The 477,712-nt window shown below is 39.1% G+C and overlaps 6 protein-coding genes, 1 non-coding gene and 2 pseudogenes across 20 annotated transcripts; 5 read left to right on the forward strand and 4 right to left on the reverse strand.

Moving 5' to 3' along the window:
* The first annotated feature begins 4,382 nt into the window (after positions 1 to 4,382).
* Positions 4,383 to 36,866, forward strand: EFCAB10 (EF-hand calcium binding domain 10). Of its 2 annotated transcripts, none has more exons than XM_045564965.1 (4): positions 4,383 to 4,541; positions 9,141 to 9,305; positions 9,412 to 9,499; positions 36,019 to 36,866. In XM_045564965.1, the coding sequence occupies exons 1-4, from the start codon at positions 4,433 to 4,435 to the stop codon at positions 36,272 to 36,274; spliced, it is 618 nt and encodes a 205-aa protein (XP_045420921.1). In that variant the 5' UTR covers positions 4,383 to 4,432; the 3' UTR covers positions 36,275 to 36,866. The 2 variants fall into 2 exon arrangements, with proteins under 2 accessions (XP_045420921.1, XP_045420922.1); XM_045564966.1 differs by lacking the exon at positions 36,019 to 36,866 and adding an exon at positions 10,879 to 10,961 and having other exon boundaries at positions 4,390 to 4,541.
* On the reverse strand, positions 10,683 to 36,853 carry RINT1 (RAD50 interactor 1). Its single transcript, XM_045564964.1, has 15 exons — positions 36,584 to 36,853; positions 36,087 to 36,132; positions 31,832 to 32,016; positions 28,672 to 28,913; positions 25,406 to 25,579; positions 25,153 to 25,302; positions 24,410 to 24,566; positions 21,924 to 22,034; positions 21,602 to 21,827; positions 20,628 to 20,765; positions 19,555 to 19,754; positions 14,496 to 14,710; positions 12,430 to 12,610; positions 12,237 to 12,355; positions 10,683 to 11,256 (listed from the first exon to the last, which is right to left on the reverse strand). Exons 1-15 carry the CDS (start codon positions 36,623 to 36,625, stop codon positions 11,064 to 11,066), a joined length of 2,379 nt encoding a protein of 792 aa, XP_045420920.1. The 5' UTR covers positions 36,626 to 36,853; the 3' UTR covers positions 10,683 to 11,063.
* Positions 36,867 to 38,531: 1,665 nt separating the features above from the next.
* On the forward strand, positions 38,532 to 84,385 carry PUS7 (pseudouridine synthase 7). Of its 3 annotated transcripts, none has more exons than XM_045564969.1 (16): positions 38,532 to 38,597; positions 49,719 to 50,148; positions 51,101 to 51,185; positions 51,313 to 51,414; positions 54,363 to 54,507; positions 60,702 to 60,813; positions 62,648 to 62,725; positions 69,444 to 69,572; positions 70,404 to 70,529; positions 73,012 to 73,073; positions 73,801 to 73,961; positions 75,384 to 75,510; positions 77,276 to 77,377; positions 80,004 to 80,133; positions 82,529 to 82,620; positions 83,270 to 84,385. In XM_045564969.1, exons 2-16 carry the CDS (start codon positions 49,751 to 49,753, stop codon positions 83,404 to 83,406), a joined length of 1,986 nt encoding a protein of 661 aa, XP_045420925.1. In that variant the 5' UTR covers positions 38,532 to 38,597; positions 49,719 to 49,750; the 3' UTR covers positions 83,407 to 84,385. The 3 variants fall into 3 exon arrangements, with proteins under 3 accessions (XP_045420925.1, XP_045420926.1, XP_045420923.1); XM_045564967.1 differs by lacking the exon at positions 38,532 to 38,597 and adding an exon at positions 41,989 to 42,156; XM_045564970.1 differs by lacking the exons at positions 38,532 to 38,597; positions 80,004 to 80,133; positions 83,270 to 84,385 and adding an exon at positions 41,984 to 42,156 and having other exon boundaries at positions 82,529 to 82,616.
* On the forward strand, positions 77,547 to 77,681 carry LOC123647870. The gene has a single exon (XR_006738400.1). It is a non-coding gene; the product is annotated as a small nucleolar RNA SNORA70 (small nucleolar RNA).
* A 13,636-nt stretch (positions 84,386 to 98,021) lies between the features above and the next one.
* LOC123646971 lies at positions 98,022 to 98,634 on the reverse strand (annotated as a pseudogene).
* A 26,876-nt stretch (positions 98,635 to 125,510) lies between these two features.
* Positions 125,511 to 336,208, forward strand: SRPK2 (SRSF protein kinase 2). Of its 8 annotated transcripts, XM_045564630.1 has the most exons (17): positions 125,965 to 126,110; positions 126,201 to 126,255; positions 261,092 to 261,246; positions 290,585 to 290,693; positions 292,097 to 292,184; positions 292,415 to 292,502; positions 294,922 to 295,028; positions 306,276 to 306,441; positions 307,560 to 307,585; positions 308,740 to 308,986; positions 309,568 to 310,050; positions 318,010 to 318,110; positions 318,213 to 318,320; positions 323,229 to 323,298; positions 323,958 to 324,050; positions 324,382 to 324,474; positions 334,560 to 336,208. In XM_045564630.1, the coding sequence occupies exons 1-17, from the start codon at positions 126,095 to 126,097 to the stop codon at positions 334,742 to 334,744; spliced, it is 2,190 nt and encodes a 729-aa protein (XP_045420586.1). In that variant the 5' UTR covers positions 125,965 to 126,094; the 3' UTR covers positions 334,745 to 336,208. The 8 variants fall into 8 exon arrangements, with proteins under 8 accessions (XP_045420594.1, XP_045420586.1, XP_045420588.1 ...); XM_045564638.1 differs by lacking the exons at positions 125,965 to 126,110; positions 324,382 to 324,474 and adding an exon at positions 125,511 to 125,647; XM_045564632.1 differs by lacking the exon at positions 324,382 to 324,474.
* LOC123647489 lies at positions 286,269 to 286,975 on the reverse strand (annotated as a pseudogene).
* A 2,169-nt stretch (positions 336,209 to 338,377) lies between the features above and the next one.
* On the reverse strand, positions 338,378 to 436,903 carry KMT2E (lysine methyltransferase 2E (inactive)). 4 transcript variants are annotated; one of them, XM_045564625.1, is made up of 27 exons: positions 436,574 to 436,850; positions 414,395 to 414,466; positions 411,963 to 412,147; positions 391,338 to 391,452; positions 389,696 to 389,925; positions 385,662 to 385,742; positions 380,420 to 380,478; positions 379,297 to 379,469; positions 375,219 to 375,257; positions 371,477 to 371,707; positions 371,231 to 371,361; positions 369,346 to 369,463; positions 367,946 to 368,055; positions 360,953 to 361,217; positions 359,760 to 359,858; positions 350,663 to 350,827; positions 350,021 to 350,329; positions 346,598 to 346,852; positions 346,288 to 346,432; positions 345,152 to 345,402; positions 344,705 to 344,761; positions 343,999 to 344,562; positions 342,670 to 342,956; positions 341,829 to 341,917; positions 341,594 to 341,719; positions 341,323 to 341,420; positions 338,378 to 340,639 (listed from the first exon to the last, which is right to left on the reverse strand). In XM_045564625.1, the coding sequence occupies exons 3-27, from the start codon at positions 412,031 to 412,033 to the stop codon at positions 339,131 to 339,133; spliced, it is 5,577 nt and encodes a 1,858-aa protein (XP_045420581.1). In that variant the 5' UTR covers positions 412,034 to 412,147; positions 414,395 to 414,466; positions 436,574 to 436,850; the 3' UTR covers positions 338,378 to 339,130. The 4 variants fall into 4 exon arrangements, with proteins under 4 accessions (XP_045420581.1, XP_045420585.1, XP_045420583.1 ...); XM_045564629.1 differs by having other exon boundaries at positions 345,152 to 345,342; positions 436,574 to 436,846; XM_045564627.1 differs by lacking the exon at positions 414,395 to 414,466 and having other exon boundaries at positions 436,574 to 436,903.
* Positions 435,878 to 439,192, forward strand: LOC123647296 (motor neuron and pancreas homeobox protein 1-like). Its single transcript, XM_045564640.1, has one exon. It carries the CDS (start codon positions 436,579 to 436,581, stop codon positions 437,017 to 437,019), a length of 441 nt encoding a protein of 146 aa, XP_045420596.1. The 5' UTR covers positions 435,878 to 436,578; the 3' UTR covers positions 437,020 to 439,192.
* The last annotated feature ends 38,520 nt before the right edge of the window (positions 439,193 to 477,712 follow it).

Raw genomic sequence — 477,712 nt, forward strand, 5'->3', positions numbered from 1 at the left:
GTGTCCAGGCCCCATCCCAAGAGATTCCATTTCATGGCCTGACATGGGCACAGGCACTAGTACTTTTCAAAGGCCCCAGGTGGTTCTCATGTGTGGCCCTGACGGAACCACGGCATGGGTGCCTTCCACCTGGGAGTCACACCCACAAACCACTGAAAGGGTTAGTCACCATGTTAAGAGTGATGAGGGGGTAAAGGACCAGGGCTCAAAGAAGGAGAAGTGTGATGAGGAGGTTGAAGACGATGATTAATTAAGTCCAGTTTGGCTCATTAAGAGATGGCACTGACAGAGAACAGCTAACTCCACTAGGTGGCATCTGGACACTTGTCTTTCGCGTGATTTCCAGGGGAGTGGGAGATTCAGCGCTGTCTGGGCAATGTCGGGAGAGAGGGAGCAGGCGACGGTGTTGCTTCAGTGGAGAAAGGGCCCCCGGACTCACTGGAACGGAGAACAACCAGCAACCTGGGAAATGTCAGCAGGGCCCAGTGTGCTCTCCTCAGCCTGATGACACAGGGGAAATGAGATTATTGCAATTTCAGTGTCATTTGAGGTTCTAGAGTACAAAGAGAAGAGCTATTTATCCAAGACCTAAGTGATACCAGAAGAGCAAATAAATGACGCTCTCAAGGAGAAGACCAAATGCCTTGTGCTTTCAGCACACAGCAGAAACCTGTGTCCACAGGACCAGCGCTCAGTCTTCTCCCCCTCATTAAGGGATGTTCCTTACATTTTCTACTGTGCTTTCCCCAGGGCACACTGGCCTTGGCCAGTGAGTTAGAGGACACCATGACAACAGACTGCAAAGCAACCCCCACCCCCACCTGTGGTCCTCTCCTTTTCACAACCATTGTCCTCTCTGCAGTCTCCCTCTCCCGTCTCAGCCCTGTTGCCATTGCCTGGCCTTTGCTGTGCTGACCCTTAAGGAGAGCCAGAAGCACTTTCCCAAGTGCTCTGAAGGGTCCACGACTTGGAGGAAGGCCACATAATTTAGACCTTCCTGTCTGTGCATCACTGTCCCTTCTACCAAGGAACTAAAGCAAGTCCCCAAAGGAGTGGCTCAGAAAACACTCAAGAGTAACACCCACATCAGTTTTTAAACTCTCCCCAGAACCCATCAGGAACCAGGAGTCAGAGTGATCCACAGGCATCAGTTTTGTCAGCTTAATTATGTCCCTGGGTCGGGGCTCCCCAGTCTCCAGTTAACTCTGTCACCAGGATCACACAGATGGCCCGCCATGCCTCTGTGAGAAAAGAACAAATAAAGAAGCTTAGATAATGCAATCTTGTCATTCTGTGTGAATCCCATACAGTCCTCTCTTTCATCTGTTCTATACGTGCTTGAGGGGAGGGGAAGCCCACATGTGATTTCTTTAAAGGATTCTGCTGCTAAAATGTTTGCAGAGCACTCTCCAACATCCTCCTGAAAGACCCTCCTTGTAAACTGAAGCCAGTGTTGCAGATTTGGGCACATATTCTTCAAGTCTTTTCAGAGAGAGTTCTTTCCCTCCTCGGAATGCCTCCTCCAGACTTTGGGACAAGTGTTATCCTTCATCTTTGCTCAAGGCTGTGCCAAGGACCCAATCATTAGCTATCAAGTCTCCTCTAGTTCTCCCAGCTGCTGCGGGCACTCATACAAATAGGGCTTTTCTGGCCTCCCAGAGATCTCAGAATTCTCAAGGTAGGTCTGAGAGATATGGTCCCCACATGTCCCCTGCACACTGGCTACTTTCTGTTTCAGACTTTGTTCACTCTCCTAGCATTGAGGTTTTTGTCTTCTCTTTCCACATTCTATTTTTCAATTGCTGAAAAATTATTTTTTTAAATGCTGCTCAGATCAATTTTGGGGGGGGGGTTGTTTGTTTGTTTGTTTTGGAGACAGAGTCTCACTTTGTCGCCCAGGCTAGATGTGTGGCGTTAGCCTAGCTCACAGCAACCTCAAACTCCTGGGCTTCAGCAATCCTCCTGCCTCAGCCTCCCCAGTAACTGGGACTACAGGTGCGCGCCACGAACCCCGGCTAATTTTTTGTTTCTATTTTTAGTTGCTCGGCTAATTTTTTTCCTACTTTTAGTAGCAACGGGGAGAGGGTCTTCCTCTTGCTCAGGCTGGTCTCGAACTCCCGACCTCGAGTGATCCACCCGCCTCGGCCTCCCAGAGTGCTGGGATTACAGGCGTGAGCCACAGCGCCAGACCCCAGATCAAATTATTTTATAAAAAATATACAAGTTATAAAGAATCACAACCAGATTAGCACCTGTGTGCCCACCATTCAGGTAAAAAAAAAAAAAATCACAGTGCTATGACCCCTGCAACTCCCACGGCATTCCTCCCTAAACCCCTGCCCTTTCTCCCCACCTCCAAGGCAAAAGCTATGCTGAATTTTGTGTTTATCCTTCCCTTGTGTTTCTTCAGAAATATCTCCATATGTTTGAATGTGTAAACAATATATTGTTTAGTTTGTTTTTAAACTTTATATCAATTGATTCATACAGTATATATTGCCTTTAGACAATATTGTTTTTGAGATTCACCTATATTCGCTCCCCCCAGAACCCCCTCCTCCACTCTCACACGTGACCGCCCCGCATGGAAGGGGCGGAGCTGAACCACCGCCAGGCAGCCTGGTCGCCTAGCAACAGTCCGAAGCCCAGCCCTGGAGGCCTCGGGCAGCAGGGAAAGCCAAGTCAGGATTATTTGGAAAAACATGGGTTGCGAAGCTGCTGAGCTATCTCACCAGCGCCCTTCTCTTTTTCTGGCTGAGGAAGGGTCTTGCCTCCCACTTAGCAAGTAGCTACACTTCATTGTTGCAATGCTTTATAGTATTCATGTGTAATATACCACAGTAGTCGAAGCCTGAAAGTCTCCTTATGTTGTCCAGGCTGATCTTGAACCCCTGGCCTCAAGTGATTCTCCTTTCTCAGGCTGCACAAAGTGCTGGGATTACAGGTGTGAGCCATAGCACCTGGTCACTACAGTTTCATTTAATCCATTCTATTCTTTTTTTTTTTTTGAGACAGAGTCTTGCTTTGTTGCCCAGGCTAGAGTGAGTGCCGTGGCGTCAGCCTAGCTCACAGCAACCTCAGACTCCTCAGCTTAAGCGATCCTACTGCCTCAGCCTCCCGAGTAGCTGGGACTACAGGCATGCACCACCATGCCCGGCTAATTTTTTCTATATAGATTTTTAGTTGGCCAGATAATTTCTTTCCATTTTTAGTAGAGACAGGGTCTCGCTCTTGCTCAGGCTGGTTTCGAACTCCTGACCTCGAGCAATCCACCCGCCTCGGCCTCCCAGAGTGCTAGGATTACAGGTGTGAGCCACCGCGCCCGGCCCATTCTATTCTTGATGACATTTGGGCTGTTAATGATTTCTATTATGAATGGTGCTGCTGTGAATATTCCTGTACATGTCTTCTGGTGTACATTTACAAGAGTTGCTCTAGGAGTGGAATTTCTGGGTCAGAGTATAGAAAGGTGTTTACCAAGATAATCCCAAACCATTTTCCAAAGTGTGGGGTCCAATTTACACTCTCCTGATCACTGACTGTCTCACTGTAGTACATCTTTGCCAACACTTGATATTGTCCAACTTCCTAATTTTTATCAGTCTGGTAGATGTAAAATGGTTATTTTCTGGTAGTTTTAATTTGTTTACAAGATTGCCAAAGAGGTTAATATCTTAATATATTTATTGGTCATTTGTCTTTCATCTTCTTGAAGTGCCTGTTCTGGGCTAACTCTTTGGTGAAGAATAAGGGCACAGGCTTCAGAGCCTGGCCCTCGAGGACAGAAGTCCCAGCCTAGAGTTAGATTCTCAGTGCTCCCATGATTGAGGAGAGGCCCTTCTAGCCACCTGCATCCCACCTTAGTGACCCTCCATCAAAACTACTGTGGGATGGTCTCGAGACCAGCTCCAGGCATCCAGTTAGGCAGCAAGCAGAGATGTGGAAGCTCGGGATGCAGGCCGGCTTTGTGACTCACAACCCAGTCGAGCCAACAGGCTGAGACCTTCCTGCCCCGCTGCCAGCGCCATGCCTGCAGGCTGCTCACACCAAGATGCTCCTTAGGATTCTCCGCTGGACACTCTCAGAATTGCAGAAGTTCCTTCTGTTATTAGTTCATCCTGTGTTACTAGTACTTCAAGCCTTATCATTGGATCAACAAGTACTGAGCGAGGTGCTAGAGACGGAAATGGGAAAAGGCATTTAGACCCAGCCCTCAGCGCGGATGGGGTCCGGTGGCATCAGCCCTCAAGGGGTTCTGCGGCCGCTTCGCCTGCCCGGCTTTGCCCGGCCACACACACCCCAGGCTTCCCCTCCGCGCCCAGGTCGCAGCCGCAGAGAGGCAGGCACGTCACGTGACCGCGCCACGCGGACGGGACCTGGCCAAACCGGCGTGCCGCCGCCTGGTCGCCTAGCAACGGCTAGGCGCGGAGCTATGGAGGCAGCCGAAAGCCGGGAGAGCCAAGCCAGGGAGTATTTGGAAAAACACCGGATCCTGGAGCTGCTGAACTACCTCACCAGCTCCCTTCTCTTTTTCCGGCCCGGTAAGGGTGTTCCCTCCCACTTGGCTGGCTGTTCATCCCGCTTCCCCATGAGGGTCCCCCCGCCAGGCCCGCGCCCCTTCCGCAGGACACCCTCCTCCACGCTCACACGCTCTCCCCCGCCTCCCGGCTGCTTGAACCCTTCCGCCGCTAATTAACCCTGTGGCCTTCATTTACACCGGACTTAGGCAGGGGAAAGGCTGGTCAAAGTGGGAGGCTCCGGGCCGGCAGCCTGGCTCCTGGCTCCACCCCATAGTACTAGTGACTTAGGGCAAGACCCTGAACTTTGGTCTCCCCCTGTGGAAAAATGGACACAATATCAGTGCCGATCTCATGGGAACGTAGGGAAGATTAAATAAATAACATATAAGTCAGCCTTCTGCCTGGCAAGCAATAGATGTTTCCAGTGTTACCCCTGGTCTCATAGAGTTTTTAGTCTTGCAAGGGAACTAAACAATTGACAGGGTAAGAGAAAAGGATATGCCTGAGGAGACTGCTTTTCCTGACTTTTTTACACATCTGAATCTCTTGCTGCGGTCCCCAACCCCCGGTGCCGGTGCCGGTCTGAGGCCTGTTAGGGACTGGGCTGCAGAACTCCGCAGCCGCCCCACCCCGCCCCCACTCCCCACCAGTGGAAAAATTGTCTTCCATGAAACCGGCCCCTGGTGCCAAAAGGGTTGGGGACCGCTGCTTTGAATTATTTCATAATTTTGTGTGGTGAATGGTTTAAAAAGTCACGTCAGGTGAAAATGGTTTTATGTCCTTCTCCCCAGGGTGCAGAATTGTAACTTGCTGGCCTCCATATGGAGTATCCAAAATGCTAAAATTGTCCATTTGTTTCAGTGTAAGGAAATGGAAATACCAAACATTCCAACTTTGCCAAAAACTACCCAGCCAGTAGGATCATGTATAGGCTGTTTTAAAGTGGTAAAGCAATTAAAAAATCTTTTAAAACCTCTGCAACAAATAGAAAGTTAAAAGAAATAAAGATAACGGAATGCCCTTTATTTAATGCACTAGGGAAATGTTGCTATCAAACTTTTTGAAACCTATTTTTTGAAAAAGTGACTACTGTTTCTTGCTGGTAGTTGGTACTATAATGTTGAAAATAGTCTTCTGACTTGTACGCCATGAATATATACAAATAAAAAATAAATTATAAAGAAAGAAAAAGAAAATAGTCTTCTGCTGTTCCATGCAGCAATTTCTGTGTTTATGTGAGAACTGAACTGTTATTCTTTTTTTTTTTTGAGACAGAGTCTCACTCTGTTGCCTGGGCTAGAGTGAGTGCTGTGGCGTCAGCCTAGCTCACAACAACCTCAAACTCCTGGGCTCAAGCGATCCTCCTGCCTCAGCCTCCCGAGTAGCTGGGAGTACAGGCATGTGCCACTATGCCCGGCTAATTTTTTTTTTTCTATATATATTTTTTAGTTGGCCAGATAATTTCTTTCTATTTTTAGTAGAGACGGGGTCTCGCTCTTGCTCAGGCTGGTCTCGAACTCCTGACCTCGAGCGATCCGCCCGCCTTAGCCTCCCAGAGTGCTAGGATTACAGGCGTGAGCCACTGTGCCCGGCCTGAACTGTTATTCTTGATAACCTGATTTGAAGGCATTTGGTTTTTCAGAATAAATGTGTGATGACATTCATGTTAGCAATTTCTAATAATATTCACTATATATTAAGACAAATTTTAGAAAGTGATATATTTATTATGTGTTATATTCATTATATAAGAATAATGTTTGTCAACATATATTTTCAAATTTTGTTTTTATTTTTACCAAAGTATATGTATGGGATTTAAAAATCAAAAAGGACTCTAATGTTTATAATGAATAACAATAGCATTCCCCTCTCCTTCCCCAGTTCCTACTCCAGAGAATAAATGATTTCAACTTGTTTTGCTATGTTCTTTACTATTTATCTTGAGATTTCTAAATAACATACCTATACTGCTGCTTCTTAATGTTTTTACCTCTAGGTTTAGACGTTAGCTTTATATGGTGGAAGATGAAAATCTAAATTTGCTACATAGTTCAGGAAGAATCAACAGAAGACTTCATACCTGATATGATTGCCCTTAGTAGCCTATATGTTGCTATAGTCAATTAAAATTTGTATAAATAAGGCCCTATGTTATATTTAAAAGTCTGTCTACTTCTGGTTTGAACACATAAAGGGGTGAAAAAGATGGAGAGGAAACCTATAGATTAAAAGATTTAAAAACATAATCTGAGGCCAGGCACAGTGGCTCACACCTGTAATTCCAGCACTTTGGGAGGCTGAGGTGGGAGGACTGCTGGAGTCCAGGAGTTCAAGGCTGCAGTTAGCTATGATTGCACCACTGCACTCCAGCCGGAGTGACAAAGCAAGACCCTGTCTCTAAAACAAAATAAAACAAACATAATCTGAGTGAAGAGACAACCTGTGTATGGAATGGGAGAATATATTTATAAACTATACATCTGATAAGAAGTTAAGATCCAAAATATATAAGGAACTCAATACTAAGAAAATAACTGATTTTAAAAATGGGCAAAGGATCTGAATAGACATTTCACAAAAAAAGACATACAAATGGCCAATAGTTATATTAAAAAATGTTCAACATCAGTAATCATCAGGGAAATGCAGATTAAAATCACAATGAGGTATAATCTCACAGCTGTTAGAATGGTTATTATACAAAGGGTGAAAGACAGCCAAGCATGGGGGCATGTGCCTATAGTCCCAGCAACTCAGGAAGCTGAGGCAGGAGGATCACTTGAGCCCAGGAGTTCAAGACTAGCCCGGGGAACATAGCAAGACCCTGTCTCAAAAAGACCAGTTCAAGAGATCCATTGTATATCATAGTGACTACAGTTAAATTGCTAAGAGAGTAGATTTTAACAGTCAGGCGTGGCCGGGCATGGTAGCTCACACCTGTAATCCTAGCACTCTGGGAGGCCGAGGTGGGTGGATTGCTCGAGGTCAGGAGTTTGAGACCAGCCTGAGCAAGAGCGACACCCTGTCTCAACTAAAAACAGAAAGAAATTATATGGACAACTAAAAATATATAGAGAAAAAATTAGCAGGGCATGGTGGCACATGCCTGTAGTCCCAGCTGCTTGGGAAGCTGAGCCAGAAGGATCGCTTAAGCCCAGGAGTTTGAGGTTGCTGTGAGCTAGGCTGACGCCACGGCACTCTAGCCTGGGCAACAAAACAAGACTCTGTCTCAATTTAAAAAAAAAAAAAAAGAGAGATTTTAAGTGTTCTCACCGCAAAAAAAAAGTACACGTATGTGAGGTAATGCATATGTTAAACAGCTTGATTTAGCCATTCCACAATGTATACATATATCAAAACATCTTGTATGTGATATATACAATTTTTAATTGTCAATTAAAAATATTTTTAATAATATATCACAATATATGGACCCTATTTGAATACTGATTTTTTTTTTTTAAGACTGGGAGTCTCACTATGTTGCCCAGGCTGGTCTCGAACTCCTGGGCTCAAGTGATCCTCCAACCTCAGCCTCCTGAGTAGGCACCACCATACCTGGCTTGAATACCGATTTTTAAAAAGTGTTTATAATATGTGACATTTGTGAGACAATTGGAAATTTAAATACTGCCTGGCTATTTTTATTTATACTAGAAAAATGTTTTAGGTGTGTGAATGGTCTATTGTGGTAATGTGAAAAAGCAAAAGGAATCCTTATCTTCTAGAGATACATATTCTACTTATTGATGAAATATGACCATTGTGATTATCTTTGAAATAATACAGGAAGAGGGGGAAGTGGATGGGGTTACAGTGAAATTAGATTGGCCACAAATTTTAACAGGTGAAGTGGTGATGTTGGTAATGGGTTCATTATACTTTTCTACTTTTATAAACATATGAAATTCTCAATAATGACATAACTTTTTAGAAAAAGAATTTAAAAATGAAAAGAGTAAAGCTTAGGATTAAAATAATAAAATGATGGAGCAGTAGGAGTAGCATTTACCATCTAAGCTGCTCCATCTTTTCTTCTGGCTTCTTTTCATCATGTCTGTCCTGCATTATTTCTAGAAAGTATTTAATAGGTTGATCTTGATTTTTCATTTTTAAAATTGCTTAAATGAAAGTCTGTTTATCTTTTATATGTCAACTTTTATATTTTAATGTTTCTATGTTAGAAATGAATACATATACTTCCTAATTAGAGGATTTCTCTATTTATCTAAAAGTCTGTTTTTATTATTTATATTTTATCCCTTCTTTTAGCTGGCTAACTTCTTTCCAGCACCATGCTGTTACTTCTGTTGTCTTTTTGGTTTTCAGCTCTGTCTGCAAATTAGAATCACCTGGGGAGCTTTTTTAAAAAAAATGCCTAGGTTCAGTCTCTGGACTTTTTTATTCATCATCTGAGATCAGGCACTTTTATATATAATTATTTAATTGTTCAACATCTCCCTGCTGGACTGTGAGTTTCATGGAAGCAAGGCCTGTATCCCCAGTGCCTAGTATAGTACTTGAACATTAGTGTTTAATAATTGTTATTCATGACTACTTCTATTTGTGACATATTTTAATTTCATATTAGAAAGAGTTGGAACTATTGTTTTGCAGAACAACCAAGAGAATATTTAATAACTCTATTGGAACGTCTGAGAACTGCCAAACTAACAGGTGTGGCCTTTCCTTTCTTTATGGATCATTCTAACATCGTGGCTATGTTTGAGATGATGGACCCCTCCAAGAGAGGCACCATATCATTTGTGCAATATAAAGAAGGTCAGTATCTTCTACAAATTGAGGTAATAGTTTGTGGTCATTCCCTAACTTTCTCTAGCTGAAAATCTCACTTTGTAAATTTTCATTTCTTCTCACTCTTTCACAGCCCTACAAACGCTGGGTCTGTGTCCTGCAGGTGAAGTTTTAAAAGATGTTGGACGTACAGTATCTTTGGATGATTTCAGGGATGAAGTGTAAGTTTATTTTTAAATGATGAATATTTTAATAACAAGTGATTTTGAAGTACAATTAATACCTTTTGAAGGAAACATTTTGTTCCCTTGAAATTTTCGGCTGACTAGAAAGTGAGGACAGGGAGGGCTAACAGTCAAGTCCCTAAGCCTGGGGTGGAGTGTGGGTGTGGTAGGGGAGTAATATTGGGGTCAAAGAGAAAGTTCCAGAAGCAGCTCCATTCTTTTCTCAATGGAGAACCCCAGCAATTCTCAAAGAATGAGGTGAAGAAGGACCAGTCTTCTAGAACTAACAGAAAAGCTTTGCCCTTAACACACTAGTTAGAAAATCTCTGTAAAATGGCGGGTCCATGGTGTAAATGGTTAGCACTCTGGACTCTGAACCCAGAAAAATCTCTGTATAAAATACAGAGTAATAGAATTTATCTCAAACAATTTCCTCAAAATTATGTATTGCAAAGTAGATCCTTATCAATAGTATAGGTTACATACCAGCCTGACAATAATAGATTTGAAATCTTACATGATTAAAGTACTAACTAAATGCTAAATCAAGGGGGGTGGGCAGAGGGGAGGGACAAAAACCTACCTAATAGGTACAGTGAACACTATTTGGGTGATGAGCACACTTATAGGCCTGACTTAAGCATTACAAAAGCTATCCATGTAACAAAAACATTTGCACTCCCTTAATATTTTCAAATAAAATTAAAAAAAAATAAAAATAAATGCTAAGTCAGAGAAAAACCATCAGAATAAAGTTTAATGGTTGTAGAAAGCCCCCGGAGAATCTAGCTCAATTTGTTTAAAAGTTTTACTCTCTGAGAATTTATTAATCAAGAAACCAGTATTTAATACAGCCCAAGGCCAAGGAAAAGTTAGAATAACAAAGAAACTTTCAGATTTTCATCTTATTTTCAGCTATATAAAAGTTAAACAAACATGTTTAATTACACTCCCTACCACATGGGAAAAATTGAGGCAGAGTGCTCTGGCCTGAAATGTTTCATCCAGAAAGAAAATGTTGCCCATTGCCACATCGGAAATATTTTAAATGGAAAAACATTTATGAAAAATGAAGAACTATCTTATCTTATTCACTATCTCATAATGTGTTTTGTTACTGAAATACAGTGAATTCTCAAACTAGATATAGGAGCCTCAATTATAAACACGCATTCTAAAGTGATTTTTAAAAAATTTATTGGCTGTGTTTGATTATCCACAATAGATTTTCCCTTAGCACAGAAAATTGAAAGACGGTTATAATTTATTATCTCTGCTCTTGTATTTTTTTCAACAGATACATTCAGCATTTATATTTGTAAATGGAATTACTCTGAGTTTTCATGGTTTCTGAATTTTCTGTTTTGTTTTCTTAGGAATAAGAGGACTCAGGAAATATTCTCCTCATTTTAATAACACTATAAATTGAAGATAATAAATGATTCCAAAAAGTTTTCAACTTTCCAGTTTGATTAATTCAGAACTTCATCATATAGCTTGAAATCCAATTAGCTCCCTCAGTCTTAAAAACAGAAACAAAATCCTTTTTCTGAAAGACACACTATTTCCCAGTGTTAGGCCAGTTTGTCCTCAAATTAAGTAGAATCTCAACATCTTGTTGAGCCAGTTTGTAAATTCCAACTTCATTTAATGCTGCTGTGGTAGGAATTTGTCCTGAAGCTGACTGCAATACATCTTTCAGGAGTAGTGCAGAACCAATATTCAAATTCAAAACAATACAGGCTTCTTTTACACTGTTTAGGAAAAAAATGGAGGGAAATGAGATCTCCATTATCAATATCATCCATATTATCTTAAAACAATTTCATTTTTGGAAACTAAACAGCTTCCTAGCACTCCTGGTTCACATGTTCTCCATATAAACTATGGATTTATTATTTGGTTCTTTCAACATGTTACGACTACATATATGCACAGAGTTTATATTTTGTTAGATTATTATAAGGTAATAGGATCATTGTTTTCAATATAGAGCCATTATTTCCCTAAATACAATACTTGATATTAACACTCTGTTAAAGGCAGCTATGACTTTAGGTGGATTAGAATATGAGAAAAGAAAAAATTAAGGGATAAAACAAAAGAAGCAAAATGTAGAATACTAGCAAATTTAAAAAACAGAAATAGTCATCTGAAATAAGCAAACACAAGCTTTCATTTTATAAGTTTAAAAGGAATGCTATATAACCTCACAAACCTCATGCTTAATTTAAATTTTAAATCAACAAATTCTGAAAATATTACTAAGAATTATTCTTATGTATATTTATAATTATACTTAGAGTCAAAACTACTATCAAATGTATAACAAAACAAATTTTTTTCAGGCCTGGTCTATTATTAGGTACTAACCATATTTGTAATTTCTTACATTTACTGAGTATACCACAAGTACACTTGCTTTCATTTTCTATTTATTCCCCCTGTAATAAGCAAATAAGCATTAAACCAAATGCCATTAATAGAAAATAAAGCCTAACATATAATTAATATCCAGTTCTGGTAAACTTTTTCAGGTCATGGGTTGCATCTTATATATTATTTTGGTTTCTCCATTGCACTCTGAACATACAATAGATGCACAATGAATGTTATAAAATTTCAATTGATCTTATTCCACCAAACACTACTGTAACCCTAAAGTTGTTAAAAAGGAGTCAACCTACTCTAACAATTTGATACATCAAGATTAATTGTTAAATATTGAGCTTACTGTTTGAAATAATTTTCTGGTCTCTTGCAATAGTGAGAAAACAAAGGGAAAAGATTGCGGGTCATATCAAACTGCAGCTGGGCTGCTCCTCCTTCATTGAAGTGATTAGCAAGAATTATCTGAAACAAAGAACAATTCATTTAACAGCTGCCTTTATTATCACAGCCCAGAAACATAGTCTATTCTTACTTACTTCTTGGTAGATGTATATATCCAGCTTCTCTACAAGCATTTGCCAGAAAATTTTAAATAAGGAGAAACAAAGCTGCTGCTCCAGCTCAAGTAAACGGTCTCGTAACGTAAGCAGTAACGGGCAAGCCGAAGTGGACAGGGACATTACCGCCTGCTCTGACTGAGATGGCAGGGACAACCATCTGGAAAAACACATTAATTTTTACCATAAAATTTTTCATCACATTTCTTTTGGTTTTTAAGCATGAAACAAAGTTTATTGAGGAAGGACAAGACAGGTTTACAGACCAAGAGCAAAATACATTTGCCACAGAATGGCGAATGGGGCCTCTTGTCATAACAAAAAACATCACTTTTTATTTCTAAAGCTTTAACAAATCATTTTATTTATTTATTTATTTATTTATTTTTGAGACAGAGTCTCAAAACTCTTGCCTGGGCTAGAATGCCTTAGCATCAGCCTAGCTCACAGCAACCTCAAACTCCTGGGCTCAAGCGATCCTCCTGCCTCAAGCCTCCCGGGTAGCTGGGACTACAGGCATGCGCCACCATGCCCGGCTAATTTTTTCTCCTTTTTAGTTGTTTGACTAATTTCTTTCCTTTTTAGTAGAGACGGGGTCTCACTCTTGCTCAGGCTGGTCTCGAACTCCTGAGCTCAAGCAATCCTCCCGTCTCGGCCTCCCAGAGTGCTAGGATTACAGGCATGAGCCACTGTGCCTGGCCAACAAATCATTTTAAATTTGGGAAAGTATAGTGTTCTGGGGCATTTTGGATAAGAAAAAATGTACAGCCCAACATTAAAAGCTCTGTCAGAAAATATACGTGTATGTATGTGTGTTTATGTATGTGTGTGTGTGTATATACACATACACTCTCTTTAATAAGGATGATAGGCCAAGCACAGTGGCTTACGCCTGCAATCTCAGTGCTTTGGGAGGCTGAGGAGGGAAGATTGCTTGAGGCCAGGAGTTCAAAATCAGCCAGGGCAACAGGCTCTACAAAAAATTTTAATAATTAGCTGGGCATGGTGGTATATGCCTGTAGTCCTAGCTACTTAGAAGCTGAGGCAGGAGGATTGCTTGAGCCAGGAGTTAAAGGCTGCAGTGAGCTATGATCATGCCACTGCACCCCAGCCCAGCCAACAGAGCAAGACTCTATCTCTTAAAAAATAAATAAATAAATAAATAAGTAAATAAATATTTCCCCCATCCCAAAATTTTGATATATGAATTACTGATATAAAACAGTAAAAATTTAAAATGTACCAGCATTTAAGGCATCAGTTAATTTTATGGTCTAATTTTCAATAAAAACAATGGGGACTAATAACACTTCCAAAACTGATCTCTTTGTGGCAGGGACTATGCTAGGACAAATAGACATTGCCTGCTCTCAAGAAGCTCACCTTCTGGTAGAGATACACGGTGTCCACAGGGAATTGTGGTAGTGAAATAAATTGTGCAACGTAAGCCCAGGGTACTATAGGAGCACCGTACTTTGTAAAATGGGTGACAGACTGGGCTATTCAACCCCAGATCATATATAGCTTTCTATATTTACAAACAGCTGACTGCTAAATTATCATCATTTTATTCTGATTAAGAATATCCAAAAGGGCCAGCGCAGTGGCTCATGTCTGTAATCCTAGCACTCTGGGAGGCCAAGGCCAGAAGATCACTTGAGTTCAGGAGTTTGAGACCAGCTTGAGCAACAGCAAGACACCATCTCTCCTAAAAACAGAAAAATTAGCTGGGCATCACAGGGTGCACCTGTAGTCGCAGCTACTTGGGAGGCTGAGGCGGGAGGATCACTTGAGCCCAAGAGTTTGAGGTTGCAGCGAGCTACAATGATGCCACTGTACTCTACCCAAGATGACAGAGCGAGACTGTCTCAAAAAAAAAAAGTCCAAAAGAACATATTTTAGAAATATTTCCATCAAAAACAGAGTTAATGGAGTATAAAAGGCCAAACTCTGTTCTCTTTAGACGACTTGGAAATCTGACCACTTGTACCATCTTTAATTTTTGCCAAACTGGTGTTAAGAGTTGACTTATTCAGAGGATATACCTTTCTTTTTTATACAATTTTGCAGCATCTTTAACTTCTCTAAAGACGTGGTCTACTTGACGGGTCAACATATCATGCTTTAAACGCTCTAAGAGGTTAATCATGTCATCAAAGACAGAGCTCTCCATGGAGGCTAGTTGTCCCAGCTGCAATTTACTTAGAGTATTATTCTCTGCGAAGACCTCCAACGCTGCCTGTTGAAGTTGTAAAAAGAACTGAAAGCAAAAACATGTTAACACATTTATTAACATACTTCCTTTTTTAACAGTTTGAAATAGAATTCATATACCATACAATTCACCCATTTAAAGTGTACAATTCAGGCCGGGCGCAGTGGCTCACGCCTGTAATCCTAGCACTCTGGGAGGCCAAGGCGGGTGGATCGCTCGAGGTCAGGAGTTCGAGACCAGCAAGAGCAAGAGCGAGACCCCGTCTCTACTAAAAATAGAAAGAAATTATCTGGCCAACTAAAATATATATATAAAAAAAAAAAATTAGTCGGGCATGGTGGCACATGCCTGTAGTCCCAGCTACTCGGGAGGCTGAGGCAGTAGGATCGCTTAAGCCCAGGAGTTTGAGGTTGCTGTGAGCAAGGCTAACGCCATGGCACTCACTCTAGCCCGGGCAACAAAGCGAGACTCTGTCTCAAAAAAAATAAAAATAAAAATAAAATAAAGTGTACAATTCAATGTCTTTAGTACAGAGTTGTGCATCTACCACAATTTTAGAACATTTTCATAACTGCCCTAAAAAATCCTCACTCTTAGCCCTCATCCTCGATACCTTTCCCACTCCCCCCAGCCCTAGCCAACATGAACCTAGACCATGATTCATTCCCTTTCTTTCTCCATATCTTTTTGCATAGCAGTGGTACCATGGGCATCAACTGCTTTTACCAACATCTTTTCCCCTTCCTTGGATAATAGCATCCCAATTTTCCTTTGGGGAACTCCTCTTCCCCACTCTGAGACAACTTGACTCAGGTGGTTTTAGCCCTATCCTTTGGTGCCAGAGATGAACATATAACTTCGTAATAGCATGCCTTGGCCACACTCATGATTATTCAGGGATAGACATGTGAGAGGCCACCTTGGTATTTCTGTCGAAACTATCAGGGAAGAAGCACTGTCCTTTCAAGATCACAGAAGGACCATGTGAGCCTGGAGCCACCAGTGGCCACATGTCCAGAGCCTGCCTGAGAACGAAACCAGAAATGAACAACTTTAGACCAGCCATGCCTCATCCTTTCAGATTAGGAGCCCAACTCCCCAGGTTAGACCAGTTTCAGTCAGGTTTTTGTCACCTGCAACTGAAAAATTTTCAATTCTGAATGGTTGCATGTTTCAGGCTTGGCACAATCTGCCAATAGACAAACAATTAAGTTGAGACTCTGAAACTAATGGAAAGTGAACTCTGTCCATTATTTTTTTTTCTAATTATGTAATACAAGAGCTTTAATGACTTTTATGTAAACCATTCATTGGCTGAAGAACTATGAAGATGATTAAAGGGCTTTTGATATTAAGACAGAATTTGCAGAATAACCATGCTAGGAAAAAGAACTCATTCACAATTTGAAGAGTCAATTCTGAAATCTGGATATTTCTCTGTTGACAGAAGGACCCAGATAATTCAGCATCAGATTATAAATTTTCTAAGAGTAGGAATGATGGCTAATTCATCTTTGTTAACAGACTATAGCATCAAGTAAAGTAGTTAACAATGTTCCATAAATAATTTCACTGAAGCTAAAAATCTGGCCCTGAATGAGTCTCTTATTAATCATCTGGCACAACCATCAAGAATAACAATTTATTTCATACTATTGAAAAAGCTTAACAGAAAATGGAGCCTTGTGGGGGCTGAGAGGATAAAGTACCTACTAAAATTAGAAACAAGACACATAAAAGTACAAAATGAATGAATATATACTGATTAGATGACTTTATAAACACATTCATCATTACCCTCTATGTTATATTCATTTTATGAAATACTTTATTTCCCTTGCTCAGCAGAATGACATTATGCACATGGATTTCAGTTAACATTTTTATAGAAAAAGCCTTAAATAATTACTAAGTCCTGGCCAGAGAGTACACAAGAATAAGAATAACATAAGAATAAACTATGATTGTGTTAATAAGGTTTTATCTTATTTATATCTGTTATTAGTATATTTTGGTGTTCTATTTATTATTTGGCTTATTAGCCTGGATTTAAGATAAAGGCTTTTTTTGTTTTGCTTTTCTTTCACAGTAATATAAGTATTATGAGGAATACATTTTCTTTTATATAATGCTTTAGTGGCATACCATGAATTTTTGTTCTATATAGATCAAAATACACTATATAATGCATTTGCAGTATCCTACAATCTTTTGTCTTAAATTCATAATTTAAAATGTCATGTTTTCTAAACTTCTTTCCTAATCCAGGCATTGAATATTTCAAATATGAAATATTTGAATGTATTTCATTGCTGTTTTTATTTTATTGCATTAACATTTGATGATGTACAGAAATTTTAACGTACGTTATGTATATATGTGACTCATAATGATACACATGAAAATTATGTTTTTCCTTAGTATACTATAGAATTTATCACCAGCCCTCAGCTGATCAATTGAGTTATTTAACTCTGTAATTTATTAATTCTCATTTTAAAAGTGGTATTTTTAAGGCCTTAGTTAAAATTGTAGTTTTATTGTTTTACTTTCCTTTCTATTTTCATGACACAATTATATAATATTTTACATTTATAATGTAACTTCATAGTCATTATCCCATTTATTCAGCATAGTTAGTTTTTTCACAGTTTAATGTATATTTTACCATTTTATGGTGATCCTAGTTTTCTGTCATGAAATCTACTTTATGGGACACATTAGTGTAAATCTAAGCTGCTTTCTGTATCTTTGCAGATGATCTTGGAACAGTGATTCCTAACCTAATGGCACCCTTTCCAAGGGGGTCCTAGAGGCTGAGATCATTTTAATATCTAAAACATCTAATGGAATTAATATATGTCAAGGATACAAGGATAATGAGGTTATTTCTTTTGGGTTGGAAGTACATATTGGAAAATCTGGTTACCAAAAGCCTCAATTGCCAAGATATTCCTTGGATTAATAAAAAGAGTAAAACTAAATTACTACTTAATAATTACAGTTAGGCAGATCAAATTTGTCAACAGAATCTGCATGAGGCCAGGCATGGCACTCATGCTTGTAATACTAAAACTCTGGGAGGCTGACGAAGGAGGATCACTTGTGGTCAGGAGTTCAAGACCAGCCTGAGCAAGAGCAAGACCCTGTCTCTAATAAAAATACAAAAATTAACTGGGCACACTGTCAAGTGCCTGTAGTCCCAGCTACTTGGGAGGCCGAAGCAGGAGGATTGCTTGAGTCCAAGAATTTGAGGTTACAGTGAGCTATGATGATGCCATGGCACTCTACCCAGGGCAACAAAGTGAGACTCTGTCTAAAAAAAAAAAAAAAAAGAATCTGCACAGATAGAAGGAAAGGATGTAGAATCCTTGGAGGGAAAAGTCCTTATAGTACTTGTTAACTGAACCCAAGGGTTTTTTTTTTTTTGAGACCGAGTCTCACTCTGTCCCCCAGGCTAGAGTGCAGTGGCATCATCATAGCTCACTGCAACCTCCAATTTCTGGGCTCAAGTGATCCTCCTGCCTCAGCCTCCTGAGTAGCTAGGACTACAGGCACACACCACCACACCTGGCTAATTATTTTGACATTTAGTAGAGATGGGGTCTCACTCACTCCGCTCAGACTGGTCTCAATCTCCTGACCCCAAGAGATCCTCCCACCTCGGCCTCCCAGAGTGCTAGGATTATAGGGTAAGCCACTGTACCCAGCCAGAACCCAAGAATTTGATTTTGTAGATTTATTTAAATTATATGTCCAATATAAGAAATTAATTAGTTTTTGGATGTAATCATGGGATTGTGATTATGTTTTTTTTTTAAAAAGAATTCTTAACTTTTAGAGATACATACTAAGATATTTACCATGAAATACTATACCTGAGACCTGCTTCAAAATAATCAAGTATGAGTGGTGGAAGAGAGGCTTAAATGAAACAAAATTGGTATAATAAGCTGGGTGTGGGCCAGGTGTGGTGGCTCACGCCTGTAATCCTAGCACTCTGGGAGGCCGAGGCAGGAGGATCACTCGAGGTCAGGAGTTCGAGACCAGCCTGAGCAAGAACAAGACCCCATCTCTACTAAAAATAGGAAGAAATGATCTGTACAGATAAAAATATATATAGAAAAAAATTAGCCGGGCATGGTGGCACATGCCTGTAGTCCCAGATACTCGGGAGGCTGAGGCAGGAGGATTGCTTGAACCCAGGAGTTTGAGGTTGTTGTGAGCGAGGCTGACGCCATAGCACTCTAGCCTGGGCAACAGAGTGAGACTGTCTCCAAAAAAAGAAAAAAAAAAAAAAAGCTGGGTGATAGGCACACAGGGCTTCATTTTCCTCTTCTATTTTACTCATGTATACATTTGAAAATAAACTACATAAAATGTTATGTTAAATAATTTTTTAATGTGTGAAATAATTAAAACTTTAAAATAAATGTTTCAAATTATTTTTATGATTCTTCATAATTTGTCATATTTTGAAGACATTCAAGAGATATCAAAAATGTTATTCTTTTATTTTGCTTAAAGTTCTAGATTTTATTAATTTTGACATCCATCATTATTTAGTCTAAGCTTTTTCTGTCATGGCAATTACCATACATCAGTGTTTCCGGAGTACGAAGTCAAAAGAGGTAAAAGGTCTAAACTATTTCATTTTCATGAAATAGCTTTCATGAATAGCTTTCTTTTTCAATGATTAAATACAGTAAAATATCAGGATTATTTAACTACGAGATTTGATTGAGAAAAATGTGTACTTTAATCACACTCCTAAGTTTGGCATCATTGTGATTCTAACATGTTTTGGCTTGCAGCAAATTCAACATTTTGAAAGGTAAAATAGTTCAAACTACTAACATAATAGTTAATATAAAAGCACATTAACTCACAACATTGTCAGCCCAATCTGCTAGTACTGTTGAGATGTAGTTCACAGCATTAAGAATTGCACAGTATCGAAAGCCCAAGGAAGCTCTAGTCTCTTCTTTCATCACCTGCGTTAATCGTATCCTAAAATCATCTACTAGGTCCTTCTGTAATTCCAGGAACTGCAACTTTCGTGAAGCTGTGGGAAGATTTTTGTACCTGTCTGTGGAGAAAGTTAATAAAACATATGAAGGTTTTTGGTACCTTTCATGATATAGTTTTAAGTTTTCCCTAATAACTTCCTTTGGGGCTTTTATCAAAATCAATTGACCATTCAAGTATGGGTCTGTTTCTAAACTCTCCAAGAATATGGGTTTCACAAGTATATATGTTTGTTAAAAATTCATTGACCAGGCAGGCATAATGGTTCACGCCTGTAATCCTAGTGCTTTAGGAGGCCAAGGCAGGATTGCTTGAGGCCAGGAGTTTGAGAACAGCCTGAGTAACAAAGGGAGACCCCATCTCTATAAAAAACAGAAAAATTAGGCCTAGCGCAGTGGCTCACGCCTGTAATCCTAGCACTCTGGGAGGCCGAGGTGGGTGGATCGCTCGAGGTCAGGAGTTCGAGACCAGCCTGAGCAAGAGTGAGACCCCCATCTCTACTAAAAATAGAAAGAAATTATCTGGCCAACTAAAATATATATAGAAAAAAAAAAATTAATCGGGCATGGTGGCACATGCCTGTAGTCCCAGCTACTCGGGAGGCTGAGGCAGTAGGATCACTTAAGCCCAGGAGTTTGAGGTTGCTGTGAGCTAGGCTGACGCCACGGCACTCACTCTAGCCCAGGCAACAAAGTGAGACTCTGTCTCAAAAAAAAAAAAAAAATCCAAAAGTTAGAATATTGTGCTAGATTTCTGCCAAAATATAAACTGAATTTAAAGATATTATAATAACTACTATATAATATTAACTGTTGAGCTACCTAAAAAAAGTGCCATGTGAAAAGTTGGTATTTTTAAAACAAATTCATATATATATTTTTGTATTCTCTAACCTGCTTCAGACCAAATTCATATGTTAAAGACTTATACTTACCAGTTATAACCAAGAGTAGAGTCATAAAAGTTTCTGCGCAGTCTGGAACTTTCATTTCATCCACATCAGTGATATCCTTATATTGGGATATCCAGGCAGCTTCTGATGAAAGCATTGAGTCCATTTTTTGAAGAGCAACTGATATGCAGAAAAAGGATTATGTTAATTAAATAGTTGCAATCATTCCTAATTTTTCATCTTGTAGTTTTTTAGAAATGATGACTTTTCTATAAAAAATAAACCCACAGGCTGGGCGCGGTGGCTCACACCTGTAATCCTATCACTATGGGAGGCCAAGGCAGAAGGACTGCTTGAGCTCAGGAGTTCGAGACCAGCCTAAGCAAAAGCTAGACCCCAATTCTACTAAAAATAGAAAAACTTAGCCAGGCGTTGTGGTGTGCACCTGTATTCCCAGCTACTTGGGAGGCTGAGGCAGGGGGATCACTTGAGCCTGGGAGTTTTAGGTTGCTGTGAGTTAGGCCGATGTCACGGCACTCTACTCAGGGCAACAGAGTGAGACTCTGTCTCGGGGAATGAATGAATGAACCAATGAATAAATAAATAAATAAATAAATGCACAATCCCCCCCTACTTGCACTATATTTAATATGGTTTATTTTAGGGTTAAATAAGATACTTCCTCTTTCCCCTCCACCCAAATCTTCAAAATAGTTATGCTGACTAGACAAGCTACATCGAAAAAGATTCTACCAAGAACAGAAATGCTATATAGTAAAATCCATAAAACAATTTTATACACCCAACGGGCTTGAATATTCTACTCTAAAAACATGTAGAGTATAATTCCAGGAAAACTGAAGTTTCATGTGAAGAAAGGAAAATAAGTAAACTCTAAACAAGAAAAAATTTAGATGGCTCTAGTTCCTACCCAGAATCAGAGGAGAAAAACACCAAAAATTCATACACACAAAAACAGACATTTTTCCCTACCCTCTGGCCACATTAGCACTTACATTTTCTCTCCACAGTCAACCATCTCTGAAAACAGGTTTCCTCTGACAGAATATGCATACAACTAGCAAAAGTGCCAGGATAGCCGTGAACAGTATGTAGCTCCCTTTCAAATAAGAGCACTTCATCCACCAAATGACAGAAGAGACTGTCATCATACAGCAGACAAGGAATATCCGTAGCTAATTTCTCAAGAACCAGCATCATAAGGCCTCGAGAAAATTCAAGCTAAAAGAAATACATAAAGGTGAGGTAAATAAATAACAAGTTAATCAAGTACACATACAACTCTAAAACTGAAACACTTAGGACTGAGTCTCTTACCCTTGCATTTACTGAAGAGCCTACTTTGTCTAATATTGGCTGAATCTTCTCATCCAGAAATTGTGTATGGTTTCCAATCCACATAAGTACTTGAGCCAAGTACCATTCAGGCTAAAGAAAGAGGTAAAATAGTTTCAATTCTTAACTCATTCTAAGTAGAAAGTTACAATTAAATAGCTCTACTTAATTATACACATACAACACATACAAAAATTAGTTGAAAGTTCCTGTATGTAAGAGCACAATTTCTACTCTAAATTTTAAACTCCTGCAAGGTTTAAAAAAAAAATAAAAAATAAAAACTTCTGCAAGGCTTAATAATCAAATGTTTCCCAATGTACTCCCAACGAATTCCAATAATGTGGTGTAAGTCAATAAGCTCATAAGTTTACAATGCCATACATATTCAAAACCTAGCAGTTTTGTAATATGTAAAATTATGAATATTACAAAGAATTGATGGCCTTTAAATTGTATCTGTGAAATAGCATTCCAAAATAACATTTAAACATTATTTTTTTCTGCTTTTTCTTATCAAAAGGTAAAGAAAAAAACTGACTAGTCTACATTACAGAAAATGCACATACCTTAAAACACGTGTAATTATAAAAAAGGAAACATAAGTATGTAGCATTTTAAATTGTCCTGAGATATGATTCTGTAAGCATTCCAAGTTTTGTGGGACAGGATTCAAAAACATTTACTGAATGGTAAATCTCTGTTGTGTGCTAGATACTGGGAATACAAAAATGTGTAAGGACAGCCTCTAATTTCAAGAGCTGCACTGTTTAGGCTTAACGACAGAGTGCTAGGTCCATTGGGACCACACTTTAAAAAGCAGTCAACATAACTAACAATTTTCTTATCTCAAATTATTACTGCCTCTCTACAACTTTAGGTTTATTGCTTATTCTCATTTACTACTTACTAAGTGGTTCTACTGTTCTTTCTGCCAACATTCCATCGAAAAAAAGGAGGAGATCCTTAATGTACAAAAGAACCAGAAATCCAATGCCACTGTGCTCCTTCTTGTGCAAATATGTAATAACTATCCCTCAATTCCTTTAAAGTTCTATGAAGCCTATAAATTCACTTATATATGATACATACAATAGCTGGTGTAATCTGGCACTTAGTAACATTTAATTTAAAATACTTAGTGAACCCCTGCTATGTGTAGTGCATTAGATATAGCAAAACTCAAGGACAAACAAGGTGGTACCTACCCTCTAGCAATTTCCAAGATTATAATTCTCAAAAAATTCTATCAAATTTCACTTAAAACAAATGCCTATGAGTGTTTTTCAGGTCAAATTAAAGAAAAATCTCAACAATATGCCCAATATACATTATCCCTCAATTGGTGATAATTTCCTCAAAGCCATTCTCATCATTGATTCCCATAATCTTATTTTATTGTTATTATTTTTAGAGACAGAGTCTTGCTCTGTTGCCCAGGCTAGAGTGCAATGGTATGATCATAGCTCACAACAGCCTCCAGCTCAAGCCATCCTCCTGCCTCAGTTTCCCAAATAGCTAGGACTACAGATGCACACCACCACATCCAGCTAATTCTTTATTTTTTGTAGAGACAGGTCTCACTATGTTGCCCAGGCTGGTCTTGAACTCCTGGCCTCAAGTGATCCTCCCACCTCAGGTTCCCAAAGTGCTGGGATTATAGACCTGAGCCACCGAGTCTGGCCCCATAATCTCTCTTGCACAGCAATAAATCATTTTACCATCAGCATGTCTATTCAAAAGTTCATGCTCTACTATCTTTTGACTTTTATTTCTCTTCCTGATATTTTTTTTTTTTTTTTTTGAGACAGAGTCTCACTTTGTTGCCCGGGCTAGAGTGAGTGCTGTGGCGTCAGCCTAGCTCACAGCAACCTCAAACTCCTGGGCTTAAACGATCCTACTGCCTCAGCCTCCCCAATAGCTGGGACTACAGGCATGCACCACCATGCCCAGCTAATTTTTTTTCTATATATATATTTTTAGTTGGCCAGATAATTTCTTTCTATTTTTAGTAGAGACGGGGTTTTGCTCTTGCTCAGGCTGGTCTTGAACTCCTGACCTCGAGCGATCCACCCACCTCGGCCTCCCAGAGTGCTAGGATTACAGGTGTAAGCCACCGTGCCCGGCCTTCTTCCTGATATATTTATAAATCTCAAGGAGCAATTTGTACAGTGAAACACATGTGGATCCCCTTGTAAAAACTGCCACAGCAAATGCTACAGCACAATTAAGGGCAAACTTGGAAAAACTGGTCAGGTGATGTACTAATGAGTAAACCAATTCCTACAACATATCAAGATAAGTCCCCAGTTATATCTATAAAGGCCAGTGACAAAGCAGGAATTTAGCTCTTCAGAGAAAAAAACAGAAATGTGAATAAAGTCAGATTTTGACTTAAAACAGAAAAATATAGAAATTTAAAATTTGCTATTAATAAAAACCAAGAACGAAGAGTTGGCAAAGCACACCTTGCTTATAACATTAGTCTGCCGGTTCCCTCTGAAATGGTATCTGAACCTCTTCTGAAGGGGAGTCAGCATAATCTGGATGGGCAGGATGACAGAAGGGGATGCAGGAAGAGAGTATTTTTCTGGGAGTTGTTTTGGCTCAGTAAGTAATTCATCTCTGACATAGTCGAGTCAAGGAAAGAGTCAAAAGCACACGTGTGGGTGTACATACCCACAAACACACTACACACACAAATATATGTATATATACATACATTTTTCCAACAAATGTATCAGATACTAAGTTAATTATAATACAAATATTAATAATATGTAATCTAACTTTGTATTAAATATGAATTCAGTAAAAAGAAAACACAAAAAATGTTGTTAGAATTAATTCATTTTTCCTAAAATAAAGAATAGTAATAAGGAAATCAATTCAAGTAACACTTGATTAAATTAACATTACATTACTAACGGTTCCTCCCAACTGCCTATTTGTGCTATTGTCCCAAGAGACTTACATGTGATATGAAGTTGGGTCAGTCGTACATCTCAAAACTCTTCCTCACAGCCTTCCCACCCACACGCAATTCACTCTGCAAAAGAACAATCCACCACTTAAGGGCATTTACAGATCAAGTCCAAACCCAGGACTCCTGTTTGTCTTCTTGGCCACTTTCAAAAAGTTTTACTCTTTTGCCACACATCTACTCTAGAAAGAAGGAATTTTGGTAAGTTTTCATCTCCAAAAAAGATACGAGGTTTGTAGTTTCAGAAGCTGACAAAATAGTGTTTCCAGGTTACTGTACATCTCAGGGGCACTGGTGGGTCGACTTAAGCCAACAGTTTGAGAGTGAGGGGGTGCAATGAATGGCCAATGAAGCTGTGCTAAAATTTCTTCAAAATCACTGTAACAGAAAAGCAACATACACACTTCAGTATGATATCACCAAATAGTCACCAAATATCCACCTGAAAGCAATTACCATAAAATATGGGTAAATTCCCTACCTTGTAAGCTTGTCCTTGAGAATTTTATGCCAGAATTTAACCGTGGCTCTCATGAAACCAAGAAGATGAGTACAGGATGATTCTTGAAGCTTGATGTCAAGTTCTGCCATAGACACTAGAGTAGAGGCTGCCTCTGGTACATTGTTGGTCATCAGATATTGCTGAATGTTATCACTGCAAAACAAAGCAAAGCAAATTTTAAGGACACTTTGTTCAGAATAACTTCAAATTCAGAAAATTCCTTCTTCATGTTAAAAGTTACATCCAAGGAAGAATAAAGCACCAGCCTGAGATGGCTTTTTTACTTGATACCCAGAGTTCTCTGGAAGCCTGGAGTCCTCAAATTCAACAGCCTTCTGAGAGGAGCAGCCCATGTTCAGGACGCCTTCCTCCACCTTTCCTTTCCCTCTCCTCCCATCAGAACAGACTTGTCCTATGTCACATTCCCTCGGGCAACACTCATTTCTGATAAATCTGCCATTCACAGAAGTCTTCAGTATCTTAATCCAAGGAGATAACGTAGGTAGCATCTGGTAAGGTCAAGAATGATAATCTTCAATTTCTATCTACTTTGCCCAGAAGAATTTGATTTCCTACTTGAAAGAAATATAATTCCAAAATAAGTGTTGCATTATGTTAAAATAAAGACTACCATGTTTAAGAAAAGTAAAAACATTACAAAAGAATTTAAAATGTACGAGTAACCACAGAATCTAAGAGTGTGGCTTTCCAGGGTGGAATGAAATAGATCTCCACGTTTAACACTAAAGCATGAATGACATTTAGACCATAGGCAAAGCCATTCAGAGTGATACTGCTGCACTGTAGTATTCAAGAAACAGAGCTAACATAAAGATGCTAATTCTAGCAAGAAGAAACTACTTTTTAAAACGAGAGAAAGTATTACAGGATAATAAACAGGCCATTAGAGGGAAATTTGGAAATGAGGAAAATCCCACAAGCTCAAAAGAAAGCTAGAAATGGAGATGTTATCACAAAAGACCTAAGAGAAAGAACACCTTATTAAAGACAGAGAAATAACTGTGTTCTACTTGATTATGAATTTGATTCCTATTTCTAATATGATTTCCTAGGCATATTTCTCTTTTAAACAATTGATATCAGAAAAGGTTATCAATAACCATAGCCCTATTTTAGTTAATCTATTACTTTGACTACTATAAGAGTGAAGCTTATAAACAACTTATTTTACTCAATAAGGCTATTAATATTGCCCTTTATTGGTATTTTCTTTCAGAGAGACAAGGAGAAATGAAATAAAGTAAAGCAAGGTTTAAAATTCCTTCATTGTACATAATTTACCTAAATAAAAATTAGATGCTCTAAAAAGCATAAGTCAGTTTCTGGAATCAGCTGAGCACAGTGGCTCACACCTATAATCCCAGCATTTGAGAGGCTGCGGCAAAAGGACTGCTTGAGGCCAGGAGTTTTTTTTTTGTTTTTTGTTTTTTTTTTTTTGAGACAGAGTCTCACTCTGTTGCCCAGGCTAGAGTGCCATGGCATCAGCCTGGCTCACAGCAACCTCAAACTCCTGGGTTCAAGCGATCCTCCTGCCTCAGTCTCCCGAGTAGCTGGGACTACAGGCATGCGTCACCATGCCTGGCTAATTTTTCTATATATATTTTTAGCTGTCCATATAATTTCTTTCTATTTTTAGTAGAGACGGGGTCTTACTCTTGCTCAGGCTGGTCTCAAACTCCTGAGCTCAAACAATCCACCTGCCTCGGCTTCCCAGAGTACTAGGATTACAGGCGTGAGCCACCGCCGAGGCCAGGAGTTGTTTTTTTTTTGTTTGTTTTGTTTTTTTTGAGACAGAGTCTCACTCTATTGCCCAGGCTAGAATGAGCGCCGTGGCATCAGCCTAGCTCACAGCAACCTCAAACTCCTGGGCTTAAGCGATCCTACTGCCTCAGCCTCCTGAGTAGCTGGGACTACAGGCATGCGCCACCATGCCTGGCTAATATGTATTTTTAGCTGTCCATATAATTTCTTTCTATTTTTAGTAGAGACATGGTCTCGCTCTTGCTCAGGCTGGTCTCGAACTCTTGAGCTCCAACGATCCGCCCACCTCGGCCTCCCAGAGTGCTAGGATTATAGGCGTGAGCCACCACGCCCGGCCTGGCCAGGAGTTTTTGAGACCAGCCTGGGAAATGTATTGAGACCCTGTCATTACAAAAAACAAAAATTTAAATTAAAAATTAGCTGGGCATGGTGGCACCTGGTTGTAGTCCCAGCTACTTGGGAGGCTTAGGCGGGAAGATTGCTTAAGCCCAGAAGTTTGAAATTGTAGTGAGCTATGATAGCACCACTGCACTCCAGCTTGGGTGACATAGTGAGAGCTTGTCAATCAATCAATGGATAACTCCTCATATGTAAAACAAAGATTTCCATACTATACTTATACGTAAAAATTCTTTAAAAATTTGAGAAATACATGCAGGACAAAGGGATACATAACATATCTAAAACATGCATAATATAAATATATTAACTGTAATACACTTGAAACAGGATACTAGGATGCTTGGATGATTTTGCTCCCTCAGGTTTTCCAGACAATATTAATGGTTGCTGACAGCTTTGCAGCAACAGTAGTTAAAACAATATAAGGATGCGACAGTACAATTTCAAGGGGCTGAGGACCATATCATAAAACCAAATAATCTGCCAGTCTAAGCGGAAAGGTTACTTTAGCTTGTTTGAAAGGCAGTACCAGAAACTCATGATCAACCACCACTGATATTTATTCAATTCAAAAAGACCCAGGGTAAAGTCCTACTGTTTTTTTTCCTACCCACAGGTAGCAGAATTCTGTTACTCACCTAAGAATACATACCGGGTAGCTCTTACTAGATGACTCCCACTGAAAAAAATTCAAATTATAAAGAAAGCAATCCACTTCATTAAGTGACCATCTCTAAAAATTAAAATAAATAGGAATACCACATGGAGGGTTTGTTTTATTAACTTGGCATTATAAATAATAGTTTTTATCTTGTGTTCAGAATATAAGACTTAAGTTACTTAGATTGCTTTCTTTCAAATGCAAATTAAGCTCCCTGAAAAAAGTTTACATTCATTCACAAGAAAGGAAAAGAATCATTATCATAATGTTATTTTCTTAACAACTGCTAAAATTACATTATTATAATCTTTAATTAACTCACTATTTAATGGCACACATGCACTAAGACAGAAGCCTCAAAGGAAAATAATAATTATGAGAACAAAGAAGCCCATTTTACCTTAGTTCTTCAATCTGTGAAATCCACTTAAGGTAAGCGAGATGCCGTTCAATCTCTTCAATTTGGTCAATCTTGGCCCCAAGCTCATCCATCCAGGGCTGTGCAGTTAGCAAGTGGCTGTTAATGGAGCTGAAGAGATGAGTTTCTTGCTCTAGAAACTGATTAAGGAATTGCTTTGATTCTTCTGCATTTTTTAAGGCACTCTGAATTCTTTTAGGGATTTCTGATGAAATTGTAAGTACCTGATCATACCAAAAAGAAAGAACAGCAGCAATCAGATAAAATTTTCATAACCTTTTTTATTAGCTTTCTTTCTCTCTCTGTCCTTCTGAGACAGTCTCGTTCTATTGCCCCAGGTTGAGTACAGTGGCATCATTATAGCTCACTGCAACCTCAAACTCCTGGTTTTAGGTGATCCTCCTGCCTCAGCCTCCTGAGTAATTGGGACTATAAGCCTGTGCCTCCAAGCCAGGCTAACTTTTTCTATTTTTGGTAGAGGGGGGCTCTTGTTCTTGCTCAGACTGGTCTTGAACTCCTGGCCTTAAGCAATCCTCCCACCTCGGCATCCCCAAGTGCTAGGATTACAGGCATGAGCCACCATACCCAGCCCACAAATGTGTGTTTTAAAGGAATGAACTAGGTTGGGCACAGTGGCTCACACTAGTAATCCTAGCACTCTGGGATGCCAAGGCAGGAAGATCACTTGAGACCAGGAATTTGAGACTAGCCTGAGCAAGAGCGAGATTCCATCTCTACAAAAAATAGAAAAATTAGCCAGATGTGGTAGGTGGCACATGCCTGTAGTCCGAGCTACTCGAGAGGCTGAGGCAGGAGAATCGCTTGAGCCCAGGAATTTGAGGTTGCAGTGAGCTATGATGATGCCACTGCACTCTACCTGGGGTGACAGAGTGAGACTCTGTCTCAAAAAAAAAAAAGAGAGAGAGAAAGATCTGTATCTATAGGTACATATAGGTAGGGAAACAAGTACTATTTAATATATTATATATTTAAATTGCAAAAAATTAAACTATGCATATTTTAGGCATATGTGTTCATATATGCATAGAAAAAATTTTAACAATTTTAACTATATATCTATATTTATATATATTTTCCTATTTACATATAATAAAATTTCTGTAAGGAATAAAAAAGAAAGATATTCACTGTAGCAGTATGAAGAAAATGGAAGATTGGCAAACTTCCATCAAATGCAAGAGAGAACGAGGGTCTAAACTAAGGGGGAGGTGGCAAGGGTGGGAAAGAGGGGATGGCCACCAGGGATACTGAGGAGGCAGAACTCAGATGACTTGGTGACAGGGTAGATGATGAGGAGGAGAAACCTAGGACTCCTGGGTTTCAGGCCTGAGTGAGAGGAAGATGGTGGTGACAATATTCAAGAAAGGGAATCCTTTTAAGAAAAGGACATGTACAGCACAGTTTTGGACATGCTGAATCTAAGGTTCAATAAGGAATTTCAACAAAATTTTCTGAGATCATTAGGGAAAGAAGCCTGATTACAGTGGGTCAAAGAGTGAATGGCTAATTAGAAAGTGGAGACAGAAAATAAAGATGACTTTTTGAAGAAGCCTAACAGTCAAAGGAAAGAACACCTACTAAAAGATGAGGGGAAGAATTTCTTGTTTGTCTAGAGGTTTTATAGAAAAAACCTGTGTATGTCTACATGCTGAGGGGACAGGACTGTTTGAGGGGCACAGGGTAAAAGTCTAAGAGTAAAGCAGGTTCACTGAGGAGGCAGGTAAAGTGTCCTTAGCTTGATCCTCTGCTGAATGAAGAGGTAAGAATGACTACAAATATGTTCAAGGAATGTGAGGCAGACTATTCAATAGATTCATGCTATTGAATTCATGCTAGGCCTCAATTTTTTTCTGTTTGGGAAAAAGAAAGGACAGAATGGCCAGGTCAGGGAGGTGTCCTGGGGAGAACATGGAAGAACAGCTGAGGGGAGCAGTAGAGGAACTGACATTCCCATGCAAGGATTGCCAGTGGGGCTGAAGACAGCCATGGTGGCAGACCACGTGCCTGGGTCCGCACCAATCTACCCAGCTGTGTAATTTCCTCTAACTGGGCCCACAACCACCTCCTTGTAGGAGTGGAAAAGACAGACAGACCCAGGCTAAACTTGGAGACTAGTAGTAGGTATAGTGGAAAGACAAGAAGATGTGAAGGACTAAGGTGAGGGGGATGAGAGAACATAAGACGACTGACAACCTGGGGATAACACACCCACATACCCACACAGTGTACTTAACCTAATTCCATAGCTATATATTTTTTTGAGACAGTGTCTCACTCTGTTGCCCAGGCTAGAGTGCCGTGGCATCAGCCTAGCTCACAGCAACCTCAAACTCCTGGGCTCAAGCGATCCTCCTGCCTCAGCCTCCTGAGTAGCTGGGACTACAGGCATGCGCCACCATGCCCGGCTAATTTTTGTATATATTTTAGTTGTCCAGCTAATTTCTTTCTATTTTTTCAGTAGAGACGGGGTCTCACTCTTGCTCAGGCTGGTCTCGAACTCCAGAGCTCAAACGATCCACCCCCCCTCGGCCTCCCAGAGTGCTAGGATTACAGGCATGAGCCACTGCGCCTGGCCAATAAAAATCTTTGACAAACACACTATTGCAAGTAAAGGGGGCCACTTATTTTTTTTGTTTAAGATTATATTCATTGGTTTTTTTTAAAGAATTAAGTAAAATGTTCACTGTAAAAAGAAAACCTGAAAATACATGAAATATTTAGAAAATAAATCACCTGTTGAACAACCATCCAGAAATAACCATTATGTCGTATTTTTTCATGTTTCTTCCCTATATGTGCATTTATAACAATTTGAAATGATGTTAAAACATTTTTGTATGCCATGAAATTATTTACCTGTAAAAGCACTTTAAAAGTCACTGCATGAGAAGCTACATAAAAAGTTAGCTCTTATGTTTTCAAGACATCAAGCCTATCAGTAGGAACTCTTTCACATAATTTGTAAAACAAGTCCTTAAAACCCATAAACAGTTTTAAATGATTAGACTATGTGTTACAATCTATACCTTTAAAATTCCATATACAGTAGTGACTATGTTCACATTATATTAATTATAATGAGTATAGTATTGATACTATTTCAATGAATTTCAATACTTGCCTGTTCTTCTAATTGCATTTTACTTTCTGTCATCTGTTCTATGAGTTTATCAAGTTTCTTTAAAGATTTAAGGTCATTTCCAACTTCCTTTTCTATGAATGCAGACACATAAGAAGGGAGATCACCATTATCTGTACCTTCGCTGACTTGTTCACTTCCAACAAGAACTGCAATACTTATGTCACCTAAAACAAAAGAATAACAATTACTCCACACCACTAAGTACTATGGAGTTAAATGAAATATAAAAGATATACAAGGCAGTATATCTACCTTCAAAAGTTAACAAACAACATACCATATACACACACACATAAAATATTCAAATGAATAACTATAAAGCAATCCAACAACGAAGTACTACAAAATGCTTAAGAGCTGAGGAAATTCAGCGTGAAGTAAAAACTCCTGACGTCTGACCTAGTAACCTCAGGTTTCAACAGGTATTGGCATGACAACACATAATATCAATATCATTGCAAAATTTGTAAGGAACCAGTTGGTATGGTCTAGAATAACACCAAAGGAAGATTCTTATTTTAAAATGTTAAAAAAAAAAGTAGTATTGAAATATATGAAAAAAATCTGACCAATGAGTAAAATCTACTTCTTAAAGAGTAAAAAAGTGCCTGTACTCCCAGCTACTCAGGAGGCTGAGGCAAGAAGATGGCTTGAATCCAAGTGAGGATATAGTGTGCTAGGACCATGGCTGTGATTAGCCAGTGCACTCCAACCTGGGCAATATAGTGAGACCCTGACTCAAAAAAAATAAAGAGTAAAAACGTTTTAAAAGTTTCAAATGGTATTGTACAAAGATGTCTACGTCAAAAACAGAAAAAAAAAAGAGAGAGAAAACATAAATTACTAGGGAAAAAACCAAAATGACCAATGCAACCACTAAACTGTATAGCGTAAAGTGAGATTCTTTCCATGGCAAATAAACCAGACTTGGTCCAATTCACACTGTACTTATTCAATGGGACAAAATCAGGAGATTTGGAACACTGAAGCCATTTCTTGAGAAGAGTGGTAACAGAGACAACATTTATTAAGGATTTACTAAAACAAAGCAAACAATGCCCAGTGAAAGCAGGAATACTGTGTAGCTTTGCTTTCATTCCATTTAGTATGTGAAATTTCCCAGAGTCCACTTTTAATTGTATGATTGAAAATTCATCATTTCACAAATCAATTTTTCACTCTGCAAGAGTCTATGCCTTCTTCTATTATCCAGGATGCTTATTAAGACATAAGTAATTTAACTTACCTCTAATTCCTTGGGGAGTGAAGCAAGATTCAAATATATACAAAAAAATTTTTCAACTTTTGTTTAAACAAAATATTTGAGCAAACAAATTTCTAGTAAACACAATCCATTTCAAAGGCAATTAAATTATTTTTTACTTTCCTAAATTTGTGGACCAACAGCATGCTCGTCTTTTCCAAGTGTCTCTAGTCACACTTTGCTGATCATCTGTGCCAGGGTGGCTTTCTGTACTGTATCCTGCACCCCAGAGAAACCCAGAGGTTCACCACACCTTCTTGGCAAAGAGGGGAGGGGTGACATGATCCACAGCTGGCTGCCATATCTTTCTCCTCCCATGCCACCCCCGCATACTGAGATAAAACGCTTCCCTTCCAAGTATCTGTTTCCATGCATAAGCTAGCCTCTTTTGATTATTCATGGTTTCCTTCTTCCTGGGCAAGTTTAGAAAACCTGAAGCTTGGTTCAAACTTAGTATAATAGTAGTTTCATTTCACTGTGCAGCCATTAAACATGCTCAAGTCTACTCAGTCCACACCTCCAATTATTCCACATATAGAGACACACCTCCCTAGATTTGAGTATTTCCTAGAGATTAAAAAAATAAAAGTGTGTGCACGAGGGATAAAGCTGGGGAAAAACTGGAGAGCTTCCTGGGGAGCAACACTGAGTGGAATTCACCTCTGCTCTTCCTCAGAGCTGTCCCTTATAGAACATGGCTCTTTACCAAAAAGGCAGTTTTAAGAAAACAGCAATGAGAGAAAGGCAAGAGGGTATAATCAGCCTCATTACAAAACAACTGTCACTTTGGATAAAATGAAAATATTAATATATAAATAAAGATATGCCTAGACATAAATGCCAGATATTATTAAATTATTTATGTAAAGATTAACAAAATATATACCAGTATGTTTGGTACTAGGTTTGTTTCTCCCTCCAACTCCAAAAATCAAATTTTCCTTTGTTCTATTTCACTTATATGAATTAAAAGATTGTTCACATGCTATGAGAACCAGAAGCCCACTAATGAGTAGGAGAAGCAAAACTAACTTAAGACTGTGCCTCAATTTCCCAACTAGAAAATAAATTATAACATTTGCCCCAGTCTATGCTTAAAGGTTGTAAATGAGACTAAAAGGTTTACTGACTCTTAATCCAAGACTCTTATTTTCTTGTCCTTGAAATATAAACAGGATTGGCTGGTCTGCATCTAAATTTTATCAATATATTAATTATTTTATTTAATGATAATTATTAATTATATTATATAATACTCATATTAATATATAATAATGTTCTATGTACAGAACTCACAATGTCTTCTTTTTAAATTTAGCTTAAATAAATAAAACAAGTGAGTTGTGTGGTATTATCTGCAAACAAAGGTAGGAAATGTCTTGTGAATGTCATTGCACCTTACGAAGTAAGTCTACCTTCACTTTTTGAAAAAAATTACACTCTTTACATGTAACCATTTAAATGCAGCAAAGTACTTTATTAGTCAATGATATTCTTCAAAATGACAATGGTGACTAGGGAAGTTTTCATGTCTTTCCTTTTCTGTTTTTTGGAAAGAGCACTCCTAATTACAAACCAGTTGACTGAGCCACAGAAGGAAGGACAAGGACAAAGTCTTTGATATGACCATCTGCATCTATTATTTTACTAAAATGACAGCTCAGTAGGCATCAGACTTCCCAGGCATCTGAATGGAGCAAACGTGGAAAGATACAGGGCACTCTCAGATCCTTCAAGGAAAAGGAGCTCAGTTGTGGCAGCTATGAATGGCAAGTACTACAGATGGCTTAGAGCTTTCTTTTGAGGTAGATTGTCAGTAGCCAACATTAAGGTGAAGCCTTGTTCCTGAGGGCCACATGGTAATGTGAGCACCCCTTCTCCTACCACCACTCATTCCTGTTTGCTATAGTCAAAAGAACCAAAAATCCCCCAATAGAAGAGGTATTGCATACTTTTCCCTTTGCTCTCTCAAAAAGTTTCACTTCAAAAGCCCCCAAACGGCCGGGCGCGGTGGCTCACGCCTGTAATCCTAGCCCTCTAGGAGGACAAGGCGGGTGGATCGCTCGAGGTCAGGAGTTCGAGACCAGCCTGAGCGAGACCCCATCTCTACTAAAGATAGAAATAAATTATCTGGACAACTAAAAATATATATAGAAAAAAGTAGCCGGGCATGGTGGCGCATGCCTGTAGTCCCAGCTACTAGGGAGGCTGAGGCAGTAGGATCGCTTAAGCCCAGGAGCTGTGAGCTGGGCTGACGCCACGGCACTCACTCTAGCCCAGGCAACAAAGTGAGACTCTGTCTCAAAAAAAAAAAAAAAAAAAGCCACCAAAGAATCCCTGATTTCCAATAACCTGCCATTTTTAGCTCACTAAAGTTAAATGACAAATGTCCACATCCCTGACATATATTCCTGTCCTAGGTAGAAAATGGAGGTACTGACCTTTCACCCTTCCCTGTCCAGTACAAAAGATCCAGAACCCAAGGTATCCTTTTAGCTCTTCCCACAGCAACTTTTAATTCACTGAAGTTAAAAGCACAACTAAACAATTATCATTTGCCTCCTTTGAACTCACTTAAGGTGGTGAGTTCAAAGGTAATGATCTGTCCTAGATCATTAGCCCCTCCAAATTTTTGATGTTTAGTAAGTTGGTGATTCATTAAAATGACAGGGGGGCCCAAGTATTGTATGTCTTGTAAGATGGGCAGAGCCCCAGTGAAAACAATCCAGTCCCTGCTCTAGGTAGGGGTCAGAAAGTGCTCTTCTCCAAAGTATCCCGTATTTTACAATTTTAGAAAGACAAAAATATGTGTATAATGATAATTGGTACTACGAGATAAACACATTGTATAGAAAAAGATAATTCATCTAAAAGATAAGCTAAAAACCCTTCTCTGTTGCAGATCTTGGAAGGTTGAGTTTGGGAAGGATGGCTGGGAAGAAAGAGGTAAGGTGTTTGGAGCCTACTTACTTTTCTCCTCGATGTTCTTCCTTTCATTACCACTTTCCGAGCAGCACTACAAGGAGAACAGGTGTGACAATCACATTAAGTTTGAAGTAGTATATGGAACTCACACGAGCCTCCCAAAGGGAGGACGAGACAGGTCCCAGACACCCTCCCCTGGGGACTTCCTGAGTGGCCAGAGCCGTTTGAATTAGGGCCACCTCCCTGGAGACATCACTGCCACCTTCCCAGGAGGTCTGCGTCGCCTCCCAAGGACCTGGTGCTGCCTTGCTAGGCCACCAGGGCCACCTTTCCAGAGAGATGTCATCTCGCCGGGGCTGCCAGGGCCGCCTCACTGGGACTACCTCCTCTAGGAGGTACTGCAAGGGACTCTACCCCGGGCCGCGGGGTCCGGGAACCACCTTCACAAGCTTCCAAGGCCACGTCGGCAGGGCAATCTCCCCTGGGAGGTCTGTGCCACCTCACCGGGCCACCACTGTCCCATCCTGCCAGGGCCGCCTCACCGGAGCTGCCGGCGCGTCGCCGATCTCCCCGGCTGGTAGCATCCCGCCTCCGCGCGAGTCCTCGGCTCCATGCGCAGCCAGCGCGGCCCGCGGAGTCCGGCTCAGGCCAGCAACAGACGGTGGATCGGCCTTGGCGGCCGGAGGGCTGAGCGCCACCGCCACTTCCTCTCGCTGTCTCTCTAGGTTCTTCCTCTCGGGCCAGAGAGGCCCCGTCTGCGCAGCCGCCGGCCGTGCTCTGTCGCTCTCCCTGCCGGCCGGGGGTCGGGACGGCAGCTCAGGAAGCGCTCGGGAGACGACGGGAGGGACGCGGGCGGGGGAGGGGGGAGGCCGTCCCTCTCAACCAAGGTCAAGTCCCCTCCGCTTTATTGGCGCTCTTGATGGAGTTTTAAGATATCCCTCCCTGCACGCCATAAATTCAATATCAATTAAATTTATATGTTAGATGATATCCTGATGTTCTGAGAGTGTGAGTGGCCTTGTTAACTAGGAACTTCAGTGTAGGGTTATTTGGTTCAGCTATTTAGCTGGGGATTTCCAACGAATGTCAGTATGTTTAGAGCTTTCTTTTAAGGCTGGTCAGATTCCCTAGAGATGACCCTCCAATTTCCTGCTTGGAGGGTGCAGATGCGGTTGTGAGCCTTCTGGGAGCTGACTGGAGGAAGAGAACTGAGCATCTAATACGCATTTTCCCAGTGCAGACACCCCAAAACTCTTTTACCAAGGAGGAGGAATGGGAGTTACCTAGCAGCAAGGGGTAGGTGGGCGACCCGGGATTTGACAACCTTATAAACAAGCTAACATGGAAGGCCATACCATAGAGACCAAAACAGGGGGGGGAAAGCAACCCTTAGAAGAAACAGAAACCATTCACTGAAAATAAAACTCAAATATATATGCACATATATGTGTATATATATAAAGAAAACTCAAATATATAAAGAAAATTCAAATATATATTTATATGTAGATATATACATAAATATATAATTGACGTCCTAAGATATGAGTTACCATTACAAGCATAAAACAAGAAAAGGATACTATTTAAAAAGGAGCATTCAGAGACAAAAAATATGATAGCAGAAACGGAAAGCTCAAGGGTTGAAAGATAAATGTTGGGAAATACCCTAGGGGAAAAATAAGCTAGGAGACAAAGAAATGAAAAATAGGAAAGAAAAGATAATAAATTAGAGGATCACTCCAGGGGAGTCCAAAATATGAAAAACAAGAATTCCATTAGCCAGGCATGCTGCTGGGTGCCTGTAGTCCCAGCTACAGGGACTGAGGCTACAGGAGGCTGAGGCGGGAGAATCTCTTGAGCCCAGGAGTTCAAGGTCACAGTGAGGTATGTCATGCCACTGCACGCCAATGAGTGATGGCCCGTCTTAGAAAAAATGTTAAAATTAAGTAAATAAAAAGAAAAGTAAGCATCTCAAAATCAAATACGAGCAGGGGTTGGGGAGGGAGGGATCATCAAGAAAATAATTCATGAAGATTTCCCCAAACCCGAACATGAGTTACCAATTGAAATGGCCCACTGATTGTCCAGCACAATTCACAAAAATTGACCCACTCCAAAGCTTATCACTTTGAAACTGCAGGATACTGAGGGTAAAAACAAAATGAAGAAAAACTGGCTGTTCTTTATAAGCCACCTGGTCTATGATATTTTGTCATAGCAGCTCAAAAGCACTAAGGCACTGGGTTTCATTTTTTTGGCTTTGTTCCTGATTTTTTTATGTGACCACACCATATTTATCCTTTTTCCTTGTTTTTCCCTGTACCCCTCAGTTCCCAGTGTGAGGTCTTATCTTTTCCCTCCTATTTCTGTGTGCTCTTTCTCCCAGGGGTTCACTCTCTTCTCCCAACTTCCAATTATAACTTTACAGGGCTAAATTATAAACTATGACCGTGTACCCTTTGTTATTTCTTCCAAAGAGAGAAACTGATCAAAGGATCAAGAATCAGAATACCTTTGGATTTCTCAACAGCAATGAAGAAAGCCAGAAGACAGGTGAGCAATTTGATCAAATTTCACAAGGAATTTTATTTATCTATTTATTCATTTATTTTTTACTGGCAAGTATGTACAGAAAAGGAAATTTACTTAAAGCTAGAATTCTATCTTGATTAATAAACAATCAATCAAATGTAAGATTAAATATGTCTTTTAGACATTCAATATCTCAAAATATTTAGCTTTCATTTACTCCTTTCTCAGGAGACTACTGAAGGTTGTGCTCTCCCAAAATCAGACAGTAAACCAAGAAAAAAAGAAGACTTAGGATATAGGACACAAAAGGTACAACACAAGAGAAAAGTAAACAGAGATGCCCTGTCAACTGTGCACTAGGTATAGATTGGTGAAGGTCAGAAAGCTCCAGAAGAGACTCCTTTAGAAAGATGAAACTGATAGAAAACCTCATCTATCTAAACCTCTGGAGGGGGAAGATTCAAACAATCATTAAGGAGTTTGGGTTTGATGTAGTGATGAATAGTAAACCAAAATAAGATCATTATGAACTAGAGGAAAAACAAAAAGCTGGGTAGGAGAAGAGAAGTAATCATAGTTTCCTACTTTCCTAAGATGTGAATAACATTTACCTAAGATGTGAATAATCAAGTAAACACAAATCAGAAAAAAAAGTACAATATAACTATATCAGGCATGTGGAAGGATAGGAAGTATGGTGGAGAAGGAGGAAGGAAGGAGAGCTAAACCTTCATTTTACATTAAGTGAAGTCAATACGTAATATCTAAAAGTGAAAAATCAAGAAATAGCAATACAAGCACATTTATATAGAGAGATGAAAGTAAATACCAAAATAATCAGTTAAAAGAAGTGAAATGACTGCCTTTGAGAAGGTAAAAACAGGTAAGGGAAGAGGTCCCTTACTGTCCCTGCTGTTTCCTTGCAAACCTTACAAAGTTTCTATAGAATTATTTGACTCTAAATCACAGACATGTATAACTCTGAAAAACAATTAAAAATAAAATTAAAGAAGAAAAAAGATTGTCCTAAACCCAATTTTTGCTTCTGAAAAATTCACTTTCTGGTAAAGGAAACAGACATTGAAATAAATAATTTAAGATTAAGTGTATCAGTTCAACACCAGAAATGTTTGCAATGACTGAGGGAACATAGAGAACAATGAACTGGAGCGTGAAGAAAAGCATCAAAGTTGGACAGAATACAAGGCAATAATAGGGGATGAAAGAAGAGATAAATAGTGTGTGCTAGGCACTTAGCAATCCATGGTGCTGGTGCAGAGTTGAAAGCAGGATACTGTGGATTATACACAATATACATGTTAGGATGGAATTTTAAAGTTGATGAGAACATTCAACTGTTAAATCTTTATTAGAGCAAGTTGGAAGAGGGGAGAGGCTTTGAACTTCTGTGTTAATTTAAGCATAAAAGCCAAGAGTTGCCCATTTTAGAAAACAGAAAACTAAAAATATGTGTTTCACTTGGACCTTGTCTAAGGCAGTTTAGGCTGAAATGTAAAAAAGGTAAGTTTTGACCATAGACTCAGCTAATGGCCAAAGAAATATGAAAAGTCTCCTCTGAATGTGTTTGTGAGGAGTTGGGCCACAATCTCAGAGAAGATTTTTTTTAAGAGCAGTTTTAGGTTACAGAAAAATTGAGAAGAAGGTACAGAGCTTTCCCCCTACCTCCACACATGTATAACCTTCCCTATTATCAACATCCCCCATCAGAGTGGGGCATTTGTTACAATTGATGAACCTGTATTGACACATAATTATCAGAGACCATAGTTTACATTAGGGTTCACTGTCGATATTGTATATTCTATGCATTTGGACAAATGTAGAATGATGTATCTGCCATTTGGGGATCATACAGAGTAGTTTTACTGCTCTGAAATTCCTCTGTGCTCCACTCATTCATCCCTCCCTCCTTCCTAATGCCTGGAAACCAATTTTATCACTGTCTCTATAGTTTTGCCTCTTTCACAATGTCATATAGTTGGAACCATGCAGTACATGACCTTTTCAGATTGGTTTCTTTCACTTAGTAATATGCATTTAAGTGTCCTCCATGTCTTGTCATGGACTGCTAAGCTCATTTCTTTTTAGTGCTGAATAATATTCCATTGTCTGGCTATACCATAGTTTATCCATCCACCTACCGAAGGACATCTTCTAAGTTTTGGGAGTTATGAATAATGCTGCTGTAAACATCTGTGTGCAGGTTTATATGTGGACATGTTTTCAACCCTTTTGGGTAAATCAAGGGTGCGTGCTGAGTCACATGGTTTAAGAGTATGTTTAGCTTTGTAAAAAACCACTAAACTGTCTTCCAAAGTGGCTGTACCATTTTGCATTCTCACCAGCAATGAATGAGAGTTCCTGTTGCTCCACATCCTCACCAGCATTTGGTGTTTGCAAATCAAAACAGTGATGAGATACCACTACCTAGGCCTAGGACACTGAGAAGGTACTTTTTAAAGTATACAAAAAAATTAAGAGTTTAGGATTGAATTATTACTTTGTTGTGGTACAAATACTTGCATTTGCTATTACTGGGATATTAACCAATGACCTAACCATAGCCCAAGGACAAGTGATCTGAAAGAACTAAGGCCAGAAAAAAAATAGAGGTACTTAACTGAAGTAAATAATCTCAGAGGAAAGCAGCATAAAACCCCACCACTCTGACATAATTATCTATGACTCAGTTGACCAGATGCCCACACTAAATCCACGTTTTAAAAACCAGTCTAGCGGAAATATAAGGACTTGAAATAACATTGGTTTTTCACTCAGGGTTGACGTTTGGCAAAATATTAGATCTGAAAAACTATTAGGGGCTTGGATTTGGTCAGTAAACGTGTGCTACTTGGAGATGTGTGCTACTTGGAGAGCACGGGAAGAGGAACTAATTTTTTCTTTACACAGAAGCATAAACTAGGATGAGTTTTCTTGAAACAGATCCTATTGGGGAGCTGTCAAACAGGAAGGGTAAGAAGCCGAGAAATGGTGCTTCTGGATCCCCCACGTGGAAGGAATCCTACATAGACCAGTATGGTCCCTGAAGTGACTCCCTTTGCAGCATCACTAACTGTGGTGAAATAAGAGAGGGCCACAACTATGCGGAAGAAATCCTTACTGGGATACAACTACCAAATAATATGTCAATTCCGGCTTTGGACGTCCTAAACGTCTAAAAGAACTCTCACAGGCCTGACAAAACCACCTTTTGCCCCAGATTCTGGGACTAAGCAGCCACGGCCCGGTAGCCCGCGTGAGCGAACCCAGTGGGCGGGGCCTCTTCGTGGGCGGGGCCTCTTCGCGGCGGGGGGCGGGGCGGACGGCGAGGAGCGGGCTCCGCCCGGGGGAGGGGCTGCGGCCCCGGCGCGTTGCTGCGCCGCACGTGTGCGAGCCCGGTTGCCAGAGCGCCGCAGACCCCGCGCGGGCGCGCTCTCTATGCTTGGCCTCCCTCGCTGCAGGCTCCTCCGAGTGGCCCTCGCCGCCGCCGCCCTCCTGCGCCCCGAGCGCAGCGCCGGCCTCCTCGCCGCCCGGCCCGCGCCGCGCCCCCAGGCTCCGGGTAAGTGCGCGGCCTCCCCGCGGCCGCCAGGGCTCCGCGGCCAGCCCTCGGCCCGCCCCGGCCCCGGGGCCCCGCCCGGAGAGGCTGTGGGGGACCGGGAAGGCGGCCCGGCAGCGCTCTGAGCCCGCGGCGCCTCCTTTCCGGGGAGAGCCCGCGCCCCTCCGGCCGGTCGTCAGGGGGCCGCGCCCGCGCGCTCTCCCTCTCCCCGCGGCGCCGTCAGCCCCTAGGTCTCCTTCCCTCTCGCCCCGTTTCTTTGCCCCGGACCCTCCCTAAACTCTTCTCCCTCCCAGGCCGGCCTTTCCCCTGAGGCCCTTCACAGCTCCCCCACCGCTCGGCCAGTCCTGTGGGTCCAGCCCGCGTGCTTTCGTCCTTGCAGTCCTGCATCACCACTCATTGTGAGCCCACTGCGTGCCAGGCAGGCCCTCAGGGACTGCTCGTTCTGTGTGCTTGCCCGGAGTAGGAGCGAACAGGCTGGGCGCCCGGAGCCCCGTGCTCGGTGGTTGCTTGAGTGCCTGGACGTCTGGCTGTGCGGGCTGAGACTCATCCGCACCGAGCCCCGCCGTCAGCCCTGCACTGAGGGCTTTAAAAGTAGCATACATCTTCGTTGCTTGCCAAGAAGTGGGGCTGCCAGAGAGTTTAGTTTTTCAAATACTTGGTCCCGTTGTCAGACCACTTTTTTTCCGCTCCAAAAATATAAGATTGCTAAGTGCTTTTTTTTTTTTTCAAGCTTCTAATCTGTGAAATATTGATGTCCTAGTGGCCTGGTGATACTTGACTACTGAGGGATCTGTCGAAAATCAGACTGTATACCCTTTTTGAAGAGCGGATGGATATGCAATTACTATGTACAATCATTAGGAAAGTAGCCAACAGTCGTATTTATTAATTTAACAACCCCTTTGAACACGTCTTTTGATAGAGGCTGGGGCAGTGCAGGTGCTGTATTAATGAAACAGCTTTTGCACCCAAATAGGAGAGAGAAATAACAATTCAGCTGCTCTTACAGTGGACTAAGTTTGCTCCTGCCTGGGGTCCTTTACACGTGCTGTTGGGGGCTGCCTGGAATTTTCCCCACACACACCTTTTCTTGTCCACTTCTTCCTTCATCTTTGCTCAAAAGTTACCTCCTTAGACAGGTTTCACTAAAAAGCACCCTGCTTACTCTCAACCCCTTTGCTTTATTTCTTTGTAGCTTGCATGTTCTGAGGTTAATTTAATTTTATTCTCAGGTATATCCTCAAATAGAATGTAAGCTCCACGAGGGCAGGAAATATTCCCGTTTCCCCCAGTGTCTACAACAGTGCCAGACACACAGGGCTTGCTCAATAAATACTTGTGGAATGAACAACTTTGAGAGACATCGATTTCGCATATCAGAATGCAGTGTGTGCTCTGCCCCACAGAAAGTGCTCATTAATGTGAGAACTAGACAGATTATTGCCAATTTGCAGAGGTTGGAGGATAGATGTGTATAAAAAGACCAAGTCATGCAGAGTTTTGAGATACAGGATTAAGACTAATGTGGCTCTTTTCAGATGTTCATTTTGGAGGAAATAATGTTAATGGACTGTTGTGAGTGTTGTATTAAAATTTGGAAATGCTAAACTCTACTTTTGTAGGTATAGAGGATTTTAAAAACAGTTCATGAATCTAATATTTTAATGAAACGGGTTTAAAAATCTCATAAAAATTATAATATTTCTATTTTCATTTGGCTCATTTGGAGTGCAGAGGAAATAAAAACCATTATTTTAGTATTCCCTCCAAAGAAATGTGTAGGATTTTTACATTCATGGGAAACTTTCAGTGGAGTTTGTTCTCTTCTTGGTTGCAGAATCAGGCTCCTGGTCTATAGTGATTTTACTTGACAGTTAAGGCACCATCATTACTATATTAATGTCATGGATAGTGTATTTGTGCAGCATGTTTCTTTTTAAAAATGTTTTTTACTACAACAAAAAACTCATAAAGCTCCCCCTTCCCCTTTAAAGCCAGTCACTTTACATCTTCAAGATAGAATGCTTGGATGTGTATCTTTGGATTTTCCTGATTGCAAACCTGATTTCCCTAGGCCTCTCACCTTGGGCTGGTCAGGGTTCTTTTATCTTTCTGTTGAATTCTTTTGGGCCTCTTCCATGTTTACAAGATCACCTCTCTCTCCTCTTCTCTCTGCCCAATTTAAAAATTATATTCTATTTCAGTCTTCTCTTTCCTATAGTTCCTGCTTATGTAATTTGAGTTCTGCCTCTACTAGTCCAGAAATTTGAACAGCTGTTCTAATAAATATGCTCTCAGCTTCTGGGTCTATGGGATAGAACTTAGCAACATATATATAAAATGATTTAAAATCACTGATGCTATATATAAAGTTTAATAATTAATGTCTGTGTGATAGGCCATTGATTTAAATGAAAAATATAATTTTATCTGAAATACAAAAATGAATTTAGTTAATGAGCTTGTCTTTGCAATTAGATAGATCAAGAAAAGGAGATCAGGCTGGGTAGGGTGGCTCTCACCTATAATCCTAGTACTTTGGGAGGCCAAGGCAGGAAGATTGCTTGAGGCTGGCAGTTCACTTGCAGCCTGAGCAAGACTGTGCCTCTGCAAAAAAAAAAAAAAAAAAAAAAAAATTAGCTGGGCGTGGTGGCATGCACCTTTAGTCCCAGCTACTCAGAAGCTGATGCAGGAGGATCCCTTAAGTTCAGGAGTTTGAGATTACAGTGAGCTATGATGACTCCACTGCACTCTAGCCTGGGCAACAGAGCAAGACTCTGTCTCAAAACAAACAAACAAACAAGAATAGAAAAAGATCAGAGAAGTGTCCACAAATATCAGGAAAAAGACTGCCAACCTAAAGACCTGTTTATGTAGTGCTGTTGGCAGTGTTTGAGAGTCTCTTAAAATTAAATGGTGTTTGACGGAGAAAACCATGTCTAATCGTTAGCCCAGAAAACAAAAGAAGCTTAAGAAGCTTTTTTTTCCTTCCCCAGATTCAGCAATACAGCTCTGCTATGTAAATCATCCAGTAAATATTGTAAATATTAAGGACCAACAGTTGAATATGAGGAGCTATTATAAACTCTTGACCAAGTCATCATATTTCAGTTTTACAGAGAAAGAAACTGAGGCTTAGAGAGGCTAAGTGACTCACTTAGTAAATGGCAAAACTAAGATCTGTCTCTAAGGTTGTTGAGGAGGTGACTTGCATAAGGGAGGTGGACATTCTGCTGACCATAACGTCCCTGAGTCAAGCTTTATGCATGGCTATCATCAGCCACGCTTTCCTCCCTGCTGACCATTCTGGCCTCTGGAAGGATATCAGGATCTTCTGGTAGATCCTGTGATGCCAGCCAGGGACCTTATATGGTCATTGGGAGCCATTGCAGGTTTTTTGGTAAGGGTATGTGGTAACTATCTACAGGATATATCCACTTGGATGTTCCCCAGGTACCTGCAACACCACGGGACTGTTGGTGGGCTCATCTTCTCTCACCACGTGCTCCTCTTCCTGGGCCCTCCATATCAGGAAGTGCTGCACTGTCCTCTCAGTTCCCCAGGGCAGGAAACTCTAGCCATCCTTAGCCATCCGGCAGTATTTCCTCTTTCCTCCCACATTTGTCACCCAGTCCTGTCCCTACCACTTCCTAAATGTTCTCAAATGTTCCTTCCATTCTGTCTCCCTTGCTTAATCCTTAGATCAGGGTGCACTAATTTCTTGTGTAGATTACAGCTGTACCCTCTTACTGGTCTTCATCAAAGGGGTGCCACAAAATATTTCTAACTCACGAACCCAGGAGTGGTCTGGTGTTCAGGATGAAATTCCTTCTGTTTAGCCCGGTGTAGCTTCCGCCATCTCCCCACTCCAGACTCCATCCTCTCCTTGTGTGTCTCACCCTCCCCAGTGGGTGATGAGCTCCTGGGGTTCTTCCAGTGCTCCATGCTCTCCCAGGCCCCCAGGCCTTTGCACATGCTGCACCCTCAACCCCAAACACCCTTCTCTCCGCTTTCCTTGGTCCTCTTCCCTGGTCATCAAAACATGGCTTAGGTGTTTTAGTCTTCTGTTAGGTTTTCTCTAACACTGTCACCCCACCCCTCTGATGTCTTCTGTGTGTTCCCGTAGTTCCTGTGTAAGCCCTGGTCCCTTTTTATCTCCTTCACCTGTGCAAAAGCTCGAAGGGCAGCTTTGTTGCTACAAAGTGAGAAATTGCATCAGCATGTCATAAACCTGCTCAGGACAAAGAATAAATGCTTTCTTATTTGAATTAGAGATACTTTTCTGTAACTGTAGTAGTTGTAATCTACTTCTATTTCAGATTCTTTGTTTCTTCCATTTTCTGTATTTAAATTTTTGTCTTTTGAAGGAAATTGATTTTACTGACATTTTTCTTTTTTTTTTTTTTTTTTTTTTTTTTTGAGACAGAGTGTCACTTTGTTGCCCTGGCTAGAGTGAGTGCCGTGGTGTCAGCCTAGCTCACAGCAACCTCAAACTCCTGGGCTTAATTTAAGCAATCCTACTGCCTCAGCCTCTCGAGTAGCTGGGACTACAGGTATGCGCCACCATGCCCGGCTAGTTTTTTCTATAGATATTTTAGTTGGCCAGATAATTTATTTCTATTTTTTAGTAGAGACGGGGTCTCGCTCTTGCTCAGGCTGGTCTCGAACTCCTGACCTCAAGTGATCCACCTGCCTTGGCCTCCCAGAGTGCTAGGATTACAGGCGTGAGCCACCGTGCCCGCCTCTTTTCTTTTTCTTTTTCTTTTTTTTTTTTTAGCTATAGATGGCAAAAGATGGTATGGCAGGGAATACAGATGGTTAAATGAGGGTGGAATCAAGGGTCACCATTGCCTCAGACACAAGAAACAGCTTACTTTTTGCCAGATTACTTAACTCCACCTGTGGCTGGGGGCCCTTTACCATTGGCTTTTAGCTCCTGGAGTTTATTCTCCTCTTTGTGTTTCTGCTTGAAAGCCTCATCTTCCTAGCCCATCTCCTTGGCCTGCTGCTTGGGCTGTTTCGGGGCCTTCTTCTTGGCACCTATGGGCCACATGAGCATACTCTGCCTGGACCCAGCCCTGTCATCCAGCACACTTACCCTCCCATAATAAATCCATTTTTGCTTTTACTTTTTATATGCACTTCTCTTTTACTTTCCTTTTTGTTCTTGACTTTTGACAGTGAGGCAAGATCAAATGTGGATTCTTAAAATTTAGTTCGTCATTATTCTTATTTTGCTGTAGATGCATGTGTAGGTGGGTTTTTTGTTAACCAGGCCTTGGAGAACTAGAATATTCATTTTCTGCTCATTTACATTCTTTATAGATATGTCTACAAAGTTCCTTACTATGTTAACTTTAGCATCTCCTGTATAATATAGAAAAAGCTTTTATCCCTATTTCAGTAAGAGCATCAAAGAAGGTCAGTTAGATAGGCAGTTGAGGTCTGGGATACTGTTGTGTGTGGTTGGTTGGTTGGTTGTTTTTAAGATAGGGTCTTGCTCTGTCACCTGGGGGCTAGAGTTCAGTGGCATGATTATAGCTCACTACAACCTCAAACTCCCGGGCTCAAGTGATCGTCCTGCCTCAGCCTCCCCAGTAGCTGGGACTATAGCAGGTGCTACCATGCCTGGCTAATTTTTCTATTTTTTATAGAGACAGGGTCTCACTCTTACCCAAGCTGGTCTTGAACGCCTGGCCTCAGACAATCCTCCTGCCTCAGCCTCCCAAACTCCTGTATTTATTTTGATTATTTTGATTGCCATATGTTTATCCCCTCTCCAGCTGCTATGTGCTGAGAAAGTATGTGTGGCTTTTTAGGCTTTTGCTCAGTAAATTGTATATGAGCCATTTAAATGATAATCTAGTTTTTCTTGTTTATTTATTTATTTTCCATCACCACCCCCGCCCTTGTTTATTTTTTTATTGTGGTAAAATACATACAACAAAATGTACCATTTTTAATTAATTAATTTTTTAAGAGACAAGGTCTCACTATGTTGCCCAGCCTAGAGTGTGGTGGCTATTTACAGGTACAATCATAGCTCACTGCAGCCTCAAACTCCTGGGCTCAAGCAATCCTCCCACCTCAGCCTCCCGAGTAGCTGGGACCTAGAGGCACGTGCCACCATACCCAGCTAATTTTTAAATTTTTTGTAGAGTTAGAGTCTCACTTTTTTGCCCAGGCTGGTCTCCAGATCCTAGTCTCAAGCAATCTTCCCACCCAAGTCTCTGAAAGTGCTAGGGTTATAGATGTGAGGCACTGCACTTGGCCTCCCCACCCTTTTTTTTAATTTATTTTTTTTACTATGGTATGGGTAAATGTAGTTATATAATGTTTTATTTAATCAGTTTTTGGTTTTTGTGGTTTTTTTTTTTTTGAGACAGAGTCTCGCTCTGTTGCCCGGCTAGAGTGAGTGCTGTGGCATAATCCTAGCTCAGAGCAACCTCAAACTCCTGGGCTTAAGTGATCCTACTGCCTCAGCCTCCCAAGTAGCTGGGACTACAGGCATGCGCCACCATGCCCGGCTAATATGTTTCTATATATATTTTTAGTTGGCCAGATAATTTCTTTCTATTTTTAGTAGAGACTGGGGGTCTCGCTCTTGCTCAGGCTGGTCTCGAACTCCTGACCTCGAGCGATCCACCCGCCTCGGCCTCCCAGAAGTGCTAGGATTACAGGCGTGAGCCACCGCGCCCGGCTTTGTTTTTGCTTTTTGAGACAGAGTCTCGCCCTGTTGCCCGGGCTAGAGCGCCGTGATGTCAGCCTAGCTCACAGCAACCTCAAACTCTTGGACTCAAATGATCCTCCTGCCTCAGCCTCCCGAGTAGCTGGGACTACAGGCATGTGCCACCATGCCCAGCTAATTTTTTCTATATATTTTTAGTTGTCAAGCTAATTTCTTTCTATTTTTAGTAGAGACGGGGGTCTCGCTCTTGCTTAGGCTGGTCTCGAACTCCTGAGCTCAAACAATCCACCTGCCTTGGCCTCCCAGAGTGCTAGGATTGTAAGTATGAGCCATCGCACCTGGCCTAATCAGTTTTTCAAAAGGGGTGATACATATATATGAAACAAAAGTCAAATGATACAACTCTGGTATTGAGTGAGAATAGCAAGTCTTCCACTACTGTCCCCAGCCACCAAGACCCTCTCCTAGAAGAAACCGCCTTTCCCAGTCTAGTCAACTGTTCCTGCATATTATTCAGTTTGTGTACCCATAATTTTTTATGTACCCTTAATTGTCTTGCTAATATAAAAACACTGAGATGAGTGTCTTTAGAGCTAAAACTATAAGCACTTTCTTATTTTCTTAAGATAAGTTCCTAAAAGTGGTATTCTGGGTCAAAGAGCATATATATTTTTAAGGCTTTTGATGCACATTGTCAAGTTCCATGCAGAAGTGTTGTGCCAGCTTTCTATCCAACCAAAAGCATATGCCAACATTAGGAAGAATTATATAAGTGATGTTTAGGACCGTATAAACAAAGCTAACTGTCCTTCTGTTTGCTGAAACTGACTTCTTTATAGGTTATTGTTACTTCCTACTTTTTCCTCCTCCCTCAAAGGTTCTCTTAAATGTTTTCTTGGAGCCTTAAAGATGGAGATGACAGACATGACTGGCATGTCACTGAAACGTGGGTCCCTTGTTGTGGAAGATAATGACAGTGGGGCCCCAGCTGAGGAGACCAAAAAACAGAAGATGTCAGAATGCAGTCCGACCAGAGGTCTCGACAGGCTGGGGGACGACTCTCTACCCAACAGTCAAGATGGGCCTGGAGCTCCTGAAGCTGTAAGTGCTGGGAAAGATGAAAAGAATTCTGAGGCTCAGCTGGAAGAAGAGGAGGAGGAGGAGGAAGATGGCCTTTCAGAGGAGGAGGAGGAGGAGGAAGCAGAGAGCTTTGCAGACATGATGAAGCACGGACTCACTGAACTTGATGTGGGCATCACCAAGTTCGTAAGTCCTCATCAAGGGTTCTCCGGAATCTTAAAAGAAAGGTTTGTGTAGTTTATATATGAAGTTATTTTGATTGTATTAGGTTTTTTTTTTTCTTTACAGAGACATCAGCAGTATATTCTTCCACTTAGCTTTCTATCACCAAGGTTGTCCACACTGATGGTCAAAAAGAAATAGGATAAAGAAAAGCTGCCTGAATGATTAAATGGATGAGTCTTGTATTTTTTAATATTTTAAAATAAATAGAAGTCATGGTTAGTTCTTATCAAGGGAAGATCCTTTCTAGAATTGTTTAAGTAAAAATAATTTCTCAGTGGCATGCATTTGTTATTATGTAGATGGGTGCTGTTCATTTTGTTAAAATAAATTCGTTTACATGGCTTCAAGTTTTCTGTAGAATTTGTTGTATAATCTTAAACTCTTTCACCTTAAACTCTTGCATCTATGGTGGAAGGTGGTGTTTGGAGCCAGGTATGAATCCAGTTTAGCCACTTAAAATAATAGTTACTTAACTCCTCTGAAACTCAGTATCCTTATCCAAAAAATGGATTATAGTACCACATTGGGATTGTTGAGAGGATTTTTAAATAATACCTGTAAAGTATTTAACATAAAGAGAAGCTTCAGGGTAGTTCATGGCAGACTTACTGGGTTCTGATTTAATTAACTGTTTACTGTATTTTATGATTCAATTTAGTGTGGACTGTGTATGATCACAGAGTAATGTTAATAAGCTTTTGTTTATGCGTGTCTCTTGAATAATATTCTAGAAGCTCAGAGGGTCTTTCTTTTAGGTCTCATGTAAAACCTGAGACAAGGTGTGGCTCAACATTCATTAAGAAACCAGAAAAGATAACTCAGTGGTTTTTTATCGAAGATTTTTTTTTAATTCCTTGTTTTGCACAATAGTAAGGCTTAATGTTGATGAACTTTATCCAACTAATAGGAAACAATACGTTAATCCTCTGAAAGTTTGTGTTTTCTTTTCATCAGATACTCCGACTTCGTTGTTCACGAGATAGGAAAAGATGGACGGATCAGCCATTTGGATGACTTATCTGTTCCAATGGATGAGGAGGTAGCTCTCTAGCAAAAGTCACCTTCTGGATAAAAACAGCATTTCCTAGAGATCTTAGAAATATACAGCTATAATAGCCTTGAATTCTGTATATGATTCACTGTGAGTTCTCATGGTTATTTTAAAGGATCCTTCAGAAGATACATTTACAGTTTTGACAGCCGAAGAAAAGCAGCGACTGGAAGAGCTCCAGCTTTTTAAAAATAAGGAAACCAGTGTTGCCATCGAGGTAAATGGTCCAAAAATATATGAAAATATTTTTAGGGTTTTCATTGTTTCATTTTGGGTGTGTGTTAATAAGTGTCCGTTGAAAAAATTACAATGGTTATCAAAAGGGTGACCTTCTCCTCTTGAATCTAAAAGGGCATCACACTAAAAATGTTTTTATCACGGCAGGTAGCCAGTATCCCATATAAAACTATGGTCCAAGAAAAGTAACTTTTTTTTTTTTTGAGACAGAGTCTCACTCTGTTGCTCTGGCTAGAGTGCAGTGGCTTCTTTGTAGCTTACTGCAGCCTCAAACTCCTTGGCTCAAGCGATCCTCTTGCCTCAGCCTCCGAAGTAGCTGGGACTACAAGTGTGTGCCACAATGCCTGGCTAATTTTTCTATTTTTAGTGGAGATGGGGTCTCTCTCTTGCTCAGTCTCGTCTCAAACTCCTGAGCTCAAGTAATAGTCGAGCCTCGGCCTCCTAGAGTGCTAGGATTATAGGCCTGAGCCACCATGCCCAGCCAAAAAGTTACATTTTTGTTTAAAAATTTTTTGCAGTGACCAAAAATCAAAAACGAAATCTCTTGTTTAGAACCACAGAGTGACAGTATACAATGTCTACTGTAATAGGACCATTGCTGCTTGATGGTCAGGTGTGTGACCCTGTTCATACTCTGGCTTCAGCAGCTTCTTGGTCTCAGATGGGGCTCTGGGAAGGGGAAGAAGTGGAGGAAGGGAGGATTTCTTTGCTTATCCTGAGTCTACTCTGCTATTCCAGAAATGGAGAGCTCAGTTTCTAAATAGAATAGTAAATGCCTTTGTCAAAGCTTTTTGTTATGGAAATTTTATTCTTCTAGATTAGTGCTATCCAGTGGAATTATAAAGCAAGCCATATTTTAATTTTATATTTTCTAGTAGCCACATTTTAAAAAGTAAAAAGAAGGGGTAGAATTAATTATAGCAATATATTTTATTTGCCCTAGTACAAAATACTATCAATATTTTTAAAATTATTAATCAAATGTTTTACATTCTTTTTTTCCCTAAGTCTTTAAACTCCAGTGTTATTTTACACTGATAGCACATGTGAGTTCAAACTAGACACATTTCAAGTGCTCAGTTATCAAATGATGTTACTGGCTACCATAGTGGATAGAGCAGCTCTAGGTGGTGTCTATAGCATAAAGTAAATGTGTTACAAGACTTTAAGAATCTTGCAGCATGAGATATTTAAAATTTTAAGTTTATACTAAAATCATTGTGTACCAATTTACCCCACCCAGACTTCCCAAAAGTATGTGGTATTACAACTTTAGGGATCTTCAGTTACTGAATTTACCCATAAATAAAATCTTCAGCAATGTCAAGGAGAAAATTCCTAGGACTAGGTTTTGAGAGCAGTCCAGGGGGAATGGTTCTGATTTCCCTTGCTTGTACAATGCAGAGTTTTATCATAATATACATTTTCCTACACATGTGGCAAAATTAGCTATCATCTTAAAAACTGTGGTTGTGCCATCTACTGAAAGTTTTTACTTTTAAAAGGCATAAACTATGGGCAAGTTTCCTCATTTATAAAATGAGAAGAAAGGACTTTGTGAATTTTTGAGGTCTAAATATGTATTCATATACACCAACTATGATTCTAACTCACTGCTATCAGTAATTTCAGATCTAGACTCACTTTTTGATATGAAGAAGTCACTTACCCTTAATTGCAATGTAGGTTGTTTACTTTTACATTTTTTGTTTTGTTAAGATATTGTCAAGTTTAGGCCAGGTACGGTGGTGGCTCACACCTGTAATCATGGCACTGTGGGAGGCTGGGGTGGGAGGATTGTTTGAGGCCAGGAGTTGGAGACCAGCCTGAGCAAGAGTGAGACTCCGTCTCTACAAAAGAATAGAAAAATTAGCCGGATGTGGTGGCATGAGCCTGTAGTCCCAGCTACAAAAGAGCTGAGGCAGGAGGATCACTTGAGGCCAGGAGTTTGAGGTTACAGTGAGCTATAATCATACCACTACACTCTAGCCCACGAGTCTTGGGGAAAAAAAAAATATTGTCAAGTTTAGCCAGTAGCAGTTGTTGTATATCTTGATGTTTTCAGCTTGCAAGTTGCAACCTATGAGGTCAATTTAGTGGGTCTCAACCAGGATTTTTTAATGGAAAAAAAATAAAATAGAAAATATTTGTGGTTTGCACATAGCAAGCATATGTTTTTGTGAAATTTTTTTCAATTTTTTTAATCAACAGGCCATATACACACATATTTGTGGTTATTGAGTAAGGAAGTAAAATGTGTTTCCTAGTGTGAGACACACTTGAAAACTGACACAGTAATGTAACTAATAAGTCTGCATTTCTTTATGTTGATTTTTATTGTGAACCAACTGCTAGAACCTCACTATAAAAGAATTTGTATAGGATAGAACTCAGTAGGTGGCAGTTGTATTAATAGATTGGACTATTGGAAAAATTGAGTTTCTCACGTACCAAGGGCCCGGCTTGCCTACGTTTCCACCTGTGAGCTCTGAGGTGTCTGTGCAGCAGAGACCGTGGGGGAGCATCTGTGATAGTGGCTCCAGGGCCAGACAGTGTGGATCTCAGATCCAGCTCTCCCACCCTCCAGCTGTGCAACCTTAGGCACGTTCCTTAACGTCTCCCGGCCTCATTTTCCTCATCTCTAAAGGACTATAATGGTGGTATGACAGGGCAATGACAAGGATTAGATAAAAGTGATGGATGAACCGGCAGTGCTCGATGCAGTGCCTGGCTGATGGACGTTCTCCATCAGCAGGCTCCTAGGATTTGCAGTATTGTGAAGCTCTAAAATATTTCTGAGATCATACCCAGGTACTTTTGTTATTTCGCATCATTGCTAAGGTGAGCAGTGTTTTTACTAATTCACTATGTTACTTCCCTATTTAATGTTTGTTAAGTTAGTGGTGTCACTATCTGTTTTTTCAATAGGTTATTGAGGACACCAAAGAGAAAAGAACCGTCATCCATCAAGCTATCAAATCTCTGTTTCCAGGATTAGAGACAAAAACAGAGGATAGAGAGGGGAAGAAATACATTGTAGCCTACCACGCAGCTGGAAGGAAGGCTTTGGCAAGTAAGTGTGTGAGTGACTGGCTTCTCACTCAGACGGCCCAGAGAGGCAGACCCTGCTCCTCGGTCACCTGTTCATGCTCAAGGGCTACTTTGCTGTTCACAAAAGGATACTGATCATGTCACTCCTTCAGAGAAGGGTGAATATTATTGTTTCAGATGCCAACACAGTCCTGCAGCCTGCCTGTCTGGTAGGGGGCATTAAGTCTTATATGTGAGTAAAGATTTGCTGAAATTATGTGCTACCTAAGAGAGAGCGAGCCTTGGGAATTTGGTACGTTCCCTGAAGAGCAGAGTGGGCTGGGTGGCAAGTCAAGAAAATAGAAGGGTTATTGCTCACTCTGTGTTCTTAATGGAGGAAAGAAAGCTTTCAGATGAACAAAAAATGCTTGTCACCTATCCCAGTGGCATATTTCCTGCAAGATCCCTTTATTGAAAGAGTTACTGCTTTCCAACTGTGAGTACCTTCTTTAGTCGCACATAAAAGACGTGGGATCGATGGAAAGACTCCCCTTTGTCTTTGCCCATCTTCACTGTGTATCATTCATTTGAAATGGGTGTACAGTGAATCACTCTGATACTTACCTTCTAATGTTTTCTACAGCCGTGAAAATCTCTATTTGCATATAATGTTTAAGAATAATTAAGTGACTTTTTTCTTTTACCTATGAGATCAGCAGATAAAATCTTAATGAAAATTGCAACAGGAAAAAGTTATTTCCTTACCCTCCTCCCCTACCAGTGATGGACCGTATTAATGGAGTTATTTCTAGATACATTTATTAGAGCAGAACTTGCCAAGACTATGTAACAAAAGACTGTTAATTATTAGAGCTTTGTCAGTATTCTCTTAGGTTAATTTAAAAGATAATACTGTGAATGAAGCTTAATGGTTATAACCACATTTCTAGTGAAATAAGAGGGCATAAGAAAAAAGGGAACAGAAATAAAATTTAACTATGCCTGAGAAAACAATCTAGTCAAATTAACAAGTCTGGATATTGATAGAGAAATGAGAAATCTGAGTAGTTGGGGAGGAGGAGGAGATCTGAAGCCAGGTCTCAGTGGATACTAAAAGGAAAATCAAGATGGTATGTTCTGGAACTGCTTGGGGCACACGTTGTTAATCACTTTTCAATCTGCAAACTAATGTCATGGTTACGGTGTGTTTCTGTATTGTCTGGGTCACAGTATAAAATAGCACCATAGCAGCCTTTCTTCAGTCAAGATGGCTCAAGAGAGGTAAGCCCAGTGGAAAATGACTTGAGCAGCTGTTCCCAAGGATGGTAGGATAGCTAGGAATTATTCTGGATATAGAGGAGAGAAGGTGATTTCTACATACAGTGATGCCTCAGGGTATTTGGTCTTCATTCTCTCAAAGAACCCAGGTGGGAAGCCTGCCGGGGTCATGAGGAAGCAGATTGGAAAAGGCAAAAGCTATATTTTTTTGACTGGTTGCTTAGAAACGATCATCATTTCCTAGGAGATGCTAGGTTTTGTGAGGGGAGGGAGGGCATTTGCAGGCCATTATTGTTTTTTGGGGGGGGGGGGGGTTTTACCCTTTTCCTTCTTTAAGTGACTGGTGCCAAATTTCTCATATTCTGTTTTTATCCACACTTCTCTTCTTAGGCCACGCTTGCTTTTCATTTTTTTCAATACAAAATTTCCTTAAGATATTCCAAGTATTTCACTGAGCTGTGTGCTGTGAATTACTCTTCCCCATCTCCCTTTGGACATGTTCAGTAAAATGTTAATTTCTCACTTTAAAAAGCAGCATGAAGGCAGGTCAGGTTGGATCACCTCTTGCCTAGAGCTCCACACCTCTTGGGCTTGAGGTGTTGTGGCATTTATTCAAAGATGGACTGAATCTCTGCTGTCTGAGGTGATCCCTCCCAGCTCCTGGTGGAAGGTGGTTTCCCGGCCCAGACAGGCACTTGGGAGCTTGCATTCACCTTTTACAGACCCAGTTCCCCCACACAATGCAAGTGGCCTGAAGTAAACGCCCCTGGGAAAGGAAGGGGAGCTGGTATCTGGAGTTTGTCGTTCATGGCCCTGCAAATAGAGCACACTACCAGACAGCTTGTCCTCCTGGGCCACCTTGCATTGCAGTGAATTAGCTTTTAAAGCATCATTGCAAAGCTTTGCAATTTGTAATATTTTTAAGCTTTTTTTTTTTTTTTTACTACCAAACCCTGATATAAATTGTTATTGATGGTTTATGCATTATCTAGCAGATTTGCAATATTATTAGCCTAAACTTTCTCCAATAGAACTGTAGACCCTAAAATATAGATGTGGTGGATTCTAAATCATAGTGCCCAAACACCACAAATTACCAACTATTAAAACTCAGACATTATTTTGTATGTTTAGCCAGTCTGACAGGGCACGTTGCTGTACCCTACCAAAGCACACATATGGTATTTTTCTGAAAATACCATGTAACTATTACATAAGCAGGTAAATTAATTTATATTTTAAGGTAGATAGTATATATTCCAAATGCCTCTAAGAACTTGTTTTTAAAGACTTATGTAAAAAAAAAATTGGCCTTGTGATATGTACAGGTTCTCTATACTTCCTGAAAATGAATGGTTCCTCGGAGGGGTTCCTGGATCTAGGGATCCCCAGAGACTCAGGAGGGAGAGCCAGACAGTACAGAGAAGTTCTCTGGGAGAGACTCGTGTTAGGGAATCCACAGGAATAGGGAATCCCAATAATCGGAGTGCTCGGCAGTGGAAAATGCTACAGAGAGGTCCAGCAAGTTAAGAACTCTGAAATCTATCCTTCAGTTTAGCAACGTGGAAATCAATGTTGTCTTTTTGCCAGAGCAGTTTTAGTGGAATGATGAGGTTGGAAACCAGTTTACACAGCCAACTGAGATGGCAAAGACAAGGAGAAGGGAAGGGAACATGGTTAAGGAGAGGGGAACATAGGTTTGGCTTTTAAGATGAAAGTGTTGTGAGGTATTTGTATATTGAAGGGAGAGAGCCAGTGGAGAGGGAGGGTGAACATTTAAGGAGTAGAGTAATAAAATAAAGATAATGGAAGGAGCAGGATCTCTGAGGAAGCCGAAAGGTTGATGTGCTGGGGTGTGGCTGTGGGAATGACCTTGAATAAGAAGGAAAGAATGTTCCGCATGTTATCCCATCCTGTCATCTTTCTCAAGCTATAAACATTTTTCCTTCCTTATTCACGGGGATCTTTGTGCTCAATACATGGATCTTCTTGAGCTAGGTTTCCCTTTTATCTGCTTTCCGTTTCTACCAGACTAATATGTTAGACCTTCAGAAGGTGTAAGCAACCTTTTGCAAATAGGAACCATATTACCCAGCCTGAGAATTCTTTGCATTTGCATTATAAATCAGAATGTCTCAAAAATGTCTGCAAGTAATTTTAAATTCAGTTAATTGTTAAGCTAAATATATGCTGCTTAGGGATTGGAGTTTTATAAAGTCAAACAAATTGCCCAAAATAAGTTAAGACTCATTGATTTTTTTCTGTTATTCAGAATATTCCCAGTTAATGCATATGGTTACTATTTTGTATATTGAGTGCACCTAGAAAAAGAATCCATACTTGTATCTGTTATTTGCAGAAGAGATAATATATGCATGCTCAGTGCTTAGATTTGCTAATGGAAGATACATGCTTAGGAGCCAAAACTCATACTCGGTTGTCATGGTTTCTCTCAAGGTATAACAACATTTCATTTTCTTGTGGCTTCATTTATTTCTTCCCATTATACTTAATTGTGAAGGCACTGAAGGGGTCATTAAGAAAACATGTAGCTACACTTCATCAACTTTGATCACAAATGTTTTTAAAAACTTTATTTGGACATTTTCAAACATGCACACAAATAGAGGAAGTAGTATATGGACTCTTCATGTACCCATAAACCATCTTCGAGATTATCAACATTCTGTTGTTTCAGTTTGATCTCTCCTACTTTTATTTTTCTTGTTGGGGCATTTTTAAAGCAAATTCTGTGTAACACATTACTTCACTCATAAATACTTAAGTATGTATTTACCAGATAATGACTAAAACTCCAAACTATTATTATCACATCCAACAAAATCAATAATAATTTCTTAATATATAATACCCACTGCACATCCAGTTTTTTTCTATCTCAAAAATGTCTCTTACATACAGATAGCTTGTTAAAGTAAATGATAAAAAACAAGGTCACACCAGCAAATTGGTTTCCCTGCACATTTGGGAATAACACCAATTGGGTGTCGGGCAGATGTGGGGGGTGGGGAGGGGATGGGTGTATACATACATAATCAGTGCGATGTGCACTGTCTGGGGAATGGAACACGCTTGAAGCTCTGACTCGGGAAGGGGGGGCATGGACAATATACATAACCTTAAATTTTATACCCCCATAATAAGCTGAAACAAAAAAAAAAACAAGGTCAGAGCACTGCACTCATGGCAAAGTCTCTAAATCATCTCTTAAATCTCTTTTAATCTATAAAGAATTTAGATAACTGTTTTATATAATAATCATTCAACACTTTTCAAATAAAAAATCTTTATAATTCAATGCAGGAAGACTCATAAAACACAGAAAAGCCCAAAGCAAAGCAATAAATACTTGCAGTCTTGCTACCAAAACATAATCACAAATGGTATTTTGGTACGTGTCTTCCCATATTGAAGAAAACAAATCTCTGGATGGGGAAGCAATTGGTGTTTTAGCGTTAAACCTTTTGCTACATCCCATGGGTACAGACCATGCAGCTTTGAGCATGAACTGACATGCCCATTGTGAAGGGATTGAGGACAGGGAGGCTGTACGCGTAGGTGAGTTTTCTACTTGTTCACTGTTTGCCTCCACAACATTCCATTGTTCATGTCTAAGTGGCTGTTAACCCACCACATAACTACCAGGTGCTGTAGAAGTCCTCGATATAAACCTACCATTGCCATCATTTGCATGTTCACCTCTAAAACACTTTAATATTATAAATTAAACATTGCTCTCTTGTGCTCTTCATGCTGTACACTTGGACAGAGGTCAGAACTGCAGCAGGTAAGAGCGCTTGGCATTTCATGTAGAGAAAGTGAAATGCCAGTGATTTTGTCACGAGTGCTAAGCATAGACAACTTTGTTTAACTGACAGTGAGCTATTATTTCTACTCAACAATTTTCTAAAGAAATTGTGACGAATTCACACCAAGAGCTAAAAAAATACTTGTAATAGTTTTCTGTCCAAGACAGAAAAGACTCACGTATTAATCAGGAAGGAAAAGTGATTCACTAGGCATATATGCTATGGCAGTTTTCTAAGATGGTTTACTGATTCTTTGTTCTTTACATTGTAGCTTAAATCACTAACCTATCAAGCAGTGCTTTTGCCTTGATAAGTTTTTAGATTATAGCATAACTGAAATGTTCAATTGAAAGAACAGTTTTAAAAATTAGATTCTCCAAGGTCATGCAATGTTTGTCGGTTTCCAAAAGAGTTGAACAATTGAAGTAACACTAGCTCTGAAGTTAGCATTTAACCTGGCTTGATTTTTAGTTTCCTTTTCCCCAGGAGTGACAATCTAGTCTTGAATGCGAGCTACTCTCCCTCTGTCAGGTAGACATTAGCCAAACTTTTGTGATGGAAATAGCCTTTGGAAAAAAATCTAATCTTGTCACTGAGGCAACTCCTCACAAGCTTTGCTCAACACCCCCACTACCACCATAAGGCATCCAGCCTGCGTATGCGTGAACACCTGACTGTAGATATAAAGCAAGTCTTGTGGATTCTGAACTAATTGCTGTTTCCTTCTGGAATGCATGTGTTCCAGAGAGCTAGTCAGCCCACCTGTCGGACACATGCTGCTAAAGTAACATGGCCGGGGGCTGGGGGAAGGGGGAGCCCCCCAATGGGGCCTCTGCCACACCCCTCCTGTGTGAAGACTGCTGGTTAGTCTGAGTCACTTTCACACCACTTGCATTTTAGCTTTTGATTTTAAATACGGACAGAAAATGTTAAGCGTCCAGTCACAGAAGGTTTAATGCCTATAGTCCGCATAGATATAACCACTTAACCTATATTTCCTGTCAGTCTAGACCTGATTTCTCGCTGAAAGGTTCTACAGTGAAAAATAAATTCTGAAGGGTTTCGTAAGAAAAACCTCAAATAACTTTTATTGTGGTATGTATAATGTTTCCTTTTTTGTTTTTTTAAGATCCAAGAAAACATTCTTGGCCAAAATCTAGGGGAAGTTACTGCCACTTTGTACTATACAAGGAAAACAAAGACACCATGGATGCTATTAACGTACTCTCCAAATATTTAAGGTTAGTATCTTGTCCTTATGCTCATACAAAATCAAACACCAGGAATGTATTTTCCTCTTTCCACAATAATGGAAAAAGGAGCAGGGGCATAAATCATAGATAGCATATGTGCTTCCCAGTGATAGTTTTATTAGGCAATAGGTGAATTAATTTTCTTTGATCCCCATGCATATTGCCAATACTTCAGGGTGAAAATTCTGTTAGTAAATATTTCACAGTTGACAGTTACCAGTCCATCTGACTGAAAATAAAAATTAACTTTCTCCCCAGAAAGCCTGTACTTTGACGTGGTTGCAAAAGCTGGCTTTACCAAACTGGGAGCTCTCAATTGTTGGAGGCTGATGAAATGGAAAACCTGAGACCAGTTAGATTTTCTCATGCGAGTGCAAATACAGCAGAGATTGGATCTCTGAGGGTGGGCAAGGTGCCGAAGCTTTTTTAAAAAATAGAAATGGTTGCAGGCACCACAGCAAATCTGTATGCTGTGGAAATTTGCTTTCTAATATATATTTAACTCAGTTTAAATATGGTAACGCAGTGTATTAGTTTGCTAGGACTGTCGTAACACAATAAGCCACAGACTGAGTGGCTTAAACAACAGAAATTAATTTTCTTTCATTTCTAGAGGCTAGAAGTCCCAAGGTCAAGGTGTTGGCAGGTTTGGGTTTTTTTGGAGGCCTCTCTCCTTGGCTTGCAGGTGGCTGTCTTCTCACTGTGTCCTCACGTGGCTGTTCCTCTGTGCACACACACCCCTGGTGTCTGTGTGTATGTCCTAATCTCTTCTTACGAAGACAATGGTCAGATTGGATTAGGGCCCACCCTAAAAGGCCTCGTTTTCACTTAATCGCCCCTTTAAAGGCCCTGTCTCCAAATACAGTTACATCCTGAGGTACTGAGGGCCAGAACTTCAACGTACGAATTTTGGGGGATATAATTCAGCCAATAACACATGGAATCCAATTAAGTAACTTTTTTTTTTTTGCTCTATTTATTAGCTCCCTGGGAGAGAGTCTGTGGTACCATGTCTGTAAATTGAGCCAGGGAGAATAAGCTGTTCCTGATGGGAACAGACAGTAGGGGAAGAAGTTCCTCTGAGATCTGGAGTTGAGGATTGCTTGGGTTCAAGAGATCCTTTCTATTTTTTTCCTTTTCATATGGAGCAGTTAATAAAATATGTCTTAGTTAACTAGCTTCCTTGTATCTTTATATTAAAACTGTTCAGATTCCTGATTTAGCATTTGACTTTTTTTTACAAAGCCATAGCATACATTTAAGGAAAATTCATACACTATTACTTTTTAAAAATGAATATAAAAAATTTTCAAAGTGGTACATTATATCACTAGAATGCATTTTTCCTTACTTTCACAGTTTTATGTAATCTAATGAATTGGAGATGATCAATAGGAAGTGCATTATTTCCTTTTTTCTTACTGGCTAGCCAAGTCTTTGAACAACACCAGTTTTTTACTAGTAGCCACAGATATTCTGAGGTTCTGCTAAAAAGGGAATTGTTCGGGCATCATTCACTTTTTTTTTTTCGTGAGTTATGGTCTCACTGTGTTGTCCAGGTTGGCATTGAACTGAACTCCTGGGCTCCAGCAATCCTCCTTCAGTCTCCTGAGTAGCTGGGACTATGCCCAGCTATCACTTACTTTTCTAGCTTACATATTAGTTTATGTTTTCCTGGATTCATTTTTTTAAATAAAGTGTCTCCTCATTCTTCTCTTACTGTGTTATGTTTTTAAGTATATTTATTTCAAAATTTAAATTATAAGAAAGATGATTTTCTTACGGTATGTGTCTTCAGATGATTTTCTGTCTGTATTACCAGAGTCAAGCCAAATATATTCTCCTACATGGGAACCAAAGATAAAAGGGCTATAACAGTTCAAGAGATTGCTGTTCTCAAGTAAGTAGAAAGTCCATAACATGATTGGTACTATAAAAATACTAGCACTCCTTTTCAGAATTCTCAAATTTACTTTGTAGGTTTATCTTTTCCGTCTTTAGATGGTACCTCTGCCTATTTAAAAATTACTTTTCTGTTTGTTTTTTTCCTCTTGCTTGTATTTCCTAATGTTTTTACATGAAACATGTATTATTTATGTAATTTTTAAAGGATTTTTGTGATAGAGCCAAGAGTATAAGTGCTTCTTTCTCTATTTTGTTCATTTATTATTAAATGTAGATATGTTATTTAAATTTTAATTACAAAATAGTGAGTGAGCTCTTTTGTTACACACCAGAGAGCTACAGATTAAAAAAGATGGTCTCTGCTTTTGAAGCAATTATAATTTAATGGAGCAGACAAACAAGTAAATCAAACCTTATCCTGCAGCAAGATAAATGCTGAAATAGATGTATGCTCCGGGTATTAGGGTATGATTTTCAGCAATAAGGGACTTGACATGGAGGGCAGGCAGGGAAAGCTTTCACAGAAAATGGAATGCTTGAGTTTTAATTTAGATCAGGGCTTCTTAGCCTCTGCACTATTGACTTTTTGGGCTGGAAAATTTTTTGTTGTGGGGACTATCTTGTGCAATGTAGGATGTTTAGCAGCAGCCCTAGTCTGTACCAACTATAGAACAGTAGCAGCCTCCCTTCCCTGCTTAGTCATGATAACAGAAAATGTCTCTAGACATTGTCAAATATCCTCTGAGAGGCAAAATTGGCCCCTGGTTGGGAACCACCAGCCTAGATTCTGGAAGGATGAGTAGGGATTTCCTGGGGCTGGGGAGAGTCTAGGGCTGTTTGTTCCAAACCAAGAAAAGAGCTTATGAAAAGACATGGGAAAGTGCATTCGGTACCTGGCATGTACTTTAGTTTTTCGGAAGTATAGCAAGAAAAAAGGTTTGAGGGGTAGGCAGGATGCAGATCCTGAAGGGTCCTTTAGGTCATGTTGAGGACTTTTGACTTGACCTTAATCTAAACAGGGGCAGTTGTGTGTAGAGGCTGGATTAGAGGTCACAGGCAGAGCAAGATGCATGAAACTGGAGACCAGCACTATTGCCATGTTCTGGGGAGGAAGAACAGAGGTTTGAACCCGCTCGGTCACAGTGAAGGTAAAAGGGAAGGATGAATTTAATAGCTATGTGGCATCCGAAAAACTTAGGCTTTCATCTTACTGCACCTCCAGAGGTTAGGAGTGGTGGGAGGGAGAAATAATGTAGGGACAGGAGAAAATTTTAGGAGATGATGCATTCATTATCTTGCATGTCGTGATGGTTTCATGGGCTTATCCACATGTACATTTTGAACTTGTACATTTTAAATATGCGCAGTCTACTGAATGTCAGTTATACTAGAATTAAAAATAAAGTCTATGTTTGCTATCTCCACTTAAATATATATATTTATTTGTAATTCTCCCAACTTTTCATAAAGAATTTGAGGTGCTGTCTCCTCTTGCCCCCATAATCCAGTCAGACTTCTTTCCCACCACTTTTTTGATTCACTTGAAATGATGTAGTGATTGAGCTCTTGGTTGCATCCTAGTGGATTATTCCAGTCTTTTTCTTCCTTTACCATCGTGTAAAAGAAGAGTTCATCTTCTCTGCATCTCTTTTACTGGTGAGGTGTGCAAATGTTGATGTGTTTGAAAGAGAGCAGGAGGAGATGCATGAAGGTGAACAGTGTTCCTACCTGGTGGCCTGGTTTCCTTTCCTCCCTGTGACTGCTAGCATGTGGAGTCGTCTGCTGAGGGTGAGGGGCAGGCGGTGGGTAAGGGGACTTGAGAGGAGTGTGCAGGTTTGCAATAGCCTCTGTAGGTGACGGGCCAGTGGGCTCACCAGACACTCAGATGAATAAGAGTGGGAGGGACTGGCAGTTTGAGGGCTCAGGCTTTCCCATACTCTGTGCATATAGGACACAACAGAAGGTTTTTACCTTCACTTTGGTATCTCAAATATTGCGATCAATTCCTGTGATTTCTGTCTGGCTCTGTGAATTTTTGTTCTGATAGAAAAGATAAGTTGGTTTATTTTGTTTTCAACACAGAAAGAACTAGGTAGAAAATGAAAGTTCTGCCATAATTGTATTCCCTCAGAGATCACCTCGTTCATAACTTGATGTATGTTTTTTGAGGGACTTTTTTCTCTCTTATACCAAAATATTTATACAAAATGTTCTTTTCACAGGAATAATAAATGATGTACCTCATTCCCTGTTAATACATAGCAAAATATATTTAAATATATGAATATATCCTAATTTATTAACTCTTTATTTTTGAATGTTTACATTGTTTTCTGTTTCTTGCTGTTATAACCAAGTCTGTGACAGATGTATAGCTAAATCTTGGCACACATCTATAACAACTTCATTAAGATAAACTTAGCAGTGGGATTACTGATCTAAAGGGAATATGAAATTCTAATGGTTTTTGTCTTTTTTTTTCCATCTGCTGATCAGAACAAAGAGAAATTTAATGGTTTTTGATAGGAAAGCCTAATTGCCCTGCAGAAAGCTGATACCAGTTACCACCTTTATTCTAGTTCCTCAGAATCCACCCCAGCACACAGTTATGGTTGGGGGATGGGGGGAGTGGAAATCATTAGCTAATTTGAGGGTCAAAAATGGCGTCTCATTATTTTATTTTGCATTTTATGATGTGAAGTCTCTGAATATTTGAAGACTGAGGATTTTTCTTTCTTTTCTTGGTCAGCCAGCAGGTGTCATACTTGATCAGGACGCTGCTCTGTCCTTACAGACTTTTGCTGCCTTTATCATCTTCCTGTTGACTTAGTAAGAAACCATATTAGACACCTAAACGTTGGCCCTTTGAAAGGATGTAGCACTTATCTTGCGGATACAGGCTGCCACCCTTGGTCCGCTTAGTGGATACACGGGGCGGGGGAGAGTGGTTTTTCCCGTGAGAACTAGCGAGCAGGAGAAACACTCTGCCACGTAAGGACTTGAATGATTGCTGGATTGATTAATCCTGGGGATCAGTACTACTTCTTTTCAGCTTCATGTAACTCTAAAGCCACCTAGTGATTTTAACAGGATCTCAGACGGGAGCATTCTCATTCAGAGTGATTTGTTTCTTTTCCTGCCTGTTCCTGCCAATCTCCTTTCTGAGCTTGGGCCAGTATTTGCCTGGCTTTGTTAATAAAGGTTTTCTGTGCAACATGCTGCTTAGGTTGGCTCCTGATGTATAAAAAAAGCAAGATTTTCATGTTCCCTAGTTTCACTGAATTTTCTGTGAATTTATAAACAGCTTTTTATCTAGGATCATCACAGTAACAACTGTGAACAGTGTCACACAGACATTGTCAGCGTCCTTCCATCTTTTCTCAGGCAGCACCTGCACCAACAAGAACTGAGTATAGTTCTTTTTGCTGTGCCGGTGGAATTCAGAAGTAGATGTCTATTATATATTCAAGAGTAGATAATATTATTCAGCCATAAAAAGGAATGAAGTACTGACACATACTACAACATGGATGAACCTTAAAAACATGGCATCAAGAAGACAGGCACAAAAGGCCACATATTGTATGACTCCATCTATATGAAATGTCTAAAATTGGGAAATATATAGAGACAGAAAGAAAATTAATGGCGGCCAGGCCTGCAGGGAGACGGAATAGGAGTGATCGCTAAATAGCCGTGGGGTTTCTTTTTGGGATGAGGGAAATGTTCTGGAATTAGATAGTGGTGACAGTTTTACAACATTGTGACTATCACTGAAGTGAATACTTTATAACACTTAAAAAGGTGAATTTCGTGTTGTTAATTTTACCTCAAATTTAAAAAACAGAGTGGCGCTATCAGGTACGTCCACGGCGCTGTTAGGAAGCAGTCTCCAGAGAACTCTCTAGGACAGCCACGTTGCCTATTTGATTCCTTTTTGCTCCTGACTCTAAATTATTCTCTCAGTTTCTGCAGCAGTAGTCACTGACAAAAGAAGAGTTCCGTCCACCTATTTCTCACTCTGTTCATATTAATCCTCTGCTTTCTGAATTCCTTGGGGTACAATTGCTAGATTAATTCATGCCCTTGGGTTCTTCCATTGTCCCCATATATCTGAAGTCAAGGGCCTGGTGCCTCTTAGCCACACACTGCCTTAAGTCTGGACTATACCTGCTTCACAAACCCTGTGGGTTTTTTGTTTTTGTTTTTTTTAGACAGAGTCTTGCTCTGTCACCTGGGCTAGAGTGCAGTGGCATCATCATAGCTCACTGCAGCATCAAACTCCTATGCTCAAACAATCCTTGTACCTCAGCCTTACCAGTAGCTTGACTATGGGTGCTCACCGCTATACCTGGCTAATTTTTCTAATTTTTTGTAGAGACAGGGTCTCACTCTTGCTCAGGCTGGTCTCAAACTCCTGACCTCAAGTGATCCTCTTGCTTCGGCTTCCCAGAGTGCTAGGATTACAGGTGTGAGCTACTGAGCCTGGCCCATAAACCCTGTTTAGAGTTATCCTAGATTGTGTTTGGCCCTAGGGTTGAACAAGGATGGGGGAAATGGAGTACAAGATTTGCCCATTTCCTGACTTCTCTGGCTAGCTCCTATATTTTATATTAATTAATGGGGTGATGATAATTTTTTTCCTCAAGAAAATTGGTCAAGCTGTTTCTGCACATATTAACCAGGAAACAAATAGGCTGATTTGTAATGTATCAAGGAATTGATTGAGTGTCCAGGAAGTATGGGGAAGTTTTTATCAAAGAAAGAAGAATTCCATGGGATCAGATGGCAAGCTGGTATTATATAGGCAAATTTTAAACAGTTTATTTAACTCAGCAACAACATATTTGTAACTAGGAAGTAGGATAAAATTTCCCCATTTTCTAATGTAGTGTTGGGACTTTAGAGGCCTGTGGAGCAAAGACATCCCCGTCTGTGGGGCTGCTTCCATAATTAGCCATCTTGGGGCAGAACTCAGCCTTTTGTGCAGACCCAGTGCCCGAGATCCATATGTAGACCTAGTCCTGCACTCCCAGGCAAAGCTGAAACATGTCTCCTGGTAGCAGGAATGAGCGCAAAGTCCAACCCTGGAAGCCACAGACAGTCTAAAGGAGTAAAAAGTGAAGTATGTTCTTCAACAAAGTGAAACACATGGAAGGTAGCTCCTGTAGTCACCACTGCTCTCCAGCCCAGGTGACAGAGCAAGACCCTGTCTCAAAAAAAAAAACAAAAAAAAAACGGATAGCATATCCATGCAAGGCAGCTGCTATACTGTGCAGCTGTACAAAGAACAAGGCAGCTTCAGAAATACTACATGGAGAAGGCAAATCTCTAACTTGGCTTTTTAAGTGAAAAAAGCAAGATGTCAGAACAATTTATAATGTACCAAAATTTGTTTCTTAAAAGGGAGGACTTGGGTGATTGTTACAATGGTGTGTTCGCTTTGTGAAAATTCATCAAGCTGAACATTTATGATTTGTGTATTCTTCTCTGTGTGTGTGTGTGTATGTGCACGGGCGTGCAAAGGCTACCCCGCAAAAAAATTTTCTAAAAAAGCAAGGAGACAATAGATACACATGTTTTTATATACAGAAAGTATTTCTGGAAGGAAATACGAGAAACTTAACATTGTCTGCCAGTGAGGGGGGACCGTGGGGGATAGAGATAGGACAGAGGCTTTTCAGTACTCTGTTTTTCTACAAATATTACCTATTGAGGAAGGCAAGGAATTTTTGATGAAAATTTTGTAATAGCATAGGAAATATTTATATTAAATGATAACAGCAAGGTACAGATTTGTGGTAGGATTCCAGCCATATATATCTTTTCTTTTTTTTTGAGATGGAGTCTTACTTTGTTGCCTGGGCTAGAGTGCCGTGGCGTCAGCCTAGCTCACAGCAACCTCAAACCCCTGGGCTCAAGTGATCCTCCTGACTCAGCCTCCTGAGTAGCTGGGACTACAGACACATGCCACCATGCCTGGCTAATTTTTTTTGTTTTTAGTAGAGATGAGTCTCGCTCTTGCTTAGTCTGGTCTCAAACTCCTGACCTCAAGTGATCCTCCTGCCTCGGCCTCCCAGAGTGGTAGGATTACAGGCGTGAGCCACCACTCCTAGCCAGATTCCAGCTATATATATCTTTAACATGTGTTTAAAAAAGGAATGGGAGGAAATACAAAGTTAGATGTTAGCAAAAAAAAGTTAGATTTTTTTTTTCAGGGTATGAATCTGTGAATTTCCTTTTCTTTTCTCTTCAGTTTTCTCTATTTTCCAAATTTTCTGTAATGAGTTTACAGTATTTTTCTGATAGACAAAAATATGATTAACCCTTTTTTAAATATTTGATGCCATTCTTTATAATTATATGGGATTGTTCTGTGTCTCCATCCCTTTTCTCACCCATACCCCCAACAAAAAGTAGAAAATTCCACAGATATTATTATTTTGTTACTCATCAGTATATAAATAGAAGAGGTTTTATGTATATAATAAATGGCCAGGCTTATATCATTCCAACAGGAGCACATACTGTTATGCTGAAGGAAGGATCCAGAAAGAAGAGAAAGATGCCCGCCCCACCTGCTGCAGTAGCTTTTCTTTGCTGGTGGTCATAGCTGTGGTGTAGTCTTGTTTCTTGTAGTCAGGTGTCCTAGACTATTTCAGTCAGACAATAGCTTATGATTCTCTTTCTACTCTTTTTTTTTTTTTCCAAAGAATAACTGCACAAAGACTTGCCTACCTGAATAAGTGCTTGATGAACTTTAAGCTAGGGAATTTCAGCTATCAGAAAAACCCTCTGAAATTGGGAGAGCTTCAAGGAAATCACTTCACGGTTGTTCTCAGGTAAAGAGCTGCAGGTAGGAACACAGACCAGGGAGCGCCTGGCTGGGTCATCTTGAGTCTGTTTGTGACGGTTGGTAACAAGGTCCAGGTTAGCTGCTACTGACCCGAGTGGCAACAAGGGAAGGCAGAGCAAGGCCTGACTCTGGGGGAATTTGTACAGACACCCCACCCCTCTAAAAACGTAGGAGACTCTTGGGAAAGACGCTGTCCCCTTCAAATACTGTGTTAAAAGACAAAGAGCCTGTGATTCCCCTTATATGAGATACCTAGAATAGGAAAATTCATAGACACAGAGAGTAGAATAGGGGTTACTGGGGAAGTGGGTAGGGAGGGGAATGGACAGGTAATTGTTTAATGGGTTCGGAGTTTCAGTTTGTGAAGATGAAAAAGTTTAGAAAGCAGATAGTGGGAAGGTTGCACAACAGTGGGAATTAATTAATTGTTTGATTTATTGAGACGGGATCTGGTTCTGTTGCCCGGGCTAGAGTGCCATGGCATCATCATAGCTCACAGCAACCTCAAACTCCTGGACTCAAGCGATCCTCCTGCCTCAGCCTCCCAAGTAGCAGGGACTACAGGCGGGCATGACTGCGTTCAGCCTGTGAATGTATTTAATGCCACTGAATTGTACACTTAAAAATGGCTAAAATGGTAAATTTAATGTTATATATATTTTACCACAATTCTTTTCAGTAAAACAAAGAGCCCTCAAGAGGTAGAAGGAAAGCTACAAGGGGGAGACATGGAAGCCAAGCCATAGTTATTTATGATACGTGACCATGAATGTGTTTGACTGTAAATTTTTTTTCTGGATAATTTGGGGCCCTGCAGAAATATAACAGGAACGGATGACCAAGTACAACAAGCTATGAACTCTCTGAAAGAGATTGGATTTATTAATTACTATGGAATGCAAAGATTTGGAACTACAGCTGTCCCTACATATCAAGTTGGAAGGTTTGTATTTAATTTCTTAACTTTTATCTAAAAGAGCTCTCTCATAAAAAAGAAGCAGTTTTGTGTTTGGTAGTGTTTTTAATTATTTCTGGATTCCCTCATGTTTGGGGCAAATGAACCACTTTGTCTTACAGCTTTTGTTTTATTTTAAGATAATGTATGCACAAGGAAAAAAAGTCAGAGTTCAAAAGGATATGACCTGAAAAGTAAGTTTTTCTCTCACCCTTGGTAGCCCATCCACAGGTTCTATTTTAAAAAAAAAAAAAAACAAGCAAACATGTCGGTCTTGGCACAGTAAGTGACCCAACAGTAGTCAGTTCCGTAAGTGAGACTCAGAGTGGCCAAGGATGATACGTTTTATGATCTCTGTTACCAAGTTCATTAAACTTTGATCTGCCCTTCCATCACCCCTTAAAGAAAGTGGTAGACGTTATAATTAGCAAAGTGGAATTTATTTTAAGAATGCTGATTCACTTTTAGATAGTAAGAAACCCTTCTAGGGTAAGCTAGGGTAGGAATCTCATGGATAAATACTTGTTTAATGGGTACAGAGTTTCAGTTGGGGAAGATTAAAAAGGTCTGGAGATGGATAGTGGTGATGGTTGCACAATAGTATAAATGTACTTAATGCCACAGCATGTATACTTAAAAATGGCTAAATTTTATGTTTTGTGTATTTTACCACAACAAAAGGTGAAAGAAGGAAAAATAAAGTAAGAAAAGTATAAAACATCTTAATGTGCATTGTGCCAGATAGGATGACTATTGTAAACCAGTCTATACATGTAATAGTATGGCATTATATACTGAACCTTCACAGTATATATAGTAGCATCTTCAAGGTATTGAGAAGTCCTACAGTTACAAAACTGTTTAATATATTATACCCGGCGTTGGCAGAGTTTTTCTGTAAGTGGAGTTAGTAACTATTTTAGGCATTGTAGGCCATACAGTGTTTGTTGCAGCTACTCAGCCTTGGAGTTACAGTGCAAAAAGGAGCCATGGACAATGTGTAAATGAATTTAACAAAGGTTTTTGAGCCATAGAGGTCTATTTCCATTATATCTGGCAGACCAATACTTACTACTGTGTTAATATTACACTTTTTTTGCAAATGTTGCTAAAGGCTTATCCAGCTAAATAATGTATCATCCCAGGATGATTTAACATGGCTTGTTCTAGTGTAAGGATTGCTAGCAATACGAAATCAATTAATATAATACATTATTGGATTGAAAATCCATAGTCTTATCAGTAGATACCAAACAGCATTTTAGACAATTTAATATCCAGAAATATCCCATATGGATTAACTTAAAAGTGAAAATTAAAAACCATAGTTAACTGGATTAACAGAAAAATTAATAGAAGGGGATTTCTATATTCTTTTGTTAGGGAGGTCCTTTCTAAGCAGACTCCAAAAACAGACTCTTTTTTGAGACGGAGTCTCACTCTGTTGCCTGGGCTAGAGTGCCATGGCATCACCGTAGCTCACAGCAACCTCAAACTCCTGGGCTTAAGTGATCCTCCAGCCTCAGCCTCCCGAGTAGCTGGGACTACAGGCATGCGCCACCATGCCCGGCTAATTTTTTTCTATATATTTTTAGTTGTCCAAATCATTTCTTTCTATTTTTAGTGGAGATGGGGTCTTGCTCTTGCTCAGGCTGGTCTCGAACTCCTGAGCTCAAACAATCCGCTCGCCTCGGCCTCCCAGAGTGCTAGGATTACAGGCGTGAGCCATGGCGCCCGGCCCCAAGAACAGAATCTTAAAAGAAACTTTTCAGATATGATACACAAAATATAACTTCTATATGGTTATAGTGAAATAAATGTTAAAGGAAAAATTGCATATACTTAATAGAAGCACCAGTAGAGTCACAAATATACTCTAATGTGTTAGCAGTGTTTAATTTGTTAGAGATTGAAAAGCAGGTAACCTTTCTTTAGTACTGTTTAATTTTTAACAAGCATGTCTATATAACTTTTATGATCATCAAAAATAAAGATATTTCCATTTTGGCAAGAATAATAAAGAAGGATAAATTGTATTTATTCTATCTGCCTAAAGAAGAAGGTATTTAACATAGAGGGAGAAATTTTGGGGGAAGTTTTAAACAAGTTTTGGTACATAATGACTTAACTGTGATTTACGTAGATAATACTGTGTATAACAACTTAAAGCATGACTAAGTAGGTCTATCCTGTTAGAGCCTTTCATTTGTTTATTTATTTTTTTAACCCTCCCCCCAGAGCCTTTTAAAAGTGTGAAATGATACTAAATGTTATAAGTAAGCATTATGTTTTTAATTTTAAAGTTCTTTTTCATTTACATTTGAAATCCGTACCATATTAGTTTCTCTGGTTACTTTTAAGTTTAATAAAATAATATAGAGTTAATATGGTTTGTTGACTCTTCAAAGATTTGTGCATATAAAGTTATCTTAATGCAAAATTAAGCAAAATAAATACTGTTTAATTTTAGGGCTATACTACAAAATTCCTGGACAGAAGTCATGGATTTAATATTGAAACCCCGTTCTGGAGGTGAGAGTAAAATTCATGTTGAGAAAATAAATAGAATGTTTGGCTGGATATTTATGGCATTGCTTTAAATGAAGTATATTTGCAAATTGGGGTGGTTATTTCAGAATTTTCTTTGTTTTACAATAAAACTATGGCTATTTCTTTGTATTTTTCACAAGTTTTTTGTATACATTTAAGATTTAGTGTTTATATCCTATTTTTAGCTCTTTAGCTCATCTAATTTATTAATTCATAAATTCCACTTGGTGCACTGGCTCACCTGTAATCCTAGCTCTAAATCCATACTGTATGAAAAGGATTTAATTACTTTATAAATTGTCAAAATAATCGTGTACACTTGGGGTAATTATTCACTTGCAAACTAATAAAAGATAAAATTATCTAGTTTTAAGGAAAGTAACCCATTAAATTTGACAATACAATGGAAAAGGAGAAGGAAAGAAGGACTACCAAGTTTTTGTTAATCTACTAGGATAATGAATAGTAAATAGCTTTTATTGTTGGCCTGGGGGTGGTAGCATGTTGACAAAGCCATATAGTTCTGTAAACTTTCTACATTTCCCATCTTTTCGCTTTCTGATCGCTATTCTCAGGTGAGTGGAAGCTCTTCATAGCACCAGTGTTACAAATAGCATTCCTTAATTTTGTGTTCTCTATGAAGTGTACTTTCAAGTTATGGAAGTTTGTCTATTGGGTAAATCATTTAATCATAGTTTTTCCTCCCCAGCCGAAAAGGGGTACTTGGTTAAATGCAGAGAAGAATGGGCGAAGACCAAAGACCCAGCTGCTGCCCTCAGAAAACTACCTGTCAAAAGGTGTGTGGAAGGGCAGCTGCTTCGAGGACTTTCAAAATATGGAATGAAGAATATAGTCTCTGCATTTGGCATAGTGAGTGCGATTTGTGAAGTCAGGCAATGACTTGAGGCGTTTTAATACTTTCTAAATTTCATCTTGAAAGATTTTACTGAATTTTGAAAGACCAGAAGGTAAATAAGGATCCTGTGGTGATCTCTGAGAGGTGTTTTACCTGCGTGATCCTTGTTCACAAACTGAATGGTGATGAGCGGGTGGTTGGGGGTGTTATTTACATTGATGGCACAAGAAAAGCAGTAATGTGGAAAACATGATCTCCAGTGGAAATTTAATTTAAATTCAGTCTCTTTGTATTTGAGAAATTCAGAATCTACTGTACAGTTATTTCTTGATCATTCACCATCGTCACAACTGTAAACTGCTGTAGTATGAGGGCTAGACAGTAAGCAGTCTAAGCAGTTGCGTTTTAGTCTGGTTTCGTCAGGGTGGTTCAAGAGTAGGTGCCATGTTGGTAAGTGTAGCCTATGCCAGTATTTCAATATGTATGATCCAGGATACATTAAAAGTATCCTTAAACTGAAGTTTTAGTTTCCCCCAGAGGTACAAAGAAGCAGGATTCTTGCTGCATGAAATTAGTTGTCAGTTCAATCATTTAGGTTTTCTCCTTCCATAGAATTTTTGGGGAGAAAGCACTGTTAGCCCTATAATTGATATGTAAATTCCTTTGGTTTGAAGTCTGTGTTTGATTTAGGGTATAAAATCCACACCAATTGCTTTAGTGGCATGATTGTGCACAATGTGGATATAAAATGTGGACTGCTATAGCTGCTGCTGACTGATAACACCCCTTAGTTTCAGGAGTTCTATCTCTAATATTTAATGCTGTGTATCAGTCACTATTTTATTTATTTCAAAATATTAAGGGGGTGTAATTTTTTATATGGATAGCTTTTTTTTTTAATTTTTTTAAAAAATGGAGACAGGGCCTCTGTCTTGCTCAGGTGGTCTCGAACTCCTGGTCTCAAGCAATCCTCCCACCTCCGCCTCCCAGGATAGCTTTTATAATGCTTTAGTCAGGGCTATAAGTGTACCCATCTCCCAAATAGGGTTCATTGTACCTACTAGGTAGGTTCCTCCCTCTGCCCTTTTTGATTTCCAGTGATTTTTACTTCTTTCTGTGCCCGTGTGTGCCCATCAGTTAGTTCCAAATTATTAGGGAGTACATGTTTCCATTCTTGAGATACTTAGGCTGATGGTCTCCAGTTCCATCCAAATTGCTGCTAAAGACATTAATTCATTTCTTTTCATGGCTGAATAGTACACACATACCCCACGTTTTGTTATCAGTCACTATTTCTGTAGGTTATTAGTAAAACGATAGATTTAAGTATAAGTTTCTTATACTAGGATAACTACTAAACAAGCAAGATATCTTGGAAAGTACAGTACTTTTTATATTCAGAATATTTTTTTCTTGCCTGTTTTATTTCCCTTCAGATACCAAGAAATAATCGCTTAATGTATATTCATAGCTATCAAAGCTATGTGTGGAATAACATGGTGAGCAAGAGGATAGAAGACTACGGATTGAAACCTATTCCAGGGGACCTTGTTCTCAAAGGAGGTAAGAGGCAAATAGCATTGTTAGTCAACCAAAGTAGGATTCAGTTATTTGACCCTAGTGGCTTTACAATCTACTAGTTAAGAGAGACATTAAGTGAGACATTAAGCTCAGACTGGCTAGTTTGTATCTGTGTCTTTAATGAAAAAATATACATCTGGTTTGAGCAGTGCCTGACTCACTCACTCTGGGCCTCCCTTTTCTCAACTAGAATAGGATTTGGGCTAAATGATGGCTAAAATCCCCTTCCAAAGTTTAATCTGCGTCTAGCAAATATGTATACTTCTGGATGTGTTTCAGCCTTTCACCCTGTTGTCAGCCAGTATTGGAGTTTTTTCAAGTCAATACCAGACTGGAGGCTAACTTTACACATGGGCCGTGATAGAATGGGCATTTAGTGTGTACTGTGCCCAAAACATTCATAAGACAGTGCTAATAGCCCATCTGCCGTGCAACCCTCACTGTATGCCAGGCCTTGGCGCTAAGCCCTTTATCTGCATCTTCTAGTTTAAAGCTGACAGTATTACTGTGAAGCATTTTCTCTGTTTTTCAGATTATTTTTATTCACTTGCCCACAATTTCACCGCTGGTTAAAAAAAAGAAAAAAGAACTGGGATTTGGAGTCATGTTGCCTGATTCCAAACTCCTTGCTTCTCTGGCATACGTGGCTATTTGCTGAATACACAGCCTACTACTCATCTGTAGGCAGACCCCGTCCATTAAGGTTTTGAATTAGTACAGAAATTTTTAATTATTTTTTTCTGATTTAACGTTTTTCCTCATGTAATATTGATGACATCCAGTGTATTTTTAAGAATTTTTATATATATATATATATATATATATTTTTTTTTTTTAGAGACAGGGTCTCACTCTGTCATCCAAGCTGGAGTCCACTGGTATGATCTTAGCTCACTCCAGCCTCAAACCCCTGGGCTCAAGCTATCATTCTGCCTCAGCCTTCCCAGTAGCTGGGACTACAGGTGCACGCAACCACACCTGGCTAATTTTTCTATTTTTTTGTAGAGATGAGGTCTTGCTCTTGCTCAGGCTGGTCTTGAACTCCTGACCTCAAGTGATCCTCCTGCCTTGGCCTCCCAAAGTCCTGAGATGTAGGCATGAGCCACCGTGCTTGGCCTCCAGTGTATTTTAATGTCCCATGTGCCACCATCTTTTAACTTCACAATTCAGGCAGGTTTTTTTAAATTGTTTATTCTTTTAGCCAAATGCGCCCATGTATGATGGCTTTCCCAATAGTATTTTGTAGTATAATGGCTTTTCAAATAGTCTTTCATCATGTTGTTGAAGAAGGTTTAAAGGAGCTGATTTTAAAAATCAGGCATTCCTAAAATATGAGCATGCAGCTGAGAGGTAAATATTTTTAAGTTTTCATTAAAAATTCTACTTTTTAGGGAGGCTGAGGTGAGAGGATTGCTTGAGCCCAAGAGTTGGAGGTTACAGTGAGCTATGATCATGCCACTGTATTCCAACCTGGGCAACAGTGAGATCGTGTCTCTAAAAAAAAAAAAAAAAAAAAAATCTACGTTTTCTAAATTCTTGATTTTTCTTTCTTGGGTAGAGTAGAAAAGACAGAAGGGTATGTATCCCAACTTAATTTCTTTAAGCTACCAAGGCCACTGAACCTGTACCAACATAGAACTTGCTTCTGATTTGCTTAGGTGTGTATAATTTTAGAAGATTGAGCTCATGAATATATTGCCTATTTTCTTAATTTTTCTTCATTTATTGTTTACTTGTGAATTTGCAGCCACGGCCACCTATATTGAGGAAGAAGATATTAATAATTACTCCATCCATGATGTGGTTATGCCGTTGCCTGGTTTCGATGTTATCTACCCAAAGCATAAAAGTAAGTTCCTTATAGGGGAAAATAGTTAAAACAAGTTTAACATAATCAAGCCACTGGCAGCCAAGAGTGGAGAAAGGAAAAAAAAAATCAGTACTTTAAATATAATTTTAAAACTTTATTTTCATCAGACTTAAAAAGGTGTTTATATTTCAAACATACGTAAATCGTCCTGCAGCCAATTAAGCCGACCGCGCTCCTTTCCTCATGGGGGCCCGGTGTGCAATGGCTGCGAACAGCAGCCTCCTTGGTAGTGTATGCAGCCTGTTGCTTGTATGGGTTGCTCTAAGGGACCTTGGAGACAGTCCCTTCCGATATATGCTCATGTGTCAGACCTTGTGCTGAGAAAAGAAAGCACATCTATCCATAGGACCAATTTAATGGGACTGACTCTGGAAGTTTACTCCTAGCCAGGACTGGCCTATGTGTGTTATTTTCCTGTTAAAATATCTTTTTTCTCAAGAAGCCAGAATTATTTTACTTGTCAGTGTAATATTCCTTGAAATTTTATGAATTAGGGAATGATTAGGATTAATGCCCTTCTTGGAAATGCAAATATTTCTAGAAGGGTTCAATAGTAAATCTGCCATTTATACGTTTATCAATTGAACCAAATTACTACACTTACATGTGTTTGACTTCACTGAGGGGAAAGGAGTTGAGGGAAGGAGAGGAGAATGAATAAGGTAGATAAGGGAGGATTTGCCACCCTGGGGAGAAACCAAGGAGAGCAGTACTGGGAACAAGTGAGAAGGAAAGCCTCATGTCCTCTCTGTTTTAGTTGGGGTTCCCCAGACAGACAGAACCAATAATACATAGAGATGAAAAGGAATTTATTAGGGGAATTGGCTTACTTGATTGTGGGGGCTGAGAAGTCCCATGACAGCCTGTCTGCACACTGGGGAACCAGGAAAGGTAGCTCGGCTCGGTCCTCGTCCAAAGGCCTCAGAACCAGGAAGCCAGTGGTGTGACTCTCGGTCTGAGGCTGAGGCCTGAGAACCGGGAGGAAGGGGTGCCGCTGGCATAAGTCCTAGAGTCCGTAGGCCAGATAACCTGCAGTTCTGACGTCCAGGGGCAGGCGAAGGGCATCCCTGCAGTGGGAGAGAGGGAAAGAATTTGCCCTTCTCCTTTTGTTTCATCCAGGCCCCCAGCCTATTAGCTGGTGCCTGCCCACATCGAGGGTAGAGGTTCCCACTCAGTCCACCAATTCACATTCCAGTCTCCTGGGAAACGCCCTCACGACACACCTGATGCAGTGCCTCCAGTCTCATCTAAAGCCAGACCACCTGGGCTTTCCTTTAAGCAGAAGAAGGATGCTTGAGAATAAATAATGTTTTACCCGCTGAGTACTTAAGCCAGTTAAGTTGACACCCAAAATTAACCATCACAAGAAAGAAAAAATATTTTTTTCTTCTTCTTTCTTATACCTCTGAGGATTAAGAACTTGGCTAGTATCAATTAGAACCTAAATTAAGCAAAGCCTTTGACAAAGGTGTTAATGAAAACCTTGTAGTCAATTATAAGGACGCGTAAACTGAATGGGTGATATTTCAGGTTGGGTAGGTAACATGTGCACACTTAGTATCCAGTAAAGCTTGATTTAGGGATCCCTGTTGTCATTAGTGTGTAGGGAGGGAGTCTTTCTTTGAGCCTGTTCTCCCCCACATTTTTTATGAATAATTTGAATAAGGAAATCTGCTTATATTTGCAAATAGCGTAAAACAAAATAATTATATGAGGAAAGTATTTTTAAGAAAAACTGCAGAAGGCATTTAATAGAGTTAAACGCAGATTCTCACATTTATGCCCAGTGATCAAATGGACAGACAGAAGAGGGCCAGTTTGATAGTAGTTTATATAAAAAGTTAAAAAGTATCTGCAGTTATTATTGAACATAAACCTATTAGCCTCAGGCAGATAAAGAGTTTGATGGAGAATTCAGAAATGTCAAAGAGGGGCAATCAAAGAAACCATTTTTTGGTCTAGAGACTATATGGCTGAAAGATCTGATACTTAGGAATAAATGTAGAAGAGGACAGTTAACCTGCTGTGTTCCAAAGCAATCAACAAAAGTTACAAGAAAATGAATTTCAGCTTGGAATAGGAAGAATTTTCTAATAATTGCATACCTCACAAAGCAGTACTTCCTCCTTAATGACAACATGCAAGCAAAGGCTGGAAAAGTGTCTTTCTTGAGTATTATAAAAAAGATTCTACATCAGGTGCGAGGGTGAGCCAGATGGTTTTTCAAGGTCTCTTATTTTTATACATTTATATATAACTACCTCTTCCAGAGAGAGTTTGAAGCCTCTGTGTATGATGTCTTCCAACTCTGAGCACATATAAATTGTAGTTTAGCAACTTTGGATAAAATGTCCTTTTATAGCCTGAGAACCCTGCACCATAGGTACTGTGGCTGACTGCAAAGGTAATTTACAAATTGGCCAAACCAAAGCTGGAGGCACCCTCTAGACCTAGTTACTAAGTCACTCAGTTTTGATTCCAAAGAATGGACTTTGAATTATAAATTAGAGTGACCTAAACTGAATTTACATGTTACTCTGTGGTCTACTTTAGGGTAACTTGTTGATAGGCTGCAATCCAACTAACTTTTTGTATTTTATATTAGTTAGAGATGCCTACAGGGAAATGCTCATAGCAGACAATCTTGATATTGACAACATGAGACACAAAATTCGAGATTATTCCCTATCAGGGGCCTACCGAAAGATCATTATTCGTCCTCAGAATGTTAGCTGGTGAGTAATAGTCTGGAATGAAGTAGAACTGAATTACCATATAAGGTTTTTTTAAAAAAATTATCAAATATTTATTTTAAATAAAAATTAGTTTTATACCATACATATTTACAAAAATGGCTTGCTGTAGAAAAATAGAATCTAATCACTGAATTTGCACAGTGGGAACCTCCAGGGAATCTCCGTCCCTTTGCATGCTGGGAAGCATGAGGGTGGCTCTGTTCCCACACGGGTGTGTCTGTGCACAGCTCCTACGGGTGGCCATCTAGCTGTCTGGTGGCCTACCATATAAGGTTTTAAGCTTTTGCTTCACATAAATAGTCACGTACCATATAATGAAGTTTTGGTCAACAATGGACAATGTGTATGACAGTAGTCCCATAAGATTATACCATATTTTTGCTCTGCCTTTTCTATCTCTGTTTAGATACACAAATACTTACTTACCATTGTGTTACAGTTGCCTGCAGTATTCAGTATAGTAACATGCTGTACAGGTTTGTAGCTTAGGAGCACTAGGCTGTACTGTAGAGCCTAGCTGTTTGGTAAACTGCATCATCTAGTTTGTGTAAGCACACTGTGATGTTTGCACAATGACAAAATTGCCTAATGACACATTCCTCAGAACATATGCCCCATTGTTAAGGGATACATGACTGTATTTTTCAGTACTCAGAATCCAGCATATAAGTATTGTTACTATTACTATTATTATCACTGCAACTATTATTTGGTATTTTTCAAATCATCAAGAAATAAATGAAGGTGTTTTGAATGTAAACATATAGTGAAAGTGACTTCATTCACATTTTGTTAGCATCACTGAATTATTGAAGAAATATGTAGAGAATGAACTTTTCCCCTATTTCTAGAGACCTGAGATTTGCTTAGAGCGCTATCCTTGAGCAAGTTACCTTGCTCAGTATTAGCTGTGAGTTCCAAACACTAATCTGGTTGTTTTAATGTCATGTTTCTCTAGAAAAAAAGATATCTGTACTAATTCATTTAAAAATATTTTAATAGCCAGTATTATCTAAAGCTTTATTTGGTAATTTAAAAATGAAATCCTGAACTTGTTGCCCACTGGCAGGAAATTCTTTGCCTCTCTCCTTCTCTTCTTTTCCCTCTCTCTCTTTCCTCTTCTCTGGATTGTGGGCCGGAGGTCTGCATAGTTGGCTTTGTCTTTCCCACTCTGGAGAGCAGTTCCTCATTAGTAACAAGGTACTGTTGGCAGTAATAACCACTCTGGAGAAAATATAAATGCCGTGATTAACTTGTTTTTTTTTTTTTTTTTTTTTGAGACAGAGTCTCACTCTGTTGCCCTGGTTAGAGTGAGTGCCGTGGCATCAGCCTAGCTCACAGCAACCTCAAACTCCTGGGCTTAAGCGATCCTACTGCCTCAGCCACCCGAGTAGCTGGGACTACAGGCATGCGCCACCATGCCCGGCTCGTTTTTTCTATATATATTTTAGTTGTCCAATAATTTCTTTCTATTTTTAGTAGAGACGGGGTCTCACTCTTGCTCAGGCTGGTCTCGAACTCCTGAGCTCAAACGATCCGCCCGCCTCAGCCTCCCAGAGTGCTAGGATTACAGGCGTGAGCCACCGCGCCCGGCTGCCATGATTAATTTGATCGCAGCTGTGCAAAGTGAAGTTTACTGCATACCAATTTCATATGAAAACAATTGCTATCCTTGGGAAACATTTTATGTCTTTTACATAGGCTGACATCCCCTGTCATCTTGCTATATAATAATATAAAGGCAAAACTTATATATAAAATCTGGCCCTGTTCTGTTATTCAAGAGTCTTACCTATTATTATTTACAATAGACCTATTTGGGGTCTTTTTGGGAGGTGGGGGAGTGGGGTACAGCAGAGGTCCGCAACCTTTTTGGCACCAGGAATCAGTTTCACGGAATACAGTTTTTCAACGGATGGGGAGCTGGTGGTGTTGCCAGCAAAGGGGAGCGGCTTTAAATACAAATGAAGCTTTGTCAGCCACTCACCTCCTGCTGTGTAGCCTTGGTTCCTAACAGGCCTTGGACTGGTACCAGGCCCAGGCTAGAGTACAGCATCATAGCTCACTTCAACCCAAGCTCCTGGGCTCAAGCAGTCCTCTGGTCTCAGCCTCTCCAGTAGCTGGGACAAGTATGCACCAGCATGCCCAGCTAAGTTGTGTGTTTTTGGTAGAGATGGGTTCTTGCTGTGTTGCCCAGCCTGATCTCAAACTCCTGGCCTCAAGCGATCCTCCTGCCTTGGCCTCCCAAAGTGCTGGGGATTTCAGATGTGAGCCACCTGTACCCGGCCTATGTGTTTTTCTTACTAAACAAATGGTGATGAGTGACTTAGTACCTTTTATGAAAGCTCACATTCATACTTTATGTGTTTTGAAGGGAAGTTGTTGCATATGATGATCCCAAAATTCCACTTTTCAACACAGATGTGGACAACCTAGAAGGAAAACCACCACCAGTTTTTGCTTCTGGTAAGTTTACTCAGTCATCACCTCTGGGTCACCTTTGGAATGTTTTCTCATACAAAAATACAAATTTTTTAAAAAACTGCTCTGATAATCACCACCACCACCCACCCACTCTATGATTTCCGTTTTGTGTTTTGTCCCCGTACTTTCATGGTTATAGATGAAGGTCATAACTAAAATAGCAAATCTCCCTGAAAATGAATGAACGTTATAGATGTTTGTGATATTAGGTGACTGATTATTTCCTCCCCATTCCCCACAGGGTTAACAAACGTGAGTGAAAATTCAGGAAAAGAGTCTAAAAAATTAAATTTCCATTCTCATTGTCACATTCTTGTTATCATTCCTTTTTTTGTTTTCCCCTGTGCCCTAATTTATTTTTTTAAACTTCACATGCATTTCTCTCTTGTGCTCTTCTTGTCACCCGCCCTTTTATGAAGGTCCCAGGGTAGAATTACCATAACTGTTCAGTTGGTTCATACACTCACAGATCTCTTACTTCCACAGTCACATTCTCTGAGGCCCCTTGGGAAGTGGAGCCTAAAGAAAGAAGCACAGTTCTCTGTATTTGTATAGAGATTATATGACTCTTCTCCGGTCTGTCTACAGCTGCCTTCATTTTCTGACCATTCTCTTCTTTCTTGCCTGGCAGAAGGCAAATACAGGGCTCTGAAAATGGATTTTTCTCTTCCTCCTTCCACTTACGCTACCATGGCTATTCGAGAAGTGCTAAAAATGGATACCAGCATCAAGAACCAGACCCAGCTGAATACAACCTGGCTCCGTTGACTGATACCTTGTCCACAGATTAGAAAGTGCAGACAAGTGTTTGCTTACTGGCTTCCTGTTCATTTTTCTCTTAGTACAGACCCGTATGTGGATTTGAATCTTTGTAGTAAAAGATTATTTGTATTTTTTTAAGTTTTTTATTAGCTTAAAGAAATAATTTGCAATATTTGTACACCTACACAAATTTTGAAGATCCTAATTTTAGCTCACAAAATATAAATTGGTCAGAATATACTTCAGGTGCTTAAATCATGGTAAAATGTCAGCTTTACTGGCTTTGTAATGATAAAGAAGGACTTTGGTTTAAAGTAGCAGTTCTAGGGTTTTCTACATTCTTGAAAGACAGCAGGAATTTTTAACATATCCATTAATGGAATATACAACAATGCATTTTAAGAGCAAATGCAACAAAACAAATCTGGACTATGGGTAAATAATTTGAGAGCCCCCACCTATGAATATAAAGATAGCACTTGTGCTGATTTAAATTATAAAACATCTGCAGGTTTATAGACACAAAAGTAATTGTCATTATCAGTTCACATGCCAGATTCAGGTAAGCCTTTATAGACTTTTTAGTTGCAATGGCTTTTTCATCTATATTATCAATACCTTGCAGGGAAGTTGCTTTGATAGGGCTTTTTTTCCTTGGTGTAAACATGTGTAGCTGTTTGTATTAGTTAAGATCTGATTTTTACTATAGGTGCCTTTATGTTCAGAACTCTTTTCCCTGGACTAGGATTTGCTCAAAAATAAATAATGGCAGAGAAGAAAACTAAAAATTTACAAGGGCTCCTTCTATCCGCACCATTTACTCTTTGTCACTAACGGCTTAGGTATTTCCATTTCTGGCATTGCATAAAACCTTTCTCTGGGTGAAAGGATAAATATGCTTTTCCAAAGTTGTATAACATAATTGTACCAATTTTAATTTTCTATCATTTCTAGAACAGAATGTAATAAATATTTTTAAAATCGCCTTTCTACCAGTTATGTAAATAAATCAAATAAATATATAAAACTGAATGCAAATAAGAATCTTCGGCCTGACTAAAGGTAAGGAACTAAATGAATAAGGGATCCTCAGAAATGGTGTTGACACAGAGGTGTGTCGTGGTCATGTGTGAGGTATGAGAGTAGTATCCCATGGTGTTGACTAATTGACTGGTGGACTAGACTCAAAGTTAGCCTTACAGTGGCATCACTCAGTGGCCTTCCAGTGTGCTCTCTGGAGTGGAAAGGAAAGGAATGGCAAGAGCTAGCGTACTGGGAACCTCACACCATGAGAATGTGAATGACCTTTGTCCTGTATCTGGCAGTGGAAACAGAGAACTGTTTTTCAGCCCTTTTGTTTTAATGACATCCACCACAATGCTGAGGTTTAAAAAAGATCATGATAAATTACCCTTTTAGCTGGCTAGTTTCTAAGGAATCTTTTGTCGTACAAAAGCCAAATTTATTAAATGTATAGTAGTCCTGTCTGTACTTTTCAGTAATAGCAGTTCTTCTCCTACATCAGACTGATAAGTGACAATTATTTATGAAGGGACCTAAGTCGTCCTATTGTAATTGCATTCAGCAGTTCTGCATTTACAAGTTGAGTATCCAAAATGCTTGGGACCAGAAGTATTTCAGATTTTGGAATACGCACACCTATACTTAGCAGTTAGGCATCCCAAATTCAAAAATCCGAAATCTGAAATGCTCCAATGAGCACTTCCTTTGAGCATCTTTTTGGCACTCAGAAAGTTTTAGATTTGTGCCAGACAAGGTGGCACATACCTATAGTCCCAGCTACTGAGGAGGCTGAAGTGGGAATCACTTGAGCCCAGGAGTTCAAGGCCATGCCAGGCAACATAGCGAGACCCTATCTCTAAAAAAATAAAAATTTTAAAAAATTTTACAAGTTTTGGATTTTGGAGCATTTTGGATTTCAGACTTTTGGATTTGGGTTGCTCAAGCAGTATAAATTTGCATTCCAAAAAGGAAAAAGTGAGGCTAAACTAAGTTTTCTTTATCTAGGAAATACTTATGGCTCCATGTGATGAGTTGATTTTCCTGGCTGTGTTAGCACAAATGGTAGTTTGTGCGTGTCTCTTCTTAAAAACTAGTGGAAAAATAATGACCCAAGATGGATTCTTTAAGCCGTTTTGAGACTCGGGGACATACTGTCTAACTCTAGGGACTTAGTCAACCAGAATAAATCACTATCTTAGCATAGAAGTCAGAACAATTTTGTTGTTGTTAACAAAGGGAGGAAGTTTCTCTGAGGCAAATTTACAAAGCCTGAAAGCAACCTCATCCTTAACACAAAGTTATTATTGTTTTCTAATTTTTGCCTAAAGAAATAAAAGGAACATTATTTTTATTATAATATAAAACCAGTACTATTTCGTAAGGAAAAGGAAGCTAAATAATCAAAATCATACTTTCAAATATTTGTATTCATGGTTGCATGTTGTAGGTAGTAACTAGACTGCCATCGTACTAATAAAAAAAAAATCCTGGTTGATTCCTGAATATTCATAGTTTCATGTTGTAGGTAATAACTAGACAGCCACGATACTAATAAAAAAATTCCTGGTTGATTCCTAAATCAACCCCAAAATTGGTAGCAATTGCAATAGTACATCAGTACTTGAAACATCAACAGTTGTTCTGGGCAGTAGAAATTAGCACCAACTGGTATTTGCTCTGGAATACATTTTGTGGTCAATTTCCACTAGAAAAATAAGGATGTATGTGGATAATACAAAATAGAATATATATAGATAAATGCTTTATAGCTACAGTCCCCAGCCCCCTGGCTGCAGACTGGTACCTGTCCATCGCCCATTAGAAACCGGGTGGCACAGCAGGAGGTGAGCAGCAGGCGAAGCTTCATCTGTATCTACAGCTGCTCCCCATCACTCGCATCACTGCACAAGCTCCCCCTCCTGTCAGATCAGCAGCGGCATTAGATTCTCATAGTAGCACAAACCTGACTGTAAACTGCATGCAAGGGGTCTAGGTTGTGTGCTCCTTATTTCTAATGCCTGATGATCTGAGGTAGGGCTGAGGAGGTGGTGCTAATGCTGGGTAACAGCTGCAAATGCAGAGGTTTGGCTGCATAGTAAATGTAATGTGCTTGAATCATCCCCAAACGATTCCCCCCTCACCCATCCATGGAAAAAATTTTCTTCCATGAAACTGTTCCCTGGTGCCAAAAAGGTGGGGGACCATTGTTTTATAAGTCTGTGGTGACGTGTATGTGCTTTTTTGAAACATAAAAAGAGACTAGGAGAGTGTACCATGTAGTTTTTTGCTTCTGACATATTAAGAAGTAAAAGCACAATGGAAGAACTACAAAGCCCAGTATGCCCAGGTTCTGATTTTCATAAAAGCACAATGGAAGAACTACAAAGCCCAGAGGCTGAGGCAAGAGAATTGCTTGAGCCTGGGAGCTCAAGGCTAGCCTGGGCAACATAGCAAGACCTTATCTCTAAAATAGTAATAAGAACTTCTCAATTTTGGATTATGAACAACTTAAAAAATCTGGGGGAAAAGTATAGAGACACTGTCTCTAGGGGAAGGAAAATAGTAAAGTGTGCATATGCACACACACATGTATACGTACAAACTTTTTATACAATTTTAGGGGTTTCAGTGTATTCAGATAAGACCCTCTAGATAAGTGCTCTTCAAATATTAAGGTGCATGGAAATCACCTGGTGATCTTAAACTGCAAAATGTATCTCAGGAAGTCCAGGGTAGAGTCTAAAATACTGCGTTTCTAACCAAATCCCAGAGGCTGCATGTGCTGCTGATTTGCACACACTTGAAGTAGTAAAGCTCTAGACCTGTACTGGCCACTAACCACATGTGGCTACTTAAATAAAATTTGAAATTCAGCTCGGTCACAGCCACATTTCAGCTGCTCCCTAGCCATATGTGTGACTAGTGGCTCTGTATTAGCACTACCCTAGCTAACAAACCAGTCCTCAGGGACACACAGGAGAGTCTGCACTGATCAGGTATAATGTCCAAATGCTCAATGAATACATGTGCAATGTGTGCAAATAGGATTACATTGTAATTAGATCCAGGACTCACATTGATGCATTAAGATTTCACCCTTGAAATAGATCACTCTTGGAGTCTTCCTTAAACTCACCTCCATGCCTATTTTCTGGATTTCTCTGGGATCACGTCACCCTTTTTTTTCTTTTCCACCCTTGCCAAAGGTTTCCAACCTTTATCCAAAGATTTAGTCAGACCAATCTTAAGGTTCTGTGGCCTTGTTGTTCCATACAGAAAATTAACCCCCTAAAAAAACGCTGTAATGAAAAACTTTCCTTCTGGGCTATAGCTCCTTATGAAAGCAGCAGCTGCAAAAAGCAAGGATGATTAGAGAATCTGTATTATTTTGGTGCCCTATGGGAGTACTGTGTTGATTTTCTGTTATAGCTCTTCCACCTGTACTAAAGACTCCTAGAAAGTGAGTATGTAAAAGGAGATGGCAACAGCAAACTATAATGGGAGAAGTTATTCAAAGCCCTTGTCTCCTGATGCATATTTACTATCCACTCAAAGGTTCTACATGTTTCTCTAAAGCAGCTCTGTCCAATAGAAATATAATGTGAGCCACATAATATAATTGAAATTTTCTGTTAGCCATATAAAGAAAATAAAAAGAACAGGTGAGGCAGGGCGTGGTGGCTCATGCCTGTAATTGCCGCACTTGGGGAGGCTGAGGTCGGAGGATCACTTGAGGCCATGAGTTCGAAACCAGAAGGGTCAACAGAGCGAGACTATCTCTACAAAAATTCTTTTTAAAAATTAGCCAGGCATGGTGGCATGTGCCTGTAGTCCTAGCTGCTGAGGACGGAGGAGTGAGCTAAGATTGTACCACTGTACTCCAGCCTAGGTGACAGAGCAAGACCCTGTCTCTTAAAAAAAATAATAGGAACAGGCGCAATTAGTTTTAATGATATATTTAAACCAATGTAACCAAAATATTGTTTTAATATACAATTATAAAAACTAAATTTTTATATTCTCTTTTTTGTACTAAGTCCTCAAAATCCAGTGTGTTTTACACTTATATCTCAATTTAGACTAGACATCTTTCTAGTGCATGATGGCCACCTGTAGCCAATTGCTACCATATTGGACAGTGAGATTTTAGAAAGATCACTTGTTCTTTGTTGCATGTCACCACTGTAATAGAAAGTTTGTCTTTTTTTTTTTTTTTAGACAGAGTCTTGTTCTGTCGCCCTGCGTAGAGTACAGTGACAGACAGCATCGTAGCTCCCTGCAACTTCCAACTCCTGGGCTCAGGCGATATTCCTTCCTCATCCTCCCAAGTAGCTGGGACTACAGGCACACGCCACCATGCCTGGCTAATTTTTCTATTTTTTGTAGAGACGGGGTCTCGCTCTTGCTCAGACTGGTCTCAAACTCCTGAGCTCAAGCGATCCTCCCGCCTTGGTCTCCCAGAGTGCTAGGATTACAGGTGTGAGCCACTGTGCCTGGCCAAAAATTTGTCTTGAGTATTAAGATTTGATTTGTAAAATTGGGAATATGTAGGTTGGAAGTAAGGCTAGTTAAATGTGATTTTGAAATGCCTAATCTATTATTAAGTTTCATGCTGATTGATTGGGAGTAAATATTTTTGCTGTGGGAGCACATAACAAACATGATTGTTAATAGGTTCTGATATATTTCAAGATGCTTGAAATTTTCCTTAAGCAGTTCAGATTTTCTCTCTTCTATAAATAATGCAGAGCTAATCCTTAGAGCAGCCTCTACTTAGATTTTAAATTCCAAGTTCATGGAATATAAATTGAGGTTTAGGGGATGAGAATAAAGATAGAGTCAGAAGTAAAAGAAAGTTGTGCAATTAGTTAGCACATTAAGGCTGGGAACCCAAGTTATGCAGGATGGTGAGGTAATTGAAGCAGGGCTGAGGTTTGGGTTTTATTTGGTTTTGTTTTTATTAATAACAGCTTTATTGAGATATAATTCGCTCACTTAAATGTACAATGGAAAGGTTTTTAGTATATTCGGAGTTGTGCAACCATCATCACAATTTTACATTTTTGTCACCCCAAGAAGAAACCCCATACCCATCAGCAGTCACTTCACATCACCCCAGCCCCAGCCCCCGGCAACCACTACTGTCTTGGCAAGAACTACTTTCAATCTCTATAGATTGGTCTATTCCAGTCACTGGATATAGATGAAATTATACAATATATCGTCTTTTGTGATTGACTTTCACTTAGCATGATGTTTTCAAGTTTCATTCATGTTGTGAAATAAAAGTACATTACTCCTTTTTTAGGCACATAATATTCCTTGTATGAATATACCATAGTTTATTTATTCATCCATTGATGAATGGGTTGTTTCCACCTTTGGCTTTCATGAATAATGCTGCTATAAACATTTTTGTACAAGTTTTGTGTGGTCATGTGTCTTCATTTCTCTGAGTAGATAGCTAGGAGTGAAATTGCTGGGTCATATGATAACTCTGTGTTTAATCTTTAAGGAACCGCCAGACTGTTTTCCAAAGCAACTGCACCATTTTACATTCCCACCAGGAGTGTATCAGAGTTCCAATTTCTCCGCAACCTTACCATTACTTTTTATTATCTGTCTTTGTGATTATAGCTATCTTAGTGGGTATGAAAGTGTTTCTCATTGTGGTTTTGATTTTCATTTGCCTAATGAATAATTATGTTGAACATTTTTTATATACTTATTGGCCATTTGTGTTCTTTGGAGAAATGTGTATTGAGATCCTTTGCCCATTTTGGGAAGATTATTTGTCTTTATGTTGTTGAGTTCTTTTTTTTTTTTGAGACAGAATCTTGCTCTGTCACGCTGGCTAGAGTGCTGTGGCGTCAGCCTAGCTCACAACAACCTCAAACTCTTGGGCTCAAGCAATCCTCCTGCCTCAGCCTCCCAAGTAGCTGGGTCTACTGGCATGTGCCACCATGCCCAGCTAATTTTTTTTATATATTTTTAGTTGTCCAGTTAATTTCTTTCTATTTTTAGTAGAGACAGGGTCTTGCTCTTGCTCAGGCTGGTCTTGAACTCCTGCGCTCAAATGATCCACCCACCTCAGCCTCCCAGAATGCTATGTTGTTGAGTTCTGAGAGACCTTTATATATTCTAGATAAGAGTCCTTTGTCAGATACATAACTGTCAAATATTTTCTTCCATTCCATGTGTTGTCTTTACTTTGTTGAGGGTTGAGTTTTAAAGGTTGCAGGAGGAGGTAGTGGTTCCTATAGTGTCCACAGTAACAATCCCAAAATGGATTTTTATGACTGAGAGGGTTCAGGGTTGTTGTCAAGCCTAACTTTCCAGGATGAAAACACTTTAGGTGCACCTGGGAGCATGTTTGTTTCAACTCCTATCAACACCACCTGCAGCCTGTGAGCGCTGCATTCACACAGATGGGGAACAGGACTCTCCTGAGACAGGGCCCACATCTGCCGTTTACTAGCCCCATTCTTCTTATTTTCTACATTTCACTCTTCCCGTTTACAAAGTTAGTTTTCAACAGACAAGATCTCACTACCTGTTTTGACCTAGATAAAAATGCTTCACCACCAAAAACTTGCTTGTCAAGAGGACACAGTCACTCCCTTAGACAAGGAAGCCCCTTCCATTAATTTAACCCTTTGGGAAGATAACAGAGCCTTAATTGATCCTTTTTCTAATAATATTTGTCTAATAAAGTGGAGCTAAAGTCTGTTTCTTTCCTGTGCCATCCTGGCTTCTTAGAACCCATGTGCATTAATTAGGAGGAAGTCATGAGGTTCATAACTCCAAAAATCCAAACTTAGATACAGCTAATTTAAAGAAAGCACAGGATGAAGAGGCTGCTGTGGGAAAGAGGAAAGGACATTGAGTCGGGTCAAAACACACAGGCTGAAGTCCCAGCGCTGCCACTGAGTATTGCTCGAGAGGGAGATTCACATCCCTTCTCAAGGCCTCAGTTTCCTCAAGAGAATCCCTTGATGCTCAGTGCTGCAGAGCACCCCCTGGTGTGCGTGCATCACGTATGGACTACCTAGAGTTCCGCGGATGGAAGTCCAGATTGCTCTAACTCCTCATCACCCAAGCAGCGTGGTCATCAATTCCATTGCACATCTCTTGTGGACCCGTTGCAGCACCATCAGCCCCTACTGTTGCAGGCTAAGGAAGAAGCCTGTACGTGGGCCCATCCAGATGGGATTGGCTGTCCCCAGAGATGTGAAAACTAGGTGATGCCAACTAGGATCATCTTCACCCCACATCTTCACCCCAGCACTTGGGACCGGTCTCCCAGGAATTGTCATCTGTACTTGGAGCAATGACCCATTTTCTCTCCTGTCTTGGCACGTTGATTTTTTACTACTTTTTAAAATTGCAATATACGTGTATAACTAATCTAAGTCCATTTTCAAATACCACTATACTGCTTCATGAGTAATAGAGTGCTTCATGAATAATATAGGTACTTCATGGATAGTACAGGTCCTTATGATAGTATTTCAAATTCTTTTCTACCACTTTGTAAAACAATGAAACATGTCTTTCATTGATTTCATGTTTCTATATGCTATAATCACGTGATTCATAGTTTCTATTACTTTAAACAATTATCTATTAAATCAGTTAATGAGAAAAGTAAAAGGTTTATATATATATATATATTTTTTTTTTTTTTTGCTTTTGTTTTGTTTGAGACAGGGTCTTACTCTGTCACTCAGGCTAGAGTGCAGTGGTACAATCATAGCTCACTGTAACCTTGAAGTCCTGGGCTCAAGCAATTGATCCTCCTGCCTCAGCATCCCAAATAACTAGGGACATCCCACAATAGCCACGTGCCACAATACCCAGCTAATATTTAAATTTTTTATAGAGATGGGGTCTCACTGTCTTGCCTAGGCTGGTCTCAAACTCCTGGCCTCAAGCAATCCTCCCACCTTGGCCCCCCAAAGTGCTGAGATTACAGGCATGAGCCACTGTGCCCAGCCCAAAAGGTTTTATTTTACATCATTTATTCCTTCTCTAATTCTCTTCCTTTCTTGATGTGCATGTGAGTTTCTGACCAATACATCATTTTCCTTTTCCCTGAGAAACTTAACATTTCTTGCCAGGTCTGCTGGCAATGAATTTCCTCAGTTTTTGTTTTCTGAAAAAGTCTTTATTTCTACTTCACTTTTGTAGCATAATTTAACTAGATACGGAATTCTAAGTTGGTGGGTTTTTTCTTTTAGCACTTTAAATATTTCACTCTACTCTCTTCCTTTCATGGTTTCTGATGAAAAGGCCAGTGTAGTTCTTATGTTTGTTCCCCTATAGGTAAGATATTTTTCCCTACTGGTTTCCTTCAAGATTTTTCTCTGTCTTTGGTTTTCTGCAATTTGAATATTATATACTTATAGTTTTTATGGTATTTATCCTGTTTGTAATTCTCTGAGCTTCCTGGATGCAATGGTTTGGATATGTCCCCCCAAATTCATGTATTGGAAAGTTGGTTCCCCAATGCAGCAGTGTGGGAAGATGGAACCTTTAGGAGATGATTAGGCCGTGAGGGCTCCGCCCTCATAAATGGATTAATGGCATTACCTGGAGAGTGGATTCATTATTGCCCTTATATAAAGACAAGTTTGGCCCCTTCTTGCAAGTTCTCTCTCTCCTCTCTGTCTCTCTTTCATCCTCTCCTGCCCTTCCACCTTCTGCCATGGGGTGACGCAGCAGGAAGACCCTCGCCAGATGCTGGCTCCTTGATCTTGGACTTCACAGCCTCTAAAACTGTGAGAAATAAACATCTGTTCATTTTTAATTACACAGTCTCAGGTATTTTGTTATAGAAACACAAAACGGACTAAGACCCTGCATCTGGTTTGATATCTGTCATTAATTTTGGAATATATTTGGCCTTTATTCTTCAAATATTTCTTCTACTCTGTTCTCTATTTGTTTGGTATCCTAACAAATACATATAACACCTTTTGAAATGGTCCCCAGTTCTTCGATATTCTGTGTGGGTTTTTTGTTTAATTGTTCTGTTTTTTCATTGTTTCTCTGTATATTTTGGTTTGGGAGGTGTCTGTTAACATGCCTTCAGGCGCACTGATTCTTTCCTTGATTGTGTCCATTCTGCTGATGAGCCCATCAAAGGCTTTCTTCATTTCTGTTAGTGGGGGTTTTGGGTTTTCTTTCTTTCTTTTTTTTTTTTAGTTTCTAGCATTTCTTTTTTATTGTTTCTTAAAAGTTTCCATATCTCTGCTTATATTATGCATCAGTTCTTGCATGTTATCTGGTTTTTCCATTAAAGCCCTTAATGCATTAATCATAGTTATTTTTTTTGTAATTTCTTTTTGTCTTTACTGTTTTTTTTCTAGAGATGAGAGATGGAGTCTCACTGTGCTAAGGCTGGTGTCGAACCCCTGAGCTGCAGCTATCCTCCCGCCTCAGGCTCCCAGGAAGCTAGGACTATAGGCGTGAGCCACCGCGCCCAGCCTTTATCATAGTTATTTTAAATTCCAAAATCTGTGCCATAGCTGAGGCTGGTCTAATGCTTGCTTTGTTTCTTCAGACTCTTTTTTCTTGCCTTAACACTTAGTGTGCCGTGTAATTTTTTTACTGGAGGCCAGGCATTATCTATCAGGTAATAGGAATTCAGATAAGTAGGCATTTAGTGTGAGGTTTTGAGCTGATCTGCTACAGTTGGACTATGTTCAAATTTGCTGTTGCTATAGGTGTTGAAGGCTTTAATTTCCTCTGGTGTCCTAGTTTTTGTTTTCCCTATTGTCTGGGTTTCCCCCAAAACTCCTTAAGTAGAATCTTCACCTTGTGGCTCCTTCAGCTGTAATCCATTGTTATTATTTATTTGTTTATTTGAGAATTACCTTGTGCCAGGCCCATTCTTTATATTTGTCATTTTGTTTAATGTTCTTGACAATCTTGTAAGGCAAATACACTGTTGTCCTTATTTGTAAAATGTAAGTGATTTTGCTCAAGGTCATGTGTGTAGTAAGTGGCAGAACCAAATCTTTTTTTGTTTGTTTTTTTGAGACAAAGTCTTGCTCTGTTGCCCAGGCTAGAATGCAGTGGTGTCATCATAGCTCATTGCATCCTCCAACTCCCAGGCTCTAGTGGTTCTCCTGCCTCAGCCTCCCGAGTAGCTGGGACTACAGGCATGCACCCCCACACACAGCTAAGTTTTCTAGTTTTGTAGAGATGGGGTCTCACCGTGTTGCTCAGGCTGGTCTTAAACCCCTGGGCTCAAGTGATCCTCCCACCTTAGTCTCCCAAGTCCCTGGGATTATAGGCATGAGGCACCCCATCTGGCAGAATCAAAATCTTTCAGAGCTCAGAGCCTGTGTTCTTAACCACTAGGATGGTTCCACTGGTAGACAAGGCAGAGGAAAAGAAAGAGGAAGGAGCTTGTGAAGAGGCCACAGGAAGAACAGGAGTTGGTGGTATTATTATTAATTTTATAATTATTAACATATAATCTTGTTCTCTCCACCTGGAATACCTCATCCCTCGGACACCTTTTCCCCATGCCACTTCTCTGCCTAGGAACTTCGATTTGTTCTTTAAGAACTCGACTCAGATGTCACCTCCTCTGAAGAGCCTTCCCACATCCCATCTCCCCAAACCTCCAACCCTCTGGAATCCCACAAAAATTTGCTCCGATTTCTATTCTAGCCCAAGTTACATTATAAAGTGTTCATTTTCATACCTCCCCCTTGTACTAAATTCAGAACTCCTCAAGGGCAAGGACTATGTCTAATTATTCCTTGTGATTCCATTGCTTAGCTCAGCTCACTGTAGTTGCTCCGGGAAAGTGAGATTGAATGAATCAATCATCACACCTCGAGGACCGTCTGTCTTACCAGGTACCATGCTAAAAGATGTAAAGTTAGAAAGATCAGGCTTTTGGCCCCTTCAAGTTCATAAACAAATTGAGGATGTGTTCCTATCTTTCAGTTCTACAATTATAGAAACCCAACACCACTAGCTTAAAAGGAAAAAAAGAATGTGGGCAGGGGACAATTTATTTGTCCTAGGCAGGTTACTTGCATTAATAGTTTCACGAATAGCTAAATCTAAGATTCAAGGGTTTCTAACAATGTTATCCTCCAGATTAGGTCTCTTTCTATAACCTGCTCTTGGGTGGCTTCATCCTCAGGAATTTTTTTTTTCCATGTGAAAGCCCCTCATAGCTGCATGTTTACATCCAATTGTAGCAAAAATAGAGCTTTTTATGCCAATGGTCCTAGCAAAAGTCCTAGGAGTAATTCTCAATGCTTTTAATTGAGTAACTTGCCCTTCACCAAACCCATTATAGTAACTCTGAATAGGCCTACGTCACATGCCTACCTGTGCATTTGGAAGTGGGGTTGACCCCATCCAAATGATATGGATTAAAAGTGAGGGAAGGTTGTTCACCAGAGGAAAATCAAGTTGCTGTTACTGAAAGGGGGAGAAGATATGAGGCAAGCAAAACCCAACACATGTCCTCCATAGCGGAGATGTCCCATACATCAGTAATTATATGGTAAGGCCAGGAGTGATGCCTGTCTTAAGTGCTTACAGCCAAAGATTAGGTAGGAGAAATGGATCACTTCAAGGACAGCTGTCCACAGACACCTTCCAGGAGGAAGCCTGTAAACTAGGCCTTTTGGATAGGTAGATGGATATGGTAGATGGAGATGAGGAGGCCTTTCAGATACATGGAAAGGCATGAACAAAGGCAGGGAGGTGAGGATTCTTTGGAGGTTTTCCAAGTTTGCTGGGAACTTTTGGGAATTAAGTCTGGAACTTAAGTTGGGGGCTTGATCTATACATAGTCTAATAAGTGCTAATCCTTTATGCAAATTTCCTCCATATATGATCTCAAAAAAGAGTAATTTTGGCAGGCACCAGGAGTAGGATTATTCTTCCCATGTCACCAGTGGGCCAGTAAGGCCTGGTGCAAAAGATGCCTGCTGAGAGTTTACCCTCTTGTGTCCAGAGACAGAACAGCACAAGAAGCCTGATTTCTGCTCTCCAGCCCAGGACTGTTCCCCTCCCCCCATCGACAGTAAAAATAAAATCTGGGGTTGGAAATCACCAGGACAGCAGCTGTGGCTCAGCCCCAGGGCCAGCCTGAGGACAGCTTTGCAGGAAGGTGTGGGAACAACCATATAGGCAGAAAGAAAGTATCTGACTTGCATAATGGCTAAGAGCAGAGACTGTGGAGTCAGGCCTGGTTTTGATTCTCAGTTTCATTAGTTAAGGTGTTACCTTGGGCAGATTATATAACTTCTCTAAGCCTTAGTTTCCTCATCTGTAAACAAGGTAAAGAACCATACTTATCTTATAGGATGGTTCATGAGGTCTGAATGAGGTATTACATATTAGGAACTTAGCACTCTCTTCCTTGTCTGGTCTGGTCTCCTTTTCCTCGTCCAGTCTAGTCTCCTCTTCCTCGGCTGGTCTGGTCTCCTCTTCATCATCCAGTCTCCTCTCCTCTTCCTCATCCAGTCTGGTCTCTTCGTGTCCAGTCTGGTCTCCTCTTCCTCCAATCCATTGTTATTATATGGGAGCACTGTTGATGAGGTGGTAAAGTATTAGGGAAATAGTGATCATTCTATAGTTCTGTGATCAAATCTCACTCTTTGCCTGTGTCCCTGGGCTGTGACCCCTTCACAGTGTTTCTCAGCATTATTCCCCCTTAGGTGAGACAGAAAGACTAGAGGGGCTCTATTTGGGTAATTTTCCTTCCCCCAAGTCAGATAAGACTCTGGTAAAGTTTTCACCCTGCTAAGTAGGCCTTTGTTAGAGCACTCTGGGCATATTTCAGAATGGTTAGTTTTCCTCTTAACCTTGCCAGAAACACAAGTGTTTCTTCCTGGCTTTTCATGGTGAGAACCTGGTTTGGTTCCTAGAAGTAAAACCCACTAAGACACCAGCCACCCCCTCCCCCATCCCAGACTTTCTCACCCTCACACTGGTCCACACCCAGCCTTTAGCCTTCATCAGTTGCCATTCGAGTGTCCTGCCAGCGTGGGGCTCCAGCAGCTCTGTTGCAGGCCAACTGACCTCTGTGATTCTCTTTATTTTCTTGTCTCCAGATTTTGCCTTGTGACCTCAACTCTCTGATGAGTCTAAGAAAAATCATTAATGTCATTGATTTTTGGTTTGTTTAGCTTCTTCTTATTGCAAGGATATGAATGACAACTTCTAAGCTCTTGACATGTCAGAACTGAAACCGGAAATCCCCCACAATGTATGTTTTTCAAATTAAACATATGTAATTCTATATGATTAGTTACTTAGTTGGAATAAATTTAATGATGCTAATGCTTTTCAGTCACCATTGTAATAATCCTAAACCTCCTAAAAAAAAGTAAGAATTTGATGTGACTTCTAATTTTTCCTCTGTTTATGAGTCTATCTGTATATCTATATATACACATAGATATATATTGGGGGTATATATATCTATAGCTCTACATGTGTGCACATATATATACATATATGTATATACATACACACATACATATATATTTTTTTAGGTGGACAAGAAGTAGGATTTATTGGTGTGCCTGAGTAAGGGAGCAGCACAGTGAAAGCCCTCATGAGTGCAGGCCCTCCCCTTGTACAGGGGGCCATGACCGGGGATATAATTTGCCCCCACAGCCATCCAGGATGAGCCACTTCTCAGCCACCCTGTCTTCGCATTCATGTGAATTAAATTTGGTAAAGCCCCACTTCTTTGAGATGTGGGTGTTCTGATGGCCGGAAAACTTGCACTTGGCCTTGTTAGGGCTCCTTCTGCAGTTTGGTACAGAGTATGGAATCTGGCAACAGTGCCCTGGGGTTTTCCAAAGGCACCTCACATACCTGCCTGGAGCCCGTCAGTCCCAGCACAGGACAACAGCTTGTTGATAGGGACAACACAGAAGGGGTGGAGCCTCACTCAGGTATGAAAGCCGTCAAAGCCATCCTTGCCACAACTTTTTACCATATATTTGTTGGCACAAATACAGGCAGCCTCCGGGGCTTCTGAGGAGAGCTGCTCATATTCATCTGACTGTATGTGGCCACAGAGAGGGAACTCATCCACTTTCGCCACCTGCCCCAAGTCAAAGATGGGAATCTTGGCATCAGGGACACCTCGGCAGAAGTGAGATTCGGGTGGGGCTTGTTCTTACACTACCGGTAACACTGGGTGGGGCAGCGGCCCATGGAGACTCCCGCATCTTCCATAGTGCACCCAAGGGAAAGAGGCATGTACATTTTTAATGCGGGTGTAATGTGTATATAATACTATGCTGTAACTTCCTTTTTTTTCCCTAGACTCCTGGCAAGCTGTAATGTAACTTTGTTCATTAAATATTCTTGAAACTGCGTTTTTATTTAAGAGCTATGTTTATTTCAAATGAGGTTTCTATTCAAGTGACAAAATTATTTTTCCTCAGGAATCTTGAAATTTCATTTATTCATAATTATTAATTTTTTTCAATAAAGATTTATGAATCTTTGGATCTATGAATAAAATTTTATGTTCTATTAAAAACATAGGCCAAAAAAATCTTTATCTCATTTTCAACTAATTTTTGGAGCAAGTATTCAATTATATCATTATTTTCCTAATTTCCATATAACATCAACATGTAATAGAAAAAATCTATACTAATTTTTTCAGCTTGCCTTGTGAGGGTTCAGCAGATGTTTTCAGATACTTTTTTTGGTAGCTACACTTTGAGATGTATTTCTGGTTTAAGATGGCAGACTGTACACACACCTTTATCTTCTTTCCCCCCAAGGTCTCTTTGAATTATGGAATTTTAGGAAGAGCCAGCAGGTAGGATCATTGATGGGGAACGAGAAGAAGTTACCCTTAGCCCAACACACCACATGTAATGAAGGGAATCCTGGCAATTGGCAAGCTCAAGGTCAACAAAAAGAACACAGCCGAGCCAGGAAGCCACCTTGAGGATAATTAATCAGGGAAGCGTGCCTAGAATTACAGGACTGTTGGTTCCCACCCCTTCTCTTCTCTCATTATTTGTTCAAATATTTGTTGAGCACATTGCGAAGCACTAGACACTGTTAAAGTGCTCTTGCCCTTGGAATAAAGCCCATGAATATTCTCTAAGGAAGGCGGGCAGGCAGCCTAGGAAGGGCACCGGGCGAAGTGAAGGAGAGCAGAGCTGAGCAGACTTCGGAACTCCACAGCAGATGCGGGTGGGGAGCAGGGACAGGCGGCTCTGCCTAGGAAAGAAACACACCAAACCTGCTCCATCCCTAGCGCAGCCCTGCTTAACTGGGCAATTGTGGGGTTCCCCAGCCTGCCTGCCGGCTCCTCACCCACACATCTATTATTTAGCAAGGCATGCCCCGCCACTTGGCCGCTTACAGGGAAGCTGCCAGCTGGAGAGCAGGGAACATCACTGCCAAAGAAACACACACCCACTCAGCCCAGACCAGCCAGTGAGTTGTTGGCTGCTCCGTGTGAGTGAATGTCAAGGCTCACCAGACAGGAGGGAAGGCACCCCCAGCATGGAAGCGAAGGACCAAGATGAACCAACTGAATAATGGACCCTCATAGGAAATAACGATAACTCTAGACACGGAAGAATATTTCAAACTGTCCTAATTAGTATTCTCAGAAGACAGTGCATCTAGAAAGCAAAAAGTCTTCAGTGAAAGATGTTTAATCAGACAACCGGAAGAGTGATTGCCAGAATCATGTAAGGGATCGGGGGAAATGACGAAGGGCATCAGCTGAGTAATCTAGAGGACAAACCAGAGGATGCCTCTCGGAACATAAATTTGAAAGACATCAGACAGGATATTTCAATATAAAGGTGAACAAAGGCGAGAGTGCGGAAATAAATGAAATAAATAATAGAAGAAAGTTTCTTCTAACTGAAGAAAAATATAACTCCCCAAGTATCAAACAGGACTAATTAAAAAAATCCACACATTCTGATGAAATTTCAGAAATCCAAAAATGTTCAATAGAAAGAGTTGAAAAGCCATGACACTTGCAAAGTATCCAAAGTCAGACTGATTTCAGATTTCTCATCATCAAGTGCTAGAAGCCATTGGAGCAATGTCTTCAAAGATGGAAGAGAAAAATGTCAGAACCTAAAATTCTATACTTAACTAAGGCATCCATCAAATGTGAAGGCAAAATAAAGTTATTTTCAGGCCAGGCTCACACCCATAATCCTAGCACTTTGGGAGGCTGAGGCAGGAAAATCACTTGAGGCCAGGAGTTCGAGACCAGCCTGGGCAACATAGCAAGACTCTGTCTCTTAAAAGAAAAAAAAGATAGCAGGGTGTGGTGGTATGTGCCGGTATTCCCAGGTACTCATGAGGCTGAAGCAGAAGGATTGCTTGAGCCCAGGAGTTTGAAGTTGCAGTGAGCTATGATGACGCCACTGCACTCTAACCTGGGGAAGAGAGGGAGACCTTGTCTCAAAAACAATAAATAAAGATATTTTCAGACAGATATTCAAGAAGCTTATCCCCTTACATTGAGAAATTTCTTGGGATTCTTCAGTAAAATCAAAATAAATCCAAAAGAGGAAGATGACATAGGAGTAGCAACTACAAATTAAAGTACAATACAATATAATTAATGATAGAAATAAAAGAGGATATATTAGTCACGGGTATTGGGAAGATTCTCCTTTGATTGCCCAGCTATTGATGAACTACAGTTATATTGTCCTTTTTTTTTAGTTCCAGTGCACTATCTGGTTCTATAATACAACTTGCATATTCAGAGCTTTTGTGATACTACTACTTTGGTTTTCTACCTTTAGGATTTATTCATTCATGCATTCAACATATGTTTATTGAGCACCTACTACATGCTAGGAATTGTACTTGGTAATGGGAATACTCTGAACACAGCAAAGCTCCCCTCATGGACTTACTTTCTAGTGGGGAGAGAGGCAATAACACTTAAATGTTCTGGGAAAACACTTTCTCTAAATGTACACAACACTTTTGACATCATATGTTTGGGTTTTTTCCCATACTGACCAATGTCTGACACCAGCTGGGTGTGTTGCAATTTAATTCAATTCAGACACTATCCACCTGTAGTTAATGTGAGATCCCACAAATTAAAGAGCTCAGTCCCACTAGACTGCCTTGATTTCAGATGCTAATTGCAAGCCCAGGCCTCCCATAATTCTGACCAACTTGCTATAAATCATAGCCTCTTATGACCTCCGCCCTCAGATTAGACAATTCACTAGAATGGCTCACAGAACTCAGGGAAACACTTTACTTATACCAGGTTATTATATTAATAAAAGATACAACTCAGGAAGAGCAGATTGAAGAGACACATATGGCAACGTTGGGGTGGGAGAACTTTCGTACCTTTTCCAGGCAGACCACTTTCCCAACACCTTGATGTGTTCACCAACTCAGCTTTCTGAATCCCATTCTTACGGGTTTTTATGCAGGCTTCATTACATAGGCATGCTGATTAAATCATTGGCCATTGTTAATTAAGTCATTCTACAGCCCCCACCCTCCCCCAGGGGTGGGGCGGTGCAGAAACTTTCAGCCTCTATTCACACGGTTAGTTCTGGCAGCCACAAAAGACATTCTTTTTACCGCTTGTGACTTAGGAAATGTCAAAGGTTTTAGGAGCTCTGTGCCAGGAACTAGGAAGAACAAATGTACATTTTCTATTATGAATCATAGTATCACAAATATAGAATGTTAAATGATAACAAATGGGAAGAAAATTAAACAGTAAGGAAATAGAGAATGAATGGGGTGGAGGGGAAGGGTTGCTGTTTTAGATAAGTTGTTCAAGAACACCTCTCTAGGGAGGTGGCATCTGAGCTGAGACCTGAATCAAGTGCCACGAAGGGCAAATGCAAAGGCCGTGAGGCAGAAGCATGCACAGATTCTGTGGCAAAGAGAAAATTTAGATGTAAGTAGACAAATTATATATCAATATAAATATCTTGACAAAGTAAGATAATATAACTAGCCAAAATTTGGAGGAGGCAAAAAGAATAAATGCATTAATTTACTGATTTTCATAGAGGGAAATCAATAGATACAATCTGATACAATTTAGGAAATAGATGATGTCATATAATATTTAAAGGCAAAAAGGCAGCCATTAGGAGAAGGAAAAATAGGAGCCAACTAGAGCCATCGGGAGGTAATTAGGGAGAGTCAAGGGGTTGTATTACAAGTATAATAAATCATTTATATAGCAGGAAGTGAAAAATACAGTCCAAAGTTGATAAATTAACTGAGGGCTGCACAGGCCCCAACCTGTCCGTGGTCTGGACTTGCTATCTGCCTCATAAAGCAGAGTGGGGGGTTTTTGTCCGGAGATAAAGTGGTCTTCTCTGGAAAACCCTCCTACATAGTTGGCTTTGGCATTTACCAGTAATAGGAATGCAGGGATTGAGGCCTCATGAGTCTGGGTTTTCAGTTAAGGTCTAGAGAGAAGACAGTGATTATAACCAGAAAATCCTGAATGGGGTATAGTTACCTCCAGAACTCAGCCTGGGTTCATGACAGTCATAGAAGTGGATTCCTTAATAATAATTAAAATATAGTTTCAATTGTATTTAAAGATACAATTAAAATAATTTAAAAATATAGTTCTCAAAGTTGAAAAATATATAAAATGAAAGGATAATATTTACTGTTATGATGAAAATGAATTAAAACCAGAAACTCTGAACAGTGGTTGCCTCTGTATGTAGACGGGGAACATGTGGAGGGAGGAGAGACTTTCATTTTTCATTTCTGCCCTTCAGTGCTACTGGAGTTCTTTCTACCTTTTTACCTTGCATGCATAACTATAGCTTTAAACTATACATAAACTATGTATAAACTACATAACTTTATGTAAACTATATAATAACTAATTTTTAAATATCTTTATAATATAGAACCTATTTTATTCCCATAAACAAAGTAGCTTACAAAAATACAAGCAACTTACAAATTATACAAACAATAATAGTAATAATTATGTTAATTCAGGAAAGAGGGAAAATTATTTGTCTTAGCCAGTTTGGGCTGCTGTAACAGAATACCATAGACTGGGTGGCTTAAACAACTGAAACGCATTTCTCACAGTCTGGAGGCTGGAAGTTAGAGATCAGGGTGCTGGTGTGGTTGGGTCCTGGTGAGGGCTGTCTTCCGAGTTTGCAGATGGCCATTTTCTTGCTGTGTTCTCAGATTGTTACAGCCCAGCCAGGTTCATTGCCTGCTGCTCAAGGGGAAGCCCATACACTACGGCAGCAGGGGTTACCATGGAGAAAGAATTTAATATCACAGGCGCCACGTGAGGAGACAGGAGGAATTTCTCAAATCTGTCTCCCCGAGAATTTGGGAGAAAGGGTTTTTAAAGACAGTTTTATCAGACAAAGAGGTAGGCAGCTGAGTCTGCTGCTTGGCTGGGTTCTGGGTACAATCGTAGGGGTGTAAAAATTGTCTTCTTCTTCTGAGTCAGTTCCTGGGTGGGGGTCGCAAGACCAGCTGAGTCAGTTCTTGGTATGGGCCATTGGTCTGAGTGGGTCAGCCAGTCCACCAGAATACAAGGCCTGGAATGCATCTCAAAAACTAGCCTAAGGTTTCACAAGGGTGCTGTGATCTATGGGAGCAATGAAGACAGCTAAGAATCTTTATGACCATCAGCTATGTGACTCCTGAGTAGTAAGCAATTGTAGGAAAGCAAGCTAGGGAACAATGGCCACTTATACACATGTTTAACTATGCCTGTACCTTTGCAGAGTTCAAGCTCCGACCACAGTTCCCACCTTGTGGCCCTTCATTAATTTTATAAAGGGTGGTTCAAGATGGCAGAGAGGAAGCAAGCTCTCTTGTGTCTATTCTTAAAAGCGCACATAATGCCATCATGTGGGCTCCACCCCCATGACCTAATTACCCCCCAGAGGCCCCATCTCCAAATGCCATCACAATGTAGGAAGTCTAAAGCTAGGACATAACAACACTAGTATTTGAAAACTATTTACTACATAGCAGATTTTTCATGGTTTAGCCATTAGAAGATTAATGAACTGCTGAATATTTCTTGAAATTCTGTTAACTCTAACAGAAAATTCCCTGCCAGGCACGGTGGCTTATGGCTGTAATCCTAGCACTTTGAGAGGCCAAGGTGGGAGGATCACTTGAGGTCAGCAGCTCAAAGACCAGCCTGAGTGAGACCCCATCTCTACAAAAAATAGGAAAATTACCTGGGCGTGGTGGCACACATCTGTAGTCCCAGCTACTCAGGAGGCTGAGGCAGAAGGATCGCTTGAGCTCAGGAGTTTGAGGTTGCAGTGAGCTATGATGATGCCACAGCACTCTAGCCAGGGCAACAAAGTGAGACTGTCTCAAAAAAAAAAAAAAATTCCCTCTTTGGTAGAGACATCTGGGGAAATGAACTAGATAATTCCAGCCAGAAGCCCTTGATCAACACAATATGTCAGTTTCATCTGAAGTCTGGTCTGCTTTTCTAATTTTAATGTAGCTGATGAGTAACTGAAGAAAGCCTTTGTTGTAATAGATATATAGATCTATCTGGGAAAATGAAGATGGCAACCAGGATTTGAAACACAGGCTGTCTACATTTATCAATTGGTCAACATTTTGTGTGTGGTTAATAAACACTAAAAGATGACAACTTTGACACTGAAAAGATCAAAAATCTCCTGTTGACATTTATGACATGTTAATCAGCCAGCAGGGGGAGACATGGCTATACACCTTTTAGCAGTTATGGTTTCTTCAGCTAGCAAGAAGAAAGATGTTATCAATATACATGTAAGCATGTAACAGATCTTAGAGATTATGCAGAACAAGTTCTACATTTTTCAGATGAGGAAAATGCAACCCAGAGCAGTAAAGTGACTTGAGCCAGAGTAAGCACCTCTCCTCCCTGACTCCTAGTTTAGTGTTCTTTCCTTTCTGCTTGGGTTCTCACAGGGGGCAGTATTGCTCTCTCGGCCTTTTGAAAATGTAGGGAGGTATTATCAATTGTCACAACGATTGGGCAGCACTACTGACATTTTAATGTTTGGAAACCAAAGATATAAGACGTCTACAAGGCAAGGACATTCATGCCTAATGAAGCCTTATCCTTCACCCCAGGCAACTTTTTTTTTTTTTTTTTTTGAGGCAGCGTCTCACTCTGTTGCCCTGGCTAGAGTGCCGTGGCATCAGCCTAGCTCACAGCAACCTCAAACTTCTGGGCTCAAGGGATCCTCTTGCCTCAGCCTCCTGAGTAGCTGGGACTACAGACATGCACCACCATGCCCGGCTAATTTTTCTATGTATATTTTTAGCTGTCCATATAATTTCTTTCTATTTTTAGTAGAGACGGGGGTCTCACTCTTGCTCAGGCTGGTCTCGAACTCCTGAGCTCAAATGATCCGCCCGCCTTGGCCTCCCAGAGTGCTAGGATTACAGGCGTGAGCCACCGCGCCTGGCCCTATGTTTTTTTTTTAATCAGGAGGTATATTCTGGTCATGCTTAGAAATAGTGGACTGGACTATATGGCTCCTAATCTTTCCATCTGAGAAAACATACCTTTCCTAGTAAGTGATGATCTCTATTATTAACTACCTGCTTTTCACTAGAAGCAAAAAATCAAAGTTTAAAGGACACATTTTTTTTTTTTTTTACCAATTACTCGTAAATCTCTGTGCTGATCGAAAAGCTGGAAGCATTGCTTTAAAAATGAAAAAAGAGCCAATGGCATAAGCTATTTCAAATCTTCTTTCTTTGTAACTCACCCAAAAATCTCACAGGTTTAACCTGTCACTGGAAAGAGAGCATGTCTGTTATCATCACTGTGAAACTCAAGCAAAGTAAATTATGGGTTTTTAAAAATTTTTTATTTTTTATTTGAAACAGAGTCTCTCTCTGTTGCCCAGGCTAGAGTGCTGTGGTGTCAGCCTAGCTCACAGCAGCCTCAGATTCCAGGGCTCAAACGATGATCCTCCTGCCTCAGCCTCCCCAGTAGCTGGGACGACAGGTGTGTGCCACCACGCCCAGCTAATTTTTTGTCTTTTTAGTTGCCTGGCTAACTTTTTTTTTTAAAGTAGAGACAGGGTCTCACTCTTGCTCAGGCTGGTCTTAAACTCCTGACCTCAATCAATCCTCCCACCTCGGCCTCCCAGCGTGCTAAGATTACAGGCGGGAGCCACCATGCCCAGCCAGATAATTGTTTTTATTTTGACTGGCAAAGAAAAAAGGTAGTCTGATCTTTCCTGACCAGATACAAGTTTTCTAAATAAAAAACTGAGCCAAACTGGATAATACCTGTAGGAACAAATTATCTATGGGTTAAATAATTATGATTGTTTTCAAAATGTTAAAAATATGACTCACAGAAATGAGAATGAACACGTCAAAGATTTTTTTTTCAATGTATTAATGAGGGAGAATGGACTGAAAATGGGGTGGCAAAAAAGTGAGAGAAGAAACAAGATGGCAAAGCTGGTTCAAAGAGTATTTGAGGAGCTGGATGTTTCCCTGGAAAAGGAAATTTTAAGTGAGAGTGTTCATTTTTCACCTAGATAAATCTCCAGAGAAGTATGCTGTATGAAAAAAGCTGGTTCTAAAAAGGTTGCACACTGTATGATTCCATTTATATAATAGTCTTGAAATGACAAAAACAGACATAGAGGACAGATTTGTGCTTTCCAGGGGTTAAGAGAAGGTGGGGGCTTGAGGGACGTGGGTGTAGCTGTAAAAGGGCTGCATGAGGGATCCTTGTGTTGATGGAAATGTTCTGATCTTGGCACTGCCGATGTCAAGATTCTGGCTGTGATATTGTACTCTGCATAGTTCTGGAAGATGTTATCACTGAGGGAAACTGGGTAGAGGGTACACAGAGTCTCTCTATGATTTCTCACAACTGAATGTGATTCTATACTCATCACAAAATTGTTTAATTTTTTAAAAAAGTTTTTTTGGTTAGATACAAAACTGGTTAATATCTGACAATGAAACTATAACCTTTGGTGTTATATATTTCTACCAGGCAGAAATTATTTTTACCTCTACCTGACAAAAATCTACAAGTTTACATGTAATTTTATAAAATTTAGGTCTATAACAATAATGAATAGTGAGTCAAACAAAGGGACTGACTGCCTCTAGAATAAGATCAGCAAATGGTAGCCCAAAGGCCAAACTCAGCCACTGGCCTGTTTTGGTGTAGCCTGAATAGTTTTTTAAGAATAATTTTTACACTTTTGAGGGACTGAAAAAAAAAAAAAACCGGAAAGAAAAAAAAACTTGAATATTTACAATCTGGTTGTTCACAGGAAAAGTTTGCCAATCTTTAGATTTTAGATAATTAAATAATACCTTGGTAGACCTGTGAAACAATGCTTAATGTGACATTGAAAAGATATGCTGCCCTCTCTTTTCCTTATTTCTGCATTTTCGACAATATTTTTTAACACTTAGAAATAAAAATATAATGGACCAATTTACATTTCTTCCTTCCTAAACATCATATTTTCAAAACCCCATGACATGTTCTTTAAGTAATTCCTCATGTATTTCATCATCTGTGAAAATGTTGGTCTTCAGGCAGTTTCTCAATCCAGAACCCTATATATTATAGAATATGGTCCTTTGACCTCAGAGCTTGGCAGAAATCAAGGGGTAACCAACCTTTGATGATGTAATACTTTTGTAGCTATAGTTTATTCTAGTCATAATAATTTTAAAACTATCACAAGCTTTATCCTAAACTATCAGCTAATAATAAAGGTCTTCTAAACCCATTTTTCTTCTTTTATTCATGCTCAAGTATTACTAGGAAAATCAATTTCAGATATTAGGGGAAAATAATTTTTTGCCATCCACAATACTTCTTACATGTTTCTTTGGTTAAAGGAGAATTGATGCTTTTTAGATGTTTTAGATATTTTATGTAATATTACCATTTTTTTTTTATTTAAAAAAATTTTTTTAGGGCCGGGCGTGGTGGCTCACGCCTGTAATCCTAGCACTCTGGGAGGCCGAGGCAGGTGGATCGCTCGAGCTCAGGAGTTCGAGACCAGCCTCAGCAAGAGTGAGACCCCCGTCTCTACTAAAAATAGAAAGAAATTATCTGGCCAACTAAAATATATATATAGAAAAAAAATAATTAGCCGGGCATGGTGGCGCATGCCTGTAGTCCCAGCTACTGGGGAGGCTGAGGCAGTAGGATCGCTTAAGCCCAGGAGTTTGAGGTTGCTGTGAGCTAGGCTGACGCCACGGCACTCACTCTAGCCTGGGCCACACAGCGAGACTCTGTCTCAAAAAAAAAAAAAAAAAAAAAAAGTTTTTAGAGACTGGGTCTCACTCTGTTGCCAAGGCTGGAGTGAACTCCTGGGATCAACTGACCCTCCTGCCTCAACTTCCTGACTAGCTGGGACTACAGGCGTGTGACACTACGCCTGGATAATTTTTTTTTAATAGAGACAGGGTCTGGCTGTGTTGCCCAGGCTAATCTCAAACTCCTGGCCTCAAGTGATCCTCCCACTTTGGTCTCCCAAAGTGTTGGGATTACAGCCATGAGCTACCATATCCAGCTGTTTATTTTATTACTGGGTTTTGAGTATTCTTTATATATTCTAGATACAAGTCCTTTATCAGATCTGTGATTTGCAAATATTTTCTCACCGTCTGGGACTTGTCTTTTTACTCTCTGAACAGTGGATTCTGAAGAGCAGACAATCTATATTTGGTGATGTCCAATTTATTCTCTATTTTTCTTTTTTAGACTGTGTTTTTTGTGCTATATCTGTTATCCTTACATGTTTAATGTACATATCTAATTATAAATGTTTCTAACAAAGCCCAAATTATTCATTATTTTAATTCTTCTCCTTAAAATGGCAACACTTTACATCTGAAACATCTCTCCTTGCCCCAACTAGCTATTGTATTAAAACTCTCAAAATTTTAAAAAACATGGCCAGGCGAGGTGCCTCATGCCTGTAATCCTAACACTCTGGGAGGCCAGGTCTAGAGGATTGCTTCAGGCTAGGAGGTCGAAACCAGCCTGAGCAAGCGTGAGACCCCCATTTCTATTAAAAATAGAAAAAATTAGCCAGGCATAGTAGTACATGCCTGTAGTCACAGCTCCTCAGGAGGGTGAGGCAGGAGAATCACTTGAGCCCAGGAGTTTGAGGTTGCAGTGAGCTGTGATAACACCACTACACTCTAGCCAGGGCGACAGAGTGAGACTCTGTAAAATTTAGTGACATGTTTTATCAACTTCTGGGCTTGCTGTTAGTTTTTTCTTTGAGTTTGCTTTTCTTTTTGCTTTAATACATCATTTTATAATTATGTTGGTGATGATATTACAGCGAGAGAAAATTTTATAACTTGAAAGGGATCATTTAGGGATAAAAAGCAGAAGTGCTACTTTACAAAAAAGGCACATTTATGTGTGAGTATGGTATAATGATCCAAAGTTCATATAAGTTTATGAGGAACACAGGGACATTAACTAATAAGAGATCCCAAACTTAAAATCTGTAGATGTGCCTACCTTTTGAGGTAAAGTCATGGCAATTTTCTGTTTTTTGAAGCAGCTTTCAAAATGGCAAATGTTTTATGTAAAGTCCTTGATGCCACCATCAGGAAAAAAAAATCCTAGCTAGACAAATAAACCATTGTTCTCTACTTGTATGGCACTTTAAGAATTTTACATCTTTTCTTGTCTTTAAACTTTACTTCTTGTTGAATTTTTACAATTACTGCTATTGAGAACTTCCTATAATTGACACTATGTGTTAGGCACTGTGCTAGGTGCCTGACAAGTATCAGCTCTATTTTTACAAACTCACAAAAAGCCCAGGAGGCAAGTGTTGTCACTCTCATGGTGCAGAGGCGTAGGCTAAGTCCTAGAAAGATTAAAGTACTTGTTCACAGTCTCTGCTGGGGAATGACAGAGCCCCTCACACAGATCAGATTTCTGACAATTTGTTAAAGTCAACATGTCTGTTTAAATGACACTTTCCTCCTAATTTAATTTCTAGTATCATTTTATTGTAGGTATATATATGATGTAAAAGCTACAAACTTATTAAATGAATAATTGATGCAGTACTGACTTAAAAAGGAACACTTTTTTTTTCCTCAAAAAAAGTAATCAAAGATTTGGCAAGGTTTTTTGTTTTGTTTTGTTTTTTGTAAAAATCTCTTTTGATCAAATAATTTAACATCTTCAGATCTCATATGTAAAGGTAGGGGAAAGAACTAGTCTTTATGTCTTCTAATAATAATGAAATTTGCTTAAATGCTTTATTTCACTCAGAAAAAGATACTTAGTTATGATACATTCTAAAAAAATGAAGCCATTTAAGACATTTTGAAATATCCTCAGCCAAAAAAAAAAAAAGTAATAGGTAAAAATTCTTATGAGTTGCAAAGTGCTTCTGCTCAAATTTATTGATGAAAAGTATTAAACTATTGAAAACTTTCAAGTCAATATACATTCAGCATAAAGTAGAACTTCTTTTAAATGGAATTTCTCTAAGCTGTAGAATTTAAATGCTTTCTATGGTATGCATCCTTCAAAAGACCTTTCTCATCTCTTAAATTAGTCAGTTAGTAAATATTTACTGAGGTCTCACAGAGTCACTAAATTTTTAAAATACAGACTAAAGAGTAGTTTTTGCTTTGATTGTCAAAAAACTGACAGCAGAAGTAAGATAAAGAAAGCGAATAGGCCGGCTCAGTGGCTCACGCCTGTAATCCTAGCACTCTGGGAGGCCGAGGTGGGTGGATTGTTTGAGCTCAGGAGTTCAAGACCAGCCTGAGCAAGAGTGAGACCCTGCCTCTACTAAAAATAGAAAGAAATCATCTGGACAGCTAAAAATATATATATATAAAAATTAGCCGGGCATGGTGGCACATGCCTGTAGTCCCAGCTACTCGGGAGGCTGAGGCAGGAGGATCGCTTGAGCCCAGGAGTTTGAGGTTGCTGTGAGCTAGGCTGATGCCACGGCACTCACTCTAGCCCGGGCAACAGAGTGAGACTCTGTCTCAAAAAAAAAAAAAAGAAAGTGAATAAATAGATAATTAGCAGAAGTACATGATGTTATGGACTGTTTGTCTACTGCCTCCTCAAATTCATATGTAAAAATCCTAACTCCCAATAGGAGGTGGGGCCTTTGGGAATGAATTAAATCATGAGAGTGGACCCCTCAAGAATGGGATTAGTACCCTTATAATAAAAGAGATTTCAGGTCCAGCACAATGGCACATGCCTATAATCCTAGCACTCTGGGAGGCTGAGGTGGGAGGATTGCTCGAGGTCAGGAGTTTGAGGTTGCTGTGAGCTAGGCTGACACCACAGCACCCCCGCCCCTGGTGACAGAGCGAGACTTTTGTCTCAATAAATAAATAAATAAACAAAAATAAATAAAACATAATGGGTATATTATTTTAAAATAAATTAAATAAATATTTCCCAAGTTGTAACGTCTATTAAGTAGCAATATATAACACAAAAGTTCTTTAAGTTTCTCATCCATTTTTAAGAAGGTCAAGAGGTCCTCAGACCAAAAAGTTTGAGAACCACTAGCTTAGACCTGTCAAAATGTAACCAAATCATGGAAAGGGGAAAAGGGACACAGGAACAAAAACTGGAGTTCTGCTAGCATGCAGGAAGAGAAAACCAGTTTCTGGGTATCTGGGTAGCCATCCAACAATATCTGCTACTGGAGGGAGTTGGTTTGGAACTGGTACATGACAAAGGAGGAGAGGAAGCAGATGTAAGGCGGGCTCAAGACAAATGAGAGCAAATAAGCTTCCCCGCCTTGGGGCTATGGGAAGTCAGTTTCTAGCAGGCTGTGGTTAGCAGTGAGAAGTCTGAAGCAGGGGATGAGGAAAGTGTCTGGTATACTATTAGTAGCGTACAGTATGGACAGGCTGCATATTAGGATACCAGTTAACCAGTGAAACCAAGTATAGTAATCCTGTGTCGCAAATGTGAAAATATTTTTACCTTTCTTCCCCTGGATAATACATTTACATTTCAAAAAAACGCAACTTTACATAGTTGAACAAAAATAATCCAGGGGAAAAATTATTTAGAAGACATTTTCACTCCAAGATGAGGAAGTGGAGGAGCATGTTCACAGGTCATAAGGGTCTGAGACAGAATCTTAAACAAGAGCCCCTGTGAGCTGTTGAGGTGCAAGAAAAACCGTCACATCCTCTCTCCAACGTGCTGCAAGAGAGGGGCTCTGAGTACCACAGAAGTTAAAGTGCAGGCTGTTATTCTGTAACTGTCCCCAGTCATAACAAGGCTACCTATGTGTACTTATAGAAGACATCGGTCTATTTTGCAGACTCTGTCCCACTGAAAATGTGCGTGGTAAGCCTTTTTTGTTTGTTTCGTATTTCTCAGCATAACTCATTTTGTGGACACTTCCAACATCACCGTCTCCTCTAAATTGGTTTTAATGCTTGCTAGGAACTATTAGCAGGTAAGTTTGCTGTCATGGTGTTCGGTTTATTTGTTTTCAGATAGCTTAAACACCTCATTTCTAGTGCTGCTATATGTGTATGTATATAAAAATATGACTGAACTCAGTTTTCTCCTTGGAACTTTGGATTGGGTTACAACAGCTTTGATTCCATTCAGAAATTTCCGCTATAGCTGGAGAGTCTGCTGTTATCACAAGAACTCTCACTCTTCATTTTTTTTCCTTTTGGTCATAGGTTTCACAGTCTCTAGTTCTTTATATACATACAAATGGGGCAGGAATAATGTCTTATGATTCATGAAATAATTTTTCTCAGAGGAGGAACCAATGTGGAAAAGAAGTAAATGTTGAGTCAAAGGATTATGTGTGTCCTGGCTCTCTGCTCTCCTACCTACTGCCAATTGGGGACAGACACCCCACCTATTCCACAGGGTAGTTTAGAGACAGTACAAAACAAAAGGATTTGAAAACTCTTTTAAACCAGAAATTGCAAGATAAATGTAATGTATATTCCTATGATATTACTTTGCTCCTCATGATTGCTCAAAAAAAATCTGTTGACTGACCTTGCATAGGTGCATAGGTGCATTGGCGAGCATTCTCCCAACAGGAATATGTATATATGGATAGATAGATACACACACACACACACACACACACATATATACATACTTGTGGTAGATTGTTATAAAATGACCCCAATGAATCATGCCTTCCTGAATTCACACCTTTGTGTGGTTGCCTCTTGAAGGGAATGTGGCCTTACGGTTTTCTTAAAACTATAGCATATTGTGGAAGTAACGTCGTGTGAGTTCTGGAGCCTACGCAGCGTATGCCTCCACTCTCTTGGGACTTGCCATTTCAGAGCACTCAGATAGACCACTTCATGATGGAAGACTGCATGGAGAGAGGGCCAGCCTTCCCACCAGTCCCGCCACGGCCCCAGATGTGCAGACAAGGCTGGCTCTGACTCTCCAGCTCCAGCCGACCCACCAGATGGATACAGGGCCATGAGTGGGCCAGAAGAACTTCCCAGAGAACCCACAAAATTGTTAGAAATAACAAATCATTGTTGTCCTAAGCTACTAATTTTAGGTTGTTTTATTATACAACAAAAGACAGCTGAGGCAATATCCAACTTATGATGACCAGACTCTTTAGGTATTAGGGGACTATGAATTTAGCATTAGACAGGACGGGGGAAAGGAGAGGGCAAGAATGAGATCTGAAGAAATGTCTGAGAAGTCAGAAATAGAAAGTGCTTGTATCACCTTCAGTGATGCTATCAGTGCATGTTTGCTTCCTTGCTGGTGACAAATAGTGCATGAGAAGAGACATCCATTTGCTACAAGTCCATGACTGCTCACTGCCTGTGATGAGTCCCAAAATATGCCTTACACACCAGAGATTCAAAAATAAATTTATTTGTAATTCATAGCTAAGTATATCTGCTTCCTCACCATTTCCTCAATGAAAAAGTCCCCATTTTGTGGATTATTTTAACTACTCTGTTAATAGAAACTCAATAGGTTGCATTACTTGTAAAATCATCTAACAATACAGGTACTGTATTGTATAAGAAAGGCATATCTAACAATACAGGTACTGTAGTATAGCAAAATTAATTTATGCAATTGGTAACTGTGTGGTTTTAGAAAGCATAAAAATTATTTTATAAACAAATGTATCTGTTACCTTTAATCCCTCCTCCTCCCTGCCCCTTGCTCTAATTTTTTTTGAGGGGATTTAAGAGTTCTACATGATAGTTATCCTGTTATATTAATATCTTCTAGTAAGCTGCTCCTTTTTCTCCATGGTCAGCTCAGGTGGGGAACCCTGAGCTCCCAGCAGGTGCTAGAAACCCATTGGTACTTGGGAGTTTGGCTTGTGAAGGCTTCAGGCAGGGGCTGCAGATGTGGGTTGTTTGCCTTGGGGCTTGTAGAGGTGATTCTTAATGCCTCACAGAGGTTGGGGAGGCACCTTGAAGTCTGAAGCACTCTAAAATAAATCTCAAAGAGATGCAGTTCTGTTTGGGACCCCACCCTGAAAGATTCTTCAGGGAGAGTTTGAACTATGAGGTCATTGTGCCAGACGCAAGGCAGAGCCCTGCCACTGTGGTTCTGCTGTGTTGTGTGGGCTGTTGTATCAATTCATTTAAGCAGACTGTGAGGAGAGCAATTGGTCTTGCAGGACAATAGAAGCAACCTGTGGAAACCAAGGCCTGTCCCTCTACAGCTGCCCAGCAGTGTGTGTGCTGGGGTTACTGAGTATTCCCAAGGTAAGACTGACCTCAGTGTACATTACTGCTTCACATTAGTTCAACTGTACACAAGAACAGGTTTAAACTTCCTTTATTTCTTCTTATTTATTCAACAGCATCCACTATGTGCCAAGCACTGATAGAGGAATTAAGAATACAAAATCTGGCCGGGCGCGGTGGCTCACGCCTGTAATCCTAGCTCTGGGAGGCCGAGGCGGGTGGATCGCTCGAGGTCAGGAGTTCGAGACCAGCCTGAGCAAGAGTGAGACCCCCGTCTCTACTAAAAATAGAAAGAAATTATCTGGCCAACTAAAAATATATATACAAAAAAATTAGCCGGGCATGGTGGCTCATGCCTGTAGTCCCAGCTACTCGGGAGGCTGAGGCAGTAGGATCGCTTAAGCCCAGGAGTTTGAGGTTGCTGTGAGCTAGGCTGATGCCACGGCACTCACTCTAGCCCGGGTAACAAAGTGAGACTCTGTCTCAAAAAAAAAAAAAAAAAAAAAAGAATACAAAATCTGTCTTCAAGCAACAGAATTTAGTTTTCTTTAGCATTGTAATATAGAAATTTTGGATGGAAATTAAATTATCCTAGTGTGGAGTTTATTGACTTTTTTCCTAAGTTTAAAAAGTTCTGGCCGGTTCAGCTACCATGAATCCCAGGAGTAAAACAACAAAAACAACAAAAAAAAGTTCTGGCCAGGCGCGGTGGCTGAGGCCTGTAATCCTAGCACTCTAGGAGGCCAAGGCAGGAGGATCACTTGAAGTCAGGAGTTCGAGATCAGCCTGAGCAAGAGTGAGACCCCGTCTCTACTAAAAATAGAAAGAAATTATATGGACAACTAAAAATATATATAGAAAAAGTTAGCCGGGCATGGTGGCACATGCCTGTAGTCCCAGCTACTCTGGAGACCAAGAAGGGAGGATCACTTGGGGCCAGGAGTTTGAGGTTGCTGTGAGCTAGGCTTACGCCATGGCATTCTACTCAGGGCAATAGAGTGAGACTCTGTCTCAAAAAAAAAAAGTTCTTAGAATTAGATGTTAAATACTGGGAATGCCTTAAAATCCATGCAATTTATTGGTATAATCACTTTGGAAAATTTTTTGGCAGTAAATGCTAAAAATGAACATAGGCATAACTTATGACTCAGCAATTCCATTTCTAGATATATACACATATTCCCCAAAAGACACGTTGAAGGACGTTCACAGCAGCACTGTTATAGCCCAAGCTGGAGACAACCCAATCACCCACTACTGGTAGAATCACGTATCCACAAGAGTCTAGAGGGGACGTAGGAATTATTTAGTTTTTATTGAAGTTGGGCTAATTACGTCAACAAAAAGTAATATAAGGAATTGACCAAACAGGTATTGGAGAACTAAGTAACAGGGACACTGAGACAACAGTAATAATGCAATTATCAGCACCCACCTCTAGGGCTGGGAACAAAGTGAGGAGTTGGGGTTGTCAGCCCTCAGAAACTTAGAGGACAGAGCTGGGACCCAGATATCTAAGGAGGTGGCCCATGCTGAGATGATGGTGACAAGAATGGCAAGCAAACAGGAAGGAGGGTGTCCTTTCTTCTTTCTCCAAGCTTCCAGTCTTGCTCCGGTGCCTCCAACTGGCAGAACTAATAGGAAGCCCATTGGCAAAGGAGAAACGTGGTCACATTTCCCCCGTTACAAATGTGGTTGTAACTCCTCCATCACAAAGCTGAGAACAGAAGGGTGTTTTGAGGACTAAAAGACAGTTTAATAAACAACATCAATTGACTTTTTAAAAATGTGACACATTCATACAATGGGATGCTATTAAACAATGAAAATATTTGCTATATGCAACACATGGATGAGACTCACAAACACAATGTTGAGCAAAGGAAGCCAGATACAAAAGAGTAACTAGTGTATAATTCCATTTCCATAAAATTAAAGAGCAGGCAGCATGAATCTGTGGTGTCAGAAGTTAAAATACAGGTTATCTTGGTAGAGGTAGTGACCAAGAAGAAAGGAGGAGGACTTCTGGGGAATACTGGTAATATTCTATTTTCTTAAACACAGATATCTTCACTTCATTGTACACTTATGATTTATGTATGTTTCTGTGTATATTACGTAACAGTAAAAAAGTGGGCTGTGGCCAGGCGCGGTGGCTCATGCCTGTAATCCCAGCACTCTGGGAGGCCGAGGTGGGAGGATCACTTGAGATCAGGAGTTTGAGACCAGCCTGAACAAGAGGGAGACTGCTGTCTCTACTAAAAATAGCAAAAGTTAGCTGAGCAGCTAAAAATAGAAACAAAAAATTGGCCAGGCATGGTGGCAGTGCCTGTAGTCCCAACTACTCAGGAGGCTGAGGCAGGAGGCTCACTTGAGCCCAGGAGTTTGAGGTTGCTGTGAGCTAGGCTGGCTCCATGGTACTCTAGCCTGGGCAACAGAGGGAAACTCTATCTCAAAAAAAAAGAGTTTGGGCTGGACACTGTGGGTTATGCTGGTAATCCTAGCATATTGGGAGTCTGAGGTGGGGGAGGATTGCTTGAGGCCAGGAGTTTGAGACCAGCCTGGGCAACAAAGCAGCACCCCATCTCAACAAAAAATAAAAAACAAAAGTTTGAAAAATAAATAACAAGCACTATAATAATGAAGACTATAAAGCTGTTTTTTAATGCTAAAGTATATTTATCTCCACATACAATGCTTATACTTTCCTAAAAGTTATAATACACATTTTTGAAGAACTGATTATGACTTATAAAGAACTGATTGTGATTATGAATTATGAAGAACTGATAATGAAAAAAATTTTCATGAGATTATGAAGAATGCATGTTTGTGAATAAAATAATATTCAGTTTATTTTTATATTAGATTTTATGTTGATTTTTTTCATGAGTTACATTAGTTACAATAAAATGGAAAACCAAATTCTTATACTCATAGAGCTCAAGTATTTGGGAAATAAGTATTTTATCATGGCTATAACCATGTCCAGATGCCTGGGAGAAATGGATCCCGGGCCAGGAAAACAACATAGATTATGGCCAGACCATCTAATTTATTTAGCTATGTGCTAGCATATTAGTCAATAGTCTAAATCTATCCTAATACAGCCCTGGGAAAATCTTCAGGCATCACTTTTGAGCCGGCTTATGTAAGAGTCTTATACAGCATTTTATTTATAACACACTTGTTAACTATTGATGATTTTCTCTAGATAACATAGTTTACATTCCCTTTTCTCTCATCTGAACACTGAATTGAAAATTCCCTCCCATTTTCACTGTTTAAAGAAATAGCAGAATAAGAAGTCTCTAAGGATCCTCCCTTGAAATCATAAGCATTTGAAGGAAAGAAGGAATGACCCCTTGTGGTGATTTTAAAATATGGTCAACATTGTTTGATAATCCTCCCTTCAAGAAGTGGAGCTTAATTCTCTCCTCTGAGCATGTGCTGTTACTTGTTTCTGATGAATAGAATGTGGCAGAAATGATGGATTGTGACTTCTGAGGGTAGGTCATAAAAGGCATTGCAGTTTCTTCCTTGTTATCTCTTGGATCATTCACTCTGGGGGGAAGACAGACACTCAAGCAGCCCTATGAAGAGGTCCAGGCAGTGAGGAAGTAAGGCCTCTGTAACAGCCAACAAGGACCTGAGGCCTCTTGCTAACAGCCATGCAAGTGAACCATCTTGGTAACAGATATTCCAGTCTCAGTCAAGCCTGATGACTGCAGCCCCAAGTGACAGCTTGACTCTCCATCTGAGGAGCTCCCAGACTCCTGGACTACAGACACTGTGAGATAAATGTTTATTTTTTTAAGCTGCTAAATTTGGGAGAGCTTTGTTATGCAGAAATAGATAACTAATACATTCTTTAATATGCATGTATACAAGACTAGCTAATATTTATTGAATGCTTAGATTCTTAAGTGTTTTATGTAAACTAACTCATTAAATCTTCACATCACATCACCATCTGCATTTTGTACATCAGGCGACTGAGGCACAAAGCTTACCAGAACAGCTAATGGAAGGACTAGCATTTGAACTCTGGCTGTCTGGCTACTCTCTACACTAACTGTGTTAGGCTGCTGTTATGTCGGTGCTAGTGCCATTGAGAAATACACTGTAATGAAATAACAAAAAGATATGTTTAAACTTAATAATAGAAAGTGTAGATTACCTACAAAGAAACTTTCCTAAAAATTTAAAAGCCTTGAAGGGTCTTTAAAAGGAGTTTAGGTTGTTCTCATCCATTGAAGGCCCCAAGATGAATCAATTGGTTTTACGACATTCTTTTCATTGTCTTTTAAAAAACATTTTTTTAATATGAATGGGAGGGAGTGAAGTTAAATTTCCTTTCTATTTTCTTGGGTAGAATGCAGTGGCATCATCATAGCTCATTGCAACCTCAAACTCCTGGGCTCAAGGGATCCTCCTGCCTCAGCCTCTCGAGTAGCTGGGACTACTAATTTTTCTATTTTTAGTAAAGATGGGGTCTCACTCTTGCTCAGGCAGGTCTCAAACTCCTGAGCTCAAGTGATCCTCCTGCCTCAGCCTCCCAGAGTGCTGGGATTACAGGTGTGAGCCACTGCTCCTGGCCTTTTTTCATTTTCTATTACATTTGGTAAAAATTAATATTATGTGGATGTCTTGAGTTCCATTGTAACAGATTGGGGGAAAAATGTATGTGAACTGCCCTTTTCACTTCTTATGGACTGCTACAGAGACCAAAATATATTCAGTTCTGTAACTAATACTTTCCCTTCTTAATTATAATATTCACATAACTAATTTGATTTATGCAGTAATAAATGATGATAGAATAAAAAAGTTAAAGTCATACTTTATTACTTTGTTTCTTCTTTTTTTAATATTTTCTTTAAAATGTCATTGTAAATTGTGATGCATTTCCAAAGAAATGTTTAATTTCCAAATCAGCAAAGACTAGGTTTACAATTTATCATTAAAAAAAATTTTTTTTTTAAGAGATGAGTTCTCATTATGTTGCCCAGGCTGGACTTGAACTCCTTGGCTCAAGCCAGGACTGCTGGCAGGCATGTACTACCACACCTGACTTATTCTTTCTTAAAGCATCTAATATAGTACATGTAAAGTTGTTAATTGATAATTAATTTGGTATATTCTAATTCAATAAATTCAAAGCAATTCATAAATATTCTAGGTGGCAAATATAGTTTTCTCCTAATTTATAGAAGTCAAAAGACCTGGCAAGAGAACTCTAAGTTATTTGATTCGATGTTACCTTCTGTTACTTTCTCAGTGAGGCCTCTTAGACCACCTTCCTAACAGGTTGCTGATTTTTTTGCCTTTTTTTCATAAAGGTTATCACTATCTAGTAAACATAGTATATATTTCACATATTTATTTATTTTCTGTCTTCTAACAATAGAATGTAAGCTCCATGAGGGCAGGAAGAATTTTGTGTACTTTGTTCACTGCTACAGACTCAGTGCCTAGAATAATGCTGCTATATAATAGATGTTTGCTAAGCATTTGTTGAAAATTGAATGCAAAAGATCCAGCAAACAGATTGACTATGTATCTCCCACCTAATGTTAATAATTACTATTATTGAAGATTTACTTATTTGATTATCATACTGACCTATGATAGGGACTGGTTTTAATATATATTATTATTTTCCAGATATTGTAATTAAGTAACTTGCCCAGGATAATGCAGGAATTAAATAGCAGAAATGGGTTTCAACATTAGGCTTAATGAAAGAAGCCAGTCACAAAAGGCCACATATTGTATGACTCCATTTATATGAACTGTCCAGAACAGGAAAGTCTCTGTAGAGACAGGAAGTACATTCGTGGTTGCCTAGGCCTGGGGCAGGGGAAAGTTGGGGGAAATAGGGAATGACTGCTAATGCCTATGGAGCTCCTTTTAGTGGGGACAAAAAAATTTTTTTTTTTGACACAGGATCTCGCTCTGTTGCGTGGGCTAGACAGAGTGTAGAGTGCAGTGGCATCATCTTGGCTCACTGCAGCATGGAACTCCTGGGCTCAAGTGATCTTCCTTAGCCTTAGCCCCCCAAGTAGCTGGGACCATGCCCAGCTAATTTTTCTCTTTTTTGTAGAAACAGGATCTCACTATGTTGCCCAGACTGGTCTTGAACATCTGGCCTCAAGTGATCCTCCTGCCTCAGCCTCCCACAGTGCTAGGATTACAGGCATGAGCCACTGCACTCAGCCCCAAGAATGTTTTAAAATTAGATTGTGGTAGTGGTTGCACAATCCTGTGAACATACTAAAAACCATTGAATAGCATACTTTTTTAAATTTCTTTTTTGAGACAGAGTCTCACTCTGTTGCTCAGGTTAGAGTGCCGTGGCATCAGCCTAGCTCACAGCAACCTCAAACTCCTGGGCTCAAGCAATCCTCCTGCCTCAGCTTCCCAAGTAGCTGGGACTACAGGCATGCGCCACCATGCCTGGCTAATTTTTTCTATATATTTTTGTTGTCCAGCTAGTTTCTGTAAGGTTGGTGGCCCTCCCTAATGGAAAAAGAAGAAGCCCCTCCTATTTCTCAATACCCGCCCTAAAGCTGAAACAAAGACATTCTTCACTGTTCCCGCCGAAACCTTCCCTCCAGAGAAACTCCCATCCCCCAGCCCTAAAAATGTATATAAACCCACCCAGACTTCTGGGTGGGGCGGCTTCTCTGATTCCACTCGTGGGACCATGAGGCTCGCCTGGGCCCCTCTCTTGGGACCCGTTACCCCCACCTGGGAGCACCCCAATAAAGCCTCTTTACTTATCCCTTTCAACTCTGCTCCTCTCTCTTTCTCTGGCGCCAGCCACTCCAAAAAACCTTACAGTTTCTATTTTTAGTAGAAGCGGGGTCTTGCTCTTGCTCAGGCTGGTCTCGAACTCCTGAGCTCAAACCATCCACCCGCCTCAGCCTCCCAGAGTGCTAGGATTACAGGCGTGAGCCACTGCACCCGGCCTGAATAGTATACTTTAAATGGGTGAATTGTATGGTATATGAGTTATATCTCAATAAAGCTGTTGAAAAATAATAAGAGAAACTAGCTTTAAACTCAGATCTTTCTGGCTTCAAATCTTCTGATCACCTCCTAGAAGAAGCCAAGACTGGAGAAATGGCTGGTTCTAAGACTGGGTTAGGAAATGTACAAAGTTTCCTGGAACATCTTTTTGTGCAAGAAAGTAAAAAACTGATTGGGATATGTTCAAAAATGCTGCAAGGTGAAAGGGTCTCCTTGCCCAAATATAGGACAATTTAAGCATAAAAAATCGACTGTAATTATTGTCAATATTGATACTAAAAACAAAAAAGGAGCCAAAGCCAAAGCCAAACAAGTGAGTGGAGGGAGAAATGAAAGCTCTTCCCAGGATAGGCGAGGTAGCTCATGCCTATAATCCCAGCACCTTGGGAGGCTGAAGGGGGAGGAGTGCTTGAGGCCAGGAGTTTGAGACCAGCCTGGGCAATGTAGCAAGACTCTGTCTCTACACACACACACACACACACACAAATAAAAAATTAGCCAGATGTAGTGGCACATACCTGTAGTGCCAGCTACTCAGGAGGCTGAGATAAGAGGAGCATGTCTTAAAAAAAAAACCAAACTCTTCTTTGCATAAGAATGTCACTTAGCATAGATGGAATGATAGGTTTATAAGATCATTGTTCTACAACCACTGTAGTAATACTTGCTACGGGCAAGCATTATCAATGGATGGTAACCCACTGAAAGCTTGTTAGGGAAAAGATACACAGTTTCAAAGTATTACTGCCCAGATAAATTAAAAAAAATTTAGGTGAAATTCACATAAAATAAAATGAACCATTTTAAAGTAAACAATTCAGTGGCATTTAGTATGTTAGCAGTGTTGTGCCATTGCCACTTCTATCTAGCACCAAAAGTTTTATCACACCAAAATAAACCCCAGTATCCATTAAGCAGTTGCTCCCTCACTCCCCCTCCACGCAACCCCCGGCAATCACCTACCTTCTTTCTGTGGATTTGCCTATTCTGGATATTTCATATAAATGGAATCACATATTGGACTTTTTGTGTCTGGCTTTCATTTAGCCTGTTTTTGAGGTTCATCCATGTTGTAGTATATGTCAGTACTTCTTTCCTTTGTGAGGCTGAAATAAAAATTGTGGCATGTGTATCCATTCATCCATGGATTAACATTTAGGTTGTTTCGACCTTTTGGCTACTGTGATAGTGGTGGTGTGAACATTCATGTATGAAGATTTGTTCAAGTACTCGCTTTCAATTCTTATGGAGATATACTTAGGAGTGGAATTGCTGGTAATTCTATGATTAGCTTTCTGAGAAGCCAACAAACTGTTTTCCATAGTAACTATACCATTTTACGTTCTCACCAGCAATGTAGAAGTGTTACAGGGTTTCCAGTATAGCAGGGTTCCAAAATCCTCATCAACACTTTTATTTTCTATTTTTAGTAGAGACGGGGTCTCGCTCTTGCTCAGGCTGGTCTCAAACTCTTGACCTCAAGTGATCCTCCTACCTCAGCGGCCTCCCAGAGTGCTAGGATTACAGGCACGAGCCCCCGTGGCTGGTCCTAACACTTATTTATTTATTTATTTTTTGAGACAGAGTCTTACTCTGTCGCCCTGGCTAGAGTGCAGTGGTGTTGTCCTAGCTCACTGCAACTTCAAACTCCTGGGCTCAAGCAGTCCTCCTGCCTCAGCCTCCCAAGTAGCTGGGCCTACGGGCATGTGCCACCAGGCCCAGCTAATTTTTCTATTTGTAGTAGAGATGGTGGTCTCACTCTTGCTGAGGCTGGTCTGGATCTCCCGTGCTTAATCGATCCACCAGTTTCAGCTTCCCAGAGTCCTAGGATAACAGGTGTGAGCCACCGTGCCTGGGCCCTAACACTTATTTTCTATTAAAAATTATAGTCATCCTAGTAGGTGTGAAGTGGTATCTCATTGTGGTTTTGTTTTGTATTTCCCTAATGACGAATGATGTTGAGCATCTTGTCATGTGCTTGCTGGCCATTTGTGTCTTTGGAGACATGTCCATTCATTTCCATTGGCTGTTTTTTACGTGGACTTTTTAAATACAGAGGGGAAAAGGTACCTTTACTAGGGAGAGATAATTAAATGTAACATCACCAATAAACAAACTGACATCACATCTTGGTGCACTAAAAAGGACACGAATATCATCTATATAGTATACCGGACAAAATTATTTAACTTGAATTTAAGCATAGGGAAATAGACAAATCCAAACTGAGCAACATTCTGCAAAACAGAACTGGATTCTTAAAAAAAAAAAAAATCAGTATTATGAAAGAACAAAACCAAACCAAAGCAGGGATCATTCTAGACTAAAGGAGCTTAAAAAGACATGACAACTAAATGCAACGGATGATCCTTGATTGTACCCTCAAGTGGAAAAAAAGGATCTTCTAAAAGAGATATTACTAGGATATTTTGAAAATTGGAATATGGCCTATATGTTACAGACAATTGTATTAATATTAAATTTTCTTGGAGTGATAATGAAATTCTGATTATGTAGGAGAGTATCTTTGTTCTTAGTAGATACTCATTGAAATATTTAGGGGTAAAGATGAACGTTTTTGTAAAAAACTCAGATGATTCAGCAAAATAAACCATACACACAAAACATACGAGGCAAAATGTTACAAATTGGTGAATATGGGTTAATATAGCTGTTCCTTACATTTTTCTTGTAAATTTTCTGTAGGTTTGATATTTTTGAAAGTAAAAAGGTCTTCAAAATCCAAGCAGCATTTCCTGTTCTGTCAGGTTTTTTACATCTCCAGAGTAAAATTAGCCACTTCTGATACAGTTGAATAACCAAGCAGGGAATTAATGGTCAGACATATATCTTGCAAAGCTATTGTCATTAATTATTTAGATAAATAAGGGAACACGGCAGGTATCTTTTTTGTGCTACTATCAACTTGATTCACATCTTTCTTAGGCAAGATGGCAAGAGTTTGGAGCCAGCCAGGTCTGCATTTGGATCCTGGCCGGTTAAGCTGTTAAACCTCTTTGGATTTGGTTTCCTTATTGTAAGATGCAGAAAATAACTACTTGGTGTGATTGTTGTATTAAATTGTTACACAAATGTTATTTACTGAACTGGGCTTTAATTCATGTGCAAAAGCTTCATCCTACTTTCAATGCTATGTGCCTCTTTTCTTTCATTAAACTTATGCAGTGCTGTGGGGTAGGTGAAGGAGAGGAATAAAATGACTTCTCCAAGGTCACACATCTAATCAAGGACCCAGGTTTCCCTCCCAGCTTTTGGTCCTGTTCCCTTTCCACGCCCGCCGGAGAGGAGGAAGCGGCGCTCATGGGGATGCAAGGATGTAGAGGAGCAAAGGGAGAGAAGAGGCCGCGGGAAGAGAGGTGGTGTGAGACCCGCGGAGGCGGCGGCCAAGGAAGGGCACATGGCGAGGCGGGCGGCGCGACCGGCCGGGGTGCGGACGGGAGAGGCCGTGGCTGGCGAGGGAGGGTCCGGCGGGCCGGTGCCGGGAAAGGCGGGCGGCCTGGGCCAGCCGCAGGGGCGCCGGCGGTGGAGGGCCGGGCCGGCCGCGGGTTGGGGCGGGCGAGGCCGTGGGCCAGAGTGGCGGTGGGCGGCGGTCCCCTCTGCCCAGGTGGGTCGAGTGGGCGGGTGCGAGGCGCGCCGCACGGGCGCGTCACGGGGGTCCCGACCCTCGCGGGCCGGCGGGTGGGGGCGGGGCCGGCCGGGGGCTGGTCTCTCTGGGCCCCCGCGGAGCGGCGGCGGCGGCGGCGGCGCCTGCGCGGTTCCCGCCTCCTCCCGGCTGGCGGAGCGAGTGCAGGCTGCAGCCCGGCTCGGCTCGGCTCCCGCGTCGCCTCCGTCGCCGCCGTCGCGAAGCCCCCAGCCCCGCTTCCGCCGCGTCGGAATGAGCTCCCGGAAAGGTGAGTGGCCCGCGGCGTCCCCCTCTCTCCTCCACGCGGCCCCGCAGGCCGCCCGGCCCGACCGTTAATGTGTGTCTTGTCTTTCCCCAGTGCTGGCCATTCAGGCCCGAAAGCGGAGGCCGAAAAGAGAGAAACATCCGAAAAAGTGAGTCCACGCCGCGCTCGTCCCCGGGCCCCCGCCCCGTCCCGTCGGGGCCGGCCCGCGACCGCGCAGGGGAAAGTTGCCTGGAGCCCCGGGCCGGCGGGCGGGTTGGTCCCCCGGGACGCGGGCGCTCGGCTCCTGCGCGCCCCGCGGGTGGCCCGGGGGGAGGGGCGGCCGGGCGGGGGAGGGGCGCGCGGGCCCGCGCCTGGCCGGCTGAGCATCCCCGAGCCCCGACCCGGTGCCGCAGGGCCCCGGGCCGCCGTGGCCGTCGGGTGCGGGCGGGAGGCCAGCGAGGAGACGCCGGGCGTGCGCACCCCTCCCCTGAGCGCCGAGCTGGCCTGGGGGTCGCGGGCCCTTCCGGGAGGGGCCCAGGCTACCGTTGCCGGGCCCCGGCGCCCCCAGTGCGGGCGTGCGGCTGCCGCGCGGCTCCCACCTGGGCAGAGGACGAAAGAGGAAGAGGGGCAGAGCGTGTGCGAGAGAGTGTGATCGCCTCCTCTTCCTCCCCGGCCCCCGCCTCCTGTCCTTTCAGCTGAAAACCGGAGCTGGTTGTCAAGTGGTTGGCCTCGGGCGTGTTCCTGGCGCGAGTTCAGCTGTGCGTTTCGGCTCTTGGGGTTTTATTCGAAACTTTCTGCTCGGGTCGAGCCTGACTTCGGTGCGCGGCGGCTGCGCCCGGGTCGCCGGCTGCGCGGGGCGGGGGGCGTGTGCGCGGGCGGGCCTGCCCGCATCGTGCCGGGGGTGGATCGGAGACCGGGGGTGATTAAAACGTGCCAGCGCCGGCCACCTGCAGCCCGGCCGTTCCGCCGAGTTGGGGCGGCCGCTGCCCCAGAAGCCTTTCCTGGAGAGCCGCTCGGAGACCGCATAGCGCCGCCGTGTCGTCTTTTCCTCCTCTCTCCTAGTTTTTTTGACTTACCACTCTTCAGCGTCGTTACCTTTTTCTCTAGATTGGTTGCTTCGTTCTTCCTTTTGAGCAAGAATACTCTGCGTGGTATCTTTGGTACTATGGGGAGTGAGAGTCCAGGATCATTAATAAAGTCATGACGCGTTTCTGTTCGTTTCCTTTAGGGGGTACCCCGCAGCACGCCTAGACTGCTTCCCTTCCTTCCTACAGTCCTTGTCGCTGGCTAGAGAATTTCATATCCCTTGGTGGCATCTAGGAAAACTGACTAAGTCATTATTAATACGATGGTATATCATAACAGGATTTTGTTCATTTAAAATGGAAAATAACTCGAAAGTGTTTTTAGAGTTTCACAAAATGTGGGTGTTGACTTAAAAATACTCTAAAAAACCCATTAGAGTGAGGGAAAAGGACTTATTAAGGATTTGAACTGACTGGTGGGTAAAAATTGGATATTGGATTCTTAGGATACTGAAAAGGAATGGATTTTTTAGATGGTAGTTTTAGAATGGTATGGTAGTTTTAGATGCTTTTAAAAAAATTAGTGTTAGCTTTTAAGTCAATCAGAACCTTAAATTTGAGATTTCCTTCGGTGAACCATGGAAGTTTAGCCCATAAGTAAGGAGAACTGTAATGTTTATAATTCTGAGAGTACTGGATTTTCATCACAGCTTTCAATTCAAAGCTATTTCTACATAGACCATATGTTCAGAAACACAGAAAGAGTCGAAAAAGCATGACCCCAGTCTTGGGGATGGCTATGTGTGCGTATATATAAAAGTATGTATATGTGTGTGCCTATTATATATGCATACATGCAGAAAAACAGTTTTAAGTAAGTGTGTGTTTTGTATGTTTGTATTTCAGGGTATGACTTTCCTAATGGCCAAGAGCCTTTCTGGGTGTACTGCAGTTGGGATTTATGTGATATATTTATAAGGAATTAGTGAATAGCACAATATTCAATTTTTACTCTTTCGGATTAATCTGCCAGTTTCTTCCATTGTATATTGTGTATATTTGATACGATTTGAAGGAATAAAACACCAGCCAATGAGGAAATGAACAGGCTGGTCTGCAAGGTAATTAGCAAGAAAAGAGCAGCTCAGTTACCTGTTTGATTGAGGCAGTGCCGTTTTCCCCTTAATTCTTTGAATCAAGACATTATTATTTAAAAGAAATTCTTGATGTAATTTATTCATATATTCAACAAGTTTTTGCATGCCTTTCTTAGGAGGTGGTGGTAGAGCTTTGAACCAGACAAGCAAAGCTCCTTATGAAGCTTACATTCTGTGGAGGTTTCTGGAGAACCACAAAGAGGATGACAAAGAAGATAGTTTCAGATAGTGCTAAAAGATTGGAAGAAAATTAAGGTGGAGCATCTTAAGTGATAATAATGATAGATGGCATTTGAGTGCTGTGCCCTTCACTCTGCTGATTACTTTACGTGCATTTATACTTTGGAACAACACTGTGAGGTAGACACTGTTGTTATTCCTCATTTACTGATGAGGAAACAGACCAGATGTGAGTGAATAACATGCCCAGATATTCAGTGGAATCTAGGCAGCCTTCGACCAGAGTCCACACTCAGCTCTCTGAGGAGGTGACATTTGAGCAGGAGCTAGACTGAGTAGGAGGAGATGGGAGTGTGGCAGAGTCCCTGGGGAGGAATGGGCTGGGACTGTTTGAGGAGCCCAAATGTCAGGGTGATTGGAGTGGTACAGAGAGGTGAGTGAAGGCAGAAGTCTGAGTGTGTAGGTTCTTGTCGCCAGTGGAGACTTACGTGGGGGAGGATCTGATGATGTTTTGGAAAGAGCACTGGCTGATATGTGGAGAATAGATTCTGGGGAGGGGGCCTAGGAGTGGAAACGGGGTGCTGGCCTTTGGTAGCATGTAGGGAACAGTGTGCAAGAAGTAGCACTAGAGGGAAGTGGTGGAAAAGACTGCGGGGCACTGGCAGTCTCGAGGTATGGCTATGACAGAGGATAAGTCCATATAGCTTAGTTTGGGCCAGAATTCAGGACTTACGGTGCCCAGTGCTTTGCTTTTTGATTAATTTTTCAGAGGAGGAAAAGGAGTAATAGGTCTAATTTTAAACTATATTGATATGATCACTGGCAAACTTGAATTATGTGACTGGGCTTGGCTTGATGTAATATGATTTACTTTTGTCATTATCTACTTGTACATGCAAGCTGGTTCTTTATTAATTTTAGTTCAGTTCAATTCTATGAGCTTTTATGAATTGAGCCAGTTCTTGGAGACTACTTTTTTTAGTACGCCGGAATTTGTAGTTGTCAGGAATAAGGTTAGATTTCTCTACTTAGTTGGGTCAAAATTTTAATCTTGTTAGATTGTTCCAATGAGTTTAGTTTGCTAATTATTAACTGTGCTGATTTGCAAGTAACAAGGCAGCAGGGGAGGACTGTAGTGTCATTCAATCATGAATCTTATGAATTAGTTACATCACATAGATTTTTGCCTTAGGGACATGTTTATATGTGGGTAAAATTTTTTGAGGTTCTCTTTCATTTGTCGATTTTTTTTTAATAACTTTTGTGGACACATAATTCACATGCCATAAAATTTACCTTTTAAAGTATACAATCCATTGGTTTTTAGTCCATTCACAAATTTGGACAGCCATCATTATCTATTAATGATTCTATGACATTTTTACCTCAGCAGAAAGAAACTCCACATTTGTTTAGCAGTTACTCTCCATTCTCCTTCCCTTTTCTCTATGGACTTGTTTTTTCCAAACGTTTCATGTAAATAGATTCATGTAACATGTGGCCTTGTGTCTGGTTTCCTTCACTTAGGATAATGTTTTTAAGGTTCATCCATGTTGTGGCATGCATTGGTACTTCATTCCTTCATATTGCCAAATATTGTGTTGTGTTGATATGCCACATTTTATTATTTCATCCATTAACGTCTTTTTAAAAATTTTATTCAGACTTTTTATTTTGATATAATTTAAGATTCACAAGACCTTAAAAAAGTAGTAGAGTTCCTTGTATACCTTGTGTTCAGTTTCCTCCAAAGGTGATAGTTTACATAACCCTAGAACATTGTCAAAAACCAGGAAATTCGTGTCTCACGCCTGTAATCCTAGCACTTTGGGAAGCTCAGGCAAAAGGATCGCTTGAGGCCAGGAGTTGGACACCAGCCTAAGCAACATAGTCTCTACAAAAAAATAGAAAAATTAGCCCGGTGTGTTGGTGTGCGCTCTAGTCCCAGATGCTTGGGAGGCTGAGGCAGGAGGATCGCTTGAGGTTGCAGTGAGCTATGATGACGCCACTGCACTCTGAGACCCCAGATCTGACACCCTGTGTCCAAAAAAACAGAAAAACCCAGGAAATTGACATTGATACAATATTATTAACTCAAGAAAAATTTTATCCGTTTTTACTTGCACTCTATTCGTGTGTATAGTTCTGTCAGATGTTATCACTTGTGTGGATTACAGTAATCAACACCATAGTCAGCCTGTAGAACCATTTCATTACTGGGAAGAAACCCCTCTACCCTTCAGTAGTCGTAGTCTCCCCTCAACCCTAACGCCTGGCAAGCACTGATATGTTCTTCATCACTGTAATTTTGCTACTTTGAGAATGTCGTATAAATGGGCTCATGCCTGTAATCCCAGCACCCTGGGAGGCTGAGGTAGGAGAATCACTTGAGCTCAGGAGTTCGAGATCAGCCTGAGCAAGAGGGAGGAGACCCTGTCTCTACTAAAAATAGAAAAAATTAGCCGTACAACTAAAAATAGAAAAAAATAGCCCAGAAAAAATTAGCTGGGCATGATGGCATGTGCCTGTGGTACCAGCTACTCGGGAGGTTGAGGCAGGAAGATTGCTTGAGCCCAGGAGTTTGAGGTTGCTGTGAGCTAGGCTGACGCCACAGCACTCTAGGGCAACAGAGCGAGACTCTGTCTCCAAAAAAAAAGAAAATGTTGTATAAATGGATTTGTATAATATGTAACCTTTTGTGATTCACTTTTCCCACTGAGCATAATGCCCTTGAGGTTCATTCATGTTGTTAACCTGTATCAGTACCTCATTCCTTTTTATTGCTGACTAGTATTCCATTGTATGGGTAAGCAGTTTATTTATCTGTTAAAGGACATTTGGGTAGTTTCTAGTTTTTGACTCTTACAAAGAAAGCCGCTGATCCCTGGTGTACAGGGTTTTGTGTGAAGGTAAGTTTCTATTTCTGTAGGATAAATACCCAGGAGTATGATTCCTGCAAGACTTTTGTTTGTATTTTGAGTTTCTGCCGTGTTAGCAACTTGGTCTTTTGGTGTTTTATCTGTCTGTCCCTCTCTCTCTTTGTTCCTAGGGTGGTATGTGTAATCTGTGTGGTGATGGGACTCTTGCTGCATCCTTCGGCCTCTTGGCTTTTCTGTTGGTAGGTGCGTAGTGCAGGCTGTTGCTTATTCATTTTCTGTAGTTTGGGTTCTGCCAGCTGCAGAAAATGGTGAATATGGGGTTGATGGCACTAGGTCAGTAAATCACAGGTGAGACAATTTTGGAATGCAGTGGTCCAAGTTTATATCGTTATTAGGTAAGCCTCAACCCTTCCCTGTAGTATGTAATAAACTCAAGCTCACAAGCTCAGGACTTTGGAACACCTCTATGGATCACCTGTTTTTGATTTCTTATTTTGTTACACGTTTGTTTATTTAACAGACAATTTTGCTTACCAGCTATACAGTTTAATACAATAAACACATACAAAGCTGATACCTGGTGCTAGGTAGTGTGTTGGGTGCTAGAAGATTAAGGTATTAATAGTTAAAGCTCAGTACTAACAGGCAAGTAGGAGAGACTGCCTTGTAAATAGACCATTGCAGCACAGTGTGAAGAGATGAGAACCGTAAGATTTAGGCAAGGGAACACTTGAGGAAGAGACCTTTTTTGGTTTCCCTTTTTTTTTTTTTTAACTTTTTTTTTCTTTTATAAATTAATTAGTTGCCCAGCTAATTTTTTCTATTTTTAGTAGAGACAGGGTCTTGCTTTTGCTCAGGCTGGTCTTGAACTCCTGCCCTCAAGCGATCCTCCCAGCTCCGCCTCCCAGAGTGCTAGAATTACAGGCGGCTTGAGCCACTGCCCCTGGCCCACAAATTCTTATGTTAATTTAGTAACACCACTTTTCTCATTCTTCATGAAGCAGTTTTATTCAGACATTTCACATTTGTAACATCAATGACTATTTTTTGAATCAGTTAAATGGTTTTGCAGAGCATATATTTTAAAAGAATTTTATTTTTTAGAACAGTAAATTTATAGAAAAGCTATGGTGATAGTACAGAGAACATCATATTTACTGCAGTCTAGACTGTTAGAGATATAGCATTTCTTGAATCCATATGTGATACGGATACTATATATTAATATATATTTTCTATTTTTGCAAACTACCTGTTTGCTAAACAGCGGGACAGTTTTTTAAATTCATTCTATGGAATTACATTTGCTACTGTCACAACTTAATGACCTCGTTTTTTAAAGTGATTTTTACAAAAAGGCTTCTATACAGTTTTTTTTTAAAGATAGAGTCTCTCTCTGTTACTGGAGCTAAAGCGGCAGCGTAATAGTTCACAGGAACCTCAAATTCCTAGGCTCAAGTGATTCCCTTGCTTCAGTTTCCCAAATAGCTGGGACTACAGGCACGTGCCGGCTGATTTTTCTGTTTTTTGTAGAGATGGGGTCTCACTATGTTGCCTAGGCTGGTCTTGAACTCTTGACCTCGAGTGATCTTCCTACCTCAGCCTCCTGAGATGCTGGGATTATACTGTGTCTGGCTACTTGCACCTTTTAAATTGATTTTATTGGGTTGATGTATCTAAGTCTCCCAAAGTAGTATTGATTAAAGTGATTTCAGACTTTTTCAGTTCTTTTTAGTATTCAGTCAGGTGGTGAGGACTCCACTAAGCTGTGTTCTTTCTCTCTCACTTTACACAGGGTACAGTTTCTTACATCTGTCTGTCATCAAGCCCAGCATTACTGTAATCCTGATGGCTCATTTCCTCTTCTCCCCTTGCCTTTTTTGTCTTATTGTATTAAAAAAATAAGGTAATTGCAGGCCTGGCGGTGACTCACGCCTGTAATCCTAGCACTCTGGGAGGCCCAGGCGGACAGATTGTTTGAGCTCAGGAGTTCGAGACCAGCCTGAGCAAGAGCAAGACCCCCCGTCTCTACTAAAAATAGAAAGAAATTATATGGACAGCTAAAAATATATATATAGAAAAATTAGCCAGTCACGGTGGTGCATGCCTGTAGTCCCAGCTCCTCGGGAGGCTGAGGCAGAAGAATAGCTTGAGCCCAGGAGTTTGAGGTTGCTGTGAGCTAGGCTGACACCACGGCACTCTAGCCCGGACAACAGAGTGAGACTCTGTCTCAAAAAAAAAAAAAAAAAAAAAATAAGGTAATTGAGAGAACCGCTTATCACAAAGGCTTTGTAAGGACTGGACTTTCAGGTAAGGACCTCTTGTTTGAGGGTAATTTTTGGGAAAAGACCTTGACTTATATTTAGGCATATATAATACTTTATGCTGAGTTCTTAGCCTTACTGGATAAATCCTATAAGATGTGTATGTAGGCCAGGCGCTGTAGCTCATGCCTGTAATCCTAGCACTGTGGGAGGCTGAGGCGGGAGGATCGCTGGAGGTCAGGAGTTCGAGACCAGCCTGAGCAAGAGTGAGACTCCATCTCTACTAAAAAAAAGAAAAAAGAGAGAGAGAAAGAAATTAACTGGACAACTAAAAATATATAGAAAAAATTAGCTGGCCATAGTGGTGCATGCCTGTAGTCCCAGCTACTTGGGAGGCTGAGGCAGTAGGATCGCTTAAGCCCAGGAGTTTGAGATTGCTGTGAACTGGGCTGACGCCACAGCACTCTAGCCTGGGCAACAGAGTGAGACTTTGTCCCTTTTTTTTTTTCTTTAAAACTTTTCTTACTTGGAAGGTGACTTAGAAGAGACTCTGTCTCAAAAATATGTGTATGTAATGTAGACGTCTTGCCATCGATGTTTTAATTAAGTTCAATATCTTTATAGTCAAATAGCTTTTTGAGTGAAGTCTTTAAGATTAATAATTGGATTATCAACTCCAGAGTGCATTTGTTTCAAATATCTCTTCAAATTATTAATGTAAATATTTTTATGTGGGCCTAAAAGCATAGGAACAAGAGGAGACATCTGGATGATACTGTTGGATGCGGGCATGTTGTAACACATGACTGTCATTCACCTTAGCTGACATACAGTATGGGGCATGGCCCGCGTAGTACTGAAATTTAGTAGCTGTGTCCCGAGTGGAGTGTGTGTGCTGGGCAGGTTTAGTAGATAGGGTGGGAGAAAGGGTAAAGAAAGACTTTAAGCTGGGAGTCACACAGTGGGAAGCAGAAGTTTAATTGACATGTAGAGATAAGATGGACAATCCACTTAAAAGAGATTCCTGGCTCTTGGCAGTCCTTCCTTCTGTGCCTGGGGGCTTCATTTGGTCACAAATGCTGTTATTGCTTCTGGTATCAGGGTACAAAGGTTGTCACCACTGTTTTTGCTGCCGGCTAGCTCTTGCAGTCACTCACATAGGGAATCTTATCTTGTTGATTATTTCTATTTCTAGACTATCCCATTGATAGTTTTTTTGGAGGCAGGAGTGGGGTGGGGCTTGATGTGTTTTACCCTAAAATAATATATTGCTGAATGTTAATTGCAGAATTAATGTAAAATTGACTACGTTTCACAGACAAAATATACTGCATATGACTGTGGATCTGAGGATCTGTGGAGTGGTGACTTTAGAGAATACCCAGACCAGTGTTTTCCAGCCTTTGTAGCAGCAGAATGCTTTTTACATAAAATCTCCTATAGAACTCTGTTATATGCAAAGTGGAAAAAGTGGCTCCACTCTGGAAGAATTGTCAGGTGAGAGTTTGGTCCTTGTTGCGTGGCTTTTCCCATGTCCACCTCAGTCTCCCAGAGTGCTAGGATTATAGGCATGAGCCAACGTGCCTGACCTGGTTTATCTTTGAATATTCTTTGCTAAGTTGAATATTGCTGATAGAGGCTGCTAACCAGGGTCCAAGTTTTGATGGCATCCCTTTTCTCCTTGGTGTTAGGTAAGTTATTTGTTTGAAAGCCCAGTTTCTTCATGCTAACATAGAGGTAACAAAACCTACCTCTCAGAGAATAAAGGAGACTTGAGGTGTAAATAAGATAATACTTATCTCTTGTGTGGCACATCATAAATGCTTAGTAAGTGGCAGCTATTTTTATTTTTATGATGTTTCAATAGTATTTTAGAAATTTCTAGAATAGGAGAAAAGGAAAGCTATGGAATTATGATAAAATTTTACTAAGCATCTAAGCCTGCATATACCTTTATTTATTTGGCCAGCTTAAATCTTTATTTTTGTCAATAGTAACTCCTAAAAGTTATTTTTAGGAGATAGGTCATTTAAGCATAGGTCCTCAAAATGAATTAGAGTAACATAATTACCATCAGATCTGGAAATCTTGGAGAGATATTTGTTGTTCATAGCAGGTCATCTCTAGGTCTATAATTTCAACCTAGAATAGGGGGACGGGGAGGAGTCTCTGATGTGATAAAAGGAATGGATAATTCCAGCAGTAATTTAAAAAAAATTTTTTTGGCCGGGCGCGGTGGCTCACGCCTGTAATCCTAGCTCTGGGAGGCCGAGGCGGGTGGATCGCTCGAGGTCAGGAGTTCGAGACCAGCCTGAGCAAGAGTGAGACCCCGTCTCTACTAAAAATAGAAAGAAATTATCTGGCCAACTAAAAATATATATACAAAAAAAAAAAAAATTAGCCGGGCATGGTGGCTCATGCCTGTAGTCCCAGCTACTCGGGAGGCTGAGGCAGTAGGATCGCTTAAGCCCAGGAGTTTGAGGTTGCTGTGAGCTAGGCTGACGCCACGGCACTCACTCTAGCCCGGGCAACAAAGTGAGACTCTGTCTAAAAAAAAAAAAAAAAAAAAAATTTTTTTAGTTATGTTTAGGCAAAGGAAAATGTTTAGGCAAGGAGAAAAGAAATATTTTGGTTTCTAGTACATTGCTATCTCTTGTTTTATAAAATAAATGTATTTTGGGCAACAATGAAAAAATCACTTTTTGTAAAGGGAATTGTAGTTTTCTGTTACCTTACATTAAAAACATTAAAATAATATTTTCCCATGAGAAGATTTCTTTATAGACTGACTTGGGAGCTTTGTCTAGTAAAGGATTAAGGTGGATACACATGTGGCCTGTACCACAGGGGTGGTGTCAGGGTAGGAGATGCTTTTGCAGCACTTCTGGTCTCAGGGTCTTTCCTTTCCCATACTTTGCTTCTATAATATTTTCCATGAGACCAGAGAAATCTCTGTTAAAGTAGAGATCCTTGAGTTTTTAATCTAGATTTTTTAAAATTTTGAAAATAATTCTCATTCCTTCTTTTGGGTATTTAAAATATCTAATACAGATGGAGCCTTATATTTATTTCATCATGCAAAAGCAAATACAGGCCAGGAGCAGTGGCTCACACCTGTAATCCTAGCACTCTGGGAGGCCAAGGCGGGAAGATTGCTCAAGGTCAGGAGTTCGAGACCAGCCTGAGCAAGAACGAGACCCCGTCTCTACTAAAAATAGAAAGAAAATTATATGGACAGCTAAAAATATATATATATAGAAAAATTAGCCGGCATGGTGGTGCATGACTGTAATCCCAGCTACTTGGGAGGCTGAGGCAGGAGGATTGCTTGAGCCCAGGAGTTTGAGGTTGCTGTGAGCTAGGCCAACGCCACAGCACTCTAGCCCGGGCAACAGAGCGAGACTCTGTCTCAAAAAAAAAAAAAAAAAAAAAGCTAGTATAGTTGAACATGCCTTAATTTTCAGCTGAGTACATATGACAATTGAACTATATGAAATTGGCTTTCCCCCCCTGAAGTATCAAATATCAAATTTCATGTGGTTCATCCTAATACAAATAATAGCTAATATAGTAACTAACATTTATTAAGCATTTACTGTGTGCTGGGCATTCTAGTAAATATGTAATATGCATTTATCATGTTTAATTTTACAATTCCCTTATATTGGGCTTTAAAAAAATTTTTCAGTTGCCCAGAATCCATTTATCCTACTGGAAATGGTTCTCCATTTTTTTTTTTTTTTTTAAAGACATGGTCTTTCCTTGTTGCTGGGCTAGAGTGCAGTGGTGTGATTGTAGCTCACCACAACCTCAATCTCTTGGGCTCAAATGATCCTCCTGTCTCAGCCTCTTGAGTAGCTGGGACTACAGGCACACACCACCACACTCAGCTAATTTTTCTATTTTTTGTAAAGATGGGGTCTTGCTCCTGCTCAGGGTAGTCTTGAACTCCTGAGCTCAAGTGATCCTCCTGCCTCGGCCTCCCAGAGTGCTGGGATTACAGGTGTGAGCCACCGCACCTGGCTGGGCCTCAGTTTTTGTATGTGGATTATCTCTCATATCTATTTGGTTCACATTGTTTGGGTTTCTTCCTAGTTTCCCTGCACTCTGGGAAGGAGCATGGCCTATTTTAGTTAGTGTTTTCCACTTGCTGGCCAGTCAGAGAGCCCACCCGGAGCCCACCCAGGGCTTTTTTGTGAGATCTGGAAGAGACTTTTGCTTTCTCATATAGGCTTGAGTGGAGAGGGTATGAAATGGAATTGCTGAACCATTTTGTCACCAAGCATGTCCTGAAAATGGACAGACAATGGAGCCTTGCCAAGAGGTGTTGAGAAACTCAGTCCTGATCATGATGTTTAAACCCTGACTCTGGCTGTGTCTGAAGCAAGGGGTTACTCACTGAACTTTTAGTTATTTGCTTAAGCCAGGTTGAGTTGGATTTTCTGTTACTTAAAACTGAAAGAGCAGTATTGTTCATAATTGCCAGGTGGAAACAACCCAAATGTCCATCAGTTGATGGATACATAAAATGCAGTATGTCCTTACAATGGAATATTATGCATCAGTAAAAAGAATGAAGTACTGTTACATGCTACGACATGGTTGTACCTTGAAAACATTATGCTGAGTGAAAGAAGTCAGTCACAAGAGACCACATATTGTATCTTTCCACTTAGGTGGAATGTCTGGAATAGACAGATCCATAGAGACAGAAAGTAGACTCATGGTTGCCTAGGGCTGGGGGGTGAGGGGAAATGGGGAGTGCCGGAGTGCCTGTCAATGAGTATGTGTTTCTTTTGGGGTGATGAAAATATGCTCCCGTTGTTTGAGGTGGTGATTATGTAACTCTGCGAATATATTATAGTAAGTCATTAAGTTGTATACTTTACTTGGGTGAATTGTCTGATAATGTGAATTATAAATGATTAAGCTGTCTTAGAAAAATAACAGGAGGCCGGGCGTGGTGGCCCATGCTTATAATCCTAGCACTCTGAGAGGCTGAGGCCAGTGGATCGTTTGAGCTCAGGAGTTCGAGACCAGCCTGAGCAAGAGCGAGACCCCGTCTCTACTAAAAATAGAAAGAAATTATATAGACATCTAAAAGTATATATATTAAAAAAAAATGAGCTGGGCATGGTGGCTTATGCCTGTAGTCCCAGCTACTCGGGATGCTGAGGTAGGAGGATCGCTTGAGCCCAGGAGTTTGAGGTTGCTGTGAGCTAGGCTGACGCCATGGCACTCTAGCCCTGGTAACAAAGTGAGACTATGTCTCCAAAAAAAAAAAAAAAGTACCAGGAGCTGTCCTCTGGTAGCTATGAAGTCCACGCTCCCCGGGGAGCAGGCAGAGTGTGTGGGCTGGACCGTGGATTGTTTCAGGGACCCAGCTGTTGGGTAAAGTAAGGTACCCTCTTGCGTTGCTCTGCATGGGGTGGATGCTCAGCACATCTTGCCAGGCTGCCTGATGTCATGTGGCCTGTGCTTTCGACTGTGTGCCATATACCCGTACTCCCTAAGTGACAGTCCCTGTGGCCTTTGTGGTCAGGGCTGAAGGTTCACAACCTGGAGCGCCTCATCAGAGGAAAGGCTTGAGCCAGTGGGTAGGGAAAGAGCATCTCAGAGTGCCTCAGTGGATCACAAGCTGTATGAACTGCTAGACAGAGAACACACCCAGGGGCTGAGCCTTTAGGACAAGCTGGAATTTTCCCGTAAAGCTGTCCTGGACAGAAACCGTCCTGATAAGATTAATGGAGGACTTGTGGTCCTATGGTTCTGCTGTGGGCCAAGACTAGTCCTGCCATTATGTTGACTCAGCCACCCACCCACATCTGATTTGCTTTGTTGCTTATTCTGACCCGTCCCACACCTCACAGTCACACACATGCTGGCTAGTCCTTTATGGCCAGGCAGACACAGCAGCGGCTGGGAGGTGTGGGGGGCAGTGAAGAGGAAGGCCCTTGAGGGTCCTGGCCTTGAAGGTGGCATCCGCCATGCGGTGGCCACAAGTGATCAGGCTTCTGAGCCTGTGGGCGCACTGCTGGGAGGGAGGAGTGCTGTGAAATGAACACTGGCTGCTGGTCTTGGTGGGCAGGCAGTGTGGCCTCAAGTAGGTGTAGCTGGGATTTGGCTGTTGCCTTTAGGAGCGATGCCCCTCTGTCTAGTTCCAGTTGGCACTGGGAAGAATTAAAAAATCTACCCAGCTCCCTTCACTAGTTTGTCCTGTCCTTGTGATCATTATTCCTGAAATCCTGTCCTATCTGCTCAGGAGTAGGATTCCCCCAGGAAGGACAGCATTTTTCTGTTCTTGGAAGCCCAGGCTGTTCTGTTCACCTTCGGGCAGGGAGGAACATGTGCCTGGTGAATTTGCTTGAAAACAATCCCCATCTTCCACCCCCATCACTGTTTAGTGCAAAACTTGATTAAAGTGGCATCTGAGAACCATAAAAAAAGAGAAAAAGAATTTTAACAGGTAACACTGTTATTATCCTCATTTTACAGATGAGGAACTGAGGCACAGAAATATTAAATAGCAGACCCATTGTTGAGAGCTCGTAGGTTATAGAGCTGAGATTCAAAATACCAAGTCTAAGCTTACAACTGTGCTGTCCTGCCTTTTTCCAGAGATAAATGAGTCATCCTTATGGAACTTGGGGGTTGAGAGTTCCTTAGCAATTACTTAATCTAATCTTTTCATTTTACTGATGGGAAAACTGAACCTTGAATAATGCACTGACTTACGATTGCCCAGCTAATTAGTGGCAGTGAGAGATTTATGACCTACTCTCAAATATAGGTAGGTGAACAACTAACAGTGATATAAAGTGGAATGTTAACAAATAGAGGTGCACACATTGTGCTGTGTGAAATTAGAGGAAGGATCAGTTAATTCTGATGACTAACCTGGGGACTTTTTGTAGATGACATGACATTCTGAGGCAATAGCAGGTAAACAGAGGCACGAGTGTCAGGGAGAGAGGGAGGTGTCCTGAACGTCTCAATGTACACATGAAGTATACAGCAGGTTGCAGAAGGAGATTCCAGTAGAAAAATCAGGAAGCACCATCAAGGTCATGTTAGGGAATTCTGACTTTCTCTGCAAGCAGTGGGAACCATTGCCGAATTTTGAGGAGCATGATCACTTGCTTGAGAAGGATAACTGGTAACTGTGTGGAGGATGGATTGAGGTGGTGGCAGAGATTGAAGACCTGGAGAGAAATTTTCCCAGGTGAGAGGATGAGTGGTTGTGGTAGGATGAAAAGGTGGGGTTGGATGTGTGTGTGGAGGTAGAATCATCAGGACTTGGTGGTTGATTAGGAGCATGCAGGACGGGGGGTCCTGGGGGGCAATTATGTCCTGCTTCCTGTATCCCTGGCACCCCACACAGCGCCTAATATATTTGTTGACAGCAGAAGGAGGAGGGTTTTTTTTGTTTTTGTTTTTGTTTTTGTTTTTTGAGACAGAGTGTCACTTTGTTGCCCTGGCTAGAGTGAGTGCTGTGGCGTCAGCCTAGCTCACAGCAACCTCAAACTCATGGGCTTAAGTGATCCTACTGCCTCAGCCTCCCCAGTAGCTGGGACTACAGGCATGCGCCACCATGCTCGGCTAATTTTTTTTCTATATATGTTTTAGTTGGCCAGATAATTTCTTTCTATTTTTTTTTTTTTAGTAGAGACGGGGTCTCGCTCTTGCTCAGGCTGGTCTCGAACTCCTGAGCTCGAGCGATCCACCCGCCTCGGCCTCCCAGAGTGCTAGGATTACAGGTGTGAGCCACCACGCCCGGCCTAGGAGGAGGGTTTTAATATAACTTTAGACCTCTCATCCTCAATGACTTTGGAGATTGTGGCCTGTTAATAGACACAAGGAACATGGGGAAGAGAACCGGGAAAGGGTAAGGCGAGAGGCAGAGAATCCAGATTTGCTGAGTTGGGGGTACTCATGGGACATTCATATGGAGATACTGAGCTGGGGAGATTGGGATCTGTGACTCAGAGGAGAGGTAGCAGCTGTGAGATACATGTGGGAGCTAGGGAGTCATCCACAAATAGGCTGTCATTGAGGCTGAGAGAATTGAAAACAGAAGGGGACCAAGGAGGTAACTTTGAGGCTAACCCCAGTTTTGAAGGGGTGGGGGAGAAGGAGCAGCTGCAGCAGAGATCAGGAGGGAACCATGTTAGTTCATTCTCTGGGAGCCAAAGGAGGGACTGTGTTTTAGATGAGTGTCAGATTGCAGCAGCAGAGTAAATGAAGACCAGTAAGAAAAGGCTGTTGGGAAGCTTAGGGGAGTGATGGGGGTGCTCCTTGCTGGGAATTGGGAATTTTAAAGCGTGCTTATAAATCTGGGGAGGCTGCTAGTGGAGGGCAGATTAAAGAAATGAGATTAGTAACAGCGAACATTTACTGAACCTTTACGTGGGGCACCATGTCAGGTGCTGAACATACTGTTCCGTTTACTCCTCATGGCGATACTAAGAGGTATTGTCAATGGAGAGGTTATGGTCAAATGTGGAGGGTATTTAAAATGAAGAAGCTATTGTCTGTCATATTAGAGATGACAAAACTGAGTCTGAGAGAGTGCCCCTTGTTCCAGGTCACACAGTTTCTATTAAGAGATGACCTGCAGAGCCTTCGTTCTGCTTCACTGATAATTTACATGGCAAGGTGTTGGTCACATGCAGGGGAATGTGTGTGTGTGTGTGTGTATTTTCTTTCCTAGTTGGATTAGCTATTTATTACTGTGTAATGAATTGCTGTGAAACGTAGTGGTTTAATGCACAAACATTTATCATCCCATAGTTTCTGTGGGTTAGGAATTTGGAAGCAGCTAGCAGGGTGGTTCTGCTCAGGGTTGCAGTCATTTGGAAGGCTTGGCTGGGCCTGGAGGACCCCTTTCCCAGTTGTTGGCAGGAGGCCGTGCTTGCCGCCACGTGGACCCCTCCTTGAGTACCTTCACAGCACGTCAGCTGGCTGTGTCCAGAGGGAGCAGGCAGGAAGCACGACGCTTTCCATGGCCTACCCTCAGAGGTTTCACTTGGCCACAGTGATTTGTTATTAGGGAGTTAACTGAGCACAACCCACACTTCGGGAGAGTTTAGGTTCTGCCCTTTGAAGAGAAGCAAATTAAGTAATTTGTTCACATATTCTTTTTTTTTTTTTTTTTTTTTGAGACAGAGTCTCGCTGTGTTGCCCGGGCCAGGGTGAGTGCCGTGGCATCAGCGTAGCTCACAGCAACCTCAAACTCCTGGGCTCAAGCGATCCTCCTGCCTCAGCCTCCCGAGTAGCTGGGACTACAGGCATGCGCCACCATGCCCGGCTAATTTTTTCTATATATATATATTTTAGTTGGCCAGATAATTTCTTTCTATTTTTTTAGTAGAGACGGGGTCTCGCTCTTGCTCAGGTTGGTCTCGAACTCCTGAGCTCGAGCAATCCACCCGCCTCAGCCTCCCAGAGTGCTAGGATTACAGGCGTGAGCCACGGCGCCCGGCCTGTTCACATATTCTTGAAACCACCACGCTGGTCCAGGTATATTGAGGAGGAAAACCAGTGGGTTCCAAACCCAGCGCTGCTGCTTGCTCCCTAGGGAGGGTGTGATTTATCCTCCTTGAACCTCTGTTTTCTGTAGGAAAATAGGGTCATATAACTGCCCAGTCTACTTCACAGTGGATTATCAAGGGTGTCTTTGTCCATTTTCTGTTGCTATAACTGAATACCTGAGACTGGGTAATTTATGAAGGAAAGGAATTTATTTCTTACAGTTCTAGAGTCTGGGAAGTCCAAGGTCGGGGATAGGACCCCATCTGGTGAGGGCCTTCTTGCTGATGTGACTCTGCAGAGTCCGGAGGTGGCACCAGGGCATCACATGGCAAGGCGGCTGAGTGTGCACACTCAGGTCTCTCTTCTTATAAAGCTCCCAGTCCCACTCCCACAATAACCCATTAATCCATTAGTGGATTAATCCATTCATGAGGGCAGTGCCCTTATGACCCAATTACCTCTTAAAGGCCTCACCTCTCCATTCTGCCACATTGAGGATTAAGTTTCAGCATGAGTTTCAGAGAGACAAACATTCGAACCACAGCATGAGGTGACAGCAAATAGATAAAGCACATATTATAAAATCAGCTCTGTAAACTTTAGTGGTATAGGCTTTGCTGACAGATGTGGCTTCTTACCCCAATCCTGCTGTATAATAACTGTGTAACCTGAACATGTTGTTTATACCATCTGTGCCTCAGTTTCCTCATTTGTAAAATGAGATTGATTATAGTACCTACTCATGGGGTTATTGGGAGGATTAAATATGAATTCATGTGATATATTTAGCATAACACCTGCACATATTAGGACAGGCACTACTTAATAAACAGTAATTTTAAGACTCTTTTCTTCCTGTTAGTGTCCATCCTGTCTCTGTTTTTTGGGTTTTACCCAGAACTTGACCCTAGGACTTTTCACATGGATATTTATGAAGGATCTCTGATTTGAATACCTGTAGGGTGTTAAGGTATGGTTGTAGTTCAATGCTACTCTTATTACTCTCTTCCTCTGATTGTTTCATATGTTCTTGTCAGGCTCGGATATATTTCTGTAAATAAAACTTTTTTGTTTTTAAAGCATATCACCTGATTGTACAGAACTAGTCTAGTTAGAAAATATTTCAAAGGCATTCTGTACCACATAGTGGCTTATTAAGTTTGCCAAGCAGTTATACTCACATCAGTGTTAATGTTATATGTCATCTGTGTGGACTTATTTAAAAATGTTTTTTGGTTTCTCTTTTCAGGGAAAATTTCCGATTTTGCTATAACTTTATCTTTCGTGAGTAGTTGAGACCTTTGAGATGTCTTTGATAGTGGAAGCTTAGAATTAGTTGTGCAGGGTATCACACCTGGTCTTTCTTAATACTAGTAGTTTAAAACTATTGCAAATGACCTACATGAAACCTCCCTTTATAAAGCTATTTGAAACCATAATAGTTTTTTTTAAACCTTCTGAAAATTATGGTAAAGTATACATAACAAAATTCACCGTTTTAACCATATAGTTGAGTGGCATGAAGTTCATTCATATGTTGCAACCCATTACTGCTATCCATCTCTAGAACTTTTTCATCATCCCAAACTGAAAACTCTGTACCTTTAGGAACCAGACCTTTATTAAACATTTTTCACTAGGTACTATTGTGAAAAGTATTTAATTTCTAATTTTTTAAATGAGACAGGTTTATTGAACTGTTGTTTCCTATAGTAGAAAAATACAATGATATTAACATAAAAGTATTGTTAAAATATATTTGTAGTAAAATATCTTTGTGAAGATTTCCAGATAGCTTATTTCATACAGTATGTAAGAGAAAGCTTCAATAGCAGCAAAATATTATAGATACCTTTTTGAAGATAATTGTAAATAATTTAATACACTTCAGTTTTTTTTTTTTTTTTTTGAGACAGAGTCTCACTCTGTTGCCTGGGCTAGCGTGCCACGGTGTCAGCCTAGCTCACAGCAGCAACCTCAAAATCCTGGGCTCAAGCAATCTTACTGCCTCAGCCTCCCAAGTAGCTGGGACTACAGGCATGTGCCACCATGCCCGGCTAATTTTTTCTATATATTTTTTAGTTGTCCAGCTAATTTTCTTTCTATTTTTAGTAGAGACGGGGTCTTGCTCTTGCTCAGGCTGGTCTCGAACTCCTGAGCTCAAACAATCTGTCTGCCTGGGCCTCCCAGAGTGCTAGGATTACAGGCGTGAGCTACCTCGCCTGGCCAGTTTTAAGTTCTCTTTAGAAAAAAATTATACCAGGTTGGTTTCAGAGACAGTTTTCTGTCATCTATAAGAAATAATTTTATGTTTTTACCACAATAAAAACATAACAAAGTATACCATCTTAACAGTTTCTAAGTATATAGTACAAGTAGTGTTAACTGTATACATTTTTGTCATGCAACATCTGTAGAACTTTTTCAGCTTGCAAAACTGAAACTCTACTCATTATAACAGCTGCTCTTCTTTCCCCCTCCCCCAGCCTCTAGTAATTGTCATTCTGTTTTCTGTTTCTGAGTTTGACTACTTTAGATACTTTGTATAATTGGAATAACCATGCAGTATTTGTCTTGTCTGTTCATTTCTTTAAAATGTGAGAATGAATTTAGGATATCTCATTATCAAACTTGAAAGCTACAATTTAGTTTTTACTCCGTTTTTGAATCTGTGGGAGAGAACTTTGGGACTGAGAATTGAGATTTCTCATGATGGACTCTTTTGACATTTGACATCAGTATAACAGTGGTCATTCTTCTTTGTGCCATTTACACAACTGCTTAAATTCCTCCTCTCCTTACTGAAGTTTTTTAAATCAGAAACTAGATAATCAAGTTTTTTTAAAGTATGAATGTAGGTGAAACAATGGGCTTAAATTAAAAAATGCCTAATTGTTTATTTCCCAAAGGCCACATCACACAGTTGCTGCTTAGCAGAAAGACTTGCAAATAAAGTTAATGTTGGTGCTTTGGAAATATGGAATAATGGAAAGGTTGTATGGAAGGGTTGTACCGTTAAACTTCAGAGTTCCAGTGTAGAGCAAGGGTCTGCAGTCTGTGGCTTGCTGGCCAGATACAGCCTGCCACCTGTGTGTGTGGCCTGCAAGGTAAGATAGTTTTTACATTTTTAAATGATTGGAAAAATTCAAAAGAAGACTATTTTGTGACATGAAAACTATAGGAAATTCAAATTTCCCTGTGTATAAATAAAGTTTTTTTGAAACATGGTCACATTCATTTTGTTTGCATATTGTCTATGTGCTTTTGTGTTCCAGTGGCAAAATTCAGTATTTGACACAGAGACCATATTGCCTACAAAGCCTACGGTGTTTACTGTCTGGCTCTTGGCAGAAAATATTTGCTAACTTCTGGTGAGAATGCTCTTGAAAAATGGAATGATATGCCGTTGTTCTTTTTTCTTTATTTTCTTGTTTATTATTTTTTGAGGCAAGGTCTTGCTATGTTGCCAGGCTGGACTTGAACTCCTGGGTTCAGGTGGTCCTTCTGCCTCAGCCTCCTGAATAGCTGGGACTTCAGCCGTGCACCTGGTTGAATGATATGAGATTGTAAACTAACAGATACAGATTTATGAAAAATGGAGACTCATAATCAGCATTTGCTAATCTTGTTTAATTGAACAGGGTTTTTTATGTTTTTTTTTTTTTTTTTTGAGACAGAGTCTCACTGTGTTGCCCAGGCTAGAGTGAGTGCCATGGCATCTGCCTAGCTCACAGCAACCTCAAACTCCTGGGCTCAAGCGATCCTCCTGCCTCAGCCCCCTGAGTAGCTGGGACTACAGGCATGTGCCACCATGCCCGGCTAATTTTTTTTGTGTATATTTTTAGTTGTCCATATGATTTCTTTCTATTTTCAGTAGAGAGGAGGTCTCGTTCTTGCTCAGGCTGGTCTCGAACTCCTGAGCTCAAACGATCCCCCTGCCTTGGCCTCCCAGAGTGCTAGGATTACAGGCCTGAACAGGGCTTTGAAGCACAAAATGCTAAAATGGAAATGTACTCAGAGTGAGTCAGAAAATGTGTGTAGGAAATTAAAGGGTATATGAATAAGGGTTCCTTCTTCAAAGAGCCGATGTTCTGGTAGAGGATTCAACAATGGGATACACAAATTTCTACAGACTTTCTGGTCTTCACCCTATCCCATTTTTAATACTTTGTTACTGCTAAAATATTATGTTCATCTTTGTAATGACAAAATTGACACGTTTGCCATTCAAGCCAAGGCATTCAGTTCCTCCTCAAAGGCTTCTACCCACCTTCCTTAACCATCCCTCTTACCCTGTCCCTACAGACTGTTATTTATTAACTTGTGAACACATCCTACTCACAGGGCACCTTGAGAACAGGTTTGGGCTTAGAGAAAAATGTTTTCAGGCCCTTAGCACATTGGTATCTGGACCCCAGCCCAGGAGTTTATTCCCTTGCCTCTTTTTGGCTCTGTTTACCCTTTTCTCATTCTACATTTTTATGTATTCCATTTTATTATTCCTCCTTCCTCCTTGTTTATCTGAAGCTTATCTGCTTTTCCACATCCGGGTTAAATCCATAGTCAGGGTATGTTGGGCTGCATGGGAGGAGAATGACAGAATTAGGGAAAGCCTCCAGTGAAAGAAGAGCAGTGTGTGTAAGGAGGCATGGAGTTGAGTGAGAGCAAAGCGGATTCCGAAAGCCATTTGGTATGTCTCGAATTTAATGTCTTTGTGGAGTGTCAGGAGATGAGACCAAGGAGCCAGGCAAAGGGAATGTTATGAAAGGCCCTTTTATTGTACCAGTAGGTTTTCAGTCTCAGTGTGTGTAAGATTCATCTGGGCTACAAATTCTTTGGCCCCAACCCTAGAGATTCTGAGCCCAAATTGCAAGGAATCCAGAGTGTGTGATGCAGGAAGCTGGGATACAAGAAAGCCTGGGGAGAGCAGGGTATGGAAGGCCTTGATGTCTTGTTGGAGCTTCAACTTTTGTTAGTAATATAGCTGTTCTAAGATTCTTCATCAGGAGAGTGACACTGGGAAAGCTGCTTCAAAAAGAATTGTTCAGAATGCATTAGGATGAGGAAACATTGGAGGACGCAAGGTAAGCTAGGAGCAATTAATTTGCATTCAGCCTTATTCCAGAAATGATTTGAGTTGGTGAGATTTCATACATAGGGCAATAGTAATAGGAAAAGAAAGAATCTGAATGGGAATCTGAAAATGGAGCCAAACTCCTGACACGTGGGATGAAGATGAAAAGTGGGGGAACGTAAAGTAAATTGTGTTAAATTGTAGAAGATGCAAGTGATACTAGCTGTTATTTTGATAAACATTATTAAAATTAGTTTTACCTTTAGGAAAAGGGTAAATTTATAGATGACTTTCTTCTCCTTTTTGCAAGTATCCCTTGAAAATTATTATTCTCAGATTCTGATTGGCTGCAGTTTTACTGTCTTGTTTAATGGTTTTATTATTCTGCTTTTATGTTTATTTTTTTTTAAATTTATTTCTTTGAGACAGAATCTCACTCTTACCCAGGCTAGAGTGCCGTGGCGTCAGCCCAGCTCACAGCAACCTCAAACTCCTGGGCTTAAGCGATCCTACTGCCTCAGCCTCCCGAGTAGCTGGGACTACAGACATGCGCCACTATGCCCGGCTAATTTTTTCTATATATATTTTAGTTGGCCAGATTATTTCTTTTTTTTTTTTGAGACAGAGTGTCGCTTTGTTGCCCGGGCTAGAGTGAGTGCCGTGGCGTCAGCCTAGCTCACAGCAACCTCAAACTCCTCGGCTTAAGCGATCCTACTGCCTCAGCCTCCCCAGTAGCTGGGACTACAGGCATGCTGGCTAATTTTTTCTATATAAATTTTTTAGTTGGCCAGATAATTTCTTTCTATTTTTAGTAGAGTCGGGGTCTCGCTCTTGCTGAGGCTGGTCTGGAACTCCTGACCTCGAGCGATCCACCTGCCTCTGTCTCCCACAGTGCTAGGATTACAGGCGTGAGCCACCACGCCCGGCCCAGACAGTGAGATTTTTAAGAAACATCTTCCATGTCCACATCCTGTTGTCATTAGTGTACCATTTTCTCTTCCAGGTACTTTCCTTTACCTACAAGAGGAGCTGGGATAAGATGGATGTTTTGTTTGACTTCTTTGGTGTCCTGAACTTTCGTAGCTATTTTTCTGCAATCTGTTCATTATAAGTTTGGCTTCGCATTTCTGTTTGATCTCAACTCTCTTCATTGCATCAATGGTTTTCTTCCATAGCTCTCTCTGGTATTTGACAGGTTCATTTCTACGTTTTTCAAATTCAGTACCTTCTGTTCTTTTCATTCATTCAGAAAGTGCTGAGCACCTAGCATAAATGGGCATTACTAAAGTGTAATGCACCTAGCATAAATGGGCATTGCTAAACCCTGGGGGTACCATAATAAATACAGAGATTTGGGCCTCGCCCTGCAGCATCTTATAATCTGGAGAGTCCAATGTGTAGCAGACAATTAATTATACATTTCAAACTTGGGTGCAAAATGATGAGAGAAGTATGGAGTGCTAGGGGGAAATCTCACTTGAATTTGGCAGGGAAGAAGGAGGTCAGGGAACACTTCTTAGAGGTCAGGATGCTTCAGAGAGCTGCAAAACCAGGAGACTGGTGCAGAGGTTGGCAAATTTCTGTAAAGGAACAGATAGTAAATAATTTAGGCTTTTTAGGCCACATGACCGCTATTGTCACTGTTTAACTCTGCCATGTTAGTGTGAAAGCAGCTATGGATGATAAATAAACGAAGGAGCGTGAGTGACTATGTTCCAGTCAAACTTCATTTATCGACAGTGAACTTTGAATTAATTTTCAGGTGTCATGAAATATTCTATTTGAGTTTTTTCCCCCTAACTGTTTAAAAATGTAAGGATCATGGTGGGGTGTATCGGCTCACGCCTGTAATCCTAGCACTTTGGGAGGCCAAGGAGGGAGGATTGCTTGAGGCTAGGAGTTTGAGACCAGCCTGAGCAAGGAGACCAGCTTTAGCTCTGTAACAAGACTTGATCTCTACAAAAAATAAAATAAAATAAAAAATTATCTGAGTATGATGGTGTACATTGGTAGCCCCAGCTACTTGGGAGGCTGAGGCAGGAGGATTGCTTGAGCCCAGGAGTTTCAGGTTGCAGTGAGCTGTGATGACACCACTGCACTCTAGCCCTGGCAACGGAGTGAGACCTCATCTCCAAAACAAAAACAAAAACAAAAAACCCTACAATTTTTAGCTCACAGGTCATAACAAAAATAGGCATCATGCTGCCTCCTGGGATATGGTGCCAAAATGCCTATTATCAGGGGTCTTCTGTTTATACCTTGAACTTTTTACAAAAACAGTTGTCATGTGATAAACCTGTAGTCAGTGCATGCATTATGCTTTCAGTAGGACAGAAATTTATAGGTAGGGGTGAAAATTATAGTATTTCTGCACCTCTAGGTATTCTTTTGAAACATTCCATTTATGTCCCAGTAATTCTGGATGTTGAAAGGAAAGGATGTTAGGGCTTATGTGGGTGATTAATAAGTGGCATACATGCAGAGGGACCTGACTGACATAATTGATAGTGCTTAGAAGGCCCAAGTTCTAGTCATGATCTTGCCAGTTACTGGCTATGTAATGGGCACATCAGTGCACTTCTGAGCCTTGTGTATCTGTGAAAAAAGAAAAAGTAAACTTACAGCTACTGCTCAGGATTACTGCAAGTAATGGAGAAGATAATGTAATTTAAAGCAACATGAAAAGCTTCTTTGTACTATACTTTTCTGCAACTTTGATTGTTTGAAGTTTAAAAAAAAGTCACTCTGGCCACCACATGGGGCGTGGATTATGGAGTGGCAGAAGTGAAAGCTTGGAGGTGAGGGAGGGTGCTGTTGCAAGTCTGGGCAGTGGGTTATGATGGTAGCTTGGCCAGGTCCTCTTAGTGGAGGAGGTGAAATACCAGTAGATTGAGGACTGATTTTGAAGGGAGAGCTGACTGGATTTAATGATGGGGTATGAGGTAAGGAGAAAGTCAAGGATGACTTTTTTGGTTTTTTAAGGTTTGAGGAACTAGGGGAAAATGATGCCACTAAATAATGCCATGAATTCATTTTTTAAAAAATAAGCGTTTTCAAAAGACCAGGTGCCCATTGGGATGGCATGTGAAATTAACTTCTGCCTTGATATTTCTGTTTCTTGAGTGCTTCAGGTGTATGCACAGCGTGGCATTTATAGTGGGATCCGCACGCTACTTTGGGCATACATACTAGGTCTTGATTTCATCAAGGCATGTGACAATCTCTTGTGACACCTTGTTAAGGAGCTGGAGAAATGGGATGTTATTCAATGGTAACAGATACGAAAATGCCAGGCATAGTACTTGAGGGATGCAATAAATGTCAGTAGTATTTCTCACCAGTTGATGATTGTACCAACACTGCTTATTCATATTGCACATTCATTGCCTAGTTTTCCAGTTATGAATAGTCTGGTCAAGGTACTTTAAAGGAAAGATAGTTTGAATCATTCCAAAAATTTATTTCTATTGAGTTGGCATTTCCACAAGTTTTGGCATTTCATATCTTGAAAAAAACTTCCTTAGGTGAAGTTTTTCACCCAGTTAGCTTGGGTCTACTATAGGAAAGATGTGAGTGACATGTCCCCAAATCATCCATTCCTGTGTGTTGAAGATGTAGTGTCTTGTCTTGAAAATTATTGTTTACACTTTGTCCTTCTTAAAATATTTGCCCTAAGAGGCAAGAAACACTGTTCCCTTATGTTCTGTGTTGGTATTAGGTTATTGAGTATGGAACATTGAATTTCCTTAAGTACTGACTTTGACAGTTGATATCTCTGACATTTCACTTTGACACTTTTTTTTTTAATTGTGAAGGTACATCCTCATTTTTCAATTGCATGTTTTGGCTTGTGATTTTTCTTTCAAATTTTTTTTTTTTTTTAGAGAAATTTTTGTGAAACCATGGTTAAGTCAAAATTTGAGTTATTTCCAAATATGAGTTCCATCATAGAACCAATGCAGCACAGACAGCTCGAAATATCAACAAAGTGTTTGGGAAGAATGTGGCTAATGAATGCACAGTATACATTGATGGTTTGAGAAGTTCGTTCTGGTGATTTTAATCTTGAAAATGAGCCATGTGGGTGACCTGAGAAGAAGGTGGATGATGATGAGCTGAAAGCTGTAATGGAAGCAAATCCATCTCAACCTACGAGTGAATTACCAGCAAGGTTTGACATGACTATTCCAACAATAGTGGACCATTTGAAACAAATGGGCAAGGTAAAGAAGCTGGATAGATGGGTACCGTATGAATTAAATGAGCATAAAAAGAGAAATCATCTGGAAGCTTGTCTTTCTTTGCTGTCACAACATAAAATCGAACCATTTGTACATCGTATTGTTACTTGTGATGAAAAATGGATTCTTTTTGACAATCACGAGCGTTGAGCACAATGGTTGGATAAAGATGAAGTGCCAAAACACAGCCCAAAACCGAATATTCATCAAAAAAAGCTAATGATGTCTCTTTGGTGGTCCAGCGCTGCTGATATTACCCACTATAGCTTCATGAAACCTGGTCAATTGATTACAACAAATATCTACTGCAACCAATTGGACGAAATGAGGAGGATGCTTGTGATTAAGCAGCCGAGATTGATGCTGAGTAAAATACGTAGTAAGTTACTGAAAAGAAAAGACTTTATTGTTTTTTAACATTCTGAACAGTGCCAGTATTATAATTTTATTTGCATTAAGAGTCAGCCCTTGAAAAAGTAATAGACTTCCTACAATGTCTCAAATATGAAATATGGGTAGGTGTTTTAGAGAAATTTCTGTGTGGTTCTACTTTGTAATTTGATTGAAGTTTGAAATTTAGGAAGGAGGTCACTTGGCTGCTGCCTGATATTTTCTAACATTTGTGGTTTTAATGCAGACTTGAATATTTTCCGCTGCCTGGGTTCACAGAAGTCTTCACCTTCATTTGTTTTTCAATTTTGTTAAGGAATTTTAGTATGTACTTTTCTGTACAGTTTTTCCCCCAGCATAAAATTTCAGTCTTTATGTAAATATACATTCTTACTGTTTCTTTTTATAGGACATTTTTGACCCAGTGTTTTCTCTCTAGCTGCATCCAGGGTGTGAGCCAGAGAGTCTTTAGGTGTTGAGAGGGAGGGGACTGTTGAGCTGGGGACACCATTCCCTGGCTGAGGTGGAGATGTGTGGATTGGCAAAGGAAACATCAGTGTAAACCCTTTTTATTTTTTTTTAATTGAGGTTAAGGCCGGGTGTGGTGGCTCATGCCTGTAATCCTAGCACTCTGGAAGGTTGAGGTGGGAGGATCGCTTGAGCACAGAAGTTCAAGACCAGCCTGAGCAAAAGGGAGAGCCTGTCTCTACTAAAAATAGAAAAATTAGGTGGGCATGCCCGTTAGTCCCAGCTACTTCGGAGGCTGAGGCAGGATTGCTTGAGCCTAGGAGTTTGATGTTGCAGTTAGCTATGATGACCCACTGCACTCCAGCCTGGGTAACAGAGCGAGACTCTGTCTAAAAAAAAAAATAGAGGTTAAATTCACATAACATGAAATTAACCATTTTACAAGTGAACTGTACAGTGGCAATTAGTACATTTGCAGTGTTGTACAGCTGCCACTTCTGTCTAGCTCCTAAATGTTATATCACCCCCAAAGGAAACTCTGTACCCATTAAGCAGTTGCTCCCCATTTCTCCTTCCCCCAGCCCATTGGAACCATTCTGCATTTTGTCTCTATTCTGGATATTTCATGTAAATGCAGTCATACAATACATGACCTATTGTATCTGGCTTCTTTCACTTAGCATAATGTTTTCAGAGGTTCATTCATGTTGTAGCGTGTATCAGTATTTCATTTCATTACTTTTATGGCTGAATAAATATTCCATTGTGTGTTTATACCAAAATTTGTTTATCCATTCGTTTCTTGGTAGACATCTGGGTTGTTTCTACTTTTTGGCTATTGTGAATAGTGCTGCTGTGAACATGCATGCAGATATATTTGTACTGGTTTTTACTTTTTTTTTTTTTTTTTTTTTGAGACAATGTCTCTGTTGCTCAAGGTATAGTGGTGTCGTCATAGCTCACTGCAGCCTCAAATGCCTGGCCTCAGGAGGTCCTCCTGCCTCATGCTCCTGAGTAGTTAGGAATAAGGTGTGCACCACCGCACCTGGCTAATTTTTTTTTTTATTATTATTTTGTAGAGATGAGGTCTCACAACATTGCTCAAGCTGGTCTCAAACTCCTGGCCTCAGGTGATCCTCCCACCTCGGCCTTCCAAAGTGCTAGGACCACCCTGGCCTCAGTTTTCAGTTCTTTTGGGAATATACCTAGGAATGGTATTGCTGTGTGTGGGTTATATGGTAATTCTCTGTTTAACTTTTTGAGAAATCACCACTTGTTTTTTATTTTTTAAAGAGATAGGGTTTTGTTTTCTGTCACCTGAGGTGGGGTGGGGTGGAGCAACCATAGCTCAGTGTAACGTTAAACTCCTGGGCTCAAGTGATCCTCCTGGCTCAGCCTCCTGTGTAGCTAGCACTCCAGGCCCTCTACACCACGTGTAGCTAAGTTTTTTTTTTTTTTTTTTTGGTATAGAGCAGAGTCTTGCTACATTGCTGAGGCTGGTCTCAAACTCTCAGGCTCAAACCATCCTCCTGCCTCCCAAAGTGCTGGGATTTCAGATGTGAGTCATTGTGCCCAGCCACTAGATAGTTTTCTATGGAAGGTATACCATTTTGTATTCCCACTGGCAATGTACAAGCATTCCAATTTCTCTACATTTTTGCCTACACTTAAAAAAAATTTTTTTTTTATCATGGCCATCCTTGTGGGTGTGAAGTGATATCTCATTGTTTTTATTTGCATTTTCCTAATGATTAATGATGTTGAGCATCTTTTCATGTGCTTGTTGGCTTTTTATACATTTTATTTGGAGAGATTCTATGAAAGTCTTTGCCCATTTTTAAAGTAAGTGGTTTGTCTTTTTGTTGTTGAGTTATATTTGTTATATATTCTAGGTACTAGACCCTTATTAGATTTATGACTTGTTAGTATTTTCTCCCATTCTTTAGATTGCCTTTTCATTTTCTTGGTAATGTCCTTTAATGCAGAAAAGTTTTTAATTTTGATTAAGTCCAATTTATCATTTTTTTTCCTTGTAAGTGCTTTTTTGGTGTTATATTTTAAGTTCATTTTTGTATAGGTGTGAGGGAGGAATCCAACTTCGTGGCTTTGCATGTGGATATCCAGTTGCCCCAGCACCATTTGTTGAAGAAACTGTTCTTTCTCCATTGAATAGTCTTGGTATGCAAACTCTTATTGCTGTGTATATGTATATCTGTTTATCAGGAATTCACTTTTAAGAAAGATCTATATATGAAGGTATTTGGGGGCCACATTCTGGCTTTTGTTGGTAAATAGGGTTAAATGGTTAAATTATTACTGATTTTATTTTGGCTTTTGGATCCTTTTATAAGATGTGTATGCTGTGCTATTGATTGTCAGTGCTTGTGGAAGTGGGCTCCCTGGTTGCCGTTTCTGAAAACTTACAGTTTCATTTATTCTCAAGGTAATTATTAATGTGTTTTCAAAATGAGAAAAACTAAAGAAACTATATTGGTACATTTTCTTTATACTTTAATGTTAATGGATCCATTTTGCATATGCAGCTCCTTTTTTCTCTTCCAAATGATTAAGTTGGCAAAAATTTTGTGTTAGAGGAATGAAGATGAGAGGTCCCGAGCAAAATATGAATGTCAGTTTCCAGGGTTCATTGTTATACCTTGTTAGGGTATGTGTGTGTGTGAGAGAGAATGTGTGTGTATGTGTCTTTTTTAAAAAAACATATATTGTTTTATCTTTTGCCTTAAATATTTAACAAAACCAGCCTAGAGACAATGAAACTAAAGAGAAAATATAAGTATTTAAAGATTGGATGAACTGGATTACTGGAAAGACCACTTATTTGGCATAATAACTAGAAAAAAATTAAAAAGTGGCTTATTGTTTTTTCCCCCTTCATTAAATTTAAGAGTGGACACTGAAAATAAAAACTAAAGCTTGTTAATTACTAATATGTTTCTTAAATTTTCAAGAATGTAGAAGGGACAAAGAGGAAAGTAATTTTTAGCCTTGATAATATTGCTAATGAATGTTAAAAAAAGTCAGAAAACTCATAAACCATAAGTAAATGGAGAGCTATACACTTAAACCCTTGTAGTCTTAGTATCTAATATATAGTAGTAGATAATTCCATTTTGATTATAACTCTTTGGCTATATTGAAAAGGACATTGGCAATGATGAAAAATTGTGATTCCTTGATTAGCATGTGTAGAATTTTAAAATAGTATGTTACATTTTCACAAAAATTTGATATGTGCAGAAAGATACTGTGAACATATGTTTTCGTTAGCTGTGATTTCCAAACAAGTTTTGAAATATTGAGTAAATTAAGCAGTTTTAAAATGTGACAGATTTAATTTTCACCCTTTTGAATTTGTATTTATTTTAGTTGAGATGTGACTCCTTGGTTTACTAGAAAATGTTGCTTGGGTTTTGTTTTAAAACATGAATTTTACTCATTCATGTAAATTATATTTTATAGACTGGCTTGTAGTCTTTTGATTTGTCACTGACTCTGTATTGTTGGGAATATAGTTGTTAAAAACTGGTCAGGAGAAATACTGATAATCTCACTACTCTCTAGTACCAGGATTTTGTACCAGGATCTAGTGGTGTAAACTGAAGGATGAAGTCCTTGGACCCGGCAATTGCAGGCATTCTGTATATGAGTTCTGTTTTCTGGAGCATTAGAGCTTTATTCTCATTGCTGAAGTGGTGGTAGGAAGCATGTCTTAATAAAAAGTTTAATTAAGTAAAAGGTTTATTAAGGTAGTATATTGACAACTGAAGAGTAAGCAAAGGATAAGGTGGGTGAAGTTCTTTGCTCTTAAGAACGTGACAAACACTCATATATGGGACCTAAAAAAAATTGATCTCAAGGAGGTAGTGAATAGAATGGTGGCTATTAGAGATAGGTAAGGGTGGTGGGAAGGGATAATGAAGAGGTGTTAGTGAAGGGGTAATTCTATTAAATAGAAGGAAAAAGTTCTAGTGTTCAATAGTGCAATAGGGCAACTATAGTTAACAGTAATTTATTATATTTCAGAATAGCTAGAAGTTTTCAGACGTTCCCAACATAAAGCAATGATAAATGTTTCAGGTTGAATCATGTCCCGGTTACCCTGATTAGATCATTATGTGTTATATGCTTGTATCAAAATATAACATGTACTTCATGAATATGTGCAATTATTATATATCAATAAAAAATTAAAAACAAAACAAAAAGAATGTGACAGAAAGAACATAAAAGGCTCAGGTAGTGAGTGACATTTCTGTTTATCCAAATAGCCTGAATTAAGGAATTTGGTAATGCTGTACACGGTGACTCTTAAACATTTTGCTCTCAGAACTCTTAGACTCTTAAAAATTATTTAGGAGACTAAAGAGCTATTTCATGTGGTTTATATCAGTTGATGCTTTATTAGAAATTAAAATTGAGAAACTTCAAATATGTGTAATTATCAATTCATTTAATATAATGATAATAAATCCATTGCATGTTAATAAATAGTATATTTTTATTTTATGGATTTATTTATTTATTTTTGGGAATGGGTCTCACTCTGTCACCCAGGGTAATGCAGTGTCTTGATCACAGCTCACCTCAGCCTTAAACTTCTAGGCTCAAGCAGTCTTCCTGCCTCAGCTGCCCCAGTAGCTGCAATTACAGGTGTGTGCCACCACCCACCTGGCTAATGCTTAAAATTTTTTTTTGTGAAGAAGGAGTCTTGCTATATTGCCCAGGTTGGTCTGGAACTCCTGGCCTGAAGCAGTCCTCCTGCCTTGGCCTCCTAAAGTTCTGAGATTACAGGTGTGAGCCACCATTCCTAGCCAAATAGCATATTTTTAAATGAAAAAAAGGTATACTTTTCAAAACAAAAATTTTTAGTGAGAAAAGAATGGCAGTTTTACATTTTTGCAAAATCTGGCTTAATAGAAGCTAGATTCTCGTATATGCTTCTACTTTCAGTCTTTTGTGATATATTATTTTGGTTGACGTATATAAGGGAAATCTTCAAACCTATCCTGTGTTCTTGCATCAGCTGTTTTCCTTTAAGCTATAGCCTCATTTCATTCATGTTTGAGAAAATGTTAGGTACCCAAATTTGAATAACCAAGGCTTGTCTGTCAGTAAACTAAGAACTGTGTTCCCTGGAAAAAGCAAGTAAAACGTCTGCACGATTGGTTTTCCTTGAGACATGCATTGTTCTAGATGTGCAGCAGGAATGCTTCCCATTTTATCACATGGAATATGAAAACGACGTGTACTCAGGGTTGAGATTTAATAAAATTAACTTTTTTTTTTTTTTTTGGAGACAGAGTCTCGCTCTGTTGCCCGGGTTGGAGTGAGTGCCATAGCGTCAGCCTAGCTCACAGCAACCTCAAACTCCTGGGCTTCAGCAATCCTCCTGCCTCAGCCTCCCGAGTAGCTGGGACTACAGGCATGCGCCACCATGCCCGGCTAATTTTTTCTATATATGTTTTTAGTTGGCCAGATAATTTCTTTCTATTTTTAGTAGAAACGGGGTCTCACTCTTGATCAGGCTGATCTCGAACTCCTGAGCTCGAGTGATCCACCTGCCTCGGCCTCCCAGAGTGCTAGGATTACAGGCGTGAGCCACCGCGCCCGGCCAAAATTAACATTTTTTTATTGCTTCATCAAGAACAGTCTTAAGGGAAACTGGCAGTATTTTAACTGGAATTCCTTGTCAATGAATGCAGTGACTGCTAGTCCAGTTTGGGGCCACTGCCTTGATTTGTGCTTGAGTCCCAGCAGTTTTATCCACTGTTGTTTTTATATCATGAGTGCAGATGTCATCCTAGGAAAAGGCAAATAATGTCTTCAGTCATGAAGACAGTTTTGACCTGGATTTCTGGGGATTTGTGAACCCCACTTTGAGAACTTCTAGGAGGAATAAAAATTACCGCTGTTAAGTTGCTGTGGCAGCTCTTCATTCCATCAGGGGAAAAAAGAGAGATTCAGATGAAGAGCCTAATTTTCAGGTATACAGGAGAGGGAGAGGGAACAAATGTTTATGACATTCCTATCATTTATTCTCATTTAAGCCTCCTAACTGACCTGTAAACTTGTTGTCCCTTATTTGCAAATGAGGTGAACAGGTCCTGAGGGGTTGAACAGCTTGCCTAAGGTCATAGAACTAGTAAATACGGCTGGAAGTAGACTCTGGGTAAAATCAAAGTTCCCTTGCTTTTCCCTAAGCCACACTTGCCTCTAGGTGGATGTAGCTGATTCTGGAGTGAGAAGAGGCTCATCCAAAGGTTAGGGTAACTATCCTCCTATCTCATGTGCTTATATCAGTTTTTTCCTTATCTTGTCATTAACCTTTCGCTGTTAAGAACAGTGGGAAGTCTTGATTAGAAAGATGGTCATGAAAAGATCTGACATAGTATTTACTTTATCTTTGATTTCATTTGTAAAATTGAAATAAGGTCATGGAATAAAATATTGTCAAAGTTAAAAGTCAGAAACATAGTTTCTCGCTATCTGGTGGGCTTCCTGGTTTTTAGAATTATTTGTACTGGTTTGCTGTTGAGTGCGTACTTAGCATGGAGGGAAAGCAGTAAAAGTGAGTAGATGCTGTGCTTCACCAGGACCTTGAGAGGATCTTGACTATGTAGTGGATAGACTATTGAAGTTAATGCTGCTTCCTAGGCTAGGCCTTTCTGAACAGTAGTTTGAGAGGTAGTTTCCACTGCTTTTAAGAGCTCTTTTTCTTCAAGATAAAAGGCACACTTTTTTTTTTTTTGGAGACAGAGTTCTGATCTGTTGCCTCTGCTGGAGTGCAGTGGCATCATCACAGCTCAAGGCAACCTCAGACTCCTGGGCTCAAGTGATTCTCCTGCCTGAGCCTCCCGAGTAGCTGGGGCTACATGTGCGTGCCACCACACCTGGCTAATTTTTCTATTTTTTGTAGAGATGGGGTCTTGCTGTTACTCAGGTTGGTCTTGAACTCCTGGCTTCAAGCAGTCCTCCCACCTTGACCTCTCAGAGTTCTAGGAGGTGTGAGCCACCACTAGTGGCCGTAATTGTTTCTATTTTTAGTAGAGACGAGGTCTCTTGCTCAGGCTGATCTCTTGAACTCCTGAGCTCAAGCAGTCCTCCTGCCTCGGCCTCCCAGAGTGCTAGGATTACAGGCGTGAGCCACTGTGCCTGGCCAAGGAACACTTTTAAGATTGTCTAAAAGATGTCTTTTCATTTAGTACACCTTTTTGTTTTCTATAAAAGGGCTGGGAGTTTCATAACACCAAACAGGAAGTAATTACAGAAAAATTTTAGTGACCAGTACTTATGATTTGAAAGAGGGTTACGAGTAAAACAATCATAGAATCTCAGAATTAACAAAAATTAATTATGTGGTATATGGGAATCATGTAAAATAGAGTTTTCCCACATTTTTATCACTTGTTCATAATTTCTAGACTTGCCAAAAGGGTGAGACTACAGATGTGTAATATTTAGAATGACATTATTTATTGTATGAGACCTTAGAGATTATCTAGTCAAGTGGCTTATAAACAGTGGAACCTTTTCTTTAATTGAGATCATATCCAGGAGTCCAGTATTTGAAACATAAAAGCCAAATGGTTGAAATGAGAGTCACGGGCTGGGAATTCTCATGCTTGCTTGGCGGGTCTGCTTGCCACTGGAGTGTCTGAGATTAGCAGTAACACACAGAGTTGGCGTTTATTATAGAGTGTTCATTCTGTGCCGGGTCCTATACTCATGCACTTTACATATATGATTCCACAGCTTGAAAACTACTCATCTGGTTCAGCTGCTGAATTTGATCTATGAAGAAACAGGCCCTGGGAACTTAAATGAGTTGCCCAGGATCTAAAACTAGTTTTTAGTAGTTAATGTTATTAAAATTCTTTTAGTCAGTTTAGCAAGTGGTATGTGTGTGGTATGTTATTTTTCTAATTATAAAAGTAATATAAGTTAATTGCAAAAAAAATAGATAAAATAATTTATGTAAGACCACAAAAAGGGAAAAAATACTTTCACTAATTAGGGCTTGATAATATTTTGATGTGAATCCTTCTAGTCTCTTTTATAAATTGTTTCTTTACTCAAAAATCAGGATGCCCCCATTACCATTTTGTTATGAGTCTTTTTTAGGTTTAACAATATATTCTAAGCATATTCCCTTTTCCCTGAATATTCTTTGCAAGAATGATTATTTATTGAAATTTTACTAAATTTAAAAAATTTATCTTATCAGTTTCTCATTATTGGACATTTATGACATTTACAGGTTTTTCTTTTGTTATCATATGTAATGCTATAATGCATACCTATCAGCATACAATTTCTAGATTTCCAATTACTCAGTCAACAGGCATTTTGAAACGTATTGCCAAATTAATTGTTGGGGAGGTTTTGCCAGTTTATACTTCATTAAGACATGTTACTGAATCCTTGTGAGCTCTGGACAGTGCAGTTAAAATAAATATATATTGCCAGTTCCTTTACTTTACCTATTTTTCTTTTCCTTTTAAAAAAAATTTTAGAGACAGGGTCTCTCACTATGTTAGCCGGGCTGGAATGCAGTGGCATGATCATAGCTCACTGCAACCTCGAACTCCTGGGCTCATCTTCCCAAGTTGCTGAGACTATAGGTGTGCGCCACCATATCTGGCTAAACTTTTGAAAATTATTTTTTGTAATTGTGTTACAATTACAAAACTTACTGTGTTGCCCAGGCTGGCCATGAACTCCTGGGCTCAAGTGATCCTCCCCGCCTCCAAAAGCACTGGGATTACAGATGTGAGCTGCAAAGCCTGGCTGATAGTCACAATTTTGATAGCTGTAGCAAAGTTTTGTCTTGCCCATAGTGGTACTTTGAACATCAGAATGTTACATTTGCAGTATTTTGAAGCATTCTAAAGTACATTGTGTGCTTTTCTGCCGCTTCAGGTCTTTTCATGACTCCTGCTTGTCTCTGCTGTTCTGTCACTGAAACTAGATGCTTGGGTGTGGGCACAGAGAGGAATTTGTTCTGATTTCACGACAGCTTGGTTCCTTGGGATTTGCCTTCCCCTGGCCACCACCCCTGGACCTCCTTCTCCCGTTTTTTTTTGTTTGTTTGTTTGAGCTTCTTTACTCTCACATGCAGTAACTGGCCTTTTATATTCATCAGTAAATTAGAGTACTCTTCCTTCTGGTTTTGCTGGCTGAACAGTGTCCCTCTAATCTTTGGGCTTTTGATCCTTTTTTTTTTGGTAACTCGAAACAGTTTCTTCTTCATCCCTGTCCTCCCCCTGCTTTGTCTTCAGAGAGTTTTTTTGTTGTTGTTGTTGTTTTGGGTTTTTCTGGGGTCACCCGCACCTCTCCTCAGAATCAGAGCTCATAAAACTTGTCAGTAACCAGAGTGACTCCTGAGCGTAAGCAGTAGGAGAAGTTGTCAAAAAGGTAGATGTTATACCTGAGTTGTACTGTTGTTAGGGCACAAGTTTCACTGTACTTGTATCCTTGTTGGCAACATGAAAATAACAGGCTGGATATACAAGGAAAGTTGACAATAGAGTGTAAAGACAGAGTACAGACTGGAGTGGTAGTGAGGTTAGTTGATGGCAGTACGAGAGACAAAACAGCGGCTGTGCAGTCTGGAAGGGTAGGGTCCTAGGGCCCATGAAAGACAAGCACAAGTGTGTGTGGTGCTCAGTTCCAGGGGCAGCAGAGTTACTGGTACTCCAAATTGCCTATTGCTATTTCCTCTAGTAAAAGGAAAAGAGCAGAACAGTAGAAGTAAAGGAAATTGTGTTAAAAAAGAAAACTGGTATCAGCATGTGATCCCAAACAAAGATTGAGTTTGGGAAGATAATACTGGCCCAGTAGTTTAGGTTTAGTTTTACATGGTGCATCAGTCAGCTTGGGCTGCTATAACAAAATACCATAGGCTGGTGGCTTATACAACAGGACGTACTTTTCTCACAGTCTGGAGGCTGGAAGTCTGAGATCAGGGTGCCAGGATTGTGAGGTGAGGGCTCTCTTCCTGGTTTGCAGATGGCCACTTTCTGTGTCCTCACTTGGCAGGGGGATATTTCTCTTTTCCTCTTCTTATAAGACCGTCGTCCTGTCGGATTAGGGTCCCATACTTATGATCCCATTTAACTTTAATTACCTTCTAAAGATCCTGTCTCCAAATTCAGTCACATTGGGAATTAGGGCTTCAACATGTGAATTTTGGGAAGACACAATTCATTCCATAGTATGTGGCACTGCAGCTCCAAAAGAGCAGCTGCTCGCTTAAAAAAATTATCTTTATTGAAATGTAATTTGCATATCATAGAATTCACGCTTTTAAAGTCTATAAGTCAGTGGTTTTTATAATAGTGTACCACATAATATGCAACCATTACCATCGTCTAATTACAGAACATTTTTATTACCCTATGAAGAAATGCCATACCCATTCACAGTTGTTCCTCATTCTTTCCTGCCCCCCGCCCCCTGACCTGGGAAGTCACCAGTCTGCTTTCTGTCTATATGGATTTACCTATTCTGTAAATTTTGTATACTATATGACCTTTTGTGTTTGACTTCTTTTTACTTAGTATCATGTTTTCAAGATTCATCTACTTTGTAGCATGTGTGAATACTTCATCTTTTAAGTTTTTTTTAACCATCTCAATGTCTTGCATGGATTTTTAAATTCTTAAGTCATTTTTTAATTGTGTTTAAATACATATAACAGAAGATTTACCATCTTAACCATTTTCCAGTGTACAGTTCAGTAGTGTTAAGTACATTCACACTGTGTGCAGCCAATCTCCAGGGCTCTTTTTATCTTGAAAAACTGAAATCTGATACTCTTTAAATAGTAGTCCCCATTTCCCTCTACCCCCAGCCCATGGCAACCACTTTTCTACTTTCTGTCTCTATGAAATTGAGCTATGACTTAGTACCTCTTGTAAGTGAAATCATACAGTATTTGTTTTTTTGTAACTGGCTTATTGCACTTAGCATAATGTCCTCAAGGTTCATCCATGTTGTAGCATTTGTCAAACTTCATTCCTTTTTATGGCTGAATAATATTCCTTTGTATTTACAAACCACAATTTGTTTATGTGTTCATCCATTGATGGACATTTGGATTGTTTCTACCTTTTGGATTATTGTGAATAGCGCTGCTACAAACATTCCTGTACAAGGATTTGAGTTCTTGTTTTCATTTATTTTGGGTTACCTAGCAATGTAATTGCTGGGTCATAGGGTCCTTCTTTTTTTAAGTTTTTGAGGCACCACCAAACCTTTTCACAGTGTCTGAACTGTTTACATTCCCACCAGTAATGTATCAGGATTCCAGTTTCTCTACATCCTTGCCTAAATTTATTTTCCATATTTTTTTTTTTTTTTTGAGACAGAATCTCACTTTGTTGCCTGGGCTAGAGTGAGTGCCGTGGCATCAGCCTAGCTCACAGCAACCTCAAACTCCTGGGCTTAAGCGATCCTACTGCCTCAGCCTCCCCAGTAAGCTGGGACTACAGGCATGTGCCACCATGCCCGGCTAATTTTTTCTATATATAATATTTTTAGTTGTCCAGATAATTTTTTTATTTCTATTTTTAGTAGAGACGGGGTCTCGCTCAGGCTGGTCTTGAACCTCCTGACCTCGAGCGATCCAACCGCCTCGGCCTCCCAGAGTGCTAGGATTACAGGTGTGGGCCACCACGCCTGGCCTATTTTCCATATTTTTGATTATAGCTGTCCTAATGGATGTGAGTTCATATTTTGTAGTTTTTATTTGCATTCCCTTAATAACTAATGATGTTGAGCATCTTTTCATGTACTTGTTGGCCTTTTTTTTATCTTTAGAGAAATGACTTCATGTCCTTAGGTGGTTTTTGTTTTTTGTTTTTTTTTTTTGCTATAGTACAGCATGACATTCAATCCTTTGCTTGCAATTTAATCATGTTATTTATCTTTTTGCTGGTGAGTTGTAAGAGTTCTTTATATATTCTTGGTAGTAGACCTTTATCAGCTGTATGGTTTACTAATATTTTTTCCCGTTCTGTAGGTTGTCTTTATTTTCTTAGTAATGTCCTTGGATGCACAAAACAGCTCTCCACTTTTATTACACTTTTTAGTCGACTAAAGCAATTAAGGGGGAGCGGATCTTACGATGTGCTGAGCCAGATCCCTCCTAGGCAGTAGGTTCTCTGATGCAAAAGAACGGTTCTCTGAGGGTAGCTTTTTGGCCTGTGCTATGTAAAAAGGCTAAAGTAATTGACTTAAATTTTGTGTATTTGTGGAGAGGTGGGTTTATCTTTTTAAACTGAGACACAACTTGGTTTTTTATGCCCCATTTCATTCCACAAAGGGTTTTAGGAGGTTTATAGATGTACCAAGATGGAGAAGCCTAAAATCAAGGAAAAAATAAGTAGAATGGAGAATGGGGAAAAAGAACGTCACTGAATAGTTCTTGATGGAAAAGAAATACTTATCAGTAGTGTGGGATTATGGGTGATATAAAATTTCTTTGTGTGTGTCTATTTTTCTTTTTCATTTAACATGTTTCTTTAGTAAAGAGAAAATTTTGCTGAAATATTACAATTCTGAATGCATTTGTCAGACCTGCTACTTTTTCTGCATTGAATCTGTGATCCATTCTCAATGGTTTTCTCTGCTACCTGCATTTGTCTTTAGTTTCTCCCTCTTCCCTGAACTTCAGTTAGTTCGGCTGCTTCCCTCTCCGTTTCCTGTACCCAGTGGGTGCTTCCTGTACTCGCTGGCATCTCAGACTCAGTAGGACTTGTCTCCCTTGCCTTCCCTGTTCTCACTGCTGCAGCCTGGCCCCTCTGCCCTTTGTCTTTCTGTTTGGCTCAGTCTTGTTAGGACTTACCTCAGATCTCACCCCCAGAGAGACTTCCCTGACTCCTCACTCCCCGTTGCTAAGGTTTTCCGCTACCTTGTCTGTCACTGCTCTGACCACAATGCTTATGGCATTATGTCTATGTGTTTTTCTCTTCTACTGGCTTATGAGCCCCATAGGCTGAGACTTCTTCATTGTTTGTCCCCATGCCTAGCAGTGTGTGTGGTACAGGGTTGGCACTAATACAAGTCTATTAAACAAATAAGATTTGTCATAAAATGCAAACTGGTGGATGTGGGCTGGATCACTCCTATGGATGTGATCATGTGGTTAACAATGCTTTAAAATCGGGTCTGTTTCACGTAAAAGCCCCTATTTCCATAGTCCGAAAAATAGTCTGAGTCTATTTGGCCACTCCGGGTCAGCTTGCTTTCATAATAGCTGTTCACAGGCCTTTTGGATGGTTTGCCTGGCCCCACGCCTCTTACCTGGTGGGCTACTTTACTCCCGGGTCCCTTGGGACACTTGCAGTATGATTCCTATTCTCGAGGAGCCATGGCCTGCGTGCCCTCCAGCCGAATCTGCAAACCTGTGTTCAGTTGCTATTTGGTAGAAGGTAGAGTCTCTGGCATTTTTTCTGTAGTTCTGGCTTCTGAATGGCTGATTAAGGCTCTATCCTTAAACTTTTCGCACACATACATGTGTATGTGTATATACATATGTACACACTAAAATATTATACAAAATGCTGATGAATTGGATTTTCAAGAATTTCACCAGAATGACTGTTCCAGGATACTCTAACGATGAAGGCTTGCGTGAAATGAAATGTTTAGTTACTGAGAAAGTTTTATCATTCTGAAGTTCCTAGATTCCTTTAAAAAAATTTGACATATAGTCTGTATTTTAATTTTTTTTTGATTAAAATAAGCTTTTCTTACCTTCAGCAAATATATTTATGGACTTACCAGAAGAAATCTTTAATTCTTTTATGAAATTAAAGAGAGAGTTTTATTACGTAAGTTTGGAATTTTAAGAGCATTAAATAGTGTTCTTGTAACTGTATGCAAAATTTGTGTGCACTGTTTTGGAGGATGTGATCCATAATTCCCATCATATTTTCACAAGGGACTGATCGCAAGCCCACCACAGCAAAGAATGTGGTCATAGGAAATGGAGCAGCACTGAAGGGTTTTAAGCAGGGCAGTAATGGGCCAGTTTTCTGTCTTAGAAATCTTACTCTGCAGCAATGTGGGTTCAGGATTAGAAAAGTGTGAGACACCAGGGGCAGGAGTTTTAATGGGAGCCAGAAATGATGAGAGCTCCAAGTAGGATGAATGACTATGGAGAGAAAAAATTCAACCTGTTTGTTTTCCATGAAGTTTTAAGTCATCTAAGTACTTAATTGTGAAATTCCCTTTCTGATAAAAATGAGTGAATACCACAAAGATACTGGGAATACTTGTGGCTGACAGAATCCTCGTAATAAACTACTGTGTAGATTGAATAGGAGAAAGGATAAGATAGTCCCATGGCTCTCTACAGGAAAAGAATCTTTTAGTTGAATAAGCGGGAACTCATGTTACCTCTTTCTGCACTCTGATACATTAAAGCTATGGGTGTCAGGTGCTTTAGGAGCTGCAGAAGCGGTTCTGCCCACTGAAAATAGTACCACAGTAAGAATTTTGCATTATAGTTTTCTGGTCACCAGAATGAAGGTTATATAAAATCTGTATAATTAAATAGAAGTCAATACATGTCCACCATTCCTTAAGAACCCCCCCCCCCCCGTTGGTTACCCTAAATAGGAGTTCTGTTATACAGGGCTTTCTAATTTTTATAAATATCAACTGTATGAAAATTTTTATACATGGACATGTCCAGCGTGCATAAGAATGGGTGTTCTAGAGCGCTCAGAGTACATAATCCTATGAATGCTGGGAAGTCACATGGAAGAAGGGAGAGCAGAAGAAATGTTCAGGTGCCCTCTTAGTCTTTTTCACAGTTGGTTGTTGGCAAAAGAAGGACAGGGTTTGTTTCTGGTGTGTTTTTTTTAATTCCCCTTGGTGTTGAATTAAGTTTTCATGAAAACAGTGTCATAAACTGTTACGACCTCCAGGTGGAGCAACAAAAGCTCTAACCCCAAACTGCTAAATTTGGGGCATATTCAGGTGACAAGCCTACAATTATAATTGTAAAGCTATCTGTTAATATTATTAAGTCCTTCTACTTTGCCAAGCACTTTGCAAAACACTTTTTCACATATTGCCTTGTGTCATCCTCACCCTAATCTTACAAGGTATATTGTAGATGATGGAATCCAGGATTAGGGGTAGTAAGTCATTTGAATTTTAGGAACTGTCATTTAGGAACTGGCCAGGTCGTCTGCCTATGCCCATACTTAATTACTATTGTCTATCCCACTTCATTGTTAAATAATTATTATGATTATAAAAAAGTATACATTATTTCTGATTTTAAAATATATACTTACAGTTTAACTTAGGAAATTAAAAAATGTAGAAAGAAGGAAAAAAGCCCCACCCACCATCTTACCCATTCATACAATCACTTTGAACATGAATTCATCTGGATTCTATATTAAGTCATATTTACTGATATTTTTAAACACCTTGCAGGCACTGTGCTGGGGCATCTATAGAGGAGTATCTTTGGTACTTTTTCTCAAGGAGTCTTTTCCTGTGTAAAAGTATAGCACTAAAGGTCAGATTTAAAGAATACCTGGAAACAATAGGGGAGAGCATCTGTCAGCTGACAAGCAGGTGGCTCAGCCACTGAGGGCCCTCAGTGAGGGCGCAGCAAGCTTTTCTCACCTGCCCTCGCATTCGTGTTCATCGGAGTCCCAGGTCACCAACTTAACAGACTAAGTTCTAGAGCAAACCACTTACTAATTATACATTGGAAAGTGATTGGTTCTCTATACCCTCTTTTTATCGATCATTTGTTTATCCTTTTTAAAAGATCATAGAATCCTTTTTTTAAAAATAAGGCTTTTTTAGCTTGAAGAAAAAAGCCTCTTTGTGTTCACCACAGCAGATAGAATGGTGTGGAATGGTGTTTGTACTTCTAAATTTTTCAGTAGTAATACTCTACTAACATAGCACTAAACATCAATTACTTTGATTAGCCTCCCCCCCAATATTGGGGAAAGTCATAATTAAGTCTCCCTCCGAGGTAGTTCATTATCATTTATATTAAAAAAATATGCCACTTAAGTTAAATCCTCCTTTTGAGCTGCCTTTGTGTTTCCAGGGTATATTTAACTGCACCTGCATGATATTCTGTCTCTTTCCTCACTAAACAAAGTAGTAAAATAATAGGAAAAGGATTGTATTCCCCTTTCAGAACTAGGGTGCCATGATGACATGATACCTGATCACAGTGTGAGTCTCCTTTTCCATAGTCAAGTCGTAAATTTATGTTCAAACATTTTTGTCCTTATTTAGCCGTGTCTCCTTCTTGGTATTGTTTTCTTTTACGTAAATGTTCCTGTGATAGTTTTACTTCTAATTCTGAGAAATTTATGACATTTTCTTTTTAAAAGTTATTTTCTACTTAAGTTAGAGATATATACAACATTAAACTGGATGGCAGATAAAGATATTTGTAAGTGAGTGTTTTGGTTAAATGCTTTTCCAACTGAAGGTGGCATCTTGCCAATGAAAGTGCGGCAGTTAGCCAACATGGTTTTTCTTCATGACTGTTTTATTCTTTGTTCAGACATCCTGCTACTTCAAGGGTAGAAAACTCCTCACTGGTTTTCTTCATGAGATTTCAAAAGAAATATTGTTTTCCCAGTTTAAAAGTATTGACCAGAAGATGACTGTGTTGTGGTCTCTTAAGTTCAAAAATTTCTACTTAAACAGTTTGGTTATAGTGATAAATCCGTTGCAATAATAATTCATAGTTATTATGACTTTCATTAATATTCTGAAACTGTGGTGTTTTTGGTAAATAATATTTAAAGACATGAAGTGAGTACAGAGGTAGATGACCCTCCAGGGCCTGATTAAGTTTTTTAAAAGCTCAATATACTGAAAAGATTATGGTGCCTCTTTTCTTTCCCTGGCAAAATGAAAAATGACAATACTGAAATGCAAATTAGTGGAAAGAAGTCCAGCAGAATTCTCATGCTACTCATGTCTTAAAGAGTACATCAGATGTCAATTTTTTTTAGAAAAAAGCATTCTCTAATTCTTTTGGTATCCCTTTTTTGTTCCCTATACATGTTGAAGAGGATCAGAGTATGCCACCCCAGCGTATGCCACTTTGGTGTAAGGATTGTTTTGAGCTGAAGGCAGTTAGCTCTCTGCCTTCCCCCTTTCTGTCTGAAAGCAGCATATAAATTTCCATTTGTGCAGGTGTTCTTTATTAAACACCTCTTATTTATCACCTTTGCACAATTTATCTCTCCCCCAAGGCCAGAAGTACTTTTCCTTTGTCTAACCTCTTCTCCACACTTTCTCACTCTTTGTTAAGATGGTGTATAAGCCCAAATTCTAATCACCCCTTTAAGTTGCTAATCACTGAGTTCTCCTGTACACATGGCATGTCTTTTTTCTCCTCTTAATCTGTCTTTTATAAGTTTGATTCAGGGGCCCCAGCCACTGAACCTAAGAGGGTAGAGGAAGAATGTTTTCCTTCTCTACAATGTACTTCATCTTGTTCCTGTTGAGTAATTCAGCACTGACTTTCCCCCAAATTACACAAAAGAATTAAAGTAGCAGAATGAGGAAGAGAATATTAATTTATCTGGCAGATACATTTAACAAAACTTTATTTCTCGAAAATAAACTAAATACTCCTTTTCTTGGCCTTTTGTGTACTGTTGTGATAAACTAGCAGGCAGCTGGATTTCTGTTAAGTAAACATCCTATATTTCCTCCATCTAAGGTTTTAGAAATCCCATAGGACATAGAAATCCATGAAAATATGCACTTGACCTAAGGTATTTTGAGCAATGGTTATTTATTGCTGTGGTTCTAGATGCCTTCAGAATTTAGGCTGGAGTGGTAGTTTATATCTTTCAGTTAGGTCAGGGATCTTCGTTAACTATGTAGTAATTTCATTTTGAAACCATGTACTTTCTGATTTATCTCTAGGCTAAGAAGTCCTATAGTCTTTGTTTTAGCACAAAGGGTGTCCCTAGTTGGAGGGGATCTGCAGGTAGCATGCAGCAGTAAGTGATGGTAAACTGGGGGCAGGGCAGTCCCAAGGCACTCAGGATGGACTCTGTGTGTATCCTGCATCTCTGGATGCCTGTAATCACAGTAAGAAAATGAAAAGATGAACTAGAGATTTTGGTTCTTCAGTTTGCCAGTTTTTCTTACCATTAACCATCTAACTAAGATTTAAGATATTATCTAATGGCAAATGAAGAGTTAAGACAAAATCAGGCCAAGTTTTTGGGCAAGGCCACTGTGTTTACTTTAGTGCACATATGTGCCTATCCTGCCTTGTTCCAAAAAGGATTTAAAGTGGCACTGTTCTGTAGTTTTTATGGTTTATGGTCTGAGTGAGACTTACTTATAAATATACTTACTAGTCTCAAATTGAAATAAACCTGGCTTCCAAATGGCATGTTACTGTACGTACTCCAACAATGCTGCCATTGTACCTCAAGGTCCCCTTTAGGATTTGAATGTGTTCACTGGTCATAAATCTTTATCCTTTGATGTTAGAATCAATTTTTGGAATCAGCCAAAAGTCTTTGAGTGCCAAGTCTGGTGAATAACCTGGATAGGCAGTCTGGGTTGTTAGAGCTTTCGGTTTATTGTTTTGACTCATGGACTGTGAGCCAAAAAACGGATGATGAAACCAGTTTCTGAGCCACAGTTAACTCCTTGTTACATCCAGCAGACTTGAACAATGGTTCCAATTGACTCTTGGTCTTTGTGGGATGCTGCTACGTTAGCAGTGCCATTGAGATCAAATAAACAAGTTAACATTGTCCTCACTTGTGATTTTTTTTTTTTTTTTTTTTTTTTGAGACAGAGTCTCACTCTGTTGCCCGGGCTAGAGTGCCATGGCATCAGCCTGGCTCACAGCAACCTCAGATTCCTGGGCTCAAGCAATCCTCCTGCCTCAGCCTCCTGAGTAGCTGGGACTACAGGCATGTGCCACCGTGCCCGACTAATTTTTTCTATATAATTTTAGTTTTGTCCAGATAATTTCTTTCTATTTTTAGTAGAGACGGGGTCTCACTCTTGCTCAGGCTGGTCTCGAACTCCTGACCTCGAGTGATCCTCCCGCCTCGGCCTCCCAGCGCATGAGCCACCACACCCAGCCTCACTTGTGATTTTGATGTGGATATCTTCTTGGGCTTGGACTACAGCAAAGTAAACCTCATGTTTTCAGGTCATAATGAAAAATTTTATCATTAACCCTACTAATTTTCTCAAAAAAAATTTTTTTTTTTTGTTCACAACTGTTCATAAGAGTTCCAAAACAGAGAACAGGTTCTAATGGCTCTTTATCATTTAGTGAAAATGTTTGGAACAGTTTTCACCACTTGCTATTTATTTAGGTACCTCCTTGCCAAATTTCTTGTGTTTTGGTTTTCCTGTAAAAACCATTCAATTGGATGAATCAAATTATTACTTTGACATCATTTATAGATGAAGAAACATCTTATGGAAGATGAGACTTAATTTCAGGGATCAGAGATCCTAAGGAGTCAAGATTCAAATCCCAATTTTCTGACTGTAGTAGGTTTGAGTAGTTTTTCAGTATATGATGCTGTCACGATGGACATCAGTCATACCTTCTTTAATTTTCTTACAGTAATGTGAAAATTATGAGCTTTCCCCTTTTATTTCCATAAGTCTCACTTGTGGATCCAGTGCTATACAAAATTAAATGTTAATTCTTTACTCGATAAGGTCATTTTTCATTTTCATACCGACATGAAGCTTATATATGCATTCATCTTAACCAGTTGTGTTTTGGCATTAAAAATAGTTGTTACAATACATTCCTCTGTGGCTGTTTCTTTGTTTTTCTTTGTGTGTGTGTGTTTGAGTTTTTATTATTTCCTACAATTTAGACTAAATCACAAATTATTTCCTGGGTACAAGTCTCTACAGAAGAACTGGGTTTTAATTTTCTTTATAAGGTTTTTAGTTGGCACCCTAATGGAATAGGTTCATTTTTTTTAGTTGTTATGGCATATAGATTGTCCTTTGATTGTAATCTCTTGTTGTTTTACTTCTTCTGAGAAAACCAAAATCATGGTATTTTGAAGACTAGAAATGATTCACCAAAGCCTACAAATCTTCCACATTTGGAATCCCACTGGGCCCAATCTCTCTTTTGTTGCCAGTGCACTCCTGCTAAAGTTATGCAATATCAAGCATCATCCTCCTAAAGTCTCAGGGATCATCTTGGAAGAGGAGGGTACATGAGAGTACAGGAGCTGGATTAAGGGGGTTGATTGTAGAGGCTAAAGAAACTCCATCTTTGATGTTAACCTACTATGCTGTCTTTTTTTTTTTTTTTTTTTGAGACAGTGTCACTTTGTTGCCTGGACTAGAGTGAGTGCCGTGGCATCAGCCTAGCTCACAGCAACCTCAAACTCCCGGGCTTAAGTGATCCTACTGCCTCAGCCTCCCGAGTAGCTGGGACTACAGGCATGTGCCACCATGCCCGGCTAATTTTTTCTATATATATTTTTAGTTGGCCAGATAATTTGTTTCTGTTTTTAGTAGAGACGGGGTCTCGCTCTTGCTGGTCTGGAACTCCTGACCTCGAGCGATCCACCCGCCTCGGCCTCCCAGAGTGCTAGGATTACAGGCGTGAGCCACCGCGCCCGGCCAACCTACTATGCCATCTTATGACTAACCCCTGATCTAGGAATGCTTCTAAGATTTCCATTTTATCTACTGTTAACATAAAGCCTGCCCTTAGATGGGAACAATCTTAACCATAAATCCTGCTCTTAGGCAGAGTCACATAGCATTCTTGTCTTTCCCTGAGGGATTGACTTCAATGGTCCTACACATTCCTTCCTCATAGTATATAAGCCCTAAGTCTGGGGAGTAATGACTTGGGGAGCCACCATCTTATCTCATCTCAGCACCAACCAAGACATGGCTTCTCTTCGTAAGTCTCTATTAAATGTTTCTTTCTGAGAAACTGGATTTGTCAGCCTGTCTTCAGCCCCTCAGCATTCTAAGACTTTGAGGGCAGGTTTGCATAGACCTACTCACCACAGAACATGTAGCTGGGCCAGGCACAGTGGCTCACGCCTGTAATCCTAGCACTCTGGGAGGCCGAGGCTGGTGGATTGTTTGAGCTCAGGAGTTCGAGACCAGCCTGAGCAAGAGTGAGACCCCGTCTCTACCAAAAAAATAGAAAGAAATTATCTGGACAACTAAAAATATATATAGAAAAAATTAGCCAGGCATGGTGGTGCATGCCTGTAGTCCCAGCTACTCGGGAGGCTGAGGCAGAAGGATTGCTTGAACCCAGGAGTTTGAGGTTGCTGTGAGCTAGACTGACGCCATGGCACTCTAGCCCGGGCAACGGAGTGAGACTTTTTCTCAACAACAACAACAACAACAACAACAAAAAAACATGTAGCTGTTTCTTTGTTTCCATAAATCATGGCAGAAAATCAGTTTTCTTTTGTAGTTACATTTGTGTGTGTTGAAACAATAGTTTATCCTAGTCATGATGGGAGATGTGTAGCTATAAAAGTCACACTTAAAAGTTTACTATGTGAAAGTATTTAGTTTGGTTCTAATATTATGTTTTAAAATTTAATTTGTATATTTAAATCAGGTTGAAGCATAAAGAGTTTCTCTGTTAAATATTTATTATATTTCATTTATGGTGGGAACCTGATAGGCTTGTGACTTGAAGTTATCATTTTTATTTTGGAAATACTTTAGGCTGTATATTGTCTGCCTTGTATTCTAAGATTTATTCGGATTGGACTAGTTTAGGTCAACTGCCACTGAATTCTTTCTGTGAGTAATGTGATATGGGGATTCATTTAGACTCAAGTTGTGTGCTGTGTCCCTAGCCCAGGTTGGTGGCAGTTTCACTGGAAGTATGAACTTTGGAGAGGAATGGGTTCCTAAATAAAAATCAGAATACTGTTAACCACCAGGAGATGGTTGGATGAGATCGTTTGCCAGAACTAACATGTATTCGCAGTGAGTCCTGTTACCTGATCATCCTCATTTAGGAGGTAGTATGCTTTGCCTCCTTACTCTTCCTGTAGGGACCATATAGGCCACATAGATACTCATTTCAAGTCTAAGAACTTCTAGCTGTTCCACATGTAGAGGATTTTCCAAACACACTCTCTCTTAATACTATACTGGTGAATATGTAACTGAGTCCATAAACAAGAAAACATTTTTTTAAATAGATTTTGGGGGGGGGGCGGTAGCTGTCTTTTTTTTTTTTTTTTTGGAGACAGAGTCTCACTCTGTTGCCCGGGCTAGAGTGAGTGCTGTGGTGTCAGCCTAGCTCACAGCAACCTCAAACTCCCGGGCTTATGCGATCCTACTGCCTCAACCTCCCGAGTAGCTGGGACTACAGGCATGTGCCACCATGCCCGGCTAATTTTTTCTCTATATATTTTTAGTTGTCCATATAATTTCTTTCTATTTTTAGTAGAGACGGGGTCTCGCTCAGGCTGGTCTGGAACTCCTGACCTCGAGCGATCCACCCGCCTCGGCCTCCCAGAGGGCTAGGATTACAGGTGTGAGCCACCGCGTAGCTGTCTTAATGTTTCAAGTTCCAGGCCAGTAAGATTTGCTGACTAGAACTTTGTAACTTTCTGCTAGACTTGATGCATTCCCTTTTGAGTTTCTTTCCCAGGAAGGAGGAAGCCTCCTTACAGCCATGAGATAACTGCAAAGTCTTTACACCATCTGTTTGTCTGGAGGAGACAAGATAAGTGACACCCTACTACAGATTGTGCCCAAGGTCCTGCTAAACAACTTAGTCCGCACGTCCCACCCGTGTACAAGGCTGAAAAAAATGACCAATATTAACCCCTAGCTTATTGTATTACTAAAATTCCCACCCTAGGAGAGACTTACCCACTAGTTTTTGATCATGAGATATGTATAATCTCACTGTGCTCCCTACACTCCACCCCAAACACGTCATGATGCTCACTCCTGTCACGAATTATTCAGCTCCAGAAAAACCCCCTGACCCTGTTGGTCGGAGAGGCACATTTGAGGCAGTCTATACCTCCGACCTCCCAGTTTGACACGTCTCGTACAATAAATCCTTTCTTCTTTGAGAATCCTCATTGTCTCAGTAGTTGACTTTCTTTTTTTTTTTTTAATTTCAGCATAGTATGGGAGTACAAAAGTTTAGGTTACATGTATTGCCCTTGCCACCCTCCACCCCCCGTAGCTGACTTTCTGTGTGGTGAGCAACAGTGAACCCCCCTTTGTGAGTTCTTTAACAAATACTTGAAAATTTCCTTTTGTTCTTGTGTAGGTATTCCTCTCACAGCTTTAGAGCAAACGTAGATTGTACTCCAGCAAGAGCTCCTAGCACGATGGGAAGAGGGCTGATGTTCACCAGGCATTTCCTGTGGCCCATCACTGCTTGTTGACAGGGCAGCATTTAAGAACCACACCCCAATTTCTTAGTAGCAAGTGTCACATTGAAAACTCTGCCATATACAAACTCTTAAAAGCTCAGTGGAAAGAAATATTTACGTGAAGGATTGTGTGATGGACACGCAGCCCATTCATCCTATCATATGCTTTTTTTTTTTTGAGACAGAGTCTCACTTTGTTGCCCGGGCTAGAGTGAGTGCCGTGGCGTCAGCCTAGCTCACAGCAACCTCAAACTCCTGGGCTTAAGCGATCCTACTGCCTCAGCCTCCCGAGTAGCTGGGACTACAGGCATGTGCCACCATGCCCGGCTAATTTTTTCTATATATATTTTTAGTTGACCAGATAATTTCTTTCTATTTTTAGTAGAGACGGGGTCTCGTTCTTGCCGAGGCTGGTCTTGAACTCCTGACCTCGAGCAATCCACCCGCCTAGGCCTCCCAGAGTGCTAGGATTACAGGCGTGAGCCACCGCGCCCAGCCCATCCTATCATATTCTTAATATCATGTCAACATGGGTTATGCTTCCTGTGAGATGAAGGGACCAAAATCTCTCTCCTGTGTCTGTGGTACAATACAAGAAGAAGGTTAATATATCTCATTTTTTAGTGTTTCTGTTTAGGATAATCAAATGTACTAATTTTCCTTAGCTAGAAATAGATATTTTAGTTGTAGTATCTTTTTAAGTTCAGATTTTTTTTTTTTTGATTAGGCCTTAAAAAATGAGAAGATGAAGGATGTTACCATAAAGAAGCATTAAGGTGTATAGCCTTATCGGTAGACTGCATGGCACCAAATCAGAAATTATGAAGATCAGAAAACCGAGGCCTAACAAGTTTCAGCATCTTTCCCAGAGTTTATAAACTTTGGAATTGGACCCAGGTTTTAGGACTCCAAGTCTAGTGTGGGTTGCAATATTTCATATTCTTCTTGCGGTTTTAGGGTTATTGAGAGAAGATGTCTGGTGATGAGTTTGTGGAAGGAGGAGTAAGAGCTAAAGGAGATGGGTCTACTCTTTTTGTCAAGTGCTACAGAGGTTGGGAAGAATGAACTGAGAATTATGCTCTAAATTGATCATCTTTATCAGCAACTTTTATTGAATGTTTGCTGTGTTAAAGGCATTGTGATTGAGTTGTTTAGAACATTAGAAAGCTAAGACTTTGCCATCAGAGGCTTGTGGTCAAGGTAGGGGATAAAGGAAGAGGAGCCTTTGCAATAATGGCAGACGTGAGAAGTGATCGGTTTGGTCAGCTGATCTCTCAGATTTCTTTTTTTGGGGGCAGGGACTCTCATTGAAGTTTTATTTTTTTTATTTCAAAATATTAATTATGGGGGTACAAGTGTTTTTGTTACATGGCTTTCTTGCATAATGCTTAAGTCAGGGCCTTTGGTGTGCCCATCACCGGAATCATGTTCATTGTACCCAATAGGTAGGTTTTTATCCCACACCCAGCATCCTGTCCTCCCATGGCTTCTCATGCCCTTTATATTACCTTTGTGCCTGTGTGTACCAATTAGCTCCCACTTATTACTGAGAACTTATGTTTGGTTTTCCATTCCTGAGGCACTTCACTTAGAATAGTGGTCTCCAGTTCCATCCATGCTGCTGTAAATGACGTTATTCCATCCCTTTTTATGACTGAGTAGTACTACATTTTCTTTATCCACTCATGAATTGAAGAGCACTTAGGTTGATCTTTGCAATTGTGAATTGTGTGGCAGTAAACATTCAAGTGCAGGTGTCTTTTGACAAAATGACTTATTTCCTTTGGGTAGATACCCAGCAGTGGGATTGCTGAATCTAATGGTAGGTCTACATTTATTTCTTTGAGGAATCTCTATACTGTTTTCCATAGAGATTGTACTAATTTGCAGTCCCACCAACAATGTATAAGCGTTCCTTTCTCTCTGCATCCATGCCAGTGTCTATTGTTTTTGGACTTTTTATTAACAGCCATAAGATTTCTCTTAACTCTATAAGAATCTGTGATTCTTTAACAAGTTGCCAGTCAACCAGAGCCACTCTACCAGGGCAGATACTGTGGGAGTGTGTTTTGGGGTGTGGGCATGTGGAAAATGTGAGGTTTTCTTCAAAGGTAGAAGTACAATGGGAGAAATTGCTAGTGTTCAGTTAACATGTTGACTGCCATGTGAGTTGTATTTAACTCACACTAGTTTTGAGCCCAGGGCCTCATGAAACAAAACCCTGCAGTTGGTTCGTGAAAATCTTACTTGCTGATGTTCTTATTGTTACAGTTAATATTGACAATTTAATTTTAAAAGGGTGTATTGCATTGCATATAACTCATGCACAGAAAACAATACAAATAACAAATTAGAAAGGATTATTTTATCTTAGTAAAACACCGTGGCCCCAGGGAACAATTTTTTTTTTCCTAGTGTGTAGTCAATGTGTTAAATAAAAGAAAGTGTTAGCCTGAGCAAGAGCGAGACCCCATCTCTACAAAAAATAGAAAAATTAGCTGGGTATGGTTGTGTGCACTTAGCCACTTGAGGCTGAGGCAGAAGGATGGCTTGAGCCTTGGAGTTTGAGGTTGCAGTGAGCTATTATGATGCCACTGTACTTTAGCCAGGGTGACAGAAGGAGATCCTGTCTCAAACAAACAAAGAAAAAGTGTTATTTGTCTTATAAATAACAAACATAAAGCTTTACTGTTATCGATATAGATAAAATTAAAATTTTATCCAGAAAACAATTGACCCTGTCTTTTAATTATTTTTCCTTATTGTTAGTTCCTGAAAAGTTGGTTCACCAGTATCTTTTTTAAAAGTTAATAAAATGTGAAATTCTTATTTTTTGAGAGGGTCTCAAGTGATCTTCCTGCCTCAGCCCGACTAATTTTTCTATTTTTTGTAGAGATGGGGTCTTACTCTTGCTCAGGCTGGTCTCAAACTCCTGACCTCATATGATCCTCCTGCCTTAGCCTCCCAAAGGGCTAGGATTACAGGCGTGAGCCACTGTGCCTGGTCTTTGCTTTTGTAAACACAGAAACATTGCTAAACTGCGGTAGTGATTGGGTTGCATTTTATTCCTTACTCTCTCAAGTGGGTTTCCCCCTACCCAGTTTTTAGTACCCTTAAATAAATCTCCTGCCCAAAAATGCTAGCATGCAGAATACATGTGCCACGAATACAATGCGGTTAAGAAGTTGTTCCCCTGCTCTAGCTATTTCCTGAACAAGCTTATACTTTCACATCTTTGTGTTTTGCTTGTGGTATTTCCTCTTCTTACAATGTCATTCTCTGCCTGGTTGTTGCTCAACTTGATTATCACCCATGACCTTTATAGGCTGTTAGCTGCCAAGCCCCTTCTCTTGCCACTGCATGGAGGATTTATTCCTATTTTTACACTGCTTACCTTGTATCTTAGTGAGTTGACTATGTTGCTGCTTCCTGTGCTAGTCTGTGCCCTCTTACTTACCCTTACATTGTCCAGCTCAAAATGGATCATAGACTTAAGTGTAAAACTTAAAACTATAAACTACTGGAAGAAAATATTAGGAGAAGATCTTTGTGACCCTGGGTTAGGCAACAGTTTCTTAGATATGATACTGAAAGCCTGATCTATTTTTTAAAAAATGGTAAACTGAACTTCCATCAATGCCTACTGCTTTTTGAAAGAAACCATGAAATAAAAAGAGACGCTACAAACCTGGGGTAAAATATTTGCAAATCATCTACCTGATAAAGGACTTGTGTCCAGACTATGTAAAGAACTTTGAAAACTCAGTAATAAGAAAAGATGCCAATTTTAAAAAAAAGAATAAAAGATGAAACGTTTCACTAAAAAAGATACATGAATAGCAAATAAGCCCATGAAAAGATGTTTTATTTTAGCAGCCATTAGGAAAATATAAATTCAAACCTTGAGATACTTGTATACATGTCTTAGAATGGTTAAAATGCAAAGAAGCTGACCTTACCAAGTGTTGGTGGTGGTGTGGTGCAACTGGAACCCTCACACATTACTGGTTGAATTACTACTTTGGAAAACAATTTGGCAGTTTCTTTGTTACTTAGTTGTTTTTAGAGACTTGCTGTTTTGCCCAGGCTGGCTTGAGCTGTCTTCTTGCAATTTTGCAATTTTTTTAAAGAATCAAACACATCTACCAAATTATTAACTCCTGGATATTTCCCTAAGTGAAACAAAAACTTACGTTGATTTAAAAAAAAAAAAAAAAAACACAACACCTTGGCCAGGCGCGGTGGCTCACACCTGTAATCCTAGCACTCTGGGAGGCCGAGGCGGGTGGATCGCTCAAGGTCAGGAGTTCGAGACCAGCCTGAGTGAGACCCTGTCTCTACTAAAAATAGAAATAAATAATCTGGCCAACTAAAAAATATATGTAGAAAAATCAGCCGGGCATGGTGGCGCATGCCTGTCGTCCCAGCTACTTGGGAGGCCGAGGCAGTAGGATCGTTTAAGCCCAGGAGTTTGAGGTTGCTGTGAGTTAGGCTGACGCCACAGCACTCACTCTAGCCCGGGCAACAAAGTGAGACTCTGTCTCAAAAAAAAAAAAAAAAAAACAACAACAACAAAAAAACACCTTTATGTAAATGTTTATAGCAGCTTTTTTTTTTTTTTTTAAACAACTAACTTAAAGGGGGACCATCTGAATTTCCCTGATTGGTGAATGAATAAACGAACTATGATACATGCATACAATGGAATACTACTCATTAATAAAAAGAAATTAACTACTAATACTTGCAACAAATGGATGCATCTAAAATGCATTGTACCAAGTGAAGGAAGCCAGACTCAAAAGCATACATACTGTAGAATTATGTTTATGTAGGAAAAGGCAAGACTTTAGGGACAGAAAACAGATCAGTAGTTGCCAGTTTCCTAAGGATAAGGAAGGCATTGGCTGTAGTGTGGCAACGTGGAATTTTTTGGAGCGATGAACTTTTCTATATCTTGTTTATGGTTGTGGTTATACAACTGTGTCAAAAGTCGCACAACTGAATACCAAAGAGTGAATTTTACTGTATATGTAAATTACACCTTAATTAAAAGTGAAAACAGGTCTAGCATGGTAGCTCATGCCTATATCCCAACACTTTGGGAGACTGAGGCTCTAAAAAAACCAAAAACACTTGAAAACAAAAGTAATTAATATAGATAACCTACCAAAGATTTTGTTCTCTCTGTTAAAACTTGATGGAGCTTTGGTGGTTTGAGGAATCAGTTTTCCAGAATGTGATAATCTCTGAAGGCATTTCGGGTGATTGTAACATGGCTGTTCTGTATGCCTAATCTTTTTTTTTTTTTAAGAGACAGTCTCACTCTGTCGCCCAGGCTGAAGTACAGTGGCATGATGTAATCATGACTACCTGTAACCTTGACCTCCTGGATCAAATGATACTCCTGCCTCAGCCTCCTAAGCAGCTAGGATAGGCTTGTGCCACCATGCCTAGCTAATTTTTCCATTTTTTGTAGAGATGAGGTCTCGCTGTGTTTCCCAGGCTGGTCTGAAACTCTTGGCCTCAGTGACACTCCTGCCTCAGTCTCCCAAAGTGCTGGGATTACAGGCGTGAGCCACTGTACCCTGCCCTTATTCTTTTATAGAAATATACAGCCAAAACAGTGGAATGTAAGATGTTGTCATATCCTAGGGAATCAGACAGTTACCATATCAAGGCAAGTCAATGTGTTTTGATAAATATGCAAGTGTTTAATTAAGATAACATTAAGTATAGTTTATGATAAAGAAAAATGTGAGGGACATAATGTATACACTGCATCCTACCTGTGGTTTGTGGACCACAGGTCTATGTCATTCACTCTTTGCCAGTTTATTGAATGCCATGTAAAACTAAAGGTCTGTGAGTAGCAACTGCTTTGCTATTTCTAACAGCTTGTTTTTACCTTATTTTGTGTTTCTAAAATAAAATCGGACCATATTTATTTCAGTGTGAGAATTGTATCACACCTGTGGGTTATGTTTACTGAAGATTCCGTAGAATATTGCCTGGTGGGTGTAGGCTTACTAAGTAGTCTTAGTCTCTACTGTTTAATTTGTTTGTGAGACGTGAACTCCACCGTAAATGTTATTGTGAACCCGCTATAGTATTATCAGTGGCGGTATATAGTAAAAAGTGGTCTCTGGAGCCAGGCAGACTGGATTTGTTTTCCAGCTCTACCTTTTACTAGCTGTGTGACCTTGGGCCAAGTTATTTAACCCGTCTCTATGCTTTAGGTTTCTCTTCTTTCAAGGAGGAGCGATAATGACAGTATCAAGTCCGTGCAGGGTTTGTGTGGATCAGATGAGCTCATAAATGGAAAACCCGCACAACGGTACCTGGCATGTAGTGAGCAGTGTTATTCTTTCCTGTCAGTGAACAGCTTCAGAAAGCCTTCCTTCAATATGTAAATACAAGAATGGCTCTGATGCTATCTCTCCTTTGGCTTCCTGAAACCAGATTTCCTAAGTTCTTATAAAGCCAGTGAACTTCCATCATATTTTTTCCCCTCTCCTGTTTGACTGTAATTCCTCTGTTGTACTTCATTACATGTTTGACTTTTATTAAATACACTTGATACCCTTGGAATCTGTCTTTTATCATATAAACTAGCTGGAAATAATTTGTTATAACATCTCCTCCTCTATGTTCAGAGATGCAGAAACTGTTTCATTGCCTTAAGAAATATGAGACAAAATTAAATGTATACTCCTAATTTAGGAGCCAGGAACTATGGTTATAAGCTGAGATTCAGGAAGGCTGGTCAACTGAGGACTGAGTACCATAAATCAAAAGAACATGAGCTTGTTTGCTTCTGTGTGTACTATATTACTTTTGTAAAATTGGGTGTCTTTTATACAGAGAAGTGCTCTCACACAAAGCTGATTGTTTTATCAAGAGTATTTTGAAGATGCTCTTTGAAAAACACTTGTGCTGTAGTTTGTGGAAATGGCTGTGAAGTTGTACAAAGTATTCTTGTGCTCTTCAGAGCCATTCTGTAAGGAAAAAATAGGGCATGACTTGTAAACTTTATGGTAGCAAACCAGTTTACTAGACTTTTCTCCTTATGGGGTTAAATTGTCTAGTGTTCATAGAGGTATTTAAGGAAAACATGAACTCATTTGCTGGCAGTGTTTGTATCCTCTGTACTGAGAATTTGAGGTGACTTTTGCAGCCTTTCTTAAAACTGAGTAAGTCTCCTTCACTGTGGAGTCTCAACCCTTTGTCTAGAATTGTGCTATACAGTAGAAATATTGCATGAGCCACATATGTAATTTTAAATTGTGGTAAAATATACCCAACATAAAACTTACCATTTTAAGCACATTTTTAAGTGTACATTTCAACGGCATTAAGTATATTCACATTCTTGTGTTATCATGACCACTATTTCTAGAAATTTTTCATCATCCCAAACAGAAACTCTGTACCCACCGAACAGTAACTCCCCGTTTTCCCTTTCCAGCCCTGCTAACCTCTGTTCTACTTTTTTTCTCTATGAAATTTGTTTATTGTAGGTACCACATATAATTAGAATTAAATAATATTTAGTATTTGTCATTTTGTATCTGGCTTATTTTACTTAGCATAATGTTTCCAAGGTTCATCCATGTTGTGGCATGTGTCAGACATCATTCCTTTTTATGGCTGAATAATATTCTATTGTATGTATATTTAATTTTAATAATATATCTAACCCAACATATACAAAATAGTAAAAAAATTAAGTGAAATATTAAATAATTTATATTAAAATATATATTATACAACACATTTATGGCTTTTATATATTAAGTATATATTAGTATTAATAAAACTATAAAATATATAAATATCTAATAAAGATATTAATGAAATATTTTATTTCATTTTTGTGCTAAGCACATCTCAGTAGCTAAACGTGGCTAGTGGCTACTGTATTAATGTAGATCTAAGATAAAGATAACTTAAGATTATTAAGCAGCACAGTTTATATTTTTTGAAAAGAAAACCAATATTTGTTGAAAGACAATATTAGAGGAGTTTTTAGGCATTAGTCATAGCAAAAAAAGGATTAAAAAGTGACAAAGATGCATTTTCTTTTCCTTTGCTTCAAACCTCACAAAGAATGGGAGCCTTTAAAGGAAGAAATATTTCATGGTGAATGTTTTCCCACCAGAAGCTCTGATGAGAGAGCCTAAGGAATTTTTTTTTCCAATTAATTGTTTTTAGAGACGGGGTCTCACTCTGTTGCTTAGGCTGGAGTGCAGTGGTGCAGTCATAGCTCACTGTAACCTTGAATTCCTGGCCTCATGCAATCCTCCCAAATTGCCAGGATTACAGGCGTGAGCCCCCGTGCCTGGTTCTCTTGATGTGATTTTATTTGATTCACATCTTCCCAATTACAGTCCTGATAAACAATAGGTAGTAACATTTTGAGTTGAAAATGTGGAGTATTGAGTAGAACTTCAACAAAATTTGCAGTGAGTGCTGTGGAGCTGGATGAATAACATTTGCTCAGGCTGTGGAATTTTTCTTTTCCATTCCTACACATTGGACTTGGGCTTGTACCTGACTTATACCAGGCATTCTCCTAATCCCCCTGGCTGTCAGGAACTAGGGCACATGGGTGTGGGTGCAGACTGGAGATGCCCACTGTCAGCCCTTTGGGATTTGGTTGTGTCATGTGCACCTGTGGACTAGGTGTGCACTCTAACCCTGGTGCAGGTGGTCCACACTAGTATGGCATCTTGTGGATGGGGTAGGGGTAGCCTGGCTGGAAAAGATGAGCTGGGATAATGCATTCCCTGCCTTGGAATTTGGATTTCTGAGAGATTAGGTCAGTTGAACCCAGATAGCCTGGTAGGTACTAATAACATTGACTTTAGAGCTGGATAGACCTGGGGCAAAGTTCTCGGCCTAATACTTATTAGCTGGGTGACCTTAGACATGTCACCTTACCCTTTACATCCCTGTCCCCCTTCCCCTCACTGATCTATAAAGTGGAGGTAATATTTGTATCCACCTAACAGTGTTTTTATGAAGATGAAGATAAAGATAGGTAATATCTTGCCAAATTCTTGGGTGGTGGTTGTCACCTTAATATTCATCCAAAGTAAAAGTTATTATTGCCACCATCATGTAAAGGGTCCTGGCATACTTCTGTGTTTCATTTGCAAGCAGCAGTTATAGAGCTAATCACGTGGGAAAGAATCAAGCAGGTACTCAAAGAGAAGCAGATGTACTGTGGCAATGGACCCTCAAAACAGAGCAGGATTAGAACTGTCTTTATATGAGCCTAATGTAGGACTCATTCAAGAGCCATGGATAGTTTAGTTTAAGCAAACTTTATGTACAGTGTGGGAAACTACCTGTTTACAGTTTTCTAAGCAGGTTTGAATCAGCCAATTAAAAGTGCACACAGATGATGACATATGGGAATAATCTAACTGTAAGGGACAATACAGAAAAACAATAGCAAGCAAAAAGCACTGTCCCAATGTGGGCCGTTGATGCAGAACTGCAGACCTTTAGCTGTGTTTCAGAGGCCCTGAAAATATCCACATAGTGCCAGCGAGACTCGTTGAGTTAGCCCAGAAACTTTACATTATGCTTAGTTTACTTTTTAATCAAGGGTGAGCGTTTCAATCCAGAATTGCTTAAAGTTAAGACAGGTAATCTTTCAGCTATTATAAACACATGGCTGCCCAGAATCACTTACTCTTTGAAGCCCTGATAGCTGAGGTTCATCTGTATTTCAGAGAAGGAAATAAGGAACAGACAGGCTTTGAGAGCGGTGGAAATCTAGGAGGTGACCAGGCAGTAATTTCAGGATAAACTGTTCTGTTTTTGCCCTGGTTTGTCATTCAGTTATTCTTGTGGTTAAAATATTTTTAAAATTGTGAAAATTTTCATATATGTATAATACATGAAACACATAAGTATAAAGAATAATAAAATAGACACTTCGTAGCGTAAGAAATAGGATGCTATCACTAGTACAAATATTTTTTCTTTTTGTTCTATTAACTTTTTCTGCTCATTTTACTTTCTATATGATTTTTCTCCCCCTCCCCCACTTTTAAAGAAAGTAGTCTCAGTTCAAATTTTAGACAGTTAGGCTCTAGAAAAGGGAATTTGGGTACTTCAGGTAGTGAAAATACACTGACCAGTACACATATACTTCATTTTATTGCGGTTTGCTGATAATTGTGTTTTTTACAAATTGAAAGTTTGTGGCAACCCCGTGTTCTTTAAGTCTATCAGCGCCATTTTTCCGGCAGCATGTGCTCATTTTGTGTTTCTATGTCACATTTTGGTGATTCTCATGATATTTCATACTTTTTCATTGTTATCATTCTGTAATGATGACCTGTGATCAGTGATCTTTGATGTTACCATTTTAATTATTCGGGGGCACCAAGAACTGCACTCATATAAGTCAGCAAGTTTAATCGGTAAGTGTTGGGTATGTTTGGAATGCTCCATCAGCTAGCTATTCCCCATCTCTCTTCCTCTCTTTGGGCCTACCTATTCCGTGAGACAGAACAATATTGAAATTAGGCCAATTAATAAGCCTACAATGTTCTGTAAGTGTTCCAGTGAAAGGAAAAGACACATCTCTCTCACTTGAAATCAAAAGCTAGAAAGTGAGGAGGGCATGTCAAAAGCTGAGATAGGCCAAAAGCTGGTTCTGTTGTGCAGAGTTAGCCAAGTTGTGAATGCGAGGGAAACGTTTTGAAGGAAATTAAAAGTGCTATTCAGTGAACACATCAACTATAAGAAAGCCAAACACCCTTAATTTGGATATGGAGAAAGTTTGAGTGGTCTGGTGAGAAGATCAGACCAGCCACAACATTCAATTAAGCCAAAGCCTAATCCAGAACAAGGTTCTAACTCTCTTCAATTCTGTGAAGGCTAGGAAAGGTGACTAAGCTGCATAAGAAAGGTTTGAAACTACCAGAGGGTATTTCATGGGGCTTAAGGAAAGAAACCTTCTCGTAACATAAAAGTGCAAGGTGAAGCAGCAAGTGCTTATGTAGAAGCTGCACCAAGTTATCCAGAAGATTTGGCTAAAATCATTGATGAAAGTGGCTACACTAAACAACAGATTTTCAATGTAGATGAAAGAAGCCTTCTCTTGGAAAAAGGTGCCATCTGGTACTTTCATAGCTAGAGAGAAGCCACTGCCTGGCTTCAAAGCTTCAGGGGATAGGCTGACTCTCCTGTTAGGGACTTACGCAGCTGGTGACTCTAGGTTTAAGGCAGTGCTCATTTACCATTCTGAAAATCCTAGAGCCCTTCAGAATTGTGCTAAATCTACTCTGCCTGTGCTCTATAAATGGAAAAACAAACCTTGGATGACAGCACATCTGTTTAAAGCATGGTTTACTGAATATTTTAAGCCCACTGTTGAGACCTACTACTCAGGAAAAAAAGATTTCTTTCAAAATATTACTGCTCATTGACAGTCCTCCTAGTCACCCAACAGCTCTGATGGAGATGTACTAGGAGATTAATGTTGTTTTCATGCCTGCTAATACAACGTTCATTCTGTAGCCCATAGATCAAGGAGTAATTTTGGCTTTCAAGTTTTATTTTTTAAGAAATATGCGTTGTAAGGCTATAGGTGCCATAGATATTGATGCCTCTGAAGGATCTGGGCAGAGTCCATTGAAAACCTTCTGGAAAGCATTCACCATTCTAGATGCCATTAAGACAATTTGTGATTTCATGCGAGGAGGTCAAAATAGCAACATTAACAGGAGTTTGGAAGAAGTTGATTCCAACCCTCATGGATGAACTGGAGGAATTCAAGACTTCAGTGGAGGAAATAACTGCAGATATAGTGGAAAGAGCCAGAGAACTAGAATTCGAAGTGGAGCCAGAAGATGTGACTGAATTCCTTGAATCTCATGATAAAACTTGAACAGATGAAGAGTTTCTTCTTATGGATGAGAAATGAAAGTGGTTTCTTGAGATGGAAGCTACTCCTGGTAAAGATGCTGTGAACATTGTTGAAATGACAATGGAGGATTTAGAATATTACATGATCTGAATTAATAAAGCAGTGGTAGCATTTGAGGTGATTGACTCAAATTTTGAAAGAAGTTCTACTGTGTATAAAATGCCATCACAGAGAATTGCATACCACAGAGAAAATTTTCATGAAAGGAAGAGTCAGTTGATGCAGCAGACTTCATTGTTGTCTTATTATAAGAAATTGCTACAGCCACCCCAACCTTGAGCAGCCACCATCCTGATCAGTCATCAGCCATCAATATCGAGACAAGACCTTCCACCAGCAAAAAGATTAGGACTCACTGATGGCTCAGATGATCATTAGCATTTTATAGCAATATTAAGCATTTTAAAAAATCATTTTTGTTAAGGTATGTACATTGTGTTTTTAGACATAATGCTATTGTACACTTAATAGATGTATAATATACTGTAAATATAACTTTTATGTGTACTGGGAAACCAAAAAAATTGTGTGACTTGCTTTATTGTGATATTTACTTTCTTGGGGTCTGGAACCGAACTTCTGGTATCTCCAGGGTATGCATTTATATTTAACTATATATTGAGGAAATATTTTGTTATTAAGGTAATGACATGAATGAAAGGAAATTATTAAAAAAAAAAGGAAAGAGTTTAATTTCTTACAACTGTCTCTTTTTGAGCTGTTTTACTTTTACCTTTTTATTGTGGTGGCTTTTTTATGGTGTTTGCGTGTCTTTCTGTATGTAAGTGCCCAGACATTTGACTCCAGCTTCTTGAGCACCTGTCTTCCTCCTCTGCGTGGTCTAGGAAAAGAACGTGTGAGGATGGCTCTACTTACAGATTTGAGTTTTTATCCTACATTTTCAGCTGTGTGATTCGCTTTCTACAGCAGTAGCATATCATTAATAAGCATATTCCACCCATTTCATAGTAGAGACTTGATATTTTTTGGGCTGCTTAACTAATATATTTTTAGATTTTTTTTTTTTTTTTAGTTCAGTAATTTATTTTCATAATTTTGTTTTGTTGTAAGATCCTGCCATGGATGGAATTAGAAGGGACAGGCTGAATTATGTTTTTAAGGCTAGTTTTTTTTTTCATAAATGCCAGTTGTACAACCTCCATAAGACTTCCTTTTTAAATGATAGAACAGTGTCAGAAGAATTTAGTTGTTCTTTTTTTTCTTCAGTATAACACTCAAAATCTTAACAGAACATTGCTTTGACCTTGCTTAAACTGTGAATTTTATTTGAATGTGAAAATTGGCATTTTGGAGGCTATATTTATAATGGTGTGATGGCAGTCTTTTTACACAGTGCTTTTTTGAACACCATGTAACCACAAAAGGGATAGGTTTTAAATGGCCTTTGGTAAGACTTAACATTATTTAAAGAAATTATTTTAATTATGTAAATAATATCTGCAAAAAAAAAAAAGTGCAGATAAAGGTAACATCCCCCTAACCATCATTCCTCATTTCACATCCCATCCCTAGAAGTAAGGGAACTCTTTTTCTAATCATTTTGGAATATATCCTTCCCCAACTTTATCTTTCATTTAAAAATACATATAGATGCACCTGTAAAATACATATCTATAAGAAAACTAGTATATTTTGTGTATTCTGCAAACTTCAGTTTTCTCTTTATAAGAGTTATGTTTTGGATATCTTTTCCTATCAATAGTTAAGAATTTATTTCATCCTGTAAAATATTGTGTGTTGTGAATGTCCCATAGTTCGTTTAGTAGTTGGATTATTAATTACTTAGTGTTGTATACAGCAGTATCATGAACATCTTTGTGTGATTCTCCTGGACATGTGTAAATGCTTTTCTAGGGTAGATAATTGTTGGAACATATATATCCAGCATTCCCCATATTGAAATCAATAAATAAAAGTGTTTGGCATGATTGATGAATTAATTGTGCTTGTGAAATGAATTGTGTATTCGTGATACTGTCATTTGAGTTAGAAATGCCATATTGGGACAGGTGAAACCAGTGCTTCTCAATACTGGCTGTGTGTCAGAATTGTCTGTGGGACTTCTTAGGCATCACCACTCCAAGAGAGTGGTTTAGTTTAATGGGTCTTTGAATCAATCCCTTGGCATGAAGAGGAAAATTAAATACAAGAGATAAATTCTGAGACTTTCTTATAGTGCCCAAATTACCTAGTACCTATTAATAATTTACCCCATAGAATGCAGTTAAATATAGGGGAAAAAATTGATTTTGTTTAGACTGTTAATGTAAGTTAATGATTGTTAATTCCTCCAAAAACTTACCACAGTGAAAATGTCTAATAAATAATTGTTTTAAGAATGACTGGACAAAAAGTTATTTTTGGAGGACAGGTAGCAAGATTATAAACTTGAACTCTGAATAGGACTAGATTTTTAGGATAGTATCATAGCTTTTTGTAAATATGAATACAAATGAATGTTTGAGCTTTTTATTATTGAAAAATTTGAAGACATTTCAAAGTGGAGATGCATAGAGCGTAGAATTTGAGGACCCAGCTTGGGTTCAGATATCCCCTCTATCATAGTAGCTCTGTGAACTGTGACAAGTCACTTAGCCTTTCTGTACCTCAGTTTCCCTGTATGTAAAATGGGGATAATGATAGTATTTATCTTACAGGAATATTTGAGTATCAACAGTTATTATATGTAAAGCAAATAGAAGCATACCTGATGTGTTGTAACTGGTATGAAATATTAGTATTATTATTGTTTCCATTTATTAATCATACAATTATTAGTCCTGATGTTTTAATCTTCAGTCATTATTTCATGCTGAATATATTGTTTTTATGTGATCAGAAACCAGCAACAAGCTAAAGTGATAAAGATGAACTTGTACCTTTTGGAATATTGATTCAAGGTTACTTCATGTGACTTTTTGTGTCTTTGGTACTTTTAAGGTCTTATGTTTTGATTCTTGCTTAATAAAATGGAGAACTAGTTCAGATTTCCTGTTCATGTAATTGGTAAGAAACCCCACACATAGCAAGACAAGAATAAAGTAGACCTGATATATTTTGCTAAAGTGTTCATGGTTCTTAATAATATTTTGTAAAGTAACAAAGCCTGGGAAGTAGACTTTACTGTTGCTCCCTGCTGTGAAAGATACTTTTGTAGAAATAAGGGACAACTGATACTTGAGGTGAGAATTTTAGGATTTACAAATGAGAGAAGTGATAATTGGCAAAGTTCCTGAGGGGTACTTTGTGGGTGTATAGACACAAAATGAATCGTGGTGAATTGACAAGCCTTATAAATAACTCCATGAAGTTTCATATTTCTCCCAAGGCTGACATACAATTTTAAAAATTTGCTTTTAAATCTGAGTCACTTGTTGAATCTCTTATTTTAGCTTTGACTGTGTAGTTGGTTATATTTCTGCCCTGCTTAAAACTGGGATTTCTTTGTATGGGATAGAAGGTGCCCTAGGAGCAAGGCCGTTCCAGTGTCTCTGGCTGCATTTCCTACCAGTACCTGCTTCACTCCTGCCAGCCTCCAAAACAGCTCAGATGGTGCACATGATAGGTTCACTGTAGCTTTGCTTGTGCCGTTGTTCTGTGTGCGGTGGGCTCAGTCCTCCTTTGTTCACCTGGCAAAGTGGTAACCAAACCCAAATGCCTTCTCTGCCCCACTCCCTTTTCCCCATGAGATTGATCCTTTCCTCCTTGCAGGCTGTGCAGCACAGCTGTGGAGTTAGGCTTGGCAGCTAGACTGCCTGGGTTCTTAACCTGGCTTGGCCACTATCTCTGCAATCTTTATTTTAATTGAGGAAATTGCTCAAATAACTTAAGTTACCATTTTAAAGTATACAATTCAGTAGGTTTTCTTTTTTTTTTTTTAAAGCATATTCACAGTGTTGTGAATTCACCATTCATCTAATTCCAGAACATTTTCATCACCTCAAAAAGAAACAAACCTCTCTGTGTGTTCCCCCTGCCTCAGCTCCTGGCAACCACTAATCATCTTTTTGTCTGGATGCTTTTCCCTGTTTTGGACATTTCATATACATGGAATTATACCATATGTATTGTGTCTGGCTTCTTTCACTTAGCATAATGTTTTCAAGGTTCATCCATGTCGTAACATATATTAGTACTCCATTGCTTTTCTGTATGGGTGTACCACATTTTATCATTCATCAGTTGATGGACATACAGGTTGGTCCCACTTTTTGATTATTACAAGTAATGTTACTATAAACATTCGTGTACATGTTTTGTGTTAGCAGTGCGAACATATGTTTTCGGTTCTCTTCGGTATATACCTAGGAGTGGAATTGTTGGGTCATATGGTAACTCTTTAACTCTTGGAAGAACTGCTAGACTGTTTCCAAAACAGCACCATTTTACATTCTCACCAGCCATGCACAAGGGCTCCAAATTCTCTATTTCCTCACCAGTATTATCAGTCCTTTTTATTATAGCCCTCCTGGTGAGGGTGAAGTGGTATTTCCTTGTTATTTTGATTTGTATTTCCCTAATGACAAGTGATGTTGGGCATCTTTTCATGTGCATATTGGCTAGTAATATTTTTTCTTTTGGGAAATGTATATTTAAATCCTTTGTCCAGGCCGGGCGCGGTGGCTCACGCCTGTAATCCTAGCCCTCTGGGAGGCCGAGGCGGGTGGATCACTCGAGGTCAGGAGTTCGAGACCAGCCTGAGCGAGACCCCGTCTCTACTAAAAAAAAAAATAGAAATAAACTATCTGGACAACTAAAAATATATATAGAAAAAAAAAATTAGCCGGGCATGGTGGCGCATGCCTGTAGTCCCAGCTACTCGGGAGGCTGAGACAGTAGGATCCCTTAACCCCAGGAGTTTGAGGTTGCTGTGAGCGAGGCTGACGCCACGGCACTCACTCTAGCCTGGGCAACAAAGTGACACTCTGTCTCAAAAAAAAAAAAAAAATCCTTTGTCCATTTTTTCATTGGTTTGTCGGGTTTTATAATTGAGTTATAAGAATTCTTTATACATTCTGGATTCTATTCCCTTATCAGAGGAATGATTTGCAAATATTTTCTCCCAATTGTGTGGATTTTCATTTTATTTTGTTGATAATATCCTTTAATGTGCAAATGTTCTTAATTTTTGGATGTTCACCATTTCTATTTATTCTTTTGTTCTTTGTTCTTTTCATGTTTCATCTAAGAAACTATAGCCTAATCCAAGGTCATGAATATTTACATCTATATTCCCTTTTAAGAGTTTTATAGCTTTAGCCCTTATATATAGGTCTTTGATCCATATTGAGTTGATTCTTACATATGGTGCTGGGTAGGAGTCCAGCTTCATTCTTTTGCATATGAATATCCAATTGTCCAACATCATAACACCATTCATTGAAGAAACTATTCTTTTCCCATTCAGTAGTCTTGGCTCCTTTGTTGAAAATCTGTTGACTATAATGTGAGAGGGTTTATTTTTGGACTTTCAGATATATTCCATTGATTTAAATGTCCATCATTAGGACAGTTTCACACTATAGCTTTATAGTAAGTTTGGAGTCAGTGAGTCCTCCAGCTTTGTTCTTTTTTCAAGATTGTTTTGGCTATTTAGTGTCCCTTGGATTTCCATATGAGGAGCCACTTGTTCCTTTCTGCATAAAAGACAGTTGGAATTTTGATAGGGATTATATTGAATCTGTAGATCAGTGTGGAGTATGATTGGTATCATAACAGTATTAAGTGTTCTAATCTTTGAAACAGGATATATTGCCATTTATTTAAGAGTTTAGTTTCTTTCAACAATGTTTTTTAGTTCTCAGTGTACAGTTTGTGTATTTCCTTGGTTAAAATTTAATCCTTAGTATTTTATTTTTTTTTGATGCTGTTGTAGATGGAGTTGTTTAGATCTGGAATACACCCCCCCCCACACCATGATTCTCACTATGTTGCCCAGGATGGAGTACAGTGGATATTCACAGATGTAATCATAGTGTGCTATAGCCACAAACTAATGGGCTCAAGTGATCCTCTTGCCTCAGCCTCAGCCTCTGTAGCTGGGACTACAGGCATGTCTGACCACTGTGCCCGATGGGTATGGTAGCTCTGGAATCTTGAACAAATTTCTTCAGTTTCCATGCGTTGTTTTTTTTTTAATTTCAGCATGTTATGGGGGTACAAATGTTTAGGTTACATATATTGCCTTTGCCTTGCCTGGGTCAGAGCTTCAAATGTATCCATCCCCCCAGAATTGCATTCCACACAAATTTTATTAAGTACCTACCTTCTCCACTTGTTGCAAAGATTAAACAAATTCATTCATATAAAGGGCTCAAATAAACCTGATGGTTCAGTTCAAATGAAATGTTAAATATTAGACTGTGAACTCTCTGAGGAAATGAATTTTGCCTTACATGTTTTTGTGACATCCCCCCTGCCACACACTCCCACTTAGCACCCAGCTTGGTGCAGATTGGTGTTGAGAACATGTAGAAGGATGGAACAATTAGACTGTCTCATCAATTTCAGTTCCTAAGGTTTGAAAGTTAATGTAGGTTGGGAATTAGAGGTGCTAGTTCTTCCTTATATCTTATAAACACGTTTTTTTTTAATGTCTTATTTTCTTATACATGTAAATAGCCTTGCACAATAATTTTACTCTCTTTTGACATAATGAAGTTTCTTATTGAGGTGGGCCTTGACTTACCAAAGAGTTGGAAAGCCAGCTGCTTTGGTGAATTCATAGTGCTTTATGTGTAAAAGTTGTAAATGAAATTAAAATATCTTAACTTATGACTTTGTAAGTCACAATATTAGAGAACCTAGTAGTTTCATCTGTCTTTTAATATCTAGTATGAAAAAACTATCTTTAAGAATTGTAAAAATACTTCCCTCCAGGCCCAGTGACTAATGCTTGTAATCCCAGTGCTTTGGGAGGCCAAGGTGGGAGGATTGCTTGAGGCCACGAGTTCAAGACCAGCCTGGGCAACGTAACAAGACCTTAGCTCTTAAAAAACAACAACAACAAAAAAAACCCAGCTGGGTGTGGTGGCACATGCCTGTAGTCCTAGCTACTCAGGAGGCTAAGGTGGGAAGATGGCTTGAGCCCACAGGAGTTCAAGGTTACAGTGAGCTACGATCACGCCACTGCACTACAACCTGGGTGCCAGAGCAGGCCCTTGTCTCTTAAACAAACTAAAAACCCTTCCCTTTTCTGAGTATTATTCCATGATGTAATTTCTGAAATTTATATATTGTATCAGTAAAATACACAAATGATATTTACTTTTTAAGAGTAATACAAAGAAAATTTTAGAACTTGGCCTCATAGTGAACACAGCATTGGATGTCACCTTGAGAGTAACAGCTCACAGTTATCTGAGAACTTGTATTACTTCTTCTCTCTGCCCGACAGTCAGGGTAAGAGAGCCTTTGTTCTGTTGAGAGGCTAGATTAACTATTAATGATACTTTACTGTGGTGAGAAACCTGTAGACAGTTTTCAGGGATTAGTTTCATTACATTTCATTGCTAATAGAGGGCAATGATGGATGTTGAGGTTAATAAAATTAGGGATTTATGTAAACATTCATATTTTCATACTTTGATAAATTTTTGCGTTTACTTGTTGCTGAAGTTCTACACCACCAAAACACTGGTAACAAATACTGTCTGATGAACTGTAAAGTATTAACATATCCCATACAACTTTTCAGCTGGGTGATTGGGGGTCCTCGACTGAAGACAGAGCCTGACAAGCCTTGCTTGCTGGTTTTCTGTCACACCTTCCTGGGGGGTTAGGGGGAAGGATGGGGACCCCAATTTGGGAGGGAATGACTCATTTTTTTTTGCTAGACTTTGGAAATCAACACCAAGCCTTTCCTTTTAAACTAGTACTTCTCTTGGGTTATAAATTGCCCTCAATAACAATTTGGAAAGTGACAGAAGGAGAAACATTTCCTCTCGTAAACAAAGTTTCTGGTAAGCGGCGGCGGCAGCTACCTTGGAAGTTTTAGATAACCAGCCTGAGACCATCTTCTCATCCCTCATTCTCCTCCACTCTGCACCTGCCTTGTTGTAGAGTTTGGAGTGAACACATTATAGTTGGTTGGCACCATATTCAGGAACACAAATAACCTTGTTTTGGAATTACAGCAGAAGAAGCAAGGGCGTGAAATTGGGACTTTGCCTTGGAAAATGAAATCAAAATTTTAAAATGAGCTTATTTTATTTAACAATATTTAAATTATAATTGAAAAATACGTACTGATTTTTAGAATGAACAAAGAATGTGTTGATTATTTTTTGCATAATTTCCATACTAAGTTGTATAATAACATGATTGGACATCTTTTAGTTTGTAATGCAATCATAATGAGCTTTTTTGCAAACTATTTAAGGGGTTTATTATTTTTCCTTTTTCAATCTGTGATAATCAAATAATTATCATTCTTGAGGCATTTAACATTTATTGGCCCTGTTGATTTTTCTCTTCAATTACTAACCCAAAACTATAGTTTTATTAATACTATACCTTCGGCTTGGTGCGGTGGCTCACGCCTGTAATCCTAGCACTCTGGGAGGCAGAGGCAGGTGGATCTCTTGAGGTCAGGAGTTCAAGACCAGCCTGAGCAAGAGTGGGATGCCGTCTCTACTAAAAATAGAAAGAAATTATTTGGCCAACTAAAATATACATAGAAAAAATTAGCCGGGCATGGTGGTGAATGTCTGTAGTACCAGCTACTCAGAGGCCGAGGCAGAAGGATCGCTTAAGCCCAGGAGTTTGAGGTTGCTGTGAGCTAGGCTGACCCCACGGCACTCACTCTAGCCCGGGCAACAAAGCGACACTCTGTCTCAAAAAAAAACAAAAACAAAAAAACCCCACCATACTATATCTTCATTTATCAGTGGTTTTGCCTGCGGTTGTAGCATTTATTTAGTATCTTCTATCAGTTTTGTCAAATGTTGCATCTTTTGCAGATTTGGAGTTTTCACTTGATTCTAGATTTGCATTTTATTGAATCGTCAGACTGTATGACCATCAGTGAAAGACTGACAGAGAAGGATTTTGATGTGTGAAGATAGAGGCTACTGATGATTGGGGACAGGTGTTTGAATGTTTAGTTCACTAATGATTGTATTTATGTTTGCACAATTTCTGCTTTTCAGTGCATTCTCATAACAGAGAGGACTTAAATAATGAACAGAGGGATAATAAGGACTCCCTTTTAAGGTTAGACTGGCCTTTCAAGATGTTGGTCAATCATCACCTTCCTGCATAACTCAGAGGACTTGCTTTATTCTTGCACCTTTATGAGGGGTCCCTTATGTGTCAGTCTCTTGAGTTTTGGGTCAGGACCATAATGGCCTTAGATGGTAGTGTCAGAGTCTAACACCTAAGCCAGAAAAGCCTCTGCAGGCCTGCTGCGTTTCAGTGGGAGTCCCTTAAAGATGCTCATAGGCCTGAGTTGGAGACACCAAGAGAGGAGGCAGTAAGCGTGCATCCTGAGGCAGTGTAGTATGTGAAATGGGGAGAGAAGTAGTTAATTGGTAGTGACAGGAGGCATGGAGTTGGGGTCAGAAATCCCAGAATGGTGAACATTAAGATGGAGAACAATCCCACCGTAACATAAACAGATTTGAGAGCTGCACCGCCTTCTGAAGAAGATTCTGGTTCTGAGGCCTGCTGAGGCACTTTCCTGTTAACTTCTAGATATATTCTTGTAGAATTATCCTATCATCTAAGGTAAGCTTAGCACATATTTGTTTCTTGTATTCTGAAGTGGCTCTACATAAATGTAAGGCAACAATTAATTTTTAAAAATGCTCCTTACATACACCCAAATAAAATCAAGTTTGTGTATGAGAGGATTTTGGCAAGTAAAAGGAAATTTATTAAATTTGTCAGAATGACGCTTATGGGAAAAGGATGTAAATCTAGGAATTTAGGTAGAATCATCTGCCCATTTACTGTGTCTTTTTAAATTTCCATGCTAGGGCCCTCATGCTCCATGTTTAGTGATCTAAGTGACAAAAGAACATGTCATGTCCATGGCTTCCTGTGTTCTCACCACTCCTAGGATTCTGGGTGGATTCAAGGCGGCCTAGGATGCCTCCATCTTTGAAGCACCTCCTTTATTGGACTTGATTCTGACAGAAGCCATTGGTAATCTGCTATTCTTAGTCAGGGTTCAGGGGATTGGCTTAGCTCTGGACTGGTAGCCATGAGTGTCCAGGAGTCTTAAACCTCAGTGTGTTACAGAGTGGAAAGTGAAATATTAGAGATAGGAGGCCATTTAGCTGAATGTGAAACCGTTCATCTTCACAAGGAATTTGAGTATCTTTCAGGGTGTGAGTGAAAATGAGAATAAAAGAGTATTATGAGAAAGGTCTGTAGGTTGAGTACAAGAGAATGAGTGGGGAAAACCCAGTGAATTTGGTTTTTTTGAAGGGGTGTATTTAAGATGATGAATAAGAAGAATATCATGTTACACATGATTAGTTGTTTTAATCAAAGAAGTTGGTTAGAGTGATGATATTAATTGATTGGAGATAGGAGAAAATAGCATTTTAAAGCTAATTTAAAAGAAGGCTGAAATGTCCTGCTTGGGTTGCTAAGGTTCTTGGAAATTCAGGTATAGGTCTCAGACAATTTTTTGGAGAAGGCAAAGAATGTGATTGCCTCCAGTTTATCTTTTTTCCCCTCAGATTTCTCCTTTATAAATTCATGTGGTTTAGCTACACGATGATCTCTAAGGATCCTTCTAGCTCTAAAATTGTTTGGATCTCTGCTTAATTGTATCTGTAAATGTATGTTTATGAATAAGGAGAGCCCGGGCGTGGTGATTTGCCCCTGTAATCCCAGTTAATTGGGAGGCTGAGGCAGGAGGATTACTTGAGTCCAGGAGTTCAAGACTAGCCTGGGCAACATAGTGAGATCCCATTCCTTGAAAAAAAAATAAAGAGAACAAGGAAACTAATTTAGCTAGCTTGTAACTTTAACACCAGATTGACTAGAACAGGCTAAGATGACTTTGAAGGGGTCAACAAATCACTATCTGTGATATGCCAGCCTTTGTGAATCGAAGTGAAAATTTAGGTCTCTATCCTTAAGGAAGCTGTGGTCTCATGGGGAGTCAAACAAGTAACTTAAATATTTTAGTAATTCTGTAATATAACTATGCGATATATAGAGAAGCAGAGTAGGTAAACTTAATTCTCTCTGGGAGAAGGTAACATTTGGGACTGAGATTAGAAATATGAGTTGGGTGTGCAAGGTAAGAGGAAGTTGTTTAAGATTTAGTGGAAGCCAGGCGTGGCAGTTTATGCTTGTAATCCCAGTGACTCAAGAGGTTCAGGCAGGGGGATTGCTTGTGGCCAGGAGTTTGAGACCAGCCTGGGCAATATAGTGAGGACACCCCCCCCCCCCATCTCTTTAGGGGAAAAAAAAAAAAAGATTTAGTGGTGTGAAAATTATGGATGTGGTTGGGAACCACATAAAATAGAGCTCATTATTTCCAGAGCATAAGATTTGCAAAAGGGAGAATGGTGGGAATAATATCCTATATGAGACGGGGACTAATCTGGGATCCCTCAAAAGTTTCTGGTTTGATAGGGCAATGGTGCTGCTGTTCACTGAGCTAAAGACTATAAATGGGGACATTAGATTGAGAAGTTGATGAGTTCAGTTTTAGACATTGCATTCAAGGCATTCAGGTGCTATCTCAGTGGAAATGTCAAATAGGAGGTTGGATGATATATGGTTCTGGGTTGCAGGAGAGAAATTCAGATACAGTTATCATCAGTGCCCTTATAGTTGTTGATGTCAAGGGTGTAGGTAGAAGGGTCAGTGAGTGAAAAGAGGGTCCTGCAGGTAGTACCAGCACTTAACAGGGTTTGTGGAAGATGATGACCCTGCAGAGGACCTAGAGTTAGGAGGAAATTCATTAAAAAAAGTATTAAAAAAAAAAACAACAACCCAAAACTCAATGTCCTCCTATAATGTTATTTAGAAATTAAAAAACAAACATGACTAAAAATCAAATTAACCATAATTTCAAATGTGTTTATTCAGACTACATAGGAATCACTTATTTTCTGTATGAAATAAGGAAGCGTGGTCTTTAAGTGGGAGTAGGGCAGATGGTAAAGGATTATAGAAGGCTGAGAGATGTAGGAGGAGCTGATCAGTGTACTATCAAGCATTTTCAGACTCCATCCATAGGGAACACAGATGAAACCTGCAAGGAAACTATTAAATAATCAGGTTGATGGACCTTTTGTTTTGTTGTACTGATTGGCCTAAATGTGTAAATGGAGACAGTGGTTGAACTAATACGTAATTACAAAGTTGTAAGACTGCTGCTTTAGAAGAACCAAGGAGTGGTGGTGAAAAGAGTCATTTTAAAATTGTGGGTATGGGATGAGATGGTTTTAAAATGTGACTTATAAAAGCAGACTGGATCTCTATATCAAGTCAGAGGCCAAAATAAATTTAGAAGAGTCTAAGATTTACATGCAAAATACTATTCTAAAGTATATTAGAGGAAAATAGGATGAAGATTTAAAAATTTTGGCATGGCGATGGTCTCTCTAAGTTGATTAGGAAGACCAGAATTTATTGAGGAAAAGATTGTTTAGCTTAATTGCAGAAAAATAAAGTGTAGGGTCCCCCATATTACCCTGGGAATAATTGAATAAAATTTAATAAAATTGAAAAACAACCGAGTAATTGGGAGGAAAATATTTGCAGTGTGTATAAGAGGGTGTCCTAAGTGTGGTCATGACAGTCTGTGACTCAGGTGATACAGAGGTTCAAGAGACTGTGGATTGAGGTGGTTGAGGTCCTTAGCCAAGGGTTGTAAGAAGCCATGTCCATGTGGACACCAAAGCCCCCCAGGATTATGGCAGGCGTTGTGGTGAAATGGGAGGCAATTAAATAGCTTCTGGAATTCTTACTGAATGTGGAGAGTAACCAGATCCAGGGTGGTATGGCTAGGGAGTAGATAGTAGCATGGGTGGAATACGTGGGCCTCAAAAGATACCATATTAACATAATTATTTGTGAACATTCCTGGGACTCTCAGTCCTTCTGGAGCAATAAACAAATCTGAAGATTTGGAGATAATGTGAAAATGATGTCAGAAACCTTTTCATTTATTATTAAAATCCTTTGTTTTGGAGCTCCCAAAGTCACCAGCCAGAAAATGGTTTATAGCTTGAACTTTTCTTTCCAGTGTTTACAAGATCGGCATAAACTTCATCAGAGCTGTGTAGTTTAATCTTGGGATTTTTCATCTTAAGTGCATGGTTTAAGATAGATATACTGAAGTGTGAAATTTTTGCCTTTTTGGAATTGAATTGCCATGATGAAGATGGATTCACATGTAATCTCATTTCTGAAGCAGCTAGTTGATAAACTCAGAATAATTCTCTAGAAAGGGAGGCTGAAATATGGATTAAAGTTAAATTTCCACATGCAGTAACACTACAGTGATAAAAAGGGGATGTTGAGGGTGATAAGAGGGAAGAGGTGGATTTGAACTATGGAGAAGCTATTTAAAAATTGTACAGCTCTTGTATATGTCATTAATTCATTCAGGAAATACTTACTGAGGGATTACTATTCTTTGCTGGGTACTACATAGCAGCAGGCAGGGAGGGTTTAGCACATGCCAAGCACAATACTACTTTACTGTCATGGATTATTTCATTAAATCCTCACAACAGCCTTTCAAGTAGGAATTATCCCCATTTCACAGGAGAGGAGATGGAGGCTTTAGAGAGTTTAAGTAATTTCCCCAAGGTCATATGGCTGTTAAAAATGATGGAGGAGCTTGTTTCTAAATCCAAGGCCAGAGCGTGAGCTCTCCCACAGTCTGCTTGGTTTAAAATGGGGGGAGGGGCATTACTGAGTGTTCTCTGTGGCACCCAGGGCCAGGCTCTGCAGTCCACGGAAGGATCCCCACCTAAGGATCTGCAAGGTAAGTGTCATGGTTAGCAGCCCCCTTGGAACCTCTGTGCTCTCTGCTCTTTCCAGTGGCTAGACAGTTGGCAACAGCCTGTGATAGATTTTGTTCTCTCATCAGATATTCATGCCAGTTTTATAATGCTCATTCGATGAAGTTCTAACCTTAAACAATTTGGAAAATCCCTTAACACTGACTGAGAGGATATTTGTGTACAGGTCCATTGTATTTTATGCAACTAATTTTTCTTTTTCTTTTACATATTCTGATACTCCACTTTGATTTCTGTGGGCAACATTTTTAAAAATTAAAATTTATTTTAACCCCCTAAACAAAAAACTATTGAGGTTTATTTTGAAATCTTGAGACTGTTTATAGCGTTGAGTAGCACTATGTTTTGGTTTTTTTTTTTTTTTTTAGTGTGGCAACTTTTTATTATGAAAGCATACTTTAATTTTTAAAATAGAGTTGGAAGTACTTTTTAGAAATAGGAAAACAGCTTTACACATTGAAATAGTCTGGTTAAGAGGACCATGTCAGTTTTATAACTTAAAATTATGTGCTTTAGGTCCCTCGTTGGTATTTTAAAGGAAACATGTTAGATTTTTTCCTTATGTTTTTCCTTTCTCTCTTATTTTCACCTTCCCTTGCCTTTTAGTCTATTATCTCCTTTCCAAATCAGTAGCAGCAATTATCTTTTAATTAAATGGAACTGACGCTCACATTTCTGTTGTAAATGGCATTGTCAGTTCTTTCCTAAAAGGACCAGCATATTATCTCTGCTCGGTAACTGGGTGTTGCTGTTCACTTGTACTGTACTGAGGAGGAGGAGGGGAAAATTAAGGCATAAAATAAGAAGTGTCTTTCTAGAAGAGTTAGGGACTATTAATAGATATTAAATATATCTTCAGTTGAACACAATCAAGAAATTATAACAAAGGTTAAAAAATTTTTAATCTATAAATTGGGGTTCTGGTTTAATATTTCATTCTTAAGTGACAAAAATGATTCACTGAGCCATATTTTTTAGGGCTAGTGAAATAGAAGCAGCCAAGGGTTGCATATCTGTCCATTACAGCCAATAACGTTATTAGCCAGGTTTCTCAAATTGATCTGGTGTATCGAATTCAGATGTTAGCATTTCTTGTTTGTATTTCAATTTGTTAAATTTAAAATCTTCTGGTAGAGCCATGCTAGTTCTACCTTAAAAAAGAAAACACCCCTCTGCTTAAGAGAAATGGTACTTCCTGCTTTCATAAACAGTCATGTGCATAGTTTAGCAAGGCCTGCTGCCTCTGGAGCTTTTTCCCTTTATAGCACCATTGAATCCCAGACCTAACAGAAGTACTGTGAATCTTGTGGCCTCATTCTGAACAAAAGGGATTAGAGAAGAAAAATCTCTTGATATAAGGCTTGAAAGCAAGGGCAGGCAATCTTGGTTGTGAATATTTTCTGATTTTTCCAGAAATCAAGCAGAAGATTGAGCTGCTGATGTCAGTTAACTCTGAGAAGTCGTCCTCTTCAGAAAGGTACAGCTACATCTCTTGCATGAACAATTAATGGTGTAGCATTGCTAAGAAACAAACCAGGACATATATATTTTTTTTCCTTGTCAAGTTTGCTGTACAATGTTTTGTCCTGCATGCTGGTATTGTGCTGTATTGAAGATATGTATTTGGGTAAGCTGTTCTGCTTTTGCGAAGGGTAATTGATTTTTTAAAAAATAGTGAAGCCTAATCAGCTGCAACACACACACCATACACAGCAGACCGCTGGTTCATGTGTGACAGCTGTTGAAGGCTTTAAAAAATAATTTAGCTAAGAAACAAAAAAAATCTTGCTTTGTTTAAGCAAGTACTGGTATTAGGTTTTCTTCCTGTATTTTGAGGTTGCTGCTGTACAGAATTACCAAGGTTATTTGTAAGATCTAGGTTTAAAATACCTGATTTTTGGTTGTAATTAATATTTATTCTTATGTGGAAAGGGAGTGCCATTGGTAAATAGCTTAGGAATTGCAAACCCACAGATTAGTCACATTCTGAAAGAGATGTGATGCTTCTTCAAGTCTGTGCTAGGAAATGGAACAGTCACTGCATGCAGTAATGGTTCATGCCTGCAGGTAAGGACAAAATGACTCAGAAGTATTTTTAAAGCAATTATTTTATCTGTCAATCATATGATTATACCTGTAAGGAGATATTTCATTAAGAAGACTATTTTCCTTATAAAAAAGAATTAAGATATTTTTATCTAAAGCCAGAAATGAGGCTGTAGTTGCCTATTTTGATTTGTAAATATTGTGTTCACTTCTGTTTACCAAAATTGTGTACGCTACATAATGTTTTAAATTGGGTTCTTGATGCTTAGCTTTCTCTTGGTTACCTAATAGTATATAATTAACATAGATATTTTGTACTTAAGGTATGTTGATTTATCTTTCCTAGGGTTAGTTTTCGGGGTTACCATTTTTGCTCATAGATCTAATATTTAGGAAAATATTGTGGAGAAATAATTCGGTAGTTAAGGAATGATACAGGAAAAATTGAAAAAAATATGAGTTGAAGAACCTACCACAGTAAAATGGATTTAATGAAAGCACACTACTGTATGAAGGACATGATCTGATGGCAAAAAGACCATGTTAAGGAGATTTATTAGTATGATTAGGTGGAAAGCTCTGGCTGTAACAGTACATTACAAATAAAGATGATGTTACTGCTTTCTTTAGAGATTGAAAGTAGAAAAATTTAGGACTGTTTGTGTTTATTTTTATGTAGCTTCTAACTTCTGGTTTGTAGCCTATCTGATTGTAAGCATTCTGGTTGCTGAGATGGAAAACAGCCTTCAGCCTGTGACTGTTCTGCCAGTAAGATGGTGGTGATGGGAAGGGGAGAGGGTGGTATGAATAGTGATGGGGCCAGGTGTCAGCTATAATGTTAGAGTTTGATACTAGGAAGAACACATTTAATGAAATGATAATGATAATTATGTGAGTTTTCTGGAGTATCATGAATTCTCTTGATAAATTAAGAGTTGAGCAGAGTTGATGAATATTATTGAGAAACACATTAGGAATGGATGAGGTTTTTCTGATTAAAAGTCTGTAAGGAAAGATATTCTAAAATATTTTGGTGACTTTATTTATTTGCTTACTTGGGCTCTTGTGGTTATTTGAAGGAAAAGGGAGGGCACATGTCATGATTTTAAAGTTTAGAAATCTGCCACTATGCATATAACTTTATACACAGTTTACCAGAGATTTGCTTAATTTGTTTATTATTATTTAGGGGAACGCTTAGAGAGTTAATTGGCAATTGTGATATTCTGACTACGTGGGTGATAAAAGTAGCTTATGGATCAACCAACATTTTGCAAACATAGAAGTTGTTTTACTAATGTAAATACGTTAAAAATAGAAGGTATTCTTTTCTTTCCTTTATTAGAAATCATACAATAATGAATAATCAAACCATTTACCTTTTTAATTTGTTTGGGAGAACTTAGAAAATAAGAATATGAAGTTAAACAAAAATTCATGACCGAGTAACACTATATCCTGTTTAGGAATTTAATACCTTATGGTGTCATGTAGCATTACCATCACATTCTTCAGTTCCTTGTTCACCGGTCATCTACATTTTAAAAGTCTTTGCTTCCACCTTTTTTTTTTTTAAATTAAAGTTTGTGGTTTGAGGCCTGGTGGCCTAAATCTTAGAGATATTTGGGATTTACATACAATCAGCATTCCCATTTATCTATTGGTAGAAAGGATGAAGAAATCTGGCTTCTTTCTTTAGAAAGGGGAGAAGCTAATTGTAAGAAACCTAAAATTATCATTCACCACAACCAATTTTGTTCCTGCAATATGGAATGATCTTTTAATATTTCAAAGAACTGAGTAGAGAAATAGCACTTTTAAATATAAAATATAATAGATATAGAAACTGTGATATGAGGTTTCTAATAATTTTTCAATCTCACATTTTTATTTATTTTTTTTTTTTTGAGACAGAGTCTCACTTTGTTGCCCGGGCTAGAGTGAGTGCCGTGGCATCAGCCTAGCTCACAGCAACCTCAGACTCCTGGGCTTAAGTGATCCTACTGCCTCAGCCTCCCGAGTAGCTGGGACTACAGGCATGAGCCACCATGCCCGGCTAATTTTTTTTTGTATATATATTTTTAGTTGGCCAGATAATTTCTTTCTATTTTTTTTTAGTAGAGACGGGGTCTCACTCTTGCTCAGGCTGGTCTCGAACTCCTGAGCTCGAGCGATCCACCCGCCTCGGCCTCCCAGAGCTAGGATTACAGGCGTGAGCCACCGCGCCCGGCCTATCTCACATTTTTATTCCACTAAAAGGGAATTGCTAGTCTCCTGAGAGTTAGTATTGGCTGAATTATTTTTGTTCAGAAAATTTGGTAAAATGGGAAAAGCAAAACAAAAAATAACCCTAATTTATTTTTGTAGACTATTAGGACTCCTTCACTGAAAAATACAAACATGATTTGAAGTAAAATTAAAATGGAATTTTCAAGGTTGCTTGGGGAGCTAAATTAGAAAACATGTTATCCTAACAAATCTCAAAACCACCTTGAAATTTAAAATTATGTTTTTACCTTTAATAAAATGGTGGCAGTCATAGACTGTCATTTTGTAGGGGAAGTATGGAGTACTTCTGTTCGGAATGGCTGACTCATAGGACCAAAACTAACAGTAACCAAAAAGTTAGTTTATTTTTTTGGTTTTTTATTTTGAAGAGAGAAAATTTCAGCATGCCCATTTTTATAATTAAGAGCAGGGAACATTGAATGAATAAGTTTTAGGTAGATGCCTGATAATGATGTATGTTATGGCCAGTTAAGAGGAAGAGATTTGCTGCAAGAGAATACCTTCTGGAGTAAATCCTACTACAAGTATTTTCTCTCCCTCTCTCTTTCTCTCTCTCCTTCCTCCCTCCCTCCCTCCCTCTCTCTCTCCCTCTCTCCCTCCCTCTCTCCTCCCTCCCTCTCTCTCTCTCCCCCCCCCCCTCTCTCCCTCTCTCTCTCTCTCTTTCATTTTTAATGGAGTGCCTGTTGAATGAATGTATTCATCTTGAACATGACAGAGATGGTATTAGGTACAGTTTTCAGTGTCTACCACCATTTATTGTAATAAAATGAAATGACTATTTGATGAAAAAAGTAAGTTTTCAAGTTTTTGTTTGTTCTTTTTGCCCTTTCCTGGATAGAGCACTCTTGGGATGTGTGGTGTAGCATGTGTGGGGAAGAAGAGGAGTAGTAATAACCATAATAGCTAGATAAAAGGCAGTTCAGTCGTCCCAGTATGTATGGGTGTTTGGTTCCAGGACCCCCACATAACACTAACACTTGAGTATTCACAGATACTCAAGTCCTTCATATAAAATGATATTTGTGTATAACCTACATACTTCTTCCTAGATACTTTAAGTCATCTCCAGGTTACTTGTAATACCTAATATAATGTAAATGCTTTGTAAATAGTTGTTATTCTATATTGTTTTAAGTTGTATTATTTCTTATTGTTGGACTGTTATTTTTGTTTTCTTCCTCTGAATATTTTTGATCACTGAGTGGCTGGTTGAATTTGTGGGTATGGAATCAGTGGGTACAGAGGGCTGACTGTAATCATTTATTAAACAGTCCAGATACCAGTTCTCAGTGCTTTAGGGGGGAGGGAAGGAGGGTGAAAAACAAGAGGAGGGAGGGAGAGAGAGAGAGAGAGAGAGAGAGAGAGAGAGAGAGAGAGAGAGAGAGAGAGAGAGAGAGAGAGTGTGTGTGTGTGTGTGTGTGTGTGTGTGTGTGTGTGTGTGTGTGTGTGTGTGTGTGTAGAAGAAAGGGCTGTCATAGGGACTTTTTGACAAATCATCCTAGAAAGATCCTGGGTGAACAAAAGGTATTTTACAGTACTAAAATTTTTGCCAGACTGTATTGCTACTTCAGTGAACTCACATAATAAAATCATACAGTTCTTAATCAATAAAGAAGAGTTTAGCCCAGAGTGATGATAGCTGTGATTCCTAGTCTGTTAAGGCCAATCCCAGGGAGGGCTGATGAGTTTGTGAGATGAGATCTGAGAGCTGAGAATCTACATTCACACTTAGCGTTGCCTGCATCTGCTATTAAATGGATGTTGTTTTAATTAGTAAAGTTCACAGTCAAAAGTTAATAACAAAATAACAGGGCCATATAGGTTTACGTATTCTCAGGGAGCAGATACTAAAAAGATCATTTCTTCTTTCTGTGTGTTTGTGGAGTTTTGTCATATTTCACAGTTAAAAATGGGTCCTTACACCTGTGTTGGATTAGATAAGAAGTACCAGCCGAGATAGCTAGCAAATACTGAATTCACAAATTGCTTTCTGTCTTGTTCAGGAGAGGAGAGGAAAGGGAGAGGGAGAAAGTGTTACAATAATATTTATGCTGTGGCCTATATTCATTCTACCAATGCTGAATAAACAGGATTGGTGAGAGGTGTTAAAGATTATATGTTATCCCTCCTCTAATATAAGGACATTTCAAATACATAAGGAATCTGGGCTATTTTTGAGTGTGTATTTTAATTTCTTATTTTGGAGCCTCTTAAGTGAAGAGGAAAAGGTCATATGATAATGATGCGTGGATGATGCAGAGAGCAAAAAGAGAAATTTGGAAGAACAAGGAGAATGGAAGAGAGAAAATTTAAAAAAATAAGGAAGGGACGAGATGAAAAGAGAAAGAAGTAAAGAATATTCAATGGAAAAGGATCTAGGACTAAGGTGTCTTTTAGGAGAGACAGAGATTCTCTCTTCATTGTTAACCCCTCTCCCCATTTCAACTCAAAGATAAGGACAGTTATTGATAACTATTTTCCCCTTTTCCTACCCTGCTCTGCCACTGTTGGTTTTGCTTTTCTACTTGAGGAATAGACATATTTAAATTTACAAGTGTTTTTTTCTGAATGGTAGAATCAGATGGCAGAATGGCTAATGGTGTTGTCTTCACTCAATTCTTTGTTTTTATTTAATTTTTATTAATATTTTTAATTGAAGGTACATATGGGAAAGTGCACAGATCATAGATATTTATGAAATCCTGTTTATTGATTTTTAAATTTTATGCTTTTTTGTACCTTAGGCTCTTAATATTTAAGATTGCGATTCATTTGGGGTTTTAGTATTAAGGGAAAGGTTGAGATTAGCTTTTTTCTTTTTTTGCATATGGCAATCCAATTGTATTTATTTTTTGAACATTGTATCAATAGAAAACCTCTATATGCTTTTGACTTGTCTTCTTCCAGTGCTACCTGTTTGAGATTTATTCTTGTTGTTTGTAGTAATTGTTGTGTGCAGTGATTGATTCAGTCTCATTGCTATACAGTATTCATTATACGAACATACTGTAATTTACTTATCCATTCTACTATTGATGAGCATTTGGGATGTTTACAGTTTGTAGGTATTAAGAGTAGTGCTGCTTTGAGCATTTGTGTGCATATCTTTTTGTAAATGAACCTGTGCATGTGTTTCTGTTGAGTGTGTTCCTACGAGTGCAATTGCTGAGTTTTAGTGGATATTGTCAGTTTTCCAGTCTATACTAAGCAACTGTGTGTGCTCCAGTTCCCTGCAACTTGGTATTGTATTTCTTTACTCCCTTCCCTCTCTTCCCTTTTCCTCCTTTCTCCTTGTTAGCATTCTGGTGGGTGTGCCAATGTCACCCACAGTGTACACCATTTTGAGGAAGATTAGAAGCAGGCAGGGGACTATTTCTAAGTACTGCCTTTCACGAAGGAGATCAGAATTAGAAGCTTTGACCAGAAAGGGACCCTAGGATGTGCTCATCTGGGATACTGCTTTCCTACAGACTGATTATAATCCTTCAACTGGCTCCTAGAGGCCATAGGTGTTAACATTAGTTTTCAGACTTGGTTTCAATAGCAAACGCTTTCTTCGGTCAAACCTTATTAGAAGCTTATCACGTAAAAGCTATAAAGAAAAAGCTCGGTTTGGGATTGGGGACATAATTGGAACCCCAGGTTTTGGTGCTCAGCCTCCTCCCTGGAGACCCTCTGCCCAGCGCCAGTTCTCTCATTAAAGCCCTCAGGGCACCTGAGGTCTGACCAGGAAATCATAACATTTTTGGTACCTAATGAAGTATTAAATTTTAGGTTGTTCCTACTCTGTAAAATTTCTTTATCGTATATGTATATTTAAATTAAAGTGTAGCGTTATTAGTTTCTGGTAAAAATCTGGACATTTATCTGATCTGCTTTTCTGTTGATCACTATTTATTTGTTCTAGATGTAGTAGTTTCTAAATCATTTTGTTATTAATTTAATTTTGATTCTGTTTCGTGATGCTTCTCTGGAAGGTTGCTTACATTATAGCCAGAGCAAACCTTTCAGAACACAAATCTGATCAGGTAGGTCACTCCACTTTGAAAACCTTTCAGCCGTCTTCCCATTTTTCTTGGGATAAAGGTAAACTGCACATCTGGGTCAGTGAGCTCCTATGTTCTCTGTCCTTATCTCCCTCTCCAGTCTAGTCTCACACCTCTCTTACTGTGGTCTGATCCTGTCTGTCTGTTCCCATCCCTCCCATCTCAAGGAAGCCCTGCCTAGGTCAAATTACAGACACTGTGATAAGACCTTTTAGGATCATGTACCTCTCCTTCGTAGCATTTGTCGCAGCTGCTGTTTGACAGTAGGGAGTATCAGTGACATTTGATCTACCCACTGGTTTACTTACTGTTAACCCCACCTAATGATCTTATATATAGACATACTTTCACCACAAAATGACAACAAAGTAAGTATCGTCATTTGCAATTTACAAATTTTGAACTTCGTGGGTAGACATTGTTGGTATAGGGAGTCTATAGGGTATTGACATAGATTAATAAGTTAATAGTCATAAGCTAATTTGTTAACTCATAAAGTGTCAAGGTTATAAATCTTAGGTTTTTCTGTCATCATAAAAATACACAATTCTGTTACTTTTTTAACATTTGTTTTAATATAAAATGAAAATTAAAGTAAATTTGAGTGCTTTCCGTTGCTGTGCCAGAATGGCAACATCAAGCCAGTCATTTATTTCCCAAATGCCAGTATTTTGTATATCATGTTGGTTCTCTTTGTCACATTTGCACTCCACACCGTGCTGTTACTTACTTAATATCATGCCTTTTTATTTTTAATTGTGTTAAAATACACATAACATAAAGTTTTGTAATGCTTTTAAAAATGTAATTTTCTTTAAAAAGGAATCTTTGTATTCCTTCCAGAAATGGAGAACCAGTATCATTTGCCTTGAAAAACAGTTGCTATTAAATTGTGTCTAGATCCTGTTGTCTGATAAAGGCTTCAAGCCTAAGCCATATGCTCCCTCTGTTTACAAGGGAAATTAAATTGGTGTCATAAAGGGACGCAAATACATGCAAGCACCAGAGAGAGACTTGCTCTTTTATACACTCAGATAGATTGAAAGAACTTGGAAAAGAAGTAACCTCCGTACCGTGACTCAGTGTAATTCAGTACCAAGTCTGAAGTATCACCTACGGTCAATTCACATACCAGCGGTAGCACTTCTTCACCTTGGGATCCCCTACTCCTCCTGCAGTGGTAGATTATGATGATTTATCAGGGAAGTTCTGAAGAAATGTGAGCAGCTATTATTCATATAATAACAATGGCAGCAATAAAAACTCTACTTTTAACAATCATAGTGCAGATTCCTTTTGTAACATTCCTTTATGTACCAGGGGCTGGAAGAAATTAAGACTAATTTTGGGGCCTGGGCATGGTGTCTCACCCCTGTAATCTTAGCACTCTGAGAGGCTGAGGTGGGAGGATCACTCAAGCTCAGGAGTTTGAGACCAGCCTGAGCAAGAGCAAGACTCCCATCTCTCCAAAAAATAGAAAAATCAGCTGAGTGTGGTGGCGTGTGCATATAGTCCCACCTACTTGGGAGGCTGAGGCAGGAGGATCACATGAGCCCAGGAGTTTGAGGTTGTAGTGAGCTATGATGACGCCACTTCACTCTAGCTGGGGCAACAGAACAAGACTTTGTCTCCTAAAAAAAAAAAAAAAAAAAATTTGGTAGATGATATTTGTTAACCATCCATCCAACATTTGTCAGCAGCTGCTATGTATTATATAATACCAGCCACTCAGTGATTTGGAAATCAGGGAGTTGCAAAGGCGGCACAAAAACGTAGGATTTGTATACAGAATATTGGTGTACAGAATTTATATGGAAGATGTGTTGGTGGGTGGCTTGCCCTGGCATAACTTGGTCCGTTTCTTTGCATGCAGTGCTGAGCACTGTCATGGGCGGCCCTTGGCACTCCTTAAGAGAGGATTGCATATAACTAGTAATTGCATTTCTGGGAAACTTATTTTAAAAGACTAGAGGTGTGGTGAAGAGGTTACATACACAGTTGCCTACCAGGGCCACAGCAAACTAGTGACATTCCCAGGGACAGCTGGCAACTCTAGAAAGCTGGAGACCAAACCTTTCTAAAGAGGTGGCTTTTGCTGATCACTGCCATGTGGAAATAACAGGGTAAATTTTGCCAGGTCTTCTTATTTTTTAGGACAAGTTGAAAATTTGGATTTTTATGTCAATCTCCCCATTTTAAATGTTGATGCAAATTAAAAAACAAAAACTCATAACAGCCTTTAAAAAATAGAGTATCTGCTATTCAGATTCAGCTCACAGTAAACATTTTTCTGCTGTGCTGTAGTGCACTGATTCACAATTTGTGAGCCACAGACCTGTGAGGACCTCCTGTAAGGGATTTTCAAATCCTGTGAGTACTTAGTAGGCACTATCTTTAGATTGAAGGCATGCACGTAAAATTATTTTCATACTGTGGGGTGTGTCTCTCGATTTTTATGACATTTCAGATGTGATAAACAATGGTGATCACTGCTCTAATAACTGCATATTAAAATAACAAAATTCAATACAATGCTAACTGTTTGGAACAGAAAGGGCCCACAATAGATATGTTTCTCAAATTGGATATCGGTCTTTTGTTCTGCAAACATTTAAGTACTGCCTATGGTGGAGTTTAAACTTTTATAAATATGAAAATTATAGAAGTAGAAAAGTATTTTGTTTACAAAAGTGCCACCTCATCCATATTCTCGTTTTTTCCTTTTCCTTCTTTTTCCATCTTTCTTTTCACCCTTTACCTATCCCTTCCCACAAACTGATGTTTGAAGTTAGTCTGAAGACCACCTACAATGCAGTAGAAAAAAGGTCAGAGAAAATCCAGGTCAAGGTAGAAGGTTATGGTGGAGGATAGTCAGACATACACCCAGGTAGGTGGTATTTGCTGTGCAGCTACTTAAGGTGACTAACAAATCTGGCTTTAATTTTTTTGACAGCCAAACTAAGAAAAGAAGTAACATTGCTGTTTTTATCTATAAGAAGGAAATATACTAGTTTCTTTAGGAGAACCAAACCTTTAACTTATTATTATTTCAACATAACTTTTTCCACATATGCTTATTTATTTTAGAAATTTCAGATAAAAAGAATACAAAAAGCACCAAGCTTTTTATCATTAAAAGTTGGTCAGCATAATTTTTTGTTTTCAGTCTAATTTTTTGTTTTAGTCTATAAAAACAAATCAGATGTGTTTTTATAATGATACCATCACCAACAGTAAAACCCCCAGTATCATACTGACAAAGGATTTTGGAATTGGCTTTTTACACTTGAAATTTGCAACTTTTCTTATTTTATTAAATAATCTCTTATAGCATAATTTTTATAGTATCAGTTTTAAAGGCTGTATAGAACTGAGTCCACGATATGGATGGATGTACCATAATTTTATTTATTGAGTCTTGGTTGTAGGAGTAGAATCACTTGCAAAGGCAATTTGTAAGACTCTGCGAAGGAGTGTTGACTTGCCCTCAGAAAGACAAACCTTTACAGTGTCACTGGCAGTGTATGAGGACCTTTTTACGTACACCCTCATTCAAAATTCTCAAAATAGTCTCCTTTTGAGTGTGGTGTGGATGACATTGAACAATATGCTAGAGAATGTTGACTTAGCCCTGCTTCTTTAGCTCTTGTCTCCAGTAAAGCTAAATGTTCCTGTGGTACTTGCTGTGTTTCATAGGGTGTGCACGAGTAAAAGTGGAGTCAGTACAATCAGCTTTAACAAGATAGAAGAATTGCAGTAGATTCATGTATTCAGTCAAGCATTTATGAAACACCTAAGGTGTACTCAGTGTGCATTGATTAAATGTTAGCAGTTAAGTGACATAATTAGTGAGAAACAAATTTGGGTATTCTCTTTATGCTAATGAAGCTTACTTTTGTAATGATTTCAAGAAGTTATGTGATCCAAGCTTCTCACTCTGGACAGATGACAAAACATTCAACACAGATGGTTGGCTTTCTTTTTTCTTTTCTTTTCTTTTTTTTTTCAAATAAAGATGTACAGGAATTGAGTCTCTAACCTTCCGTGTTATACCAGGGCCTTGCGAATGCTCAATTAGTATTCAGTGACTTAATTTTATTGTAAAATTTAACACCTTTGTAGTTAAGACCTTTTCATTTTTCTTGCTGGAATTTGAATTATTTTTTTTTGGTGGGGACGGGGTGTGCTCTTGTCCTGTCTCAGGACGGCTGGAATCTAAAGTCCCAATTCCTCAGGTTAGTATTCGAGGCCGAGGAACCAGCATATGTGAAGACAACACCATTAGCCATTCTGCCATCTGATTCTACCATTCAGAAAAAAACACTTGTAAATTTAAATATGTCTATTCCTCAAGTAGAAAAGCAAAACCAACAGTGGCAGAGCAGGGTAGGAAAAGGGGAAAATAGTTATCAATAACTGTCCTTATCTTTGAGTTGAAATGGGGAGAGGGGTTAACAATGAAGAGAGAATCTCTGTCTCTCCTAAAAGACACCTTAGTCCTAGATCCTTTTCCATTGAATATTCTTTACTTCTTTCTCTTTTCATCTCGTCCCTTCCTTATTTTTTTAAATTTTCTCTCTTCCATTCTCCTTGTTCTTCCAAATTTCTCTTTTTGCTCTCTGCATCATCCACGCATCATTATCATATGACCTTGTGGTACTATCTTGAAACTCTAAATAATTCTATAAGGCAGGGGAAGAGATTGAGGAAAGGATGAGAAAATAGGGGAGAGAGCTATCTTGTGCCCAGGTGGCAAAGAAAGGTTTTTGAATTTTAAGTTGAAGTTTACCAAGAGCCATTGAAAGGTTTTAGGAAGGGAGATGTTTGTGGATGTTTAAAACATACACATACCATTGTGGATATAAAGTAAGATCTTTTTAAGAAAGTCTAGAGAAATGGATTCTTCCTCTAGAATGAAAGGTTATAAAATAATGCAGTAAGAGGCGGCAAGATGTTATTCATCCGCTCTGGAAATGGTGGAGAAATTATGGCAGCATTTACTACTTGAGAGACAGAGGGTGGATGAATTCCTTGACACTGGCAGTATTCAACACTGAAATGGATCACCACAGGTAAAGACAGGAGGTTGGCCTGTTATACTTTATGTACTTTTTTCTATGTTATAATATATATGGTTAATCATGATTATAGGATTCCCAATTTAAAGTTAGGAATTTCAAATGATTGTCTCAGTATTTTCTGTCAATAATTTGTTGTAGAAATCTTGTTCAGTGCATATGTAAAGTATCATTTCAGTAGTTTAAAATATTTTAGGCCAGTGCTATCCAGTAGACTTTCTGCAGTGATGAAAGATTCGATAATATCCACAAAGCCTATTGAGCATTTCAAATGTAGCTAGCATGACTGAAGAATTAAATTTTTTATTTTACTTAATTTTAAAATCTAAAAGCCACTGAACTTTGTTTTCAGACAAGAATGCCAATGAACTCTGTCATTTTAATGTTTCTTTTTTTGTTTAGAAGAGAATTTTTAAAACTTGTTAGTTCCTTCCTAAACTCCATCCTATTGCATTTTCTTATTCTTTTGCTCCTTCTATCCTCACATTATTATACTGTACAGGTAAAATGGCTTATTTCCTTTACTGTAACTCAGATTAGTAATTTAATGGAAATTTCATTCACTAGTTATTTATTTGTCCTTTGATAAAGGTATTTAGAGTTGTTCTCTTAGATACATAATTCTCCTCTTTTAAGGAGAAAAATATTGTTTAATTATCTGCTGTCATACCACATACCAAATGTTGAGTCCTCTTTTTAATGTTCTACTAACTTAAAAACAGTCAACAAAAAGCTGTTTAGTTTCTTAAATGTTTAGTTTAAAAAGAAAAGATAAAGTAAAGTTCAACTCTGTATTATGTCTGATAAAAGAGTATGATATACACACACACACACACACACACACACACACACACACACACACACACACACACACACACACACACACCCCCACACCCACCCACCCACCCACCCACCACCACCACCACCACCACCACCACCCCCATATAGAATTTAGCGTCAGTTTGTTGTTCTTGCCATTCAGTTTGAGCCAGAGCGTAAAGAATTAAAAAACAAACAAAAAACCTAAAATTCTGATTTGAATTTCAATTCCTGTACCCTTCCCTGGCCTTTTTTTTTTTTTTCCTGGGGGAGTTTACTAGTGATTATTAAAAGTACTCTTTGGACTCAGAATGAAAAAAGGACATCTTTTTCATGGGGCCAGGGTAATCCTTAGCCTGCAGGAGGAGTCTGTTTAATGCAGGGCTGAGGAAGGTTTATAGTTAAGTTATGTTGAGTGTTATTATATTCATTTATTGAAAAGGAAGTCTGATGGGATTAAACAGAATTGTGAAAGAATTTTTTTTGTTCAGCTCAATCTTTTCTATTAAAAATGCTTGTCTTCTTTCTTACTGGGTATTCATCAGTTATAACTTGACAGTCTGTGTTTGAATAAATGAAAGACTTCTCTAGAGGAATCCTTGCCTGCCTATGATATAATAAACACCTGATCTGTTACATGTGACATTCCCCTCAATTTAGGACTGTCAATTTTCTCTGGGCTTTTGTAGTTGGAAGAAGAGAGTATATTGATGGATTTATTGCTGTAGTGGTGTCCTGGTATACTTGTTTCCATTTCAACATAGGTGCAAGTGTTTATTTCAAAGTAAACAAATGAAGTTGTGTTTGGATGTATTAGTTGTGCAGTGTCCATTTCATCCTCATTTCATTCCTTCACTGTCATGTACCCTTGAGTAGCTTCTGCTGCTCTTGCTGCCCTAAGATCAGCCATGTGTCTCTGGTGGCAGTTTAGGCTCTGTTTGGCAGTCATCCTGGCTCCTGAAGAAAAATAAAGTTACTATCCCTTGCCTCACCAGAGTTGCTAGAAAAGATTTAACAGCTAGTGGCAAAAATGGAGCTGGTTATCATAGTGGTAAAACTTAACTGGCTGTTCATCTAACCTCACTGTTTAATAGAATTACAGATTTTATGGCGAACATTAAAGGTCTTGTGATTCTGTGGACCAGATATTACTGATGGATTTGTTTATATAAGAGCTTTTAGATCAATGTAAATTTTCCAAGATATTTCCCCAAATTTAATGTTTTAAAAGTGGCTCATACCTGTAATCTTAGCACTTTGGGAGGATCGCTTGAGACCAGGAGTTAAATACCAGCCTGAACAACATAGTGAGACTGCCATCTCTACAAAAAAATTAGAAAAATTAGCCAAGTGCAGGGGCACGGAGCTATAGTCACAGCTACTCGGGAGGCCCAGTGAGGCAGGAGGATCACTTGAGCCCCATGAGTTTGAGGCTGCAGTGAGCTATTATGATGCCACTGCACTCTAGCCTGGGCAACAGAGCAAGACCTGGTCTCCCCTCGCTGCAAAAAAAGTGGATCTACTGAAGTTAACTTTTTCTGAAAACGAGGCTCTGTCTAGTTCCATGATATGATTTTGTACCTTCTGTAGTTTTAAGCTTAAAAATTCCTGTTAAGGATTCAAGGACATAATACCTTGCATGTATATAAGGAAAAATCCATATATTTAATATCTGCAAATGTGAAATTACTATCTAGTGACTGATATCATGTCCCCCCGTAAGTGCAACACATCAGTGTTTCTTCCCTTACATTGTTTGCATTTTAGGTCATGTGGGACAAAACAATGTGTTTTAAACACTAGAATAACATTTTGCTGGATAAAATAAATGGTTGTGCTTTGAGACACACATGGGCAGTGAACTCATGAGGAAATGAAAGATTCACAAGTCATATCCCGTCTTCATTCCAGGTTATACTTATGAAACGAATGTTAGGAGGAATTACCACACTGTGACAATTATTATTTTTTTCTCTAACTTTAATATAGTTGAAATTATTGAAGGTAAAAGTGCATTTATGAATGATGCAACTGAGCTTTAATCATTTCTATTAGCTAATCAAAAGCACTTAACTAGTGCTTAATTCTGACATATATATAGTGATATATGTATGTGTGTGTATGTGTATATATGTGTGTGTGCATATATATATATATATATATATATATGTAGTGGTGAATGGAATGAAAAAGCATGATAGCAAGAAAAGAACTTGGAGATCCAGGTCATTCTCCACCCCTGTTACATACGTGAAAAAAAACTGATGCCCCAAATGGTGAATTGATTCAGCTAAGGTTCCAAGTAGGATTCCTGTAAGCCAGTAACTTCCGGTATTTGAAATTCAGCCATAAGAGTCTTAGAACATAGTACAAAGGAATTGATTTGATCAGTGTTTTTTCTCTTCTTTAAGAAAGCCAAGGCCGGGCGCGGTGGCTCACGCCTGTAATCCTAGCACTCTGGAAGGCCAAGGCGGGAGAATCATTCGAGGTCAGGAGTTCGAGACCAGCCTGAGCAAGAGCGAGACCCCGTCTCTACTAAAAATAGAAAGAAATTTCTGGACAACTAAAAATATATAGAAAAAAATAGCCGGGCATGGTGGCGCATGCCTGTAATCCCAGCTACTCGGGAGGCTGAGACAGAAGGATTGCTTGAGCCCAGGAGTTTGAGGTTGCTGTGATCTAGGCTGATGCCACGGCACTCTAGCCTGGGCAACAGAGTGATGAGAGTCTGTCTCAAAAAAAAAAAAAGAAAGCCAAAAATAATTATTTTCAATTACACTATCATTGTTTATTGTTTTCTTTTCTTTTCCTTTTTTTTTTTTTAAAGCTCTGCTCTAGCCAGCAACTTAAATGGCATTCATTTTACAGAACCTTTTCTTGTTCACTATTTAAATTCTTTAAAAAGTCCTTGTAGATACACAGTTTGCCTCTATTTCCACTTTGTAGGTAAGAAAATCAGTAAGTTTATGACTTTAACAATACCACATACCAGTTGGTAGAAGAGATACTTCCAAAGCTATGTCTTGCAGCTCCAAACCCCTGTGCTTCAGAGTACATTGTCTTAATAAACAAAGATGTTGAATATTTTTATGTACAAGGTGTCCTGCATTAGGCTGCATTTGTGTAGGAAGAGTATATGCTCTTCATGTTTTTTCTCCAGTAAGTTCAATGTATATGTCTCAAGGCAAAGAGATGGGAGCAAATGTATCCAGCACACATGGGCAGAATTCACATTTTTGCCATCTTATACACTTTTCTTGTCCAGCCTAGTGTAACACTTGGGTTTTTAATTTGAAATCTTTTTCTCTCTGAAGAGAACTCAGTAAGTTCTTAGTTAAGGGGATCAGCATTTAAATATAAATGTAACTCTGACTTTTTAGGATTATAAAATTTGCTTCCTTTAAGTAGTAGCAGCCTTTTAAACAAGATGATCAAAAATGTCATCAGTATAGTCAATTCAAATACCAAGACTTAAACTTCATTTTAATAACTTTAAAACATTTTGTTAGGCACCATTAAGTTGTCATATTGTATTTTGTTCATTTAATGGTTAAAAACTTTGAACAAGAAAGTAAGAAGCCAACAAAAGGTTTAACTTCTTGTTCTTTTGGTTGTGTGGCACTTAGGCATTATTGGCACTTTGATGATCAATGACGAACTGAAAGGCCATCGTCATTTACTCATTCTTTTCTTCCTCCTCTTCCTTCCTCCTCCTTTAATCCTTCATTAAAGACTTTCACTGAGTGATAACCTTTTCAAAACACTCTTTCAGTTAGTCCTTATAGCAATACTATCAGCCCCATTTTATAGATGAAGAGAAACTCAGACTTGGAATTAAGTTACCCAAAGCCATGGAGCTGATCAGTTTAAAAAGTGCTGCCTTTTACAACACAGAATTTATTAGCACTTCATCTGTGGAGAGAAATGTTAATAGCAGGAGAAAAGACCTTGGAGATATTAAATATAAGAAAAGTTTAACATGTGGCCTTGTGTAGTAGTTAAAAGCCCATGGAGGTATGGTTTTGATTCCTACTTCATATGGTGCTGCAAGTATTTAATACAAGGGCCTTCCATTTTTCTCTCCAAAACGCTGGATTTGAATCCCATTAGGAGGCGCAGGCCCACTCCAGTAGAACCAGGACCCAACATTCACTGTATCTTGGTGCTTCACACTCACCCACCAGGTTCTTAAAGGCATTTGGGCTGTGAATCTTAAACATAAAGGGAAAAGCTTCCTTTCTCTGGAAATGTCACTTATCAGGAAATGTTGCTCATGTGGAATCCTTTTTTCCTGACAATTCTGGGCAAATGAAAGATTACTGTCACTAACCGGCAACTTACTGAAATTGGTAGAACTTACGGTTAATTGTCTTCAGTACTCAAATATACCTGGCACTGGAATACATATATATGAACATGCTTTAATACCTTGAGGAAGTTGGGAGAGAAAAGAAAAATTGAAAGTCTCGCTTCTCAGTTTCTTTGTTGGTTTCTCCTTTATCCCAATGTTGGCCTTTCCTCAGGGTCTCTATCCTAGATCTGTTGCTCTTCCCATCTGCGTCCTCTCTGAAGATGCTCCATGCTCTCATCTGTTTCCATGGTGTTAATGCCATCTGTGAGCTGGTGGCTCCCACATTTATATCTGTGACTCTCCATCCTTAGCTACAGATGTGTATGTCCAGCTGTTTACTTTATATCACGATGAAATGTCTCTTGACATCTCAAATTTAACTGGCCCTAAACCAAACTCATTATCTTGTCTAATCCCTCCTGACTGTACTGATAGATAGGTCATATGGCCAATCTGTGCTTCATTCACTCTTCTCTCTTGTAAAATGTGGTTGCAGGGCAGGGGAGAGGGCATAAATAATCCTTTTGTTTTATGGCTGTCCTCAGGGGCTCTGGAGTCAGTGACAAAAATTACCCCATGTGTAACTTGCCCTTGTGGATTTAAATGAACATTATAAATATCTTTGAAAGAAAGTAGAAGGTGACAGGAAACTTTGTGAGGTCTATGCAAGGATAAAAGGAAGTTCCCTAACCTTAGCCCAGCAAATAGTAAGGATTTTTGCTGATATGTGTATCTAACCGTCAAGCTTTTCTTTGCAGCAGCTGCTGGAGCCATTATCATCTCTCTGCCAGGCTTCTTGTTCATGTTACTTTTTTTTTTTTGAGACAGAGTCTCGCTCTGTTGCCTGGGCTAGAGTGCCGTGGCATCAACCTAGCTCACAGCAACCTCAAATTCCTGGGCTCAAGCGATCCTCCTCCCTCAGCCTCCTGAGTAGCTGGGACTACAAACATGCACCACCATGCCTGGCTAATTTTTTCTATATATATTTTTTTAGTTAGCCAGATAATTTCTTTCTATTTTTAGTGGAGACTGGGTCTCACTCTTGCTCAGGCTGGTCTCAAACTCCTGAGCTCAAACAATCTGCCCGCCTCAGCCTCCCAAGTGCTACGATTACCGACGTGAGCCACCACGCCCGACCCATGTTACTTCTTAATTGCCAGGGTCTAACAGTGGGGCAGCAGTGGGGCCCATAGGCTTTACCCTGCCTCGTGGTGACGTGGGGATGACCCGTCCTTCTGTCTCCAAAATTTTGTCTCTCTGCTCATTTTAATTTTTAAAAGTGTCTAGCTGGGTGCAATGTTGTGCACCTGTAGTCCCAGCTACTTGGGAGGCTGTGGCAGGAGGATCACTGGATCCCATGAGTTCAAGGCCACAGTGTGCTATGATCGCGCCTGTGAATAGCCACCACACTCCAGCCAACATAGCCAGACCCTGTCTCTTAAAAAAAAAAGCCTCTAAACTCAAAAGCCCCAGTGTTACCCTGTCTCCTCATTTTTCCTCATAGTCCATACCTAGTTGCTCACTAGATCCTGCTGATTCCTTTGCAGAAGCCCTTCCCAAACCCATCTGCTCCCATCTGAACTTATGGTACTGCTTTTATTAAGCCATTCCTGGCCTCTGGCCTCAGAGGTTGCCCAGTCTGTTTCCTGACTGCCACCAGCCTCTTCCCTTCCTCCTCTGCCCTCTGCATTATCTTCAGGATTACGTTCCTAAAAGAGACGTGGTGTTGCTTAAGAAGGTCGTGCAGAGTCTGGCACTCCTCACCTGTCATCTCTGGGTCTTTTACTCTTCTTATTTTCATAACATGCGTTCCGTTTGCCTGGACCTCGCCATTCAGATGCTGCCTGCCCTGTGAGCAGCCCCTCCCACCTGACTGCAGAGGTCCTTCTGCCTCTGTTCTGAGAACAGTGCCTGTCACCCCCCTAGGCTGAGTGACAAGGAGCTTTCCCTGTTTTGTCTTCGTGCTTGGGTACCTTGCACATCCTTTGGCCTATGTAGTAGACACAGATGCTTATTTGAATAAGTATTTCTCTTCCAATTGGTAAGGAAGTGTTCTCTAAGAAAAAAATTTTTGTATTTTTTATTAGCAAGTATTGTACAGTATCTTCTTGTTTTACTCTCTTCTAAACAGCTTTGTGAGGTGTTTCTTTCCAGAGTTGCTTTACCTAAGCTCCCTGTGCTCCCCTTGCCTGCAGTGGGGTCTCCAGCTAGTGTGTGGGTTTGGCTGGCTGGGGGTGGGGTACCTGGAGAAGTCTCCTGACTGACCAACTGGCTGACTCGGGCCTGGTGCCCTTGGCAGCTCCTCAGCCCCAGTGGCTTCTCTCTGGTAGTTCTCCTTCCTTGTAGAAGTACCCACTTGGTGTTTGAATTGCCACAGCTTTGGAGGAACACCCTGCTGAGTAACGCAAAGCTGGGACTGCAACTTAGGTTACCTGTCTGGTTGGTGCTGTTTCCCTTCCCTCCCACTGATTACAGCAGCCAGAACCCCAGGCACAGGTCTCTGCACCGGACTGACAAAATGTTGTGTATACCAGTTGTTACATTTAAATTTAAATATCTGCTGAACTGCAGATATTTATTAATGTGCTATGATTTAAAGATAATATAACCTTTATAAGTGAAATTAAATTTTTTTTTTGCCTTTCCTTCACATTCAGATTCTATTAAAATTCTCAACTTTCTTTATAGCCCTCAATTCACCATTCATTATTTAAGGTTGTTTTGGACGTGACTTTAGGGTTTTAATTTTAATCTTGCCACCTTTGATCCTGTCTTAGGCTCTTCAAATGTGAAATGTCATCATCTAGACTTAGAGATTTAAGATTAGAATGTACATGTATCCAGGCTTTTTTAGCCCTGTACTCACCTTCTACTAGAATAAATAAAATACCGAAGTAGAATTATATTTCAAATGCTACTTCTTTGGTAAGCTTTAGGCTTTCGTAGCTTTTCATTCTCATGTTCAATTCATAGCTGTAGTCAAGCCAAAGGGTCACTCCTAAGGATTGGAGATCCTGCTTCCTCCAGACTCATTGGTGAGCCCTGTGCAGCTGGCTGTTGTGGATGAGCCCAGGCCCTCTCTCAAGTGGATGTGAGCTAAATATAGATGGTTCATTTTAGGTTGGCAGTCACAAGCTCTAGATTGTTTTTTGTTGCTTGTTTCAGATTGGACTTTGTGTGTGCCTGTGAGTAGGTCTTTACTTCAGGGTTTTATCTGCCCTGCCAATAAATTGTCAGCTTCTTTATCACAAGCAGGTAAAGGAACAGGGAATGTACGTTAGATAACTTAGAGCTTTAAAGTGTAAGGGTCATTTGAGATCAATACTCATTTTATAGATGAAGTAGCAAACCTAGAAATGTTGCCTGTCATACACCAGCTGATTGTGACACAAGATAGAAATGACAGTGGGAAATATTTATTTTTTTAATTTAAAAAATGTTCAAAACTTGACCTGGTCCTTGGGCTTGGATGGAATAAGGTTACCAGGCAGAGCGTGGCAGACTATAACAGTGGCCCCAATGACCTTTTCTTGGCGGGAAGATTTCCTTCTAATTTCGTTTAGCATATAAGATCACGTGTGTGTGGGTGGTAGGGGAGTGATGGATAGTAATGCAGATCCCGAAGGTGTCTGGTCATTGTGCTGGGTGAGGGGATGGGGATGTGTGAAGGGAGAAAGATGAGAGTTGCAGCGGCCATGAAAGATGATGTCTGGGTTAATCTTTCTGCACAGTATCATTGTTTCCTGTAAAGGAAGGCATCATCTTGTGATGATAGATCTATAGAATGTTAGATCTGAAAACAATATGGGCCGGGCGCAGTGGCTCACGCCTGTAATCCTAGCCCTCTGGGAGGCCATCACTCGAGGTCAGGAGTTCGAGACCAGCCTGAGTGAGACCCCATCTCTACTAAAAATGGAAATAAAAATTATCTGGACAACTAAAAATATATATAGAGAAAATGAGCCGGGCATGGTGGCGCATGCCTGTAGTCCCAGCTACTCGGGAGGCTGAGGCAGTAGGATCGCTTAAGCCCAGGAGTTTGAGGTTGCTGTGAGCTAGGCTGATGCCAGGACACTCACTCTAGCCCGGGCAACAAAGTGAGACTCTGTCTCAAAACAAACAAAAAAAAAAACAGTATGATATATTGGAAAGACTATGTGGGCTTTGGAGCTAAATCCTGGCAATCTGCCTAACCTCTTTAAGTCTTAGTTTTCCTGGTCTTTAAAATAAAGATGGTAATGCCCACCTCCCATAGAACTGTGAGGATTTAAGGAGACAGTGCATATAAAATGGATGGTGAAGAGGTGGTAGGTGGTATGAGAGGCAGCTTGACATAGAGGAATGAGCATATGCTTTGGAGTCAGGCCAGATTTTCAAATGAACTTGACCACTAAATCACTTTGTTTACTTTGAGCAAATAGGCAATCACCTCTTGGCCCCAGTTTCTCTATATGTGTAAAGTGGATATAATCTGTACCAATTGAATATTAGCTTTAACTGAAATAATGTATATAAAGTGTTTAGGACAAGATAACTATTCAATAAATGGTCTAGGAGCTGGTGGATGTTTCAAAGAAAGAACATCTAAATTTAGCTTAACCAGTGCTGTTATATACCTCAATATGTCACCATCTAATTTTGGTATCAAAATTCAAGTTCTTTAGAAGCAGAATTTAAAAAGAAGTTTACTCCGCCCAGCTAGTTGGTAGAACATGAGACTCTTAAAAAGAAGTTTACATTCTTTCCTTACCATACAATCCTTTTTAAAGTTAATTTACTTTGTATTCTGACACCATTTTTATACTTAGAGTTCTTACATCTTTTTCCCTTTAAACTCTTCCCTCCAATTTGGTAAAAATGGTTCCTTAAAAGGCAAACAAACTGATAATAATAAAAATAAAGTATTACAGTCAGTGAACTGGAATAGTATTGCCGAATGTTACTTTAATTAAGCAGCTTAAACACTATGGTAAATATTTAGTAAATAAACCCTTCAGTACATATGAGGTAAATATTTTCATGTGTGGAGATTAAAGGCCCACAATAAACCAAGAGTGTATTGAAAATACAACATATAGAGGAAAAAAAATGTGTTTTAAGAATTGCCATGTCAAAGCAATATTCTTTGACATTGCCCAGAAATCATCTGATTTTTATATTTAAGTGAGGTTCAATACTTAGCGTTCAGTTCATCCTGTACTTTCTAAAACTACAATCTATGTTTAGGCTTTAAAAATGAAGGGCCCCCCATTTCTGTTCGGGAAGGGTCTATGTGTAGAAAACATTATAAACCTGGCATAATGTATAATGCCTTCAATGATTTCTGTATCTTTTTTACTTTCTTTGAACTCATTTTAAAGAAATGTTTTAATAAATGCCTCTGGATGAAATGATTATTGCACCATTGCCCCATAAAAGGATAAAGTTTATAGAAAGTTTACTTTTGGCCTTGCTATGTGGTCTAAATGTTTGTGTTCCCCCAAAATTCTTATGTTGAAATCTTAGTCCCTAATGATGTTGATGGTATTAGGAGGGTGGAACCTTTGGAAGATGATTAGGTAGTAAGGACAGAGCCCTCATAAATGGGATTAGTGCTCTTATAAAGGAGGCCTAAGAAAGACCCCTTTGGTCCCTCCACCATGTGAGGGCACAGTTGGAAGACCCCATCTGTGAGCTAGGAAATGGGTCCTCACCAGACACTGAGTCTGCTGGCACCTTGATCTGGGACTTCGCGGCCTTCAGAACTATGAGAAATAAATTGCTGTTATGTATAAGCCACACAGTCTATGGTATTTTGTTATAGCAGCCCAAATGGACTAAGATGGACCTTTTTGTGCTGTGCCCAATGTTTGATACACAGGTTATTCTGCTGCAAATAAAGTTTGACCAATGGACACAGGGAATTTCAGCAGGATTCATCTTCAAAAAAATACTTTGAGAAAAGAGGTAAGAAAATAGCCTGTAGGTAAGGAACAGTTTCTGAGTAAGGCAAGAAGTCAGAAGTAAAGCTGTTGCTACAAAGCAAGATCCCAGTTTAAAAGGGGGCAAAATTAAGCTCAGAGGACTGGTGTTCTTACTCTTATCAACCATGTATCACTGTATTTAGATCTGGGTTCTGATTTTCCATACTTTAGTGGTTTTTCTGTTTTTACTTTATATTGTAGAGTATTATTCCTAAATCTGGCTCTAACTAGATTTTGTTAATTGTGTTTTTATTTTTTCCTCTCATCCTGTCACATCTTGTCAGCTCTTAGGAGTATGTTTGAAACAATATATTTTGATATTCAGGCCATTTCCCCCCTCCAGCCTTCTTAAGAGCCCTGACCTACTTATAAGAGGAGAAAACAAAGATACACTATTTTGGTTGAGAAGAGCTAGATGTAACTGCTTCAGTGGTACCTCGATAATTTAGGAAAAAAGTTCTTTGTTCTCTGTGTATTTTTTATTAAGTGACTTCCTCTGCGAAGATAAATTGTAACTTTTCTTTCTGACTTAATAGGAAAGAAGGAATAATATCTATATTTTGTATTTTCTGATCTTAAATTACAGTTTTTGTTTGAGAAGCTTTTCATTAAATAATTGTATTGATTAGGAAGGTTTATCTTGTTCCCTTTTCTAACAACTGATAAAAATAAATTGTGCTAGGTAGGAAGAATTTATAATTCATAGCCCCTTCTGATGAGTGGGACTGTTTCCAAAATAGGGGTTCTTATTGAGTAGGCTGGACGATTCAGATATGTAGGGGAACTATACACTTTGGTTTGCCAGGAATAGTTGTGATTTAGTGTATGTTTTCTTGGCTTATTTATTAATAGGGGAAGCATGGAAGAAGCCCCTGCATTCTCAGAAGTGTACTGGATGGTAAATCGCATGGTCACCCTGGCTTAATGACTTTATAGATCTCAAGTATGGTTACTGCCTCCTGTTTGTTCTTTGGTGTCAAAAATGTCCATTTTGGAAGCAAGTTTGCTCCAAAGTGGTTATGGTTGTTTCTGTCTAGGTGGTGGGATTATAAATGATGTGACTTCCTTGTGTTTATTTCTACTTTCAAATTTTTCTACTAAGTGAAATGATTTTGTTATTAAAACCAAAACAAAACGACTAAACAGTTTTTTAAAAAATGCTTAATTTTAACAAAATTGAGACTGAAATGGTGAGGCCTCAGTCCAGGCTTTGGGGTTCCAAACAACACAAACTGACTTTGGCTATTTTAACTGGAAATATAGTTTACTGGAATGACTGAAGCAGGTGGTGGAGTCAGAAAAGCTGGACAACAGGAGCGGCAGCAGCCGTGGTTGTGCCACTGGATCAGTCTTGGAAATTGTGTGGCAGCTGGGCATGCCCTACCCCTGTGGCTGTACTCTTCCATCTTCTCTGAGAATTTCTCCTGTAGTTTTGCTGCCTGTGACCTTGAGTTACTCCTTGGGAGATTCATATCCACCAGTGGGAGTGTTCCAATCTGAGCCCAGGCCATGGTCCTGTGCCATGGCTGCCAGGGCATGAGGACAGGCCATACTTCTGAGGCTGCTGGAGTAGGAAGCAGTGCTTTGTCTGACTCCATCTAAAACTTTTCTTAGCATCTGTTCACACCTAAGTGATGAAAATTATGATAATAATGGTTTTCTTACCTTGAATATTGATCTTTTAGGAATTTGAATGAGACAAGCATCACCTTTAAAGGGGAATCTGCCTTGACTTGAAAAGGATTGTTAATTGCCACTAGCTGGTAATCCCAAGTAGTGTTGTTTGCTGTTGTTTACCCTGCATGAGTCAGCCTTTACTTAGAACCTGTTTTCGTTTGTCTGGCTGGGGGAGTATGGAATAGTTATTTTGACAGAAAAGTTGATTTAGATGTATGCGTTGCCTTTAACTCTGGGTTATTTTGCTCAGAAGTTGTGTCAAACTTAATAACACTGTAGCTTTTTCAGTGCTATAATTGTCAGAATATAGTGCTGCGGTTATTGGCTGTTTATAAACATTTAAATGCTTTCCCCTAAATCAGCCTAAGACTTAAACATTTGTAATGAACCTAAAACCAAGCAGGAAAAATAGACATATCTTAATTGCTCTGGGCAGTTCTTCCTTACATTTTTAAAGTTGGCTTGCAGCTTTAATAGAGCAACCAGGTGGCTCATGTCTGATTGTAGGCTCCATCCCATTCAGTCTTTGTGATAACTCTTTGCTTATCTGAATCAAGGTATTCAACTTTTAAAGTATATATAATGGTCACAGTGGAAGCTTTATGGCCTCTTTTGTTTTTCATTTTTCTAGGCAGAAGTTGAATGTGAGATTTTAGTAGTATTTAGAGTTCGTTTCAGAGATGAAAACTATCTGTACCCCAGAAGAATTATCAGCTTAGACTGTTTGTTCCTCTGAGCTTTGAGTTGTTTTAGTGAGGAGGATTTGTTTGATGAATAAGAATATTTGCACATTCTTCTCCTAGGAATTGAAACATTTCCTTAAGCCAAGTAAAGGTGTAAGAGTACTTTATAGAAAGTGCTGAGAAGATTGCATAATATAGTGGTTCTTTTAGTAGTAGACTTGCAGTAGGGAATGGGAATATGCAGGATATTATGACAAATAATATTGGTTAGAATTTCTATTTTAATTTTTCCCTTAATTTTTAAAATTACAAAAAACATTTGGCAGCCTACAGAATAGTATTTCAGAAAGTCATACCTTTCCAAACCACGTTTGATCAGAAGTTTGTGGGTTTTTTTTGAGTCCTTTCTGTTTAATGCTGCTGAAATGCCTTGGACTTCTAGTCTTTCAGAGAGCTGGTTGTACATGGTGTTCTGGCCACTCTCCAGGCCCAGTGCCCATCTTGGCACAAACCTGACTTCATGGTATCTCCTCCTATAATTTAAGGTAAACCCTTAAACCAGCGTCTGCCTCTTTGGAGACATTATGTCATATTCTGTATCATGCAGCATTATGTGAAACAGTGTTCCCAAACTGCTGTTCTATCTCCACATTTGTGGAGGTGGTTCCTTTGGCTGCTTTCATTTATTTATAGTTTCTTAATAAAAATCTTGAAGCACTTCATCTTGATTGCTTCAGTTGGGTATTTTACACCTGAGCCCATGAAATCATTTTTTTTTTTCCCTCCTGGTGTTGAGGTGTTATGGCACACTGGCTTGCCCACGTCTTTCCTCCTCCTCTCTGGTGAGTGAACTACGGGCCATTGTTAAAGCAGTATCATATAGGAGAAAGATGTTTCCTTTATGTGTCAAAAATTTTGGAGTTTCTGATCTTGCCTGTCATTTACTAGCTATGTGACAACTTATATTGTCCTGAAATCTATTTCCTCATCTTTAAAATGGTAATAAAACTCATTTCCGCCCTATAGCACCATTGTATTGTATCAGAAATGATAATACTATATTTCAGTGAATCAACTCCCTGTAAATTTTAATTCACACCATTATTTTATGTGCCACTAAGAAAAATTATTGCCAATTAAACTATGATACACCATTGATTGGAAGATGTACTCTATTTCAGAAATTACAGGTGTGAAAAATACATATTGGAAGAAATAAAATGTTATATGTGAAAGCTCTATTCTCCATATAATTTAAAAACCACAGATCTTGCAGTGTAATTTCCCTGCCCGATAAACTCAAACCTTTCACATGATGAACGAATGTGTGGCATCTGCAGCACCTGAGTACTTGTTAGAACTGCACCTTCTCAGACCCTACTCCATTTCTTTGGAATCAGAAATTCAGGAATAGGGCCCAGCAGTCTGTGCTTTCACAGCTCTTGAGGAGACTCATATATGCCAAAGTTTGAGAACCACTGATACAGGTCAAAGCTATTTAAATTTTTTTTGTCCTTCCTCTAATGTATATATAGAAGATAATATAAAAGTACTGTAACTGCTAGAATATAAGTGAGTTTCTCTCTCCCCAAGAAATTATCCCTCAGAGAATAGCATTGTGTAACATCTCTCATATTAGGCAGAGCTATCTCAGTGACTTTATTTTGAATACAGAATTCTTTGTGATGATATAAATTGAAATGATTTCAGTCTTTGCTAATTTTAGATATATTTAGAATTCACTAGCCATGTTACGTTTTAGCTGTCTGGCTAATTTCTATTTTTATTAGAGATGGGGGTCTTGCTCAGGCTGGTCTTGAACTCCTGACCTCAACTGATCCTCCCACCTTGGCCTCCCAGAGTGCTAGGATTACAGGTGTGAGCCACCACGCCTGGCTCCTGCCTTAGTGTTTTTTTTTTTTTTTGAGACAGAGTCTTGCTGTGTTGCCCGGGCTAGAGTGAGTGCCATGGTGTCAGCCTTGCTCACAGCAACATCAAACTCCTGGGCTTAAGCGATCCTACTGCCTCAGCCTCCTGAGTAGCTGGGACTACAGGCATGTGCCACCATGCCCGGCTAATTTTTTCTATATATATATTTTAGTTGGCCAGATAATTTGTTTCTATTTTTAGTAGAGACGGGGTCTCGCTCTTGCTGAGGCTGGTCTGGAACTCCTGACCTCGAGCGATCCACCCGCCTCAGCCTCCCAGAGTGCTAGGATTACAGGCGTGAGCCACCGCGCCCGGCCTGCCTTAGTGTTTTAAGGCTAGAAGAGGGGCTGATTCTGCCTTTACAAAATGTCTTCCCCACTTCTGGCTAGATTCTACCTATGTATCAGACCTAGTTCAGTCCCACATCCCCTTGAAACCTTCCTGTATCGCTCAATCCTCATCATTTCATCAGAACAACTTAGTACTTAAAATAAAAGTGGCTGTGCAGTTTTTGCCTTGGCTGTGAGACTAGATTCCTGGCTCTGCGTCACTGCTTCTCTCACCCCCACCCCCTGACTGTAGCGGAACACAGCAGTGCTTCAGTGGATGTTCTTATTTGAAAGTATATTCAGATCTTTTTGCTCTGTATATGATTGTTTGATATTTCTCAGCTCCTAGCCTCAGTGCTATACAATAGTTTAATCTAACCGGGGTTTACTCCTACTCTGTGGTCATGTAACTTTACTCTAGAATTTTATCTCTGCACTCTCCCTATGCCTGTGGGGGCAGTGTGGGGAAGGGAGGGGAGGGATCCTTAATGTCCTAGCAAAGACTAAGGCTATATATTTGCTATAATAAAGATGAGCCATCTAGATGTCTAGATTTTTTGTGTTAGCATGACAAGGACGAACCTTTTAAAGTAGCAGTATTCCTCCAAAATTTTGGGTGGTTTTATGTGCTTTGTCTGTTAAGCTGAACTCACTGTGGTTTTCTTGCTCTTTTAGGCCAGGCTTTTAAACAACTGTTGGTGTTTTTATCATTGTCATTCCAGCTTTAATTCCACGGTGAAAAAGTAGCAAAGAGACCAGTACTTCTGTGAACAGTAGTTATAGTCAATACAGCAAAAACTAAGATGTTTCTGTGTAAAAATAATATATTTGACTGTGTATATCAGTTTGAGTCCAAATTAAAAAAAAATAGATGTTTTGCCATCATCTTTCTACATTTTTACTTTGGGCTCATTTTGACACATCTAAGGAACTTATTTTATTGTATCTATATGATCCCTTTAGTATCCAGATATTGGAATTTCAGAAATTTCGGCTTGAAACATTTTTGATGAGAGGTAATTTCAGAAAGTTGATGTGCTTTCCTTACACAGCTTCAAATGGAAATTTCTAAATGTTATTCAAAAGGTCTAAATTCAGGCACTATAGTATTCTAGTGAAAGCTAGTTAATTTTCCAGGTATAGTGAGTTTTATCCATTCCGTATATTACTTTTTGTGTGTCAACTTAGGATATTGTTTTCCACCATTCATATTTTTGTTATTGAAACCTTCCTTTGCAAAACATTAGATCAGAAATAAAGACAGCATGTGGATATGGTGGTTTACCCTTGTCAGTAATATTTTATTGCTGGATAATATTCCATTGTATGGATACATATTTTGTTTATTCGTCAGTTGATAGACATTTGAGTTGTTTCCACTTTATGACTGTTATAATGTGGCTCTAAATATTCATGTACAGTTTTTTGGATGGATGTATGTTTTTGTTTTTACTGGGCGTCAATCTAGATATGAGATTGCGGGGTCATATGGGTAACTCTTAATGTTTGACTTTTTGGAGAAATGCCAGAATGTTTTTGAAGGCAGCTAAGCCATTTTACATTCCTACCTGCAGTGTAAGAGGTTTTCGATTTCTCAGCATCCTCACCAACACTTGCATCTATTTTTTTAATTGTAGTTATCCTACCGAGTGTGAAGTGGTGTCTCATTGTGGTTTTGATTTGCTTTTCCCTGATGTGCTTTTTAGCCATTTGTATGTCTTCTTTGGAGGAATGTCTATCTAGATCCTTTGCTCATCTTTAAATTGTATCATTTGTTTTTTTTAATTACTGATTTGTTAGAGTTTATTATTTGCTTTCAGTTATTAGATTTGGGAAGTAAGTGCTTTTGTTTCTAGGGGGAAAAGGACCAGACAGGGGCTCTGATCCCAGTTCTCACTGTTAAAGTGTTTCCAGTAATCTAACATGGAAGAGGTAGAGGAAGTCAGGGATGAGACATGATTTGCTGCTGAGCAGATGAAAGAAACCACTCTTATCCTTATATTTCAAAGTTTTACTGTTGTTTTAAACCTAAACTTGGAAAAAAGACCTTTTGATATCTTTTTAAAGCATAAACTTTGTTTCTTCCTTGGACACATGTAATGCTTTTTAAAAATTCAAGCAAAAAATATTTGGGTCTCTTTTGTATATTGGGAAGTACTTATATATGATATTTCCTTAAATGCTCTGCAGACAAATAACGCATTTATGTTTATTTTATTGAAAAATAGATACACTATTTTGACATGATCATTAACATATTTTGGAGGTCTTTAGATTCTTAGACCCAACAGCAGTTCGTACTAGGTACTAACAAGCTATTTTGAAAGATAATTTTATTAACATAGTTTACAACTTTTAACCTATACAGCAGCATTGTTCAGTAGAACTTTCTGAGATGCCCTGTGGAGTATGGTAACCTCCACATGTGGTTGCTGAGCACTTGAAATGTGGGTATTAAGACTGATGTGCTAAATTTTTAAGCTTATTTATTTATAACTAAAATTTCAATTTGGCCAGGTACAGTGGCTTATACCTGTAGTCCTAGCACTTAGGGAAGCTGAGGCAGGAGAATCACTTGAGCCCAGGAGTTCAAGACCAGCCTGGGCAATATAGCAAGACCCCATCTCTATAAAAAATTAAAAATTAGCCAGGCATGGTGGTGTGTGCTTGTAGTCCCAGCTACTCAGGAGGCTGAGACAAGAGGATCGCTTGAGCCCAGGAGTTCCAGGCTGCAGTGAGCTATGATTGCACCACTGCACTCCTGCCTGAGCAACATAGTGGGACCCTTTTTCAAAAACAAACTAACTAGATACATAACCACCCACACGTGGCTGGCTACTTTATAGGACAACACAGGTATAGAACCTCACTAACCTGCTGTAACTTTTTTTGTTTTAGTTGTAAGAGATTTTTGTAAGAAATATAAGGTATTTTTGGTAAGTATTTTTACTGAATTTATTTCCTATTTTGTCTGCAGTCTTAAGAGTGCTTGTTTTTTTACACACAGCCTATTAACTTCATAATACAATTAAATTTCTATCCCTGCATCTGTAATTACAGTGTAAAAAGTGGTTGGGTAGATTTTCACCAAATTTAGAAGGTTTGGGATATTCTGACCAAAAATACAGGTTATGTGTCATATGTAAAAGTGGCTTTGAGGGAGTATGGTGACCATACTCTCTTGGAGAGGCTGGCTGATGATTCGAGAGTCATGCCACTCTTCACTCAGGACAGACACAGATGAGGGAACAACTAGTGGTTTCAAACATGAGTTGTAAATAGAAAGTTACTAGGGCAGACAGTTCTAACTGCTGGTTAGCAGCTTGCTGTAGTTTGTTCCGGGGTTAGCAACCATAATGATTCTCCAGTGCAAATAGAGAGAGGATAGTTGCTAGCCTTAAATAAAATTGATCATAAATAGCCACAGCCTTTACAGGCAGAAAAGCAAGGCAGATTTTATTGACAGGGTTCCCCCCCCCCCTTCAGAGTTTTTTGATGGTGACAGTCTTCTAGGCGAATTTAACTTTTATTGACATGATTAGTGGAAGCTTCGGAAACGAAAGGGAATCAGTTGATTTAATATTTTAACACCCTGTTTGAGTTCAGATGTGTCTTGTGATGAGGGTTTTTTTCCTCACGAAAAGTTTAACTTTGTTTTAGCAAACAAGCATTTGAAACCTTTTTCAGACCAGGGAGAATGTTTTGTTCACTTCGAATACCATCTTATTTTACCAAATTCATGAAAGAAAATAGGAATATATTGCAGGATGTATTTTTAACTGGAAGTTTGGAGTTTGATTTAGAATTCTAAATATTCCAAAATGGAAGATGGTGGCAAACAAAATTGAGCCAGTATTAATCAAATGATAAGTGAGAGGTGTATTTGCTGGGTAATTAGAGTACATTAAAATGATATTTTCAGTAAATATAGATTCTGAATTCCTAGAAATAACTCTAACAAAAGCTATGTGTAACCTTTATGGAGAAAATTATAAAATATTACTGAAGGACATAAAATAACTATTGAGTAAATATATGTATAAAAATAGGATGGGACTATTTAATATTGTACAGATGCTATTTTTTAAAAATAATTTGTAAATACAGTATACCTGTATAACTTGATAATCTAATCTAAAATAGATAATTAATTGCTGGGTTCAATTGGTTAGCCATGTGGAATAAACTAAAACTAGACGTCTACCTCACAATTTAACAAAATGTCCCAAGTAGAGAGTGTGTGTTTGTGTGTGTGTGTGTGTGTGTGTGTATGTATGTATATCTAAATTTGAAGAATTGAAGATGTGTGTAACCTGTTCCTTAGACTTTTTACTTCTATTAATAGGTATACACTTTTGAGCATTATATTCCATGTGAATTTTGTGATTCAGGTCATACACAGATACATCCATGCACAACTGAAATATGTTTCAAGAAACAATGCTCTTACTACATGAAGCATGTAAGAAAACTTAGGGGTTTTCTACTTTATACTACTTTTTAAAAAATGCCGCCTGTGACCTGTCATATTGAGTTATGGGTTGCCGAGTGAGTGTAGCTTGACAAAGACTGCCTTCAAGAAACTCTCATACATGTGTGCAAGGAGAGAGATGAGTATGAAAATTGTAGCTAAACCCTGCAAGTACTTCATCTTTAGTGTCAGAGGAAAACGTGTATGTATTTAATTAAAATGCAAGAGGAGCTACTACAGTAAGTACTGGAGTTGAGATCTATGGGGGACACAGTTTACAGAGAGTTGATCAAATTGGAATTGATTATGGAGGGAAGAGTAGAATCTAGGTAAAGTAAGGAGGAATGGCTAATAAAAGAAGAAAATGGCTTATAAAAGGCAGAAGAAAGAAAGTTGAGCCAAGATGGAAGACATTTGATTTTTTTGGACATTTGGACAGGGAGGTATGTCACAGACAAACTGTGAAGAAACAGCTTTCTATTCCATGTTCTCTCTCAGTTATTAAAATGTGGAAAGAGATCCTGGGAGTGTCTGGTCAGCATGTGAGGAACCTCTTGGAGGCTTTTCCATTTTTGCTGTTGTTAGGGAAAGAATCTGGAAGGCAATGGCAAAGAGTAGTTATTGAAGCTTAGTTGGTTTTTTTTTTTTAAGCTGAAGATATGCACAACACAAATCTTTTTTGAAATTATTGCCCATGAGCCCAGTCTGGACAGGTGGAGTTCAGGTTGTGAGATCAGGTGGTCCCAAAATGGTTTTTCCGGATGGGGCGGGGTGGGGGTAACCCGGGCTGAAGCAGGTACCCTGGAGGTGTCTGTGTGTGGTCCTTGGTAGCCAGGGCCGCTTGATCTTACATCTTGCTTATTTTGCACAAAGCCTAATTGCCTCAGTAGTGAAAGTTTCTTCTGTACCATTTTAAAAATTAATTAAAAAATGTATTTGAATAATGTGAAAGCAAATAGATAATGCCTGACTCATACCAGGCACTAGAGTTTAGCTGGTGCTTTAAAATTATGAATGTAAACTTCCCTGTTCTAATTCCAGTGTAGTTCTAGACTACTCCATGGGGTCAGGGGCCGTATCAGTCTTGTTCATGAGGAAACGAACATAGAACTGTGTAATGAATAGCCGGTGTGGTTACGTTTGCCCTAGGTGCAAGTCTTTCTGAATTATGCTTTTAAATTGATTTGATTATTAATTGAATTTCTGTGTTTATACTAGAGTGCTCTTTTTCAGAATTGCAACTTTAATGAAGAAAAACTTAAGAAATGCTGTGGGATAAGCATGTTTAAAGCATCAGCAGCATTCAAAATTGATATCGAAGTAGGCAAAAGAAGTTTCAAAACTTAACAATTTAACTATTAACTTTTCTGCTTAAATTGTTAGAATATTCTCTTCAGTTATTTGATCAAATTTAACTTCATGTTTTACGTTTCACACCTTTAATACTTCTATTGACAGGAATGCTAGTTACCAATAAAATTACGAGTCATCATAAGGAAGAAATCTTTTCTTTTGTTGCTGGGTTGTTTCTATTAGAATGTGTGCAGGAGCCCATCTTAAGCAGTTTAACTACCAATAAAGACTCTTTCTGACATTGAGAGTGCAATTTATACAGAATTTTGTGTAGCAGTTTGACAGTATGTTTGGTTTTTAAATGTCTGCAGTCTTTGATCTGGTAATTTTACTGCTGGTATTGTATCCTAAGAATTTAGTTTTAAAGTATAGACAAAGATACGTAACTAAGTTTTTTTTTTTCATAGTATATGTAGTCTTCCCAAGACTGGAAGCAATTAAAGGAATGGTTAAGTAATTTTGGTAGATTTGTATTGTGAAGTAGTGTCTGTTAAGATGATGTTTTACAGAATTTCTAATGATATAAAAAGATGCTTATGAAAAGAATGATCTCAAATTATGTAAAATATACCTGGGTAAAAATTGAGAGGAAATAATGGAGATATTGTGATTTATCTCTAGATACTAGGGCTGGATACAATTCATTTATTTATAGCTTTGTGATTTACAGATAATGGACAAGTATTATTTTTGTAATCTGAAGAAAAGTAAACAATATTAAAGCAGAAAAGTCATTCATTGGTCATAGCTGTGTTTTGGGAAGTTGGCTGTGGTAAAGGAAGATGGGTTGAAGAGGGGGGAGAGGGTGTGTGACATCAGAGGTGGATGACAAAGGATGAAGTTTGGACTGTTTCAGGCAGGGGAATGGACAGGCGGAAACCATAGGAGGAGCATTGTGCTTCAGGGATGGGTACCAGGGAGTAGAGAAAGAATGCTTTGTGCTGTTGACCTTGGCAAATAGATATGGTTGGGGACAAAGTAGCATTTGGCTTTGGTGTGATATTGGTTTGAAATCCCAGAGAAAATACTCAGGTTTCTGCACATTGGTTCAGCAGACAGTATAGATGCTTGTTTGAATACAGAGAGGGGCATGAGGGTTGTTATAGCCGGAGGAATGAATAAAATTGGTGAGAAAAGCTTGTATCAAAGAGGTAAAATAACTTGCTCAAAGCCAGAGGGCTCATAGCTGATGGAGCTGCAGTTTAAACCGAGGTCTGAACTTTGAAAACCATGCTTTAATTATAACTCTGTATTTTTCAAATTCTAATGACAGGATTAAAAGAGTATTTAGTCTGTAAAGGCATGTATAAAAGGAACAGTATACAGGTGGTCCAACTTACGATGGTTCGCCTTACAATTTTTCCACTTTAGAGTGGATTTATTGGGATAAACCCCATTCATTGTAAGTCAAGGAAAGTCTGTAATGTTTTAGAAATTTTTGTCAAAAAATGGTGTGTGGGATTAGTAAACCTTTTTTTTAGGTTCATTCACATGAAATTCATTTTCTGATTTTACCAAATAAAAACTGCTATTTTTTGATGTAATGATTTATAATTTATTTTTTCATTTTCTATCCTCCATTCCTCCCAATACCAAAAAATTATTGTATGGCAGCTCCTCTTCCTGCACCACCCGCCTCTTCTTTAAAGGATTACATTATTATACTTTTCCTTTAAAACACTTTAAATACTTCAGGATGCCTTTTGAGACAAATTAGACATCGTACATTGTATGATGTTATCAAATCAAGGCTGGGAATCTGGTTATTTTGATGGAAAAAATGGTTAAGGTGAGTTGTAGTGAAAACACTATACTGAAATTGTACTGGAATGGTGTGCTAGTTTTGGATTCTTTTGGAGGTGTGTAGTAATAAACGATTGAAAGAGTTTTTATCTAAGTATCACAGGCTAGACTGTCAAAGGTGTAAGTGGCTCTAAGAGTTAGAAGAAACAAAATCACTTAAAGCATTCAGAATATATAAAACATTAATTTTCTTTTTACTTAAATATTTAGGGGGTACAAATGGTTTTTTCTTACAAGGAAGAATTGCACAGTGAAGTCTAGGCTTTAAATACCTGTCACCTAAATAGTGTACATTGTACTCAATAGGTAATTTTTCATCCCACACTACCCTTCCACCCTCCCCCTTCTGAGTTTTCAGTGTCTACTGAGTCACTCTGTATCACCATGCATCACCATTGCTTAGCTCCCTCTTACAAGTCACAACTTGTGGTATTTGCTTTTTTGTTCCTGGGTTACTTCACTTAGAATAATGGTCTCCAGTTCTATCCTATGATAGAATTTTTCTATCCTAAAATTAATGAAACATTAATTTTATAGCCACATTTAAATTTCACCTTTTCCCACCCCCTTGTGTTTTTTATCTGCTTTAAAAAAATCATTAATCATTTGATTAAAACCTTATTTCATTTTTTAGGATTTAAGTCAGATATTATTTGAGTTCTTAAAATTCTCCCTAATAAGTAGTGATAAATAGACTATATAGCTTGTGTGTCTCTAGTTCAAGTGTACACTGGTTGAGAATTTTTGCCTGTTCTTGCCGCCAGTTTGTGGCCGAGTCATTAACAAGACTTTTTTACTCATGAACTCCTAATATATAGAAATAGTCTATCTACTAAATAAACAGAATTTCATATGCTCTCATATGGCACCTACATATTTGGAGGAAAGACAGGACTAGGAAATATATTCTTTTTTTTTTTTTTTTTTTGAGACAGAGTCTCACTTTCTTGCCCGGGCTAGAGTGAGTGCCGTGGCATCAGCCTAGCTCACAGCAACCTCAGACTCCTGGGCTTAAGCGATCCTACTGCCTCAGCCTCCCGAGTAGCTGGGACTACAGGCATGAGCCACCATGCCCGGCTAATTTTTTTTTTTTTTTTTTTTTGTATATATATTTTTAGTTGGCCAGATAATTTCTTTCTATTTTTAGTAGAGACGGGGTCTCACTCTTGCTCAGGCTGGTCTCGAACTCCTGACCTCGAGCGATCCACCCGCCTCGGCCTCCCAGAGCTAGGATTACAGGCGTGAGCCACCGCGCCCGGCCGGAAATATATTCTTAAATACAGCAAATTTGGGTGACTCCACTGAAATTGAATCAGTGTGAGACTATGAAATCAAATTATTAAATTATAGGCTTAATAATTTACAAAGTAGGCATATATTGTTTCAATTTTGATTTTCCATTCAACATCTATTATTTAATGCCTTAGCAGTGATCTCTACTAAGTGCATATAGGGAGTAAGGTATAGTCTTTGTCCTCAGTCATGTACCCAATATCCCACCTAGTAAATAGGGACTCACACCTAGCACTGGAAAGCCTGAAAGGATCTTGGGTATAGGAGCAGAACCTAGTGGGTAAAATGTACATGCTCTTATAAATGACTAGTCTTTTTTCTTTTTTTCTTTGAGACAAGATCTCCCTCTGTCACCCAGGCTGGAGTTTAGTGACATCATCATAGTTCACTGCAGCCTTGAACTCCTGGACTCAAGTGATCCTCCTGCCTTAGCCTCCCGAGTAGCTGGGACTACAGGTGTGCACCACCACACCTAGCTAATTTTTATGTATTTTGTAGAGATGGGAGTCTCACTCTTGCTGAGGCTGGTCTCAAACTCCTGACCTTCAGCAGTCCTCCTGCCTTGGCCTCCCAGAGTGTCAGATCACTAGTTTTTAAGGGATGGGTGAAAAAATAATTTTATTATAATTATATACAGGCCTGGCCTGAATTGGAGCTATCTAATTTCTCCACTGAAGAATTCTCCATATTCTTGCCCAGTGAGGGGAGAGAGGAGCTGGAAGTATGTTCTGGGAGCTGAATGAAGAGTATGAGATTCTTGCTGTGCATCATGGAGACTATTTCTCAGCCCACTACCTTGCCTTACCTTCTTGAGCCTAGTGTCTCCAAAATGTCCAGTCTTCTGCCTTGGGAGAGATTGTAATCTGGTTACACTGGAGGTAGGGTGTAGAGAGAATGAGCTAATGACTCCATCCAGCTAAGCTGTGTGTATTCAGCAACTCTTCCCCTAAAATGTCTACCCAGCCCCTAGTTGTAGTGCTGAAGCTCTTGTGCTTCCAGGGTGGACTGGTTTCTGTTCACTGTCTATTTCTGAAGTCACTTTTGGCTACAGCTGCTTATGTTCTTCCTAGTTGTCACCTCCCTTCCATTCTCTTTGTTTTTTAAAAAAAATTATTGAATTTCTTGTTTCTTGATTTTTCTTTTGTATTGTCTTTGTTATTTTGGGCCAGCTTTTCTTTTTTTTAAGCCATGGGAAGGAGAGAAGAAAGACAGTGTTCATCAGTCATTTTTAAAGTGTTAGTCACGTTTTAATCAGAACTCCCTTAGGCATGTTTTTCTGAGTTGGAACTCCTAATACATTGTGGTATGATTATTTATATTTTAATGGAATTACCTAAAAATTGGTTTTACTTGCAGCAGGTGATTAAAAACTGTGATTAATGTAATAACTTTTAAAGAAACTTACGTTTATTAGAAGCAGAGGTCCTGTTTCTGAAATCTCTTGGACCATTAGAAATTCTTATTTGTATCTATCTTCTCTGCCTATGCTTGTTTGTATCTGCTTTCTTTGTTAGCATTTGGATCCTTAGCACACTTTAGTGCATTGCCAGTAGACATCTGTTAGAGATAGTAATGATTCCTTAGAGCAGTGATTCTTAACCAGGAGTGCATATCAGCCTCCTAGTGACATGTGCCCAGGCTATATGCCAGACCTACTGAGTCAGAATCTCCTGGTTCTAGCTTTTGCATTTTGAAAAAACTTCCACATGATTGTGGTGTATAGTCCTATTTAAGAAGTGTCATGTTTTGGCTTCCAAAATAAATAGATTTAATTTTGCCTGGCATTTTATTTCCTACCAAATGAACTACAGATTCTTCATTCCAAGGTGTCAAAATCTGGTCCCAATATTTGTATTATTAACACTTCTGCCAGTATTCTCCTGTGAGTACCTTGTGCACCAGCAAAAGTGGACGATCCTCTGCTGCTCAGCGCAGTTCTTTCTGCCTGGAACGCCCTTTCCCTAGCTAGATCTGTTGACACCTTTTTCTTCCTCATAAGTCTCTTCAGTGTTCTCTCCTTTCTCTAAACATTTCTAGAGGGTCAGCCAGCTTCAGAGAACACGTGCGCCTTTCCACATGCTTTGTTTCTGTTATTGTATTTCCCTGGACCTTACAACAGTACCAGAAACTGCACCATGAATATGTGTTAATTAAAGAAATAATGTTATCAAACCACTTTCTGCCTTGTTTTGTGTTACTTGTATGTCTGTCTGGTTTAATCTGTTAGGTTCTTGGTTATATCAGGAAGGACTCATAGTTTATTCACTTTAGCAATAAAATAGTTTGAGCTTTGTAAATGTTTCTTTCTTTCTTTTTTTTTTTTTTTTTGAGACAGAGTCTCGCTGTGTTGCCAGGCTAGAGTGAGTGCCGTGGTGTCAGCCTAGCTCACAGCAACCTCAAACTCCTGGGTTTAAGCGATCCTCCTGCCTCAGCCTCCCGAGTAGCTGGGACTACAGGCATGAGCCACCATGCCTGGCTAATTTTTTTCTGTATATATATTTTAGTTGGCCAGATAATTTCTTTCTATTTTTTAGTAGAGATGGGGTCTCGCTCTTGCTGAGGCTGGTCTTGAACTCCTGACCTCGAGCGATCCACCCGCCTTGGCCTCCCAGAGTGCTAGGATTACAGGCGTGAGCCACCGCGCCCGGCCTTGTAAATATTTCTTGAAAAATAAATGAGGTATATTCCCTGTACTCTGGGTAATCAAGCAGAATTTGGAACTGTAGGGTAGAATCCCAAGATTTATGACACACGGGAAGGCAAGAATATCCTAGTCTCTGAGTTCTCTCTCGTCTGAGTTGGTGAGATGTTCAGATTGATGGGGCTTTAGTCCATGCTCTGTTAGGTATACGGATTTGAGAGTTTTCAGGACAGTCTTCAGTTGTCAGATGCACTTGCACTGAGATGGGACTGTGTCTTTCTGTGAATGCAAGGGAGAGTAATTTGTAGTATTTGGTTTCATGGCTGCTGTTCTCAGCACCACCTTATGTTTTTAATTTCTGTTTCACCTTAGGTAAGTCTCAAAATTTTTATGTTCAACTTTAAATCTTTTGTTTTCTCAGCAGTTAAATATTACCCTTGCAAAGTAGTGAATGGTTTTAAAATTAGGCAGCAATAGTCAGGACTGAGTTTCCCATGTGTTAATGTCAGCGACTGCCAGGGGTTTACAGGATTTGATACTTGGCACTGAAAAGTATTGGAGCTCAGCCAGAGTGTGACGGGAGCGTGTGTGAAGAGCAGCTCCTGGGAGAACTCACTGGTGGCCTTTATAGGGCCAGCTTTAGTTAGGTACAATTTATATCAAATAAAAATTCACCAGTTTTAGGTGTACAATTCAGTGAGTTGTGACAATCGTACAAATACCACATCACGATAATGAGGAAACGTTTTCATCAGCACCAGAAGTGCCCTTGAGCCCTTTTGTAGTCACTGTCCTCCCCCCACACCCTGGCTCCCGGCAACCCTTGGTCTGCTTCCCTGTCACTGTAGTTTTGCTTTTAAAAATGGAATCCTACTCTGTGTAGTCATTTCTGTTTGGCTTCTTTCACTTAGCAGAGTGCTTTTGAGTTCATGTTGTATTTCTTGTTTTCATGGTCTTGTTATTGCTGAGTAGTATTCCATTGTTTAGCTACAATTTGTCCTTTCTACAGTGATTTTTTTTTTTTTGGGAGAGCTTCAAACTGGCACATTTTTGTATAAGGATTTGCTTTGACAGTTAATATCCAAACAGTACATGAACACAATTTTTGTTGCTTGAAAGAGCATTAAAGTCAAATAGAAAAGGAGACGAAAGGACTTGTATGTAGGGTGTGGTGGCTACACATGCATGTAGTAATGTCTCTGAAAGTGTGGCCCTTGGACCGTCTGTACCCGAATCTCCTGCAGATACTGGGGCCATCTCTCAGGCTTGACAGAGTCATACTCTGTGAGTGTGGGGAAGTCTGAATGCCTTAAGTGGATATCAGTGCCACAGATGGCTCGGCCCATCTCATCTCAGTGAGTGTGCTTGCTAAATGTTTCCTGTTTGAGTGTTAGGCATCTGTCCCTACTTTTTCCTCCACAGGGTCTGCTGGCACAGCAGGAGATTCAGTCCCTGCTAGAAACTGGGATCTGGAAACTTTCCCCTTGTTCCAAGTTAGCTGTTTAGTAGGGCAAGCTTAGTTCCTGTCTCATTATCCTCATCTATAAAATGGGGTAAATAATACTACAGTACTTATAGAGTTGTGTGAAGATAGAGTTAATATGAATAAAGTGCTGAGAATAGCACTATGCTATTTGTAGTGTTTGCTTTTTAAAATTCTGTTCTTTAAATCATGTATTTATTGTTACCTAGAAATTATACATTCAGTGTTTGTTTTGATTTACTCATGTTTATCAGTTTGTTATGAATTACTATTTTTTGTTGAAATTTAGACATTCCTTCGTGATCACTTCCTGTCTTCCTGAAATACATTCTTTAGCGGTTTCTTTAGAAAGGGTCTACGATGATACTTAGTTTTTGTTGATTTGAAGATACATTGGCTTTATTTATATATATTTCTGTTAGCTGGGTATACAACTGAGCATGTCAGTTGTTGCATCTTAGTACTTTGATGGTTTTACCCTACTGTTGTTTGACTTTTTTTTTTTTTTTTTAAGAAATCTAGTAACAGTGTGATTGTCATTTCTGTATAGAAAATCTTTTTTCCTCTGGCTGTTTTTTTCTATTTTTTTTTCACTTTGCTTTGGGGTTCTTCACTTTTATTATAGTGAGGATTTCTCTTTATCCCCACATCTTGTGCTTTCTGAATCTGAGAAGTTATGTTCTTTATCGATTCTGAACCATTCTCAGCCATTATTTCTGCTAATGGTGCCTCTTCTCGGTTTTTTCTTTTCTTCAGGAACCCCGATAGTAGATGAGTTAGACCTGGTCATTCTGTACTTTATTTCTCAACCTTTCTTTCATATCTTCAATCTCTTTATCTTTCTCTGGTGCATCCTAGGTGGTTTCTTCGGATCCATCTTCCAGTTTCTTATTTGTTGTCTAGTTCAATGAGCTTAACGAACATTTTTCCTGCTCATGCATTAATTTCCTTTTTATTTCTATCAACATTATGAACATACTTGTTTTATATTCTGTGTTTTGTCATGCTAGTATATGAAATCTAATTTTGCTATTATTTCTTTTGGCTTGCTCGTAGGATGGTGTTTCGTTGTATATTTTGTGATTGTTTTTGTGAAATCACATTGACCAGATTATAATTGCTGAAAACCCAAGGAGCTCAGATTGAAGGTGTGCTTCTCTCAAGTTGGTTTGTTCTTACTTCTTCAGGCAGCAGGATGCCACTAGCCCAGAAGCACTCTAAATTAATTCCTTGGCTGGGGGGTTTCCAAGACTGGGTAGTTAATGTAAATTCAAATGTTAACTCTTCAGAAGGGGAAGCTTGACGTTGCAAATTCTTAAGGGAGATTTCACCTTTCCCTCCAGTCTGAGAAGTGTGAGTGTGGTATCCCAAGTTCATCTCACTGACTGGTCCTAGGTGCCTGGTTCTTCCTGTCTCTAATCCTGTCTTTTTCTAGAGCCTGTCCTGGGACACCAGTTTACTTAGTTGGAATCTTAACCTACTCTACCTTGTTCTGAGCCTCTTGCTTTGGGATTGGATTTGGTGCTTCCAGAATTCCTCATGTTTCCTTAGAAAATTTTTCTTACAGGTTGTTCAGGTATCCACCAATCTCTGAAAATTGCCACTTCTACAAGAATAATATTAATGTGTCAGTATCTTGGAAGAATTATATACATAATTCCTTTAGTAAGGTTGACAATAGTGCTAATTGAAACAAAAGTCTTCAGAAATAAGGCTGTTTATCTAAACCTTAAGAATATGGATGAGAGAAGTTTAAAAAGTTCAGGGAGGCAGTAGTGTTGCAGAGGACTAAGAAATCTTCAGGTGGCCAAAATTCTGTGCTGGCAATTGTAAATTTTATTTTCTCTCCAGAGAATCAATTTTTAGGATGGGAATAATTTTCCTGAGTAAAACTCATATGTGGAACCCTAGTTCTCAAGAAGGTCTTTGAGGACCAGGCTTAACTTTGTACTTATCAAAAGAGACCTAGCTAGAAAAAAATTGTGTTATTGGGAGAACATTTTTTAAGCAGTTTGCTTACTATTTGATATTTAAAAATCCACATTAGACATCTTTTTCTTAATTTATAATAGCAGTGCAACTCATTTTGTCATAGTACCTTGTGGAAGTACATGCTAATTAACATTATAGATCCTTGTAAAACTTTAACTCATTATAACTGTAAAATACATGGGTTTAGAAGCAGAGGGTTCAGGTGGTGGGACTGATGCTGACCTTTGCAGTTAGGATAGTCAGAGATGAACAGAGAGGCACAGGGGGGACCTCCAGACAGGGCCACAGGTCTGCAGCAGTATTTGGCATAGTGTATCCGGTGTATGTATTGGTCACAGCTGGAGCCCTGAGGAAACAAGTTCATTATGACCACACACCAGAAGAGTGGGGAGGTGTGGATTAACCTTTATTGATTGCCTAGTATGTGCACAGTTATGGTGTTGTGGGATTTGTGTGTCATCTCTTAATTTTCACAATACTCTGATTTTTATTAGAAACCCAGAGAAATTGTCACTGGGTTGAGTTTTCATGGATTTTTAAGTTATGGAACAGCCTTGCTACCAGAAAGCTGCATGTCATTTGGACTTTGACTTTTATCTTGACTCTGCAGTCCTAGTTGGATGTTATTTGACCATGACTGTAACAGTTTGTTTTGTGGTTCTTTAGTAAATTCGCCCTAGGTGCCTGGGGGTAGAGGGTATCCTCAAAATGAACCACTCTCCAGTGTCTACTTTCTCCTTCTTTTCCTTTCCTGTCTTTATAAGCTAATAATTGATTTCATATGCACACATGGTACCAAGTTGAAAAAGTGTGAAAGAGGTATTAGAGAATTCTTGAAAAGTTAACTCCTTTCCATTATTGCTGGTCACTGAGTTCCTTTTCCTGGAGAGAGCCGTTATTGGCTCTTGTGGCTCCATCCAGAGACATTCTATTAACACAAGGCACCTGCTTTGTACGTGTGTGTTAAAAAAATGATACATGCCATGCTAAGTTCTCTGCACCTTTTTATTCATCATAGTATATCGTTTATGTTAGTACGTGTAGAACTGCCTCATTATTTTTGTGTAAAAACTTAAGAGATTATTTGCATACCATTAAATTTAAGCATGTAAAGAGTACCCGTTACTGGTTTTTCAGTATACTCACAGATTGGGCAGCCATCAACCACCTAATTTTCTTCACCCCAGAAAGAAACTCCATACGCTTGAGTAGTCACTCAAGCGTATTTTCCCTACCCTCTCAGCCTTAGGCAACTACTAATCTACCTTCCATTTCTGTACATTTGTCAATTCTAGTCATTTTATGTAAATGGAATCATGTAATATATGGTCTTTGGTGACTGGCTTCTTTGATTTGCTTTAATGTTTTCAAGGGTCCTCCATGTTGTAGCATCTATCAGTGCTTCATTCCTTTTTATTATAGAGTAATATTCCATTGTATGGATATACCACATTATTATTTACCTGTTCATTGGCTAATGGACATTTGGGTTGTTTCTCCTTTTGGCTTCTGATAATAATGCTGTTATGCACCATACATGGTGGCTTGCACCTATAGTCCCAACTCGGGAGGCTGAGGCAGTAGGATCACTTGAGGCCAGGAGTTTGAGACAAGCCTGGGTGATACAGTGAGACCCCCATCTCTTAACAACAACAAAAAATAATAATGCCGCTATGAGCATTCATATACAAGTTTTTATGTGGACATAAAGAATGGATTTGCTGAGTCATATAACTCTGACTTTTTGAGAAGCTACTAGATTGTTTCCCGTAGTGGCTGCACCATTTTCCAAAGTCATCAGTATCTTAGGGTTCTAATTTTCATGTACTCTTGACATCACTTGTTGTTATCTTTTTGATCATTGCCATCCTAGTAGGTGTGAGGTGGTATCTCACTGTGGTTTGCATTTTCATTTTTCTGATGCCTAATGGTATTGAGCATCTTTCCTAGGAATTTTATAGTTTTAGCTGTTATAGTTAGGATTTTGATCCATTATGAATTAGTTTTTGTGTATAGTGGGAGGTAGGAGTCCAGCTTCATCCATGTGAATGTTCAGTTGTCCTGTCACCATTTGTTGAGTAGACTGTTTTTTCCCAGTTGAGTTCTCTTGGCTTCCTTATTGAAAATCAGTTTACTGTAAATGTGAGGGTTTATTTCTGGACCTTCAATTCTATTCCATTGATCTTTATACTTGTGTCAGTACCATACTGTCTTGATTACTTTAGCTTTGTAATAAGTTTTGAAATTGGGAAGTGTAAGTCCTCCAGTTTTGGTTTTTGAGATTGTTTGGCTGTTCTGGGACCTTGCATTTCCATATGAATTTTAGGAATGGCTTGTCAATTTCTTCAGAGAACCCGGGTAGGATTTTTTCCCATAGGGATTGCACTGAATCTGTAGACCAACCGGGGATGGGGGGAGGCATCTTAAGGAACGGTATTAAGTAATTATTCATGAACATGGGATGTCCTTCTATTTATTTAGGTCTTTAGTTTCTTTCAACAAGATTTTTAGTTTTCATAGTATGTTTTAAGTTTCTTCTGTCAAATTCATTTGTAAATATTTTATTCTTTTTGCTGCTATTGGTGAATAGAATTATTTTGTTATTTCATTCGTCTCATCCTTGTTGGTAGAGTTGTGTCATATGGATGTGCCATAATCCTCCCTATTGATGACATTTAAGTCTTAATATGTGCATTGCCGCAGTGAGTATATCACTAGGGTGAATTCCAGTAAGGAGATGTGCTGAGCTAAAGCGTATTCAGATGTTGGAATCATTTGTCAAATTTAAAATGGTTATATCCTGCCTATTTATCATTTTACTGCTTATTTTAAAACTTCCAATAAGCTGTTTAACCTGTATAGAAAAGTGTTCTAAAATAAACTATTTTCAGCTACTACTACTTATTAAAAATAATAATATGCTGGAAGAGGCTCTTATTGCTAAAAATTGTCTAGAGCAATGCTGCCCAATAGGACTTCCTGTGATGGTGGAAATGTTCTATATCTGCACTGTCCATACTGTGTGGTAGCCACCAGCCATTAAGCAGAAATGAAGGTAGTGTGACTGAAGAACTGAATTTATTCAGTTTTCATTTGGCTACTGGATACTGTATTGTATAATATAGGCTTAGGGATTTCATTTATTTATTGTTGGTATTCTAAATTTCCTTAGAGGGTGGAAAATTGACTGCATTTGAGTTTTGTTGATTAATCTTACATTAGTAATTGGGTATACCTTTAGAAGTAAAGCTTGTGAAAGTTTACAGAAGCCTTGTCTGAAATGGTATGTCTTGCATTATTTCCTGAATAGCATGAGGTAATCGTTAGTGGTTATTGCAAGTTTAACCAGTATAGTTCTTAATAAACAGCTTTTTTTTTTTTGGTAATAGTTAATTTATCCTGCACCTAGCAAACTGAGCTTTTATTTACTTGTTTATTTTTTGGTAATCAGTTGAGCTTTTAGATAGAAAAGCATATGGGTCCTTAATTTGCTAGTTGTTATGATGTGTGTATCTCATCCTAATGTAACAGGTAGGCTTACCTGATGTTTTGTACATGTATGTGCTCTAAAATCTGTATTTGAAATTTATAAATTTATATTGGCAATTATAGTATGGGTCATTGACTACAGATACTCAGTCTGGAAGTTTAGACTCTGTTAGTGGCTTGGTTGACTTGTACTTTGTGCACTGGGCTCTGCCCTTGGCCCTTTTATTCTTTCAGTTTCTCCTTGGTGCTCTAATATACTTGGAAAGGTTTGAGCTACTGGCTGCATGCCTAGGACCTCTGCTTGTATTTGTAGCCCAAACTTTTGTTTTTTAGCTGTAGGTTCTGTATATCAAGTAATCCCCACTATATTCTGTATTTTATGATGCTGGGTGTCCCACTTACCCCTCAGACTCAGACTAGCTGAAACAGAAGTTAATTTTCTAAAACCCTTTCCTCCTTCTCCTGCACTATTTCCTATCCAAATGAAAGGTAACACGATTTCAAACCAGAAATGAGGAGACAAACACTGAGCTCCTTCATTGGTATTCATGGGGCATTGGTCCCAGGACCCCCCTTGGATACCAAAATTCACAGATGCTCAAGTCCTGTATATAAAAAGGCATAGTATTTCCATATAATCTGTGCAGATCATTTGGTATACTTATATCGTCTCTAGATTATTTACAATATCTAATACAATGTAAATGCTGTGTAAACACTTGTTATACTGAATTGTGTAGGCAATAAGACAAGAAAAAAAAGTCTGTACATGTTCAGGACAGACAGCCTTATATTTCCCACCTCCAACCCCATATTTGTCTTCCCTTCCCTTCCCTTCCCTTCCCTTCCCTTCCCTTCCCTTCCCTTCCCTTCCCTTCCCTTCCCTTCCCTTCCCTTCCCTTCCCTTCCCTTCCCTTCCCTCCCCTCCCCCTCCCCTCCCCTCCCCTCGCCTCGCCTCGCCTCGCCTCGCCTCGCCTCCCCCCCCCTCCCCTCCCCATCCCATCCTTCTTTTCCGTCCTTTCCCCCCTTCCTTTCCTTCTTTTGACGAAGTCTCTGGGTTTCCCAGTCTAGTCTCAAACTCCTGGGCACAAGCAATCCTCTTGCCTTGGCCTCCCAAGTAGCTGGGACTACAGATGTGCATCACGGCACCTGGCTTCCCCCAAATATGTTCTGTCTGCAATGGTTGAATCCCTGGATGTGGAACTTGCAAATACAGAATGCCAACTGTGCTGAGTTCCAAGTTACAGTTTGTATAATTTCTTCCATGTACTAACAATTTTAACTGTTCTCATTAATTTTTTTATTGCTTTTATTCTTTCTACCTGTTTTACACACTGATTCTATATGTTCTTTGCAGAAAGCAAATCTCTGTTCCTAAAATTGCATTTCAGTGGCTCCTAGTTGTCAGGGATAGAGCCCAAGCTCCTTGGAATTGTGGATTATTCCTCTGTGAATTGACAGTTGCCTAACCTCTTGCCTGTGTCCACCCATACCAGATTATTTTAGGCCTTTGTTTTTTCTGATGACACTGGTCCCTAGGCCTGGGCCTCCCCCACTTTGCCTCACTCTGGTCAGTCTGTAAGATCACCTCTGGCACGCAGAAGCTTCTGACCTGGCCCTGTGTCACCTCCCCCTTCATAACAGCGCCAGGAGCAGTTGATCACGTCCATGTGTTTACGTGCATTTCTCCCTTCCTTGCTAGACTGTACACCCTTAGGGCTCCTTTGTGCCCCTGAGTGATTGTGGAATCAGTATAATAACATTTTCTGTCAGGTCCCACAAGTGTTTTATAAAATATTAATAGTACTAGTGGCATAAGACATACATATGTAGCACTGAAATGCAATTTTAGGAGCAGAGGTTTGCTTTCTGCAAAGAACATAGGGAATCAGTGTGTGAAATGGGTAGAAAGGGTAAAAGCAAGAAACAAGGAAATTAGTGAGGAAACGTTGGAATTGTTAGTCCAGAGAAGAGATGATAAAAACCTCAACTCATAACTCAGGTTATCAAGCAATGACACCTTTAAAAACCAACTCCTTTGTTGTCTAAAATGTAGATTAGTTGGGAAACAGGTCTGATTTACTTCTATCTTCACTGACTTTTTGTTGGCTCTGTTCCACATTCTAGAAAACAATATGGTCTTAGAAAATAAGGTCAGTAGTCTTTGGCTTGGAATTATGATTGTTTGCTCTTAGAACTCGGGGAGTCTGCTGGCCATTTTAATTATTTTAAAAAAATCCAGATCTTAACTTTTGAGGCCAAAATCAAATAATTCTTCATGAACTACTATAGTACATTTTGAGAAACTTGGCGGCTAGCTGTATTCACTTTCTCTTGCTGTGTAACAAATTACTGCACACTTAGTAGCTTAAAACAACACCGATTATTAACTCACAGTTCTGTAGGTCAGAAATCAGGGCAGCACAGTGTGGCTGAATTCCTACTGGACTGAAATCAAGGTGTCAGCTGAGTCTGTGCTTGTACTTGCTGATTGTTGGCAGAAATCATTGCCTTTTATTTGTAGGACTGAGGTCTTTGTTATCCTTCTAGCTGTTGGCTAGGGACTGCTGTCATTCCTAGAGGCCACCGGGAATTCCTTGCTATTTCCTCTAATGGGTACTTCACAGATGGATGTTTGCCTTCTTTAGGGCCAGCTCCTGCATGTCTCTGTGCTTCCCCTCTTGTGACCAGCTGGAGAAAACTCTCTGCTTCTGAAGACATGTGTGATTAGGTCAGGCCACCCAGTGTAGTCTCCCTTGCCATATAGCATAGAGAATTATGGGAGTGATAGCTCACATTCACAGTTCTACCCACACTCAGGAGCAGGGATTTCACATGGGTGAGGGTCACTGGAGCTTATGTTAGAGTTCTCCTTGCCACAGGACACATTGCACATTTAGGTTTGATTATACAAAGTTGAGGACTTTTCGTTAGAGAGGAATACATGAAATCATGATGACTTTTTCATCCTTAACTGTATACAGCTTTATACAGTGTTACAGCACCTTTTTAGATAAGCTCTTTGAGAGAAAGTGTATACAGTTTGAGCGTCCCAATTCTAAAAATCTGAAACCCAAAATACTTAATTGAATTGTATAATTAATTGAATAGTATTTCTTAAGTTGTGTCAGTTGCCATCTAAACTGGTAACTTTTCTTTTCCCTACCAAATGTTTAGCTTACTTATCCTTTTCTCTGCTCAAGAAATATACAGTAGCAGCTCAGAGGAAATCAGAACTCTCATCTGGTTGCCATGGCAATTTAGAGCAGAGGATGCATGCATTTTGCTAGGGTTGTTTAGTTTTTCCTCCCTAGTTTCTGATAGAGCAAGTATACATGCAGATATATATGAAGTAGATAAGCATGACAATGTAATTTTAGTATTATAATATTGAAAGAAAACTATTCTGTGATTTCTTTTAAACTGCATTTTAATTGTAGCTCTATTTGGAATAATGATTAGAATATCTATTTGTCCTTTATGTAGGGTAAAATATTAATATAGTTCTTTGTGAAAAATATACGTGGTTCATTGCATTTTGGCTTTTGAAATTTTTTGTTCCCATCACTGAAAAGGTATATTTCCTATGTTATGTGAGAATATGTTCTTAAATTAGCACTTTGCTTAAACTTTGAACCATTCGATAGAATTTCAACATTATATAGAAACTCAATCTGCTCCTTAAAGAATTACATATTACTTTTTACTGTGAATATAGCTGCAAAGTTATAAAAGAGAACACGGATACAGATTGCTTAAATCTAAATGTAGATTTTTCTCTCTGTTGCCCAGGCTAGAGTGCAGTCATCATAGCTCACTGCAACTTCAAACTCCTAGGCTCAAGCAGTCCTCCTGCCTCAGCCTCCTGAGTAACTGGAACTATAGGCATGTGTCACCACACCTGGCTTATTTTTAAAATGTTTTATAGAGACTGGTCTTGCTGTGTGGCCCATCCTTGTCTCGAGCTCCTGACCTTCCAAAATGTTGAAATCATAGGTGTGAGCCACCGTCCTCTGCCTAAATGTAGATGTTTCTGATTTTTCTTGAAATCATATACTTAATAAAGGTATAGTGTTGTATTATTTATCTACTTACTTATCTATTTTTTTAGAGAATGGGGTCTTGCTATATTGCCTAGGCTAGAATCTTAGTCCTGGGCTCAAGTGAGACTCCTGCCTCAGCCTCCAGAGTAGATGGGACTACAGGAGCATGCCACTGCACCCGGCTCCTTTTATATTTTAAAAATAACTTTTTGAGTTATAATTCACATACCATAAGTTTCACTCAGTTTAAAATGTACAATTCAGTGATTTTTGGTATGTTCACAGAATTAAACAACCATCACCACATTAGAACACTGTCATTCCTGCTAAAAGAAACCCACATCTATTTAGCAGTCAGTCCCGATTTCCCTCCGTCTGTCTTCTTGATCTCCTTGCACCCCCACCCCACAGTCCTAAGTAACCACTAATTTACCCTGTCTCTATAAATTTGTCTATTGTGGACATTTGATATAAAATGGAAAATCATACAACCATGGTCTTTTGTGACTGGCATCTTTTACTCAACATAAAGTTTTTAGGGGTCATTCATGTTGTGGCATGTATCAGTACTTCATTTCTTTTTATTACTGAACAATATTCCATTATATAAGGTTATACCCCATTTTGTGTATCACTAGATGGACATTTGGGTTGTTTTTGCTTTTTGTACATTAGGAAAAATAATGCTGCTGTGAACACTTGTGGGCAGGATTTTACGTGGACATATTTTTCATTTCCCTTGCACGTATACCTAGGAGTGGAATTGTTGGGTTATTTGGTATTTTTATGTTTAACCTTTTGAGGAACTGCCAGACTGTTTTCCAAAACAGCTGTGCCATATTACATTTCTACCAGCAATGTATGAGGATTCGTATTTCTTCATCCTCCCTAACACTTGTCTTGTTTTTTGATTATGGTCATCTTAGTGGGTGTGAGGTAGTACCTCATTGTGGTTTTGACTTCCTTTTCCCTAATGACTAATGATGTTGAGCATGTTTTCATGTGTTTATGTTTTCATGGTCATTTGTATATCTTTTTTGGAGAAATGTCTGTTCCAATCTTTTACCCATTTTTAAATTGTAGTGTCTTCTTATTGTTGAGCTACAAGTCCTTTATCAGTTATATGATCTGTAAGTATTTCTCCCCCATTCTCTGGGCTTTTTCTTTTCTTTCTTTTTTTGTTTTCCTTCCCTCCGCTCCCCTCCCCTCCCCTCCCCTCCCCTCCCCTCCCCTCCCCCCCCTCCCCTCCCCTCCCCTCCCCTCCCCTTCCCTTCCCTTCCCTTCCCTTTTTTGAGACAGAGCACTCTGTTGCCCTGGCTAGAGTGAGTGCCGTGGCGTCAGCCTAGCTCACAGCAACCTCAAACTTCTGGGCTCAAGCAATTCTTCTGCCTCAGCCTCCCAAGTCGCTGGGACTACAGGCATGTGCCACCATGCCCGGCTAATTTTTTTCTATATATATTTTTAGCTGTCGAGATCATTTCTTTCTATTTTTAGTAGAGACGGGGGTCTCGCTCTTGCTCAGGCTGGTCTTAAAACTCCTGACCTCGAACAATCCTCCCATCTTGGCCTCCCAGAGTGCTAGGATTACAGGCGTGAGCCACCACGCCCTGCCTGTTTTCTTGATGATGCCCTTTGAAGTATAAAAGCTTTTAATTTTGATGAAGTCTAACTTACCTATTTTTTCTTGTATTGCTTGTGCTTTTGGCATCATATCTAAGAAGGATTGCCTAACCCAAGGTCGTGAAGATTTACTTCTGTGTTTTTTTCTGACAGTTCTGTAGTTTTAGCTCTTTCATTTAAGTCTTTGATCCATTTTGAGTTAGTATTTATGCATTTATGAGGTAGGGGCTCCGGCTTCATTTTTTTTGCACATGAACATCCATTTGTCCTAGTATCGTTGCTGAAAGGACTTGTCTCACCATTGAATTGTTTTGGTACTCCTGTGGGAGATATTTATGGGTCCTCCTCGCCCCCTGGCTGCTTAAGTGTATCTAGTAATTCTTATATAAAGCAGCTCCCTGCTGATTTTCATTAGGTTTGATGGAAATTATCTTTTTTTAAATATGTTGATACACTTCATGAGTACATATTTGGTGAGATAACCTGTCACCCCTTGATCTTTCAGACAACTGATTTTTTTTTTTTTTGGCAACAGTCTCACTCTGTTGTCCAGGCTAGAGTGCCGTGCTGTCAGCCTAGCTCACAGCAACCTAAAACTCCTGGGCTCAAGCAATCCTTCTGCCTCAGCCTCCCGAGTAGCTGGGACTACAGGCATGTACCACCATGCCTGACTAATTTTTTCTATATATTTTTAGTTGTCCAGCTAAGTTCTTTCTATTCTTTAGTAGGGACGGGGTCTCGCTCTTGCTCAGGCTGCTCTCGAACTCCTGACCTCGAGCGATCCACCCGCCTTGGCCTCCCAGAGTGCTAGGATTACAAGTGTGAGCCACCGCACCTGGCCTAGACAACTGAAATTTAACTACACTTTGGAGTACTCTAGAAGCCACCAGAAACCACTTTAAAGAAGCCAGCCTTAAGGCAGTATGGCATGGCTTTGTGTTCTCTGTATCTGCCCTGGGAGAATTTATTGGTGTTCTCCTGTGTGGTAGGCAGTGACAAGGATGGAAGGATGAATCAACGATTGGGACTACAGCATTCAGCAGTTACCTTGCACTAAGACTTACTGTGATTAACTGAGTGATTTGAGAATTGGTGATAATTGATATGAAGTAGGTCAGTAGGAGAAGCCGTAGAAAAAATAGTCATCACTGGTATGACCAGTACTCTCTGAATATGAGGCTGACCTGCCTCTCGGTACAGGGGGATCGGAAAGGTCTAGAGTAGTGCCATCTAGTGGAAATACAGTGTGCACCTTTCCTGTAAGTTCAAAGGTTCCAATAGCCATGTTAATAATAATAAAAAAAAGTAAAAAGAATCAGGTCAAGTTACTTTTAATAATATAGTTATCTAACTCATCTACAAAACATTTAAACATGTAATAAATATAAAATTAATAAAATATTTTACTTTTTTGTACTAATTCTTGGAAATCTAGGATATATTTTACACTTACAGCACATCTTAGTTTGAACTGGCCACATTTCAGGTACCCAGTATACTTGTGTGTGGCTAGTGGCTACCGTATTGGGCAGCACAGTTCTAGAGGTTTTGATGTGACAGCCAGTTGAAATATTATTTAATACATCAACATTACTCAAGCCACCTCTGCACTTCAGGGTACCCTGACTTTTTGTAGGGCTGGTTTTCGAGGCTCTTTCTGCCTGTCTGTTCAGTGTGGGGAGTAAGGGCCTGTTCACTTAGACCAGAGAGTCTGAGAATTTTGTTAAGCCATGTGGGCAGCTCAGCAAATAGGTAAAGAATAAGTGAGAGAGACACATTATATTAATAATAGAGGTGCCTGAGCCTCTCTAGTGAGAGAAAATGGTCTATGAAAATTAGAATCTCTTTTCGCTTATCACAGATATAGTCTCCTCCATTGAGGTAAAGCAATATAGAGAAAATACTCCTTAGTGCAGTGGTTCTCAATGGCATGGTTTTGCCCCTGCCCAGGGGACAGTTATCATTGTCTTCTGGACTCATTTTTGATGGCCACATTGGGTGGGGGGTGTGCTGTTGTCATATGATGGTTAGAGGCCACAACAGTGAGATATCTGGCTCACATGGCAACAGTGCCCTGCACTAATATAATAGAACAACGTCCTTCATTTCTTCTCTTTCATTAAGTAGTTTCTACAGTGAATATAATGTGTTTTATTTATTTATTTAGTTAGTTAGTTTTTGAGACAGAGTCTCGCTCTGATACCCTGGCTAGAGTGCAGAGTGGTGTCATCGTAGCTCACTGCAACCTCCAGCTCCTGGGCTCAAGTGATCTCCTGCCTCAGCCTTCTCAGTAGCTGGAACTGCAGGTGCGTGCCACCACACCCAGCTAATTTTTCTATTTTTTTGTAGACATGGGGTCTCACTCTTGCTCAGGCTGGTCTCTAACTCCGGGGCCTCAAGCAATCCTCCCTCCTCAGCCTCTCAGAGTGCTAGGATTACAGGCGTGAGCCACTGTGCCTGACAGTGTGTTTTCTTTTAAACTCAGAGAATCTACTCATTTTTTAATATAAAATTTCTAAGTTAGGAAGAAACAGCCAACTTTCAAAGTATTTCTGATTGAGCAAATTTGTCAGATAGATAGATTCTGCCCCCACACCCTGAAGACTGGGGTGGAGAGTGCTTTTTGGATATCATATCTAACCTCCTCCCTCTGGGGAAGTGGTAAAACTGTTGCACTTCCTCTCCTGCCTCCCCCTTTTCAGAACTCTCTTTGCCTGAGACCATTCTACTTTCAGTAAGAGCACATATGTTAAAAAGAAAACCAGCATTTGCAAGGCTGCCAGAAAAATTCTTGCACTTCCATTAAATCTGTTGGGATTTTTAGATGTGTTCTAGAAATGATGTGTGTGTTTGTGACTATTCTCTTTCAGTGCTCCATAGTAGGGAATGGTTAACTCAGAATGTTACCACCACCACACTCCTAATGTCTGTTACCCAGGGAACTGTAACTTTGAGTCTTCATAAGTTCTAGCAAGTAGAAATCAATGGAAGTCATTTTCGGCCTATAAACATTCTTTAGTTGTCCTGTCAAAAGTAGTCACGCTTGCCAGCATTTGCCTTTAAGGTTCCTGTTGTGTGTGATCCCCACCCCTTCCTCATGACTTCTGGCATTTCTATTGCCTTTTACACCTCCCCCCTTTCTTCGATTTCTGGCAGTTTGGGTTTTTGTTGGCAAGCCACATACATTAGTGGTGGTTAACTTACGTTAAAGGCAATAAAGGCTGTTGAGGGCTCTCAGATTTGGCAAGGATTTAGAGGTCCAACTTCTAGAAGAGGGCAGTGGTCCAGGCAGCTCCTTTGCCCCCCCCCTCCCCCTTTTTTTTTGAGACAGAGTCTAACTCTGTTGCCCGGGCTAGAGTGAGTGCCGTGGCGTCAAGCTCACAGCAACCTCAAACTCCTGGGCTTAAGCAATCCTACTGCCTCAGCCTCCCGAGTAGCTGGGACTACAGGCATGTGCCACCATGCCCGGCTAATTTTTTTTCTATATATATAATTTTAGCTGTCCAGATCATTTCTTTCTATTTTTAGTAGAGATGGGGTCTCGCTCTTGCTCAGAGCTGGTCTCAAACTCCTGACCTCGAGCGATCCTCCTGCCTCGGCCTCCCAGAGTTCTGGGATTACAGGTGTGAGCCCCTGCGCCCGGCCCTGCCCTCTCTCTTAATGGCAGCTACAGACAGGCTTGCACTTATACCCCGTGATAGTTCACCTTCTCAGGGTTCGGAGGCTGGAGAGCGAGCTTTGGCTATGTGCCCTAGGCTGTACTGCAGTGAGGAGAGAAAGATCTGGCATCAGCCTTCTTTTGTGCAGGCAGTAGCAGTGCCCCAAAGGAAATCCAGGTCTTAGAAAGGGAGAATGCGTACCAGGCTAGGGTGGGGAAGACAGTTGTCTATCACATCAGTGGCTCTCGATTCCACTTTCTCTCAACAACTGGGGACCTCCTCACTTCACCCTGCTGATGCTGCCTCTGGGGAACCTTCCTCAGTCTCACTCCTTACTCCTGTCCCATGTACTTGTTCCCACCCTAACTTTTACCCACACAGCTGCGGCCAGTTCAGGGTGAGCAGTAGTGGTCCCATTAGTAGCACAGTTTGAGGGAGAGATGCTAGTGTCCAAGTTGAGACTTTTGGTTCATGTTTCCCCATTGAGACATGGTTGGAAATAGCAATTAACTTTCATAGTAAACGAAAGCTTGATTTTCATAGGACCATTAGGTATACTTTACTTTTCTAAGCAAATGTACTTACTATATCTGTGAGTTATTCTAGAAATTTCAAAGTTTACATCTTAAAGCTCATGAACTTCTCTTTTGTATAACAGGTTTTCCTATACTTTATAAAAGAGTATACTAAACATCATTTAACCTTTTGTGACAAGTAGAAATAACCATTGCAAATCTTGCTTTAGTATATGGACTCTATTTGTACTTGACTAACAGTGGGTCTTTAATTTCTAGTTTGAACAGTGTTTTTGATAAGTAAGATTGGTAGATAACTGAATTCCCTAGTGAAAATAACCATACTTTAGCTGTAGTATGTATTAATCAGCTTTTATGAGTTATCCTGGAAACCTAAACTCATTCCTACTATTTCTATGGGAAAGGTATTCTGATTTTCAAGTAAGAGAAATCAAACCCTTTTATAAAAGTTGAGGGCTACTTGCTTCTGTCTTTTTGTAATTTCTGTGGGATGTTTTTTAACTAATAAGGCTATATATCATGGGATATGCTTTCATTTCATTTAAATTTCATAACATTGGCAGAACTTAAGAAATACTGAATCTCTGAGTGAAAAGTTGCCTATAAAAATGGGGTAGTTTTTCCCCACCTGATATGTATATTGAAACACTACTTGAATTGAGCTAAAATGGGTGAAGTGACATTGTCATTTCTTCCAAGTGTGTAACAAGTTTTATTTTTTCCATATTAAGATAGTCAAGTGTGTCCATAATGCAAGATTTATTTCTAAGTAAATAGGAATTTTCTTTCCACTGTTTCAGGCCGGAGCCTCAGCAGAAAGCTCCTTTAGTTCCTCCTCCTCCACCGCCGCCGCCACCACCACCACCTTTGCCAGAACCCACACCCCCAGAGCCAGAGGAGGAGATCCTGGGATCAGACGATGAGGAGCAAGAGGACCCTGCGGACTACTGCAAAGGTGATGTGCCGACCATGGCAGTGACCATGGCTGTGTGGGGCTGGCCTTCCCCCCTAGGCCACCCACTAATTTTTGTTGGGGAAACAAACAAGGGGAGGTTGTGATGCAAACTGCTTAGTCTATTAAATTAACCTCCTTATGTCAGTATCATGTTAAATTCTTAGGTCATTGAATATATCTTAGGCTCAACATAGCATGATACCAGAAAATGTAAGAGATATGAAAGAAAATTTTAAGAGATAAAATGAATATATATACAGACATACTCTAGGTACTTTTAAAAGTATTTAAATCTGGTAGAATTAAATATGGTATACACTAGGGCAGTTAAAGACAAAGGACATCATAAAGTATCTAAGAAGAGTGTAGGGAGTAGAAGGTACCAGGCTCCTAAAGGGAGCTAATTATAACTGTTGTGCACTGTATTTGACTTTCAGTTTTCTGACTGCTAAGGATAAAAGAGAACCATTCCTTTCTCTGTATGGCATTGAATTACATAGCATTCATTGTCTGTGGAAAGAAAACATGCACATTTGTTTACAGAGAAAGACTCTTCCCTGGCATTGTATTTAACGAAAAAGACATTCTGTGGCTTCTGCCATTGTGTGACATAGGGGATTATGTTTTCAACTATGATTTCATAGAAGACATAGAAACTATTCAAGTGGAGTGTTCTTGTATTGATGCTTTGTAAAGACCAAGAGCATATAGTTAAACTCCTAAAGGGCAAGCATGTTGTATGATGAATATTGAGAACAATATGATCTAGATACGATGCTTTGTGTAGACTGGACTCTGAGAATCTAGGAGACAGGGAAGTTGCTGTGTTCATTTGGCTGCTGCTTTGTTACTTAACTTACTCATTTGGACTTCAATTCCATGGAATTCTGAGCTTCTGAGCAGTTGGTGAGACAAGTTTATTTGCAGTAGATTTTATATGATGTATCAGATTCTATATAGCATTAGAGTACATGTCAGAAGATGCACACATGTTCAGGCCATAGAGCATTAGTGAATTTTTCGGTCTCTACAGTGACTTAGTAATTCATTATTTCTCAGGTAGATGCAAGTCATTTGTATGTTCGTTAAGGAACAATGTAGTTTTGGTTATTTTCTAAGAAGAAGAGAAAATTAGTCTGCTATGAAAGTATGAGAATTAATCTCCTCTAACCTTATTCTTCCATAGGTGCAGGTGCCTACACATAGAATCAATGTTTTCCTTAGAAAAGAGAATGTGGATCTCTTTTGACATTTGTCTGAATAGTGGTTATGACTTCAAAGGTCTGTGCCGTCTAATAAAAGATAGCTACAGAGACAGTTTGGAAAGGTGAAAAGAAGGTGTTTTCTATCCTCCCTTTTCATCTGCATTTCTTAGCTTACTGTCATTTGATTTTGCTGCTGTAGGAACCATTCTTTAGGAGCTGTTCTCTTCAGCAAATATGTTCCTCCAGGCTGGGCATGGTGGCCCACACCTGTAATCCCAGCACTTTGGGAGGCTGAGACCAGAAGATTGCTTGAGCCCAGGAGTTGGAAACCAGCCTGGGCAACATAGCAGGACCCTGTCTCTACCAAAAAACTAGAAAAAGACCAAACAAAACAATTAGCCAGGCGTGGTGGCATGTTTTTGTAGTCCTAGCTATTTGGGAGGCTGAAGTGAGGGAGGATTATTTGAGTCCGGGAGTTAGAGGCTGTAGTGAGCTATGATCGTGCCACTACACTCCATCTTGGACAACAGAGCAAAACCCTGTCTCTCTCCTTCCTTTTTTTTCTTTTCTTTTTTTTTTTTTTTGTTTTAAAAGTTCTATCATGCTGGAATAAAAACTGTCTGCCTTACACCTGCTCTCCAATATGTGGGTCAGGATATGTAACCAATACTCATCCCCTTACTACTTCTGGGGAATAGCACAGTAGACATCCCAACCCCAAATATAGGTCTAAGAATAAAGGATTCCACATTCAGGGCTGATTCTATGTAACAGTCACTGAACTTTAACCTTGGTACAGAGTATCAAAGTCAGCTTCAGTAAGGCATGTTGGAGATTGTAAGATTATCTCCTTATACACCCCTCCCTGAAATTTGGTAAGTAACTTGTGCTTCTAGTTAGCATTACTTGCGACACATGCACTACTCTATGAATTTTATGGTATAGACCATACAGTTTGTCCAAGGTAACTGACATACATTCAGAGAGTGCAGGGAATTGCTTGGAATGTCTTGGATAAGTGCTGTGGCCTTCTTATTTTTTTGTTCATGGACAGAAGAGATAACTTCTCCCCCAAGAACCAGTTGAGCTTATTAACAACGTGGTGTTTTATCACCCCCGAATACTTTAGTATATTTTGCCTACAATCAAATATAAACCAAAATACAACCATCAAGACTAGGAAGTTAATACTGATACATTAATATTACTACCTTGCAGTCCTCAGATTGCATTCAGGTTTTGCCAGTTGCCCAGTATTGTCCTTTATATGAAATGGATCCATGGCAGAGTCACACATTTCATTTTATTTTCTTGTTTCTTTAATCTCCTTTAATTTGCAACAGTCCCTCAATATTTCCTTGGCTTCATGACCTTGACATTTTTGAAGATTGTAGGCTGGTTATTTTGTACGATGTTTCTCAGTTTGGAATACCACAGGAGTGATGCTGTGTTCTCCTCACTGCATCTCATCCTATCCTGTCCCGTCAGGTGGCACACAGCTTTGCTTTGTTCTGATTAAGATGGTGTTTTCCAGATATCTCTACTGTTTAGTTATTCTTTTTTTTTTTTTTTTTGTGACAGAGTCTTGCTTTGTTGCTAGAGTGCTGTGGCGTCAGCCTAGCTCACAGCAACCTCAAATTCCCGGGCTTAAGCGATCCTCCTGCCTCAGCCTCCCGAGTAGCTGGGACTACAGGCACATGCCACCATGCACGGCTAATTTTTTCTATATATATTTTTAGTTGGCCAGATAATTTCTCTCTCTTTTTAGTAGAGATGGGGTCTCGCTCTTGCTCAGGCTGGTCTCGAACTCCTGACCTCGAGCGATCCACCCACCTCGGCCTTCCAGAGTGCTAGGATTACAGGCGTGAGCCACCGCGCCTGGCCTCCATGTGTATATTAAAGTCCATGACTTTAATCTGATATCTCTAACACCAGACGATTCAGCACAATTTTCTCCCTTTCCGTATTTGTGGTTCCTTTCTCTGAAAGTAAGAGCTGAAGTTCTTACCATCCTCATTGTGGTGACTTAGTTGACTGATTTCCCATTCTGTAACGAGTCACCGTTCACCATCCCTGCCATGTCTGTCCTCTCTCCCTTCCCTCCCTACCTAATTTGTGGACTGACACCCTTTGTCGCCTGGCCCTGCTGGATGGCTTTGAGGGGAACTGCCCAGGAAGGGGGAAGGGCAGGGGTCGCTTGTACAGGCTGGGAGTGCATTCTGCTTAGTCTGGGCCACCAGTTTGTGTTCTGTCACGTCTCCTGTTTATTCTTGGAGAACCTCTGCCCTACCACTGCTTCTCAGTTCTCCCCAAATACATTAAAACATCATCAACAGGCCAGGTGCGGTGGCTCACGCCTGTAATCCTAGCCCTCTGGGAGGCCGAGGCGGGTGGATTGCTCGAGGTCAGGAGTTCGAGACCAGCCTGAGTGAGACCCCGTCTCTACCAAAAATAGAAACAAATTACCTGGACAACTAAAAATATATATAGAAAAAATTAGCCGGGCATGGTGGCGCATGCCTGTAGTCCCAGCTACTCGGGAGGCTGAGGCAGGAGGCTTGCTTGAGCCTAGGAGTTGGAGGTTGCTGTGAGCTAGGCTGACGCCATGGTACTCACTCTAGCCCGGGCAACAAAGTGAGACTCTGTCTCAAAAAAAAAGAAAAAAAATCATCAGCAGTAAAAACACACCACATATTTTTCTCTTTACAAAAGAAATATTTATTCATAGGAAATACAGACACTTCCGGGGTAGGGGGCAGAAGTCACCTGGAATCCTGTCACTCGGCGGTGAGGCTTTGGGTCCTTGCCTTTCTTAACCATTCATGACCAGCCAAGTTGTATCTTAACTCTTCACCTTCTTTTTACCTTCTTACCTTCACAAATCTTTCCTTCCTTAAAACTGTGGACTCTCAGCTATTTTAACAAGAAAACCACGATTTAAAATTCTAGTATTGCAAAAGCATTTTTCATTGCTCTGTGCACTTGCTGGTCCTGTAGCTCTCTGACCCCCTCCTGTGTTGGGGGTGCTTCCTTGGCCTGCAGAGAGCTGTCAGCACTACCTGTCTTTTTTACATGTCGCCTTCTGTCAGTTTTCTGGGCGGGAGCTATAGCAGCAGGCTGTGCAGTTTCTTCATATGCTGCTTCCAAGTGCATGGGCATCAAGGGCCAGGCGCAGGGCCAGCTGTGAACAAGTGCTTCCGGGACCTTGCATGACACACACTCACTTCGTGAGTCTGAGCAAAAAACTCCCGTGGGGAGCTTCTAGAGCCTCGTGGGATTTCAGTCACCAGGGCCCTGGTGAGCATTCCTAGGTTGTGCTGTGATCCTGAGGTGGAATCCCTGACAGTAGGACTCGGACTCCAAGTCTTCAAACAAGCCCATTGGGTGCTTTGTGTGCACACTGAAGGCTAAAGTCTGTTTCATTCTAAGGACTGCATGTACCATTCTTTTACAACTCCAAAGCTACAGCTCAGTAAAGTGACCCTTCCCTCCATCCTCAATGTGTGACTGACTGGCAGTGTGGGGGTGTCCTTGCTTAGAGCCACCTTACATTCCTGAGCTTTCCAGAACCTCAGTACATACCTGCAGCGGTGACCTGCCGCGTGGTGACCGGGGAAGCGTTGCTTTGGTCTATCAGGCTGCCCGCACTGACTGACTCCTTGGAGATTCTGTTTTATAGTTCTCTTAAGTCATTAGATAAGGTGGCACCTTTGTGCAGTTTCATCACTTGGATTATTTCTGGAGACATCAGTTCCAACACAGTTGTGGTCTGACTTGGTGTGAAAACACATGCTGCTTCCCGTAGAAATGCCTTCTTCAAACCCCTAATCAGATCTCGGCCCCGCCCTATCCTGACTGCTCGCAGTAGTGCCCCACCCCCAGCACTCATCATGGTGTGTACTTGCACATTTATTTCTGTGTTCCTTTTTGGTCTCCTCCTTCCTAGTCTGCAAGGCTCCCTGTGGTCAAGGGCCATGTGTTTTGTTTAACCCCACCACATTTGAGCCATCCATAGTACAATAAATGTTTGCTTGTCTGGATGAACGAATTCTCTCTATTGTTAGGGTGCGACTAAGGGATAGACAGAGTGCTGGTGCTGTGTGTGGGTCTGAGAAGAAGGCATGAGCAGGTTGGCTTGCCTGAAGCACCCAAATCAGAATACATGTCCTTCGTTTCTGTCTTAAATCTTCTTTTTTTTTTTTTTTTTTTTTGAGACAGAGTGTCACTTTGTTGCCCGGGCTAGAGTGAGTGCCGTGGCATCAGCCTAGCTCACAGCAACCTCAGACTCCTGGGCTTAAGCGATCCTACTGCCTCAGCCTCCCGAGTAGCTGGGACTACAGGCATGAGCCACCATGCCCGGCTAATTTTTTTGTATATATATTTTTAGTTGGCCAGATAATTTCTTTCTATTTTTTTTTAGTAGAGACGGGGGTCTCACTCTTGCTCAGGCTGGTCTCGAACTCCTGACCTCGAGCGATCCACCCGCCTCGGCCTCCCAGAGCTAGGATTACAGGCGTGAGCCACCGCGCCCGGCCCCTTAAATCTTCTTAAAGTCACCCACAGTGCTCTAGACTCTACACACATTTGAGTGGCATACATATTGAGTGTGTAGAAACTTAGGGACGGTATCTTCTTTAGAATCTGGAATAAATAATGTAAATATGTAAACAGTAGAAACATGCCAGATGACTTCCTTTCTTACACACACAAAGCTGCCTTAGAAATGGTATTAATAGTATACAATCAAGTAATGTTAACAGTCCTACATTAGTGGTTCTTCACGGGGGGGTGGTGGTAATTTTTCCTCCCAGGGGCTCCCTTGTGAATGTCTGGAGTCATTTGGTTGCCATAACTGAGGCTGCTGCTGGTATCTATTGGACAGCTCAACATCCTACAGTGCACAGAATAGCTCCCCGTAATGAAAATCCTTCAGCTCCTAATGTCAGTAGTGCCAGGATTAAAAAACCCTGCCCTACAAAATTCCTGGTTTCTTTATTAAAATGGTGCCATGCAGCTCAAATATTTTATAAAAGTATAGTCTTTGGTGTCTGTTCTTTTTGATAGAAATAAAAATAATCTTTATTCACAATTCTTTCACTTAAAACAACTAATCCTGCATACGTACTTAATTTACTACACTTTCATGTGTTTTTAAAAATTAGATGGCTTAGTGTGGTTTACTTGAAGCCTTGAAAACAAACCCTGCTTATCTGTATGAATAAAGTAATAGATACTCTTGAACTTGTTACATAAGGCCTCATTGCATTTCTTTTATGGAGACTGAGGACTTCTGACTTCTGGTAGACCTTTTGGTGCTATAAATTGACAAGGATATTGGTGATGTATGCTTTAAATAGCATAACACTTGAATTCATGGTTCCTTCACGGGGGCTTGACTATGTGCAAAGTGTTATATTTTCCTAAAGGGAATATAGAAGTAAATGGGAAACATCCCTACTTTGTCGTTTATGACCTTATGGACTTCACCCCTAGAGCGTAAGCTACTTAAGGGCAGAGGCTTTGCCTATCTTGCTTCCCCACTCTGTAGCCAGCATTCAGGTATAACAATCTGTGGCCTGAATAGACTACTCAAATATCTTTTTTCACCTTCATAAGTGTGGTTCATTAATTAGAAGAGGAAAAAAGGGAGATGGATGAGGGCTTAGAAAGGGAGTAAGATTGTATTTGGTCAGAGGAATCAGAAAAGACTTCACAGAAAACTACAAGGGGACCTGCCAGATGAAAGTACTTGGACTTTGTTGAGGGAATGGGACGCTTCAGGCTGAGTCCTGGAGGCACGGAAAGAAGGTGGTGAGGAGTTGCAAGTGCTTCTGCTTTCTTTACAAGTGGGGAAGCTGAAAGCCCATGGTAGAGGATTAGGTTGAAAAGTAGTCTGGAAGCATCAGGACAGATATGAGGGTAAGAAATATGTGATGAAATAAATTAAAGCATCACTTAGAAATATTGTCCAAAAAAAAAAACAAAACCCACCACAGAAAGAGAATCTTTGTGGTGTGATCTTTTTAAAAACCTCTTTAGTGAAAGAGATTTACCAAAATGTCAGCAGTGTGGTATGAGGTTGCAATAGGGGTTTATTTCATTATATACTTTTGTTTACTTTTTGCAGCACCATTTGTCAAAAAGACTTTCGTCCTCCATTGAATTGCCTAGCGCCTTTGTAAATCAGTTGATTGTGTGTGGGTCTATTTGTGGGCACTCTCTTCTGTTCCACTCCTTTGTTGGTCTGTCCTTGCTCTGATACCACACTGTCTTGGTTACAGTAGCTTCATACAGAAGTCTTGAAGTGGGTAATGTAAGTCCTTCAACTTTGTGCTTCTCTTCAGGATTGCTTTGACTTGTCTAGGCCCTTTGTATTTATGTGTAAATTCAGAGTCAGCTTATACATAAAAATTTTAGACATGTCTTAATAATATTGACTCTTCCAATTCATGAACATGATATCTGTGTCCACTTTTTTAGGTCTTTATTGCTCTCAGAAATGTTGTATAGTTTTTGGTGTGGCGGTAGCTATGAAGTTTCTGATGGAAAAGTATCTTCACAACCTTGGGGTAGAGAAATATTTCTTAGAGAGTATGTAAAAAGTATTAGTTATAAAATAAAATTAATAAATTAAATTTCATTAAAATTAAAAACTTTTCCTGATTAAAAGACATTTTAAAAAATGAAAAGACTAGCTTCAGACTGAGGGAAGGTATTTGCAATACATATGCCTGGTAGAGAACATGAATGGGAGGGAACTTCAGGAATCATGATGGGGTTTTGGAGAAGTGTTTTGTGTATTGATTAGGGTGTATATATTTGTCAAATAGGAGGGAATTGTACACACAAGATCTTTGACTTTAATTGTATGTGGATTTGACCACAATTTAAAAACAAATGTGGCAGTACTTAGTTATATCTGGATTATAGGATTTATGTTTTTCTTTTTTACCTCTTTGGTTTTCTTTGTTTTCTGCATTGAGCATGTATTTCTTGGTAAATAGAGAAAAATAAATGTTTAAAAAAGAAAAACTTAACAGTGAGGAACCTGTGTAGGTTTTAAAGAGGTAAGTGCTGTATTTAAGGAAGATTAATTTGAAATCTTGGATGGTAGACATTAGAGAGAAGGTACATATAAAGGAGAGGACAAAAGCAAGCAACATCATAGAGGCCCCATCTTTGTCATTTGCCAAGCTGTTGAATGTAGAGGGCTGCAGTGGAAAAAATGCAATCTTGAACCTGGAGCAACTGGAAGAAGAGTAGTGCCTTCTAGGCATCATTTATTTTAATGGACTGTGTGAATTATGAAACTGCTTGTCATTTCTTCTTTGCTTTGGATATTGTTTGGCTATGAAGAAGCTCAGAGCCAAATGTGCAGCCCACCTCTAACAAGTGAACAGTAATTTATAGCATGCATTCTGTGTCCTGACTTCACCAAAGCATTATTCTATTTTACTTTTTCCTGGGCTATTTTTTCTGTGCCCCAATTTCCTTCTAATTTTATATCTTGTATTGTGGTTTTATGAGCTGCCTCAATTCCTAATAGGAAAAAATAGTGTAGCTTGTGTCAGAACATCACATTGTACCCCATAAATATATACAATTATAATTTATCAATTAAAAATAATAATTATTAAAAAAAATAGTTTTGGCAGCATTAACAGAAATAGTCAGGTCACAGTTGGTCTACGGGAAATTTTGATGTGTTCCACTCTCGGTGGGAATATCAAGAAGGCAGTTAGAAACATGAAGCTGAGACTCATGAGATGATGTAGTAAAGAACTTAACCTTGCCCAGAGAGAGGTCTGCCCTTCGCCCAAGGCTTTTGGGAGGTAGTGGAACGTTTTGCCTGATTATTGCCTTGGTTTATCTGGGTGCTTTGGGCCATGCCTGATAATCCAGCAAGGTGACTTATGGTGAGACATTTGGTTCCTGGTATTAATTAGCTTGGCCTCTGGAGGGGCGGAGGTCAGCCATGTAGGCAGTGAACCCTGTCTGCATGACAGATCCCTCGTACAAACTCTGAACACCAAGGCTTGGGTGAGCTTCCCTGTTTGGCAGTACACTGTGCTCTTTGTCACATGTCGTTACCCAGAGGAGTTAATGTTGTCCGTGAGTCCACTGGGAGAGACCTCGGTAAGACCTGCATTTGGAATCCTATGGCTTCTTCCCTGTATGTCTCCTTCCTTGGCTGATTTTATTCTGTGTCATCCTTTTCTTGTAATAAACTGTGACCATGAATCTAACAGCTTTTATTGTGTTTTTTGATTTCTCTGGCAAATTATTGAACCTGAGGATGGTCTTTGGGACTCCCAGACTCTGTGCTTTGTGTTAGGAGTGAAGGTGGTCTTGTGGTCTGTTCCCAAACCTTACATAATTATTATAGATTTGATCGGCAAAACAGATTATATAAAGGTTGGTAAGTGATGAAAAAAAAAGATGCAGAGAGGCTGGTCAATGACAAGCCTTTGAGAAATTTAATGGAATACAAGAGGAGAAGGAGCAAGTAAAAGAAACAGACATAGCAGTCAGGGAGATAGGAGAGCAACCAAGATGTGTGTTACTTGATGTGGAGCAGACTGAGGAACTGCGATTGTGGCAGCTGTTATTCTGGAACACATTCAGTTATGTAACCCAAATCTTCCTTTGTTTGGATATAGATGGGTCATACTTTCAGTTGTTATAAATGTCAGCAGCTCTTGTCCTCACCTGTCAGCCCCCCGATCTGCGCTTTCAGATCCGGAAGTCCCCAGGGGAGGGTGCGCAGGATCTGGGCCGGAGTCAGCATGTGCAGTCTGTTGTGATCCTCCTTCCTGCTCCTCGCTCCTGCTGGTGCCACTTAGAGAATGCTTCCAGTGGCTGTCCCCACTGTCCTCAGTGCAAAGCAAGGTTCTGTGGCAGAGGAGTAGTGAGAGAGACCTGCCCACATGCCTCCCCCAGATCCTCTTGTCACCCAGGGTCTGCCCAGTGCTGGGCCCACAGCCCACCTCCGCTGGCCTCCTCGTTGGGCCTTGGAGTCTGGTTTGAGAAAGAGTCCACAGTCCACGAGATGGCATCGTCTTTACTCATGTTCTGTCCCATCCTCCCTCCACCCCCTTACATGCTCACTGGAGTGTAAAACTTTTTTGTTTTATGCTCTGGGCCAAAAACTGAGACACTCTTCCAAATTAGTTCTTAAACTCTGGCTCCTTGGAGCTGTCCACTAATTTTTTCCAAGGCCCAAGCATGTTTGATTCTTATTTGGGGTCTTAGTATTATGAAAACATTTATAAACAGAACCTGTAATAAGGCAAGTTTATTATTCTTTTATTTCCCACTTGGAGCTAATCTAAAAATGAACTGTATTCTTAGCGTTTTTTAAATTCAGATTTCTCTCCTTCTTAGCATTCTGGATTGGGTAGAACTGGGATGATTTTCCTCTCTTTGTATTGGCTCCTGTTTCAACTTGGAATCGAAAAGAGTGACATGAAGTAAAGAAGTTCCAGATTTTGTTGGGTATTTTTTTTTTTTTTGGTCTGTTTTATGTTGCCTAGAAAACAGTAATTGAAAACTTGTTATTTTTTTCTCATACTTTTTTTAAAATTGAGATATAATGCAAATATATAACATTTTCTACTTTAAAGGGTACAGTTCAGTGATTTTCAATATATTCACAGAACTGTCATCACTCTCTCTCGCCCCTCAAAGGAAACATATGTCGGTCCCCATTCTCCCTTTCTCAAGCCCCTGTAACCACTATTCTACTTTTTGTCCTTACGGATTTATCTATTCTGGACATTTCATATAAACATGTGAATCATACAATATGTGGCTTTTTGTGTCTGACTTGTTTTACTTAGCATAATGTTTTCAGGTTTCATTCTTGTTGTACTGTGTATCAGTTCTTCATTCATTTTATGCTCAATGCTATTTCATTGTCTAGATATATCATGTTTTCTTTGACTTATGAATATGCTGCTGTGAACATTTGTATGAGCATTAAAGTGGACATTTGTTTTCATTTCTCTTGGTATAGATCTAGGAGTGGAATTGCTGGGTCCTATGGTAACCCCATGTTTAACTTTTTGAGGAGCTAGCTGTTTTCCCAAGTGGCTACATTCCTACCAGCAATCACATCTTCAGTACGCTTTATTCTCTTTTGTCCTTTTACATTTATTTTTTTCTTGTGACTTATTTGCCTATCTGATTCTGTTCTTATTAAAGATAGTTTTACCTATTTTATACCTTTTATTGATCCTCCCAATAGCTGCTGCAGCTCTGTTTAGTACACCAATGTTCACCATGAATCTTTAAACATGAATGTCTTCTCAGACACCCAGACCAAAGTCCTTGCCTGGACAATAGTAATTTTGCCCATATTGGTGATATACTGAGATGGTGGTGTTCTTTCTAAGACTACATGGTCTGAGGCATAAAAGAAGAGGTTTCAGAAAAGGAGGATTTAATAATAGCAGCATTCAGTTAAGCCACAGGTTCTGTAAGATAAAGGCTGAGAGGCCCAGGCACTGCCTGTGGGGAGGGTCTCTAGTGACCTGTTGCTGGGGCCAGCGATGAGTTGTGTAGACGTCAAGGGGAGGATGTATACACAGAGCAGATTCTTTGGTGAAATTTAGCAGTGAAATGATTGTAGCTTGTAGGGAGTGGGGTCAGATATGGTCAAGGAAAAATTTTTTTAGGATGGGATATCTGAGCATATTTCTAGGCAGAAGAGAAGAAATCTGGGGAGAAGTCAGAAGGCCAGTAAGAAAAGAATTAAAATGAGTGATTTTTGGAGATGGCCAGTTTTTTAAAGATTGAGGGCATATGTTTCTTGCAGAGAACGGTGGAGGAGGTTTTGCATAGTCGTTGTGGTGAACAGAATAAAGACTGTTCTGGTTAATATTGTTGTGTAACAAATTATCCCCAAACTTAGCAGCCTTGAACCACCTTTTTATTTTGCTCATGATTTTATTATGCATTAGGAATTTAGAAAGGGCAAAGCTGGGACGGCTTGCCTCTCTGCTTCATGATATCTGGGGCCTCAGCTCAGACATCACAAAGGCTTGAGTTGACTGAGTGGTTGGGGACTAGAATTATCTGGAAGCACACGTGTCTGGCCCTGGGCTAGAAGGGTAAACGACCAGGACTGCTGGCTGGAGCACCCACGCATGTCCTCTCCACGAGGCTTGGCTTCCTCACAGCATGGCCGTGGCCTCACGGTAGTCAGACTTCTTAGCTGGCACCTCAGTTCCAAAAGCAAACCTACACCTTGCAAAGTGTAAGCTGCGTTCCTTTTATGACCTAACCTCAGAAATTCCACAGCCACTTCCGCTGCATTCTATTGTTCAGAAGCACATTGAGATTCATGAGGAGGGGAATGAGAGTCCATTTCTTCATAGTAGAAGATCAAGGTTCTAGAAGCACAGGTGGTTTGGGAGATAGTGGTATGGCCTTCCTGGGAGACACAGTCTGTCAGAATACAGCCACAAGAAATTAATAAAAGGGTGAAGCAGACTTTCTTCAAGTATGTACAGTTACAGTTATGTGTAGGTGTAGTCATTTAAATGCTTTTCCTAGGACATAAATGAATCTAATACTATTTTCATGTGGTATGGTTTATAAGTCCTAAGCCTAAAGTCTACTAAGTATGTCGAAATTACTGTGTTGGGTGCCTAGCACAGGAAGGAGTATGCACAAGTGGGTGTATGAGTTAGACTTTTTGATGATGATTAAACTGGAAAGTATGAATTATTCTTGGATTATTAAACTAGGTGGAGCTTTCGAATGAGGCTTAAAAATCAGTTTTGTTTTCCACATATATATGAAGGAACTTTTACTTATGCATTTGTAGTCAGTTCATCTAGAAAACCTTTGTTCTTTTTCTCATTTTATGAAGAATTATTGAGAATTTCATTGAAATAAGGATAATTTGCAATGTTTTATGCATCGTTTTTTTTACAAGAGAATGTAATATACATCTGGGAAACGTGTCTTTAGTTGTATGGTTGAGTCAGACATTGCTATGTGCTGTGATACACCCTTGTACTTCAGGAATAGTAGGAGCCTGAAAACAACAATAGGTCTTGATTTCTTGAAGGAACTTAATTTTTTAGTTAGATTTGGAGGTCTTAGTGTGGATAATTATGGCTTTTACTTTTAAATAGGGAGCCGCTTTCTTAGTTCTTTTTATTTTAGAAGTTTTTTAGTTACTAAAATAATTCTTTTTTAGTTGTAACAGAAATCTCATTATTTTTCAAATGGATTCTGAACTCTACTTTTCACCCAAATAAGACTCTCTCATTCTAAGATCAGTTATGTTTCTCCAGTTCATAATTCAATATGTCATAGTTTTATTTATCCAGAACATAGTTAAGAACCAAGCAATAAGCCCAGAGTGTTTGAGTAGATAATGAACAATGTCCAAGTTGATCTACTAAACCTCATCTTCTTTATTATTGAGAAAAGCCCCTTTGATGACCTCATGTAATGCCTATTTATGCCTCCAATGCCCATAAAGCAAGTAAGTAAAAGGTTAAGAAAAATAAGACAAAAAAATAAAAAAATAAAAATCAGCACAAAGTCCCAGTAAACATTCTAGCCTTAGTGTGCTAGGTGTAGTGGTAAAATTCTTAGGCAGTCAGACCCCATGACTTACCAGGGGAAAAATCAGATTGTCATTAAGATTTTGTACAGCAAAACTTTAAGCCAAAAAACATAGAGTAATGCATTTAACATACTCAAGGAAAGAAAATGTGAGCCTAAGATTTTATATCCAGCCAAACTGACTTCAGTTATAAAAGTCCTGTATAAACTGTTAATACTTGCAGCCACTGAGGGAATATCGTTCTCATGAGCATTCAGGGGAATCTGCAAAAAAAAAAAAAGAAAGAAAGAAAGAAAAAAAGAAAGAAAGGAGGAAAAAAAGAGAAGATTCTAGCAACCAAAATTAATGAAGAGGCATAGGCATAAAGACTGATTTCGTAAAAAGACAAAGTTACACCTGAAAAATTAAACCTGTAGTATTCCTCTGCAGTACTTAGCTTATAGTATACTATTAAGTAAGTATCTTAACTATACACTTAATAACTAGATTTAAAAGAATCTATATTTGTTTTCCATAGACAGTTTTTCATTTTAAGGGTAAATTTTATAACATATTTCTTGGAGGAGTGGTTTGAATTCTTTTGTCAAAGATATCCCGAAGGTAGAAATGGCTGTGTCTGGTAGTATATATTTAAAAAATAACAAAAAAATGTTGGTAACATATAAAAAAAATGTGTTCATTAACTCTTGTAGTTATGGAATCTGAGATTTGGAGAGTATCAATGTACTCAAAATACGTTCAGTGAAATTGAGCACTTAGTTATATGTGTATGTATAAGAAAAAAGCTTGTGACCCAAACTAGAGTCAAGTAAATCCCTAGACATAGCCTCTTAAAAACAGCCATTAGTCATTTATGATCTGATGTTAACCGTTGCTCATTTTGGTATTCTTACCTACACCCAAGTGCATGTAAAATGTTGTATTCTAAAGCACTCTTACAGGATTGAGAAATGATTCTGAGTGTTCTAGACTCTAGAATGTAGATTAGGATTTTAATTACTGGCTTTCTCCAGAATGTGATTTGCATTTCCATTGTGGGCTCTATCATTCTTGAGGGTCTTTTCTAGAAAAATACAAATGTCAACATCAATATATTAGAAAAATTTTGCTGCAGCTACAAAATTATAGCACCAAAATGACAAGAAAGATAGTTGGTCATAAAAGCAGGAAAAAAATCGTTATTTGTATTTATTTAATTTTCTTTGTCGAGAATCTGATTCTAGCTTTGTAAATGTCAGCAGCTAATACTGTACTTTAGTCTCTTTAGTATTTGTGGATCCCATGATAGCTTTACTCAGGATCTTAACAAATATTTAGGTTGGTGCAAAAGTAATTGCGGTTTCAGATCATGAGTTTTAAATCATTATAACTAGGCTCAAACACATCTTTATTAATCAAAATAAGAACCATTACAATCAACACATTTTTGCCATTGAGAAATAAGTTTATTTATTCCTGTAGCATAAAAATCCATGTTTCAGGATTCTACGAACTTTTGGAAAGCATTTTCTGCATCCTGCTGGTTGTGGGAGCGTTTTCCCTGTAAAAAGTTGTCAAGATGCTTGAAGAAGTGGTAGTCGGTTGGCGAAAGGTCAGGTGAACGTGGCCGATGATGCAAAACTTTGTAGCCCAATTTGTTCAACTTTGGAAGTGCTGGTTGTGCGACGTGTGGTCGGGTGGTGTCATGGAGAAGAATTAGGCCCTTTCTGTTGACCAATGCTGGCTGCAGGCATTGCAGTTTTCCGTGCATCTCATTGATTGGCTGAGCATACTTCTCAGATGTCATGGTTTTGCCGGAATTCAGAAAGCTGTAGTGGATCAGACTGGCAGCACACCACCAAACAGTGACCATGACCTTTTTTTGGTGCAAGTTGGGCTTTGGGAACTGCTTTGGAGCTTCTTCTTGGTCCAGCCTCTGAGCTGGTCATCACCGGTTGTCATATAAAGTTCACTTTTCATCGCACGTCATAATCCAATCGAAAACGGTTCGTTGTTGCATTCAAGAAGAGAAGATGATGCTTCAAAGTGATGATTTTTTTGATTTTCGGTCAGCTCATGAGGCACCCACTTATCAAGCTTTTATTACCTTTCCAATTTGCTTCAAATGCCAGACAACTGTAGAATGTGGTCAACGTTGAGTTCTGTGGCAACTTCTCACGTAGTTGTAAGAGGATCAGTTTCAATGATGGTTCTCAGTTGGTCGTTGTCAACTTCCGATGGCCAGCCACTGTGCTCCTCATTTTCAAGGCTCTCGTCTCCTTTGCAAAACTTCTTGAACCACGACTGCACTGTACTTTCTTTAGCAGTTCCTGGGCCAGATGTGTTGTTGATGTTGTGAGTTGTCTACGATACTTTATGACCCATTTTGGACTTGAATAAGAAAATCAATGGAATTGGCTTTTTGTCTAACATCATTTCCATAGTCTAAAATAGATACAAAATAAACAGCAAGTAATAAGTCATTAGCAAAAAAAGTAAAGCAAAAAATGAGCCATCAAAATGATGTATAAGATAACCACATTTATTTAAGAATGTATTCCAGTATCAAACAGCAAATTTCAACAATGCTAAAACCACAATTACTTTTGCACCAACCTAGTATGATCTCACTTTGCTATCTTTCTTAGCAGTTTGCCTTAAGTACTATATATTTTAATTTTGCAGTATAATAAAACATAATTTTTCCAGTATGCAATTCTCTTTGCAGTATTAATATTTTTATATGATATTACTTGGGATACATTTAGATTATTAGTTCATTTTCCCTTGTCTGGTCATAAGGGTAATCTTCCAAGGGTATACTTTATAAATTTTTTTCCCACAAATAACTAAGTCAAACTTTTGCACAACTCTCAAGGCTTTTCACAATCTGACCCCAGTGGACCATTCTTGTTTTCTTTCTTAGCACCAAGCAGAACTGTTTATTTCACCATAAATGTGCTTTCTTGCTGCTGTGATTTTCCTCTGTCTAGTCTTTTCCTTAGGGCTGTCCCCTTTTTTCTGTTATAGCATAATATTGCCTCAGAATTTAATTTTAGCCTACATTTTGAACTGGTAAAGTGTATACCACTACTCCCTTACCAGAGGACAGGGAACAGAAGGCCAAACCACCCTCCCATCCATCTCTCTCTCAGACTCATGTTTGTTCTCTTGCTCTCTTTCTCTCTCATATATTGATTCAGTGCCTGTTACGATCCAGGTACTATGTGCTAGGTGCTTAGGATACTGTCTCTAAAGAAAGCCCTGTCCCTGTCCTCATAGAGTATATATTCTCCTGGGGAAGACAGATGAGAAGATGAATGACTAAAATAAATTACATTGTATTTTGTAGCAGAAGTCTATAAACATTATGGAGGTGCATAAGGGAAACACGGAATAGAGTTACTTTTCAGCCAGGAAAATCAGGAAATGCCTCCTGGAAGTAGGCCCTGCTTGAGTTTATCCTGAAGGATAAGTAGCTGTTATTTGTATCCTAACACTTGACATATTTAACTTGAGAAATTTTACAGATACATATACATAATACAATAGATGAAGAATTATAGAGTAGAAATAATAGGTTAAGATTAAAACAAAAAGATTTATTAATAGGGATCTGTACAATTTGAGAGATTGTTACAGATTTGTCTTGGGTTTCTTAGTCATCAAAACAAGAAAAGAAATTCTAAGACTGACAGTTTTCATAAGATGAAAAAAGAGGTTCCCCCCTGACTCTCCTGGTGACAAAGACAGGTTTATCAAGAACCAAGACATTTCTGAGATTTTACCTAACTTGCAAGCTAACGAGTTAACTTGTCACAGTTTCGTGGGTGCTTGCAGAAGCCATGAGATGCCAGAGTCAGAGGCAAAGAACCAGCTTGAGCTTCATGTTTGTATTGCTTCCTCCCAAACCAACCATGGTGATGGGGAGGCAGGCCCAGGTGGATGCTTGTGTGACATCTAAGGAACTCCTAGCTTAGGAAACCCTAATCTATTATAAAGACCTACAACCAAACCTGCCCAGCCTTTGCTCCTGGGGGAGATAATTATTATCCTGGACAGCAAATCAGCTTTGGTGGAAGATAGCATCGCTATTTTCTAAGGCTGTTTACTGTAGAAACCTTTGAAAGATAGCCTGGAATAAAGGGCATCAATGTCTCTGTTCAAAAAATGGGCAGAATTACAAGAGACCCATGGAGAATTGTTTTCTAACAAAATTTCTATAAGTCCCTCTAAGGGGATGGTAAAGTGGTCAGTGTTCTTAAAGTGACTTTACTACAATAAATATAATAAGTACAAGAGTATCACACATACTGTTTAGTGCTACTTTCATGTCAGCTATTAATATATTAGCTATATTACTATGTTAGAAATTACCCCAAACTTTAGCAACTTAAAACGCAAATATTTTTGATTTTATATAGTTTCCAAAAAGAGTCCAGAATTGAGTGAGTTATCTGGATGGTTCTGGATCAGGGTCTGTCATGAGGTTGCAGTCAAGCTGTCAGCTGGGTTGCAGTCATCTGAAGGCTTGCCTGGCCTGCAGGATCGTGCTCTCAGCTGGTGGTTGGCAGTCCTCAGGTCCTCGCTGCTGTCCACCAGCGGCCTCAGTTCTGTGCCATGTGGGTGTTTCCACGGGGCTGCTCTTAACATGGTGTCTAGCTTACCAGAGAGAAAGACACCCCCATGCCCCCCACCGCTGAGAAATAAGCAGCAGTCTGTTACCTATTGGAAGGTGACTGTGAAACTTGAATTTTAAACGTCTTGATTCTCTTATAAGAATATTTTAAATTGGAATAAACTATTAATAAAAAGGTGAGTTTATTTTTTATTTGATATTTGTCATCATCATATCAAGAGTATCAAAAATTTTTTGCTAATTGGGCTATGCTAATGAGTTACATTACACTTTGGGCCAGTTAGCTGTACTATTTTAAATAGCTGTAGACAGTACCCTTAATCCTGACCAGCTGATTTATTAATCTGTGTTGTTATTCACAATGCGTTGGAGTAATGGCAGAACAACAACAAACACACTTAGGTGGCACTTAATGTATGTATACCCGGGTGTAGTTCTGAGTGAGGTAGGGGCAAGTGCCCAGAGAGATTAACTTGCTGAGTGTCACAATAGTAAATGCCAGTGCTGAGATTCAAGTCAGCATTCCTGAATCCAAGCACAAACCTCTGTCAAGTAATTGTCAGTAGGCAAGGCTTTGGAGTTATTTATTGGCCTTTCTATTAACATTTCAGATATTCAGCGTTGTTCAGTCAGTGGACTCTCTTTTAATCTTAGTAGCCCCACTGCAAAAATAGTTTCAGAATTCACCATATTTATCTTACCCTCAAGTAATTTTTGTTATCTCTTTAGGTTGCAGATAGATGGGAATGTTGCTCTGTTTTCTCTCTGCAGCTTTCCCTTCATTAGCGTTGTAGGGATTATGTGACTGCAAAAACAGAGATTCATTCACATTCAAGAATTTTTAAGTAACAATGGTTTCTCTGATTAACATCTTTTGATTCTCTACCAGTCTGAAGGGAGTTGGTTAATGGCTGTGCCAGAACCTTCCTTATTGCTTGCTTGCTTCTAAAAATACCCTTAGTCCTGATGCCTTTTCATATTTAGGGTTATCATTAAAGTTTCTATTGTAGTGAATGAGATCGATGGATTTTTTATTTTTTATTTATTTATTTATTTTTTTGAGACAGTCTCACTCACTCTCTTGCCTAGCTCACAGCAACCCCAAACTCCTGGGCTCAAGCAATCCTCCTGCGTCAGCCTCCTGGGTATCTGGGACTATAGGCACGCACCACCATGCCCACCTAATTTTTTTCTATTTTTAGTTGTTTGGCTAATTTCTTTCTATTTTTAGTACAGATAGGGTCTCACTCTTGCTCAGGCTGGTCTCAAACTCCTGAGCTCAAGCAATCCTCCCACCTTTGCCTCCCAGAATGCTAGGATTACAGGCGTGAGCCACCGCACCCGGCCTAGATTTAAATTGTGCTTTAAATTACTAATGAAGAAAATATTGTTTTCTTAGATTTCAGCATTTTTATTTGATATCAGCTGCAAATGGATTCTTCACAATTTAGAGATTATGGCTGTTAAATTTTAGGAAGTATGTGTGATAAAATTTTGAAGCAGTAATGTATTTTCATATTTGTTTTAGAACCTAAGTTAGAGCACTTAAAAAATGGTTGTAAAGAATGAAGGCCAGTTACAATAGATTCTTAAGAATCATTGACAGATAATCCATTTCTAACTTGTGCAATATTTTTTGCTATCTTATACGGAGAAAATAGCCATTACTTAAAACTGCAGTTTATATTTTACTCCAGCCTTTTTCTTTCTTTGTTCACAACACCATGCACTTAATTGATATTAGAATCCTAGTCATGAAGAAAAGAAGAACATATGTTAGCTGATGGGGTGAATACTAAACCATGAAACTGCAGTTTTTGGAATCTGGCAGATCTCAGTTCTAATCCTGATTCTAATGTTCACTTCCTGGGCTATACTGGACTAGTGCATAACTGTGTTAGGCCTCTTTCCCCTGACTAGTTCAGTAGGAATGATGGTAAAGTATCCCAATAGTGTTCACTTTAAATGAGATGATAAATGCCAAAAACCTAGAGTGGACCTTGAGCAGGCCTTTAATTTTATTTTCCCTATTAACTTGTTTTTTAGAGTTTGTTTTAGAAAATTTGAGGTCCCACCCCTGTGCATTATCTGGCTGCTTGTAGAGTCTGCCTCCTTTGTCCTTCCCACTGGTTAGAATTAGTCTCTACCAATAGCTCCTTTCACCAGCGCACCTTTGGAACAAACAAGAGACTAGTCAAAAATGACATTCTTGAGCAGGGTGTGGTGGCTCACCTGTAGTCACAGCTACTTGGAAGGCTTAGGTGGGAGGACTGCTTGAGGCCAGGAGTTGGTGATCAGCCTAAGCCATGGAGTGAGACTCCATCTCCTTTAAAAAGACATTCTTTTTATTAGGGAAATTGTCAAACATATAGAACTGTTGAAGGAATATTAAAGTGAATCCCTGCATATCCTCCATTGAGGAGGGTGCTAACGTTTTAGCATTGTTGAAGAATTGGTAACATTTTATCTTACTTGCTTTATTATATACATGCATTTTTTCTTTTGTAAATTATTTAAAAGGAAGTTGCAAACAGCATGACACTTTACTCCAAGAATCCTCGGCAAATATCTAAGGACAGGGAATTCTCCTGTTATCTAACCAAAATATCATTGTTACACCTAAGAAAATTAATAATTCTATGTCATCTAAAACCATTTCTTAATTATATTTACTTAACTGTCTCAAGAATTTCTTTTTATACCTATTTTTTCTTTTCAGTTTCTTTTTAGTTTCAAATCTAGACTCGTATAAAGCCTTATTAGGTTGATTATTTTATAATAATCATTACATTGAAATGTAGTGAAAGTTATCCTTTCATTAAAATAACAAGATTAGTTGTATAAGTCCTAAATGATTTTATTTAGTGAAGGAAAGTGGTGGTGAGTATGTAATAGTAGCAAGTCATCAAAAGGTTTCATTGGTATCTCTGCATATAATCTTTTCATTTTTGCTTTACCAGGTCTTCTTTAGAGGTGATCAGTATTGACATGAGTTGTAGCATGTATAACCAAGAAGGAATTAGTGTTTAGAATATGTAAGGAATGTCTGGAGAGTGATAATAAAATAACAAATAGTCATTAGAAAAATCAAAATCATTTCACACGGTGAAAATATGACTAGCCACAATGAACATAAAAAATGCTCAACCTCAGTAATTAATGAAATGCAAAATAAAACTGGATACAAGTCCTTATCAGTTATATGCTTTGCAGAATATTTTCTCCCAGTCTGAGGCATGTCTTTTTCTTCTTTAATGTCTTTAATGTCTTTAATTTTGATGAAGTCCAGTTTATCACTTGGTTCTTTAATGGATTATGCTTCTGGTGTCTTAAATCTTTACCCAAGGTCAGAAGGTTTTCTCCTATACTTTCTCCTAGAAGTTCTGTAGTTTTAGGTTTTACAGTTAAGGCTGTGATCCATTTTGAGTTAATTGCATTTGATGCCAGGTATGGATCAGAAGTTTTTATTTTTATTTTTCCGCTTCCCCTCCACTCTCCCACATCATTTTCCTTCCTTCCCTTTGGACATGGGATATACAGTTGTTCTAGCACCACTTGTTGAAAAGTTCTACCGTTTCTTCACTGTATTTCCTTTGTACCTTGTACAAAATCAATGCTTCGAATTTCCATATGAGCTTTAGAATCAATTGTCAGTTTCTACAAAGCCTGTTGGGATTTTGATGATGATGCATTGAATCTATAAATCAACTTGGGGGAGTTGACATCTTAATATTGAGACTTCCAACCCCTGAATAGAGCATATGTTTCCATTTATTTAGGTCTCTCTCTCTTTTTTTTTTTTGGAGACAGAGTCTCACTCTTTTTTCCTGGCTAGAGTGCTGTGGCGTCAGCCTAGCTCACAGCAACCTCAAACTCCTGGGCTTAAGCAATCCTTCTGCCTCAGCCTCCCAAGTAGCTGGGACTACAGGCATGCACGACCATGCCCAGATAATTTTTTCTATATATGTTTAGTTGTCCAGATAATTTCTGTTTTTTTTAGTAGAGATGGGGTCTCGCTTTTGCTCAGGCTGGTCTCGAACTCCTGACTTGGAGCGATCCTCCCGCCTCGGCCTCCCAGAGTGCTAGGATTACAGGCGTGAGCCACCACGCCTGGCCTATTTAGGTCTTCTTTAATGTCTTTCAGCAATGTTTTGTGGTTTTCATTGTACAGGGTATTCCCATCCTTTGTCAGTAGCATCAAAAATATTTCCCTATGAAATTATATATTTAAGATTTCAATTTCTCATTGCCAGTATATAGATCACTACCTGTTTTCATTCACTTATTTCTAGTATCTTTTTTGCAGATACCTTCAGCTTTTACTTATAGATAAGTGTGTGTATATATGTATGCTTTTATATATATATAAGTTTTGTCCATGAATAAAGATGTTTTACATCTTTCTTTCTAGTCTTGATGCCTTTTTATTTATTTTGCCTGATTGTACTGGCTAGAGCTTGCAGTACAATGGTAAATAGAAGAGTTAAGAACACAGATTTCCTTACCTTGTTTCTGATCTTAGGGGGAAAGCATTCAGTCTTTCATTATTGACTCTGATGTTATTTATAGGTTTTTCATAGATATTCTTCTATTCCTGCTTTATTAAGAATTGTGATCAGGAATGAATACTGGATATTGTCAAATGTTTTTTTCTGTTTCTGTTGAGCTGACCATCTGGTTTTTCCTTTTTAGTGTGTTAATTATGGTGAATTACATCAATTGAGTTTTGAATATTAAAGCAAGTTTGTGTTCCTGGAATAAACCCCACCTGGTTATAATGAACTATCCTTTTTATATATTGAGTAATTTGATTTGTTGAAATTTTGTCTGTAATTTTTTGTCTATGTCATAAAGAAAATTCCTGTCTTTGGAATCAAAGTAATGCTGACTTCATAGGATGACATTGGAAGTATTTCTTCTTTTTTTCTGTTTAGGAAGATTTTGTATAGAATTGGTAGCATTGATTCCATAATGTTTTGGAGAATACACCAGTGCATTTTTTATGGGAAGATATTTAACAATATATTTAGTTTTTAAAATAGATACAACATTATTCAGGTATATATTTCTTCTTGTTGGAACTTGGGTGGTTTGTGTCTTTTTAAGGTATTTTTCCGTTTCATCAAAGTTTTCATATGTATAGGTGTGAAATTATAATATTCCCTTGTTATCCTTTTAATGTCTTTAAAATATGTAGTGCCATCACCTCACTCATTCCTTATGTTGATAATTTGTGTTTTCTTTGTTTTCCCCCCATCACCCTGGCCATTTATTATTTTCATTGTCTCAAAGAACCACCTTTTTGTTTCACTGATTTTTTTGATTGTTTTTATGCTTTTTATTTCACTTGTTACAGCTCATATCATTATTATTTCTTTTCTTCTATTCAGCTTGGGTTACCTTTGCTCTTATTCTAGTTTTTTAAGGCAGAAACGGAGGGTACTACTTTTGAGAGCTTCTTTTGTAATATAGGCATATTTAGTGCTATAAATTTCTCTCTTAAGTGTTGCTTTAACTGTATTTCACAGATTCTGATACATTGAGTTTTCATTTTCATATAGTATAAAATATTTTCTAATTTCTTTTTTATTTCTTCCTTAGCCTGTGGATTATTTTGAAGTGTGTTACTTAGTTTCCAAATTTTAGAGTATTTTCTCTTATGTGTTTCTAATTTACCTACAGTGTGGTCTAAGAACATGCTTTGTGTGACTTGAGTCCTCTTATTTCTGTTGATACTTGTTTCATGGTCCAATATATCATTTATTGTGGTAAATGTTCTGTGTGTACTTGAAAAGTATATTTGTTGTTGAGTACAAATGTTGTTGAGTGTTCTGTAAATGTCAATTAGGTCAAGTTGTTTGATAGTGTGTTCAAATCTTCCATATACTTACTAATTCTCTGTTGAGAATTAGTTGACTTGTTTTATCAATTTTAGAGAGAGGAAGAATTGAAATCTTCAGTGACACAGAATGTGCCTCTGTTATCTTTCTGTGAACACGTTTCTTTTTACCACCCCTTCCTTTTTTTTATGACTGTGTGTTGGGGTCATTCTCAGTCTTTCCCTAGTCCTTTGAAAGCTTTTAATGATTATAGAGAGAAACTCTATAATCAGAGGGCTGAGAAACTATGTCAGCAAAAATTAAATAATACTTAATATTAGCCTTAGTAGAAAATAAAGAGACATTGCTGAAAATCCTCCTAGACCATTGTCTATCCTGGAGTTCTCAACTTCTTCTTCTTTTTTTTTTTTAATAAAAAAAATTGTATTTACTTAGAAGCATTCAGAATGTCAATAAAACAGCTGCAACTTTTTTTTTTTTGCAATTACAGAATGGTATTCAGTTAACAGAACAATAATTATTTCATATAAGTTGCATCAGAGACAACTGAAGATGAAAAAACTACCATTCCTATATAAAACTAATTTGTGCTGTGCACCAACAAGAGCCTGCTTTAAATTTCCATGCCAATTTACAACCCCTGTACTGTACCAGGCAAGGTTAGTGGCTATTGAAAATACCACCAGGACAGGACTAGCTATAAAGACACATTTGGTAGTGTGTTAACTATACTAAAAAAAGACACTGTACAGTTTAAAAACAAATCTTATACAGCCTTACATTTCAGTTTTTTTCTTTAAAAGGAGTGAGTTATGTACAGGTGGGTTAAATGCTTTATAGACAAGGCAAAAAAACTGCGCTAGAACCAACTTATCATCATCATCTTCTTCATCTTCATCCTTTTCCTCCTCCTCTTCATCTTCCTCATCTTCCTCCTCTTCCTTCTTTTTCTTGCTTTTTTCAGCCTTGATGACTCCTTTTTTTGCTGCATCAGGCTTTCCTTTAGCTTGTTATGCAGCGATATCTTTTTCATGCTTTTCCTTCAGCTTTGCAGCCTTCCTTTTGTAAGGCTGCTTGTCATCTGCGGCAGTGTTATTCCACATCTCTCCCAGTTTCTTTGCAGCATCACCAATGGTTAGGCCAGGGTGTTCTTTATTTTAGGGCGATACTCAGAACAGAACAAGAAAAAGGCTGAAGGAGACCTCGGGTGCATTGGGATTCTTGAACTTCTTTTTTATTTCCCCTTCAGGAGGGATATAGGTTTTCATTTCTCTTCCATAACGGGCCTTGTCTGCCTTTGCTATATCTTCAAACTTTCTCTTTAGCAGATACGGTCTTCTATCTCTCTGAGCACTGAAGAAAACTCTGAGAAGCTGACTGAAGCATCTGGGTGCTTCTTCTTGTGCTCCTCCCAGCAAGTTTGCACAAAGAATGAGTATGATGACATTTTGCCTCTCGGCTTCTTAGAATCTCCCTTGCCCATGTTTAGTTATTGTTCCTCAGCGAGGCACAGAGTCGCCCAGTGCCCGTCCGGCCCTCACTTGCCCCGGTGCTGTCTTTATGGAGCTCAGTGTACTGCAGTGGCTCCTGAACTTCTGGTTAACTCTTATTAATAGAATTTGTTTTTTCCTGGGCAAGGAAAAAGGAGTCATCTTTATCTTTGGCCTGCAAGCCTCTCAAAACAGCTAAGGAAGAGAGTTTCAGAATTTTCTTCTTGGAGCCTTATTACTGGTCTGGGTAGATAGTTTTCTTGGATGTGCTGGAGGCATAGGAGTTAAAGAAACCAGAGCAATGAACGTAATGATTACTCAGTAGTCCATTCTTGTTCTCTTTGCATTTGTAATCCAATCCAGGGTTTGTTTTTTAAGAAGAAAAAAAAAACCTAAGTGATAAATACATAATTTTTATATTAAACAGTACAAGTTGTGAAATACAGATGTGTCACCGAAACCCTACATCATGGTGATGCCCAGGTGCCAAACCCTTTCTGGCACTGTGTGGATGCTGTCAGCAGGGTCCACGTGTGGCACTGTTACTGTCCCGTACACCTTTGGAAAAGGGAAAGGAACTGAAGAAAGTTTGGGTCTTTGTCCAGTCTGCATCTGTTCTCGAGATTCCTTGTGTGCTGGACAACGCAATGGGCCGTGGTTATGGCTGACATAGCTAACTAAGCCCAGGGAATTGGAGGAGTTTCTGGTGGAGTTACCGGGTGTTGGTTAGGCTGGTGTGGCCTGCTGCATGGCGACATGCTCCACTCTTTTGGCAGCTTGAGTGTTAGAGGAGATGCCCTATAAACAGTTACCATTCTGTGAGAAGGGAATGAAAGATGAATGATCAGAAGAGACTGTTGTTTTCTGTAGGAATCTAGGAGTTGGGTATATATAGAATATAGATTTGAAATTATATATGTCATATTTTCAAAATCAAAAGCATGTTAAGAGTTTTGTACTTTGAATTATTTTTATCTTTGTGTTTAAATATTGTTTTATGCCCCTCCCTCTTGTATCGTTTGCCTACTTATTTCAGCTTATCTGGGGGTTCTAGAGACACTGTCCTCAACTAGTAATTTTTATTTTTTATTTTTTTTGGTTCAACTTTCAAAGTCCATGAGAAAAGGAGCCTCTGCACTTATGCTATGACTACACTGGAAGTAGTGCTCTACTATTTTTGCTCACATGTATGCACTCTTTGGCTATGTAAAATTTGACTCTCAAACATATACTAATGATACAGGTTTCTTTTTTTGCATAATTATTTTTTTAAATCTAGAGGCTTTAATGTTAGCAATAACTTGCACTTAATATAGTATATAGCTTTTAATTCAGCATCCAGTGTTCCATATGTACTAAGACCAGGAAACTGTCCTCCCGTTATTAAAATTGGAATGTATTTCTCACTGATGGACAAAACGTGGGCTTTGGAGTCAGATCTGGTTTGTAGCCCTGAACCTAGTACTTAAAAATCTCTGATACTTGGTATTCTCTGTAGCAGTGTAGAAATAATGCCATCTACTTTGCAGAGTGATTGTAAGAATTAAGTAAGATAGACAGTGTTTCCTAAATACTGGTGTTAAAAAATGTGACTAGGTCCCTGAAGAATTAGTTTCGTGAGCAAATATGTCTGGAATATGCAGCATGCTCTATTTTCTTAGAGATTCACACTGTGTGTTAAGACATTAGACCAATGGTCAAGATGTCTGCTTTTCTTTTCTTTCTTTCTTTCTTTTTTTTTTTTTTTGAGACAGAGTCTCACTCTGTTGCCTGGGCTAGAGTGCCGTGGCATCAGCCCAGCTCACAGCAACCTCAAACTCCTGGGCTCAAGCAATCCTTCTGCCTCAGCTTCCCGAGTAGCTGGGATTACAGGCATGCGCCACCATGCCCGGCTAATTTTTTCTATATATACTTTTAGCTGTCCAAATCATTTCTTTCTATTTTTTAGTAGAGACACGGTCTCACTCTTGCTCAGGCTGGTCTCGAACTCCTGACCTCAAGCGATCCTCCCACCTCGGCCTCCCAGAGTGCTAGGATTACAGGCATGAGCCACCGTGCCCGGCCAAGAAGTCTGCTTTTCTTTAACTTTGTATTTTCCAAACAGAACTTCTCCCTTTATTGTAGCTCACTTTTATTTCGTGAACATAGCTTTGAAAATAAAATGCCTAGCACAGTGCTCCTAATTCAGACTTGGTAAATAATTTGGGTTTTTTCCTCCTTCTTAGTGTTAATTTTAATGATTTAAAATCTGTGCTATAAACTCAGAGCCCATTTCTTTTCATTTTAGTTTAATCTCCTAAGTAATAAGCCATTTAATAATTTGCTATGTTTTATTTTTAATTGACTATCATGTAGTTCATATCTTTAGCCCAAAATGTTGTTATGAACTTTGAGATTAAAATCCAGGAAAAGCAAATGAGATGGTGACAGAGTAAAAATCTTAGAAACTCAATATTTGGTAAAATTCCTTCTTCACTAATCTAACACAAGGTAAAAATTTATAATATTTCTTAAAGTATTACTCAGAGCCTTCTGGGAGTAACACAAGTATATTGAGGATGTGGTTTAGATACTTCCTGCACCTACTTTGAGCTTTCAACACTAGGCACAAACCATCTGTATCTTTACTGAGTGATTTGTAAGAATTCTGTAGAGCAAAAAAATGAGAAACAACATCTCTACAATAAAGAAACAATATGTTAAATTAAAACAATGAACTATCTGTTACCAAAGTAAAAAAAAGTAGAGAAGCATTATTTCAGAAGAAATTGAAAAGATAGATAAAAAGAACAAAATGTAGAACAAAAGTAATTTTATATCCAGGATGTCCATTGGTAATCTCTTACCCTCCTAGACTGTTTTTGTGCATTTTGCTTAAAATGGCATAGTATACATGCTATTTTGTAGCTTGCTTATTTTACTTAAAAATGCATGGTGAAGGTCTTCTTACGCCAGATGCCAGTGAGGCACCCTTACCTCCCACAGGAGTCCACTCAAACAAGTACACTCTCTCCCACTCCAACTGACTTCTTCACTTGAAGAAGGGATATTTCCAGTTAGGATTTGGAGGTTGGAGGAAGAGTGGTGAGAACAACAAGCCCTGACAGAGGGTAAATTAGGACGTACGTTATTCAGTTCCTTATCAGTTATGCATAAACTGTTGGGATATGCAGACTTACGCAGAGTAAACATCCTTTATTTTGGTGAGTTTTCTTGTACCAATAAAAAGATTTGAGTCTGACTTGTTGCTTAGAAGAAAATAAGTTTGTAAAGATGAAGAGCTGGTGTGTGCATATTGTACACACCTAGATTTAAATACAAAACATTGAGTTACTGTTACAGAGTGCTGGGTGGTTCATGGCCTCTTTAAATTAAAACAAGCAAAAAGCCTAATAGGAATTCATGGAACATTTTTCTCTTAATGAAAGATAGTCCTGAAAAAATATAATCGAAAATCTAATTAAACATGGTTTAATCTGATTGCATTATTTAGAGCTTTCTTTAATTGCATCAAGAATTGACAAAGGAAGAGAGGAAATGTTGTTACTATTTTTCTGACATTTTGAATTCTTTTTTTTTCTTCTTTCTTTTCTTTTCTTAAGGTGGCTATCATCCAGTGAAAATTGGAGACCTCTTCAATGGCCGGTATCATGTTATTAGAAAGCTTGGATGGGGGCACTTCTCTACTGTCTGGCTGTGCTGGGATATGCAGTAAGTGTTCCTTTGTGCATTTGATTCCAGGTCTAGTTCACCATCTGTTTTCTAAGAAGGTGTGACTGAAGGTTGCACTTACTTTATTGTGGTATGTAAAGTGCTTGGCACAGGCATGCCTCAGCTAACTAGATTTTTTTCCTCTTCCTTCGTTTGAAATTCATTTCAAATTTTAAAATATTAACTTTCTTCTGGGTTTAATTCTGAAGCTTGGCCAGGCGTGGGGGCTAATGCCTGTACTCCTAGCACTCTGGGAGGCTGAGGCGGGAGGATCACTTGAGGTCAGGAGTTAGAGACCACTGTCAGCAAGAGGGAGACCCCTGTCTCTATTAAACATAGAAAGAAATTAGCTGGACAAATAAAAATAGAAAAAAAAAAAAAGAGCTAGATGTGGTACTGCATGCCTGTAGTTCCAACTCCTCTGGAGGCTGAGGCAGGAGGAGGATTGCTTGCACCCAGGAGTTTGAGGTTGCTGTGAGCTAGACTGACACCACAGCACTAGGCAAGAGAGTGAGACTCTGTCTCAAAAAAAAAAAAAAAAAAAAAAAATCCCGAAGCTTATTCCTTGAAGTTGCTTTACATTGGGATCATGTTATTTTTCTAGTGATTCATCCATACCAGAAAAACATTCAAATATAAAATTAATAATGTACAGACTTTTCAAATCAGTGGTTTATAACATTTTTAAAAGCCATGACTCATAGTAAGACACTTCATTGGTAGCCAGTACATACATTATATATGCATGTATTGTATTGTGTATGTGTGTGAACTGAAACAAAAGTGTTATAAGAGGATACTTGCCCTTATTATATGTGATAACTTTGATGTTTTTCTAGTCTATTTTAATTAGAAAAAGACAAAACAACAGAACAGAGATTGTCTTGACCCATGGACCAACTATTTAATTGTGGCCCTACAATTTGAAAAGTACTATTTTAAAGGAAATCTCATTAAACATTTCTATTTATTGGATAGATCTCATTACAAGTTGAGTATCCCTTATCCGAAATGCTTGGGACCAGAAGTGTTTTTGATTTTGGATTTTTTCAAGTTTTGAAATATTTGCATATATATAGCTATCTTGGGCATGGGACCTAAGTCTAAACACAGAATTCATTTCTGTTTCACATACATCTGATACACATGGCCTGAAGGTAATCTTATACAATATCTAAAAAAAAATAATTTTATGCATGAAACAAAGTTTTGAATATATTTTTACTGTGACTCGTCATATGAGGTCAGGTGTGGAATTTTACACTTGTGTCATCATGTCAACACTCAAAATATTTCAGATTTTGGAGCATCTTGAATTTCAGATTTTCAGATTAGGGATGCTCAGTCTGTATAATGATCATCTCTTCTGCTGATAATATAAATAAATATGCTTTTTATTTTAGAGGGAAAAGATTTGTTGCAATGAAAGTTGTAAAAAGTGCTCAGCATTATACAGAGACAGCCTTGGATGAAATAAAATTGCTCAAATGTGTAAGTACTGCAACGATGTGAATTATATAAGAAATATTAACAACTTAAAATCTCACATAGGGGTTTTTCTGGGTAATACTAAATTAAAGTTGAGTATTTTTCAGAAGTTCAAATGCTGAATCTTTTATTTTAAAAACAGCACTTTTATTAAAACAATATTGGTTGGTATAATGGAAAAAGAATCTTCGTCTTAAACTCCTATGTTCTTGCAATCGCTTTTCTTTGCATAGGTTCGAGAAAGTGATCCTAGTGACCCAAACAAAGACATGGTGGTCCAGCTCATTGATGACTTCAAGATTTCAGGCATGAATGGGATACGTATCCTTTACTTCCTAATGGCTGACTCAAAATACGTTAATATTTTTTTCTTTTTACTTTTAAGAAATGGGAATATTTCAAGCCCCTATAACTTCTTTTGTTGCCATATCGTTCTCAACATAAAGACTCTAGGATCATTGTGAAATGTTCTGAAATGATCCCCTAGAGTGACATGCAAAGGATTTTGGGGGTTTGTAATGTAGTAGCATCTTAGCAACTTTTCTTTCCTTCATTCCTTTCTCCCTCCCTCCCTTCCTTCATTCCTTCCTTTGGCACAGAATTAATTACTGATCTTTTTTCATTAATTGTGATGAAGTTTATTTTTTGCAATGGTAGGCAGCACTTCTTTGTGCTTTAAAGTTTCTAAAATCATTGCATAAGGACTATCTATGTATGCCCCAGTGGCTGCAAAATACCCTGTGAGGGTGAAGTATTGGTTGAGATGATAAAAGGAAAAACGCTTGAAATCTCAACATTCCTAGACTTGCACTTGAGTACTGTTAGTACTGAATAGTACTAATAACACTAAATTCTGTGTCCAGAATGATACAACAAAGTCTTTTAACTATTCCTGTTGAGGATCATTTTTTGCTAGGTAAATTCAGAAGTATTTTGGTTTTCTTTATTTTACTCCCAGTTTGTCTGCTTTGTAAAAGCCCTTGTAAAAGTGGAGTGATGTATTTTATATACTAGTTGGTATATCTGACATAAGCCAGTGCTTAATGGAAGAGATCGTCGTAGGTTTTCTTTAAAAAAACTGTTTACTATAAAAAATGTCAAACATATATAAAAGTAGAGAGTGTAGTACAGTGAGTTTCTGTAAATCCATCACCCAAGTTCAGCGTTTATCTTGGTCTGGCCATAGTTGCTCCATCTGTCTTTTCTCACCAAATTATTTTAAAGCAAATCCTAGAAGCCATGTCCTTTACCTTTAGTAATGTCAGTGTGCATCTTTGAAAAAATATGAACCTTTAAAAAACATAACCATAAAATTCACTGAATAAATCTAACATTTTCTTGATATCACATCATACATCCTCATTCAAATTTCCTTGGTATTGCTAAAATGAATTTTTTTTCCCCCCTGAGACAGAGTCTCACTCTGTTGCCCGGGCTAGAGTGTCGTGGCATCAGCCTAGCTCACAGCAACCTCAAACTCCTGGGCTCAGGCAATCCTCCTGCCTCAGCCTCCTGAGTAGCTGGGACTACAGGCACGTGCCACCATGCCCAGCTAATTTTTCTCTATATATTTTTAGCTGTCTGTATAATTTCTTTCTATTTTTAGTAGAGACGGGGTGTCTCGCTCTTACTCAGGCTGGTCTCGAACTCCTGACCTTGAGCGATCCTCCCGCCTTGGCCTTCCAGAGTGCTAGGATTATAGGCATGAGCCACCGCACCCGGCCTAAAATGAATTTTTAACAACTTGTTTAAATCACATTTCCACAGTGTTATCTCCTAAATCTTCTTCCTCCTAAGTCTGTATTGACTGCCTTTTGTTGTTTAGTTGAAGATTATATTGTTCAATTTATGTTTTCTCATTTTTGTTAGAACATGATGCAAAATATTTGTTGTCCTCAGAAAAGAAATTATCCTGATGGAAGTTAATGATTCTTGAAAGATCAAAGAGTTTCTTGGGGGGATGGATACACTTGAACCTCTGACTCGGGTGGGGCAAAGGCGATATGTGTAAGCTAAACATCTATACCCTAGTAATATGCTGAAATAAAAAAAAAAAGTTTAGATGTTCCTCTTGCTTTTTGAAAAAGAGGCCTTAGGCCTAATACTAGGCGTCTTGTTGGAAAAGAAATGTGTGGACATGCAAAGTTGTCTCATGACTTCCCTTTCTCTTTTGAGAACATCAGTTTTGACTGTGCTACTGTTAAGTTGTGTGGGTGCTTGTTGGTTTTGAGGGGGCTCAGGAGGACACTATTGGGGTCATGGAGAGGGCCTCTGTCTTATCCTCTCTCTCCCTCTGCCTGGGGAGTTGGCAGAGTGCAGCCCCAGAGAGAGATGACAGAGAGCAGAGTATCTCAAGACCTGCAACTTAGAGCTGAGAGCACAAATGGAGAGAAGAAGATAAAGCCTTCAGTTTCCAGAATGCTCTGTTCATATTTTCACGTTGTATCTTCTGTGGTGGCCCTTTGTGTGCTGGGGGTAGGTGATACTTTAATTTCCCAGAGCTCAGGAATATTGGGCCACTTACTGACCGGGGAGTGCGAGGGTGTGTCAAGAGCGAGGGCCTTCTGGTGTCTCTCAGGTCTTTTGCTCTTTCACTTTGACCACTTTTGTTATTCCTGATAGTATTGATGTTGTATTTAACAAAGAAATAAATGTTTTTCAAGTGACACAGTGATGCCGCTTTTTGTAACGGCCTGACTCTAGGAAATGCATCCGTGAGTGGTCCTTAACTGTGTCCCAGATGTGTGCATGGTCTTCGAAGTGCTTGGCCACCATCTCCTCAAGTGGATCATCAAGTCCAACTATCAGGGCCTCCCAGTGCGTTGTGTGAAGAGTATCATTCGACAGGTAAGGCTTCTGATGGCAACTCCCACCCCCAGTACCTAATTGGCCGGACTTTACACATTCTGAGCTCTTACTAGATCAGTTTTACATTTATTTAGTGATATGCCATTCTGTTTTATAAATGGAGCACTGTGTAGTTGTTAGACATGTATTTCTTTTGGCATATCAGTCTTTTTTAAGGTAGGTGACATGGTACTGATTAATCAGAAATTGTTTTATCCAGTATCTTTATTATAAAACATCCCATTTAGTTCCTTAGGAAATAATTCAGAAGACATAATTTATTGTGTTTATTTATTATTTCTAAGTGTCATTGGGTAGAGGGTAGCTCAAAGATAATTTAACAGTTGCTTACAAACTTTCAGTTGTAAGGTGACTAAATTCTAGAGATTTAAGATGGTGTCAGCATGGTGACTAGACAGTAGTGACAATACTGTATTATATACTTGAAATTTGTTAAGAGAGTAGATCTTGAATTTTTGTACCACACCAAAAAATCTATGTGAGGTAATGGATAGGTTAATGAGCTGGTCTGTGGTAATCACAATATACACATATATCAAAATAGCACATTGTACACTGTAAACATCTGCAGTTTTTATGATCAATTATACCTCAATAAAACTGGAGGGGAGAAGAAATATTTAAGTCATATAGGAGTTACGACTGTATTAGCTTTGTACTTTGTTGAATTGCCTTAGCCAGAAGAAAACCCTCAGGGTCTGGTTTAGAGGTGATGCTTCAATAAATATTGTAGAATGAAAGTATGCATAGATAGAAGATCTTCTAATTAGTTTACCAGATTGACTTTTCTGCATGGTATATATCAGTCTGTGTTCTACTCTTTGCCCATGTTGCCTCAGTTAAGAAAGATTGCAGGCTGGGCACTGTGGCTGACACCTATAATCCTAGCACTCTGGGAGGCTGCGGCAGGAGGATCGCTTAAGCTTAGGAGTTCAAGACCGCCTGAGCAAGAGTAGGACCCCATCTCTACCAAAAATAGAAAAAATTAGCTAGGTGTGGTGGTGGGTACCTGTAATCTCAGCTACTTGGGAGGATGAGGCAGGAGGATCACTTGAACCCAGGAATTGGAGGTTGCAGTGAGCTATGATGACACCACTGCACTCTAGCTGGGGTGACAGCAGGGCTCTGTCTCAAAAAAAGAAAAGAAAAAAAAAAGCATTGTGAATTCAAAAGAAGAATGCCTAAATAAGAACTTTCCTAACAGATAGTATCTGTTCGCATATATGCACACGAGTAGGTTTTTTAACCCACTTGATAAAAATGTTGAAGCTTAAATTTGTGTAGTAAAAGCATCCTAGATTTCTGAAATTCTGTTCAGGTAGCTTTGTTTCCCTGCCTTTATTATTTCAAATCGACAGCTTGTCTTCTGACATTACAGATGTTACTTGGGAAGAGGGGCTAGAAAGAGAAAGGCTCTTTGCATTGGCTCATACGTCAGTTGGATTGAGATGTTTCTGCATAATACTGTGCTAGGTATACCTGTATGGCTACTGCAGATTTTGGCCAGCTTTTGTTTAATAATGTATCTGTTCCCTCTTGGATTTCAAATAGTAGTGTTTTCATTCATTATTTTAACATAGGCTAATATCTCAAATGAAAAAGCAATTTTTCTTTTGTGGAAGAGGTTATGTGGTGAGGGTGGAAAGTAGTATGTTAATTTGTTATCTGATCCTCAGCTGACACTTGGGTATTTGTAACATTTGGTGGCAACTCTAAAATCTACAAAAGGAACTATCTTGTTCCAACTTGGGAAGAATTTCCTAATTATCTCTCATAAATCCTGAAGATGTTAAAGGATTTATATATTTTAAAAAGTAGTAAATAATTTCAGAAATAGCTGCTTGCATGTGTGTCCCACAAGCCCTGTCCTTTCAAAGGTGTCTTCTGTTGCTATAGGTGACTGACCACATCACTACCATTCAAGCTTGGCATGTAAGAAGGTGAATTCACAGATAAGCCATTGATGTTTATTTTATATTCTAGAGAAGAAAAACAAAATCTAGCCTTTCTTAGCAAGTAGAGGGAGTCTGTAACTTGAAAGACGGAATTCTGAGAGTTTAAAGGAACCTTAGTGCATACTTGTTGAATGAAGAGATGATTTAATGCATGTGTTATTCTCTCTGAAATTCTTATGCCCTGTCCTTTATGGAGACTGAGAAAGAGCTCTTGTAGTGTTTCATTAGTCCAGAAAAATTTCATGACATTTTGAATCTATTATGTGGTCTGCACTTTCTTATATGTGGTATTAATGGAACTTTGGTTTGGTTTTGGTTTGTGTGTGAAATCTGTCTTTTAAATAAGAATAATATTGTCATGAATTCTGGATTGTTTTCTAAGCTTACTTAACTTACTTCAGTGTAGTAAGTTGTTTAAGTAGTTACTTATCCTAGTTGATAATCTGCATACCTGAGTTTCCCTTTACTCCCTTTCATTCAGCCTGTGGGTTCAGTATCTCGGACTCCTGGGTAGCACTGGGAAGATCCTTTATCGAGAGACCTAGGCAGTTAATGTCATTTTCCAAACAAGCCAAGACAGGCCTGTTTTCCTAATATTCTCACTCTTGGCCTCTCTGCCTTTGAAGTCAGGTGTAGCTGTGACTGTGTTCCAGTCATTCTCCTTGCTGTGTCACTTCCTGTACTTCCTTGGGTACCCACCTGCTGGACTCTCCTGTGCCACACTTTTTATTCTGAATGTTCTTCCAACTCCATCCCCCTTGGTTCAGGCCTTGTCACCTCCAGCCAATACCTTTTCACAGGCTTCTTTTTCTCTATTCTCCCTGTGCCCAGCCCATCTATTCCAGTTCCTTATTCCAGTTTATTCTCCTTTCCATTAATGCTACCTTCCTAAGTAAAACCTTGCCTTAATGATTCATACTCCCCATTTAGCATCCTTTAGTGGCTTCCCATTGCCTGCTTGCTGAAGCTCAACAGTCTTAGCCTTCATGAAGCAATATAAGGAGTAAATAAGAGCTTGAGTTTGGAGTCAAACATACCCTATTTTAGTCAGAGGACTTTGGCCTAATTATTTAACCTCCTTAAGCCCCAACTTTGTCAATAAAATGGGAATAATAATGGTACCTTCCTCATTAGATTATTGTGAAGATATAATGAGATACTACTACTAATAGCAAATATTTATTTATGGCTTAATATGTGCCAGACACATTCTAAGTACGAGAACCCTGTGAAATACCCTCCTGATTTTATCAAGAGCAAATGGAGGCCTAGAGAGGTTAGGTAACTTGCCTCTAGTCAGGAAGTAACTTATAAAGTGGTAAGTGGTGGAACAAGAATTCAAACCCAGATAGTCTGGCTTTGAGCTTGTGTGTTTACCATTTTGCCAAATAGCACATGATACATTTGGAATACTGGGCGTATGTCTGATAGAAATTATGTCACTTTTCTTCCTGAGAACCTGTTTAAGGTCTTCTACCATCTGATGTCATCTGTATTTCCCCTTACAAACAAAAATTTATGACCTTCAAGTATCCTGTTTTCTTCCTGGAGTCTACCAAGTTACCCATTTCTTAGGAATATTCAAAGATGTCCCAAGTATTTATGAGCACTTGCAGATTTACCAGAATTTTTATTCATACATTTTTACTGGTTTCATTTTATAGGTAGTTTAGGGAAAATACTTAGTTATAATAATCTTGACCCCTAATTGCATCTTCCTATTTTTTTCTCTACATCTTTGGTCATTTCTTTTGTCCTAGGCTGGCTGGAAATGCCATCTTTTTCTACCCACATTTTTAGGGTTCAACCAAAATCTCACCATTATGACACAAAGGCTTCTCACAGTACACCAGTTGAGAGTGATATGCCTTCCCTCCTTGGAATGGCTGCAGCTTACATTTGGTCCCATAACTAATGATTGCAGGGTCTTACAGTGTGAGCCAAATCTTCTCAACCCTGTCATTATTGATATTTCAGACCAGATACTTCTTTGTTGTGAAAGCCTGTCCTGTACGTTGTAGGGTGTTTGGCAGCATCCCTGGTCTCTAACTCCTAGATGCCACCACCATCCCTGGTTATGACAATTAGAAAGGTCTCTCGGCTGGGTGTGGTGGCTGATGCCTATAATCCCAGTACTTCAGAGACTGGGGTGGGAGGATCTCTTAAGACCAGTAGTTCCAGGCCAGCCTAAGCAACAGAGTTGAGACCTCATCTGTCACTGCACCTCACCCGCCAAAAAGGAAACTAGCCAGGCTTGATGGCACGTCCCTGTAGTTCTAGCTACTCTGGAGGCTGAGGCAGGAGGGTCACTTGAGCCCAGGAGTTTGAGGTTACAGTGAGCTATGATCGCAACACTGCACTCCAGCCTGGGTGACAGAGAGAGACCCTGTCTCTAAATAAAATAAAATGTCTTTGAACTTTGTCACACATCCCCTTGAGGGCAAAATTTCCCCTCATTGAGAACCACTGGAATAAGAGAAATAGCAAGGTCTACGTACACTGGTGACAGACTCAATTTCCAGTCCTAGCTTTGGCATGTCCTATTTTGTGACCCTGATCAAGCTACTTAGCCTCTGTTTCTTCATTTGTAGACTCAGGGTAGTAACCCATAATTTGTGTTATAGCTTTATAGTGGAGAGTAGGCATGAGGGATGACTTGGAACGCATCCCTCATGGGAACACAAAGTAGCCGTTGTGTCTTCTCAGCTCCACTGTGCACTCCTCTGAGTTAAGGGTCATATATTGAGTCACACATCTCTTTGTATCTTCCTTTGTATTTAGGTGGCCAGGAAACATCTTGGTTGGTTGTCTTTCCTTAAATGAGGGAAGAAATGTATGTTTCCCTTATTCTTTACAAAATGGCTGATCTTTCTGTGGTTTGACAGCTCATAGATAAACATTTCCACTTGGTGATTTTCCAAAGGTAATGAGAGAATTGAATCAGTTGCTTTTTCAGGGTGTTCTATGCACTGTTGTCGATCCTTTGGTCAGTTCTTAGCTGTCTTCATTTAGCTGTGGTGATCCCATGGGGCAGACAAGGGCCGTCCTGGTGGCACCTGGCGGTGGTTGCAGGCACACTATGTGCAGCCCATGGCCAAGCCTCCCCGATGCTAAGTCTCTGGCTTCAAGCATGGAGTCATGTGACTGTTTGTTTGCCCCTCAGTTTTATTTTTTTTTTTCTTTGTAAGTCACTGGATTGAGGTTGATTTTGTGTCTACTTTTTTTTTTTTTTACCTCTAAGACTGAAAAAAGAAAAGGGCGTTATTTGTGATAGGTTAAAAGATGTGCCTCTGGTGGTGGCTCCTTTAAAAACCTTTTGGTGCTCTTTAAAAGTGGCTTTGACTTTCCTGTGTAATTGAAAGGGTGCCTGGCATTTTACTCTTTAAAACTTTATAATTTAATTCACTGCCCTTTACAGAAACCTTGTGAGAAGGTGGCTGCTTGCTATTAGTTAAAGGAAGCTTGCCAAGGGCAGGGCTCAGATTTTGGTGACTTTGCTACAGGGCTGGAATACCAGCAATTACAGCTATAGCCCTGCGTTTTAAAATTAAAATTACTCTTTCTGTTATCATGATTGTAGCTGACGTTTGTTGTGCTCTTTCATGCACTGCTTGTTTTAGGTGCTTTATTTATATCATGCTGTGTAGTCCTCTCCACAGCCCTATTAGTCCAGGGGTGTTACAGTCTTACTCTACAGAAGGTGTTGCCCTGACCCTTAGGGTCGCATAGTTAACTGGTGGATCCAGGGTTTGAATCCAGGTGGTGTAACTCCAGAGTCCATTCTCTTAACCACAGAGTAGTGTAAAATGTCCTACATAGGAAGATTTAGGGTTATTTTAAATTTTAACATGTCTTTGTGAAAAGTGTGCATTTGTTTCTGTTTGTGATAAATGGTTTTCTTGTGCCGTAATAGTTGAGCTCATAATCAGATTGGTTGGTTATAAGAACAGCCATTAGATTTTATGAAATAAGTAGTTTGTAATATAATATGTGCTGCAATATGTAAGCTAATGGGGCCTTAAAAACCTGGTGTTTTTCCAAACCTACCCTCGGGGGGTGGCAGACCCTGCTGCGTGGTGGTGTCCTGGCAGGTTGTCTATAGCCTGTTGTCATTGACTGATTATGTCTACACTTAGTATTATTTGCTTGTCATTTAAATGACTTTGAGGGTCCTGGTTATCAGTGAATTTGTTATAATCGAACCAGTATTCAGTTTTAGACCAGAAGCTTTAATTTTAAAATGGTAAACATGTTGATATTATTGATTTGTTCAGCATGGTAGTGCATATGATTCTGTGTTAACTTGGAATTCTCCTCAGGGTGTGTTGGGTCCTCTGCTCAGAAATATGGCAAGGTGGCTCCCTTTCAAGGGAGCTGAGCCTCTTTCCTGATTCACTGCTTTGTGCAGCCTGAATGCTGGGCACGCAGCCTTATCTTTCTTCCTGATGACAGTCAGGACAGCTGCTGGCTTTTCTCATTAATTCTCACCAGCTAAGAGTTAGAAAGAACCAGGAGCAGAGGATATTTCAGGCCAACGTGGATGAGGGTGACATCTGGAGTTTTTTGTCTGAGCACATCTCTTGCTCTTGTCCTCTCTTGTTGTAATAGGTATTTCCATGCTCTCTGGTTCAGTGGAACATCACGCCTTTCAGAAGCAGTTTGTAGGATTCGCCTCATATCTGTTTCAGTGAGGAAGAGAAATCCAGTGGGAGCTTTAGTTTTCCTAGTAGGAAGTTTTCTAGGCTTGAGGAGAGCCCTGTAGGTGTTTTCCTCCACACCCACAAGTAATTAATATCTAAATTAAGGACTCCTGCTTGGGGCCAGCCTCCTCTCCTCTGCCAGTCCATCTGGCCGCCTGTCGGGGTTTCCTTTGGTACTTCATTAGCTTCTGTTACCAGCACACTAAGAGGCAGGCAAAGTCTCACTGCCCTGTGTCCTTTGTTCAGGTGTGGGAAGAAGAAAGTCCCTGTGTTGTCACCAGTATCAGAACATAATTCAAAAAGTTGCTCTCTTTCTATTTCTCTTTGCAGTTTAGAATTCTGGGCAAAGCTTCACTCTGGGCAGAGCAGGGCCAGAGAGCAGCTCTCTAGAGAAGTGTCCACATTAGATTTATTCCTCCCTTTATCTGCAAAATTAAGGACCTATTTCAAGCAAGTCATGGTGGAGAGGAGCCAGTCCTTAGAGACCATTTTGACCAAGTGCCTTATTTTACAGATGAATTTGAGGTTCGTGGAAGGAAAGGGACTTTCTCTGAGTCCGCAGCTAGTTAGTTCCTGAACCTGAAGTGGAGGCCTCTAGCTCTGCCAGCCTTGGACTCTACTTTCACTTCTGCACTGCTCCTGAACGCTCAGTCTGACTTCACGTGGAGAAAACCTGGCACCTGTTCCTGAAGAGTGTGGTCTGGTTTCTCTGCGTGGGGTGATGGACAGCCCTGTTGCTGGCCCATCTGTGGTTAGTGATTGCAGCTGTCCTGGTAGCCACAGGGTCTCTGCTGCCTCCTGCTGCTGATGCTGAGTATGGTTTTTAGACAGGAGAGACATACTATGATTTGACAAGTGAAAGTAACAGGGAAAAATTAGCAATGGCTTCCTTTTAATGCTGTTTGTCAGATTTTCCAAGGGAATATCTGTTCTTGGGGGGTGATTCTTGTTTCGTTGCTGCCACCCGCATCATCACAGTTCTTTTACATCAATGGTTGTAAGACCGCCTGTCAGCGTTGTAATGCTGTTTCTGAAAATAAAACCATTTTAAATAGTAGTTCAAAATTAAAAGAAATTATGGAATCATTGCTGGGTACCATACAAGTTATCAAGTACAGCCCTTTCATATTAGAGTTTGTGACAACTGAGATCCAGAGAAGTTTAAAAGAGACTTAAGACATAGGTATCTAGTCAATATCAATACAGATCTTCTTAGTTCATTTCACCTATTTTGAGCTTCCTATGTGCTAGGCCTTGTTTTTGTGAGTTTTCCATAGATTATTTCTAATTCTTACTGAATTCTTACTGTATTTGTGTCTAACAGATACGTTTTCTGCCTTTTATAGTGAAAGCTCAGAGTGCTTTAGCACCTTGCCCAGGGGTAACACAATGAATGATTGAGTAGCAATTTAAGAGGGGTCTGATTCCCAAGGTCAGGTTTTAACATTGCCCTGTTTCCTTTCGTGTAATGATTTGCATTATCTTGAATAACTTAATTTGTCCCCATGGTAAAGTCTTTTCCTTGTATTCATTGTCAGACTTTATTCCCAGTGATTCTTAAGGAAAATTAACCCAGTTGAGTGCAATAGCAAACATTTAAAAAATCTGGAATCTTAAATTCTTACTGAGAACACTTACTGCTTGTTTTGAGTGTATCATTGTGTTTGGGAACTCACGTGAACACATTTGCACGCTGCTGCACGTTAGCTCTTACTTACGTAGCCTCCTAGACAGTAAAACAACCTTTGGACTGTGAAAGAAGCCAACGTGGGGAAGTCATGGGCAACTCTTGCACATGAGAAGGTGGTCAAAAGATATTTTGGCAAAGGAAGATACTGAGATTTTTACTTTGAGTTAGTATTTGGTAATTGAAATACAATTTCAGCTGAAAAAATTTTAAACTGTTTAAAATTTCTCGAAGATCTTATTCTTTGATCTCTCTAGGCTGGATATCATCAGTATGCCCATCCATTAATTTCTTGGACTTCTCAGAATCTCTTTTGTTGTTCAATTATAACACATGTTATTCAGTGTGCACAAGGAAGATGTATAAATATCAGTAAATAACATAGGGGCCCATTGGATTGTATTCCCTTCAGGAGTATAATCTTATTTATGGAAATGCATAGTGGTATCTTTCTTACTGTAGGTCCTTTGACATTTTAAACCTAATTTAAACATATTCTAATTGCGATATCATGTAAAACAGTAAATAATCTACAGTAAAAAGTCAAGTCTTTCCTTACCTTAATTTTTTCCATTTTACTGGTACTTATTAGGAACTTGTCAGTATCTCATTAAATCATATTTGCTGTGCCCATGATTCATCTTGGCTTCTTTTTGGCAATTCCCTCTCACCCCCATCCCCACCCCCACCCCCACTCCCACACTTTTTCCCATCATGAATTAGTAATCTCTTTGAGGACTATTAAGTACCATGAAGACAGGGAACTGTATTATTCTATATCAAACACCTGGGATAGTGTGCAGCCTGTGATAGGAGCTCAGCTGATGCTTGTTCAATGAATTTATGTAAAAATACTTTTTAAGGAAAAGTTATTTTAAATGATTGAAAACATTTGGGTCCCATTAAGAGACCAGGTATTCCTGTTTTCGTTGTCCTTCCAAAATCTCTCTTCCCTCTCTCTTCATAATACTATGATGTTATTCGTGAAGGTTGTTAGCTAGCTATTCAAGGTAAACAGAAACATTGGTTTTTTCCTGGGAATTTTCCATTGTTGAATGATATTATGTATCTTCTGCTTGTCCTTTTCACACTTCCTGTCTCTTGTGGACAAGGTGCCTAAATGACTTAGTGTTTGAATGGTGATGCTATTTGTTGAGCATTTGGAATTTCTAAGGTATGGGAACCTTATCTGTATAGTAAAAATACTTAGAAATTCTGTTTATAGAAAGAATTGAAAAAATCCTTCTCCAGTGGAAATAATTCAAGAAAAGCATTGGCCTTGCACTTAGATCACTGGCTCTTTATAAGTGGGGTGGGGGGTGGGGAGTGTGTTTTAATGTGGTAAGGGTTTGAATGTTTTGGCTCAAAACTTTCCTTTAGTCTAATGCTATAGTGTTGTCTGGATACTAGAGCTGTTCTCTTTCTATTTAAAGTAAATCCTCCTTTTCCTACAATATTAAAAATGTATGCATATTATTAGCCATCAGGGAAATGTAGATCAAAACCACAATGAGATACCATTTCATATCTACTAGGGTGGCTAAAATCAAAAAGATAATAAGTGTTGTTCAGGATGAAGAGATTGGAACCCTTATACATTGCTTGTAGGAATGTAAAATGGTGGAGCCACTGAGGAAAAGAGTTTGGCAGTTCATCAAAAGTCTAAATATAGAGTTACCATATGACCTAACAATCTCACTCCTAGGTATATACCCAAGACATATTAAAACATATGTTCATACAAAAAGGTACACATGACCCTGCATAGCAGTATTATTTATAATAGCCCCAAAATGGAAACAACCCAAATGTCCATGAAGTGAATGGATAAACAAAATGTTGTATATCCATATAGTAGAATATTATTTGGCAATAAAGAGAAATGAAGTTCTGATACATGCTACACAAAAATGAAATTTGAAAACATTATGACAGTTACAAAAAAACTTTTATTTGATTCTATTTATAGAAAATATCCAGAATTAGCAAGTAGATTAGTGGTTCCTTAGGAATGGAGGGGTTGGAGAGAGATGGGGAGTGAATGCTAATAAGCATGTTAGTTCTTTTTGGGGTGATGAAAATGTTCTAAATTACATAGTGGTGATGGCTGTGCATCCAAAAATCATTGAATTGTACACTTAAAAGGTTGAATTGTGTATGTGAATTATTTTTTCAATAAAGCTGTTATTGAAGAAGTACATACAATTGACCTTTGAGCATTGTGGGGGGGTAGGGCAGTGACCGCCTGTGAAGTTGAAAATTTAAATATAACTCTTGACTTCCCCAAAATTTAACTACCATAGCCTACTGCCTTGCTAACATAAACAGTCAATTAATACATATTTTGTATATGTATTATATACTGTATTCTTTTTTTTTCCTTGTACATGGGCCACCGAGTTATTATATATACTGTATTCTTACAATAAAGTAAACTAGAGAAAAGAAAATGTTACTGGAAAACTATATATTTACTATTCATTGAGTGAAAATGGGTCATCATAAAGGTCTTCATCCTGATCATCTTCACACTGAGTAGGATGAGGAAGAGAAGGGAGTGATCTTGCTGTCTCAGGGGTGGCAGAGGCAGAAGAAAACCCACATGTAAGTGGAGCCACACAGTTCAAACCACTTGTTCAAGGCCAACTGTATATAGATACATTGGTTTCCATGAGCATGAATTATCTCTGGAATGATACACATGGGTTGCTTGTGGGAAGGAGAACTGGATTCCTATGGGGGCAGGACTGGAAGGGGGAGTTTTATTAAATATTCTTTTGTGTCTATTGAATTTTGTGCCATGTGATTATATTACCTGATATGCAAATAAATAAAAGTTAAACAATGACATATTAATAGCTCCTCTCAATTTTACTATGTCCAGGTCCTTCAAGGGTTAGATTATCTACACAGTAAGTGCAAAATTATTCATACTGACATAAAGCCAGAAAACATCTTGATGTGTGTGGATGATGCATATGTGAGAAGAATGGCAGCCGAGGCCACTGAGTGGCAGAAAGCAGGTGCTCCTCCTCCTTCAGGGTCTGCAGGTGAGGCAGCTAAGCCAGCTTGGTTTTGGTCTGTTTGGGAGCATTGTGAGTTTACAGAGTTGCACATTGGAGGCAACTGAGTCAAATGTGTATATATGAGAACTTTTTATGAGAGCTTTGTTGTTGGAAATATCTGCACCCTTTTCTTGAGAAGGAAGGTACCCCGATTAAATTATATTTTAATATTTGAATTATTGACCTTTGTTCTCCCTTAAAAGGTCATTTAAATTCTTAGCTGCTGCTTCATCTATATCTGAACATTTTCTTGTGTTGACAACTTCTCTGCAGAGGAGAATGTATTAACCGGTTTCTTGTAACCAACCTTTAGTCATCAGAATTTTTTTTCTAGCTTCAGTTTTGTCAGAATGATTCCTACTCTCCAGTTAGCTATATCAATCTGAGTTTAACTAGTAGTTTTGGAACTGGTTACAGAAGACCTAAGGGTGGGGAAGAAGACCAACTGACTGGAGTACTGGCATATCTTTGTTTCTAATGGTGGCTGTGAAGTGTGGATGTGTTCTCATACTCTTCCACATTGTGCCTTGTGAGTCGTCTGGCAAGGTACAGGCAAAGGGCTGAGGCTCCTGGGACCTCACCGCATCTCATTTTACTATCATCAGCGTGTTGTTTAGGTCAAGCTTTTGGTGCTGGTAGGGTCTAATCACGTGATTTCTAGACTACTTACTGCATACTTGCTGCAGTGTTTGGTTTAGTTTAGTTATATGTACATCTAATCCAAATTGTTCACTTTATTATGTCTAAAACGAATTTGGTTTGGCAACTATGGGGAATTTGTGAACCCGTCTCCATTTTCTTAAGTTATAAGCTAATGCTTTGGGATTAACTTTTTGAGATGTATTGATGTTTCATTTTGGATTAATAAGAGAAATGGTTCAGTATGATCAACTTCTGTTATGCCTTTTAAGAGTGAGTCATTTGTTTGAGTTGGATAAAGTTTCTCTAGATCCCTATGATTAAGAAGTTCTGATTATTAACAGTTTTTGAAGTCAGGTAGCCTTTAAAAGACAGTAATTATTTCATTTTACAATTCGAATTACCTGCATAAAGATATGTGTCTCTTTTCCTCTAAATACTCATTTTGTTTTATTTTGTTTTAGTGAGTACGGCTCCACAACAAAAACCTGTAAGTACTTACACGTATACTTATATTCACCATGTCAAAAGGGACTACTGTTGAGCTTTTCAGATTATAAAAAATGTTCTAATATATATTAATTTAAAAGGGAGACATGTTTATAAATGCTGTGCATCCTCAAATATTTAAGACTTACTGTTTTATTAAGTTGAAGTGATTTTTACAGAGTCGGAACAGTTAAAACTGGTCCAAGATCGATTGATCTTATGTATTTTCTGGAATGCTGTTAGCCAAGTCTGGTGAAATGTGAGGCGATACAGAAAGGGTTTGAAGTATAATTATTCTAAAACCACTTTACATTATTTCTGATTGGCTTCTAAGTTACCTGTTTTTCTGAAGCTGTTCTAATTTTTTTCCAGCCAGTTGTTAAATATGAAAGAGTGATCTATTTTATGGTCCTGTCAAAACCCTCCATCCAATGAGACAACTCCAGTTTGGAACGGAAGTTCCAGAACAAGGGGGAACTGCAATAATTAGGCTTCCTGGCCTGCTGAGGGAGCCTGAGTCATCTCCCATAGTTCGGCCTTGGCCTAAGGCACTTGAGTTTACTGATCATTTGACAGATTGGCAGCTCTCATTGGCAGTACTTTCCAAGTTAGATGGCCATGACTGGAGGCAGACAAGAACTGTGGCTTTTTCTTCTTTCCCCTTTACTTCACGTGCTCATTTCGTAGAGTTCACGTTGTCTTGGCTGTTGATAACAGCTCAATATGAGAGACCACACACAGTGCAGTCGACCAACAGTGAAATATACCTGCATTGGCAGGGTTTCTTTTTTGGCAAGGAGGAGATGAGATGATGTTACTTTGTATGTAGGCAGCAGCAAATAACTTGTAAGAGGAGAATATCCAGTTTTCTCAGAACTGGTGAAGACTTACTGGATTTAAGCTATATCCCTCTGAGGGCAGGACCTGGTGGTAGACCCAGCGTATGATATTAGCCAGCACCAATTTCCTTTTTTTTTTTATTTTTACTATAACTCTAACCACAAGGTGGATCTCATGTCTGGACTTGTGATTTTAGTTGAAGGTGAAATGAAAAAACAGAGTTTATTGGTATTTACCATGCTGTCCAGAACTACTATTATGTGGTGCTTTAAAAAGAAGCAAACTGACCTGTGGTGTTTTCTTAACATATTATAGATAGGAAAAATATCTAAGAACAAAAAGAAAAAACTGAAAAAGAAACAGAAGAGGCAGGCTGAGTTATTGGAAAAACGCCTGCAGGAGATAGAAGAATTGGAGCGAGAAGCTGAAAGGAAAATAATAGAAGAAAACATCACCTCAGCTCTACCTTCCAATGAGCAGGATGGTGAATACTGCCCAGAGGTGAAACTAAAAACAGCGGGATTAGAGGAGGCGGCCGAGGCAGAGACTACGAAGGACAACGGTCAGTGTAGTCAGGGGCCCAGGAGCTCCGTTGACGGGGGCCTGCCAGGTCACCACAGGGACTGGCTTTGTGCTGCCACTTCAGCTGTCGAGGGTGATTCTCTCCAACTCCCTATTTGGGAATATGGGATACAGCCTGGCACATTGTGAGCCATATGCCAGAAATATGTTAACATTTCAAAATAGTTTTTTAAAAAATGCAGAATGTCTGAGAAATGCACCACATCTCTATCATGCTAATGATGGTCCTTCCTTTATTTTGTAATTAACCTTTTACGTAACTCTGTTGTACCACAAACCGTTTTCTTAAGATTGCAGAGGAGAGGGTAGAAATAAAAATGCAACTTTATTTATAAATAGTTATTTTCCCCCAAAGCTAACTTTTCTCATGAGGAGGCCAGTTATTAAATAAATGAAAAATGAGATGTGGAAAACCTAAAGGTTTTGTCCCAAAAGCCAAGAGGTGTTTACTCTGTGGTAAATAAATTAAGCACAATCAAAATATGTCTTGTTGAAGGAATTAAGTGCTGCTGTATTAAGGAGAGTAACAAGTTCTAATTCTTAACCCATCAACTTTTTAAGGTGAAGCTGAAGACCAGGAAGAGAAAGAAGACACTGAGAAAGAAAATATTGAGAAAGATGAAGATGATGTTGAACAGGAACTTGCGAACATAGACCCTGCATGGATAGAATCACCCAAAACCAACGGCCATATTGAGAATGGCCCATTCTTACTGGAACAACAGCTGGATGATGAAGAGGATGATGAAGACGACTGCCCAAATCCCGAGGAATATAACCTTGATGAGCCAAATGCAGAAAGTGATTACACATATAGCAGCTCTTATGAACAATTCAACGGTGAATTGCCAAATGGACGACATAAAATTCCTGAGTCACAGTTTCCAGAGTTTTCCACTTCGTTGTTCTCTGGGTCCTTAGAACCTGTGGCCTGCGGCTCTGTGCTTTCTGAGGGATCACCGCTCACTGAGCAAGAGGAAAGCAGTCCGTCCCACGACAGAAGCAGGACGGTGTCAGCCTCCAGTACTGGGGATTTGCCAAAAAGTAAGTGTTGCTTCCCATCAACTGTCTGCTTTCAGTGGTTCCAGGGTCATGCCATTGACAAATGCCATGAAAGGAATTGGATGGAGGTAGCAAAGCTATGTATGTGTGCACTGATCATTTTCATTTTATTATTTTTATACCCGTGAACAAGTGATATTGAAAAATATGTTCTGTGCCACTAGGCTTTCTCTTTCTCTCTGCATATCAGATCTCATTTCTGAGCTTTCCTCATTCTTTCTATATTTAGTCTGTGACATTAAAACCTTTGCAAAAATCTTCCAGCTCTAGCAGTGTGTACACCTTGTAGCTTTCTAGAATGTGTAGTTTAGTTTATAATTTGTATCCTCCCATCTGATAGAGTTATGTTTAGTATTTGTTTGTTTTTCTATTTAAGATAAAATATGCCTTCTATTTGGCTCTATTGAGAAAGAAGTGTTGTATTTTCTTCTGACAGTTGTTCCTGATTATAGGACCTTGCCATTGATAACTGGCCAAGGACTGTAATTTTAAGGAAAGTGCCATGGATTAAAATGTAATGACAGATTGTAGGTTGAATCTTGTGTTCTTGTCCACCTAAGAAGGCCCTGACTTATTTTGGGAGTGAATGCCAAGTGACTTTAGCAAGTGAAAACTGGGTGTTACAGTTGGTTTCCATTCTGGCCCGCAGTGGAAAAGCTCAGAAACCTCCTCTGCTCCCTCTACTGACAAGACTGTTTAACACAGGAAGAGTAATTACTGAGCCAGCCCTGCAGACAGCCCAGCCCCAGCCATTCCTGCAGCCCCTTTCCTTCCAGCAAGATGCCGACTGCATCCTGATGTGAGAGCTGTTTGGTTCCACAACTGGCCATAACTCAGCATCCTAAGAATGTGTTTTCTTGACTTGGCTGGACATGGTCAACTCCTGCTCTCCTTTACCCTGGCTAGGGAGGGTTTGAAGGTGCTTATAAAATGGTTTCACATGGAATGTAGGTTCATTTCTAGGAAAGAGCAATAGTGAAATATACCTTCTCCAGGTTTGTTATTGCTATTGTAGCTCAGTATTTACCTAACTTACAGATAGGTAAAGATACAGAAAGTGATTTACAAATTACCTTTTAAATTCATTTTTATTCATATTTATTTTGTGAGTAGCAGCTTGGGACAGTAGCTTCAAATACAGTCAGCTCTCCTAATCCACGGGTTTCACATCTATGGCTGCAACCAACTTCGGGTCAAAAATATTCAGGGGGAAAAGAACTCCTTTGTCTGTATTGAACATGTACAGACTTGTTTCCCTTGTCATTTTCCCCTAAACAATATAGTATAAGAACTATTTATTTATATAGCATTTACATTATATTAGGTATTATAAACAATCTCAAGCTGATTTAAAGTATACAGGAGGATGTGCATAGGTTATATGCAAACATGATGCCATTTTCTACCAGGGACTTGAGCATCTGTGGATTTTGGTATCCTTGGGAGGTCTGCAAACCAGTCCCCCTGTGGATAACGAGGGACGACTATATATCAGATTAAATCTCAGCTCAAAACTTAATAGTTATGGGACTTTGGTTTCTTAACCTCCCTGAGCCTCAATTTATTCCTCTATCAAAGAAAATGTTATTAGTATGGAATCAAACAAAACAAGTAAATGGTATAGGTAGATAAATAATAACACGGAATATATAGTAACAAAAAGATTCTCAGTGACTGTAGGTTGCCTTGGTCATCACAAACCCTGCAGGGAGCACAGTTGCTACTTCTGTTATTGTGTTGTCAATATCCCAGGTCCCAGCAAGTAGAAAGGCTTATTTAGCACAGTCACTTGGTTTATAACTCATAGATCCCGAGCCCAGGCCTCCTGGTTTCTGGTCCTGCTCTGTCTGCCACATCATGATTCACAGTGGGAAGGGGGCAGGAGTAGGTGGGTACAGGTTTACATCTAGAAAGAGAAAAAAATTCCCACATGACAAAGAAAAGTAGGGGAACCTCAGGTTGAGGTTAATTACAATGGGTGAAGAGAGGACAATTTCTAATTTAGGTACAGTGTAAAATTCCACTGGAGACAGGTGATTAAACTAGGAGCATGTTCCTTGGGTGTAAAGAATCATTAGGTACTTAGGCAGAGACTGTCCACATCTCTCGATAGGTGTGAGCCTGTGCTGCGGTCCCAGTGTGTCACCTCTTAGGAGGCTCTGGCTCACACGTGGGTCCCACTCTGCTGACCCTGCCACCTCAGCCTTTGTCCTCCCTCAGTGTTGCTGGCTCTGCTCTGTCCTGTCCTCCTCTGGGCAGTTCCTTAGTCTTCAGGCGTCTTAAATGTTGGGGTCTCCCTGATCTCTGTTCTCAGCCCACTTCTCAGACTCTTCACACGGGTCTTCCCTGACGGAGCTGAGCCTGCCCGTGATATCTGCTCCTTAGTGTGGCATTGACGGCCAAATCCACGTTCACTCTGCAACTGTCAAGTTCCAGCAGTGTGCTAGGCCCTGTTGTGAAGACTGAGGACATAGCAGTCAACAAAGCTGCAGTGCTCTTGCCCTCATGGAGCTTACGTTCCCGCGAGGGTAGGTAGCCAACGAGAGCTGCCTCCTGCTAAGCCTGGCGAGGACAATGTAGCGTGGCAGGGGCTGCTTTAGATCCCATCGAGACAGTGACAAGGTATCATTTGATCAGAGACCTGAAGGATATGAGGAAGCAAGTCCCGAATCCAAGGAAAGCACATTGCTGGCAGAGGAATCTCCTGCTCAGTTCTCCTGTCTCGAGGTCCACTTATCCACCTGTTCCCATGACAGCTCTATCTGTGTGTCACTAGGGAACCTCAAACTTGACACTTCCGAACCAGAGCACCACTTTCCCTGCCCACCTGCTAGACATGCTGCATTGCCTACACTTGTTACCACCATCTCGTGTCGCTCCTGTGAGTCACCTGGTCATCGTGTGTCCGCCCTCTTTCTTCTCTCTCATCCATTGGGTCACCATGTTCTGTCAGTCATACCTCCGAGGTAGGGGTCCTCCTTGCCTAGCCCGAAAGCGAGCACTGTCACTGCTCACCTCACCTGTTACAGAGGCTCTGTGCTGGCCTCTTGGCTTCGTGTTGTCTCCAGCTTTCATCCCCACCTGCCTTTCAGACTGCTCTTCCACATAGCTGTTAGGATGTTTTTGAAATATGCTAATCAAACCAGTCTGTTCTTCTGCCTGCAGTTTTTCACAGCTCCCACGATCGATCGCAGTCTCCCTGCATAGCCAGCACCGCCCGTGGAGGCACAGGGAGAGCAAGTGTTAGAACCAAGAACATCTCTATATTTTTTTTCTTTTGAAGAATAGTACAGTGAACAACTATATATCCTCTGTACAGACTCAACGTTAACATTTTGCCAAATTGTATGTATTTATTTTATACACACAGTGTATGCTACAGATATTAGGACACTTCATTCCTACATATGTAAGCGTTCATCTCCTGAGAGATGAATTAAGGCATTCTCTATCATAATAATACCGTCCCGTCATCTGTAAGAATATTAATAATTTCATAACACATCTATTATTTATTGTATAGTCAAATGTCCTCAGTTATCCTACAGTTCCCTTTTTTCTTCTTCCTGGTCCAGGACACGATAGGACAGGATGTCTTGCCTCCTGGCAAGGGCTTCCTGTGTCCTCCACAGGCCACAGCTCTCTTTCCCCTCTCTTCCTCCCGGTCATACCTTCCTTAATTGCCTGCTCATTGCTCCTTTTCAGTATCTTTCTCCTGACGGGAATGTAAACTCTTTGAGAGTGCAGCATGTTCTTATCTTTATATCCTCAGCATCTAACTCAGTGCTAAGGTAAATATTTATTGAATAACAAACAAATGAGTAATATTTGGTTATATTCTTCTACTCTTCCCTTTCTCCTACCTTTTTCTAATCAAAACTTTACTCTCTCCAACATACATACCATCCCTAGTACCTGTTACATTAAGTGGAAATAGGAGGTGAGATTTTTTTTTGTTGTGTTCTGTTTTATTTTTTATCAATCGCAGCCTCTTACCAAACAGGCCTTTTCAGTGTTATTAAATTCTAGGGATAACCAGGGACAGGATCTACTTATCTAGTCTTTTCTTGGAGGCACTCAGTTTTGGTTTCTACCTTGGTCATTTGGTAACCAGGGGCAGCTTCCCCTGTGGGAGGTGTGTTTTTGTTTCCTGTGTGGCAGGCGTGTGGCCTCGGGGCTTGCAGTTGGCCACCTGGTACCACAGGGACATGAGGCTAGAGAAACAATCTTTCTTGAGAGTTTATGTAGGTCCTTGTCACTAGAGCAGAGTGTACACATTAGGGAATAGTAGAAGGTGGCTTGGGGCCAGACTGAGAAGACTGAAGAAGAACTTGAATGCCAGGTTAAAGAATGTAGACTTTTTTCCTGGAGTAATTTGGCAGCCATTGAAGATTGAGAAGAGGAGGCAGGGTTCCTCTGAGATTATTAGGTTATAGAGCCATAGCACTGATCTTGGCTCATCACATCTGAAGGACAGAGGCCCTAGAGCAGGGTGGTCTTGTTTGGTTTTACTTGCGGAATATATCTGGAATCCTTTCATGTCGCCTGGTGGTGATCCAGGTCACCTTCAGTCCATGCCTGCTGCTGTAATGCAGCCTCCACGTTCATCTCACTTTGGCTGGTGCTCCTCAGTCTGTTCTCGCTCCAGCAGTCCAGAGAAATCTCTCAAAAGCATGTCCCATCATCTTCCCTTTCCCCCTTAAAAGAGGATCTCCACTGTTTTTCTCACAGAGCTATGCCCCAGGCATCCCTCATTGAAGTCAGGGAGCTCTCCAGTCTGTTCCCTGGTGGCTCTCTGATGTCATCTGCTCTCAGATGGTGTATGAATTACTGTGCATTTACTTTATTGTCCATGTTTCCAGCTAGTACATGAGTTTCCAAATTTGGGGCATGTTTCTTCATGCTGTGTTCCCAGTACCAAGACAGTGCTTGGCACATAGATGGTATCATCTTGGCACATAGAAGGGACTCAGTAATTATTTGTTGAATGAATGGGTCAGGTGTTAGCATTAAATCTCCTAGTTCTGCTCCTGTTTCCTTGGGCCTAGTGCTGAACCTCCTCCATATGGAGAGGATATTCATGCCTTGCTTGTACAGACGTTTTATAATGTGAAGTTGGTGTGTGCGTAGCACAGTGCCTTGTGCATACGTGACGGCAGCTGTCTCTTCACACGTTGCTGTCTGTTGTCTTACTAGTTTCTAGGAGAGCTTCACGTGGAACGGAAGACCACAGTGTCACCCAGAGACCGGGTTATCAGAAAGTGAATTAAGGGCCCCAGCCCTTCCTAAAATGAAATCTTCCCGCTTATTCGCTTCTTGGTATAATAAGCAGAGCGAAATTGCGGGCTTTTCATTTTGGAAGGACAGCTACAACTTGGCCTTTGTGTCACCAGTATCCATGAGAAGGAAAAGCTGTGGCCGGTCACAACAGGGGTGATCTAATCAGAGGAGGTGCAGAGCAGAATTGCAGTGATTATGCGGATGCAGCAGGCACAAGTGTGTGTGTTTAAATGGGTGTTTGTGGACGGGTGCTGTCAGGTTCCCTAGTACTAGGAGAAAAAAGTCAGAAAAGCAGAATCTCTTTTACCTCCTGTTGTGTTCTTATACAATTATCAAGATGAATTACCTAGTATGGTTTGGAACACACTGTATGTAAGCTGGGTAACTGTTTACAAATCTGACCCAGGAGGATAGCAGTATATCACCAACGAGATTTTGTTTAGTATAAATGAGGGATATTAAAAATACAATGAACTGTATTTAGATGTGTGGTGATATGTCTTTGAGAGTGTATTTCTTCTAGCTTAATTGAATTATGCAGCTCCTGGGAGGTGTGTTTAAAAACAACAACTGAGAGTGGGTGGCAGATTACAGATCACCTCCTTTCACTTGAGTACCCTCAGATAACAGCCAACTCACAGTTACCGGTGCTCAGAAAGGAAAAAGAAATCAAATCTTGCGGTGGTTTAGGAGGACCACAGTACGACTAATGTGGCTTCATTCTCTTCTCTCATTAGAACTACTGTCTGAAGTGTGTGGAGGTGGGACGCTCCCTTGGGTTTCCGCCTCTGCCTGCCCTCTGGTCCCTCACTGGCCAGTTACAGCAGCCTCAGCCCCTAGAGGGTGGTTCAGCGCTCACAGCAGAGCGAAGCCCCTGGATCTAGCCGGTCAGCCAGATGCTGTCCTGACTCTCCTGTGTTTGGATTGTTTCTTGTTTCTTTGGCAGCAAGGGGAGTGGTCTCTTCCTCTTCCTCTTTTCCTAAAAACTGAGCCTCAAAAAGTTTGTCATTTGGCAGTCTTACAACTTATAGGTGGTGAAACTTAGATTTGAATCTAGATTCTTCAAACCTCAAATTCCATTTTCTAACGTGCTGATTCTCCTTGATGAAGTGACATCAGGGATTCATCTAGTCATTTCTAGTGTTGTCTGTCTGTCTACTGGTCAACATTGTACGTTTATCGTGGAGCTCTGTTCTCAGCCGCCATCCATCAGTGTATACATTTTCCCTCCTTTTGTGTTCTGTGCTGCTTTCTTTCTCATCATTTTCTGAGTTCCTGTGTTTCTTTTCCTGAGCTCATCCCAGCCTTTGGCCAGGCCCCACCGTAAAGATCACCATCTGTATACAGAGGAAGCAGGCATGTGGAAGGTATCAAGAAGGGAACATCTGTGCCTGGCTGGCCCAGGTTGAGCCACAAGCCCGAGGAACAGGTCTCAAGGGCTGAGATACTGGCCAGAATTCTCCTGGCATCCTCAGGAGCTCCGTGGGTGCCTTGGGGGACTTGCCTGCCTATTGCCCTCCTAACCTAAGCAAGGCTGGCATTCCTGCCTGGATGGAACGTGCTGAGGAGTTGGAGCCTCCTTGCACACCATGGGTCCATAGCTCAGGTATACCCAAAAGACATTTAGTTCATTTTAGCAGTGCCCAGCTTTGAGTGAACCCCAAAGGGCTATCCAAGGTAGGTGTTTAATGTTCTGCATTGAGCAGGCTTTTGTGTTTGGTTTGTAAACACTACTTCAAAATCACTTCTAAAATAAAAGCTATGATTACATTTCATCCTTAAGAGAAATCTGAGCTTGTAGGTCAGTTTGAGGTTTGGGGATGAAGATGCTAACTTCAGGATTTTATTTTTGGACCTCACCAAGTTATTTTTTCTTTGTTACTTGCTCCCTGGTTAACGATGGTTGATACAGGCATGGTCCAGGCTTGTGTGAGAGGTGCTTCTGGTCCCTGAAAGCCCTGGGAAGCCTGGCCCTGTGCCTGCCTTTGAGATTCCCTTGGGATCACACTGGAATTGAGAGTTAACCTCAGAGGCTGCCTTTGTGGCCCAAGCCATCTCAGGGGACCTCTGCCTAAGTCTTCCTTGTCTAAAACTAAACCAGGATTGATTTAATCTGTATTTGTTAATCAGCTATCTTCTAGGCCTTGAGGTGTGTGTGTGTGCTCAGCCCAAGCAGCAGGAGATGTAGGGTGTGTTGGGTGTGGGTGCCGGGGCCCTGTGGTCCTGGTTGTCACTAGGAAGTAATGGGTCACCCACAGGATCACGCTCTGCCTCTGTGCTCCCCGTAGCAGCACACCAGCTCGCAAGACCTGCCCTGAGGGCCTAGGTGTCATGGGGAGCGGCCACAGGGACAGGCAAGGCCACAGCAAGGCCAGAGTGTTCAGTGCTGACCAGCGGGCAGGGGTCAGGGTTAAGGAGCAGCAGCAAGGCAGTGACCGCAGTGTCCTCTGGGCTGGGCAGCCCTATTTGCTCTTTTTTGTGGAATATTTTCCAGAGGTGGGAAGATTTTTAATTCTGTTACTTCAGTTCAGTTTACAGTGTTCCAGGCCTAAGTGATCGTAGACCACCCTTTAGGGGAGGAGACTGTGTCCCGGCAGAAACTGGGCTTACAGGGCGGACACTCACCCAGGCACTAACTGTCCTGCTGTTTGCTCATGCCAGCAAAAACCCGGGCGGCCGACTTGTTGGTGAATCCTCTGGATCCACGGAACGCAGATAAAATTAGAGTAAAAATTGCTGACCTGGGAAACGCTTGTTGGGTGGTAAGTAGAGTTTCTTTCTAAAACATTTTTGTCGTGATTCTGTGTGAGAAGACTTTTTAATGTCTGTGTTCCTCCATGGTAATGCGATCTGTTCCCTTCCAGCATAAACACTTCACGGAAGACATCCAGACTCGCCAGTATAGATCCATAGAGGTCTTAATAGGAGCAGGTTACAGCACACCTGCTGACATCTGGAGTACGGCATGTATGGTAAGAATGGCCTTGGCCATTTTCTTCCCTCTGTTGGCCATCCCTTTGATGCTCTTGATGGGGCCGTCGCCGGGGCATGTGATCTCAGTTTTTCTGACTTCGAGGCTTGTCCACTGTGGGCTTGGTGAGGGGAAAGTTGCTGCCTTGGGTGCCTTAAGAATGGGAAGAATTCTCCTCATGCCTGCCCTGTGTTTTCAGCCTGGTTTGGCTTGGTCTTGGGAGAGATGGTCTCTTCTTAAGTCCCTGCACAGCACACGGCCCCGACAGACTCAATTGTGGCGACACAGTGACTTGATGTAATTCCTTTTGGCCCCTGAGCGTGTGCAGGTTGTTGAGTGCTTTCCCCTTCACTCACGTTGTAGGGGAGCAGGAGACAGCTCTCTCTCCGGGGGAGGCTGCTGAGGCTGAGAGGTTGGAGCCCTTGCAGGTGGCCTCTCCCGGGGGAGCCAGGGTGCAGGGCTCCTCACCCCCTTCCTGACCAGCATGGATCTCCCTAGATACCAGCACGTAATCGCACTTCCTTTACGAAGAATGATGGAGAGAACATTTTGACTGATTGTTCTAGGATGTCCAGTCACTTTTCAGACAGGAGCAGTGGCATTTGCTCCCTCTGACTGAGGCCATTCCCAGAGAGAACATTCCAGAGAGAGCGTGGTGATGTCTCCCTAGAGGCAGCAGGTGCCTCTTCTGTATCATACCTGTTGCTGCTGCTGGTTTTGCACATCACAGGTTGGTTGTGTCTGAGCTCTCCCCATCTGTTGTCATTCTTGTGAACCTACGACTTGGTGTCACCAGTGGTCCCTTGCCCAGGAGTAGTTTTGAGTCCTCTTTCTGGGCCCTGTTTCCTAGCCAGCTCAGTGCTTTTCTCTCAGAGGGCTCTACTCTGTCGTTCCCACACTGGGAGAGGTGGGTTGCTTACTGTGAGGGTTTGTGCTTTTTCTGTTTCCTGTTATTTTTTATCCAGATTCTCTTCTGATGTTTAAATGAAAGGGCTTGTGTGTAAGGCACGTGTCTTCTTGCTAAAAAAAAAAAAAAAAAGGCAATGCAAAATAAATATGTTAATTTTCCATTTAAAGTTTAACAATTCTTTTGAATTTACTATATTTTATGTGCTCTAATGCTGAAGTAAAAGCATTGTGTTAAGCACGTAGTTCCAGACAATATGAGAAAAAGTAGATGTTTTGTGTCTTTCGGGTTAGCATGATCTGATGCTAACTTGAACTGATATGGCCAAATAGGTCTGAAACATGGGCCTTTCTAGCCCCTTGTTCTTATGGCTAATATTAGATAATTTTAAAATTATTCACAGTTTTTGAGTTTTTCTGCATTGAAAACCAAGTCCCTGCCTTGGCTAGGTATAGAGAAGAATGGTCAAAAGAATTGGTGGATTCACTGTGATGGTTTCGTTGAATTTAGAGACAACTATGTGGCGAGGTGTTTGCCCCCCTCTGTATGCCCCGCAGAGGGAGGCCATGGAAATGGGGCCAGGGAGCAGCGGGGAGCAGCGGAGCAGCAGGGAGTAGCTCCCTGGGAGCCAGGGTCCACACAGGATGAGGGAGGCCAAGCTGCACTGGTCACCAGCATTAGGCCCTCCCTGAATTAGGTGCTAAGAACTCTTTCAACTCTGAAATCCCATGCTTCTAATTTTGGGTATTAAATTTGGTGATATAATCAGAAAAATAGGACAAAGATGCTGTGAGAAAATGGTGGAGCTGTCAGCATGGTTTTGTGCCATGTTATCTGCCCTGCCTGCCTTAGACAAGGATTTATCCTCCACTCAGGCTCTGTGTCCTGCCAGCTGCTTGCAGTGTCTCTGTGGGTATGGGAGTGTGAACACAGTGACAGGCCCCAAGGGAAAGCATTCTCTGTCTCCTTTCACCTGCCCCTTTCCCAAGAATTAAGCATAAGCTCTCTCAGTGCTCCTTTTGGTTTTTGTTTTTTTCTCGGCTGGTTGTCATGAGAGTGATTTTTAGGAATAGGCAACCCTCATTCCCTGCTGACCCCACCCCTGAGGCCATGGCTGAGAGGTCCCTTCAGTTCTTCCTCTGATAACCTGGGAGAGATGAGGCAGTGTTTCTCCACCTCCACCCTTTTGTTGAAGTTTAAAAATATTACAGCATATTAAATTTGACCTTGTAATACCAAGCTGTCATAAAGCCACAGATTGTTCTTGGTGCTAAATCCTGTAGTCCTTTGAGTTTTATATATAGCGTCAAATCTCACAGAGACTCCGCTGGGAATAAGAGCTAACGGGTTTGGCCGAGTCCCCTTCTGTGTCAGGGAGGAGAACTTTAGGTTCTGCAACTGGAGAAGCACAACAGAATGAGGCCTGGTGTCAGTTTTCAGATCTGTTTTTCTTTTCTTGAGCTTTGGGGCCCTTCCAGGTGTAAGTGTATATGATGTAAAACTCCTGTGTGGCTGAAGTGCTGGTTTCTCTGCATTTTTGTGTCAGAGTCCCTAAATAGGTAACTTCTTATGGACTCCATGCAGAGTGCTGGTCAGTGCCAGAGAAGCAAGAAAAGCCATTCTGACAAACGTCACTGAACGTCTTCAGCACTGGTCATGTCACAGATTAAATAAGTGACCTTATTTAATCAGAATGGGGTACTTTGGCGTAGGAAGGCATTTTAGGAAAGAGGCACCTGGTCTCCCAAGAATCCAGAAACAGAGGCTGGTCCAGGGGAAAGCCCTCTGAGGGGACTAGGACAAGCACAGAAGGCAGAAGCCGGAGTTTCCAAGTATTAAAAGTAAATAGTTAAGGTTATATTGGGAGTAACTTGAATTAAAGGCAATAATCTTCCATTTTTTTTATGTTGCTAGTGGAAAATTGTAAAGTAGAAAAGCAAGTGTTTTTGTTGTAATGTGCATTCACCCTGTTGTACAAGTCATATTTGTTAAGAGAGTATTGTCACTCTCCAAAGAACTAAAACTAGATGACATTACAGGGGAGCTTCCATCTTCCCTCTTCCTTTTTTAAAAAAATATTTCATTGATAGGCTTCTTTCAGTGTTTCATTGGAAATATATGGGGTGTTAATCAAAATAGTCATCTTTTAAAGAACACTTAGGTAACATTATTTTGGTGTTAGGCAGCAGGAATTACGTACAAAGCCGGGTACGGTGGCACACTCCTGCAGCAACTTGAGAGGCCAAGGCGGGAGAATTGCTTGAGCCCAGGAGTTCAAGTCCAGCCAGAGACCCTGTTTCTTTAGGGGAAAAATAAAAAAAAAGAAATATATACAACCAGATTGAAATATTTCTGAAAATTAATTAAAGAGTTAGAACTCAAAGCAGGGGTGAAAGAGCAACTGGAGCTTGCATTAGAACTTTCCATCCAAGTGAGTTTTCAAGTCCTCTTTCTCCCTAATTAGGGTGGTCACGTTTTTTGTTTGGCCTATATGGGATTAAATTAATTGCTTCCCAGACTAGAAAGACTCTTCTGGCCATTGAGTATCTAATCCAGTCGTTGCACTTGGAATTGGGGCCAAATGTAGGGTGTTCTGTCCTGATGTGGGATTAGTTCAGCTGTTTATATTGCATGGGGCGGGGGGCCAAGTTCAGGCCTTCTTGGGTGCTCCGCTGGTGCCTTCATGCATCTGCAGTGCTGGGACGACCAGTCCAGCCTGTGCTGAGCCTCGGCTTGTCTGCGTCCTGCTTAGACCCCAAGCTCAAGAACCAGAGCTCTTTGCAGGTGCAGCTGGCAGCAGTCTTATCACCCTGCTTTCCTCCTTCAACTGACTCACATGCAGTCTTTTTTAAAAAATGATGAAAATATGATGTGGTTCTGGGCTGACGGTGCCCACTCCTGGTTTGTTAAAGACGGTGCTAGGAGAGACAGCCCCTCGCCCAGGCTGGCAAGTCTTCCCTTCCCAGCATTCTGGTCATTGAAAGAAAGAGAAGGTAGGTTGGCACAGTAAAGCTTTCTGAGTGTGGCTTGTCGGGGCAGGCGTGGGGGCAGCCACTGACCCACAGGTCCATTGAAGGGGGCACTGGGCCTCTCAGCACCTGTCAGAACAGCAAGATCTCATTCAGGAGAGAAGGAACTACGAGAAAACCCAGAAATGGGATTTAGCTTATTTTTTTTTCTTTTTTTCAAACGTCGTATTATATTTGATCAGCAGAGCAATTGCAGTTGCTGCCTTTGTATATTGTTACTAACTTAAACTCAAGGTCCTGAGCTTTTTTATGAGCAAGGGAAGTGGGAACAAATGGCCCTCCCTACGTGCTGGATGCTGAGGGCTGGCTACAGTAACCCAGGAAGCCCACCCTCCTTGACATCTGCTTCGTCTGGCCTTGGGGGCTTTTTCGTTTCTAGGTGTTTCTTTGATTGCGTCAGAAATAAATGAAATGATGATGGAAATAGATGAGGAGATGCTGAAAATAGACCTTGATATACATGAAGGAAGCAGCAGAGTCTGCTGTTCAGGGGGCCCAGGTCAGCAAGCTGGTTGCGGGCAGGTGCTCGAGTCAGACAGGCCTGCTTGAGTCCTGGCTTGAGTCCTCCCGGCTCTACAGTTCATAGAATGGGGCTGTGCTTTGGCCAGGCCTGCACATAGGTGCAGCTGACTCCCTCACTGATGTTTCACTTTTGCGTCCTGCAAAATGAAGAGAATTCATAGCCCGTGTGTGTGTGTGTGTGTGTGTGTGTGTGTGTGTGTGTGTGTGTATATGTATGTATGTATGTATGTATGTATGTATCTTCCATTAGGAGAGGTATAAAAATATTCTTGAAGCTTTTTTGAACTTCTGAAAGAAAGAAACAATTAAGCATTGAGTACTTCTTAGAAGGCTTTTTGGTTTGATTCAGATCGTCATAAATTGTAAGTCTCCTCTATAAGGAAAGCAGGTTGCTGACTTGGGGGCCAGCCTCTGTGAAATGCTTATTAGCATGTCGTCTGTTGTATCCTAGGCATTTGAGCTGGCAACAGGAGATTATTTGTTTGAACCACATTCTGGGGAAGACTATTCCAGAGATGAAGGTGAGTATTGCTGCATTCTGAATATCTCAGTCTGGGTCTCCTGCCAGTTCTGAACTTCTGGAGGGTGCTGCGTGTTCATACGGAAATAGAGCCATGTTTTGGTTTTCGAACACCAAATTCAGATGCTTTTCCTTTGAGTTTGAAGCCCCCTCAGTCTCAGTGAATGGGCAGGGCCTGCCTGGCACAGGCGGCACTCCGGAGAGCCCTCAGGGGCCCATGCCAGCCTCTCCTCTTGGTCTGGCACCAGGGCGTGAGCCCAGCTGGCCCAGGGAGGACAGGCTGCACATACCTGAAGCCTCTCCGTGGTCATTTTGTCCGCTGATGTGCCGCCTATTTCTCCGGCCTGTTTGGGAGCTGAGCTAAAAAACCCAGGAATTCTGGCTTGAATTCCATCTATAAACCTGACCATCTCCATGCTTATTTGCTTGCAATGCTGGGGTGGCCTGGGGTGAGCTGGCCTCAGTCACTGTTACTGCTCCAGATAGATGGTGCCTGAGGCCTGCCAGTCCCACAAGCCTCTGCATGGATGTGCTGCAGACATTGTTGATTTGAATCTAATTTCTGATTTTTTACTAATTTCAATTTTTTTCCCTCTTCTTTTATCCCATCCTTCCCTTTGCCCCTCCCATTCCCATATCCTTTTTTTCTCTCCTCCATAGACCACATAGCCCACATCATAGAGCTGCTAGGCAGTATCCCAAGGCACTTTGCTCTATCTGGAAAATATTCTCGGGAATTCTTCAATCGCAGAGGTAGTACCTCTTCTTTTTGAAAAGCGCCACGATGCAGACAGAAATGGAATAGCAGCTGCCGATTGTAGCATTAATGGTGACAAAGGCATTTCTCCTACATTCAAAAAGCAACCCAGCAGAATTCCTGTGCTGATTTAAAAGTTGTCGGGGAAGACTGTGCTGCAGTCACCCTGTGCACTGGCCCCTGAATCCGGCTGCATGGGGAAAGCCTGTGCTTTTGGTCATTCAGGTCGCGCTGTTTCTGTCTGCGCGGGCGGTGGTAGTGTCTGCATGCAGTGTACTGATTAAACTGTCGTGTGTTTCTGTTTTGCTGGCAATGTTTCCCATGCAGATCACATAGCATTGATCATTGAACTGCTGGGGAAAGTTCCTCGAAAATACGCTATGTTGGGGAAATATTCCAAGGAGTTTTTCACCAGAAAAGGTAACGGTATTTATGCAACAATAATTTTCAGCATAATCCTCTCGCAAAAGGAGAAATTGTGCATTCGTGTTTGGGCAATGGAGAAAGATCTGGACTTTTACAACTGGGGATTCTGCTGAAGAAAGCTCTCAAGAAATAAACCTGACCCATCTGATATCTGTGGAATAAGCATTTGGAAGAGAACAACCTTCCTAAAATTCTTTTTCTACTCCACCTCTCTCCCTCTTATGCCAAGCACCAATCCATGTATTCAAGTATTTGTGAAAAGGAGTTTAAGTGATTTTTAAAAAGCAGCGAGGTTTATCTTTCCGTTTTTTGTGTTCAGGGACCCTCTTTAGTGGAACACAGGCAGCCTAGAAATGGGATTAGTGAATGTCCATGGACATCTTTGGTCTCTCTGAGCTGTGTATGTAGTGAGTGTACATAGTGTTCTTATAAATCAAGCCTTATTTTCCCATTATGTCACAGTGTGTTGCAGTGGTTTATTTTAATGTTGTGGTTATCACTGACCATGAACAGCTGTTTCTTTGCCCTGTGTATCCCCAGTTAGCAAACAATCGTTAACAGCACCCAAAAGCCCCAGGACTGTTTTTAAAGAACCCTTCCAAGGGCTGTATTCTTTTGTGATGAGCATAGTTGGTCCTCTTAATTCATGTTGCTCCAGCTTAGATGTTTTTGGTTGTAATACCCTTTAATAAAGAACTTTCAAAGTTGACATTGAGTATGACATGGAGTTTCTAGAAATTTTTGAAAGTCCCAGGTACTCTGTCTCCTCTGCTTTAGCCAAATTTGGAGAACCAATTTGACTTTATATTTTCCTATAAGATAAATTTTTGTGGAGTAATAATCCTGTATTACTCACTTTGGTGACTGGTCTGGGAAAACATTCCCCAAACCATGTTTTCCTCTAAACTCCACAACTATCAATACAGAAGAGGATTTCTGTGGCCAAATATGGGGTTTTTTTCTCCCTCGCACTGAGCAGTGGACACCAGCTAGGTGTCCTCTGATTCAGTTCTGACACCATGTACCTGGAGGTAGCATCAGATCCCACAGGGTGACCGCCCACCCCACGATGCCAGTCACAAGTTGGGCTTCCAGAGCTTCTGACCCACCAGCTTCCAGTGGGGTTCCCACAGCCCCTCCCTCTTTGGGTTCAGTTAATTTGCTGGAGCAGCTCACAGACCTCAGGGAAACACTTACAGTGACTGATTTATCATAAAGCATGTTACAAAGGATACAGATGAAGAGATGTGCAGGGTGAGGTATGGGGGCAGGGGCGGGGTGCGCCACCCTCCAGGAGCCTCCTCGTGTTCAGCTCTCCGCAAGCTCTCTGAGCCCCGCCCTTTTGGTTCTTACAGAAGCTTCATTATTACACGGGCATGATTGACAACCGTGTAGAAATGTGATCAGACCGAAAGCACATGGTCTAAAAAGTCCTGTCCAGATTCTTCCTGGCCTCCCTGTGTAGCATTCCCTCCAGGGCATGAGGCAGGACCCTCTGTGGAATGAGGGTCTTTTGACCCACAATCAGATTAGAATCCTGCCTTGGGCAAGTGAAAGGAGGACAGCAGAAGGTCAGAGAGACAGATTCCGTCTGCCGAGGCTGCTCCTGAGGCCTAAAGTTCCCCAATGTATAACAAGGACTACGGGAGTTATGAGCTGGGAGCTGTGGATGCAAACCTATATATATATATACATATATATATGTATATATATATATATATGTATCTCGTAACACCACAGTGATGCTCAGCTAACCAGTCCTCGTTTTATCCTTTTTTTTGAGACGTCTCACTCTGTTGCCCTCGCTACTGTGAGTGCCCTGGCATCAGCCTAGCTCACAGCAACCTCAAACTCCTGGGCTCAAGCGATCCTCCTGCCTCAGCCTCCTGAGTAGCTGGGACTACAGGCATGTGCCACCATGCCCAGCTAATTTTTTCTATATATATTTTAGTTGGCCAGATAATTTCTTTCTATTTTTAGTAGAGACGGGGGGGTCTCACTCTTGCTCAGGCTGGTCTCGAACTCCCGACCTCGAGTGATCCACCTGCCTCGGCCTCCCGGAGTGCTAGGATTACAGGCGTGAGCCACCGCGCCCGGCCCATTTTATCCTTTAAACTACATTTTTCTGTTAAATGTGTGAGGTCTGAGAGCCGACCGTGCTGAACGTGGTGGTTCCTGCTGTACTTACCTGGGCGCTGTATTAATGTTTGGTGCTAAGAGCTTAGTCCCTGAGCCTGGATCCTGTGAGCCGGGTGCAGTCCCCTCTCCATGCTGGCCGAGTGGAGTGCAGGGCCCTGCGTGGAACCAGGTGTGGTGGCAGAGCTGGGGGTAAACCTGCCGTGGGACTGGCTCCTCCCCCGTCAGGAGGGTCCGTCCGGGCTGTGCTGTTGCCCGGTGTGGGAAAGAGGATGCCTACCCAGCACGCCGGGCGGTGGCAGCTGCTGCTGTCACTGCCACAGCACAGTTACACACAGGAAAACAGGGAGCTTTTGAATTTCTACACAAAGTTTCCTTAGGAAACTTCCAGAAAATGTTACCTGAAAGTGGTTGAAGCAAGGAAAGCTCTGGATCGTTGTTTATTTTAATGAAGGCAGGTTCTGCCTTCCACATTTCAGAATCTTTCCAGACCCTGCAGGAATGGCCTGGCCCCCAGGGGGGGACCTGGTTCCTAGGTGACTTGCTGTGAACCCCAGCTGAAGTCGTCACTCTTGGACTTCAGATGGGAGCTGGGCGGGAGGGTGGCCCGTGAGACACAGCCTGGTCTGTTGTGGACACAGACCGTGACTGACCTGACAGTGCTCCGGGGGGAGGGAGCGGCCTGAGAGGCGAGGCCGCAGCGCTGCTCCTCCAGCCCGGCGGGCACCCGGGTGCCAGGGCCTCATCTGCCTCCCTGGGCATCTGGTGCGGCGAGGGGCGAAGGCGCACGGGGATTCTTCTTTCACAGAAGCCTTTCCTCGGCAACAAGGGGCTGCTCACAGTGACCGGGCTCAGATTTCCCCCTTGTCTGTTGTCTGCTGCAGAGGGCTTGGGGACCACCTACTGAGCACGGTAGGAAGTAGGGGAAGAGGGACCAAAGGAAAGGCCTGGAATGCTGAGGAAATGAAGTCACAGGAGTGATTCTTAGGAGCCTCTCCGAGCAGCCTGTGGTGCTGGCGCTGCGCTGGGAGGCAGGAGGCAGCGCTCCTAGGCCGGGTGCCTGTGCCCGGGGGGCTGCAGCCAGAGCGCCCGCCCTGGGACGGCTTGTGCACCTGCACCTGCACCTGCAGGTTTCCTCGCCATCTAGGACTTGTGTGCTTGGGTTCTTTTTGAGTAGCTTATTTGAAGGTGCCTGCAGAGTCAAATGCATTTGGCTTCCTTCTCAATGGTAGACCAAAACCGTTTTGACTTGGTGTTACTGTGGTAACTAGAGTACCCCTTCCCTTCCTTTGGATGTAAGGGAAAATTTGTGACTAGGTGACAAATCTCCTAAAATGACTGGGAATTGGGACTTAAGTTCTTTCCTGATTACTGTGTATTCATAATGGCTGTGGAGATCAGAAGGGATTTAGCTTTTTACAGAAGTCTCAGGATAATGTTATGAGGAATGAGGCCCTGTCATGAAAATAGATTTCACCATGTCCCTTAGGAGGAGGGGAATGGTTTGTTGCATGAAAGATGTGTTTTGGCATGTCTCCTAAGTATATGTGAATGTACAGTTTGAGAATAATGGAAATTTAAAGTGTATCCATTTAAATTTCTTTTCTAAAATACCTTTGTGCCAGAACTGGTAAAGAACAAAGCAGAGTTTAAAACTGTGGATAATTTGTTTAAGTCACATTTGAAAGTAAGTTCCTGATCGAGAGTGATTTCACAGGAGCTTTTCCTGCTTTTTGTCCTCCTGGGCGAGACACAGATGTTCATCCCACCCCGGGGCCAGAGAAGAAGAGTAGGGCCTGTGTGTTACAGCTAATCGTGGAATGAAGCTGATTGACACCTTATCTTCTTGCTTATAATTCAGGGAGTAATGATCATGACTAGTTTGAATCAATCTTTGTCTAGGAAGTTTAAAAATTAAGCCAGATTTTGGGCAGGGAATGTACTTACTGCTCTCACCCTATGAAATTAATCTCGGAAGGTTAATTGCTGTTTATTCCTTCGAGTGTGGCTCTTAGCCCCCAAAGGCCAGTAAGAAACGAGTGTGTCAAGAGGTGGCCTAGTAGAAATCACCACCTCTGTGGATTTTGACCCTGCCCTGTCTCTAAGAAGTGGGTGGTCCCCCAGAAGTGTCCCAGCCTTCAGGTGATGGTGGGAAAGACAGTGCAGCCAAGAACAGACTTCACTGGGCTGCTGACCAGGAATTCTTCTGACCCATCAGTAGACATTATTTTACTCAAAATTGCTGTGCTGAGGATGGAATTATTAAAGAAGATAGTTTACTTTAAAAAAAATAACAAAACTAGTTTCTGAATGAGGGCAAGTGTGTTGGGATAAAAGTGAATGTGTACACAGGTGTGTGTGTCAGACTAAAGGCCTTAAATGCAATTGAAAATTTCAAAAGTGTGACATGCAGGAAGCTTCTGTGTAGCATCATAAAACCTACATTGCCCGTGTGTTAGGGCAGGGTCAGGAGAAGTGCTTTAAAGTGGAATAGCCAGGGGACAGTGCAGGGATTCTGAGAACTGTGGGCCTAAGCCTGGGAGCTGAGTTTTTAAAAGAGATATTATATTGCATATTTTTAATTTAATGTTTGAGCTGAAACTTGTTAGAATGTTTTTAACTTATCTCCAGAACACCTAAAAATCAATAGATTCTTTTATTGTTATAAAGAGCAAAGCTCTTTTGTGGGTGATTGACAAATCACATGGGCTAGACATTGTTACTGCCCCTCCCTGATTTTCTTGTTTTCAGGTTTTAAAATAGTCTCATGTCATTGCAGTTTTATAATAGCAGAGATAAATGCCAAGATCAGGCATCAGAATGATTTATGAACTTGTAGGGTGTGCTCTGAGGGCCTTTGTTGCCTTTGGAAACACTGGCAAGGAAGGGCAGGGGCCACCCTGGAGGCCTTGCTGTGTGCGGGTCAGTGCCTGACGCCAGGAGGGTCATGGAAGGCTTAGCCCAGGGCTGTTCTCAATATGAGCTTGACTCTTTGTAGAAATAACTAAGTTTCCTGGAACTAGGTAATGAGTCTTAAAACTTTTAAAACATAACTGGGCAAGGTGGCTGTAATCCCAGCACTTTGGGAGGCCAAGGCGGAAGGATTGCTTAAGGCCAAGAGTTCTAGACCAGCCTGAACACAAACATGGTGAGACCCCGTCTCCACAAAAAATAAAAAAAATTAGCTGGGCATGGTGGTGCGTGCCTGTAGTCTTAGCTACTCGGGAGGCTGAGGCAGGAGGATCCCTTGAGACCAGGAGTTTGAGGTTGCAGTAAGCTATGATAATGCCATGGCACTCTAGCCTGGGTGACAGTGTGAGACCTTGTCTCCAAAAAAAGAAAAAACAAAAAGCAAACTACTTTAACCAGCGTTTCATCTTAAAACATTAATTCTGAGTTATAAAAAGTCTTTTTATTCCTTCTCTGTGATGAGGACCTTAGAAGATGAACTCTCTGAGCACAGGGCTTGGTCTGTCTTGTTTACTGCTGAATCCTCAGTGCCTAGATTAGTGCCTGGCAAAGAATAGGTTCAGCAAAAGAAAAAATTTTTTAAGCCAGTCAAATTTAGCAGTGGAGGGTTGTATACCAACCAGCTTTAGTGACACTAATGTTAATAAGTTCTGATAACCCATTACATTACCATTGGACCAGCCTATTCAGCAAGTATTTACCTATGAAAGTTAGAAACATTAACATGTATCTTCTCTTGGTGGAAGACTTTGTGAGCAGGAAGTAGGGTGACCGTGTGTTCCAGCGTGCCCGGGCCTGTCGCAGTGTAACGCCTGCTGTCCAGGCATCATTACTTATAGTACCCCTTCACGCTCATGCCTGGCCCTGCTTGAAGGCTGCGTAATAAAGGATTCCCCTGCCCCTCCCCCAGTCATAATGAAAGGATGGCATCTTGATGATTCTGTGCCCTGGAGGCAGTGTAGTGACACAAACACCCAACAAAGACACTGCAGACTCACAAACCACAGGCCACACAACTGATCAGAGATTTTAGTATTTTAATCATTCAATTTTAAATTTTAGCATATGGTACAAAAAGCAATGACATGATTGCTGTAACAGGTTCAAGTAATTTCCATTATAGTTCATCCCATTTATTCCTGTCATTTACCTTGAGCTACTAATTAGTGAGATATTTGTTTTTCTTGCATGCTTTAATACATTCTTTGGAAGTTATTTTGTTATATGCTTTGTATTCATTTTTTTAAGGATAACTTTATTGAGATATAATTTACATACCATACAATTCACCCTTTAAAAAGTATGCAGTTCAGTAGTAGAATATTTACAGAGTTGTACAAGTGTTACCAATATCTAATTTTAGAACATTTTTGTTAGAATGTAACCCTGTGTTCACTGGCAGTCATTCTTTATCCTTTCCACCCCAGCCTCCAGCAACCATGAATCTATTTTTATTTCTATGGATTTGCATATCGTGGACATTTCGTATAAATGGAATCATTCCATGTGGTGTTTTGTGTCTGACTTCTTTGACTTACATAATGTTTTTAAGGCTCATCCGTGTGGTAGCAAGAATCAATACTCCATTTTCTATATGTACAGATATGCCTACCACAGTTTGTTCATCTATGAGATGATAGACGATTGTCTTGTTTCCACTTTGTGGCTCTTATGAATAATAATGCTGGATCATTAACATACATGTTTTTGTGTGGACATATAATTTAATTCTCTTGAATACACATCTGATAGTCGCACAAAAATTTTTAGTTTTGATGAAGTCCAATTTTATACTATTTCTTCTTTTACTTGTGCTTTTGATACCAGATCTAAGAAACATTGCCTCCTTCAAGGTCATGAAGATTTACTTTTCTAAGAATTTTATAGTTTTAGCTCTTAAAGTTAGATTTATGATCCATTTTGAGTTAATTTTTGAGTATGTGATAAATGAGGTAAGGTTCATGCATGTTTTTTGTTGTTGTTGTTGTTGTTTTTTTTTTGAGACAGAGTCTCACTCTGTTGCCCCGGCTAGAGTGCCATGGCGTCAGCCTAGCTCACAGCAACCTCAAACTCCTGGGCTCAAGCGATCCTTCTGCCTCAGCCTCTGGCGTAGCTGGGACTACAGGCATGCGCCACCATGCCTGGCTAATTTTTCTATATATATTTTTTAGCTGTCCATATAATTTCTTTCTATTTTTAGTGGAGATGGGGTCTCGCTCTTGCTCAGGCTGGTCTCGAACTCCTGAGCTCAAACAATCCTCCCACCTTGGCCTCTCAGAGTGCTAGGATTACAGGCGTGAGCCACTGCACCCGGCCTATACATGTTTTGAACTCAAAATGTTTATGAATTTTGTCTACCTGCATAGGAATTTGTTCCAAGTTCTTAAATTTTGTCTTTTGCTTTGTGCTGATAGTTCTTGGTAGATTTGCTTTCTATGTGTACACTGTTGAAATCCATCAGTTTTATCACATGCCTAGTTATGTATGAACAGTTTTTCATAGCCTCCCAACATTGCATTGTTTTCATAACTGTTATTATGCAGTTGTTAAACATCTGGAAGTGATAAAGCTTATCTTTTCATGGAAAATTGTACTAAAGTTGATGCCTGTTGATGGATCTTAGTTTAAAAACTCAGAAATAGGTTCCTTTGCTGTTCTAAGCAGACAGTGCTTCTCCGCAGTTGCATTCATTTACAAACCTGGAAATATTTATTCTAAGACAGATGAATGTCAAGAAAGTTCTCTCCGCTTCCCAGGGAACTTGATTTAGCATGTCATGTGTGAGCTTTCTTAGTGTGCTTTAACTGTTGTTCTGGTGAAATCAACAGTCTAAATGAATGTAGTCAGATTACAGAAAATATGGATATTGGGAGAAACAACGTACTAACAAAGCTGGTGTTTTGGTTCACTTGCTTTCCATATTCATGGGCATTTTTAAAATCAGTCTTGTTTGTGATTGTCTGCAGAAAATAGTTTTGACTCTGTTCTTTTACTACCATATGTTGTACCATATGATTTTCCCCCATATTATTAAGTGATATTAAATAATATTCATCAAGTGGACATACCTTGGTTTTTTTTACAAACCACTGTTATTGGACAGTTGTAATTTGCAAGTATGTATAATTTTGCATTGAGCATATTTAAAGGGCAAGATGGGAGTGCCATGATTTATCTCCTTGGGCTAGATTCCTAGTACTGGAATTTCTGGGTTAGAGGGATAAACCTGCAGTAATTGCTCAGACTTTCTTCCTCCAAAGACTGTTTCCTTCCACAGGGGGTTCCCGCCCCTCAGATTGCAGGTCCACTTCCTCGTAAACACAGGCCTGAGCTCCAGTCTGGAAACAACGCTTAACTCTGTCCTCAGCCCTCACACTGGAGCTAGAACCCTATTTTATACCCAGCCCCTTCAGTTAGAAACGTTCTTAAAAGATGCTTTCTACGGAATCCTATGCATAGCATGATTGCAACTCTGTAGACAAAGCATCCATATGAACGTACATGGAAAGAGTATAGGCAAAAGGAAAGAGCCATTGTGGAGTAGGATAGGAGATCATTTTTCCTTTCGTTTTTGTAATTTTCTGTAATGTTCTTTTAATTTTGTTGTGATTTTTAAAAGCAGAAGGTGTTTCTAAATTGACTTGAATAACTGGGTGAAATGACCAGGCCTCCTGAGAAGACCTTTGTGAGCACAGCACTGATTCTTGACTGAAAAATATTTAATATTTACCTTTTTAGTTCAGTTATAGCAGGTGACAGGGGAGAGAGGAATCGGCCCTTGCAGCAGGCGCGCTGCTTAGGTGCTGCACGCAGCTCCCCTCCGCTCTGGGACCCGCCTGGCGCAGCTGCAGGACTCCCAGGGTGGCTTGGGGCATGGGCGTGGTGCAGCGCAGCCTCTGTCCCCTGGATGGCTCAGGCTGCACTTTGAGGGGCCTCCAAGGAGGTCTCTCTGTGGGCAGGGGTGGGATGTCCTGTGAAAATTTCAAACAGGAGAGAAAATGATTTATTCATAATGGAAGTTATCCTGACCTTTTAGCAGTTTGACTTAAAAATAACTTTTTTGTATGTTATTGAAAGGGCCATTCAGTTCATAGGCCACTTATTAGCTTGTTAGTCATTCTATTATGTCAGTCAAAGCTGCCTGTGACCCACACTTTTTAACTGCAGCTAGCACATTTTGCAAAGTATAATTTTAAAGTTTACAAACTAATGTCTTGGAATCTTAGATTTTACAAAAAACATGTAGACATGAACGTTGTTTGATTTGGATTGGCCTCCAGCTCTCTGGTACAGTAGCCATTAGCTGCTTGTGGCTGTTTAAATTTGGACAGAAAGGAACATTAAAACTTAAACTCTTCAGTCACAATGGCCACATTTCCTAGTGCCCAATGGCCATATTTTACTAGTGGCTGCCATATGGGACAGTGCAGATCTGTAATCCATCTCTATTATCACAGGAAGTCCTCTTTGGGAACCTGTGGCCTCGGGGCCACATGTGGCCTCTGGATCCTTTTGACTGAATCCAAATTTTAATAAAAACTTTTGTTGTGTGAAGTTTGGATTCGCTCAAGGGGCTACATTTGGGCATCTGGAGGTGGCTTTCAGGCTGCAGGTTCCCCAACCCTGGAAGGAGTTCAAGTGGTGTATATCTTACAGCTTTTTCTCTAAGCAAGTCTGCAGATTGCAAAAGATCCCAAGTTGACGTGAGAGTGGCTCTCTCAGCCTCTGGAAATGAAAACATTCTGGACATCGTCAAGCCCTATCTACATCTGCCAGGCTACCTAAAATATGACACGGGTACATTTAAATGATTATTGCTTAGGGGTTATCGCTTGGGGAATGTTGGCTTTTGTTGTTGCCATAAAGTGTTGAGCAGGTAGGTTGTCTGCTTCATTGAAAAGAACCTGGCTGGACCAACGATGGGAAATACAAATTTGGAGCTTTTTTGACATTGGTGTGTTTTTCCCCTGTAGGAGAACTGCGGCACATTACCAAGCTGAAGCCCTGGAGCCTCTTTGATGTACTTGTGGAAAAGTACGGCTGGCCCCATGAAGATGCTGCACAGTTTACAGATTTCCTGATCCCGATGTTAGAAATGGTTCCAGAGAAACGAGCCTCGGCTGGTGAATGCCTTCGGCATCCTTGGTTGAATTCTTAGCATATTCTACCAGTAGAGCATTCTGAGCTAGCAAATGTTCCCAGTACATTGGACCTAAAACGGTGACTCTCATTCTTTATCAGGATTACAAGTGAGCTGGCTTCATCCTCAGACCTTTATTTTGCTTTGAGGTACTGTTGTTTGACATTTTGCTTTCTGTGCACTGTGATCCTGGGGAAGGGTAGTCTTTTGTCTTCAGCTAAGTAGTTTACTGACCATTTTCTTCTGGAAACAATAACATGTCTCTAAGCATTGTTTCTTGTGTGACATTCAAATATCATTTTTTTTGAACGAAAAATACTTTCCCGTTTGTGTTTTGGCAGGTTTTGTAACTATTTATGAAGAAATATTTTAGCTGAGTACTATATAATTTACAATCTTAAGAAATTATCAAGTTGGAACCAGGAAATAGCAAGGAAATGTACAATTTTATCTTCTGGCAAAGGGACATCATTCCTGTATTATAGTGTATGTAAATGCACCCTGTAAATGTTAACTTCCATTAAATATGGGATGGGGACTCAAATTTCAGAAAAGCTACCAAGTCTTGAGTGCTTTGTAGCCTATGTTGCATGTAGCAGACTTTAACTTCTCCAAGGAGTTGTGCAAACTTTTCATTCCATAATAGTCCTTTTACATTGGATTTTAAACAAAGTGGCTCTGGGTTACAAGATGTCATTCCCTATATGGCACTTTAAAGGAAGAAAAGACGTGCTTTTCATTCTAAAATATGTATTATAATTAAGCAGTCCCATTCGTATTTTTGCGTATTTTTAAAAGTAATTTTGAAGAAAAAGTGATTTCCCTTTAAAAATGTGATGGCCCGGTACCATGTGGTGTTGCTTCCTCCAAGCGCTGTAAGTTAAACTCTACGTAGATTAAATTGGACAAGAGAAATGTGTTCAGTGTGTGGAATGAAAAAAATTATATATATTTTTGGAAAAGCATGATCGTGTTTGTCTAAAACACAAGGTATGGTATATACAGTTTGCAATGCAGTGGGCAGAATACTCCTCAGCTTCAAGGTAACAGTGACCACATTCATTCCATGGGCAGCTTTCTGTGTGGCGACGACAGACTTTTTACTAAGCTTTTTCATTGTCTTTCCATGAACTGAAGTTGAGAAAATGATTTTCCCTTTGCAGGTTGTACACAGTTTTGTTTATGCATTTCCTTAAAATTGTAGAATCCAGGACACAAACCATAGTAGGCAATACAATTTTAGAATGTAATATATAGAGGTATATTTAGCCTCTTTTAGAAGTCAGTGGATTGAATGTCTTTTTATTTTAAATTTTACATTCATTAAGGTGCCTCGTTTTTGACTTTGTCCATTAACATTTATCCATATGCCTTTGCAATAACTAGATTGTGAAAAGCTAACAAGTGTTGTAACAATAATCCATTGTTTGAGGTGCTTGCAGTTGTCTTAAAAATTAAAGTGTTTTGGTTTTTTTTTCCAGACATTGCCTTGGTCATTGCCCTGTATTTGAACATTTGCTGTCAGTGTAGTGTCACCAAAACTAAAGGAGGTACCAACATTCCTGTTGTAGCAAATGTAGTTGTGGAACATGCATTAAGGCTTATTATAAGGAAATCGTTTATTGTTTTTTAAGGGCAGAAAGGATTTAGGAAAGATGCTACAGTAGCAATTCATTATCTGGAATTTCAATGATCTCTTTTCATCCATATTTCATCAAAAACATACTAATTGCATTTTGTTTGAGCATTGCAAATTTTCTTTTTTTAACAGCATTCACTGTGAGGGAACAAGACACATAATCCTTTTAGGAATTAGCATTATATCACATAGCACTGAGGTAGAATGTACCATTCATTCATTTCATTATGAAACGTGCATGCTCAATTTTTTTAATGAGGCTAGGTTACCATGTAGATTCTATGACAGATGGTGGCTGCACACCAGTGATACTATCCATGATTTCCATTGGAAACATTCTTACAAAAACCACAGAGTACATTTATTTCTTCTCTAAGTGTATAAGAATTTTTTGCCAAGGTGAAAGTACACTTGAATGAAATGGCTAATTTTAGCTCATGTTGGAAAACAAACCAGATTAATTATGGATTTTTAAGGGTGTCCCTTATGATAAAACAGCCTAACTAGTTTACAGCATAGAAACAATTGTTCTAGAAGGAATATACATTTGTATTAGGTATAGTATGGTTTTAGCAGATTCTTGGTGACTTGTTGGTAAAGAATGCATATAAGCTAAATGAGAACCACTGGTTATGCTAAACATTATAACCAGCTCAGTGAGTTTAGTTGAATGTCCTGTCTTTTCCTTTCTCTGGTCCATGTGAAGTCGTCATGAAAAATGGATGATGTATGTGATTATAGCAGATTCAGAGAAGTTGGCTGTCTGGAATTTGGCAGACAGAAAAAGTGGATATAAGAGCTTCAAAAAGGCATACACTTTTTAGGTGAAAACTGATTTACTAACTTGCCTCTTCGTATACCTGGACCATAGATAACTAGTCAACAGGATAAAGTAAGGACACTTTCCACTGGAGTAGAGAACTTAAGTTCACATTATTTCTTAGATTCTACTTTTTTTCTCTTTTTAAAATAATTTTAATGAAATTTTGGTAGAGGACAGCATTTCGGATTATAGCCTTTATCAAAGAGTCAAAGATTTATATAGGCTTCTATGGTTTAAACAAAAGCTTCTGTATACATATTTGTGCAGTAGGCAAATTTAAAACTGTGGGGAATTTAAAATGCTTATTAGAAGGATAGTTCTTTTAAAGAAGTGAACATTGATATTTCTCATCCTAGTTAACTTTATTCTGTGTTTGAAACTGTCAGGGGATGGATGATATAAAGTCATTTCTCAGACAAATGTTTTTTTAGTGAATACCATACGTAGAATTTTGTGTTTTTTTAGTGAATACCATACGTAGAATTTTGTTTGACAAGTCAAGGATGGCAGAGTTGACCTGGGTTCTTCAAATCTTGAAGCTGATTAGGATTGAGCCCTTAAACGAGCTGTGTTAATGCCCCATTAGTTAATTTTCAAAAGAAAATGGAAATTAAAAGTACAAAATATGATTTAAATTACCACCAAATCTCATTTTTAAGTCTGTGTACTTTTTTCTCTGATGCACAAAAGTTGTATACTGTGCTAAATTATGTCAAGTAACTGGGTGATGAAGATGTGTTGATACAGTGTTATTACTGTGGAATATAAATATACTTAATCAAAATCATTTTGAATAATAGGACATTTTACTTATATTCTAAAATGTACAAATTAGATATTCCTGTGTTTTAGGCAGACTACCCATATTTTTGAACAGTAGTAAGTTATAATCTAAGTGTATCACATGTAATGCATTTAGTGGTCTGGATTCATTCTGTATGATGTCAGATACTAAGTAAAGTTATACAGCCTGACTTTTTAAATAGTTTTCTATATGGCTCTTGCAAAAATGGCAAGAAAGAACCATTACAGGAACAACCCCTTAACTGCCTCCTGTTGCTAGCTACCATCTGAGGTAGTAGTCACTAAAGAAAACTGAAGGCGCCTTACAAATTATATTTGAAAACTATAACTTTTGTAGAAACATTTATGCAGACCCCGATCTTAGAAGCTGTACAGGACAATTGGATAAAACTGACATAATTGTGATTTATTAACATGAATTAAAATGCCCAACCAGTGCTTCAATGTGACAGTATATTTAAAATAAAAAAGAAATTAAAGGTCATATACTGTACTACTTTCACAAAGATCACACAGTTTTGCAAAAGACTTGTCATATGTACAATGCTTATATATCAAATGAGAAAAGCTGTAAGCAATTATATACGCAAAAGAAATGCAGTATTTACAGTTTGTCAAGAGACATTAGAAATCATCTATACATTAAATTACATTTTGCTTGCAAGTAACCGGTAAAACAAAATGAGCCACATCCACACCAAACTATAAAAATCTGTATTGCATTTTTATACCTAAGATGCACTCACAGAACCGCTGACAGAAAAAAAAAAGAAATGAAAATCCTCATAGTGCCAATACTTAGCTGTGTACTTAATGCATATGTATAAAATAATATAGAAAACATTCACTAAAGGAATTTAACTGCAACAAAATTTAAAGATCATGTAGCATCAAATCTACTGCCAGAAAAACTGCTGGAATGTTCACTTACAAAATAAAGATATCTAATACTGGCTTAAGAGCATATTTTAAAACGAATTTTAAAAAAGCAAAAATGGGAAAAAATACAATGAAGGAGCACTGGTGTTCTTTTATACAAAGTTTCATGTACAAGCTTTAAAAAGTACCTTAACAGGTACATATGAAATATACAGTTTTATCTTACAGAACATTTAAAAAAATGTTTTTGGAGTCCATTTTAATGCCACCCTGAACCATGGTAATTGTTCTGAAATGTTGGTGGCACCTGTGCTCTGTGAATTGGAATCTGTCCAGGCACTGGCGATGCCTGCTGAGGTCCCTGAACCCCATGTGGCAGGGCCACAGAGCCAGGATGAGGACAGAACCCTGAAGCAGTAGGTGTTGGAATACTGTTTAGTCCTTGGGGCTGGAGATGAGGACCTGCAACAGGTAATGGACAATGTGGCCCTGTTCCAGAAGGCTGGTGCTGGGGTCCCGGTCCCAGAGTGGTGTGATGTGTAGCTTGTGAGGGATACGGTGGTACAGCTGGATGAGCACTTGAAGGAAAAAGTGGAGGTCCTTGATGAGGTGGGTGGTGTAAGGCTTGACCCGATGTGGTGTGATGCCCAGAAGCCAAAACACCGGAAGGTGGCGGTGGAGGGGGAGGTGGGGGTGCTGAATTTACAACATGCTGGTGTTGTGCTTGTAGACCTTGGAGTCCTGTAGAAGGATGGGGTGGGGGATGGTGATGAGGGGCAGGACCAGGAGGGGGAGGAGGTGGTGGCAAATGGTGTCCAGCAGTTTGAGAATGAATATGCGACCCTGGAGTGACAGCATGAACAGGCCCCACTACATGTGCTACAGAGTGTTGCTGATGGGAAGTCGGCTGTTGTACAAGGTGTGGTCCTGGAGCAGGTGGTGGAGGAGGAGGGGGTGGGACAGCAGCAGAGGTTTGATGGTGAATAGTAGGGTTCTGAGAGGGCAAAAAATGCCCTGGAGTAACATGGTGTCCTGGAACTGTTTGCTGGCTTGTGGTGCCAGGAAGTGCTTGATTTGGTCCTGATGTAAACACAGTTTGTTGAGAAAGACTACCTTTGAGCTGATTATAATTTTGAAAGTTTGCAGAGGGCTGCTGGTTTTGATAATAAGACGAAGAAGAGGGAGGCGGAGGGGGTGGAGGAGGTGGGGCCGTGCTGTTCAGACTTTGTTGGTTAAACTGACTATATGTTGCTGAAGATTGTCCTGAGGGTGTCTGTGTAAATAATGCTCCAGAAGTTGCCTGCTGAATGTTGGCTTGAAGGTTCTGTGTTGCTGGATAAAAGTTTCTCTGAGCCTCTCGCTGGGGTGTTCCAACTTGAGGTGACTGTGAATGGTGAGGCCTATAGGGAGATCCTAGCTGCTGTGAAGGAGGCTTTGGTGACAGATAACCATGTTGTACAGGTGTGTGGGGTGTAGATGACTTTGGAGGATTTTCTACGTGAGGTGATGGAGGACAGTGCAGCTTGGCTGGTGCAGAAGGCAGCTTCTGTGAAAGTTGCTCAGATGAATTGCGAACATGTGGCTGAGGAGGATGATTCTTTGAAAGTGCTTGGGGGTTATTTGATAGCTGTTTCTGTTGGAGCTCTGTTTTTAGGTGGATGCTGTTCTCAGCTTCTGATACAATAACTGTTGCCTCCCAATGGGAATCTGGTTTTGTGAGTATTTTCCCATGTGCTTGCGCAGGAAGTACAGGTCCTGGTGAACCAGGCTATGAAAAAAAGACAAGTCATACAGATAAATTTATGTTTATATAAACTTAAGAAACATTTTGTGTACCCTGAGGTTTATTCTTCTAACCCCAAGTAATTTCTTGTTGATATTTAATGGTATTTCCTGTATAGGTTTGAAGTCAGTTATAGAGGCCTGGGATGTTGGAAGGTCAGTTTTTTTTAATAGTTCAAACAAGTTCTCATAGTGAGCTTAAAATAAAAATAATCCAAGTTATATCTAAGATCAAAAAAAATCAATCTCAGATTCCTCATCTTTAGTTTCCAGTGATATGCATGCCATATCAAATTATCACATCTTCATGAGCCAGGATGGAGATTATCATTCTGTTAAATCAATGTCACCTGACCTTCTGTTTCTGGACAATTAATTGGCTGGTTCATGCAAAGGCTATGAGTTTCCTAGACACCACTTAGAATAGTGGTGGAACTCTAGGAGAAAATGTAAGCTCTTAAAGCATGCTTAGAAAACATTTATGTTTGTACACAACAGTTGATTGAAGAGAGAATGAAAAAGTAGTAAAGTAGTAAATACAATTGAGTATGTTTAACAGAAAAAGTGTCCAGAAATCACAAACTGATACTTGATATAGCAGAAAACTCTGCATATTACAATCAGCTTTTCTGAATGGGCACATCCAAAGGTCAATGTTATTATTATTACCTTGCTCATTTTTGAAGGGCTTTTACAGGTATTTTGAGAAGTATCCGGGGATGGACATTCACTTGTAGTCGTGGGTTCTGGATTTTCAGGATCAGGGTCTGTAAAGCAGAAGGAATGTACAGTAAATGTAAAATTACATGATCAACACTGTCTTTTATTAACAACACAATGCAATGCACATTCTACAAAACTGACTTGTTATAGGCTCTCTTTTTTCTGATGTAGAAAGGTGTTTAAAACACTAACCATGATAGGTCATCTGCTTACTGACCTTCCATAAGTTCACTGAAAGCAGGGACTGGGCCCTTAGCTTGCAACTGGGGAATGTGATTTGAATGAGATGAAGGTGAAGACTGAACATGACTCGGTGAACATGAGACACATGGTGATTCTCCCCCTAGAGATGAAGCAGAGGAGACCCAAAGAGAACATTAGAGCTGCAAAGAACCGGGGACGCAGAGTGATTAACTGACTGTACTTCTTGGTGAAGGAACAAACTCACTTACCACTGTCTTTATCTTTTCGGTGATCACTGAGAAGTAAAGCTCTCTGATAACTCCTTTCTCTCACTTGTTCCACGGAAGTTGAGGCAGTCCTTTAAAACAAAATCACATCATCCTCAACTCAAAGAAGCTACTGCCAGTTAGATTATTTTTGTCCCTTGATGGTCAACATGTCCTCTCAGCCCAAGGCTTTTGCTCTAGTAGGAAAATACTTTGGTGTCAAACTGATCTTATTTTGCAAATGACCCCCCAAACTGAGACTTGTATCCTTATCACCATTTATCTGAAGAAATCCATCAGTCTCAATTCCTTTGTCACCAGCAATTTCTTGGTGAAAAGGAGGGAGGAGTTGAAGATAGTGCCTTAACAGAATGTCACTTCAGGTTACCAGAGGTCCCAAAACATGCCCCTAACAAATTGCCTTGTGTCAGGCTTGTAAGCTCTCAGGTGAAAGGGGACACCAAGGAGCAAAGTGAATGTGGCCTCTTTACCTTTGCCAAGGCCCATTCCTTCTAAAGAAACAATACACCTGGTTGTTCTTTCAAAGTAACTGGTAGGGTTATAAAGAAATTTTGCAGGATGGCTTAATCCCGATAAATGTTCTTTGGAGAGGAAATCTGCATGAAAAATGTGAACAAATTATCAAGGAATAAACACAATGGACCTTTAACAACATAGGCAATATACAGCTGGTTTAAAACCCTTTTACCAGAAAGGATCTTTTAAAATTATGATCACAAACCACTATCTGCTTAAGCCTTGGAAGAAGAACAGCAAATAGGAAGAATAGTTCATTAACAAAAGCTTGTTCTTTCCAGAGTAGCAAACTTCAAAACAGGCTTACCATTGAACTTCTGGTTCATTCTTCTCATTGGCAGTAGCTTCCTTAACAGGACAGTTATTGCTGGTTTCTTCAGAAGTAGCATTATAAACTGTAGCTGGTGTTGGTAATGGTAGGCTAGCAGTGTTTTCTACCTGCTCCCCATTTTCACTACTGGTGGCACACCCATCACCATTGCTGCTCAAGTTTCCGCTTGCATGAGGTGATACACTAACCAGTGGAAAGTTTTCTGTCTTAGAGCCACTTTTCCTAGCTTCACGTTGTCTCTTACGGTATTCTAATAGAGAAACCTTAAGCAAGAAAAGATAAGACAAAACAAATCTTTTATCCTTGTTTTTATGACAAAACCAATCCATTCTTTTTTTATAAAGAGAATTACTATATTTACGTAAGGAGAATTATATAAAATAATTCAATTCTGAACAAATAATAATTAACAATTACCAAATGCCTACTATATGCCAGGCATTTTACTTAGATGATTTACATACATTATTCCATTTAATCCTCACAACAACCCTATGACACAGGTATATTATCATCCCCATTTTACAGATGAGGAAATTGAGTAACTCACTCACTCAAGGTCACACAGCTGGTGAGTGTTGGAGCCGGGATTCGAACCTAGGTCTTACTTGAAAGCCCGTGCTCTTTCCACTATACTACATTGCTTCCCACAAAGTTGTCAACTGGACTCTGTTACAAAAATTAAAAGCACACATCACTAAAATTCTTTGACTTGCAAAGCAATAAGCCTACTAACAAAACAAGTGCTACAGTTTCTCCCATTCTTCTGAAATATAAGGCATTCTAAATGTTTCAGTATGTCTGCTAATGGTGGCAAATCAGGGAATTCATTTAATATATAATACTTATCTATTAGTAATTACTTTCCAAAACTCTCTTATACCCATGGCCTAAATATTGTAGATATTATGGATTAGGGAAAAGGCATTTCTTCTATACAAGACTGCCCATTCTGTGTAAAATAAAGGTAACAACAAATATTATTCAAGTCTGTTTTTTTGACTGGGGAGTGCTTATTTTTAAAAGGTAATCATTTGGTGAGTAAACTCTTGAGGTTTCTGTCTCTGAAACCATGCTCCTTACAAGGATTTCCCATATTACTAGAATTTTTTTACTTTTCTGGAAACATTTTCTAATTAAGTGAGCATTTACAAAAGGTTTAAAAATATACATATAAAAATATACATATAAAAAATTTAACTTGAATAAATTAAGGAATGCCTTATATAATACATAAAACTACCAATTACCCTCAGTAATATGAAAACAAATATTAAAAGGACTATAAATTATTAAATTTGTAACCTTTTTCTTTTGTGGTGGATTCTGGGGTGTGCAACTCCCGTCGATCAAATTGTCATTAACAGTCCGTCCGAAACCAGATACAAGCCCATCTTCGGAAGTACAAAACACAGTTGTTTCCATAAACATGCCTCTAGTATCATCCTGCATCAGGCACTTTGACTCACTTATTCGGAAGCCTCCTCCAACCTCCAACTGATGCGAGGGTGTCAGGTCCCTCAAGTTGGAGTTCACTGAGAAGTTAACGCCCGTTCTGTCAGGACTCTTTACCCAGGAAGAATATATTGTACCCCGTCCAGAGTGAGTCGAGTCCAGTTGGCTATTAGGCTCAGTCCTGTCATGTGCAGGCGTTTCCATGGTTTTATGTAAGGCAGTTGGCTCGACTGCATCGAGTCCCAGTTGAAGATCTGACCCAGGTTCCTTTTCTCCAGGGCACTGCCGGCTGACTTCAGTCCTACTTCTAGGGCTGGTATAACCAATAGTCTTTATTTCTTGCAGACCCAGTTCGGTTAAATTGGAATTTCTAAAAGGCCCCAATGTTAACACAGTTGAAGATCTGTCATATCCCTGTTTAAAGAATTTTTTTAAAAAATTACACAAATAACCACATCTTGAGATTGTTTATTTTAAAATCCTACCAGTAATTTAAGCAAAATAATGGTAATAGGAAAAAAATCACCAATTCACCCCCTTTCTGGTAACTTCTTACCTCTTGACTGTAAGTGCGTCTCTTTATTTCTGGAGAACTTTCTGGGGAAGAAATATTCTATATAAAAGAAAGAATTGAAAATTAAAATATATAACTAAATCCATACTAGTTATAGAAATGAAAACAAACTGAGAAACTACTATACAGACTCTGGTTTTAGACTTTCTTTCCTGTTTCATTTCCATTCCTCAAATAAGATATTAGCTTTGAGGTCAATACACATATACTCATTTAGCCTCTTCTGTATATCGATAAGATGAAAGTTAACCCCATATTAGTAAAAATAAAAGCATTTAAATTCATATAAAAGCATGTTCCCAATTTTGTTTTAGTATCTTGAAAACTTATTTTCTACTCTCACTCAGCACACTTATTTGAAAGATGGGGGTAAGCTCTTAAACCCCACCCCCAGGGGTTGAAATTTTTTTTTCTCATTTAATATCTCACCTCAAAGTGCATGTTATTTCCTGGTGTACCAGGAGTTACTGGGGTAACTGGTGAATATATGGGTTTATAACCATTTCTACAAGTTTCATCATCCGATTTTATCCGTGGAGGAGTGGCAAATGATGGATCCATAGGAGTAATATCTGTGTGAGTTGGTGTAGCATACGGTGAAGGAGTAGGTGTGGAGGTTTCTGAGTAAACAGAATCAAGCAAGTGATAAAGTCTTCGTTTTTTTAGTGGTGTAGTTAAATCTGTTGGTGAAATAATAATCTGTAAGAAATTGCGCTGCTGGTATTTGCTACAATATATATCACATTCTGGGAAGGGTAAAATATCAACAACAGTAATTATGATTACTTTCACCCCCAAAAGTAAATTTCAGGGTTTAAAAAAATGGTACTAACATAAAGCAATCTCTCCAGCCCAAAATTAATTTCATAATTAGCAAGCATCATCTTGCCTGAAGGTTTATAGGCCTAGGGCTGTCAAAGAAATCTTACAAGTAGTGCTATTACTTTAACTGATTTTTTTTTTTTAAGAGTCCTTTTGGGCCAGGCGCGGTGGCTCATGCCTGTAATCCTAGCACTCTGGGAGGCCGAGGCAGGAGGATCGCTCGAGGTCAGGAGTTCAAGACCAGCCTGAGCAAGAGCGAGACCCCGTCTCTACTAAAAAATAGAAAGAAATTGATCGTACAACTAAAAATATATAGAAAAAATTAGCCGGGCATAGTGGGGCATGCCTGTACTCCCAGCTACTCAGAGGTAGAGGCAGAAGGATTGCTGGAGCCCAGGAGTTTGAGGTTGCTGTGAGCTGGGCTGATGCCACTGCACTATAGCCTGGGCCTGTCACAAAAAAAAAAAAAAAAAAAAAAAGTAAAAGAGTCCTTCTGAATCTGTTTCAAAAGCAGCCAGCCCAAACCCAAACTAGGCCTTTAAAAATTCAACCATAAACCCCAACGCAGATGGTATTGCAAAAACTTATATCTTCATCCAAAGAATTTGGAAGACAAGAGAAATCTTAACAATGTGCTTCTCTTCTGAAGTGCATAGCAATAACTGAAATATGCCCATTATAAAAGCTATGTATACATCTTGCCACATTCCTCACATTAAAACAATACTGAAAAGAAATTCTACCTGGAAGGGAACAGCTATCATTTAATAGTAGTGGACTTTTATTTTCACCATTGACTGTAGGACTTCTGGATCTTTCTTGACAGGGTGAATTAAATCTATGTAAAATTGCTGAATTTTCTTCTTCCAGAGCTTGTTTCAACCATCTCTGAATAACATAGAATGATAAATTAACAGGAATCAGTTTGTAGCTGTTTATTTAGCCTATAAATGCAGAGCTGATTGCAAAAGCATTTCACTACCAGGAATGGTAGTAAGGAATGAAATTGGCATTTGGCTCATCCTAGATTTTTATATCCAAAGAAAAGTTTACCTTCTTGCATGAGCCAGAAATGTTTTCAGTAGGTTCTTTTCTTCTCCTTTTTTCTGAAAGGAATGGTGAAGTAAATCTAATATAATGCTTAGGGGTAGAGTATACATGGGGGCTGTAAGTGAGACCTGGTAAAGAATTGAGCTGTGTAGCTAACACTTCAGGATCTGTAGTTATGCGCAGAGGCCTTTCTGAAAGGCTGTCTGAAGGTTTTCCTGTCTTCTCATTCTTCTCACTTAACCATTCATTGACCAAGTGCTAGAGAAAAGAAAAATTTGGATCACTATAAGTGTAACTGCACAGATTCTCCTATTGAATATTCTAATACAAGATTTGAAATTGATACTTTATGTAAATATCTAAAATGATAAATTGGGTAATTTAAATCATTCATATATAATGCCCGAAAAGCAATATATCATTCTACATTTCCTTGGTTATGTTGTTCTGAAATTTTTTACTCAGTATTTTATAGGAACAAAACACATGGTTGCTTTTGTAAAATTTATATTATAAAAAGACACTAAAGCTTTTTAATATAGTAAAAACTAGGAGACATCAGTACCATTTTATTGAATACAAACACTAAATTTAGGTTTGGTGCTGCTTCTATTATAGGTATAAAATGTTTAATCTATTAGAAAAATCTGATTTTAGGCAGTGTTTTTCTGCCCTGTCTGTCCATCAGAATCTCCTAGAGACAAGGTCAGTGCATACAGTATATTTAAAAAAATGACTGTCAGCACTGACAATCACTGATTTAAGGAATTTGAAATATCTCTTGAAGTTCCTATGCTTTGAATATTTACATAGTCCTTAATTCTGTTGGTTCTTGGATCTATAATATACATAATTCAGTCTTTACTAGCTACATGAATATACCTGATCCTAAAGTATAAATTACTACTCAGTTTTTAAAAAACTAGTTATTAATATTTTCTTTGCTATAAGGGCATTCATGTCTTTATCTAGTTGTCAAATAGTATTATTTTAAATTCTAATTATGGAAGTATTGACAAATTAATGTATAGGCTGGGCGTGGTGGCTCACACCTGTAATCCTAGCACTCTGGGAGGCCGAGGCAGGTGGATCGCTCGAGGTCAGGAGTTCCAGACCAGCCTGAGCAAGAGCGAGACCCCGTCTCTACTAAAAAAATAGAAAGAAATTATCTGGCCAACTAAAAATATATATAGAAAAAAATTAGCCAGGCATGGTGACACATGCCTGTAGTCCCAGCTACTCGGGAGGCTGAGGCAGTAGGATCACTTAAGCCGAGGAGTTTGAGGTTGCTGTGAGCTAGGCTGACACCACGGCACTCTAGTCTGGGCAACAAAGCGAGATTCTGTCTCAAAAAAAAAAAAAAAAAGGGAAGAAAGAACAATTAACGTATATATGTGTGCTTGTGCGCATTCACAGACACACACATAGAAGCACACATTAAAAATCAATCTATGTATACTGTCTTCCAGAGGTGACCACTGTAAACATTTTGGCATCTTTTCTTTCCCTCTTTTTCTGTGTGTATAGAACTACCTTTCTAGAATAAGCAATAGCGTGTAGTAGGGAAGCACATGGAGTCTGGAGCCAGACTGCGGGAAGGTGAATACAGGCTTTGCCACTTTACACTGTGACTGTGACCAAGTTATGTAACTTTTTTACATCTCAATCTTTATCTACAAAAGAAGGGTCATAGAACCTAATTCTACAACTAGGATTGCTGTAAAGATTAAAAGAGTTAAATAACATATATAAAGCTCTTACAACAGTATCTGACACAGAACAAGTGATATGTGTATTATTAAACTAAATGAGGCCCTTTAGGAGAAATCATGATAATTTGGTACTCTGTCAAACAATCAGTTGTTTAAAATAAACGGAATACCATAAGCAAAACCAGCAGTCAAAAGAGGCTTTTTTAGAGAATCAGATAGGGATATAGAAGCCTACATCTCAGATGAGGGGGATGCAGGAGACTTCATCTCAGACCAGTGATTTAAATAAATGTATAGCACCACAACAGTCGATTAATAAAGGGTAGGGATCACGTCCTATTTGTAATCAAGAAAGTAGTTTCACTTCTTTTAAACTTGAGTTTTTTCTTTTCACATCATAAAGAAAAGTTGGCATTATTTTTTGTTGTTCTAAGGTGGGAAAAATGATGCTCATTTTTAAAGACAAATATTGGCTTGCTTGCTTGCACATGGTGCAGTAAGAAGAACATAGCCTTTGAATTCACACAACTGTGTTTAGATCTTCTTTCTAATGAAACCTGTGACTCTGTGGCAAGTCAGTTATCTAACCTCTGCCATTAAAATATAATCCCAGTTCTTACTAGAATTTTTCAAAATATACTTCTGGTTTAGCAGCCTGCCTACAGTAACTGAATTAGGTAAGAACAAAGACAAAATAAATGAAGCTTCAAAGTACTTTGTTACAGAAGTGTGTGAAAAAAATACATTTATGCTCTACCTGCTTCCCAAAGAGCCTAAGGATTACCATTTTGGTAACTCTGTTCTACTCTGCTATACTCTAGTCAGAGTGGGGAAAAAAAGAAAAGCTTCACAGGATGTTCTGTTATTTATGATCTGAAAAGCTCAGGTTAGTTTAATTCAGTGAATAGTTTCTCATAATTGCTTCATTAAGTCTGATGGTAGTTTTTCCAAAGATTTTTATCAATAATTTGGTCTAAAACTACTCTTACTGGCCGGGCCTGGTGGCTCACACCTGTAATTATAGTACTCTGGGAGGCCGAGGCAGGAGGATCGCTTGAGGTCAGGAGTTCAAGACCAGCCTGAGCAGGAGCAAGACCCCGTCTCTACTAAAAATAGAAAAAATTAGCCAGCATGGAGGAGGCACCTGTCATCCCAGCTACTTGGGAGGCTAAAGCAAGAGGATTGCTTGAGCCCAGGAGTTTGAGGTTGCTATGAGCTAGGCTGATGCCATGGCACTCTAGTCTGGGCAACAGAGCAAAACTCTGTCTCAAAAAATTAAAATAAAAAATAAAATTACTCTTCCTTATAAATTTTCATAGTAGTACATTCTTATTGAAGTCAATAATTTATTCACATTTAATTCTTGTAACCTGCCTATACAATGGAATTTATAAAAAATACAAACAACTAAGAATAACACATCTAAAACCAGTTCAGAAAAGTATGTATTTTGTACATAAGGTAGGCAAACTTAAAGAAATCATGAATTACACTACTAAAAGTCTTGATATACTAAATATAACTGTCTTCACAATAATGCAGACATTTCTATTAACTGATTATACAGTTTTGCAATTCTCATTAGTTAAAAAAAAGTCTGCAAGTATAAAAACTTCGCTTATTCTGTATAAATTGAATTTTTACAATACTAATTATTTAATATCATTAAGACAATGATGTTAGAAAATAGTTGTACGTTTATTAAGAATCATACCTTCTTTGTTTTGGGGTACTTTGTAGGGCATTTATTAAGTGCTGGAACTTCAGTTTCAGTAATTATTTCTGATAGTGCAGTTTCAGTTTCTGGTTCTATTGTAAGTACAGTATTTTCAATATCATTTTGTTGTGAAGTAACTTCTATATCAGGAGAAGATGGCTGGATATCTGAACACATGCTGACAGTTCTGTGTCTCCGACGCTGCTGTCCAATGTGAGTCCTACTCCGAGAAAAACTTTTTCTCTGTTTAGTTCTATTTACTTTGGCAGGAGTTGGCTTGCTAGCAGTTTCTTCTTTTGCTTGTTCCTAGTTCAAAATACAACATAGTGGAACTTTTGATACTATGTATATATAAGTTCAAATGTAACAGCATTAATCTACTTCAGAAGATAACTTTACCGAATTTCTATGAATTCTGATAGGTAATAAATTGACATAATCAAATATTTGGTAACCCTAAAGAACAAAGCAAGTATAGCCTTATGTCTCAAGTTTAAATTCCCATAGGATTTGAAAAATGCTATTAAAAGGCCAATATGCATCATTTAAAATTCTTCACAGATATAATTAAATCATGTGTAGAAATTTTATTTGAAGATATTTAAGTATGAAAATAAAACTAGACCTGAATAATAATACCTGAATAACTTCAGCATCACTGACAATCTGTGCATCTTTACATTCAGTTTTAACTTCAGTTTTAGCTGTGCTGATCCTTTCCAAGGCTTGTTCTCTTCTTTTCTCTCTTTTTTCAAGTCTGGCAAAAGCTTGCAAAATTGCTTCCATTTTCCTTTCTTCTCTTGTCTATGAAATTTAAGTTTTAAGAGATGTAATAAATATTGCTCACAAGTAGAATTCATAAGTCCAGATGTTTCATGGCAAATTTAAAAAATAATTGCTATGATACTATAAGCAAAATACTTGTTGTTAGTAGATATAGGGAAGAAAACATTTATATTCAAGATCTTTCAGAATCCCAAACATCATCTTACTAAGCCCTATCATTATAAATATTTCTGATTGAGTGTTAATGATAAGGGTAAACCAAAATAAAAATGCCTCAGACATTACCTTGCTTGACCAAACTGAAAATCTTTTTCTTAATAATAGAGAAGCTAACCTTTTTTAAAAAACTTAAAATTCTTAAGGTGATATAATATGTTGAAAAGGTAAAATTCATATGCACTTAAACCAGTGAAAATATTAATGACATGTAGTAGCAGGATGTTGCAGGGTAAGGTCTTAGGTTCAAATTATGACTCTACCAGTCAATATTTTCTGTGACCCTAGGCTAGTTAGTTAACCTTTCTGAGACTACAACACTTACACTTCAACAGATTGTTACTGAGTTCAAATAGAAAATGTCTGTGAGGTTTTCAAACAGTACTTAAAAAAATGGTAGGCATTCTGTAAGTATTTATTATTTATACTTTACCCTTTTGCCCTACATTATGATTCTTATAAAGCATTCCTCTACCTTCTGCCATTCCTGTCTTACACTGACAGTTCAAGACAGGGACTGAGGAACAGCAAGAGTTCCTCTGAGCATCAGTTCTCTTTGGATAGAGAACATTAACAGCAAGACCCGGAGGCTTGACCAGTGAGCCTGGCAAATGCTTCCGCTCTTAACTGGAACCAGGAAGTACATCCATCAACTGTCCAGTTCTCCAAATGAAAAGAACCAGGTCCTCAGGCTCACATCTATTTGTCTTTCCTCCTTTATTGTCATCAGTGTGGGGAAGAAAGAAAGAAAGATCAGAAACTCAAGGTCTGGCTGCTGTAGTCTTCTCAATGTTGGAGCTTTTTAGTTCCAGTAATGACCAACAAGGGATTCAAGCATCAGGATACCTACACTCTGGAAGCTACTGCTTATTACTCTTCCCTGGTTTTTTCTTTGTTACACTCAGCAAGGGAACAAAATAGCATGTCAACAAAACTGCTCTCAAAATACTTCTAAGTTCCTAACTTGTTACGGCAAATTGCCATACTGCAAACGTGACACCGAGGAAACTGAGGTCCAAAGAGGTAAGGTTACTTGTTCATGGACACGTATCTGTATCTCTCCTGGTCTGGGATGGGCAATCAAACACTAAAATAGTACAGGCAAAAGATAGTCTTATTTGTTCAGTGGAACTGGAAGTTTTAAAGCTCAATTCTTACCTTAGACAATCCCATGGCTCTAGTCTTTAATTTTAAATTACCTTACTTGACCCCTTTTTGTCGTGTGCTTCCCTGTGAAAAACCCTGTAACCATATATCAGGGCTTCTCTAAATCCCTAAACTGAGAAATCTGGAATTACTTAAAGAGACCATTTTCATAATTGCTTCACCTGTTGAACCTGGTTGGAGGGGAGGAGTTTAATTACTGTGGTTACTTCTTTCCAAAAAAAAATTTTTAATTTGGGAAAAGAATATTTTTCCAGAAGAAACAAACTGTCTTAGCAAAAATTACTCAAAAGACAGACACCTATAAAAGATATTTTCTGTATTATGATTAGCCTGGACTTTTCTGAGATTAATATGAATTTATGCCAAAATTAGTTTCTTGACATACTCCAATCAATATTCCTTTGTTTTGGCGATGGTAAGAGTGAGGGTCAGAGATAAAATTATATGATATAAAGATTCAAACTGATTCAATTAAAAATTGAGTTCCCTTATAAACAGTACAACTAACTGATAGTCAAAGCAAAATCCTATATTTAGAAATGGTTCATAATCTTTCAGAGCTGGTCAGGATCTTAAAAAATAATGTAGTCCTTGGCCAGGTGCAGTGACTCATGCCTGTAATGTCAGCACTTTAGGAGGCTGAGGCAGGAGGATCACCTGAGCTCAGGAGTTCAAGGCTGCAATGAGCTACAGTGGTGCCACTGCACTCCAGCCTGGGTGACAGAGCAAGACCACATCCCAAAAAATTTTTTAAAAAACTAGTCCTATATTTCTAAAGAAATAAAAGCCCAAGAGTATTGTATGACTCACTCGAAAGCAGACCATAATTACTATGCAAGTTTCCTGGCTTCCTAATTTACTCTTCTTTCCAGTTAACAACTACTGACACTACATAAAACAAAGCATAAATCTTCCTGCATTACTACAAATGAGTAAGAATAAATACACAAATGTTTGGGAATATAAACATGCTTGATTTTCTACATTGATAAAAATCATTAGCTCACTGATCTACTTTTTAAATTCCTGAAGGCTCATGTATCATTCAGCTTTATTATTTGCTGTTGCATCTAATACAATATATTCTATGGCACATAACCAGGTACGTGATATCTATTTAATCTGAAAATTTGCACCCATTTTTTATAGATCTAACTGAAAAGTTATATATCTAGCTTGAGGTAGTCATAGCTGTGTAGTGATTAGAGAAATTAAGAGTCCTAATTAACCCCAGTAGACTTTCCATAACCCCTAACGCCTGTGCTTGATGTAGTTTATACTTGTCACATGAGGCTACTACTGTGCCCTGTATTTTCTATAACCACAACTCATTCCAAGCCACGAATGTCTTGAACTCTAAGCCACTTTATTACCTGTGAGCTACGCAATTGATAGATCTTGATACAGAATTAAAATTAGATAGGATTGCCTCTTAGGAATACTGCATAGTTTTTGGCAGTGCTGGAGTGTTGGGTATTAAAGTGTGGGATCTCCCATGAGATCTATGTATACATTGTTTTTATGATATCTCAGTTTATGGTTTTACAAGAATAGAGTATTGTAACTTCCTATAAGCAGAAGAACAACATCTGCTTAATAATATCCCTATCACTCACTTGAGGGGTGGGTATTTTGAGAATTTTTACTCCAGCTATGTGCTTCAAAGCATAAAAACACTGGAGTAAAAATTTAACTTGAAATTATATAACTAACTGTAGTTGGAAAAGACTATAGAGATTTTGTCCAAGTTTCCTATTCAACACATGGGGAAAGCCAAAGGTCCATAAGCTTCAAGGGTTACATTATAAAGAACAAGAATTAATAAAGTGTTATACAATATTGCAACTGAAAAAATAAACTTCACTGAGTAAACTGATATAATTTATCTCATTTAGAAAATGTATCTAGTCATTTGAAACAATAAAAACAAGGCTATGAGCTTGTGGATGCCATATAGCTTTAGAGGGAAATTTGCTAATAGTGGAGTCTACAAATTGAGAAGAAAAAAAGAAAGAAAACATCTAGGGGACTCCTGTGATTTATTTTTTCTACCTTGCTAACAGCTGGGAAGTAGCTTTTCTTAAAAACAACACAAAACTGCCTTTTAAAGGAAAGGGAAAGCCAGAGCCCACCTGCCAAATTACCCTACTCTACGGTCTTGAAATAGAGAAACTAAAAGATTCCTTACTCAAAAAAAAAACTTCCCTTATCTTTTTAAGTAGCAATTACAGATTAATTATGAATCTTAAAAGATGGATAAGATTATTGGTTACCAATAAAAATCATTCCAAAGTAGTATGTATGGCTTGTGTTGTATCTCCATTTCCTCTCATGTGACTTAATTTAGCCTCACAGTACTATTTTGATACTCATTTTTATGACCCGCACCCCATTCTCTATGAAATCTCCAAAGCAGTGATCTTGCCTTGTTTGTTCACCTAGTACTTCTAATGGTTCTTAGCATATGTAAGCACTCACATTTTTGTTAAATGGATAAGAACTGCACATAGATTATACAAAGCATGTACTGCTATTAATTGAAGACAGGTAACTGGAAGCATTAAAACAAGGATTTTGGAGATCTTGAATTTAGTACAAGGCAGCTAAATCTGAATAAACTCATTTTGTTTGACTAGAATACCTATAAAAAATAAACAGGCTCCCTTTTACTATTTAATACTACAATGTCATTAATTATAATTCTTAATCAGCATCAACTTAATCATGCTATAAGGAGAGATGAGTGAGTTGATGACACATACCACACATTCCTGTCATCAGATGACTTTTCAGGCAACAAATTTACCATGCTCAATTATATTTTACTACTATTAAAAGTTTACATCTTCCAAGTGATTTTATAAATCAGATCAGTCCCTAGGGGCATTAGTAACAGCACAGATTATGTATAGCAGTGTTTTCCTGGAGTGTGTTTGTTCCACTGAATAAAAATCTGTGGGATGTCAAAAGGTGTCGTCCATCCCACTAAAAACAAGTTACCAGGGTGTACAAGTTTACAAAATGCTGACAAACAATTTCTCAAGAGCTTTTAAACACCCCATCTGTAAGGTCTGGAATATGGTATAGTGTTTACTAAATTCAACTGGTCACAGAGCTCTCTTTTCACAGAACCTCTCAAATTAGACTTCTGTGGAATACTTTTTGATGTGAAAGATGAGAGCTGAGAAAATTGTGGGGAATCTTGCACAATCCTGGGCAAAGCCTCCTGGTCTACCTGAGCTGTAGGAAGTTTCCTTTGGTTCACATTCATGGATATATATAAATATATATATATATGTATATATGTATCTTTTTTCTCAAATGGCTGTCATAAACATTCAGTTGGCTCATTTACTGAGTTGCCTACTTTTATAAAAACCAAGCACTTTTTCCCTAGCAGCCAGGACTATGACAATAAATAAAACTAGAAACTGTCACTCTCATGGGGTTATGTTCTAATGATGTACAAGTAATTCTAGACTATCCTAGCTGCTTGACAAGTCAAGGAATCTCATACTAGGTGACTATCCTTGTCTTATCCTTTCATTGTTTCTCAAATTTCTGTCCTTTTAAATATAAAGACCACCCTCAACCACCCTCCATGTTCTACATTTTAAGCAATCTGATTATAATGAGCCATCAGATATTACCAAGGTACATTATGAAGGGTATGAAAAATTATTTTGGAAGTATTAAATTATAAAGGAGGTTCTTTTCATGCCACTGTAAATGGAGGAGAGCCTTTTTTTTTTTCCTTTTTAATTGAAATCTTCCAAAAGCTTGCTATTTTTAAAATGATTACTTGTTAAACTAAAGGTAAACTTAACAGTATCAGATCCCCTTCCACATGCTTTATGTATCCAACAAGACTATGGCCACCTAACTCAACCTCAACTAACATGTACTGGAAGGAGTCCACTCAGTAGTGCCCTCGTTTTAGAATCAGGTGAGTAAACAGTCTACTGTATTTCCAGTTCCATAGCTTAACTGGGCTCATGGTAAGATTCTTCCAAATCAATTCTAACTCACTGCCAAAGAATTATCTCTTAGTAAAGAAGAAATGTACAATAACCATCCAGTCAGGGCCATATAATTTAGCCACAAGTTTTCTTTCGTAAACAGGTAATAACTTAAGAAAAAAGACAAAATATAATGGATGGAAAGAAAATAGTAATGAAAGAAAAGGCCAAAAGGAGTGGGAGAAAATGGAACTGAAAATGAAAAGGCTTTTCCATCTTGGCTACAAAATTATTTGAATAAATATTCTTTCATGAAATTTTCATCACTGAATATTTGGTGTGATCTCTAAACAACCTTACCTCCCTCTCTTTCCCTAAAATAGCCTATTATCCCAGCCAAATAGAATTTATTATATTTACAACTCTCGCCAGTTTATTTCCCCTGAAGAAATGAATTCCATACGACTTATCCACAAGCTAATCTGTATTTGGTTAAACCCTACTGAAAAGGTCCATCATAAATATAAGCACATATTACCTAGAGTTCATGAAATGGTATTTGATGCCTCCCCAGCTATAAGTTATCTACTATATTTATATCTCCTTTACCAGTTACTGCTGAATTGTAATTATTTTTGTAAATACCTGTGAAGGCAAAGACATTGTCTCATCTTCTACTCTCATTGAAAAGAATGAAGCCAACAACCAAAATACATAAATCCCCTGGTGCAATTGTTGGAAACTGAGCAAGATGTTAACTATTAGGTGTCATATGAAACTGTCATTTACATAAAAATTGTCCATTTCATATGGTTCAAGCTATACTACAAAAGGATAGGCTGAAATAGAGGAGCTCCCCCTTATCTACAGGGGATATGTTCCAAGACTCCCAATGGATGCCTGAAACCACAGGTTGTACTGAACCCTAGATATACTGTTTTTTCCTATACATACATACTTATAAAGCTTAATTTATAAAGTAAGCACAGTAAGAGATTAACAACTAATAAAACAATACACTAATAAAAGTTACATGAACGTTGTGTCTCTCTCTCTCTCTCAAAATATCTTAGTATTTTTGAACCACAGTGGGTAACTGCTTTCTGGGTAATGCAGAAAACAAACCTGCAGATAAAGGGGGACTACTGTATATCTGAATTTGGAGATTACATGGAATTTATTTGGGAGGAGAATATTATTGACTCCTCTTATCCCAATCTGGTAAATATGTACAATAGCTTTTATAAGTTGAGCATCTCAAATCCAAAATCAGAAATGCCCTAAAATCTGAAATTTTATAATTGCCTACCTGATGCTCAAAGAAAATGCTCATTAAAGTATTTCTGATTTTTGGATTTGGGATGCTCAAGTGTTAAGTATAATGCAAATAGTCCAAAATCCAAATGCTGAAACACTTCTTCCGGTCCCAAGCATTCTGGATGAGGGATACTCAACCTCTTTCTCCTAGTATACCCATAACAGCTTGGAAATCTTATCTTGTCAGAGGAGAAAATTTAAATCAGTTGTCATAAGTTTCTCAGGAGTAGTATGGCTACTATCTTTATTTTGTCTAGATTTAGTTGTCCATTTTTTAAGTTGCTACTTTTTGATTTGACCTTAGATCTGAGTACTGATGTTAATCTAACCAACAGATTTAAACTTTTCAAAACCAAATACAGTATGAATGCTTTGGGGTAAGGGGAAACCATACTAATTGCTCAGGAATTAGGATGCATGCTTTTGAATTCTGCTTATTTGATTACATCCAAAAAGTCTGTAATTTAAACATTAAAGCAAATGTACTGGTAGAAATAATAAGATTGCAATGACTTTGAGAGCTACAGGTCAAAGAGCCAAGTATTTTTAAATTTTTATTTCACATCCTTTCAAAATACCAAATTATAAACATTCATACTTTTCAAGTTTTCCACATTTTATTCCCATGAAAAATACCTAGCTTCATAGCCACCTTAGTTGCAGATATTAGAATATGCTAAAATGAATATAAAAACTTAGAACTACTCTATTTTACTATACCATATGAATAAGCAATATTGGCACCAAAAATGGATTCCAAGTAATAAGCCAATATACTTATATATTTTCTAAGTTCTACCAGGTATAACATCAACAGTTATCTGATATTTTATAATCTGGAAATGAGGATGTTCTAAGTTTCACTGACTTTCTCTGCACTGATAAAAAGGATACATTTTAAAAGTAGCCCCGCTGTCATAAAAACATTTAAATAGAGTGTTCGTATCTGAATAAAATTATTGTATGGGAATAGAACAAACCTCCAGTGTTTCTTTTTCAGAGTGGCTGCTATAGCTCGTAAAGCCAGTTGTAAAGAGGTTTCTCCCACCAGACACATGCCCCATTAAGAAACCAGTGACCACTCTAAATTGGTTTCCTAAAACTTCCGGCAGGTTTAGTACAAATAAAGGGCTGGGGCAATTGAGGATTGAACAGAACAATACTAAAAATCAATAGTGAAGAAGGACCATAGGTAATTTGCGTAGGTACAAGTAATTTAGATATGCCTGAATCTTGAAATAGGTTCAAGATAATTCCCTGAGGTACAAGAACGCCTTCTTTATAACCAAACTTCTCCAATATTTTCTCCTGAATTTGTTTTTCTTCTAACACCACCCTGTCTCAATAGACCAGTGTTTCTGAAATCCTAAGGCTATGAAAGAGTTCTACATTGCTTTCACAACTTCGAACATCAACATTAGAAAGATAACCATCAAGGTGATAAAACAGACTCACATTAAGTAGGCTTAAGATGACCAAACTTAATCCTTGATCCTACCCCTAAATATGTGACACTTGAGATTCCATGGAATACAGCATGAAAACCCCCAAAACAGGAAACAAGGGAGTATATAAAGAAAGGGGGGATGGGAGAACCTATAATAAGATTATCAACTGGTTTGTACAGTCACTTTCAAATCTTAGGGCACTCAAAGTACACTGTGATACTTTAAGTGGACTAAACATTTTTATCAAATGCTAAATTACCATCAATTTGTGAGAAAATATCTTGTCCTAGTTTTTATACTAACTCATCTGCAAATAAGTAGTACAAGGAATATAAATCCTAAACTTATTTTAATGAAATCCTTATTGTATGATAGCAGTATGAGAATACAAAAATAGTACCTATCAAACAAGTTTTTTTTTTTTTTTGCATAAGCCCATGTATTTGGTGCTATTTTAAGGTTTAAATTCCGTTATTTTCTACATCACATCATGAAAAGATACATTTAGCTAATGAAAGACATTTTGAACAGGAATTGTGGCATTAAAATTTATTAGTTTCCAGCTTCAAAAACGTTCATAAAATATTTCTTGAATGTCATACATGCTTAAATCTCTAATGAATACCCAATAAAAATACAAAAGATTAGTGGAATTTATTTAAATGGTAATGACAAAGCCAAACAAAAGTGCTAAATGGCATATCATGGGCCGAAAATTTACTAACTTCAAACAAAGAACAGAGTAAAAGCCCACATAAAGGGAGCAACTATATTTCTATGGGAAAAGCAACTGTCACTAAGCCCAAGTGACAGCATAAAGCCGCTACTGGCTTCCCAACTTACCATCTTCCTTTTCCTTTCTGCAATCTGCTCCTCTGATTCCATTTCTACTTCATTACTAATAGGAGTTTTTTCTTCTATATCATCAATAAAATCTGGTTCCTGAAAGATGGAAGTGACGTTATAGAAACTACTACTCCATCCTTAAATTAGGGACATCAAACTGTTTAAAAATCTTTCAACCACAACCAATTCAACACATAAAAATTGCAAGTCTACTTAAATTCATTTAAGAAATTGAAAACTGGCTTCCTAATTCAAAAAACTTTTCAAAATCATACAGTTGAATAATTTTGCTTTTTCAAGTTCTCATCAATAAAGAGTCTACAAGGTCAAATATGGTAGGCAGCATGGACTTATGTTTATATTCTTCTTGAAACATAAGCATATAATTATTTCACAACACCTGGAAATACGAAGTGTTCAATAAAATTTTCTTCAATTGAAAAGGGAAATTATTCCTAGAAGATAGGGCCCTGAAAATGAGCAAAGCCTTACTTAATCTTCACATTTAAAGGTCCCTTTCTAACTTCGTTTTGTTTAGAGGACATATTTCTTAGTAAAGCATAATAGGCCAAAATTACCATATGTGTTTGTAGTTGAGTTTTCTCTCAAAAATCTTATTTGCTATTGATTATGACAGCCTTGTAGAAATAAGATTACCTGTGTTTATATTTTTTTTTTCATTTTTTACTTTTATTTTTTTAAGACAAGATCTCACTCTGTCACCCATGCTTGAGTGCAGTGGCATCATCATAGCTCAATGAAGCTTCAAACTCCTGAGCTCAAGCAATCCTGCCTGCCAATCCTCCTGAGTAGCTGGGACGACAGGCATGTGCCACCACACCTGCCTTGTGTCCAGATATTTAAGGAAAGGAAACCATATGTCTTAAGACTTTAAATAAGAACATTTATTATAAACATCAGGAAATGCCACTTGGAAGATTTTTTTTTAAATTACTTAGTCTTAGGAAAATCTTGTCTTCAATTCCGCAAGAATTTGTTGGCTGAGTTGTTTCTTAATAATTCAACAAATATTATACAAATTGTAGCAGAATCTACATTTTATACCTATAAATACTTCATTAACAGAATGAACTTAAGATATTTTAAACAACTATGAATAAAACAAAAAAGAGGTTAAAATATGAAATTATTTTCCTTTAATTTCATCAAGAATCAGTAGAGTTCAGTACCTGATTATTAGATACTGATAGTCTCAATGGAGAAAGCTTTCTCTGTTTAGTTTCTGGGCTCTTTATTTTGTTGGTTGTTCCTTCACAATCCAAAGTAATATTCTGATTTTGTGTATCTTTTTCTTTTGAAATGTCTTTGTCTTTTTTTCCTTTTTTCCTTCTGGTCTCATAACCACTATTTATGTTTTCTGTGGATTCAGAACTACGTTTGAGAACAGGACATTCTGGATTTTCTTTGAGGCATGCACAATCCACCTTGTATTTACTGAAAAGAAAACCAGTTAAATATTTATTCAAGATGTAAAACAAAACCGGAAATTTTCTAATCCATTTAAAGCTACAACTCCACAGAATTATATACAATTATTAACTGCAAACAATACATACTTTTCACTAATTGGCATTCCTGGTAACTATCATAAATAATTTTCTTTTCTCACAAAAACAATGTAATAATTAGATGTTTATTTCTGACCAGATATTGGGCCTTCAATCGTAAGTACAGATTATCTGAAATGCTTCAGATTAGAAATGTTTGGATTTTTGTGGATTTGGGAATATTTGTATACACATAATGAGATATCTGGGGGATGAAACCAAAGTCTAAACACAAAATTTATATATGTTTCATATACACCTTAGACACATAGCCTGAAAGTAATTTTTATAGATATTTTTAATAATTTTGTGCATGAAACAAAGTTTTCACTGTGACCTGTCACATGAATTTTCTACTTGTGGCATCATATCAGTGCTCAAAAAGTTTATAATTTTGAAGCATTTGGATTTCAGATTTTCAGATTAGGAATATTCAACCTATGTCACAGAAAGAAGAAAAAAAACAGTAAATTAAAACTTTGAGTCTTTTAAAGTAAAATGATACTGTGGATTTACACAAAGTAACATTACAGCAAAAACCATAATTACTTCAATAGTCCCAGAGTATTACAAAATACTGACCTGAAATTTGACCTAAATAAAAAATGTTAGGTATAACAAATACCAAATCTTAACTAATTTGTCTTACACAAGGAATTATTTCAATAATCAGGTTTCTGTAAAAAGGTACTTTGAAAAAAATTGTTTCTTTTTGCTCCTCTTAAGTGTTCCCCCTTTCAAGTGGAAGCTTGAAAAATAATTGCACTCCCTTCTTCACAGTAATAATTATTACTCCCATCTTATAGATGAAATTAAAGCTCAAGGAGGGTCATTATCTTGTCCAAAGTCACACAGTTAATAAATGATAGAAATGGCATTTAGATACAGGCCTGAACAACTCTAAAGCCCACAGACTTTTTGTTTTAGTATTTTTCAACTCTCTGCCCTCTTTATCTCTACCACCACTGCTAAGATTTAATACCATCTCTAGGATGCAGGTTGAATGCCCAAACCTTAGTTAAAGATAAAGAACAATTAACTTTTAAAATTTATAATACTCCCAACTCATTCACTTCTAACACTGCTAGAAAGACGAAAGTCCAACTGCCTAATTCTGTCAATAAGGTGGAGAACTGGTTCCACCTCCCAAATTAGGTATTAATAGACACTAGCTTCAAACTTTCTAGATGTTCTCTTTGTTTTTAGGACAAAAGAACTACAAATAAAAATGATGGCAACGGCTTATATTTCTTAAGCACTTTAGGTGAGTATTATTATCATTCCTATATTATATTTGAGGTAACGTGGCATAAAGAGAGGAAGAAATTGATCTAAAGTTAGATAGTAAGTGATCAAGCTAGCATTTGAAACCAGACAAATTATAAAAAGCTTAAAATTCTTAACCTCTATGATCTTTCAAAGCAATGAGCAAAAATACATTATGATAAATTTTTCATCTTCTTGAGAAGAAAAGGCTGAAAGAAGAAAAGTTATGATAAATCTGACTCCAGTAATTCAGTAGAGGTGAATACTGAAAGAGGGATTTCACTCAGAGAAACATAATGGACATTTAGAACACTACATTTAAAAAAGATACCACACAAAGATTCAAAATACAAAATAGGAAAAAATGAACTGAAATTGGTATAACCCCAAAGGCTAGAAAATATTAAAGAACTTAAAAAAACAAACAAACTAAAGACCCCCAAAAAAGACTACCCAGCAAAAAAATGGACAGAATAGGATTAGGCGATTCCCCAAGAGAGGAAATCCAAATGACAATATATAAAAAAGATCATTGGGCCCATAAATAATCAAGGAAAATGGTGAATAAAAATATAAAAAACCCACCATTCCACATGGATTAGCATCAATTTTTAAAGTTTTACAGTAAAGATGTATAGCAAGGAACTAAATCACTTGGGAATGTAAACTGGTACAAGCCTCTGTGGAGAGTAATTCACGCACATCTAGTAAAAACTGAGGCTGTGCACATTCTACAATCCAGCAATTCCACTCCTATGTCCCAACCATAGAGAGAACATGTACACATGCACACATGTCGAAAAACCATAGGAACATTTTTTAAATAAATGTAAAGATTCATCAGTAGTGGAATAAATGCCATCAGCAATGAAAGTAAATGAATTAGAACTACACACAACAATGTAGCTTAATCTCATGTAACAAATGAGAAAAGATGAATACATAAGAATGCAACAGGTTACAATTTATATGAAGTTTAAAAATATATAAAATTCTAGATATTATTTGTCAACATATACAAACCAAATAGGATGTTAAAGAAACACAACACATTAAAGATAGAAGGGGAGATGCAATCTGGCTGCTAAACATAAAGGGACTTTCAATGAAGAATGTTTTATTCCTAATTTGGGAAGTGAGTACATGGTATCTGTGTTATTTACATTCTTAAATTTTTAAAAATTTAAACAAAATATAATTCACCCTTGAACAACACAGGTTTTGCCTACACAGGTCCATTTTTATGTGGATTTTTTCAATAAATATATTAGAAAATTTTTTGGAGATTTTCAACAATTTGAAAAAACTCAGATATACCACACAGCCTAGAAATATTGAAAAAATTAAGAAAAAGTATGTCAGGAATGCATAAAATGTATGTAGATACTAGTCTACTTTATCATTTACTACCATAAAATATACACAAATCTATTATAAAAAGTTAAATTTATCAAAACTTATACAAACAGACCATACATGGTGCCATTCAGTCAAGAGAAATGTCAACAAACATAAAGATTCAGTATTAAATCATAACTGTATACAATTAACTACAGTACATAATACATTACTGTAATAATTTTGTAGCCACCCCCTGTTGCTATTGTGGCATTCCGCTTAAAACACCATGTGGCACTAATCATCTCCCTGTGAGCAGTTCATCTCTCCAGTAAATTGCATATCACAGTAAAAAGTGATCTCTCATGGTTCTCACATATTTTACATCATGTTTAGTACAATATAGTAAACTTTGAGTAATACTGTGGGACCCATAAGTGCCACTAGTGATGCTGGAAGTGCTCCCAAGAAGCAGAGAAAAGTTATGACACTGTAAGAAAAACTTGAATTGCTTGATAGGTAGCACAGATTGAGGTACAGCCGTGGTTGCCCGTCATCTCAAGATAAATGAATCCAGCATATGTACCACGTAAAAAAAGAAAAGGAAAGCTGTGGAGCTCTCACTACAACTATGCCAACAGGTGGGAAAACCTTACATTTTGCAAAATACCTGTTCATCTTGTATTGAAAATTCAGCTTTTAAGTGGGTGCGAGATTACTATGTAAGAAAGGTCTATCTATATACTCTAAGGCCGGGCGTGGTGGCTCACACCTGTAATCCTAGCACTCTGGGAAGCCGCGGTGGGAGGATCACTCGAGGTCAGGAGTTCGAGACCAGCCTGAGCAAGAGCGAGACCTCCATCTCTACTAAAAGTAGAAAGAAATGATCTGGACAGCTAAAAATATATTCAGAAAAAAATTAGCTGGGCATGGTGGCACATGCCTGTAGTCCCAGCTACCTGGGAGGCTTAGGCAGAAGGATTGCTTGAACCCAGGAGTTTCAGGTTGCTGTGAGCTAGGCTGACGCCACGGCACTGTAGTCCCAGCAACAGAGTGAGACTCTGTCTCAAAAAAAAAAAAAAAAAATCTATATAATATGATTTGAGAAAAGGTGAAGTCATTAAATGACAAAACAAAAGGAAGGTGAAGGATTTAAAGGTGGGGAATTTAATGCCAGCAAAGGATGGTTTGATAATTTTAGAAAGGATTTGGCTTAAAAAAATGTTAACAGGAGAAGCAGCTTCTACTGACCAAGAGGCAGCAAATGCGTTCTCAGACATCATTAAGAAAATCATTAAGGAGAAAGGGTATCTGCCTGAACAGGTTTTTAATGCAAATGAAATTGCTCTATTTTGCAAAAAAAAAAGAAAAAGAAAAAGAAAAAAAAGCCACAAAGGACATTTATTAGTAAGGAAGAGAAGCAAGCACTAGAATTTAAGGCAGGAAGGGATAGGCTAAGTCTACTGTTTTGTGCAAACGCAGTCGGGTTTATGATCAGGATTACCCTCATCTATAAAGCTGCTAACCCTTGAGTCTTGAAGGGATAAACATCACCTGTCAGTTTTTTGGTTGTAAACAAGGCCTGGAAAACAAAAACTGTTTTTCTGGATTGGTTCCATTGATGCTTTGTCACTGAAGTTAAGTACCTTCCCAATAAGGGACTGTCTTTTAAAATTCTTTTGATATTGGACAACACCCCTGGCCACCCAGAACCTCGTGAGTTCAACATCAAAAGCTATTGAAGTTGACCTACTTGCTCCCAAACACAACATCTCTAATTCAGCCTCTAGACTGGGGGTTTTGGGACCTTTGAGGCTCATTACATGTGGTACTTTTTTTTTTTTTTTTTTTTTTTTTTTTTTGAGACAGAGTCTCACTTTGTTGCCTGGGCTAGAGTGAGTGCCGTGGCGTCAGCCTAGCTCACAGCAACCTCAAACTCCTGGGTTTAAACAATCCTACTGCCTCAGCCTCCGAGTAGCTGGGACTACAGGCATGCGCCACCATGCCCGGCTAATTTTTTCTATATATACTTTTAGTTGTCCAGATAATTTAATTCTATTTTTAGTAGAGACGGGGTCTCACTCAGGCTGGTCTCGAACTCCTGACCTCGAGCGATCCACCCGCCTCGGCCTCCCAGAGGGCTAGGATTACAGGCGTGAGCCACCGCGCCCGGCCTACATGTGGTACTTTATGGAAAGGACTGTCAATGTTATGGAAGAGAACTCCAAAAGAACATCATGAAAGTCTGAAATGATTACACCATTGAAAATGCCATCATTGTTACAGAAAAAGCCGTAAAAGCAATCAAGCCTGAAACACTAAATTTGTGCTGGAGAAAACCGTGTCCAGATGTTGTGCATGACTTCACAGGATTTACGAAAGAGCCAATTAAGGAAATCATGAAAGAGATTGTGGATAGGTGGGGGTTGAAGGGTTTCAAAATGTAGATCTTGGAGAAATTCAAGACCTAATAGACACCACACTAGAAGAATGTACAGAAGGTGACTTGATGGAAATTAGTGTTTCTGAACCAGTGCTAGATGATGAGGAAGAAGATGTAGAAAAAACAGTGCCAGAAAACAAATTGACATTAGACAATCTGGCAGAAGGGTTCCAATTATTCAAGAGTGCTTTTGCCTTCTTTTATGACATGGACCCTTCTGTGACATGGACACTGAAACTAAAAGCAAACAGTAGAAAAAGGATTAGTACTGTATAAAAACATTTTCAGAGAAATGAAAAAGCAAAAAAGCCTAACAGAAATTATGGCATATTTCCATAAAGTTACACCAAGTGTGCCTGCCTCTCCTGCCTCCCCTTCTACCTCCTCCACCTCTTCCACCTCTGCCACCCCTGAGACAGCACGACCAACCCCTCCTCTTTCTCCTCAGCCTACTCAACGTGAAGACAAGGATGAAGACCTTTTTAATGATCCACTTCCACTTAACCAATAGTAAATATACTTTCTCTTCCTTATGGTTTTCTTTTTTTTTTTTTTTGAGACAGAGTATTGCTCTGTTGTCCGGGCTAGAGTGCCATGGCGTCAACCTAGCTCACAGCAACCTCAAATTTCTGGGCTCAAGTGATCCTCCTGACTCAGTCTCCCCAGTAGCTGGGACTAAAGGCACATGCCACCACACGCCTGGATAATTTTATTTTTTTGTAGAGATAAGATCTCACTATGTTGCCCATGCTGTTCTCAAAACTCCTGGTCTCAAGCAATCCTCCTGCCTCGGCCTTCCAAAGTCCTAGGATTACAGGTGTGAGCCACCATACCAAGCCCCCTTTGTGGTTTTCTGAATAACATTTTCTTTTCTCTACCTTATGTTATTGTAAGAAAACAGTAAACAATACATATAACATACAAAATATGTATTACTCAACTGTTTATGTTATTATTAGGGCTTCCAATCAACAACAGGCTGTTAGTTAAGCTTTTGGGGATCCAGAAGTTATACATGGATTTCTGACTGCACAAGGGGTTGGCACCCCTTAACCTCTGTGTTTTTCAAGGTCTGCTGTACTCAGAATTAACATTTGTTTTTTCCCAGTGTCTGGGAACAGTAGTTCTCAGAGTTTCTTTGCAAGATCTCCAACAAACCCTTTCAATTTATACTATAAACAAAATTTGACAATCTCTTGTTTTGAGGGGTAAAAGAGAAATCATTCATATTGATTAACCATATATGACTAAAATTATATCACCTAAATATACAAGAAGAAAAAAATTCTTACATAAACAAGGTCAGTGTTGTTTTAACAGCTGAATTAAGATTATTAACTATAATTACTATGAACATTTACATTATAATAATAATTAGGGAAAATTCACAAAATAAGCAGCAATGATATAATGGAGGGTGATACCAAAATGCTTATTTTTAAGTAGTTTTAACTGCCTCATGATAAAAATAAAAAGCTGTAAAAGTAATGATAATACCTAAATTATTATAAGGCCATTAAGAAACTATTTTGAAGCAAAAGATTACATATTTAGAGACTTGAACTTACCAATTCCCATAGTCAAAATCAAAGGCAATAGTAATTTCAGTTCCTTTTGGAATACTTTGTATAGAATAAATGTACAGATGTATGGTTCCATCTTCAATTTCATGCCTCACCTATAAGTTAAAAGAATAAAACATTTCTATAAATTACTTCCTACCTTTATAAGGATCTTATCCTAAAATTTTGAAAACTATTCAATGTATTTTACAAACGCAAACTGGAAAATATGCCATTAATTATAAGACTTATCATTATAAATCAGTTGTTATCAAGTGGGAAGATTTCTCAAATCTGTGTTGCTCCCCACTGCCAAATCCCCCAACCCTATAGCTCGCTGTGTGGCATCCAAAAAAATAAAATATTTTATTTCATCAATTCTAATTTTTTGCCTTTTAGCATCTCTAAAATCGGTAGTCTTACAAGTGATGGCATCTTAATTTAATGAAGGCAGTAATGGTACAGCCAACACTGTACTTTTCTATGACAGACAATGTTCTAGATATTTTATGTGCATTAACTCCTTAGTCCTCATACCACATTTTTAGAGATAAAACTGAGGTGCAGATAAGATTACAAAGCTACTAAATCACAGAGAAGGCACGAATCTCCTAAATCTGGTTCTAAACCTATACTCTTAGCTGCAATATTATATAATTATAAAATTGAAAATGTTTATATTGCCATGTAAAAAGCAAAACCAACATTACTTTACATTCCACACTAAAACATAATTCTATAAAAATTTTTCAAGTGGCACACATAAAATTTCCATTAGATTTTAGCTTTGTAATCTAACTCTGCAGTCCCAACCCCCGCGCCGTGGACTGGAACCAGTCTGTGGCCTGTTAGGAACCAGGCTGAGCAGCTGCCCATCGCTCACATCACTGCCTGAGCTCCAACTCCTTCCCTCCCCAAACTTCATGGAAGAATTGTCTCTCATGAAACTTAGGAACCCAGCCGCAGAGCAGATGAGCAGCAGACAAAGTGAAGCTTCATCCCATTGCTCGCATCACCACCTGAGCTCTGCTTCCCTTCTCCCCGCAGTCTGTGGAAAAATTGTGTTCCATGAAACTGGTCCCTGGTGCCAAAAAGGCTGGGAACTGCAAATCTAACTTAATCAAATCATAGCATATATTTGAATGATAAATAAAGCTTCAAGGATAAACAAAAAGCAGCCCAATATTTCCTCTTACAAAGAACATCACTAATTTCTTCAATGTGCAAAGTACTTTTTAGGACTTCACAGCCAAGTATCACCTGAATTTTCACAACAGAAGGATGTTGGGTAGTACAAAATGTATCAGCAGTTGAAAAGTGTTTTAGGCTACCAGACTTTTGTGCTTAATACTCAGACTGTACACATCCCCATGCCTCACCTCCCCAAAAGCTTTCTGTAACTTTACCTCTGCATTGGGTGTACAAGAACGCCTGATGAATCGAGCCTCATTCCCAAAAGTCCTTGCATCAACACACATTTCCAGCCCATGAAATTTAGAGTAGAATAAAACAAAAGGGTATGGTCTACAAAGAAACATTATAACTTATTAACATTTTTGTATAATAATCTGTTACTCTTCATAAGCAAACTGAAGAAACTTAAAAACACATAGTGTCAGAAACTTCTAAAAGAGACGAAGTAGTGAAGTCGAGATTTGAATGTAGGCAATCTAACTCCAGTTATGCTAGTTTATACTAATGAGATGTTTACCTGCCTCTATAACCTTACCTAAATCAAAGGCAGTTAACTGAAGGTAGAAATTCAAATTTACAAAGAAAGATAATAAGAGAGTGACTACTGCTTTTATGGAGTCATAAATCAATTCCTTTAAAATCTGTATTTCCTTCCTGGTGCATTTAAAAGTGAGTTATACTCATCTTGGATCAAATCTATTACCATAGAGAAAAATTCTTGTGTATCTTTCATATCTAAGAAAAAACTCAAGCTATAAACAAAAAGAAATGGTTTTGGTAACTGTAGGACACAGACTGGGAATGTCATCCCCCTAGAGATATGAACATACTTCTAGACTACAGGGAAGCAACGGCTATCAGAGGATCATATCAATACTACATAAAAATCCCAAGTCACAGAAGGAAGAGATCTCCAAAACCATTCCAGTACCAACAAAGTGGGAATTGAAAGTGGTGGCAAAACACAGTACCAAATCTAACACTGTCTAATAAAGAGGAAGAAGTTGGCTGGGCATGGTGGCTTACACCTCTAAATGCAGCACTTTGGGAGGCTGAGATGGGACAATCATTTGAGGCCAGGAGTTCAAGATGCCTGGGCAACATAGTGAGACCCTCTCTCTTCTATCTAAAAAAAATTAGCCAGGCGTGATGGCACACACCGGTAGTCCTCGCTACTTGGGATGCTGATCCAAAAAGATCGTTTGAGCCCAGGAGTTTGAGGTTATAGTGAGCTATGATTGCACCACTGCACTCTAGCCTAGGTGACAGACCCAGACTCCATCTCAAAAAAAAAAAGAAAAAAGAAAAAAAACTGAGGAAGAGGTTCTGCCTATGATCACCATGGTCTTTTCAGGTTCCAGCTATTATGCAGTGAGGATTAAGCACAGGTCCTGGATGGAAAGGTTCCTTGTAATCTCAGGTAATCAGAGTTCCTGACTGATATCCTTGTACAACCTATAATGTTGCTGGTTTATCTTTTCTTTGTTGTTTTTTTGTTTTTTTTGAGACCGAGTCTCACTCTGTTGCCTGGGCTAGAGTGCTGTGGCGTCAGCCTGCCTCATAGCAACCTCAAACTCCTTGGCTCCAGCAATCCTCCTGCCTCAGCCTCCTGAGTAGCTGGGACTACAGGCATGCACCACCATGCCTGGCTAATTTTTTCTATACATTTTTAGTTGTCCAGTTAATGTCTTTCTATTTTTTAGCAGAGACGGGGTCTCGCTCTTGCTCAGGGTGGTCTCGAATTCCTGACCTCAAGCGATCCTCCCGCCTCGGCCTCCCAGACTGCTGGGATTACAGGCGTGAACCACTGCGCCCGGCCTGCTGGTTTATCTTCTAAGTAGATTGTTTTAGGATTTTCAGCAAGACAGACATAGGCAAGAGACAGAGGAATATATCTTTGCATTTTTTAATGATTTTGTAGTTTATCATAGTTCAAAAGTTATCATTAGTCACTGTTCAACCACACTATGGTTTTAACTACTGAAATGATCACACAGGAAAACAAAGTACATACAGTCAAAGCATCTGGATAAAATAGCCAAAAATTCAGTATTTACCTACAGAAAATGAACATGGGAAAATAAATAAAGGAATTACCTTTTAAAGAAATATCCATTTGCTTCAAACTGTTCTCGCAGCATAAACTTCCCTCTATATTCAATGATGAGTGCATCAGGAGGCAAATCTTTTGCAGATTTCAGAATCTTCTTATTCTTTTGTATGTGGCTCTAAAATCAGAGTAAATGTTGAGATTAATTAAACCTGGATGCCTTCAGTCTAACTATAGATACACAGTATAAAAAAGGTTTTGTTTTACAATTTTTTGACAAATGATATATTTACCTCTACAGGAGGTTTGAAGAGCAAACTGTTGGTATTTAAATCTGATTTATTAATGTCTTTTTTGTCATTTCCATTGCCTAATCTCAGAGCTATTCTTTGTGCCTCCCTCTGAACACTCTCACTGTACTGGTTATTATTTGCCTCTTCATAGCGATCCATCCATGCTTTTATTTTTGTCTCCCATCCAAAATTTGAACCATCAGATGAAGGATCAATCTCTGGAGCTGAACCCTAAAATCATAGCAAACTCAGCATTAATATCTGAACTTAAGTACTTATACACACTCAACATAAAAAATTAATGTCACTCTATATAAAAGAATGTAATATAAACTAGAAATAATGCTTGGCTTTCTAAGTTGGTTCTAGTGAAAAGAAGACCATACGTTAGCAGTGCAGTACATTTTTATACTGCATGCCAAACATATATGAGTTGGAAAACTGAAGGAAGGTGAGTTATGCTGGAATAGCAGAAATTCAAGCTTCACTGTCATTACTGTAGCCAAACGGAGGATATTGATAAAATTGCAAATACAGGTAGTCCCCAGCTTACAGATGAGATGTTCCTGAGAACGTCTTTAGGTTAAGATTTGTAGCTAACTCGGACCCCTGATGAACAGCGCATATATGGCAATAATAATAACAACTCTATAATGGCTCATTTGTAGTAGTAATAATATAATGTAATACTGTAGTAGTAATAATGCTCCTCTACTGTAATGTTACAAAAACTGTTGTGTTCTTTTAATTCAAATGGAACATAAAAACGAAGTCATACAAAAAATTTAGATAGGAGGTAATAGAAATTTCAAAAAAGAATATTAAAGGTTAATACTCATGTTGCATCAATGCTAGGCTAATAGGAATGTTATACTTATTTTCATCCTTCTAACTTAATAAACTTTCCATTTCAATAATTAATCTACTATGCTGCCTAGTAATAACTGTTGCTTTCATTGGAACACTGCCTTTCACATGTTCCATTATTCTCACTTTATAATTATTCCAACAGTAGAGTGACTGAAGCCCAATGCTTTCCCAATGAATGATGGTGTCTGGTCTTTCTCTCAACACTTAATTATTTCTACTTTCATTTTCAGTGTAATCACTTTTCATTGCAGGCTCATCTAGACTTGCAGTGGACTTTCACTTTGGAGGTATGGTCATAAGACTCACAAAATCAAATTAAAAAGTTAAGACAAAAGTGATCCTGTGCATAAGCGACTATACAATGAGACCAGCTGCTAGCGCAAAGATGCTGCACCAACGAACTGCTTATGCCATGCAGATTTGTTTACATGCACAGAAGAAACTAGTTCCCAAATTATTAATGTAATTAATGAATTATAAATTATCCTTGTGGGGAGCCTTGGGCGCCCATTCATAAGCACAGAATGCCATGAAGTCAGGTCATCCATAACCCAGGGACTGCCTGAACTCAAATCATTGGATCAATTTCAGCTAACAGTATAAAAAAAGATAGCATATGAAATTTCTGGTTTTCAAGATTGCCAATATCTCTACTCAAGAGCAACAAACTGAGAGCTGTTCTATTTAGAAAGAACAAATTTGCAATTATGTGAACTACACATGCTACATATGAAGTATAAATTTTTTAATATAATTTTTATATTTGCTTTATAACAATGCTATACTTTGATATCTTAACTTAGTGCAATTCCAAGATCTATAACTAAATGTTCATATAACAAATTTATTGGTAAATGCCATTTATAATTTCCTTCTATAATTTTGAATACCTTGATGAGAAAACAAGTTACTTCCCTAATAGGTACAAACTAACCTAACTGAAATTTTAATATCACATATAGATTTCACAAATATCCTTATATATCCTGTAATAAGTATGCATATGCATATAATACTAAAGTTTACCATCAGTCCATCCTCCATATGAGTGAGTAATCTTTAAAACAAAAAGTATTATTGTTTTCTATAATTGAGTATAAACTATAATAAGTTGCTTGACTATTTGAAGGGAGTAGGGTTGATACTTTATGTATATACATATTCTACAACAACCATTTGATAAAGAACGGATTTTTATAGAAATATGATGCACTATTTCATATTATGGTTTTCCTCTGCTTTATTAAAGGAACTTATTCGGTTTTTAAATTTTCATTTCTTATTTGGGGCCCACAAGAAGCTGCTCTATTGACTTAGTATATTTTTAATACAGCTCTTCTGTATTTCTTGAACCTTATGAAATTACTATAGAATTACTTATTGGGGTTGTAGTGATTTTAAAGAGATACCTTCTAGTTAAGATATTTTTCAAGATACACAAGAAATTTTTAAAATTTTATATCCCTCATCACTTCTTTATGTACTAAAGTATTTTAGCTAAGTAAAAGATGCTCCTTCCTCATTTTGCCTGCAGGGTAAATTTGCCTACAGGTGATTAGATATATTGAGAAGAAAGGAGGACTGCTGGAGTTATAAACAGTTCTTACCGAAAAACTTTTTCAGACCTCTTTATTCTGTATCAGATCAAATTCCATAAATCTAAGTTAACATACTAAGTTTTGTTATAAAATCTCCAATATTAACATGTAAAGAACATATGAAACTTTGGACTTGCAGTATGCTAAGAACCACCAAGTATTAGCAGTCTTGAGAAAGAACTATAAAATTATGCAAGAATAATCTCTGGGCTGCTATTTTCCAAAAACGTGACACAATGAATAATTATTATGCTTTGTACTACAGGGACAACAGATATACTGTAACACGCTCCCCACATCCTATTTAATATTTGACAATTTAAGAAATTCGGGCCAAGCGGGGTGGCTCACGCCTATAATCCTAGCACTCTGGGAGGCCGAGGCGGGAGGATCATTTGAGCTCAGGAGTTTGAGACCAGCCTGAGCAAGAGCGAGACCCTGTCTCTACTGAAAAAATAATAGAAAGAAATTATATGGGCAGCTAAAAATATATACAGAAAAATTAGCCAGGCATGGTGGCGTGCCTGTAGTCCCAGCTACTCAGGAGGCTGAGGCAGGAGGATTGCTTGAGCCCAGGAGTTTGAGGTTGCTGTGAGCTAGGCTGACACCACGGCACTCTACCCCGGGCAACACAGTGACACTCTTGTCTCAAAAAAAAAAAAAAAAAAGAAACTCGTTATTTTTAGTACCTAACCCAGAAAGCTACTGTACTACTGTATAGCTGACCTCTGTGACCCAACACAAACCTATATTTTGGGGGGAGCCCAAGTTGGGGAACTTTGCTTCTTTCAGTAATGTTAGCATCTAAAAAATTAAGGAAATATCTTAATTCAAGGTACACATAACTAGTTTGTATTTACATGGTGCTTCCATGGTGATTTTATAGTATGACAACTGACTTGACTAACTCTCTAGAATCCCAATTATGTAGCAGAGCAAATTTTTAAGTTCCAAATGTGATTCTGCATTCATGCGTATAGTACAGTAATACACAGTAGTACTGGAGATGTACAATGCAGTGATAAATCAATTTCAAATTACATTCGAAACTGCTTATATACCCACTTTTTGATTAATATTTGTAATAGTGTTAATAAATTACAAGAATATTATATTAATCCAATTAGCATTCTCTAAGGTCCCACTTCTGGTAAAGATAATAAGCAATGAAATGGCACACATGAAGAGAGCATTAAGATATGGACGAGCAACCACTTAGTAAGTTCCTCAATAACTGACTGTTGATAACAACACCTTAAATTCACTGTAGTTACCTTAACTCTTGATGACTTCCTAGATCCTTCACGAAAGGCCTGAAATACAGAATTTTGAGTTAGTTTTCTAAAAAAACTGGAGATGATTATTATTTTATAATCAACTGGTTCACTGAAGCTTTTTACTGAGGTGTCATAATATTTGCAAAAACCAATAAAACCAAAATTAGGAATATGTTTATATAACTAAAGCTATCTACTAGAATATAGAATACTATTATTTAAAAAATAGAATGTAGCCAGGCGTGGTGGCGCACACCTTGTAGTCCCAGCTACTCAGGAGGCTGAGGCAGGAGGATCGCTTGAGCCCAGGAATTCGAAGTTGTAATGCGCTATGATCATGTCAATGAATAGCCACTGTACTCCAGCCTGGGCAACATAGTGAGATCCAGTCTCTTTAAAAAATAAACAGAATGCAGACTATGTAGAATATAAAAATCTGTATATAATATGATGCCAAGACAAAAATTTCCAAATACTCTATGTGTTCAATATTACAACCATGGAAAAATATTTATGAAAAAAACTGGGAAGGTATTAAAATATTATAGTTTTGTTGAAGCAATGAAACATGTTTTGGGAGGGGGTAAAATGTTATTACTTTAATTCTCTAAGGAACTACTAGATAATATTTGAACCCTTAATGGGGCTTAAGAAATGAAAACTGTGGTAAACAGCTATATTTATTCAATAAGTATGTACTGAGAGTCCACTACTCTGCAAGATCCTGAAAAAGGTATTTAAGACTTTATTCCTCTCCCTCTCATCCCCCCAAAAAGTATAAACACTCTATTTAGAGAGACTAACAAAAACCTAGAGCTGGCAATACAGATCCAAATATGTAAGTGCCAAATATGTACATAGACAATGTTAGAAGAGAGAAAGATTTTTTTATAAATAAGAGGAGACAAAGGAACTTTATGTAAAACATGAGGGAAAAAAACTAGATGGACTATGTAAAACAGATGGGCAAGTAAAAGGAATATAATCCCCCTAGTACAAAAAACTACGAAGAGAGGCACAAGAATTATGTCAAATTCAAGGAAAAACTAATATATCACTTTTATCTACTGAAAAGAAGTATAAGAGGTTTGCTAAACAATATCAAATTAGGTCATGGGAGCCTTATTTAAAAAGTCAGATTTTATAATTCTGGCTTAAATACTGTATGCTCTTCACTATGAATAAACAATCCCTAGAATATTTCTGAGCAGAGAAGAGATATAAGAATGACATTTATGGGAAATCTGATAACCAAATGCAGAATGGAATGAAGAAGGAAGAGGATAAAGAGAAATCAAAGGTGATAAGAAGATATTACTGTATTACTATAAGGTAGTACGGGCTTAGACTAGGGTTGCAACAGCAAAAAGAGGGGAAAAATATGTATCAGCTCAAGTGAGATAGTTCATGCCTATAATCCTAGGTCGAGGCGGGAGGATCACTTGAGGCCAGGAGTTGGAGACCAGCTGGAGCAAGAGCAAGACCCTGCCTCTACAAAAAATAGAAAGATTAGCAGGGCGTGGAGATATGCGCCTGTAATCGCAGCTACTCTGAAGGCTGAGGCAGGGAGATCACTTGAGCCCAGGAGTTTGAGGCTGCAGTGAGCTATGATTGTACCACTGTACTCTAGCCTGGGCGACAGAATGAGACCCTGTCTCAAAAAAAAAAAAAAAAAAAAAAAGTATCCAAAAGACATTTCAAAGTAAATATCAATAGAGCTTTTGAGAATAAATCTGGATGTCAAAGACTAAAGATGACTTGTAGATTTCAGAGCCTGGGTAATGGCTGTGCTGCTGAAAAAAAATTTAAAGCATGGTCAAGGAGATACAAGTTTGGTTTAAACAGGAAACACTGAAAGAAAAATAATAGAACATTCATAAGTAATATTTGTTGACGATGGTTTTATGAACTAAAAGTTGAAAAAATTCATTTCAAGTTAAAATCAGAAAATATTACTTTGAAAGTCCTAATTAATATGTAGGGTTACAATACATAATCCATGTCTTTTAATACTTTATTCTGCATTATTAATAATGTTAATCATGTCAAAGTCTTGAATTGCTAAAGCACCATCTACACCTTAATAGAGTTTTATGAATATTTTAAAACTGTCATGTGCCCAGAATATTTATTGCTAACTCCATTTACATTTTGAACAATTAGCCATGTAGCAGGCTGAATATAAAACAAAACTTGTATCCTTTTGCTGTATCTTTTTATTACATATTGCCCTCAATAATAATAATAATTTAACAGAACAGTGAAAATAGCTATTTTTTATGCCCAAAGATTTCCTGGATTCTTTTTCCCTCCAATCCCTGTCAAATATTTTTATTATTACTATTCTTTATTAGAGACAGAGTCTTGCATTGTCGCCCAGGCTAGACTGCAGTGGCATGATCATAGCTCACTGCAACCTCGAACTCCTGGGCTCAAGCAATCCTCATGCCTCAGCCTCTAGAGCAGCTAGGACTATAGGCACATGCCACCATGCTTGGCTAATTTTTAAAAAAAAAATTTGTAGAGATGGGGTCTTGCTATGTTGCTCAGACTGGTCTTGAATTCCTGGCCTAGGGCGATCATTCCGCCTCAGCCTCCTAAAGTCCTCGGATTACAGGCCAGAGCCTCCATGCCCAGGTCCTGTCAAATATTATTAACTTAATACCAGAGAAAATCCCTTCCTTTTAAAATATACAGCAATATTCTGAAATAAATATGACACAAAGACACAGGGGTGATTCTTTTCAAATACCCAAAAGTCATTCCAGCCATAAAAAATGTAGAATTTATGCTTTATTCAAAAAACAGATTTAAATGAAACCAAATGACCTAAAACAGAAATATACAAGGATAAAGTCTCCATGTTAACTTTTACATAACAATCAAAAATAAAATCATAATTTGAAAGCAGGTGAGTCAACATTTATATGTGAGCTCCTAAATTGTAAAAGGCATGCAGAAGACAATCTCTTTTTGCATAAATTACAGTCTACCAAAGATGAGGAAAATAACAAAGCAAAATGTGCTTAAATGTTAAGTGCCTTGATGGGATGCAAAAAAAAGAAGATCGTGTTTGTTAGGAAAGAAGCAAATTTCATGGAGGAAGCTGTGCTTGAAATGGGCCTCAAAATATATAGTAGGACTTTAAAAGATAAAGATGGAGAAGAGAATATTTCAAATGATGAAGGAAACAGCAGAAGCAAAAACTACATGTCCCCAAAGTCCAAGTACAATGTAGTAACAGTAAGTTATCCAGATTGGATAAAATACAAGTAGACAAGTAACAGAAAAGCAGAGGGACACACAGACGTGATGACTGCTAGATAGTTAAGCTTAAATAGGGAGGTGAAATTAGAAAATGAAAATGTATTTTAAACTACATGCTGCCTACTTAAATAACCAAATATATCATGAGGAATTACTCAAAGATTAAAAAAGCTTTATTTTGAAGCCTTAATTTCACATCTAGGTATAATTTTACTCCATAATAGCACTATTGCCATTATTGAAAGTATTTTTTACCTTAAATGACAAAAATCTTCATTAGCAATTATAACAAATTTAATGAACAGTTAGCTTATAAACAGTTTTCTGTCATCAGATCCTAGGGACAATTCATCACATAGAATTTAAGGGAAAAAAAAAATCTATGTGGTACGAAATTCAACAAATAGGGAGCCTTGTTAAAATGATTAAATATGATTCAAACAGAGAAGAACCATAAACAATCACTGCTTCTTTACCTGTTAATAATTTATTATAAGTTTAGGACTGTTATTTCTGTCTTCTAAAATAGCAATCTCTTCTATTTTAGCTTCTGCATTTCTATGACTAGTCTCATTAAATGGTTTCAAAGCAGTCTGCAAAGTTTCTTCTCTATTTTGCTTCAATCCTTAATATGCATTAAAATTTTAAAATGTATTTCATTGTTTAAAATTAACAAAAAAAAAGTTTTGCCAGATATCTTGCCACTTTTTTTCAACTACAACCCATTACTCTCACTTCTCCTGTCTTTCCTACAAAACTCAGCTATCTATTATCCTATCTGCTCAACTCAAACCAAGCAAAAACGTACTTTTTTACATTTTGAAATGTTTTGTTCTTTCTCCCCACTTTTTTTCCTTCTTTTATCATTAACCTTGGAAACTCTTGAAGCAGTTAAAGTAATCGATGTTGGAGTATGCTGAAACGCAGTATATAATTCCACAGGAACCTCATCACCACTCTCAGTTGCACTGGTATCACCATCTTCAAAGGCAAAATAAAAATTACTGCACATGTAATACTTCTATTTCAAACAATGAAATAAAACAACATTCCACATGACAAAGTGCCATCTCCATCTTTCTGAAGAATGAACACATTTTTTCACTTCTTCACTCACCTCACTCATAATAATACATTTAAATGTAAACTATAAATATCATTTCTCACACATTAAACTAGAAAGGTTCCAAAAGTCTGATGACATACTCTGGTGTTGCAACTAGGGAAACAAGCACTTTCATACACTACTAGTGAAAATTCAAAAAAGGGAGAATTTAGCCGTATCTAGCAAAATCGTATTAATATATGTATTTACCCCTTTGACCCAGCCATGACATTTCCAGGGATCTAGTCAAACATGAAACAGCAAAGTACAAAAAACTTATGCCAGAGGGTTTTGTTCAGGGTACTGCCTTTAATAACAAAAACAAAACAATAAAATACTAGAAATAACTCAAATGTACATCAAGAGGAATGGTTGAATAAATTATGATTATTCAAAACCAGGTGTACTGGTAGCAAGGTTTTAAACCAAAATGAAAATTGTGGAATACATAATCAGAATTTAGAAAATTTGGAAAACTCTATTCCTAAAAATGAAAGAAATACTATCCACGTGATAAGCTAGCAGATCACCATCTTTCTAAAGAATAAACATATTTTATTTCTTTAAACCTATAGGTTACCTATGTGTAGAAAAATTATAGATAATTTAAATTTTCTATTTATTTTCCTCTAGTTTCTATATTTCCCAAATTAAGTATATACTTATCGTATAATCTATAAAAAAGATTTAAAATCTATACCAGAGACTGCAAATTACATATACAATGAACATTCATCAATAAGGTGTTTATATCTAACTAAAAATATGCAGATCACTTATTCTCTGTCAGACTAGTTTTAATTTAGCATAGGTCCTTTTTACCCACCTGACATATTTTCCCTTTTCCGGCGTTGTAGTAGCACTGCCCTCTCTTTATCCAAACTCCTACATTAAAATATTAACATGATTATTTATCAAACTTTCATAAATTTAGATATGAAGATCTATTTTAAATGTGATAAATTTTATAATTTCTTTAATGTTCTTAGTGAAAAACCTAGTATAAAATATATCCAACATCCTTTGCCTTATGGTTTAGATATAATCTAGTAGTAGCAATAGATGCCAGGTAGTGACTCCATTTAACTCTATGATAATTTTTGGCCAGGCACAGTGGGCCCACACCTATAACCTAAAATCCCAACGCTTTGGGAGGCCAACGTGGGAGGATTGCTTAAGGCCAGGAGTTTGAGACCAGGCTGGAAAACTTAGTGAGACCCTGTCTCTACAAAAAAAATGAAAAACAAATTAGCTAGATGTGGTGGTGTGTGCCTGTAGTCCCAGCTACTTGGGAGGCTGAGGCAGGAGAACTGCCTCAACCCAGGAGTTTGAGGCTGCAGTGAGCTATGATCGTGCCACTGCACTCCAGCCTGGGTGACACAGTGAGATCTTGTCTCCAAAAGAAAAAGAAAATAATTTTTAACTTAAGAAACACCTTTTTATCAAATCGAATATTTACAGCAAAAAGTCTGAAAAAACTATAATTAACAATGTAATTAAAATGACAAACTAAATTTCTTAAAGTAAATGTATGACACTGAATTACAATCTATTGCATTATTACCATTCATCACTTTTGAAATAATAAACACTGAACATGTAACAATTAAGTGAAATATTTCATTAACCTCCCCCAGCCTCTACCCATGAGCTACATCATCCATAGTGGTTTTTTTACTCCCCCCCCCCAACATTTTCACTGTATATACTTATTAGTCTAGAGGCCAAATAACACCAGATTATTCTTAGAAGGGAAAATACGGGATCTAGATTAAAATGTCTAAAACTCACTAACAGATTTGCCTTAATGTTTACCAGGACAACTAATTATCCAAGCATCACCAATAATTATCCTATTTATCACAGAATGATGAACAGATCTCTTTTAACTGACTGGCACATATTCTAATTATGTGCCTTCCTAGTGGTCAGTTTTTAACCAACTCTCACTGAATTAATCAACAGATATTTACCCCATCAAAAATTATCTGGCAAAAGGCTAATAACTAATAACTATCATAAAGTGAAACAAAACCAAATAGAAAAATCTCACTCATAATAAGAGAAATACAAAATGTAACTACACTGAGACTACCTTTTCTAACCTAATTAAACTGACAAAAATCCATGTCTGTCAAACACTATTGTAAGGCTTGGGAAAACAGGAATGCTTATCCATTACTGGTTGCAATTCAAAATTGCACAGCTCCTACTAGACAGAAGGGAATTTAGCAATATCTGACAAAATTTTACGTACACATTTACCATTTTACTTAACAAACTGACTTCAATTTGTAATAACAAAAGACTGGAAACAACTCAAATGTCTACCCATTGGGAATGACTGAATAAACTAGAGTACATAAAAAAAGATAAAGTACCTTGAAGCTGTAGAAAGAAATGAGTCAATCTCCATTATACTATCAGAAAGTGATCTTCAGAGTGTGTGTGTGTGTGTGTGTGTGTGTGGTGTGTGTGTGTGTGTGTGGTGTGTGTGTGTGTGTGTGTGTGTGGTGTGTGTGTGTGGTGTGTGTGTGTGTGTGGTGTGTGTGTGGTGTGTGTGTGTGGTGTGTGGTGTGTGTGTGTGGTGTGTGGTGTGGTGTGTGTGTGTGTGTGTGTGTGTGTGTGTGTGTTTCGAGACAGAGTCTCACTCTGTTGCCCGGGCTAGAGTGCCGTGGCATCAGCCTGGCTCACAGCAACCTCAAACTCCTGGGCTCAAGCAATCCTCCTGCCTCAGCCTCCCGAGTAGCTGGGACTACAGGCACGTGCCACCATGCCCGGCTAATTTTTTCTATATATATTTTTAGTTGTCCATATAATTTCTTTCTATTTTTTTAGTAGAGATGGGGTCTCGCTCTTGCTCAGGCTGGTCTCGAATTCCTGAGCTCAAATGATCCACCCACCTCGGCCTCCCAGAGTGCTGGGATTACAGGCGTGAGCCACCGCGCCCAGCCTTTTCCAATACATATTTTTAACAGAAAAAAAAAATGTGTCAAAGGCACTGTATAATATGCTACTGCTTACCTAAATAAGGAGGGAAATACAAATATATAGACACATATCTGCATATAATAAAACAAGCAATGGAAGGAAAAATGATTTTTTAAAAATTATTACTTCTGTGGCAGAAGGAACAGGGATAGAAGTTAGACTTATGTGAATAGACCTTGTTTTATATATTTGACTTCAGGAGGACAAAACTACTTCTTATGTAATTATAAAGTACATAATTGTAAAAGTAAATAAAATATAAAAAGCAAGTCTTAAAATCAAAAATAACTGATTGCTTCTACATTTCTGGCAGGATAAAATGGTATAGTCATTCTGGGAAACAATGTGACAATTTCTTATAAATCTACACATACATCTACCACACAGTCAAGCTATTGAACTCGAGCATTTATACCAAAGGAAAAAGAAATTTAGGTTCTCAAAAAAACCTGTACATCATTGTTTACAGTTACGTTATTTGTAACAGCCACAAAAGTGGAAACAATCCAAATGGTCTTCAATAGGTAAATGGTTAAACAAAACTGTGGTACATGCCATGAAATACTACTGAACAATAAAAAATAATGAAATAGTGATACATGCAACAAATTAAATGGCTCTCAGGAAATTATGGTAAATGAAAAAGCCAATCCCAAAATGTAACATACTGGGTCATATACATACACATATATATGATTCCATTTATAGAACATTCTGGACATGACAAAATTATAGAATTGAATTCTAGATTAATGATTGCCAAAGTACAGGGTTGGGAGGTAGGAGGTGGGTATGGCATCAGGAGGTATCCTTGTGGTGACAGGAAATGTTTCATAACTTGACTGTTATAAATGTCAATATCGTAGTTGTGATACCGTATTAACAGTTCTGTAAGATGTTACCACTGGAGGAAACTAGGTAAAGGATATACCCAATCTCTCTGCATTATTTCAAAACTGCACGTGAATCTAAAATTAACTCAAAAAATTTCATTTTAAAAAATCAAAAAGAAAACCGGTAGTGTGTATCCAGCTGGTGTAATAACCAAACAGTAAAATTATTTCAAGGGATTTTAAACCCAATAAATTGAGTATAAATCCTTTGTTGGATTTATATTATATATAATCTATAGGGAAAAAATTTCTAAACTGCTTTATATAATCATATTGTTGATGCTCCTGTTGGTGTTGTTACTGAGACTGCTGTATTCTGTGAGATTAAGCAATTGAGTAATTATGTGATATTCTAATTACATTATTCTTGGTGTTGTTGCAAACTAGGATAAAAAAAGATATAGATGCAATATAAAAATGGTTAAATAAAAACTTGTATTCCTAAATTTGAACTGCAATTATCAGTATAAATTCATGCATTTTATCTTAAAAATAAACGAACAGAAAATACTTCCTAACTTTGTCTACTAAAAAGAATAGGGATAGTGAGCAATCTAGTAGAAAGGAGCATGACTAGCCCCGTAATTCTGGTCTTGAGAGTCAATTCTGAGTTTGGGGCACAGAAGTATAAGATAAGCCTGAGACATCCTGTCATATCAGATAGCAAAGAAGCTATCAACGTCTACACTAGGGTACTGTCAAAAAGACTTGAAAACCAACTTGAAGAAAACCAACTTGGCCGAAAATGGAATGACATTTAAGCATAAATAAGGATGATAACTGCAAAAGGCTGATATCCACTACCTTTAAATTCATGAGCTCATGATAATTCTTAGAATTTTTTCATAACTCTGAAAACTGGTAAATATAGGCTAAGAATCAACAAGCATTTATTCTACCTTTCCTCACTGAAATATATCTTAAGAGAACTGAATAGTTAATATGGGAAAGTTTGTTCCCATAGAAATATTCCAGCTAATAAATAATTAATAGAATTAACATATCACTAATTTGTAACCCTTAATAAATTAATGGATCTAAGGACTTTCAATGACTCCCATCATAGAGACAACCAGATATCACATGATAGAAGAACACAGTTTATGAAAATAGGCCTACATGATGGACACACTTATAACATTGACACAAACTGTACAAAAGCAAGGCATGTAACCAAAACATCTGTATCCCCTAATATTCGGAAATAATAAATAAATAAAAATAAAATTTAAAATAAAATGAAAGTAGTCCTACAAAAAAATTGAACCTAAATCTGATCAAGCCTATAGATATACAAACCTTTTCACAGAAATACAGAGGAAATTATAAAATCATGAGACTGAAACCGGCAAAATTCATCAGGACAAAAAACTAAATTCCTTAAACATGTTTCAAGGGTGACCAGGGGTGGGGTGAGAGGAATAGGTTCAGATTACTAGAGACATAAGAGATGTATATCAACCAATCAGTATTATAATAGTGGCTAGAAGAGCCAGAGATTTTGTTGCATGTACAATAACGGTTTTGTGGTTATTTTTTCTCTTCAGATATATACTGAAATACATATATATATATAATACATATATAATTAAATATATATGGATGAAATAATATATCATCTGGAATTTTCCTAAAACTACTATGTAAAGGGAAAAGGAATACATGGCATTATAGATTAAACATAATTAATGAAGCAGGGTGGTGGAAATGTGGGTTCATCATACTATGTTACTTTTATGTACGTTTGAAATGTCCACAATAAAAACATTTAAAAAAACAAAAAAGAAATAGGGGAACAAAACATACTGAAAACAGGAAGAATGACAGACCCACCAAATTCTGTAACCAAGGGAGTGCTCTTCTAGTAACTCTTTAACATAATGCATTCCAGTGAAAAAAGATGCCATCACTTAGAAGATGCACTATTATTTTATGCATCATTAATAAAGTAAAAACCCTACAAAGTAAACTCTGACGCATTATCAATGAAAAGATTTCTCCTGATTTTAGAGATGTCAGAATACAAAAATAATAATAAACATAAAAATGGAGAAGTATAACATAGAATTGATAAAATACAGTGATTCAGTAATACTTTAATCTAGAATTCATAAATAAATTTCTGTTAACTAAATACTAACTCAGTAAAATTACTGGCAATTTTATCAGATATGTGAAACTTACCTAGGCTGACAACGTTCACATAGATATGTATCAGGAATATGCTGCCTGTCAATCCCCATGCAGTCAATATGTTGCCAAACACTTGGGAAAAAAAAGCAGAACACATATATTATTAAAAACATCCTTAAATTAAGATTTGATATTCCATTCAACTGTCACTTAGTAAGTGCCTATTGTGAGCTTAGCACTCTAAAAGGTGCTGTAATTCACAGAAATGTGTCTTCAGGGAGATAAAATTTTGAGATGCAAAAAGAAGAGGACAAACATAGGATATACAAGTTTTTAAAGCAAATACAATTTTAAAATTCAAAAGGTATAGGTTACAAACATTATTAGAAATCACAAAATGGAGATGTCCATACTACTTGGACTTAATGGGAAAAGCTTCTTGGAGAATAATGCACTTGAACAGAACCTCATTTAGGAAACAGGAATAAAAGGCATCACTGTAGCAATGTTTATGAATTATCATTTAGTAGATACGAACAGAAGGTGGTCACAAGATGCTGAGAGCAGTGGCTCACACCTATAATCCTAGCACTTTGGGAGGCTGAGGCAGGAAGATTGCTTGAGGCCAGGAGTTCAAGACCAGTCCAAGCAAGAGTAAAACTTCATCTCTAAAAAAATAGAAAAATTAGCAGGGCATAGCGATGTATGCCTGTAATCTCAGCTAGTCAGGAGGCTGAGGCAGGAGAATCACTCGAGCCTGGGATTTTGAAGTTGCAGTGAGCTATGATGATGCCATGGTACTCTAGCCTGGGTGACAGAACAAGACTCTGTCTCAAAAAAAAAAAAAAAAAAAAAAAGAGAGAAAGAGAAGGTGGCCAAAAGGAGGTAGGTCAATATGTATGAAGTAAATATTCATTTTGAGAAACAGAGGGAAATAAAATTAGATCAGTGAAATGCAGTATCAGATTATATAGGACTTGGATGTGTGTAGATTTCCTCTAACAATGGGTAATAATTAGAGGTGCTGTGGTGGCATATAGTATTAATTCAAAACAGTTAAGAAACTAGAAGCAGAAAGAGCAACTAAAGAGGCTTTTCCAACATTCCAGACTTGAGTTAAAAAAAGGACAGAACCAGAATAATAGCAGGGAAAAAAGAAGTTAAAGAATACAAGAGGCATTAGATGAGAACAGAGATTAAACCTAATTGCTTTTAATGAAATACATGGACAAGCTTGAGGCAAACTTTCAATTTATTATTGTATTATTTTATTGCCAAGACTTTAATTTGTCTGAAGTCAATATATACACTTGTTTCCAAAAACAGCCTTAACTACTCTTTACAAAATAAGTAGCCACTTCAAATATATAACTACAGTAGTCCCCTGCGATCCAGTTTCACTTTCTGTGGTTTAAGTTATCCATTGTCAATTGCAGTCTGAAAATATTAAGATATTTTAACAGAGAAAGAGAGAGACACCACATTCATATAACTTTTATTACAGTATATTGTTACAACTGTCCTATTTTATTAATTATTGTTGTTAATCTCTTACAGTACCTAATTTATAAATTAAACTGCATCATAGGTATTTATGTATAGGAAAAAACATAGTAAAAATGTATATTTTTATCCACAGTTTTATCCATATTATCCAGTTTCAGGCATCCACTGGGGGACTTGGGACATACACTCCGCAGGTAACGGGGATAACTGTACTAAACTAACTGCTATTGTGTTCTTTGCTTCTCAATTAAGAATGTTGGCGCAAGAACTGATAGAATGTGGAAAGTAACAGAATATATATCAGAGAAGTAAAAAAAGTGACAAAGGAAAACAAGGCAAATGGCAATGAGGGTTAGAATAACAAAATAAGTTAAATTTGTTGGCTAAATAATGATGTCACACAGACAATATAAGAAACAAAGCTACAAAAATGAATAATTACAACCACAGATGTCAGACTTGAAAGAGATAAATATGGGCAGCAGAAGCATAAAAAAACATAAAGAAGGCCGGGCGCGGTGGCTCACGCCTGTAATCCTAGCTCTGGGAGGCCGAGGCGGGTGGATCGCTCGAGGTCAGGAGTTCGAGACCAGCCTGAGCAAGAGTGAGACCCCGTCTCTACTAAAAATAGAAAGAAATTATCTGGCCAACTAAAAAATATATATACAAAAAAATTAGCCGGGCATGGTGGCTCATGCCTGTAGTCCCAGCTACTAGGGAGGCTGAGGCAGTAGGATCGCTTAAGCCCAGGAGTTTGAGGTTGCTGTGAGCTAGGCTGATGCCACGGCACTCACTCTAGCCCGGGCAACAAAGTGACACTCTGTCTCAAAAAAAAAAAAAAAAAAAAAAAAAAAAACATAAAGAAGCAGTGTAAAGTAAGAATAAGAAGAAAAAAGATTAAACCCTGCAATATACTACAGGTTGAGCAACAGAAAAATAGAATAACAGAAAACAGATTCATAACGAAAAGCAGCTGCTCAGAAGCAAACACCTTGAATAATACAGAAACTGAGAAATAGTGCTTAAGGAATTTATAGATGGATATAAAAAACCTGATGATAATTTCGCTATTCTCTAAGAGATAATTGTATATTATATATAGATCACTGAAATTAAATCAAAAAGAAAGTATTGCTAAGATTATACGTTACAATAAAATAAAAACAGTGCCAAATTGTATGTAATTTATCACATTAGACAAGGTCAGCTAAGAGAAAGTTCTTTTATTTGATTGGCTACATGATTTGATATTTTCTATTATGAGGAAAGCAATGCATTACTAAAGTTATTTTTTAGTTTTTATTTTATTAGTTTTTTTCTGGTTAGTCTGTCCCGTCTGCATATTTTTTAGTTTTTAAATTTACCTCCTGAATAAATTTACTGAAATCATTATTCGTGGTAATGATAGGTATCATGGGTAATGAGAATTTATTTTTAAATATGAAAAGATATAATATGTTCTTATTATTAAAATATACTCAGAGTATTAATATTACAACTTTCCATAGAAATATCAAATTTCACATTCCATTGAACACTTAAATTTCCCACTTTTTGGCAAAAATAAATGAACTTTTTAAAATATAATCTTAACTGTATGTTTTTATCAATAATATCCAACTCCTAATCACCTAATCTAATAGATGAGAACATTACAAATAATACAAAGTAATTTATGTTTGTCTCTAGGATTCATTTTTATACTCACATTCAAATATGTGTGAATGCCATACTACTTCACATCAAATAATGAAGCTACACCATAAGGCCCAGACCCAGGAAATCCTGTAAAGCTATCAAACTTTCTTGTGTTCTACAATGCCCTGCTTAAATACTGTCTGCTCCCCACCACATGCAAGGGATAAACTCAGTAACTTTCAGGCTGAAATCCTACTATTCCCTCTCCATCCTCCCAAATCCCTCCCACCAAAAAAACAAAAACAAAACAAAACACCCAAAACCAAACAAAAAAATAAACAAACCAAAAAAAAACCAGTCAAAAACCAAAAATGAAACAAAACCCCACTTTCTGTCCCAATCACACCTTCTCTAGGGGAGGAGGCCTTTCTTGGTGGTTGAACCAGGGTTGGGGGAGGGGAGACTGTGGTTCTGGTTCAAGGAGACTCCAGAGTGCTGCAAGGTTCAAGTCAAAAGGAGGTGAGAGAGTCAGGTCAAACAAGCATCATTCAAAATGTTTAATTCCCCTAAACTGGAAAATCACAGTTGACCATATAGCACAAATAATTCCAAAGGAAATACAAAGGATTCTCTACTCTCATTTCTATCTTGTCTACTACTACTATATGTACTTGTATTACTGTTAAACTAAGTGAAAAGAGAGATGTGATCCTACAAGAATAAAGTTCAGACAGGATTGCCTATAACTCAGTTAACACTAAGGATTTCTAATAAAATCTTTTTTCACAAAGGGGTTTTTCTAGGAATAAAATAAACTGCATCAATAGTAGCAAAAGTCCTACTTAAACATTCATTAATTCTTCAAGTGCTTTATCTTTTCCAACATTAACAAAATTTAGCAGCATTCAAGAAAAATAAATTAATGGTGTGAAATATTTTACCTGCATTTGTCACAACAGATCATGTATCCATCATCATGTGTAAAACCACATATGCACCTGGTTACATCAGTACCATAACTTCCATCCTCAGATGTGCTGATTGTAGTAGCACTGGAAGTTTCATCAAAATTAGGAGTAGTAAATATGCCTACTTCATTTTTGCTAATAAGAACCGATGGAGGAGGGGAAGCCGGAGGTGTTGGAGGAGGACGAGCACCATAATTATGGTCCTGGATAATTGAACACAAACACAGCACGATATTATTTAATTTCAACAATGATACCAACTAAGCAACTTTAATATTCAACCTTTAATTTGAATACTCAAGAGATACGAAAATGGCTCATTTCTTCCTTAAATACCACTACAATAATGACGGTGAAGCTAGATGTTAAACCCCAGTAGTAAATGAATATATCTATTTATAAGGAGAGGGTGGATCACTTCCACATCTAAACCTCATTCCCTCCCCACCAAATCAGAAGATATCTTCACAGTCCTATGGCCACAAAGCTCCACCTTCAAGATGAAAGCAGGTGCAAGATGTGACAATAGAGGTAAATAAATAAATAACATTCAGGAATATGGAGGCTAAAGAATAACAAAAACAGGCTGGGCGCGGTGGCTCACGCCTGTAATCCTAGCACTCTGGGAGGCCGAGGCGGGTGGATTGCTCGAGGTCAGGAGTTCGAGACCAGCCTCAGCAAGAGCGAGACCCTGTCTCTACTAAAAATAAAAACAAATTATCTGGCCAACTAAAAATATATATATAGAAAAAAAATTAGCCGGGCATGGTGGCGCATGCCTGTAGTCCCAGCTACTTTGGAGGCTGAGGCAGTAGGATCGCTTAAGCCTAGGAGTTTGAGGTTGCTGTGAGCTAGGCTGACGCCACGGCACTCACTCTAGCCCGGGCAACACAGCGAGACTCTGTCTCAAAAAAAAAAAAAAAAAAAGAATAACAAAAACAACATAGGCATATTATCACAATAAGGTATATAATTATATAATTTTTCTAAAAATTTGGTAATTTTTATTCTGGTCCAAGTAGTAAAAATCTCTCATAATTGCACCTTCATAATAACAAATGTGTCCAGTTCTACAACCATGTTTGAATCCAAACTCTGTTTCTTACTAGCTATGCAATATTAAATAAGTTAAACTAGATAAGCTTTCATTATTCTGAGCTATGAAACAGAGAAGAAAACGATATCTCATATGGTTGGTTTTGAGGATCAAATGAGATAACATAAGTAAATACACTTAGCAGAGATTCTCAAATATAACAAGTTCTCAATAAATAGTAACTATATAAATTACTACATAAATTACTATATATATAAAATGCAGAATTAACAGCAGATAGCACAACAAACCTTAACTATAGTCTTCTTACAGAGGGAGTAAAGAAATATAACATCAAACTATTAACAGCATAAATTGGAAAATAATAAGAGTTTCTCTAATAAAATTTTAATCCCTTAATATAGTAAGATTAATGAAAAATTAAACTATAAATTATATACCTAATTATATAGTATAAAACAAACGTTTTTTAAATATGAAGTTTTAAGTACAATACCATATCTACTTTCAACCTTTAAATTTTAAAAATATCCTTCCAGAGAAATGTTTGACACTTACCGCATACGGCAAACCAATGTAACTATGTGAATGATGCGAGCTGCTGGTATATAACTGGTGGGGATAACTGTTGGATTTCTCAACTACCACAGGGCTAGCTTCTACGGATTCTGGTCTGGGGGGAAAAAAGTTGCATCAAAGAGAATTCCGTTCATTTCTGTCTTTTAATCAATTAGAAATAAGTACTTAACACTAAAATATTGGCTATACAAATATAATGTCTATATATAGCAGGTAGACACACTGTGGATATATCCTACCTAGATTCTGTGTCATAACAAAACTTTTGTTTAAGTAAAATAAATGTCCCACTCCAAGTTCAAATACAGTTTCCCTCTCTACCATTAAAAAAAATTGCTAAAGGACAGGCGCGGTGGCTCACGCCTGTAATCCTAGCACTCCGGGAGGCCGAGCGGGCGGATTGCTGGAGCTCAGGAGTTCGAGACCAGCCTGAGCAAGAGCGAGACCCCGTCTCTACTAAAAATAGAAATAAATTATCTGGACAACTAAAAATATATGTATAAAAAATTAGCCGGGCATGGTGGCACATGCCTGTAGTCCCAGCTACTCGGGAGGCTGAGGCAGTAGGATCGCTTAAGCCCAGGAGTTTGAGGTTGCTGTGAGCTAGGCTGATGCCACGGCACTCACTCTAGCCCAGGCAACAGAGTGAGACTCTGTCTCAAAAAAAAAAAAAAAAAATTTGCTAAAGACCAAACATTATTTAATATACCCAGTAGCACTGGGAACACTAAACACAGGGGTGCAGAGAAGTGGCATATATAATTTAAACAAGACTAAGGATACACTGCATCTATATGGACCTCAACTTGAATTGTGACATTTGCTTTTCAATGTTCAAAACTATAGGTATGTGTTGAGTGTGCCTAGATATAATAGAGCCTTGGAAATGTCAGAAAAATTAGAGAATAGGAAACCTCTCAATGAACCAGGATTTATACCTGAAAAAAATGAAAAATAAGCAGCAACCTGTAATAAGACCAGCAGTTCTGGTATGGTAACAGTTAAGTGATGGTGACTAACCAACTGCTGATAAAACAATTTGCCCACTATAGCTGACCTATAAGTTTCTTGACCTAGCATTTTACATATTCTAGGTAATTAAATATGAAGTGTTCCATTGTGAATCAGAAGTGTAGTTTATCATATCTCAAACAAGAAGCAGTACAATTAATCAAAGTATATGCCTAAACCATCGACACAGTTTTGCCATCTTAACAGTAGTTTGTTTATGCCAGCAGCGAAGAAGCCTGGAGAGCAAGTGGTTGGTAACGAAATCATCAAAGGTGTTCTCCACAGCTTGTTGAGAATTGAATATTTTTCCTTCCAAGAAGTGATCCAAAGCCTAGAAGAAGCAGTAGTCAGTTGGTGCAAGGTTTGCTGAATACAATGGATGACAGAGAGTTTCTGAGTCCAGCTGCTGTAGTTTGAGCAGCATTGCTTGTGTGATGTGGTTGAGCGTTGTCTTTCAAGAGGATTGTCCTGTCCCTATCTATTGACCAATCTCAGCTGCTTAATCGCAAACATCCTCATCATTTCATCCAAGTGGTTGCAGAAGACATCTGCTGTAACCGACTGGCCAGGTTTCATGAAACTGTAGTGGATAATACCAGTGCTGGACCACCAAACAGATACCATTAGCTTTTTTTTGATGAATATTCATTCAGTTTTGGAGGGTGTTTTGGCACTTCATCTTTACTCAACGACTGTGGCGAATGCTTGCAATTGTCAAAAAGAATCCATTTTTTTTCACACATAACAATACAGTGTAGAAATGGTTCGCCTTTATGTCATGACAGCAAAGAAAGGCAAGCTTTGAGATGATTTGTCCTCTGACACTCATTTAATTCATGCAGAACCCATCTATCCAGCTTCTTTACCTTGTTGATTTCTTTCAAATGGCCAAATGTGTTGGAATAGTAACGTAAACCTTGCTGCTAAATTCACATATAGTTTGAGATAGACTCGCTTCCACTACACAGCTTTCAGCTCATCATTATCCACCTTGGTCTCAGGTCACCCACATGGCTCATTTTCAATATTAAAATCACCAAAGGAATTTCTCAAACCATCCATGTACTGTGTGTTCATTAGCCACATTGTTCCCAAACACTTTGTTGATATTTCAAGCTGTCTGTGCTGCACTGGTTCCAAGACAGAACTCATATCAGAAAATAACATGAATTTTTGACTTATCCATGGTTTCACAAAAATTGCTCTAAGAAAAAATTTTAAAAATAATCACAAGCCAAAATGTGCGTTTGCAAGACTGAAGATGTACCTTCACAGTGAAAATAAAAGTGTCAAAGTAAGATGTGAGAGAGACCAACTGTCAAACTTGGTACTTAAGGAAACTGGATATTTCATGCTTAATAACCTATACATTGCTTTCCCAACTTCTTTACTCATACCAGTCCTTCTGAGGCCACCTTGGCTAACACCTATTGATCAATTAGGTAGTTAGGTCACTCACACTAAAACTAATCTCTCCCTTGAACATACACAACAACATGATTTCTTTCTGTGCCTATATTTCACTATACTATAGCCACCAATTGAAATAATTTTTTCATGACAACCCTTATCCTACCTCTTATTCAAAACTTTCCCTTAGAACTTAGTATTATTTGTACTATTAATGATTTAAGACTTCTTAATGGCTACACTCTAATTGGTCATGAGACTGGCAACATAAACAGCAATTTTTGTAGTCAATTGCTTCTTAAAGTCTCAGTTTAGCTCTAAGTGACTGCTGTTTGAGTCCAGTTTCCCAGAATCAGCAAAGAGATAAAAACTGAGGTTATTAAATGGTTCTGAAGGAGATTACAAAAAGAGGAGTCTCTAACATGTTCTGAATACAGTCATGCTTTGCTTAAATACAATGATGCTTTGCTTAACAACAGAGATTTGTTCTGACAATAGGCGATTTCATTGTTGTGCAAACATGATATAGTGTATTTACACAAACCTAAATGGTATAGCCTACCACACACCTAGGGTATGAGGTATAGCCTATTGCTCCTAGGCTACAAACCTGTACAGCATGATACTATAGGGAATATCATCAGCAACTGTAACACAATGGTAAGTAACTGCATATCTTAACTTAGAAAAGGTAAGAGTCAAAACACGGTATAAAAGATAAAAAATGGTACACCTGTATATAGGGCAGCTGCAATATAATCTTATGAACCACCATTTTATATGGGGGTCCATCACTGACCAAAACATTGTTGTGTAGCACATGACTGTGATTTGAAAATAAATACTCAACCTATTATCTATGCTGTTATATTAAGAGTTCACTTATTCATTATTTTAAAACAAATGTTTCTCAATTTCAAAATTAACACATGCTCATTGTATAAAATTTAAATACAAAAGTACATAAGAAAGTGAAAGACCATGTTCCCACCCAACTCCCAGACATTCCTACGTTAATACTGACATGTGTCCCCCTCTAAATTTTCCTAAGCATAAATGTATCTATACAAGTTTTGTTTTTTTAAAACAGAATATACTCTATGTATTCACAATTTGCTTTTTTCCATCTTTAAATATCAATGCATGTCTACTTCATTCTTGGTAATAACTGTTTATTTCATTACATGAATGTACCATAGCTTACTGAACAATTTCCCTACAGGTAGACATTTACATTATTTTTAACTATTAAAAGTATCACTGCAAATGTACACCCTCCATGTATCTTTTCTGCATACATGGTAGTAATTCCTACAACATTGGTTTCTGGAGGTGCAAATGCTGAACAAAAGGTAAATGCACAAAAAATTAACAGATACTGCCAAACTGCCTTTGATTACTTTACAATATTGACTTTTTTAAAATTACATAGAAGGAAGAAGTGGAGTTTTAGCCATGATCTACAATGCTACTATTAAAGCAGCATGCAGGAACTGAGGCCAGAGTATAAAGATTCACTCCAAGATTTAGATCAAACTCTGCAATATGTTACTAAAGGGTATGAGCAAAACTGATAATTTGGGGTAGCTAATGATCAGAAGTAAAATTAAAACAAACTTTCAGTACAAATGCAGATAAGTTCAAGCATGCAAACCAGTCACAGATGCTTTGAATGATTTCATGATTCAAATTAAAGCTGCTGCACTGATGAGTTGGCAATGCAAGAAAGTAGAATTAAGATATCCTCATGTCTAATGCCTGTACAGTAAAGCCCTCTTATCCCCATGGAATATGTTTTAAGACCCCCCCCGTGGATGCCTGAAATCATAAATAGTACTGAACCCAACTACCATCAATGAGAACTCATTTCTAGTTATATCTTCCAGCCACAAATTGAAAGCCTTTTCCATCTCAACTAAGCACTTATCATTAACTGTGGCCATAACTTTTGCAGTTTGAGGTACAATCACAAAATTAGCACAAATTCCTTCTCTTTCTTCACAAATTCATGCACAGAAGATTCATTCTTAATGTGTATCTTAGCAACCCCATCATACGATTTTTTTTCTTTCTTTATTAAATCAAGAACTTTCACCTTTTCACTTACAGAAAGCATTTTACTGCTTCTCTTTGGCATATCTGAATTGCTAGCATCACTACTCTTGTACTTTGGGGTTACTTAAACCTAAGCTCTGTGATACCAAAACCATCAGTTTGATAACCAAGACAGCTAAGCGATTAACGAGAGGGTAGCATATATAGATAGCATGGATACACTGGACAAAGGGATGATTCGTGTCCCAGGTGAGATGGTACAAGACTTCATCATGATACTCAAAATGCCACGCAATTTAAAACTTATGAACTGTTATGTTTCTGGAATTTTCCATTCAATATTTTCAGCCCTTGGTTGACTGTGAGTAACTGAAACCTCAGAAAGTGAAACTGTGGATAAGGAGGACAACTGTACTTATTAAAAGTAATTTGAAAAAGAAGGTGACAATAGTTTTTTAAAAACATTGGTTGACCTATTTTAAGGATTTTCCCAAACTATGGAATACCTCTTAATTAAAATAAAAAGAAAAAAAATTTTTTTAAGGTAACAGATAATTAGAATGGTTCTTTAAAAGTCCCATGGTCCTAAATATCTCAAATCTCTTCATTTCTAGAGCACAGTAAATATGAAAACAACTTGGTGATAAATATTAAAAGTCAAATATCCTCTGATCCAGTAACCCCATTTGCAGGAATTTATCCTATGGAAGTAATTCCCACTAAAGGCAGAACTACAGAACTGAGATGTTCATTGTAACACTATTCATAAAACTATTAATAGAAATAGAAGCACAAATCATTTCAATGTCCAATCAATGGAAAATGATTAATTATACTGAGCAAGCCTATTACATTTACATATGGACAATAGCCAGGTAGGAACTCACAGTAACAAACTGGTATATTAAAGTAGTAGGAGTTCTCCTCTAAAATCTCCTAGAATGTTATCATAAAGCTTTAACAAATTTATAAAGTACAAAGAGACAATACGTGATAATAAATTTTTGTGTAAATAGCTGCTATAGCATTCTGTTTAGCCAATTTATATATATTCACATAAATACCTAGATAATATACAGGTGTAACATTTATCATCAAATAACAAACTACTAGCATAGTGTTTCTATAAATGATTACGTATCAAAACATAATCCATGATGCTGTGTTCATCCTATAGACAAATGAGATTTCACTTAACATAATTTTGATGTGACTTTTGAATTAAAGAGTAAAGCAGCTTACATACTGGCTTATACTCATTCATATATTCCTTTGTATATGTTCTTCAATCACTGAATCAGGAAAGGATATTCTCTTTATCCATGGGAAACTTTCCAAAAGATATTCATTCCCTACTCTGAGAATTCAAAATGTTCACAGATTTTCAAAATGGTCAAAAATGGCAGGTAATTAAATTATTACCAATATATAAGCAATGACATATGGACAAATCCTTAAAACCACCGTAAGTTATAGATGAACTCACTTTTTCAAAACCATGAATTCTGTTTCCAACAAACAGAAGAACTGAAATACACAAAAAGAGATTCTAACATGCAATTTGGCTCTAAAACTAAAGTAAGAAGTATACTCTTGTGTTAATAACTAAGCCAATACTTGGGTGCTGACTGCTTCTTTTAGAAGTTCTCTAACAGCTTAAAAGTGCAGAAGGAATAATCAAATTACAAAAACCACCAATCTGTAACCCTTAAGAGATTACGAATCTAGACAACTGATAACTATGGATGCTGAAACCCTTAGATAAAAGGTTGACAGGTAGATAAGAGGACAACACCCGAACCTGTTGATCATTCTTATCTTCACCAGTAAGTTAGACAACCAATCTTTATTTGCCTTCCTAATGCTATGTAATAGAAAGTACACAGTCCTACTTACAAAGTATCACACTAAAAAGAAAAGAAAAATCAGAGAAATAGAAAGGAAAAGAACCTGAAACTAGTAACATCTCTAAATCTAAATACCAGTTTATCAGAAATATGGGGTAAATAAGAATCACATGACACCAGAACAAAGCAATCAGCCAAATTCAGAATGTTAAAACCTCTATAAGGCCAAATTTTCCAGTACATGGCATGAGGGAAAACAAATTAAAGAGGAAGGGGTTGTTACAGATGAAAAGAGATTCAAGAGACATTTTAATTAAATACACTGTGTGGATCTTATTTGAATCCCAAAGTGAACACACCAATTACAAAAAAACATTTTTAGACAAGTGTGGAAATGTGAAGATGAACTGAGTATTTTAAAGTATTGTTAATTTTGTCATATGAGATAACAGTATTTTTTTTAAAAAGTCCTTAACTGTTAGTGATGTACACTGAATAATATATGGTGACATGATATGGGAATTTGCTTTAAAATACTTAAAGAAAAAAAGAAAAACTAAGGGATAGGTGAAACAAGATCGGCAAAATTATCCAGGCATGGTAGTGTGCACCTGTAATCCCAGCTCCTGGAGAGTCTGAGGTGGGAGGATCGCTTGAGCCCGGGAGTTCAAGACCAGCCTGGGCAAGCAACGTAGTGAGAACCAGTCTCATGACCCAAAAAACCAAAAAAACAAAGCAAAACAAAACAAAACAAAACAAAAAAACCTAATAAATCTTGTTTTAAAATTAGACTGGCAAAACTTTGAATACAAGTTCAAATACACTAAAGCTGAGTAATGGCCAACTGGGATTATTATTCTGTTCTCCTTACTGTTACGTATATATTTACATTTTCAAAATAAAAAGTGAAAAAAAAAAAAAAGAGAAAAAGAAAAAGAAGAAAAGTCCTCTAAAGCTTTTTATCTTACATTTAATATTTCTATACACTGGGTACCAGGAAGATGTCCTGGGCATTTCTAAATCTCTACTTGTAGAATCTCGCTCTCTTTTTTTTTTTTTTTAATTTTTTTTGAGGCAGAGTCCCCCTCTGTCACCCTGGCTAGAGTGCTGTGGCGTCAGCCTAGCTCACAGCAACCTCAAACTCCTGGGCTCAAGCAATCCTTCTGCCTCAGCCTCCCAAGTAGCTGGGACTACAGGCATGCGCCACCATGCCTGGCTAATTTTTTTCTATATATTTTTAGTTGTCCAGCTAATTTCTTTCTATTTTTTAGTAGAGACAGGGTCTCGCCCTTGCTTAGGCTGGTTTTGAACTCCTGAGCTCAAACAATCCACCCACCTCGGCCTCCCAGGGTGCTAGGATTACAGGCGTGAGCCACTGAGCCCAGCCTGTAGAATCTCTCTTAACCCTTACTCATTAATTTCAACATATTTTTTTTAAGGCTTATTTCAACTGCTCCTTAAAGAGTAGTTTCCTGACTGCTTCAACTCATCATAATTTTATCATTCCTAAAGTGCTCATTTACTGTATTGTTAGTTTATTACTTTTCATGTAATATGGAGTTAAAGGTGTGGAAGAGGGGCCAGAGATGAGGGCAGATAACCCAGGCAAGGACTAGTTCAGCAAGGACCTTGGGTAACAAGCTAAGGAATATGATCTTTTATCCTGAAAAACTATACAGAGGCACTAATGGCTGGTCTTTCCCTCAAGCAAGGTAATGATGTTATAAGAGTAGTACTCTGGCAAGACAAAGCTAAATGCTTTAAACATGAGTTTGAGTAATATGTAAATAATTCTCCTAGATTCAGTAGGTTCAGGAGAAGCCCTGAACCTAATCAATGCATGTAAAAAGTGCTACCTCTGCAAGACTCCTGCCCCAGTCCTCACTTACAAATAAATTTCCTCTGTTCAATCTAACCCTCCACTTTTCTGAAAAGCACTTAGCACTCTTGTCTAGTTTCAAAGTGATCCTCATGAGTGTATAGGTTCAAACTAGTAAACTTTTTATTTAGGAAAGGGATATTAAAATGTGTAGCTTGTTATTACAACAAGTAATTCCACAATTTTATCCTTGAATTCCTTCAACTCTCCAGTACAGTAGCAACTGCCTTAGTAATTTGCTTTCATTAATTTCTTATGAGGTATAGAACAGAGGGTGAATTAACCACTGTTAGATTCTGCTGATACTTAATTGCTTTCAATGACAATGTAAAAATAAAACAAATATTTTGTTACTATAATAAAAGAAGACTTGACTCAGTAATCTCTGAATCTATCAATTACACGACCAACAAGAAGTTACCATTAGCTCTCTGGCAGCCTTCCTTCTTATTATACAATGTATTTTTAAAATCTTACCAAACTTGGTGTCCTTTGCAGGATACGTTCAAATTATCCTCTCATCCACTTAATTTCCAGTTATTACAGGATATGCCAAACTTCTCTGAATCTCTTTTTCCCCATAATAGACAATTCTGAAACTTATTATTTGGCTACCTATTTACAACAGAATCTTTTATTTAGCCAAACAAAGCTTGAATCTGTTTCAAGTGCCTATCTTTACTATATTACTATAGAGCTGAAAAGTGATCTTTATATAGGCTCTAGAGTTGGAGAAAATAAAATTATATTTCAAATTCTTACTTTTAACTATATGATCTGGAAAACTGCATCATTTAATCCTTTATCAGTTAAAGAGTATGTGATTAAAAATTTCCTTTGTACTAGAGAATTTTATATCCCTCCTCCTTCTATATCCTGTCCTAATGTATTATACCATGGTCAGTACATCATCACTCAGATAACAAATGTAGTATTATACATACATTTCAATCTCCTTTGAGTCACTACTATAATTCTGCTAGTTTCCTAATGCCTTTTAATATTTCCCAGCTTCCCCAAATAGGTACTAACCAGAACTGCTACTGTAAAGAACTTAGCATTCAATGTATTGGAATCATACCAATTTTGTAAGATTTTTTACATACGAGGGACTTTTCATTCAATTATACAGCCCCTGACATCTTTCTACAATGAAAAGGCTATAAAATATTTCTAGCTTTAGTTCTGTCTCTTCTTAACAACTGAGAGAATTAGCTAGGATAGGGGCATTAAACGATCATTTCTATATAATAATCTTCAAGGTTAGCCATAAGAACTTCAAACAATATGACTCGTGACTCAATGCTTATTTTATGCCAAGCCCGCACTAAGTGTTACAAAATACAGTGATATCAGTGAGAAAACAGATAAGGTGTTTGTAGTCATGAAGCTTATGTTTTAGTAAAAAAAAAAAAAGAAACAGTGATGAAATAAAAGATGATTTCAGAGAATTATTTCCAATACTATTACAGATAATGAGAAGAAAGGCTCATTGGAAGGTGATATTTAAATTCAGCTAGGACTCGAAAGAGTAATAATCCAGGTAGAAGAAATAGCAAGTACAAAGGCCCCAAGACAGGAATAAATTTGAACAAATTTAGAATGTTCAAAAGAACATGGAAAAAATATCAATGTGGCAGTAACAGGAGGCCAAGGAGAGAAAATTGAGAAGAGATTAGAGAAATACAAGGTCTTCTGGCCATAAGAAGATTTTTAAGTGAAACACAAAGTCAATGAAAGCTTTTTAAATGGGAGAATTATATGATCTGGTTTATACTTCAGAAAAATCCCATTAGCTTCCACACAGAGAATGAATTGCAGAAAGTCAAAGAAATGTGGGGATTATTGTACTCCAGCGTGTAATCAAGAGATGACAAGAGCCTGGTTTAGCACAACAGCAGAAATGGATAAAAGTGTACTGATTCTAGGCTGTGCATGGTGGCTCATGCCTGTAATCCTAGCACTTTGGGAGGCCATGGCAGGAGAATTGCTTGAGGCCAGAATTCAAGACCAGCCTGAGCAATATAGCAAGACCCTGTTTCTATGAAAAAAAATATATATATTTATGTATATATATTAGCTAGACATGGTGGTGTATGCCTGCAGTCCCAGCTACTCAGGAGGCTGAGGCAGAAGGATCCCTTGAGCCTAGGAGTTTGAGGTTGCAGTGAGCTATGATGATGTCACTGCACTCTAGCCCAGGCAACAGAGCGAGACTTTGTCTCAAAATAAATAAATAAAGTACTAATTTTAAATGTACTTTGGAGGGGGACACAGGACTGACCAAGGAATTAAATGTAGAGGGTGAGGGGAAAGAACCAATCAAGAATGACGCCTGGCCTGGCACCGTGGCTCATGCCTATAATCCTAGCACTCTGGGAGGCCGAGGCAGGTGATCGTTTGAGCTCAGGAGTTCAAGACCAGCCTGAGTAAAAGCGAGATCCCGTCTCTACTAAAAAATAGAAAGAAATTATATAGACAACGAAAAATATATATAGAAAAAATTAGCCGGGCATGGTGGCGCATGCCTGTAGTCCCAGCAACTTGGAGGTTGAGGCAGAAGGATTGCTGGAGCCCAGGAGTTTGAGGTTGCTGTGAGCTAGGCTGATGCCATAGCATTCTAGCCTGGGCAACAGAGTGAGACTCTGTCTCCAAAAAAAAAAAAAGAATGACGCCTAAGGGTTTTGACTTAAGCAACTGGATACAGGAGGAGAAGCCACTTAAAGAAACAGACAAACCTTAAAAACAACAACAAAAAGCAGACTTGAAGACAGAAGAAGATTAAGAATTCCGGGGGGGGCAAGGGCAATATACGTAACCTAAACTTTCGTACCCCTACAATATGCTGAAATAAGAATAAAACAAACAAACAAACAAACAAACAAAAGAATTCCTAGTGAAGCTGTTAATTTGGATATACAAATCTGGAGCTTGGAAAGATCAACCAGATAAAAATTTGGGGATATCCAGCATAGAGATGGTATTCTAAAGTCAGGTAATAACTTAACAAACAAGTTCTTAAAAAGGTGAGGGGGGCTGAAATTGAGCCTTAGACACTCCAACATTTAGAGCCTGGGCATAACACAGGAAGCCCAGTGAAGAATGAGAAAGTGTAGTCAGCTAAGTGTGGTACCTAGAAAGCCACAGTTAAATCTTTCCAGTAGGAAGGAATGGTTATTTATATCAAATCTAAAAAATCTACAGAAATTATAGAAGACTACCAATTCGGTTGACAACATGGGTAGTTATAGTGGTGTTGTGCAGCCTGATAATGAATGTAAGCAACTCTTTCAAGGAGTTTTGCTATAAAGAATATGAGAGAAATGGAATAAAAAGGGGCAGGAATTTTGTTATAATATTTGTATGAATGGGAATGAGCTAATAGAGAAATTAAAGATGCAGGAAAGAGAGAATAGCTGCAAGGTAAGAATAAAGGGGAAAGGTAAGAAGGGATGAGATCCAGAGAGCAAAGTGGAGAGAAAGGACTCTAATAAGTGACATTTTTTTCTGTTTTACAAGAAGAAAAACAGAATTTGAATATAAATACAAAATTTTAGATTTGAAGTTGTACCCCCAACACCTAAAATAGTAGCTGGTAGGTCTAACAAGCCCTCAATAAATATTTATTAATGAATGAACTAGAACACTAAATTAGAACTTCCTATTTCACTTAAAATCTTAACTTCTTATGACCAAGAAGTTACTACTTCTCTAAACTCTTCTCAGTATTTTCTCTCTTGTTACTATTACTCTCACATTGATATATTTTTCCTTGTTCTTTTGAACATTCTAAACTTGTTCCTGCCTCAGTGCCTCTGTACTTGCTCTTCCCTTTATCTAGTTGTTACATTTAAAGAAAGTCATACCACTGAAATAGTAGTACTTGCTTAAGCCAATGAAATCAGAGAAAAAGGATACTCTTCATTAGAAACAGTACGTTATCAACATTCATCTTCTCCTAACAAGAGGTAGGCAAAACTAGCACCCCTGGACCAAATCCAGCCCTGCTTCCTGATTATGTAAAGTTTTATTGAAACAAGTCATGCCCATCCATTTATATACACTGTCTGCTTTCCAGCTACAACAGCAGAGCTGAATAGTTAGGACAGAAATTGTATCATTGCATGTTTGAAATATTTATTCTTTGGCTCTTTACAGAAAAATTTTGTTGACCCCTGCTCTAAATTTAATTTTAAATTCCAAAATAACTTGGGAAGAAAGGATTTTCTGTAATATACATGTACTTTTTAAATAATCCAAAACCAGGTTAAATTTAAAAATAAGAAAATGCATGGAGAAAGAAAGGAGCTAGCTATAAAATCCAGTATTAAATGTTGTATGTTGACCTTGGTTAAGTTTTTAAAACTCTATCCCATTAAATAACCAAATTTTAAATGCCATAATAAGGTTTTTTCAAAAACTCAATATTTAATCCTCATTAGGTTAAATAAAATTATCACGGGATTTCCTGGCATTAAAAAAGGAAGATTTCACACAAATGCCTACTATAGCTTCTGAAACAGAAGGTTTTTCAATTTCCTTTTCTTTTTCCTAAAAGCACAATGATTATTAAGCTCTTAAAATCCTTAAGAGTACCTATGGTAGGAATAGGGATAAAAGTGCTCTAAACTCCTTATTTCCGTTTCAACCAGAGCTGTTCCCCTTTTATCTGTTTTATGTATTTTGTTTCTGCAGAAGTATTTGAAAAGCACAGGCAGTAATAAATTTAACACACAACTGATATTCACACTGTTACAGTGAGAAAAAGCATGATATGGATCTAAAATAGACCAGGGATATCACCTTTATTTTGATACTTTTCAATCTGTCACTTTAGGGAAATTATTTTACCTAAGCCTTTGTTTTCACATCTGTGAGATGAAGTAGTATTTGGCTCACAATATTTAACGCAGTAACACATGTAATACACTTACCTGGCGTAGATGTGTTCAACAAACTGTAGTTCATTCCTTCTTCCCTTATTATTAAGTTAAACAATATGAAATTACTGATACAGCAATTTTGACTTATAAAAATGGCATTCATACAGTTCAACTTAATATTGCAAAAATCAACTGTGCAAAAAAGAGTTACCATAGGACAGAAGGGCCTGTTTGCAAGGTTGGCCCTTGGCTGGCATTTGGGAACTTGGCTCGCAAGGAGTTCCCTACACTGATAAGAAACTTTCCCCACATTGTAAGGGTGGTTTACTGTGCCTAAACTGTTTGCACAAACAATATTATTTATGTTGGATACCTGTTTTCATTCTGGGAGTCTGGAATTTTGCTACATGCTAGGCAGATGGTACCTATGTGCCAGCCCCCAGTAAAAACCTTGGGCACTGAGTCTCTAATGGTAGCGAACATTCCATATGTATTGTTACAATTCACTGCTAAAGGAATGAAGTATGTCCTATGGGCCTCAACGGGAAGAGGACTCTTGGGACTCTTGCACATGGATTCTTCTAGATTTCATCCCATGCATCTTTTCCCTTTGCTGATTTTGCTTTGGATCCTTTTGCTATAATAAATCTTAGCCATGAGTTACAACTACATGCTGAGTCTTGCGAGTCGAGTCGTACTAACAAATCATCAAGCATGGGGATGGTCTTGGTAACACTTGACACATCAATTCTTAAAACATAACTATTTTTATCATAATTTTCCTTAACTATATCACATATATTCCTAACTTCTCAGAATATATTACATAAAATCAGATGGCAAAGTCAATTTAGACTGTTTTACACACTATCAAAACGTGATACCCTCAAGAGTTAAATTCTATAAACCCACTTTCTCCTACACTAAATGTCCCAAATTGCCAGACTATTGATTTCTTCTAAGCAGACACAAACTTTCAGGAATGCAAGCTGGTAACACTTATCAGTAGACTTTAAAAGATCTTGCACTCCATTCGACCTAGTAATTCTAGATCACATCTATTCTAAGCAAATCATTAAAGATGTACATAGAAATGATGCCAAAATATTGTTTCCATTGCAATTTTTGGGTCAAAAAACTTCCATATTCAGTAAAGGACTAATTAAAACTTACTTTTGGTATACCGCTAGACTGGAATACCATGAAACCATTCAAACAATAGCAAAAGCTATTCAAAATTTGTTAAAGACAAATTATAAGATATTATAGTCAGTATGATCCCATTTTTCTTACTACTCTGTATACTTGTACATACAGAAAAGAAAAAAAAGAATCTAGTAGGTTTATAACAAAATGTCATCAGTGATTATCTCTGTATAGTTGGATTATGGATAATGTTTATTTCCTTTTAGTAATATACTTTCTGAAATGTCTATAATGACTATGTTCTACTTGTATTTAAGAAAAGGTTAAGTGTACATACTGTATGTAAATTTTTGCAAGGTATATCAAACAATGAAATGTAAGACATGTAAGAAAAAAACATATCTTTTTCCCATTTACGGGGGAAAAAACCAACTCTAAAGGACTTTCAGCTCTCAAGTCCAGTCAGCGAAGAGTGTATAATATACACCTACAGAAGGTGATGTCTTTTTCTATAATATTATTCAATTCCTTCTCCTTTTTGAAAAAAGCATATGTTTTGTCAAGCATATGTCAATAGCTAGAGCTAAGAGCATAATTTGTTCTCAAGAACAGTCCAATCTATATGGCCCACACACAGATATAGAGGACATAACATTATGTCCTCTATTATCACTCTCTACCTTACCGCCTTCACTATGGAATAGTCCTATCTTTCTCTGGGAGTAAGACTCTCTCTGAAACACTATATACCACTAACTTTGCCACATTGTATAATGCAAGAAAATATTATACTTCATTAGTATCAGGAGTTAACACTGTCATACTGCACTGTGAGGGGAAAAAAAGAGAGAGAGCACACAAAAACCAGATTGTGAAGGAAGAAAGAGGAGGGAAAGGCATTCCAGCTAGATAAACTGGCGTGAACAAAGTTGAAGACCTGAAAAAAGGCTTATTAGAAGAATGATGAGTGTAAAATAAATCTACCCACAAAATAAACCCATACATACTTAAAAAAGAGAGAAGAGTAAATGAGACTGAAAAGGTTAGTTACAACATATACAAGAAGCCTTTACATCCAAGTGCAAGAAGTCTGGATTTAGACTTAAAGCCAACAGGAATCAGTGATGAAAAAAGTGGGAAAATTAAATAACTTATGTGTTTTTAGAAAGATCATGACTTGTGTGTATCATTGCCATTGGGGAAAAAACAGAATACAAGAATAAGAGAGCATCTTTGGTATGAATTTTTTAGAGAGGGCAAGAAGAAAAAAAAGAGATAATTAGTATAGTCCTAATTTTCTTGAGGTTGAACTACTCATGAGACATTTAAGTTAAGAGGTCTAGTAATGCAGAGGGCTATATGGGTGGGGCTCATGAAATAGAATTAGGTTAAGGACGATTTGGAAATTATGAGCATGTGAAAACAGTGAAAGCTATAGAAGTGGATGAAATCTCCAGGACAATTTACAAAGTAAGCAAAATGCAGATCCCTAGAAAACACAAATATTTGAGAAACAGAAAAAGAAACATTTACAATGGAGATTATGGGCTGGGCGCAGTGGCTCACGCCTGTAATCCTAGCACTCTGGGAGGCCGAGGCGGGTGGATCGCTCGAGGTCAGGAGTTCGAGACCAGCCTGAGCAAGAGCGAGACCCCATCTTCACTAAAAATAGAAAGAAATGATTTGGACAGCTAAAAAATATATATATAGAAAAAATTAGCTGGGCATGGTGGCACATGCCTGTAGTCCCAGCTACACAGGAGGCTGAGGCAGTAGGATCGCTGGAGCCCGGGAGTTTGAGGTTGCCGTGAGCTAGACTGATGCTACGGCACTCTAGCCCAGGCAACAGAGTGAGACTCTGTCTCAAAAAAAAAAAAAATAAAATAAAATAAATAAATAAATAAAATAAAATGGAAATTAAGGCATAAAAAGAAACCAGATGAAAAAGAGTCTGGTGAATCCTCAAAATGTTAAATATGTAATTACCTTGTGACCCAGCACTTCCACTCCTAGCTATATACCCAAAAGAAGTGAAAACAGGGAGTCAGACATTTATACACCAATGTTCATAGCAGTATTATTCACAACAGCCAAAAGGCAGAAACAACCCCAATGTCCATCAACAGATTAAATGGATAAACAAAATAGAGTACATCTATACAACGGTATATTATTGAGCCATAAAATGGAATAGAATTCTGATACATGCTACAACAGGGGTGAACACTGAAAACATTATTCTAAGTAAAATGAGGCAGGCACAAGAGAATAAATATTTTATGATTCCACTTATGTAAGCTACCTACAATAGGCAAATAGAGACAAACTAGAAAAGAGGTTATGAGGTGCTAAGGGTACAGGGAAAGGAGGAGTTGTTTAACACATTGACTGCCACACTAGAAAAAAAAAATTTCCTTGGGGCCAGTGTTTTATTACTAAAATAGAATAAAAATTTCAAAAACAAAACGATCCTTTCTAATTTAATGAAAAATGTGGGTTGTTTTCTGTGTGTGAATTACACGCAACTTGAAAAACAGTTCAAGCAGCTCTCACGGTGAAGAGATGTGTGAGTTACATATGCTTCACAAGGAAGGCCCCAGGCTCAAAACTAGCGTGACTTAAATGGAACTCATGTGGTAGTTAATGTGTTAATGAATGCAGAGTTTCAGTTTGGGGTGATGGAGAAGTTTAGAACAAGCAGTGATGGCTGCACAAAATTGTAAATGTACTTAATGCCACTGAATTGTACACTTAAAAAAGGTTAACATGATAAATGTTGTGTATATCTTACCACAATTTTAAAAAATGTATTTTCACTAAACCCAAAGGTAGAAAGACTAATAGTATCAAATCCTGCTGCAAGATCAAGCAATATAAGGCCTGAGAACTGTGCATTAGCCTTAATTTGACCAGTGGCATGGTCAAATTAATAGCCATATTATATGGGCCAGGTGGAAGAATTAGTAAAAGGGAGAACAACGCACGTCTTTGGGCATCTGAATGGACCTACATTTTAGACAGTGCCCATGGAACTGCAGGAATGAGAGGTGTAGGAAAAACTGACAGAGGGTCAAGATTTAATCTGAATGAACCACCTGGGGCCTATCTCTGACCACTTCAGGTGATACTGGGGGCACAGAGAAGGTAAAATGCTGTTGCTAAGCCTTGGTAAGTAAAGCAGGTAGAACAAACTGTGGGGTAAGGCTGGTTTGCATCTGGCCTCAAGAGAGTATCAGGGTGTGGTTTCCTTTCCCTCAGAGGTATCGAACACTGAAAGTAGCATTGTCCTGGCCTAGAACTGGTGGTAGAGGATCTTCCCAGGGCAGTTCATGGACTCCCAAACAACACTGTCACAAAGCTACTTGTAGAGGATCAGCTGTTGAGTCCTGCTTGGTGTGGGATAGCATGCAGTGAGACAGTAACTATTCATGGAAATAGGGTCCATGCTGCTGCTCCAAAGTGATGTTCAGCACTATTCTAGAAGGTATTTTAAAGATCGTGCAGTATAAAACCTCTAGTTTACAGACCAGGAGATGACTGATTTAAGTGTCACAAACTCTACACTCAAACCCTAAGTCTACTACTAAAGTCACTGTGTATCCTTGGGACATGCCACAGAGCCACTCTGGGCCACAGTGTCCACATTTGTAAAATGAACTCTTTTTTTTCTTGAAACAGAGTGTCACTCTGTTGCCCTGGCTAGAGTGCCAGGGCATCAGCCTAGCTCACAGCAACCTCAAACTCCTGGGCTCAAGCAATCCTTCTGCCTCAGCCTCTCGAGTAGCTGGGACAACAGGCATGCACCACCATGCCCGGCTAATTTTTCTATATATTTTTAGCTGTCCATATAATTTCTTTCTATTTTTTTAGTAGAGATGGGGTCTCGCTCTTGCTCAGGCTGGTCTTGAACTCCTGAGCTCAAACAATCCGCCCATCTCGGCCTCCCAGAGTGCTAGGATTATAGGCGTGAACCACAGCGCCCAGCCTGTAAAATGAACTCTGAATTCTAAATCACATGGTGTCATAGTAGCTAAGAAAATACTTTAAAAGTCCAAATCTCTTAAAATGGTCTAGCACTTTCCCACCAAACTCCATTTTATCACCATTCCTGTGAAACTTACCAGAGTGTTATTTATGCCTGCGGATTAGTGACTTAATGAAGTAAATAGCCTACAAAGCCTAAATTCTAGTAATCCTGATTCTAGCACATTAATTTTCATTACTTCACTACCTTTACAAATATGGAGAACATTTTTGGTCATCAAAAGTGGCATTATTTCTTTATGAAATATTTTCATTCTTAAAAATGAAAATAGGCTATTTTCAAATGTGTTGCAGTTCTAAATTAACATTGAAAACTCTGAAGGAACAAACATCATTTTGTCTACAGTAATCTACTTGATGTCACCACATATTTTTGGAACCACTTTACAAATTTAAAATTTTATTTGTTTATACCAAAATGGCCTTATTCTTTAAAAAGCCATCATAAATTATTATCCAAGCCACATCATATAGTCTTAGTGCAGAAATTTAAGTTAGGTGAGCTGAAAAATCTAAAAAGAGAAAAATGCCAATCATTCAATAAAGAGAGGCATTTACAAAAACAGAACAGTTTAGACTGATTGAATAAATAAGCTCTAAAACCTCAGAAATTGGACTTCAATGACTTTCTTCTTCCTAATCAAAAATTTAATTTCTCCCTTCTATAAACTATCAAAAATATAGGTGGGTCTTGATGAGAAGTTCACACCAGCATTTTAGGGGAAAACCCTAATTTTCTTTTTCAATGTTAAAACTTTCAATAACACACAGTGGGTATCAGTAATGGTACCTGGACAAGTTGTATTAATTGTTGTATTAATGGCTGTAAAAGATCTCTGTAAGTTCTTAATATGCTTCTTCATATTTGTGTTCAAAACTTGTCTATTTCTTTTATCTGTCATAATTATTTTGTAAAGACATTACATTAACATTACACACATTAAAAAAAAACTTAAAAATGGAGAGGTCTGGTATGACAATTGTCCTCAGTTTATCATCTGGCATTTTAACTTCATTTAAATCATCTATTAGCTAAACCCAATCTTTCTGACCTATCTGGCAGCATGGATCTGGGGCCAAGCAACTCTGGGTTCAAACCTAACTCTACTTTTTAATTAGGTGGCCACAGGTATATCTGTTAATCTCCTTGAGTTCCATTTCTTTTGTAAAGTGGAAATAATACCTGCCTGACTTTTTGCTGGTTTATTAAGAGATATTATATACAAAACATCTTGCTCAAAGTAGGAGAGTTGCTTAATTAACACTATGTTATAGATAGCTATATGGATACATTGAGCTCTGCATGCAATATCACAAGTGAATAAAAATAGAAGAAAAAATTGTTTAGAATTAAGTATGAAACAAATGAAAAACTGAGCATCACCCTAAGAACAGTTCTAAACAATGCTAGGACAGTACTTAACAGGTTTTTGAATATTAAAACAAAACCACATTTAAATGAAAGTGCTTCCAAATTAGGTTAAGCAAATGAACATTCACTTTACAAGCAGCAAAAAATACTAGTTTCTTGATAGTGGATTAAGTGTAAAGAAATCACAAGCAGAAAAGTTAAGTAGTAGTGAAAAAATAGCAAGTGAAAATCTTCTAAAAATACTTCATTACACACAAAATATTTTAGTATCTTCAATTATACAAATTCAAACTAAAAATACTCAAACACCAACGAATTAATGAATTCTGTCAGCAGGTGGCTCTAGTGACACTGAAATAACAATATTAAATACTACAGCAAAATATAGACAGTAAAAATGTGTTGATTCCCAGAAATCTGGAGTCAAAAAGAGTCACATCGATCAATACTTCAATCCAAACTTCCTTCTTCAAATGAAGATACCAAAGTCTAGAATAATTAAGTGGCTTGTTTAAGGGCTGACAGCATGTCAGTGGTAAAACAAAACTGAAAAACCTAGACATCTCTCTTTAGTACTCTCAGTTAACAAAGAATTATTCAGCATTTAATGTGTTATAGTGCTAGGAGTCCTCCTCCAAAATACTTCACTTCTAACTTACACGTCACATTCACTAATTCGTCTACTTCATGCAATAATACAAGTAACTATATAAAAGCCCATGATGATGATTTCTAATGGTACTGAGGAATATTTAGTGGCAATAATAATTAAAAGGAATACAATGTTAGGAATCATGTTCCCAGTGTCCAAAAAGGAAAAGTAATTTGGCTTAAAAAAAAAGACTAAGAAGAAAAAATTTAATATTTCCCATATACCTCTTCCTACTTTCTAGCTCCAAAAGAGTTTCCCATCTTTTTTTATTCTTTTTTGTTTATGTAACCAACTTAAATACTTACTCTGAGCCTGCAGCCATTTCCAAGTATGACGTTTCTGCTGTATCAACCCCCAATGGGATCACTATGCTCATGACGTTCGCCTCTGGTAAATTCGATTACTATGGAGTCCTATGCATTGGTATCCAAAACACTGGGGCATGCCAGCCACAGTGCTCATTGCAAACATCTAAGTGCATCCACAAACCCTGTTTAAAACAAAAAGAAACAAAAAGAATCATCTTCATATTTCTAGCAATAATAACAGTAAGTAAAATATATAAAGAAAGCATTTTTTTATTAAAATCTCAATATAAATTGGAATTTGCTCAGAGAGTCTCTGTTTCATTTATTTTTCTGGAATTAAGTTATGTGACCTGGGTCAAAAGAGAAGTTTCTCAATCACAATCTTAGAGAATGAATTTAGGATGCCACAAGAGGAATTACTGGGCATATTATTTAGTGAAGAACCAACAATTGTTCATTTTAAAAGACAAAATGGAATTTCTTACAGTACTAGTATTCAAAAATAAGTCTTCTTGGTTCAGTAAGTGATCTAACAATATACTAGCAAATTGAGTACTTACTATGGCCTAAGCACCATAATCAGCTTTTTACATGGATGGTCTATTTAATCCTCAGAATTCTGTGGTAGGTATCTCGATTTTACCATGGAAGAATACAAAACCAAGAAAGGCTAAATAACTTAATCAAGGTTGTTCAGATTCAGAGATGAAACCGGGATTTGAACTAATTCTACTCTACTGTTTATATATGTATTCAAGGAAAGTGATTTTATTTGTAATAAAATTGTTTTACAGTGGTTGTCACTTTCCATAATACATAAATCTATGTATACTGATTGAGGGGATTCTCTATTTCTTCAGTTAGTATTAACTCTTCAGAATTAATACTCCCTAATACGATTACTTAGTCAAGAAAACTAATGAAGTATTTCTTAAACAAATACACAATAGTATCTTTTAGTTACAATAACGAAAAGATACTCAGTTTAAACATCAATTTTTTTCTACTCTAAATTCACTACATAATACTTGCTATATGGATTATTTATGAAATATCTACTCAAAGTCTTTCCAGTAAAAATGTATACAACTCAGCAACAAAATAGACATGGATAAACCTATAAACCACGGAAAACAACAATAGTCAATACTGTCCTTGTCCCTGCAATGTTATTCCTGAAATACTGAAAAGCAGTGTGCAATTGCTTATTATTGTATATTTTTATATAATAATAATTTGTAATTTAGTAGCTCTCCCTCAGTTACACATGGTTTAAAAGTAAAGGCTAGTTTCCTTAGAGAAACTATTAACATATTTACCCATTTTAATAATTTTCCCTCATAATGTATGCACTCATAATCTGTATCATCTATGAAACAGGATTTAACCCAAGCAGGTATTCTCAAGCTTAATTGTAAAAATTAAAGATATAAGAACTACAATTTGAAGAAACGCTGCTCTTTATGTTAGACTCATAAGAAGTCTTTTACTTTAGGTATATGTTATATTTAGTTGTGCATTTACCACAGGCAGAAACTGAAAAGCAGAAATTGTCATTATGTCTTCTTTTAAGCAACTTAGTAATATTTCTAATCTAAAACAATCTATTTGAGTATTTAAAGTTGTGCATCTTTTTATATAAATATGCAAAATCATCAATAAACACTACACTTGAGCTGTTTTTAAACAGCAATGAAGAGCTTGCCATAAACCTACTTCAGACCATGGCTTATATTTGTTCAATTACTGCCTGTGTACCAAACTCTACAAAGGACTGGCGAATGAATTAGAGCACCTGGGATGAAACTGCAGCTCTGGCCTCATTAACCAAATGAACTGTCAACCTACACAATCAAGTGCTTATAAAAACAACTAAACTACACCTCCAGAACTGCATCTCTCTAAAAACACGGAAGCTCATCCTCAGGATAAAGACATACCATCATATCTGAAAGAGAATTGCAGACTCTTGAGGTTGATTCAATAGGAAAGAAGATCTCAGTAACTTAAAAGGTCCGAAGACAAGAGGTCATATGCATTGAGACCATAAAGATGGCAAATATTTCACTACTTTCATTAATATAAAAAAAAATCTATAGCCAGAAACTCATACTGCTTAAAAACCTGGTTGATACTTAAATCATAAAATCATTACGGCCAAATCATTGCCTTTAAAAATAAGGAAAAAAAATGGGAAACCCAATGTATTAAATAGTAAGCAGAAAAGATATGAGCTTATAACACAGTGAATTTATAACACAGGCATAAATAATGGAAAAAAAATTTTAACACAATCCAAACAGTTAACACAAAGATTCACATCTTACATGTGAATCAAAAAACTGGTCATCCAACTGGCAAGTAAAATACATACAAAATACATTGAGAATAAGTGGCAGCCATTAAAGAAATAATATAAAAGGAAATACCATGAGATGTCTGGTAAATCTGAGGTCCAAGAAAGAATAAATGTCTTCACAAACCTGCTATCCAGAATAGACCTAGAAACCAAGTGAACATAGGAGTATTGAGCTATTTTTAAATCGCATAAGATTATAGGTACTTCTAACTAACATGGTACCTAAAACCAAAGGGATTCACCCAAAGACAGCAGTCAATTCTTAAAAGGATAAATTTATTCTTCCCTTTTTTACACAAATGAATGTAAACACAAGTAAAGGCAATATTCAAAGCTACATACCAAATCAAACTGAAAACTGGGAAAATATAATATTAAAAACAGTTTAGCAAACAAAAGGCAATACCAAAACAAAAACAAACAAAACCCTAAAGTAGGCCAGGCAGGTGGCTCATGCCTGTAATCCTAGCACTCTAGGTGGGAGGATTGCTTGAGCTCAGGAGTTTGAGACCAGCTTGACCACGAGCAAGACCCCATCTTTTTACTAAAACTAGAAAAATTAGCTGGCAAGGTTGAGGCAGGAAGATCACTTGAGCCCAGGAGTTTGAGGTTGCAGTAAGCTATGAGGACACCACTGCACTCTACCTCAGACAACAGAGCGAGACTCTGTCTCAAAAAAACAAACAAGCAAAAAACAAACTCTCAAGTAGGAAAAAGGATATAAAAGGCAAGGAAAAGCAATTAAGGTAGAAAACAGTCTATCAGAAAAACTGGAAGACTGAGCCTGCTTTTAAGACCATGCTAAAAAGACAAAAAACAAAAATATCACTGGAAAGATGAATATGATACTCAAAAGGCAGAAAGAATGAAAATATGAGGAAAAAGATTTTTCTAAAATTACAAATAAAAGTGCCCAATCCAACAATCTCTTTGAGGAAAGAGCCATTCATTATTATCCTTCTGTCCTTTATCTAATAAGGACCTGGTACAGTGCTCAATAAATATTTAAAATTAAATTAATGTTTATATTTTGGATATGTATTGCTGAGAGACTGGGCTACTGAATTTCTGGCTTAATTACTAATGAAAATGATGAAATAAAGAAACTTGAAAGTAACTGTGAGAGCCCATGGTCCTGAGATTTCCTTATAAAACTCGGAAATTAAACTGCCCTTGTTATTCATTTAAGACTTTTTTTTTTTTACTTATAGCAGTTGATTAAGGTACAATAAAAAGAACATCCATTCCAAGTTACCACCTATGAAACCTTGGGCAAGTCATTTCACTGCTCTAGGTTTCAACTGTAAATGGAGATTGGTTAGGTTGATGATCTTACAGTTTAAATCTTACAGATTATTCTAGGTAATCAATAGAATAACAGATCCTAAAAATTGATAAAATATCTGGGTTACACCTGGGTTAATACAATTGGGTTAATATTAGTACCAAATACTGCTCCACAAGCACTTATCTGATTGATGCTCAAACCTCCTCAACTAGTGGTTATAACAATAATGATAGCAAATACTGAGTGCTTACAATGCTTAATCCCCACAACAAGCCTATGGTATGGGTACATTTATTATCTTCATTTTATAGATGAGGCAAAGAGCTCAAACTTGTCCAAAGTCCATAACTAATAAGTAGCCAAATCAAGATTTAAATCCTAGTGGTCTGATTGTAGAGCCTACACATTAGTTTGCCTGAAATTAAAATGTGCAAGATGATTGGTAAAATAAATAATCTGGAATTTATAGTTAAGGGAGAAAAAACTGACAGGTGCCTCTCTGAAAATGGGAAATTAGGCAGGGCGCAGTGGCTCACGCCTGTAATCCTAACACTCTGGCAGGCGGAGACAGGCGGATCATTTGAGCTCAGGAGTTCGAGACCAGCCTGACCAAGAGCGAGACCCTGTCTCTACTAAAAAAATAGAAATTAGCTGGACAACTAAAAAAATATATATATACATATATATATATACATTAGCTGGGCATGGTGGCACATGCCTGTAGTCGCAGTCACTCGGGAGGCTGAGGTAGTAGGATGCTTGAGCCCAGGAGTTTGAGGTTTCTGTGAACTAGGCTGACACCACAGCACTCTACCCCGGCAACAGAGTGAGACTCTGTCTCAAAAAAATAAAAAAATGGGTAATTAAATAAACCCATAAGTTTCTTACTCCAGAGTATCTGGACTGCATTTACTCTGGCACAGTAAATGAAAGCACAGAAACAAAACACACCTTGCTACTCCCCCAAATCTAATCTAGTTACCTAACTTACATCCATTCCATAAAAATGCATTAAAACACCAACAAAAGTAGAGATGTGTGGAATCAAAGTCTAAAATTTATGTTTAAAATATTTCAGGGAAAGTGCAAAGCACATAACCAAAGGATAAAGATAATAATATTCCCCATTATTTTTAGAAACAAACACATGCCTCAGTAGAGTTGAAAGCAACCTATTAGTTAGAAGAACCATGTCCCAAATTTGAGATTACTAATGTACAGATAATAAGTATACTCAGTTCCTTATAGAAAATTATTTGTTAAAGGTCACTTTTATAAAACAAAGACCAACTGGTTAAGTTTTGAGTCACTCTTTAAAAATTATTTGGTTCCTAGAGACTAGGAGTCTCACCAATTCAACTCACACTATAATACTTTTATAGCAAAATTCTACAGAAAAGTATGTCTCCTTGATGTCAGGGATTTTGTTAGCGGATTTACTAAAACCTATATACAAAATTCAATGTTGAAAAAATACATTTTCTGGTTCCACGGTAGTTTCACTGGATCATATTTAGCACAATTTCAACCAATCCTTACTACTGAATTCAATATCAAAGTAGCTATACTTTAGCTTTCACCATTGCCACTTGTTAATAATGGTTAGTCTCTTTAAGCCTTAATTTCCTCATCTATAAATGAGAACAATAATGTTAACAGAATATATTTCTAAATTGTTTGGAGATTGTGTATGGCACTAAGTTAAATTTTAGCTATTTTTATCAGGTAAAATTTCTGAGAACTAAATACTTAGGAAAAGTCCTTAAAAAATGAGTATTGAATAACAATTCCCAGCTATTATACTTGTGAAAGTCAAGTAAACTACTTCTGAGAGTTTCTGACCTACTCCAAAACTCATTCTTGTCAGTAAAGGAGAAAGGATGTTTCTGTATTAGACTGCAAATTCAGAGAGTATGTTAGAAGTAGTTTCATTTAAAAAGTCAACAGCCAAGCCCCTTTACTACAAACTCCAAATATACTACTTCAATTATTTCCTTAAACTGAAATTCTGTGTACAGAGTAATAGCAAAAAGAAAAGACCATCTGGACCCTGAAATCCTTTTTATAGAATTTTTGTCAAAATAGGATTGGCTCAGATAAGATCAAACATCTTAAAGAAAGAACCAATGGTAACCCTCATGGCATTACTGAATGAACATCAAACCATGCCTATAAAGTCAAGGTCCTGATAAAGCAATTTCCCAAATCAGCCTGTATTTTGAGAAACTCCATACTGGCTTACCTTACAACCAAGTTTACCTTATCTTTTAGTTCACTAGAGATTTAATATTGGAATCAAGGTAAACTGAAGTATCATGAACAACCTTTTAAAACTTAAAAAAAACCCATGTTTTAAACTACTACATGAATAGAAAGAGTTGACCCTCATGTAAACCACAGACTTTGGTTGATAATGATGGCTCAACGTTGTTTCATCGAATGTAACAAATATATCATACTGATGAGGGATGTTGATGGTGGGGATCTGTGCCTGAGTTGGTGGACAGGACATGTGAGAACTGTACTTCCTACCCAATTTTGCTTCAATCTAAGACTGCTCTAAAAATAAAGTCTATTAATGTTTTAAAAATACATGTATAAATGTGATACAGAGAACTATTTGTTTGCCATTATATAATTCTTCCTACAAGAGTTTTTGGGAAGCTATTCTCAACACAAATTTTGCAACCATCTAAAAGTCTGATATACTCCTCTATCCCAAAACACCTCAAATTAAAATAATTTCAATATTATCTAATTTTTTAATGTACCATGCTATTATTTTTGAATGGTATTTGTCATCCCCCAAAGTGTGGGAGATCACTGAGCTATAATGAAAATGTACTACAATGTGGCTTTTAATGCAAGTAGCAATTCTGAGACTTACCTGGTTAGATTGAGTCTCCAAGCATAAATAAATGTACAATTTCTGTTTCCTACACACACAAAACTACTCTTTTTTTTTTTTTTTTGCTAGAATGCAGTGGCATCACCCTAGCTCAATGCAACCTCCAATTCCTAATCTCAAGGGATCCTCCTGAGTAGCTGGAACCACAGACACGCGCCACCACACCTGGCTAATTTGTCTATTTCTTGTAGAGATGGGTCTAGCTCTTGCTCAAGCTGGTCTTGAACTCCTGGCCTCAAGCAATCCTCCCGCCTCAGCCTCACAAAGTTCTAGGATTACAGGCATGAGCCACTGCACCCTGCTGACACAAAACCTCTTAAAATAAGTTTACCCTTTGTTCATACTCTGCGAATATAACAAGTATTAATAATTTCTAAGACAATTAGCTATTTCCACTTTCTACTTGCCATAGGGCCCACAACAATATACCTTAGAATATACTGCTCAATATATAAATACAGAAAATAATTTTCAAACTAAAGAATAATCACCTTCCCAAATTCCTTCACTTTTATGTACAAAAGAATTGAGTGCAGCAAAGTATACCACCACACAGTTCAATACGTTATAAAATAACCTTCAGCTTAAGAAAAAAGAAATTATCTACTTGATTATTATTTTTTTTTTTTTTGAGACAGGGCCTTCCTCTGTCTCCCAGGCTGGAGTGCAGGCTCACTGCAGCCTTGAACTCCCGGGCTCAAGCGATCCTCCTACCTCAGCCTCACAAGTAGCTGGAACTACAAGCACATGCCACCATGCCTGGCTCATTTTTTTTTTTTTTTAAAGAAACTGGGTCTCTTTATATTGCTCAGGCTGGTCTCAAATCCTAGCCTCAACTGATCCTCCTGCCTTGGCCTCCCAGAGTGCTGGAATTACCCGCAGGAGCCACCACACCTAGCCTACATGTTTAATTTTTAAACTGTGCTCCCAGTAGTCCTAGAAGAGTTAGGGATTTGAGATAGTAGAAGAGTCGAGAGAAGTTAAGAAAAGTGAGAAACAATATGTTCTATGGACTTAAAAAGTGTGAAGCTGCATGTTCCATGTGGTAGCTACCAAATGTGAAAAAAACATTAACTTAATGGAACAGTACTCAGTAATACCAAGGAATGAACTATTCATGCATGCAACAACTTGGATGAATCGCAAGGAAACTATGCAGAATGGGGAAAAAACTATTCCTAAAAGATTAAATATTGTAATTCCTTTATATAACATTCTTAAAATGATAAATTGTAGAAATGAAGAACAGATTAGTGGGGGTGAAGAGAGGTAGGTATGGTTATATAAGAGCAATAATAAGGATCCTCGTGGGAATAGAACTGTTTTGTATCTTAACTGTGATGGTGGATATAGGTACCTATACATGATAAAAATGCACAGAACAAAATACACACAAAGGATTAAAACTGGGAAAGCCTGAATCAAATGAGAGGATTGTATCAATATCAATATTCTGGTCATGACATTGTACTACAATTTTGCAAAATATTACCATTGAGGGAAACTAAGTGTTATAGTTTGAATATGGTTTGTCCCTTCCAAAACTCACGTTGGAACCTTAATTCTCAGAGCAGCAATGTTGGAAGGTGGAACCTTTAAGAGGTAGGGCCTAATGGGAGGTGTTTGGGTCACAAGGGTTGTGCCCTTGGGGCTGGCCTCGTACCCATCTTGCATAGTGAGTTGAGTTTTCTCTGGCAAGGCTGGATTAGTTCTCCTGGGAATGGATTAGTTCCTGAAAGAGTCGGTTTTTATAAAGCCAGACTGTCCCATTGGTTTTGCTTCTTCACACATCTGCTTCCCCTGACCTTCCACCATGTTGTGACAGAGCAAGAAAGTCCTCACCAGAAGCCAAGCAGATACCACTATACTTCTTGCACTTCCCAGCCTACAGAACCTTGAGCTAAATCAACTTCTTTTATTTACAAAATTACCCAGCCTCCAGTATACTGTTACAGTAACACTGAAAGGACTGAGAACTGGGTAAAGAACTTCCCCAATGGCAACTTTCTTACAAATGAAATTTTACACAGAAAACTAAGCATACTTTCTGATTATAGGATTAAAAATAGTCTTTTTTCCTATGCTTTTCCTAATGATTGCTAATGTCCACTTGAAGTACTAAGTTAAGGAGGCCACTGCCAAATATTATGGAAAAATGCCACAAACGAATAGTGACACCTAAAATTGGTACAGTAGACATGTGTACCTCATATTTGCTACATCTGTAGTTAAAAAGGATGGCAGGGGAATGTTGGGGCGTGCATAACCTCTCACCTAACAGTTAAATTCCATGAAAACCCTAAGGCTTCCTAGAGAACAGTTAGAAAAATCAATGGTTAAAAGAAAATACTTACTCAAAATGTGACATGAAAAACTTGTTTCACTGGTATATTATACTTGTCCAAAGGGCAGAAAAGAAAAAATATTCTTCCAAATAGTGTTAAAGCCTGTTGTAATTAAAAATCAAACAACGACAAACCCTGCAAACATATTTATCTTTTATTCACCTTCAAGTAAGTTTGCCACCAGTTAAGAGCACACTTTTTGATTAAAACAAAGTTGTCAATAATTTTCTCTCATTTTTTAATCTCAAGTAAAACAATGTCCTCACTCTCCAGGGTTAACTAAGTATGCCTTCTATGACTATATTCCATTTCTTTCAGACTGGGGAACATGAGACTTTTCTTCTTTCCTTCTCTAAAAACAATGTGCATCAAATCTAACAGGATTTAAACAAATCTTTCTTATCTTACTATTTATATTTTATTATCTCAGACCTGGGTGACAAGAATAATTTTCTAAGTTGTTTCTCTCCCTATTCTAACTTGACCTTTAAATAATTGGTTCCTATTTCTATCCTAGCACTCTGGGAGGCGGAGGCACGAGGATCACTCGAGGTCAGGAGTTCGAGACCAGCCTGAGCGAGACCCCGTCTCTACTAAAAATAGAAAGAAATTAGCTGGACAGCTAAAAATATATATAGAAAAAATTAGCCGGGCATGGTGGCGCATGTCTGTAGTCCCAGCTACTCAGGAAGCTGAGACAGAAGAATTGCTTGAGCCCGGGAGTTTGAGGTTGTTGTGAGCTAGGCTGATGCCACGGCACTGTAGCCTGGGCAAGAGAGCGAGACTCTGTCTCAAAAATAAATAAATAAATAAAAATAAAAAAATAATTGGTTCCTAAACACAAATTTACAAACTGGTACTTTTCATATACCTGGAGGTGGGAGTAAAAAATAACAGATTCCTGTACCCCACCCTGGAGATTCTGGAGGTCTGGGATGTGGCCTGAATGTCTTATCAAAATAATTTTTTAAAATGCATTCACTCCAGTACTCTATTAACAGAACCACTACTTACAACATTGGACAGAATATGTGTTATACCTCAAAGGCCACTAGTTTCATACCTTTGCCCTGTTCCAAAAAACTATAGTTCACATTAATTAAAGTCAAGTTCCTAATCTTGACATTATATCAGGTTACTCTGTTCCATACTAATACTTCAATATATAAATCCTTTTAAAGGATTGCTACTGTTGGCATATGCTTTGTTCATTCCCCTTCATATTCCCTAAAGTCATTTTCTTTTACTTTCTTTTCCCACCCAATAAAAATCTTATTAAACCTTCAAGAACCAATGCTTCCTTGAAGCCTTCCCAACCTTCCAACTTGGACATTTTTATCACAAAACTAGCTTTAAGATATCTGGTAGACCAACCTCCTGAGGACTGTTTCCTCAGCTATAAATAACAATGTGACTAGGACTAGGTTATCTTAAAAGGCTGCTTCAGCTGTAAGACCTGTTCCATACTAATCTTTTCGCTTAACCTCCCGAAGAATGTACTACTTATGTTGTTTTAATTCCTGATTTATATTTTGACACTATTATTTTGAAACAGCTGCTGGATGTATAGCTTCCACAATTAGATCATCTACTTCACTCCACAGCAATAACTGACATATTTATATATTATCTCTCAAAGCCTGGAATTCAGTGGCTAAGACATGCTTCCAAGTTATTCTTAATTAAACCACAAATTTCCTTCTATAATACATTCAATCTGCCCTCTTTCCCTTAGAGGAACATGAACATATCTTTAAAAAAAACCAAAACCTGCCACTGAAGAATGTTACTAACATAGCTGTCCCCCAAGGTTCAGTCTTCCTCATTACATTATTAATCTCTTATCAGTCTTGGATCCAACCATTTATTTCTGTTTGATTTACTATTCCCAGCCATCTATAAGATGCGTATCTATTCAAATACCTGCCATCACTTCAAAAATCAATGCTTCAAACTGGAACTTTCTTGTCCACACACCTCTTCCATTTCATTTTTATTAGTATCTCATTTCTCTTTTTAATCCTTCTTTCCTCCAGTTCCTTATTATATTCAGTCACACAGTTTTTGTGCCTCCCTAGTGTTTAAGATTCATTCCTCTTCAGTCCCAGGGCTCCCACCGCCATCTTCATCATCTGAATAACTTCCAACAATCAACAACCCTTTCAGCTTGTCACCATCAAGTTCTAAGTACCTCACCTCTAAAGAAGGAAAGAAATCTTTAGTGTTGTTTAAGCATTTCCTCCCCAGATTATAGCAACTATTCTATTATTTCAAAATATAATAAAATCAATTCAAATCCATTCAACATATTTATTGAGCATATACTATGTTCTCAATACTGCTCTACGTGCTTGGAAATGAACAATGACCAAAACTAAGTTTCCTTTAAGATGCTTGAAATAAGCTAGGGCAATCAATATAATCAAAGGTACATTAGAGCAGTTTTCTGAAGTAACTTCCTTTGATTAAAGATTTCCTAGTGGCCGGGCACGGTGGCTCACGCCTGTAATCCTAGCACTCTGGGAGGCCGAGGCAGATGGATCGCTCGAGGTCAGGAGTTCGAGACCAGCGTGAGCAAGAGTGAGACCCCCGTCTCTACCAAAAATAGAAAGAAATGATTTGGACAACTAAAAATCTATATAGAAAAAATTAGCCGGGCATGGTGGTGCATGTCTGTAGTCCCAGCTACTTGGGAGGCTGAGGCAGTAAGATCGCTTAAGCCCAGGAGTTTGAGGTTGCTGTGAGCTGGGCTGACGCCACAGCACTCACTCTAGCCCCACGGCACTCACTCTAGCCCAGGCAACAAACCGAGACTCTGTCTCAAAAAAAAAAAAAAAAAAAGATTTCCTTATTCTCATTACCTTGTCAAGAATTAGTCCTTTGTAAGGATCAATAGAAAGCTACAAAAATTTCCAAATAACTTTAATTCAAATTCTTGATCAGCCACTCTTTAGTTATGTGACCCAAAGAAATATCTTCAGTCTCTCTACACCTCTCATGAAAAACAGGCAAAATATCTACCTTGCAGAGGTGCTGTGCAGAGTAAATAAGATATGTTAATACACTGTAGACATTTATTTACAAATATTAGTTACTTTGCCCCTTAGAAATAAAGATGAAAATCACATTACTGAATTCAATGATAATTTAACCAATTACAATCACAATACCGTTGGCCACTGAGGCCATTCAAATGGTAAAAAATCAGCAAATCTATTACTGTATCTAAAAAATTATCTTAATATTCCAAATGTATTTAAAATATTTACTATTAAAAAAAATTTTTTTTTTTTTGAGACAGGGTCTTAATCTGCCACCAGGGCTAGATGCAGTGACATCATCATAGCTCAGTGCAACCTCACACTTCTAGGCTCAAGTCATCCTCCTGCCTCAGCCTCCCTAGTAGCTGAGACTACAGGCATGTACCACCACCACCACGCCAGCTAATTTTTCTATTTTTTATAGAGACAGTGTTTCACTCTTTCTCAGGTTGGTATAAATATCTTAAGACTAAAGTAAGAACAGCTTAATTTCTAAGTACTTAACAACCTATAAAATCAGCAAGGGACCGAAATTAATTAAAACAAAAACTACATATAAATACTTTCATGCTTCAAGAGTTTAGTTCTAGAGCATTTCCCCAATGTCTTACTTCTAAGACTTACAGTATCCAATAATCAGCTTTCCTCCTCTTCATACATTAATATAAATAGAAAAACAAAAACCTAGAAATGGAAAAAGACTAGTATATTACAACTAGAGAGTTGAAGCTTAGGGCAAAAACTGTCTATGCACTTTACTCTCAAAAATGAACTATGGAATTAATAGATCTAAGTATCTATTAGAAAAAATACTCAAGATATGCAAACTTTATTAACTCTGAGAGTAGCCTGTCTTGAACAAGGCTTATAATCACTGAGAAATTTTAGAATAAAGGAAAAAATTAATGTCAAGAATGAAGTTCGTAGACACAGTGAGTGCTATAAGGGACCAAGACATTTGCTATGAGATAAGCTATACCCATTTTCACTTTCAAACTTCCCATTGTAAAGACCTTTCTGTGAAGAAATGATATATAAATGAAAAATAACCCACTGTACTGAGTTGATCAGCCACTCTTATTTATACAAGCCACTGAAACGTGAAGAAACTGCTGTGTGAAGTTGGGGATTGAGCTAGAAATATTTTTCCCAAAATCTTTAATGAACTATTTACTACAGGAAGAGGTATAAATTTTAAACTCTTGTAAGTGATATTTTAGGCCATGCCAACAGAATGTTTTTAAATATATCTTCCACCATCACCCTAGATCAAATTTAAATGATAAATATCCCAGTTTCTCAGTTATCCTTAAAGCAAGTACACAATAGAAGAGCATTTGTCTTTTGGCACAAACAAATATTTCCATAAGATCTGCCAGTTTTAACTTAGAATTCAAAGATAAAGCAATTGATAGATTAGCTAACAGACTAATGTTAACACACAGCAACTAGGTTACAATATACCAATTACAGGCTTAAATTTGAAAAACCCCACAATCTTACCCTGGTGATATCAGCCAACACAGTCATCAGTTACTTCCCTTAGGAAGCAGTATGCGCAAGATCAACAAGCCAAATTTGATAGTTATGATGCTTTTTACAAAGAAAGCATTCAACTATTTGTCCCTAATTGAATCTAACTTATAATATCATCAGAGTTCAAAAGGTCCTTAAGAATGGTACAATTTCTATCCATTCTAAGTATGCACTTTAAAAAGAAAAGTACAATTTAAATCTCCCAAGATAATAAAGGTTTTTGGATTGTAGTAAGTTCCAGTTCCAGAAGCACTTGAAATCTGCCATTTCATCAAGCAGAGTTCTATAAGCCCCACCGGACAAACTAGAGTCAGATTCTGAAATAGCATTTTTGGATTCCAAAATACTAAAATGAAAAAAATAGTTACAGTATATGGCAAGATCCATCTTCTTTCACATAAAATAAAGAAATCTGAATTTACATATATAGAATAGGGCCTAGAAGTTTGAGTTCATCAAAGTCAGTTAACATGGAGAATTATGAAAATAATATATACCTTTAACATTGTATCTTTAATTTAAAATACCCTTATCAATTTTTTAGTGTCAAACCAAAATGTATTCTTTGCGTATGGCTCACCTGACTAGAATTCTGGGTTCTCATCCCTGTATAAACCATATCAATAATGCACGATACATTGTTTTTGGTTTTAATTTTTATTTCAGGGTAAGAAATCCGCTAGACTTATGGAGCAGTATGAATGCAGATTTCCTTCTAGATACTTATCACTTTTCCCCATAATCTTTTAGTTATCTTGCCTATAATTCACTTGACTACAATTTTCTTCAGCAATTTATTTGCCTATATCAAGTTTTCCAAAGCATTTAACTTAGTTTTTATTTAAACAATTCTCTCTTCACATTCATTTATATTGGTCTATGTAATATTTACTCAAATAATATAAACACAATACAAGTACAATGGAATTAGCCAATTTGGGAACAAACATATGACTCCTAGAAGCATTCAATTAACTGATAGAAGCAACACAGAGTAGTTTATGTTCACCAAATATGCATGAATATTAGTATTTTTTAAATAAGGAATATTAATCCTGTAGGTTGATTAAATGAAGGTTAAGAAAACTTTTACATTATCCACATAAAACACTTCAAGAAAAATACATAAACTATAAATAGTGATCACCTTAACATATGAGAGAACTTAGAGATAGATGGGAGTCAGACATTTACTTTTTTTGTTGTTGTTGTTGTTGAGACACAGTCTCACTCTGTTACCCGGGCTAGAGTGAGTGCCGTGGCGTCAGCCTAGCTCACAGCAACCTCAAACTCCTGGGCTTAAGCGATCCTACTGCCTCAGCCTCCCGAGTAGCTGGGACTACAGACATGTGCCACCATGCCCGGCTAATTTTTTTTTTTTGTATATATATTTTTAGTTGGCCAGATAATTTGTTTCTATTTTTAGTAGAGACGGGGTCTCACTCTTGCTCAGGCTGGTCTCGAACTCCTGACCTCGAGCGATCCACCCGCCTCGGCCTCCCAGAGTGCTAGGATTACAGGCGTGAGCCACCGCGCCCGGCCCAGACATTTACTTTTTTCCAGAAACAACTACAGCAGAAACAGCTGTACAGCTTACTAAGGATTACACACACACATTAACTTAATGTATTCTCAGAACCACCCTATGAAATAGGCTCTATTATCATCTCCATTTTTCAGACCAAGAGACTAAAACACAAAAAGGTAAGTAATTTGCCCAAGGTTACGCTGTGATCCAACCTGGTTTAGGTGCATCAAACCAAAGTGCTATGGTTCTAGAATCTCTACTACTCTGAAGCCCTATATGCAATACAGTCTCGAGAAAGTAGTAGTGTTTTAAGTACACTTAATAAGCATATATCATTTTCATAATCTTTCTTAAGAATTATAGGGGGTAAATAAGCACGTCCCATATGTCATTCCCCAAAGCAAATTTTTCAATAGATCTCCCATAAAGTACATACTCCTTTATGCTGGCATTCAGGGCTCACCACAACTGGATCCCAACTGGTACTGCTGTAATTTCAATTCAAGATCCTAATACAAATAACACATGGGTTATGGAAACCAAGAAATCATCTCGAACTTAGAAGCACAGAAGCAGTGAACAGAGTCTGTCACATGACAAGGCACAAGCTTGGCTTCTTGGCAAAGATTTATAAAAACCATTAGGACTAAATTTTAATCCCTAAGCAACCACTATCTAACTATATGACCTTGGCAAAATCATTTAACTTCTCTGGGCTCAGTTTCCTTATAAAATAAAAGCAAAGAGCTAGAACACAAAAATCAGCTGAAACTAGTTCTAAAATTTAGATTCCAAGCCCCACTCTAAAGATGTAATTATGTAGGTCTGGAAAAGGGCCCAGGAATGTTCATTTTAATAAGCACTCCATATAAATGATACATGAGGTCTTTGGGCCACAACCAGAAATATTTAACTAAAAGACCTCACAAGTCAATTCTAACTTTAATTTCTTAATTTCACTCAGGTGCTACTTTACACGTCCAGGATGGGAGTTCTGGCCTAAAAGAAAACCCTCTCGTTCATCATGGGGTTGTACTTTTTACAATATCCTTTATTTAAATGCTAAGATACGATTTAGTAGTACTACAAACTGAACTTTCATTCACCTGTTAAGACATATTTGGACACAGTCAATTCAGATGAATTTTTTTAAAGCACCTACAAAATGCTAAGTATCCACAGTATCATCTCATTAATTAAATATAATTATCTTACTTTTCTCAGAAGAAAATTTTAAGTTTTAGAGAGCATAATCTGCACTCTATTTATAAGCCTCAAAATTTTCTTCTTCTGCTCTCTGAAAATTTCCAAAGCAATTAATAATTTTCATTTAATAAGTTACTCAGGAATAATTCTAAAGACTAAATGAGAAACTGGAACCACATCATTTTTTTTAAATACTTCAACAATCTAAGTACTTAATTTCTGTGTTCTGGATTTCAAATTAGATCAGCATCCAGGAAATTATTTTAAATCCCATTTGTCTAGAAAACTGTGCAGGACTATCCATGTACTATCTAACTTACCTACACTTTCTTCCTTAAAATGTTTTATATTTGTTGTGATTACAAAAGCAACCCATATGCATTAGAGAAAACTAAGAAAACAAAAACTCCCACAATCCCAATTAGCAAATCATTGTTAAAAGCCTTGGTATATTTACAACCAATATGGTAAAAATGTATCCAGGCAAGAATCATCAATAGATGCTAAATCTAGGAGAAGAAAGTTAAATAAGATATTTAAATAATCTCTAAGTATCTCCCCACAAACTAATAATGGCAAAATGAAAAACAGTAACTATACAAAAGAGAAACTATTCAACACCTTAAGCAAGCAATCAAAATGAACATATTGGTAAAGGGCAAACAAACATCATGTACCTTCAGATGACAGAAAAACACATATCATTTATCTAATATACCAGCCAAAAATGTATGATCTGAATGATGAAGAAACCTCAGACAAACCCAAACTGAGGGGCACTGTATAATTAATAATCCCTCCAATGTCATGAAAGACAGTAAAAGAGACTAAAGAAACAGAAGAACTAAATGCAATCTATGACCCTGGATTAGCTATTGCACCAGAAAAAACATGCCAATAGAGGGCATGACTGGAACAACTGATGAAACTGGAATATGCACCATAAAGTGTTACATCAATGCTAAATTTTCTGAATTTGATAACTACTCTGATTACATAAGAAAACAGGCTTATTCTTAGGAAATTCATACTTAAGTATTAAGCGGTATAAAAGCACATGATGTATGCACCCTACTCACAAATGGTACAGAAAAAAATGTGTATGTATAGAGAAAATTAAAAAGCAAATGTAGTAACATGTTACAAATTGGGTGGCCTGGGTAAAGGATATAAGGCAGTTATTTGTACTACTCACGTAACTTTTCTGTAAATCTGAAATTATTTTAAAATAAAAAGTGAAAAAAACCTTGCTTTTTTGTAAGCATTCCTCAACATTATGTTTGTGTACATTTTTTAATTTAAAAAATGGGATCATCAGTTTGATATATCAATTATTTAGTTTTGGAGGCTCTCCCTAGTACATTTGAACATCCCTAACAAAAGACAGTTGTTTTCAGACGAATTAGAGACGTCTTTCTCTTGCTCTGCATCCAAGGAAACTCCCCTCCACACACCATAAATATTCACCCCACCACCATCTCCTTAACCAGTCTCAGATAATTAGAAGGATCAAGATAGGAACTAGTGGCTCTCTGACACCTTGCCAATTCCTGTGAGGTCCATCTGTACTTTCTTCAGATGAATTCTATGAGATTTCCCCACAAACTTATAAGAAATACTTTACTTAAGCTACCTACAGCTGATTTCTGTTCCTTGCATCCAAAAAAACCCCAAAACAGTAGCCTTTTGAGAGGCAGAAATAAACTATGAACTTCCCCCAGGCAGGGATAATCTTATCTCTCTAGGTATCCTCGATGCCAGGAAAAGAGTAGCTACTCAAATTCATCTTTTGTCTGTGCTTCAAAAATATTGTTTCAGTGGAGGCTTAATGATGTAAGATGTATACCCTGTCAATTCAACCTTCATTTATTAAGAAGCAGAAAAACAAATAATTGCAAATAGAACAATCTTATTTTTTGGATAAGAGTTACTATGTATCAGACCAACCTCAGTGCCACCCCCCAGGCCCATTTATGGCTACTAGAGCTCAGTCCTAACTATTCAAATAAGCCATATCAAGAATCTTCCCATCTTAGCCACTTTCTTTAAAGAGAAATGGGTTTTCAAATTCCTGAACCTTGTCTTTCTTTTAATGGTATACAGAGCAAGATAATAAGAGAAATTCAAGGTATCTATCTGTAAACTTGAAAACAGAAACTTACATTTATTGTCTGTGAAATAAGAAAGCAAAAACATTAGAACAGTGTATCTTTCTCATATACATTCTCCTAATATGTGAACCTTTGAGAAGCCAAAACAGTGTTTTCCTGACAATATCCTAAGTGGTAATGGTTAACTTTTTTCACCATTTTCCTCACTTTTTGCTAAAAACCACTGAGACTATGCTTGACCTTAAACCAGTGAGAAAAATGGGAAAACATATTTAATCTTTAAACTTGTTTAACTCAAATAAGTTTAAAATAATTTATCAGGATAAATTCTAAGTCTTTAAGTTTAATTATATTTTAAATACACTTTGAAAACAAAACTCAACATAAAGCAAAAAAAAAATTGAACTTTTATTGGTCTCAAATAAAATGTTAGACAAGATGATTATGTGAATTTTAAAATTATCTTACACATTCAATTCCACTGTCATATCCTAGCTTTCTGCCACAGGCTCAGACCTTAAATGCTGCAACCAACTTGGCTGACACAGGTGTGATTACTCAATATTATCTTTCTCAATAATGAACTTCAAGACCAACAATGTTTCTTCCTTTGGATTAACTCTAAGTTAAGCAATCTAAGAGTTGCTAGAAAATTACCCTTCTTCCCCAATTGTTATAAAAATATGACTAAAGAAAGCTACATGGCCAGGTGTGGTGGCTCAAGCCTATAATCCTAGCAGTCTGGGAGGTCAAGGCAGGAGGATTGCTTAAGCTCAGCAGTTCCAGAGCAGCCTGAGCAAGAGCGAGACCCTGTCTCTACTAAAAATAGAAAAAAAAAAAAATTAGCCAGGTAACTAAAAATAGAAAAAGTTATCCAGGCATGGTGGCATGTGCCTGTAGTCCCAGCTACTCGGGAGGCTGAGACAGGAGGATAGCTTAAGCCCAGGAGTTTGAGGTTGCTATAAGCTAGGCTGACGCCATGGCACTCAGCCCTGGCAACAGAGCCACAGTGTCTCAGAAAAAAAAAAAAGCAAGCTCTACATGAATCATTTTGTTTCTCAAGTTGATTTGTACACAGGTCCTTTCTTAAACCCAGATTTCACATTTGAAACAGTTTTAAGATGCAAAAATAAATATTGTAATTAAAAATTATGGATAAGTAGTCAATTATTTACTCAAGTTATTACATTATAGGTTAATTATTCATTAAAAGGCATAATGTCTGTTTTAGTGGCATCTTAATACAACCCATTAAAAAAGTCTTGGTTGACCTGTTGCATTAAAAATGTTCAACATCCCAAAGAACTTAAATAGTTTTGATAACTAACCAAATGAAATTTCCAATAAAACTGTAAAATCTGGCCAGGTGAAGTGGCTCATGCTGGTAATCCCAGCACTCTGGGGAGCCAAGGTGGGAGGATCCCTTGAGGCCAGGAGTTCAAAACCAGCCTGGGTAACATAGTGAGACCTGTCTGTACAACAAATGAAATAAAATGAAAATTTTTTTTTAAAAATTAAAAAAAGACCAACTCTTTTCCTGATTCTGACTTAAGTAAAAAGCATCCTAGTAACTAACAGTTAATAAAAACTTCTCATATCCTTAAAGATATAAAAAAAACAGATCTAACTCAGTCTGGGTCACCATCATTTGATTTTTAATGTAACACTTAGCATAAAAGTTCACAGTTACAAAACAAAATTTCTTTGCATCACTTAATATACAGTAAAATACTCACTGTTCAATAGCAATAGCAAGATTTTTAGTTAAAAATTCTCTACTTCCAATTTAGCGCAGAAAACAATTTTTAACCACAAATACTGCTCTACACATTAAATAAAATTTTAGGTAATACAAAAAATTATTCTTTCAATACTAAGAAAAATATAAGCCTCCTCCCAACATTTGCAGATTACAAAACGCTAAATTTGAGCCACTCCGACTTTAAACCCAGCCTAAAAGCTAGTAACATTCACCCAGCAATATTTCAAATAATATTTGTTATTCTGCAAGTCAACACAAAAAGGAATTTTACCATAAGTAAAGTAAGTCTATACTCGATATTAAAAAGTCTCAGAGAATACAAGTATTTAACATTTATTCTAAAACATGACAAGGAACTAAGTATTTGAGATATAAATGTGTTTGTTTAAATAAAAGCTTTACATTCAAGAAATAACTGGGCATCTACCATCTGCCAAGAATAAATCCTTTAGCGATAAAAGCTATCATACATTAAAATATTTTCAAAATAATAAATACAGTATCTTTTGAGAAAACTGCATACTAATATTCCCTAAGCAGTTCTGATAGCTCTTCAAATATTGTTGATTTTATATAACATTTAAAATACATTATGGTAGTATGTATTTAAGTCCCAGTGGGTAACTTCCAGAAAAACAGCTGTTAGTGTTTACAGATAATACACCTATCAAAATAAAACCATAGCCGGGCGCGGTGGCTCACACCTGTAATCCTAGCACTCTGGAAGGCCGAGGCGGGTGGATCGCTCGAGGTCAGGAGTTCGAGACCAGCCTGAGCAAGAGTGAGACCCCGTCTCTACCAAAAATAGAAAGAAATGATTTGGACAGCTAAAAATCTATATAGAAAAAATTAGCCGGGCATGGTGGCACATGCCTGTAGTCCCAGCTATCCGGGAGGCTGAGGCAGGAGGATCGCTGAACCCTAGGAGTTTGAGGTTGCTGTGAGCTAGGCTGATGCCACGGCACTTACTCTAGCCCGGGCAACAAAGCGAGACTCTGTCTCAAAAAAAAAAAAAAAAAAAAAAAACACCATAGGTTTAAGAGATTTATGCATGAAAATGAGAAATTAAGAAGCCAATGTAAGAAGTTATAATTCCCCTAAGACCACTAAGATATGTATTGAGGGGAAGAATTTCTCCTAATTTATTAGCTTTCCTCCATACTTCCTCCTTTTTAGACCAAGAAGTCCTAGAGCTTACTGTGGTATATATATGGCAAAGATTCTCTGGCTGGATGGTGTGAGTAAGTCAAACAAGTCAAAATTGTAGGAAAGGTAACAGTTCCATAGAGTTGAAGGGAAATGGAGACCTGCAAAGGTTTTAAACTTAAATTGGGATCAAAGGGATCCTTTAATTTACACTGACAACAGGGAAGTATGATCAAAATGTGCTCTCTAAAAATAAAATTTACTCTCCAATTACATTACAGTTTTCTACAAATCCACTTAAACAGATAAACAACTAATCCTTCAAACTCAGCCATCGTAAGAACAAAGACCATTTGACTAGTTTTCCCCCAAGGGACCAAATGTTTCAAAACTCTGGAAACAAAAATTATGCCCAACCTTTTAACAAATTTGCCTAGACAATCCTAACTTAAAACATACATAGTCAATTGACAAAAAACACAAACATTTATAGCCACGTTATTTATAAAGTAACCATTGAAAATAAGGCACAATACTTTAAAAAAAAAAGTTTCATTTTATAGGAACCAAAACATCCATATAAACAACAAAAAGAAAGAAAGAAAACCCAAAGAAATAAAGAAAGCCAGTATGAAGAAAGCTGGTAGATCGAAGGCAGGTTTTCTTATTTCTAACCTGGTATTTTTTGTTTGAAGGCAAATAAATCCAATTGCTTTGTGTGTCTAGACCTGACCAAGGTCACTATCAAGAAAAACATGGGCATAGACAGTGTTTCCTCCTATGGCTACATAAGTCAAATTTATAAGAATATACTGATTTCGTACATTGAATAGTAAGTCTAAAGTACCAAACTTCTGAACCACAGAACCCAACCACCCCGACCCAAGATCCCTATACAAACTCTCCCACCACCCACCAACATTTCATTTTATAATAAAATATTTCAAAGCCTAAGTAAGGTTGTGTGCTCAGTCTTCCATGATGAAACTCACTGGTATGTACAAAATCCCTAAGCCAGTCTTTTCCATAATCATTCTGCAGAATAGAACCTTATCATCAACCTAGTTCATATATTCACCATGTGAAATAAATACTGCCCTAAGTTATCTACAATGGAATAAAAGAGTTCCAAAAGGGTGCATACCCTCCAACCTTTCTTAGTACTACTAAGATTGAAAGACATGCATCTTTCAGTTGTTGCACAGTCAGAATGGTCATTAAATGCCACTAATGGCCCAATCATATCTCACTGCTTAGTTCAACCCAGAAAGAAGATCGACCTCCCACTACGGAAATGAATTCTCATCACACTTTTAAAAATACAGTTAAATGATACCTGACATTTAATATTCAGCCTCAGTCTATAGGCTTCTGAAAATAGCATAAAATGGAATCAAGACCCTATTATGGTAATGTTTTTATTTAAGGTCTATTAAAACAGACTAAATTCCACAATCCCATAATAGGTAAATGGGCATGTCTGGGGGAAAAAAATCAAGAATCAAAGCCTTACTTCTTACTTACATAATGATGATAGTATGCTAAAACACAATTTTCAAAGGCAGTAAAGTATGGAGCCTCACTTTGCCAAATACTCCGTCAACTCTGAAATTTCTTAGGAAAAGCTTAAATACATTGGAAAAGTGGATGCAAAATATAACAGTGGGAAGAACAGCATCTCTACATCCAATGAAGTAACAGGTTTAGACTTGTTTGTATAGCTCCCTAAAATTTAACCTGAAACAGAATACAAAAACCAAAATTCACAAAATTGGCCAAGAGTTGGATGGGAAATGTTTAACTCTAGATTAAAACATCCGAATCATGCAAAATATGTTGCACTTACACACTTACCAAACATTTTAATTTACTTTGGCATATCGAATAAAAGATGGTTGGATTAAACCGAAAAATTATTAGTAGCCAAATAATTTTTTTTAATGTTTAAGAGCATTTATCATCACCACTGAAATTTCCAAGGCTACCTGAGTGCTTTCATTTTTTTTGAAAAGTGTAGTCATTTTATTGGCCTCTCAGGAAAAAACCAATAAAATTAATCAGCTAAAACACAGCATTGTCATTTGCAGTAAAATCAACACATTTTTGTAAACGGCTCGGGAAAGAAAAAAAAGCCTAGTCTTTTCATGTAAACATAATAAGCCTGTAATATGCTGCAGACAAACGCACTGCATGGGGTGTGGAGGACCCGAGCTGATTAGATTACCACAACATCAGCCTGGGGCCGCCATTTTTAGAATCTGTAAAGGACAAAAGAGGGAAATTTCAGTTTTTACTCCCCACCTCAGAAATTAAAGGAGAAAACGGACTATTTTCCAATTAGGCGTGGATGTCTCCAGCCTAGAGTTGAATGCACCTCACTTAATTCTCTCCAAGGTCTCCAGAACTCCAAACACCTTACGTTATTCACATCTCTAAAAAGGGACTAAAACAGGCAAAACGGGGTTTACTCCAGAGGTAACTCAAGCGACTTCTCTTTGACTTTAAATTGTACCATTCTTAAGACAGCCCAGCAAGGACGGATCTATACGGAACTAAGCCCAGTGCAAGAGAGCAGCCTGGATTGTTTTTTTCTCTCCCCCCTCCCCCGTTTAGCACAGTGAACCGTTTGTTTCTCATCTGTGTCTGCTGCCACAGGGTTTGTGCCAACCCCTTGGTCAAAATAAGCTTTTCCAAAATGAGCCATATTGTGGATTCTAAGGCTCCGGCACAGTAAAGGACGGCGGTAATGCAAGAGGAGTGGGGGAGGAGACTGAGAAGGCTGGGTACTGGGGTGACCACCTCAGGGGCGGGTTCACCCTCTCCCGGAGAGGATGAGGAGCTGTCTCGCTCTCCCACAAAGAGAGATGCCCAGGGCGTTCTTTTAACCCCCTTCGTATTGAAGAGAACATACACCAGAGACTGCCGGTCAAGACATGGAAAAAGAAGAAAATGGGGCCTATACGGCTGTTCAGCACCTGAACCAGACGCGGTTGAGAAAAGGGAGCCCCGGCAGCTCCGAGGACCACTCCACACAGCCCCGCTAACAGTCGCCAGCCTCCCTCCTCACTCTAGCGGCCTTAACCCGCTGCCAATGAGGAGTGCGCCCCCTCCCTAACTCCCACTCTCAAGGGGGTTTAACTGCCAGTTTCCCCTTCCCCAACCTTAAAACCCGCCATAATGCTCCATTTCTAGGGACAGGGAAGAGAAAGGATAAATTCGATTTGAACAAGCAACGTCTTGCCCCGGCAAAGACACCTGAGAGTCAACGTCGACTGTCGCCGCCGAAGGATAAAGATGAGAGACTCCCTCCCCACTGGAAACCCAAGTGCCCCTTCCCCGCAAACCCCAGGAACTCCCACGGAGACGACAGGCACTGACCTGTGATGTTCACACACCAGACACCCGAACCCCGTTATGTGCTCGACCCCGAAGGAGTCTCCACACCTCCGCGATTAGGCGACCCCCAGACAGCAGCCACTGCGGACAGAAGACCCGGCTCCACACACCCCTTCCCCAAACAGCAGCGCGCAGCCTCTTCACCAGGAACCGAGGAGTCAGGGGAGGGGGCACCCAGGCAGTCAACAGGAACGCAGAGAAGACGGCAAGGCTGCTCCGAGTGTCTTAGCCCCCTCTGTTGCCGCTCCCGAACTCAGGCACCGTCTCCGACTCGGCCCCCTGCGCCCGCTCAGTGTCACTGCCGCTCGCTCTGGGAAAATGGCGGCGACGGCGGCGGCGGCCGCGGCGGCGGCGGCGGCGGCGGCCGCGGCGGCAAGTGCACGGGGCCCGCCCGCCCCGCTCCGCAGGGGCAGAGGGGGAGGGGATGAAGCTTTCCGCCGCCATTTTGCTTGTGGGCTGCCGCCCGCCGTTGCCTCTCCAGGGAGGCTCGAGGATAGCAAACCGGAGGCAGTGAGGTGACCAGATCTCTGTCTTTTTCAGAATAGATGCATTCAACAATTCACCCAAGGTTTGGGGAAGTTTCGGTATTTGGTGGGATTGGTTCTTTACTTCTTTCCCGCAGTAGCCCTGAAGTCTGGATCTAGGTGAGCTTGGGCACGCCACTCTGGGTGGAAGGAGAGTGACAGCAGGGCCTGCGGACGAGCCCCCTCCTATCTCCCTCCGAAAGCGATGCACTTACTCCCACCTCCAAAAACCCCTCAGCCCCGTCTCCCCTGTTCTTTCCCCCTCCTCCCCACCCAGTCTGGCCTCCGGCGCAGGGTGAACCCGGTTCGGGTGTCACTCGACGCCCACTAGGGGCTGAGTAGGCTCCAGTGCGCAGGCTCCGGGCACCGGATAAAAGCGGAGCTGGCGAGTCCAGTGCCGTCTCGATGGAGGAGCAAGAAACGGAAGCGGTCGGGGGGAGAAGCAGCAGGAAAAATACAGCCACCGTCAACGTCGCCTCCCTGCCACCGTGTATCGGGGTAAAAAGCTGCTGTTGCCGTCGGTGCAGTTGCCGTTGCTGCCTCGTATACTTCTCTTGGCCCCGGGGAAGGATTTCCCCGCCGGCGGGACAGTGTACGGGGAGGGGAGCGGGAATTCCTTATGTGGCGGTGATTAAACGAGGGAGGGACAGTGAGACAGTTATCTCGAAGAAAAATGGGGGAGGACCAAAGAATAAAACAAGGGTTTCCCCCTTAAAAATGACACGGCGATTCCGGCTCTTGTTTTCAGGGTCTTTTCCCCGAAATGGCGGTTTCCGTCTTCCCTCTGCCCCACAGCGACCCAGAGCGCTTGGTAAGCTGAGTGGGGAGAGGCAGAGTCGCTCTCGGCAGCCAATCGGTGCCCGACGTGGCCTGTTGGGCGCGTCGTTATTGGCTAGTGATGACCTCATCCTGCAGCAGCGGGTGGGGCCGAAGGCGTAGGGGGAGGCTGTTGCAAAGGCAGAGAGGGAGAAGTGACGATGGGGATCGTTGCTGCCGCGGCTGATGTGGAACCCAAGCAGTGGCGAAGGGAATCGCAAGGCTCTCCCTGACCATTTTCTCCTCTCCCTGCGCGAGGTGAGGGCCCTGGCTCGGCCTCTGCGAAACTTTGGGGCGCTGGCGCGGACTAGGAGACCAGCTTTCTCCCGTAACTTTTGTAACTGCGTCAGGGCAAGATGGCGCTGGGTCTCCTTGGGGCGCGGGGGGAGAGGCACGTCCACCGCCGCCGCAGCGCATGTGACCGGGCTGCATTCCTGTGGGGTTTGGCTCAGACCCAGGCTGGGGCGGGGGAGGGAACCGGGCTTGGGCGGAGGAGACGGTGGTGCGGTCGGCGTTGGCGGCCTGAGGAGGAAGAGATGACTGTTTGAAAGAGCTTCCCCTCCCCCTGCTGCAGAACGGCGGCGGCTCCTGGGGGGAAAGCCCCCGGAGGACACTCCTTGTGTTGGTGGAGAAGGTTTAGCGCCCTGTTTTCCTACCTGCTTTTCTCCTTGCGAAGCATACTTGCGTAAGGTGGTAGGTCCCTGAACTGTGGAGTCCCTGAGGGCCCCTGGGATGTGTGGCAAGGAGAGACTAGCTCCTAGGGGCACAACGTTGAGGAAGAATCCGGTTTTTTTAATGAGAAAACGTAAAGCTTCTCAGATTTCAATAGAAAGATAATTCCAAAGTTTGGAAACGAGTGTAAAGGTGTAAATAACACCTAGGAACACATTAATTGCTTAAAAGGTACAAGCAGCCAAGGACTATGCCATATGAATTTAAGGGCCCCTTTCAAACTTTCTATTCCTTTTGTACTTTCTCTTATTTCTTCTAGCATCCTCCCTATTTGTACATCCTATAAGAATGTGTAATCTTATCAGTAGGATTTACTGTTTTAAAAATATAGACATTAATACAGAATGGAAACTAGTTTTTAATCTGTATGAAGTTGTAAGGCTGTTTTCAATACTTTCTGTGCTGTCTTTATCTTGTTCTTTTATGGTTTTAAAAAATAAAAGATGGAGTTGTAAGCAGTTCTGGTAAATATTATTTACCAGAGGTTCCTGCACCATTATGAAATATTAAAGCCTACCTCTTCAAAGCACTCTTGCAGTAGTATGACGTATGCTTTTAATTTTTTGAAACCTTAATAAGTGAAAATCTCCAGCAGTTCAAAACCTCCTGCTTCTGGATAATCGTACTGGTTTCACATAGCACATACCCTTGAGATGGTGTGCATTTGTTTTAGCACACCATCTCAAGAGTGCTATGCTATTACATTCCTCTGTGCCTTTGTTCTATTGCTGGAGTGCCTCCTGCTTCTGGCTGTTTTGGTGTAAGGTAGACTAAGTTTATTTTTCCTTATTTCTACTCGACCAAACTAGTTACAGTAGCCAAATCATAGCTAAAGAAGATTCTTTAAAGGCTTCTCCCCTTGAGTCGTGTTGAGAGTGGGGAATTATTCAACAGAGACATTTGCATGTAAAATCTGGTTTGCTTTTTGGCAGAACACATACATTTGGTGCTAGGAGGAAATGCTTGCTGGTTGTGAAAAGAACCTGAGGTCAAGGTTGTGCTGTTTCCTTTAGGCTTAGTTTTAGGCTCTTCGTAGTTTGAAAATAAGATTGGGTTCTTAATTCATTTGTGTATCCTTAAATCCTTACTAGTTTTGTGGATTTCTTTTTTCAGTTACTAAGTAACTGAATGTAAATATTTAGTACGACGCATTTAACATTCAAAGCTTTTTTTTTTTTTTTCTTTTTCTTTTTGGTCCACTCTGAATATAAAATGGGCGTTTGTAAGAACTCTTGAATAACTTCAAGGGTCACTTTGTTATATATGTCTCCCTTTTCCTCATAGCAGTTTTTATTCCTGCTTAGAAGAGACTAAATATGAAGTCAGTAGATTTTAAGGTAATTTTCAGAATGTTATTAGCTTCACTGTGCCTTAATAAGGAAAAGAGGCAATTTTCCAAGCAAATGGGAACATCGTTATTTTGCTTTGTACTTTTAATCAGCATATATCTCCATTGTTCCTAGTTCCCAAATCCATGAATCTCTTGAGGTCTTAATTTTTCTTGACTCTCCTGTGATATTTTAAATAATACTTGGAATTATTTTTCTTTGCCTTCATGCATTATATGTTCTCCCTGGGCAATTTCATTTGTGCCTATTAATTTCTAATAACTTTTCAGTTTTTAGCTCTATCTTTTTTCTGCTAGCTTCAGAGCTGCAAGTGCAATGTTAATATTTACCTGGGCCACAGGTTTCCTGAGCTCATATAAAAATAGTGAGCTTGGTACTTGATTCCTAAGAACTTTTCTTTGCCCATACCCATAACTTCCTTGGGGTTATTTGCATAACTTATACCCTCATCCTCCTTTCCTTATTTCTGTTCAAATCATTGCCTCTTACTTTTGCAATAATTGCAGTTTCAGTAATCGTACTGGTTTCACATAGCACATACCCTTGAGATGGTGTGCATTTGTTTTAGCACACCATCTCAAGAGTGCTATGCTATTACCTTCCTCTGTGCCTTTGTTCTATTGCTGGAGTGCCTCCTGCTTCTGGATAACACAGCTTTTCTCTCCCTCTTGAAACTCTTTCAAATCTCTACTCCCAAGTAAATGGACCATTCTTTACATCGATGACCCATCCCAGTTTTTGACCTTGGCAGGCATTCAGGTGTACATGTTTCTAGGCAAGGCAGAAGACAATTGATGGGCCATAGATAGTTCTGCCCCCAGAAGGGTGGGAAGAAGAAAAAACTGGGGCTGAATATTTTGGGACATCCATATTTCTCATGTTTATAAGACGTTTTCACTTATAAACTTTAATGGTATACAAACACCCGTGATAATATGGATTTGTCAAGTCTGCTTGTCCTATTTAGAGCTTGTGGTTGTGTTGATTCTTTGTTTCTTAAGGAAAAGCATGGCATTTAATATTATTTTAAAATATTGGTCTTTGGGGTTTTTTATTTCCTGCTTTGTTGTAAGCACGCCACAAAACATAGCATCATTGCAGCGTTGTCTTTTGAAGTGTAGAATATACCTTCAGTCAACAACTATCTTTTACTTAGTACCAGTCCTAATAAACTAAATTGGTTATTGGCTGTGCGCAGTGGCTGGCACCTGTAATCCTAGCACTCTGGGAGGCCGAGGAGGGAGGATTGCTTGAGTCCAGGAGTTCAAGACCAGCCTGAGTGAGGGTGAGACCCAGTCTCTACTAAAAATAGAAAAAATTAGCCAGATGTGGCTGCATGCACCTGTAGTGCCAGTCACTTGGGAGGCTGAGGCAAGAGGATTGCCTGAGCCCAAGAGTTGGTTGTAGTGAGCTACAAGGATGCCACTGCACTCTAGCCAGGGCAACAGAGCAAGACTCTGTCTATAAATAAATAAATAATAAACGGTATTTCACACAACTTAAGCGTAAATTGGGTTAAATTGTATAGAAACTTATTCCTAGAGACTGTATCACTTTAATAATCCTTGTTCTGAAAAGATGTTACTTTTAAAAGTGTCTCTCCCAAAGTATATTGACTGATACTTTGTGTCTCAAATTTAAAACTGTATTCTGGTAGTTTTGGTGATAGTGGAGAGAATTATTGTACAGTCCTGATTTAAGGCCAGACCAGAAATCTTTAACTGCTAGTGTGACTCCCCCCTCCCCCCAAAAAGAATGCTCTCTTAGTACCCAGAACTGTGTGATGCCATTGTAACAGGTGTCTCCCTGACCTCTCCAATGTTCGTATTCTTTGCTCTAGTTAACACTATCTGAAGGAAGACTGACTTTTGAGGTGTAGCACAGGATAGCAAAAGACTTGTTTTAAAACTTAACTAACCTTCAACCCACAGGAAGGGACTGACTCTTGGAATCAATTATGTAGCAAGAAGAGCCTTAGTGAGAGTAGGAGTAATAAAATAAAGGAGGTATATAAGACATTACAGAAACATGTATGCTTGTTGCCTGGGTATGTATGGGGAGAAGAAAGAACTGACTTTCAAGAAAAATAAGTAAGATTTGGTAGTCTTCAGAGATAAAAGCCAAAGCTGAAGAGATTCAGGCTTTTTTTTTTTTTTTTTTTTTTTTTTGAGACAGAGTCTCACTCTGTTGCCCGGGCTAGAGTGCTGTCACGACAGCCTAGCTCACAGCAACCTCAAACTCCTGGGCTCAGGCAATCCTCCTGCCTCAGCCTCTTGAGTAGCCTCTACAGGCATGCGCCACCATGCCCAGCTAATTTTTTCTATATATATTTTTAGCTGTCCATATAATTTCTTTCTGTTTTTAGTAGAGACGGGGTCTCGCTCTTGCTCAGGCTGGTCTCTAACTCCTGACCTCGAGCGATCCTCCCACCTCGGCCTCCCAGAGTGCTAGGATTATAGGCGTGAGCCACCGCGCCTGGCCTAGATTCAGTCTTAATAGGAGACAAATTTAGCAAGAAAGTGAAGATCTTATGTCCACATTTTAGACCAAGGAAAAGGAACTGGTTCTTTTTTGTTGTTGTTGTTGTTGTTGTTTTAGGAAAGCTAAATTATATGTTGGTACATACATAGTTGAGTCTGGTTAGCTTTAGCTGTGCTAATGATGGTTATGGTAGATTATTCTATAATGCCCAAAAATGACAGAATTTTAAAGACTGCTTTCAGGGATCATTTCCATAGTTTCCATAATTTTAGTTTGTTTTTAAACCTGTTTCAGTTATTCTTTCACTCTAGGTTTCTGCCTTTTTCAGAAAGCAAAATAGGCTGGGTGCAACATAGGCAAAAGTTAAAAATTAGCTGGGCGCAGTGGTGTGCCTGTAGTCCCATGTACTGGGAAGGCCGAAGCAGAAGCATCATGTGAACTCCAGGAGTTTGAGACTGCAGTAACACTCAAATTCTTATATGCTAGGTCAGAACTCAGCAATTAACTTTCCTTTCCTTTTTATATATAAAAATGAGTTCACTTGGCAGCCTGTTTACACTTTTTCATTACATATACTTACCTACACATTATACCCAATGCCTGGCCCATGTTATATTTCTGACAAGCTTTAATGTTAGGTGAAGACAGAGTGGAGGAAGGCTGTGCTAAGGTGACAGCTCATTCCTAAAGAAAACTTACTTTGGATAAACAAATGTCAAATTTTTCTCATTCTATAATTGAAACCTCAAAAAGCGACAAAAATAATCACTATTCTCAGGTTCATATATATAACAATAGCATGGTGGTCTAGGCATCTGTCACCTGTCCTAAACCCAACTTGTCTGACTACATCCATGCAATATACATTCTGTGGCTACTTTCTTTGTTCCATGCTTCCACTTTATGACCAAAGGGCATATGGGAGTGAAAAAGAGGACACATCAAATATCTTTGGTTGAAGCATGCTTTTAAAGAATTAAATGACTGAGAGAAGAGATATTTTACAAATAACATCAGAAGTCAAGGGTTTGCCTGTGCCAGTGTGGGATTAAAAAAAGGAAAGTATCTAAAACTTAACTAGTTCCATTTCCCCCACAAACTCTGTCTTACAGGTAAGTGTTGCTTTCCTAGGGAATAGGAAAAAACTAGCTATTTGCATTTATAACATTTTATGAAATTTTTGTATTCTTATATACCCCAGATATGTGTGGGTCTTATGCTATACCATTTGATTCCTTGTAATATACCTTCATGAAACTCATTGGCTTTTGTGATAATAACCTTTGCTAGTTGCTTTCTCCTGCTTCTTAAATGTTATTTCCCTGTGTTGAGTCCCAGCCACCTTTTTACTAATTTTAATCATCAATTTCTACATCTTTACCTGTTGATGACTCCAGAATTTCTAATCTGTGACCTCATGTGGAGCTATAAATCTCTTCTCTATAAGTATTTCAAACTAAACAAATTTAAAAGTAAACTTATTCTCCTCAATTTTTCTCCTTCTATTTCCTTTTCTTGGTTAATGGTTTTACTTTTCTGGCTTAATACAATCAAACATCTTTCCAAAACAATCTTTTTAGCTTAAAACACTCAATTCACGCTGGGCACAATGGCTCACTGTAATTCTAGCACTTTGGGAGGCCAAGGAGGAAGAATTGCTTGAGGCCAGGAGTTCAAGACCAGCCAAAGCAAGAGTGAGACCCCATCTCTACAAAAAAAAAAAAAAAAAATTAGCTGGGTGTGGTGGTGGTACATGTCTGTAGTCCCAGTTACTTGGGAGTCTGAGACAGGAAAATTGCTCAAGCCCAGGAGTTTGAGGTTACAGTGAGTTATGATGATGCCACTGCACTCTAGTCCAGGAGACAGAACAAGACCCTGTCTCAAAAACCAAACAAACAAAAAAAAACCACTTTATTCACCAGAGATTTGAGTATCAAGTCAAAAACAACCTAGGACATGCCAGGTCCTTTGGCCTCTGCTTTTACCTCCCAGAGTATTAGTAACATCATGAATACCACTGAAGCTAGAATGACCTAAGTGTTAATACCTACCTGCACTTTCAGTGAGACTTTAGGTAGTTTGCTTTCTGGGCCTCAGTTTCATAATCCATACAATAGGTAAAATGTTAACTATATCATAGTAGCATTAACAAATAAGATATAAAAGTTCCAGCTATTATTGACTTGTAGTAAACTGAGTTATTTTTCTTATTTCCAGAAAATTAGGCATTTTGTTTTCTCCATTACATCTGTGCCTACCACACTGTCATGTTCCTGTCCCTTTTTTCCATTAGTATATGAGATCTTGGTAAGCACAATGTCTTTCATCTTCATAGCTGAAGTGCACAGTTCCTGGCATGCAGTTTTGTTACACAAAAATAATCTGCTTCAGTGCCACAGGCCTGAAAATTTTGCCATAGCATGTGTTTATGGTAATAATAGTCCATTGACTATAAAATTGGGTGCAAGGTACCTTGGTTGATTATGTACTATCGTGTTATAAAATTTTGGGGGGGGTTCTCCCCACTTTTTAAAAATATTTTGCCAGAAATCAAATATGATTTCTATCCATTGTGTTCCTCTTCCCTCAAATATTTATATCTGTCACTGTGCAAGCTAGGACTAGTCCCTACTATATTCATTTATAATCTTGTTTGGGATTAAACCACATTCGGTATGTAACCAAGTACTGTAAGCATTCAGCCAGATATCCTAATTCATGGGTAATGTGTTTCACAGAGGAATTAGAATTTTTGGATTAGGAGGCAAATAGTTGTGGATTTCAGTAGAGAAGGGTTGGAGGCAGTGGAGTACAACACATGCAGTTAGCATGGCTTTATGTGTTAAAGGCATAGAACAGGAATAGAGAAAATGTTTTTAGTAAAGCAGTTTAACTAGGTTTGTATGAAATACACTGACATGAGACTGAAAAGGGGGTGATTTGGGACCAGATAATTTATTTTTTTTTTAATATAGAGTCCTTTTTTCTGTTAAGCTCAGGCGATATTTTTTTTCTTTTTCCTTTTTTATATTTGAGGAAACAGTCTCAAAGAGGGAAATGACTGACTTGAGTCTCAGTAATGAGAGACAGAGCTAGGTCTGGAACCCAAATATTTGAAAGTTGGACAGTCATTAAAGAGTCTGTTGTATAAGATCTCATTCCTAATCTCCGTTATCTAGGCTTTAGATGGAATTAGGGTTAGAAAAGGTACTTGATTTCTTAGATTTTTTTTTCTTCCTATTTGTACATAAAAAGAAAGGGTTTAAGAGTAAGCATGAGCTTTAAGTGTCAAACTTTCCCTTTCCCAGTTATGCTCACCTATTGTATTACAGAGCTTTGTGATCCTGATGGACTTCATCTGTTTTTCCTTATCTATAATTTTTTTTATTTTTTTATTTTATTTATTTTTTTTTTTTTTGAGACAGAGTCTCGCTTTGTTGCCCGGGTTAGAGTGAGTGCCGTGGCATCAGCCTAGCTCACAGCAACCTCAAACTCCTGGGCTTAAATGATCCTACTGCCTCAGCCTCCCAAGTAGCTGGGACTACAGGCATGCGCCACATGCCCGACTAATTTTTTCTATATATATTTTTTAGTTGGCCAGATAATTTCTTTCTATTTTTGGTAGAGACGGGGTCTTGCTCTTGCTCAGGCTGGTCTCGAACTCCTGAGCTCAAGCAGTCCACCTGCCTCAGCCTCCCAGAGTGCTAGGATTACAGGCGTGAGCCACCGCGCCCGGCCCTTATCTATAAATTTTTTAATGATCTGCAAATGTGTAGCTTAGTGCCTGACAGCATTAGATACTGGATAATTCATAGCCACTGTTTTTAATAAACATGGATTTAGAGAGTTCTGGCATATTTAGTTTTATGCTGAGAATCCATGTAACACAGGTAACCTATATGTATAGCAGAAGCCATAAATTACTGTAAATTTTGCTGTTGCATCAAGAAATATGTCTTGACAACTGATTTCCTTATTCTTTTTTGTTTTTGAGACAGGGTCTCACTCTGTCCCCTGTGTAGTGGCGTTGTTATAGCCCACTGCAACCTCAAACTCCTAGGCTCAAGCCATCCTCCTTTCCAGCCTCCCAAGTAGCTGGGACTATAGGCCCGCACCACTATGCCTGGCCAATTTTTCTATTTTTTGTCAAGACAGGGTCTTGCTTCTGCTTGGGCTGGTCTCTAACTCCTGGCCCCAAGCAGTCCTCCCAAAGTGCTAAGATTACAGGTGTGAGCCACCATGCCCATCCTATTATTCCATTATTATTTTTTATTCTAAGCCCAAAAACCTTTATTAAAATGCTTCAAATTTTAGGTTAGCATTTTTGTTTGTGTTTGGACATCTTAAATCATTATGTCTATGCAGAATGCATTTTTATAGTTTTATCTACATTTGGCAATCAGAAATCAAAATGTATATGCTCTTCTACCTTATATAACCAAAACTTTAGTATTAAAGTGAATACTATCTGGCCACATATACATAACCATTGCTTTAAGAAACATGTGATTTGTAACTTGAAAATAGTCATATAGAGATAACTCTGATTATAATTCCCAGGTAACATTCATATTCTCACCATTTTACAGTGTGCATTTCAGAAGAACTTTTCTGGTTATTCATATCTCATCAGTTTATAGATGTGGGAGCACATCCATTAGAAGGTTGATGCTAGCTTATTCTTAGATAACACCCATTTAGTTATGCCATTGAATTTTAAAAGGAAAAATATTAATAGTATGCTGTCATTGTCTTTTTCTCCCCTTTTTAAATATATGGAATTCTGTACATAGCTAGTTCTTCTGTTTTTTAAAATTAACATTTCTTGCCTGGGAAAATTTCCATTTTATACATTCTGATCACTTCACCTCCATCACCTTTGAGAAATTTCAAAAATAAATGTTTGATTTAGTGCTTTTAAGTTACAAGATCTTTATCTCCATATCAGCCTTGTTGGTACTGAACACGGTAGCTCTTCTACTTTACAAAAGAAGCCTCTGTCACTGAAATGTAACACTCAATGAAAGTAAAACATAAATTTCATAGTGTATTTTTTTAATATAAATGTCTAAGCCCTGTTTCAGAGTGCAAGATATCACCAGATATGGTGCTAGGTAGGCTAAATATTGGTATTTTAGCTTATTCCTTTCTTTAAAGAATGAGTTATCCAAGATTCCAAAGTTAGACATTTTGAAAAACAAAGCTTGACTTAGGCAGTTTTAGATCAAGTATGTACGCTTTGTATTTGGTGCTATGTGTGTGCTTAAAACTGGGATTTTTACTGACTGTAACTGTCCATAGACAGCTAAAGTTCACAACCAGCTAAGAATGAAAATGAGTACCATTTATTCCTAATGTCAGTTGAACACTTGAATTATTTTTGCCTTTATGGTGTACCTTATAGAAATTACTTTTTAGTGATAGAAGAGACTTACTTTTGATTATACAGAATGCTTACCCCAATACACAGCAACGTTCCTAGGCACTACACAGGTGTGCATCTCAAAATGCCACCAGTAAAAATGTTCGACTCTGTACAAAGTTTTTTAGCTTCAATTCTGAGTGATTTACAATCAACAGTAAATTATGTTGCCTTGATTGTTCCACTGGATAGTAGGTGGGGACAGTGGGAATCTTATTCATTCATTGATGGGTATTACTGTTTAGATGATGGGGCATTTGTATACCTTGAGAGTCATAGTTACTATGTTACTTCATTGAATTTCTTCACTTTGAGGTTCAGAGCACTGGGCAGAAATCACATTAGTTTTGGGGACTTATTCAAATTACAGAGTTTCCCCAAATAGAAACCAAAGTAGCCCACAGTCATTAGCTATAGTATTCTTAAACTAAAAAGGCAAAAGAAAATGCAGTTGCATTTAAGAGTATATGGATAGGCCAGGCACGGTGGCTCACGCCTGTAATCCTAGCACTGTGGGAGGCCGACACGGGTGGATTGTTTGAGCCCAGGAGTTCTAGACCACCCTGAGCAAGAGCGAGACCCTGTCTCTACTAAAAAAATAGAAAGAAATTAGCTGGACAACTAAAAATATATATAGAAAAAATTAGCCAGGCATGGTGGCTCATGGCTGTAGTCCCAGCTACTTGGGAGACTGAGGCAGGAGGATTGCTTGAACCCGGGAGTTTGAGGTTGCTGTCAGCTAGGCTGACGCCATGGCATTCTAGCCCAGGTGACAGAGCGAGACTCTGTCTCAAAAAATATATATATATGGATAAAGAATTGTAGAGTGAGAAGGGGAGAGGTTTTTGTAAGGTGACTGTATTTTAACTCCACCTGCCTAATAAGTTCATGGCTGGCAGACAGATGAGGTGTGGTTTAATCCTTCCAAAATTCCACTGTGTTAATCATTTTTCCTGTTAAAAGAGGCAGTGAGGGATAATTTGTGAGTGGCTACAGTTATAAGTAATGGGCTCAACAGCAGAGATAAGGATAGAATTAAGAGTGTTAAAGAGAACATGGCCTTCCTTCTGTGTCATTTGATGGTTTCTATTGTCCCTAGAGACTCATCTAAAGTATCAGTATTAGTAGAACCAAAGTTTACACAAGTGCCAAACAGATGAACAAGAACACCCCATTAAAATTCCTCTCAAACACTGTATATCTTAAGAGAGCAGACGTATCTGTGGGCTGTCACAAATGTCCATCTTGCATAAGCTTAACAAATATTAGTGGAGACTGACAATTTAGAATTGGTCTAAATCCCTCTAAGGTGTCGTGTTAGCTAACCTCTTCTCTACTTCTGTATGTATTAGTTTGCCTACCAGCTGGTTGACCTCTGTTTAAGTAGCCACAGTAATACTCGGGCAGTTTACTGCATCTTTGGTCAGCTGCCAGCTCTTTTTTCCTCCGAGTCTCTAGAACTAAAGACAACATCCTAAGTTGATTTTTGTCCCACAAAACAGAAGTAAAATGAGGAACTGTAATAAGAAGGTGGCAAACAGCATAGATTATTTGGACTTGTAGCTCGCTCCATAAACAGACTTTAAACCAAGTAAACAAGAAGCTGTTTTGAGAAACTTAACCTTGTTTTTCAAGTGCTATATTTAATTCCATGGGAATATTTTCATAAAATAACAGTAATTTCCATTATGTTAGCTACTAGAATTACAATGGCAAGTTTCAGGTGCTATTTGAAATGTGAGATGTTACATGTGAAACTATTTTATCCACATAAATATATGGTTGTACCCATGTTGCAATAAACTTTAATCTTTCAGTTATTTTTTACTTTATAACCATTGAGTTTCTCTTCTAGGGCATAGTATATTTTAATACTTGCTGTATTGATTGTTTAAACAGAAGCATTCAGTGATAATTTGAGATGCCGAAAAGCATTGTGGTAAAAACCAAGTTAAATATCCAACCAGCACTTAATGAGTTACTGTGATTGTACATGCATGCATGAAGTTGAGCTTTGTTTACCCTTTTTTTCCCCACTAAGGATTAGAACAGAATTAGACAAACAACTATAGCAAGCATAGCCTTTGTTTTTATAGCCTGGGAGTTAAGAATGTTTTTTTATATTTTTAAAGGATTGTTAAAAGCCTTAAAATACGTCGTATGTGGCCTTATACAGAAAAAGGTGGTGGATTCTGGACAAGAGCAATTAAAAGAAATATTTTGAACTTAAGACTTCTGAAAATAAGTACTGCTCAAATGGCAACTAGTAAGGCAGAGACCTTGCTGGTCATCAAAGTTTCAGTCAGTACATAGAAAAGAGGGATGCCAGCTTAGCCAGGAGTCAGAATACAAATATTCAGAACTGATTAATGAATAGGCAAATAATTATATATACCATGTCCAAGCCAGTAGATGGAATAACATCCCATCATTAAAGTGAATTTATATTAACATGTAAAAAATGTTTTGGGTATACTAGCTAGTTTAGGGCTTTAGACCTATATATCTTAGTAACATGTAGGAAGAAAATGTAATTAAAGAAGATAAATCACAGCAATTAGAAAATATATATACGTTAATATAGATGAATATAGATAAGTACATCTCTGATAGGAGTTTTATGTAATCTCTTATCTACTAGTGTTAGGTTGTTGGTTGTCCATCAACATTCTCTGAAGAATCACGTTAGCCATATCCTTATTTTAAAGAGAAATGGAAGCTGGTAGGTTAAGTAAATTGTGAGCCAAGGCCTGTATCGTGCTCACTACTCAAAGAGAATAAACTAATCGGATAAATGACAATAAGCAAAAAGAGATTTTGCCTCGTTGAGGAAATTTAACCTTCAAAGAAGGCATTACTAAGTTAGTTTTAATGCAATGGAATTACTAATTACTATGAATTCTTTTTTTAAACTTGGCAGACTACTACTAAAGTTAATTAAGCATAATAAATAAACATAGTAAAGATTTTCTTTTAAGATGATCGACTCTTCGGTGAGGTATAAACATTTTATGAAGCAGTTATCAAAGCTACATTGGATTTAAATATTGGTCATGAATGTATGTATATCCATCCTATAGGTAGCTGTCCTCCTTGGCCTGCCTATTTGACTCCTGTGCCAAAATTTTCAATATGGGTTGTGCATTTAATCACATTCCCCAAAAGTAGAATTTGCTTCATGAGGCACTAATGAGTCATGTTTATTTGACTGACGATTTCACAGGACAGGCTGAGGGAGATGTTTAGATTGCAAAAATACCCCATTTTATAAACAAAATCCTTTGTGGTTATCTCCTAAGCTTTGGGTATACGGTTTAAAACACACACACATACTTCAGACCTACCTTCTTAACAATTTAAGTATGCAATACAATATTGTTTCTTCCCAGCTTTCATTTCTCACTCAGCTGTCCAGCTTTAGTCATCTTTCATAGGCAGAACAATTTAGTAGTTGAGGGCAGTATACAAACTAGGCAAGTATAGTCGTACACTTGCTTTGGAAGTAGCAAGTATCAGATTCTGTTCTGCTACGTGGCACTGATTTCCAAGGTCCCTTTGGGTACAGGACTGTTAGTAACAAGAACCCTGTTGCCGCCTGTGAGATAGGGACACAGCCATGCATAACAAAGCATTTGTCTTACATCTTTGGGGAGTGTCTCACTGGATTTAGCCAACTAATTTTACTAGGTATTTGGCAAGGTGCAACTGCAGTACCAGGGTCTTTATATCTTGATTCGGGTCCTGCCTGGGCCTGCAAAGACTTGATTTGTTTAACTCTAGCACTTTCCTTCAACCTAGGCCCTTAGTCAGCATTAACCAATGTAATAAAGTGTTGTAAATTTTAATCATAAATAGTTGGAGGAACACTTAAATTGGTCTAATAAATTTGGAATGCATTATTTCAGAGCCTGAATGCCCTTGAGTAACAAAGCATTTGTGAAACAGGTTTTTCTGTGGAGAGACCACAGTTTCATCCAGCACATTTTATTTGGCTGTGTTCCCTTTTTGTAATACAATAGAATTTTGAGAATTCCAAAGCAAATTTGCACTTTTGTTGCACAATTTGTTCACTTTGGTGGCTGTCATGCCTCCATAGATATCTTCTGGTCCTACACATTCTACTGGTTGGACTGGCCAAAGAAATGATTACAGGCAAGCTTAATGTAGTCATCTCTAAACCAATGGTTCTTAATATGTGGATCCTGTATCTTCAACCTGCATCAGAATTACCTGTGGTGCCTGTTTAAGGTGCAAATTCTTGACATATCTACTATGTCAAAACCAGATTGGTCCTGTATTTTGAAAAAAGAAGTGTAATCAGAAGAGATGTTCCTCTTTTGAGATATTGAAACTGCAGTGAAGATGTTTCCACCATTAAAATAAAAGGAGAAATGGTACCATAATATTAGGCTCCTGGTTTACAGAATGTTTTATGAAGCAGGTCAATATTTTTAACATGTCTTTTGGGAATGCAGATATTATAGGGCATAACATGAACATTGATAAAAGGGGGAGCATATTTGAGCTGTCGTTGATTTTCAGAAAGCTATGAATTTACGGTGCAATCCTACCAGGAAAAGTGGAGAAAAGAACTGTTATTTTGAGCTGCATACTTTGCATCACAGCCGAGATTAGATATTCCCTCTCCTTTTCATTCTTGTTGAACAGGAACACTACATGATTGAAAGATAACTTCATATGAAAAAGTTTTAATTGTTGGAAGTCAGACTATTAGGAAAATACCACTTCCAAGATTAGTTGGGCAGGGGGATTCACCTGACTGAATGAGTTAAAAATAACAGAAGCATTGACAATCATCAGAATTTCTATCCAAGAAGTAGTTACCTAAGTGGGTTCAATATAAACATACTGCTACTCAAGTGACCATATGTTGATTGGCTTTTTAACAAGTTACACTAGTATCCTGTGAACCCAGCCATAACTGGGAAAGCAGTAGTGATAGAGAAATGGAAATAGCCAAAGGGAATTCAGGTTCAAATTGTTTGCAATGAAGAACCAAACATCTGCCAATAGAAGGTGGAAAATGGGAAAAGGCAAACTTGTCAGCATAATTTCTTGAATAGTTCTTACTGGCCAGGACGAGAAGCTTCATTGGTTACAAGTTCCTAGAAAATAGGCTTGAATGACCTTAACATGAGTTACTTCCAGAGATACTTTCGTCTCCTCCAGATACGCAGGGATTGTTAACTAGTTTTGTGCCATGAACCTTTTGATAGCCCCATAAAAAGCCTGTCAGAATGCTTTAAGGTAATGTGCACACACTATTTCTACGGACCCCTAGTTAGGAACCCCTTGAAAAGTGTAGTTTCTGAGAGAAGTCTGAAAAGTAATGAGGCTTTTAACTAATAATGGTATTTCAGTACCCTGTTCAGGTTAGGAATGTGTCATTCTAGTTTCCAGCTTTTTACTCAAATGGTGTTAGAGAAATTAGCCCACTTAAAGTGCCTGGGTTGAAAACCCACAGTGAGCAATTTTTCTTTAGTAAAAAACACTAACAAAGAACTTAAGCCCTCTTGCAACGAGTCTGACCAATCAGGAGAAAGAGGTTCCATGTCCCAGTTTTGACCTTTTGTGGAAATAGCCCTTTTACTGTATGTGATATATAATTGACATATCATCACTGTGAACACTCAAGATTCCCATGCAAGGCCGACCAACCAACCACTTTACACATAAGGAGAAACCTCTTGATTGAGACTTCGCTCGCTCGCACTCAGTGGTGTGATATTTTGCCCTCGCAAACACTGCCAAGCCGTCCACATTTTCGCTCCCTGCCCTCTGGATGAGCTAGTTGTGGGGAGCTGCACTGCAGGGGCAAACTCGGCTTGGCCGCCGGCCAGAGCGAGCTGGGGCCTAGCATTAGAGTCAGGGCAGCCGGCTGGCGGCACAGAGCAGGGCGTCGCCCAAGCCGTCTTCCGCGTCACAAGGGGCGCCGCCCTCCAGTGTGGGAGGGACCAGGGCTGGGAGAGGCCGACCGACGGGCCGTGTCGGTCCAGGCCTGCATCCCGCGGTCGGCGTCAGAAAGCGGGTCACAGTGCAGTGTGAGCCGGGTAGTGTAGAGTCGCAGCTTTCTGGGCCGAAGAGGCTGGAAGCCTCCAAGGCCGAGGCAGCTGGCAGCCGGGAACAACTCGTAATCCGATCCTCCGCTGGCCCTTGCACCGGCTTTGGCGCACTTGCTGCCCCCTCCCTCCCTCGCGTCTTTTTGGAGGAGCCCCAGAAACGCACTTCCGCCGCGCGGGTTTCCGTCACGCCCACTTCCGCCCCGCGCATGGTGCGGCCTGAGGTCCAGGGCTTTAGCTTTGTCTTTATTAAAGTTCTTAACTGCCCTCTATTTAACCCTTTTTGTCAACCTAGTCCTCTCCAGAAAAGCAATACAGTGCCTCTCCCAACTTTCCTTGGCCTTGACGCTGTCTGCTTGCACTCCTAGCCCGGTACAGCGGCCATTTTCCAGAAATACTGGTAGCGGCCAGTGTGTCCATTGTCCTGTGTGCCGAGAGGAAATGACCGCTCATTTTTCATGATGCTGAGATAGGGGAGGCAAAAGCAATAATGGCCCTGCTGTGGGACTCACTTGTACTTGAGTTCCAACCCCCCCCCCACACCCTTTATCAGCTGTGTCCAGATTGAAAAAATTTATTTAAACATTCTGAGCCTCTCCTTCCTCGTGTTAAAATAGTTGGATGTACCGAATGAAATAATGTACGCAAAGCCCCTAGGGCAGTACCAGGCATAGAGCAATATCTGACATAAAGAGCTATGGGGATTTATTAAGCATGTTGTTAGGTAGGGAAAATGCTTTTGGTACTCCGTGCCCATGGGAGAAGGCATGGGAATGGCCTTCCATCTGTAGTCAAAGAGCAGTTGGGTGTTGACAGATCTAAAGTATGTTTGTCATCTCCCAAGCAGCCTTTCATCTGCTAAGGAAGTTTCTGCTTTTTTCAACTTGACTCACCTCTTTCTGCAGGGCTTTGTACTGAACGAGTATTGTCTTAGAGATAGTTAAGGTTTGATAGTGTCATCGTGTTTTTATTTCACAGGGAAAACAGATGAAGAGATAGACTAATGGCTTGCCAAGTACATCTTAGGCTGCTGCCTGACAGCAGGCCCTAATGCTTCCCAGCTGTTGGGCCCCACTCCATCCCCCAAATTCTTTCTCATTGCTTCATGGACTGCTGGGTTTGGGACCAAGTGCAGATGGGGGTGTAGAGGGGAGAGACTCTCTTTATAAAAGAGCAGGAGAGAAATGCTAGATTTTTTTTTTAAGTTGCATTAATGATTAGTAGCTGTCAGTGCTTCTTGTGATAATTTATAAGGCAGTGACGAGAAATCAAACATATAAAAAACGATTATTTCCTACCCGAAAAAAATGGACACACTCCAGACTTGTGGGTCATTCACGATTCACTGAGTCTGGAGATACTGTGGAATAATTTGAACTTTTCTATGCTGAGTTGTGTAAACTTGGGTTTCAGTTGTCTTCTGCAATCTCTGCAGGGCTCTAAAATCCTGTCCCTTTGGACACCATGTTCAGCAACTTGTAACTGAGACTGACTGTTACCATCAATAACGACAATTCACACTGTACAGTGAAATGATCTGATTCCCACACGAGTTGAAGAGCTGGAGGTTCCTCATACTTTAGGACATTTAACTCTCATCTTTTTGAGGTTGAATTGGAGAATTTTATATGAAGTTTAAAAAATATTATTTATCATCTGTGGTGATAGAGATTAGAAGAGCACTTAGCTTTGAGGCAGCATTCATTGGGAGGGAACATGGGGTGTAGTTACACATTTCTATATAAGTAAAGGTTCATCTAGTATAGGTTTAAGATTTATGCACTTTAAGTTATACTACAATAAAAATGTTAAAAAATTAAAATTAAAGAATATTTAATGACATGGAAATATCATATGTAGTTTAATGAAATAGCCTGCACAAGGTAATTCCATTTTTTAAAAATTTATGTTTTCTGTGTATATGTATAAGGATATACATCAAATTGTTAATAATTTCCTCTCACTGTTGGGATAATGGAGTTTTATTAGTTCTCTTTATGTCTTAAATGTTCTTCAGTGATTATGTATTGCTTTTGTCATTATGGAAAACAATAAAAGTTATTTTGTAAATCCTCTTTGTTACTGCTAAGGGATGGGTATTCTGTTAGCTGACTCCTGGATTTTCGTGGAGGAAAACATAATGTCTGTTGGTAAGAAATAGAAACATTATTTAGAAATCTGAAATTACCTCTAAAATAAGTTGCCTTTGGAATTTGAGATTGAAGATGGGGTCATTTGCCTTTTCATTTTAAGCTCTTGGATATGGGAGTTATTTCTTTTTCTCTTTTTTTAATTATATGCGTATTTTACTTTGCTAAATAAATTTAAAAGATGAAATAAAATGTATCAGTGCAATTTTTTAAAATTTAGTTTCATCCAGGTTACCGTACCCTTTCCTTTCACCACTGAGCAGGAAGAACAAGGAGAAATTAAACACTTAACTGAGTCTGGGCGAGGTGGCTCACACCTGTAATCCTAGCACTCTGGGAGGCCGGATTGTTTGAGCTCAGGAGTTTGAGACCAGCCTGAGCAAGAGCAAGACCCCGTCTCTACTAAAAATAGAAAGAAATTATATGGACAGCTAAAATATATATAGAAAAAATTAGCTGGGCATGGTGGCGCATGCCTGTGGTCCCAGCTACTCAGGAGGCTGAGGTAGAAGGATTGCTTGAGCCCAGGAGTTTGAGGTTGCTGTGAGCTAGGCTGATGCCGCGGCACTCTAGCCTGGGCAACAGAGTGAGACTCTGTCTCAAAAAAAGAAAAAAAAAGCACTTAACTGAAAGGCACTTTGAATAGTAATCAGTATCAAGTAGAGACAAATTATAAATTGTTCAATATAAAGCATGAGGGTTTCTTTTTTAATTGAGGGGACAGAAATACAGCTTCTCAATTATCATAAACTGCGTCATACTCTTTTGGGGAGGGCCTTTTTGGCTTGAATCCATTACTGATTATATATCCTGTACCACTGTGGGAACTGCATTATCAGAACAGTTGTCACAGTTTGTGTAGCTAGCGCCCTCTAGTGCATAATTTTTAAATGACAAAACCATAGTTACACTCCAGGCTGTTACAAGAAATGTAAATTTTAGTCCACCTCCTCTCTCTGTACTTACATGTTGTTTCCTAGCCATGTGGTTGATATATTAGGCTGTGACCTTGCACTAGTTCTTAATCTTTAGGCTTCATTTTCCTTGTTTATAAAATGAGGAGGATAATCGTAAGTGCCAGATAGGGTTCCCCTGAGAACTCAATGAGCTAATATACATAACATGGATACCTGGCACATAGCAGGAGCTCAAGAAATGCTAGCTATTTTTTACGTATAAATAGATTCAGTCACTACTAAATATGAAGACAAGTAATCAGTCTCTTTGATTCAGGTGTCAATCTACTAGTTGGAATATGAAGAATGTTAAAGTAACCAAAAAATACGAAATAAAAGCCTAGGTATGATTCTAATGTCTGGTCCCATCTTAATGAATCAATTCATGCCAATTCTGAAGTCTGGGAGCATGTTAAATTTCTTTGCATCCTTCACCATGCCTATAATTGCACACTCAACAAATATTTGTCCTTATTTTATGTTCAAGCTAAATAGTTATATGGCAGATCTTAGAAAACAGAAGTCGAAGAATGATAGATAATAACTAGTATAAGAATTTATACTGATTATTTAACATAAAACAAAGTTGGATTCAACTTTCTGTTCTTAAAGCCAGAGGCACCAAATACCATTTTTTGAATTAGTGTAGTTTCTGAACAGGCTGTGGACAGGCTTTGTGTTATCAATGCACAAGTGTAAAAGCAGCATAATTATACTATGTGTTTCATATGTTCACTGTGGAACCCATGTGAACCATTACTGACAAATCAACAGAAGTAGTAGGTTCCGGAATCCTGCCCTCACCCATTCTCGCCCATTTTTGTATTCCTTAGGCTATCCCGCTAAAAGTTATTCCCTTTGACACCGTCTGAGAGACCATCTCCAGATATTCTAGGTGTCATCCATAGTTCTTTTCCTGCACTGACAGACATGGACTTTAGTGCTTAACACCACTACCTCTTGGGCTCCCCAAGAACCCAATTGCTTGAGGAAAGCATTGAGTGCTTCTGACCCCCAAGTCCCTGGTGTCTTTGGTTGTTCCTGCGTATAATAAATGTCCCCATGCTTATTTTTCCTATGTGCGTTATATTAGACATAAGTGTTACCTTCCTTCCCTTCCGTTGCCTCAGTGCTAAACCAGATTCATTTTCTCATGAACAGCTACCAGTTACCCATGTATTGAGCCTCTGTGAATGCTTGAACACTATGCTAAGCATTTTACATACGTTACTTCTAACTTTCACAACCATATCCAGTAAGGTAGAGCTGCAGTCCCCAGCCTCTGGGCTGGTAACTGTCCATGGTGTGTTAGGAACTGGGCCACACAGCAGGAGGTGAGTGGTGGGTGAGCAAGTGAAGCTTCATCTGTATTTATAGCTGTGCCCCATCGCCCACATCATCACCTGAGCTTTGCCTCCTGTCAGATCAGTCATTCATTGTCTCCCATCATCCCCTGATGGGACTGTCTAGTTGCAGGAAAACAAGCTCAGGGCTCCCACTGATTCTGCATTATGGTGCAGTGCATAATTATTTCATTATATATTATAATGTAGTAGAAATACAGTGCATAATAAATGTAACTTTCTGGAATCATGCTGAAACTATCTCCCCTCTCCCCCACCCCCATCCATAGGAAAATTGTCTTCCATGAAACCAGTCCCTGGTGCCATAAAGGTTGGGGACCACTGAGGTAGAGGATATTATCCCCATTTTCTAGAGAAAACTGCACTGGCTCACACAGATAAGTGGCAGAGCCAGATTCTGCCTCTAAAGCCTGTGGCCTCCACACTGCATCTGACTCTTTCAAAAAGGAGGATTTTTGAGTTATGCTGTCCTCAGAAATGCCTGCAAGGAACATCTTGACGCTCCCTTCAGGCCCTAAGCCATCAGTTCTGAGGCTTGTTCCTTTTCAAGAAAGCCTGCCTCTCCACCCCTGCCATAATGATAATTATCAGAACTGTGATGGCTCACATTTACTCTGTGCCTCACAGCTTTCAAAGGTTGGCCAATGGGGTATCTCATTTTCCGTTCCAGAAAACCTTTTGCATTTGTCAACAACTGAGCCTTCAAGCTGGGGAAGCAAGCTCTCTTCTGGCAGAAGATTGCAGCTGCTATTATTTAACTACCCTCCCTCACCCCCAGGGGATAAACCGCAAATCCCAAGCCTTACAGCTGGGAACACAGATCTGGCTGTGCAAGCACATAAAAGAAACCTTGACAAAGGGGGAGAGGGGCTCACAAGCTGGCCATTCTGGTTGCATTGGGCAATGAGCTCTCCCATTGGAAGCTATGTCGCAGAACTAAAGGCTCTTGGCGGGCAAAACCACATTCAGCAACCCTTCAATCAGCCTGGGCCTTCCCTACCCATATGCTCCTTCACTTAGACCAAGCTGTGGTCTCTTTTAATTGCTTTTCCTCTAACTCTGCCTCCTTACTCTCCACCCCCAACTTGATCTTGTCCTTAAAAGCTTCCTCCTGGTTTACACCTTAACCTCTTTTGTAGGATCCCAGTGAATGCCAGGGCTTGTGTGGGTGGAAGATTAAATTAAATAAATCAAAGCCGCAGACACCCGACATGGGGGAGGAGCCACCTAGAGGGTGGAAGGGCCACAACTTGAAAACAAATGACCTTCTTTCATCCCAGTGGTATTTTTTGTTTTTTAAGGTCTGCTGATCCGGCAAGGCACTTCATTCAGCAGAAGCTACAGTTTCTGGAGCATTTGGAAAAAAACAGGAGAGAGTTGTCTATATGTGTGTCCTGAGTTTCAGCAAAACTTGGGGACCTGGAAAAGTTTTGATATTATTTATTTTTCTTTTTTTTCCTTCTCTTTTTAAAAGTTTCATTTTCTCAACCTTGAAGACGTCCTGTTATTTAAACAAGTGTCAGTTTCTCCTTTAGCAAAATAGGTTTCACATTTAAAATCAGCTTAAAGCATAGCATCAACCATTGTTAATTTCTCCATAATTGAGAAGTTTCATAAAAATGACAGAAGAGGTGAGATTGGAGAGATCTGACCGAATATCATTTTAGAAAAGTTAAATTTTGTTGTTCTCAATTATCAGTGCGAGCCGAGGGAATCCAGAGACAGAATTCCACTGGGACTTTAATTCACTGTTCATTTGCATCTGGCATTATGAGGCATTTTAGTAATGAACATTTTAATATGGGTGTGCCTGCAGTTCTGGAAATTTACAACTGTTTACAACAAATAACAAAGCTACTCAGTGAAGATGCTGACAGGGCTGGAATGCTGTCAAATGACTTTTCCAGCCTCTGGACCAACTCTGCTTACTGAGGCCTGGAAACAAAATGGGCTTTGGCTTCAGACAGAGGAAGGTTTAAATTCTAATGCTGGTGTGTTACTTTTCAGATAACTCATCTGGAAAATGGAGAAAATGAAATATCAAGTACCTTGACCATGGTACCAGAGAATGACCTTAAAAGTTGTGAGAGAATTCATAGACAAAACCATGAAATATATCCAGCATTCAATCAGGAATTATTTTAATCTTTAAGTAGACTGGGTTGCAAACTTCCATGAATAGACTAGAGCTATTAATTTCTTGGGTTGGGAGGGCTTCAGACCAACCACTCTTTAAATTATGACATTCTGGCTATAAAGTATAAAGAGAGAACAGTGTGGCCCCAAAAGGTCACAGACTAGAATCACTGGCTGAAATCTTCGGTTAGTGAGTATTCTCAACTCAAAAGGTAAGTATATTTTGTGTTCCTAACAGCCATCCAAAAAGTTTGAAAGTCCTATTAAAAAGTTGGTGCTTGCTAGAGGACCTGAAATCTTCCAATAGCCAGATGAATGGGCACAGAAATGAATTCTCCCTCAGTGGAGCCTTTAAATGAAAAGGTAGGCTCTAGTCCAACACCTTGTGAGAGACCCTAAATTAGAGGTATCCAGATTCCTGACCCACAAAAACTGTGAGATAATGTTTGTTGTTTAAAAAAAAAAAAAAAGTTTCTGCTCCATGCTCCGTGGTTTATCCTTAGTCATCTTAACTTGTCCTGTGAATACATGAACAATTGTAATTCTCAAGAATTTGTTTGAATTTACATTAAGTGGCAGATGTGGCCTTGAGTTTTCCACAGTGCCCAAGAGGCCAGATGGCAAGAAGCCTCATTTGGGCAGCCCTCCTACACAAAACCCTTTGTACAACATGCACAAATTATGAATTGTATCTGTAGGAGGAGGTGGTTAGAATCAGGCAGAAAGAGCTGGAAATGAAGTACTCAAGCATATGTGACCTGCAAAATATACCAGATGTTCTGCAGTTTCCTTACTGTCTCTATTAAACAACATGCCCTGGATTAAGGATTCATTCTTGATCACTGAGGTAGAATCGGGTCCTTATGCCCATAAACAAAAGAAAGCTTGACTAACACAATTTTTTGTACATTCTTTCCAAAGAACACATTTGTTTTCAGGTCAGGAAGTTGGAGCACTGTTCTGCTAAATGTTTAGATCTGGTATTACTTAGAATATGGGCTCAACAACTGTAACAAACAGATGGCAAAATACAGTGACAGTTTGGCAATGCCAGGGGCCTGGTTTCCTTTTCTTGTGCTGCCACCCTAAATACCTGGCTTCCATCTCACAGTCCAAAGTAGCTGCTCCCACCCCCACATCTACATTCCAGCAGAGAGAGAAGGTGAAGACACTCTCCTCCTTTTTAAGGTTGACAATACACATGTAGCACACATCACTTCTACTTCCATCTATGGCTACATCTAGCTGCAAGGGAGGCGGGGAAACTGGGTGACTGTGTACAGCTAAAAATTCCATTGTATAAGAAGAAAAGTACAGATTGGAGGATAACCAGCAGTTTCTGAGACAATGCCCTTCCTGTGGTTTACCATTCCAAACATACCTGATGAGTAACTCAAAAGTGCTGAGCTAAAAGCCATTGAATTCCCAATGTAAAGAAAATGTTGAAAACTAGAGGATAGCTGGGTGTGGTGGTGTGCACCTGTAGTCTCATCTACTGAGATGGGAGGATTGCTTGACCCCAGGAGTTCAAGGCTGAAGTTCAAGCCTGGATGACAGGGCAAGACCCTGTTTCTAAAAAAAAAAAAGATAGGAAAGGATAGAAGGAAGGAAGAAAAGACAGACAGAGAGAGAAAAGGAAGATTAGAGGCCATTTTTACCCTCTCTATTATTTATTATTTTAAATAACATAGGTGCCGTCTGGGCGCGGTGGCTCACAGCCTGTAATCTTAGCACTCTAGGAGGCCGAGGTGGGAGGATCGCTCGAGGTCAGGAGTTCAAGACCAGCCTGAGCAAGAGCGAGACCCCCGTCTCTACTAAAAGTAGAAAGAAATTATCTGGACAGCTAAAAATATATAGAAAAAAATTAGCCGGGCATGGTGGCACATGCCTGTAGTCCCAGCTACTCGGGAGGCTGAGGCTGGAGGATCATTTGACCCCAGGAGTTTGAGGTTGCTGTGAGGTAGGCTGACGCCACGGCACTCTAGCCTGGACAACAGAGCAAGACTCTGTCTCAAAAAAATAAATAAATGAATAAATAGCATAGGTGATATGTGTTTACTCTTGGGGGAAAAAATAGAAAATACAAATCAGTAAGAACTTAAGAATTAGCATCATGAGACTTTAACACCTACTGTTAGTGATAGGATTTTGATGTCTTTCCTGATACAAATGTAGACATATATAACATAGAATCTCATGGTGGTGATTTCCATTATATGATGGTGATGATGATAAACAGCCTGTACTATTGGGTGTATTGGGTAGGGTGGGAGAGGACTTTAACCTGTCACACTGTTGAAAGAAAATAGAAATTAGAAGATTTGAATTTCAGTTCTACCTCTTAACTGTGTCACCCTAGGCAAGTAACTTAGTTTCCATTTCTTAGTTTCCATTTCTCCATCTGTAAAATGGAATTTTATTGTATTACATTTTATTTTTCTAATCACCATCCCCATTTTGAGATAATTATGAGAATCAATTATTCCTCCAAGTACTCTTGGGTGCCCACTGTGTGTCAGGTATTGAGAACAAGATAGACATGCTCTCTGCTCCCATGGAGTAGATGCAGTGGGTGAGACATCAGAATGTTTTGAGAAATATGAGCTGGGATAAGTATGTGAAGGGTTACTATCACGGAATGGCTACCAACTCTCCATCATGTTCCTTCATCCTTCCTACCACCCCTTCATTCCTGTTCCCCAGGGCCCAAGATAAAGATAAAGTGGTCATATGGGTGGATATGGTCTGGCCTGGGCAAGCTGCCATTTTAATTCCACTCACTGCCTACCCCCTCCAACCCAGTCAGCCCTAACTCTACTACTAGACTGATCCGGATTTTCTGGTTTTATCTAGTCTCTTCTATTTGCCCCACCCTCTGACAGGGAAGTAGGAAAGTAGAGATTTGTAGAAGTCGATAAAAGCTAAGATCAGAGTTCCATTTCTAGATCCAAGAAAAACTTCCTGTTTTGTTAAGACCTTTCTTAGGAGCGGAAACTAGCTCACTCAAATGAAAACCACAATGAATAATTTTACTGATTTGTACCATATGTTTAGCAAGCCTGAAATCCCAAGAGGAGGTTGGTGAATAAAGAGAAATCATCGGAAGGGGCCTGTCAGATATCAACCCCCAACCAACAAGGGCTCTTCCTCACTTCCCCACTTTCTGAGGGAACAGTGACAACCAAGGGAGTGGAAAAACATTCGGGGCAATTTAATGCAAAGGTAACCTGGCAAAGCCTCAGTGGCTCGCTCAAGGGCTGTGTAACTTGGATTGCTCATCCTTTCTCCAGATGGAGTTTCCTTTTTTACAAAAAGATCTAGAAAGCAGCTGTATTAGCCTAGACAACTCTGCAGCAACAAAATTAACCCCAGAATCTTGGCTTAACACAATAAAGTTTATTCTTTGCTTTTGTTAAATGACCAGGTTGGTGGTGGAGTAGGGGTGGAGACAAGGGAATTCTGCCCAAGAACCCTGGTTGATAGAAGCTCTCCCACCTGGAGCTGTATCACTGGAGCCCTGGGCCTCCACCACCCTGGCAGGGGAGGCAGAGAATGCCTGAAGAAGTCATACCTGCTCTTCTCTGCTTCAGACTGGAATTGACACGTTACTTCTGTCTCAGTGGTTGGACAGAACAAACTACAGAGGGACTGGGATAGATGGGGAAGCATATAGATATTTGGTGAGCAATAAATAAATGCCTCTGCCCTAGCAGCCTTTTGATGCAACATGCATGTTACATGTTATGGCAGGCTCAGAATCCCAGACAGATCTTTTGAATCTGAATCTGCTCATGTCTCATCTAAGCTTCTTTCTTTTCTATTTCCTGGGCATCTAATAGGAAGCCCTCAGGTCAAAAAATAGTGCACCTTACTTAACAATAGGTTCTACATAAAGGTTTTTACCTCTAGACGTTTTGGGTTTTTTTTTTTTTTTTTTTTAATTTTTAGAGATGGAGTCTCACTCTTGCTCAGGCTGGTCTCAAACTCCTGACCTCAAGTGATTCTCCCCTTGGCCTCCCAGAGTGCTGGGATTACAGGAGTGAGCCACCATGCCAGGCCTTCCCCTCCCCCCCCTTTCCTTTTTACCTAATTAGCTAGTTCATAGGAACTAGCAGCTCAGCATGACCTCACAGTATATTGTTTGGGGACTGTCAGCTTGGTGTCCCTGGAAGCATGAATCAGTCATTGGAATCAAAGCTGAGTTTTTAAAACTCATGGAATTTTAAGCTGTTCACATTTAATTCCACAAAAATCACAACATAAAACTGAAGGATTGTTCTCTGAAAGATTCTTGACCATAATTGTTCAAAATACATTATGATTCAAGCCTCCTCTTGCAGTTGACTCATGTTTGACTCTTGTCCAAAGTTTTATGCTCAGGGAGGATGCTCCATATTCATCATTGGTATTGATTCAATATACATATAGCCCATATGTGTATGATGGAGTTCTCTTGATGCCCTTGGATGACCTTGCAGGGTTGGGGGGAGGGAGTCACCTTCTAAGTGATAGCTTATCCAGGTCTTGAGCTTTGTCTGCTTTGATTTGAGGACATTTTGTCACCCACCAAAAAGGTAGGAGAGAGCAAGGGAAACACAGATCAGTTCAAAGCAGACTTACTTCACAGGGTGGTTCTCAGTCATTTTGTTTTACTTGGCCTGCTTTGGAGCTGTTTTGGGACACAGTTTTCCAACCATGAGGCCCTTTCCAGAACCTGATTTCCCCTTGGAATGACATATTATCCTCCCTTCAAATGTAGCAATTGTAAATTCCTGCCTGGGGAGCAGCAATTGCTTTGAATTATACACCATTTGAGTAAACCAGTATGGGACTAACAAGGCCTTATTGTTCTGCAGTCCTTTATTGAAACTTGCTATAGTAATTTCTAGTGAAATTACATTCCCCTGCCTAGCATTTGACTATGCAAAGGAACACTTTTTTCCACACTTTAATTGGTGCTTTTTAGTTACATGTAATAAAAATCTCTTTTCACCATATTATCAACCCTGAACAGGAAGCAATAATACTATCAGGTTTTTTCAGTTCATTGTTTTCTCTCCCTTTTCCTTTCTTTGGCATCTGTACTATGGTTCCACATCTTAGAATTTTCTCAGATTTGTGGTGCCCAAAATATTACTGCATGACTGCTGTATATACATAGAAATGCACACACCATAGCCACGCAATTTAGAATTACCTCCTTTACAATGTATGTGTATGCTATTTTTCTTTTTTTTTTTTTTTGAGACAGAGTCTCACTCTGTTGCCCGGCTAGAGTGAGTGCCGTGGCGTCAGCCTAGCTCACAGCAACCTTAAACTCCTGAGCTCAAGCGATCCTCCTGCCTCAGCCTCCCGAGTAGCTGGGACTACAGGCATGTGCCACCATGCCCGGCTAATTTTTTCTATATATATTTTTAGTTGGCCAGATAATTTCTTTCTATTTTTAGTAGAGATGGGGTCTTGCTCTTGCTGAGGCTGGTCTCGAACGCTATTTTTCAAATAGACCTCAGGAGCACAGAATTAAATCAGTAATAAACTCTGTTTCGTGACACATTCTCATCATTGGTCTGGAAACGCTGTTTTGAATGTGTTTTTATGATGACTCAAGGCAAATGTGTTTTTATGACAACTCTACATTTACTCTCAAATATTTAGAAAAATGTTTTTTTCTCATTCACTGTTTAATCATTTGCAAACAGAACTTGATAACCCGGAATAAGTCTACCAATATTTACTTCCTAACTAAAATTATTTCTAACAAAACCAAAAAAGAATCTTTTTATAATGATGAAGTCTAAAGGCAGGACCACTAAAAATGTTATGATCAAAACATTTAACCACTTTTTATGTAGTTGTATTTTGATGGGCATCATTTGCCTATAGAATAAACCTTTATAAAAGCTCAGAGAACGTGAAAACAATTGAAACCAATAAATTAAAGGTATAAAGGAGTCTTTTCTAGCTGGTTTAGGCCAGTTAAATCTAGTAAAGATCATGAAAGTAGAAAGCCAACTTGAAGCCAAAATAACTACTGAAAACAGTCTGTATTCCACTAATAGGTAATGAAATTAAATCTATGCACTGCTAAATTACAATATAAATTCTACTTGCGAACATAACCATCATGCCTCCCAAAATAACAGCCTAATAGCACAATGTTTATAAAACAGGCTTTGATGAAATCCACAAAGGAATAATCTTTACCCCTTTGTCCCCAAGCCACGTTCTCAATTTTGCCAAAATTGAAACTTTTATGACAGAAGGGAGTCCGAAGATATTCCAGATAGTTATATTGTAAGAGGTATGATAAATTATTTTTAAAAATCATTAGATGATGACCATGAATGCTAAAAAAGCCAAGTCTATAATCTACACTCAAAGGATTTTAATCTATAAAGATGTAAGCCTATTTTTCAAACCAGAGACTTTTTTGAAGCATTTTCTATTAGAAAAAATAGAAAGAAATGGTCATTGTTGCTGTTAATAATTTCATTTGTAAGGAGACAGAGCTATTTCCTTTGGGAACTTGTTTCAAAGTTAGAGGTGTAGAAGGAATCCTATGGCACACAATTAAGGGAGGGCCTTATGTAGATACTTGGCTCATAAGCAACATAAATAAAAACTCAATAAGATCAAAGAAACCTGAGGCCAAAAATGTAGTGATTTACAGGGGAACAATAGATACTTTGAACTATACCCTAAAGAGATGGTAAAGTAAATCAAAATCTTATGAGTAGGTAAAGAAGTCTCTGAAATTTAGAAAAACTGTTATCCAGGCGTGATGGTCCACACCTGTGATCGCAGCTACTCAGGAGGCTGAGACAAGGGATCCCTTTAGCCCAGGAGTTTGAGGCTACAGTGAGCTATGATCAGACCACTGCACTCTAGCCCTGGTGACAGAGCAAGACCTCATCACTTAAAAAAAAAAAAGTAATGAAATTTAAAAAAACAGAGAAACTGCCACCCTCCCACCCAGATATTTTTTTCTTACATCAGTAGTAACTACAAACAAATGAGTAGAAAAAAGAAGACAGGAAATTTTAAATATAAACTTCCAGACTTCTGGTAACACAATTTATAACAGGGTTCAAGTATTAACAGAGTTGCTTCTAAATTAAAAGAAACAAACCAGAAAGTCCCAATTCGAAGCCCAAAGCATTTCATATTTGGTAAACTATTTGGGGAAATTCCACAAAACCTGCAGGCCAAGTCCCTTTATTTACTCTTACGCACTCCAACCTTTCCATTTCATTTTGCTTCAGCGGTTGTTATAAAACTGAGTAGACAGCTGGGATAAACCCAGCAGCTTTCTTTTCCAATAACAAACTACGTGTGCATCCAAGGCAGATAGGAACAGTCTTCTTCCAAGTACAGGCGTTTGTCAGTGTTGAGAAACGTTCTCCACACTCCTGTCTGCCTTGGATGGCTACGTACTGACCACTCCCACATCCTTGGACACCAGATTGTCACATTGCTAGGAGCTGCAGTCTGCCACAGGACAGTCTGCACTTGGATTGGGTGAGTAGGTGAGAGCAAAGGGGCACTAACCTGCTGGAGTCAGTAGTGGCCATGACTGCACTTGCAAGGACTTTGGGTGGCTCAGTCCTGCCAGGCTGGTGATTATCTCCTGGGCTACAGCAGAGCTCTGAGAGTGCCAGGTCTCCCTCATCACAGCTTTTTCTCTCCTTCCTTCCTCCATTCAACATCCCACAATGCAATGCAGTGAAATAGTTCATGAGAATGTCCTTGTACCTCGGTTTTCCTCCTTAGGACTGGAACCCTGCCCACTAGCTGGGGTCCAATTGCCCTGTCTTGCTGTTTGCCAGGTATATGCCTTCCTGTCCACCCTTCCACAGCCCCCACTGGCTGGAGCTTTGCTAGGAATTACTTAATTGCTCAAGAGCCATAACTCCTTCATGACTTTTGCCCATCATCCAGACCCTCCCACAGTCACTGCAGCTGCTTGCTTTGCTCCCAGAAGATACTGATAATTGCCTGAACCAGATCCCAGCTTGCCTTATCCATTCAGCCCACCTGGTTACGTTTCCCAAAGCCAGTCTAGCTAGCCAGGTGAGTCCGCTTGCTCTCACCCACCCACACAATCCTGGATCCTCCCTCTTCCCATCAGCTGGTGCTGCTTGAATGTTGACAATGATAGCAGTAATTAATGGTAGTTAAGAGTTAATCTGCCTGAGGAACTGTCTTAGGTGCTTGTACTTAATTCATTTAATTGTTACAACACTTGGAGAAACTGAAGCTGGGAGAGGTTGACTTGCCCAAGGTCACCCAAAGTGTAAATAGTACAGCTTTAATGTGAACCTAGATCTTTCTGATGCCAGGTAAATACACATAACCACTAGGCCAAGGGTTCTCAACATTTGTTTACCTCTACATCGCTCCCACACGATATGTTTGTGGAAGGGAGTACCCCTCTGGGATTGTGCAGAATCTCAGCCATGCTGCCTCCCACAGACCTTGGATCTGGGCACAGGCTTTGGACATCATTCATTAGAAAACTGATTGTTATCTCTGCCTCTGTTTATTCTTCTACTACTTCAACTGGCTTCACTGCCAGTAGAAAGGCTGGTTAACAGTGATCAAAGGTTACACTTTAGTGCAGTCATCTGTTAGCTCTCTGAGATGCGTGCAGGTTTCCCCGGGATCTACAAAGGCCCAAATCACAGGGTTCTGGCCCAAGCCATTTATTCTACTGTTCAGAACTGAAAGCTCAGAGAAGTGAAGTGACTTGTCCCGAGTCACACAGTTAGTTAATGTCTGGGCCGGAATTGAGGTTTCACAGCTCCCAAGCCACCCTGAGTCAACTGGAGCCATGGAAGGCCACATTTTGCAGCAGGCCTTTGAAGACAAGCTACGTTGCTTTAACCTCTGACATGGAGCAGCAAAGGAGGTCTAACTAAAAAGGATGACAAATGTTGCTGATAAGGAGCAAATTGTTGGAAGAAATGCTGCTACCACCCACCTTTGACAACGACCAGGACTTTCTGAGATCATTTACTGGTCTAGAAGCCAGGAAGATGTTCATAGATTTATTCACATAATTGTGACCTAATTTACACCACAAGACAAAAGGAATTTCATGATGATTATAATAGCAACTTTAATCAAAAATTTACTATACACTAGAGACCACTCTAAGTAAGTACTTTATATGTATTAACTTCTTTGATCCACACAACAACTGTAGGAAGTAGGTGCTTTTCATTTCCATTTTACAGATAAGGTAACTGAACCCTAGAGAGGTTAAGTAACTTGCCCGAGGTCACATAGCTAGGCAGAGGCAGAACCAGGAGCTGGAGGAAGCTGTCTCCCTCCAGAGTCCACAACTCCTAACTCTTGCACCAGACTGGCTTTCATGGGAAATGGGGAATGGAAGTTTTTGAAGATGCCCAAAAAGACACTGGAATCTGAAACTGACCAGGAAGAACAAGGACCAGTTATCAGAAGCATCCATACTCCTAGGTTCAAGGCTTACCTACCTACTGATAGGCCATGGATGACCTGGATGGCCTGTAGCTTGTCACTACAAGCTTTCAGAGCTTGTCACTTTGCTCTTGGAAAATGTTATCCAGCCCCATGGTCCTGGGCCACTCTCAGAGTGCTTTAGAGTCACTTCAGTTCCTGAGTGTAAAGCACAGTAATATAGAAAAGGAACCAAATAAAACTAACAGTAAAATAAAGCTTGGCAATTTTCAAATCTTGTTGCATAACTCCTTGCTTGGGAAGAAATGCTCAAAAATCAACAAAAGGAGGAAAAAAAACAGGATGTTAAAAAGCACTTTTATTATGTTTTTAGAAGTTTACTGCCAGATTAAGACTATTTCTGCCAAAAATAACATGCCTCTTCCCTACAACCGACACAATTTGGGGTTTGCTGGGAATTTGGTGGAATTTGGGGGGTGAAACCATAAGTTCCCACTATGTTCATTTTCAAAAAGAATCTTCCAGACCTGAGCACACCATACACACACGGAAGAAGCCCCTGGTAGCAGCAATGGTCCTGCAGCTCCTACTGTGAATGAACTGTCCCACAGGGATTTGGCTCAGAAGTTGGCACCTGACACGGGTCTCTTCAGTGCACCTACAGTTATTGCGAGTCTCCATCTGAAGGTCTCTGTCCTGAGGGCTGGGGATGCAAGATGACCCAAGATCATAAGGATGTGGGAAGGGCCCGGGACTGGGAGCCAAACAAAGCTGTGCTCAAATCCCGGGTTCACCACTTCCTAGCAGTGTGACCTCTCCTCTGTGAAATAACTAAAACACCATCCGGCAGGACTGTCAATGAGGATTAAATACGGTATTGTAGGTCGGGTGCAGTGACTCATGCCAGTAATCCTAGCACTCTGGGAAGCCGAGGCAGGAGGATCACTTGAGGTCAGCCTGAGCAAGAGCAAGACTCTGTCTCTACTAAAAAATAGAAAAAAAAAATTAGCCAGACAACTAAAAAAAAAATAGAAAAATGATCTGGGTGTGGTGGCACACACCTGTAATCCCAGCTACTCGGGAGGCTGAGGCAGGAGGATCGCTTGAGCCTAGGAGTTGGAGGTTGCAGTGAGCTAAGATGACACCACTGCCCTCTACCCAGGGTGACAGAGCGAGACTCTGTCTCAAGAACAACAACAACAAAAGCCTGGGCCAGTGGTTCTCAATGTGTGTTCTCCAGACTAGCAGCATCAACATCACCTGGGTACTTGCTAGAAAGGCAAAATCTTGGGCCCCACCCCAGACTGATTGAATCAGCAACTCCAACTCCGTGGGTGGGGCCCAGCAGTGTGTGTTTTAACAAGTCCTCCAGGTGATTCAGATGCAGGCTAAAGTTTGAAAACCATTGGTTTATGTCCTTAGTAATGGTCTGGAGAGAACATCAGGAATAAAAGCAAAGCTCTTTACCTAGCTTAGAAAAATATTCTCTAGGCTGAGAGATGAGGGGAGATAGAAGGGAAGAGTTAAGACAGAGGTGGTGGGAACAGGAGGAGAGGGCTAGACCTGCGTGCCAGCCTGTATCTGTGCAAGCCCTATACTTTGCCTGTGTTAAGGGGCTCTGTTAGTTGCCTTCTGGTAGGTGTTTAGTGAGGACTTACACATGGCAGCAACCAACGACCAGGATTTTCTCTATTGCCTGTCAGGTAGAAGAAAACAGTGGGTCTGTGTCCTCCGTATTCCACATGGACAACACCTCGCTACAACATCCTGGAATGCTCATTAGCCCTTGAGAAGGAAGGTGGGGCCCTGCACTCGTAGTGGCATGGGAGGTAGGGGAGGGAAAATAAGCCCTGCACTGGGTGGAGCAAAACAGAACCCACATAAGATTACCCTTGAGCCAGGACAACAATAACACTCACCCCAATTGTAATTACTGCTTGTGTTGGAAATCAGTTGGTCCTTGGCATTTATTCCCATCCCCTCCTGGAGTGCCTTTCTGTGTTGCAGACGCTGGAGAGCTTAAAACTACATTTCCCAGACTCCCGTGTGGCTGTGGCACGCAAAAGTGAGGCAGAGGCCATCAGCCATCTTTCTTGGCTTGCTTGGTCAAGTTTCATGTCGGTGGCAGCAATGGCGGCTCCTGATCCCAACTTCCACATTTCCAGAGTGCAGCAACTACAGTGTGTTCACAAGCTCAGTCATTCTGGGAATAGCACCCTGACCCCCCACCCTCCTAATTAGGGCAAGAGGTTGTAGCTCTTGGGGGTGCTGGGGGGGTTCAGTTCTTTGGTGTTGAGGTTATCATTCCAGAAGTCCCCAGACTACATCCCTATTCCTTCAGTACGTCCAACTATTTCATGAGCACCAACTTCCCTGTATTAATTCCTTCTGTGCTAAAAAAAACCTAGTCTGGTTCCTATCTCTAGCACTACAGATATACTATTAAAAAAAAAAAATCTGCCTTGAAATTTAACTGGACAGTCAGATGGTTGCACAGAAATGCTTATGATTCCAGAAAATCAGGCCAAGTGCCAAAAGAGTAGTGTGGATAGTACAGGAGAAACATGTGGCAGAGGCTTAGAGGCAAGAGCACTGGCTTGGGTTAGGCTCTGGGGCATGGTGGGACTTGAGGGAAAGTCTTCAATGACAGCAGTGTGCCTTCTGATTAATTGTCCTGTTTCAGCCGAGCTTGACCTTTGCCTTGCTCCCTGCTTCCTCATTTGAGCCTCATACCATCTCTTCCACAACTCTGCTCATGGGGAGTTCCCATCCCTATCTCCTAAGGACCAAGCAAGCCCCTTTCTCCTTTTATCTTTTATCAGCCTGACACTTGTTTCAGAATACACGTCCTTGTATGTCTCAGAGTAGTTTATAGTTTGCAGTAAGCATGACCATATGGCATTATTTATTTCAGAATGTGAGCCCCTGTTGAGTGCCAGGCATTAACCTGGGTGTGTGAGGACTCTCAAGAATTGCTATGTGATTTGTTAGGGAGCTTCAAGGGCCAGCTTCTGCTGTCTGAAGCAGGCTCGAGAAGCTGAATGTGGAAATGTCTGCTGCTGCGCCTGCCTAAACAGCATTTGATTAGCTTTGTCCACAAAGAGCAGAAATTGGAAATCACTCCTTCCGTGCCTGGAGAGCCAACTTGGGACTAACCCTCCCTGGAAGAGGCATTTTCTACATCAAGCCTCAGGTGTGGCAGGCAGGACCCGCTCTAGTATTTTAGTGAACCCGTGTTTCTACAGGCTACACCAGCCATGGGCATAATTTAGAAGCATGGGTCTCCCAATCCCCCTTCTCTAGTTAAAGGCATAGTGAGGGCTCTCACAGGACTGTCTCATGGGCTATGCTTACTAAGTCACTGGGGCCTCAGCTCCCACCCAGGAAGAGCCTGCCCCGGACCGCTGTCTTCTAGTGTCTTTTTGGTGAGGTCAGAGCTGCACCTACGTTCTGCTCCAAGAGTCACTCCAGAAGAGGGAGAAATACGGCCGGTATTAGTCAGGGCTCTCCAGAGAAACAGAGCCGACAGGATGTGTGTGTACACATTCTTAAGGAATTGGCGTATGCGATTGTGGAGGTTTGGTGAGTCCAGAATCGGATGGGGGAGGCCTCAGGAAAGAATTGCAGCTGGAGTCCAAATGCAGACCGCTGGCCAACCAGGAAGAGCTGACGTTGCAGATGAAGTCCAGAGGTAGTCTGCTGCAGAAGTCCCCATTGCTGGGAGTGGGGGACTCGGTGGGTGTCAGCCTTTTGTTCTATTCAGGCCTTCAATCCATCGGATGGGGCCAGAATAATGTTTGACCAAATATCTGGGCAATGTGGCCCAGCCAAGTTGACAGATAAAATTACCATCACAGAGCCCTTGCTACTAAGTGACAGAGGAGAACTGTCTCATGTTCTGGTGCTCTTCCGCCCCACCCTGCCTCTGGTGCAGTCACTTCACTACAGGTCCCTCTCCCGCCCCCGCCCCCATTCTCGCCTCCCTCAACCCTGGGACCTGGTGTAGCTTCCCTTGGGGGTCCTGCATGGGGGGCTGAGGTAGAAGAGGGGTGCCGGGCTGGAAGTTAATTAGAGAAATGCTGGGCTCAAAATCTACTCTTCTCAGGAATTCCCAGCCAGAGAACTCCCATTTCCCTCAGGGTTACTTCCACAGCAGCCTCCTACCCCCAGGTCAGGGGAAGACATTTCCCAGCCTTCACCAAATCTCAGCCCTGGAGCCCACGCCTAGCCAGCGACTGTCTCCCCAGCTGGCCCACCCGACCAGCCCCCAGCACATGTCCAAAACTTCCTGAATCCACGTGTGTGGTTGAGTTGAGCCGTGGTGACATTAGTCATGTTTTTTGTTGACTGAAAACAAGGATAAGCTGTAACCAAGGCCTCACTGTGGTTTTTGACTTAACTGCTGCTCACTAACTATACCAAGACTAGAAAAAGGACCAAAATAGAAACTGTGTCTATAGTCAGAGGAGAAGGCTGGGAGACCAGACTCTTTCCCTCCAGTCACACAAGGTGGTTTGTCTCCTTTACTGGAACCAAGCCATGTACACATCCTCCTCCGTGTTGCCTGAGTACTTCCTGACTGTCTTTTTGTTTTTTGTTTTAAGTAATAGCTTTATTGACATATAATTCACATTCCACACAATTCACTCATTTAAAGTGTTATAATTCAGTGGTTTTTTTTTAACATATTCACAGAATTGTGCAACCATCACCACAAACAACTTCAGAACATTTTCATCACCCCCAAAAGAAACCCCATCCCCAAAAGCCATCACTCCCATTTCCCCCCAAAAGCCCCCGGCCCTAGACAACCACCAATCTACTTTTTGTTTCTATGGATTTACCTTTTTTGGACATTTCATATAAAAAGAACCATATAATATATGGTTCAGATGGATTTTTATAAAGGTCAAGTAAGTTTAGATTTTGTCACGGCAACAAGATAACCAGACCAAGCACTCACTCCCCAAGGACAGCTGGCCACGTTGCTCACCTTACTGGAATAGGCAGAAAAGCATCTCAGCAGTAACAGAGATAGAAATCCTGGATTTCCAGTAGCAATAAGCACATGGAAATCCTGGTTGTGTACAAATTTGACTTACAACCCAAGGAAGTCCTTGAGTGGCCAAGGCATTTGCAATCCTATGTGGGGCCTGTTGAATAGTTCGGTCTGGCAATCTGGGTGGCAAATTTCCTGGAGTCCAGTTGTACTCTCTAAAGTGTGTTTCTTGGGGAATTAATTCCTTACCACTTGCAATTTTCTTCCTGAGGGGCAATTCAGTAAGTATGAAAGAGACATTTTCTTTTATTTCCATTTCTTGATTGAATAAGAGAAGGGTGCGGAGTGTATAAAATCAAACATGCACTTTAAGGGAATCACAGCATCAGAGTCTGACCCTAGGGCCAAGAGTCTAAATCTTGCTATCCTATAATGTGCATTTGGTAAATTGTAAGAAAGTGCTGAGAATTAATGTAAGTGCTTTGAAATGGCAAGACAAGCTAGCTATGTAAAACAAAGAAAAAACTAACTAGCCCGCTTTCACGTTGCCTTTCTCTGGATGTTGGGTTGTGGTTTTGCTTTCTCAGAGTTTGAGAATTATAAAATGTTGCTTAAAAGAAGTATTTAAAAGCATAAGTGTTTAAGGATCCTTTGATGAGTATATGAGTTAAATTAGGACCTGCAGGTGTGACAAAGCCCACCACAGACTCTACAGTGAAGAGGTCACAGAGGCTGGCCCACTGGAAAAAAGCACTGCCCGGATAAGCAAACTTGAGCTTGAAGGGAAAGAATGACTGAGCTTATGGAACAACAACGATTGAAGTGAAAGATAATGTCCCTGAGAGTGGCTTGTTCCAAGCTTTGCAGTGAAATCCTCTCTCAGTAAAGTACTCCAATGATGCCTAAGCTCAGGTTATCTCATAATCCCCTGAGAAAATGCCACATTGCCTACTGGGTTGGCCCCACACTTGGTCAAAGAGGAATGAAGGAAACAAATCACCCAATTTATCTAGTCAATGAAGCTCGTAGATGAATATAGATTCTAACAGAGGAAAAAGTTAGAAAATGGTAATTACTGTATATGTCACCTTATACTGTTTTATGATCTCTCACTTGTGATTGCCTTTTCTCCCCATCTGTGTTTCGATCTTGAAGATAGGAATGCATGTTTTCCTTTTCTGCTGTCTGCCATTGCAGCTGGCACACAGGAGACAGAGGGCACTCAGCTGCTGCTGCCTGGTAGGCTGAAGCAAGGAAGCCACACACAGGCAGACAAAGGACAGACAAGGGCGAAAAAGAAAATTTTTCAACAAATTTCAAAATCACCTTGCAACCTACCAATAATTGATTATAGCACCTTGAAACCCATTTTAAGGCCTGGAAGTGTATTAGAAACTAATCCCATGAAATGTGTTATACATTGTAGTAAGCAAAGTCACAGTTTTATAGGGAATTTATATTCCATAAAGCATCTGTGTAATTCCTAGAAACAGTCCAGAAAATTTTCTTTTCCTTGGATGGGTGCAAAGGTGTTAAATGAGGTTGGATTATTGACCAGGAAAGAAAATATTAAAGTCCCAAGTTGAAGAAGGGTGTTCTCATACTGGGAAGAAAAAAAACCTTCAAAAACATTATGCTCCTTTCTGAAGTACTCCAGCCAAAGGAAATAATGCAGGCATTAAGTTGGATTAACTCAGATAACTACAAAATAGTGAATGCATTGAGATATGGGAGATTATGCTAAGTGGAGGAATTAGTATCTGACCAAAGAAAAAATTGGGTGCTGGGACCCAGCATGGGGAGGCCTTGAGATACAAAAGCAAAAGAAATGCAAGATAAATCCAAAATCAATAATTAAAACAAAGCATCAGGGGAAAAAAAAAAGAAAAAAAAAACAAAATCAAAATTAGAAAGTGGAAATTGGTAGATCTTATGAAAATTTTCAGTATTTAAGTTGCCCCTTCCCCCCAGGTGTGGCCACACCTAATGTACTGGCTGGACATTTCTTTTTTTTTTTTTTTTTACTTACCTGGATCCCTTTGCAACCTGGCTGGACATTTCTGAGTCAATGGTTCTCATCTCGAGCTGGTCAAGAGAATGAGCAGGGAGATATTTAAAAAGTCAGATGCCAGGGCTTAGCTCAGACCTCCTAAATCTGGGCAAATTTTCTAGTGTTGATATTTTTAAAAAACATAATAGGTGGCCAGGCAAGGTGGCTCATGCCTGTAATCTCAGCACTTTTTAAGGCTGAGGCAGGAGGATCATTTGAAGCTAGGAGTTCCAGATCAGCCTGAGAATATAGCAAGACCCCCATCTCTATAAAAAATTAAAAAATTAGCTGGGCATGGTGGCATGTGCCTGTAGTCCCAGCTACTCAGTGGGCTGAGGCAGGAGGATCACTTGAGCCTAGGAGTTTGAGGTTGCAGCGAGCTATGATGATGCCACTGCACTCTTGCCTGGGCAACAGAGCAAGGCCTTGTCTCAAAACAAATAAACAAACAAAAAAACTCCACAAAGAGTAAAAGCACAACAGGGGATTCTGATGCAGTTGGGTCTATGCACCATAACTTTAAGATATGCTAAAGTAGACTGTAGCTATGGACTGAATCATGCCCCCTGGCAAATCATATATTAAAGCCCTAGCCTTAATGTGACTGTACTTGGACATAAG

This window comes from Lemur catta, chromosome 11, assembly GCF_020740605.2.
Source record: "Lemur catta isolate mLemCat1 chromosome 11, mLemCat1.pri, whole genome shotgun sequence".
In the NCBI taxonomy this organism is placed as follows: Eukaryota; Metazoa; Chordata; class Mammalia; order Primates; family Lemuridae; genus Lemur; species Lemur catta.

What these genes read in the sequence shown, in the direction of transcription:
- EFCAB10 (XM_045564965.1), top strand. Translation starts at nt 4,433, where the DNA reads ATGGAGGCAGCCGAAAGCCGGGAGAGCCAAGCCAGGGAGTATTTGGAA. An exon ending in ATTTGTGCAATATAAAGAAG is followed by an intron (nt 9,306 to 9,411) that starts GTCAGTATCTTC and finishes ACTCTTTCACAG; the next exon opens with CCCTACAAACGCTGGGTCTG. An exon ending in GATGATTTCAGGGATGAAGT is followed by an intron (nt 9,500 to 36,018) that starts GTAAGTTTATTT and finishes TCTCTGTTGCAG; the next exon opens with ATCTTGGAAGGTTGAGTTTG.
- RINT1 (XM_045564964.1), bottom strand. Translation starts at nt 36,625, where the DNA reads ATGCTACCAGCCGGGGAGATCGGCGACGCGCCGGCAGCTCCG. An exon ending in GAAGAACATCGAGGAGAAAA is followed by an intron (nt 32,017 to 36,086) that starts GTAAGTAGGCTC and finishes CTTTTGTTTTAG; the next exon opens with GTGACATAAGTATTGCAGTT. An exon ending in CCAGAAAATTATTTCAAACA is followed by an intron (nt 11,257 to 12,236) that starts GTAAGCTCAATA and finishes TTTCCTAAACAG; the next exon opens with TGTAAAAGAAGCCTGTATTG.
- PUS7 (XM_045564967.1), top strand. Translation starts at nt 42,036, where the DNA reads ATGCTTGGCCTCCCTCGCTGCAGGCTCCTCCGAGTGGCCCTCGCCGCC. An exon ending in GCCGCGCCCCCAGGCTCCGG is followed by an intron (nt 42,157 to 49,718) that starts GTAAGTGCGCGG and finishes CCTCCCTCAAAG; the next exon opens with GTTCTCTTAAATGTTTTCTT. An exon ending in CCTACATATCAAGTTGGAAG is followed by an intron (nt 70,530 to 73,011) that starts GTTTGTATTTAA and finishes GTTTAATTTTAG; the next exon opens with GGCTATACTACAAAATTCCT.
- SRPK2 (XM_045564638.1), top strand. Translation starts at nt 125,521, where the DNA reads ATGGGGATGCAAGGATGTAGAGGAGCAAAGGGAGAGAAGAGGCCGCGG. An exon ending in GGGCGGCGCGACCGGCCGGG is followed by an intron (nt 125,648 to 126,200) that starts GTGCGGACGGGA and finishes GTCTTTCCCCAG; the next exon opens with TGCTGGCCATTCAGGCCCGA. An exon ending in TTCAGGCATGAATGGGATAC is followed by an intron (nt 292,503 to 294,921) that starts GTATCCTTTACT and finishes ACTGTGTCCCAG; the next exon opens with ATGTGTGCATGGTCTTCGAA.
- KMT2E (XM_045564627.1), bottom strand. Translation starts at nt 412,033, where the DNA reads ATGAGCATAGTGATCCCATTGGGGGTTGATACAGCAGAAACGTCATAC. An exon ending in CAGAAAGGAAAAGGAAGATG is followed by an intron (nt 350,828 to 359,759) that starts GTAAGTTGGGAA and finishes TAAATTTCATAG; the next exon opens with ACAAGAGAAGAAAGGAAAAT. An exon ending in AGTACCCCAAAACAAAGAAG is followed by an intron (nt 346,853 to 350,020) that starts GTATGATTCTTA and finishes TCTTTTCTCTAG; the next exon opens with CACTTGGTCAATGAATGGTT.
- LOC123647296 (XM_045564640.1), top strand. Translation starts at nt 436,579, where the DNA reads ATGTTCACACACCAGACACCCGAACCCCGTTATGTGCTCGACCCCGAA.